The sequence below is a fragment of the Caloenas nicobarica genome, chromosome 22, assembly GCF_036013445.1.
Source record: "Caloenas nicobarica isolate bCalNic1 chromosome 22, bCalNic1.hap1, whole genome shotgun sequence".
NCBI classification, from domain to species: domain Eukaryota; kingdom Metazoa; phylum Chordata; class Aves; order Columbiformes; family Columbidae; genus Caloenas; species Caloenas nicobarica.
The window spans coordinates 7,214,882-7,683,008 of record NC_088266.1 but is presented as its reverse complement, the minus strand read 5'-3'; the positions used below and the strand labels follow the sequence as shown (position 1 = coordinate 7,683,008).

General features: G+C 55.4%; 19 protein-coding genes across 41 annotated transcripts; 10 read left to right on the top strand and 9 right to left on the bottom strand.

Annotated features, from left to right (window-relative positions):
• Positions 1-5,967: 5,967 nt before the first annotated feature.
• CAMTA1 (calmodulin binding transcription activator 1) lies at positions 5,968-187,690 on the bottom strand. Of its 4 annotated transcripts, none has more exons than XM_065649842.1 (22): positions 187,476-187,690; positions 185,087-185,180; positions 167,862-167,980; positions 132,163-132,230; positions 117,493-117,628; positions 82,424-82,495; positions 49,449-49,602; positions 43,316-43,456; positions 39,250-41,105; positions 37,208-37,334; positions 36,288-36,422; positions 25,763-25,902; positions 25,327-25,523; positions 24,908-24,986; positions 23,757-24,072; positions 22,844-23,367; positions 21,506-21,693; positions 20,852-21,098; positions 20,402-20,473; positions 17,607-17,800; positions 17,335-17,409; positions 5,968-6,120 (listed from the first exon to the last, which is right to left on the bottom strand). In XM_065649842.1, exons 2-22 carry the CDS (start codon positions 185,151-185,153, stop codon positions 6,057-6,059), a joined length of 4,971 nt encoding a protein of 1,656 aa, XP_065505914.1. In that variant the 5' UTR covers positions 185,154-185,180; positions 187,476-187,690; the 3' UTR covers positions 5,968-6,056. The 4 variants fall into 4 exon arrangements, with proteins under 4 accessions (XP_065505914.1, XP_065505915.1, XP_065505916.1 ...); XM_065649843.1 differs by having other exon boundaries at positions 187,486-187,690; XM_065649844.1 differs by lacking the exons at positions 185,087-185,180; positions 187,476-187,690 and adding an exon at positions 178,199-178,335.
• Positions 187,691-188,823: 1,133 nt separating this feature from the next.
• DNAJC11 (DnaJ heat shock protein family (Hsp40) member C11) lies at positions 188,824-198,979 on the top strand. Its single transcript, XM_065650159.1, has 16 exons — positions 188,824-188,950; positions 189,693-189,822; positions 190,590-190,663; positions 191,283-191,384; positions 192,250-192,378; positions 192,460-192,582; positions 193,308-193,381; positions 194,179-194,368; positions 194,737-194,822; positions 195,270-195,386; positions 196,331-196,486; positions 196,763-196,832; positions 196,942-196,999; positions 197,669-197,811; positions 197,920-198,049; positions 198,717-198,979. Exons 1-16 carry the CDS (start codon positions 188,879-188,881, stop codon positions 198,740-198,742), a joined length of 1,680 nt encoding a protein of 559 aa, XP_065506231.1. The 5' UTR covers positions 188,824-188,878; the 3' UTR covers positions 198,743-198,979.
• A 1,382-nt stretch (positions 198,980-200,361) lies between these two features.
• On the bottom strand, positions 200,362-204,836 carry PHF13 (PHD finger protein 13). Its single transcript, XM_065650160.1, has 4 exons — positions 204,711-204,836; positions 204,204-204,305; positions 203,306-203,858; positions 200,362-202,931 (listed from the first exon to the last, which is right to left on the bottom strand). Exons 1-4 carry the CDS (start codon positions 204,747-204,749, stop codon positions 202,705-202,707), a joined length of 921 nt encoding a protein of 306 aa, XP_065506232.1. The 5' UTR covers positions 204,750-204,836; the 3' UTR covers positions 200,362-202,704.
• Positions 204,837-204,964: 128 nt separating this feature from the next.
• KLHL21 (kelch like family member 21) lies at positions 204,965-213,298 on the top strand. 2 transcript variants are annotated; one of them, XM_065650154.1, is made up of 5 exons: positions 204,965-205,014; positions 205,830-206,866; positions 208,263-208,668; positions 210,331-210,403; positions 210,763-213,298. In XM_065650154.1, the coding sequence occupies exons 2-5, from the start codon at positions 205,837-205,839 to the stop codon at positions 211,054-211,056; spliced, it is 1,803 nt and encodes a 600-aa protein (XP_065506226.1). In that variant the 5' UTR covers positions 204,965-205,014; positions 205,830-205,836; the 3' UTR covers positions 211,057-213,298. The 2 variants fall into 2 exon arrangements, with proteins under 2 accessions (XP_065506226.1, XP_065506228.1); XM_065650156.1 differs by having other exon boundaries at positions 204,970-205,014; positions 205,793-206,866.
• Positions 213,299-213,742: 444 nt separating this feature from the next.
• ZBTB48 (zinc finger and BTB domain containing 48) lies at positions 213,743-218,267 on the bottom strand. Of its 2 annotated transcripts, XM_065650158.1 has the most exons (11): positions 217,839-218,267; positions 217,545-217,753; positions 216,794-216,905; positions 216,330-216,422; positions 215,990-216,076; positions 215,718-215,872; positions 215,230-215,366; positions 214,672-214,836; positions 214,459-214,547; positions 214,251-214,382; positions 214,080-214,153 (listed from the first exon to the last, which is right to left on the bottom strand). In XM_065650158.1, exons 1-11 carry the CDS (start codon positions 218,235-218,237, stop codon positions 214,145-214,147), a joined length of 1,587 nt encoding a protein of 528 aa, XP_065506230.1. In that variant the 5' UTR covers positions 218,238-218,267; the 3' UTR covers positions 214,080-214,144. The 2 variants fall into 2 exon arrangements, with proteins under 2 accessions (XP_065506229.1, XP_065506230.1); XM_065650157.1 differs by having other exon boundaries at positions 213,743-214,382.
• Positions 218,268-218,351: 84 nt separating this feature from the next.
• On the bottom strand, positions 218,352-222,665 carry TAS1R1 (taste 1 receptor member 1). Its single transcript, XM_065649820.1, has 6 exons — positions 222,529-222,665; positions 222,140-222,446; positions 221,086-221,850; positions 220,704-220,916; positions 220,213-220,333; positions 218,352-219,277 (listed from the first exon to the last, which is right to left on the bottom strand). Exons 1-6 carry the CDS (start codon positions 222,660-222,662, stop codon positions 218,352-218,354), a joined length of 2,466 nt encoding a protein of 821 aa, XP_065505892.1. The 5' UTR covers positions 222,663-222,665.
• A 131-nt stretch (positions 222,666-222,796) lies between these two features.
• NOL9 (nucleolar protein 9) lies at positions 222,797-229,147 on the top strand. The gene is made up of 12 exons (XM_065649819.1): positions 222,797-223,017; positions 223,086-223,311; positions 223,422-223,549; positions 223,671-223,809; positions 224,337-224,433; positions 225,126-225,223; positions 225,979-226,140; positions 226,325-226,592; positions 227,220-227,331; positions 227,696-227,873; positions 228,454-228,587; positions 228,824-229,147. The coding sequence occupies exons 1-12, from the start codon at positions 222,826-222,828 to the stop codon at positions 228,950-228,952; spliced, it is 1,863 nt and encodes a 620-aa protein (XP_065505891.1). The 5' UTR covers positions 222,797-222,825; the 3' UTR covers positions 228,953-229,147.
• A 2,484-nt stretch (positions 229,148-231,631) lies between these two features.
• PLEKHG5 (pleckstrin homology and RhoGEF domain containing G5) lies at positions 231,632-242,442 on the top strand. The gene is made up of 22 exons (XM_065650075.1): positions 231,632-231,800; positions 233,490-233,581; positions 235,507-235,636; positions 235,790-235,892; positions 235,973-236,033; positions 236,107-236,198; positions 236,289-236,425; positions 236,502-236,638; positions 238,176-238,361; positions 238,526-238,696; positions 238,762-238,857; positions 238,944-238,994; positions 239,094-239,243; positions 239,316-239,426; positions 239,490-239,639; positions 239,722-239,859; positions 240,114-240,233; positions 240,311-240,443; positions 240,512-240,627; positions 240,699-240,835; positions 240,907-241,683; positions 241,806-242,442. Exons 1-22 carry the CDS (start codon positions 231,668-231,670, stop codon positions 241,813-241,815), a joined length of 3,231 nt encoding a protein of 1,076 aa, XP_065506147.1. The 5' UTR covers positions 231,632-231,667; the 3' UTR covers positions 241,816-242,442.
• A 467-nt stretch (positions 242,443-242,909) lies between these two features.
• TNFRSF25 (TNF receptor superfamily member 25) lies at positions 242,910-246,450 on the top strand. Its single transcript, XM_065650142.1, has 7 exons — positions 242,910-242,951; positions 244,502-244,697; positions 244,792-244,923; positions 245,005-245,157; positions 245,232-245,313; positions 245,397-245,458; positions 245,544-246,450. The coding sequence occupies exons 1-7, from the start codon at positions 242,910-242,912 to the stop codon at positions 246,170-246,172; spliced, it is 1,296 nt and encodes a 431-aa protein (XP_065506214.1). The 3' UTR covers positions 246,173-246,450.
• A 279-nt stretch (positions 246,451-246,729) lies between these two features.
• Positions 246,730-257,926, bottom strand: LOC135997402 (espin-like). Of its 3 annotated transcripts, XM_065649963.1 has the most exons (15): positions 257,633-257,926; positions 256,732-256,925; positions 254,424-254,610; positions 254,142-254,324; positions 253,933-254,064; positions 253,624-253,843; positions 253,275-253,549; positions 251,492-251,653; positions 251,242-251,416; positions 250,948-250,974; positions 249,518-249,663; positions 249,156-249,437; positions 247,451-247,530; positions 247,358-247,369; positions 246,730-247,268 (listed from the first exon to the last, which is right to left on the bottom strand). In XM_065649963.1, the coding sequence occupies exons 1-15, from the start codon at positions 257,924-257,926 to the stop codon at positions 247,121-247,123; spliced, it is 2,517 nt and encodes an 838-aa protein (XP_065506035.1). In that variant the 3' UTR covers positions 246,730-247,120. The 3 variants fall into 3 exon arrangements, with proteins under 3 accessions (XP_065506035.1, XP_065506034.1, XP_065506033.1); XM_065649962.1 differs by lacking the exon at positions 250,948-250,974; XM_065649961.1 differs by lacking the exon at positions 250,948-250,974 and having other exon boundaries at positions 251,242-251,653.
• Positions 247,526-249,056, bottom strand: LOC135997577 (espin-like protein). The gene has a single exon (XM_065650268.1). It carries the CDS (start codon positions 249,054-249,056, stop codon positions 248,106-248,108), a length of 951 nt encoding a protein of 316 aa, XP_065506340.1. The 3' UTR covers positions 247,526-248,105.
• A 1,378-nt stretch (positions 257,927-259,304) lies between the features above and the next one.
• Positions 259,305-265,357, top strand: ACOT7 (acyl-CoA thioesterase 7). Of its 7 annotated transcripts, none has more exons than XM_065649900.1 (10): positions 259,305-259,382; positions 260,114-260,231; positions 260,671-260,827; positions 261,341-261,432; positions 261,561-261,675; positions 262,109-262,123; positions 262,733-262,819; positions 263,586-263,702; positions 263,934-264,118; positions 264,758-265,357. In XM_065649900.1, exons 1-10 carry the CDS (start codon positions 259,330-259,332, stop codon positions 264,860-264,862), a joined length of 1,044 nt encoding a protein of 347 aa, XP_065505972.1. In that variant the 5' UTR covers positions 259,305-259,329; the 3' UTR covers positions 264,863-265,357. The 7 variants fall into 7 exon arrangements, with proteins under 7 accessions (XP_065505972.1, XP_065505973.1, XP_065505974.1 ...); XM_065649902.1 differs by lacking the exon at positions 259,305-259,382 and adding an exon at positions 259,955-260,020; XM_065649901.1 differs by lacking the exon at positions 262,109-262,123.
• Positions 265,358-265,712: 355 nt separating this feature from the next.
• ICMT (isoprenylcysteine carboxyl methyltransferase) lies at positions 265,713-268,418 on the top strand. Its single transcript, XM_065649804.1, has 5 exons — positions 265,713-265,948; positions 266,081-266,169; positions 266,248-266,417; positions 267,161-267,378; positions 267,843-268,418. The coding sequence occupies exons 1-5, from the start codon at positions 265,724-265,726 to the stop codon at positions 268,023-268,025; spliced, it is 885 nt and encodes a 294-aa protein (XP_065505876.1). The 5' UTR covers positions 265,713-265,723; the 3' UTR covers positions 268,026-268,418.
• A 1,468-nt stretch (positions 268,419-269,886) lies between these two features.
• Positions 269,887-274,891, bottom strand: RNF207 (ring finger protein 207). Of its 3 annotated transcripts, none has more exons than XM_065649798.1 (18): positions 274,747-274,891; positions 274,194-274,384; positions 273,936-274,068; positions 273,713-273,857; positions 273,539-273,620; positions 273,393-273,468; positions 273,251-273,316; positions 273,028-273,074; positions 272,844-272,916; positions 272,703-272,771; positions 272,516-272,584; positions 272,301-272,422; positions 271,107-271,296; positions 270,842-271,027; positions 270,679-270,730; positions 270,508-270,602; positions 270,341-270,421; positions 269,887-270,258 (listed from the first exon to the last, which is right to left on the bottom strand). In XM_065649798.1, the coding sequence occupies exons 2-18, from the start codon at positions 274,382-274,384 to the stop codon at positions 269,971-269,973; spliced, it is 1,965 nt and encodes a 654-aa protein (XP_065505870.1). In that variant the 5' UTR covers positions 274,747-274,891; the 3' UTR covers positions 269,887-269,970. The 3 variants fall into 3 exon arrangements, with proteins under 3 accessions (XP_065505870.1, XP_065505869.1, XP_065505871.1); XM_065649797.1 differs by having other exon boundaries at positions 273,191-273,316; positions 274,747-274,890; XM_065649799.1 differs by having other exon boundaries at positions 270,001-270,258; positions 270,485-270,602; positions 273,191-273,316; positions 274,747-274,889.
• A 1,294-nt stretch (positions 274,892-276,185) lies between these two features.
• Positions 276,186-278,559, top strand: RPL22 (ribosomal protein L22). The gene is made up of 4 exons (XM_065649805.1): positions 276,186-276,290; positions 276,575-276,679; positions 277,366-277,490; positions 278,345-278,559. The coding sequence occupies exons 1-4, from the start codon at positions 276,279-276,281 to the stop codon at positions 278,487-278,489; spliced, it is 387 nt and encodes a 128-aa protein (XP_065505877.1). The 5' UTR covers positions 276,186-276,278; the 3' UTR covers positions 278,490-278,559.
• A 207-nt stretch (positions 278,560-278,766) lies between these two features.
• Positions 278,767-302,358, top strand: CHD5 (chromodomain helicase DNA binding protein 5). Of its 5 annotated transcripts, none has more exons than XM_065649793.1 (42): positions 278,767-278,866; positions 279,779-279,906; positions 281,111-281,287; positions 281,559-281,677; positions 282,198-282,436; positions 283,089-283,213; positions 285,255-285,378; positions 286,450-286,616; positions 286,692-286,910; positions 287,324-287,533; positions 287,615-287,826; positions 289,176-289,307; positions 289,748-289,856; positions 290,113-290,304; positions 290,390-290,590; positions 290,735-290,872; positions 291,396-291,517; positions 292,081-292,254; positions 292,648-292,789; positions 293,005-293,136; positions 293,323-293,440; positions 293,956-294,080; positions 294,801-295,032; positions 295,115-295,240; positions 295,374-295,546; positions 296,127-296,301; positions 296,690-296,782; positions 297,169-297,257; positions 297,366-297,499; positions 297,806-297,950; positions 298,368-298,527; positions 298,690-298,769; positions 298,886-299,015; positions 299,358-299,447; positions 299,567-299,704; positions 299,937-300,045; positions 300,242-300,374; positions 300,668-300,863; positions 300,997-301,160; positions 301,258-301,372; positions 301,490-301,538; positions 301,645-302,358. In XM_065649793.1, exons 1-41 carry the CDS (start codon positions 278,815-278,817, stop codon positions 301,495-301,497), a joined length of 5,847 nt encoding a protein of 1,948 aa, XP_065505865.1. In that variant the 5' UTR covers positions 278,767-278,814; the 3' UTR covers positions 301,498-301,538; positions 301,645-302,358. The 5 variants fall into 5 exon arrangements, with proteins under 5 accessions (XP_065505865.1, XP_065505866.1, XP_065505867.1 ...); XM_065649794.1 differs by having other exon boundaries at positions 279,776-279,906; positions 290,738-290,872; positions 301,645-302,357; XM_065649795.1 differs by having other exon boundaries at positions 279,776-279,906; positions 296,690-296,776; positions 301,645-302,357.
• Positions 302,359-302,549: 191 nt separating this feature from the next.
• Positions 302,550-319,745, bottom strand: KCNAB2 (potassium voltage-gated channel subfamily A regulatory beta subunit 2). 3 transcript variants are annotated; one of them, XM_065649800.1, is made up of 16 exons: positions 319,694-319,745; positions 314,432-314,550; positions 314,070-314,111; positions 307,707-307,750; positions 307,329-307,366; positions 307,081-307,160; positions 306,593-306,637; positions 306,412-306,456; positions 306,298-306,341; positions 306,095-306,181; positions 304,886-304,971; positions 304,593-304,713; positions 304,407-304,501; positions 304,108-304,228; positions 303,933-304,021; positions 302,550-303,524 (listed from the first exon to the last, which is right to left on the bottom strand). In XM_065649800.1, the coding sequence occupies exons 2-16, from the start codon at positions 314,506-314,508 to the stop codon at positions 303,435-303,437; spliced, it is 1,104 nt and encodes a 367-aa protein (XP_065505872.1). In that variant the 5' UTR covers positions 314,509-314,550; positions 319,694-319,745; the 3' UTR covers positions 302,550-303,434. The 3 variants fall into 3 exon arrangements, with proteins under 3 accessions (XP_065505872.1, XP_065505873.1, XP_065505874.1); XM_065649801.1 differs by lacking the exon at positions 314,070-314,111; XM_065649802.1 differs by lacking the exons at positions 314,070-314,111; positions 314,432-314,550; positions 319,694-319,745 and adding an exon at positions 309,502-309,728.
• Positions 319,746-320,058: 313 nt separating this feature from the next.
• Positions 320,059-338,722, top strand: NPHP4 (nephrocystin 4). Of its 2 annotated transcripts, XM_065650082.1 has the most exons (29): positions 320,059-320,260; positions 320,730-320,919; positions 321,445-321,576; positions 323,092-323,264; positions 323,565-323,629; positions 323,900-324,055; positions 324,657-324,793; positions 325,152-325,312; positions 325,386-325,512; positions 327,039-327,206; positions 327,387-327,516; positions 328,992-329,038; positions 329,681-329,892; positions 329,991-330,182; positions 330,812-330,981; positions 331,554-331,714; positions 332,072-332,252; positions 333,188-333,295; positions 333,416-333,618; positions 333,695-333,912; positions 334,015-334,204; positions 334,335-334,418; positions 334,508-334,664; positions 334,957-335,042; positions 335,881-335,966; positions 336,313-336,484; positions 336,984-337,163; positions 337,942-338,085; positions 338,185-338,722. In XM_065650082.1, the coding sequence occupies exons 2-29, from the start codon at positions 320,785-320,787 to the stop codon at positions 338,323-338,325; spliced, it is 4,116 nt and encodes a 1,371-aa protein (XP_065506154.1). In that variant the 5' UTR covers positions 320,059-320,260; positions 320,730-320,784; the 3' UTR covers positions 338,326-338,722. The 2 variants fall into 2 exon arrangements, with proteins under 2 accessions (XP_065506154.1, XP_065506155.1); XM_065650083.1 differs by lacking the exons at positions 320,059-320,260; positions 323,092-323,264 and having other exon boundaries at positions 320,831-320,919.
• Positions 338,723-416,300: 77,578 nt separating this feature from the next.
• On the bottom strand, positions 416,301-446,336 carry AJAP1 (adherens junctions associated protein 1). The gene is made up of 6 exons (XM_065650207.1): positions 446,270-446,336; positions 431,575-432,230; positions 423,405-423,492; positions 421,224-421,466; positions 420,211-420,341; positions 416,301-416,387 (listed from the first exon to the last, which is right to left on the bottom strand). The coding sequence occupies exons 1-5, from the start codon at positions 446,296-446,298 to the stop codon at positions 420,269-420,271; spliced, it is 1,089 nt and encodes a 362-aa protein (XP_065506279.1). The 5' UTR covers positions 446,299-446,336; the 3' UTR covers positions 416,301-416,387; positions 420,211-420,268.
• Positions 446,337-468,127: the final 21,791 nt, after the last annotated feature.

The following is a 468,127-nucleotide window of genomic DNA, read 5'->3' as shown; positions in this document are numbered from 1 at the left end:
AGGCTGGACGGGGCTCTGAGCAACCGGAGCTGGTGCAGATGTCCCTGCTCGTGGCAGGGGGGCACTGGGGGGCTGGGAAGGTCCTTCAGCCCAAACCATCTGTGATTCCATGCGGAAGTTGGGGTCTGGCCACCTGCTGAGGGCAGGAACGTGGGCTCTGGGCTGGGTGTGGCGGGACCTGGTGGGGACACACACGTGTCCTGTCCCGCTCCCTCCCCAACTGGTTTCTGGGCCAGTTTCTGGCCCTCTTTGTGTTAATGCCTCCCAGTGCACATTTTGGGTCTCCCGCCCATCTGTGTGAGACCCCATTTCTCTGTGGTTGCACCTTCAGAAATGGTGCTGTTATATCCCATTCCTAGCAAACACTTGGCCTGAACTGCCAGTCCTTGTGGTGATCTTGAGGTATCATTGGTGGTTGTGGTAGTGTTCGTTGGTTTTTTTTGGTTTGGTTTGGGTTTTTTCCCCAACAGTATCAGCGTGCGCCTTGCAGCACCTGAGCACACGTGGCAGCTGTGAAGGGTGAAGGCTTGCCAAGATAGGTAGCTTCTTTGCATCACTCTTGCTGGTTGTAAAGGGCTCTTGGTGTGACCTAAGCCCAGAATTAGACCTGGGCTCACTTCTTGAAGACCTGGGTTGTGCCTACGCTGCGCTGGGCTGGGACAGGGTGGGTGAGAGGCTGGAAGGGAATATAAAATGGGAAACTGGGCAAGTATCTGTGAGGAAATCAGGGAGATAAATGCTGATTTATTCTTAAAGAGAAACATAATTTAACTTTTTTCTCTATAGACCAGAAGAAATGCTCTTAATGAAATCTCATCTTCTGTTGTGGTCCTGGGTTTTGGAAGAACTTACTCATAATATTGCTAACATAGTACATGATTAACACGTGATTAATTTATTAAAGCTCTTTTTCCCTGCTAGGTTAAACTTGTAGTCAGGTACAGAAGTTGCATTACTGAGGACTGGCTCATGTAATGTATGTAGCTCTTCAGTGCAATAGTTACTAAGCCTCAGTTATAGTAATACTGTGTTATTGTGACCTCTCACGTTTCTACATCAGCCTGTTGAATTCTACAAAGATTCACCTCTGCTTTGTGCACAACGTAGGTTTTAACATTCTACTGCTAGGTGTGCGCAGTTTCTCATTCCCAGACACCCTGCCCTGAAAGTGACTGTCTGCTGAAGAGAAACTGAAAATAATTTGATCTCATAGAAGCTAGTTGTCACTGAACTGCTTTAAGCTGTCAGAAAATCTGATCAGCATTGGGGCCATCTAAGGGCTGGTGAAATATCTTCAAATATGTAGGATTATGTCCCCTTACCCAGTGTCACAAAATGTTTCCAAATTTGATGAAGTGCAGCCTATTGCCTTGAAAACTCATTTCCACCAAGCCAGGCTACTCGCTCCAGCTTGGCAGAACTTGTATTGTTAAGGACACATGGATTTGCAACTCTTTTGTGCAGTTTTAGCCATCTTGTCAAAACCTTGTCTACTACAGGGTCTTGGGGAAGCAGAGAGGGTAGCTGGTATGCACAAGCTTCATCCTGCAGCTGCTGGTGTGGGGGCCACCAGTGTGGCCAGGGTCCTGGTGGTAGCACCGAGCAGCGCGGCAGGGCGCTGGGCTGGCCGTGCCGGGAGCTGCGGAGCAGCGCTGGGCCGGCTGCCGAGCTGGAGCAGAACCGGGCTGGGCGTTTGTGCCCAGAGCAGCGCTGGGCAGCCATGCGCTTCAGGAGACCTGCAAGTTCACTGCCTGAGAAAGGAAGGGTTACTTCCTCTCAAATGTGATTTACGCACCAGACCAAGGTTACTTGCTGGAATGTGGCAGGAGATCTGGGGACTGTTGTTGCCTTTGGTGAATCCCAGCACACTCCGGGGCTGCAGCCCTGCTTGCAGGCAGGCTGCTCGGATTAGAATTCCTAAGAAACCTGATGCTGCTGACAAGCGGGTCATGTAGCAGAACAGACATGTTCTTTTCGTGGTTACTTACAGTGACTAATGAATGACATCACTCTCTGAAACGAGGATCACAGAATCCCAGAATATCGGGGGTTGGAAGGGACCTCGCAAGCTCATCCAGTGCAATCCCCCGCCGGAGCAGGAACACCCGGATGAGGTTACACAGAAGGTGTCCAGGTGGGTTGCAATGTCTGCAGAGGAGGAGACTCCACAACCTCCCTGGGCAGCCTGGGCCAGGCTCTGGCACCCTCACCGGGAAGAAGTTTCTTCTCATATTTCAGTGGAACCTCCTGTGTTCCAGTTTGCACCCATTGCCCCTTGTTGTCTCACTGGTTGTCACCCAGAAGAGCCTGGCTCCATCCTCCTGACACTCCCCCTTTCCATATTGATCCCCATGAACGAGTCACCCCTCAGTCTCCTCTTCTCCAGCTCCAGAGCCCCAGCTCCTCAGCCTTTCCTCACACGGGAGATGCTCCACTCCCTTCAGCATCTCCGTGGCTGCGCTGGACTCTCTCCAGCAGTTCCCTGTCCTGCTGGAACTGAGGGGCCCAGAACTGGACACAATATTCCAGATGCGGCTTCACCAGGGCAGAGTAGAGGGGGAGAAGGAAGAGACGTTTAAAAAAAGGTGCACACATTGTATGGGGAAATTTTCTTTGTTTTTAATTTACAGCAGAAAGAATATAAAGCATTCAGAAAACATTTTCCATATTTTAAGGGCAATTCAAAACATTTTGCATGGTTCCAGCAGCTGAGTTCTTCAACAGATCCATTGATTCAGTGATGCTTTACATGCACGGTTACAAAAATAAAACTTACAAAAGAGAAGACATCTATACTAGTTTTACATGCAAGTCTCGGGGACCCCCCATGGGCACCAGCTATTGTGTGGAACTGCCATAAGCGTGCAACCAGAGAGGGGGTTCATGTTATATTCTGTATTTCTTTCACACAGTATTACTGCTGTTGAATGTGTTTCGCAAAGGAGCAATTCCATTATCAGAAGACACAAGATCTGGCTCCTGGCACTTGGCAATTCGGACATTCCCGGAAAGCTGCACTTACGTGTCTCCCATGAAGACGTAAGTTCCACAACCGAGAGGAGGGTGAGCGGAATCACCTCACTGTGGGGGGTCTGTCCCTCTCCCCAGGGACACATGGAAGGGTCACGGCCCGACACAACAAAGCACTCGAGAGCGGTACTTGGCCTCCAGCATGCAAGTAGCTCTGCGGCGCCGCGGAATCGCTTGCATGTTGAACAGCAAGTACGCACTGGAACGTTTGGCTGAAGCAGGATCTAGATTAGTAGGATACACCACCAGGCCCATGGATCTGGAAGAGTAATTTGAAATAGCTCTGTATGTCATGGAATCGTTTTCTGCAAAGACAGGGGGGTAAAACATTTCCACTGAGGTCACTACTCTTGTTAGGAAAAGGTCGATTCTATATTGTCATGTATTGGTTAATGGGAGCAACATCTCGCTTTCGGAATGCCACAGTTCTTCCAGGACTAATACAGAGCATTTCCAATTCATTCCAAAGGAGACTCCGGTGTCTCCTGTTCTGTTTTTGCGTGAGAGGAAGATTTAAGGGTCAAGGTCCCAATTCCATACAGTAAATTGAGGCTACGGGGCTGCCCACAGGCACAGTGTGAGTGCCAGGCCATTATTTTTTTTCTTTGTCTTTTTTTTTCCTTTTTCTTTTTTTTTTTAAATTGAATCAGATCATAAAGCAGCAGTTCAGAAATGTACAAGAGAATTCTGATAATGAGCTATAGCACATCTACTGTAATTCAATGCTGGCAGTGAAAAGAAGTAATTAAAAACAGGTACAATTATAGAAAAGGCACCAAGAGCACTGACCCCAGGTTTTTTTTTTGCCACAATCTTTGTTTTCACTCTTCTTTTAAAGACACCAGTTTAAAAGCTTACGTATGAATATTTTTAGGCTTCACAACAAGCCTTGCGTTTAAACATTGCAGTTGGTGGCCGGGATCAAGCAAGAACAACTATTCCAAAACTGACAATCTCAAATTTATACCAGTCTCTTCAGAAATTTTAAACCGCCACAAACGAAACAAACCTGCGGGAGCAGTTTCTGATCTCAGACACACGGACATCGCCTGCAGCAACGACACGGACTCTGGAGCTCCTTCCCTTACATTCCTGTGTAATACAGATCAGAACCTGGTTCCCGTTGTCGAGAATTTGTGACAGTTTTAAATTAGTAGTTCAATTTTTAAAAAACCTAATTTCTTTGGCTCCTCACTATGTGGAAATAGCAATATACCATGACACCCCTACGAGATCAGTTTGCATCTTTTTTTTTTAAGTTTTACTTTTTTTTAAAATTATTTTTTTTGTGCAATTTTTATTACATTTTCTGACTTCCAGCAGGAGATATGAAAATGTGAAACATATTTTCTACTTTCATACTATTTCTTTTTTTTTTTTTCTCATTTTATGTTCATTCTAAGTGTTCTTTATTGGAGTGAGTGTATGGTGTTAAGCTAGATACGGCTTTTGTACTCTTATGATTATCTGCTTTGCAAAAGTAACTTAATTTTCTTAAGCGATATTAGCATTCACATTACTTGGCACCATTGGCAAAAAAAAAAAAAAAAAAAAAAGACGGGTAAAAAAACCAAGGAAGGAATAAATAAATTAAATCCAACCAAACTGAACTCCTGGTAGCCAAAATCAAATGTAAACATATCCTTTTTTTTTTTTTCTTTTTTTTTTCTTAAAGTAATGTTGCTCTGCCTTTTTTTTTCCTAAGTCTAAATACAGTAGCTCTTTTTTGCCATTTAGTCATGCTTTAGCAAAAATGTTCTTCTAAAGAACATTTAAAATAAAGTTTCTTATAGTGAAATAAAGTTTTTGTTTCATTTTACAGACCATAGCCACTAATGCTTTGCTTTGTTCATTTCTTTTTCTTGAGTTCATGCACATATCTCTTTGTTTTAATATATACAATATGTACAAACAATACATCCACACTCTTCTCGTTCATTCAGACAAAACTATACAAATAATAATTTTATCTTGCCAAGTTATTGACCCTTTGTGAATAAAATATTTAGTAATTAATCAATATATTCCCTTTCAAATATTTCTCATTTTCCATTTCTACCTTCTATATATACAGAAACTGCCCAGATTTTGATGAAGTAGCCAAAATAAGCAATTTACTGGCCAGAATGCAGCACCACTCTGATCTTTAGGTGGTTATAAAATGTCCAGGCAACATAATGTGTGTGACTCTGCAAAACGACAAGAGGTTTGACAAGTACTCAAGATAAAAAGCTACATTTCACAAATTATTTTACGAACTTAAATTAAAACCATAGTACATGAAAGTAAGGCTAGAAAATAAAGTGCTGAATATGAGAGAACGTACATGACAACTGATATGTTTGCAGGTTCTAGTTAAAACACCAAAAAAACTTTGTGAAACTCGCTGAAGCTGCTCTCTCGGTTCCTCACGCGTTACCCGTTTATCTCGTACACCAACCCCTTCTGTAAGTTCCCCCGGGATGTATTAAAAACCTGCAGAGTTAAAAAGTTGCATTAAGTGTGCTGTAGAGATTGAACTAAACCATGAAGGACAGAGGTGCGAGGGAAATGAGGATGCATGGACCCAACAACGATGGGCTGGTCTAAGCCCCTCCACCGCGACTCCCAAAGCTTCGGTTCTTGGAGATGACTGACAGGTGCAGGAACAGCATTCTTGTGTTGCTTGTGCATTCCCACCTTCTCTTAACAAGATTTTTGGTATAGTATTTGTACAGTTCCACATGTTGTTTAATACAGCCCTATATTAAAAGGATAATTAATCGCTTCTTCCTTCTTGGAGAATGAAGCAACTCACAATTTCCTCCTGGTGTCTTTTGTTTTCCCCATGATCCAACAACAGAAGATTGAGTTCCAAGATGTCTTGCTGAACAAATTAAAAGTTCTCCATGAAAGTGCAAATGCAATGACCAAAACATTACTGTTAAAATCCTGCAGCTGGTGTTCCCAGAACTGCAGCGAGTATTTTTGTTGTTGTTGCATGTCTCTGCTAAAAACAGAAAATGAAAACAGTCTGAAAAGCAATGTCACATTGCTACGGGATGCTGCTGCGTATCTTCAAGTTCCTTGGCCTTTTTCAATTCTTTCACTCTGAAAAAACAAAGAGGAGCTATATAACACTTCTATTGCAAACCTCTTTCGAGATAGAAAAATCAAAGTGATTTCTCACTCTAACCTCCCATGCAAAGACCCAGCCTCTGGAGAAACAACCCAAGGGTGACACGTTCCTCACACCGTCAGCAGTTGGCAGCACAAGGACAGGCACTAGAAATCCCAGACTAAACCCATCTGGAAAGGCTGGCGTCTTCCCAGCTGCTGCTTTTCCTGTTTCTTGTAACTCCTGCTGGACTTCCTTCTGGTACTAGCCCACCTTGTCGCTTGGGGTTTTTTGTATTTTCTAGCATGTTGTGGGCAGAAGCGTCATGTTTTTTCCTGGCCAGCAGTGCAGGACACTGTGTGCCAAGGAGGAGAAACCTAATGGAAGAGTCGCTTTCTCTAGATGTGGCCTGATGCTTTAGTTCTCAACTCCTGAAAATGCATGTGATACGTTACCTCTTCTAGCACTTGTCAGCATAAGAACTAAATCATCACTGAAAGCTGAAATAACTACAAATTAAACTAAAAGGATGAAGGGAATCGTTTCAATCCCATCAAATGAAGCAGAATTCTGCATTGGTGCCAAAGGAGCAGCAGGCTGATAGCCTGGCTGTGCGACAGCCAAGGCTCCGGGCAAAGGAGCCAAACCTGGTGACAGGGACGTCCCCGCTGCCCCAAACCCGCAGGCTCTGCCTCCTTCTGCAGGGAGCTCCTTTCCGCAGCACCAGCCCTGTGCCACCTGCCTCCCCCTGCCCTTCCTCTGCTGCCGCGAGGAGCAGAACGCAGCCTAAATTCAGGTGATTTAGCAAAGCAGGTACGCGCCCAACGGATGTAGCAAAAACTTGGAAGGACAAGTAAGAAAGGTATGGTACAAAGAATTGTGTCAGAGTTGCAAGTCTGTGTAACAGAATCCAACTATAATAAGAGCAAACGACTTTAACAAAGCCCAAGTAAACAGAGGTAGCAAAAGATAAAGGGAGAGCTAAAGAGCAGCAACACCAGTTTGTAGCTTCTGTGTGCAGGCCCCCGCTCACACGTCCTCTTTTGGCTCTCACACCAGCCTTGTAATTGCAGGACACGATGAACGCTACGAACTGACCTCCACTAACACACTTCCGTTTTATTATTTCTTCATTTTTCTGCATGTACTATTACTCAGAATCACAGTCAAAGGGAACTGGCTGCTTTTAACTCTGTTTTAGCTGACTCAAAGGCTTTCTTTTTTTTGTGAAACTAGGGGATACAGGAGCCAAGGAATAAATTGCACTAACCAACATGCAGATCAAACCTCTGCTAATTACCAGAATTTCACCTGACTGCCTGAGAATATCATGTCTGGCAAGACAGAGGGTTCTGCTAGTCCAAATGCACGTGCCGTTTTGGGAGCCCGAGGACGCACGACCCTCTGCCGGGATGCAAGTCCGGCACAGGGGCCTCGACGTCCTGCTCCCGGGTGCCACCAAGTGCCCCGGTCCCCAGGCTGCAGCTGGGGAGGGCAGAGCAGCACCGCCAGTTCCCAGGTCCCACCCGGGCAGTGCGGTGCGGAGCCGAAAGGCCCACAACAACTTACAGAGACATTTTATACTGGGAAGTTATGGCTCTGCACAAGCTGGTGTCCAACAGACCCTGCTGACATCGGGGGAGCGGGGCTGACATGCTACGGTGCTACCTGCTGGCTCAGTCCGGTTCATCTTCTCATATAGGAAACACAGGAGGACTGGTTCAGTGAACTGAAAACGCTCACAACTGTCAAACTGTCTGTCTGCAGTAGATTTAGTTTTCCTTCTTTTTCTTGCAGCAGAAAAGCAGCCACTGCCTTGAAATTATTACTGAAGTTTCTATTACTGCACTGTTCAGAAGCAGAAGGTGAGTGCCAAGATCACCGCTGTGCTAGAGAAATGCAGCGTGCCTCTGTGCACCAGGCAACTTAGATTTACAAGGTTCAGGATACCATCTACTAATGCATGATTTGCAGTGCAACTTCCAAGTGTTTTCTGTTGCACTTCAGTACTGTAACATAAAATTAACCTGTTATTATAAATCTTTTGCTGAGAACATGCACATTAGATAAGCTGGTGGCTCTTTCACTGAGACATGCTATACCTTAGTTGAGCACTTCGACATGCAAGGACTACACTAACAAAGCACTTTTGCTGGAGGAATGCAAGACATGCTCTGCTGCAAACTTTAACCTACAGCATGCAATATCTGTACTGGTGCAGACCTGTTTTATCTGTTTAACTGCAACACACATGCCAATGGAAGTTAATTACTGCAGCACCCAACATTTGCACTAGTACAGATCCTGTTCAGAAATATGCAACACTTTCCTTGGTCAAGTGTACTTTACAGTGGTTGACAGATTTTCAGGCTTATAAGAACGTTGCAAGTGCAATGATAATTACTGCTTAAAAACACAAGCACATACTAGTACATGATTTCCCTACAGCAAAGTTACAGACTTTGAAATTTGTCATGGGTATGTTATTGAAAGATGCTGTTTAGTATATAATGGCTTAAAACAAACCCTGCATTCCACAGCATTTAAAAACTTAAGCTTTGAGATGATGACCATCCAAATTTATTAAGCAACCACTTTTGTTTTTATTAAACTACCCTCTGTGTTCAGCATACGTAAGTATGCATGCGTTACATTAAAAATGGGAGTGCACGTCTGTACTCCGAGGCCTTTCTCTGCGTAACTCACCACCCGGCAGGGATGACCTGCGGCTGACAGCGTCTCCTCGGGCAGCAGAGCCCGCGCCAGGAGGCCAGAGGAGATCTCCTGCTCGGCTGGGGACCTGCAGGGCCAGAGCGGACCTGAAGTCCCTCCAGCTGCCACCAACAACCGACCTGAAGTCCCTGCAACTGCCACCGATGACCAAGTACGTCCCTGGCCAGACCACGGAGCTGCTGCGAACACACTGCTACGTCCCCGCCTGGGCCTAACGTGAAGTGCCAGAGCCAGCGCACGCACCAAGCTAGATACCAGACCAAGGTAATCCATTGATTTGATAATTTAAAATAACTGTTCTTAAACAAGCCTCTGAATTGCTTCATCAAGAGAACCTAAAACCTAACTATCCTCAGCCAATTAATTCCTTATTGGATAGTCTGTACTGCAGCCTTTTAGTCCCCATTTAACACTTCTTTTCAAGTAAGTACCTGACTCAGTGGTACTTTGATTTTGTTACAACAATATAAAGTCTCAACATGAGCGTGGGGCTGGGATTTCCTCTTCATTAATGCTCAGTGTAATAAACTCTCTAAATACGTGCCATTTGCAGCTACAAGCATTAATAAGCTGCTCTACAAAAAAGACGACTACTAGAATTTATAGAATGGTGCAGCAGAAAGAATGTTCTTAGAGAAGACGTTTCAATCTGGTTTGGTAGACTTACAGTTATTTTTTTTTTTCAAATAACAGAAGAAATGAGAGTGCTGAGAGCAAGCAACACCTGCAGGCCACGTGCTGAGGGATGGAGCATCAGCCTCTCCAGGGCTCTGCGGGCACTGTGGGGTCACTGCTGGAGGTGCCTCTGCTGCGTGGGCAGGAGCTGAGCACAGATCAAGGGACGCGTGGCTGCAAGCCGGGGTGGCACCAGAACAGGTAACGGGCTGCGGCAAGACTCCAGACAAGAAGTACAATCCTACCGCAGCAGCTACGGAAACCGCGCACAGAACTACAAGGACTGTAGATTTGTTTTTGCACTGATGAAGCCTTCAACGAAAACCTTCTCAAGTAACATTTCCTCTAGATGGTTAGCACCGCTAACGTACAAAGTCATTGCCTCAGCAATTGCTGAAGAGCAGATGGACGGAAAAAGCACGTGCAATAGAGATGACCACTGACAAGGTGCCTGGATCGCAGCCGTGCTGCTGACGCGTAGAAAGGGACAAGATGATGATTTCAACCACAAGCGTTGAACCCTGACAGTCGGGAGCTCTGTCCCGGTTCCCAGATGGCTCCGGCCAGACGAAGCTCCTGCCCTTTGAGTGTGTTACTTACTCGGACACCGTACAGGAGGTTGCATCGTTACGTGCTGAAGCGATGTAGAAAGCAGCAGCCCCAGCAGCTAGCGGCAGCTCCTCTCCCCGGTCTTGTATGGGAGTGTTTCAGCAAATGAATTACGCCTACTCCAAAAAAGTTACAGCGAACGATGGCTTCATGGGTAAAGCGTAACACAAAGCTGCTTCATCAAATTTACTCCATAATGCCCAGCCAGGGAAATGCTCAATGAATCGGAATGCTGAAGATCAGCAAAGGACAGGGTGCAGGAGCCAGAGAAGGCTGTCTGGCGAGTTACCTGTTGCTCTGAGAGCTGAAATGGCCTGTGGGACATTTAAGAAAAGGGAGCTCTTGCCTTTTTCCAGATATCTCATTTGGGCAGCAAAACAAAAAAGACAGAAAGGCCCAATAAGAATGACACCTCAGTGCATGCAGTCTGCAATTTAACACACACATGTGAGCTCCAAATACATTCAGCCCCTGCAAGAGGTAAATGAAAAAATAAATTACTTGGAAAAATTTTGTTGCAGGTACAGTGATGCATATCCCAATACGACATTTTCTCACATTGTCCTGAACTCAAACAAATGGGACTTTTTCATCCCTTAAAATTTTCCCCCATTCTCAATCTTACTAAGAGATGTAAGAAACTGGATACTTAAAGGCAATAGCCGCTGCATAGCACATATTAGAAACACACAAAAAATACAAGTCCTGGGAAGGGTTTGTAGCTGAAACGCTAAGAGAGAGAAGGGTATGCAGAGAACAACAAAATATAGTAGGTGTATTTTATTCAGGTATGAAATAAAGTTGTACTTACCGGAGGAATTGACTTCAGGTGTTAGATGCACACTCCCCAAACTGGAGAGCAGCATTTAACTGAACCGTAAGAAACGGACGAGGTGGGGGTAAAAGGGATCTATTTTTAAATGAAAAATGCTGTGAATGAATATATTCTTTATTACTCATGATCACAGATAACAAGGGAACTCGTTCTGCCCCGGACAGGACCCAGTCTCACTGCAGCAGAGCTGTCGGCTGAGCCTCGCTCCCCGCTCCAGCCCCGCTGCACGTGCACGGCAGAGAGGGTCTGGCAGCACGAATCCCTGTGCGTGTCCCGGCTCTGGACTCTGAGAAAAGCTCTCACAGGAGGCTACAGCAGATGCTTTAATCCATGAGCAGGGAAACGACTGTGCAACAGGCACTGTGACCAGCCGCCACCTGTCCACTGGAGGGTATTCCCCCCCGAGATGAAAGTTATTACTTAAAGGCAACAGGAATGGGGTATTTTTTTTTCCCCTCGAAAGTCTTTTAATTTCTACTGCAGAAAGACAGCAAGTTTTGTCTCGCACAAGTTGGACAACAAAATCTGCCGCCTCTCTCTCTTTACTGATCCCAGTGTAATGTAACCCAAGTAAATTCTGAGAAAGTTAGGAAGTCAATTTGAAAAGATATTTTCAAACTGAAACATGGAGACAAACACTGTGATTACTTATCTGCACACGCAGGCCACAGAAGTGTGGTGTCAGTGTACAGAACACATCAGATTTGTGTATTAGAGACGTGTTTGCTGGCATTCCTTCAGTACATACGGACACGTCAGATTGTGCACATCAGAAGGCCCAGAAACACCCTTCTGATGTGTGTGCATGCCAACAGCATACGCACAGAAGTTGCTATCAGAACACCAAGCAAAAAAGAATCATTTTCTGTAACAAACTTACTTGGGCAGAACAGCAACTGATATATTTTGTGATAGTTCACAGCAAACTTTTTCCAGACAAGCAGAGAACTCTCCAATCTCCTGATCAATCCCACATCACTTGCCATCTAAGGCAGAACCTGCAAATGCTACTAAACCTCCAGAATCTGCTTCCTGCTGATTTCTTACATACTGTCACATACACAAAGCCTTAAAGTGCAAAAGCTTTTTTTCCTGCAATGCGATGAGCAGCCTGTCAGCTGCACCAGAGCAGAATCACCATGTGGCATCTCCAGAGCTGCCCTCAGGGGCAGGTTTGCAGTAATAAGCACAAAAATGGTGTTATTTCCGACTGCAGTTTTTGACACCCTGCTGTCCTGCAACCTTGCAAATGCAAGACGACACGGAGCAGTCCCGCAGCCGCAGCAGCGTTCTCTGCTGGCGCAGGGACGTGTCCTGCTGGGGGAACCCTCGGCGCATTCCCCCCGCTGCCGCTGCAGACCAGCCGCTGCCGGCACCCGGCACAACGGCGAGGGGACTCTGCTCATGCTGAGAACGAGACTCCCGACAGAAGCTTACTTGGCACTTACTGTAACACAGTTACAGCATCTCCATTTCAGGTTTTTTGTTCTCTTTCCCACTACGTAGATTAGCAGCTGAGAGAGGCAGCTGTGGAAAAGCTGGCCCTAGTAAGGTGATGTGTAACTTACCAAAGACCACCTTCTAGAAGACAAGCATTGGTACTTAACCGCCTTAGGAAGTAAACCACAGTGTCAAGGGCTCTTCTGCTGCTCTCTGGCTTAGGCAGAAATAGAGACCCATCTAGAGTGGGCTGCATCTGCACTGCAGCTTCTACAATCCAGCCCCGTGACAAAGGACATTGTCACTCATTGAGCGTGAGTGCAGACCCCATCGAGTTCCAAAATCTACCAACAGCCATTTTGGATACTGAAAAAAATACCCCACCGACAACGCCGCCTAAGCATGCCCATGATGAATATACATGTCCTTTTTCACATATTCATGCACTGGTAACATCTACTGCAGAGCTCTCTCCTGTTGTAAAAGCAGCAGTGTTAGTCATTGCAGTAGGGTTAGTTTATACAGAGTTCTGTTTTATATAATTAATGGAGGTGAAACTTACTGGCGTATCTTGGCTGCAGCCTCATGCAAGCAAGCAGAAAGCAAAAATATTTAAAATGGAAGAGAGGACCTGGCTAGCAGGCAGCTACACTCACCCTTTTGTACAGCCTATGGTCCACCAGTGGGCTTCAGATTGCAAAACAATACCAAAGAGCTATTAGCATACACATGGCAATAACCGTACCTTACCAAGAGATTCACTTTGGGGATGAGACAACACTTCTGCTTGGCTGGAGAGAAAGAACCCTTCCCAGTCCTGCCTGCTGGACCCCTCCTCCTTCCCAGGAAAAAGCAGTCCCATGTTCAGGTGTTTTAGGGCAGGACATAATAGGCCAGTAGAGGAAACCCAGCACTGTCACCCCCGTGGCACTTATAGCTGCATTCTGCCTTCCCCTGCAGTGATCGCCTCTTTGCTACCTCATTCCAAACGCTACTCCATAAATAACACTGCAGATCATGACCACAGCCTAGGAATGCTGTAGATACCTCTCAGAAGAGTAAAATTTTCCTAAGAAAAGGAGAAAGAACATGAAATAGGAGGTTACCTCCCAGTGAGAGCTGACTGTATGGACCACATACAGATTCAGCTCAACAAACACAAACCCACTTGGAGCTCTCAGATTGCCTTGCAGATCTAGATGTGTCATATCTGGGGATCACCACGTAGGCGGAGTCTTTCCAAAACCATGAAATACACCAAGCCTTGACCCTGCCTCAGCCAGGACGCCGTGCCAGGACAGCTCAGCTCGCAGGAGGTGCAAGGGCAAGTTCAGGCTGAAGGTTGGTCAAGTGCCAACCAATGACGGGCGAAGCTCTCCTGTGAGCCAGGGAGCTTCTGTTCCTCGTTCTCAACAAACAACACTTGTGGGACAAGTCATGGTGATACCACGTTATGGCTGATGCATGTTTTTCACCAGATTTTTGAGAATGACAAAAGATGGATAAATATTTTTTTCCAAAGTCAAAACCAAACAACACATCTGACTGTCAGAATGACTGCTGCTGATGAATGACCACTTCAGTCTCCATGACACCAGATAATATTCAGCTACTAGAGCTCAAATCTCTTCTCTAAGAATACACTTGACCAAAACTTACATTTCTTTTCTGATTTTCATCAACGTCTACACATCCATTACTAAGAGAGCTCCAACTGCAGAACCTCTCTCATTAACTCTTCTCAAAACGTCTGGAATACCATCTGATCAGGCAACAAATGCTAAGTTCAGGAGATCAGAAAACACAAGACCAACATGCCTACACACCCTGGATCCTCGAACTGACAGGATTCAGGCGCTACTGTGGCTTTAGGCCAAAAAGCTAATACGCAAAATAGGACAAGACCACCATTTCAGCTGTTCTGAGTGCTAGCAGAGTTCTCATAATTGGCTTAAAGTAGACTTTGATCAATTTAAAATAGGGAAAAAACAACCAACCAGATGGTTTCTGGGGAAAGCCTGAGCAAATCTTGCCTAAACACTACAGAATAAGCTCTTAGTAAGAGTTATTAATTGGCTGAGCAATAGAATCTGCTTGTGGACAAAAACCTAGGTTAAAGGGTTTCATTTTTTTTAAGGTTGAATTTCTGGACTTCAAGAATTTACTGCCTTTTCACTTAGCTCACTATCCTTGTGACAGACTGCAAGTGGCTTTGACAGCCTCATCCCCACCTCTATCGGCTGAGAGAAATCTGCTACAAGATCTTGTTTCTTTGATGCGTTTGTGCACGCTCCCTTTTCTCTCACTCCCTCAGATTTTCCAAAAATATCTGTCATTTCCATCCGTTACACTGACAAGGCACTGAGGTTTACCAAGTGATTCCATAGTGCCATTTTTACACTACATGGCATTAAATAACATTAGATGTTAGTTGTTATGGCTTGTCCCTGGATTTCAGGAGCTTGGATGGCTGAGGTATTTCTTTATGGAGCCTGGGACTTTCTTGTTTATAGCAGCAGTGTGCTAATTTTATGCATTTCAAGAGGAGTCCACGATGGGATTCCAACAAGCAGGACTCCTGAACAGTGCGTGGGGCTGTTGGCCCATGTACCAGTCACATCATCATCAGCTGTGTCCTGTCTGAGCCTTACATAGGATGCACGGTAAACCAAATGGATATAACGAGGAGGCTTTTTTAGAGGTGGTTTTAAACTAATTTAACATCCGAAGTTTTATTACTCTGTACTTAGAAAGAGGTAAGCAAGAAAAGTCAAGCAGTGAGGAATAAATGTAATTATTAAGACACAAACGATTCAGAAAGCTTGAAGATGATCAGACAAGAAGGGAGCAATTCCCTCATCTTCCGCATGGTACCCTGGTGTGCAGTCCCCATGAAGAGGGCAGCTCAGGAAGGGCCTGCAGAGCCAACCTGGGAAGGAACGAACACCGGTGGTCTCACCAGGATACTGCTGCACCCGGGAAAGCACGCGGGTCTCCCCCTCGGATGGGGAAGCAAGTGGATCAGAGTCAGCTGAGATGCTGAAGCAAGCGTTTGTTGCATCCTAGCCAAGAACCACAGATGAACTCCCAAGTAACGGCAACTGCGAACAAAGTGCCTGTTGACACAGACAGGACTGCACTGCTGCAGAAATTCAAGTACTGCGCACTGTGACATAAGACAGTGAGCCTACTGACAGCGGACTCCCCCTGCACCTCGCTTTTATCTCTTGTCTCTAAGTACCTGGGACCTAAATTGGTTTCTCAGAGGTGTGCAGCAGCGGTGACCACGCTGCTGAAGAGAGAAGGCTACAGGCAAAGGGAAGGCTCTTGCTGCAAACTTCAGCGATGCATATGAGTAGGGCCTTGCTCTCCAAAGGAAACGGGAGATGCTGATAAAGAGGAAGGCAATGAGCTGAAGACAGGAAAAACTGCTGGAACCACGGGCAACTTCAGCCCTGGAGAGCCTAAGTTACTTGACTGCTGGAGACTTCACTGAGCGTGGTGAAGTGCATAGCGCGTCCTGGACACTGGTGGGAGAGCCGGGGATGCAGCCAGTCGTGAGGTTTCTCTGGGCTTGTGTGTGAGCGTTGGCTGCAAGAGTCTCTGGCAGGGTGACGACCCCCAGGATCCCCCAGATGGAAATGGGCACGTGGCTTCCCCAGGGACCGCCTGGATCTCAAGCAGATCAGAGAGGATACAGAAGTTCTTGAGCCTCCGCCTGCTTCAGCGGGACGTGCTGCCCAGCAAATACAGCAAAATAAACCTTTTGGTTTCTTCCACGTGCCCTGCTCAGAGCAAGAAGCCACTTCTGCCTCTTCATGAACAACTGTGACCGTATCACGTGTGTTTGGAATTGGCCTGGAAACTATAAAGCCCTCTTTCTTGTCCACACGTTACTTCACACTGAACCTGCAGCTAAGACGCCCTTCTACAACACAAGCCACACTGACCTGCAAACTGCAGCTCTGAAATCCTACAGAAAGGACTGAGCCTGTTTCTACAAATCAAGTTTATCACATGGTCTCCGCCTCTTAGAGCTCTCCTTGTTCAAACATCACTGGGCTGAGTCAGACATGCTTCAAAATGCATCAGGTCTGACCAGCTCTGGAGTGGATGAAATGCATGTGTGGTGAGAATGGAGGGAGCAGAATCAGAATCATCTGAAATCACTTTCGTCTAGGCAAAGTTCCAGTTTGCAACCTGATTGCATAAGGGATCCTTTCACTGACAACTCTACCCAAACGCCCTGCATGTAGCAGAGCACTCATGGCGGCGCTCGCCGCCACCGTGAGCACGGTGCAAACCTGTGCAGGAGATGATTCACCTTCCATGTCTGTGCCTGCACTCCCAGCACCCTGAGGACTGTGGAGTGGCTGACGGGAACTAACTCGTCTGCTGCTCTGTTCGCACATTCCCCTTTATCCACATTATAAAGAACCCGTATTTGATGAGAGTTTACCAAATGATCCTGTGACCAAACTAAAGGCATTTCCAGCTTACACCAGATGTTGTCACATTTTGTGCTTTCCCACATACCATGAATGCTTCGTGCAGCACTTACAAGCTGGAGCTATGATTCATTAAGGGTTTTTTTCAGATCTCCTCAAGTTCAACTTCTAAAGTTACGTGCCTTGCTTTGCTCTAAGTTTCCTGATTCTGTGTTCACCCAACGCAACCTGAGCTGCTTTACCACATCAGCAATGGAGCTGAGTATGATTCTTTTTCAGCAACGGTCCTAAGTTAGAGATTTCCTTTTTGTCAGTATAACTTGGAATCCGCTGCGCTTCATTATTTGATTAAAAAAAATCTGTAGTGAGCCGATTCTCTTATCCTTCGCATTGCACTCATTCCTGACACACTTGAATACTGTTGCACTGCTCTAATGAAGGGCAGATACCAAAAGATAGTGTCGTACCTGTGGCGGCAGCGTCGCAAAAACCGCATAATCTTTCGAGCAGCTTGATCCTGCTTCTTGGTAAGCAGACTGCTTCTAAACACACAAAAAAAACCCAAACGCTGAAGTGTAGGCAAAACTGGGGAGAATAATACTAAATGCAAGAATAATTACCCAATGAACCACTGTCCTTTTCCCACTGGCCTTTGTCTGTAAATTACAGCACAGCCCCAATGAGTGTAAAAACAATTTACATAATGGTCCTGGTAGCACCTAACATCCCAACAGCTCACCTAAGTTTCTGCTGTACGATGGTGGCTGCCCGGCGGTTTTGCCTCCTCTTCCCACATTCTTTGTAGCTGCGATAGTACTGCTGGATCAGCATTGCAGCTCGTCGGCTCTGCTGGAATTTTTTCTGCTCATAATAACTTCGGAATTTGCTCTGGATAAGAATGGCAGCTTGCGTCATCTTTTTGTAAAGTGCATACTACAAGGGAAACAAAGAGAAGCTGAGGCATTCCAATAAAACCAGCAAGAAGCAGGTTCCTATGATGAAAGACTCTTGTGCCACCAAGGTATGACGAGAAGCAAATGAGTCTCTACTCACTGATGGGGAACTGCGTGAAGACAGGGTGAGAGCTAACCGAGCAACCGTGAGGTGAGTGCAGAACCTGGTCTGCACCAAGAAAGCAACTGCCTGTTTTGCTGCCCCTGGAACAGTTTGACAGGACTGGTTTTGTTTCACACCTAGCTAGCAGAGGCTCGACATATACATGCTGATGACCCGATCCAGCTGTTCCAGACTTACGAACAACTTTGGAACAACTGGAGCTTCTCCTGAGTTGTGTTTACACTGCTTCAGATTCGTACTGCGGTGGGTCTGTGTTAAACCCACTGGCTACACTGAGAGGGACTGTTTCTCTTGCATGCAGAAATCTCACAACAAAGTACAGGACGTTCACTTCTGCTCACTTTCAGACAGATGAGACACAGAAATAGCAACCACTGCCCTGTACAGAGTAATGCTCTAATATATCTCAAAGAAACTTTCCTGTCTGTTGGGGAAAAAAACCCAAAAAGCAAACAACCAACCCTCCCAACATCATCCCTTCAATATCATCACAGACCACCATTTACCAAATTTCACTTTTTGGAATTGAAGTAGTCATTAGGTGCAGTTAAATTTTGCTTTTTTTTTTTTTGGTTGCTGTTTGTTTTCTTTTCAACATTATTAAATGGATCAGATTATGGTTTTAAATGAGACATTTTAAACATGTCCTCTCATGGGCTGATAATGGTTTTCATTCAAATTTTTAGCCCAGATGGGACTTCTGTGGCTGAGTTACAAACCCCTGAATAGAAGGGTTCAAATAGAAACCGTGATGTGAGCTATGACTGTTCAAATCTAGTCATAAGCCTGTGCTGATCTCAGCAACACAGCACTGTAACATAGAAATAAGGCTCCTCCGGGAGGAGATGCCTTGCTCCTGGGTAGCTCTGAGAGGAGCTCAGCTGATTCTCATATCTGATGAGAGCAAGATGTTGCACAGCTGGGAAATTCATCTTTACAGTAGAAAATTACTGTCCGTGAACAATTTAAGACTGGCATCAACAGCTGCGCCTCCAGTATGAGCAGCAACGTCCATGAGATGGCAGCCTTAGGAACTCAGGGCACAGGTATTTCAGAGGTGAAGGCTCAAAGTGCTTTGCAGGCAGAATGCAGAGGACACCGGCTGCATGGGGGTGACCAATGTTCTCCTGCGCTCCCCGAACGCCAAGGCAAAGAGCAGCAAAGTAAAGCTTGTCCTCTGGAAACTGCTTCAAAACCCTCCCGCAACTCAGCCCATCCTGCGTACAGGATTATGTGTTGAAGCAGAAGACTGCTTTTTTTTTTTTTCCCCCTTTCCAGTTGTACTACTGTGTTGACATGCTGGTACAACAGCCCGTATGTATCTCCCATAAGGTTTGGTTTGTCAGCGATTTCTCAACCACAAGTATTTATTAGTGGATACTATTAAAACATTTCTCTAAACACCAGGTTCTCCTGGTTTATACTGAATATGAAAGTTTGTGACCCACGGGGAATTGTTTCCAAAATAGTGTTTGTATTGGTATTACCTTCAAGGCTATCCAAGTAAGCTTAGGGAGAAACAGAAAAATACATAGTTAATGTTAGTTCTGCAAATAAAGAATGAAAAAAATCAAAAAAACCCCAAATAAATCATCTTCTTTCAAAAAGAAGCGATTCCAGAATCCAAGGCAAAGCAGTTTGTCAAGCAGTTTTCAAAAGGAATTAAGCTTCCCTATTACAAGAAGCATCATTCCAGAATGACAGCTGTATGACAGGTTGAATGTGAATTATGATGCAGTCACCTAACGCTAGAAAGGCTTCCCCAATATATATTTTTGAAGGTTGTAAAAGAGCAACAGGCATCTTGCCTTTCACTTTACGCAACATGTCGCCAGGCATCAGAAAGCTTGAGTCTAGCAGGGTATAGTGAAAAGAGGGATGTGGGCTCCAGCCTCCACAAGAGAGAAAAGAAACAACCAAAATCCAAAAAGTATCTTCTTTTTCTGGGGTTGAGAACTCAGCCTAAAAGCATTTCTCCGGACTCTGGCTGGAGAACAGTCTCAGTCCTGGAACGACTCACATCAAGCTAAAACACACGACTTGCCATAGTTTAAAAGTTTAATATGTGCAAAATAAAACAACCTGGTTTTTATCTTCGCCTTTATCAAAGGCAAAACCAACTTCAATTTCACAATGAAATTTGGCAAGCAACTAGTCAGAGAATAGTCTCACCAGGCTATAGCATGCACAAAGGCCAATATGGAATACATCACTGCCCTCTGGCTCATAGCAAAAATGCAGGAATCATCACAAACAAAATCCTCTTTCAAGGATTCCCTCCAAAATGGACATTCAGGACATGAATCTTCTTCCCTTTTCAATTTTGCCTGAGCAGGGTATTTCATTACTGCATGCTGAAAAAGCATACAAGAGGAACAGCAGGATAATTCCCATTACAAAGGGCTGTGTTCACAGCACTTCATGTGTGTTTCATAAAAATGTCACTTCTTTGTTTACCTGTTTGTATTTTCGGTAGCAACGCTGAATAACAGCGGCGGCCACCTCTTGCTGTTCCCGGAGAGGACGACCCTACGCGGAGAAGGAGAGAAGCAATAAGTAGTCAGAGTGCACCAAAAGCCAGGACAGACGCTGTGAAGTGGCTCACAGCAGCACGCAGGGCACCTGCTTCTCGGTCTCTGCCATCAGTGCTACCCAGTCCCCCTCAGGTCCAGGCATTTCCTGGAGATGTCTCTACTGTCAATTCACATAACGAACAAACCCTCAAAATGAATCTTTACACCAAACAGGCAACTAACCAGAACCTCAGGGTTATATTTTGAGGATACACTTTGTGAGTGTTGTTCTGGCACAAACTGTATTTTTGTCCCAGGAGTGGGTGTTACCCACATTTTGTTTTCTAACACACTATACTCTCTCACACCTAACAAGGAAGTTTTGGGTACGTACCTTGTATTTCCTGAATGCTGTCTGGACAAGTTTGGCAGCTTCATAGAGTTCTCTCTGCTCATGATCAGACAGAGTTAACTGTGCAAACTCATTTTCTACCTTCTCGCTGGTGGATGCACTCAGGAATTCAGACCAGTCGGCTGCCGAGGGAAGGCTGGGTTTCTCAAAAGCTATTTCACTGATTGGTGAGCCTGCGGGGCTCAAGCTGGTGTTCGAAGAAGGGGTCAGGGGTTCACTATACAGACTTCTGAAATACCAATCACAGTAGGAATTATTGGCTCACCAAGCACCTCAGCTGGCATCACAGACAAGGAATACAACATTTCTGAGCTCATACTCCCCTCCCTCTCTCCAAGCAACATCCCACACTCCTGAGCGGCTGCCTGTGCTGCACTGCACAGACTTGGCACTGGAAGAGAAGTCACGAGTCAGACCTTGTGGCCACTTTCCCCTCCCACCACATGCACTCCCAATTCCTCCATGATTTGTAGTTGTGCTGGCAACGACATGTTTGACCATGAGAGTGTGGCTGGGCTTGGAACATCAGCACTGAATCCCACTGAGAAATGGCATCTCCAGGCTAAAGAATGAGTGCATGCTGCCCAGCATTCAGATGGCTCAAAACCCCAGAGCAGCTCCACGGCTCTCACTGACCTCATCTGCGCCGCGCTCGGCAGATGGTCAACGTCAGCGAGGTAACTGGCCAGCCAGCTCATCGTGGTGCTCATGGCAGCAGCCTCTGTCCTCTCCACCAGCGGCGACTCCATTGGCACAAAATTCTCCCGCTTGATCCTGTCAGGCGTAGCTTCAATAATGTGCTCTGCAAGCGTCATCATGTTCACCTGGTAGGGGGAGAGGAGAGACAACTTTTGCCACTTGGCAGCAGGAGCCTCATGCTTGCATGCTACAGTCCAACTTTAGACAGCCTGCCCCATCTTCCCCAAACTCATGGCAGCTGGAGTCTACTATTTGTCTCCGCACTGGAGAGAAATTCATTAACCAAAGCTCATTTGCTATTCTGTCTCTTCTGAAAAAGCACTGCAGGTTTTCATATTCCCCAGACCTCTTTTTCCTGCAGTGTACAGGAAGCCTAAGAGATCTGGTGAAAGGTTTATGTCACTACTACCGTGTTGCCAAGGGAAAAGTGATCTTGCTATTCTTTCACTGAGACGCACAGCAGAGCATGACAGGACAATAAAGGCACATCAAGAGTAGTTAAAACCCCACAGCTTTGTCAGGAATCCTTCTGAACCATATCTCCCCACTCACCAAGGTTCACAGGAATTTTGAATACAGAGAACAGAAAACAGTGCTTGCTTTGCAAAGATCTGCTGCATCCGTGTTTTGCCATCAATACAAGAATATTTAGAGATGCCAAGGCAGTGCACATAGGCTGTGCTCCCATTACTCTTTTTGCTCAGAAGACCAAACACAGTGTCCTTCCCCCCCTGACTACTCACCTGTCTGACCTGCTTCTGCTGTGTTTTTATGTCCTCTATTCCATATCTGGTGGGATTTTTCCTTCCCCAAACCTACTGTCTCTCCCCTTCTCCACCCTTCTCTCCTTGCCCTTCCAAGCGCAGCAGCTTGGCCTGCAACTACGGCGCTGCCTTTCTCAGGTCACCTTGTCTTTGTAGGGACTGCTTCCCAGTTCCTGAAGGACTATGGGGCCAACTCAGTCTCATTCACTCACATGACCAGGAGGCTCTGCTTCTTCCTTTTCCTTGCTAAATTGCAAACAACTTTGTGCGTTCTGTACACTGCTGAAGTGGATGCCAGTGCATGAGCCTAAATGCTAAACCACCAGCCTTTGTATTTGAGCTGAAAGCCCTTTGAAGCGGAAGAAAGTATAAACTGACCGTCTGGCTGCCTCCTCTCACAAAGCACAATTCAGAGTCTCTAAAGGTTCCACAGAAGTTTCTCACAGTTGGGCTCCTCTGCGCGGCCAGCACATTCTCTGAGCCTGCTGAATTGGTGCTGCGGTACACTCACCTGCAAGTCATCCATGTGGTGCAAGCAGTCCTCATCCCCAGTGCTGTCCTGGTAGGACAGGAGCTCTGCATCCACCATCTCCCTGTCAGCCATCATCAGCACGTTCATCTGCTCTCGCTGGCGCAGCCGATGCGCCACCGTGTCCTTCCCCAGCACAGTCCCCTTCTGGCCCCCCGCCACCTGCACTGTGCTCACACCAATATAAATGTCTTTTGGGCTCCATTTGATGCCTGCTTGGCTGCCAGAGCCTCGGTACCCAGTAGCTTCTGGGATGTGCTGGGAGAGGTCCCGGCCATAGTCCCTTATCCCTTCACTGGCGCTGATTGTCTCGGTGGCAGGTTGCTTGGAGCTGGAGTTCTGCTTCCTGACGCTTGGCTGCTCCAGGCTCAGCGCAGTGGAAAGCAGCTTTTCTGGCCGGGCTTGAAAGTATTCAGGGCTCAGCTTATGTTTTTTGGGTGCAGGGTAATCTTTCTGAGTCTCGCTACTGTAGTAACTGGAAGGTTCTGATCTTGGTCGTCTCAGCTCTGGAAATGGACAGAACAATGGTCAAAACAGAAACACGCAACCCATGATGGCTGTAGAACGATGACAGCTTCTACCACAGAGCTGCAGGCAGAAGTTTGTGCCAAACTCTAGGACATGCGACAGTGTGTGCAAAGAGAGTAACTATCACCTGGGGAGCATACTACCCCAACCACTCTTAAGATGCACATCTTTCTAAAGAAGGCATGCACTCCTCTTCCCGATACTTATGCAAGTGCATGGAGCGCATGACAGAGAGCTCACAAGAACAGAATTGAGCATGGACAGCAGGGCTACATGTGGCATGTGCCACCCAGGTGAGCTCCCTGCCCCCAGGTTTCCACATGCCAAACATCAGACAAAAAGGCGCGCGCCCTCAGGGGTGTCTTACCCGTGTTGGTGCTGGAAATCACAGTGACTCCTTTCTGAGGCTCCTGCGATGCAACCAGCTCACTGTGCCACTGGGACACCCAGCTCTCTGTGCTGGAGTCTGTGCTTGAGGGGCACTGGATCCGGGGGTTCTGCCCAAGCTGAGTTTGCTCATCGCGCTGTAGCTGCTCCAAGCACTCTGCCAACTTCACGTGGCCCCGGGACCGGGCAATGGCCAGCGGCAGCCTCCCAAGGGAGTCGGGAATGGAGATGGCTCGGCGGTCCCACTTGTACAGCACGAGGGCTGCGTCCACGTGGCCAAGCGCACATGCCCACATCTGAAAAAGAAATGACAATTGACCCATTGTGTGACCTGCCTTCTCCTTCCTTTCTTGCTAATGTGGTGAAGTCTGGTCCCCAGCTCATGGAAAAACGACTCTGATAAGCAAAACCATAACATGCTTGAACCCCAGCAACTGGCTTGCATATACATCCTATCCCGATAAAAGGCCATTGCAGAGGATTAGGTGCATGCTATTCCCTCCTATGACAGAGAAACCTCCATCTGCCAAATGAAACTGACAGTTTGAGAGTTACTCGTTTAGTAATAAATGTTTTTTGGGTTTGTCTTTTTTTTTTTTTTTTCCTGGCATCACTGCAGAGACAGAACAGCCTCATACACAAAGGAATCTCTGCGATCAGAAACATGCAGCCAGGACCAAAGGCTGGGAACAATTACAACAGCAGTGTGTTGATTTTTAACTGGCACTTCCGGTTCCACCTGCTTTGGCTTTTTGCTTAAGTTCTCAGTCATGATTTCACAATTGCAATGACCAAGACGTCGTAATGACTTTAAAACCTCTACAGTCAATCAGTTAAAGAGAACAACCTGAAAGGAGGCGTGTGAAGTCCTTTCCCCTTTTGGATAAAAGACAAACCAGAAGCACCTGTCTGTCCCCTTTCCTCACGTTACTCAATGACAAGGTTTTTTCTGTGTGGTCTCTCTCAACGAAATGCTGGGAAGCTCATAGTGCCGTGTCTTACCATTTACACGGCAACTGCACACAAGAAAAATCTACTCTTCAGAGTGCGTGAAACACACTATGAAAATAACACGAGGAAGAACTCCAGAGGGCCCTCAGATGCTCTCAGAAGTTCAGTCTCTGCTCTTACCAGAGGAGTGCAGGAGAAATGATCCACATTCAAGGGGTCAACTTCCAGCTCCAGATCAATGCTGTCTGCATGTTTGGTGCTGCAGAGGAAACAACAGAACAAGTGATGCTCTGTAGTCCTGTTAGGATCATTGCCTAAATGCACAGCTTTGTCCAACGCATCATACCATGGAGATGAGGCCACACATATGCCCATTACATGCATATTTACTACAGTCAGTGCCCCCACCAGAGGCTTTAAGAGCGTGATGCACCCAGTGCTTGGACACGCTTTCACAAGAGACAGGTCCCATGAGACCGGGGGACGGGAACAAGTTCAGGGACTTGGTCCTTTGTAAGGGACAACCAGAAATCTGTACCAAGCAGAGCTTACATATGCTTCTGCCATAACACCCAAGAGTCCCATGGGCTGGGTCTTACCGCCATTTGATGAGGGTCTGGATCAGTGTAGCATAGCCCTGGGCGGCGGCGAGGTGGAGCAGTGTCATCCCTCGGAAAGTCTTTGAATGGATCAAGTGTTTGGACTTCGCCCAGCAAGCACGACTCATCATCTTCTCGCACACCACCACCACGCGGCTCTCAAAGCAGCTGCCCAGTGTCCCAGTCCCAGAAACGCACTGAAACACCACACACATTCCAGTTTAACGGCTGAGGGAGCTACAACTGCCTGAGCAGGTAGCCTTCCACTTCTAGAAGTACCCAGACAGTGGAAAATACCAGTGAAAGCCAACTGCTGTTAAAGACACCTACAAACCAGACTTGCTTAGGAAAAACTGTAACCTTTTCCAGCCCCCCACAACCAAACTCTGTTAAAAAAGTGTAAAGCTGCCACGTCCGGACACAGTGGGGTTCATACCTGTGCCTGCGTTCCTCCGTTCCCATTGCCATTGCTCCCGCCTCCTCCTCCCTGTTTGTGCTGCTGGGAGCCTGTCATCTCAGCCATTCTCCTCTCCATCTGCTCCAGTCGCTCCAATATGGACATCCTGAACTGGTTGTCTAGGTTGGAGAAAGCCAGAATAAGGGTATTTCCATAGAAAGCAAGCTCAGGTTTGGCAGCCCATTGCAGGAAGCCACAAACAGCGACCCTGGAATTCACACGGGAGCTCTGCTCGGCGATGCCCAGGGACACGGGCCCTGCAGCATCCCAGCTCTGAGTTACTGCAGCAGGCCCTTGACTTCAATTCCAGAGAGCTTCCTTAAAGAAAATGGACAGAAACACAGAAAATGCAGGCAGAAGACAGATCCCTTCCCTTGTGATTTTATCTGTATCCACATGATAAAGGACTGGGGTAATGCGATGTCTTTGAAAACACAAGTAAACCCTAAGCAAATATAACCACGCAGACAGCATTTCAGTAGGATCTTATCTGTCAAAATACTTTCCATTTTTGAGTCAATCCCCATATTTTAGAGTCTTGAATTCAACTTGGCTTGCCTGCTGAAACCATGCAACAATGGAGCCTGGAGGAACAAGATTCCTCTTGCTTCCTTCTGTGCTTAGAGAAAGGAGCCTTTAAAAAGGCACTTGCTTCTTCCTTGACAGGCTCCTTTTCTTGGAAAACAGCTTGAAACAGAACTACCAGAAATCACAGAGTATGGACACTGATAATCCAGTAACATCATTCTGAAGAGCAGCACAATTCTGGAGCCCTCTGGTCTTTGCAGAAGTCTAAAGGCTATATCAGTTATTTTCTCCTCCTTGCACAGTTACTGATGCTTGCATGGTGGAACAGGGAGAATAGATTTAGAGCAGACACAAGGATTCCTGACTGTGGGGGCAGCGAGGCCCTGGCACAGCTGCCCAGAGCAGCTGGGATGCCCCGGCCCTGGAGTGTCCAAAGCTGGGCTGGACGGTGCTTTGGGCAAACTGGTCTCATGGAACATGTCCCTGCCCATGGCAGGGGGGTGGAACTAGATGATCTTTAAGGTTCCTTCCAACCCAAACCATCCTATGATTCTACGATAATCCCAGAACAAAGCCCACTGACAGTAACAGGAATATGTGCATCAAAATGAAGCAGCTCTGATCAAGTTTAAAGAGATGAAGTCTTCTGTGAGTGAATTCGTTACATGCAGAGTCCTCCCTGGAAAGCTGCAGAAGTACATGTATACTACATGCTGCAAGGCACAACTCTCACTAGAGGATATGAAATACTTATTATTAGTGCCTTATTACTAATTCAGCTGTCCTGTTAATTGTGAAGCCCTGGGAAAGTGACTGAGGAAATATTCACAACAAAGACAGGTGCCAGGGCCCCGTCCCCGAGCAGCGGTCAGCGCGCAGCAGCAACACAGACGTGTTTTCCCAGCCGGTCTTTGTTCCCGAGTGCTGCAGTGTGCTGCAGTGCAGTCCGCGCTGCTGTCTCCCCCTTCCTTTCAACAGCATAATGTGAAGTACAATATATGCCACAGAAACTGGCATGAAAACATCTTCTTCCCTTTATATAGCCCTGGGTTCAAGAAGACCTAAAACAAAGTCAGCTTTACATACCACATGAGTCGTATGCAATACACCCTGTTTATCTTTAAAACTGACGTATCTGTATCCATGTTAGCAGACTGTCTAGAAAGACGTCTGCTACAGCTGTGTTGAACTTTGAGGAACTGGACAGAAAGAAAATCTCTCACATTTGGGAAGCAAGGGGGTGGTTTTTTTGTGTGTGTTATGTACCAAACATAACTGAGGTCATAAAAAAGATCCTCCAGCTCGACAATAAAGGTATTGGATGATGCCACAACACATTCTTTAAACAAAGTACTGTGCTCCACTGCAAAAGAAAACCATGTTTTTTCTGGTAAAGAAAACATGACAAAACTTGACCCAGTCCTGCTGACTCTCAAACACATTCTCCTGCAAAAACCCTAATTGCCAAAAAAGCACTGTCGGCAAAGCCCAAACGCCACGAGGTTGCCACCAGAAAGGCGTGTGATGACACGAGTGGGACAGCTCCTGCAGAATTACAAAAGACTGGAGCGCTCCCTCGCTGAGCCGCGACCTCCTGCCAGCAGGAGACAAGACACTCAGACTAACGAGGGTGGAGACCCCACCCTGAATGGCATAGAAGCCCAGGGACCAGTGTGGGGGAAAAGCCTGCGCTGCAGAGCACGGGTACAAGCGCAACACTTCACCTGCCCGTCGCGACAGCCCCCTCCTCTGCACAGCCCCCACCTTCTACCCTCCTCCAGACACCGCGTGATTTCACTTTCTGAAAGGTGCACAAGCAGCGTTCCCGATGGGCGGGTACCAGCTCAAACCACAGACCTCCTGGGCTTGACAAGCCAAGTGTAAGAAATTAAGAGAGAGCTGCTTTTCTCATCTCTGCACACCGCTTTACTGGACAAGTAAAGATCCAAAAGCATCTCCTCTTTTGTCCTTTGGCCAAGCGAGCTTCAACCAGCAAGAAACTCTGTACCACGCGTGACCTGGCAGTGCAACCAGAACTATTACAGAGGAAATATCACTTTGCACCGATGAAGAATCAACCAGCTCTCAGCAGTGAGCAGCATCTACACCATTTGCTCTTTTCTACTCTCTGACCAGGAGGTCTGTTTTTTTTGCCATGTGCACAACCTAAATAGCAGACAGCATTTGACTGGAAGGACTAAAGGATGAGTGTGATCTCCTGCAGATCCCACTGGGGCAGCAGCTGCCCGGGATACACTTATTTTTCCCCACAGACTTCTAAGCAATGAACTCCTGGCGCTGTGTGAGATCTGCATGGGCACGTGTTCCCAGGCACTGAGCTTAGACACTCGGGGGGTAAGAAGCCGCTGCGAGGGCACATCCATTTTCTTTAACGGCAGTTTCTGAGTTGAACGTTCACTATAAGAATACACGCAAACTGAATTTAACAAGTGTGATAGTTGAGCACTGTAAAAACCCCATGCAGCACATTTTTCTGTTTTGCTGAGCAAGACAGACACACCATATTCTGTCATTCGACGCAAGCCGTGGGTGGGGATGGAAGCAGTCTGAGGACACGTCACTTCTGAGTGCCACTGTGCTGTTCCTGTTTTACAAATCATCTGTCACTTGCCTGTAACATCTTGCTTAATTCTTCCATACAGCAAAAATCCTGAACACCTTCCACATTGCAGCATCAATTTGATCTGGTTTAGTTCGTATTTCTGAGGTAACATAACTGCAGGAACACATATTTCTGAAATGAAACTGCAGTAGCATCCTCAATGCATCTTACAAAAAGCTCTGTTTAGCAGTAGGCTATTGCAGGTCATGCTCTCTACCAACAAATGAAAGCACTTACAATTTTTACATAATATTCAAAGATAAATTCACATCTACGCTTGTGAGGCTGGTCACTTCCAGGCTTTATGATTAGTGAGAAATTCTACAACTACTGAGGCACAAGATGAGAAAAACACTGTATTTACACTCCAAGCCTAAGCAACAGCTGAAGAAAGTCCGTGGTTTCACAGAAGAAATAAACACTACTGGGCATGGGCAGGAATAATGAAGTAATCCAGCCCTGCACGTACAGGCGCCGTCATTGATTTTAAGACATTAATCCGTCTACCAGGGCAAAACTTCTTACCAGCAACACTTTTCCCACAGTTCTTCCAGTGCTGTAGGACTTCCAGCTATTACTCGCAGGCCACCTGGACTCTCTGCTCCTCTCTGTTGTGCCCAGCAGCCAGTGCTCCTTCAAAAGACAGTACTTCCCCCTACTTTTCTTTATCCTGCCATTACGAGAGGAGAAGGGGGGTGGCTCAGGCTGACTTCTTCCCAAGATGGCAATCTCTACACCAACAGCAATAAAGCACTTGCTGCCTGTTTTTCAGGCTTCTCTTCCCCAGAGCTTAGGGATGACGAGATTTTCATGCTGTCCAGGAATAGCTACTTCAGCAACCCAGGAAAGGTTTTAGACAAGCCATGTGGACTTGATACATTTTAGAGGTAGGTCAGACTGCTAAAGATGTCACTTCTTGCGCTATTTAGTAATTTGTATAAAAACCGCTGGCTGCCTAAGATGAATCTCTGCACATCAAGTCAGAAATTTGCTGTGCTTTCCAAGGGCGTCAACACGATTAAAGATGTTGTGCTTTTGGATGTGTGCAAAGAGCAACAGCCCAGGAGGACACGCCTGCCCCACTGCTCACCTGCGCAGTGCGACCCACTGCCCACGGAGACTCCACGGGTTACACACCAAAGGGGCTACAAACAGGAAAAAAGCACCTCACAGGGCACTATGCAGCACCTGTGCTACGGTGCCCTAAGTACAGTAAAAATTCTGACCCAAGTTTCCTCTCATAAAAATGGCAAACTCAGGAACAAAATATTCACTCAGAAGTCACTGGACTATGAGCAGAATAATATAAAATGGCCTCTGTTTACTCCAAAATTAGATGGATAGAAACTGCTGCAAGCCACCTGTGAAGAGACTAGAATACCCTATGAAGCGATAGAATAGGTCAGCAAAAGAGACCCAGATCTCCTTCACTGGAAGCTTTTCAAAAAGTCAGACATCACTCACATTCACCCCATCTCTAAAGTGGGAGTGGCCCACATGGTCTCCTGAAGTCCCTTCCTAGTCCTACTCTTTTTGATGAAACACCCTGCAAAACAAGTTTTGCAGTGACCTGGAACTGAGCAGCTGTGTGCTTCAAGCATTCCTAAGCTCCCCAGGGAAGGTTTGGGCTATTTGGGCTACTGACCTCGTCCTGCACTGTACCAACTCAGAAAACGAGACTGTGAGCTGGAGGCGTTAGGATGTAATCTGTCCTGCACACGTGAGGCCACAATAACGGTGCTGTCACAGCTCTGAGCCTGCATCGGAACATCAGCCCAGCAGGGCCGGGAACAAGGGAGGGCGAGTAGATGGAAACGCGACTGCGTCCCACAGCTGGAGGCACAGAGAGAAGGGGGAGGAACAGTTTGCCTAAAAAGGCGCACTTTACACTGTGAGCACAGCAGTGACAGTCAACACAGAAGCATGCAGATTTAAACCCAAACAATACTGCACGAGCCATCATCCTGTAACACTTAATGGGAGCAGTACTTTGTCACATCTGCACATCCACCGGCAAAGGATGGGATCCGGGACGCCCCTGTAGCACCTCTACCTGCTTTCAGCTAAGTAACCGACGCCGTCCGGCCGCAGGACTGACCTGGGAGGCTACCAAGGCATCGGCGGCGGCTCCAGCCAGCGTCTGGTGCGGACCCTGCAGCAGGGGCGGACGGAGCAGGCTCCCGCAGACCGGGCTGTCGCCTTTCGCATCCTCGCAGCGGCCGCGGCTCGTCCGTCTCACCGCAGCGCTGGCGGGAGCCTCGGCTCTGCCCCCTCCGCACCCCCGCAGCGCGGGCGAGCGCGTCCCGGGACCGGGCGAGTCCCGCCGTCCGCAGCGGGAGCCGACGCCGAGCGATGCTCAGCGGGCAGGGGCATGGCGGGGCGCGGGCCGCCCGACGCCGGCGCCGCGGGGCAGCGGCGGGCCCCGCTCAGCGGCGGGCCCCGGGGCCGCGGGGCGGCACGGCCCACATCCGCGGGACTGCGGGTCTGTGCGCGGACGGGCCGCTCCTCCCGCGCCCGGCCCACAGCGGGCGAGCGCCGCCCCCGAGCGCCGCGGGCTCACCCACCGGCGGGGCCGCGCCGGCCGCCCGCCCTGCCCCGGAGCCGAGCCCGCCGCAAGAACCGCGGCCGGGAGCGGCCGGCCGGCAAAAGCACGGGCGGCGCGGGCCGGCCGAGGCACCGGGAGCCGGCGGGGCGGCGGCCCCGGTCACCCCGAGCGCGCCCCCGGGCCCATCGCCGCGCACCCGCGGGTACCGGAGGCGCCGGCAGCCGCCCGGGCAGCGGCGCCCCGCCGGGCTCGGGGCAGCTGGAGCGGGGAGCAGCCCCGAGACCCGCCGGGCGCTGGTCCCGCCGCCCCTAGCCCACGCCGGGGCCTCCCGCCGCCACCATCGCGGCCGCCAGCGCCGTGCGCGGGCCCCCGCTCGGCGGCGGGAGGCGGCGGCCGCCTCCCATTGTCTGTGCCGGCCCGGCCCGCGGCCCCGCCCCGCGCCCTGACGTAGAATCACAGAATCACGGAATCGCTCCGGTTGGAAGAGCCCCTCAAGCTCACCGAGTCCAACCGTTCCCCAGCCCTGGCACTGCCCCCTGTCCCAGAGAACCTCGTCTCCGTCTGTCCAACCCCTCCAGGGACGGTGACTCCAGCACTGCCCTGGGCAGCCTGTTCCAATGCCCCACAGCCCTTTGGGGAAGAAATTGTTCCCCAGATCCAACCTCAACCTCCCCTGGCGCAACTTGACGCCGTTTCCTCTCGTCCTGTTGCTTGTTACTTGGGAGAAGAGACCAACACTCTCCATGCTACAGCCTCCCTCCTTTCAGGCAACTGTAGATGCCGCAGTGTCTACAGCGTGTGCCGTGGCGGCATCTCCCGGGCACCAGCACCAGCCCTGGGCGCTGGGAGCGGGCAAGCGTGTGCTTGCCCAGTGCCCACTGGCTTCCAGGCCTCCTCCCACTCCGCTCCCTGCCCCGAGCACGGCTACGAGCGCCTCCAGAACACGCGCGTCCACACGGCGTGCTCCGGTAAGCAAGTGATTCAGGGCCGGGACGTGAAATACCTGCGTCACCTTCAAGCAACTGGGCTCTTACGTGCAGTTCTCCTCATCTCACTACACGCGAAGTAATTATATTTTTACTAATTGCTCTAATAACTTGCAGAGCATTAAAACCTGACATAAAATTCCAGATAATGTCTCTGCAGGCTCCAGTACAGGCTCATCTGAGCAGTGGAGCATGTTCAACCATCAGCCTGAGAACAAACATGGGCTTCCCAGAGGAATCGGATGTCTGACCATGAAGCCTGAGACTGGCTCAAAAGACAACATCCAAAGCAGAAAATGAAATATTCCTCACCTCTATACTATCACACTTTAGCCAAGACAGAACAGGATATGCTGAGAAACGCAGCCAAAGCAACGGAAGACAGGCTTCCCGAAACAAGTATAGCAGAGCAGCCTGTCCTTAAGGATGGTGTGAAAGGGAGAAAAACCAAACAAATCTCAGCAGGAATATAAACAAACCAGCCAAAGCCTCCACACAGACCAGGAGTCAGTGAAGAAGAGCAGAGGATGACCAGAAACATCGGAGGTTCACAGTGTCATTCTCAGCTCAGTAAGGACCTAGACCTGGACCTTCTGGTCATGTCGCGTGCCAAGGAAAGGTCATCTCTACATTTTTGAAAGAAGCAAAGGCTTCAGTGGAGGACAAATGTACGTGCTTTCCACAGGAAATCTGTACTAAAAATCCTTTCTAATTCGTTACACATCTGTCACTAGAAGATTTCTGTCCTTCAGTTCAGAAGGGGTCTCTCTCTCTCTCGTTTGCTTTTTGTTTTCCTGAAGACAACCTCTCTACAGACAGTGAATGAAAGGTGAGGTCAAATGGCTACAGAAGCACACAATGGCTTCTGAAAACTGACAGCTTTATAGAGAAAAAAGAAGAGGCTGCCAAGTTTATCAGAGAAGATCAGGATCACAGGGGAGTGCATAAATGAGAAGAAAGGCTTTCTTTGAAAAGAAAGAACACCACTATTCTAATTAACTAGGAAAAAAAAGCAAGAGCATCAGCAGCTGCTGTCTACTGCCCATTTTAAGAGATCTAACTCCTCTGTGGAGTTAAAAAAAAAAAAACCAACCAAAAAACAAAACCACAAAAAACCCAGAATAAAACAAGCATGGCTGTGTGCAGTTTGGAAAAGTGTGCACTGTCCTTTATAGCCTGGCATAGACACTGAAAACAGGGGAAGACCTTCAGAGGATGGCCACCCAACATGCTGCCCCTTTGAACTCCTCTGCACGTTCCTTCCCTTGGCTCGTACCGTCCCAGAACAGCAGGAGGGACACGGTCTCACAACACTTGCCAGTTCTTTGCACTACCAACACCTGCTCTGTGCTCAAAAAGGTGGGATTTTGTCCTTGCCCTGAGCTCACTACTTCCAAGAGTAGCAATTACTATAAACCAGCAAATTATTTAATTAAAGGTGTTTTCCAATCAAAACAATTCTATGAAATGCTTTCCTCTGGGAACCACAATTCCCACTGTTTCACTCAAAATCCCCTCCTGTTCACTGTACCTCTCCCAGACCCTGAGCCCTACAGGCACTGGCTAAATGTTCCCTGAAAACTCATAAGGATTACCAGCCTTTAAAAAGCCTGGAACCAGAAGTTGCTGTAAGTGCTTCCCAGAAGGAAGCTGACGGGCCTATGGCAGTGCTGCTCTCTGCGAGCACAGCAGCCTGTACAGCACAGCCTGTTCTGCAACAGCACACAACAGCTCCACAAGTCCTGTCCCTGGGCAGTAAATTCTGAAGAGGATCTTGTAGAGAAACCGAAGCTACTACACTGTGAGCTGGGCAAGGTCAGGCAGCTGAAGACTTGCCTCCTTAGGAAAGAAACAGAGGCTCAAGGTCTTCAGCGATCTGCAGAGCTGAACAAAGAAGGCAGATTATTTTTTGTCTTAATGTAACTGAAAATATACAGTTCACATATAGGATGTCTGTCTTTAAAGAGATTTGTGGAAGACAGATGTTTACCTAAACTTATGTAAGATGTAAATTGCCAATCCTTTTACCATGCTGTTCCTGGGGTATGGTTGATTGTTAACCCTGCCTCTCTTGCAGCGGTCGTACTACCTGGAACCGTGAACTGTAACAGCGTAGTGCAAAGGAACTCAAAGTGTTCCACTGAGTTAATGAAAAAGAATTTTAAAATTCTAGTCAATATTTTGGGACTACAAATACTCCTTGAAAACCTTGCCTCCAGACTACATAACAGGCAGTAGGGCAAGGATTTGAAGCAGGGCAATTAAAGTAAACAGAGAAGACAGGGATTTGTGTATTTATTCTATTGATAGAATCAACTCACATTAACTTATACCTTAGCTAGCTAAGCTAACATTTGTTCTCTACGGATAAACGGGAAGAAGCTGCTGGTCCTTTAAATAAGAGTGTAATTTACTCCCTTTGGAGCACTGTGCATCAAGGCAGAGGCTTCTGATAAGTCACGGTTAGGATAATTATTCAGTCTTTTTCCCTGAAGGGCCTCTGCAATGCAGTGGTCCTTTTACTTTTTTTTTCTCCTCCCTGTTAGCAATGCCCTAGTTTGTTCGCTGCTGCAGTCTCCCTCCCTCTCTCCCTCCCTTCCACCACCACCACCACCACATCATAACAACCTCTAATTGAGAGCTTGCCCACTAACCAGGAGCTCCAGACGAGCTGCAGGAACACTGGAGACAGTGCTCACAGCCACCTTCTGCAGCTCTTCCAAATCACCAGCACTCAGAGAACTGCTAAAGAAGGGGTTTAAAACCTGCCCCCTGTGCATGCCACACTGGAGATTGCTAACAGCTGAGTATCAGCCTGCACCACATTGCTATCGGCTGTTCTTCACCTGCAGCCTCGGTAGCAGATGAAAAGCACCTGCAGAGTCTTCTGATGCTCAGAAGTCAAGCAAACTCAGCATTGATGCTAAACATGAGACGATGTGCGCTTCCTCTTTAAGAGATGTTTCTGTTTGCAAGTTATGCCTCTGCAGCCAAGACACAAACCTCTTTACTCCTGCAATAACCATAGCGACCTGTCTCTGTTCTGCTCATGTCCACAAACGTCACAGACAGTGCCACCCTGACTTCCTTCAAATGTCCCTCTTGTGTGTGTCCTGAAAGCACAGCAGCTACAGGTCAGAAAGCAGAGACAAACCGAACATTTGTGTTCTGTGATGTTACAGGCAGGGGGAGAACCAGGGAAGGATGTGTCTGTCTGCTGCTGCTATTAATGGATAACCCTGAATAGCTGAAGATACGGGTACTGTGCCACTGAAATCATGACCGATGCTACTTGGAAGGAAACTCTACGTTCTTGTTATTGCCCTGCCAATTGTCTCCCAACCCATCAGCTCCAACTCTGCAGGTGTACACATGCTGCTCTGCCAGAACCCAGCTGGAAGTGGCTCCTCCTTGCCCGCCCCTGTGCTCGCGATGAGCTGCGGGTGCTCCCATCACAGCGTCGCGGTGCTCAGGTGTGACTCCTGCCAGCCCCCGGCTCACAGCTGCTCACGGCACGGAGAAAGCTTCTACTGAATGCTTGAATGATAAACGCTGCTTCTGTCAACACTTCCCACAGACAGAATGTGGGAGCCCTCCAAAAAGCTTTTGAACACCACCTGCCTGCACTGACAGGTGGCAGGCCTGAATTGAGATTGAAACTGTTCAGTATTTCCCCAGTTAAACAGTTCTAAGTATCTGCCATGTCCATCAAAGACATAAAATAATAACAACTACATCCCTCCCCCATGCCAGGAGCTGCTTCTTTCATTCACAGTCCTACCATGCAGTGAGCTTTGTTGAAGACTATTGCACGCTTCTTACCATCCAAGGACAGCCAGTCATGCTGGGAGGAAGGCAGGGTTGGCAGAGCTCTGGCTTTATATTCAAACACCACGGAATTGGAGATGATCTGACTGTTGAAGGCAACTTGCAAAGTCACGAGCCCAGTGTCATGAGCTAGAAGGAAAGTGCACGTGGTGAGACAGAGACCTCCCTGCAGAAACGCATGGCCAGGTACTACCCTGCGGATCTCACCGTGGGCCAAGCGGCAGCTGGGAGCAGATGCAATGAAAGGAGAGGGGGCATTTGACAATGTTTTTGTGACTAGATAACTGCAGAGTCCAAAATACCAGTCTGTGTTTTTAAACATTAAGGTTCTAAGCTTCAGAGTAATCTAATGGGCTGCTTTAGCAGAAGGCGGAATCACACATGTTCCTAAAGCTTGACCAGCCTCGCTGCATCTCCAGTGGGAAGCTGGGCCCTGACAATGATGCTAAGTTATTCTGTGTACACTTGATGTCATATTCTGAGGACCAGCACTCCTGAAAATCTCTGTAGGGAGGCTAGAGGTGTTCTCATCCTGTATGTACCAAGCACAAAGTGCAGAACATAGGCAAATTAAGAGTCAGAAGAGCAGTGAGTGCACCCTGAATAACAGTTGCTCTTTAGTCTGCTATTTCAAAACTAAGGAAATGCTTAGAATTATTTTAAATTATTTCAAGTAATTATTTTAAAGCTAATTCAGAGTTCCTAAGTAATATTTGTTGTGATCTATTGTGACGTATCAAGATCCTTAGTTGCTGTTCTCACACTAAATAGGTCAAATAAAAAGTAAAAGCTTCTCAGTGTTTACGCATTATCGTTCACAACGGGTCCGTGAGTCTAGTCAAGACAAATACATGAGACTATCAGGCTAAGAACTTGCTCTGAAAGCCCCATGTTAGGAGAGGGGTGTTCCTTACCTGGGCAGTAGCAGCGCAGTACTCCTGGCTGAATTAAAGATGCAGGCACTGAGATCTGATCAAACAGACAGCTGTAATTATTGCTGGCTTCCTGCCATGGACCAGTAATTAGGACTTTTACTCCTCCCTGTTAGGAAAACAGTGAACAAAAAAAGTAGGTTACAGAAGAAGCCATCCCCAGAGAGGACCGTGCACTGGAAGGGCCGAAGGGCAAACAGCATCTCGACGGCGAACAAGTGCCAAGTGAATGCAGGTCCTTGGCACCTTCAACACCAATAGCCCAGTCTCCACCACCGCAGGAGAAATGCAAACAGCATCCATAGCAGAGGATCTTTGTTCCCTTCACACGCTCTGCTCCCCGCTCCTGCCCATAGGCCTCCGTCCTGTGCCAGCTCTGCGACTGCCCATGGCAAATCTTAATGCTGCGAGCCAGACGTCCCTCCCAGCTGGCAGCTCCGGGGGACCCAGGATGCTCCATCCCTGCCCACCATCACCTGCCCGCTGCTGCCTGCTCAAGCTCAGCCTTTTCTCCTTGCCACAGAAAAGTGCCACAGGTCAATCACAGCAAGCGTGCTGCGCACTTGCCATCACTGCCTTGACCCTGCTGACATGGATGGTTGACCATGTAGAGGACACAAAAAGCGACACATCATCTTCAAAGTGACAATTGGAAGCACGAGAGGAGTTGGACCATGAATCTGACAGACAGTGATGTAGGAAAATCTCAGCTAAAAACAGCAGTCATGCAACTTGCGTTGTTCAGGTACTGGGAACCTGGTTAAATAAGGACGCAAGACGACAGCGGGTGACCCAGAACGGGGCTGTGTTTGCAGAGAAGCCATCCGAGCACAGCCCGGGCACCCGGGCCCAGCCTGTCCCAACCCTTCCCCTGCCAGGGCTCTGGCAGACGAGCGCGACGCCAGGACAGTCCCGCACCGGCTCCATCCCCGCTCCTGCTCCGGGACCACAGAGGCCCAGCAGGGCCGGGACACCCGGGGCCACCCCCGCTCCTCCCGCCGGGCGCTGCGGCCGCTGGACACGCAGCCAGCAGCGAGGGGGCCCGTTCCCATCCCGGTCCCCATCCCGTCCCCGCGGCCCTGCCGCCCTTGGGCGGCCGCCGGCGGGAGCGCGGCCGGGACGCGGCTGCAGGGCGGGGACGCGCACCGAGCTCTGCGGGGACAGCGGCAGCGCCCCGGGAAGCCGGAGCCGGGTCCCAGGTGCCCCGAGCCTCTGCGGCAGGACCGGGCGGAGCGGAGCCAGTCGCTCCTTCCCGGGGCTGCCTGCGGCCTCTGAGCGCTCCGCAGCAGCAAACACAGAAGCCAAATCGCTGGGGCATCGCTCTGAGCTGCTTGCACATCAAACCCTGACCCTCCAGGATGGATCCATGCAACCAGGAAGCAATCCTGGACTTATGCTGGTTTTGAAAAACGTTCTGGTGAGTTTATGCAGATCGATTAGGCCTTGTGGTCTGTACAAAACAGAAATACAACAAGCACTGCCAGCGGGAGTCGAACAATTCATTAGTGTAGCAATGGATAACAAAAAAAGGTTTCCATGGTAGCAGCAAAAAAGAAAGATTTGCACCAGAAAGGCTGCAGGTTCACTGTTAGGGTTTTTCTGTTGATTTTTGGGACCTTCTACACAAGCAATAAAGAGTCGGACTGACTGTGCAGACAACAGCAGTGACAGCAGCACTGTCTGTAGGACAGCACAGCCAAGCGCCCTGACACACGGTGCTGCTGCCACCGCAGCCTGACTGGGCTCAGCTGCCACAGGCCACGTTGCACCACTGCTCGTGTCACATCGCCAGACAGCAGCAGCGACCACCACCGTGCTGACACTTCAGCTCGTGTCACCCTCCAGAGAAGCGTAATTAACTGAAGTACAGTCAGACATGCAAATGGCCTTGGACCTCTGACTTCCAAGAGAAATATTTTGAAAGCCTCGTCAAAACTTCAATGAAACAGTTCTTGGGAGCCCTTATTAACAAAGCAATGACAGATAGAGCAGTAAACATTAATGAGTAAAAGCCCTGGACTTACCTCAGGGTAAGACCATTCTGGTGAATAATCTGTCACCACGAACAAGCGCCCACTCTGCTGCAGCAACCCCAAAGTGCCTTGTGCTGCAGCTGCAGAGACCACCTCAGCCACGTGCATGTAAGCCATGGTGCTGGCGCCGCTCTCCGTGCTGCTGAGCTGCATGTTGGCTTGCTGAGGGCTGCAGCAGGGAATGCACATTTCAGCCTGGCTGTAGGTTGCTCTGTTACTGTCTTCAGGCTGAGACAGTCCGGCACTGTCGCCCGACACCAGCTGGTGTCCATAGAGAGCATTGCTCCCACCTTCTACCGATATGAAATCATTAATTAGATCGGAAAACTGGTTGCTGAAGGAGATGTCAAAGTGGTCCAAGTTAAGCTCCATGTTGGAGGAGTTATTTAAGCTGGGATGGGCCACAGGATAGAGTCCTTGTACCATGTTTCCTTGGAGAATAGGGAGGTTGTTCCCGTTCCTGATACCCCCATTGGCCTCGGGCTGCAAGTAGTGTTCTGAGCTGCAGGCTTGAAGATCCCCTGATTTAAGTAGATTTTCATTCCCTTCTGCCTGCTGGGAAGTCTCCATGGGAACTTCAGCTTCTGCAGTCATAGCCTGGAAATTTGTTTGGAACTGCATGAGCTGGAGAGAAGAGCTGGACTCTATTCTGGTTTCCACTGTGCCGTTACAGTTGGAAGTGGTTTGGGATGGGGACTCCGTTTTCACACTGGGGATTCCTAATGTGTTCACAAATGAGCCACTTGTGTCATTCAAGTTGTTGTGAGTGTTCTGCTCAAGGGGAAGAGGTTTGCTGGCATCCTGCAGAAAGAAGCTGGGTGAAGGGGTCTGATGAACGTGAGGGCTCTGGACAGTCTGACTGAAGCTGGAAGAATAGTCCTTGTTGGAGTCAATGGCACTGAAGTCCATCTGCTCCAGGGTGGTACTTGGGCTCAGACCTCCTCCGGAGGGAAGCAAACCTGAACCAGTGGTGAGGGTGAGAGTGTTTGATGCAGAAGTGGAGGAAAATGCTTCTTTGGACATCTGTTGTTCAAAAGATGTGTCCTCAGTTTTAATTTCTTTTGTGAGGGTCGTATTGAAGTTGAAGCTGCGTTCCGTTGTGGGCGACTGCCTCATGTTGGTACTGATGCTGTCGCTTTTCATACCTCCTCCACCATAAGTCTGCCCTTGCTTGGGATTGTTAAGAAAACAGTCTGGGTCAAAATTCATGGTGGTTTCTGGAATTTTTCTATTTCCATCTAAAGTTGTGGAGAGCACAAGCTCCTCAGAGACAGTGCTGGGCAGCATCGACAAGCTCTCTGAACTGCCAGTTGTTGGAAAAGCAAATTTGTGTCCATCTGAACTCACAGCAAGTACCAGTCCTTGTGCAGCTGCATCTGAGGACAGAAGGTGTTGGTTTGGGCCAGAGGTGGGTGACATGGTGTACACGGCTTCACTGGTGACTTCTGACATAAATACGGTGGCACTTTGTGACAAGCTTCCCATAACGGACGCTACAGCCATACTGGACACGCCGGTGACAGCCGGGCTGTCTGCCATGTCCGGGTCGCTGTTCAATCCGCTGCTGATGGACACGGGAGAATTCTGGGTTGTGTCGGGGACCTCCACCTGGTTGGTGGAAGAAACCTCGGTGCTGTTTTGGTGGAGCAACACTGGTTTCGCCACTTTGCCGTTCCTCTTCTCTCGGCTGGAGGCCTTGCCATGGCTGTGCTCGTTCTTGCCTTCAGAGACATCGTTATTTTGTACCTCTGAGTGAGCGCTGTACCCACCTGTCCTTGGTTCGACCTTTGGTGATATGATGCGGTGTTTGGCACTGTTACACTTGTGATGCACACTGCTTCCTGCCCCTGTGCCAGAAAACAACATTTGTCGTTCAGTAAATACAAAATTAAGATGACGCTAGTTGTGTGTCTTAGGGCTGTAGCAAAGGACAGCTGTGCTTACGCTGTGTGTGTGAGGGAGAGCTGGTACACGAGAGAGCAAGAGACCTTGGAAATAAAATTAATTTCTTGCTAGTGTCAGGTTTACAGCTCCCTTTCCACCTAACGCATAGATCCTTTGTGTGCAATGACAGCAACTTCTGAACAAGTGCGTTTGTTCCCTTCCCCTCACCCCACGTAGCCCCTGTCCCCCTCGGCCCTGCTGGATCAGACACCACAGGAGAGGAATCGGCACCTGTGACCAGTTCTGGAGCTGTTGAAACGCGCCCGATCACTGCACAGAGCCCACAAGGCCGTGGCAGAGGGTTTCTGCCACGCAGGCCCGTCCGTCTGCAGCACGGACGAGCCCTCAGCCCCCGCACAACTGCTCGGCTCGTCACGCCGCGATGTCGGTGGTTTGACAACTGCTCTCCTGGGCTGGATGCTGACTGGTAACGCGGAGGTGACAGGTGCCACATCACAGTCCTGTACTGAGCGTCACCCTGCCACCTAGACCGCGACCTTATCTCCTTGTCATTATTGTGTCTATTACAGCTGCCAATCACATTATTTAAAAGCAGTACACCAGCCAGCACAACAAAAGCCTCCCGTAAGCAGGGTGATGCGTTTCTCCGGTCCTAAGCTGTTCCTCTGCTGACAAATGAACGTTTTGCACGTTGAGAGGTTGCAGGCAGAGTGTGCGATTAGTACCGGAGCATGCACCAGCCGAGGCCGGCAGGAGACGGGGAGCTGGGCCGGCAAGAGGAGCGTCCCCGAGCCCCCGGAGGATGAAGGACACAACGCTGTCTGCACACGCGTCTTGGCCGCAAACTCTGGTGCAAGGACTGCTTGTGGTGTTTAAGAAAGAACAGCCCACGAATTTTTGATGTTTCTTTCCTTAATCGATTCATTTTCCCTAGAATAAGGTAAGAACATTAATTATGGTACTGCATAACGACTAAAGGGGGAGAGACCTCCTCCTTAGAGCTAATGGCTACAATTATCAATGCCGTCTTCTGAGTAACATAAAGCATCCATGTAGCCGCTGCAGTTTGCTAAATCTTTTGTTCCTTGCCCTTGAAAGGGAACTTCTTTATTATGTGCTCAAGACTTGAATCAGGTCACTTAAAGTAGTTCAGGACAGTGCTTTTGAGACTAAATGCAATATAAATCTCTCTATTCTCCTAGGTACAGAGATGAACGGGAACAAGGGAGAGGCTTTCACGCTGCGGATGACAGTCAGGAGCTGGGAACGTACATGTCAATGCGCGAGCCGTTACAAAACAAAGCAATACTGTTATGTTAAAAGGCATGCAGCTGACTTAGTGCTAGACAAAACATCAAAGGGAAGAATAAAAGGATTCATGTTCAGATCTGCAAGCCTGGATCAAATGCTGAGCCTTAAGGTTGAATTTTAATCCAAACTCAGGTATTTCAGAGGTCATCATTCTTACTTAAGTCACAATTGTATAATGCAACTGCCCCCCAAAAAAGAAGAAAAAATAAACCCTTTGAAGCACTGACAGCTTTCCTTTAGAAATTCTGCTAAAGACTAATTAATGTGTCATATTTTACTGGACCAAAGCACTAGGAAGGGGTGGCTATAAAGCAGATGAGTTGGAAAAGAGAATCACTCAGCTTCCCACTCTGTATACAAAATGCTAAACTAAGGCTGCTGTTTCTTGCTGTTGTAGCCTCACTCAAAACAAACCCTTAATGGGAAAGAAATCTCCTGTATTTTCATGATACCTAAATAAAACCTGCCTTATCCCAGTGATACCTTGCAATTAACCACCTGAGCCCATTTTCTTCAGCGAAGTGGGCTGCAGGGCAAGGAGTTCAGAGGGTGAAGTTGGAAGAACATTCAATTTTGATGCTTTGAACACGCAGAAGAGAATATGCCTTTTTGAGCAGGCCACATATGGAGGGCATTCATTAGAGTTTGCACATTACAAAGCATTGACAGGTTTTTCAGAAGTTCCAGCCGCATCTTTTTATGCTCAAGACTTCTTCTGTCACCTCTGAACTAGCTGTGTCTCAACAGTTCACGATACATAATTTAAGCGCTTCAGCGCTACAAGCCCGACTCTAAGCCCGGATTAAGCTGCGGCCCCTTTCGTGCCCCTCGAGGTGCTCACCCAAGGTACCAGTGCAGAGACAGTTGTGTGTCCGAGGCTGCGGTTTGGTCTGGTGGCTGTCGAGGATTTGCTGCACCAGCTGTTCCACCGAGAACCCCGAACTGCTGTTGCCGTTGCTGCACGTCCACTTGATGCCATGAACTGCCGAGAAAACAGCAAAGACTTCAAAAACATGCCAGAAATCACCAAAAACCATTCCCAAAGAAAGGCAGAAACCCATTCCTGCTGCTTTTTGTCAGGAAAACACCCCAGCAGAACATCTTTGTTCAGTTTGCTGTTAGTGGCGGCTCTCGCTAAGGTGAAACATGGTAAGGACTATCTGAGCAGTGCATGTGACCTTCAATAAAACCTGAAAGCAACCAAATACTTGTGTTTCACTGAAGTAAACCAGTACAATTCCAAGGAGCACTTTGCAATCTTTTTCTGTCTAATATGAAACCAAAATTAGTTTGTTTTATAACAAAATCAGCAGCCACAAATCTGCCAGTATAACAGCAAAGACAAACCTTTTGCCAGGTCTTCACTGTCAGGTGCTGGTTGGCAGCAGCGAAGACCGACTCATTCTCTGAGAGTCACTAACAGACACTGCGCGAGTTCATCCTCAGACAACTTCTTGGTAATTTGGGAAAAAGGACAGGAGGGTGATGTTGCAGAACACGTCGCAAACTGAAGGTCTCTTTTCTTGGGGCCTGTTAGCTATTTAAATAACAATGCTAAACCGCAGGCACATAAATTATTTGAATAAAGGCTCCCTCTCAGAATTTTTTAGATGCAGAACTGCACATAACAGTGGTATTCTCAACCTGACTTACAATCGAAAGAGCATTTATAAAATATTTTCTCCAAAATAACTGACTCAAGGCATCTTCTGTCTCCTTAAATGTCTGTTTAAGTGATTTACATGTGCCTATTATCTATTTATCCTTTGTGTGCACTAGAGCTCACTTGCAGATTTTGGGAAGTGCTGGTTGGTGGTGACACCGTTCCCAAGGTGTCCCTGTGCCCGCAGCTCAGCTGCAAGAGTTGCTGCTTTTCAGCAGCGTCTTTGTCCAACTCCAGCAAAGACGTTCCTTGCAGGAAGGAAGGAGATCGTCTGGATCTCCTCTTCTCCTCTTTGATGCTGCTTATTTAGTGTGTCATAAGCAGCTGGTTGAACAGAGCTCCTGGATCTGCTCTGTGGAGCAGTTTTATTGCTTTTTTTATCACCTGTTGCTGTGTTCCCTCATCACCCACTGATGTTACCGTGCCTAACAGCATCTCATCTTGGTTAGGTTTTATATTACAGAATTCATATGTTTATTGGCTGGGCTGGATAACTTGCAGAAATACTGTAAATAAGGTTTACAAGTTTTCTTCCTCATATCAGTATTTAAAGTACTGCAGTTACTTTAGTAATGAGTCCCTCTATCCTTGCTTGACAACCACATTTATTGTTATTGTACCCAACAGATTTTGCTTTCTAGTGCGTTCACAATTTTGAATTTCCTCTTAACACTCAGTATCTGTTATTATGCGTAAGCTAAAGTTTATATATGCTTACCACTTCAGTACCTCCACTCACATTCCTTTTATTATTCTAGGTATGTTATTCTGTTACGTGTGATGTTATACCTAATAAGTGATGTTCAAATAGCAGTTTTGCAAAAAATACGTTGACAGCAAGCTTAAAATGCAGTAACGTATTTGGAATATTTTCAGCTACACTATATAAAGTTACTGAACTGTACTTGTTGTGTTAAGTCCTTTGCGGTCACTTCGGAAGTGCTTTGCTGAAGCAGGGAGCTCAGGTACGCGTTGCTGGGACAGAGTCAGTTTTACAGCAGCACGGCAGAGTTTGGTCTCTGCTGCTGCCAAACCCCCAACGAGCAGCGTTACTACAGGGGGCAAGTCTGGTAACGAATCGTGTGTCATGGTTTGTGTATTTGTAAATCTGAACCAAGCCGTGACCTGGAAGCTCAGAAATGAGACAGCTTTACGGCTGGACACCTCTAGTATCAGGCTGGTGATTTTCAGGTCCTTGCAGCCTACCAAAGCCCCATGGCGGGTCGGTTGCTGCTGAGGGTCCTGCTCTGCCTCCGCTCCCCGATCCGAACGGGGTGCAGCGGTTTTCAGTGCTTACACTCCCCATACATCAGCAAGGTTATAAACCAGAAAGCCAGTAAAGGGTGAGAGATGGCAAAAAAGAATGTCTAGATGCTTAATGCAAACTATCCACTACCTTAACACATCCAATATGCACATTTTCTTTCTCCTCCTTGTAAAGAAAAACTCCTGTGAGCTGGTAAGTTTTTAGTACTGAATACCAAATGCTATTGAGATGGCTTCTAACATGTCATGCTTGGCTTCCTGACACATAATGAATCAGCAGGAAAGGAGACTTCTATAGGGAAGAAAATGCATTATGAAAGCAAGGTTAAGAAAAAAGCATATACACACACACTCTTCCTGTTTCTTAGTGGCTCGAAAGGTGAAACCACTGTAGAACCACATTTGATTAAATATAGTCATAATGTGGGAACACACAAAAAAAAAAGAAAAAAGAGGAAAAAATGCTGAAGCTTAACAGCAATTCTGGGAGGTATTTTGAGCCGGATTTCTCGTCAGACGCCCCCGGTGTTTCCTTACAGTTGTAATTCGAACGCCAGGTGGCGCCCGCGGATCAGGAACGGGCGCTGGGGGCGGGGCCGGGCGGGGCCGTGGGCGGGGCCGTGACAGGGGGCGGGGCCGTGACAGGGGGCGGGGCCGTGGGCGGGGCCACCGCCCACACACGGGGCTCCTGCCGCCCCCTCGTGTATTTTTTTTTTTTCCAAATTTTTTTAAGCACAAATCTCGCTGGGCGGTTTTTGTGAGAAGCACCAGCAGACGAGCAGGTGCAGCCCCCGCAGCGCCGCCCTGGCGCTGACCTCCAATGTAAACGTAGCTCCAGATAAAAACACCCAACAAGTCAGTGCTTCAGCCCGGATTAGTGCCAATTACTGTATTTAAACTTCATTCGAGGCTGCGAGTGCTCAGTGCCTGCTGCAGTGTGACAACGCGGGGACACAGGCCCAGGTCACCTCCCCGAGCCCTGGATGGTCCCCTCCCATGGGCAGGACAGAGAACCCAAGCTGCCTGTGCCCAGAGGTGCTTGGTGACAGTGCTGGGGACACCTCCAGCTTCCCCGGCTGCAAGCAGGCAGCAACAGCACGAGCAGAGCAATGAAAAAAGCTTTTTTCCCCAAGAAAGACAGCTCTTAATTATAGTGGACCTGAAACGAGGACTGCAACGTAGCACCAGCTGTGAGCGTGTAACTCGTGCTCTGCCAGCCGAGGGATGAGAGCGCCAAACGGGGACGATTTGGAGAAACCCTCAGCATGAGCTGGCCCACAATTTGCTGATCATATGGAGTTTATACACAGAATTCTGCTGTGCTGGATTCTGCCACTGCATTTTGCTTTTACCACCAGATGCCTCAGAGGACATCTGCTAATCTGTTCACAGAAATCTCCAAGCAAGCCCATAATAGGGCACGAGAGGCGGAGAAAACTGAAAGCGACGCCAAACTGAGGCTGATTCTTCACACCAGGCATCCCAAAATGACTTACAGGTGTCTCAGACAACACTCCCACAGAATTTCCATCTACTATCGCTACTCATTTTGCACAACTGGCCCGAAAGGCTGCAGTTGTACAGAGGCAACACACATGATTTTTGGTTCAACCAGTTAGGATGCTGCCGACAGTCCGACTGTCACCGGCCCGCAGAGGTTTCAGTGGAGGCTTCACAGCCCCGCTGTGCTCCCCGACCGCAGCCCCGAGACATATCCTGGCCTGGAAGGAGAGGGAATCGCCTGCCGGAGGCCGCGAACAGCTCACGCTGCAGCGGCCCAGACGCGAGCTGTGCTCCGTGACGGGTGACGCTGCCGGCCCCAGGAGCCCGGGCCTGTCCCCGGCACTGCGGAGCACTCGCTGGAGCTGGGCTGACTCTGGGATGATGCGCTGGGGTATGAGGAGGCAACCAAGTGAATTACAAATGCAAGAAATGTGAGCAAACTCCCTGCTCACCGCATTTCAGGAAAACCAGTCTGGTGTATTTGTCTGGCCGCTGCCCCTGTCCCTGCCACACTGCACAGCCAAGAGAACCCGCTGCCGCACCGCAGACTCCGCTGCCCTGTATTCCGACAGAAAAGCTTCAGCACCCAACAGAGGCCAAAAGCTTTAACACCAGGGCCGAGCAAACAGCCCTTGTTCTCAGCGAGTCGGGAATGGGCTCTCACTGACCCCTGGGCAGGAGAAGGCATTGTCCCCAAAGGCAGAACTGGTACCAGCTTATCCTCCCAACTCTGAACGACACAATGGTCCGGAACAGGATGAAAAACCTCCCTGCAGGTGCAGCACTTGTCCCGGGACCTCCACACACACTCTGGCTGCGTCATCGCTAACCGTCCAAAACGCAACATTCTTGTGAAAAACGGCAACCAAGGAAACCAAAGAATCGACAAAAGCCTCATGCAGCTTCCAGCCCCAGAGGAACAACACTAGAGGAACCGCAACACGAACAGGGACAGGGTGAGACTGTCACTTGACCAGCACCGTGCACAACGCTTTGATTAAGTCATTGACAAACCTGCTTTAGGGCAGAGAAATTTGGAAACATCAGGCAATCAAACTGTGAAGGCTGTGAAAGAATGTGATTGATGCAAAAATGTGATGAAGCTAATGTGCTTGGCTCCAGAATCTCATGGCACACCCAATACTGGAACCAAATCTGATGGCTTCTTGGCGAGCAGTGCCCCTCTGTGCTCCCTGAACACGGTTATCCGTGTCCTCTTTGTTTCTAGGTCTGATCGGAATCTAAAGCTTTTATTTTAGTTACACTTCTAAGGATACCTTTCCCAGGATATGTACCCATAAATAGAGATGTGTATGTGCATATACACTCTAAATAGTTGTGCAGAATTTCACTCTTCCCTCCCAAGACATAAAAGATCCAAGTGTTATTAAATTTACAGCAAGTTTGTTGTAGTTTTCACATAATTTTCTTGATGCACTGCAGATCTTTTATCAGGCTGCCATTTCCTCTCCTGTTTAATGTTAAGGTACTTGTCCGGTCTCAGCTACACCTTCAACATCTTAGATTTCTGTCTAAGGTTATCGGTCCCAGGGGCAATATTCTATTTAGCAAATGTGTCATTTTCTCTATTCTCCTCTGCCCTTCAGCTTTGCATGGAAAAGGAATACATGGGCTGGCAGAGCTTGGGATGCAACAAGGAGTGGTGCAAACTTACATGGCTAATGCTGCGATCAGCATGAGACTGAGATGGATCGGGATGTCCCTTCACGGCTGTGACCGCTGATACGGAACGCGGGGCAGGACAGCAGCACTGCTGGGGCAGGGGCGAGGGGGGCAGACCTGGGCTTTGCTGACTTGGATGCAACCACCTAGATCTGGTATTGCGGCTCCCGCAGCTAGCTTTCTCTTGCTTACAGGCCCCTGTTACACCTCATCTTTCCTTCACTGTAAAACGATGTTTGTGTGCACACTGGGACATATTCTCCAGAGAAAAACATACAATATAACCGTGATGTGAAAGAAAATACACTCCAGGGTGGATGCAGAGAACTCCACAGAGCTGCCTGTTTGCAGCACAGAGTTCCCCATCGCTCTGTGCATCTAAGCAGCCTTCTCTTTAGGCTGCAAAGTTCAGAACATGAGTACAGACACAACCCTGAAACCCTCAGCTCCACAGAGTCCATCTGCAAACAACAGCCGCCCGTTCCGATCTGACACTGACCACCCAAACACGAGTGCCCTGGGGAATCCCACCTGCCGATACTGCCAAGGCTCTTTGTAGCTGAGTAGGTGCCTACAAACGGTACTTGAAAATGCAAGACCATAGGTACAATTTTTTTCCCCAGTGTGTGGAGGGGACCTTTTTTGGGATATGACCTTTTCAGGGACAGTCTGGGCAGCTTTCATATCACACATCCCAGAAGCATTGAATATTGGGAAGGAAGAAAGTGCATGCAGATGCGAGGAGAGTTTGGTGGTGACAAATGACTCCTTCGCAGGGCAGGCTGGTGGCAGTGAGAGACATTGCACTCAAAATTAACCCTTTGTAAAGCAAAGAGCAAAAAAGCCTCCGGATACTCACACATGGGTTTGAGCTGTCCAATGAGCTCCTCTTTTGTCCACTTTGCCCATTCCTTCTTGTCTGTGTTTATTGAGCACAAGATGGGGCCGCAGGGCTTCCCGCAGTCCTCGATGGCAGGGACGTTCAGGTAGTGCACCAGCACGATGTCCGGGTTCTGCGGGGAGAGCAGAGAAAACATTACGTCCTCGGGCCCCTCTCTCCGCTTGGGGCTCTCTGCATTTGCCTGTCTAACTAAAACCGTGACAGAAAGCACCGTAGTTAGATCCCAGTATGTACCAGATTTCCCTGAGATCGGAGCTGCTCTTTAGAAGAGGTGGCAGAAGATGACGCGCGACAGTTTGCAGGCATCTTCCCCTCGCCCCTCAAGCACTTTTCCAACCTGTAATACACCAAATACTTGCAAGAGTCCTGCAAACAGTCGCAACAAACACCAGGTGATTTACTTTGCTTAAAGGGACCTGTGGTCTGTTTGGTCCAATGCTTTCATCAGTTCTGGTCCACACTGGGCTATTCCAAATACACAGAAATTCACCTGAGAACAGCTGTAACAGCCACGCTTTCTGTGCAGCAGTAGAAAGTGGGAGGGAAGAGCAAAGAGACTCTCAAACAGCATTACAGTGCCCCAAGGACAGGCCCTTTTCAGATAAACCCAACATTTTTTGTCTTTTGAAGATCTTGCAGCTTTGCAATGAAAACTGCAAGCTTCAGAAGGTCGGGACTGGAAGAGCCCACGTCCTGTGCAGAAGAACTGCAGGGTGCTCGCTCCCACGGGGCTGTTCCCTGCGCCCCTCTCCCCTGCCCTTCTCGAGGGGCTGAGGGGACGCGGGGGGACGCTCCACTGGCTGCAGCCCTGTCCCACCGACACCAGCGTGCCAAGCAGGGAGCTCAGCAGCGCGTTACCACCCTGTGAGTAAATGAATCATCCTAACAACAGCAACAGCAAGAACTCCGCTAGTTCCCACCAGCATCCCAGGGAGATTGTACAATAGATAATAACGAGATTGAGAAGCTGATTTCTTTCCCTTAAGTCATTTACTCCTAAGTTCACAAACTTTAATGACTGCTTTGGAATTATTTATAAAAATAAATGGGATAATGGTGTAATTAAAACCCTAACGTTTCATTAATGCTGTTAGAGCCCTGTTCCAAGGGGGAGGGGGAGCACAAGCCATCATTCGTTTGCAAAGGTTGTGCTAATGGCAGCGCTTGCTTATGAAACTGCTGAGGGTTGGAGCAGGTGGACACGGGCCCGAGGACAGAGCAGCGTGGGGACAGACGGCACGGCAGAGCGTGCCCTGGGCGCGGGGCTGCGGGCGGCGCTGGACGCGCCCGCGGGAAACCTGCCCGAGATGGCAGCGCCCCGAGCTCTGCGGAGCCGCCCGCTGCCACGGCCCGGCCAGAGCTGCCGCGGCCCGGCCAGAGCTGCCGCCACGGCCTGGCCAGAGCTGCCACGGCCCGGCCAGAGCTGCCGCGGCCCGGCCAGAGCTGCCGCCATGGCCTGGCCAGAGCTGCCGCCACGGCCTGGCCAGAGCTGCCACGGCCCGGCCAGAGCTGCCGCGGCCCGGCCAGAGCTGCCGCCACGGCCCGGCCAGAGCTGCCGCCACGGCCCGGCCAGAGCTGCCGCGGCCCGGCCAGAGCTGCCGCGGCCCGGCCAGAGCTGCCGCCATGGCCCGGCCAGAGCTGCCGCGGCCCCACCAGAGCTGCCGCCACGGCCCCGCCAGAGCTGCCACGGCCCCACCAGAGCTGCCGCCACCAGCCCCACCAGAGCTGCCACCAGCCCCACCAGAGCTGCCACGGCCCCACCAGAGCTGCCGCCACGGCCCCGCTGGGCCGCCGGGCGCGCTGCGCCGCGGCATCGCATCCTCCCAATGGCTGTGTCTCCTCGGGGCTGCAGGAGCTTGCTCCAATGCCCCTGGTGCTGCTGAGTAAGCAGGAGATGACACGAGAAGTGGTTAAAAACACAAAAAAAGCTGTTAGTTTTGATAAAGAAAAATGCAGCTGCAACATCTGTCTGACTCTTGTTTGCAGCTTCATCAGCACTAAGTGGTCAATAAATCAGACTGGCACAGTGTTACGTTTCTTCCATGGCTCAAACATTAATCTAGTGCCAGTTCTCATGAAAAATGAAGGAGGAAAACTATGTGATAGTGAAAGTGTGTACATTATCCTGAAAGTAATAATGGCCATAACGGCGCTGCAGACTCCGCTCCCGCAGGACTGCAGCCTCCCGCGCTGCACGAGCTGCTGATGCAACTCGGAATTCCGAGGAGGTGCACACATTCCGTCCTGGCTCCTTTTTCCCCCAAATCAGGTCTCTTTGTCCCAGGTGTCTCATACACCAAGAGAAGAGAACAAGAAACAGGATAGTGAGCCCGTCCTGCCTCAGATTCCCAAGGTAGAATAAGCAACCTGGCTGCTAACTAGAGATATTATTATTATTAGTGATGGGCAGACAGGGTGCTCCAACCTGGCTAAATCAAATGGGCTTCAGCCTAATCCGTTGGTCTCAAGCCCGCTGCAGCGGGGAGTAGCCTGGTCTTGTCCGCACAGACGACAGCGCAGCAATAACCTCCAAAGCGGTGACTGTTTAGGCAGAAGAAGGTGAGCTTTGCTTAGCCCGCGGGCTCAGGCAGAGCAGATGACAGATGCTGACGCCACATCCAATTAGATTTTTAAGTAGCGAGAGCAAATTTATCAGATAAGTGGTTGGAGACGTTGTGCATCAGAGTTATCAACTTCTTTGGTAACTCCACGGTTGCGTCTCGCTTTGTTCCTTTGGAGATTTTCCGTGACCTTTTTATTTCACAGTATGCTCTAATAACAACAGTGAAGTTTTGGCAATGCCTTCTGAAGAGTATAACAAATAGCAATGCATTTGCTGCTACATGGAGAAATTACTTTTTTTCTTTTTTTTTTTTTTATATTTACTCACCAAAAATGTCTATGAAATTGAGATATTTTATAAATTGAGTGCTGCTGCCTGTAGCATACACTCACATTAGCAAGAGAAAAGAACACACAATGCCAACAACATCGTACCCTTTACAAAATCTGGAAAGGCAGAGAGGCTGCTAGATTTCAGTAACAGCTGCACACTATTCCGCATGGCAAACCATCGTTCGTTCACCCACCAGCTCCCTGAGCCAGCCACATACCCCGGTATCTTCTGAGACACCCCAAAGAGCAGCAGCAGTCTGCACATCCAGTGCCAGACACAGGAATACTCAGAGTTTAACAGGAGAACTTGTAAGTTTGTGAATGCTGGGGAAGGTGAGGGCAGATCAAAGGTTTCTTTGCAGCTCAGGCACTGATGCATCTTAGAAACCCGAGTTTCCAGTATCACAGACTGAGCGGCGAACACCCCCGCGGGTTGGGGACGGCGGGACGGCGACAGCAGCAGAGCCCTGAACCCAAAGGCAAGTTCTCAGCACAAACTCCCACTAAGTTCACCGTGTCGTCAAGTCATTCTTTTTTATAGATAGAGACACAAGGAAAAAATGAAATCTAAAACGCATTGTCAACTTGAATGATTTTCCAGGTTCTTGTCACTAAACAACCATCATCCCTCAGAGCACAAGAAGGGCAATAAAACCAATAGAACTAATAAAGGAAAACCGCGTGCAGCTTGACGGATCTGGCTGTCCCCGCCATGTGACAGCCCATTTTACCTGGCTGGCAAATTGAAGCTGCAGCAGACTTGTCCACAGGATAAGTGAGACCCTGACAACACCAGCACTGACTCCTAGTTTTTTAACACCATTGAGTTCCACTAAAAAAGGACCATTTTGAAAGACCATTCAAAAGATTTCGCAGCATATATTTACAGCTGCTCAGTAATTGCTGTTTAACTTCTCGTCTCCGCCAAACAGAGCACAGACTGTTCTGTACCACCAGTGATTCCTCACGGCTGCTAAAGGGATGTGCTCACCTTGGTAATATTGTTTGTCTGCATATGGAAAAAACCCTATATTTTTATTTGTAACTGAAATAACCTGGGAAACCTCCACCGAATAGCTTTTCAAAACCAACACAGGATGGAGGAGGAAGGGTTTGAAGCTGCAGATGTTGTTGGGGAATCGAGCCCGGGCGTTCGCGGGGCCGGACCCCTCGGGCTGCGCCGACCCCGGCGCTTTGCAGCGAGAACCCCGAACCAAACCCCAGACTGCACTTGTACCAAACCCCAGACTCCACCTGCCCAGGAACCCGCTCATGTTCCCTCTGTACACCCACCGAACGATCACGCTCTGAAGTCACTTATTTAGCAATAAATTACAACCGTCTGAAATCATTAGCAACAAAGTAAATTGTTTTAATTGATCTGAACTTTTTTTACGATGCGGGAACTTTGTTTCTATATAATTGCACTTTCTAAAGGAGTAAAATAGCAAATTAATCACTCTTGGAGCCTGCAATCTTTAAAATGCTCCTGATTCTAAAAGGCTGCACGCTGGAAATTGAGAATAAATCCACATTTCCACGACTCTTCCATGTTCATGTTTGTAACAAACCCTTGCAGGGGTTCAAGGACTTTCTCTGACAAGGTGTGCACCGCGAGAACAAGCCACACACAGGTATTTCACACTGAACAGCATTTGTATGCTGTGTTCTTGCAGCACTTGTCGAAAACAGTATTCGCAGGACTTTTTATTTTATTTTTTTTAGGGATCGGAGATGATGAAGACTATGCAGATTTAAATAATTTTGAGATTTCATTTGATATAACCTCAGCCAAATACAAAGGTGCAGGGTCCTGTTAATAAATAAACGCGCTCAGCTCAGCCCCTTTCTGTCTGAGCAACGGCACCTCTGCGAACAGCAGCAAAGCGGCAATCTAAAACAAACAAGGTACACTGCCATCTAGTATAAATGTATTTTCCATTCAAATTGATTGGAGGGGTTCAGAGGAAATATTCAATTTATGAATAGAGTATAAACGGCACCTTTCAAAAGAACAGTTTTAGGCACAGATTAGCTCTCCATCCTCGTTGCTTCTGATAGGGCTAATCACCACCCTAAATCAGTGTTTCAGCTGAACCTGACATTGGAAATCATGCATAATTATACTGATTAATTTTGCTGAAAACATACAGTGTTTTGCTATAGAAATGTAAACATAGTAAGGTGAACGGGTGATACAAATAGCTGAAGCTGACTGCTGTTTAGAAAAAACACACTCAGGTGCTGAAGAGATTTAAGTGACTGCATTTATTAAAAGAACAGTCCCACATCTGCCTATTGACTTCTGCAAAAAAAGAACAGAGGAAAACTGATGGATATGACTCAGGAGTGGCTGTGACCTACTAAAGGCATCCAATTATTTATATATACATCAGAATAAAATGAAGCAAACAATATACAAGGAGTGCTTGAAACAGCACCAGTCCTGCAAACCACCTGCACGGTGAAGCGTCTGACAGGGCCAAAGAAACAGGTGTAATGGGTCAAAGGGAGTGCGGGCAGAGGAGCCGGGCAGGGCGGCAGCACGGAAAGACAGGGAACTCCAGCCGGTTTCCTGGCAGTGAATTATTTAGCAGCTAGTAGAAAAAAACAGAAAAGGCCTCACAACACACAGAGATTCCAAGAGGCAAAAACCCTAAAGTGAGGAATTCCTCCTTTGTCACTCTTGCGCAGCATCCGCATTTCAGAAGAAGCTGTAGCAGCTCCAGAAACACGCTTGTTGTCAGCACGAATGGGTGCAGAATTTCATCACCAAAGCCTGGTAATCTCACAAAAGAAACCAGCGTTAATACAGAGCACTTGAAATGGAGAGGGATGCATTCCTTCTTAGCTGCATCTTGCCGTGCAACGTTCTGAAAAGCCACTGGCAGAAAATTGCTTGGATTTCAATTTTAAAGCTGCACTTAACCAAATACTATCTGTCTTCAGATGTATTGGCAAGGAAAAGTAGCAAATTACTTGGTTTTCCTGTAGCATCTAGAATTACAACAGCTGTTGTGCCAGTCCCTCGTCACCTACCACCACGGCTCACAGAGCCGACAGGCGCTGTGACTGTCCCGCTGCGCCTTGCCCTGTGCTGCGCTGGCTCCAGCTCTTGGGACGCTCTGGCTGACGTACTCACAAGCACAAAACCAACCTACAGCAAAGCCCCGGCATCGCACCGAGCGTCCCTGCACGGACAGCGGGCGGTATGGGGAGCCGGGTTTGCTCCAGCACAAAGCCTGAGGATAAACAGAAGAGAAAGGCAAACACAAAGCTGCAGCTGAGCAAGTCACATTAGGTCTGACACACGGAAGCTGTGATGCATTACTCACCCTGATAAGTTCAATGTATAATTTAGAAAGATCTCGCCAAAATGGAAGAGAGAAGCTCTTAAGCAGCTCTGAAGGGTGTTCGGCTCAGGCATCGCACATGGTTAGCGTTCGAGGGGAGCTGCCAACTCTGTGTCAGGCGCCTATACCTCGCCCAATAATTTGATTTACATGTACCTCAATGCTGAAGCACTTCAGAAAGAACTCATTCCTTTTCACAGGCCAGATTTAGGGGTTTTATTGAGTATTAGGTATTACCTCCCTGCTTGATGACCAAAACCCGTCAGATTGGAAAGCCCTCACCCTCCAAGCGCTGCTCAGTGTCACAGGCACCCTCAACAGGCAGCCTGAGCCAACACCCCGCAAGTCACAAATAATCCCAAACTACGTTAGAAGGACCTTAGAGGATGCATTGCCACAAATTTAAAATAAGCAAATATTTTTAAAAAATCACAGCTCACATAACACACAAGGTGATATTACACTAGTTTAAAAGAGCATAAATGACGGCCACCTGGCCATACCCCTTTGAAGAAATACTCATCTCAGGAGAAGGAGAATCTTCTGCCCCTGCTGCGTTGTCAGGAGGGCTCTCCGGGGCTCACCCGTCCACAGGGAAGCTGGAGATGCTTTTCAGGACACATCGCCACTGCAACTGCTCCATGAAGCACTTTATCACACACGCATTTTAAACTCTCGATAACACTCACACAGAGATAAGGGAACAGGAACTTGGGCTGCAGTTTCATAACATTTTTCCAATTTCTAGTGGTTTATCTCCAGAAAACATCAGCAAGTCTCCCAAATCCTTACACATTAGTACAGCTGGTGATGTCACCCTCTACGACCTCAAACTGCAATAATTTTCTCAGAATAAGCCGCTCAAAAAGGGAACCCTTGTACCAAGAGCAGTCTGCCTCCAACACATGGAGCACCGGGCACCCACCTTCGCAGTGAAAACCAGAATTTGCTGGGCTGACGTGCTGATATTTACTTGAAGCAACGGCTGCCCACGCACCTTTCACACAACGACTGTCGGCATGCGGCAGAAGGGCCAACCTGACCCCAAATCTATGTCCTTCCCGGGGTGACGGGGTGGCTGGGAATTCCCTTGTGAGGAGTTTCACAGGGCTGCACCAGCCGGGGCCAGGGAACGCCTGGAAGGAAGGTCCCGACTGTGGCTTCCAGCAGCTTTCGGAGACTGAGCTCCAGCCAGACAATGCAGCACACGAAACAGGGCCTGGGACAGAGATACTGAACAAAGGGCAACATGGGCCCTGGCCGGGACAGGCACACGGGCCCTGGCAGCGGCTGAAGCCCACGTCCCGCTGCCGACGCAGAGGCTAATCCCCCGGAGCTCTCAGCAGAGATTTGCAAGGAGTTGTTTTACTTAGCACCGAGCTGGACCAGGAGCACTCATGCAGCACGAACAATCTGAGGCTGCACTTTTTTTTTTTTTTTTTTTTGCAAGCACAGACTGTGCCCACAGAATGTGACATAATTTGAGTTCAGAGATGCAGTAAAAAATAGCACACCCCTCCCAGAGCTTTTCGACTCAAAATCTCATCAAAAAGAAATGCAGTTTCATAAATTATGCAGCCGTACCCTGCCTATCACATTTGGCTGCTGTGTAGAGCCTCTTCACCTGACAGTGGGTTTAAATTATGAGAGTTCCTTGAAAATGGTGAGGGCTCCTGCCCTGCGCTGTGAGAGGGCAGCCCTGCACTGGTTGCTAAATTCCAACGTCCTCGAAGCCAAAGACGAGTTCTGCTGCTGCTGCAAACGCTCCTGAAAGGTTGTCTGGCTCACAGGGTAACAGGGCTTGTGCAGAACACCCTGGCCAAAGCGTCCTGTTGGGAGAGGAAAGCAGCATTTCCCCAAAAATGTCCCCAAAGGACGCTGGCCCGGGAGGGCGGCCAAACACCCGAGCTGGTGCTGCCCGTGGCGCCGCTGCTCACCGCTAACGAAACGGCACGGCGCTTCTCAGCAGATTAAGACCTTGGCATGGCAAGTGATGAAAGACTTTCAGCATTGCCAGTGTGCTGATTTTAGCAGAAAAGGGAGCTGGGGAGATGGGATTCCTACAGACAAAAATAGCAAGTTTTAAAGCTGCAGCAAAGAGAAGGGCTGCTGGAACATGGAGTCCTCTTCAGCAGCATCCAGCCAAGCAGCAAGAACCGGAAGGAAACAACCTATAAATAATATAGAGCAGATCTGCTCTGATCCACTAACCTACTTTAGGACAGGTTTACAGTGAAGAATAAGAAGAATTTAAACTTGATTGCGGTGATTTGGAAAGTGTCTGTGTGGTGCTGATGTATATTCCATGCCCTGGTTTCTCAGCTGGAATTAAACCAGATAACTGACTCCAAGCGCAGGAAAACACGTCCGTCCGTCTGCTCTGTTTCTAGTCACGGGGAAGGGAGAGGGTGTTGGCACCGGCGGCTCCGTGCAGGGCGCGGGGGGTGTCCTGGGCAGACGGGATCCCCTGATCCCGGATCCGTCACAAGACAGTCCGTAAACCCAGAGAACAGCCCTAATTTTATTTAAACAATCCCGAGTAGTAATTTCCTGTATGTTTAGGCTGAATCCAGCAAAACGGCGACCTGTAACTCTTTGCAGGTGTCGCTCGCTGCCTCAGTCCAGAAATTCATGGTGTGGGACCCCTCGGTCCTACATTATGATTTCCTGCCCCATCTGACCCTGACACCTTGGAATGAGGTGGCAGACACCATTTAGTCACTGGGCTAAACCGTTCTTCAAATAATACCAAACAATAGCTCCATGTTGCCAAGTACCTTTGGCCCAGGGCCTTCCACTCTTCTCTCTTTTTCTATTCATCAGCAACATCTTCATTTTAAGCACATTCCGCCAAGGCAGACTAAGCCTTAAATAACCTCGTACTTCATCATTTCTCTTCTTTCAGCAGCTAACTGTCGCTGGTACCAGCGGAGGCAGCCAGCTCTGCTCCATCTAAGCAGGGAAGCCATTTGCTGTGTGTTGCTTAAGTGCATTTTAATAATGCATTTTGCATGTGAGGAACGGAGAGCTAAGCATGGCCAAGGAGCTGGAACACACGGCTAGTCCAAAAGGAAATCTCGGAATAAGCAGCACTTGCACGAACTTTAAAGATTACTTACTCTGACTTTCCTGAAAATGCTTTGATAAACAATCGTGAACATGGTTTGGGCTTAATGAGCAAACATGCTTTGTGTTCATTGCCATGGGGCAAGTTCTAGACAATCAAATCGATGGCCTCTTTATCATCTGTGAACTTATTACGACAGACTCCTCAAACCTGATGTACCTTCTTAGCTTCCTCCTCTTCCTATTTCCCATATATTTCCATTTCCTTTCAACCTGAAGGAAAACTTTTGAAGAGCAGAGCTACCCGACAGGCAGTGTAAAGCTCAGCCCAGGTCTTGCAATTGCAAGCGTGGGTAGATAATTCCTGTAAAAACTTTCCAGCGACCACGCTCAAAATCTGGCACTTCTCGAACAGGTTCCTGCGCTGCTTCGGCACCTGCATTCCCCTTTCACCTGCCAGTTTGGGGGTTTGCTGCTTCCCTCAGCTTTCTGTCTGTGCTGCTGCTGAATTCTGCTTTCAGCTTAACCACCTCTGAACAGCTGCCTGCATATGGGTCTGAGCAGCTTACATCACAGACATATAGATGGCACATGAGGCTCAATCCAAATCCTGGATCAGAGCTGGATGTGAAGCTCCAGGGAAGGGAGGCTCCATGTTTTCTGCCCGGAACAGCCCACGGCTGCGCGCGAACAGGCAGCAAGCCGAGCCCTATGCTTCTGGACTTTTCTTCAAAATTAAAACCAAAGCCATTCACACTTTTTGGTAAGAGGCGTTAATTTCAAATCTAAGCACGTGGGAGCATGTCCCTAGGGAATAGCATAATGAAGCCCTGGTGTTGGTTGCAAAACAAATAGATAAATCAATGTTTCAGTTTGCTCCAGGAGAGCAAATGGGCCGCAGTTGCTTAGCAATTTAGGGACGTGGCTGCGGGCTCCTCACAACCAGCCAGACACTGCTGAAGGTGTGGGGGCTTTTACCACCAGAGAACTAAAATAAACCTTACCTTCAGGTGACGGCAGCAACTCAAGGGCCGAAGGAAGATGCTATTTCCATGCAAAGCTCCCTGAAATCCTCAGCTCTCAGCTGAGCCAAGCAGCAAATACCTGCAGAGGGCATTTTCAATTGCAGCCTGTGTGTTGCAATTAAGTAAAAACCAAGTTTCTGTGGCTGGTAGGAAAAGTAACCTCAATGTCAACACAGAGACCCTGCGGCCACACAGCCTGGCCAAAGCAGGACCCCCCGTGTGCCGAGTGTCCTCCAGGGCTGCTGGGGACCAGGCACCTTTGTGCAGGACCCACACAGCTGCGCTGTTATTACAGTAACCCCCTCTCCTGAATGCTCTAAACGCACCCAGGTGCAGCAATGCCGGTAAAGCTGGGGCTGAAACCAGCTCCAGGTGCCTCTCAGATAAGCAGACCTCTGATGAAGGTGAGATCTGCCTGGTGGTTTTGGCTTAGGATGCAGTCATTTCAGACAAGCTGATCCTTTCTTTATACAGAGGGCAGGAAAAAGAGATCAAAATAATGAAAAAAGAGATCCTAGGTATTTCCCTGGCTAACGGGGTCTAAGCAGCGTTGCTCTCACACTAGCCTTGTTCTCGCTTCCCCACAGCCCCGGACACGGCTCCCTGAGCGGTTGCTTTGCTTCCGTTGCCTCCACCATGCCAGGTCTGCCCCCGCCAGCCGCCCGACCCGCACCCGGCCCCCTGCCCTGCACCCCCACTGCATCCGAGGGCTGCGGGGTTCTGTGGGACCCCACAGACGTACCCACGGCCCCCCGAGAGCAACCAGACCCCAGAGAGCTCCGACCCGCCCCAAGAGCCAAACCACCCTGCATGGAAAACAAGCCACAGTTTAGCCATGCGCTCCTGGGGGTTTCTAGTTAGAGGAGCCTGTGCTAAACACTTTTAAAAGCAATTTTGGCCCCAGGTAATTCCTGGCATAATATCTTTGCTGGTAAATTGGTTTTGGGGGGTGAGGGACTCGGTGCGGGCTAACTCCCTGTATTTTGCTGCCAGGTCTGTAACAAAGAAATGCTCCCTTGTTTGAAAACACAGAAATCTCTCAATCGAACCCGAAATCACAGAAACACATCCTCCTCTTAATTCACTTTAAACCTTGAGCTGTTCCCCAGGTAATTAATAATGTTTGCAAATGTGCCTCCTTTGAAGGAATATTATCATAGTTTAGGTGACAAGCTCAGTCGTATTCCTTTTTATAATTCCTAACATCTACTCAGGCAGCATTAAATGGATTCAAAGCATTTACACAGGAGTCGTGTTGGCCACTTTATATCAAATTCTAGAAGAAATTTTGCTTTGCTCGGCTCTGAGCCGTGGTGTCGATTCCCAGCCTTTCCTGACAAGAGGCAGCAGCGCAGGTCGTGCTTTGGCTTTGCAAAAGCAAAGGAGCTGAATTTACTGACTGTAGATTGATGCCCATAGTGCATTTTTTATTATGAGACGAGGACGGACCTCAAGATGGAGACTTGCCATCCCAGGCGATGAACGGGAAGTCCCGTCCCTGTGCAGCCCCTGCCCTGTGACACAGGAGCCCTGGCAGCAATAGAGACGTGCATCGGGTAATTCTGTACTTGGGAACAACGCACCCCACGTTTGTGTGACCTCCCTCGGCCTGGAGAACCACAAAGCATTTTTCGGACATTTCAGGAACAGACTTGGCTCCAGAAAAAAACCAACCAACCAAGGCTGTGTCTGTACAGCGCTGACCCATTTCTCCGGGCTCAAACGAGAAGGTTCCCCGGCTGTTTTATGATGCACAGACGCGCAGCCAAGGCAAACAAAGCCAAGACAAAGCCTGGTGGGAGCGTGCCTGGGAAATGTCTGGTGCTGGGGCTGCGGAGAAGTGCGGAACGCTGGCACAACACCAGCGCGATGCTCCATTCACTGGCTGCACACCCAGGAAAGAACTGCAATACATAATCCACCAGATTTGAGGATCCTGGCTGGTACCAGGAACACGCAGCCAAGCCTTGTCTCATAAACTCTGCTGGAGTGGTTCTGGCTGATCGAACACGTTTTTCTTTTCTGCAAAGAATAAGCTTTAAATTAAATTCCACTCTTTGTAAACAAGATGCACCATTTCGCTCAGGTGTATTTTCTCTTTTCTCACTAGACACCATTCAACAACAGAGGTTATTTTAACAGCAAGTCCAACGCACGGCGTCCGTTCACTCCCCGAGCTGCCAGACCTGGGAGGCCCCCGGGTCCTGACCGGCATCCAGGATGGGAAACCCCGAGCGGCGGCACCGGGGCCGCGAGCGGAGCCAGAGCCGCACGCACGGGGACCCGGAGCTTGTGGCGTTCGTTCAGCATCAAACCCGAGGAACTGCAAACTCATCTGGTGAGACTTCTACGCCACACTTTTTTTTTGAAGTAGAGGAAATTAAAACCAGCTCTGAGCCATGCTAATGGCTTTCAAAACGGTAATACATTGTCTCTGGTATAGTCATTCCAATTATCCTTGGGAACGTGCAAATAATCAACATTTTGCAGTGGTTTTCAGTGTGCGTCGTGTGCCTGTAGAGGAGGATCTGCAGAAACGGCTCCAATAGAGTTAACAGGCTGCTCTGCCAGAGCCTATTTAAAATTCCAGGCAGCGCTAATTTAGTTTTAATGGGCACAAATTCAATTCCGTTGGCTAAAGCATGCAAATAAACAAAAGGGAAGCCCTGCTGCAGCATCCCGGCTGCCCCGGCCCAGCCCCTGATCCCCGCAGAGCCAGGGTCACCCCCACGCCACCGGCCGACGGATCCACTTGCTGACGAGTGCAGAACTGACACCAAAGGGCCCTCAATAACACCAAGCCTCATTAAATTTTAATCAGGGCAGCCTTGCGCCGGCTCTGCAAACACCAGGACTCTGCGAGGGGAGACGCTGCGGCAGGAGCCCCTGGCAGGGCAGGGAGCGCCGCGGAAGACCCTCCAGCACTCCAGATTTAAGCCCCAACGCATTTGCTTTGCGTGTTCCCCTCGAGTAAATCCAGACACCACAGACACGACGCTTGCACCGTCCCAGGGCGGTCACAGCCAGGCACGGTGCCCGCAGCGCGCATCCTGCGTCTGCCTGAGCTGGGGATCGGGCTGCAGCCTCGGCACGTTTCCCTGTGCACAGCCACCGGGGGCAGAGCCAACGTGTCCTCTTTTGTAAGTAAGGATAACAATTTGCAGGGTACAAAGAGCCTTAGATGTCAGGAAATTGAATCTTATTCAAATTCAACAAAGATAATATGAGCAGAAGAAACGTGTATCATCAGGGCAAAGCCAGGATGGAGACAGGACCGGGTGATCCCGATCAATGGCTGCACTTACTGTATCGGAAAAAAAGAGACCGGGTCTTTTCATGTGTTTGGCGGCACAATATAATTCTAACACTGTGGGATTATCACAATCAGACTCTTTCAAAGACCGTATCTTGAATACTTTATATCAGTGATTTCAGTTAAAATCTGAATTCACAATGTGATTTCTATTTATAGGCTCACATTCTATTTTTGAGAAATAAAGGAGTATTTCAAAACTAATACCTAGAGTGATGAAAGGTGGTATTTCCAGAAGATTATGACAATGGTATTTCGCACTAATATTTCCTAATATTGGAAATTAGTCCAGAGCTGCAGGACCGTGCCTCTTTTCTTCAGTTAAGAAAGAATCCAATTAAATCAAGACCTGAGGACCCAATAAGTTCCCCCCCATTAGAGGGTGTTTTGTCATACTGACTTTGGCTGCTAAAATGACTCTATAAATATCGCTATTTTTTGCCGCCTTTTCCTGATTCCATTGCGTGGCGTCAGCGGTGCCGAGGCCAAGGACGAGCGGCTGCTGCCGGCTAGGATGGCACGGATGGGGAGAACCAATCGCCGCGACGTCTGACAGCTCCAGGACTTACAGCACCTGCTCAACAACCGGCACAGACGATGGCAACGCCGTGTGTCCATCTCACGCTGCCGTCACCTGAATGTGGCTTGAGCACGGGCGGCACCCGAGGCCTGAGACCCACCTCGGAACCTGCAGGTCCTGCCTTTGCTGGCCGAGAAACTCACTCCCGGGCATCTCATTTTCGTGCAGACAACAAGGAGTAAATAAAGGAAAAATCGGCTGCTGCTAATTATATCTCGATGTTCTCACCTTTAAGCTTTTAAATCACAAGTGACATTTCCAAATCAATCCTATTCTTTTTTTGGAGAGTTTAACAAGAAACATTCAGTCTCCAAGAGCACTTGGATTTATTCTGATCTGTAATTTGACAAGAATCCATTAAAATATACTGGAGGTTGCTTTACCCCCTAAGGAGACAGTTTAGTCCAAGGGCTTTTTCACAGCTGCCTTTTGACAAAAAATGTAAATGGAAACTCATTTTAAAAGTGCAATGACTTGCAATGAGCAAGCTCCAAAATGCTAATCCTGGCAGCCCCTTTTTGTCCGGCACCTGACGATGAACCGTCCCTGAGGGGTCGAAGGGAAAACATGTCCCTGTGCTTGGGTGTTCCCAAGTGTCTGCCCTGCCCTCTGCCGTGGTGAAACACCATCCCGTGCATCATCAACTAATTCGTTACACTTCTGTGGGGTAGGTCACAGCCCCTCCAATTTAGCCAATTAAGCAGGCTGCCGTAGCTGCGCTCGGTGCTCAGGCCTCGACAAGTTTCTGTGACCCCTCAGGCCACGCACGGTCCCCCCGAAGCCCCGGACGCAGCGCACGGCTCATTGCCAAGGGCAGCGGACGCAGCCCCTCGGGCTGGGCTGCAGGTTCAGCCGCTGCCAGAACCAAAGCTCAGGACAGACACGCTCCAGCCGGCACGTCTAGACCAAGGGTTGCACAGCAAACTCCTGCTTTTCTCTCCTGTTAGGATCCTTTAACCGGGCTGAACCCATTGCAGTTTCACGTGGAAATCACGGGCTCCTGCAGCCGTGGGTGCAGCACATGCAGCAGCTTCGTCCCACCCCAGAGCATCAGGCGTCTGATGTGTTTTCCGGACTAAGTCCTGCAGCTGGGAACACCTTTCTGAATGGCAGGAGAGGAGACTGACCTTTTGCTCCCAGGCAGTTGTCCTGTCAGGGAGGGGAAACGTTCGGTTCTCCAGGAGGTTAAAGGTGTTCTCCAGCGGGTACTGCTGCAGCTGGCATTTATTTCAGTGCTGCACACCTTATTTATAACTCACATGTCCAGAGTAGGGCTTTTAAACTAAGTTTATTTGGCACCAGTTGGAGTCTGCAGCTGAAAAAAGCAACCATCTTCAGAAAAGGTACAAACCTCTTCTAAAACATGTTCTGATTAGCAATATTTGCCAGAAAAAATAATTGGGAGAGCCAACAGCCCAAGTCTACAATGAGATCAAAGTGCAGATACTGCCACGAACTATCAACTGAGCAAGAGCTGTAACAGCTGGCAGTGGAGCCCCAGGAATTACTTATCGTGGTGCCCCCAGCCCTGTGCCCAGCCAAGAAACGTACAAAGTGAGTATGAGCCGCGGAATAATTATGGGATGCAACAGGCATCAATCTTCCTGCACTGAACAGCCCGTGTCGAGTCAGCTTCATTAGGTATTGTCTGGAGCCCCAATCCTTGTTTGTTTGCATCAATAATACATTCAAAGGATTTATCTAACTTGCAAATGCAAATTCATTTATTGGTCCCATAAGCAAGAAAGAACTGTGACCAGAGAAGTGCTTCATGTTACAGGTTGGGTACCACACTGGGACAACTTACTGAAATTCCAACAATTACACTCTATCGTAAACATTTATATTAGTATAATTTCCCTGTGCACAATATAATAACGAATTTCAACATGTTAATCTGCAGTTTTAAAGATGCATATTCCTTACAAGAAAAAAACATCGTGGACTGGCAAGACTCAGAGTCTGCCACTAACTGGATTTCTTCCCATAAAACACACCCAAGGCTGAGACAGGCCTGGCCGAAAGCGCCGCCAGCCGCGGCAGAGCAGCCGGTGACCGCCACGGCTGTCAGCAGCTCCCAGGCGCTTCCCAATCCTGTTTTGTAGCAACGAGGCTTAAATCAAGATGGCAGGGCAATAATTTGCCATAACAACATGCTCGGAGGTTTCTGCCTGTTTGCTGCAATGGTGAGACGCAGAAAAGCAAAGGGATGCTGCTGCCAGAAGGGTCAAACCTTCCAGCCCCTATGGGCTGCACGTCTAAGAAAAGAAAGAACTGTCATTTGCTTTAAAAAAACCCACACAACCCCAAAAAAAGGAACTGAGACTAAGACAAGATAAATTTCTTTGACAATTAATGCATCACCATCACGCCGTTCCCTGTGTCAGCAGAGCTTCCTCCTGCATCTGCTTGGACGGGGTGGGAGGGGGCTCAGACAGTTCCATTTTGTCGAATTGAAAATTAATGCTCCAAACTGCACAGTGATGTAAACTGAAAACAGCAGCAGGGCCCTCATTATTTGGAATGCATTATCTGCTCATATTTAGCAGAGTTTTGCTATGACTCTCACGTAAAGGGAAGACTAATGGATTTTTTCCTTGAAGCAATTAAAAAGTGATTTGTCACAGGCTGGGGTGCCTGGCTCATGCTGGCAGACCCCCCCGCGTGGGTCCGGGTGACACGCGCCCCGATGGCCGCTCGAGATGCGCCCGCGGCCCCCGAGCCCTCGCGAGCTGCCGACCGCGCTCTGCCGCGGCTCAGCCTGCCCGGGCGGCCGCCTGCTCCTGGGACTTTGGAACTAATTCTGATGATATTTCTGAATCATTCTGAAAATCGGCTCGAGCTTGGGTTTAAAAAGAGGCTTCCCAAATCCACACAAGCCCCCGAAAAGATGGAGCCAGAGCTCTACCCAGAGACAGAGCAAACACTGTCTCCTCTGCCTCCAGCCTGCTCAACCGTACCTGTGCCCATGCTGAGACACACCAAGACACCGTGCCTCTTTCTGCAGGTTTCCAGCTCCCAAATTCAGAAAAGGTCTTCTGCAAGACGGGCAGCAAAGCAGAAGGACGGGGGCATTGCCTGCAATGGTGCTTTGGAGACCGGACAATCTCAGAATGGAACAGAGCACCAGCAAGAGCCCTTCTGAGCAGCAAACGCCTGCCCGGAGGAGATCGCACTCTGCTGTGTTCAGGGGCATCGTTTTATAGGATGTGAAAGCCTCAGCTTGTGCTGCAGGCCCAGCCTCAGCACCTCCCTCACTGAGCACCCTCTTCGGATGACTCAGGGTCGCCAGGAGCTCCGGTGGAGGCGGCAGCGGAGCTGTGGGGCTGCAGGACGTGCCACACGGCTGTGCCACACGGCTGAGCCACAAGGCTGAGCCACACGGCTGAGCCCAGCCCGGCAGAGCCACACGGCTGTGCCACACGGCTGAGCCACACGGCTGAGCCACACGGCTGTGCCACACGGCTGAGCCACACGGCTGAGCCACACGGCTGTGCCACACGGCTGTGCCACACGGCTGAGCCACACGGCTGAGCCCAGCCCGGCAGAGCCACACGGCTGAGCCACACGGCTGTGCCACACGGCTGAGCCCAGCCCGGCAGAGCCACACGGCTGAGCCACACGGCTGAGCCACACGGCTGAGCCACAAGGCTGTGCCACACGGCTGAGCCCAGCCCGGCAGAGCCACACGGCTGTGCCACACGGCTGTGCCACACGGCTGAGCCACACGGCTGTGCCACACGGCTGAGCCACACGGCTGAGCCACACGGCTGAGCCCAGCCCGGCAGAGCCACACGGCTGAGCCACACGGCTGTGCCACACGGCTGAGCCCAGCCCGGCAGAGCCACACGGCTGAGCCACACGGCTGAGCCACACGGCTGAGCCACAAGGCTGTGCCACACGGCTGAGCCCAGCCCGGCAGAGCCACACGGCTGAGCCACACGGCTGTGCCACACGGCTGAGCCACACGGCTGAGCCACACGGCTGAGCCCAGCCCGGCAGAGCCACACGGCTGAGCCCAGCCCGGCAGAGCCCAGCCCGGCAGAGCCCACCCGGCCCTCGGCTCGCACGGGGGCTCCTGACCCGCAGCGGCGCTTCTGCCGGGCAGGGCCCCGTGTCAGCCCTTCAGAGAGGACCCTGTTCATGCCAAGAGCTGCCCTGCCTCCTCCTGCCATTTCAAACCCCTTTGATTCCCCTCAAGGCTCCCAGCACATCAAACATTAAAAGACTAACGTTATTTTGAGCACACAACAATGCTAAAGTTCAAGATATTCTGCAGATGGATTTTAAAATCTTTTAATCCATTGTGAAGCCGAAATCCTGCCGTAGACACTCTGCGGCATGCTCCAGTTAACTGCTCATGCAGATATAAAAAAGCCTTCCCAGCTTATCCTTTGCAGATGAACTTGCGGTCCCCCCACCCCACATCTCAGGAACCTCAGGGGACCAGCAAGGAATCAGATAAAAGGATTTCATTTATTTTTCCTGGGATTGTTTTATGAAGCTTTCCTTTTATCGACACCTCGACTTCAAACCATTTTTAAACACCAAGCGAGGCCCCAGAGATCAGCAGACATTCGAGGGACATGCTGAACGTGTCTTGTCTTTATTCCCATCAACCTTTCCCATGAAGGCAACTCTGCCTTGCACATATGCTGGGCTTTAACCTCAGTACTAGTAGATGGGACATCATGGGCAACGTCGTCTTTTTCCTTCCTTTTCACAGGGGAAGGGGGCGGGACGTGGAAGCTGCGCAGCTGGTTCTGCTGGAGAGGGAAGGCAGCTGCTTCCCAGAGGCTGGAGAGATGCTGAGGATGCCAAGCACGTGGGTGTGAATTACTGGCTACCTGTTTCCAGCACTGCTATATGCAAACACTTCATTTGAAAGGCTCATCTATCAGCAGCCTCCCGAGCTCCTGCTGAACGTCCTCTGATCTCTCCTCCTCCGTGTGACAGAAACACAGCCATCGCTCTGGAAACCACGCGGGAGGTAAATTCCCATCCTCTTGGCTCTGGGAAGAACAATTTCAGGCTGTAAAAAATGCTGCATTTTGTGTGTGGCGTGCGTCCTGCCAATGCATCCTGCACTGCCAGGAACGGGGATCTCGCTTTGTGCCCAACAGACCGATTTCATATTTAATAATACGCTGCCAATCACTGCGATCAGTTAAATTCAACACTGAAATACGAATGCCTTTAAAAACATCGGGTTCTTTGAGTGACACCGCTCGAACGGAGCCGCTGGGGCAGCTGGAAGCCCCTTCTGCAGCTCTCAGACGGCGGGGAGGGGACGCTTGCGAGGGACAACGGGCCGGGTCTGCTGCAAACAGCCAGCGCGGCCCCAGGGAAGGGCTCTCCTCACCCTGCCCTCGACCCGCACGCCCTCCCTGTCACCGCGTCCTCCTCGGTGCCAGAACAGCGTCAGGAGAGCACTCAGATAATAGTGCATTTACAATTCTAATTGCTCATGTCCAGGAGTAATCCAGCTTGAGCCCTTTACTGTCTCAAATATTTAGAGAAATCCTGCCAGCTGCCTGGAGGGGAGAAAGTTCGGAGCCCTGGGAGAGCGCAGCAGATTTTCATCTTTCCAGCTGACAGTCCTTTGGCATCAATAACCCCCCAGCCCCGGCCGCCCTGCTGCCCGCTCCCTGCTCCACGGGCAGCGCACGGCGGCTCCTGAACCGCCATAGAACCCTCTTCCCAGCAGCGTCCTCCGAACAGAGGCTTCCATTTGGCCGGAATAGGATTTGTTTGGTTTTTTTAAGTAGGCAGTGTCAGCATGTCCCGGCCCCTCTGCTGCTGGAGAGGTGGCACACGAGGATTGCCGGGATTGCCAGGACTGGCACGGTTGCCGGCATCGCTGCCTCAAAAACCCCACCAAGGGCTTGCACATTGTGAGACAGCTCGAGACACTGCTGCAATAAGAAGATACCGACTTGTATTCTTGCTTACGGAAAAACGTCCTACGTACAAGCAGAAAAGATTTACCACGAGTAACCTCCTCTTTGGAGTTCCGATCCGAATGCATTACCCTCTGCCTTGCTTCAAACTCCTACAAATTCCTCCAGGCCTGCCACTGTTACTCAGCATTATTTTTACACTCCTCTCCTGCAGCACAAGCTTAATTAGAAGTGCGACTTCAACGAATGTGCTCCCCAGAGAGATGGGGTCAATACACACATGAGAAGTTTCTGCTCTGGTTATGCAGGAAGGGAGGGATCTCCTCTGACAACTTCTGACTGCACAGGAAAATTAATTCCCCTTTCCCACAGAAGTTTATAATGAGAAAGCTACAATATCAAACTGTTAATGATTTCACAGGCACCACATCAGTGTCGCTGAGTGAAATCTCACTAACTCCATTTTTAATGAAAGACCACAGCTGTTGGACTATATTTATATCACAAGCTGAGAAAAGTCTTAGTTTAGACTTGATCTATGTGGTTCATTTGCATTAACCCCGATCCCTGAGCGCTCTCTTGTACCCACGTGCAGCGGCCGTGCCGTCCAGCCGCGGGACGGCTGCACCGACAGCAGCACAGAGACCAGCCCGTGGCCCTCCAGCACCAACCTTCCTGTTAAACAATCTGCTTGGCTTTAAATGCAACCAAAGAATCCCATTATTCCAGGTAAAACGAGTCTTCCTTTCCTACTTACATACTGAACTGATAAAGCTTAAAACCACTCTGCTGAAAATCATAAACTCAACTTCTCTTGCATTCAGCTTGTGCAAGCCTGAGGCAACACTGATAATATTATTATGGAGGCCATTTGCATAGGAAGAATTTTTTCTTTTGATTAAAAAAAAAAAAAAGCCCTTCTATATTTCTTGGTCTGCTTGTGGCGGAGAGAACTATGGCAGCTTCATCACTATGCAATTATCCAAAGATCTGAAAAACTGCACCACAGGAATCTGTGAGAAGTCTGGCGAATACATTACTGAACCATCCACTCTGCATCTCTGGGTGCACAGAGAGCACTACGAAGATGCCGAAGTTGCCCATTGTCACTGAACTCCTCAGCACACACGACTCTTTCAGGTACGAAGGAACATCTTGGCAGCGGTGGGGGCGGCAGGGCCGTGGTGTCCGTGCCCGGGATGCCGCAGTGCCCGTGCTGGGGATGCCGTAGTGCCCATGCGCGGGATGCCGCGGTGTCTACACCGGGGACGCCGCGGTGTCCGTGCCCGGGAAGCCGCGGTGTCCGTGCCCGGGAAGCCGCGGCGCGGGTCGGCTCCATTCTGCCCGGCACGCGGGCCGGCGCTCACCGGGTCACGCCGCGGGTCTGGACTCCACTGCGCTTTTGGGTACTGCTCGCTCCAACCACTTTGCTGAGTCTCTCTAGAATAATCACATCTCCCTCCTGCTACTTAGATGATTAACGGCTGAACTAGATTGAAAAGCTGGTGCTGCACCCCGTTTTCCCAAACCTCCCTGTCAAGAAACCTTATTCTGCTATTTTGAGAGGAGACCTCACCTTGCTGCCCATGCCATTAATTGAATAACTATCAGTTCCAATTTATTCCACTTGGCTACAAATTAGATTTCAGCTGGCGATTTCCAAGCCCTGCTTCAACACAACCTTATAAAGTTGTGTCCCTTGGCTGATGCCATTTGTCAACCTACATCTGCTCTTGCTGTATTGAAAGACAACGAAGCCAGAAACCCGCCAGTCTCCTAATGAACAGAACCCAACACATTTGGCTTTGCTCTTCTTGAGTTGATTGTTGCTTGAATGAAGACAACTGGGCTTGGTATTGAGGAGGCTCAGCCTGTCCACCTGAATCTCGCGACTCTATTTGGAGCAGAGACACAGCAGAAGTTAAAACTGATCTCAGGAAACCCAATAGCATCAACACTCTCTCAGAACAAAATGCCTTAAAAATCAACATGTGCAGAAATAATTACTTGTTTGCAGCCTGCCCAGCCCAGCAACAGGCATCTCCAGTGCCGAGTTCAAACTGGTGTTCTGTGATCGCAGGCTGATTTCATTCCTATTAGAGTATAAAAATTAATAACAGTAAAATGTCACGATCATCTCACACTAATTACGCATCTAATGAACAATTAGCTGTGGACAAATTTGACATTTTTGGTCATTAATTTGAGCAAGCATTTTAAGCCTTGAACAAAACTCTTCTGTGCCTGTGACAACGGCTGCAGCTCAGTGCTGCAGCACAGACACACGGCCGAGGGACCCACCGCACCGGAGCATCTCCCTGCGGCGAGGGGACGCGGAGCCCCGGGCACAAGGGGACGCGGAGCCCTGGGCACGAGGGGACGCGGAGCCCTGGGCACGAGGGGACGCGGAGCTCTGGGCACGAGGGGACGCGGAGCCCTGGGCACGAGGGGACGCGGAGCTCTGGGCACGAGGGGACGCGGAGCCCCGGGCACGAGGGGACGCGGAGCTCTGGGCACGAGGGGACGCGGAGCCCCGGGCACGAGGGGACGCGGAGCTCTGGGCACGAGGGGACGCGGTGCCCCGGGCACGAGGGGACACGGAGCTCTGGGCACGAGGGGACGCGGAGCCCTGGGCACGAGGGGACACGGAGCCCCGGGCACGAGGGGACGCGGAGCCCTGGGCACGAGGGGATGATGTGCCTGGGCAGGACCGGTGGCCACAGTCGCCCGTCCCTCCGAGCTTGGCAGAGCAGCTGGGCGGCCCCGCACCTGCTGGTGCTGTGCTGGGCAGTGGAAAAATGACAATTCGGGAAGAGAATTTTGGCACGCCGCCTCTCTTTGCACCAAACCTGGATATTTAGACATGAAGCTGTGAGAAACATTTTTCCCTAGATGTGCCATGAATTTGCGTAAACCAAGACTTTAATTTTCCATTATAAGCTCTAGCTATTTTTTAAATGATAAAATTCGTTATACAAAAGGGAGAAGAAGGCAGAACTCTGTATCTTATATATGCACGCATGTGTATATATACACATCTCTTTCTCTGCCTGGCTCAGACTTCAGTGCCTCTCAGCCTCCTCTCCCTCCAACTCCACCTCTTACGTTTTATCTGTAAGGTCTTGGAAACGGAGGAAAATAAGACAGGAACAAATCTCTCCTAGAGAGTAGAGGCGAACTCTGAAGCATTTCAGTTCAAAGGCTGCAACACACGCCCATAGTTAATGAACAAAACATGTCTCGTATTTAGGACGAAGGAACATATAAAAAGGTCACAAAAGGCCAGAATTAGCGCCAGATTGAGCACCAAACCCAAGACAGAAAGCAACAGATGTTTCCCTGCTAATTTACTCCATTAGGATCTTCTCCAGATAACATGCAATGTTGCTTGCTAATGAAGCATTTCCATCTTCGCGCTGTATAGCTCGTAAATAAGCATCCCTGAGGTCAGAGGCAGAAACAGAACGCAGGCTTTGTCTAATTTAGAAACCTTATTTTTTGTCAAAGAGAAAATAAAAGTCTGTTTCCAAATTCTCAAGTAATCCTGACACAATTTAATTAACTCCTCTTGCTGAGTTGCCTTTCTTGAACAGTGATGCTTTAACCTCATGGTGAACCCCGGGTTCCTCATGCTCATCCAAATGAATCTTCATGTTACAAACAGCTGTGAAGACACTCGGTATATTGATTTTAAGCTGCAGGAGCAAGTCACAACACTGATAAAATAACCAAGTATTTTACCTCCTATACTGCCACACTTGGTATTTCATACTAGACTGAAGAAACACCCAAAGGGGTTCCATGCACCAGACGTCTCGCCCCTTGCTCCTCCCTGCAGTGCCACTGGGGCGGCCCTGGGCTGCAACACAGTCCTAAATAACCCAGGACCAGGCCCTGGGCTGCAACACAGTCCTAAATAACCCAGGACCAGGCCCTGGGCTGCAACACAGTCCTAAATAACCCAGAACGAGCTCAGCAGCAAAAGCCACTGTCCCGTCCACAAGCACCCAAGAGCTGCCCAGCCCAGGCAGCCAAAGCTCGGGGCAGCGCCCCTGGAGAGGTTGTTTTCATTTCCCAGCCTGGGAGCTCCGACCCGAGAGCAAAACCCGAGCCAGGGCTGCAGCGACGCTCCGGCGAGCGGGCTCTCCCGGGCGAAATCTCGCAAAGCGCGGCCCAGGGACCCTGCCCGGGTCTGCTGGGATCGCTTGTGCAGTGAGACGGCTCCGACAGACACTTTCCAAGGCACTTTCCTCCCCATCGCACTACAGCTTAATTATCATGCTCTTGCAAAGAATTTCAATTTTTCCTACCGTGGGAATAAGCTCCGTAATGAAAAGACTTTATTAAAATGAAATGTAAAACATGATATTAATTAATGAGGCTGTGCAGGTGTGTCCATGAAAGCAGCCGGGCTCCATGCACCTCAAAGGGAGCCCGATCCGGGGTCACCGGCCGCGTCACCCTGCGACACGCAGCTCCTGTCACTGCACCGTACACACGTCACAGCGCGTGGTCACTCGGGTTTGGATTCAGATGAAGCACCGAGGAGCACCTGGGAAGAGCCGCCAGAACCCTGCTCCCCGCAGCAGTTCACCGAACAGCCCGCGACTTGCCCGTGCCGCTGCGGCGCCGGGAGAGCCCCGACCGGGCAGCATTTCGCAATTAACTCCGGCCAACAGCACTAGGGTCAAAATGCCCTAACACACAGAAAACACAAGCTTAGACAGGCCTGCCTGATGTCAACTGTAAAACCCAGACAGATGGGAAGCCAACGAGAGCCAAAACGTCATGGAAGATGCATTTAGCTGCAGTTAGGTTAACAGCACCTTGCAGATTGTGTGGGCTTTTCTTTTTTAATACATTCATACCAAATCTGTCCCCTTCATTATTTGGCAGTTTGTATATATGAAACCACTTCTGTGTTGATGACTGAATTGCACATGTAAGACATCCACAGTTGTGCAATGGCTGCGTACAGCACAGGGCCACAAACAGCCCTTGTTGTTTTCCTTCTGGCAAACAGGAAGAAATAAAGCTGCATAGGCTGCCAAAAAGGGGGCAGTTCCCAGCTCCCAAGTAATTAACTTCGAAATCAAACGTTAGGATAAATTTATACTGATTTTAATATAATTATATAGACCTTTATCTATAAATGCACACACAAAGCACGGTTTGTTTTGCTTGTAAAAAATACATGCAAACACATGCTCTGCATGGCTGAGATGCAGCTGTTACATTCTGAGTCCCAGCATACAGTGAATTTTTATTGCTGTGCCATAAACCTCTGAAAAATGAGGTTTATAATAGAAACCCTGACACCACCTAAAATATAGCAGCACTATTGGGTGCTGCTGTAATATGGCCCTAATTTATAAACCACGGAGGAATCCTGTTCCATTTTGAAACTTACAGACAGTAATCTAGAAAAAGGGTAAACCACGAGGAAAAATGGTCATGTTGTCCATGAGCTATAGCCTCTAGTCCATCCAACAATTCAAAAATCAAATAGGATGCCACAATGTTTAGGCCAGGCACTGAATCCTGGACTGTCACAAAATAAAAACATGGCGTATCCTGGGATGAGGGTATATTTCATAAAGCCGGGTGCCATTTCCTATGCCTCTGGGCAGTATTTTTCCAGTGAAAATTTGATCTGAGAACACTAGAAGTAGAGAAAAAAAAGACTAGAGAAACACAACTCAAACCCTCCAGTTTTGCCTGACATAATAAATGCTTTTGCAAGAGGGCTTCAGTGTACTCCTGTTGAAATTGAGGCAAAGTGGCAAAGCAAGCAGGTTGTGTGCTCGCAGGAGACAGAAGTTTATCACCAAACATCAGGACAAAGCTCCTGGTGCCTGGAGGCTCCAGCTCCGCGTTGGCAGGAACGGGACACGGTGCGTCACGGGGCAGAAACCTGGCAGAGTCTGTACGGTGACCCTGAGATGCTGAGCAGGGGTTTGAGCCTTGGGATTGATGTTTGGAGAGTCACTTTGGGTATCGGTGCCCCAGGACCCTCTCCCATGGCAGAGTGGGAAGAGGCGGCTGGACAAACGGCATCTAACAAAGCGACGCTCCTTGCAATTTTGGGAAAAAACAGGAATCTTTTGGCATAATGGTCACGAATCAAGAAGGCGAGCGAGGATTTCCTTCATCACTGTTACTTGCTTCAAAGCCCAAAAAAGTCCTGTCTCCCCAACACACCGGAGTTAACTCGTCCAGACACCGGGATCTCCCACCTCCTCGTGCTGAAGGGACGTGATTCCACAGTAAGAAATGACAGCTGAGGGACTTACAGATGTCAGGTTCACCCTGAAATTTTCACTGTGGCCATGCCGCATTCCTCTGCTGCTTCCCCTAAATGCTCTCCTTTTGCATGCTGAGCATCGAAGGAGAATAAATCCAGATCTGTTGCACTTTTCCTGCTAAAAGCGATTCCCAGTAGCCTTGTTATAAATCAAGAGCACCAGATTCCTTCGGCCGCGTCGCTGCCCGTGAATGCGGTAATGTGTTACCTGCCGCAGGCTCAGCTCCCCACGTGCCTCGAGCCTTCTGGTCTCTTCACTAAAAAAAAGCACGGATTTGCCTGCAGAAAAAGGCAATGGCAGCAGCCTTCAGCAGTGTTCCACGCAGCTGTGCTTTCCCCCGAAAACGTGAGCGGCAGCAACGCCACGGGCAGGACCGGGATGCTGGGATCCAGGCGCGAGAGGGGCTGAGCTCTTCAAAGCTGTTAGCAGGCTAACGAGGGCATCTGCAGAAGGAATAGGCACTAAAACTGAAACTAGATGCAAAATAAATATTCCAGAGCTGGATTTCTTAAAAAATATTCTGCTGAGCTATAGTTCCACATCAAATTTTTATTGAATGCATTTTCTACTGAGAATTTTTGCACTAAAACCAGTCAAAATCATATGAGAGGAGTATAAATTTCATGTACAGTTTTCTCTGCAAATACCCTTCAAGAGAAAAAGCAAAAGCACTTCTTAATCAAGCCGACTCCACATCCTCTCCCTCCTCATCCCTGCCACAGGAGTGGCAGGCTGGAAACCGAGGCCATGTGCCCTGGTCCCCAAGGAGGGTGCGGATGCACGACACCCGAAAATGAGGGTTTAGTTCCCTGGGAGGATGATGTTTCTCACTGTACAAACAAGATTGAGCTTGGAAAGACTCTAGGATCTAAAATGATATTACAGACAGAAAAGTTGTTTCAGACAAGTCCTTTTAGCAGCTTCCCAGCATCTAACAGCCGTAACTCGCTCTTCCCCCGACGACTACAAGGTGAACTCAGAAAAACTTATTTCTTCAAAGGTTTCCAGAGTTGGCAGCATAATGCAGATATTAAATATGTCCAAAACTGAGCACCTTTCAGAAGCCAAGTGTGTCTCGGCTGCTGTGCTGTCCCAGACACTCATACAGACTGTCTTTCCTGGGATATTCAGTTACCTGGGCTCCTGAGAAGAAAATGATACTGAAGAAAAGGTCAATAAATGGCAGACGGGAGATGACATCCTGTAAGAGTTATAATTACTGTTTATCAAAGTGCCTCACTAGCAGGTTACAGGACAGATCTGCTGTATTTTTCCATGAAAAGAGAGCATTGCCACGCGATCCAGAGTTGTTTCTATGAAATGGATGGTTTCCTGCAGCGATGCTGCTTTGTTACAGAAAGCCCAGTGCAGTTACATCGCCTCCACGAAACGAGTGACCTTGAAGGATGTTGCATTCATTTTTCTTTCTGCATATTTTTGTGATGGATTTAACGTTCAATAAAACCGAAAGAATAACAGCATTTGAGGCTCAAGCTATTTGTGCAAGTGCCAAGCGCTGCAGGAGGGGTTCAGGGCTGATTTCTACAGCTCGCTCACCGCATTCACAGCAAAACTGATGTCACGGCTCCATTCTCTTCACTGTGGGCTGAAAAGGGGATTTATTTTTTACGTGGATTCCTTTTCCTACAAAGTCTCACACTATGCACATAAGGCAAATTCCTAGCAAGACAGAGGCATGAAATGCAAAAGCATGAGATGACCAAAATTCGACTGATATGTTTTAGAAAGGCGACGGTTCTCCCAAGTATTAAATATCTCTGTGTGGACGCTATAAAGAGAGACGCATTCGTGTCTCCGCATCGGACCCTGGCTGTTGAAGCTCACGGCGGCGCCCGGCTGAGCCGCCCGGTGAAGGTTCTTCCCTCGGACAGCACGGCCCACACCAGCGCTGCGCCGAGAAACAGCACGAGCCCTGACGAGAAGGCGCAAGCATAGGTTATAGAGAGGAAGAAGCGCAAGTGTTCCGCGCTCGTAAATAAAGGCTGTGACTACAGAGCCGTTGATGCTGGCATTTAGAGAGCGCCAGGAATAAATATAAATGGAGAACGGTGAAAATCCCGGCAGCCTCCTCTCTCCCTTTCCCAGCAGAAAGCGCCTGCAACAGCTCGCTGAATTATAAATGTCAATTATCACAAGCGCCAAGCGAACGGGCAGCTGTGGAAGCCTGTGTGCTGGCCCTGGGCCGGGCCCAAGACGCGCGTACCTGAGCAGTGGTTTATCCGAAACGCTGACAAAAGCGTGCCTTAACAAACGCAATACGAAAAGGAGTAACTCACTGCAGGCCAAAACTCCGCATATTAAAAGAAAAAAAAAATCATGCCTTAGAAGGAGAGACTTCAGTCCCGGCAGCATCTGCTACGAGTCTCCCTGCCCACGTCAAAACCAGCTCCAAATCTCTGAACTCAAACTGTAATTTGCTTCACTACAAAACTTCCAACCCAATCCCCAATTACGCTTCTCTGGCAAGGGTGAAACTTCAGCCGATGGTGTAATACATTCGCAGACACCTGCAGACCTAATAATTGACCAGGAGGATGTGGATGAGATCAGCAAAACTGCTGCATTGCTACTGCAAGCCCGGTGTCCTACACCAGGAAACGGCTTTGCTACTGCAAGGTGCATAATTTAATAAACCATTAACTCAAACCTGAGGTGAAGTAAATTCAGCATATTATATATTTCAAAATAGCATTAGAATTCAATTTAAATGTCACCAAAAGCCTAATCCTCGGTATACAGAGCATATTAATAAGTGTCTTGGAGCCTGTGGTTTGATTTGATTTCCAGCTGGGCTGTGCTGTCCCCTCGCTGCGGTCCCTGCCGCCAGGACATCTCGGTGACAGCGTCACCGGTCCAAAGCGGAGCGGAACCCGGAGACGCGCTCTGGCACGCTGGGCCCTTCCTGGGACGGGCGGGTGTGCGCCCAGCAAAGCGACCCGGTTCCAGCCGCGCCACTGCTGGAGCTGCTGCTCCCAGCGACAGCCCCAGGGTCCCCGGCTCCCCGAACCAGCTTTCGGTGCCCTCTGGGTCCAGGGGCAAAAAGCATTTTTGCTGAGGCAGGTGCTCCTGTCGGAGCCGCGGGCTGGCAGAGGGAAGGCTGTGGGGCAGACATCGGTGCGGTGCTGCTGCCCCGCTGTGCACAAAAAGCCACGGCCAGCCTGGGGCTGCCTCCCGCCCCACGGAGACCCCGCTCGGCATCCCCCAGCCAAGCGTGAAGTGCAAACGGGCATCGCTTCCCAGCAGCCACAGCATCACATCTGCTCCCCGCCGCGCGGAGCCGGCCATGTTCTGACTCGTTATGTCGCCCCTGTAATAACCGCTCTTGATTAGCAGCCCAGGCACGTCCCACAGCAGTTTGGGAAACGCATCTCCTCTATAAATGACAACAGATTATTTAAGCAACAACTAAAGCACTCTGACTGCTTTTTAGTTTGCTCGCATTAACGTCAGTCTCCTCATATATCTAGGGAACGAATCCGGGATTTTCTTTAAAATGGTGGAGAGCGATACAAAAATAGCAGACTACTTGTCTAAAATAAAGTTATGCGTTTGAAAGGGTTGGAAATTGTTTTTTAATCACTGGCGTCTTTCTTCTGGAATATAATCTGCCAGCTATACATTTTGCTTTTCTATCCAATTTCTCAGGAAAATGCAGCAAGTGTGTTAATAAATAATTTATAAAAACATTACAAAAGATAAAGCACTCCTGCTAAAATGTTTCCAGCCACTGAGATACCAGTTCATTTGTAATCCTCTCCGCCTCCCCTTCGTGGGAGCATCCGCAGAGGGTTATTGCTGCCGTCCTCCGCAGCCCCGTCTCGCTCATCCTGCACGTGCCAAACCACATCTTTGTTCTGCAGAGATCCAGCCCGACCGACGGCCGGGGGTGACGTGTCTGCGGGAGGGGACACGGGGCTCCCGACGGCCGGGGTGATGGGACACAGGGCTCCTCGGCCGCCCCAGCACACCCGGTACAGGAGCAGCCGCAGCCCGGCCAGAGGAGGCACAGCCGCTCACGGCGTCCCGGGAGCACCCAAGCCTTGGAAATCACGGCTTTTTGAACATGAGAAAGGCAGCACTTTTCCTTCCTTTCGACCTCCTTTGCGGCCACATTGTAGGAACTGGGAGTTTCTCTTTCTGTTGAGTATCGTGGTCCATCTTGGCACCATACTCTGCTACACTTCAACACACGCTTGATTTAATTATATGGGCTAAAACACTGGGAAAACAGGCTAGCGTAGCAGCAGCAGTTTATATTCCCCTTAGCAATAAAGCAAAGGCTCGTCGTGCCGAGAGCTGAGCTTACACTCTGCTCCCCAACAACACGGGGCCGATGGAAAGTGCCCTCAAGCAGCGTGCCATCTTCAAAGCATTATTGCCTGGTCATTTCTATGCAAAAGTCTCAGGAATTTTTATGAGATTCTAATGCTTCTGATTTCTGCTGAAAAAGACCTAAATCCTCACGCTGCCTGTTGCTCCTCCAGCCAGGGACACGGCAGCCACTGCTGGCGCAGCACAAGCCATCGGACAGGGCAATGCTGCTCAGAAAGAAGTGGGAGGGTTCTCCTTTCATGTAGGACATAATGGAAAACTGGAGGCAAAAAAATACAGAATGAACACCAAATTTCCACAGGACAGCTGCAGACATCATGTAAAATGTTAAACCAATTTTCAGGCCTTGATACTTTCTGCCCACAGCTTTCAAACGAGCTGTATTTTAGGAAGGGAGCACTCAGGGAACAACAAGAATCAGTGTATGCATTAACAGCAATAAGTAAATTGTCAATATTCAAGTGTATCAGAAGGAAGAATCCAAGGAAAAACAGTTTAAAGAGCAGGTATTGCGTAAGCGTCTGACATCAGATCGGTGCTTACGGACTCTGCGAGGCCCGTGGGAAGGACGGCAGGAGAGCGGCTGGTGGCGGGGACTGAGAACACGGCATTCTGCCCGCTGGCGGTTCAATGGTTTTCATTTCTTATCCCTCTGACCAGTTTTCAGGGAGAACGTACGTTGTGTCAATCATAAGTGACAATGCAGAGTTGTTTAAGTGAGAAATCAGATACCACCATATAATTAAGGGCTGTAGCACAGCACAAACGCACGAGAGAGACTGCTGGTCTCTGTGGCTTGTCTGAGTCTGGCCTTGACACTGAAAATGCCACTAAGAAAAGATCAAGAACAATTGCACGTGGATTTTTAATCAATATCTAACCTGACAATAGGATTTGGAGGAAGATCATCCCATAAAACACAGATGGCATCACAGGATAATGGTATTTACTTCCTATTGACCAGAGACTCGCAGACAGAGAGCTCCATATCCCAGGAAGGTGCCACATGACTCTAAAAAAAGCGAAAATCACCCATTTGCCTCTGTGAACCGAAAAGCCAAACCTTTTGCTGGAGGTTAATGTTAAACATTGCCCTGTCTGTGCCCGTTCTGGAATACGAAAGCCATTTATCGGGTGGTGTCGACGTGGAAGATCGAACACGCATAAAATACCTCCTCTCTCTCTCCTGGTCTCACTCACCCCAAATTCACTGTGGAGCTGAACAGAGACATCGTGCAGACGTTAGAAAAGCGTCACCGGTTCCTGGCTGGCGCTTTTCTCTCCAGCTGCATAACCTTGAGCGCACGATTGAAGGATGCCCGTGTGTGCCTGGGAGATGCTGCCATGAATCACAGACCCCTGTTCCTCCCACACTGAGGGCACAGCGCGTCCTTGGTTCCCAATACAAGTACGCTATACCCACAATGAGATGCCCTGCATCACGTTTTATAAATAGGCTCATAAGAACACACTTCCCATCCACTCATCTCGATCCAAAGCAATTATCAGAGCAAAGAAGATGCCTGAACATCGACACACGCCCTCCAAACGTGAGCGGGCCAGACCCCAGGGTACCGGTGAGAAGACCCCACGGTGCCGCGGGGCAGCTCACAAGACAGGAGCTTTGCTGCCTGCACACCGGCCGAGCGCAGCAGGGCTTTGAGACGCATGCAACAAAAATTAAAAGAAACGCAAAACATGCGATTAAAGATCAGAGGTGCGACCTTCGAGGGGAGGAGCTCTGGGGGAGACAAGCACGGGCTGGTCCTCTGTGTCTCCGCAGGGACAGCAGGCCAGACAACGGCTCGGGAGCAGCGCCGTGCCGTGCCCGCGGTCATTCTGAGGGAATTCAGAGCTTCCTCTGGATTTCTGTGTCACACCAGCTGTCATGGGCACGCACTTGGGCTGACTCTGGTTAGGGAACGTTTGAGCTGGCACCTGCTCTGTATTTGCTAGAAACCTACCCAGAGAAAATACATTGCACCTCTGAACAGAGACATGTGACTAAGAAAATCCCCATCACCTCCAGACAAACAAAATCCCTCCCAACAATGTGACGGGAACACTGAGCTCCCCGGCAGCGCTGGGATGCGCCGTGCGGCTGCACCGGCTCGCCCGGGAGAGGAACCGGTCGCCATCCTACCTGCAGCAGCCAGTAGCACCTTCTGTGAAACGTGGGGATGATGGAGGAATGGACGTAGCAGCCGTACAAGCACTGGGGACACAAAAAAAGAGAAAGCAGAGGGGGTTAGCGGAGGAAACCATCACCGAGGCGGCAGCGCTGGGGACGTGCAGGGACACACAACCCTGGGTTTCAGCTCCCAGCGCTGATTCTGAGCATCACTACAGGTCGCAGACCCCTTGCACCCCTGGGCGCTGCGGCCGCCCCGTCAGCTTCGCTTCAACAGTCCTTTAAAAACACAACACAAACACCTCTTTTCCATGTTTTATCACCTGTGTACATCAACTGAAAATTCAGGGTTTGTAAACTGAAAAAGTGGCTGTCAGGTATTTTGTACAGCAAAGTGCCAAAATACAGTTACTATTTTTTTTCTTCTATTTTTTAAACAAACATTTATTCTCTGATTAACTGAAATGAGCAAGCCTAAGGAATTCTTTCTGCAAGAAAAAATCAAATTTCCAGTATGTTAAAACTTTCCAGCATCACTGTTGGTTGGAAGCTAAGCCCAGCGCAAACCAAACACACAAAACTGTTTTTAATTTAAAAGATCCCGATACAATTCCTGTCCACAAGATTTGTTTATTATTAAGAAAGCAATATTATTTTCTGACTGTGCTGGCTTTTAATATAGCACACATGGGGCACAGGAGTGTGTGTTATGATATATTCTCCCATATCGAAGGTGATTAGTTTTTCTTAAATGCGAGATTGCAACAGCCCAGCAATCTGCTCACAGCTTTCTTCTGATATTTTCCCAAGAAGACTGTGGGCCGCGTATATTTTAGGCACACCAGTATCCTGCCATTAGAGAAGGGAAAAAAAAAAATCCCACTGCAGGGGACTTTTATGGGGAATTTCCTTTTTTGTTTCACCCAGCGACTGTGAAGATGCTCATGACACCGCATTCTCCCCTCGCTCCCAGCCCAGTCCCCACCCGCCGCGTCCTCGCGGCTCCGGGATTCTGGAGCCGTCACGGAGTCCCCCGGCAGCAGCGGCCGCAGAATGGGACGGCCCCGGCTCTGGCGCCACTGGGAACTGCACTAAACGGGACCTAAGCAGACGGGTCCCAGAAAAGCCTGTTGCTGAACCACCATCCCGGCTGTCTCGCACGTGTTTCTGCAGGTTTGGATGCCGCCGCACCAACAGCGATGCACAGGCGGACACATGGCACCAAGACAGAGCAGTGCTGGGGCGACCCGAGCGCGGTGCCGCCGCGGTCCCGGACACGAACACGTCGCATGTGGCCCTGCCTGGAGGGAACCGCGGGCACGCTCTGCGGGCAGCGGCTCGAGAGCCCCGTCCTCGGTGCACTCGTGTCGGTGAACATGCGGGGGCCGCGGCGGCGGCGCCACCAGATCTGTGCTCACGAGGTCGGCCTGAATTGAAAAGGATTTAGGGACTGCTGGCTGCTATCTCTGAGTTATTTTTAAAATACAAATGACAAAGATTAATAATGTTTTTAAATGTGTCAAGGGCACGTTCCACACACAAAAAAAGCAGGGAGGAAAAAGAGAGGGGAAAAAACCTGCAGAAAATAATCCAAAGAAAAGCTTGACATTTAAATCCCAGCACTCGGCCAAGGCAAAGCGGACGCCGTTTGTCTCAGATAATCCCTGACAGCGACTCCTGGCTGCACGGCACCGGGGCTGCATTAAAAGTCTTTGACGTTCGGTTCTGCTGACCTGGGGCTGCTCCCTCTGCCTCGGGAAGCGCCGGGGCAGGGGCAGCAGCTCCCAGTCCGACCAGTTCCAGCCAGGGCAGGCCAGCTGGCCTGGGGCACGACGCTGGAGGAGCCCCCGCAGCCGCCGGGAACACCCCCAGCGCCTCCTGCAATACATATCAATCTATATCAATCTATATCAGCACGCCCCCGCCTGCTTCACAGCCCTGATTTGCTGTGAAGGCAATCGAAACTTCACCGTGATTAAAACAAAAAAGCATGACAAGCACTAATGCTGAGCTCCCGTGGTTCGCTGCACCGGGAGGTGGGAAGCTGCGCTCTATCTCCAGATCTGTCTCGCATGTAATTCTAGAGGTGTCGATAACGACTTACATAAAAGCATCCCACCTCCGCAAAACTGCTTTTCAACACCTCAGCAAGCCATTAAGAAAACCCTAACGGTTCACAGAATTTACAAAGCGTCCAGAATACTGAAGAGATTTTTTTTTCTTTTCTCTTCCTCTGCGCCCCATCATGGCACAACATGGGAATCTAGATCTGGACCGATGTTTTGGGGCTGGATGTGCTGATCTGGGCAGCCGGCAGGAAGGACAGCCGAGCACGAGCGAGTCCCCCAGCCCCGGAGGGACAGCGGGAGCTTCTGCTCCGAGAGAGCACGGTGCAGAAACACCCCGGACACCCGGCTTCTGGAGCAAAGACAAGATGGGCCACAGTGGCACTAAAAACTACATCACTTTTTGGATAAAAATGCATTAAAAAATGTTTAAGAACTAAATACAAACCCTAGAAATCTGAGCTCCCTTGTTCGGGAGGATTTTAAAGGTTAATGAGTCAAGCGCTGTTCAATGACATAAAATCTGAAGTTCGGCAGCGCGATCCTCGTGGGTCTGCGGGGTTTGGGGAGCGCGGGTGACTTCCCGCGGCGCTGAGCCCCTGCCGGGCGCTGGGCACCACGGTGCTGCCACCGCTGGCCAGGGGAAGGGAATTACCTGCGCGGCGCCTTGGGGGACGGGCGACAGGGCACACGGCAGGCCTGGAGCTAAACAAGTCTTTAAAATGAATTCTTGTTCAAAACAGGCAAAAGGGGTTTCATTAGCTGGTTGGTGTTTTTTTTTTTCTTTAATCGAGGAGATAAAATTGCGCAGGCCTGTGTGTCTGTGGCTATGTTAATGCCAAGCTGGGCGCTCAGCCAACGCATTAAGTGAAATCGAATTCCTGAAACCAGCTTTAATCAGCAGATTTTTAAAGTTAGAATGACTCTCTCCTCTGGAAGGCTTGCCAAGGTTAATTCTGTCCTGAGCAGGCTGAATTAATGGGCTGGACAGGGGAGAACGCTTTTTTCATGATTCTCTTTCAAGTTTACAAAATCTCCAGGAGAAAAGAAATGACATTTCTGAGCTGTCTGAGGAGAAACACCACTTCGGCAGCTCGTCCATCCCTGCTGGGAGGAGAGGCGAACGGCAGTAGCCCGCACCGGCCCGCGCTGCGGGGACGCCGGGACATCGCTCCATCCCTGTCCCCGTCCCCGTTCGGCTGGCACGTCCTCACCTGGACACGGTGCTCAGCACCGACTTCGTCCCCTCAGTGCCGGGGATGCCGCTGATGGACCAGCCAAGGGAAGCCGCCGGCTCCCCGAATGCAAAACCTCCACCTGCTCCTGCTGCTCCGGCCCCGCCAGCTCCGCACCAGCTTGTACCTCCTCAAAATCAATGATAATTAAAGAGCAGAGGGCCTTTCTGGACAGAGGGGGAGAGCTATGCAATTACAGCTCCTACCCCTCCATTTACATGCAGCCCACATCTTGTGTTATCAAACTTCTGAACACCAGAGGGGAGAGAAAAAAAAAAATCAAAGTATTAGTGGATTTTTCTGTCCTGAGCTCCTTAAAGTGATTGTGGCTTATTTAAAAATAATACAATAATGCTGAGGTGTTCTTCCTTAACAAGAACGCCTTGGGAATCGAAATAGGAAAGCAGGAGAACCAAAAATTCAAGATAGGGCTGGACAGGCTTTGAAATAATTCTCCCCAGTGAGTTACACTAGTGGATATTTAAAAAAAAATAAAAACCGCCTAGATTTTGTTCAGATTTTCACTCTGAATTCCCAGTTCCCTTAATAAGAAGCTAAATCAATCTTCAGAGAACAAATCACGTAAGACCTGTGGCTTTAAATTATTAAAATATACTTGAGTAATTTTGTGGTATAAGGCTTCAACTTCCAGCAGCCACAGGCGGGACCTGCACGGCGGCTGCGCTCCCTGTGCACACCGTGGGACACGGTCCTGCCAGGGGACACGGTCCTGCCAGGGGACACGGTCCTGCCAAGGGGACATGGTCCTGCCAGGGGGACACGGACCTGCCAGGGGACATGGTCCTGCCAAGGGGACATGGTCCTGCCAGGGGACACGGACCTGCCAGGGGACATGGTCCTGCAAGGGGACACGGACCTGCCAGGGGACGCGCTCCTGCCAGGGGACGCGCTCCTGCCAAGGGGACACGCTCCTGCCAGGGGACACGCTCCTGCCCTGCAGACGCTCTCGGCGAGCAAACCCCCACGCTGGGTGCCACTGGCGTCCTCCCCTCCCAGGGCCCCTCTCTCTCAGCCAGCTTTGCAGATCCTCCTGGTTCCTTTTGCCCCAGCACATGCCGGCTCTGCCCGGCCCTCTGCTCCGCGGCAGCGCCATCAGCAAAGGCAGGCGCGGCTCTGGAAGCTGGTTCTGGTGCCCGGTGCCCTCGCAGCCCATCACATCCCTGCTCCACTGCGCGGGATCTCCCTCTGTAATTACTACGACGATTTCAGAGTTTCTCCACCACCTTCCACCAGGGAACAGCGCTCTGTTTGCAGCGGCATCGCTGCTGCTGCGGATCAAACCTCGCAGGAAAGCCCGATAAGGCGTCTCCTCCATCCTCCTCGTCACGCTGATGACAGCGCACAGGTCTCATCAGCAGCCGCATCCGAGCCCGGCCGAGCTCTGTCCCTGCCCGCGCCAGGAGGGACACGCTGCAGGAGCCGCCGCGCAGCCGCCCCGGGCACGACGGGAAAACGGAAAAGCAGCTTCCAAGTTCTCATCTCAGCATCCTTTAACACAATAACCTCTGATTTGGAGATACCGGTCAAATGTGACAACAAACCCCACTCTGCCATCCCTACCACGGACTTTTCCACTACCCGTTCATATAGACATCGCTGTTATCTCGTTCTTTTCACCAACTTTTTCATATCCCAGCAGCCACACTATCCAATCTTCCTGAAACCAATTTCTCTGGATTTCATACAAATCATGATCAGAGCAGTTTGTTAACTCTTTGTACTGATATGTTTTACACATAGGGGCAATTTTCCACCCGTGTCTGTAACAAGTACTCACAAAATTCTCTGCTGATCTTCTCCCACCAGGCAGAGCGTGGCTGGAAAAGCAAGGCAACCAAAAACCGCAAGTCTTCAATGGGACCTGCCTCTTGGCCACCAGATTAGCAAGCATCAGGGAAAACCTTCAACTCGTATACGTGTCACCTCTGTTTTCCAACAGACCTGAAGTGAGCACTCTCTGAGATGGGGTTATCTCGTAGCAGATGGTCCGTCCTTCAGGACAGGGATGCTAAAGCCACAGGCACGTTCCAAATCCATTTAAACATCAGATTAGGCTCACCCCTGTCAGCCACAGGAGCTGGGAGACAGCAGCAGCTCCCGCCTGCTCCATTAATCAAAATTCAGTGAGAAAAGCCAGCGTGCTGCTGTAAAACCCCCTGACTCGATGCCAACACCACGCACGGGGAACCCAGTGCCATCAATCTTCCTCCTCCTCCCTGGCAGCGAGATGCGCTGGGGAGGGGGAACGACGAGGGGGCTCAGCCAGGTGAGCGGAGAAGCAGGTTTTTGACAAAAAAGCGATGCACAGTTACACCACGTTGACAGGGACACGACAAGAATCTGAGCTCAGTGTTTCTCTGTACAGATCAGCTTTTTAAAGCAGAGAGGTATAAACGTGGCTGAACCCTACAGTGCTGAGGGGCCCCTGGGGGCAGGGGCTGTACCTGGGGGTCTGGGTTTGATCTAAGAAGGGAAAAAGTGTCATACCATGGGGAGGCAGCCCAGACTTCCCGTTATGACAGCAAATCTTCAGCTGAAACACTGCTGAACATGTTTTCTCACTCCTCATCTCAGTGAGCCACAGACATCAGACAGGTTTGGATTTTCATCCAGCGTTTATAGACAGCAACTTTGATTCAGCAAAGTGCAAAACACGTGCTCAGATCTCAGCGCTGGACCAATCTGCACTGCTGGCAAGGTTCACCTTCTATCAACGTCAACAAAACTTAAGTAATAGCTTTTGGTTCGCCAGTTTGGGCAAAGAGTCCCTACGTACTGATGACAGACCTCAAAAACCATCTGAACACTTCGAGGTGTCTGCAGAACCCTGGAGAACCTGACCCTTCATTTTTGGGCTCCGGCTGCCCCGGCTGCAGCACCCAAGCGTCCCCGTGCAGCGCTGGCTCTGGCTGCCGCTCCAGCCTTCAGCTGGACCAGGAGTTCTGGTTTCAATCCCATTGGCTCTTCTTCTGACGTGTTTCAAACCCGCCTGGTGCCCTTGATGTCACCAGCAGTTACGCTCAGATAAGGGCTCCTGGACCGAGCCCAGGGATCTCGTCTGGTGGCTGATCAACTGAGGAGAGGTTACCGCAGCCTGCAAATCCAGAGCCAAGCTCGATTCACTGCAGGACCTTGTCACTTCTGGTAGCTTTTGCTACCAAATATTGCCCTGTTTACCTCGGGACTTGTTAGAAAGCAATTTTTGAAATGTTCAATATTTAATGAAATATTTAAATGTTTAATGGCTTCTTTGTCAAACTCTGTTTCCCCTCCGTGGAGTTCTGAAGTCACTGCAAGGATAGAAGGTTTTAACTTTCTTACTGTTAGAAACAATTCTTCAAACAACACTGGCTAATTGGCAGAAATCTGCATATTTGGGTAGCGATCTTTGGTGCTCCAAATTCAAACATTTACATTTCATGCCTGCAGTTTCATTCCATCTGCCCAGCCCGCCCAGCGCTTGGTCCCGCTGCTGCTCTTCCCTGAAGACTCGTTGGGTCCCCGTGAGCGACTCCCTGTGCTGCCCGTTCCGAGCGCGCGGGCAGGACAGCCGGCCCTGGGAAGGGGCATATTCCAGCACCTTCCCTTCGTTTTTCCAGTGAACACTACTTGCTATGGGTCCAGTCTTCAGCCTCTCTATGTGTTATGGTGATGCATGAGAAAGAGACACAATGAACCGTGCCACCTGTTTGATACCTAAGGACGGCCACATTTCCTGCTTTAATGTGGTTTTTTTCCCCAGTGTGAAGTCGGTAACGGCATTTTCCAGCCTGCCCAAACCTCTCATTTCTATTCCTTGTCTTTATGCCAGTAGCCTGTGTTTTCAGCGGGAGCATTTACTGGTAGCGACACCGCCACTGGATCCCCTGGCACTGACCCACCTGCGGCTCCACAGCAAACGAGCCCGTCTGCCGTCCCGGGAAGTGTGCTGTTCTGTGGGGCGAGAGGCAGCAGCTCCCCGACCTTCCCCCCCCACAACAACACTGCAGCATGCTACGCACCAGCTATCAAACTCTTGATTTTTTATACTGGTAATTCTTTTAATAAGAATTCTTTAAATATTTATGAAGAGAAGTGCATGTGGCCAGTACAAAAGGAGCAATAGCTTTAATCTCGGCATGCTCCGCAGCAATCCTGCCTGCTGCGCTGCAGCAAGACACGAGTGCAGACACCTCGTCCCGCAGCGGCCCCAGCCCCGCTGCAGCCGCAGGATTCGGCTGCGACCTGCAGAGGGTCCAACAGCCGCCCCGGGACGCCTGGACCGCGTCCTGCACCGGCCACGCCATGAAAACCACACGGCGTTGTCTCCCCAAAAAGCGAACACTATGCAGCATCTCTACAAGGGCAAAATTTGATACAAATTTTCTGTTATTTGCAATGCTGCCAACTGCAAGACGATTCAAGAGGAACTGCTCGCGCTAGCCTGCTACTTTATTGCTCAAATTGGTATTAGCCGCACACTTGCAATTGGGTTATCCTTGAGTTTTGACTACAACTAACCTCATAAAATCTTTCACGAATTCCACAGGAAGCAAAATCCACAGCCCAGTCCTGCTGTAGTATCATTGGTATGCAGCCCCGCACACCACCTGCAGTAGATGCCTGTTCATAAATACATATTTCTTTATTAATATGGGGATACTTTAATCTCAGTCTAATTTTACCTTTAGGGAAGCCACATCCCGAGGCTGCCAGGAGCTAAAACCCTCCAGATGCAGCAGTGTAATTTGTATTCAAAGCAGCAGGTCTATCTGTCAACATGTTTGCCTCCCCTATCTGCCAACTCTTATTTATAATCCCATTCAGATTAATGAATGACAGTAGTTCTCATCACAAGAAATTTGATTAATCAATTTAAGTGCTTAATCACCCTGGCCTGGGTGAGCACCGTCCCAGCAGGACGCTGCCCGGGCAGGGACGGGGTGTGAGGTGCAGGAGGACACGTCTCGGCTTTCCCTTGGGAACAGCTCAAGTGTACACGGGACCCTCGACGGGATTAACAGCTTTCCCAGAGCTTAAAGTTTCCTTAGGGCCAGCGATCACAGCCAGTTAGTCACAGAATATCCTTTTCAAACCACCTCCTAATCTGACACAAAAGGCCTCACGCTACCTACCCAGTTCCCTGCTACCTGCGTGGCTCGCCACCAACCCCAAAACCCATAAATCACAAGAAAACCCCACAGGGGATGACTGTGATGACCGCGATAACCCAGCCTCAAATTCATTCCTGTGCCACAAACACCCACACACAGCTTGGCAACCGCCAGCTTGAATATTCTAGAATAATGCCCAGTGTTTTCCGGAGACCCAAGAGCTGTTGAGATGCCGGGTTTGAGCAAGGCTGAGGACAAGTCACGGATTTCTAGCAGGATTATGGAGGAGAGAGGCCAGGCAGCGAGAGCCCTGCCCTGAAGCTATTCTTGCGGATGCTCTGCACAACACGATAAAACCAAAACAATTTGTAAAACATCCAAATCTCAGGAATAACATCATCTTCTCTTCCATGAAAGAGAAGTTCACAGATAAGTACCACTCCGGGCTGGCAGACACGTGTCTGGACTCTATCACAAGGGAGCAGGCGCCTGCCGGGCGCTGGCTCTGGATATGAAGGTAACTGGCGTCGTGCGAATGCACCAGCCAGTGCTGGTCCTGCTGCCAGGCCCGGCCCCACGGCCGCCCGCTGGGAACCGAGACCTGAGCTTCTCCATCAGGCTCCTCGGGAACTGAAGCCCGGCACTATTAGACCTTTTCACCAGTGACCTGACACCAAACGGCTGCAAACCGCGGGTCCCCGTGCCAAAGGCTGGCGGGGGGTCGGGCCACGGCCCGGCCCCGCGGGGACGACGGCGGCTCCAGCAGCTCGAGGGTTTCTGCACCGTCACCACGAGGTGAGAAGAACTGCGAGCCGGAGAACCACGGGGAGTATTAACGTCAGACTGAAATATGGCCGCAATACACAGAAGTATTTTATATTTATTCTCTTTTAGAAATGTTATAAAGACAATATAATGAGAACGTTGCAAACAAGTCAAGTGTTTTCCTCCTAATCTGGCAATAAAAATGTGTCAAAGAAATGCCTAAAATCCTAATAGGAGCACAAAAAAATAATGGGTTAGGCTATGACAGGATTTAGCTGCAATTTTACTTGAAGGCTTTAATCATGTCTACTACAACATAAATGGAAAATCCGATACAAACGTGGATGAACCATTAATGTCTGTGTTGGTTGTCTCAGCTGTTGGGGGGACAAGACCAAACAGATTCTGGAGGTTAATGAAGACAGGTAGACATCTAAATATGCTTGTATCTGAGGAAACACTGTACAGAAAAAGGATTATTGAGCTGGTCTTAGTGGAGACCTGAGTTCCATCGAGGGAGCTTCAGAAGTTGATATTCCCTTCCCCATTTCAGGAACTTATTCAAGGTGTTCAGCAGCTCCTGAATTCTGAAAATTTACTCTAAATGCCTGGAAAGCTTGGAAGGACCTGACCTCCAAACCTCCTTCCAACAAATCCCTTCGTTAAAAAGCATTTACACAACCTGAAACAAATTGTTGTGAATGCCTACACTAAATCTTCCCATTCCAATTTAAAATCCTGAGAGCTTCACTATCGCTCACAAGCAATGGCAGGAGCTACAGTAAGCAAGGGTTTAAGAATGTCTGTCTGCACAAGCTGTTGTAGAAATACTAAGTTTATACTGCTTGCAACCAAATTATAAATATTTTACTCCTGTCCCAAACACCCAAACAGCAAAGCATTAATTTATCAAGATTAGTGTGCCTAAATTTACTGAATTCACCACCAGCTAATAGCTGGTTTTGACATTTAGTAAGTAGCAAAAAAGTCAAAGTTTTACTTGTGTTAATTTTTTATCAGAATGGAAAGCTCATTTTTGTGACAGATAACTAATGCTGGAAGAGATCGGCTTCAGCAAGATACACCAGACCAGTGTATGCCCTGTAGGAACCACGGCAGAACGTCAGAGACCTCCCTCACGGCCCCCCAGGCTGGCACTGCCTCTGGGATTTTGCACGGTACCGCTCTGCCCGCTGAAGGGTTCCTCAGGACTGTTCACCTACGACACCTGGACTGTGCAGGGGGGAGAATACAACTCTAGACACAAAAGCAGGTATCTTCCACAAGCCTGTAGACATCACGGAGAACACAAGTGAAAATTGCAAGCTACGAGCAAATTTTCTTCTCATTTGTAAAATAATAGGAATTTCTATCACTGGCATTCAGTGTCCAGGTGTCTGAGGAGGATTTGTCTACATGTTGCCAACAAAAAGTGTATTTGCATTCTTTCAGGTGGAATGGGGTGTCAAGCTGGAGCCACCTTGGGCCTGGACTCTGGTTTGGGCGGCTCAGCCACGACCAGAACCCCACGGCAAAGGCCCATCGGGTCAGTGCGTCATCTGCAACGTCTCCCGTACACAAATGTGACATGAAGGGATTTAATTTTGCTTTAACTAACTTGTCACTAGCATCCAATTATAGAACCGGTGGGCTTTCCTGATTAATTATGGATTAACTAGATGCAAGCCTTCACACAAATTAATCCTATAAACGCTGCTCACACAGATGGGATCTTACACATCTCTGTCCAACCTTTTGTACTTTTTACCTAAGCAGCTGGAAATGTGAACAAACAGCATCAGCGAACGTGGGGGTTGTTCGGCAGGTACCGGGGGCAGCGGAGGCGCCGCCACGGGCGGGAGGTCACCGGGAACGGCCCCGGGCAGCCGCGACAGGACAAGCGACGGCCAAGGGATTCACCGGCAGTTTCAACAGTTTTGCTTCTAATGTGCTTTCTGCGTATTTTCTCTATAAAAGCAAGACGGCACTGATGAGATATTTGACAAAACAGAATGCTGAATTGTTTTTAGTACATCACCTCATGCAGAGGGAATCCTCTGTCTTCCCCACCACAGCTAATTAAAACATCCAAAATGTTTCTTCTAGGCTGACAGTGATTGGAAAAGACCACGAGACTTCACAAAATAAAGTTTTAAGCTTTATCCCATTAGGTCTGCTCTCTTCATCCCCCCAGTTCTCCGAGTGTTTCACCGGCTATGGCAGATCACCATTTTTCTCAACCCAAACAGTTTTTTCCTGGAATGCGAGTACAAAGCACAGCTTTGCTCCTCTGAACAGAAAAGGGGCTTTTCCATCAGGGTGTCAGCTGAGCAGAACTGAAATGTCACATGAACATGCAATGGCTTACTATTTCAGCTTCTTTTCAAGGCTGAAACGGTGAAATACCTTTCCTTGAGAGCAGTCCCCTTTTACAAAACAGGTATTCAAACAGAGGAACTTCAAACACTCTCTCAAATTTTCACTGGTTAAATATAGCTCACAAGAAGATCAGTACTTCCACGTGTGATTCATAGTGTCCCGACATTCCTGGCGTCAAACAGATCACAGGAACATTCACAGCAACACGCGTAAATTTGAACACCGTTTGTTTAATTTTTGTAAACAGAAGTTTCTGAGCATTTGGGAGAAGAGGCATGAACAGGCGCTCATAGATTTGTTTACTGCCAGGATAAAACGCTTCATTGAGACTGACCATGCACTGAGTCGGCTCCAGCACAAAATCGAAAAGCAATATTTTCTCAGTCACTGAAACCAACTCACGCTCAAGATTCAAGGAAAAGCAGAAGAAAACACAGAAAATTCTGGGTTGCTCACTTCCCCAAACCGCACGTTAACACTGCAAAAAGTGTCATTAAAAATGAGTCCCACGAGTGGACAGAAATCTCTTCCCCCAGCCATCCAATTCATCATTTTTATCCAATACGTTGCCTGCGGGTTTACAAATCACAAGGAATTTACCAAGTGTGCTTTCGTAAGTAAAAGTGGACAATAAATCATCATCATATCGAAGCCACTCACATAACAGTTTCATTTTCAGGCCAAATTTCATTATCGATAACTGTAAAAAAAAAAAAAAGACTCCAAAACAAAACCAAACCATCTGAGTGGCCTTCAAAAATAATGATACAGTATTAAGGATGGACGTTAATTCACTTATTCACTTACGCTTTCTTCTCTAATCCCACGCTGAACCCGAAGGGGAAGAACGCGCCCCCCAGAGCCAGGGCTGCACTTTGCTTCCCAGCTTCCAAAACCGGGTGTTTTTAGCTGCCTGAGCACCAGGCCCCTCCACAGCCCCGGCACCGCTGCCAACCTCTGACAAACCCTTCTCTGAAACTGCAATTAACACCTTCTGCAGGTCACCCCACAAGATTAATTTTCCAAGCGTATATTAATGAAAATGCATACAGAAGTGTTTAGAAAATATTTTCTCTATTAATCTCCATCAGCAGCAGATTATCGCCGGGGCAGCTCATGAAGATGTTCTGTCATTGAGGTGGAAGCAGACGGGGACGCTGTCCGGGGGACAGCTGTGTCACCGCCACCACCCAGGATAACGCTTTGCCCGAGATTTATGTGCGTTTAGAGCTGCGAGAAGAGCAAAACTTGTAGGCCGAAGAATCACAGTGTGAAACCACAGCGCTTGCAAGATCCCCCTGCATGTCTAATGTTAATTTACAGGGCATAACGCTACACAACATTCCTTTATTGGAATACAAGTGGCATCATTCCTTAAAAACTCACCACTTCCTTCTTTAGGGTTTTTTTGTGTGTTTTGTTTTGTTTCATTTAAAGCAAACCCTGAAGGATAAATGAATCAGGGCCTAAGCAGTAAAAATCTCCAGTTCTCCTCAAAATACACCAACAGCAGGTGCGATTTTGTTTTAAAGTTTACTCTTACCACATAGAGACTCCTTTTCCAGAGAACTCGTCTTTACCATACGCAAATCTCAAAGAGATGTTTAACAGAATCATGTAAAGAATCTGAAAGAAACATAAAAGAGACAAACCCAGAAGATCCTGCAGAGCAAACGCGGCAGCTGGAAGGAGCCCGCGACCGCAGCGGAGAGCACCCCCCGCACCAAACTCCATTTTTTTGATTAAGAGATCATCTCTCATGTTTCTTTCTCGAACAAGTGTCTCCTGGAGCTCAAGCAAGTAAGAGTTTGTTTCCTCATTATCTTTACAGCATTAAACTCTCTTTTAAACCGCAAACTCTTATTTTGCCTTCGTTTTTCCAAGCTCATGGGTTGCAATGTTGCGTTCTGATACAGTCTAGCTCACAGCCTGGTTTGGTCTAAAAGCAGCGAGCGTGCGGCCGCTCCCTGCCCGGCAGCCTCTCCTGGCTCCCTCCAGAACCCACCGCAGCGAGTGCTCACCGGGTGAACAGCCGGCACCGCAGCCCTGTCCTCTGTCAGCAGCTCCTGTACCCTTCAAAGCTCCTTGTTCTCTGCGGCGGGCGGCGAACGGCGACAGAACCTGCCTGCGCATCCCTCAGCCGTTCGCCCTCCTCGCGCCGCTGCCCGCCGGGCCGCGCCGAGGGCTCCGCCAGCGCGGTGTTGAACCAGCAGGACTGCAGCCAAAAGGAATATTAACCAAGGTTATCTTCAAACCTTTTTTTTTTTTTTTTAAATTCAGTATACACTCTTAATAAATCAAGCATTACCTTTTTAATACTAAGGATGCCACCTCACAGTGATAGCGCTTACTTTATAAAATGTGAGCATCGTTGCTTTATTTCAAAGTTCACTTGCAAATTTAATTTGGAATAAAGAGGTGTTTCTCTAATGACGTCGAGAAGAGAGGGACTGACCGGTGCTGAGGCTGGAAGTGACGGTGACTGCCAGCTGAGCATCCCTGGGGCTTGGGGAGGACACTGTCCCCTTGGAGACTCTGACCCGAATAGCTTCCCAGCGCTCGCCTGGAGCCGACTTTGGCCGCTCTACCAAAGCCCAGACTGAGCAGCAGTCACGGGGTTTTATCACCATTTCTGGTCAGTCTCGGGCCTCTCTGGCTGTCTGACCAGGGCACGGGCGAGCGTGGTGCTCAGGGGCGAGCACGGTGCTTGTGAGCTGCAGCCGGCGGATCCGACCCCCTCCTGGCGCCCACCTCCGCGACCCCCGCTGGGCGTCCCGCCGGCCCTGTCCCAGCCGCGGAGGCACACACCTGGAGAGCCGGGATTTACCCCTGGGAAAGCCGGGACTTACCCCATGTCAGCCCCAGCCTGGAGCCCACGCGGACAGGCTGCTCTGCTCCACCACAGCTCTGCAAACAGCTCCCGCCGTAAACAACTTTGTTATTTACCTCCTTAAGTAAATACAACTACAATGAACATAGTTCAAAAACTAATAAAGCAACAAGCTCAGAAAAGCCATTCTCAGCATAACACACACACTCAGTGAGTGGACAAGGAAACAGAACTAAGGAGAAACCAGGTTCAGCAGGAAAAGCCCTGGGCAAAAGCAGCTGGGTCAGAGGAGCAGTAACGCAGCAAGGACAGGGAGGGGACGTGTCCCCAGCCCCAGGAGGGTGATGCCAGCTCAGCAGCAGCCTGTGGCCGAGCATCTCCCTGCAGCAGCGCCGGGACCCCGACAGCCCTCGGTCACCTCCACTGCAAAACATCTTCCCTGCTTGCCAGGACCTGCTATTACGAATGCCAAATCGAGCTTAAATAACTCACTCAAATTTCCATTGTCAGTGTCATCAGGGTGTTATTCGCAGAGCAGCACAGATCCCTCTCCTGTCCCAGCTGGTGGGTATTTCTGCTGAGAGCCCAGGGTTTCTCTCCGGGCTGGGCTTGGCTGCCCCCGATGTTTAGAGGGGCACTGACGTTAACGGACTGTTCCCCAATGCCTGCATCGCCTCACTGAACAGCCTTGGCTTGTGACGAGGAAATTTAAACATCCAAACTACCCCTACAGAAACCATTTCATCTCTCAGCCTTGGTTTTCCCAGATTAAACAAGCTTTTTATTTCTGCTCATAAAACAACCCACTTTCCTGATCATTTCAACTTGTCCTTTTCTGTTCTGCGTTGCACTGACGTTTCCTGGACACTGTTCTCCTCCATTGTACATAATACTGTAATAATGCAAAGCCACCTTGCTCAGAGGCCTCATCGCACCCTACGGTTACCAATCGCTCCTTCTGTGAAGCATGCTAGGATTGCACACTCCATAAGGGCAATTAGCACGCGCTGTCTGTGGCTAACATACTCCGAACAACACGCAACAGCCTGGGAAAGCCACGCTACGTGCATGTGTAACACATTGGTTTCAGCTGCAAAGATCCTCCGGCATGTGAAGTGTTGCTAAATGCACACGGTTCAACAAAGTGCCGTTTTACAGAGCCTGCAGCAGAGCACGTGGGGCAGAGGGAAAGGAGAATGCATCTCAAAGAGTGAAAATTACATAAAAGCTAATCTCCCTCTTTCTCATCGTTATATTCCCAGTCACAAGCTCCGTGTTGATTATCTTCCATTAACGTATTGTGTCCTTTCCCTTAACTCCCTAATAAAATGTTTATCTCCAAGGAAATTCTGCAGAAAAGGCTGAATTTGCATATAAATAATAGACATGTCAAAACATAAGATGCTACGATTTGGTATTCTGAGTAAGAGTGTTACACACTATTTGTATTAATTTCCTTAAATTCCAGTGCAGCTGGAACTCACTCCCTACCAGTGGCATTGTACAACTAATTGCACTCCCATTACATTTCCCGAACTCACTACTGCTGATCAGGAACTGCCCTTTTCGGCTGTGCATATTTTTGGGCAATCCTTTCCATAATCTAAATGCGGCTTCTTAATTCTGCACTTCGCAGAGGGAAAACGGGATGATGAGAAGGTTTTCAGATGGGATAAGATTTGTAAAACTAACAGGAGGGAATCCAGTTTTTGCAGAGGAGGAGGAGGGGAGGCGGAGGCAGGAGCACCTGCCCCAGCCCGCCCGGGACGTCCCCACGTTGGGCGCTCGCCAGCGGCCGGGACTCGCGGGACACGCTGCCCGGGGGGGTGTTGCTGGCTCTGGCACAGGAACCTCCCACAGGAGAGGGAATCCCTGCAGATAAGGATCCCGTGGAACAGCTTGGCAGATGCAGACAGAAGAACCCTGATCGCTAAAGGTGAACTTCAGTTAAAGATCTGCTGCGCATTTCGCTTCGGGCCTGATAAAAACTTCTTTCCCTGCCAACAGCACAGTCTCCCCTGAATTATTTTTTTTTTGAAACCGGCTATTTTTGAAAGCCAGCTTAGAAAATACATGTGCTCTAGGGTATAAAGAAGGTAGCACTGTGTGCCAGATGTAATACTGGGAGGTAGAGCTTAGTACATTGACATTATAAAAACCAGGTAGCAATGGGAAATAATATTTTTACAAAGGTTACAAACATGAATGTAAGACCTAAGGGCAATTTTCCAGATGCTGCTTAGTAACATGGTATTGCGGTTCCCTCTTCCACCCAGCTGTGCAAGGTGAGCAGCACAGAGTGGAGCTGTGATGCTCACCAGCCGCGTCACCGGGGAGGAAAAACAGCTCCCAGCGGCAGCGCCCCAGCACGAGGAGCGTCCCTCGGCACGAGGAGCATCCCCGGCACGAGGAGCATCCCTCGGCACGAGGAGCATCCCCGGCACGAGGAGCATCCCTCGGCACGAGGAGCATCCCCGGCACGAGGAGCATCCCCGGCACGAGGAGCATCCCTCGGCACGAGGAGCATCCCCGGCACGAGGAGCATCCCTCGGCACGAGGAGCATCCCCGGCACGAGGAGCATCCCCGGCACGAGGAGCATCCCTCGGCACGAGGAGCATCCCCGGCATGAGGAGCATCCCTCGGCACGAGGAGCATCCCTCGGCACCCCCCAGCTCCTGTACTGAGGATGTCCCAGGACAGTCGCATCCTCCACACTCCGTACTGACAGCTCCTGCTGCTCACCTGCTGTTGCTTATGCATAGATAGATCAGCTTTATGGAATGTACCAGTCTGGGAGCAGTGCAATAAAACATACCCTTATTATTGGAATATCGACATTTGTTTGCAAAGAACCGTTTTTTTCTCCCAGTTCCCAAGGCAGCTCCCTCAGCACCTCAGCCCTTTGCGGATGCCAGGGCAGAGCTGTCTGCTGTGCGGTACCAGGAGGTCAGTGACATCCCCACGCTGCAAACACATCCAAGCGCCAGCCACCACCGCCCAGTGCTTCAGTGCTGCGGAAAGCAAATCAAGCACTGCCCATGGTAATATGGGGGATAACAGAAACCTCTTACAGCCATATTTTTTTAAAAAAGCCAAAAACCATTTCAAGTAGTCGGGCAAACATCACCCAGATGGCAAGTTTGCTGCATCCTTGCTGAGAAATACTACACAGCCAACAAACCCATATGGCCAACCAGAGAAGCCACATAAAGACAACGATATGCCTGTACAAGCAAAATGTTAATGAATTAGGCCCAAAGTAGATAAAAATCTGCTACCTGGTACATTACACCTCTTTATGAAATCAATGCATGTATTTATTTTAACATTTAGGAATTCATAAACAAGTGACATGCAGATACGGTAAATTCAAAGATATTGGAAACAGGCCACCTACGCTGCCCGTTCTGCTCTCCCACCCCAATATTTGCCCCTCTTTCATCTGGAAATGGGATCTAAACAGCCTTTTAACTCCCCCGAATGGGAGAGGGATGAGACAAACAAGCAGATGGTTGATAAATAAGATTCCGGAAAAATCTCTGGCTGCCTGTGGATTTATCTTCTTTAAGCAAGCGTGCCCACTCGCTCAAGGGTTGTTACGCTCGCGGCCACGTACCTGCAGGCAGGAGGAAAATGCCAAGAGGGCTGCACCGTTTGAGCCACTGCCTCCAGCAAACGCCAAATACCGAGGCCTTCCAAGCAACCCGTAACGTGAATAAATACAGCTAGCATCAAACAAGGTGGAAAAAACCAATGCCAGTGTTTAACAGAACCAAGAGTTAAAAAGCACAGAGGGAGTGAGAAACTCATTATTCACCCCGTCTTTATTGAAGCTACACAGCAAACCAAGGTGGTCCCAGGTCCTTTGCTGTGATTATGAATAACATTATAACACTGCCATGGACATGAGACACACTGGATGGGGACAGGACTCTGCTGTGCCACGTAAGAGACGTTGCAAAACACATGGAGTAGCGATGGAGAAAACGATGCTCGTCCTCACCGGTGGCGGCAGGGGCACTCCATGGGATGGAGCACCTGTAAGCGCTGCGGGACCGAGGAGGAGCAAGGGATCGCCCCTGAGAACAGCACCAGGAAAAGCAAATCCAGCCAGGGAGAGCAGAGGCATTTGGCATCTGGGACTAACGGGAGACAAAAATGAGCTTCTCAGCACTAAATGAGATGGGCACCCTGTGGCAGATGAGCCAAAACCAAAACCAAAAAAAGAGCTGCAAATGGAAGGATGCACGGGGGGAGAGGATGTCAGAGGTTCAAGCAAGGCAAGGAACGCGGGGGAAGAGGGTGGCTGAGAAGCACCAGAGCAAAGCCGACTGTGGATGAGCACAAAGGGCGCACTCTGGATCAAACTTTGAGGTTAATAGCTAAAAACAACCTGGCAGAACAACTCCACTTGGCTCCAACCCGCACCAGGGCCTCCTGTGCCCAGCTCTACCCTCACCACTGTCTTCTCGGTGTCTCTCATCAACCCAGCAGCCGTTTCTGTTGCCTTCCGAGATGACACTGGACTGAAAGAGTTGTGGAGGGAGCTGACAACATGAATCTTTTATATTTGGATTAATCAATTAAAAGGCCATTACAGCAGGAAATGTCAGGATGCTCGATGGTCAAACAAATCTGTATTTATGCCCTTCTGCCTGGAATTCCCCACCTGCTCTTTACCGTCACCCTGAGTCACGTCTCACGGAGCCTGCTCTGAGGAGGGCTCGGCTGCGGCGGCGCTGGGCGGCCCGGGACGGGGGTGTTTCTGCAGCCCCTGCCAGACACACGGTCAGACACACGGTCAGACACACGGCCAGACACACGGTCAGACACACGGTCAGACACACGGTCAGACACACGGTCACGCCATGAGACGCACCAAGAGGCAGAAGCCTCGACGTGCTGCTGGCGTCCCGGTGGCTCTGGAGGCCGCGGCCTCCCTGCTGCTCCGGCGGGCCTGCCGCTGCCATGGCAACGGCCGCCATGGCTCCCGCGCCCACCACGCATCACCGCGGCGGCTGAGCAGCCAACACGAGCGATGACAAATCAGTGAGGCGCCCAGGATCCTGAGCCCTGCAAAACACTCACTTCCTTCTGTATTCCCACGAGCCTGAGGCTCCCCAGCCAAGAGAGAGTGAAGGGATTTCAAACTTGGCAAGAATCTAGGTGACAGATCCTCCTGAAGTGCAAATTGCCACAGTTCCACAGAAGTCAGCAGAGATATGACAATTTACACCCACTTAGGTTCTGCCACTGGGTAATTAGCACATTGCAAATAACTGGAAACAATCCCAAATAAGAACACTCTTAAGCCTCAAGCAAGAATGTTTAAACAAAAAAAAAAAAAAAAAAGAGCCACATTTTTCCTAGGATTAAGTAAATTTGCAGGCTCCTCTGCTGGCTTATTCTACCATATTGCTGGATGACGGCAGAAATGCGATCTAGTTCCCGGTGTTTTGGGCACAGCGTTCTCTGCCATGCCATCCCCGGTGTCCTGCCCTCGACACGTGTCCCGCCCGGCACAGCCCACGCTCGTCCGCTGCTCAGGCGCCCGGTCCAGCGCAGGACCCCCAGCTCCGCCGCGGCCCCGCCGTGCCCCCGTTTGCCACCGACTCAACTCCACAGACTTGTATCTCAGACACAGAGGTAACAACGCTCATGTTGAACGTTTGCAGCAACGCTATGAGATTTTGCTGTTCTTAACATCGCGGCACTCTGCTTTTTATAAGGTAACCAGAAACACTATTTTTGGCTGGCATTAATTAACAACTACACTGAATACCTGTTTGCTATATATAGCAGTATGTAATGGGATGAAGTAAACAGATGGTCACATTTGCCATGGGAAGGGCTACTGACTTTCAACCGCAGGTAGTACCAGTGCTCTGCGTAATTCCGCTCTTAATCACTCTCCAAACCCGTCAAGCAGAACGAACCCCTCATCCTCTCCCGTTGGGCTGACTGGCCCAACATCAGTGCCGGGAAAAGCAACGGAAAAACTGATCCACGATTCAATTAATAAGGAATTAAAGGATGTGAATATAACTAACGCTCGCCAACCTGGGGTTTTTTGCCCTTGTCAAGAAAACCTGATTTCATTATTTGAGGAGGTTCAAAGTCTGGTTGACAAAGGCAATGTATTTGTAAGGCACCTAACATTTCATATGGCATTCCGCTGAGTACCCAACAGCATTCTAATATTCAAAAAACAGTGCTATAAATTCCCTGTAACACACATTCGGTGGATGAAAAGCTGGCTGGCTGACAGATCTCAGAAGCAACGGTCAGCTGGGAATTATAACTGTATTATAATAGTGAGCTCTCGGGAGGGAGGCTGGGCCCTGGGAACCAGTGACTCTGGAAGAATTAAAGCTTCGGAGTGGACAATGACTCAGCCCACTCGGAATTCAAGTCTGCTTCGGTCATGTCTGCACCAGCAGATAACTCAGGCTTTAGCAACGTACCCGTGTTTAACGCCACTCGACAGGGAGCAGGACTCTCCTTCCCCATCCCTCCCCGAGCTCCTCATTAGCCGGGGAAACCGAGAGTGTCTGATGGTGAGCGGGGAATAAATCATCGTTCTGGGCTAAATGGAGTGGTGCGGATCTGCTGGCAACGCCGCCTTTTGCCAGCAGCGCAAATAATGAAGGTTGCACGCGCTGGGGACAATGCAATGAGCCGCTGTGCTGCTGATGGTGTTTGCACAGCTCCAGGAGCGACGTTCTGAAAGCAGGTGCTGTCTTTGTTCAGGAGCTGAGGATCAACAGACAACGTACGGGCTTCCCCGGCTCTTGCTGGTGTCTCCCCCTTCAGCCAGTCCTGTATTGGGTTTTTCTCTCCAGTGGCATTACTGGAAAGCAATGCACTCAGTAACAGGACACCCAGACTAATACAGAGGAAAGACTTAGGGCTTAATTCTCTGCAGCAGTTTGTAAAAAGTGCATAGCAACATATTATTAGAGTATAAAGATGAAAGGACTATAAATCAGTGCAAGAAAGCTCAGCATCTTTAAAAAAGAAATACAACGGAAAAGTAAAATTACAGATGAAAACTGGGCGCCAGCTGTGACAGTGCTTGCTCAGGTCAGAAACAACAACTAATATTTCAAACTGTTGAAATATATCACTCTTCAGGTTTACGTATTTAACCAAAGAAGAGCAGCTACTCACTGATTTTTCCAATGTACTTAAATATACAGTTTAGTACATTATTGCAATTGTGTGTTTGGTTGGTTTTTTTTAACCAAAGAACCGCAACTCATTAGAGATACTCCAAGCCTTCAAAACTTTTCAAAATGTTATTCTTTAAGTAGTTGTACATGTTAGTAAATACTTACCTATGAAATAGAACAAGTCAAAGAGGTTTTTCTACTCCAAGGATCTCTACCCAAATGCTCCCTGCTTTGCAGTGGACCCTTTTATTCTACTCCTTTACATGCACACTTTTTACATATATCTTGACACCCTTGGGTTCGACTGTGCCTTATTACATTTTAAAGCCTTTGGATGGCAGCAGAAAAATGTTCTGCACTATAAACCAGAACACAGCTGAGGTTCGATGGGTTTGCTTTTCCTTTCTACCCCACAAACCACTTTCTAAATGCTATTAAAATTTAGCATATGCCATAATAACCAAGCTGCATTTTTTTTCCATGTTTAAGTCACTTGACTTTAAAGTTTTATCTTTCCATGCCCTTTGAATGAAATGAAGTTGTTTCCGCAGTCGAGGAGAAGGATGCTGTGGAGTATCTCATCCTGATGAGCAGCAGTGCTGCCGGCAAAAGTCCAGATATTCAATTGAAGGCGCCAGTGGCCATCAAAGTAGGAAAATTCTACAATTTTCTGTCCTTTTCATCTACAGTTAGCTTAAAAAAGGCAAGGAAATTGAGTCTGCAGATGGATGTGAGCGGAAGGTGAGGTGCCATGCAGCGTGGCCCCTTGGAGTCTCCGACCCCTCAGCTCCCGGCATGAGAGAGAACGGGGAAAACGCGGAAAAAGGCTGATTTTGACAGAACTTGCAGGCTGCTGACGCACGGCTGGTCCAGGGTCAACTCCTACAGATACTGACCCCGGCCCACCTGCAGTCCCGTTCACCCCACGGTCCCGTTCACCCCACGGTCCCGTTCACCCCATGTTCCTGTTCACCCCGCGGTCCCGTTCACCCCGCGGTCCCGTTCACCCGTACAGAGCTGCTGTGTGAATTGTCCGTGGCCCGGGCCTCAAGCACTCTGATATTTAAATTGGCAAACGCCTGTGCTGCATCGCCCGAAGGTGAGTAACACCGAAGCGACATCGTTGAGGGAGGATTCTTGTGATCTGTCAGACCCATCTCTGCAGCATCTCTAACATTACTAATGTATTGTAATTACAACCATCAGCTTGTGCTAACGTGTGGGAAGGGGAACGATTTGCATCCGAACCGCAGCCAAGTCAAAGCAGAAGACGCTTCTGAAATAGGACCCAGCAAGGCATTTAACTAGAAAACTGCTCCATTTAAAGCTACAGATAAAATGTAGGAGTCATACTGTAAACACTCCTCCTTCCAGCTGAGTCAGGATGCAGAGGCTAAAATGAGCTAAATCTAAGTTACCTTCAAAATAACCAACACCGAGGAAGAAAGAACAGAAACCAGCACCCGCGGGGGCTGAGGGGAGGAGGACGCGGTCGGGGAGGCCACAGAAACCATCAGACATCAAGCACTTTTGTACATGGTAGAAACAAGGAAATTCTTCCTCAGCTCGGGCAGAACATCAAGGAAACCTTGGTAGCAATGTGGTTTATTACATTTTAGCACCACTTCCTGGCCCAGGGACAGAAGTCTTATCCTTTGGAACATTTTAGGTTCTGCACGTTAGAAAACACACTGCAGCGCATTGCCCACCCTTGGCTCAAGAGGCAGGAGAAATCACTCCACAAAATTTCCCTGCATTGGGCTTCTATGATGAAGGCTTTGGAATTACAAAGAATTAAAGAAGGAAGTTTTGTACAGGTCATATTTGGTTATGATTTCCTTCAGCTGATGGCACTATTGCAAAAGATGGGGGCACCAAACCTGAACCATATTGTTAAATAAGCCACTTATGCCCCAACCCCGGGAGATGAACTTGAGTGCTTTTAACAAGCACTTATTTATGATCAAACTAAAAAACTGGGGCATTTATCTTCTGTAATTTCCTCCTAAATGACGTGACCAGACGCACACGATGCTCAGCCTGCAGAGGACCAGAAGCAGGTCCTGGCTGCGGCTCCTTTGCTCACCCCAGCTCACCTCCCAGTGCCGGATGGATCCATTTCTTAACAACACAAGCAAGCCCTAACTTAAAAACCTTGGCAAACTCTTTCCTGCATTTTGCCTTCCTTCTTACCTTCCCATTGCCAGACAATACAGAACGTGTAAAACAGAGCAGCTGTAAGTCCCAGGGATGCTCTCAGACGCTCTCCCTTACCCGCGGGAATGTTTCCAAGCAGCGTCCCTGTGCCGCACCGATGGGGTACGAGGAGGGGCCTTTACAGTCACTGGCAGTTCACAAACATCCCTGACCTGCTTCCCCAAGTATTTGTCTCCCATGAAAGCTGGAAACCTCTCAGTTTTACAAGAGTTTTTACAAGTCAGACAAAAGCTATTAATAGGAGTGAAGCCTACAACATCCCCAGCGGGGGATGGGAAAAGAAATCAGCACTGGAAGTAAAGATCAAGTGAAGCTCTGGTGACAGATGGTGCTCTACAAAAGGTCAACCCTTGGCTCATTCTGCTGTTCATTATTTATTAACAATCTTTCTGACATTGGCATTACTGCAAGAGTCCAGCATTATGCAGATAATAAAATGTTATTTTATAGTTCAAGGTCCCCTGCAGGTACAGCAGAAAGTTTGCAAAGTGATTCCGCCGTGTTGCACAGCACTTCTGAGGGTGCACGTGCCAGCAGGCCCACGTGCAGAAGAAATGGAAGAGCTTCACGCTTCGCCTGCCTGGCCTCCTGCTCTACAACAGACAAAATGCCCATGACAGGTTTCCACTAAAAACACAGGATTATCTGCCTGCACTATGCGATACACCCATCTGTACAACCACGATGCGTAGCTGGAAGCCAATGTGAGTTTTCTGAACCAAGTGCTTCCGTGGACAGGAGCCCCGGTTTGGCCATTCAAGTTCTTTTACACCAGCAAAGTCAGATTGCCCGACAAGAAATGGAAAAGCCTTTTACGTTCTCCCCACATTTTCTAAATCCCAGTAATTTTCAGCACTTTGAATTTACATCTGTAAAAAGTTTAATGAACTTCTAATGGATTCCTGAGAAGGAACAAGCAGCGGCAGGTGTTACCTGCAGGAACTGGTCCTCCAGTATCACAAGGGTGAAGCAAGAAATAAAAAGTAATGGAGGGCCCCCCGGATAACTCAGAAAATGGCCTACGGTACAGTGAACGGAGTTACAACACCTGCAGCCCAGTAACAGGGTAACAGCCATGGGATATTCTACTTAGAGTCTGGGTTCTGTCGACTGCCAATGAAAACGTGTATAAATAAACATAGAGCACACTGGCAATGATGTTAAATGATGCTTCCTATAATTATCACTATTCTGCGGTACCATTAACAGGCAAAAGCACAGAATCCTAATGACCACGTTCACACGGCAGCCTGGATCTGTTGTCTGACACCACGTGGCTGTAAAACCTCCACAGGAACGCAGCTGCTGATGGCACAAGACCCACAGGCAGACGGCAAGAGTCTGTTTTGGCAACACAACCCATTCTGTGCATGAAAAACGGCAGTGCTGCCACAGGCTGAAATACGGCTTTCTCCATGTGCCCAGGAACGGCCAGAGCACAGACGGAGCTGAGGAGACCCGGGCGCTCGCCAGCAGCCACAGCCTCCCTGCCCACGAGCGAGCTCACACGGCCAGCGCCGAGCGGGAAGCGGTGGGTGGGGATGCTTGTGGACCGGGGTTGCTCATGGACCGGAGATGCTCGTGGGCCGGGGATGCTCGTGGGCCGGGCATGCTCATGGGCCGGGGATGCTCGTGGGCCGGGGATGCTCGTGGGCCGGGGATGCTTGTGGACCAGGCATGCCCGTGGACCGGGGATGCTCGTGGACCGGGGATGCTCGTGGACCAGGCATGCCCGTGGACCGGGGATGCCCGTGGACCGGGGATGCTCACAGCTGGGGTCCTGCTGACCAGGGGCTTCCCAGCGCCTCTGCAGGATCAATGTGAGTGACTGGAAAGCTCCTCCACCTGGAAAAAGAACTTCAGAGCAAACATTGGAAGGTTTTTGTGGGGAGCAGCAGCAGCAGAGCCACGCACCACTTCTTGTTGCAGGAGGACCGGCAGACAGACTGGACCGAGTCAGCACTGAAGCACCTTCCACAGAAAAAGGGACCATCTTTACAGCATGTAACTCTCCTAACAAAATCGAGCCGTCACCACAACATAACATCCTACACGGCTCCAAGGCACTGAGCCGTGGCATTTTATTTCTCAACTGTGTACCTACCACTTAACTCCAAAAAATATTACTTACAAAAGATGATTCCTAAAAGCAAAGTTTGGAATTTTATTACACCTCTGGGCTAGATCAGCTGATCTTTGAAGAAATAAGGTTGTACCCTTTTCATTTCGTATCCACAGGACAATATTTTAGCGGTGAGAGAGGTCAGAAGAAGATGCGCTGGGCTCTGGCCACGTGGTGCGTGTTCTGGCCACACCACCAGGCTCAAAGGGCCTCTGCCTTCCCTTCCAGACTTCCTTCGGCACCAGACAAAATGCCTTAAGCGCTATCATGAAGGCAAACCATCCTGCAATTGCAACGCATTTTCAATAAGCAATTTCAAGAGCTTACATAATTTGCTTAATTTTTTTTTCTTTTAAATGAAGGTAATAGAGGTCTCCCTTTCAGCATGAAACAGAGATGTGACTTTCTGCTTCCTGCTCATTTTATTACACATGGACACTGCCGAAAATTTTGTTTTAAAGTAGAATTTCTTTCTGATAATTGGTATCAGCAATCAAACGCAGGCACAGCATAGTTATCTGACAAGTCTAAAATTCTACACTATTCTCCCCTAAATAGCTTCATGTACTGCTTCCTTAGAAGAGCATATTCTCTGCAAAGCTGCAACCAGGCACTCCTTTTTTGCTCTTACTGATAAATGTAAGCAATAAAAATATGTTCTCTTCTGCAGCAGTGCTATTAAAATGTAAACACAGCCAGAAGATCTTGAGCAGGCTACAGAAGTGCTTTATTCAATGGTCAAAGCGAAAGGCTGTCTGCGGCTGCCCGACCCCAGCGCCGTACATCGATACCGCTGCGCGCTGCACCAGAGGCCAAACCCCGGTCACAGGGGCTGGAGCCGCGGGCGCCGGGGCTGCTCACCGGGTTCCTGGGACCAGGGTCCCCTCGGCAGCGGGACGCGGCCCTCACCCGATCCCTAAAACTGGTTCACGGTGTCACCCCCGGCAGCGAGCCCTGCGACACCGCGGGGACGCGCACGTGTCCAACGGCATGGCGAATTCCCTGCCTCCGCGGTCAGAAACACACTCGCAGTCTGCGCCAAGCAGGATGCAGAGGAATTAAAATTCAAAACGTCCCTCATGAATAATTCACAGGATGCGTGCGAGTAAATTATAGCAAAGTAAATATATATATGTATATAAATAGATACATATATATGCAAATTAATACATTAAAGGCTCAAGTTATCCACAAGGAAAAACACCAGCCACATAAGAATGTTTGCTTAATACTGAATCAAACATGTAAAACTATAACTAAAGAAACAGCCTCTAAATTTACCGTAATATGGCGTCAAGCGGTCCTCATACCACACACACTTGTGACATTACAAACCCTCCTAAGTTTTTCGATTTTATTTTTCTCCACCTCCTGTTTCACTCTCCCTAAGCCCGACCTATGGCCCCTGGGTCCAACCCGCGGGCTCTGCCCCGAGTGCAGGTCGCTGCTGCGCAGCCCCTGCCTGGCTCTGCGGCTCAATTGCATGAATAACAGCATCGTGTTCCGCCAGCAAGGGTACTGAAACCCTCGAATTCTTATGAACCACAGAACAATATAAATTATAGACATAGGTGCAGAGTCCATCGATCATCGCTTTCTCCCTCACAGCAAGAAAGGTGGGATCACATTAAAAATAGAACAGACACCTGCAAATAGATGGGTATTTATACGGAATATTGTGACAACTGTCACTTCGTGTTAGTCAGAGAGATCCCACAGGACTTAGGCAAGTATTAAATGTACCAATTTTTGTTTACTGGCAAAATATAATAAAATCCACCCTCCCCAATGGTTTCCTGGTGGGGATTGCTCCTCTCCCTAAAGTCATTCATAAAATAAGGATGTTCCTCCAAGATCCCGAGTAGAAAACTTTCTCAGAGCACCAGAGTATGGGGAGGGCGGATCTTTACCACTCTTCTCTTGGACACCTCCATGACTACACAGAGCTCAAAAAATGACCATAAATCACCCCGAATCAATGCCATCCACTGCATGGTACCTTGGAGTCGGGCAGTTATGAGGCACTTCTAACGAGTAGTTCAGGTAATTAAAGAAGTCAAACACACAACTCCGCGGCAGCAGCACCGGTACGTTACGCGCGGCAGCCCCGGCCCCGCTGACGCATCGCTTGGCGGAAAACGGCTGAAGAGGGTTTTCCGCATGTGCCTCGGCTGCAACTTGTGTTTAAGTGTGTTTAATACCGACGTGTATAAAGTATGTTGGGTAATTGCCGCTGGAATTCAATGCATGCTGTATCTCATCTAGGATACGCAATTTACTGGCTATACTCTAGTAAAATAACTTTATGGCTTTCTGTCGTGATAAATAACAGTTTATAGCATAATGGAATTAATATTTACTTTGAAAGCTATGTCGACTATTCAAATAAAGTTGCTATATATAGAAACATCTCAACTGCTGCTGGTTTTTTTAAATGCTGTGAATTGACAAGCCAACAGGCAGGTATTAAATTCCAGTGCCCTCCAGCCATTAATAAACCTTCAGATTTCAGATTTGTAATCAAAACCCTTCCATATGTCTTATACAATTACCGTAGTTCAAAAACTGTTAATTCAAAAGCATGACAAACCCGCCCCGAAGGGCCTGTGGGTTTGGGAACCTGCTCTGCCCGGTGTCACCATGCAGGGAAACGTCATTGCCTGGACTGCAACCAGTTTGTAAGAGCTTTGTTACGTTTAATATTCATCTGTCCAAAGAGTCTGCAGCTCTGTCTGCAGAGAGCTACGTACAGCCTACAGAAAGCTGAACAAAGGGAAAGTCTCTCGTTAAAAATTAAGTCTGAGTGTCGGCCACAGCCTCCCCTCTAGGAGAGGATGGGCATGAAGGGAAGTACACAGGAGGCAGGAAAGGATTTATTTAACCTTTTTAAGCTCAAAATCATGCTTCTCTTTAGTAGGAAAAAACAAATCGTTCTGGCTGTAGCAGGTAAGACATGACTTACCGAATGGAAAGCTGTCCCCAGGGAGGCCAGTGGCCAGTCACACAGGGCAGGGGCAAAGCTGTGCTGACAGCGGCACGTCCACCGGCGAGAGCCGCGGGAGCACGGGCTGGGGCAGAGCCACAGGCCTTTGTGCAACCAACTCCCGGCGCTTAAGCGTAAAAATATTGCCTCGGTCTTATTTTATTCAAAATTCGTCTATGGCAACGGGCACATAAAAACTGCAGGCAAAGTGTAACCACCAATAGAAACACCCACGCGGTATTATGGAATATACTTAGGTCAGACAGAAGGCATAATCTTCAAAAACATATTTACAGTGCTCTACAATGTTGCAGTCCTCAGTAGCATGGGGCCTTTTGACAGAAAAATACGACATGTTTGTTGCAGTGAGTGACGGCAGCAGCTGGAAGTGGCACGGAAGGGCTGATGTGCGGCGGGGTGGGTCGGGGACAGCGGGTCGGGGACAGCGGGTCAGGGACAGCGGGTCAGGGACAGCAGGTCGGGGACAGCGGGTCGGGGACAGCGGGTCGGGGACAGCAGGTCAGGGACAGCGGGTCGGGGACAGCGGGTCAGGGACAGCGGGTCGGGGACAGCGGGTCGGGGACAGCAGGTCGGGGACAGCGGGTCGGGGACAGCGGGTCAGGGACAGCAGGTCGGGGACAGCGGGTCAGGGACAGCGGGTCGGGGACAGCGGGTCAGGGACAGCGGGTCGGGGACAGCGGGTCGGGGACAGCGGGTCGGGGACAGCGGGTCGGGGACAGCGGGTCGGGGACAGCAGGTCGGGGACAGCGGGTCGGGGACAGCGGGTCAGGGACAGCGGGTCGGGGACAGCAGGTCAGGGACAGCGGGTCAGGGACAGCGGGTCGGGGACAGCAGGTCGGGGACAGCGGGTCGGGGACAGCAGGTCGGGGACAGCGGGTCGGGGACAGCGGGTCGGGGACAGCGGGTCAGGGACAGCGGGTCAGGGACAGCGGGTCGGGGACAGCGGGTCAGGGACAGCGGGTCAGGGACAGCGGGTCGGGGACAGCAGGTCAGGGACAGCGGGTCGGGGACAGCGGGTCGGGGACAGCGGGTCAGGGACAGCGGGTCGGGGACAGCGGGTCGGGGACGCCAGGCCGAGGCTGGGGACGCGCGTCCTGGCGCAGCCCTGCCCGCCACCACGGCACCCGGGACGTGCCAGCGCCAGCCTGCAGACCCTGCATCTGGAGAGCAGAGTCAGCTTAATTTGTTAATTAATTTGGAAACGAGGATCTTTAACTTTGTGAAAGCCAGGTATCTTATAAAAGTTCAGGATTATTTTACCTTATTTTGAGAACTCCAAGTATCAAACCGAGCACAGATTTGCAAAGCTTCGCAATTACAGGTGGACATCAAGTCTTCCCTGGTCCTAACCTGCAGAACTTTTGCGTCATTGCCAGGTGCGGGGTATTTATTATTTGCAAACCCTTCTGAAAGCGGTACTCCGAATTCCGGTGTGAGCAGCGGAGATGGGAGCCCTGGGACGCGCTGCCCGGCACAGGCCCCGCGGATGCGGCTCCGCTCCCTCCCACGCGACACCCGGCTTTGCAACAGGAACCCAGGAAATTAAAAAGTTTAATGCATCTCTGATGCACACAAAACTAGCAGCAATACAGCAAATGAGGTTTGTTTTGCTTTCCAACCCACCATGACACCAATAAGTAAATACAAACACATTAAGAGCCAGCGCAGGGCTGGGAGGCCCCTGGTTTGCAGGGAAGCCCCGATCTCCATCACACGAGGCGGTGACAGGATCACAGGCCCCCCTGCACCCACGGCCATCCCCACACAAAACGAAACCTCAGAATCCTGTGCGGGGATGTCACCCCGCGCTGAGCCCCCGAACCCGCGGGGGCTGCGCGACCAGCGCCCGCAGCTGCGGGCCCTGGGCCGCGTTTACACATGCACAGAAAGGCAACCGTGCGGTCAAAAAAGTAAACGCAAACCACTGTCTCTGGTCCAAACAGCATTTTGTTTCACTGTAAACCATCTCATCTGAGTTGCGAACACTGGGAAAGAACTGGGACAAAAAACCTCCGCTCCCACCTCCAGTCCCCAGCACATTAAACCGAGACCACAGATCCTGCAATGCAATCTCCATATATTTTATTCTCAAAATATTTCATTTCTGGCCACCAATCTTTAGATCTCCTATTGGATTTTGTTTTCCTAAATGGATTTTCCCACAGAGCTGGCAGAAAGTGTATTTAATTTTGAATTTCTCTAAACTGAAACAGTCAATATAAACGTCAATGTGTATTTGCGCTGTACAGCATTGCGGTGACGCCTCACGTTTTGGAGGGGGTACAGGAGTGCCCGTTACCTTGCTTTGTGTCTGCCACGTGTTCTAACATTTTATTTAATAAGGATGGCTAAATAATATCAAGGTGTGTGTGTATATATATTAATTTTGTTTGTTTGTTTTGTTTTAGGGAGTCAGAAAGAAGCGCGATGTCTACCCTGCTTGGCAGGCAAATCAAGAGGAAGCTGGAGAAATGGGGGCCAGTGTTGGCTGATGTTGGTCACCCCGTTTCCTCAGACCCATCCGCACACCCACCCCCTCAGAGGAGAATCCAAACTCACGTCACCGGTTCCTCCTCTTTTCCCCCACAGTAAGAGGTGCAGTTGCAGCATCAATTACTCAAAAAATTTCCATTTATCTAGACGCTAATGTCATTAGTCCACAGAGATCCTTTTGGAATAATTTACATTGAAACTGCCTTTACATGGTAAATGAAAAATGTTCAGACTTTAGAGAATGGGATTTGAATTACAATCCTACCACACGTGGCTCAGCTTTATTCACACTACTTATTAAACGGGGAAAAAAAGGTGATGCAGCCAATTCGAAAGCCGCTCCCTGGGCTGCTCCTGCAAACCTGCTGCCTTGCGCTGACTCGGGCAGAACCTGCCCGCGGGCACCTGCCCATCACCCAAAACGGGTCTGACCCCCTGTGCTCAGAAGAATCCCTCCCATTGTTTCTGGTGTGCAGGCTCCTCACCCCGCACTGCAACGCAAATGCTGAACCTCCCCCACCATTTATTGTTCACCGAAATTCAACAAAAACGTGCTCAAACAGAGCTGCAATCCCAAAAGCTCTCGCTCTGAGCTTTGATTCATAACGTTTATGCAAAACCCTCAGTTGTTGCCACGAAGCAGATTGTTTTCAAAAAAGAAAGTTCAATCTGTTAAATTCCAAAAGTTGTCTTTTGCTAAAAGCAGATGAGGAAGGGTCAGGATCCCTTACTCCACTGAAACTCCACAAAACTAACGGTGGAAGGAATCAAATAAAAGGGGAAAAAGCCTGAGAAAGCAATTTAATCCTTTTATTCCACCTTTTCTCCCTTAATCATACCAAAACAAAACCAAAACCATTTTCCATTCTGGTTCATATCCAAAACGATGTGTGAACTAATTAAGTGTAAAAACAGTTGCTTGGCATTATATCCTTTAAAGTAAATGTAATGTTTGCTCTTCCTACCCCACAGCTCTCCTCCGTTTCTGCTTTTGCTGTAATTCAGTCCATTCCCAATCTGTCACTGGAAAGGCTATTTGCAAAATCAGGAGTAGGAAACAGACTCTTTATTTCTTTGTAAATTTATTTTCATTTCTTTCAGTCTCTTCCAGTGTCTCCATCTGGAAGCCTCCCAGTAACCCAACTTGATAGATGAAGTGACGATCCGTAAGTGAAACACCTTCATCACACACCACAAAATAAGCTAAGACAATTAAAGGATTAGAGATGTTACAGGTCTGCTGAAGAACAAAAGCTCCTCAACACATATAGGGCGTTAGGAAAAGATGCCAAAACCCACAACCATTTGCTGTGAATTTATGTTACTGCAAGCGAATACATTAGGATCCCGGTATAGAAGAGGAGTTATTGATATGTATGTTCCCTTCAGAAGCGACTCTCAGGAGACCCATTCCGGATTTAATGATAATCCATATTCCCCTTTGGAATCGTAAACCAGTCTCTGGTTTCCAGACACGCGAACCGCTCGGACGCTGTCACAGCCCCACGATCTGATGCCGTGCCCAGCACCACGACCACGACCACGACCGTGCCCACCGCGGCCGCCGCAGTGCCGAGCTCAGGTTCACCGCATCGTCAGACCCAAACGCTACAGAAACCTTCTGCAAAGTTTTGAGGGTGATGTCCCAGGGTTTATGCAGTAATTGAATAACCTAAAATTTCCACTGGTGTCCTCTTGAACTAATCTGTAATAGTGTTAAGGGACTGCTATGATAATAATTAAATATAAGTCCTGACACAAAATTGATACTCTGCATCTCCACAAGGGAGCTTCTCTCTTAATAAGACTTAGAGTTTACCTTTTTTTTTTCTTGTTAAGGAATTCATAAAGATTATCATATTGTACTGAGCCAACATACACCTATATATGAGAGAACAAGGTATTTTACATCTATGAGCTCTGACGCATTCATCTTGTTCTCTGACCTCTCCAAGGAGACAGAGGGATGGTTCGGTGAGAGGCCGTAAGTACCTTCTGGAGATAAAATGTCAGGTACCAAAGGGCTCTTTGGCGGGAGACAGACTGAGGAATGAATGGCCAAACCCCGGCAAATCCAAATCACAAAGCAAGTACTTCGACACTTATTTTCTAAAGTGGCAAACGCAATCAGCCACAGGAAGAAACCCTGAAAGCTGTGCATTATCCAGCTCCTGATACATCCCATTTCAGGTTTGTTACTTTCCAGAGGACACAGTTCAATAAACCAGGAATTATTGGGTTCAGTGCAGGGCAGCTGTTTGTGTTTAATGCGATCGCCGTGCACCGCCACGCAGTCGAGCGCTCGAGGGGCTGATGGCTCCGTCTTTGAAAAAACACGTCAAAGTATTTATTGAATCATTGTCACCACCACTTTCATACAGGTAAGTTTTCCAGTGCCCATTCTGGTATTCTGCATCGTTAAAGTTCACAGAAGTTAATTAAATCATGCTTTGCAAATCTAAAACAAAAACAGTGCACAATTTCTATTATGCTGACTTTTTTTTTTGGGCTTGTCATAATAAAACATTGTTATTGGATGTAAAAATTATGGAACAAAGTTATGCCTCCCTGGTGTAATATAATGCAATCCACTGAATACTGTTTTAAACCCCAAACCTCATTAGAGCAGACAGAGCGCGGGGATGACGAACGGCCCGACACGCTGCGGCACTGGGGAGCGCGGGGTCCCCTCGCCCGGCTCCGGGAGGGAGCCCCACACTAAATATCCACCCTCGTGGCTCCGCTGTTCATTTGCCAAAATTACAGTATTTATTGATGACACAGCTAAATGCTACAACTGCTCATTTTAACACCCTTTTACCATTTTGGCCCCAAGTTCAGTATCACACACGGGGAATACAACCCTGTTGTCTTAGGGACTATGTAGGCAAAGCTCTGCAGTTGGGCTTCTACCAACAGAAAATGTAATTCCCATTTAATAAAATATTAAAATAAAAAGTTAAATGTACATCTCACCCACATCTGTGCAGACCTTTAACATCAGAAGTGATCCGTGCAATCAAACTGTTCTTTCCTCACACAAAGTTGTGTCAAACAACAACCTATTTTAGAACAAATAGGCTTATTCCAGAAATGCTGTGTCAGATTAAATCACCCATGTGAAATTCTCCGAATGGCTCAACACCATCAGTAGAGCAATGGTCTCCTTCAAAACACACCTTGAAGCAGAGTCTGGTCATAGTCTGAATTCAACAGCAACTCCACCTCTGCACACTGTGAGACCAACACGAGCACATGGAAAATCATGGTAATTGCTTCCAAAAACTAGCTGGAGTTTTGTGAGAATCAAATCATGAACATACAAAGCTGACAGGTGAAAAAAGTGCTTGGCAACCCACCTCGAGCTGTGTGGCCGCCCTTGTGAGTACCTGTCCCAAAAAGCCCGTATTCCACCAAAAGACGCTCAGTGTGAAGACACTTCAGTGTCTCTATTCAGCCTCATGGCAACGCGAGCAGCAACACAATCAGACGGTGAAGCCATATTCAAATTTTGCTCCAAGAGCTAATGAAGAATGTGTCTATTTTTGGGGAGCGAGAGGGTAAAAGCTGGAATCCAGTGACTACAAGTATTTTCTGAAGGTGTGGACAACTGCCCGTTGAACACATTCCGGGGGCTGCGTGTCCCAGCCCAGCGCTCCCCAAACCCACCCTCCTGCTCCTACCTCCACTCCTTGCACCTTCAGCTTCATGTGATCCTCCCTGGTGGTTTTCCCATCTTTCCTTTTTTTCCAGCAATATCCATCTTTCCTGTATTTCACCTTCTTCCTGTTGTACAGGATCATAGAACCATTCTGCGGTCTGAAAAGAAGAAATAGTTTTGGATTACACAAAGAAAAACCACCCTAAGAGAGTTTATGAAGCAATGTACTATAGACCAGTAAAAGTCTCTACAGAAAAGCAATATTCTGTCTTTGGCACAAAACAAATTTTTACCTTTGTTGCTGTTACCTGGATTAACTGATGTTTTGCAATCTGCAAAATTTTACTTGAGAATCTTGTACGTAATAAGGCAAGTGTGCCAGTGATAGGTTTAAAAAAAAAAAAAAAGGAAATCATCATAAACCAGTCAGTGTTTTCACAGGACATATCATGATTACGCTCAGCTACATGCTGAAAATCAGGAGAGAAATGTTAAAGAAAAAAAGGACTGTTATTTTATTATAGACAATCTCTTTTTAACGCATCAGCAGGATTAGATAACAACCAGCTCTAACACAGGACCAGAATATGGATGTTGGTTTAAAAAGGCAATAAAAAAGCAAAAAGGAACGGAAGAAAGAAAGCATTAGCTTATACATTGCTTTTACCGTCCCTGCTTAGATCCGTGTTAGACATGGAATAACTTTCTCTCTTTGGAGCACTTGCTTGACTTCAAAGACACACAAACCCGTTTTCCGTTTAGAAAGCGTGTTGATGCTTCAGAACGTCAATAAAGGCGCGTCGACACCGGCCCAACAGACAGGAGCCGACGTCTTCTGGGCCTACGGCAACATTTCACAGAAATGCTTTGCCATCTGCTCAGCCCGTACACTGAAGGGGCATTTCTGCTGTGACACTAAAAGCTAAACCGCCCGCGAGTGCGGATCCAGCCGATCCCGCCGGGCACCGTCACCGGTCTGGGACACCAGAGCAGACACAGGAACAACGGCATGAGCAATACGCAACTCGCACAGGAAAGTGCTGGCTGGAGCCTTTGGACGAAGTAAAGCACCTGAACTCGTATAAACAAAGGAAATGAATGGACAGAAGCCCTTCAGGAGACAGCGAGCAGGAGGGACCCCCGCCCGGCCCCACCTCCCGTCGCTCCTTGGCTGTCAGGGCCTCAGTGGCTCTGGGGAGCAGAGCGAAACCTGGAATTGCTGAAAAACCCACCGAATATTTGCAAGGGCAGGTGACGCAAGGAAGCTCTTTAAATAAATAAGCCAAATTAAGCGGTTTGTGCTGATGCAACGTTGGCTTGTGATTCCAGAGCCAGGCCAACGGTGCGAACGCCAGCGCATCCTCCTGCCCTCCCGCTCCCGGGCTTCCAGCACAAGGACAAGCTCCTGCGGCTGCCGCTTCTCATTCTTCTCTAACAAAATACCCCACTTGAAGACACCCGCCTTCATCCGTGTTTATCGCATAATAATAGGGCAGTAACATTGATGTAAAAGCTGTTAATTATAGAGTAACTCATCCCAATGCTCCATTAAGTGCATAAAGGCACCTTATTACTGAGGAAAACAAGCTCTTGATGGTTTCCTACCACCATCGGCCAGCTGAAATTACCCAGCTACACCAAAACAACACCCTTCCTCTGTCAGAACAAACAGCACCAGCAGCCACGGGACTCGTTGCCGAACCCCCGTCCTTTCCCCTGCTCTGCCCCCCGCATGCATCTCTGGGTACGTGCAAAGCGACGCCCGGCCCGGCCTACACGCCGTGTTCGCGCTCCAGAAAAAAAGCAGCAAACCAAAGGGACTGGGAACAGCGGAACGGAGCATCCCAGAAGGTGACCCCCCAGCAGCAGCGACAAGCGCTTTGCTGGTGTGCAGTAAATCACCATATGTGGGCTGGGAACACCGACCACAAATCTTTGCCGCCGCCACCGCTGCTGCTCCCCATCCTCCAATCCACAGAACGCCCCAATTCCCCGCCAGGCCGGGGTGCCGGGCCCGTCCTGGCCGCCAGCAGCCGGCACGGCGCTGGCCCGACATGGCACAGGCCGCGGCTCTTGGCAGAGACGCTGCAGTTGTTTCTGGCCCCACGGTGTGGAGCTTGCTTACAGACCCAAATAGCGGGCAGCACATTACAGCTCTGAATTTCCTCCCTTTTATGAGCCTGTGGCATTTAAAAGCTGCCTGATCTCTATTTGGGTTTCTTGCTTGCGGCCTGGGGGAAGGAGGGAAAGGACGGAAGAGTAACCGCTGAGCAGAAAGCCTTTTGTCTTCAGTATTGATGAGATGTGAGATGCTTCCCTCCCTCTCTGTGTTATTTACCACCGCGGCTCTCACATAAATTGCCACAGCAGCATAAGAGCTACTTCTGCCCAAATTGTTCCTGCTACAGCTGGGAAGGAGACGCCACGCTCCGCTTCAGTGCCCGCTGGGGCTGCTGAGGGTGCTCAGCTCCAGCTCTGGGCTGGGCCAGGCCGCCAGATCAGCCGGAGTTTCCCTCAGTAACACGGGCAGAGGCGGTAACGGAGCGCTGGGACCAGCAGGGAACAGCAGGGATTTCCAGGGAAGATTCTGCAGAAACATCATTTTGGATTTGGTGCCCAGTTCAGCAACACACGCCTCCCTCTGGCTCCGCGTCCCGTTCTGAGGGGGTTTTGCTTATTGTGTGTAAAGTCCTTTACTTGGATAATAAGAATCTAAACCAGCTCATCTTATCATGAACATGAACCAGATACAAACCGGGAGTAAAAAGAAAACAAGTTAAGATCAGGATATTTTGGTGATGCTGGTGAACTGGTGCTTTGCATCTGCATCTGCATTGTGCTCATAAATTAAAGTCCCTTTGGCCTAAACGACCAATATGTTCCCCTAATCACGTTACCGCAATATTAATAAGGCTGCTCAATGCAACTAGTTCCCTCTAAATTGTCACATCAAGATTTGGAAAATGTCAGACACATCATTTAGTGAAAACTCTGTTTTACTGCCTGGGGAGCTCGAGTTGCTGGAAGGGAATTGTAAACACTGCAAAGCCAAAAGCGACTCTTTTCCCAGGACAACGGAATAAGATCAGCCAGAACCCTTCCTTGAGAAAGTCCATGGCTCTAAAATGGATTTTTTATTTTATCATCTTATATTTATTTCAATTCCCTGCCAAGGCGGGTAGTTAAAGCAGCTCAGTTCCTACAATAAAAGCACACGTTACACGCTGTGAGAAAGCTCCTCGCAAGAACTCAACACGGTGCGTCTGCTGAGGAGCCCGTGACGCGTCCTCACCTACAGCCGAGGCCGTTGCCGTGTCAGCCGGAGCAACGCCGGAGCTCGTTTGGAAACTCACCCCATCTTTGAACTGCGCAGAAATGAAATGAAGACTTCGGAAGAAGTCTTCTTATCCATGTAGGAAGAGATATAAATCACAAGAAAACATACATATACTGGATTTTTTGTTTCTAGAATTAAATGTCATCTGCATTTAAGATGAAAGTGGATTTATTCTGTATCTACAGTATCTAAAAAGTCTAAAATAACAGACTGCAATTTTATCCAGAGTTGCAGTTAATGCAATGGCTAATCCCATCAAGGGGACATTAACTGGTGTCTAGATGCTCCTTTTCATAGCAGCAGTAGGCCATAAAACTTAATCCTTGCTTCCTCTTTCCAGCATGTAGCCTCCGTGTTAATCAATAAAAGTAATGCTATTCATTAAGTATGAGAGTAATTACCTACAGCTCCAACAAACAGGACTGAACACGTGTGTGCCAGGACAAAGCTGGCTTTTGTACCGTATGACAGGACTGTCCGGGGGCCGCCAAATAAAGCTGTTTGTAAGATCAGAATAAGTGCTGAAGACAGAAATATAAGCCGCAAAACCCTGTAAAAGTGCTGGGCACGTTTTTTGTGTGTGCTGGGGTGCCTGATGACAAATCTTACTGCGAAACCAGGTCCTTGGGGCTATTCAAGGAGCGATCACGATGCCAGTGCTGCAAAAATGCATCCTCCAGACACTTGTGTTTGCAGAGATGGAACCAAGCAAGATCTGGGGCTCTGCTGACTTGGACAGGACCCAAGTCTGTCCTAAACCCTCTTCCCAGCAGCGAGGGCTGTAACACAGCAGCCTCGGCCCCCGTATCACGGCTCCCACCGGCACCGCTTCTCCCGAGACAAAACCTGGGTTTATCGAGGCGCTGGGAGAGCCGGCACGGTTTTGCTCTCTCTACTTGTTCCTGACACAACCAGAAAACAGGGAACAGCGATAACAGCACTAATAATAGTAATACAACTAATAACAGGATTTGACTTCTCAGTAAACATTTACTCTGCTGTCATTTATGCTCAATGGCACCGCGTTTTGCTGCCAAAGAGTGAACTCCACGAAAGATTCATCCAGCATCTTTCCATATCATGGTTACTCAGCCTGATTAATTCAACCATTAACAAGTCTCTTGTTTTTAGAGACAATTAAAAAAAAAAAATAGAGGAAGAAAAGCCTTTCGGCAGAGATGACGGCTTCCCCCATCACTGTTCAGGTTCCCGGGCTGGCCGCAAGCGGCACCGTGGTGACCCCAGCACCGCGGTTCCCTCCCGGCGGCTCCACCGGCACAACAGCCCCCAGAACCGCGGCCAACACGGGAACCGCGGCTGCGCCCCAGCACCCCTGAGCACCGCGGCCATTCGTGTGCTGGTGGCCCGAGCTCTGCCCCGGATTTGAAAGAGAAATTAGAAACAATCTTTATGAACTCCTCCGTATGCCGAGCAATTGAAACCTCCTCGTAACTGTATCGGACCAAAGTTAGAATATTAAAATTGTCATCAAGTGAAATGCACATGAAATGCTAAAAAGTCTTTTGGCAAATTATTTCTTGATATAATGGCATGCTATAGACCTAAATCTTAGTAGAAGGCACGTAAAGAGACAGTTAAATCAACTTTGTTCATTTAAATATAATTCTAACCGAACTGGCATTCATCTCTCTATTGCTCAAGGATCTTTATCAATTTCTTTAGCCCTCATTTATTTGTCTCCCTTACTCCCACATGCCGTTTGATTTATTGGGAATTAGTTCTTACAACTCATGAAAGCTTTAAACTGTTTTCAGATGGATCCTCCCAGTATCTGTTGGTATACGAGGGGAGCCCCGTTCGACCTGTCCCCAAACCCGCCGTGTGCCACCAGCTGCTCTGTGGTATCGACCACTCGCGCCACGGAAACGGGTCGTTTTGGCGAGGACCTGGGGCTCCAATTAACTTTTAAAAACCCTCTTTTGAGGTGGCCTTGTTCTGCAGGCGCTATTTCAGTTATCGCTCTACCAACAGCAGATGTCGGTGACACACATGGGAAAACGCTGCTGCATTTGCCAGCCAGGACCACCAGGTCTTTGCAGGGCTGAGGCTCAGGACTGAGCCTAGCCTAAAGCTGAGCCTAGCCCAAAGCTGAGCCCAGTCTCCCGCAGCCGGGGCAATGCCCGCTGCCCTGGGCCGGGACAGCGAGCGTTCCCGCTGCTCCAGCCGTGCGGGAAGTGGCTTCACGGGCACATCTGGGGTGACCCGGGCACACGGGCTCCCTTTGACCATCACCAACCGCATGCTGCAACCTGTGCCAAACGCCTCCTGCCTTCCAAACTGACCCTGAGAACATCAGCTATTTATTTATATCAATTTAGCCCTATCAATTAATGATGACAAGGCAATTAACTAGAATGCCAGACGGTAAAAAATAACCACATAATGCCTTCTTTAGAGGAAATCTATTATGTAATCCCAATCGGTCTTCATTAACATAAAGTATTCCAGTAAAAGGTAGTAATCTAGTTATGGTCTGTGAAATATGAAGATCCGCAAAGTAATTTTTCAGAATTAAGGGTAAATTATTATTAGCAAATGGAAAGGAAACATTTTTGCATTTTTCCTGCAAACCTCTGGAAAAATCAGAAGAGTGCCACACCGTACCGTACCGGGACGGAGCGGATTGTGCGGTGTTGCCAAAGAGGCGCCAAACCAGCTGTGATCGCCACGAGGAGACGCAGCCGCTGCCGAGCGGCTCCAGCCCCCGGGTCGGGGTCTGGATCCAACCAGAGCAACACGGCGTCGACCTCCGTCCCCGTCCGCCGCGCTGTGCAGAGCTCCGGCTGCCAGCACCAGGAAAACGAATCTCAGACTGCTAACCACAGCGGGCCTCGAATGCCCCCATCAGCGCTTTTGGGGCTGAAAGTGCTCAAATCAGCTTTCCACAAATTTATTCAAGTGATGGCTTAACACAGCGCTCGCCCTGGCCAACGCTTGCCCTGGCGTGGGGACCCGGCCCCGACGGCTGCTGTGCAGAAAAACGACACCTTATCCACTCCTATATTTAATGTGACGCACTTCAGAATTAATACATTGAGTATTTTAATGATACTAATCTCATCTATCAATTTTATATATTAAAGATACAATTTTTAGAATAATTAGATTAAAAGCTTACAGGAATCCACAAAACAAGCGGTTTCACAAGGAAACACACATTTTCCAATTTTAAGCCTTATTCACCTTCAAACATATTCATAAACTAGTGGATGATAAGAGAGAATTAAACCCAAATATAGAAAATCCTGCAAAGTACACAAACAAATATAAAGGCAGTCAACCACCTCTCCAAAACACGCCAAAGCTCTTAAGCACTTTCAACTTAAAATTTTTAATGAGGCAGCTTAAAAAAACCCCCAAACTCTCAAATTCCGATAGGAATGTGTTTACAACACAAACTCAATTATTGTCTTATTCTGATGCTTATCTTTTCTTATAACCTCTCAGCTCATCCTACTTCTGAATTTAATTACCTTGCAGTATTTTTAGTTGAGATTAAATTCCACATTTCCAGATTAATTTAGCCTGAACTAACACGTGAGAACAGAAACCCCTCTTTCTGTGCTGCCCCAGTTTGAGACCCTCTCGGTTGGCACAAATGGCTCTTTGCCACCTCAGGCCGCGCTCTGGCCGCTCCCTCCCCTTCCCCGCTGCCGGAGGAAGCGCAGACAAAACCGAACGGCTCAACACCGCGTTTGTAAAATCCGCCGGTTTTCAATGTTTCTGGGAGCCGAGCGGAGCTGTCAGACCCGCCACCCGTCCCGAGACAGCCAGAAGACGGAACAAGTACAGGTGTCATTAGTTGCATTAAAATTTTGTAAGTTAAACAGTGAGAGGGAACAGCCTTACCTATCTTCATTTAGTTCATCACTGACATTTCTAAAATAAGTACAGCGCAGCACCTGGGCCGCATCCACGCGCTGGCAGGGGTGGGATCAGGGGAGGGACCCCGGGGACCCACCGGCCCTGCTCCCCAAACGCCTCCTGCTCCCCGGCACCTTCGCTCGGGAAAACAGGACAGTGCTGGTCCCCATTAACAGACGTGTCCCCTGCAAACCGTACCAAACAATGCCAGAAGAATAGTGTCATTTTACGTTCTGTCAGTAAATTACAGGAAACGAAAAGGCATGGTGGAGATTTCGTGAGGGTGTGAGATTCAAGGTACATTTTTAATTAAAACAAAAAGACCAAAGCTGCGATGCAGTGTCATAAAGCAGATAATTTTACAGCTGGATGATCTCCCTCTGATGTACTTGAAAACCATTTTTAAGTGACATAAAGTTTAACATACCGGTACATCTGCCTACCCACCAGATTCTACATGGAATTTAAAATTTAATTATATTAAAGTATTGTTACAGCACGCGTAGCAAGAATGCCAACCAAGTGTAACTCCAGGAGAATCTTTGCCAGATTTTTGTAAATCTCTGTTTCCCAGGCCTAGTAAGAAAAAAAGATAAAAGCCTGCTGCTCATGACCTACACACACTGCTCTCCAGCACCAAAAGCAAAAATAATCAGCTCTGTAGTCAGCTCCTCCCTCCTGATAAGCACGTTTGGTTCCACAAATCCGTTTGCATCCTTCTGACCTGCACAGCGGGTCCCCGCGATGCCCGGCTGCTCTCCACACCCACGGGGCACAGAAATCCCCCTCCCGACCCCACGCTTCTAGCACACACTTGCTAACACACCAGTGCACGGTCTAAATTACGCTGTATTTGCCACAAATATTACACGGTGTCCATCTGGAAAGCAAAGCGTCCAGGCTGCGGACACAGCGCGGCCCGTGCCACCGCACCGGCTGTCCCGCTGGCTGCGGTGCCGGCTCCAGCCCGGCGCGCCAGGGCCACATCTCTGCCAATGAATCATCCTGATAAATAGTTTATTTTTAATCAGCTGGTATTTGCAGGCCATTAAGATGCAACAAGCAGTCTCAGGCATTCTCTCTGTATGTTGTTTTTGACGCAGAGGATATATTGGAAAAAATGAGATAATATCATTAAAGGTTAATTATGAGCATCTTAAAGGTTATTTTTGCATACCTCACCTCCTGGACAAAAGATGCTTCTTTATTACCATACCAGAATATAAATTAAGTTGCAAACCCTTTAAAATGCGACAAAGACTTTAATTTTGTTGTTGTTTAAAACAGTATGAACAAATACCAGATTTCCTGGCCCTTCTGCAGCATTTAAACTGGCTGGGAGCCGCAAATCCATGGCACTGCCGGGTGCTCTGGTGGGTCTGGCTCCAGCCATCAGGAGCCCCGACCCAAAATATCTCCTCACACGTTGACACCTTTTGTCTGCTCTACCCGGACAAAGGCGCCTCCTCTGCTCTTTGAACCTGGTGGGCACGGGGGGTCTCACTTGTACGGAGCAGCCTCCGAAACCCTGAGCATCCTCATGCCCCGTGACGTTTCATCTACAAATAGTCAGAGCCTGTCCAAATTTTGAAAGTCAGCTCTGTCCAAAAACAAACGCCCAGTATTTTCCTTGGCCATATCTATTGATGGGAAAAGCTTACCAGGCCTTCCTGAAGGAAGACAGCAGTTTGCTGAATAATTGAATTGCTTTATTATCAGATAATTGCTTTTCCTGACGATTCCAAGTGTTCTAGGGCTCCCTGCCTCTCCAAGGGTGATGCTGCAGGACTCTCCCTACCCTGTGAGAAGAGGAGCAGGAGTGTTTGCACCCCTGCAAGGTGGGGACGGGAGGTGTCTGTGTGCACGGACCCGCAATGGAGCCGGCGTCTCAAACCACACGGACCAGTGATGGAGCCGGCATCCCTGATACCACATGGACCAGCAATGGAGCCAGCATCCCTGAACCTGCACCCAGCCAATGCCTGGCAAAGCGGGTCACATTAAAACAAAGGAGTTGAGCTGTTATAGGAATTAATTATTGGTGTCTCAACACCCCTGGACCACAGCGACTAAAAATCTATATGAGTCAATGCCTCTTAAAACCATCTCTGTACTGTTTATCCTCTTCAGGGAAAAAAAGAGTAGGAAATACTGAGAGCAGCGAGAAGAGAGTGTTGAGAGTCATGAAATCTTTAAAGTGTAAAGAGAGATGTGCCACATTTAGCAGGGATTATGTCAAGCAGCATCCCAAGGCAGAAAGAGCTGACAGCACACACATTGCCTTTGATGAAGGAAAAATAGGTCATACGGGACCCCAAACATATAAACAGAGTTTCCAGCAGCACGAGCAGAAAACCCCAGATTTCCACACTGTGCGTGGGTGAGGCTGATGGTCCTGGATGCTCTGGAGGGTACGAGCTATGGGAGCCGCCGCGCAAGGCAATGACCTAACACCGTAAATTAATTCCAAAGCACAATTGTTTTCAATCTTCATTTAAATCCAACCTTAGTTAATCTCACTTTAATGACATAGGAAATGGAAATTCCCTTAATAAAATAAGTTATGAATATTTATCACCCTATTTTTACCTGAAAATTGAATAATTCAATTAATTTTACTATTAATTATTTAACACAAAATTAATACACTGCGAGATTCTAACTTATCTTTAAGGAGCCCTCCATAAAGATATCCATGACAACATGTGTTCCTTAGGCCGGACAGGGGTCAAGTGGGGCACGGGACGGGGACCCAGCCCAGCCGCGGCAGCACCGCACAGGGCCTGGCTCACCGCACAGAGCCGGGCTCACCGCACACCCTGGGCTCACCGCACACCCTGGGCTCACCGCACAGGGCCCGGCTCACCGCACACCCTGGGCTCACCGCACACCCTGGGCTCACCGCACAGAGCCCGGCTCACCGCACACCCTGGGCTCACCGCACAGAGCCGGGCTCACCGCACAGGGCCCGGCTCACTGCACAGAGCCGGGCTCACCACACACCCTGGGCTCACCGCACACCCTGGGCTCACCGCACAGAGCCCGGCTCACTGCACAGAGCCGGGCTCACCGCACACCCTGGGCTCACCGCACAGAGCCGGGCTCACCGCACAGAGCCCGGCTCACCGCACACCCTGGGCTCACCGCACAGAGCCGGGCTCACCGCACAGAGCCCGGCTCACCGCACAGAGCCCAGCTCACCGCACAGAGCCGGGCTCACCGCACACCCTGGGCTCACCGCACAGGGCCCGGCTCACCGCACACCCTGGGCTCACCGCACAGAGCCGGGCTCACCGCACACCCTGGGCTCACCGCACAGAGCCCGGCTCACCGCACACCCTGGGCTCACCGCACAGAGCCGGGCTCACCGCACAGGGCCGGGCTCACCGCACAGAGCCGGGCTCACCGCACACCCTGGGCTCACCGCACAGAGCCCGGCTCACCGCACACCCTGGGCTCACCGCACAGGGCCCGGCTCACCGCACAGAGCCGGGCTCACCGCACACCCTGGGCTCACCGCACACCCTGGGCTCACCGCACAGAGCCCGGCTCACCACACACCCTGGGTTCACCGCACAGAGCCGGGCTCACCGCACACCCTGGGCTCACCGCACAGAGCCCGGCTCACCGCACACCCTGGGCTCACCGCACACCCTGGGCTCACCGCACAGAGCCCGGCTCACCACACACCCTGGGTTCACCGCACAGAGCCGGGCTCACCGCACACCCTGGGCTCACCGCACAGAGCCCGGCTCACCACACACCCTGGGTTCACCGCACAGAGCCGGGCTCACCGCACAGGGCCGGGCTCACCGCACAGAGCCCGGCTCACCGCACACCCTGGGCTCACCGCACAGAGCCGGGCTCACCACACACCCTGGGCTCACCGCACAGAGCCGGGCTCACCACACACCCTGGGCTCACCGCACAGAGCCCGGCTCACCGCACAGAGCCCGGCTCACCGCACAGAGCCGGGCTCACCGCACAGGGCCGGGCTCACCGCACACCCTGGGCTCACCGCACAGGGCCGGGCTCACCGCGCACCCTGGGCTCACCGGGTACACTCTGCTCCAGCCCAGGCACGAGCCCACATTTAACATTAATTGAATTTCTCAGGAAATTCCAAAACTCCAGGGCCAGGAAAAAAAAAAAAAGCTAAAAAAGTAGCAGAGGAAGACAACGATAGTTGTGAGTGGATTTTCAATCATGAAAAGTGATTTCTAACCAGCCTGACGTGACCTGCACGTCCCGTTTTAGCAGCCGGCACCAGCACGGGCACGGTGAGCGCACGGCAGAGCAGCCCCTTCCGTGACACCAGGTGTGACGAAAGCAAACGGGGTCACCCATGTTCTCTGCTCCCCAAGCAAACCGGGTTAGCCCGTGTTCTCTGCCTCTCGCTGCCCGGGTCCGGCCCTAGGCCTGGAGCTGGGCCCAGCCAAGGCCTGGCTCAGCGGGACGGGCCCCGCGCTGCCCCGACCTGCGCAGCTGGGGCCGCTCCTGCCGCCGGGACCCGTCCCCACAGCCCCGGGTTTAACGGGGATCTACCAGTGGGACTCGCCGCCCCCACCACGAGCCACACTTGTTTTCCTTCAGCCAGGAGAGGGGAATCAAAATGCTAAAAATAACCCAGGAGGTAGCAGAAGTAACACCGAATTACCCCAAATGGATACTGACGGTGTTATGCAAATCGCTATTGATTTGTAGGAGCAGGCTGCCGCCCAACTGCTTTTAGTTGCAGAAATATTAATCACTGCCAAGTCTGACTGCCTAAAAACAGCATTTGGGCTCTTTCTGGGCTGAAAAACCTGTGTCTGGGAATTTCCCCAGCCGTTTCACGTATTAGTACGAGTGACGGCTTATCACGGTGTCAGCTCTCCAAAACGTTTCCCGAGAAACATTCACTTTCTGGGCTTTGGAGGAAGGAAACAAGAGCTCGGTACCTGCTGCACGCCTGCCCAGAAGCCTCTGGTCTTGCTGCACACGGAGCAGAAATGGAAATGCAATGCAGTACGGGGCACAGACATGTCCGAATTTCCCTGCTGGAAAACTGACCTCGAGCTTCAGGCACGGCCAAGTCTTTCTGGTTGCCTGAGCCTCACTCCTGAAACGCAGCTGAAGCTACATCGCATCGCTCAACTGTATTTTCAAAATACTCTAAAATCGACAATTACATAAGGCACTTGGAAGCAGATAAGCAAAGTATCTTCATCTAGTGGAAGGCTTTTGGACTAAGAAAGTTGGCTTTGTCATTGAAATTCCAATGTAAATAACAATTAAGTTCTACTTGATATACAAATGTCAAGTAATTTTTCGTTGTTGTCATGATTTGCATCTGAGCTCAGAAATGTCGGAGCCTCCAGCCTTGCTGCACGAGCAGAATGCCCTGGGCCCGAACACCCACTGTGGATTATCTGGCATGTTGTCAAGGAACCAAACACCATTTCAAGGAAACATCAAGGTTGACGCCTTCTGAGGTGTACTTGTTAATTTGTGTTGATAAACTGGAGCACTCAAAAGACTGTTGTAATAATATTCTGGTCTATTTAGATCAGCATATTTTATCAACTAGAGTCATTCAACACAAACTTTCAGAGAAAAGCCATTTCAGACCCTGTGAACGCTCTCCCGCAGCTCCTCTGGCACCACCACGATGGCACCACCACGATGGCACCACCACGATGGCACCACCAGAGCATCGGTTCCTCCTCTGCCCGCGACCGAAGCCACCTCAGGGTCCCATCGCCACTGTCAGCGGGGCAAGTCACCTTTGTTAATTTGCTGAGATGAAATTAGCAGCACCCACAGCAGCAAACAAAGAACTGGAGTGTTCCAGTTCAGCGTCAGATCGATGTCATTAATTCTGCAATACTGAGAGGCCTAATTGCATGAACCCAGCATTTAACTCTTCCAATTAATTTTTATATCAAAAAAAAAAAAAGAAAAACTAACTCAACAATTTCGGAAAGTCCTTGAACAGCTGTCACAACTTTCCTTCTCCTTGGACACTATTTATTTCAAATGTAAACACACAGGAGGAAGGTACAGTAATATTAATCAGGAAATTATTTTAATGCATTGCTTTTTGCAAATCAAACTCTTAAAATCATAAGACACTGCTACAAACCATCTATAATCTCACACCTTTAATGATGCCATGTATACCCAGACTAGCTCATATGTTTTCTGCCCACTTAATAGGCTTCCCTGGCAAAGGTTCTGCAAGAAATTATTTTGCATTAATTCTGAAATGGGGATTCCCAGGTCAGAAAAAAGCGTTCTCTATCATTCCCGTGTTACCTGCTGTCCTGCAGCCGAGGGGGTGACACCGTGTTCGTGGGGTCACCAAGGAGGGACCTCGGCAGCCGCGGGCGGGACGGCTGCGCCCCAGGGCCCGTGGGCCGCACCGCAGCGCCCGGGGAAAGCGGACGGGGGGTGTGAAAATCCTAAGATGCCACAGCTCTTTTCTCCTGCGTTTCCTGGAGAACAGGTGCCCCGTGCCCCGTGCCCCGACCGCTCCCGCACCGCCCGCCCCAGCTCGGCCTCTCCTCGGCTGGCAGCTGCGGAACGCCCGGGGAATTAATGTATGCTGTTCGTTAGGTTCAATACTGGGTCCCTGCGTCTCACTGTAATCTCTGCCCCTGCTAATTACAGCGGAGGCAATGCCAAACCCAGCGCCGGGCTGCGCGGGGCTGCCCCAGCACCGGCTCTGCAGCGGGTGGCGGTGGGGTGACTGACAAAGGCTCTTCCCCGCTTGGTCCCGGCAGTAAACCTGCCCTTCCGATAGGAAAGAGGCAGATTGAGAAAAAGAAAAAAAGACAAAAAACCTGCAACATTAGAACACAAGAGTCGTTTTTGTGTTAGTCAGACATCCAGAAACTCTGCGAGCCCGAACGAGGCAGAAACGTCAGGAAAACATCCGCAAACCGCCCTGTGGGGTCCCAGGGGAGCGGAGGAGTTAAACGTTTATGGCAGCGCAAAGAAGACATGACATTTACTGAATAATAAACTGCAAACATGTCTGTTAATGCAGCTTTTTGGGATCTCCTCACCATCAAACACTTAACCCCAGCAAGAAAACCAGCAAAAGGCAAACAATCCCCGTGGCTGCACGTTAACCGGGCAGAGCACAGGGGAGGGCTTTGCGCCTTTTTATTTATTTGAAGTTGGAGGCTGCAGGGAGCTCTGTCAAGATAAACAGCCTGCAACCTCGCTCACAGGCTTCCCAGCTCAGCTGAAAGGTTACAATTAAATCCTGAACAATCGGGTTAAAACTTTAACCTGTCAAGACTGCAGCTGTTCCATTTTTAATCAATCTGATTTCATTCAATAAAATGCTCATTAAGTCAATTAATGAGAGCTTGGTGTCACAAGGCATCAAGCGTGACTGGGAGTTTTCACTGGTGGCCAAGGCATTGATTAGCGAGTCATCAGCGAGAACGAGTCAATGTGCTGAAGCAGGAGCAACATTACCTTGTTTTAGGGGAAGTTGTTAGCCATTCTTCGTGCTTTTCAAACGTTATTAAATAAGCTGCAATTTCCTGAAAGAGAAACGCAGAAAGAAAGAGAAGTTATTTGCATGGCTGTGTTGGAAACTGCAAAGTTTTAAAACCGAGACAAGGAGCTGCCAGCCCCGGGTTAGGTCTGCAGCTTAAATCAGGTTTTGCCTGAAAGAGCACCCTCGGTCAGTGTTCAGATTCACACCACCAAAGCCAGACTTTAACAACGTAATGAACAGATGCAACTAGGAAAGGCATTAACATTTCCCAGCACAGGCAGTTTGCTGGAAACTGGTGGCCGCGGCATCGCCGAGAGCCTGGCGCTACGTCAGGAGGCAAAGGGCAGGGTGCGCCAAGACCGACATGGGAAGCTAAATTAAATATTTATAAATAGAACAGCATCACTGCAGAGAGAATTACTGAGTTATTAATCGTTGCCATAAAAAGCCAGCGGGTGACATAAACATAAGTCATCGCTCCCGCCTGCAGGAATGATACGGGCGATTACTTCCAGATCAGAACTGATTTGTTCACAGGAAATTATGGGTGCCGCCGAGATAATTGATGACGGCACTGGCGCGTACAGGGACACGCAGCGGCCGCCCGGCCCCTCTGTCGGTGCAGACCTGGGCGGCCGCGCCGGGGACACCGCGGCGACCCCCGGAGAGGCAGCGAGGGGACGGCACAGCCGGGGACGCCCCCACGCTGTCCCCACACCCGCAACGTCCCGACGCCCAGGTGGCCACGGACCCTTGGGCTGCAGCCCGCAGGCCGCTGGAAACACGCTTTTCACCCCCCACAGACAGACTCAGAAATAAGTGGGTTTTTGATGGTTCTCTCCCAAAAACCGCCTCCCAGCTGGGTCCAGTTTCCCTTCTCGAGACCCGCAGCAGCCAGTCTATGAGGAAGGGTCACGGAAGCTGCTCTGAGTGCTCAACTGCCTCAAATTAGCCCCAAACCCCACGAGCAGCTGAACGTCCAGAGCTGCTGCAGCAGAAGCGTATGCACCATCGCGAAGCTGCTGTGCACGCAAGAAATGGGTCTTTCGAGCAGGAAATGATTTTTTTTTTTTAAAGATAGTTCTATGTAAGGGTTGTAGTTGTATAGTACCAAAGCTAAAAAAATCCACAACACTCTCCAACCAGCTGGCCCAAGCATCTGCTAGAGCCACAAAATACAATTATATTACTCCCAAACGAGACGTAAAAATATCTTGTTTCCAATACTCTTGGTTTTAAGACTCATACTTAATGTCCTCTGGGTATTGCAACAGTGCCAGATCTCCGTGTTATGTACTTTATTAGAGTTGTGTGAATGTCATATTAATGACTCCTAACCAACATGTTTACACTGCAAATAAATTCTCCCAGAATCCACCGCCGTAGCCCTCGCTTCCCAACCCCGACTCCGCATTTTAAAGGATTACCGGAGCAGCAGTGACACGGAGCTCTGAAAGCACCTCTCTTTCATTCCTGGCTACTTGCCGTGTGAAATTCCGTACACAACAACCCGGTGCAGCTCTCCAGCGGGACGCCGGTTGCTGGCACAGCACCTACACTCGCGACCTTCCCCGAGAACGCACCAAACCTTGTCCTTCCACAGGAGCCGCAGCTGAATCAGCGGCAAGCGCTACAACAGTGACGCTGCAGGGGCAGGAGGGTCTGGCCCGCATTTCCTGCCCATCGCAGGAGCCACCGGTGCAGCGTTAACCCACAGCTGAGACACGGGGTGCGGGTTGTAGGCGCCAACCGCTGATTTCATGTACATATATACATAAAAAACATATACACTCTGCAATGAAAATTCTTCAAAAAATATGAAACAAGATCTCTGCCTTTTTTTTTTTTCCTAAGGCAAGTACAGTATTGCCACCAAATATGCTGCGATTTGCAGAATTTTATTCCCAACCCATCCCACGTTACGTCCTCAACTCACTGCGTGACGGATCTGCATCCTCTGCACCGACAGCGAGAGGAGCCGCGGGGGTCCCCGCGCCGGACCCCGCGAGGCTGTTCACAGGAGCAAACCCTGCGAGGCAGAGGTGGATCCAGCTGATTCACCCTTAGGATCCTGCAAAAACAGGCAGGCTTGGAGGGGTCCAGATTAGCGTGGGATTTTGCCTATTCCTACACAAAATCAAGTTGCCGTAAGGAGAATATAGCAATTTCTAGGTTTCATGGCTGGATAAATGTCCTGCTACAGCACAGAAACCCGAGTATTTCAGGCAAAGGAGCGTGAGCCTCACTCCAGGCTTGGTCACTTTGTTCCTTCCCGCCGGCCCATCCCTGCACGCTCGGAACCTGCATCCCAAACCGTCACCGACGGAGCAGCCGCGGCACCACGTGCTCGTCTGGAGGCAGGAGGTTTGTTTCCACGCTGCCGGCCTGGGCCCGCTCAGCAAATCTGGGCAAAGAATCGACACCACAGACACGCAAGCGACCCTGGAACGGGCCACGCGGTACCGACGTGTCCGGGCAGCTCCTGCCCCGCCGCGGGCAGCTCCAACCTGGGTCTCCAGACAACTCAACACACGTAATCCAATTCTTCTAACAGGATAAAAGAAGGATCTGCATCAACTAGCATAGGAGCTCCCCCAGGCTTTCTGCTTAATGATATATTACAGCCTGATTTCCCTCCTCCAGAGGAAATACCTTGGATAACAAGGAAAATCTAGCTCACAGCAGCGCTATAAATTAACACGTAAAGAGACAGCGAATCCTCCACGCTGCCTTCCGCGCCCCGAGCACTCAAAATTACAAGGGCTGGTATACGCAAAGGCTGCAGGCGGGACGCGGAGCCCGAGCGGCTCCGGTGCCGGCAGAGCCACCGTGGCCGCACAGCCCGCACCGGGCAGGGGACACACGAGCAGAAACACATTCGCAGTTCGACACTTTTGTGAATTCTGTTGCCACAGAAGCACCAAGACTCTGGGAGAATAACCTCTCGCCAGCCACCCCCGAGCGGGGCAGAGCGCCCGGCAGGTGCTGCGGTGCCGCTCGGCGACGCTCGCGGTGGAACACCCGCGGTGGAACACTCGCGCACACGGCCAGGCCACAGAGCCTGCAGTGAAAGGCACGTCCTGGGCACGGGCTGAACCCTGAACCGCCGGTTTTGCAGGGAACCGGCTGCAGCGTGTGCAGCGACAGAGCCGCTGACGAACAGCCGCTGCTCATCAGCTGCTCAGGCCGTGCACCCCTGGTCACACCAGCACTGCTTCCTTCTGAAAAAGGGGGAAGAAATAGATTTATCACTAGGAGACACAAAGTCATTAAATAATTAAAAACAAAACTATAGGCACAATAAAAGCCCTCTGATAAAAACCCCCTGCATTTTAATGTGCGTTAATTCCCCTAATGATTCACTCTGTGTGTCTTACAGGGTCAAATCAATGTCTTCACCAAAAAATTCAATTACATCCCATTCATCGTATCTTTGGAGCGAGGCTATTGTTTGCTTTTGTCTCCTATCAAACCCTTTTTCCATTGCTTCTTGCCTGAGATTACAAACAAAAGGCAGCGTGGCACTAGCAAGGTCAAACCACAGCTCTGTCCCTGGCTTTGCTGGGTAATTATAAAGCGAGCAAAGGAAATAAAAGGAGGCGCGTGCTCGCCGTGCACGACCAACTCATCGCGGCCCCCGAGGCACCGGTCAGGGCGGGTGGCACCGGGTCCCCAAGGCCACCCAGGAGCATCTCTGGGCGAGGGCAGCAGCGCCCTTGTCCGGGCCGTCCCGTCCCAGCCCAGCGATCAGACTGCGGGAGCGCGGCCCCGAGCGGCCGGAACGCCGCGGCCCCGAGCGGCCAGAACGCCGCGGCGCGCTGATCCTGCTGCCGACCCGGCTCCGCTCAGGGCGCCGCTCGGCATGGGGGAGCCTGCGGGACAGAGCCCCCTCTGCACAGCTTGTCAGACACTGGTGAGGAAAAATTGCTTAATTTGATCAGCTAACGCAAGCACTCTGCAAAGTAATTAGATAATTTAACATTAAAATCACACAAGTTATGTTTTATCCTAAACTTGGTCACATAATTCAGTGATTCAATTTAGACTTTGTTGCTCAGGCTGAAAACATTTTATACAAATGAACATTTATTTTTCTTTGCATTCCCCCATTTGTTAAGATTATTAGTTCAAATGCATCGAAGAGCCATCAGCTGTGGAGCCTATTTAGCCACATCAGACAGGACGCACAGATGACGGCCACCGAAGCCTTTCCTCCCACACGCTTTTAAACCAAAACATTTTATTTCCTTTTGCAGGTAAAGGTTTGTGGTTTTTTCAGTCTTGAAGTGTTACCTATTGGCAACTTTCCAAAGCAAAAAAGTTGGTCTGCACGCTCTGAAGCTGAGCAGGGAAGAAACCCAAACCCTCCTGCGGTTTTACTGACAACTGCCCGAGTGGCAGACACAGGCTGGGGCCGATGGGACCGGGGGTCCCAGGGAAGCATTTTGCCGAGATGCCAGAGCAGCTTGTCAGGCTGGACTCGCGTGGCTTTGGTTTTCCAAAGCACGCCATGAATTTTCTGCCAAAAACCCGCCCGGCCCCATGGCAGCAGTTTGGCGGGACTCGCCCTGACTGTCCCAGAAACGCAGCGGGGAGAAGCGGGGACGCGCAGTGTCACCTTGTTCGATGTCTGACACAAGGTACCTGGAAGCGCTGCCTCTGCCATCGCAATGCAATTAAAGACAAAAATAAATTAAAACTTCATTTAAAATGTATTTTTCTAATTGAGTAAGGGTACACCAACTAACGTTCTATCTAATTAGCTGGAAGCCCGGTTTTATTATCAATATCTGCAGCTCACTAATTGCATCATTTACAGTCAGCGCCGCGCTGAGGGGCTCCCTGCCCGGGGAGGGGAGGTGGTACCGGGGGCTGCCGTGCACCGAACCTCCGCTGCTGGGAGCCGACACCCCTGCATCCCCGCACCCGTGTCCCCACATCACCGCGTCCCTGCACCTGTGTCCCCGCACCGCCGTGTCCCCTGCACCGCCATGTCCCCGCATCCGCGTCCCTGCACCGCCATGTCCCCTGCACCGCCGTGTCCCCGCATCCGCGTCCCTGCACTGCCATGTCCCCTGCACCGCCGTGTCCCCGCATCCGCGTCCCTGCACCGCCATGTCCCCTGCACCGCCGTGTCCCCGCATCCGCGTCCCTGCACTGCCATGTCCCCTGCACCGCCGTGTCCCCGCATCCGCGTCCCTGCACCGCCATGTCCCCTGCACCGCCGTGTCCCCGCATCCGCGTCCCTGCACCGCCGTGTCCCCTGCACCCGCGTCCCTGCACCGCCGTGTCCCCTGCACCACCGTGTCCCCCGCACCCGCGTCCCTGCCGCGGCTCCCGCCAAGCATCCCGCAGCCGGGGCGATGCCCTCACCCTGGGGACACCCTTCTGCACCAGCTGCCTGGTGGCATCTGTGCGAGGACACTCTGCTTCGCCCTGTGCTCCCCACCGCCGCTCCCCCAGCAAACAGCTGGTTTCTAAATGCCCATTTTCTGGCAGACACAAAAACACGAGTCGCCGGGACGCGGTGGCCCCCCAAGCCACCACTGCTGGGGTCCCAGCTAGTCGCCTGGGGAAGAAAAGGTTTTTCTTTATTCCTGGAGCAATACGCCAAACCCCGCTCCAGAAGGGTCTTAAAGGAGATTTATTTTGCAGAAGCCGTTTTAGAGCCTCTGTGTAGGAGGGAGTGATAAATATCCCGGCTTTCCCCAGTCTCCGCTGCTGCCGCTTGTCCCTCTGGGAAGTGGCAAAGCAAGAGGAGAGGGGAGAGGAAGCGTGAAGAGGGGAACAAAAGATTCGTTACCAAAACAAAAGATCTGTTACCAAAACCTGGCACCAGCGAGCACCCCAGTGCCGTCCGCCCGCAAGGACGCGGCACGGAGCGGCAGAGCTCGCCCGCACTGACGCTGCGCCTGCTTGCACGCAGCCTGGGCACTTACTGACACCCGTGAAAATGTCATTAAACTGCTTAACACTGGGTCTGTTACCCTAACGGATGAAAAGAGCTCAAATCTGGGGGCCCCAAGTGCTTCTTGCTTTCCCAGAGAGCAGAAGGTGACCTGCGGCTGCTGCCGGCTCCTTCCCCCGCCTCGCCCGGCAGCAACACCTCTGCAGAGTTTAAATCTTGCAAAAGAGGCGCAACGGCAGCCCTGGGACCGCTAATTGGCACCGCAGGAGAATAAAGCCACTGAGTGGAAAACGCGTTTGGTTGGGAAGATGTACATCTTGCTTCTGCACGCCGTGCATGGCGACGAGCCGGACCGCAGGCAGCGGGATGTTTTCATTAATAACAGCATCTTGCCAACCATCTGCTAAAGGTCCACGCTATTAATTTAACAGAAAAAAAAGGAATAGATTACTCTTATGGTTTTCAATTAAAGTACGTGATGTCTTCAAACTGCCACCTTAATGAGGCATTATAGGCTGACATTTCGGAATCCTGAGCTCCGACAGCCGACGGACGGCGCAGGCGTCGGCGACGCCGAAGGGGCCGCCCGCGCCCACCGCAGCTCGGGGCAGCAACGGGAAACCAACGGCGGCCTCAGCACAACAGAAAACAGCTTCAAACAGGCTGGGACACCTTCCCAAAGAAACTTGTGGAGACAGACAGGAGTGCACAAGAGAAAACCAAGGGGCAGACGTGCAGCCGACATCAGCCAAGCCTGAGCCCCAGCAGTTCTACGCCCACGGCTGAACACTCCCGGGACACTTCATGGAGACGAGAGCTGAATCTGCCCAGTCACAGGTGCCCCGTGGCATCCCCGCTTAACAGCCGCTTTCCTGCAACCCGCGCATTCAGACGTTCTCTGCTGATGATTAATAATTAACAACTATTTTACACAACCCCATTTAGAACGCATTCATAGAACTTCCAGCACACATAAGACTTCAGCCCCCTCCGCAATACTTTTCATTAAAATTTTAATTTGAGAAGTTGCTGGGGATTGTTTATTACTTGCAGAGAAAATGCCCTCTGAGCTGTACCGATTTGTAAGGCTCAGCTCAGTTAAACCAAGGCGATTCTTCCAGGTCAGCACGAGCAGAGCTCAAAGCCTGTCACTCCTAAACCTCGTAAAGGAGCAAGTGGACAACATAAATGCTCTCTTTCCAAGGCCAAACCTGGTATGAAGAAACTGGATTGAGACCATAAATATTTTTCTCTAAAACACATGAAAAAGAGAAGAAAAAAACAATCAAGCCAATAAGTGGTAGTTAACTGACACCAGAGTTAAACGAGACCTGCTCAGGAATTTCACCTGCCAAATGCACAAAGAAAATAGCAAACTTAAACATGCAACGGGTCTTTGCAACAGCAGGACCACAATTCCGCACAGACGCTCCGCAGCCGTGTCCCGGCCCGCTCAGCTCAGAGGTACCGTCAGCCGCAAGTCTTAGCAAAGTCAGGCCTTGAATCGGCCAGTGCCTAACGGGATTAGGATAGATTTTATCTTCCATTTAAGTCACAAGTTGAGGGTTAGTCAGTGAAGCAGAGCGACATTAAATAATGCCTGATCTTCAGCTACTGGAAAACACCCCCGGATCAGGCTGCCGCTCGACCGCCGGGCCCGGGGAACGGGAACACACCAGCGCCTTCGCCGTTCGCCTTCCGCGAGCACACGGCTGCAAGCCCGTCCACGCAGAACCGTACAAGGCTCTTTAAAAGGAAAATATCCACGGTAATTGTCTCTTTCTTGCATATTCCTCACTCCAATATTCTCTAACATAATAACGTTCCACATTCCTGCAGAACTGTCTTTTCAGCATGTTTCCGCATTATGCCTAATTTTGTAAGAGTTTTCAGTCCCATGTAACGACACAGTTCAATGCAGAATCAGATATAAATCTGGCTTAAGAGACTCTCAACAGGAATTCATTTAGAACTGTAAATGTTAAAAGATTCTGTCTCTGATTTATGGCGTTTTCTTATTTCAAACAGGGAATTAAAATCTTTCTTAAAAGATACATATTAAATCATGATAAGAGCCGTGTTCAGTGACGATGCCGGTCAGACCGAGAGCCGCAGAGCACGGAAATCTGGAGCAGCCGTGACGGGTACAACCGCCTGCCCAGCACCGCCGCCGTCCTGCAGCCAACCCAGACCCCGCGCCCCACTTAGTGTAAAACAGAGTCCCGGATGCTGCTGCTTTCCTGCTCCACACACCCCCCTCCAGCCCTCGAGTGCAAGAATCTCTCCCCAAGATCTAAATACAGGAGTTGCTTTACCTTAAATGATTATTTAATGGTTTTATTCCATTTGCAGTGTTTCTATGGAAGACTCTCCCAGTTCTCCAAGGTGCTCTGTAAATATCGCACAAGCGCACCTGTATCATTGTGCAAACAATGTTTAATCTTTAAAAAAATTACCAATGCCATGCATATTACCATTCCTATAATAATTTTTAACTTTTTGTACCTGTGAACAGACAAATCCAGCCTTGAGTACCACAGCATTTGCAGCCCCACATGTGAGCATGGTGAGGCCAATAAGGGTTTGTGAAAAGCGCCTGCAAAGAAGCCGTGCAGTATGCTGATTTACCTCCCAAGTGGTTCTTTAAGTACTCAAGACCCCATGGGAACGGGGCCCCTGGGACTCGGGGCTTTCAGCTGGAGCCGTGTCTGCTGCAAGAGTCCAGAACCTCGGATTGCTCCGGGAAAATAAAAAAAGGACCAATGTCAAACACAGGAGTGAACAACGAGAGGCAGCCAGAAGAGTGTTCTTCAAACATTAATATAAATTAATAGCTCATTATGAGCCACAGAGCCGGTAGCAGAAACCAAGAGCTCCTGCCACGCCGTCTTCAGAGACACAAACTGCGGTGCCCGTTTGTCCATTAAAGCCTCTTTGGGTCACTCCACCCCAAACCACTGTGGTGACTGTGCTGACGAGGCTCCGAAATTCTATTTCTAGGATACAGCTATCCCTCGAGACAATCTAACGGAGTTTGAGGTCTTCTGCTGCCATTTCTCTCCATCACACAGCTGCACAAGCAAAATCAAATGCCAGCAGGTATTTGTTCTCCTCCCCAAACATCTGCCCAACTAATCCTCATAAACCTCAAACAAAACCTAGGGTGTCAACGGGATAAAAAAGACCTTTCAAAATTGTTGGTATTATTACCCAAAACATTATAAACTCTCTCATCGCACAGCCAATTCAGAAACACGCTCCTTGCAGCAGAGCTGGCTGGGGTGAGTGAGCTGCTTACAAATCTGAGCAGTGTTGGGACAGCGAACTGCCCGCCTTTCTCACATTTCTGCTGGGAAAGGAGCTGCCGGAGGGCTGGTGCACAACGAGGGACGCAGCTCCCGGCACAACCCCGGTCACCTTCGGCTGCTGGCGACAGCCGGGACGTCCCCGCCGGCTGTGCTGGGGCTGCTCCGGCTTCACCCGACAGAGGAGACGGCCGAGAGCGCTAATAACGCTTTCCAAAGGTTAAGCACCACAGGCAGTTTCATGGTCTTTGCGTGTTTAAGTGGCTGGTTTCTGTCTTTTTTTTTTTTCTTCTTTTTTTTAATAAAAATAACCATAAATCCAACCATCTGCTCCTGGGGAGGGGTTGGAGCCCTCCGGGTCTGTGTTCAGCCAGCGAAGGGAAAAAGCTGCCAGGGCTGGCGCAGGCGTTATTTTTAGCGCAACAGCTCTGTACCAGCTCCGCTCCCAGAGGGAATCTGGGAAGGAGGAAGGATGCTGATGCATTTCTTACTAAATATAGCAAGCGGGTGAGGCGGCACACACAGCGCGGTGCAGCCGGCACCCCGGCGGGGGGACCCGGCGCGCTCCCCGCGGGGCTGGATGCTCACTCCTCTGCGTTTAACCTTCAAGCTCTTGGCGTCTGAAAAAAGCTTTTTAAAAGCAGCTCTCAGGTCTAATTGGCTCCAATTGGATGCCTTGATCCTATAATGAATGGCTCCAGAAATCAAACAAAGCATTTCCAACACAAACGTAATTGCCTGCTATGAAAGCAGGAGGTTTTTAGGGCAACGCTGACTTTACGGCGCTGTCACGGCATCGGCGGCGGGATGAAAACAACCTCCCTCTCTTAGGGCAGCGCAAATCCAGCCCCGAGAGGGGATGGCGAGCGCCCAGCCCAGGCTGTGCTTCACGGCACCAAGAGCGGGCTCGTTTCATCACTTATTTAAAACATAAACCTTTGTTAAAATCCTTATCTAACAAAGAAAAGAGATGCCGTTCAGAATGACTCTGTTCTTCTATATATTGAAGCATTTAAAGTTCTCGAGTGCCAGTTTTGACATCAAGGAGCTCCACATTCCCAGCCAGATGGGGATTCCCTGTCTAACTCCTTTTATATTTGTCTTCAGCCTCCATCCTTTATTGCTGAATATTCACCAATGACCTGGAAAGCGAGTGGTGAGAAGGCAGCACTTGAATCTGACAAAAGGCATTTACAAGGGAGGATCAGACAGGCTGGAAAACCAGCCAAGAGACCTCAACAAACTGCAAACTGGGCAAATGGTCAACTAGATGGAAAGTCCAGTTTGTTCCTCCCGCTTCTCCTCCCCAACTTGGAGCTACATCTGTTATACTCCCTATCCCATCCCTTCGTGTATGCAAATTATGTTAAATATTTCATTCATTAAATGGCTCAGGTTATTGCTGAATTGTACCTTAAGCTGTTCAGAAAGTTCATTCTTCTTGCACTTACTTGGTAATGTGAAATAACCAACTGAAATTAATATTTTACAGTTTGTGCTAGACAGAACATTTATTAAAAATTCTATCCCTTTTAGAGTTATTCTTTTAAGCTGGCTTCAGTGCACTGTGTGACTTAAACTATCAAGAGGGAATGATTTCTTGGTTTTTTTTTCACTCCCAGTATGGAAAAGGCCAACAACCTGCTGAGGACCCAAACATAAACCTGCTGGGAGAGAAGAGCAGTTAGAAAGCTATTTTCTAAAAAGCTAAGGGAGAGAGAGAAGCAGCAGAAGACTCTGAGAGCTTTTTTGTACTCCTGTAACTCACAGATAGCTTTGCTGTTTGAAATGAAACAGCTCCCGCAACAGCCCATAACGTGCCATGAGTCCTTCGGGAGTTTAATCAGAGTAATTCCAAGCGACAGGGCTCCAGTGCCGCCGCTGCCGATCCTGCGCCGGCAAAGGAAGAGGGGAAAGGTGCAATTCCAGGGGCGGCTCCAGCCGTTTCCAGCCCCACCGAAAGCCAGGGCAGCAGCGTCCTCGCCAGTGATGACAAGGTCGTTACTATTTCGAATTACAGGAGCAGCTCCTGGCCCCGCGGGGCACCACACGGGTCCCTCCCCGGGCAGGGCCGGCGAACCCTGCACCGTGTGCCAGGGGATGGGGTCACACCGCAGCAGCCCCGGAGCTGGCGCGGGCGTCCCCCACGGTCCCCACACCGGTGCCTGCTCCCACGTTCCCGGGGAAAACCCTGCGGGCTGTACGAGCTCCCAGGCGCGGAGGAGACACGGCGGTTAAAACCAGCCGTGGCTGGAACCGCGGCACGCGCCCCTGCCCGAGTCCCTGCCGCGACCAGCGCGTCCCGCGCGGCGGAGCAGACACCGTAACTGCAGCGTCTCGCTCGGCTGGGAGAAACCTCCCCCTTGCCAATGGAAATATGCAAACCAGGCTCTGCGCTGTAAATCTTCCTTTCCAGCGCTAAGGAGATAAGTAGGACCTATTAACCTCCCATGTTATTTCCAACTTCATTATTGGAGCTGACACGACGAGAGCGCACGGTGACGGCTCTTTTTGGCAGAGTGCATGTAAATCGCTTTCTCAAAGGAAATTACTTCTCCGGGCTGAATGTTATTAATCTAAATTCTCCCTTAGTCAAACTGTTGCCCATAATAACTACGGGAGAGGTCGCGATGCTCACCCCCGAGGGCAGCTGCAGGTTCTCCCCCATCGGAGCATCCTCCACCGGGGATGGCACCGTCCCCGCCGCTCTCCAGGGCCCCAGGGTTTCCTCATGAAAACACGTTCTCAGACCGTGGTCGCAGGTGCTCCAGCAGCAAACCTGCGAGCAGGAGCGAGCCAGGGAGGGGACAGGGGGCACGTCCTTGCCCTGCAGCCTCACGCACTGGCCTTGCTCGGCCATCGCCACCCAGGGCTGCTGCATCATCCGCGGCGGCTTTGGTACCGTTAAAGCAGCAAAACTGCCAAGCTTCACGAGTTTGTGCTCTTTTCCAGTGGATATACTCTGGCATCCTCCTCACGCAACTAAAAACCCTCAGTGTTTAAGCAATAGCAGATTTAAAAAAAAAAAAAAAGAAAACCAGATGAAAACCCAATCTGAACTTTGCCAAAGATGCAGGTAGGAAACAGAAATTCCACATCTTCAATTCTGGGAGGAATTATAAATTAAGGGGAATTTTATTTGCACAGTTTTCCTTTTTATTGAGAACCAGCTTACCACCAATAAAGGTTTTCGCTGAGAACACTCACAGAACAACTGGGGATTTCTTCTCTCCCTTCCATAAAAAACGCGCGATCCCTTCTGCTCGAACCCGAGCGCAGGGCGAGGGTGCAGACCCAGGTTCGGAGCACACCCGGAGCATTATAAATCAGTAGTACAGGAAGCCCTTCTCCTCACTTGTTAGCCAGCCAAGTGTGAAAATGTTAATGAAGGCAGCAATAATAATCTACAGGAATTTCATGATCAGAATTTTGTTCACGTCTGACAGCCCTTGCTCACACGCAGCCCGTCGAGCATCAGCCCTGCCACCTAATAGCAGCCGTAATTGCCGTGCTCCGGCCAGCACCCCTCACCAGCGAACCTGGTGGGGGAAATTACTGTCGTTCTATTAACTCCAACTTTTATTACATGCATTGCTAAAAGAAAATAAATGCGGAGAGATTTTAAGTATGTATCTACTCCCCGACACCAGTATTTTTTAAGTGCAGCATGCTGACAAAGAGCGCCGAAGTCAGGCGATGCTGCAGTATCTTCTTTTGCTGAAGGAAAAGCCCCGAGCAAACCTCAGTGTCACCGGGGGTCGCGGGAGCTGCCCCCGCGCATCGGAGCCGGTGGCCGCGGGGCGCGGGACCCGTGGCAGCCCCGGCAGGACAAGAACTCCTCTTTGGGCAGAGGGGCGAGGGAAAGAGCATACACGATAAAACAAAGGCATGCTTGCAAAAAAATCACTCCTCTACCACAGCCGTGTGATTTTTAATTTTCCTCTAATTTCAGGACTGCAGCACTGATATAAAAATCCCTATAAGTGTTTTAGGGAGATGGTAATGGTCCTACACTAAAATAATTCAACCAACACTATAATTTTAGTACCACTATCAAAATGAAATAATGGCTGTTTACTATGTTACACCTTTCAAATGACCTTCATTTGAATACAAATTGTGGCTTGAAACTCTAAAAGCTGCTCCATTTCAGGAGGCAGCAAATTGAGGATGTTTACCCAGGGCTTACTCTTCCAGCAGATTCTTCAGCACAACCACACAGGCTAAATGGGTTTTGGGGTTTTCTGTTCCTCCAGAGCTGCCAGAGAGTCCCTGAGGGACCCGCGTGGGTCTGCGCGACCACCCCGCGCTCCCCACGGCCCCGGCTGCTCCGCGGACCCCAGCAGGGGAAAGACCCTCGGCCAGACCCGGGAACGGCGTTTCCAAATGCCGGGTTTGTGCGCAAGCCAAGTCTGCGGCCAGTGAGGTTTTGCAGAAGAAATTTCACTACAGAAGTTCACCAATATTTACTCATCCACCTGGGGAACACCAGCCTAGCATCAGCTACTTCTCTCTAATAATGAATTTTTGCCCTTTCATCAACATTTGGCAGAACAAGCTCTGAAAAAATTCCCACTTGGTGCCAGGAATATAAAAGAAAACATTGACATGATTGGCAATAAGCAAAACCCAGCAGCGTGCCCAGCTGCAAAGCAGCACAAGCTGCTGGCACCCAGTTCTCAGCCCTTCCAGCACCATTCCTAAGCAGGGAAAAAAAGCATTATAAACCCCCCAAGTTTGTGTGTCGGTGCCAGGCTGGAGCTCCCTCCTGCAGCCCCGATGGGCTGGGGGCTGCCAGGACGCTCCTGCCCAGCAGCAGGGGTCACTCGCCTTTCCCTCATCTCCCCCAGCTCCCAAACAAGAAACGAACCAACCAAACCCCAACTTCGAAAGATGATTCAGGCTCCAGGCCAAGCAGACACGGGGCACGTGGCGCGGTTCACAACGCGAGTGCCGCAAAGGGAAAATCCCCGCACTCCAAAAATAAGGAGCATCTGTAAACGCTCCCACTCTAAGACACCTACGTGTCATTACGCACTAGTGAGGAGGAGGAAGAAAAACCCACTTTCTGTTAATTCTCTTCTCTCTTGCAAGAGGAGCCCCCGGCGGGCTGGCGTCTCGGGAGGGGAAGGGCAGCAGTGGGAGGAAGGACCCGAGCGACGGGAGCAGCCCCGTTTTGGGGTGGAAAAAGGGAAGTCCCTTGTGTAAGGGGTGAGCCGTGCCCCTCCCCGAGCCCTCCCCGGCAGTGCAGCCCCCCAGGCAGAGCAAAGCGGCGACGATGCTCCAGCCAGCCCTGCGCAGGGCTGCTCTCCTTCCCGGTGACATTGTGGAGAAACAAGTGGGCTTTAACAATAGGTGTTGTGTAAAACAGCTGAAAACAAGACAAATTAGTCATTAAAAATTAATTCTGGAAAATTACAGTCTTGTTAATAGACTTTGTTATGGCTTTGCACGTTCCTTTTCAGGCAGGAGGGAGGAAGGGGATTTGAAACACCTTTTATCGTATTTCATCAAAAACCGAAGAGGTAGAGACAAATGCCTTTGGAAGCCCGTGTCTCTGCATTGCACAAATTCACAACCTGAGTAAATTTGCATTTGCAATTTGCTCTCGCAAGGAGGCAAAGCCGTTGTATTGCACGATTCTCCTCGCCGCTGCCCCCCCAGCCCTGCAGCTCCGCCTGACAGCGCTACCCATTGCAGGCCGGGGTTCCCGGGGTTCCTGCAACCTCGGCCCGAAAACCCCCAACGCGAAACCACCTGCCGATGCTCCAGCGTTATTGTCGCACTCCCGACAGCGAGGACTACACCAAAATACTCAAGGTCAAGAGACCAGCACGGTTCGAGGCAATCTGCACCTCTTAAAACAGTGACAAATATGTTATTTAATTTTAATGAGCTTTTTTGCATCTCCAATCTAATTACGGCATTATCAAGTACTGCTCCGAACTGCAGGTGGCTTCTCATTACCTGGGGTAAGGCTGTCACGGGCATTTTTCATGAATACTAAAAACTGCTTTGTTGCACCGCCCGCCCTGGAACTCCCCGCTCGGGCAGGAGCGCGACGCCCAGCGCCCGCAGCCCCGAAGCAGCGAGAGCATCAACGCCACAGGCTTTGAAGACTTCAAAAGCCCCCGTTTCTCAGCCAATTGCTCCACTTTCGAATTTGGGTTTCATGGCGGTCAGTGGGGAGCAGCACCCACCCCACGCAGCCCCGCGCGCCAGCCCAGCTCCTCTGCCTGGAACCCTGTGGAGGAACCTCCGAAACACCAAAAAAGTAGGAGTTTGGGTGTGCGAGATGCTCCTGCCAGCCAAGGTCTCCCCCAAAAGCGATCGTCTCCTTATTCAGCACACAAAAGCAAGGATACCCCGTGAAAGGGCATTTAAGAAAATCCTTCTCTTCCAGGTCACTTCTGTGACTTGCTTTCAACTTAATATTTTTTTAAAAACATTATTAAAAGCAAAGAAAGTGTTCCAATGTCAAAAGCATTTTGGCAAGACCAAAACACTTCAGTTTTTCCTCTTAAGCCTTGGAAAAAGTCAGATTTTTCTGACGGTTTCTAGCCAGTTCCTCTGACCACCTCCACTCATCGGTTCTTGTTTCCTCCCCATGGTGCAGAGCTGCTGGAGTTCATTTGACAAAGCTCCAGCTTTGGCTAGCACGAGGAAGCCGTTGAGAATCGAGTGTTTTGGCTCTCCTGGGAAACCTCTTTCCCCCAAGCAGGTGAGAACACCAGCAACACCGAGCGACAACGAAGCCCGAACAGCTACTGCTCCCGGTACGAAGCGCAAAGGCCACGGCTGCTCCGCGACCAAACCAGCGCGGGGACGCACGGCCAAGGAGGAGGAAGCCAGAGGACAGAGGACCCTTCCCACGTGCCCCAATTAAAACCTGGATTTACTGGGGGGATTTTCTGAAGGGTTTTGCGGAAAGCACTGCGGGCTGCAGGCAGCAGCAGGGAATCACGCACCCACCCACATCCACGGTGCATTCCTGTGCTCCCGATAACAGAAAACGTTTCCTACCCTGGCAATTTCCACGGAGGTGACACTGCTGTTCCCCAGGAGTCAGGAACATCGCTCCCAACACGGGCACCGAGTGACCAGCAGCCTCCAGCAGAGACCGCAGCCCCGACGCCGGCCAACTCGCCGCCCAGCTCACCTGCTCAATTGCCTTTTTTTGCCCCCAAATAATGCCCACTGCAGGCAGCCCACAGGCTCGCCCCAGCAGGAGCGCTCACCGGCACCCGGAGCGGCGGGGCCGCGGCGCGGAGCGGGGCAAGCGCTGCCGGGCTCCGCACCCCAGGGATGCCCCGGCAACGCGAGCCCAGCCCCGGGCAGGGAAGGGGCCTGTCCCAGTTCCCCGGCAGCCTCGTCAGCTCCATTGGCTGCAGCTGGGCAGCCCAGGGGCCGGGATGAGCGGGGCAGCAGCACCTGGGCACCCCCGTGACACAGCCAGTTATCCATGTATACGTGTGGATACGTGCATGTCTGGACAGACAACTCTGCACACACGGGTGTGCTCCCCAGTGCCGCGAGCAGCTCTGTATGACAACAGGTTAACCCGTTTGGAAAGGAGACTGAAAACGCTTCTGCTGCAGCAACGTGTCCCGTCCCCCTGACCTTGCTGCAAACCGCAGTCGCCTCTGAGACGTGTCGCCCCCCCAACAACTGTAGCCAATTATTGCCGCACGGCTGTTTAATTACACGTGGTCGTGCACTGTGACGGCTCTGCCGGCGCGGGCCGCGGGACAGCCCGTTCTCGGGAGGGCAACACCAACCCGTGTGCTCAGCTGCGCCAGAGCAGCCGACGGCTCCCGCTCCCCGGCCAATTTACTCACGGAGATCAGGCTCTTCTCCAGATAAGCACATTGACTTTAAAATAAAGTGTGTGCCAACAGCTGCAGCAGCGAGACTGGAGCAGACAGAGATGTGGCACTGAATGATAATTAAATACATTTTCATCATCTGTCATTTTTTACTGCAGGTGCCGGTGTAATAAATCCAAGCTTGACTCTTTTGTCAGCTGGCAGCAAACACGTTTTAACGCCAAATCCCAGGGGATAAATTCAGAGTCACTTGGCCTTGCATGGGGGAGGAGCTGCCTCTAACATGCCAAGCGGGTAACTTACAGCTGATTGCTTTCATAATACTTTTACTATTTTGGTGATACGCATCTCCATGTGCCCGCAATCCATCAGGGGTATTAGGACTTTGGTCAAAGAAGAAACAAGGTCAAGGAAAAAAGGCAAACAGGCAGAATTTGCGAATTAATTTAATTAGAATGACTGCAACACAGAAAACTAGACATTTAAGCTAATATGCTGTAAACCCAACTTGTAAGTCCAGCGCACAGGGAAGGAGCAGCTCTGTTTGCTTGCGGATGGATGCAAACCGCTCACAACTCATCTCGTGGAGAACAGCAAGTCCCGACGCCGCTGGGACGCCCCACGCCATGTCACTTTCCGTCGGCACATCGTCCCGCAGCCCTCGCTCCAAACCTGCCTGTGAAACGAGCTGCGGCACGTCCAGCGTGGCCGGGGAGGAGCGGCGGAGCCGGGCACAGTGGCCGCCTTTCCCGGCAGGAGGGATTGCCTTGAAATGCTGCCGCTTTCTACTGATCCTGAAAAATGAAACTTTTTGTGTCCCTGTCACAAACCAAAGAAACAAGAGAAACACGGAGAGAAATCTCCCCGTGTTACCCGATCGCCGTGTTCCGCCGCCCCAGCCGAGCGCATCCATGACGGTGCAGGAGGGCGCGAGGGGCCGGCGCTCCGGTCTCCTCTGCTCCGTGTGCTGCAGCTGACAGCGACCCGTCGTTTAATGTCAAAATGGGATTTTTGCCCATTATGCTGGCAGTAACAAAAAGCTGCCGAAAAAAAAAAGAAGATATATCCAAACTTTCCCTCCAGTTCCCTTTAAGAAAGAAAACAAAACCACCAAGGATAACAAAAAAGTAGATATTTATGTCTGTGCAGACTGATGTGGGAAATGAGACCAGCCCAGATGCTCCAGCTCCTCACGCGCCCTTGTCACCCAACAGGCTATTTGCTATTTCGGGGTGGTTTTTTTTGGAAGCTCCAGCAATCCTCCCGATGCATCCAGTCTCTGAAGAAATGGGGATTTGCTTTTTCCCATTACTGGCAAAAGCACTGCAGACAAACCATTAGGCAGGTTCTACTGGGACAGAACGTCTGGTTTATCGCTCTTGCTGCCCTCTTCCCAGCCATCGAAAGGCGGCTCATCAGCACCACTGAGCGCGGCACCAGGGCCGGCCGGGCAGCCCCGACCAGCCACCCGCCAATGTCAACGGTGAAACGGGGATGCTGCACGGGCAACGGCTCCAGGCAAGAGGCAGAAATAAACTCCCTTTTCTCCCTAGGAAGAAAAGTGCAGTAACAAATACCTATGAAATAACGTTGAATCTGGCAATCTCTTGTGCAGGAACTCATTAGAAAACTTGAAATGTTGAGTTTACGTTTTTCCAGACAAAGAGCTTAATCCCAATATTCACTCCTGTGAGGATTAAACTATTTTATTTTGAAGTAGATTTATTTTTTATACAGAAAGCTTTCTTCTCTTTAGCTTCACGCGCAGCCCAGCTGATGCACAATGGGGTATGAACCGGGGTGCGTCCAGGGGGGACACCAGGACCGGGTGGAGAATCCCCTCGGCCAGACCCACCGGACACGTGTAACACCGGCATCTACAGAACTGCAGCTTGTCACACCGCGAGCCTGAGAATTAGAACACTTTATTTATCCAGACACACCTATACTAGTGCAGCTATCTTTAAAACAGAGGAAATGGTGTTTATGGAGCATCTGCAGGTGCCTCTGCAGAGCCAGCTGCCCGAGCAGCATCTCCCCCAGCAGCACGGGCGGGAGGGAACACGCAGGGCAAGGCTTGGGCAGCGCTCTCGCTCTTCCAGGACTCACTGCGCTTTCAGCCTGAAAAAACACTGGTTTTTATTGGAGGCAGATAATGCATCAGAAGGGAAAAACAGTGGCTGTTTCTGCCCTCACCAAAGTGGGCAGGAGCGGCTGCTTTTGCTCCGGAGACAGTTTTCCATCCATATTCACTCTGTGCTTTCCCTGCTTGATGAATTTTGAATTTGGCCTGTTAATTTGCCAGCAGTATTTGTGTCTTGGAGCCACAACTGCCTTTTAAGAAGAATAAAATTGAATTTAAGCATAAATAAAGTATCCAAGTGGCTACAGAAGAGCGGAAAGCCCCGTTGGTGTAACAGGCACCAAGCTGACGCTAGCCCGCCCTCCGCCCTCAGCAAGCGCACGGTTCGGCTCTCATTTACCAGAGCACAGGCAGCACTAACACCGGCAGAACAGGTGTATGATCTCCAAACGTAAACCTCCAGGAAAAGCTGTGATTGAACTCGCGGGCAGTAATCATAAACAATGTGCGGCATGTTTACAAACTTTCCCCATTCCCCAGAGTCAGAAACCACCCCGAGACAGGGTTCTCACCGCCGTCCCGCTCACGTTCCTAAACGCCCCTCAGCGACGTGTCCGCTCCAGGATGATTATTTGCTTTTCCTGACACGAGCAGCTCAGCACCAGCTCTGACACAGGGCAGGTGAGCACCGGGCGTTTCACACACAATCACCGTCCCCTCCCCATCTTGGAGATGCCTCCCCAAACCTGCCCCTGCCGCTCTGCCCCCGGAGCCGCCGAGCAGCCGACGCGTGGGTGCGACCGCCAGCGAGGACGCGCCGCGGCCGCGGCCGCTCCGCCGGGAACGCCTGCCTGAGACAAGAGCACGTCTGCGTGCCGTTATCAGCGCTCCCACGGATTAGAGATTTGGATGCCACAGCAAAGCAAGTTAAACATTTACTTTCTATTAAAACATCTAAATGAGAAGATTAAAAACTGTTTTACATTTAACAGAAAGGCAAAGTCAAATCAGCAGAGGAGCAGCTTAGTGGGTACTTAGAGCCAAGGCGTTCTGATGCGGAGAGGTAATCAATTTACGGAGGGAGAGATTTCTTAAAACTCCTCAGAAAGCGGGGGGGAAAAAACCAAAATACACATACAGTTGGAAAAAAAAAATCTTTCAATTATCTCTCCCACAGCCTTTCTGCTGCCAAGTCTAATAGGCTGGCTTCGGCAGACAGCTCTTGCCCCAGATTTCCCCATAAAATGTTTTCACAGCTTATTAGCCTATTTAGCACATTGCGTGCTTAAGCTCCTTTGTTTATTTTTCATTTGAGATGGTAGGAGGAAAAGATCCTACAGAATCCATGAGGGTGTTACTGGCTGTGTTCAGTGGCAGCTGTTTGAAGCGGCAGCAGTTGCAGGTCACGGAGGGGACGCCCATGACACAGCTGCGTGAATTCACGCTCGGATTTCCCGACATCCCAACAGAAGCTGCTCAGTAACCAAAAACTACCAAAACTACAGCTGGTTACTGCTAGGCCAGAATTCCTGTGGGAAGCAGAAAGCCTCGCTTTACAAAGCCCAAATCCAAGTCTATTTGCAATATCCTACGGCAAACTGAACACGCATACGGATAGAACGACTCGGGTTCGCCGTGCTGGTAACAGGCAAAGCTCCAACACCGCTGCCGGGCACTGGCCCGCCGGTGTTCCCCGTGTCAGCATCACGATGGTCCCTCCCGGCCAAAGGCTGAGGTGACACCGCTGCAGCCGAGCGCCAAAGCCGCCGGTGACACCGCGCAGGGCCCGTCCAACCCCGGCACTGAACCCCGGCGCTCGCACAGACCACGGGTCCCGGTCGCCAAGCTGGAGCGATGCGTTCTTACTTAGTGACTAGCGGATCTAAAAAAACCCACAGCAATACAGCTCTATCAGTTTATCTTATTGCCATTAAAAGAATCGCAGCATCCATATTCTGCGTAACAGAATTACATTTCATCCTCCCCCAGCACTCCATGTTTTAGAGGTCACATCAAAGAGAAGTCTATTTTAGTTATAATCCTTGGGTTAAAAAGTTATTAAAAAGAAGAAGTGAGAAGGAAGCGGGGTGGGGGGCAGGAGCGGGGCCGGCAGCTCCCTCGGGCGGGTGTTGGTGGCTTTTCGGTGATCACTGCGGTTGGAAGCAGCACCCCAGCCGAGGAAAGCCGCATCTGGGAAACGCCTTGTCAAATAAAGCTATTTTGGCATGAGTGCGTACTACGCAAAAGCAATAACCTATTTTATCTAAAATATTCAAAAGTTTTACAGTTAAGAACTAAAGAGAGCTTATTTTTTTGTTTTGCTGAATGAAATGGTCTAACTTACAAAGTACTTTAGGACAAAAGAGATTCTACTTGCAACCAGAAGGATTTTGCAGCTGATGTGTATTAAATACCCTCTATACAGACAGGGAAGCAGACGAGAGGCCCCAGCGCTCGGGGGCGAGCAGCCAGACGTCCCGTTGGCCACGGGTGACACTCGTGAAGGGTCCCAGCACCCACGCCGAGCCCTGGGACGCTTTGCGGGTCCCCACTCGCCCGCCCCACGGCGCCATTCCGTCTGTGGTCACGCCGTGCAGGAGCCGCCGGCGCCGCAGCGAGGACACGGCAGCATCACCACGGCCGCTTTGCCACAGCGGCAGCACCACGGCCGCGCCGTCCCTTGGCACCACACACGCGCTGTCCTTGCCACGCAGCTTTGGCTTCCCTGTAATCGCTGTTTCCTCAAAACTCGGATCTTCCCTGCAAAATCTGCACATTAAATGCCTTCACAGCACCCTCCTGTGGGGATTCCGCGTCCGTACAGAGCCGGGGGCAGCTAGAAACGGGGTGCGCGGAGCAGACCCTGCTCCTCCTGTGCCGGCTGCTCCGAGCGGTCCTGCCGCCGATTCCCCGCAGTAACCGCTGCAAACAGCAACGGCACCTCGACCGCCTCGCCGGGGTCCATGGCTGCCACTGAATGGGGTGCGCTAATGCCCAAAAACCTGCTCAAAACCGGACCAGCCTCCATGTAGCAGCACATCACTTTGGAATCACTTAAGCTTTAATACCTCCGTTTTTGTGGCGATGCCACATTTTAATTCAGATACTTGAAAGCATTTTTATCCTAAGCTACAGTGGTTTTATGCAACACTTTGCCACTGTAATGAAAAGCAGAAAGCTCACTAATTTCTGAGAGGAGGAAGACTTCAGAGAGTTTATAATTATTACCTTACCAAACATTTCAATTATAAGTTCCTATGTTACTTATGCTGTTGATTTACAGCACTCAGAGTGGTACTGAGATACAGAAATCCCATAGATATCATACACCTTCCCACTTTTTGCAAGGACACTGTAAAATTAGGGTTGAATAAATCCTGAAACTGAATTATTGATTATCCTTTAGATTATGTAGTAATTTACTGCGCCTCGCCATACAAGACTTGCAGAGTGCACACAGATCAGCTCACTTGTGCATCGTGCAATAAGAATATTTATACAGTATTATTCACTTATGAAGCATCTCACAGCAAATTAATTAATCTTAATGGATGCTGCTTCTGTAGGAACAAACCAGGTTTTTTGCTTCCCATATAATTTAGGAGTTTTTTTTTTTTAAATCTCATATGAACATTAGGTGAAGTGCACAGACACATACAGACAACTATCTGATACTTTAGATGCTTTAAAGCGAGGCAAAAGCAATTGCGGGAAGGCAGATATTCCCTTGTTTACTTTTTCCTCCACCTATCAAGGTCAGTTCCTTCCAACACTTATTTCTGGGTAATCCCAGACTCACAGAATCCCGGGTGGGAAGGGACCCCCAGGATCCCCTGGCCCAACCTTTCCAAGGCGACTGTTTTGACTTGCCTGGAATCGCTGCCCGTCACTGGAGCGCACGAGTACTCGGTCACGACCACGGTGGTTTCTGGAGCCGAGAGCAGAGGTGCAAACGTGGTCGGTGCCGTTTGGCAGGGCTCGGCAGCACCACGCCGGGGCCCCGCACCCGAGCAGCGGCACAGCGTGCCAGGGGAAAAGCACTCCAACTTGAAAAGAAACACAAGCATCTGGTGGATTTTCAGTTATCATTTAAAAGGTTTTAAACCTAGAAGCCTTGAAAAACAACTCTGCTTGGAACCATTCATCCCCCGTAGTTATCCCCAAACAGAACAACAACCCAGTAAGCTGCATTAGATGGACTTGGCATTGCCAACAACTGAAATACTGTGAGGACGAGGACTTCAGACTGACTTCACTGTGTAGAGACAATCAGAAATAAGCCGTCAGAGATGAGCATCTAGTTTGGAAAATTCAAGTGCCAAGCTGCAAGTAAAAATTTCCTTTCTCTTGCTGGAAATCCTTTCCGTATTATCATACCAGACAGTAACTGAATCCTCCTCTTGAAAGTCAAAATTCCCTGTGTTCACGGAACTACGGGAACAGCAGAGCTGCTCAGCACATCGGCTCTGGCTCGGGACCGGGTTCTGGGGTCAGACCGAGCCCACAGCTGCTCCGGGGGCCGCCTGGGCTGGGGGACACGGGGGGGCAGAGCAGAGCAGGCAGGAGCTGCAGCCACACAAACCAACAACACGACTTCTGCTGTCACCGCGCCACACGTTGTGTGTCTGGGGAAGGCTGGTGTTGGGCAGGAGCGTCTCATCGTTAACAGATATAAGACATTACTCATTATTACTACTGTCAGAAACTACAGCATCATCCGGGCAGCAGCAGTAGCAGCGTTTTCTGGATGAGAACACTCCATTCCTACCTTAAAGAACATCAATTCTTCCTCCACTACCCAGCCTCGCTTAGTGGATAGTACAGCTATTCCCAGCTACAAAGAAAATGCGTCCTAAATAAATGGAGAAGAGAAAGGCAAATGAAGTGCTTGGTAATGAATGCAACCTGTAGTCTTTTACAGGAGGGGAAATAATCTCAAGAGTGGGGAGGACGCCTTTCCCTGCGCCAAGGTCAGACCTTGAAGAACCGAGGCCACGATGTGGCACGCGGGTTGGCACCAGCCCAGCCGCTATCCCAAAGCGCATCGTTCCCAGTCGGTTTTATTCCACGCTTCTCCAAGAGGAAAAGCGAATGCCAAAGCCTAAATGCTCGTTATCAAATTACACGTGGCTCCAACCACAGAACCAGTCATTTCCCAGCCTCTTCTCAGCCCACCGCCCTGTCCCTGAGCAGTGGTGCTTCCGCCAGGAACTCACACGGTGCCGCGGCACCTTCCCTTCCGTCCTCAAAGAACAGAGAACAGCAAGTTGTAGGATTTGTTTCATGTGTTCATCACAACAGGAACATCACCCAGATCTAGGCTAGGTCCAAGTAATAATCACTGTAATTAGTGCTTCATTCATATAATTACCAGCAGACCCCATAACATTTTACAAAGGAGGTAATTACCCATATTTTACAGCTGAGGAAACAGATACAGTGCAGGTGAATAACTTAAAAGAAATCATCAGTAAAAGTGTGGCACAGCCAGAGACTGCAATTATCCTTATTCCCAGCCAAGGCTCTCCCCAACAATCCAGGCTGAATTCGCTTCTGTCTTGTGGGAGGGAATCCAGAGAACATAAACACAAACGGCAATTTCCAATGTCTAGAAGAGCTGAAAAGCAGACAAGCCCAACCTGAAGGAGAAATAAAAACACATTTTTATCACTGAACATTTTCTCACCCGAGGTCTGCAGCTAAGAGCGAGGAAAGGCAGAGGACCCTGGCTCTAGCACGGACAGAAAGCCAAACGCGGGGTTTCCACCGCTACAGGAGCGGCTACTTCTGTAAGCAGAGTCAAAGCAGAAGCACAAGAGCGAGTCATGGAAGGCTGCCCACCGGCGCCGGCCTCTCCCTTCAGCCAAAGACCTTAATGCATGTTGAAAATTTAAAGATGGAAGCAATAGCAATAATTAAATTATTGAAGGACTTTGCAAAACAATACACACACAGAGCAGCAAGCGGGGCGAGAAGCCTGGGAAGCTCAGCCCCAGCCCCGAGCAGAAACTCCCCGAGCAGAAACTCCCCAAGCAGCCCCCGGCAGGGCCTCACCGAACCGGAGCTGCCCCCCACCGGCACCGCTCAGCTCCCCCGGACCGGAGCTGCCCCCCACCGGCACCGCTCAGCTCCCCCGGACCGGAGCTGCCCCCACCGGCACCGCTCAGCTCCCCCGGACCGGAGCTGCCCCCCACCGGCACCGCTCAGCTCCCCCGGACCGGAGCTGCCCCCCACCGGCACCGCGGCCCCGTTGAGCAGCCACAGCCCCGGGACACGTTAGTAGGGGTTGGCTGCCCATCCCGCAAGTTTGCCGTGTACAGACAGTTTCTGTACAGAAATCTGTGTTTTCTCAGTTACGAACTTTGGGGAGGAAAAAAAAAAAAGTCTGTCCTGCACACTTTTTCATCTTGTGTGTTTGGATGAGTTTTACTACTAATAGAAAAACCAATGTTTGCTTGTGCTGACTAATAGATCTGTTTTTCAAAGTAGTCCAGACTGAAGTGGGCAATTTGTCTGCTGCCTATGTATATTTTATTAAACGAACAGCACATGCAGATGATTGATACCCAAGTATGTCTATTAGGTTGAATAAAGCAGATTAGGTTAATCCTACACCAGCTGCATTACCTGAACTGCAAGACGTGCAATGTTCTAAATCTAACAGATGTGCCAAGTATTTCATTTCAGTCATTTAGCCTTATGTTAAGGTTAGCATATAAAAGCATCCAGCAGAAGATAACGCATGAATTTCAAAATTAAGACTTGTTTCAGGAGTGGATGTTACCAATATTCTGGCTTTGAATAAGAGAAAACCCTCATAAACAGGAACAAATCTCTCCGTATTCTCTCAATATTTAAATAGACAAATGTTTTGTTTTGCCAACATTTCGCAGCACTTGTGTAGTTCTTTGATTGTTTGAAGAAAACACGTATTTTAGTTCTGGTTCAGTAAGATGAATTCAGTTCCATCATCCCTGGCCATAAACCGGAGCGCTGCTGCTGGTGGCGCCCGGTGCCACCCGGCCGCGCCGCAGCGGGAGCTCGGTGAGCGGCCGCTATTGCGTGACAGCGAATCCGCTCTCCTGACTCATATTTACTGTTTGCGAAGTGAGACCCGCTCCTGCCCTGCCCAGGGCTCTCCTGGCTTCTGCCCGCGGACGCTGAGCCCGCTGCAGCCTGCCAACAGCTCTCTACAGTCGTAATCTGCAGTTCTAATGAACACTATCAAGTTTTATAAGCACCAACAAGGCTCAGAGAAGACCTAAATCCATTTCAGTGCTCATTTAGCAGCTTCATCTGTGTGCAATTAAAACTTCAGCATTAAATGTTCAAGAGTAAAATAATGAGACACTTAAAAAATAATCTCTGCTTCAGTGGGCCGTGTTCACTGGATTTCATATGACCATTCTCAAAACAGAATTAGAATCTGGCCAAGATCTGTGTCTGATACGCTGGTACACTTTTAACAGAAAAATGGGAAGAAACAGCTACTAAACGTTGGGGCTTTGCTGCCCCCGTACACTCGACACTGCTGCCTGAGCACACCCGTGCCTAAAGCACATCGCAAAGCAGCTATAACCTCCCTTTTAGTTTCAATGATGATGTAAAAATAAACGTAAATTGAGTTTCAACTGAGATTTTCATTTTGGTCTAAAGTCTGATCTTTTATTAAAACAGCTATCGCTTTTAAGCTGATGGTTGAGAAAAGTGAGCTCAGGACAATGGACGAAATTTTAACAATAAAGTGTATTTTTTATTCATAAGAGTATCTTAAATGCTCCCATGATTACTTTGAGCCATCAAAATGTGACCAGAGGCGAGGGGGAAAATACAAAACCAAGTATGTTTTACTGACCAAAAGTACTGCGGAGAAATGCAAATTAAAACCAAAGGTGTACAGAAATATCAAAATAAATTACATTAAGTACTGGGAGAACACAGGTCAAAAAAAGTAATGTACTATACAAAAACCACACAGTTAAACTTAAGAGAAGCAAAAACCAATGAAAATTACATACTTTTTTTTTAACAACTGAAGTAATTTTTATTCAAGAAAAGCCAACATTACATATGTTTATAGGAAAAAAAAGACATTTGGGGAGGTCAAAGAACGTTACAGTTTAAAACGATGAAATGTTACAGCTTGCACACCAAAATTAAAAGTGAAATGAAATTTAAAAAATGAAATGGTTACCAAATAATGCAGGTCAAGGGATCAAAGGTGAAGGGTCACACATTATTAAAAAGAAATCCAAAAGGGCGTCTGCATCAAGATCTCTGCAAAACAAAGGAGCTGCAGTGAGTACAAGCGACACCCTCCACGGCCCCGCGGCAAAGCTCCCGCGACCGCCCCGGCGCCTGCCCCAGCGCGGTGCTGCCGGGCAGAGCCACTGCCACCGCTGCCGGGACGCTCCGCCGCCGGCCCTGCCACCGCCACCAGGACGCTCCGCCGCCGCCGGCGGCCCTGCCACCGCCACCAGGACGCTCCGTCGCCGCCGCCGGCCGTGCCACCGCCACCAGGACGCTCCGCCGCCACCGCCGGCCCTGCCACCGCCACCAGGACGCTCCGTCGCCGCCGCCGGCCCTGCCACCGCCACCAGGACCCTCCGCCGCCACCGCCGGCCCTGCCACCGCCACCAGGACGCTCCGCCGCCACCGCCGGCCCTGCCACCGCCACCAGGACGCTCCGCCGCCACCGCCGGCCCTGCCACCGCCACCAGGACGCTCCGTCGCCGCCGCCGGCCCTGCCACCGCCACCAGGACGCTCCGCCGCCGCCGCCGGCCCTGCCACTGCCTCGCTCGGCTCCCGCGGGCCCGGCCGTTCCCGCGCCGCGGCACCGCCGCCAGTCACGCAGGATGCGCCGGGACAGCCCGCGCGGCTCGGCCGCCGTGCCCCGCAGAGCTTGGCCGGCCCTACGGCCCTTCGAGCCCCAGCGCTCGGGGTGTTACGTGCTCCTGGAAAGGAGTTTGCTTTACTCTTTGTAACTGGAAATACAGTAATTATTGACACACGCACACCAAGCTCCTGACATCATAACATATGCCTGTAATGCTACAATAAAACAGTAATTCAAATGTGGTTACTACGACAAAGGCCTCTCCTCCTGGAATTTCAATTACACAGAAGCTATAAAAACCTCTTTGGCACTCATTTCCAAGCAAGATGCAGTCCATTATCTCTACTGGATTTATGCAGAGTGTCACATTTACATCAGATGAGTTAGACCCCGCCACGGGCAGCACAGCCCGCCGCTCCCTGCCCGGCAGGGCCCTCGCTCTCCGCAGCCTTTCGGCTGCACCAAAACAGCTTCGAGCTTCAAACCAACAAACCAACCCACCCACAGAACTGAGTTGTGTCTTCATACGGCAAAGAAGTCACCACCAACAGAAAATCACCATATCCAAAGCTGACGTGTAGTGCAAGGATCTAATCTGCATGTACGTTTTTCCAGAGAACACATCGCATCTTTCTGCATCACTCCTGCTTCACGTGGGTCACCGTCAAGGTGGAGAAAGCAGGAAGGTTTGTATTTTTAATTTCCCACTCACTGGCAGTGTCTGGCAAACGCTCCTGCTGAAATTACTGACACATGTTGGAGTTAAAACTTGGTTCCTGCCATTATTTCCAACAGGTATCAACTCCAATTTTTGTGAACTGCAACAAAAAGTCAGCTTTTCCGCTGTTATTTCACCCATGTACTGAAGCTGGTCCTTTCATCACGATTTACACTACAGATTCGTAAGACAACCTTGTTTTGGATGGAAGAGATTTGGAAACCAAGCGACTTAGAAATAATCCAGCGCCTGACTCAGCAGCTAATGCAGCCCAGAGCTATTGACACGGAGGGCGCAGCCAGAAGCCCCTGACGCCGGGACCCCTCACGGTCGCCCCGCGGCCGCAGAGGGGCCACCAGCGCCGGCACCGGCGCCACAGCCCCCGCGCCTGGGCCCTCCGGCCGCTCTGGTGACACCGGGTCTGCCCCAAGAGGAGCTCTGCAGAACTCCCTCCCAGGCACACCCCGTCCCCCAGGGATCGCTCCTCTGCAGAAAGACTGGTTCTACTCATAGTCCTTTTTCTCAAGTACTACCCCTGCACAGAATCTCCACTTCCGTTGGCACTAATTTTTTCCCTCATATCTGGTTTTTGTTTTTCCTCTAAAAGCCCTGAATTTTCTCTTGAAAATGCAACAGCCACCCTTGGAAGAGGTGAACATCAGACCAGGAAGACAGGATTTCAATCACTTACAAAATGTAATATCCTTGGTTTCCATTCATTTGACAAGCGAATCAATTCATTTGTGTTTATATACGCCAGTCCCTGGCAAGGAGACATTTAAATTGACTTTGTAAATTGACTTTGTTGTAACATTTTCCTTGTAAAACGCAGTACAAAGTACAACTTGTGTAACAGACCAACGAGCATTTTCCTCAGTGCTGGGCAAGCCAGAGAGCCGAAGATGCGGCACGGCGGTACCCACCGCTGCCGGTGCTGTCCCTGCAGACAAGCGGCTAAATACTCATTAAATTAACGCACTCGCCGAGCCTCTCGGGTCCGTCCTGGGCCCGCGCCGGCGCACACACAGCCCACAGGAGCGGGGCACCCACCGCCCACGGCACGGCCACCGGAGCCTCCAAACAGACCCGGCGATGCCAAACCGACTGAGAGAAAGTTTCAACATCTGTAAAAACACAGAGGTAGTCTGACAGGTTACTAAAGTCAAAAAGCCAGCGAGTTAAATACCGGCAGCATTTTATACTTTGTGTATAATATGCTAAAACTAATTGTAAAGTAATTTTTTTCTTTAGCAATCATTAAGGTTAAAAAAGTTAATTTAATTCATTCAATTGAATTCACTTGGGGGAAAAAGAAAGAAAAAAAGAAAACAGGAGGGCAGCACATGATCCAAACCAATCCACTTCACCTGTTTGCTGTGCTTTGCAGGATCAACCTGGTCCTGGGACTCCAACACATTAACTGCACAGAACTGCAAAATCATCCATTTTTGAAGTCTTATCATTATACAATTACATCGGTCCTCACATTAACAAAAAGGAAAAAAAGAGTCAGATTTTCCTATGAGGAAGAGGAGGAATCTCTCAGAGCAGGAACAGCATAGCAGGTATTACTGTGTTGTTCAGAACTGCCAGGAACAGGAACCTTTCAATTCTGCTCAATCACTGAGCCTGCTCACAACATTTACTAATTATGTAAACATGACTGAGAAACTGCAAAAGCAAAGCCAGTAGCAGATTTTCTGCCTTGTACATTAAGCAAAGCACAGAATTTCATTAATTTCACAAAATAAACCCATAATGAAGTGCTTCTGATAAAGAGAAATTTCCATCTCGCTCACTGATCAGCCCTAAACCAGCACCACAGCGGCAGCGAAGCCGCCCACGCACGCCAGGCGGGCGCAGGTACCCACGCCTGACCCGGGCTCTGCTCTGGGCAGGCTGGGAGCGCTCCCCCCTGGATTTCAGGGCTTTTTCTGCTCCTTTAAAAACGGGTTTTCTTACACTCCTGTTGTCGGCTGAGGGGACGGGCAGCACAGGGCTGGACGCGCCTGTCCCCGGTGACGGCCACCACCCACCGCGGCACGGGCACCAACAGCCACGTCCTGCCCTCCAGACGCTCCAGCGCTCGGCAAACATCCTTCCCCGGCCGGACACCTCCTCCCGCTCCCAAACCGTCCCTGACCCGCACAGCTCAGCACGAGTCTCAGGGCACCCGCGGGGACAGGAGAAGTGATGCAGGAACCACTCACTGCACCCACGTCCTGCTGCTCCGCCAGCTGAGCATCAGCAGGTGGGACAGAACACAACAAAAGCTCCAATAACAGCATTTGCTAATGCCACCGTAACAGGTGACACTCCACAACCACACGGGCAGTGGTCAAAACGAAACTTTCCCCTCGCTCTTGAGAGATCGCAGAGCCGATGGAGACCAAGAGGACGCCCTGGCTCTGGCTTCAGGAGACTCTGTGCTTGAGCAAAACACATCTGAATTAACTTGAGCTTAACGGATGCGTTAAACAAAATACACTGAATAACTGTATAGTCCTCAGGAAACTCTAATGAGCGCTGCTGCTTTTCCAGAGAGCTTTGCCAGCTTGTGGGTGTATCGCAGAGGGGATGCTGTGACCTGGACAGCTCTTCCTCGCCCTGGCCGCGCTAGTGGCAACAGCCGGTCCCACACACTTGCTCAGCCCCATGGATCTGTTAAGCTACTTTGGTAAATAAGGCATGAACCAGTACAACCATGTAGTGAAGTGTTACAATACACCATACTGTCCAGGGCAGCCTTAAAACAAATGTGCGTTTGAAGTTTTCGGATATAAGAGTTCATTCTAAAAGGCACTTAGAAGCATGTAAAAAAAAGCATTGTAGTAGTATGCTGTAGTGCTCCGTCTTTGCTTGGTATTTTGATGAAGAAACCCATGGCAGAGGAGCCGGTGTCCGCGGCTGCCGGACACGCGTGTGCCGGGGCTGGGGCACCGCAGCAGCGGAGGACGCGTCACCGTCACCCCCCCGCGCTCCGCAGCACACAGCCACCCCCGAGGCCCCAGAGCCACCCCGCAAAGCAGTCTGCAGCCCTCGCGTCCCACAGGCAATGCTCCAAACCTTCAAGATCTCTGTGCTTTAGAGAAAAAGACAGGAAATAACCTGATGTCAAGCGGAAGAGGAGAACGTCACTGTCGTGCAAGCAAAGCAGACGCGAGACCACGCCGGAGATGTCTGTGAGCACGCAACTCAGGGTCCCCAGTGCAGCATCAAAGAATTTCTTCCTATGCTAAATAATGTTCAAATAGAGTTTTGTAACTGCACTTGCTTGCATACTATCAAGCAATACCTGAGCCTGCAGTCTGTAAAACGCTGGAAAAGGGGGCGTTTCTGCCGTGCCCTCGAGAGAAGCCCAAGCACATGCAGCAAGTACTACTGAGTTTTTCTACTGTGGAACTTCTTGGCTTTTCCCAACAGAGAACATAAATATAGAATATTGTCAGAAACAAAAGCCCTAGGTAGCATTTTACATTTTGGATGTTTAACTTTTTCTTCTTTCTTGTCCTGTGTCACCAAGTGTTTACAAGGATGATTAATGACTGCGGCTGCCAACTCCATTAGTGAAAGGCATCTCCGCTGGAAGCCGCAATCCCGCTCCGGCGAGCGCCGTGCGAGACAAGGTCACTGCGACCGCGGGGCCCACGCGCCACGCCGGGAGCTGCCGGGCAGCGCTTCCTGCACAAGGGGACCTTGCTGCCCAGCGATTAGCGGTTAACGAGCCACCAGGGGACCCGCGGGCGCTTTGGGTGCTCCAGCGCCACATGAGCCACGGGCAGCACCGGCCACCAGGAGTCTGACACCAAACCCGATCTGCCTTGCGCAACGCCAAACCGGTTCAAAACAGACAAGTGAAACCCGGGAGCAAGGAACTAACTCCCTCACACACACAGAGCGGTGCAGAATTCTCTGGCAATTAAATGATTTGTCCTAATGTGAGAAATCACATGAAAATCCCCTTTCCATCCTCCCCCAGAGCAGGAGGAAGCAGCTCACATACACTTCCACAGGCATCTGAGAAAATGTAAATCTGTAATTAAATTGCTTGGCTAAACTTATGATTTTGTATCTCTGGTAGAAAAAAAAAATTAGAAGGAACACTTCCCTCACTAGGAAATATAAAACCACTATAAACTTGATTTAAAACAAGATGACATCTTGATATGGAAATATATTTCCATCAAACATTTCAGTTAAAACTGCATAATCTGATGGAAAGCAAACATCTCGATAACATGTTCTAAGCATTTTAAATGCTCCATTTCTCTTGCTGCTCATAGCATGATTTCACTAAGTGTAAAGTCAACCCCAACCTAGTCAGCTCTCACAGGGTCTCGTTTCTCCATCCCCATTATGCAATCCAGAGTCACACCTGACCCCAGCCCCGGCCTGCAGATGAGGGCACTCAGCGGATTTGCGGCAGGAGAACAAACCTCAGCGGGTCCGAGCCGCCCGGGCTCGGCAGGACCCACCCGCCCCCAGCCCCACAACACCGCTGCTCTTTATGGCGAGGACCCGCGGGAGTTTGGAGCTTCCCTGACAGCTCCCCAGGTGAAGGGGCAGAGACAGGGCGGTGAACGGAGCTCCCTGGGGACGCGTCCCGCATCCCCGCATCTCCCACCACACTGCGGAGCGGGACCAGGTGTCCTGGGCTTGTCCGAACACACGGGTTTGGGGGACACAGCAACATCATCGACACGTGCACGTCTGGCAGTTACTTCACGCATTTTATTTCTTTTCTATCTTTTAATAAACCTCCCTATTGGTGAAACACCTCGCGAGCAGTCCCAGCAATTCTGAAATGAACACAGGGACTCTGGAAGTACCGCTGTTCAAAATACAAATCGGGCCTCCACCAGCACAGACAGAACACCTGTGTACTCAGATGAAAAAATATATTCCCTTTGCAATGACTCTGAAATGTAGTCCAACATTATCATTCAATTATACCCTAAGAAAAACTCAAGCTTTATAACAGTGAACAGAATTAAACTTCCAGGTTGGGGGCAGGGAGGGAAATAAAATCTGTAAGCCGAGCTCCCTCCTCCCCCGTAATTATCACAAATTTTCCAAGACTTCATCTAGGCACAAAGTTCTGCCTTTTTTTTTTTTTTTCCCCTCCTCTGAGCTGACGAGGCCAAAAATCTCTGGCCACAAGCTCTTCCTTTTCAATAATGCAACAGGGAAACCACAACCGCCAGCACACAGGCCGGCAGAGCCAGCCCAGAACAACCCGCGTTCAGAACCAGCTCCCGGGCCCCACCGCGCTGAGCCACAGCCGCGGGTTCTGGACAGAGACACAAATGACTGCGACAAACTGGACATTCCACAAGACAGAAGCAGGCTGGTTGCAGCTTTTTAACATACCAGCTGATGATTTGTGATTATTAGCAAACAATTGATCTAAAGTCCAAGACAAATTTACAGCAAAAATAGGCACCATCCAAATCGCTCACCTTCCCCCTCCAGAATGCCGACGCATCCTTCAGATGGAAGATGGTTCTTCCAGCCCAATTCACATTGCAAGCACCTATGCTCTCTCCTTTGCATCATGCTTATCAAGATTTCCAGCTATCCGATTAACTTTGTTTGCCACATTCTGTACCCTGGGAGGCCACACAGTGAAGCTGAAAGAGTGTGAGCATGTACACGAGCCTCTAAACCAGGGGCAACAGAAATACTGGAGACAAGCAACTGAACACCAGCAAGCTGCTTCCAGTCACAAGGAGGAGCTTCATTGTGCCACAAACCCGCGCAGAGAGCTTGCTTCCTCAGCTGTCTTTGTCAAAACATCATCTTTCAGAGCCACTGGAATTGCTGTAACTCTATGCCCCGTGCCTATTAGTACAAACGCTATCACAGAATAAATTGCAACCCACATTTTCTAAAATTTACATTTCAATTCAAATGACCCAAGACACAAACATCTACACAAAAGAGCCAACGCCAGCAATTCCCCAGAAGACCGGATTAATTCTGTCACAGCACTCAGTATGTCAAAAACAGATACCTGACTTTAACTTTCAGACAATGGGGTGGGGGGTGAAGCACTCCAACTTTGAAAAATGCACATGGGCTGATGCGTGTTTGATTCTGCGCCCAGCTTGCCACTTGCAGTCGTTAAACTCGTGAGCACAGTTTGTGTTAACAGGTTTAAATGTTCCAAATGACTGATTAGAAGGACCAGAACAGTCAGCTTGCAACAGGCAAGACACTGACTGCAGTTTTACAGGAATTTCTCAAAGTTGCTTGCTTCTTTTATTAAATGATTCCCACAACATGGCAAAGGTACAGTAAGACAGCGCTACTAAAAACCACAGCTACACTGTGGGTACTGCAGTGCAACTTCCAGCCCTGCTGCCCCGAAGGAACAAAGGCAAAGATCACGGACCTATCTGAACTGTGCTTCAGCTCCGCCTTGGCCCAGACACCTGGGTTTTAAGTAGCTGTGTGTCACATCAGTGAACCCGATCGCGATGTGTTAACAGGAGATATGCAAATTGCCACAGAGTAACTGGATTCCAGTACAAAACACCCATTTCTTTGTGCCTCGCTGTCCTAACAAGGTTTCTCAGACAGATGCAAGCTGGTTATTTCTCAGGATCCCGTTTGGCAGGAAAGAACACGCACTGTGGTTTTGTTCGGAAGTCCTTACACATAGTAAGATAGCATTTGTTTAACGCTGCACCCAAACACCTGTCTAATCTTAAACAATTTTGGAGCATGTCAGTAAGATGACACAAGATCTGACTCTGAGACGAACGACATACACACAAGCAATAGACTCCTACTACACCAGTAGTCAGCTTCACATGTGCCTTCAAGTCTAGTTTAAAATCCCACTTTCAACATGTAACAGGACTTCATTGTTAAAGCAACAGGTTCTGGAGCCAGGGAATTCATATTCTGTAACTTTCATGGCATGCTCTCAAAAAATAATCCACAAGCATCAAGTAAGCTGGTACATTTAAGAATAAATAAGAGATTTAGCTACCTCGTTAGTGTTCCAGCGGTGCCTCTCTTTCGGTAAACTTGAACATTTTGGTAGACATTCAAGCAGCTTCTTCGGTAAAAAGATTTTTACATGACTGCCATTGCTGTTCCCATGATCATCTGGAAAGAAAAGGAGACACGTGATGTACAGACAGGAGAAGAGGTGGTTTCCACGAGACCCGGGCTCCAGCAAGCCTTGGAAACCCACCAGTTCACGCGCCAAAGAGCAGGCGCTTTGTCATTGCAAAGAAGAATACGGCTTTCTGTTCAAATCGCGCCTTTATTCCAGAAATATAAATACAGTTTAATTCCTTGTGGTTGCAAAGTTCGAGAGGAGCTTTGATGGATTTGTGCACGAGGAGCCTGTGTGTGCTTTTAGCTTTTATCTTGGAATACCTGTGCCTCTTTTAGCTTATTACCTCCCTCAGTGACAAATTTTACAAGCAATAGCGACAAAACGTTATAGAAGCTGTGACCATAGCGCTATGACCTGCCAGGAAAGTCGTAAATGAAGTTCACACTTGACAGGATTTGCAAGTAAATAAGCACAGAGCCCCAGTACCTGCTATAATTTTGCCAAGCTGCAGCAGAAATGCAACTCAAGGTCTATTAGTTCATTTAAAACTAAAATGCACTGTACCTGATTAAAAACAGGTTACTTTTCCTTCCATGGACTGCTCAGGACGTGGATGCAGCTCCTCAACATGTGAGTGAGGCAGAGGGATGGAAATCTTCCTACCTCACCATGCCCATAGCTCTCAAAAGCAGAACTACTGAAGAATAAAAGATTATTCTTTCTCGTTGCTAAAAATGTAGCAAGTGCATCGATTATCCTTTAAAAAAAACCAAAAAAAAAAACCAAAAAAGAGACCCCTGAAACCCTGAAGTCCAACAGCAGCCTGCGTAAGTGGCAGCAGCATTAACTTCTGTCCCTCTGTCAGCCCCTAACACCACCTTCAGAGCCGCAGCATCCATGACCTGCGTGTTCAGGGACCAAACCCGCCCCGCAGGGAACGGGAGGGAGCGGCAGGATGAGACCCCCCAGCTCCAGCACAGCCCTGGGGCTCATTCCCCTGCAGCCCCCGGCTCTGCCATCCTCCGCTGTCCTCACGCCCTGCACGACGCCGGGCAGCGGTGTACAGGAACCACACTTATTCACCGCCGTTCTACCCTACAAAAGTAATTTGTAGTCATTTCCCATTTGGAAGTGTACAGAAAAAGGATATTAACTTTTCCGTTTTATATATCTTATCATTTTATGTCATTAAACAGCTGCCAGCATCTTGATAAAACTGCTCTGCAATTCCGTACGATACAGAACTTCCTTGTGACCTGCAGCAAAGTAGAACCCGTCCCGCAGCCGCTCGGAAAGCGCAAACCGGCAGCTCGACAGCCCCGCGATTTTCAAAGCTTGGTTCTACTCTTGGATGTGTCAAGTTCAACAACGTACATGCTGTTAAATCAACCACTCGTGCAAGCAGAGCAGATGAGCTTACAAGACAAGCAGTGATGTGTATGATAAACGTGAGCTGCTCTACAATTCACAAGTCCCGTGCGCTCCCGGCTGCAGGACCTTCCCTCTCCGGCTGCCCCGACTCAACGCCAGCGCTGCCGCGGTCCCTCCTCCTCCCGGCAGCGCAGATCTCCGCGGAGCGGGTAAGGAAATCAGGAGGAAGGATCCCTCTATTATTTTTTTTGTACACCACTTCAGATTTCTAGCTTGACACTGAGTATCTCAGACCGCTACCCTACAGGGCTTTTCGGTCACATCTTTTTCCCAGTCAGTGTTCTCCATGTGTGACTGTCCCATCTCCTCTGGCCACTCAAAGCTTCACAAACACTTGGGGTGATCCAAAGACGCCGGCCGGGCCCCCCACACCGGCAGCCCCAGCCCTTCCCACCTGTATTTTCTGACCCACCAGCCGATTTAGCTGGTACCTACTTAACATTCCCTACACTAATTTTATACCGTTTTCATTTCTCATTCAAAATATTGCATTGCACTATATTCAATTCATTAAGGAGGCAAAGTATTTTACAGCACACATTATTGCTTTTATCAGCCAAACTACATCCCCAGTTACATCTCATCAGCTTATTTTCCATGGGCACATTTTAATTGACATTAATTGTATTACTTCCCCTTACCTCCGTATCAGTCAAGTCCTCTATCATTCATTCTATTATTTTGCAGGGCTGGCAGACCTCTAATTATTCAGCTCGTTTTATTAACTTTCTTCCACTGTCATCAATTATCAGTATTATTAATCCAGAAAGTGCCTATGGATAATAGATCCCTTAAAAATGTTTTGGTAGAAGTTATCAGAACTTGCTGACTCTAAACCTTCCACCTCCTGTTGCTGGCATCTCACGCCTTTGTGTTACAACACCAAAGGAAGGTCATTTGCACCATCCTGTACTGTGACAGCATTTCACATATGCTTCCCTTTCCTGCATTTAGCAACGACATTTCTTCATTCCAAAAAATCCCCAACATGGAAAACGGCAACTGCCACCTGCCTCGATCGAATCCTCTGGCCGTGTGGTCAGAGCAACGCACACCAACCATGTCACGGGAAGCGAGTCCTCAGTTCAACAACCTCTAAACCAGACTTGACCTTGGGCAAGGACGAAGTTGGCAAACCAGCCAGGAGGGTTCAGAGCACACAGGTGCCCACGGGCGATGGCCACGGTGGCTGCAGCGCTGGAGCCGTCCCCGCCGCTGAAACGTCCCCCCTGGACCCCACTCCATGCTCCGGTTCCTCCGGACACGTCTCCACCAGCAGGTCCCCAAGTGCCCCCAGGACCTGCCACCCCTGCAGACCGGCTACCAAGAGTTCACATTCCTCCAAACCAGCTATTGCTTTGCTACTTACGTTCCGCACAAATCATCGCGATCCTTCTAACTCAAACACATGCACCTTTAGAGAGCTGGAGAAAAGAAAAAAAGTGGTTGTCCCTTGGCCTGACCCTCGTCTGTCATTTCCAGCCAACCTGCCGTGCCTGCACCCCCAGGCAGCATCTCCTGCCCCCGCCAGAGGAGCCAGAACCAGCCCCGCTCCACACCCAGGCGGGCGACGGGCAGCACAGGGAGCATCCCTCACCCATTTACAGCTGAAATCTCCTCTGTGGTCACAAAGAGAAGCTGCAATTTCACAATATTTATTTGATTCTACTGTGCAAATCCAGGCCAGATTTGTACTTGAACTCTCTCTCTCGTATTATTTTTGCTATGGGTGCGACTTATGACATTGTGATCTGCAAACCCATCCAGTGTCAATAAAAAGTGCTTTTGCAAGCAAAGCTGCACTTGCACAAGGAGGATTTGCCAGTAAAGCTGTATCGACATGGGGTTTTTTTTTAGTGCAAAGCTGGCCACAGCTCAAAAAATGCTTCCCAAGGCATGCACAGCCAAATCCGAAAACTACAATAAGGAAGCTATACACTAAAATATAGCAGCCTACAATGGATCTTGGAATACGGTATGAAAATCCAAAATTTAAATTCCATTAGCGATCTTCAAGATTGCTCATTAGCAAACCAGAAACTCGTGCAAAACTAAGAAAGTAAAGCTATTATAAAGTTCATAGAAAGTTCCATATTAATTATACCACATAAACCCTTCGTAATTTTATGGGTTTCTTCATGCTCCTTACACTTTATCCTCCCAAGGGATGCAACACGGGCCATAAAACTTTAAAGCGCACAACAGCAAATCACACAGTGAGTCTGTGCCCTAACCCCGCTCTCCAAACAACCTTTTGCTTTTTCTTTAACTGGTTCTTAAATCTTCTGTGATCCAGAGGGTGAATTTAGATCTATAGACCATTTAACTACCACAGTGTATCAATATAAGGTGTAACCGGCGAACAGAGAAACGGCTGAATGGGTGTTGATCAGCCGTTGATTTGCAGACAGTTCTATGCCGGAAATCAACATAAAGAATAAGCCTGTAAAAATCACCTGTGCCTAATTTCAGAGAGCTCAGTGGTGATTACAGCAACTCGCAAGGCAAAGGCACCAGCGCCGTCCTCCCTCGCACTCGCAGTTCCCAGCCCTGCTGGCTTTTCTGAAACTCTTCCCCTTTGCAAGGGGCTGCTCTTCCAATAACTCGCTTCTCTAAGGATGACATGCGAAGACAGACAAAAATGAAAGTCTAGATATCTAGACTTAGTCAAAAGAATTCACATTGGTATTTTCACGCACTGACTTGGCTCTGGCAGGCCCGGGGCTGCGCCATGGGGTGGGACGTCCCCGGGAAGGCCTCCGTTCTTTCACGTGCTGACCTCTGGACAGAGACAAAACCGATAAATCCAATCTGGCAGAATTAAACGCAAAGAATCATCCCTAATTCAAACTTCTGAATGACTGGGATGCTTTTCCTCAGAGTTTAACTTGGTTCCTGGCATTTTCAATCCGTCAACAAGTAGCAATATAAACAAACCCAACAGCTCTTGGTCTGTTTTCTAGAAATATTTGGACAATTACAGTTGTAAATCTCTTGTGAACAAAAGCCAATTTCTAAGTATCAGTCGAGGGTGGCTGGGACAAGATAACCAGGTCTGGCTCCGCTTTGCCAGTGCTGGGCTCGGCTGCTGGCCCAGCAAAGGTGTTCCGGTCCCTGCGGGGGAACGCGGGCGCACAGAGCAGCGGGGGTGAGGACACACGGGAAGGGACAATTCTTCGGGCAAAGGCAAAAAACGTGAGAGAGGGGCAAGAGAGGACGAGAGGCAAACCGGCACGCACGCCGCTGGGATCGCTGCCTGTGGGGAAAACGGGGGGATGAGGAAAACCGAAAAGATGAGGAGATCACAGGAATGGTAGTAGTATCAAGGATGATCAACAACATCATTTTCCTCTAGTAAATTATTGAAGCTAGCCTAATTTCTTGGAATATTTGTGATACTCTGTTGCTATAACAAGCTCTACAAACCATTCTAAGGCTGTAAGAAATACAAATATAGCTGAAACTCTGCTGCTGCGTATTATCGTCCTGGTTTTCCCACCAATAATGCGCTACTTGTAAGTTATTGTATCTTTTTCACATAGCAGGAAGTTTCTTGACATTTTATAACTGAATTCAATTTAAACAACACAGTTACGTAAAACTGCAACTGGTGCGTTTTGGGGAAGAGTTGATAGCACAATTCTTCATGAAAGCCTACACGCTGGTTGAAGGTCTGGTTTACACAATTAGCTATTTATTTCTTGCGCTGTACATTCATCGCTGTGCTCAGCACTTGGGGCTCTACTCCCCCAGCCAACAACCGGGCTCCTCTGTTCCACGGCTGCTCGCTGCGCACGGGAGGCCCGGCTGGACGCGGGAGGCGCCGAGGACTTTGCTAACAGCGACCTTCAGGAGCTGCACCAGCGTCCTCCTGCAGCTCACAGCCCGCTCACACTCGACTTTGGCGACGCGGCGATTAGAGCGTCACTCAGGGTCACCAGCAACGCGTTGGTTTCAGACGTGTCATCGATTCCTTCGTCCCTTGGTTCTCACTAAAACTACATCATCAAATTCAACTGCGATGAAACTAAAGAGAGATGGATATTAGTAGTTAAGCCTCGCAAACACAAACCACCCATCTACACAGTTTTCAACACTACAAACGTCCTCCAGACTACGACAGATTTCCAAATATCCTAAAGTACTGGCTAAGGCTAGTGAAATTACTCACTCTGACCCTACACACTGGCAGCCGCCAACCACAGGTTTTTTGGGTTTTTTTTAAACTATGAACAGTTTGAGTTCGGAAATCTACCTGGAGAGTTGGCAGGAAAAAAACCCCACCAAAACAAACCACCACGACAAAGCCCCTTGAAGCAAAGATGCGCCAAGAGCAGGAGAAGGACGCCGAGCTCTCCAGTCCCGGCGCCACCGGGAGTTCGCTCGGCTGCGGTGCCGTGACTGCCCCGGGGGCCTCAGTGCCTTCAAGCCCACAGGGTTTAAACCAGGGCCAACACAAGACAGGGCCAAAGGGGTGCAGGAAGGCACAGAAGACGAACACAGGACACACAAAGCGAGGGGATACTGAGTTGTTTCTTTTTAGTTGTAAGGCCTGGAAGGGGAAGGCAGGAACCAGCGAGGACACGAGCAGCTGCTGGAAGCACCGCACCCGAACGAACCCGCGTGGCTCCGCAACACGCTCAGCTCACTCCAGGGGAAGCTTTGGGGGGTTTTGCTGTTGTTCTGGCACTGGGGTTTGTTTGTTTGTTTTCTCTCCCTACAGATATATTTGGTTTATTGAAGCAGAGACAGAAGGGACACTGGAAAAGGAAGGTCACATTCCAGCTCCCTCTTTCTGAGGGCTGCCTGGACAGAGCTTTTCCCCTTCCTCTGCTGCCGTGTACTTTTCCAAGCAGGTCTTCAAAAGACTGCATGTTTGAAAAGGATCATTTAAACATATTAGTAAAGCTAGCACCAAGTCTTGAAAGATTGAATTTTAAAAACATTCATTTTAAACTTACTTGTACGTAATCCTTTCACTGTTTCCTGATACATGAAACCCGAGTTACAATGGCTATAGGAAACCTTCCTACAGACCTAGCTTTAAAAACCCACAAATAAGCTAAAAACCCTTTGAGATAAAGTGTTTGGGAAAATCATTAAGAACAATAGATGTGGAATTTAAAAGCTCAAGCTTTAAACAAGCCCCATGCCTTCCATGAGGAATCTTGCATGTCAAACAGTTACAATACCAAAAGTACTAAACAGAATTGCTCTCACACACGTGTAGTTCCTGCTGGTTGGAAAAAGCGACCGGAGTCCATCCCCTCTGCCCCTGTCCTGCTGGCTCACAGCCCTCCGAGCGGCTCCAGAAACTTCAGCGGGAGGTAGCTCACTTCCACCTCTGACAACAGACATTTTGGTGAAATCCCAACTGCTGAAATTCAACAAAACCTCCGTGGCACCGCGTGGACTGAGACAGGTGTTTGGCCAGGAAGGACCGCAGTACAAACCCCGTCCATCGCGCTGCAATAACCTCAGGTTTGTTTAATAAATTGCTACGCAACACTTCCACAGAGGAAGTTTAACAACCAAATCAGGACTGTTTGGTTTTCCAGAGGGATGTTGCCCAAACAGCCGCTCAGCATCCCACCACACCTGAAGCTCTGAGTCCTCTGGGTCGGTGTGGACACCAAACCCAGCCCAGCTGCCGCAGAAACTCCCCACCAACTCCTGGCCCTGCCTGAACTAACGGAGGTAAAATTCACCTGCCGCACAGCACCGAACGGCGAGGGCACCACAAACAGCGCCCAGCTCCCGCGCCGGCTGCTGTCTAAGTTCATGGGCGCTGCTCCGCTTCACAGCCCTGGGTTTCTGACCTGTCCAGGAGAATGCACAGAAATACAAGGAAAGGTTCTCTATGCACATTCAACCCTGAACTTTTTTAAATTTGCAGCAGACGCCCACCCCAATCAAGTTCAGAGCCCCTTAGAGCTGCCAAGGCAGCACCTCCCAGGCTCAGTCCAGACACAGAACAGGTCATAAACTACAAAAGCCACAAACCCTCTACTGCAGGAACCTAAGAGCCACTTGGTCATCGAGCCCAACTTCATCCTCCCTAAGGAAACCAGAAAAGAGGTAACTCACCCGAGTTTTCCAAGACATGGAAATCCCTCCTGCAGCCAGGGGACTGACACCAGCCTCACTTCAAACCCTCACCCACCGCCGAGGATTTTCTGCTGGGCACGAGAAGCCTCGACCAGCGCTGGAGAGGGAAGCTCTGAGAGCCAGCAGGTCTGCAGAGCTGTTTCTTGCTGTCACAAGGCTCGCTTCTCCTGCACCACTGTGGGCAGGTGGAGCACATTGCTCCCCAATAAAAGCCGTGCTTCTCCACGCAACTAACCTGCTAGCTGCCGTTTACCTTTAGGTTTTAAATATTAAACTACCAGAAACCTAAAGCAACCTGGGTTCTCTCCTCCAGCATCCGTACTACCGGTAAAACACTTGTCTTGAATCACGCTTTAAAATTATTCCCACTTAAGTTTCTGACAGTCGGAGTTTAAATTTAAGGAACGAATGGTTTATATCTTGCCTCCTCAAAAATACACCACAGACCTAGTCAGAGTGAGGAGCTGCTCTGGGTGCTCACTACGAGCACAGCACCAGAGCTGGTGCCGCGCTGCCGGCTCCGTGCTCCTGCCCGGTGACACTGCCGCACGGGACACAGAGCCGCCCCGGCCAGCGAGCCCCTCCGCGAGCCGCCGGGCTGCAGCATCGCACGGGCGCTCCAGCGCCGGGCACAAATGTCCTTTCTCCAGCAGCCCCTGCACAGCGCTCCAGCACAAAGGCAAATGCTGCTGCAGACCCGTCTCATCAGCAAGCACACACTTCGACAGCCCACAAAAATCAGTTTCCAACACGAAACACGGTAACAGCTGCATTAAGTAACAAGCGTCACGGCCAAATTACCTTTCAAGTCAAGGAGCGCTGATCTGCGTGGTTCTGTAAAGCCGCGGCCTCGCAGTTATGAGTATACTGAAATCTGTGCCTTACGCAGGAAAATGTCATCACACGTTAGCACAGGAAGGGCAAGAAGAGTCAAGCCCGCGTGTGCTTTGGGAACAAGACTTTCATCTGCCGAAAAAGTGAAACTTCACTATTTGAGCCATGAAGTCCGCATAGATGCTCATTCTCTTCTCACACCTGCGTTAACCAGTTGGTATTTTACTATGTCAGTAGAATTAATCATTTACTTCAATGCAAATGAGAAAAGAAGGAAGCCCGGTATTTTCCGGACCACAGGAAAGATAGAACTAAGGAATTTGGGAGCATCAAAGAGATTAATAAAAGATGAAGCTGACAAGACTCATTATCACCGCTACTAACTAAAACGTACATTTTCTGTAGAGCTCTCATGCTGGACAAGGCACGGACAGAAAGCAAACTAAAGGTGGCCATGGCTATGGAGGTTCTATGTCCGCTAAATTACAAGAAACAACAAGAACAAAAAAAAAAAAAAGAGCGACTTCCAAAGCACTTTGAGCAAAAATCCAGGTGAAGAGGTCGGAATCACAACCCCGGTATCCCAAAAGGGGTTTCCCAGTAAGAAGTGCAAATGGATTAAAAGTGAGGAAGGACGTTTGCTACAGAGATATGGAAAAAACAATTATTAGGAAAATAAATACGGATATTCGAGGTGCCCGGCTGCAACCCAATAAACGCCAGCGGCATTCGTGAAATTTACCCGGTTTCAGTTACGCAACCGGTGAGCTGCGGGACACAAACCGCCCCCTCCCGCCCCGGCAAACGGAGCCGTGACACCGGGTACCGGTTCGCCGGGCGGCCCCGCCGACCACGGAAGTTGGGGCGACACCGTCCCGCGGCGCGACCGCCCCGGCCGGGAGAGCGGGCGCAGCAGCCGCCGGCGGGTCGGGAGTCGCCGCCAGCGCTTCCCGCCGCTCGCGGGGCGAACTTCCCCGAAATCACCCGAGCCAGACGACCCGGGGCGGCCGGGCCCGCGCCGCCGCCCGCCCTTCCCGCCGAGCTCCGGCCGGCCGGCCCCGCCAGGGTGGGGGGCGCCGCGGGGCGCGCGGGCGGAGCAGCGCTACCCCCTTGCGGACACGCCGCGCCCCGGCTCCCGCCGCGCCGGTAACTTTCGGCCGGAGTTGGGCGCCCCGGCCGCCCCCCCCCGCAACCCCGCCGCGGCCGCACCGCCCGCGGGGCCGGGCCGGGCAGGGCCGGGGCCTCCCCCCGCTCCCCTCCGAGCCCGCCGCTCCGCCCGCCCCAGCAGCGCCCCCGCCCCGGCCCGCCCGCTCCCGCCGGCGCGAAGGCCCCGGTGCGGCGGGGCCGCGGACGAGGCCGCCCCGCTCGTGACAGGCGCGCGCTCGCGAGGCACGTGCGCCGCCGCCGCGACGGAGGGAGCGGGGCGGGGGGGGGGCGGGGGCGGCGCGGCCCAGCCCGGCCCGGCGCGGCGTGACCCGGGGCGGCGGCGGGCCCAGGCCGCCCCCGGCCGGCGGCGGCCCGGAGCCCCGCGCCGCGCCCTGCGCCGGCCGAGCCGCCTCAGCCTCCATGTTGGCGGCGGGCGGGCACGTGCCGGCGGGCGGCGGGAGGCGTGCCCGAGCCTCGGCCCGGCCCGGCCGCCGCGGCCCCGGCGCCACGCGGCCTGCCCGCCGCACATGGCCTGCCCGCCCGCCCGGCCCCGCGGGGGCTCCCGCCGCCGCCAAACTTCGCGCCGCGCGGCCCAGGCTGGCCTCCGCGCCAGCGGCAGGGACGGCGCGGGGCGGGGGGGGGCGGCGCGGGAGGCCCGGCGCACCGGCAGCCCCGCGGCGGCGGCGGCCAGGCCCGGCCCGGCGCGGCGGCGCGGAGCGGGATGGGCCCGGCCGCGCTCTCACCTTCCGGCTTGTTTTCGGCGGCCATTTCCCCTCCGCGCGCCACATCCTCCTCCGCCTCCTCGCGACCGGGACCCAGGCGCGCGCCGCCTCCTCCCGCCGCCGCCGCCGCCGCCGGGCCGGCCACCCCGCGCGCACGGCGCACACCCCGCGCCGCCCATTGGGGGAGAATCCGCACTGACACCCGCGGCGGCCAATCGTGTCGGGCGGGGGGCGGGCACCCCGAGGGGATGGGCGCGATGGACAGCGCGCGCCGCCAATCGCAACGCGGCAGCGCTTCAGTGACACGCTGCGCAGCCACTGAGCGGAGACGCCGGGAAAACGAGGCGAGCGAGACGCTGCGCTTTACTGACGGCCGCAGCGGCCACTCAGGAAGCGACGCCGCGCGACTGACAGCCGCCAGAGCCAACCGCGCCGTGGAGGAAGCGGGACTTGCCGACTGACGCACGGCACCGCCGGCGCCGGCAGCCAACGAGCAGCGCCGTCCGCCAGAGTGACCGCGCGCAGGGCCAATGGCGTGGGCGAGCCGCGCGGCCGCCGGCGCCACCGCCCCCCGCCCCGCCCATTGGCTGCGGCCCGCCCCGGCAGGCGCCCGCCCCCTCCGCGCCCTGTAACCCTAAACAAAGCCGCCGATTGGCGCGGCGGGCGGTCCGCCCGCCAATCGCCGCGCCCGCCCCGCCCCGCGGCCCGCCCCGGGTCCTGTCCGGGCCCTGCACGGCGGAGCGGGACCCGCCTCCCCGCAGCCGGCCCGCTTGCCCGGGCGCTCTCCCCCTGCGCCGGGACGCGGTAACGGCCCGGCCCCCGCGGGCGGCAGGAGCCGCCGTGTCCAAACTGAAACTCGGAGGCTGCGAGTTCGTCTGGAGCGAGTCAAAGGCTCGAGCAGAGATTTTCACGCGTGGTTTAAAAAGGGCCGTTGACAGGAAACAGTGTTTTTTCCCATCCGCTGGCAACTCAGCGCCGGCCCTGCCCCGCACGGGGACCCCCGGCGTGGACACGGACGCAGCCCCGCTGCCCCTCGGTGCCAGCGCTGCGGGACAGCCCGGGCTGCGCGGGGCCCTGCCGGGCACACGGCTCCGCTGGGCACGGTGGGCAGCACCGGGGGCTGTGACCGCCGCCAGCAGCACGGAAAAGCTTGGAGGGATGGTACAGGAACCACCCGTGGCATGAGCCGTACAGAGCCTGGACACGCCACCCGCCCTCCACACGCGGGATCAGGATCTCGAGGAGCTCGTGCTGTCAAGAGTCTCCCAAGAAACCAAGTGAATTGCTCTGTCCTTTTAGAAACAGAAAGAGCGATATATTCCTTGCCTGGCTGAGCTTTCTCCCCATCTGTCAAAGCTGGAACAACCCGGGCACTGCCACCTTCTCCAGCAGAGCTCTGTGTAACTGGACCACATCTAATGCCTGCACAATGCAAACCAAGACAGTTGTTTCCTTTGATCTGTGAGACTAAACACACAACAAGGATATTTTCCCTTAGATCCTCAGGAGAGTGGAACTTCTTTAAGAAGACCTGTTGGCTGTCTGGTTTTGCTACAGACTGAAGCCATACCCAAGCCAAGACGAAAGGCAAGCATGGCGTGATGAGTCTCTTGTAAGACAGAAGAAAGGAAAATTCTTTTTTCCTATTTTCGGCGGCTGCTAATCTCTTGCAGAGTGAAAGGCACATTGACGAAGGCCTAGAACGGCAGGCTCACTCCCGATGGCCATACAGCTAATCTAGTGTACTCTGTCCTACAAACACGCACCAATGCTAATGCCGCTACAGATCAGCTAATTGTTTCCTTCAGCTGCTCAAGATACACTGGCAACTCTTCTAGTTGCCACACTGGCAAAGAGCTGCTATTCCTTGGTGAGTTCTGGGGCATTTACATCTCTCCTTGGATACTCTCCCAAGATGATCTGTACGCTCAGCAGAGGCAGCTGTGCAGTCGCTTCTCCTCACAGCCTGCATGACAGCAAAACAAACTAAGAGATTAGAAAAGGTCCCCACCTTCCCAAGGCACAGAGGGACACACTGGGCTCAGAAATGGTGGGGCGAATGCATCTCCTCCGACTGCTACCAAACCCAGTCGCACTGGAGACCTGCTGGGATCTGGTTGTGCAGACACCGGCGCTCGGGGCCGACAGCAGCAGGAGCCCCGACAGCAACGGCGACACAAACAGCCTCTCCGTGCCGTGCAGGGACATGAGGACAAAGGTTTATCTGGTCGTAGCCCCCGCTGCGTTATTCACATATGTACACCTGAGAACAAGCAGCCATACAGAACTCCAAATGGGGCTGGACCTTGAGAGCATCCACAGCCATGACAAAACACACAACCGGGCACACGTGTGCGCAGCAGCGTCCACCTCCCTCTCTCCAAAGCTCGAGTAGTCCCTCACGTGCCTCTCTGCTCATTAGAGTAACCAGCCGGTGCGGTGTGAGTGACAAGGTTGTTGAGGACACCAGCTGCCTCCTCGGGGCAGGGGGAATTCACATCACCTCGGCTCCACGCTGCGAAAACCGCTGTGCAAGGGCACGGGGAGCACTGCCCGGCTTCCTACAGATGACCAGGAGTTAGTGTGAATGGGGACAAAGAAAGCGTTTTTAAGGGGCTATTGAAGTAGTGTATGGACTCTGCTACATATGGCTAATGATCTCATTCTATTCCTCAATATAAGCTTTCCTACCAGGACAAAAAAAACCCACAACCCTGATAAACTGAATCTTATATACCTGAAATAATATGTAATTTTAACAGTAGCATATAGGTTATTACAGCAACGTGATCTCTGTAGTATTACAGATGCTATTCGAGCATGGATTTTTCAAACATGCCAGCAAAGTCCCAAATATTTTCATTTAATTCCTTCTGCAATAAAATGATAAGAAAGGAGCCATTTGAATTGAAGTGCTGCTGGTATCTTTCAAGTTTCCCAGCTCCCCACTGTTTAAAAATCAAAGGTCTAATAAGTATTAAGGCACAGAGGTGCTGAACCGCAAAAGATTCTGTGCGTGTACAGTACAGGATAAATGGGCTCGGTCTTACCTTTCCAGAGGCACAAACACTGAGCCACCTCCTGCTGATAAGCAGCAAGAAAGCAGAGGTGCCAGGAGTTTTTGCAGCCCAGATCATGAATAATTTTTAGCAGCACACTGATAAAAGCTGCTGCTATCCTGATGTACGGTGTTTGGGTACTTTGTGAAGAGGGAGGTGAAATACCAAGTCCTTTAGAAAAGTCTTCATTCTCATTCCATGGCAGATGTGGGTCTGGCTTGGTCAATGTGATGATTTGGCACACTTGGTTATACATACAAGTAGAACTGTAAAGAACACATTCAAATAGCCCGTTATGGATATTCAGCAAATTATATACCCACCATTGCTATGGCAATCATCAAAACGCACACCAATTCAGACTGTTTTAATAGCTATAATGACAATGTTGGAACCCCATTTCTTTGGAATTGTTTGCACAAAGTTACTCCACAATTTAGAAGCAGGGAGTGCCAAGTGTTTTTACAAAAATACTCTTAAAAGTGTGAATAGAGATTGTTAAAAAAACCCTCACAATGATGGAAATGAAATGGTTTTGCCCTTTCCTCGCTCCACTTGTGGAACCAAAAGCTGTTTCTTCTAGGAATAAACCCAAGACGTAACCCAGTCAACGTGCATGTGTAAACCCACTGTTACTTCATAATACTGCTCTGCATTTGTCAAGTGCAATTACCAAACCCAGGTAATTGCTCTCCCGGCGGGACGGCGCCAACCCAGGCCCCGCCCTAGGCCCCCACTGCAGCCCTCGTCCGTCTGTCCGGCCGCGTCTGTCCCACCAGGACAGCCCCGGCTCTGTCTGCACAAAACCAGCCACTGGTTTGCTCTGATAAACACCCATGAGCCAGTTAGTGGAGAAAATCTGAAATATTAGGTAAATTAAAGCTTCCAGCTACGGGGATTTACCAGTAAGTCACCGTAAAGTTCAGAGAATTTATTTTTTCAATTCTGCAGCAACTTTCTCCAATTCATTTGGATTAGCTGTTAGAAATTATGTCTCAAAAATTAAAGAAAATGTCTATTGACCATTATATCAAATTCTAATTTTATCCAGAAAAAAAAAAGAATAATTAAGTTGTGATTTACTCTGCTAGTAAACTTACATTAACAATCCCCCCCCACCGCCCCATTTATGTAATTCTGGCAAAATCAAATAATATATACAATGCTCATAAATGCTGGGCTAGATTTAGTAAAGACAGTTTCCTGCAGTATAATCAGGACATTTCTCTTTGCTTTCCACTATAATAAGACAATCAAGTTATTTAGTTCAGGGAGATAATACGATTGTCATCTGTGGCAGCCTCAGTTATCATTTTAGCGCAGTCTGCAGTGAGGTACCTGGAAGGGGCTCTTTTAAATGTTATTTTATTTTCAGCTGTCACCATCCCGCAGCGAGCTGTGCGGGCGTCCTCCCCGCGCACGGACCAGCCCCGGCAGCACCGCAGACGCAGCCGGTCTCTTCCGAGACAGCTTCACGTGCGAGTTCCTGACGTTCCCCTGAAGGGCTGTGCCAGTAAATACTTTTTTCCTGAAGTGCAGTAAATCTGTTCCTCCGCTCCCAGTAGCAGAGTGAAAATTAAGACATAAAAGAGTAAAGAATGCAGGAGAACCCTATTATTCAACAACAATACAATTAGCTGCTGATCTTTACTTGCTAAGGCACATCCACTGTTTATAGAGCCCAGAGTGTTAAATACAAAGTATTTCAGCCTGGGACAGCACTAAGGTAAAACCAGGAACGTGATCCTGTCAGAACTGCAGAATTGTAGTCAAGCACAGAACATCTCTACACAATTACCCTTTTTATTGAACTATAAATTGAAAAAGGTCCTTACAAAGTGAGGGAAAAACAAACAAACCAAACACAAACAAAAACCCAAATCAAATCCCCCAAACCCCACGAACAAAAGCAGAAAACCTTGGAGCTCCCAGTAGCAGCAGCTGCAGCAACAGCCACTGACACGTGATACGTTCTCACCAAAACACGTTGATGGGTCCGTGAAATATTCTATGCCAAACGAAATACCGCAAAGATGGAGGCATCGAACCGCACCGTCCCGCTGCCCTGCCCCGAGGTGAGCTCTGCACACGTGGTGACCACGAAACCTTGTCTGACGAACCGCCCGCAGAGGAGGAATGTACTGCACTCGGGGATCAGACAAGTGAGTGATTCTCCTCCTGTCTCGTAGGCTGGCAAGACACAGGCCAGACACGAGGTGCTTGGAAAAGCTCCCCCGGCGTGGGAGGGAATTTGCATCAGGCAGCGAGGTGAGGGACACGTCCCTGAGCCACAGGCTGAGCGCAGCATCCCCGCACGGCTGCTCCATCCCACACCGCTGCCGACACAGGCACTGGCAAAACGGAACACGCGTCCCAGCGCTCCCTGCCACCAAAAACCTGAGTGCTGACATGGCCAAGGGAAGAAAATACAAAAAAACGCGCTAGTCTAGTAGGCAACTGTCTGTCCTTGTGGTCATACAAAATACCACGTGTCGGAAAAAAAGGAAGACAGCAAGGAGCTGGCAACAACCGAAGCACAGCGCCCACAGACGTGATGGTGTTGGTGCCAAATCTGGTACTATCTGAGCCTTCCAGCCACCACGGAGCTGGCAGAGCGGTGCCGAGCGGGGAACCGCGCTGGGGGACAACGGGGTGCCAAGGGAAAGGCAGCGTCCCTGTTGCCAGGCACCCCCCACACACACAGAACTGCTGCCTCTTTCCCAAGATCTCCTACCATTGTCAATCAGCCTGAAGAAATTATTCCTGACACTGTCAAAGCCGCACTATGACCCTCAGGAATCGCTGTCGTGGGGCATATTCTGAAACCGCGACCCTGCCCAGCACGACTCTCTGGGTGACACACCGTGTCTGCACTAGAAACGCTGCGGGCACATGAAAACCACAACTGGCACCAACACCTAAACTACAGCAAATTCCTCACCAACTGTTGAAGTCAACACTTCAGCAGCCTGGAACTGTGATCTCTGTGTAAAGACCACTCACACCGGCAAGATCTCCCGCTTGCCACACCAGTGCCCGTCCCACACACCGGCTGCCGGGAAGGGCCGCGACGGGGGCGACACGCAGGTCAGGACTAGAAACCTGCAATGTTTCCAAGGGGAACATTTGCTTCTGGGGGATTAACGTCAGTCTCCATGGACAAGTATGAAAATGTCCCAAGGAGAGAGAGCTATGTTACTACTGAAGATTTTCTTGCTTTTCACCGGCGGCTTTGGCCAGTTCCGCTGCCATGAGACGGGCACGGGGGTCCCGGCCGCGGTGCTCGGATCTGCCTCGCGCTGCCCGGGCCCCAGGCAGAGCTATGGAGAGAATTCCTCAGAATGCAGGAGCCAGTTAGAAGCGATTCCTTGGGGCATCTCAACAGCATTAAGACAAAACGCAGTAAAAAGCATCAGATTAGCAGAAAGCAACGTAGTCCTCATGGAGGCGACTTGTTCACAATGCACTCCAAATGTTTTAACCGCGCGTGCCTGCCCAGCTGCGAGTCAGGACAGCGCAGGGAACAGCTGCGCTGAACCATCACCTCGGAAGAACAGCCCCGGTTGCGGGTGACCCGGGCGAGCCCGGCTCCCGTTCCCTTTGTGCTGCCACCACGCGCCACGGCAGCGGCGCCGCGGGCACCGGCACAGCCGCGGGCTGGGCTGGCAGCGTGAGGCGGCTGCACAGACACACGAGCACTCAGACACACAGACACTTGGCCCCGCGGTTCCAGGCGCAGCAGGACCAGGTCAGCAGCGCCGGGCGGCCCTGCGCAAACGGAGCTCGGAGCCCCCCGCCCCGGTCTGGGGGGAGGTACCGCCCAAACCCCGCAATTAGCTGTTCCTTTTACCTTTTTGTTCTACCCAGCATTTCCTCAAGAGCACTGTCATCTCTGGCTTGGGCATCCTACTCATCATCTACGAATTCATGTTGCCGTTTCCGCCCTGTAAGGAAAGAGTCCCACAGTCAGTCATTTGCTACGTGAGGAAAGGACCGATCTGACAGCATTTCTGCCAGAGTTCCATCCAAAGGCTGCTGCTCCTCAATGAGCAGGACCACAAGTTGTGTTCTCTGCTGCGGTCTCATTCGTCCCAAACCATTCTGGCTGTGTTGGCTCTAGACACTCACCCCCGTTTACCTGTGAGCAGCTGTCAGCGCTCAGAGCTGCTGGGGAGAAAGAGGCAGCGACTCACCCGGAGAGAACAAACGCCCAGCAACTACAGCAGAGACTTGTGCCAAGCAAATATCTTTATTTGATTTTAAAACATTCTGAAAGTGTTCAACTGTATGAAAAAGAAGCAATCCAACACTGAGGAAGCTTCATTTCATATCACATGAGGCAAATTAAAAATAAAACTGAACACAAGCGTAGTAGGCAGAGACAAAAAAAAAATCAATTTTCTCAACGAGATAACACGAGGGGCTCCCACAGGGGCTGGCAAATTCTGGAAGAGAGAAAGAGATTCTATTTTATGGGAAGAGATTCAATAACTATTCTTTTCCCATAAAGCTAGTGATGGAGGATCATCACTGCTCCATAGACACACTGTGCACATTTCAGGACAACAGTAACAGAAAATCGATAGCATCTTTCATACGTGAAAAGACATCATCTCTATGGACTCCAAATACTAACAAATGGGACCAGAGATGACCTTTTAGTACGATTCAGGAGTCAGCATTAATCTGGCTGATAACAGAGGGGAACTACGCTAGTCTGCATCCTTGGATTGTTTTCATTTGCTGTTTGAACGCCAGAGCTGTCTCAGGACACCAGGAGGCTGCTCCAGTGTACAGAGGGACGTGCCACACGCGGCCGCAGGGGCCGGCAGAGCCAGGTTTGACCCCGCTGTGCCGCTCCCACCGCAGGGACCACATCCCCACGCACCGCGATGCCGTCTGCGCAGCAGCACAACCGCGAGAGGAGCGCTGCACGCCGAGCCAAAACGGGGCAAGCCAGTAAAGCACGAAAGAGTACTTTTTTTTTTTTTTTCTCCTCCAAATCACTTTTTGCCATGGACGTTACATTTCCTCTGTTACAATTTAGGATTTTAAAGAGCTACCTCTACACGCCCAGAAAGCCCAGTTCATATTTAGGTCCCTAAGGCTATATTTCTCTCTTCCTATATTTCCATGCCAAGAGGTGACATCTGTGGACTGTTCCCAAAAAAATTGCCCCGAATCATCTGTGATGCGTGTGAAACAGCAGCCAGAGCTGGCAATGAGCAGCTGTGTCAGGAAAGTGTCAGATCGATCTGGAGAGGGATTCCCAGTAACACTAATATCCCTGAGGAGCACACGACTCCCAAATCACATTACAAAAAGGAGCGCAACTGCAACAGGAACAAAATCCACGGGAAATGGTGTTGCCACGGCAACGGACATCCTCAGAACTCGAGTCTTCTTTGCGTTTTTGCAGACTCAAAGACTCCCAAACCACGTGGAAAAACCTGAGCGTAGCAGGTGTGTTCACTGAGCAGCAGGTGCTGCCCTGCAGAACAGACCCGGCGTACGGGGCTGCCAGCAGCTTCGGGGAGCTCTGTTTCCCAGCACTGCGCCTCACTCACTGCAAGCGGAGCAGAACTCCCATAGCACCACCAACACTTCCTCATTAATTACACTTGCATCGGAAAAAAACTTGTTAAAACATTCCTGGTTTCAAACAGAAGTTAAATGAAGATAAAATCCAAAACACAACAGCTGAGCTTTGGAAAGGGAAAACACAGTTTTAGACTCAAGCGAGGCTGCACTGTTGGTAACAAAAGGGCTTTCAAAGCTGCTCTTTGGGGACAGCGGGACCCGCTCTGCTCTTTCTTTGGGGACAGCGGGGCCCGCGCCGCTGTTCGGGGCCGGCCGGGCTCCGCTGTTCGGGGCCCGCTCCGCTGTTCGGGGCCGGCCGGGCTCTGCACGACCCTCAGGCCACGAGCAGGAACGGCCCCGCTGTTCCCCCGGCCGTGTCACCACAGCACTGACACCAACGCCCACCCGTCTGTCCCCAGCAGGCGCAGGTTAAAGCCCAGACCAAGAAGCTTTTCTGCCAACAACTCTCCGTGCGCCCCACGCTTTTGGGGCGTTTCCTCCGGTTCGGCCACCGGGCAGCGCCCTCTCGTGGTTCAGCCAGCGCCGCTCCCGCCCGGTGCCGCGCAGGACGCGGCCCCGCAGCGGCGAGCCACGGAGCCGGTGCCCCGGTGCAGCCCGGTACGGCCCCGCACAGCGCGGCAGCCGCGGCCGTTCCTCACCTTCTCTCACCTGGGAACGGGGCGGGCAGAGCCCCCGGGCCCCGGGGCACAGCCGCCGCCGCTCGGGCCCTCCCAGCCCGGGCCGGTGCGCGGGACGGAGCGGCCGCAGCGGCACGGCCTCCTCCAGGGACGGGGCCGCTCCCGCCTGTCCCGGGCGGCGCTGAGGGAGCGGCCGGGCCGGGCCGAGCGCTCACCGCGGCATCGCGAACCGGCGGGCGGGCTCTGCGCGGGGACGCCCCGGCTCGGGAACTGCGCATGCGCGGCGGCTTAAGAAGCAAATGACGCATGCGCTTTAAACAGTATTTTATGCGCATGTACAAACAATGTAATGGGCACATGCGCCTTAAGGTGCTGTATGCGCGTGCGCCTTAACACCTATGTTGTGCGCGTGCGCGGGCACTGTAGAGGGCACATGCGCTTTAAGACACAAATGTGCGCGTGCGCTTTAAAGCGTGCATTGTACGCATGCGTGACAATGTAGAGGGCACATGCGCTTTAACGTGAAAGTGTGCGCATGCGCTGCAACACCTATGTTGTACGCGTGCGCTGGCACTGTAGAGGGCACATGCGCTTTAAGACAAAATTTGCGCTCGCGCTTTAACGAGTGTGTTGTACGCATGCGTAGACAGTGTAGGGGGCACATGCGCTTTAAGGTGACATTTGCGCGTGCGCCTTAACACCTATGTTGTACGCGTGCGCGAGCACTGTAGAGGGCACATGCGCTTTAAGACAAAAATTTGCGCATGCGCTTTAAAGCGTGCATTGTACGCACGCTTAGACAATGTAGAGGGCACATGCGCTTTAACGTGAAAAAGTGCGCATGCGCCTTAATACCTATGTTGTACGCGTGCGCGAACACTGTAGAGAGCACATGCGCTTTAAGACACAAATTTGCGCATGCGCTTAAAGCTTGCATTGTACGCATGCGTGACACTGTAGAGGGCACATGCGCTTTAAGGTGAAAGTCTGCGCATGCACTACAACACCTATGTTGTACGCGTGCGCGAGCACTGTAGAGGGCACATGCGCTTTAAGGTGAAAGTCTGCGCATGCACTACAACACCTATGTTGTACGCGTGCGCGGGCACTGTAGAGGGCACATGCGCTTTAAGATACAAATTTGCGCGTGCGCTTTAAAGCGTGCATTGTACGCATGCGTGACAATGTAGAGGGCACATGCGCTTTAAGGTGAAAGTCTGCGCATGCGCCGCAACACCTATGTTGTACGCGTGCGCGGGCACTGTAGCGGGCACATGCGCTTTAAGGTGAAAGTCTGCGCATGCGCTGCAACACCTATGTTGTACGCGTGCGCGGGCACTGTAGCGGGCGCATGCGCAGCACGGCCAGCTGCGCTCCTCTCGCGGTGCCCCCGCCCCGGCCGCGCGGGGTGAGGGGTCGGGAAGATGGCGGCGGCCTTGGCGGAGGAGGCGCCGGACAACCAGGACTACTACTCGCTGCTGAACGTGCGGCGGGAGGTGCGGCCGGCGGGGGCGCGGGGCCGGGCGGCGGGGCTGCGCGGGGCGAGCGGCGGGGCCGGGCGGGCCGAGCGGCGGGGCCGGGCGGGCCGTGACCCCGGTACCCCGGGCAGGCGGCGCCGGGCCCGTCCGGGTGCAGCGGCCCGAGCCCCGGCCCGCGTGTCCCGCCCCATCCCGCTTGTTCGGCAGCGCCCTGGGCAGGAGACACCCACGGGCTTTGCAAAACGCCTCTCAGAAAAAAACGATTCGTTTTTAAGAAAATGAATAGGTCGGTATTGTTCGATGTGGTCCAGTTACACTGCAGCAGTTTGGACTCGGGCAGGCAGCTGCTCCGTTATAGCGACTATGAGGCCAGTCCCCGGAGATCTGGAACACTGGCAGGATTCGGTGTCCGTGTCTGGAGTTCAGGGGTTTTAACCTGAGGTGACTTCATCGAACCGAGGAGACAGTAGTTCCCTAAAAAAATAATGCACAAGCACAGATTGCTGGGCTGTATTTTGTACTTTTATACCGAGATACACACTGATGAGCTGCTGCTGTCACTTGTTGCACTATAAGTAGTGTGGAAAATACCTGTGTGCAGAATTGAACGTTTTATTAACTTATGTAATGAAACAAAAGTCCACTCTTTATTCTGTGTAAGGTAATAGCTGATGGGTTTCTTCTGTAGGGCCGATCTTGAGAATGGTCTGTTTTAAATGGCGCTGGTTGTGCCTCAGCTCGTTTTCGCTGCCTCTCGCAGGCGTCGCAGGAGGAGCTGAAGGCCGCGTACCGCCGGCTGTGCATGCTGTACCACCCCGACAAGCACCGCGACCCCGAGCTCAAGTCGCAGGCCGAGCGGCTCTTCAACCTCGTGCACCAGGCGTATGAAGGTCGGTGTGGTCCGAGCTCTGCAGAAACTGCTTCAGGGGTTTTCCAGAGGGGTGGCTGTGTCTTCCTGCTTTTTGAAGAAGATTGGTATTATCAGAAAGTAATGAGAGAATTTGCTGATAGGTAGCGATGCTTCTGTCCTGTTCCTCAGAGGAGCAGTGCGGTATAAACTCCGCGATGAATGAGATGTGGAATCTCCATCTCATTTCCTGCACCTCATAAATAATCTTGTCACCGCTTCCCTTAGTTCTGAAAAGAATCTCCCATAAGAGACTGAAAAGTCTCAAACAGAAAGACAGTTTCTGATTTTACTTTTGAACTGATGCATCCCAAGTTTCTGTCTTCTGTCAGCTGCCTGTGGCCTTCAGTGGTTTTCACCAAGTTCTTATGTGTGTGGAGACGGAGACAAAGACAACGGATTCGGAGCAGTTAGAGCTTTCTTCTGCTCCAAGGATGCCACAGGCCTTTAAAATATTCTGAATTAAGCTGACATTTACTCAACCCCCCCTGTCAGCACAGGTAGCACACAGTGTAGCTGGGGTAGAGGAGACTCGCTGGGATCAGCTTGCAGCATTTTGCAAGTGTGGTAAGAGGCACCTGGAACGCAGGTGGATCAAGGGCTGGTAGGACTCTTCTGCACTAAAAAACTGCTGCACCAGAATAGATGACCTATCCTGTGCTTGAATTACAAGTAACACGAGTGTGTTGGTCTGAAATTCAAGGAGAAGCCCAAAACTGAGTTCTCGCCTCTTTTGATTTTAACTTGCAGTGCTCAGTGACCCCCAGACCAGAGCCATCTATGACATATACGGGAGGAGAGGACTGGAAATGGAAGGCTGGGAGGTGAGAGAAATGGAGTGCCCTGAAACCTGCCTTTATCTGCCATTCTTGTTTTGTTGAGCTGCACTGACACTCTGACGGTAATAAATGCCCGTTCGAAGGCACCCTCACTTAGTTATTTCTCTCTCTCTCTGCAGAAACACCATGATGGGTTTTCGAAGAACACTTAGGTTTTTCACTTGAAAAGAGAACAATAAACCCAACATTTAGAGTTCCCTAATAGGGCATTACCGTGACAGGCCACATCTTTGTCTCAGACAAATGTGTTGTTGTTGTCCACCTAGTCTCATCTCTTTTATCTGAAACTTTCAGCATCAGCTAGCCTCTGAGCTTGAAATTACTGTGTCTTTTCTGTGCCTTTTGCAGTTGGGTTTTTTTGTATCTTGTACCTGTGGTTTGAAAGCTTCTTGACCTGGTTTTCTAAGGGGAGTGGGAACAGTGAGACCGTTTTCCCTTCTCTCTGAGCAGGGGTTTTCTCTCACACCGGCTGTTTGATCGGGTGTTGGCTCCCAAACCCGTGCAGAGTGACTTAGAGCAGAGCAGGGACGGCGTGTGGGCGCATTCCCCCACCTGCGAGACGATCCCTCAACTCCTCTGTTGCTTTCAATTTATTTCGGAGCAGGTTGTGGAGAGGAAGAGGACTGCAGCTGAAATCAGGGAAGAATTTGAGCGTTTGCAGAGGGAGAGGGAAGAGAGGAGGCTACAGCAGCGAACCAATCCAAAGGTAAGGCAGAGACTCCGTCCTGCTCTCGAGACCGCAGCTCTAAGTTACGCCGATCATGCCAGGTGTGATGAGCCTGGACCAGGGGCTGTAGGAAATAGTGCTTTAGGCATCCACACCTCGTGAGTTACTTTTCCTTTGTTGATTAGGTAGTTGCTCTCGACAATGTAGAGGAAACGGCTAATTCTTTGAGCAGCAATCCTCTATTGAAAGTTTGTTGTTGTTGTTGTTGTTGAAACATGTAGGAGCAAATATCTCTTTCAGCAATTTCAAGAAAACAGACTTAATGCTGAAATGTTTATGATTTTTTTCCAGTCTTTGTCAAGCTTTTCTTCTGATTACAAGATGTAAACTAGGAAAAAGAGAACAAAATTTTTGACTAAGGGGGTCAATTGCAAGTGAATGATGCAGCTCAGAACCAAGTTGTTTCCCATAACTCGTAAGAAGAAAGCATTTAGAGGATTTCTGGCCAAGTTCCATTGAAGAAAATCAATTTCAAAAATATATTATTTCAACTTTAAAATACTGACAGAGCAGAGTCAGTTGTGGAGAAAGAAGAAACCTGCTGCCTAGAAGTGTTCTACCTGCTTCTATAATGTGTCACAATAGAAAAATTGCCTACTAGTATTACTAGTTGCATTCCTATTGAAAAACTGCCTTTTGTCTGGTTTATTTTATGATTTATATTGCTGTTTTAGAATATTGTAATAATTTATGTTTGTCTTGAATGCATAAGAAATGCATTTTAGAGTGGAAAAGGTAATTGCAGAACAAGAAAAAAACTGCAAAAAACCTGCAAGGATGCTTTAGCCATGTGGCCAATATATGTTGGGTGTTAATGCCAAATAAGTTACTTGTCATTCCTTAGGGAACAATTAGTGTTGGAATAGACGCCACCGACCTCTTTGATCGTTACGATGAAGAGTACGAAGACGTGCCTGGGAGCAGCTTTCCGCAGATCGAGATAAACAAGATGCACATCTCCCAGTCCATCGAGGTGAGGGGCAGGAGCAGAGCGAACAGGGCCCCATGGCACAAGGCAGCGGGACGCGAAACGTCCCATGTATTCATTTTGCAGGCACCGCTGACCGCCACGGACACAGCAATACTGTCTGGTAACCTTTCCACCCAGAATGGGAATGGAGGGGGATCCATCAACTTTGCTCTGAGACGAGTGACGTCTGCCAAGGGGTGGGGAGAGGTAAGAGCACGACCTGTTATGTATTTCTGTATCCAGTCTGTTTCAGGCTGCTTGGGTTACTTACCTGGTGTTTGTTTTCTTTAGGGAACTTTAGCTCTGTGTCATCTCCCATTGTCTACATTCTGTAGAACGTAGAAAAAGGAATTCTGAAAGGAATTGGAGAAAAAGGGAAGGCCAAGCCTTGTTTTTTCTTTCCCCTTTGCATTTGGCTGTGCATTTTGGACTTCACTTACACTGACAGAATTGTCACCCGTTGTCTCCAGGGCCTTTCTAATCCCCTGGTCCAAAGGCTGCCAGGTGCCGCCCAGTGCTGTCAGCGGGCAGCGCCGCAGTTTGCCTTCGCTTCAAAAACCACTCTGCTCACAAGGGAATAAGTTAGGGGGGGAAACAGTTTGACTGCCAGGCATATACGATCTGAGTAGCTGGAAGGTCCCGTGTTACACCTGCAAGCTGCGCCTGGCCGGAGCAGCGGCTCTGAGATGCTGCTGTGGCTCTTCCTACGCCTTCCCTTTCGCACACCAGCTCCTGCTCACCTGCTTCCTCAGCTTGTGAGAAGTGGGAGTTTTCCGGTGCAAAGCTAGCAGAAAAGAGAGGATGCTGAAATATGTGGTAGATGTTACTCAGATGTGTAAAATGTCTGTGATGTAAATGACACTTGCCGAGTACTTCGTCACCGTTGTCAAAGATGTTTTCTTCTAACAATTTGGCATTGTGCATTTAAACAGTTGGAGTTTGGAGCAGGAGATCTTCAGGGGCCTCTCTTCGGTCTGAAGATATTCCGTAATCTTACACCAAAATGGTAAATAGAAAAATGGTCTAATGGTTAATATTCCAGACTAAGGAGCTGAATGGCTTGGATTCTCTTCAGTGTTGCTTCTGCATTTTTTTTCTATCCTACAGAATGAGGTGTTAAGATCATGCTTTAGTACTGATCAAAATACTTATATTCTTTTTTGTGCATTGGTTTCCTCCATTGTCATACTTCCAGTTTAAGCAAGGTCTGTGTTCTGCTTCCTTAGATTTGTATTTGAACTTGTCACGAATTTGTGATACTTGAGGTGTGATCTCGCAATCAGAGCAGCAGAAGTTTGCTCTGGAAGCAGAACAAAAAATTGGGGTGCTCTTCAGGGGCTTCTATATGTGAGAGACGGAGTAACTTAATAAACGCGCCATTCCTCAGAGCTTATACAGGGATCTTGTTCCCTGTAGAGCCCTTTAATGCTGCGCTTAGGAGCTGATGCTTGAGAACTATTAAACAGCAAGGCTGCTGTCTTCCAGCAGCCGAGGGTTCTGCCTCTACAGAAGAGCGGGACTTTATCTGCCTGGGGCAAGAAGGGCCGAGGCCGGCGGGTCGCCCGCTGCCTTGGCTGCAGCGTTGTGGCACAGGCCAGTAAACCAGGCTGTGAGCCGGCTCTTCTAGGTGATGCTGTGGTCAGTAGTCTAAGTTAGCTTTGAGTTTTTCCTGAAGCCCTTGGGTGTCATGCTCTTTGCAGGATGGTCTCTGCGTATTCAGCAAGGCTCCTGGGAAAGCAGGACTTCGAGGCCATCTGGGAGCCTGTGTTTAATCACTGATGAGGCTTTCCTTGTTTCTCCTAGTTTCATCACTACAAACTGTGCCCTGCAGTTCTCGTCGCGCGGGATCCGCCCGGGCCTCACCACGGTCCTGGCCCGCCACCTGGACAAGAACACGATGGGCTACCTGCAGTGGCGCTGGGGCATCCAGTCAGCCATGAACACCAGCATTGTCCGGGACACAAAAACCAGCCACTTCACCGTGGCCTTACAGGTGAGAATCCCGTGGCTGGGCGCAGGGGACAGCAATAGCAGCGTGTGGGAGAGAAGTGCCTCAACTTTTCCAGCCCATCAGTATTTTGGCTTGGGACGAGGGGATAACGGAGCAGTTGGTGCTGTCTGGTGTGAACATCTAACGGCAGAGCCCAGCACTTTGCACCCAACATTGTCGTATCGAGTGTGGGTCAGCTCAGATGAGGGTCAGGATGCACAACGCGGGCTGCAGAGGTTGCAGGCTGTGGCGAGCAAGTGGCAGGCTATGCTGTGTGTTCTGTGCCACTCAAAGGATAAGAAAGGATATTTGGGGACATTCAGTGGTGGGTGAGGGTATGTTTTTATACATTTGTGCTTCTTGTATTTCAGCTGGGAATCCCCCATTCTTTCATGATGGTCAGTTATCAGCATAAGTTTCAGGATGAGGATCAAACACGAGTGAAAGGTTCTCTCAAGTAAGTGTTCAAGAGGAAATTCACATTGCTTACGGCCTGAAGAATCTGTCCTCTCCTGCTGTCGTAGGCCGCCAAGTTCCACATAAATCAAATGCTTCTATTGTGTCTTTGGGAATCTGCTTTTCATTAACTAAACCTGGTAAATGCTGAAGTGAATGTCTGGGAAGCTTAGCTCTCTGCGCCTCTTTGGACAAGTGGAACTTGCAATACTTATGTGTGGTATCTCATCATCAGTGAGAAAGCCAGAGGTTCTTGTAGCCTGTTTGCTACTCTACAAACTGAAAAGGTTAATCTCACCGTCTAGATACACCCTGAATCTTCCAGTAGCCAACATCTGCTGCACACAGATGTATTTCCATGTTTTACTTGTAGGGGAATTGCAGGATTCAGTAAAGAGAAATTGAGGAGTCTTCCCTGTCTTACTGGTTTTTGGTTTTGTCATTCCAGGGCAGGTTTCTTTGGGACCATAGTGGAGTATGGAGCAGAGAGGAAGATTTCCAGGCACAGCGTTTTGGGAGCCACTGTCAGTGTTGGTGTTCCCCAAGGAGTGTCTTTGAAAATCAAGTCAGTTCAAGATTACAACTCTAGATTGCAGAGGCTGACCGTAACCCGCCTTATTCTCTTTCCAATATTCAGGTGGGAAGGTCCCAGTCTTAGGGCAATACAGGTATATTGATATATCACGATGAGAGGTTGCAGCTGCCCTCACCTCTAACACGCCCGTCGGGACCGGCATGTGCCTTCTGCGGGTGCTCGTTCAGGGCATGCGTGTGCGTGCGTGGGCATCAAAATATTCTGAAAATACAGCTTAAAGTAAGGTTTGGAGCATTATGGTAAGTGGATGGAAGATTTCCAAAAATATTATTAGTAGAAATGGATTTGATTGCATTTCAGTTTTTGTAGCACTGTACACAAATGTGAACTTGAATTAGTGAAGTACCATTGACCAACATAGGTGATTATACTATGAACAAGATGCAGTTCACAAAGGGGGCAAAACTCTTTTTTAAATAAAGAGTTCATATACTGTAGTGCATTTTTAATTGGTGCCAGCAGAGGGCATGCCAGGATGCAGAAACTGTCAAGGGGTGACGAGCTGGGTCCTAAGAAGACTAAGGTTTTCTAAGATAAATATTATTATAAGCGTCAGGAGAATAGTAACGTACACTTTCCTTGAAGGTACATGTCAGTGTTGTGAACATAGATTTCTCTATAAGCATTTTCTTTTCTTTTGATCATAATGTTGGTCCCTTTCCCTGGTGAAATTAATGACCCAATGTATTCTCCTAAGATTCAAAAAACCAATGTTAGAATGGTCAGGTACTGTCACAAGAGATGTGTGCTACGTCAAAGTCTGGCTCTGGGCAGTGCCAGCTATCTGTCTCACCGTTGCCTTGTTTCAGTTTATTGGATCCTCATGCACTTAGCACACACTGCTGCTGAGTGTACTTAATCAAGTCGTTAAACTCTGTGTTTCCTCTTACCTGCCACTCTGTTCTTTGTTGCAGGCTGAACAGGGCCAGCCAGACCTACTTCTTCCCTGTCCACCTAACAGATCAGCTGCTGCCCAGTGCTGTGTTCTACGCCACTGTGGGACCTCTAGTTATGTACTTCGCCATGCATAGGTTAATCATCAAACCCTACCTCAGGGCACAGAAGGAGAGGTGAGCTTGTGAGACGGTTTTAAATTCAGAGCTTGGCAGTCCCACTCAAGCGGAAGCCTGGTGCAAAGGCTGGGACATCCAGCTGGGGCACTGGGGTCTCTAGATCACCAGTACTACTGGAAGACTACAAAAATACCTTGAACGGTGGGGAAAGCTTTAAAACCGAGCTCCTTCGTGTGAGGTTGTGGGTTGGTTGTAGCTGGGGTGGGTGAGCAAACGTCGCCACTTTGGGGCTGAGTCCTGCAGACCTGACGTTGTGTTGACTTCTTGTGGCAGAGAGCTGGAGAAGCAGAGAGAGAGCGCAGCCAGCGACATCCTGCAGAAGAAGCAGGAGGCAGAAGCTGCAGTAAGTCTTCCTTGTCACTCAGTCCCCTTAGGGAAGGGAAGCTGTTTCCCCTTTGGACACAACATCTGACCCTGCTTGATTTTTTGCTCTGCCCCTTGTGTTGTGACAGGTCCGGTTAATGCAGGAGTCGGTTCGGAGGATAATTGAAGCGGAGGAAGCCAGAATGGGTAAAGATTACACCAGTTACTTGGTCCATGAATTTGGAGGGAGGAAGGAACAACACAGAGGCTGGGTGGTTGATGGGGAAAAATGCAAGGTATCATTTCTTCAGTTCCACCCTTAGTGAAGCACGGTGTAATTGCTGTTGTGTGTATAGTGGGGAAGTTCTATTGTGATTCGGCTTCTGGTGCCTGAGCTTAGTAGGGATCTGCAGAATATTGGGATATGCTCTGAGGTGGGTCAGCAGGCTGAACACAATAATCTGGATTCACCTCTTCACAAAACAGGTGCCTGTATGAATATGTGCAAAAGTTAAGAGGGTGAAGTTTAGGTTTCACTAGTCTCTAATTTACACAGTTTGCTCCTGGATGATAATGGAAACCAGAATTCTGATATTTGTTAGAAATTTTCAGAAGAATGTTCCAAAGTGAACTGACATCCACTTGCACTGTCCCACCAGTGTGGCATTGAAGTCACAGTACTGTGTCCCTAGTGCTGAAGACTAACAAACACCCAAGTAGAAATGTTCTTCTGGCCTGGCAAGCATGGGTCCAGGCAAGGAAAATTTAAATATCATGGAAAGCAAGAGAAAATACGGGGATGGTCTTTTCATCAGTGTCTGCATGGCTGTTGGTGGGAAGCCTTTCATCACATCTGTGATTTTATGTGAAATGCAGGTTTGATTGTAGTGAATGCCTGGTACGGGAAGTTTGTTAATGACAACAGCAAGAAGAACGAGAAGGTGAAAGTAATAGATGTGACTGTGCCCCTGCAGTGCTTGGTGAAAGACTCTAAACTCATCCTTACAGAGTCATCCAAGGTACGTGGCTGCTCTGTCAAAGCCCAGACTCCAGAGCAGCAGAACTTTTTTTTTTTTTTTTTAATAACATCATTCCATGATGCTCAGTCTGTCCTTCTGTGGTTCAAGGCTGGGCTGCCAGGTTTCTATGACCCCTGTGTGGGTGAGGAGAAGAGTTTGAAAGTGCTTTACCAGTTCCGAGGAGTTCTGCACCAAGTGATGTCAGCGGACAACGAGGCCCTTAGGATACCAAAGCAATGTAAGTAGCAAGGACCACCCTGCTTCTTCCCTCAGGAACCAGTAAAGGATCGCTTCTGCTGTGTGTGGCGAAGCACACAGAACTGGGGTTCAGAAGCGGGGTTACTGGAATGGACTGAGCAAGATATGCCTCTGGAGTGTGACCTGAGCAGCTCAGCAGCAGCACCGCAGCTGTTGTACCATCCAGCCTTGTGTTTCTAACTGGAGGGGGACGCAGAGGCGTCCTGAGCTGCTGCTGTCCCTGCCTGGCAATTCGTGGCCTTGGGTGGCCCTTTGAGGGCTGAGGTGAACCCACGGAGGCAAGTTGGAGGCCTGACAGATTTCCTCCTCATCTCTATTTATCTGTCTGCCAAAACGTTTTCCCTTCCAGAATAATTCTGTGAAACCGATATCTGATAGTGACAAGTTTTACTGGAATCCCTGTAGGTCTGGGGACTTGGCTAAAGGGCACAAACCTCATGTTTACTCTAGACTAGCTCCCTGGCTCCATTTAAGAAGCATATCCAATTTACAAAGCTTCTATAATTATGTTTGAGATACATATGAATTGTGTTTAATTAGCAGCCAAAAATACTCCTGCCTGTCCCTGGTCCAGTGGTGAGTTCAGGCTAGGATGTGTCTTGTCCAACAGAAGTGGTGTGTATCCCTTTCTTGTTCTCATCCGACAGCTCACAGAATCGATGCAGATGGCTAATCTGGTGGGAGCGTGTGCGTCCGTTATGGCACCTGGGTCAACAGAAACTACAAAACCTTCCCCTGGACACTAGAAGGTTGAACAGAGACACTTTTATTTTTACTACCCATATAGCAGGCGGTGTCCTACCAGTCATGTTAGGAAACAAAATGAGAGAACCTGCTTCTACAGGTGGCTCCAAGGCAATACTTGTCTGAATTGTGGCTCAGTAACCAATAAAGCAACGTGACTTCTGAATGCGCAGTGCTTTCTGCTGAGGTTGCGCGAGCGGGCACTGAGCAGCCGTGTCTTCCCTGCTGCGATCTGGCCACGGTCCGTTTGTGTGGTCTCACATACATGTCCTTGCACGGAGCAGGGAAGAAGACGTGATGCTCTCGCTTCTCCACACACTTCTGGGGTACGTAACAGTCCTTTTTCTGCTCCTGAGGGGAAGTTCTCTGTGTAAGACTTCTGTGTAAATCCTGTTGTTGGAAAGAGGACAGAGATTGTTTTCCATCTCAAATCCATATTTGAAATGTACTTGGTTAAGAACAAATATGTTTGAAATGAAGTTCTTTGCCTTTTGTAGTAGCATGGACCTCCTCAGCGTGAATCCATCCAGCTGCTCATTACTAACACTGCTATTCCAGTTAAGGACATAGGGTGTAATAGTCTTATTAATTCTTCTGCCACCTAGAATCATGTCTTATCAAGGTTTTCAAGAGAGGAGGAAAGCTAGTGGGGTGGAAGGACAATGACTCATTTCATTTGATTCCGATGCTGCAAATATCTGTTCCCATCTAATTTATTTCTAGGAACAAGAGGAACATAGTTTGTACAAGTAAACCAGAACTGAGCCACCTTTCAGGTTTCCCAGGGTGTTAAAGCCGCTGCACAGAGTGCAGCTGGCTGAGCAGCAGTGCCACACAGGAGCTGGGGGCCACCGGGGCAGCGGCACCCTGGGGTGTTTGGGGCCTTCAGTGCGTGGGGCAGGGTGCGAGGGAAGGAACTGTCCTGGCACAGCCCCAGAGGGTTGGGCACTGCCGTTGCCAGCCGGCCTTTGCCAGGCAGATGTGGCACAGACCGAAGTCTGTTCCCGAGGCCGCGGCGCCTGCTCCTGCAGCAACAGGGCTCTCGGGCAGGTGGGACAGGTGCAGGGTCACCTTGGCCAGCAGTCCCAGCTGCCGTGACTTGCTGTGCCCCATGCCTGGCTTCCACACACCAGGTCTGCCTTCGGGCGCTTCCCACAAAGGGACTGCGGCCAGGACCGCGGCTGCCGGCGCCAGCAGCACCCCGGGCTCGCGCCGGCCACCGCACCCTTTGGCAGGTCCTGCTGGCAAGCCCAGCGCAGCGTCCCGGCTGCCTCCAGCCGCTCCAGGCTCCTGCTGTCACCTGCCTCCCATCTGCCCTGGGGCTCCACCACAATCTATCTGCCTTAACAGCAGAGGCTGGGCCAGGAGCAACTGCTCCAGAGAGGGGTGAGGATACCTGTTGGCACGTGGAAGATGCGTTTGCAGCACTTGCTATCGTCCCTCACTTTGTGGAGTGTTTAGGGAAGAGCGCTTGTAGTGTTGGGACTTGCTGCCACCTGGCAGAACAGCTTTACACACCAGTAAATCATAACAGCAGACTCCTGAGTTCAGAATAAGACAAAATCGTTGTTCACTTCTTTCACATTTAAGAAAAAAACATGGTTCCTTAAAACAGTTTTAATGAAAAAATAAAGTTCTGAATTAAACTATAATTATACATGGCTGAAAGTGATGAACTAAAATAATGGAGATGTTACTTCTTTTTCCTCTCTGCTGATATTGTAACGTGCTGGACTTGTCAGACACCATCTATTGGGATACATCTGAAAAGGTAACAGAACAAGAGTCAGTCACATTGATTAGTATCGAACCCCTGTGAAAAAGAGCCAGTTTGTTTGGCAGTTTGCCATTTCTCCCATAAAAGCTTCAGGAACACGTTCTGTGGAGGTCCAGTTGAATTGCAGACACGCTATAAACACAGAGATACCGATTTCCAGAGCAGGTCCAACGCTTGCGCTGTTTGTGACTGGAACCTTCCAAAGCTTTTCTGTTTGCAGAGTGAAACGGCAGCACTTGAGAACTTTGGTTATTTTTCTGGCTGCAAAGAACAGTCAGGCAGCCGTTGGGGGCAAGTCTTTGGCAAACTCCTCGGTGGTTCCGTGTAGCTTCTGGAAGGCAGCATACCACAAGTCATGGTCTTAAGATTTTACAGAAGCTGGAGCTGGTTTTCAGAACCCAGAGTCAGTTGTTGCAGCTTGGTGGAACAGGATTTTTATAAAGCAGCAGGACAGAACAGTTGAAAGTTGTGCAGCTCCATCACGCCGAGCTGGGCCGGCAGAGCTGTCGCAGCTCTCACGGCGGAGCCCAGGCCACCGCGGTGCTGGCCCGTCTGCCTGAAGCTTTGGCAGCCCCATGTCAGACATCTGTGGGGGCTGCCTGGCTCTGTGCTGGAGAGACCTTTGGTCACCTCCTGGTGAGCCAGTCCTGGGATAAATTGGTGCTCCGAGGCGCCGTACCTGCAGGAGCAGCGTGGACACGTTCCTGCCAGCGCAGCCAGTCTCGCTTCTGCCGTAGTATCGGCCAGTGCAGCCCCTCGCTCTCGCCACACACAGCACGTGTTGTTCATCGGGTGTGGCGTCAGAGAAATACCTTGAAACAGAAGCCGAATTAATGTGATATGTACGGCTCACTCTGGTCATTGAGGAACAACGCTGCCATCTTGGTGGCCTCGCGTATGAGCCTCGACTGCCTCGTGTTTCTGAGCAGCTTTCCCTCGGCTGAGGCCCCATGAAGTCCCGTCGAGGAGCTACAGCATCAGCGGGGCCCTCGGTGCTCTCCTGTCCTCCCTCACACCAGGTAGATCTTCATTGCACTTGATCTTGCTAGCTGCATAGCCTGCATTTGTTTGGGTTTTTTTCTGTATAATTTGCAATCAATAGGTTAAAGATTGCGGTTTTTGGATTACAAATCCAGTCTCAAAAAACAAACGGCAAAAACAAAAGTCAACTCAGCTGTAGTACTTGGATGAAAATTACCAAATCCCAAACCAGACCTGCCAAATTCTAAGTTTACTATGGCCCCTTTTACAGTCCATGTTTGAATTCTGGGCTGAGAAAACGGAGAGTTCATCGTCTTCTTGAAACAGCACCTTATTGTTTAACAAAGGGCTGGGAAACAGAACAGACAGTATCGTCCGTACACACATTTGAGCCGATCATGCAAAACAAAGTCACAAAAAATCACCTTAAGAAGAGACCTTCAAGGAAGAAATCTGATGTCATTAGTCCCCAGCGCTGCCTGTCCAGAAAAAGGGCGGCTCTCTTCCTTCAAACGCACCAGTCCCTCGGCAAGTCCCGTTTTCACCTAAATGACGCCAAATCACAGAACTCCCTCCTGCCCGGGCCTGCTGGAGAGGAGGCAGAGCGCGCAGAGGTCGGTATGCATTGATGCTCACTCCTATGGAGCCTTAGAATAGCTAAGATTGATATATACGGACAAATGGGCAGGTATAATATTACATCAAAATTAAAACATGGCCATTTACTTTTCAGACTCTTCACACAGATTCCCTCCTCCTCCTTCTCCTCCCTCTTTGGAGGAGGAGTTTCTTAGCACAGCGAAGGTTTGCAGTTTCCTGATGGGATGAGAAAACATACGTGGCAAAGGTATTGTACATTCCCCAGACATCACCCAGTTCATAACTGTAACCAGACAAAACCCCACTGAACCCAGAGCTCGGTCTGTCCCTTGAGCTCCTCGGTCTCTAGCAGCAGTTTCGACCAGTCGGCCTCTTCCAGCCCTGGCTGCCCACGACCCGGCGATTCCTCGTCCCTGTGAGCGCAGGCCGGCCGGGCAGCCCCCGAGCCTGAGCAGCAGCAGTTCGGGGGAGCCCTCCCCGGCCCCCTGCTTGCCCACCCGCCCAAGCAGCGCAGCAGCACGTGCCCTCCACCCCTAGTCCAGAAAGCGCCTGCGCGAGCCCGTCCGGGAGCGGTTCGAGCGGCGAATGTCAAACTTGGAGTCCCGGCACTTCTGGCATATGTAGACCTCTGGGACGTTGGACTTGCGGATCTTGGCGCAGGAGAGGTGGATCCAGGTGTGGCACTCGTTGCACTCGATCATCGGCCGCCCGGCAAAAGGCTTCATGCAGAAGCAAGTGACCAGGTCCCACGAATCATCATCTGCAAAGAGAAACAGCAAGCTACGTTTTTAACAGCCAACGCTTCCAGCCTCAAATCGGCAATTTACTGTTGTGCTAAATTAATTGCCTGGGCTTCAAAGGCAGGATTTTTCCAGGTCTTAAGAGAAACTACTCTCAGCAATATGAGAGAAGCCTTGACTCAGGAGAGGAAAAACAGCTGCTTCTATAAAGTCAAAGCCTTACAGTCAGTTTACTGCAAAAACAGCCAACCAACCCCCGCTTCTTCCCCCAAAAAGCCAACTGCTACTGAATTCTGCCCAGGCAGCATACCTAAGCATTAGCCTCATGCTACAAGCACTAAAGAGATTGCCCACAGCAGCTCCACTTCCTGCTTCTGCCAGCCAGGCCACCTACCTGAATCCACCATGATGTCCTCGTCGTCGCCGGTGCCGTCCTCATCCCGGAAGACCACTTGCTTGCCCTGACGAATGACCGTTCGCTTGCCCACGCTCTGGATCTCCACCGTCTGCTCAGCCGTCACGGCGGGGTAGGAGACGCTGGACGGAGTGTCAGAGTCCCACACCGAGCAGTGCTCGGTCGCAGACTGGGGGTCACCCTCGGACGAGGGGCTCATCGGCGTCTCCACGTAAGAGTCCTCCGCCTCCAGCTCCAGCAGCTTCTCCTCATAGTCCTCCTCTGCAGACACCTCTGTTTCCCTCCTCTTCAGCTTTTTCTTCTTCCTGATCTTGTCGATTTGCTTTCGCTCCGGCAGGAAGTTACCGGGTTTTGCCCGTTGGAACAGGGAACTGTACGGTTTCGCTCGCTTAAGCTGACTGAAGTTCTTTCTGTTCTTGGCGGGCAGGGAAACGGAAGACGGGGTGTCATTGAACCGCGGATCCCAGCTATCGCTGTCAATCGTGCCACCGGTGCTGTTGGGAGGGCTGGGGCTGTTCCTCAACGGCGTTTCCTGGAAAATGTCGAGAAAGCAGAAAAAAGCATTAATTCGGAGCCAACTCTCATGGGGCACCGAGGCACCGCGCCCGATCCCCTCAAGCGCTGCCCCCAGGCCCAGCTCCCCCGGTCCCCACAGCCACCCTGTGACCCGCGGGCGGGCGGAGCCCGGGGCGGCAGCGGCTCCGGAGCCCCGCGAGCCCCCCCCAGAGACACCCCCGGCCCGCCCCCGGAGCCCCTCCCAGCGGCTGGAGTTCCCCCTTTTGTTCCGGGGATACGGGCGCGGAGGCGGAACCTCCTCGCAGCCGCCGACGGTACAAACGCGCCCGGCAGCGCCGCTGCCCCGCCCGGTGCCCCTCACCTCCTGCGGGTACGGGATGTAGCCGGCGTAGGCCAGGACGAAGGTGCAGAACTTGTTGAAGTCTTCCACGGTGCGGTGCCGCCGGGCGGCGGGGGACAAGTCCTGCGGGAGGGGCGGGGTGAGCGGGCCCGCACGGCCGGGGGAGGCGCCGCCGCTCCCCCGCCGCCCCACCCCCACCCCCGCGGCCGCCGGGCAGCGCGCGGCCCCCGCCCGGTCCCCCCCGGCCCCTCCCGCCTCGCCCCCCGCACCCCCGGTGTCGGTGCCGGGCCCTCGGGCGGGCCGCCCCCCGCGGCAGGACACGGCGGGGCGCGCCGCCACCATTCCCCGCGCCGGCCCTCCGCGCTTGGGCGGCACGAGGTGGCCCCGGGCCCGCGGCGGGGAGCGGGTGGCGGGGAGCGGGTGGCGGGGAGCGGGTGGCGGGGAGCGGGTGGCGGGGAGCGGGCCGGGCCGGGCCGGGCGGCGGGAGACGCCCCCCCCCACACCCGGTTTCGCGGGGCTCCGGCTCACCTCCGGGGCGAACGGGGAGGTGCAGGAGTCGGAGTCCATATCCCGGCGCAGGGGGCGGGGGCGGGGTCGGGGCGGCAGCGGCGGCAGCAACCGGGCAGCGCCGACACCCGCGAACCGCTCGGTACCGGCGGGAGGCGGCGAAAGGGCGGCCGCTGGCGCGGGGGCTGCTGGGAGCGGTAGTCCGCTGGCGCGGGGGCTGCCGGGAGCTGTAGTCCGGGCGTGCGCGCTGGCGCCGCGGGGGCTGCCGGGAGCGGCGGCTGGTGCGGCCCGGGAGGGCGGGGCGCGCGCGGAGCGGAGCCGGGAGGTGAGCGGGGCGGCTCGGGGCGTCTGTACCGGGGCGCGGCTGGCGCAGAGTGCGGGCTCCGCCGCAGGGTCGCGACAGGTCCCGGTGGGAGGGGGGGCAGCCCTCGGTTTACCGCGGGGCAGGGCCCGCCGGTGACGCCCCGGGCCCGGAGGGACGCCGCCCTCCCGCCTCGCCCCGGCCCCGTCCGGGCCCTCCGCGCTCCCGGCGGCGCCCGCTGCTCGCGTCCTCGCCGGCCCGGACGGTCGCCGCGGCCCCCCCCCCGCTCCGCGCCCGTTTCTCCGCTCCCGCGGCGGCCCCGAGCGGCCCCGGCCCGGCCCCGAGAGCCCCGCGTGTGGGGACCTGCTCCCCGCGGCCCGGCCCGGGCTGGTTGTGCCGCTCCGGTGTTTATTTGACGGCAAGCCGCAGGCGGGCAGCAGCCGGGGCTCCCTGGATCTGCGCAGCCGAGCCGTGGGTTACCGGGAACAGCCCGCTGGGCTCCGGGCGGCGGGGGCGGCTCCCGAGGGGCACCGCTCGGGGCGGGGGGGCCCGCCGGGATTCCAGGCTCTGCCCGGCTCCCGGGAGCTGCCCTGATCCTGGAGAACTGCAGCTCGGGCTGCTTAAAAGTATCATTAGACCGAGCAGGGGAGGCTGCCAGCACGTTATGCAACTGCTGCTCCTCTGTGACGGAGGGAGGAGGATGTTTTCAAGGGCTGTTTAGTTTATCCCGCTTCCCAGCCACAGGACGTTTTTCCTTGTGCTATCCCACCTTTATTTTTTTTTCTCCCCTCTATCTTGCAAGCTGCTCTTTGGGCGACGCAGAGTGTGCTCTCCCGCAGGCGCAGCATGGCAGCGAGCACGGACAGCAGCGGCGGGACGGCGGCGGTGGCACCGGGGGAGCCGGCGCACGCGGTGTCCCTGCTGCGGGGGCTGAGCGCGCTGCGGGCGGAGCGGAGCCTGCTGGACGTGACGGTGGTGGCGGGCGGCTGTGAGTTTGGGGCGCACCGCGCCGTCTTGGCCGCTGCCTCCGGCTACTTCCGCGCCATGTTCGGCGGGGCGCTGCGGGAGGCGCGGGCCGAGCGCGTGCGGCTGCACGGCGTGGAGCCGGAGTGCCTGGCACGCCTCCTCGACTTCGCCTACACCGGCCGCGTGGGCGGGCTGGGCCCCGACATCGCCGAGCGCCTGCTGCGTGCCGCTGACCTGCTGCAGTTCCCCGCCGTCAAGGAGGCCTGCGGCGCCTGGCTGGCGCGGCAGCTGGAGCCCGCCAACGCGCTGGACATGCAGGACTTCGCGGAGGCCTTCGCCTGCCCGGCGCTGGCGGCCGCCGCACACCGGTTTGTCCTGCGGCACGTGGCCGAGCTGGGTGCCCAGCTGGAGCGGCTGCCGCTGCCGCGCCTGCTCTCCTACCTGCGGGACGACGGGCTCTGCGTCCCCAAGGAGGAGGCCGCCTTCCAGCTGGCGCTGCGCTGGGTGCGTGCCGACCCCGCCGCCCGCGCCCCGCTGCTGCCGCAGCTCCTGGCCCACGTACGCCTGCCCTTCGTGCGCCGCTTCTACCTGCTGGCCCATGTGGAGGGCGAGCCGCTGGTGGCCCGCTGCCCGCCCTGTCTGCGCCTCCTGCGCGAGGCCCGCGACTTCCAGGCCGCCCGCCTCGACCGCCACGACCGTGGCCCTTGCGCCCGCATGCGCCCCCGGCCCTCCACCGGCCTCGCCGAGATCCTCGTCCTCGTCGGCGGCTGTGACCGTGACTGCGATGAGCTCGTCACCGTCGACTGCTACAACCCGCGCACCGGGCACTGGCGCTACCTGGCTGAGTTCCCAGAGCACCTGGGCGGGGGCTACAGTGTGGCCGCGCTGGGCAACGATATCTACGTCACCGGTAAGGCACGGGGGCACCTGGGAGGGCGTTTCCAGGGTAAAAAGCACGAGGTGGGAAAACTTGCATGAAAGCACCAATGTAGAGATTTCAGTTGAAAACGTGGGTTCTGGCCACGAGACTTAGCTTTTCTTGGGGTAGCAGGGAGTCTGTGACGGCCTGGGCTCAGCACAGCTGCAGCCCGAGGACAGGCCCAGGGACTCCTGGAGTCGGTGCTGGATTTAGCAGCTGGTCTCAGTCCAGGAGGTATTTTGTCATGAGTAATGCTCCTGAGCACGTGGGCAGGAGTCACAGATCTTGCACTGGTGGAACTTTCTAACCGCTCACTGTGGGGGACAGGAGTGACTGGAGAGGGTTTTGAATTTCTGGCTGCGGAGAAGCCGTTTGGGTCCGGAGCCCCGTCAGTCACAAGCCAGCGCGTGCTTGAGGCGGGTTCCTCAGCCAGCCAGTGCCCGTGAGTCACGGTGCCTTCCCGGTGAGTCCTGCCTCCTCGCAGGCCACTGTGGCTATAATTACTTCTGTCAAGGTGACACAGAGGTGTAAATTTGGCTGTTAATCTGCATGTAGATGTCTCCTTTGAACATGTCCCTGTGGCGCAGCGGCCGCAAGGAGCCAAGGCCTGGGACAGCGGGCGCTGCCGAACAGCTGGCATTGGGCGTGCCGAGGTTTGAAGGGCAGGTCAAACGCAGGTGAACAGAAAGCTTCCTTTGCTCTAGTTAGGAGCAGAAAACGGGGCTCTGTTTTAAAGGCAGGGTTGTAAAAATGCCAGGCTACCACCCAGCTTGTTTGTAGGGGTGCACTCGCGTCCGTGGGAGCTTTCAGGAGCAACCCCAGGTGGGTCTGGGGCCGCCGATACCGCCGGGAGCCCCGTGCCCCGCGAGGCTGCTGCTGGCAGGATCTTGGGTGGTTCTGCTCGGTGTCAGCGCTGCGGCGCGGGCAGCAGGGCCGCCGCAGGTTCCCGTGCCCCCATGGTGACGCTGCCGTGGCAGCCGGGCGCTGCTGAGCATTGGTCTGTGCTGCATCACAGCAGCTTCTGGATAGCAAAGGAGCGGGGGCTGCCAAATGGGAGAGAAAATAGTTGTTTGGAAGGATGGAGGTAGGCAAACGTGAGTTGTGGCTGAGCGCAGACTAGGAACAACGTGGGAGGAATCTTTCCTAGCTTGCTGGAAAAGAACCAGTGCAAAACTGCCCATAAATCCCTGCACTGCACGCCACAGCAGTCCTCCAGTACCAAATGTTCTCATAATGTACGGCCCTGGGAAGCAGAAAAGTGTGCATGGGTATTGAGAAGGTGTAGCTGGAAGACGTAACAAAGATCCCGGTGCCGAGCCCTCTCCTCCGTCGCCCTGCGGTGCTTCCCTTTGCAAACCAGCCTGTGACACGTGGTGTGTGTCTGCAGGGGGGTCGGACGGGTCCCGGCTGTACGACTGCGTCTGGAGGTACAACTCCAGCGTGAACGAGTGGACGGAGGTGTCTCCCATGCTGAAAGCCAGGGAGTACCACAGCTCCACGGTCCTGGACGGGCTGCTCTACGTGATCGCCTCGGACAGCACGGAGCGCTACGACCACGCGCTGGACAGCTGGGAGGCCCTGCAGCCCATGCTGTACCCCATGGACAACTGCTCCACCACCTCCTGCCGTGGCAAGCTCTTCGCCATCGGCTCCCTGGCCGGCAAAGAGTCCATGGTGATGCAGTGCTACGACCCTGACTGTGACCTCTGGTCCCTCGTCAACTGTGGCCACCTGCCTCCCTGGTCCTTCGCCCCAAAGACCGTCACGCTCAACGGCCTCATGTACTTTGTACGGTGAGTGGTGGGGCCGCCGCATCCCCTGCCAGGGCAGGAGTGTCTGGGGCAGGGATGGCTGTGGTGGGTGGCAGTGGGGAGCGCGGTGCTGCTGGTGCGGGGGGTCTGTGAACCCCTATACCGCTCCTTCACTATGGGGGCAGTGGGGCTCCAGAGAACTGCACTTAAAATTGTGTGAAAATGTCTCGATCTCACCCCACGGGCTGGGGCACAGCGAGGTGTAAATCTGGCTGGAGTCAGCAGCACTGCTTGGAAAAAGACTTCTCAGTTTTCTTGGCTTCTGGTTCAACCCCCCCTTGTTGCTATAAATAAGTGAGTAAGCTCCAAGAAAACGTTAAACTGCAGTGCAGGAGAGGACATCCTCCGTCTCAGCAGAGATAAGGGGACTGAAGATGAAGTGATTGGTCACTATTTTTAAGCACCTTTCCAAATTGGGATTTAATTACCCATCTGAAGCTGTCCTGGTGGTGCAAATACTTCAGTTATCCACTTAATTAAAAATAAACGGAAAGGCATGCTAGGGCTGAAGCATTGCAAACTGTTGTGTTGACTCTGAGCAAACATCAACTCCTGTGATGTCCTCCAGGCACTTTTCTGGTTTTAATCTCCTCTTGGCTTTGCATAAAGCAGCGACTTCTACCCAGGACCTTTTATTTGATGGATTCGAGTTCAGCCGAGTGTCTCCGTTCCTGGCAGCTGTCTGCAGGTCACAATTTGAGTCACCTGCTTTTCAGTAAACACTGGCAGGGGTGATCGAGCTGTTCGGCTGCTTGTCACAAGCCAATTCTATAGGTTTTCCTTTTTCTCGTCTACTTTAAAATACTGGTGATTGACACCTCAGGTTTTCTGATCACATGTGTCTGCAGGAGTTAATGGGGAGATTATCGGGGTCAGGTTTTTCTCCCCTCTTTCCGTGTGCTGCACAGGGACTGCTGCTCTATATAAAGCTGTAAGATAATCTTGGGAGGACAGAGGAGTAGGTTACAAATAAAAGTCACAACCTCATTTTTTGGTTATTTTTAAATAGCTCAGCCTAAAGCTTCTGACTGTTGATCCCCTCCAGTGGGTCTGGTTTGCTAACTGTAAATGCGGCGCAGCAGCGCTGCTGGGTCTGCAGCTGCATCCTCAGAGCGAGCCTGGGGCTGTGAGCGGCTGCCCGGGGCCCGCGCGGAGCTCAGCGCACAGGGACGCACGGTGGCACGACAGACTCAGCCGCGGTCCAGTGCTCCTTGCAGCCTTTTGAGTCTGTCTGTAACTGGACTGTCTTGGAGTGACCGACAGCACTTCTCTGGCTGCCCCGACCTCGTCCTCTTTGCGTTCTTGTGTCAGCGGTTGCAAACGTCCCTCACCTGTCACTGTCACCCTCCCTCTTGTGAGGGGAGCGGGTGTGAGAGCCATGGGGCACGATGCTGCCCCGCCAGCTCTTCTCATGCTCCTCTGGCCCCTCTAAATTTGGTGTTGGTGAAAAGCCCGAGCAGTAGCGATGCCGTTACTTTGAAGGGCATGGAGGTTTAAGGCTTCATGCAGGAACCCTTTGGTGTCTGCTGTGTGTGGTGAGACTGGAGCAGAGTGCTCACTGCAGCATTTTGGGCTGAACTGGGGGCTTCACAAGGCGGGAGGTTCTTAGAATGCAGAAAAGTAATTTTGTGTTACCTCCCACAGAGATGACTCAGCTGAAGTGGATGTTTACAATCCAGTGAAGAATGAGTGGGATAAAATCCCCGCCATGCTTCAGGTAGGGCGCTTACCGACCTACTGGATGCCTTTCAGTGTTAAAAATTGGCTTAATTTACCTTTGGAAAACCCGGTGCTCTCTGGATTATAACCCCTCGCACACAGAGTGTACTGAAGTGTATCGCAGTCACCTGGAAGGAGAAATCCTGGGCTGTGGTTGCGCAGGCGGGTGCTCAGCCCAGCACACAGGAGCTGGGCAGAGCTGGGAAACCCCGTCCCAGGGTTGGGAGCCAGAGCGGCTGGCTGGTTGCGTTGAGCTCCGTGCACAGTCGCAGGACAGAACCCGACACTTTTATCAGCTGCGTAGTTGGGCAAAACCCTCCTTGCTAATCGTTGTGTACATTTATTGTTAAATGGTAGGTTCATGTTGGGGGGAGTGTGGCCGTGCTCGGCGGGAAGCTCTATGTCTCTGGCGGCTACGATAACACGTTTGAGCTCTCGGACGTCCTGGAAGCCTACGACCCCGAGACGCGCACGTGGAGCGTGGTGGGACGGCTCCCCGAGCCCATCTTCTGGCACGGCAGCGTCAGCATATTCCGGCAGTTCATGCCCGAAACCACACAGGAGGAGGACGGCATCACGCTGGACAACAGCATCAACTTGAACAGGCAGCACCAAAACCTTCACAACCAGAACCTTAACGAGCTTCGTTAGCAGGGGAGGGCGCTCTCCCCCTGGCCTGGCACGAGTTCGTTATCCAGAACCAGTGTTGCTTTGAGAGAAGGCAGATGCAAACTGGTGCTTGGAAGCAAAACGTACTGATCACAGAGGGGTGAAAACTACGCATTGGATGTGCTGTTGCAGAACGGCAGCTGGCGAGGCCTCCGCCGCGGCTCCCTGGGCCCTTCCCGGGGCGGGAGGGGGCTCCACACGGCCGCGGAGATGCACGGGGTGAGCTCCGAGGAAGCCGTCACCTCGAACGTCACTGCAGCATTGACCGCAGCTCATGGCTTGCGGTCAGACGCCTTTCACCGAGCTCCTTCACCCCCAACGCTGCGTTTGCCACCAAACTCCTTTCTTCAGGTTCTTTTCTGTAAGGGCTCTGGCTGGTGGGACGGTGCTCTGGGCCCCCAGCCCTGCTCTGTGTCTCGGAGGACACGGCCCCTGCGTGTGCTTCCCGCGGGAGCTGGGGGTGCGGCAGGGCTGAGGGGCTGAGACCAGAATGCGGCCTCTCCTGCCCTCACTGTGCCCGCGGCTCCGTTCCTGCTGTCCTGGGCGGGGACCTCGCCGAGCTGGGCTGGGAAGCTTCAGCTTTCCCGTCTGAACTTCCGTGCTTCCTGTATTTTGGTGGGTTTTTTAAGTTGCAACAACATTTAAACTTTTGCAGGTATTGGTTTCCCTAGAAAAGCGGTTTTTCCTTCTAAGAACAAACGCCTTTATTTATGTTTTTATTGCATTCTCACAGCTAGATTGTTTTCATTTCTGATTGCCCCAGCTGCGCCCTCCTTCATGGGGAAGGAGGAGGAGAAGCGAGTGACCCCCGGGCGGTGGCTGCTGTCCCCTCACGCTGCAGCATGGTGCGGGGACACGGGCTGAGCGGGGCAGGGACAGCGGCTGCGTGTGCCATCGCGGTGGCTCCGCTGGGCAGACAGGCCCTGTGCAGCCAGGGCCAGGTTTTATTTCTTCACCGTTTTAAAGGAGCCAAGTTGACATTGTACTATTTTAGAAAACCCAAAAACATAGCAGGAAAGGGGAGCGCAGCTTCCCCGGGAGCCTAGCCGCCAGTTGCAGGATCGCTGGCGGGGTTGGACACCCCGACACAAAATCTCTTTCGGATGCATCGCCTGGGGCGGGGGAATCCCCGGAGCTCCAGAGGGGCGTCCTGCCCGTTGCGCCTCCCGTTGGCAGGAGCTCTCGGGACTTGGGCTGTTGGAAAATGCTGCTGACGTGTTTTGTTGAAGCTGTAGGAGTTAGCCAGAGTGTTGCGGCTTGAAAAGTAGTTATTTTAGGTTTTGGTTTCTTCTTTTTCTTTTTTGTTTGGGGTTTGCTGGGGTTTTTTGGCCTGCGTAAGGTTTGCCTTTCTACTCGCCCAAGTGACCTCACGAGCTTGGGCTGTGTTTCCTCTCCCTGGACCGAGGAGCAACCCCTGCAGTTTGCTTGGGGAATGTTTCCTGAGCAAGCAAACAGCTGCAGCCGCCTGAAAGGAGCGTCACACCTTCGGGAAACCTGTGAAGTGTGATGACAGCTGAAGTGCTGACTGGATGCATTCGCTTTTCCATCTTTTGTTTTTAACCAATTGGAAAAAAAAATTGAATTTAAACTTAATTCAGAGATGGAAAGCCGGTACACTTGATTGCCCTTGGACTGAGCAGCATCCAAGCCCCATCTCCGCAACGTCAGCATCTTCACAGCTTTACAAAAAATCTGGTTTGCCTTGGCAGCTGTTCAGTGCCGCGTTCCTTGGCGGTGGGACCGGGGAAGCGGCTCAGGAGATCTGGGCTGTTCTCCAAGTCTGAAACTTTGACAGTGCCTTGAAGGCGCCGCCGGCGGGGGCCGTGCCGGCCTGCGGCTGCTGGGCTGCAAACCGCCCGGCGCTGCGGGGAACCCTGCGCGGGGGGACCCTGGGGCGGGGGCCGGAGCAGCCGGTCCCCCCAGGACAGCGTGTGCTGCGCAGCTGAGCTCGCGCTGCAGAGCCGAGTGTTTCAGCTGAACTATAAATAGGACGCACACCCCGTCTCGCACCGTGGCACTCGCTGCTGGACCTGCCACCCCCGAATTCCCCAGCCGCCTGAACTGTATTTATTTTTTGTAAAATTCATTGTGTCTGAATCTTTGAGTCCAGTTTAAATACCATCCTTTGAAGCAAAGGCATTTTACATTCACAGATAATGTATTTTTATTCTCATAGTTTGTTTCCAAATTTACTTGCAGCAGTCAAGTTAAATAAAACATGTTTCATGAATATGTTGTCTTTGAGCAGATTACTGCAGTTAAGTTTTGAGTGCAATGTTCCTTATCCCAGGCCTGAGATACAGCTAAACTGGAGACTTTCTGCCTTCTCGGTGAGTAAAAGAGGGAGAGGGGAGAGAGCGCGGCTGTGATTTTGGGCACGCGGGTACACAGTGGGGGATCTTCCCCCACCCTGGGAACACTCAGGAAATGGTTGTCGGTGTCTCAGCAACCCTGACTCTGTAATTCCAGACAAGTGTAAGTCCCTACACCTAAAAATGGGAGCTGGGAGCATTTTCCAGCTCTCTGAAATAATGTGTTAAGTAACAGTTAAATTAGTTCACTGGTGAGCAGGTACCTTCAGTGTGGTAAAGAGATAGCAACTAGCAGAACCTTGACAAAAGAAAGTAGAATTAAGGCGCAAATTAACAGACAATGCTTTCAGCAACCATTGATGGGAAGGGGCAGAGCTTTAATGGGAGGGAAGAGAGCACCGGCCAGCCCTGCGCCGCAAACAGCTTGTTCAAAAGCCCTTCACAGGATCACACAGACTCTCAGTCACCTCCTGCCTCACACGGCATGTGGACATTTATTTAAGCAGCCATTCCGAGCAGCTTTGTGTTGTTTTCATTTGTGACCCGATGGTGACTTCATTCTCCCTCCGTTTCCCTGCCCGCCAGGGTGGGAGCATTGCAGGAGGGGATGGGGCGGACGCACCACGTGAACAGGCCGAGCACGGCAGAGCGGCTCCAGCCAGCGCTTTACTGTGTCCTGCAGGAAGGACGCGCGCAGGGGTCGCGCTACGTCTCACAGTCTTCAGGAATCGTTGTCGCTATAATGAGCGACTGCTCGATCACATCCGCTGTAGAGAAGTTCTCGTTTGAGCAGAGTCTCTGCATGGGGACGTCGGGCAGGGAGCCGCGGGACAGGGACGCCACGATCACCTCGGCCGAGCCCACCTCCAGCTCCGGGGGCTGCAGGGCCCCCACCACGGTCTTCTCGTCCTCGATGACCAGGTTCCGCAGCTTCCGCTGCCGCGGGTTGTAGTTCTCCACACGGTCGTGGATCTCCATGTGGCGCCTCAAGTGAGCCTGCAAGGGGGGGGACGGGCTGCTGAGGTGGCTCGGGCGCGGGTGCTCGTGGTCCCCGGGGCCGGGGGACGCTCACCTGCCGCGTGAACTTGTAGCCACACTCGGTGCACTCGAACTTCCTCACGCCCTTGTGCCGGCGGACGTGGACGCGCAGCTGCTCCACGGCTGGGGAGGGAAGGCAGAGCCCGTTGGGGGCAGCACCGCCGCGCTGGACACGCTCACAGTGCAAACCCGCAGGAAGGCAGGTGGGTTTCAGGAGCTGCGTGAGGGCCGGAGCCCTGGCCGGTACCTTTGAAGGTTTTCCCGCAGATCTGGCAGAAGTGGGGCCTCCCCTCCTGGTGCCGACTGGCGATGTGCCGCAGCAGGGGCCCCTTCTCCGTGAAGCGCTGGTCACAGAACTCGCAGCTGAAGGGGCGCTCGCCGGTGTGGGTGCGGTTGTGCTTATCCAGGCTCGCTGCCGGTCGCGGGGGAGAGCGGCCAGTCAGCGGCGCGGCGCGTGTCCCCCATCCCGTGCTTAGGGACACGCGTGCACGGTGCAGCTGGTCTGCGCTCTGCTGGGCAGGAGGGCTCAGGAGCAGCACAAGCAGCAGCCTCCTGGCCCAGGCTGACCCATACTGGGGAAAAGGCACCAAGTTCTTCCCCTTTTGTGCCGTGAGGGTAACAGAGATAACGGGAACGCACCTGCCTCAGGGTCAGCAGTGCTCGCAAGAGCCTGACTGTGCCCCCTGGGGAAGGTGGCACGAGAAGGGGGTTTCACAGTGCAGCTGCTTTCTGGGGATCCTGGCTGCGGAGCATGGTGCCCAGCGCTGCTCGCAGTGCCCGGCGCTCCCGGCCGCACCCCCAGTACCTTGTGTCCGGAAGGTCTTGCCGCAGAGGTGGCACTGGAAGGGCTTCTCGCCGGTGTGCGTGCGTAGGTGCATGTTGAGGTTGGCTTTCTGCGTGAAGGCGTGGTGGCAGAACTCACACACGTAGGGCCGCTCGTTCCTGGGGGCAGCGGGACATCACCTTCACCTGTGCTGGTCTCACCCCACGGGGCAGCTGTCACCGAGCACCCAGAGTTCTTGGCAGAATCCTACATCAACCCATCTCAAACTACAGTATTTTGGAGCTCTGAAGAGCTTTGGTTATCACCTGTGTTACCACAGTCACACACAGAGAAGTGCCAACAGTCCACATTCCCTTTGGCAGAGACAAACGTGGGTTGGCCCCTCAGCCGATTTCTGGCCAAAGTCTCAGCCCAGCGCCTCCGGGACAGGGGAGCTCACTGCCCCCAGCACCACGCGCAGCCAGGAGAGCCCGGGTGACGGCTGGGAGGACACGGGTCCCGTCTCATACCTGTGCTTGGCCTTGATGTGCATCTGCAGGCCGTTGCGGCTCGAGGCCCTGTGCCCGCACTCCTCGCAGACAAACAGCTTTTCCCCCCGGTGCTTGAAGGCCTCGTGCAGGCGCAGCTCCGTCCGGGACAGAAAGCACTTGGCGCAGGTCGAGCACTGCAAGGCCACAGAAGCGCAGGGTCAGGCGGCTTGTGCGTTCACTGATGGCGCACCCGCCACCTGACCTCCCCGCTGTCACTTTGGGGCCCTCCCTGCACGCGCCGGCCCCCTCACCGCGTGGGGCTTCGGCGCGCCGTGCAGCTTTATCATGTGGCTCTGCAGGTCCTTCTTCTGCATGAACTGCTGGGCGCAGGAGGAGCACTGGGAGACAGGAGAGGGGGTCAGGCTCCAGCCCCCACAAACAGCGATTTCGGGGTGAGGAGAGGAGCAGGTGCACGCCAGGCAGGGAGCACGAGTCCCTGGGGAGGCCGCAGCCAGCACCAGCTTTGGTGTCTCCCCAGAGCACATTCCAGCTCAGAGCTGGGGCATGATGCTCAGAGCAGGCGCTCGGCTCCCCTGAACAGAACCACTCGCCCCTCCGCTCTCATGCCAGCGTCCAGCAGGCGCTGCTGACCTTGTATGGCATCTCCCCCGTGTGCGACACCATGTGCAGCCGCAGCTCCATCCGCCTCTTGAATGCCTCCTGGCAGACGGAACACGTGAAAACCTGCAAGAGACGGGGAGACGTCGGCTGCTGCAGAGCCACGAGTCCTGCACGGACCCATGGCTCACGCCAGCGCTGGGACCTGCTTATGGCATTTAACCTGTGCCCGCAGCAACCGGGATCTTTTACTATACTAAGAGGATCCTCGTGTGCTTGAAAAGCGCAGACAAAAGGAGAGCTGTCTGGTAAATCAGACCAAAGCTGCTGCCACCCTCAGCAGCCCTGGGGATCCTGGCTGCAGGACACGCTGTGGGGACGAGAGGTTTGGTTCAGTAGCTGAGCGCAAGCGGACGATGGCTGGAAAAAGGCTCCAATTCTGCTCCTGTAAAACGGCACCCGCTCTCCAGCCCTGCAGCGGCAGCTTCCTGGCATACCTGCTCAGATCGGTTCATGCAATTTCTGGCTTCGTGTTCCAGGAGATTCTCTTTTCTAAAATAACATTTGCCACATTTGGAGCATTCAAACGGCTTCTCTCCAGTGTGCTTCCTAGGGAGAACGTGAACGGAGAGCACCCGTCACTGCCTGCATGGCAGCAGAGCCGCAGGGGCAGGTCAGGGGATAGGGAGGGCCCCAGCAGCTCTTACACCCCAGCACCAACATTCAGTTGCCCCAAAGCCTCCTTCCCTGCCAGCTCTGCCGATCCCACGGGAGCGCAGCCGAGCTGCCGGTGCCGCCGCGCTCCACGAAACCTCCTTCTCACAGGGTGAGGTTCGCACCTTGCAGACGAGCGACGCTGCAGCTCGTGCCCTACCTGCCCGCTGTGCTCTCGGTCACCGACCCCCAGGTTCCCCGCAGCCCTGGCCAAGCCCCTGCAGCCCGTGCTGACCCTGGGAGCCCCCGAGGACGATTCACTCTCATCCAGCTGCAGCCACACATCCCCGGACAGCCCCTGAGCGCCGCCTTTCCCAGCCCAGTGGCTCCGACCCCGCCAGCGGGAGCCCAGGTCAGCGGCTGCGGCTCCCGGATGCGGTTCAGGGGTGTGCAATCCCCCAGCTCAAACCAGCCCCGCCTGGGGCAGCGGGGACCCCTGTGCCGTCCCGGGGACACCGCGGTGGTGACCGGGCAGCTGCCGGTGGGGCCGCTCGGCCGCCCCCGCGCGAGGGAAGGAGCAGCCGGAGCCGTTACCTGTTGTGCACCTTCAGATAATATTTGCTGAGGAAGGTTTTGTGACACGTGGGGCACTCGACGGGCTCCACCGGCCCCCTCCTGCTCCCCGCGCTGCCGGCCGCCTTCCCGGGCCGGGGGCTGTTTTTGCTCCGCGGGGCCTTTTTCCCGGGCAGGGACTCGCCGCCGCCGTCCCCCCGCCCGCCGCCGCCCGCCGCCTCCTCCGGGGCCTGCAGGGGAACGGGCGGGTCACGGCGCCGCCCCCGCCGGGCCGGCGGCGCCTTCCCCCCGTCCGCTGCCGCCCCCCTCACGCACCGCGGGGCCGCGGGGCTGTCCCGGGGGGCTGGCGGCGCGGCGGGGCCGCGGGCGGGGCGCGGCGGGGCGGAAGGCCCGGCACAGCGCCACGGCGTCGGGCACGCCCAGCTGCTCGGCGGCGGCCAGGAGGCGGGCGCGGTTGTGCGCGGTGAGCGCCAGGCGGCCGGTGTAGAAGAAGTCGAGCAGCAGCTGGAAGGTGTCCGCGAGGCCGTCGGGCAGCGACACGGGCCCGCCGGGGCCGCGCGCGCGGAAGAAGCGGGAGCAGCTGGCGAGCACCGGCCAGTGCGCGCGGAACTCGCGCCCGCCCACGCCCAGCGTGGCGTCGCAGAACTGCCCGGCCGCGCGCTGCCGGTTCAGCTCGCGCAGCACGCGCACGCTGTGCGCCGCCGCCGCCGCCATGGCCGCGCCGCTACCGGGCCCCGCGCGCCGCCGCCATCTTGGCAGCGCGCCGGATGTGGCGCCGGGGCGGCCGGCGCGCCGGATGTGACGCGCGGCAGGAGGCGGTGGCCGGTCTCAGGCGTCCGCCCGGCGCCGCGCGTAGCCCTGGATCGCCGTCTGGAAGTGCCCGGGCGTGTTGCGGCGCGGCCGCAGCACGATGACGAAGGCCTTCGGAAGGAAGTAGCCGCCCAGCGCGGCGCCGAGCACGCAGAGGCCGCCGAGCACCCGTGCGGCCGCCTCGGCCCGGCCGCGGAACGCGCCCCGCGTGCAGAGCGCGGCGGCGGAGCCGGCCAGGTGCAGCAGCAGGCTGCACGTCAGGCACTTGGCCTCGTTGTAGCCGGCGGGCAGGCCCTTGCCCGCGTAGCTGAGGGCGAAGCAGCCGGCGCTGAGCAGCACGGGGAAGGCGGCGGCCGCGCTGGCCGCGGCGCTCGGGCTGCACTCCAGCACCACCCGCTCGGCCCACACGCCGTAGTCCCGGTGCGGCGCCGAGGGGCTGGCGGCCTCCGCGGCCAGGCACAGCGCGGCCTGCGCCGCCGTGCTGGCGGCGATGAAGAGCGGCGGCCCCCGGCGCCGCTGCCAGCCCGCGTAGAGCGCCGGCCAGCGCGCGTTCAGCTTGAAGATGCAGAGGATCTGGAAGGAGCGGGTTGCCACGCACGAGAGGAACACGGTGAAGCCGAGCGCAGAGAGGGGCACCCGCAGCAGGCACGTGTGCCGGGTGGGCTCCCCGAAGTAGCAGAAGAGGCTGCTGCAGGCGCAGGCCAGAGAGCCCAGCATGAGGAAGCACATCTTCCCGCCCGCAGACTTCACCACCGGCGTGGAGGCGTTGAGGGCAAACAGGACGGCCAGTGCTGCCATGAGCAGCAGGAGGAGGACAGTGAGGGTCAGCAGTGCCCAGGAGAGGGGCTCGGACCAGGACAGAAATTCCACAGTCCGCTCGAAGCAAGCTTCGCTCCTCCCTGGAGCCCACTCGTCTGCCCCGCAGGACTGGCAGCTGTAGAGATCTGCAGGGGACACAAGCCCGGGTGGTGACAGAGGCACCTCGCACACCACAGACCCCGGTAAGAGATCTGGCGCAGCGGAGCACCCTGCCATGGCAGCCCCTGAGCTCTGTGAGAGCCGCCAGCACCTCCTGCCCTGCACTTTTCCCTTGGGCGCCCCAAGCCTTGGGGAGCAGAGGGAGCTCTTTCCCCAAGCCCCCCATGCACTTCCCCAAAGTCCATTGCTCGGGTCGAGAAGTGCAAGGCCCACAGGAGCGTGGTTAGGGGAGCTAAGGCTCAGGGGCGCGCAGGCTGTGGGTTGGAGGGGTCTTATGTGTCCAGCAGGAACCTGCAAAGGCTGGGAAGGGTCTGCAACAGCCCCCCTGCCACAGGCTTGGCATGGGACAGTCACATTTGGGGGCTTCCCACTCCCACTGCCACCAGAACTGCCCCCTTCCGCCCTCTCAGCCCACGTGCTGCCAGCAAGGGGTTTGTTTTTGTGGCCGGTGACTCTGAGACAGGAGATTTCCTGCCATCTGTCCCAGGCAGGGGACATTTCCATGCACCAGCTGCTGGTGACTGCGTGGTGCAGAAGCCCCGAGTGCCACCTGGGCACAAAGGCAACCACTGGGTCAAAATTTGCCTCTTGGAGGATGTGGTGCGGGAAACGTCCCTTGTCCCCCGGCAGTGGGAGAAGGGGCTCTGCGGGCAGCGCTCTCCGGAAAGCACAGCATGTGCGTGGGCTTTGCATACCCACGGGTGAGCAAACGGGAGCTGGACCGACTGTGTTCAGGTCAGCTCGGAGGTTTTACTGACCACAGGGAGGAAGAGAGAGCAGGAGGGAGGCGGCTGGGGGAACAGCTGGATGGCAGCAAGGGGCTGAGAGGAGGAGGAGGCAGGGCACGGGCAGAGGAGCCAAGCAGGAGGACAGGAGGGGGCAGCGCCCCGGGTGTACTGACCCGATCTGTTCAGGAAGGTTCCTGCTGGACAGGCCACGCAGCTGAAGCAGCACTGATGGCGGCTCTGCCGCAGCCGCCGCTCCCCAGGCTGGCAGGGCGCGGAGCAGAGCGAGGGGGGAGCCTGTGGAGCATGGCCAGGGTCAGGCGGGCAGCAGGACATGTGCTGAGCGCCTGGCCGTGGTCAGAAAGTTTGCTGCCAGCGTTCAGGACAGACAGGGCAGGAGCTGAGAGCTCTCGAGGGCTGTGGTTCTTACGGAGAGGTGGGAAAATGAGACCGCTTGAAGGTAAAAATAGGAGCCTTTTCGGTTCATGTGCCCTGCTTGGTTTTTGGAAGGATGAAAGCTGATACTCAGAACACAGGTCACCCCCCCACACCACCACCACCTGCCCTCGTTCTTGTCCTGCCACAGGTAAACACCCCAGAGCTGACGGTGCTGGGGTGGAGCTGGCTCGGCAGTCAGCAACACGTAAGGTCTGGTGCAGGACGGTACCTGGCGATTGCTGGTGTGCCACAGGATTTTGCCCTGGTCAATGCTCAGCCTGTCGGGGTTCACGCTGAAAGTTCCTATCACATCGAAAGCCCAGCTCGGGCCACTCCAGTTCCACATGACGATGTCATAGCCCTTATGAATGTCCCCGTTGGCATCAAAAGAGATGTGGCTCTTGTACAGGGTGAAGTTTACTTGCTTAATTTTTTGCAGGAGCTGTAAAACAGAGAGTAAGAGGAGAGCCCATCCCAATGAGGATGGCCAGCTGAAGCCCATAAGGCTTTCAGATGGACAGAAAACCTTGGGTGCAAGGGGAAGATCCTTCCCTGTAAGGAAGGATCCTCAGGGATCCTCCTCACGAGGAAGATCCTCGTGTTGCTCTCACCTGCCAGGGATAGACGGTGCCTTTGCTGCAGGCCCCCGAGGCGCAGCCCAGCAGGTCATGGAGGCCGTGGGCCACAGCGTATACGGCTGAGTACACGTTGAAGACGGCCTGGGCGTCGTACACGTCGGGGGCACGGGCAAGTGAGCGGCAGCGGGTGCAGCACTGGGTGCAGCCCAGCTGGGCGCTCCCCCCGCCCACTCCCGCGCTGCCTGCGCATTCAGCCACGCTTTCCTTTGCCGCCTTCCAAGCCTCAAAGTGCTCCAGCATTGTGGGCTCTGTCTTCTCGACCAACATCCCGATCACCGGGCCGATGCTCTGGATGCCAGGCACCTGCCAGATGGTTTGGGCTACCGACCAGTCTTCGGAGCCCACCCACACCATGCCCGTGACGTTCCTCTGCACCGCCACCTCAAAGAACGGGTGCGCGCTTTTTCTGTTGGAGAAGATGACAGTGACGTTGACCCTCACGTCCACAAGGATTCTGACCAGGTTGTGGAGCTCCGGGCTGCTGGCATCTTTGTTGGTGGGGATGATGCCTCGGTAGGCGACACACACGTCGCTCGCCCTCAGCAGCTCGTAGAGGGCGTCCAGGCCGTCCCTGCCGTAGGCATTGTCACTGCCCAGCAGCGCGACCCACGTCCAGCCGAACCGCTGCAGCAGCAGGAAGATGGCCTTTACCTGCTGCCTGTCGCTGGGAATGGTGCGCAGGAACGCAGGGTACAGCCGCTTCAGGCTCAGCGTCTCCAGGGACGCTTCGTAGCTGATCTGCAAAGGGAGCCAGAGAAAGGGGGTTGTGCTCCCTAAGAGCGGACAGCACGAGCAGTGCTGGGGCTGGGCAGGAGCGGACCCAGCGCTGAACGTGCTGCCACGAGAGAAGCCTTTGCAGGACGCTGAGCCAGCTGCGGCCCCCGCCTGCTGGCTGACAGTGCCCAGGAGGAGCCGCGGCCAGCACCAGCACAGAGGGGCTGCATTTGCTGCCCAGCCTGGCTGCTCGGCTCCCAGTCCGTCCTCCCTGCAGCCATCGCTCCTCGCCTGCCAGGGCAGTGGTGCTTACCTGTGGGACAAGGAAGACGCCGAGGATGGCCGCGGTGGTGAGGGCCAGCTGCGTGCTGTCCGGCCCGATGACGGCCACCGCCTCGGGCTCGTAGCGTTGCAAGGGGGGCAGCACCTGGACCTGCCGCCCGTTGCCGTGGGCGAGGGCGCGCAGCGTGGCGTGCAGGTTGGCGGGCTCCGAGCAGGTGTCGTGGATGTCGCAGCCCAGGGTGACGTTGGGGAGCAGGGCGCTGGAGTTGTTGATCTCCTCCACCGTGAAGCGCATGGCCTGGGACAGGTAGTAGCCGTGGCTCTTGAAGGTGGAGGCGCTGCGCAAAGGCAAAAGCGGTTTTCAGGGAGGAGAAGGCGCATTTGCTGCTGGGGCAGCCGGGCAGTGCGGCCGGGACTCACGGGTCGCAGCCGCGCAGCAGCGGGCGGGCGGCGCCCCGCGGCGCGACGCGCACCGGGAACAGCCCGGCCAGGCGGTAGCGGCCGGGGCAGCCGGCGGCGGCGGCCGCGCAGAGGCAGAGCAGCGCGGGCAGCATGGCGGGCGGGCAGCGGGGCGGCGCCTCTTGACGGGGCGGGCGGCGCCTCTTGACGGGGCGGGCGGGCAGCGGGGCGGCGCCTCTTGACGGGGCGGGCGGGCGGCGGGGCGGCGCCTCCTGACGGGGCGGGCCGGGCCGGGGCCGGGGCGCGGCCGGAGCGGCCATGCCCGCGCGGCGCGGGCCCCAGTCTCGCCGTCTCCGCCGGGCCGCGGCCCGCGGGGGCCGGGGGGAGGCGGCCTGGAGGGAGTTCGCCGCGTCCTTCGCCCGCGCCGGCATGGTGCCGCCGGCCGAGCCGGGGCTGGTGGCCGTGGAGGTGGCGGAGGGCGCGGCCGTGCTGCTGCTGGCGCCGCGGCAGGTGAGCGCCGACCGCCCGGGCGCCGCGGCCCGTGCCCCCGGCGCCGCTCAGCTGCCGTCCGCCCGCAGGCGCTGACCTTCACCGGGAAATGCCGCCTGCGCTGCCTGTACGGCGCCGTCCGCCTCCTGGGCTTCGCCGTGACCTCGCACCAGCCGGCGCTGCCGGTGTTCTCGCCGGGCACGCACTGCGCGCTGACCCTGGAGGCGCTGCCCGCCGCCCGCCCGCCCGCCGCCACCGACCGGCAGCTGCGCGTCGCCGCCCGCGCCGCCATGCGCGCGCAGCGGGTGTGCCGCCGTGAGTCCGCGCGCGGGGCGGCCGCCATTTCGCGGGCGGGGGGCGGCCATCTTGGGCGCGCGGGCGCCGCCATTTCGCGCGCGGCTGAGGCGGCCCCGCTGTCCGCGCAGCCGAGCGGGTGGCGGTGATGGCGCACTTCTCCCCGGCCTGCGCGCTGCTGCTGCTGGAGCACCTGGACACGCCGGTGACGCGGTTCCTGCTGAGCCACGCGCCGCTGTCGCGGCTCTTCGAGCCCCAGGTGAGACCCGCAGGCGTCGCGGTGCCCGCTGCGCCCCGGGCGGCTGCGCCTTCGCGCCCGGCGGGGCCGCCGCGCCGAGCGGCGCGCGCGCGTGGCTGCGCGTTGTTCTGCCCTTCCCTAGAAAAAGGAGGAGTCCAGCTTCACCCCCGAGGATGCGGTGCTGGCGTCCGTGGGCATCGTGCGGTGCGGCGCGGAGCGCGGGCTGCTGGCGTCCGAGAGCACGGTGGCGGCGCTGGAGGAGCTGATGCGGGCGTGCTGCGGTGAGCGGCGCGGCGCGGGGCGGCCGCGGTGAGGGGCAGCTGCGGGGAGCGGGGCAGCCGCGGTGAGGGGCGGCCGCGGGGAGCGGCGCGGAGCGGGGCAGCTGCGGGGAGCGGGGCAGCCGCGGGCTCCTCTGCGCTGTGGGGCTGAGCCCCCGCATCCCCCGCGCGGGTTCGCGCCCCGCAGGCAGCTGGCCGGTGCTCCCGCCCTGCGTCAGAGCTCTGGCTCTGCTCTCTTTTGTAGCCGGCAGAGAAAAACGCCCTCTCACTTAACCGGCAACGCTTAAAATACTGTGAGCAACTGGAGTTCTTATATGCTGGCTTTCAGTGCCGGGCCTTGCTTCTCCTTTCTGGAGCCTTTTCCCTTTACACTGGTACAATTAACGTGCTCCTCTTCAACAGAATTTTTTTCCATTTAATTAAAATATATGGTAGATAGACCACAGAGTCTGTAGGATTTTTTGGACACATTGGAGTAACTGATAGCATCGGGCCATTTCAGAGTATGTTTTGACTTTTTTTTTTTCCAGCGGAAGACGAAGGTGTCCCCGTGGTTCTGGTGTGTGGCCCAAAAAACACTGGGAAATCAACATTTAATAGATACCTAATTAATCTGCTACTGAATCGGTGAGTCTTTTTGTCTTCTACAAGGTTTTTTGAGGTGGGTTTAGGAGAAGGAAAAAAACTGTTTGCCAAGATTCTCAGAAAAGCTGTTAGGACTGGAAGGCGAATATCTTTTAAAAACAAACAAAAATTCCTAAAAACAGGCATTGTTGTCTTGGGCTCCTTTCATAACAGTTGCCTACTGGAACATTTCTGTTGAAATACTACTAAATGTCTGTCTCGGAGCAGGGGAATTAATTGAGCACTGAGCAGTAGAAATCCAGTGAATTATAATTTGTTAGTGTCTTTGAAGATTCTTGGCAGATCAGGGTGTACAACTTACTCTCCTGACCACCACATGCTTGAAATAACAACTCTGAGGTTTGTAAATCTTAGATGGCTGGTCTCAGGTGCCCAGTTAATGCAGGAGAGGTGGTGTGCCAATTAGTACCACCTGCAATTATTGTTCTAGCTATGTCTGTTAAAGCTGGCTGGGAATGGAGCTGTTGTGACATTAAACTGTAGCTGAGCCGTTACATTCTGGCTTAATACCTGTTCAAGTGAGGGAAGGAGAGAGAGAACTGGTGATTTGATTGTGTTCAATAATCTAATTTTGAAGGCGTGGAACAAAATCAGATTGTGCTTCTGATGTGTTCCAGGTCGTGTCCTGTTTCTTTTTTTAGTAGATGCTAATATTCAAGCTTCTTTCACTGCAGCCTTCCCTCGGTTGAATACATGGAGTGTGACATAGGTCAAACCGAATTTACACCTCCTGGATGCGTGTCCTTAAGTGACGTAACAGAACCAATTCTTGGTACGTGTTTTGCCACTTTCCACAGTTGCCGGAAACGTGTTTGATTTCCAGAAGGTGCTTTCTGAGTAGAGGCTGCACTTTAGGGGAAGTTGCCACATCTGTCAAAGGTGCACAGAAAAGAAAACAAAGGCTGGAAAAATATTCTTGCTGGGGCGTCTAAGCTCCATGTGAAAATCCCCCTATACAGCGTGGAGCTGTTCTCCCTGCTTATTTTTTCTGGTTTAAAGAGAGGAGGAGATAGTTGTTTATAAGCTGGTGGAACAGGCTGTGGCACGTCAAAGCAGATTTTCAGCCTTTCAGGTTTGAAAGGTCTGTTTGGGAAAGTCTTTCCTAATTTTTAGTATCTGTAGATAAGCTTGAGAAATACCAACTGGATCCACGTATGTTAGGAGCTGTTATGGGCGTTAAAACCTAGAGCCACAGAAATGGCTGCTGTCTGCGGCCCTGTGGGTTTGAGCCGCTGTCTAGATGTGGCCAGGCTGGTTTGCTTTTCGGATAGTCTGTCTTAGAACACTCTTGGTTTGAAATTCACAACCAGTGATTTACATTAAAACAAACAAGCAGAGCTCCCAGCATGGAGTCTTGCACCTGACAGAGAAGTTATTCCATAGGTGCAGGCTGTACAAGAAGGGTTGTTAGCATGTGAAAAGAGGACAGATTATTTCAGGAGGGATTTCATGTAGGTGCTACAGGGATGGGAGGCTTTTTATTTGATTTAACTGGAACCAAGAGAGGTTTGCTGTTTGCTTTTGCAGGTCCACCGTTCACTCATCAACAAACGCCACGTAAGATGGTGTATTTTGGACAGACTAGTTGTGAGCACGACACAGAAAGATACCTTGATGTCGTGAAGTACGTGTTCAGCTCCTACAAAAAAGAAGTGCCTTTAGTCATCAACACCATGGGCTGGGTGAAAGGTAAACAGGATAAATGTGTTCTCCAGAGGTGGTGTGGCAGCCAGCTAATGATCGCAGCGGCACAGCACCACGCTTTCTAGAGCATGCAGAACCAGAAAACAGCGCTTGCTGGCACTGGGCTCCTGTAACGGTGTTCTGACCCGTCTGTGTAGCGGCAGCAATCGTGTTTTCTCTGCTCCAACAGGTGAGGGGCTGCTGCTGCTGATTGATCTGATCCGGCTGCTGTCGCCCAGCCATGTTGTGCAGATGGACGTGTACGACTGGAAGGCCATGGCCCCGCTCACCCCCGAGCACGTGCGGCTGGCGCCCGGGCTCTACACCAGGGGCCAGCAGCCGGCGCGGCGCGGGCCGGCGGGGAGCTGGGCGGCCGGCGAGGGCGACGCGGCCGCTCCCGAGCACAAGCTGCTGTACGTGCACCCCGAGTTCCCGCGAGCCGGCATTGCAGGGGAAGCGTAAGTGGAGAGTTCGGTGTTACCTGGGGGGCAGTGGGCTCAGCAAAGTCGTGTGATCCCGACTCTTTGCTTTGGCCTTGAGAGCTGTCAAACTGGTCAGAGTTACTAGTTCTTAGGGTGCTGTGTTTGAGTGTTTGTGTTTGGGTGTTTTGTTGGGGAGGTGGCTTTGGGGGGAAGGTTTGTGTGGGGTTGGTGGTTTAGGTTGGGGAAGGCAGGGCACTGTTCCTTTCTACTCTGCTCCTAGTGACTGCTGTTAGTTACTATTACACTGGGCATGACTTCGGCTTGGAATCATTGAGTATTATGTCTTTTTTTCCAATTGGGAGGTTCTTTACCCATTATCTAATAAAGACTTCATTAAAAACAAACAAACAAAAACCCCACCAAACACCACCCTGTTAATTAACGCCTTTTAAAAGTCGAAATAATGCCCTAAATCCTGTGATCTCTTGGAGATAATAAAAATATAGCTCTAAATTTTCTTCAGTGATACAAGTTTTAAAAGGTAACCTTGTGTGGAATAGTGGCCAGTGCTGCCTGGCGTCTGTGGGGCTGCTGGGTATCTGGTTTGAATTGCCGTGTGCGGATGTGCTGCCTTTCCCTGACGCGTTGGGGTTGTTTTTGCAGGCGAGTGCACAGCAGCATCTTGCGCGACATGTCCATCCTGGGCTACCTGGGCCAGCTGCAGTCCCCGGATGTGGGGGCGGTGCTGCCGCTGCACAGTCTTGTGCCGTATCAGGTAAATGGGTGGTTTTGAAAGGCTCAGAGGTGTCGTAGGGAGCCTGACTTGTAGTAATTGACAGTTCAGCTTGTGTTGAAAATGGGTTTTTGAAAGAGGGAAAAGCTCTCTGTACTCTGCAAAAAGATAAGAGGTTTATTGGGTGTGCCTGGCAGTGAGGTTTGTGTTGATGTTGCTGTGGCACGTGTTTCTGTATGTTCAGCTGTTGGTGTTGGAACACTGGTGTCTGCCGGTGAGATAATGCCTGTCCGTAGGTGCAGGCTGGGAGCTTCCAGGTTTTTGTACTCAGTGTTATCTCTGAACTCAAACTAAATTGGTGTTGAGCTGATGAACGGGATTGTTTCTTCTTTTTTTGCCCCCTCAGGTACCTTTCAATGCTGTAGCGCTGCGGGTTATTCACACCGACGTTGCTCCCACCAACATCATGTACGCGGTGAATGCCAGCTGGGTGGGGCTGTGCCGGATCCCCGAGGAGATCCGGGGCCAAAGCGACGGGCCGGTCCTGCTGACGCAGACCCCGGTCTGTGACTGCCTCGGCTTCGGTGAGCCTGCCACGTTCTACAGCTCACTTTGACAGAACCGCCTGCTTTTGCAGAAACCACTGAAAAAGTGGGATGAGATTAAAGAATAATCGTGTGTTGTCTTCGATGACAAGCTGTGCTTCAAGTCCTTTGGTTTTCATTAGCTTGTGGTAACAGCTGTGGGGAACGTCACTAAGTGGCAGCTTTTGTAGCCTGCATCTCTTGTAACTCCACAATTTACTGCTTTCTGGAGTCGTGTTCTCAAAAGCAGATTCCATGTGGCTTATGCGAAATTCCTTTAGTGGTCTGTCAGTTTCCTTCTACGGCTGGTTTTAATATCCCTGTTCTGACTTGGAGTTTGCTGCTGAGCCCCTCAAGTTGCTGTAGGAACTGAGCAGTGAGCAGGGACAGGTGGATTGTGTCTGTTCTTGTGTACACTGAGATACTGGAGAGGCAGGATACAGCAGTGCAGATTTTTCTCAAGATGTCTCAGGTGCTTCTCTTGGTTCTGGAAGAGCCATTTATTCAGAGAGCTTTGGCTGTGTCTGGTTATACAGTCCAAAATTATCAGGTGGAGTTAAAACTGAACTTTCTTTTTCAGGAATTGTCCGAGGAGTTGAGATGGAGAGGAAGCTTTACCACGTTCTGACGCCGGTGCCTCCGGAGAAGCTGAGACTAGTGAACTGCCTGCTCCTTGGAAATATTGCCATCCCAAACTGTGTTCTCGTGGGCCAGGTGGGAACTGCGCAGAGCGAACAGGAGCCGCCTGAGCTCTGGCTGCCCCGCGGATTTTCTGATTTCTGAGGCGTGTGCATGCCCAGAGGTGTCTGGGCATCAGCAGATGGTTATTGCTCTGGGAAGTTATCCTTAACACATGGGAATGAGGCAGAAGAGAATGTTCTTACCATGTTTCAGATACCAGAGCGGGGTTTGTTCGGTGATAGCAAGTTCTTGTTTTTCCTTTTTTCCAGCAAGGAGTTGAGGGAGAGATCCCCTATGTCACATCCGATTATAACTACAGCATCCTGGGGTCTGGGAAGCTGAAAAAGAAGAAGCATTTCAAGAGGAGGGAGTACGCGTTCGAGTGCGATTACACCTGAAGCCTTGGAGATGTCGGCCGCGGGATTTGTTCTGCAGGGAGACTGGTGTGGTCGCGGGGCCCTGGTGCTGTGGAGCTCTGAGAGACCCTGGGCGGGTGTGTCTGGTGTAGGTGCTGCAGCATGTCCGTTTTTGATAATGTTTTATATTTTCAGTTTGTATTTTGGTGTTTTGTAGTAAACATCTATTTAAAAACATGGGTTTGGTTTGAATTTTTTGCTCAGCCTGCGCTGGTGTGGACACAGCTGATAGCCGGGGGTGGTTGCCGTGGAAAATGCGCTCTGCCCTGCGGCAGAAGTGGTTCTCGGGGGAAAGTCTGGCCTCGGGGTCGCTTGGGGTTTCGGGGAACAATCGGCGGTGCCGGGGGCACAGCTCACGCTGGCCACGGCCTGGGGCTGTGCCTGGTTTGGGAAGGGCTCGTGCCGGCGGCTCTGGTGTCACTGGTCCAGGAGATGGGAGGAGGTTGGACAATCCTGGGCGCTGCAGCTGGAGCTGCTGGAGGGAGGTGGCCAATGGCTCTATGTTGTCACCACTCGCCTCCGTGACGGCCACTGCAACCTGTGTGGCTGGGGATGCGGGGACACTGCTGCGTGCTGCCTCGTGCCCAGCTCTGGCTGCAACCCGCTGGCACAGCTCAAGTTCAAGGCTGTGAGTGCGGGTCTGGGCAGAGCTCTGGGTGCACCTGGGACATGTCGCCTGGCTCGGGGTGGATCGTGCTGCAGGGAGAGGCTGAAAGGGGTGAACGTGGGGAGGAACCAGTTCCCCTGTGTGCTGCAGAGCTGGGGACACAGGCTCACCCAACTCATCACCTGCTCTGCCCTGCTGGGAAAGACCAGAGGCACTTTTGATCGTTTCGTGTTTGTTTTGCTTTTTCCCCAGTTCTTCACTGGGGCAGCACTTTGCTTCTGGCGAAGATGAGATTGGCGGGAGTCGTGCAGAGGTGAGTGAGCGTCTCGGGCTGAGCTGAGGACATTTTTTGGAAAACCACTTCTGAATGGGTAATACCGCTGTGTCAGGCATTTAATGGAACCACGACCACAAAAATAACCTGTTCCTGAGTGCGGGCCCTGTACCGTGTCGTGGCTCTGCTGTATCCCACACCGGACAGCCGGGCCCTGGCTCTGCAGCCCCTGAGCCCGTGTCCCTTCAGCTGCCCTGGGGCAGCTCTCCCGCAGAGGAAGGGGGGATATGGGGCGCCCTCGCTGCTGGATCCATTCAGCTGGCAGCCACTGTGGGTGTGAGTAATCTGCAAAAAATGTTTCTATCTGGTTTGCCAGGAGATTTCCCAGCCCTTCAGCAACAACGTGTACCTGCAAACAAACAAACTACGTGGGATGACTAGCAGGAGGGGACGAAGCTGGAGAGGAGCTGCGAGGGGCTGTGCAGAGTTGCTGCCTTTTAAAGAGTTAAAGCTTTAACTTAATCCAGGCCTAATTATCCCCATCTGGCTGGGTCTAGCAGTGAAGGAAGGACTTGGCTGGCAACCTGACCTGAATGATGGCTAAAATAAACACAGAGGCCATCGTGCAGCCAGGGGCGAAACCCCAAATGGGGCAGGAGTTCAAGTCACAGGGGAGCGTGTGCAAAAGGTACCAGGAAAGGTGAGATGGGTGAGCGGTGCAGGTGAAAGGCCCAGCACAGACCCCCTTGGGCAGAGTATCCCCCTGGTGCTGTCACCGGCCCCCAGCACCCACCCGGCTAAGGGTGATAGACCCGTACTGGTCAGGCCAGGGTTCCCCCTGGGAGCCAGGAGACAAGTGAGTAACCTCCGTGCAGCTGTACTGAGCCTCCAGTGTCTGCTTTGGGACCTTTCGGGGCGGGCAGGCAGCCGGTGCCCTCAGTGCAGCATCCCACAGGTGAGGGTGGGGGCACTCGGTACCATGATCGATAGCAAATGGGTTACTTGGCACTTAAAGCATTGAGGATGTGCTAAATAAAGCAGGTTTGGGATTTTTTTATATGTTAACACCTATTAACTTTGCAGCAAGGATTTATTTTCTGATTTCTGACTGCCTCTTCTGGCAACGGGTGCCTGGAAGGAGCAAGACTCTGGGGAGTGTGTGGCGCCTTTGGGAGAAGATGCTGTTGATGCCGATGGGTTTGGAGGCTGGGATGGTCTCAGCCTGGCTGATTGTCCTGCACGGTGTTTTGTTTTTCCACCTGTTTTAGGGAGAGTTTTGCATAGGGCAGGATGAAGGTGCCATCCTTTGCTGCCTTTGTGGGTTTCAAGCCCTATCTGGTGCTTTCCCGCTTTCTCAGATTTAGCAGGGGGAAAACCCCTCTGAAGACCCCCAGCTTTCCCCACGTGGGCCAGGGGCCCCTTCGTGCCCGGGGGTGCAGCCGGGGCGATGCATTCCTGCCCCCCCCAAAAAACGTCCGATGGCGGAGCCGCCGCACAGCCCCCCTCTTCATGCTGATTATTTTAATCACAAGCGCGTCTTGTCTCCGCAGCCGAATGTCTTTCATAGACGGCGGAAAGTGAAATTTGTGCAATGTCTGTAGGAGGCTGAAGAAAGGCCCTTTGTGTGCCCCCCGCGCGGGCGCTGGGCAGCCTCCAGCGCACCCTCTGCCGCCCCGCGGCTCCCAGCCGCCGGCCTCAATGCGCCGCTTGTCCGGAGACCGGGATCCGCTCTTAAAGCCAGAGCCGAGCTCCCCCGGTCAGTCCCACCGGTGGCCCCGGCGGGCTGGGCACAGCTCCGGGGCCCCCCGGCCCCAGGATGTTTCTGTACTGGAGGAAGCGGGGTGCCTACGAGCTGGAGGCTTTGCCCGCGGGGCTGGCGGGGCTGCAGTACGGGGCGGTGGAGCGCTTCTCCTGGAGCTCCAGGCTGGACCTCAGCGCGGAGCTCGGGGGTAGGTGGCTGAGGGGCTGTGGGGAGCTGCTGGGCTGTGGGCAGCCGCCCTGGGCCAAAAACCTCCAGCCCTGGCAAGGAGGGTGAGGGGTCGGGAGAAGTTCTGGCCGGGGCGGGGATGCTGCAGCAGGGATGCTGCGGGGATGCCGCAGGTGCAGCTGGGAGCACTCAGCAAACCACTCATGAAACAGTGAGCTGCCACCATGCGCTCTGGTGCGCAGACGGTCCGGTTTCAGACTTGTTTGGCGTCACCGGGAGAGCCGGGTGTGATAACGCAGCCGGTGGCGGCAGCAGCAGCAGGAGGTGACTGGCTGAGCAGAGGAGCTGGTGGGGACAGGATCCCTCCTCTGGCAGCCGAAGTGGCTGGTGGGGACCTGGGCACCCTCCTGCCTCTGCCAGAGACCGGGGTCCCTCCGCGCTCCCCGCCGAGGGGCTCCCACCCTGCACGGGCCCCAGCACAGGCGTGACCCGCTGCCAGCGGCCGCGTTTGGGCAGAGCCACACGGCTCCGGCCGTGCTGGCAGCTGCGGCGTGGGGCTGCTCCTCGGCACCACTGGCTGCTCCAGCCAGCCTCAAGTTTTCGGTGAGTTTGGAAACTTTCTCTTGCGTGCGGGAAAGAATTTCTTATTTGTTTCCATTATTATTCCTGAGAGGTCAAGTGAAACAGCGGTGGCGGGGGGCCGGCACTGCGGGGCGGCCGCGGGGACAGAGCCCCCATTGTGCTCCCGCCGTGGGGGCAGCGACAGCCGCGGCTCCCGGGGGGCAGCGAGCCGAGCCCGGCCCGGCTGCGCCGGCAGCGCCCGCCATGCCGCAGCAGCCCCTGCGGCACGGGCAGCCCTGCCTGCACTGGCAGCTGGAGCAGCCAGCACCGCTCTGGATTGACTCCCCGTCTCTGGGCAGAAGCAGCAGCTTTTTCGGTGCTGCCCCAAAAGGCGTTCTTTCCCACAGGCTGAGTCTGACCCCGGCCTTGGCTGCGGTCCCGCTCGGATGCTGTTGTTGTTGGCAGGAGGGATGGGGAGAGGGGAGCAGCGCAGCGGGGAAAGCCCCTGTGCGGCTGCAGCCACGCTGTCCGGTGCGGCCGTGCTGTCCAGTGCGACCATGCTGGTGGCTTTTCCTGTGCCAGCTCCATGCCTGGTGGGGCAGGTCCCATCAGAGCGTCCCTGCTGCCCACAGGAGGGTGTTCGTGCTGCTTGGTTACCACAAGCCACCCAAAGTCTGTTATTTTTAAATGATTAGATGCGACACATAACAAAAGCCTTGAAAATAGGATTTGTCCCCAAGGCCGATTTAACTGTCAAAGCTTAAAGTGGCTCCTAAGCCCCGCTGGGGACTGGCAGGTGGCGGATTTAGTGTCTCTGCCGCAGCCTCGCTCAGTGCTGACCCCGCGGAGCTGGGACAGGTCCGTGTCCTGGTCCTGTGACTTGGGGCGCTGGGCAGGAGGTGCACGTCCTGGTGCTGTGGGACACACGGAGCCTGTCCCCAGCAGGGACGCCGTGCTGGCTCTTGGGCACGGGGTGTCATCCCTGCGGGGGCTGTGGGGCCGGCAGGCACAGCCTCAGCTGAGCCCCCATGCTTTGCCAAACTCTCAAACTCAGGTTTTGTGGTGCAGGAACCTTGGTGCGCCTGCCCTGTGCAGGCAGGGCTGGGGAATCACTGCACCGCCCCGGCACTGACCCCCCTCTCTCCTGCAGCTGAGCTGTGCCCACAGGAGGAGACAGTGCCGGAGGAGACAGTGCCACGCTGCCAGAGCCCCGACTGTGCCGGCGAGAGGACGGCGGCCAAGGTGGGTCCTGCGGGGCGGTGGCAGCGCCGGGTAGCTCCTGCTGTGGTACTTGACGTTGGTCTGGTGGGTGAGAAGGGGCAGCGGGCGGCTCTGCCTGACCCGCTGCTCCCCGCACCCCCCGGCACGGCTGTAGCCCCCGCCAGCCCGCACTGGGCACACATCTCCTGGTGCTGTCATAGTTCTGCCGCCATTTGATGACACATCGGTGGCTTGCCTATCTGCCGCAGCTGGCGTGATTCGGGCTAATCCGCTCCAGCCCTTCTGTCCCCCCGCTCACTAACGTGACACCAGCGTGGGTTTCGTGTCCCTTTTCTCCCCACACTGGGAGTGGGGCCGGGCTGGACCCACTCATCAGCTCCCAGTGCGGGTTCCTGGGCTGCAGGCGGTGTCTTTCTGGCACGGCAGGCAGGACGGCAGCCTGGCCGCGCCGGGAGGTGTGCCGCCGCACTTTGTTTGCACGCTGGGCTGGCAGGGCCAGCGCTGGCGGGGACACGTGTGGCACTGGGCTGCGGCCACCCTGGGGCACAGCCAGGACTGCCAGGAGGGACCTGCTAGGGCCACCCCGCTGCTGTCACCAGAGACCCCCGGCAGCAGGTAGCGTGGGGCGAGGGTCCTGGCCAGGCACGGAGCTGCATCGTGTCCTCCCTCGCCTTGTGGGGCAGCTGCCAAGGGCAAAGCTGCTGCCTGGCGGGAGCCCGGTGGGGCCAGGGGCTGATCCCTGGGGCGGGCAGCGGGGTGTGGGTGTCCTGCCTGGCCCCCCCTGCAGGGACGAGCCCAGGGCTGAGCTGCCGGCGCGGGGTGGACGGGGAGCCCTGTGTCCCAGCAGGGCGGCTGCGGCCCTGGGGGTGCCTGCTGAGCGAGCACGGGCTGCGGTTGCTGCCTGTGGCCACGCTCCTGTCTCGCAGGTGCCATGGTGGTGTTGGGCTGGGGCGGGCGGTGGGAGCGGAGCGGGGCGGGGGGCGTTGGGCGTCCTGGCTGGGGCTCGGGTGTCTCTGGGGCTGCGGCTGCCTCGTGCCCCAGCGCAGGACACCGGTGGGTGCCACGGCAGTGGGTGCTGGGAGATCGGTGGCCCCTCGGGAGCTGGTGGGTGGCGGGCGGGCGTCAGCTCTGACCTCAGCAGCACCGGGAGGAAGGAGGGCAGGAAGCGGGGGCAGCGGGAGCTGCACGGGCGCTTCCTCCAGCAGCGGCGCTGCGCTGCAGGCCGGCACAGGCACGGCTTGCAGCTCCCCAGGCCCCTCACCCCGCTCCACATGCAGCACGGTGACGGGGTCCTGCAAGGGACGAGGATGTGCCAGTGGTGCAGCGGGGCTTGCTGGCAGTGGCCGGTGGCACCACCGTCAGCTGGAGCCTCCAGCAAAGCAGGCGCTGTCCGGGGGTCACGGGCCGTGCACTGCGCTGGGGGCCCAGCCGGGGGTTTAAAAATAACCCTCTATGAATGCCCGGTGGGGCTGGGGCCGTGGCCGGCGCACAATCAGAGGAAACAGGCCGGCTTTGAGCATTGTTTCTCTGCAGACACTCGCTTCCTCCGTCCTGCCGTGGGGACGCTGCTCTCGCCAGCACAAAGGGGCTGTGGTGCAGGAGGGCGGCCACCCCGGCACCCAGCGAGGTGCGGGTGGCATGGGCACAGGTGGCTGTGTCCTGGTTCCCTGTCCCCATCCCCATGCAGCCTTCCCGGTGTCCCCGCTCAGTGTGGCGGAGCAGGGAGGGCCCTGCGGTGCAGACCCCCCAGCCTGTGGCCCTACCCCGCTCACGCTGCTCTCCCTGTGCCCGCTCTGCCCCCAGCGTTGCCATGAGCGGTGCCAGCAGCAGTTTGGGATGAGAAGGGGTGTCCCGTCCCTGCTGCTTGTGGTGCGGCCCATCTGCCCGCCAGCGTGCCGTGGCCAGCAGCCCTGGGCAGCCGTGCCTGGTGACACCTGTGCCCGCAGGGATGCCAGCACACCAAGTGCCGGCAACTGAGCTGCGGCGGCCCCCTCAGCCTGCGTGAGCTCTGTGACAGCCACCTCCATGGCGCCATGTACTCCGACAGCCACATCCGCTTCGACCTGCACCCGCAAGGTGAGCCGGGCTGGCTGCAGCCGGCACTGTGGTCCCGGCAGCTCTGCGGCAGCGGGATGCACTCAGGGCTGGGGCAGGGGCGGGAGTGGGATGCGGCCAGAGCCGGCGTGAGGCCAGGAGTACCGCACAGCCCCGTTCCGCACCCCCTTGCAGGCTCCATCCTAGCCCGCAACATGTCGACACGCTCATGCCCGCCACGCACCAGCCCTGCCTCCGACATGGAGGAGGAGGAGGAGGGACCAACGGACAGCAGAGGGTGAGCCCCCAGCTTTGCGCATCCCCTCCACATCCCCAGCCCTTGGCATCCCCGTCACCCTGCTCACCCTGTGCCCACAGGGAGCGGAGGAGCTCAGCACTGAAGCTGCCCAAGAAGAAGGCTCGGCGCAGGCACACAGATGTAAGGCACCGGCCCCTCTCCTTGGGTGCTCAGTGGGAGGGACCCCTGGGTGAGCAGCTGCCGCTTCCCCCAGGACCCCAGCGCAGAGTGCTTCACCCTGAGGTTCGACCTCGGCATTGACACCGAGGCGGAGATCGTGCCGGCTGTAAAGAAGAAGTCCCTGGGGTAAGTCTGCTGGGGACAGATGTGGGGACAGACGCTGGACCTGATGTGTAGACAGATGTGCAGACAGACTTGGGGCTCACGTCCCCGCAGGGAGGTGCTGCTGCCCGTCTTCGAGAGGAAGGCGATCGAGTTGGGCAAGGTGGACATCTACCTGGACCAGTCCCACACGCCGCTCTCCCTGCAGTTTGAGGCGTTCCGCTTCGGGGGGCACTACCTGCGGGTGAAAGGTACGGCGGGGCCCCGGCGGGAGGCTTGGCCGCCCCAGGGTTCTCGGGGGACTCTGACCGTCTGCTGCTCCTGCAGCCAAGCCCGGGGAAGAGCTGAAGGTGGAGCAGGCAGCATGGGATGCCAGGTCGGCCAGCCTGCCCATCCTGCGGCCCGCCAGCACCGCTGCGCCGCTCGAGCCAGCGCCAGGGCGCCAGGAGGGCCCTGACAGCCTGGTGAGTGCCGGTGCCAGCTCTGGGGGATGTTGGGGCACAGGATCCCCCTGTAGCCATCCTTACTGGGAAGGTGGAGATGTGGGGCAGCAGCTGCTGGATTTCCTTGTGTGGCGTGAGCTGAAGATCCCCCAGAGTCCCCAAGAGCCAGCAGAGTTTCTGGCTGTGCCGTGGTGGCAGTGCTGTGGTGGCAGTGTACAGGCAGCGCGCTGTGCCAGGTGTGGCAGCCGAGCTGGTGGCACTGGCCCTGTGGCCGTGGCACGTACAGGCTGGCACAAGAGCAAAGGCAAACCGCAGCCCGGAGGCCCCGGCGGTTGCAGCCGCTCAGTGGTGTCCCGGCCCTGGGGCTGCTCTCACTACGGCGCCTGGCAGCTGCTGAGCACAGCTCGGTCCTGCCCTGTGGACCCTGGCCCCAGATAAGCTGTGGGGCCCGGCTGGCCGCCACTCCCCGTGGGAGCAGGCTGCCACGCTCATGGGAAGTGGTGCCGGTGGGTGGGACGCGGCACTCAGCCCTGCGCCGGCTGCCCTTGGAGGTGACGAGCTGGCCGTGTGGCCAGGGCTGGTGGCCACCCGTGTCCAGCACTATGACACCTGGCTGCGGGAGCGGCAGGGCTCCAGTGGGGCAGGGGGCTCCGAGGGCACCAAACAGCCCTCACGGGGGTCTCGGCCCCCGCTGCCTTCTGGGGGGCTGACGGGCGCCAAGCTCTGCTGGGTCGATGGGGCCGGAGGCGGCCGTGCTGCCTGGAGACACAGCAGCACAGTGAGTAACAGGGATAGTGCCTGTGGTGGCTCTCCCTGCCTGGAACCGGGGATGTGGCAGGGCATGGGGCTGTGCCAGTGGTGGTGGCACCATACCATGTCCTGTGGCTCGGTGGCAAGCAGGGAGCCCTGGCCCCGTGACCCTTCGTGCCAGGGCAGGGAGATGCCAGCAGCTGTGTCCCGGCACGGCCCAGGGAGATGCCGGGAGCAGCCGGTACAGCAGTGTCCGGGAACGGGGGAGCACTTGGCCGTGACCCAGCACTCGTGGCCAGCCGAGGGGGCTTTGATCTCTGCGCTGAATTGTTTGGCTCTGGTCAGCTTATCTGGTGAGGAGGGAAATTAGGTTTTCAGCGCTGGCCCCACCTCCTTTTGTTTCGGAGGAGCCCAGCCACTGCCTGCCTGGCTCCGGCTGCACCGTCCGAGCTGGGAGCGTGGCCGGGTGGGTGGCTCGGCCGGTGCTGCGCCCCGTGGGTGCCCCGAGCCCCCGCGCTGCTGCGGCCGTTTGCCTGCGACCGGCCGGGCTTGGCCAGGCAGCGCCCGCGGCCCCGCGCCCCGGGATGCAGGTAGGCAGGTCAGTGCGGGCAGGGAGCGTGGCTGGGAGGACCCGCTGCCCAGGGGAGCTGCTGCCTGGGGGTGCTGTCTTGGTGTCCATGTGTCCTGCGGGTGCTCGAGGTCAGCCCTGCTGTGGCATCGTGCTGCACCCTGTTGCTGTCCCCATCCCGCTGGTCTGGGTGCGTGGTGCTGGCCGCTGACCTGGGAGCACCGGCTGTCCCTGCCACAGGCTCCAGGCCGGCGGAGGAAGAACATGACAGAGTTCCTGGGGGACACCAGCATTCCCAGCCCTGAGCTGGCCCCCCATGGTGGTGGCTCCCTGCCCGCCAATGGCACTGACACCTGGAAGAACCGTGCTGCCAGCCGCTTCAGTGGCTTCTTCAGTTCTGGCACCAGCACTGGCTCCTTCGGGCGGGTAGGTGGGATGCAGGCACAGGGACAGGGCGCGGGAGTGGTCCAGGGTGATGCTGGGGAGCTGGAATTGGTCCCCCTGGGGCTCCAGCCCCTCCAGCTCTGTGGGCAGGATGAGGGGCTCTGTGGCACATCCCCACCCAGCTGCTCTACCCCTCATTTCGGCAGGAGACGGAGAAGCTGGAGCAGCTGGTGAGCCGACTGCACGCCTACAGCACCTTCGGGCTGCCCAAGCTGCCGCCCCAGCTCTGCTTCGACCGTGACTCCTGGGAGGAGGATGGGGACGAGGCCGGGCTGGCACTGGAGGACAGCTGGCAGCAGATCATCCGCGGCGCCGAGGTAGGACCGGGGGCCGTGGGGGCTCTGTGCGGCTGCTGACACGATGCTGACACTCGGCCCCGCAGGCCCTGTCGCGCCGGCAGTGCCACCAGCAGGAAGCCATCTGGGAGCTGCTGCACACCGAGGCCACCTACATCCGCAAGCTCCAAGTCATCACGGACGTGAGTGCCGGCGGCAGTCGCACCATGCCACGGCGGGGGGCCCTGGGCTGTGGCTGCACCCCATGGCTCCCCGCTCTGTCCCACAGCTCTTCCTCTGCTGCCTGCTGAACCTGCAGGAGTCGGGGTTGCTCTGCGAGGTGAGTGCGGGCGCGGTGGGGCCGGGAGGTGACCTGGGTCTGGCCACGCCGGTGGGGTGAGGGTGCCGTCCCCGCGCAGCCACCCGCCTCGCCCCACAGGTGGATGCTGAGCGGCTCTTCAGCAACATCGGGGAGATCATCCGGCTGCACCGGGAGCTGTGGCGCAGCGTCATGGCCCCAGCGCTGGCCAAGGTGCGCCAGACTGGGGCACTGCTCGACCCCATGGACTTCCTCGATGGCTTCAAGATGGTGAGTGGACCCCGTGCTGCGGTGGGGATCAGTGCCATGCTGCGCCCCGCAGTGACGTCCCTGTGCCCCCAGTTCGGCTCCCTGTTCAAGCCCTACGTGCGGTACTGCATGGAGGAGGAGGGCTGCATGGAGTACATGCGGGCGCTGCTGCGGGACAGTGAGCTCTTCCGCGCCTATGTGACGGTAAGGGGAGCGGGCGGGGGCCGGGCCGGGGCCGGGGCCGGGGCTGACCCCCGTGTGCCGCAGTGGGCCGAGAAACATGAGCAGTGCAGCCGCCTGAAGCTGAGTGACATGCTGGTGAAGCCCCACCAGCGCCTCACCAAGTACCCACTGCTGCTCAAGTCCGTGCTGAAGAAGACGGACGATCTGCGCACCCGCGATGCCATCACCGCTGTGGTAAGGGGCCAGGGGCACGGGTCAGCAGAGCGCAGCGTGGGGTGGTCCCCCCCACCCCTGGCACCCACTGCCCTGCCTGCAGATCGGCTCTGTGGAGCGCTTCATCAACCACATCAACTCGCGGATGCGCCAGCGGCAGGAGCAGCAGCGACTGGCCACCGTCCTCAGCCGCATCGATGCCTACGAGGTGGTGGAGGGCGGCACCGATGAGGTAGACAAGGTAGGCTGGGCACGGTGGGGCTGCCAAACCGTGCTGTGCCACCCCGTGCCCTGCCAGGCTACTCACTCTACTCACTGCCACCCATGCCATGCTAGTTCATGTCGTGTCACACGTGCCACCCTATACCATACTGCGCTACGCCATTCTATGTCATTTCATGCCACGTAACCCAACGTCATGCCAAGCCCCCCGTGCCATGTCACGCCACCCTGTGCCCCCACCTGTGCCCAGCACTGACCCAGGGGCTCCCGCAGCTGCTCAGGGAGTTCCTGCGGTTGGACCTGACCACCCCCATCCCCGACGCCTCCCCCGAGGACACGCGGCAGCTCCTCCTCGAGGGCAGCCTGCGGATGCGGGAAGGTAAAGACAGCAAGGTGAGGACTGTGGGGCCCCTGCCCCCCCGCCCCACCTGCCGCGCCCACCAGCACCCACGGCCCCGCTCTCCCCCCAGATGGATGTCTACTGCTTCCTCTTCACCGACCTCTTCCTCATCACCAAGACCCTCAAGAAGGCTGAGCGCACCAAGGTGGTCCGGCCGCCCCTGATGATGGACAAGGTCGTCTGCCGGGAGCTCAGGGACCCAAGTGAGTGGTGCCAGGGGCGATGGGGGTCGTGGGGGGCCCCGGGGACTGCTGACGCTCCTCCCCCGCAGGCTCCTTCCTCCTCATCTACCTGAACGAGCTGGGCAGCGCCGTGGCCGCCTACACCTTCCAGGCCAGCGGGCACGCGCTGTGCCGCAGCTGGGTCGAGGCGATGCGCAACGCCCAGGTGAGGGGCACGGGGCACAGGTGGGGGTCCTGTGGGCACCCCCTGCCTGTCTGATGCTTCCCCCTCCCCAGAATCTGCTGCAGCGGCTGCGGCAGCACCGGCGCCTGGAGGAGGAAGAGGAGGAGGATGAGGGTGAGAGCAGCGCTTCGGCCACCAGCTCACCCACGGTCCTGCGCCACGGCAGCGTCAGCCCGGACTCACAGCGCTGGTAGGGAGCAGGGGGGCCCCCACGCACCCCTGGCCTGGCACAGCCCCCTCCTCACCCTCCTGCCCCCACAGCCCCTCCGACGGCTCCACCGAGACCCTCGCTGTGGTGACGGCGGAAGGCAGCGATCAGCTCTCCTCCCCGGACTGGGATGCAGGGCCCTTTGGCTTGACCTCAGATGGCTCCTCCATCGGCACCGGCACCTCCGCCGAGACTCCCACCTCCACCGAGACCCCCACCCAGGAGCTGCCTGTGGGCGCCCTGCCGGTACCCCTGCCTCATGGCACAGCCCCCCCGGCTGGCGGCTGCCGCTCAGCCTCCATCGACAGCGCCTACGGCACCCTCTCACCTGCCTCGCTGCGGGACTTCAGCCAGCAGCCGGAGGGGGTGGCTGGAGAGGGGCGGGAGCTCCCCCCAGCCCCTCCAGCCCTGCGGCCCCCCTCTCCCCGGCTGCGGCGCCGGACACCTGTGCAGCTGCTGCCCTGCCCGGCCAGGGTGCTCAAGTCCAAGTCTGAAGCCAGCCTGCCCCAGCTCCTGCCCCCCAGACCCCCAGTCCCCCTCAGCCAGAGCCGCAGCCTCTGCGACCTCTGCGCTGGCCCCCCCCGGACTAGCCAAGCCCCCAGCCCCCCTGCCGCCCCCGGCAGCAGTAGCAGCTCCACCTCTGAGCTCTCAGAGCCAGAGGAGCCGGGGCAGAACCTGGTATCGCTCCCAGGGGAGCTCAGCCACGCCGCCCCACCTGCTGCCCACCGGACCCTCTCGGACCCGCAGTCGGCCCAGCACCGCAAGCTGACACTGGCACAGCTCTACCGGCTCCGGACCACGCTGCTGCTCAACTCCACGCTGACCGCCTCGTAAGCGTCCTGCTCGAGCGCTCCTGCTCGCACGCTCCCGGGGGATGCTCTGGCCCTCCTGGATGCTCATAGGGGGTGGGTCCTGGCACTGAAGGCATCTCTCCCCACTCTGTGCCTTGCAGGGAGGTCTGAGAGCTGCCAGGGCAGTAAGGACAGACGCGCAGCCACACCAAGGATCTGCTCCTGCTTCTAACCGTAGCTGGGGTGCCGCGCCGGTGGGGATGCTGAGTGGTCCCCTCAGCGAGGACGTGCCCTGGGCAGGGCGGCACAGGGTTGCCCGCATCTCCCTGGAACGGGGACAGATGTAGCTGTGGCTCGAGCCGAGCCCTCGTCCACAGACATTGGGGTCATCGCTCTGAGCCCAGCCACCTCACAGTGTGTGAGACAGGCAGCCCTGGGGACATAGGGGCTGTGGGGGGCTATGGCGTGGCTCCCGTGGGTGAGGAAGGGATGACGACGTTGGCAGTGGTGAGTGGGGAAGGTGCTGAGAGGGATGTGGTGCCGGCAGCCGGGTGGTGCAGGCAGCGTGGGGAGGAGGCTGGGGCTGGTGCCACAGGGGAAGGTGCCAGGCTGGGGTGGTCGGTGGCCACGGGGTCTGGCCGGTGCAGGGTTTGCCCTGGGCGGTGCAACGGGTGGCAGTACCAGGGGCTAGAGCATGGGTGCTGCAGGGGTATGTGGCAGCAGCCGGAGCGGCAGCTGCTCTCCTGTGCCAGGCTGTGCTCCATGTCCTGGTTGAGCAATAAACATGCTGGTGCCTGTTGCCCCCATCTCGCCTCTGCTTCGGGCAGCGCTGTGGTGGGAACACGGTGCGGCTGAGGGAGCCCCACCAGGGCCAACACCGCAGGGACGCTGGGGACAGCCCTGGGGCTTGGGGTGGGGATGGAGCCCTGGGGAGCGGGTCAGCGCTGCCCCCCGTGCCCCCCAGCCATGGTGGGTCCATGCCAGCAGGAAAGGGAGGGCAGTGGCCCATGGTGAGGCGGCGCGGGTCCCTCCTGCGCACAGCACTCCCATCATGTCGTTTTGCGTCCCTGGACTCATTTCCAAAAAAGCATTTCCTCCTGCTGTGGTTGGGTGTAAAAGCCTGTGTGCGGAGGGCTGGCGCTCACTCACTGCACACCGTGTGCTGCTGGCGGTGGCCATGGGGTGCCGGGGCGCCCGGCCTGGGCACTGAGCTGCCCCAGCACCCACCGCCCTGGCCCCCTCGCTCCCCGGCATGACCCAGGTGCATGGCCACAAGGATGAAGCACTGCTGCCTGGGGGCAGCTTGGGTAAGTGCAGCGGCACCAGCGTCCCGCAGACCCCTGGCACCAATTGCAGGTGCTCCAGGGCTGCGGCTCTGGGGGATCTGCAGCAGGAGGGGGGGTAAGCCCAGGGCCAGGTGTGCCCCAAACCCTCACGGCCCCGGCTGAATGCCTGGAACTGGGGTCTGCCCTGCGGCAGCACCTGCAGCGTGGCACAGCCGTGGGAACAGCGGGCACGGTCACAGGGACCGCAGGCACAGCCATGATGGCTGCGGACATGGCCGCAATGCTGCTGTGGGAGCTGCGGGCCCAGTGCCGGGGCTGCAGGCAGGGCCCTGCCGTGGGCACTGGCTGTGCCGACAGCCTGCGGGCATGGGTCAGGCTGGTGGCAACTGCCGGAGCCGTCCCGGCGCTGGGTGGGGGTGTTCCTGGCACGGGGGTGTTCCTGGCACACAGGTGCCGGGAGCGGAGGCCGCGCCAGGGCTGTGTTACGGGCAGGGTGGTGCTGGCGCAGCGGCGGGGGGCTCCCCCGGCAGCAGGACAGCTCCTGTGCCTGCAGCTCTGCTCTGCCGCGGGCCCCGCGCCGCCGCTTGCCGGCCGTTCGGGCAGGCCGTGCCTCAGCGGTGACTCAGATGTGCCATTGGCAGCCGAGCCGAGGCGGCCGCCCCGATCTGCTGTCGGCACTTCGCAAGCAGGACGCCTGTGCGCGGTTTCCAGTCTGTGGCGGGTTTAATAGAAAATGATTCAGTTGCCATAATCGGGGCCATCACGGCTGGGAAATCCAGCCCCCAGTGAGGAATCCCCTGGCTCCCTGCCCACGCCGGGGCGCTCCCCTGGGAGCGGGTGCTGCCGCGGGCACCCCCTGGCTGCCCCTGCCCGGCTCTCTGGGGAGCGGGGGCTCCCCTGGGGGCAGCACCCAGAGCCCGGGGGGAGCGGTGACCTAGTTCGGGACGTACGTACGAGGCCTGATAGCATCAGGGAGAGTGTGAGCCAGGCACGGCTTCCTCTCAGGCAGGAAATCATCTCCTCTGCGAGAGATAAACCCCAGGAAAGCCAACCTCGCAGCTTAACCCTTCAGCTGCTGGCGCCCCGCCGTCCGTCCCGTGGGCAGGCGCACCGGTGGTGGCCCGTGCGCTGCCTGCCTCGGTGCCGGCGACATGGCGGGGGGCAGGTGGCTGAGCCCCCATCAGCCTGGCGGCACCACTTGCAGAGCACACATGGCCAGCGGCAGCCCCCCAGGCGCAGGGGGTGGCACAGCAGCTGCCCCAGCGTCTGTGCCCCGTGGTGCCGACAGGAAATTGTCTGCTTGGGTACGGCGGGGAGAGCGTGGCACAGGGGCTGCCACGGGGCATTCCCAGCCCCAGGCCCCACACCCACACACCTCCAGGCACGTGGGGCTGCAGCTCCGGCTGTTCTGCCCAGTGCGACACCGGCGTCTGTGCAGCACCGGGCCAGGCTCCGCTCTGGCTCCAATGGCCCAGCGTGTGCGGCTGGAAGGGTGAGGAGCACGGTGCAAGGGGTGCACAGGTCCTGGGGCGCCCCGGCTGCCTGCATCCCTGCCTGCTCCCTGCCCGCAGGTGATCCTGGCAGCGCTGTGGCTGGCAGCGAGTGAATCGCAGCCCCCGGGGGCCCGGGACCGCGTTGTGCTGCAGGGACAGCAGGTGCTGCTGCAGCTGCCCGCCCGCCCGCGGAGGCACACCGCCAGACCCCGCTGCCCCGCCGGCATGAACTGGATCGAGGAGACCCAGCGGTGCTGCACCCTCTGTCCTGCAGGTGAGAGCTGCCCAGCCAGCCTGGCATGGCACGGCATGCTGTGGCACACCAGTTGCGTTGTGCTGGTTGGCCATGCTCCCTGCTGTCCCCACAGGGATGTTCCTGCGCAGGTCTTGCTCAAGGCTCGGCAACGACAGCGTCTGTGACATTTGTCCCACCGGTACCTTCCGTGCCCAGCCCAACACCTTCCTCGAGTGCCAGGCTTGCTACGAGTGTGACCGCCACGGTGAGCTGGTGCTGTGCCACACGGTGTTGCGCTGTGCCGTGCAGCGCCTGTGCCGTGCTGCTCACCACCTGTCTCCTGCAGCTTTCCAGAGCGTGCTGAGCAACTGCTCAGCCACCAGCAATGTCGCCTGCGGCTGTGAGCCCAGCCGCTTCCGCGACTGCCTCGACAAACACTGCAGCGAGTTCTCCTGCCGGCAGTGCCAGCCCTGCACCGGGCGGCTCATCCAGCGGCCCTGTGAGTTCTGCCACCTGCCCCACGGCTGGTCCCCCCTGGCAGTGCCACCAGCCTGACCCCCGCCCTCCCTGCAGGCACGGAGCTGCAGGACACGCTCTGTGGCACCTGCAAGCCCGACTTCTATGCTGAGGGGGGCGAGTGCCGGCCATGCCACACGTAAGCGCTGACCCTCCCTGTGCCCTGGCTGGGGACATGCGCGGGGCCCATGGCATGGCACCCATGGCTCCCTGTCCTTGCAGGAACACCCAGGAGACCTGCGGCAAGGAGTGCCAGCGGGTGTGCAGCAGCAGCAGTGGCCGAGGTGCGGGGGCAGTGGGGCCAGGGGTGGTGGGGCAGGGGACGCCATGCCAGCTGGCTGATGGGGACGCTCCCGCTCCTCCTTGCAGGCTCGGGGCTGGAGTACGTTCTGCTGGCGCTCACCGGACCCCTCTTCCTGGGTGCCCTTGCCATCTACCACAAGAGGAGGCGGCTTCGGCAAAATGCCCTGGCGGGCAGCCCCCTCCCTGCGGCACAGGTGGCCACCCCTACAGCTGAGGCGGTGGCCACACCATGGTGCCAGGTCAGTGCCTGGGGTTGTGACAATCTGTGCTGGACCCAGCCGTGCTCTTCCCTGGGGATGGAGCATGGCACCAGCACAGCGAGGTGGAGCCCCGAGCACTGGGCCCTGCTGCGGGAGCAGCCCAGCGGCACAGCCCGGCCGGGTGGCGAGGGGGACCCCTCCTGCCCCCCGGAGCCCCGCGCCGCCCTGCTGCAGGGCAGCCAGCTCTACGCCGTCATCAACGCGGTGCCGGTGCGGCGCTGGAAGGAGTTCATGCGGGTGCTGGAGCTGCGGGAAGCGGAGATCGAGCTGGTGGAGCTGGAGGTGGCCCACATCCGTGACCAGCAGTACGAGATGCTGAAGCGCTGGTGCCAGCAGACCAGTGCCACGCTTGACCGCGTCTTCGCTGCCCTGGAGCACATGGATCTGGGTGGCTGTGCCGAGGCGCTGCGCCGGAGCCTGCTGGCGGGCCCATGACCCCGGAACTGCTGCCCTGCTGGAGGGAGCTCCCGGCACCTCCCTGGCTCGCCAGGCGCCTCAGGCAGGCAAGCCGTACCCCTAAGTATTGTTACTTACGCCGTGTAGACATTTTATGTCAGTTTTATGTCCCCTCCTCACCCGCTTGCCCCCCCTATTTATGTCCTCCTGCTCCCAGGGCCAGGGGGGACCCCGTGCCCCAGCACACCGGCTGCCCGGCCGCTCGCGGGACGAGCGGGCATCGAGCCTGCCGCAAACCCATGGGATAGTTCTCGAGGCTGCCCGCTGCCAGGCGTGCCTGCCCCCACCCCAATAAAGTGGTGTGTTCTCCAACTGCCAGCCCCTGGCCCTTCTTCCCAGCACTGCACCAGCCTGTCAGGGCACCAGGGCACTGCTGGCATCAGGGCCACCACTGGTGATGTGGCCACCACAGGTGATGCAGGCAACGTGACTGATGGCGGTGATGGGGGAACCACATGGGTGTGGCGTGGCGCGGGCAGGGGGTGGTGTGGGCAGCCCCAGGAAGGCGCGGGGCACTGCTGGCTGGGTTCATCGCTTTAATTGCTGGAAAGGCAGGCGGTCCGGAGCGGAGGTGAGCCAGGAGCCAGCCTCGAGTGGCTCTGGAGGCAGGAGGGGCAGGATTGGAGGCAAGCGGTGCCAGCGGGGAGCACAGGGAGCCGGCAGCATGGAGAGCCCACCACGGTGCGTGAGCCAGGCATCCCGCAAGGAGCCGGGTGCCCCTCACCACAATAGCTTGCTTTGCAAAGGGCAGAACGGGGTGGCAGCAGGACGGAGGGCTACGGGTGCCCGAGGCAGCGGGGGGGGCTCCTCCGGGTCGGGCTACACAGCCATCCGCGGCAGGAGGAGGGTGCCGAGGCGCATCCCGGTCTGCGGTGTGACCCACCAGCCTCCTCCCGCCACGAATAGCCGGGATGCAGTGTGGCGTGGCTAGTGCTTGGCTATGTCCCCCTTCTTGAGGATGATCTGCCGCTGCCAGGGCGCCAGCTTTGTCTCATCGTACCCGAGAGTCCTTAGCTTTTCTGACTGCTCCTTCTCCTTCTCCTCTTCCTCTCGCTTCTGCTTCTCCTGCTCTTTCCTGCTCGGCAGTGGAGGGCACAAGGCACTGCGGTCACCGGAGCCGTCGTGCCCGCGCACCCGCCCAGGGGAGGGTCTCACGGCACTCACCGTTTCTGCTCCCTGCGAAGGCAAAGGGAAGAGCGGGGTTAGCAGTGCCGTGGGGACAGCTGGCTGGTGCAGCAGCCCCTGGCCTCGGCTCACCTCTCCTCCTCCAGCTTCTTGCGCAGGATGTCCCTCCTCCAGGCTGGCATGCTGGCCAAACGCGCCTCCTCCTCCTTCTCCTGCAACAGACAGCCATGTCAGCAACACCGCCAGGAGCCTGCCCTCACTGCCGGCTCCGCAGGGCAGTGGCATCGCCCTAGTGTGTTGGCACCACGTCCTGCTGGCGGCCAGGCTGCTCTGTGCTCCCAGCACGTTGTTGGTGGGGCTCGCTGGTGTGTGGCTTGCTGGTACATGGCTCCCCAACATCGCCCGCCTTCTGTCGGCGCAGGGAGGAGGAAGGAGTGCGCGGCGCGGCCAGCCCTTCGCAGCACATCACAGCTTTATTGCACTGACACGCGGGGCCCACACCGCCCTGGCACTGCAAACGCCACGCCAGAGGGGAGCGCAGCCCCAGTGCTGCACCCCCCTGCACAACACACAGCCACGGCAAGCGGCACGCCACAACCTCGGCCCAGGGCCACACAAACCAACACTGAGCCCTCCACCGAGCCGAGCAGAGCCGCGGCACTGTCAGAGCCGCAGAGGCGGCTGAGGAACCCGGACACCGGTTCTCGCTGCCCCCGGCTGCCCCTGAGCCTGATCCCGGCCAGGCCCATGCCATGCCGCTGGCACTGCCCGCACCATCCTGCCGAGCTCAGGTGTCGGACATCTCTGCCTCCTTTTCCTTCCAGAAGGAGAAGCTGCGGTCGATGAAGCGGCAGACATCCTCCTCACTGAACTCGCCCAGCTCCGGCACTGGCACTACCACCCCCTCCCGTCCCGGGGCCACGGTGGGGGGCTCCAGCAGGCTCTCCACCACCGCAGCGGGGCCATCCCCGAAAAACTCCTGCACGAGGTCCTCGAAGCCATCGAGCCAGCAGCGGTGGCCAGCCTCAACCCGCTCCAGCGCAGCGCGGTGGAAGCGGCGGACGCGGGGCCAGCTGTGGCTGCCCAGACGGTCGAACATCTCGTAGCAGAGGAGGTGGCGGAACCGCCGCTCCTCGGGGCTGAGCGGCATCTCCAGCAGCTGGAAGTAGCCCAGCATGAAGAGGTCGAGCGGGAGGCTGTCGTGGGGCACGGGCGAGCCGCCGACGTGGGGCAGGAAGTGCTGGGGCCAGTAGAGCCCCGCGGCGCGGCTCAGCCGCCGGAGCTGCCGGCGCGGAACCCGGCGGGCCACGCTCCGCCAGCGGGCCAGCAGCCGCCCCGCCGCCCGCCGCAACCGCTCCTCGCCGGGCGGCGCCGCCAGCGCCCGCTGCCTCCAGTGCTGCAGGAACAGGCGGGCTGCGCGCTCCCGCCGCGCCTCGGCCCCGTACTCTTCCTCCAGCACGGGCCGGCGGGCGCTGCCGGGGGGCTGCACCCGCCTGCGCTTGGTCACTCCCCCCGACCCCTCGTAGTTAGCCTTGAGGCTGCGGACGGAGACGCCGCAGCCCAGGAGCTCCCGGCGGGGGTCGTGCTGGGCGCCGGGACCCCCCCGATCGCGTTCCCCCGGGCCGGCCGGCGGCGGGGACGCGCTCCTCGGCAGCGCGGGGGGGCGGCTGCCGCGGGCGGGGGGCGCGGGCAGCGGCGGGAGCGGCGGCAGCTCCGCCTCCGGCCGCGCCCCGTGCATCACCCGCAGGCTGCCCAGCCGCCGCTCCAGGCGCCGCACGTCCTCCTCCCGCACCGGCCGCCCGGCGGCGCCCGCCGTGCCCCCGCGGGACCCCCCTACCTTGCGCCGCTGCTCCTCCTCCTCCTGCATGCGCAGCTGCAGCTTGCGCACCAGCACCTGCCGCTTCCACTCGGGGATGGGCCGGCCCTGCTCGTCGTGGCTCGGCACCAGCGCCTCCGCCTCCACCGGCGCCCCCGCGCCCGCCGGCGGCACCGGCGAGCTCCCGTTCAGCACCGGCTCCGGCGAGCCCCCCGCCAGGCAGCGCGGCGGCGCGGCAGCCTCGGGGGTGGCGGGCGGGGTGGGCGTCCTGGTAGGGGACGGCGAGGACGCCGGCGAGTCTGCCTGCGGAGGGAGGACGGAGGGGGTCGGTGGGCGCCCGCCGTTCCCCGCCACCGGCCCCCGGCTCCCCCGCTGCCACCTACGTTGGCGCCCGCCTGGCCGCTGCCGGAGAAGACGGTGGTGAAGCCTTTGCTCTGCGGCGTCGGCTTGAGGCTTTTCCCGGCCTTGATCTCAGCCAGCAGCTCCGAGTTGTCGCCAGTGGGGGACATCATGTTGAAGGACTTGGTGCCTGGAGGGAGGCAGGGCGGGCAGTGAGGGTCCCCCCGGCGGCAGCCCCCCCCACCTTCCCCACCGGCTCAAGGGCACGGCGGTTGCAGGGTGGGTGGCTAAATGCCCCCCACCCCGGGAGCCCCTGGGACTCCTGTCGGAGCAGCATCCCAGCACCCAGCCCCCCAGGCCCGTGGGACCAGCACCCTGGCAGCCAGGCACTGGGTCCGTGGGACCCCAGCAGACCAGCACTCCATCACTCAGCTCACCGAGTCCACAGCATCCAACTCCCTGGGTCCGTGGGACCAGCATCTCAACTCCCAGCTCACTGGGTCCATGGGACCCTGCTGGAACAGCACCCCAGCGCCCAGCTCCTGTGGCCCCAGCATAGCCCCAGCCCCAAGTGTCACCCTCCCCACAGCACCTGCTGTGACAGCAGTCACCGGCCTGTGGAGAGGTGAGTCTGTGGCTGGCACCAGCTCCGGCACAGCCGGATAGTCCCGAGCCACCGGGGGCCCCTGGACCCCCTACACTCCCCCACAGCCCCCAGAAACGCTGCATCAACAGCCCGTGCCCACCCCACTGCCAGCTGCAAGCGCTGCACGGCACCGGCACCGGGGCATGGCAGTGCACTGGGGATGCCCACACTGCTGGTTGTGCCTCCCGCCCCGCAAGCACCCACCGTCCTTGCCAGCCATGTGTGGGTCCCTAATGGCCCATAGTGCTGCGCCAAGGCAGAGCCTCCTCCCCACCTCCGGCGCCTGCAGCTCACGCCACTCAGCCGCGCCGGGGCCAGACGGCTGCAGGTGCTGAGAGCCCAGCGGGGCACACGCGCTGCCATCCAGCGCCAGCTGAGACCCCCCAGCCCTGGGAACCAGCGCTAATAAAGCGGACGCCAAGCGGCGGCCAAACCCGCTGGCTGCAATCAGTGGCGGGGGAGCGGCCGGTGCGCTCACGTGGCGGGGTCACGCCGGCCGGCTGAGCGTGAACAAAGGCCCTCTGTGCGCAGGGCCGGCGGTGGGGCCGTGGGGGCCGTGGGGCCCCGGCTGTGTGCCCAGCCCTGCCAGCCCTGCTTGCTGGCTTCGGCAGCCCCACACCGGCGCTTGTGGCGCCCACATGGCGGACTGGCCTGGCGACGCAGTGGCAAGGGCTTGGTGGGCAGGAGGGCTGTGCGCAGCTGCCAGCCCCGGCGGCCGTCAATGGCCAGTGGCTCCGGCGCAGGATGGTGCCAGGTCAGGCCCATCCAGCCATGCCCCGCGCTGGGGCACCCCCTGAGCAGGGAGGAGCGCGGGGCCGCGATACTTACTCTTCATCTGCCTGAGTGCCTTTCCTCCTAGGGGGAGAAGCAGAGAGGCGGCGCAGGGCGCGCGGCAAAGGAAGGATTTGGCCACCGCAAGACAAGAGAGAAGAGAAGCGGCCAGCAGTGAGAGCAGGCGGGGGCGGGCGGGCATGGGGGCCCCCGCGCCGACACCGGAGGAGAGAAGGACAGAGAGGCCATCAGGAGCCGCACAGCCAGGGCGCCGCAGGAGGAGACGCGGTGCAGCCGATGAGACAGTGCCCGGGTTTGCTCCCTGTGCCCACCCAGCTCCCCGCCACTTACTTCCCGTGGAGGAGGAGGAGCGGCGGGGGCCAGCGGGGGTCTCAGCCGGCGGGGGTGGCGGTGGGGGCAGTGGGCAGGCAGTGTCAGGCAGCGGCGGGGGTGGCGGTGGCGGCGGCAGCTCAGCACTGGGCTTGCTGTCCCCGTTGCGCATGGTGTCCGCTGAGATGGGTGATGCCTGGAAGAGCACGGGAAGGCATTGCCCGGTGCCGTGGAGCCACGTGCAGGCGCACAGCGCAAGGCCAGGGCTCACCTCCTCGCTGTGTGCCATTCGCCGGGGGCCAGGCTGCTCGGCCGCACCGTGCCCCAGGTGCTTGTAGTAGTCACCGGTGCTCGGCTGCTTGCCGAAATTCCTCGACCGCCTGGTGGAGTCGGCCCGGCGCAGGCCCTCGGGGCTGCTCTCGCGGGATGTCAGCTGCAATGAGGAGCGTGGTTCAGCACGACTGTGCCTGGCTGTGACCAGGGTGGCCGTGGGGCAGAGCTGCAGTGGAGCGGAGCTGTGCCAGCGGTGACCCGGGGGCAGATGCCAGGCTGGGGGACAGCAGGTGCATTCCCCAGGAACTGCTCAGCACGAGGCTGCACCAAGGGCCGCACACCAGGGTGGCAGTGTGTGCTGTCAGCACCTGGCACTGTGACCCCGGAGCCTGGACCCAGGATCCTGGCCGAGCCTCCCCTGGGATAACCCCCTGGGAACAGGAGTGCCGAGCCCCGGCCCGGTGGATTACTGGGAGCTTATCCCCTGTGGGGCCGGGGCCCAGTTCCAAACCTCTCTCTGAACGGGGCTCTCAGGCAGTGCAGCCTTGGCTCACCCCGGCACATACCGCAGCGGCTTTGCAGGTCGTGCTGCCAAGCACTGGTGCTGCAGGGGGTCACGTCCGTTCCCCAGGTTTGGGGTGCCTCAGCAGCACAGCCCCACTCCCTGTGCCAGAGGCCCCTCTATTTGCTTTTCTCCGCGCACCACCTCTGCCCACAGCATTTGCACGGTAAGCCCGGGTGCTCGCCAGCACCAGCTGAGTCAACAAGCACCAGCTCAGCGCTTCCTGCTCTGGCTGCCATGGGCGCTGTGCCAGGGCTGGCTCCCCGCCCCGGCAGCCCCGGCCCCGCTCCGGTGCGAGGGTCCATACCACTCAGCCCCACTGCGTGGGGCGCCTGCACCGCGCTGGCACCGTGCCGGCACGCGCCCGCACCTCCCACGGGCAGCCCGGCTATGTAGCCCCAGGCAGGGCTGCTTCGTACCTCGGTAAGCACTAACGAGCCAGGGCCGAGCACAACGGGGTCCTGAGCCCCACCAGGGGCCCGTCACACTCTGCTCTGCTGAGACCCCCATCCCATGTGCCCCCATCCTCCGCGGTGCTGGGCTCTGCCAGTGCCTTGGCCATGGCTGTGCACCGGACTCCTGTCCCCGGTGGGGTGGCAAGAGCCATGGCAGGGGTTTGGGGCAGCCCTGAGCCCACTGTGTCCCTATCCCCCCAGCCCGCCCCAGGGGGCTGCACCCCTCTTACCTGTGCACGCCCGGCTGAGCCCTCTCAGCTCCTGGCAGCACCCACTGTGCCACCCGACACCTGCGGCGCGGGTGACACCGGAGCCGGCCGCTCGGGTTACAGCCTGCGCAGCCGCCCACGCCCAGTGCAGTGCGGTGCCGGTGGCATCGCTGAGGCCATGTGGGTGCGGCTGTGACGCTGGCCACGCGCCGGCCTGCGCGGTGCCTCCAGGTGCCCGTGCCGGCGTGCTGGTGGGGCAGGGCCACCCAGTGCCGTGCAGGCACAGGAGCATCGCCAGCCCCGGCTCGCTGTGCCCTTGCTGCCGGTTGCGTCCCAGCCCCCCGGTGCGTGCCAGCATTGTGGAGCCATGGCCTGAAGCTGGGGCTGGGCCCTGCTGGTTCCACCAAGAGCTAACAGCTCCCCGCAGGGGATCAGTGCCCAGTGGCTTGTCCCCCTGGGTGGCATGTCCCCTGAACTGCGTGGCCAGGAGCGGCTATGCATTGGGCACGGTGCCCAGGGCACAGGGCACACGGTGCATGGGACGCGGGGCAGTACCTCTCGGCGCAGCGCCTGGCTCTCCACGTGCCGCAGGTTGTTCTTGGCCCGCACGTAGATGTCGGCGGTGTGGGGGGCGGCGGGGGGCGTGGGCGCGGGGTAGCCGGGGGGTGGCGGGGGCGGCCGGGCAGCAGGGGGTGGGGGTGGTGGCGGGGGAAAGGTGGGGGGTGGGGGGGTGGGGGGGCCCTCTCTTGCCGGCCCCCGGCCCCGCGGCCGTGTCTCGGGATCCAGCATGTCCATGTACGCCTGCATGTCCGCCAGCGCCGGCTCGGGCACTCCTGCACAGGGCAGTGGGTTAGGGGGGCTCGCCCCATGTCCCCTGCCCCGCACCCCCAGGGCCCACACTCACGGGCAGCGGGGGCCCCCGGGGGGCCGCCCCTCTTCTCCCCGGTGCTGGACTGGCTGGAGTGGCAGGAGTCGTAGTTGGAGAGGGTGCTGACGGGGGAGCCCACCTCGAAGCGCGCCTGGGGCGCCGACGCCGTAGTGTTGGGGGACGACATGCCCGAGTCGGGCTGCCGGCACTCCCCATCCGCTGAGGGGTCTCGCGACAGCACGCGATGCTCCACGCTCTACCGGGACAATGGTGCAGTCAGGCGGCAGGGGGAGCGGTGGGGCCCCATGTGCTCCCCGCGCACTCGGCCACGGCACACCACTGTACCATGTTCTCCACCGTGCGCAGGTACTGGGCGCAGTGGCCATGGCCGTTGTAGTCAGCAAGGTCAGCCGCTGTGTAACCATCCTGGTCGCGGATGCTGAGGTCGGCGCCATTCACCACGAGGATCTGGCAGCACTGGGGAGAGGAGGCGCGTGGCAGGGCCAGAGGGCAGCCCCCCCAGCTCCAGCACCCCACCGGCCACCAGTACTCACCTCCAGCTCGCCATTCTCAGCGGCGTCGTGCAGCGGCGTGCCGCCCCAGCCATCCGTCGTGATCTCCCCTCCGTGCAGCAGCAGCCAGCTCAGCACCTTGGCGTGGCCGCGGCTGGCAGCAAAGTGCATGGCCGTGGCCCCCTCAGCATCCCGCTCCGATAGGCTCACCGTCGTGAAGCTCATCTGTGCGGGCAGGCGGGCTGAGCGCTGATGCCACCAGCCCCACCCTGTGCCGCCACTCCGGGCCCCCACACCCCCAGGCCGTGGCCAGCCAGCGCTCACCAGCCAGACGATGACGGTATTGTGGCCCATCTGGGCAGCGGCATGCAACGGGGTCATGCCATCATGGGCACGCGCGTGGGGGTCGGCCCCACAGTCCTGCACCAGGTACTGGATGATCTCCAGGTGGCCCTCCTGGCAGGCGAGGTACAGCGGGGTGGCCCCTGTCTTGGTCTGGGCACTCAGCGAGCTGCAAGTGGGGCACAGCGCCCATCACCTGCAGCCACCACAAGCCAGGATGGGGGACACATGGGTTGCAGGGACACGGGGACACACAGGGCACAGGGGACACACAGGGCACAGGGGACACGCTGGCTGGGGGCAGGCAAGGCAGCACTAGGGCTGCGCAGTGTGGCACCGTGGGCAGCGTGGGCAGCGTGGGCTGGGAGCCATCCACCCCTTGGCTCCCTGCTGGGTCCCTGTGCAGCAGCGGCCACTGCAGCGGGAGGTCACTAAGTTAATCAGCCTGCTTAGGCTAAGCTCCTTCCTCCGGCTGTTTTTGGACACTGCAATTTAGCAGTATTTTAAAATAAGCAGCATTTTAAAATAAGCAGCTTAGGTAGCACCGGCCACAGGGGAGCCAGCAGGGAAAGGCTGACCTGCACCATGCTGCTGACCGGCCCTGCTGCCCCCTGCCAGCTCCACTGCCAGGCACGGGTGTCCCCCTGCCACCCCAGCGGACCTTGGCATCCCCACATCCCACATTGTGTATCCTGAATCGCGCATCCTGCATCCCACACCCCATAGCCCTGTGTTCTGTATTCTGCATCCCACATCCCGCATCCCCACTACACAGGAAGCTGTTTTATCAAGTGCTCCATAAAAAAACCTGTTGAATATTTAAAAAAGGAAGAGCAATAAATACTCTACTCTGTTATCGCAATGATCATGGGCCCTTAATAATTGATCCCTGTAACCGTGAGACAGGCTGCAGCTAGCGCGGCCTTCCCACTGTGCTGTGCCACATCCCCAGGCCAGCAACACCGCTGGGCACTCACGGAGCAGGGGTCAGGGCTGGTGCTGCGGGGCAGGGGCCAGCGGGGGGACACGCATGCATTCAGCCCCTGGTTGCCATTTCCCACTAATTGGGAAGGGGTTAAGTCCCTTGGGCAAGCGCTGGTAAACTGCTTTGCCAGATGTCCACAACCTCACGCCAGGCCACTGGCTACCAGGGACCCCATGGGGCCGGGGCGAAGGTGGGTTGGGAACACCAGTGTCCCACTGCAGCACCCAGGAGTTGGATTTCGCAGCTGTAATGGAGCCTCCAGGCGGGCATGGGGCCGGGAGCGGGGTGAACCCTGAATAATTCAGGGGGAAGGCGGTGACGGCAGTGGAGCAACCCCAGCAAGAAGCGTGAAAGCCAACACGGGAGGGCTGCACCACACTGGGCCGATACCGCGGGCACTGAGCAGGAGCCGCGGCCGGGCTGGGGCTGTGGGCTGCGGGGGGTTAATCCCACAGGTGCCCAGGGCTGAGCCGGCACAGCTGGGGTGGGGGGATAAAGAGCTGGGGAGGCTGCGGCCAGTGAGTGCCGTGGGGGTATGGGGACCCTGTAACGGTCTCGGTGGCCCTGCCTGGCAGGTAGGATGGGGGGGGGTGGGGTCGTGGCACCCGAGACAGTGGGGTGCTGAGCCCCGGTTCACATCCCGCTGCGCACCCACTCGCACCCGCAGCCCCGGAGCCCACTGGGTCGGTGCGGGGTGGCGGCGCATCCCGCGGGCTCCACCGTGGGAAATCAAAGCGGGGCCGACGGAGCGGCTGCCGCAGACCCGCGGGGGGTCGGTTCCGCCGGCCCGGTAGGCAGCTGCGCCGCGTAACCCGGGGCACCAGCCCGGCCCCGGTACCGCTCGGGAGGCGAAGCGGGGCCGCTGCCGCGGGAGTACCAGCCGAGCGCGGCTGCCGTGCCCGGCGATGCCCGCGGGCCCCGGGCACGGGAAGCGGCCCCTCCCGGGCGGGCGGCCCAATCCCTTTATATAACAGCGGGCGGACAAAGGCCGCTGTGTTATCGCCCCGCGCCAGGATCCCGGTGAACCGAGCCGGCGGCAATATTTCTGCCAGCGCTCGCCGCTCTCCTCCTCACCCTTTCTGGGCCATAAAGAAGGTGTAGCTGCCTGCCCGGCCTGATAACGCGACCGCGTTGCCCTTAGAGCTGGGGAACGAGGGTGGCTGCGGCATCCGTCCCCAGCGCTGGCACCGAGCCCGGTGGCAGGAGGGAGGGATGGGGGGGCAGCGGGCACCCCACTCCCCCGCCGGTGGATGGGGAGCTCCCCGTGTGGAGCCCGTCTCGCCCGCCGGCAGCGGGGACCGTTACCTTGGGCAGTGTCCCAAGAGGAGTCGCAGGGACGGGAAATCCCCTTTGGCCGCGGCGTAGTGGACAGGCAGCGCTCCCGTGTCTGTGGCCGCCGTGGGATCGCTGCCCCCGAAGCGGAGGAGCCAGTCGATCACCTCGTGGTGACCGAAGCGGGCTGCCAGGTGTAGGATGGTGGCACCGGAGTTGTCTGTATCCTGCGGGAGGAAGCGGGGCGGCCGTCGGGCGCAGCGGAACGTGCGTGGGGCTGGGAGCCACGGGCTGGAGGTCTCGGAGCACGAAGCAGCGCCGGCGGGAGGGACGGGCCGTCGGAGGCGCCGTGGGACACGAGTGCTGCCCTCCGGCGGGGCCGTGTGCCACCCGCACACAGCGGGCGCGGCACAAAGCCCCCTCGTTCTGCCGGCGGCGAGCAGCCCCTGCCCGCGGAGCCCGTCTGTGCCGCCGGCCCGGCCGCCCTCCGTGCTCGGCGGGGCGCGGGCAGAGCTGGCCCCCGGCCAGGGGGTTACCGCAGCGCGCTGACCCCGTCCTTCCCGCTTAATCCGCGCTCCCTGCCCCTCCGCCGCCTCCTCTTCCTCCCGCCCGTCACATGTCGTTAGCTCTCGGCCGGCCCCGGGGCAAGCCGCTTACTGCCCCGGTCCTGCCGTTGTGTAACCCCGGGAGGGGCCGGTAGCCCAGGGCAAGGCACCGGAGGGTCTGTGCCCCCTCGAGGCTGAGGCCCGCCGGGATGCCGGGCACGCTCCGGCTGCCAGCCGCTCTGCACGGCGGTGTCCTGCCCGTGCTGACCTGGACCCCGGCGCGCCGGCGGCAGAGCTGGAAAGTCCAGGCGCGACCGTCTCCTCCCGGTTGCCCGAGCCCACCGGGACCCGCTGCTCCCTCCCACCGCCCCCCGCGCTCCCGCTCGCACCTGCACGCCGCAGCCCCCCTGCGTGAGCAGCCACTGGAGACAGGCGAGGTTGCCGGTGGCGGCGGCGTCGTGGGCCGGCGTGGCCCCGTTGCGCGCCCGCGCGTCCCCGGGGAGCGCGGCCTCGGCCGCCAGGTACCGGAGGCAGGCGAGGCGGCCGGCGCGGGCGGCGTGGTGAGCGGGGGAGGCGCCCAGGGCGTCCCGCAGCCCCGGCCGGAGCAGCCCGGCCGCCCGCAGCCCCCGCAGCGCCTCCACGTCACCCTGCCTCGCCGCCAGCAGCGCCCGCTCCAGCGCCATCCCGGCGGCGGCCCCGGCGGCGGCCCCGGCCGCCGCTTGGCACTGCGTGGCGCTGCCACCCCGCCGGCCCCCGGCCCCGCCGGCTCCTCCTTCTCCTCCCCCGGGGCCGCCCCTCCGCCCGCCCCGCCCGACGGCGCGGCGGCTGCCCGCTGCCGCTGCCCGGGACCTCAGGCCGCCGCCGGCGGCCCCTGCCAGGGCAGCCGGGCTTGCCAGCCTGCGGCCGGTCCGCGGGAGCCGCTCTCCTGGGGAGCTGCTGCCCCCCCACTCCGCCCGGGGGTGTCCCTTTCCCCCGCCCGCCATCGCGGCGATGCTGGGTTCCTCCGGCAGCCCCGACGTGTGCCCGCCGGTCCCGGCAAAACGGGCAGGAGGGGATGCCGTGCGGGCTGCCCTCCCTCCTCTCGTCGCGGGGGGGCCGGGTCGAGCGGCGGGGAGGGCATCCCCGCGGGAACCGACGGCGGGACCCGTGGGCGGTGCGGGAAGCGGCGGCGGCCACCCCGGGCACCGGCAGCACGCAGGAGGCGACACCTCCGCCGTCAGCACCGCGGAGAGCGGCGGCGGCGCGCGCTCAGCACCGCGGACAGCGGCGCGGCCGGTACCGGAGCGCTGCAGCACCGTGCCCCCGCCGGTCCCCGCGCTGCCTCCCGCCGCCACCGAGCTACGCGAGGTGAGAGCCCCGGGACCCCCGGGCCGCCCTTGCCGCCCCGTCTGCCCGCAGAGCCCCAAGCCGCTCACGCAGAAGCGCTGCCGTGTCCTGTCCCCACCCCGACCCCCGCCCGCGCCCGGCACGATCCATCGCCGGTTGCTCGGGGCCGCCGCCTCCGCCCGCCCCGCAAACCGCGGGCGCCCCACGAAGCTCTTTCCCAACCGGAGAGAGACGCCAGCACCAGGGAAGGCGGGGACCCTGCCCGCCGACAGCCCGCGGCCGCCGTGTGCTCGGTGAGGCAGGTAACGGGCATCCTCCGGCCTGTATGGGCTCACGGCGCGGGGGGTCCGGGCGTGACCCCTCTCCGGTAGCGCCGTGATGCTCCGCGGAGCCAGTTTGGGCACAGCACAGAGCAGCGGGCGTGGGGGTAACAGCGGGTACAGGGACCTGTGTCCCGGTGGGGCACGCACAGCCCCCCCGGACAACAACGGAGCTCCGCCCCCGGGCACCGGAGCTCCGCCCGCGGACAACAACGGAGCTCCGCCCCCGGGCACCGGAGCCCCGCCCCCGGGCACCGGAGCCCCACCCCCGCGCATCCGGGCATCTGCTGGCCGCTGCGGCGGCCCCGCCCCCATTGCCGGCGCGGGGGTGTGGCCAGCCGCTACCCGCCAATAGGGAGGCGCGGGGGCGTGTCCCCGGGAGGGCGTGGCGAGGCGCGGCACTGCCGCAGCGCCGTTGCGGGCGGGGCGCCGGTGCCGCCATGTCGGAGCCGGGGGCCGCGGGCCCGGGCCCGGCCGCCATCCAGGTCTCCAGGTACGGCTCCGCCGCCCCGCCCGCTGCCCTGGCGGAGCAGAGGGGAGAGCAGGCGGGCTGGGGGGCCGCGGGCGGGCGCCGCGGCCGGAACCAGTGTGCAACGGGGATGCTGCCGGCGGTGCCACCTGCGCTGTGGCGGTCACCGGCAGCGCCGCCTGCTCCGACGCTCTGCCGGCACCAGCGACTCTGCCTACGCCGGTCACGCTGCCCGCAGCGGCATCGCTGCCTGCACCGGGCGCAGCGCCGCGCCGGTGAGCGGGCGGGGCGCGCCCGGTTCTCCTGCCTTTCCCCGGCGTGGCCGCCTTGCCGGAGCGCGGCTCCCCTCTGGGCCGGCGCACAGCCTTCGCCCCGTCGCCACCGTGCTTCGCCTTGCCTCCGCCGGTCGGTTATTTGCCGTTCCGGTAAAAGCTGCCGCCGGGGCGGTCGGAGGCGCGTGCCGCCCGGTGGCCGGTCGCCGCCGTGGGCGGGCAGGTGCGGTCCCCGCCGAGCTGCCGGCCGCCCCGCAGGGCAGCGGTGCCGCCTTCCGCCCCCGGCCGTCATCTGGGCGGTTTCCCCCACCGCTCGCAGGAAGCCGCACGCCGGCAGTGCCGGTGACGTTGCCGGCATCACCGCGGCGAAATGGCCCAGCAGCTCATCCGGTAGGGCCATAGCGGTGGCCCCGGTGAGCTGCACCGGGACCCGGCCTGGGGCCGCGGCGGGGGGTGCGAGCTCCTGTGTCCCTCTCCCGGCAGGATCATGCGCCCGGACGACGCCAACGTCGCGGGGAATGTCCATGGAGGAACCATCCTGAAGATGATAGAGGAGGCGGGAGCCATCATCAGCACCCGCCACTGCAACTCCCAGGCCGGGGTGAGTAGGTGCCGGAGCGCCCGCCGGGCTCCAGCTCGGCCACTCTGCAGCGCCCCCGCCATGCCCTGAGGGTCTGCGGGGAGCAGGGGGTCCCCCGGGCCTGCCGGGACCTCCCCTGTCACCCTCCCACGCCGGAACCATGTGCTCCTGCGTGCATACTGCAAATGGCTGCCAGAGCGTCCCACTGAAATGGTGTTTTATTACCAGAAACTTTATTATGCTGCTGTTAAGGTTTTAACTCCTGCAAAGGATGAGCCAGAGGCGGCTTTGGCGCCAGTTACAGGCGGGGAAGGAAGCACAGCCTTCAGCTGATAAGGCGGAGGTTGAAGTGCTGGAGCTGCGTGCGGCATGGGCCAGCCCCAGGGAGATCCTGCACGGTGTCCCGCCGTCCTGCACGGCGTGGCCGCGGCTGCTACCCTCACTATCTTGCCATCCCCAGGAGCCCTGCGTGGCCGCGCTGGCGCGGGTGGAGCGGACGGACTTCCTGTCCCCAGTGTGCATCGGCGAGGTGGCCAATGTCAGCGCTGAGATCACCTACACCTCCCGGCACTCTGTGGAGGTCCAGGTCAACGTTATGTCTGAAAACATTTTAACAGGTGGGTGGCCACAAGTAGCTCTGTCCCAGAAGTCCAGCAATAACCATGACATGGTGGTGACCCCATGCTCTGCCCACTGGAGCTGGCAGGGTCGGGCAAAGGGGAGATCTTCCCTTTTATTGGGAGTGCTGGGAGTGGTGGGGCGGGTGGGCGCCAGGAGGGGAAGCCAAGCAGGCTCCCTGGGGATTACGGCTCCATTGATTGTTTTTAGCAAAGAAAGGAAAAACCTGCCCTTAGCTCCTCCTGCCTAATTTGCTGCCCGTGGCTGCCTTCAGCCTGAAAAAAGCCCTTTTCCTGCCGTTGCTGTGGCAACCAGCTCCTTGCCAGATTGCCTTGCCAAAAGCGCATTGTCACATCCGCTGGGAGCTGGAGCCCGGCAGGAACCGGCAGGGAAGGGGCTGCCTGTGCCGGCAGCACCGCCAGCACACAGCCAGCCCTGGGCTGCAGCTGGGCTGGGTGCGGGCAAAGTGCTGCTGCCATTGGCACTGTCACCCTCTGTCCCCTCTCCTTTAGGGGCAAAGAAGGTGACGAACAAAGCAACACTGTGGTACGTGCCACTGTCCCTGAAGAACGTGAACAAGGTCCTCGAGGTTCCCCCTATCCAGGTAGGATGGCTCACATTGCTCCCCACGTACTGGAGCTCACCTCCTCCAGGTGCTAACCTGGCCCTGTCGGCACCCCTGGCTGCACCGGTGGCTTTGCTGACTCTGTTCTCACCGGTCTTTCCTTCCAGTATGCGAGAAAGGAGCAGGAGGACGAGGGGAGGAAGCGTTATGAGGAGCAAAAGCTGGATCGGCTGGAAACTAAGCAGAGAAACGGTGACGTGATCTTCCCCGTCATCAACCCAGGTAACGCGGATGGTGTGTGGCCCAAGGGAATGTCCCGGCAGTGCTGGGAGGCCAGACTTGTCCCCGAGGCAGCTCTGGATGTCTCTGGGCACCCGTGGCTGCAAGCGTGCGCTCCCAAACCCTGCGGTGGGGTTGGGGAGAGGATTTTGGAGCTGTGGTGGCACCTGTGGTCCCTGCTGGGGCTGGCAGGTGCAGTTCATGCTCCCCCAGGGGATCTCTGGGGATCCCTTTCCTACCGAAAGCATTGCCCTGGCTTCTGGAAATGTGGTGGCAGTGCTGCTGGTGAACCGAAGGGGTGAGCGGCCGGTGGCCTCCAGGACTGGCCACATCCTTGGGCAGAGGCGGGGAGGTGATGCATGGGGATTGCTGCAGGGCTGATGCAGGATGAAGGTTGTTCAAATGCTTTTTTCCCCTCTGTTCTCCCTGCTCACAGACAGGCAGACGAAAGGTAAGGCTCTGCGGGCGCTGCCACGTGGGTGTCCCCCCCGAGGAGGCGATGCCAAGCAGTCAGAGGCTCGGCTGGTTTTTCCTGCACTGAGCACCTTTGGCATCTCTGGCCAGATGGAAAATGCAGCTGTCCCCGAGAGCGGTTTTCCTCTGCTGGCAGTCAGAGGGTGCGATTTCTGTTGCCTGGATTTAGCGGCGAGTCAGATCTCACCAGTATGTGCCAGGGCTGGGGGCCGTTGGGGCTGAGGGGACAGCGTGGCTCTTGGGAGACGCTGCAAAGCGTCAGGTTCAGGGGCATTCGGCTGTGGCTGGTGGACAGAATGTGTACGGTCTGTCTAGTTCACTCCCCTTTGCTTTCAGGCTCTTTTAAAGCTTTAACAGAAGCAGCGAGCTGAGCTGGAATAAGGTCGATGGGTGGGCACTGGAGGGAGGTGGCAGCTCATCAGCCTCTGCTCTCGGGACTTCTCGAGGCCGATTTAAATTCTGGTTTGAATGTCCTTCAACTTTGCACAGGCCAGCCCCACAGTTTTATGTTTCAGACGGGGGTGTACGGTGGTTTACAGTGCTGGCCAAGCAGCTCTGAGCTTCTCTTTGCTGTTTCTCCACCCAGAGCCACACACCGTGGGCTACAGCCAGTCCAGCCTGATCCACCTGGTGGGACCGTCGGACTGCACGCTGCTGGGCTTCGTGCACGGAGGTGAGTGGTGCCGCTGTGGTCCCTCCCTGGGGCAGGAGCATGGTTTGAGAGCACCTCGTGCATCTCGGTGTTTTTGGGATGCAGGCTCTGCCTCTAAAAGTGTGCAGGCCCCTTTCCACCGTCTGCAAGGCTTGGCATTGCTTCAGCTGAGACAAAAAAGAAGCTTCCTCTTTTTCTGTACTTAAAAAAGGCCTCCCAAACTGATATACTCGAACTGTTAAATCCCACAATTTTGTAATCATCACTTAAATTGCAAATCTGAGATTACAAGCACCCAGAGTACAAGCACTGCAATTTGCTGGAGGGATTTCCTCTTGGCTAGCAGTGCCCGTGCCGGGCAGGGCAGGGCAGACGCCTGCACCGTGAGCCCGGGGACAGGCATGTTTGCCAAGGGCTGGGACAACACTGGATGCCGCTCTTCATCTAACTGTGTCCTTAAAAGGAAAAAAAAAACAAACCAAAACAAAACAATGTGGCTCAGAGCTCTTCCCAAGCTGGAGGTTTGTGGGACTGACCTTGCCCTTCAAGGCTGAGTTTTGCTCAGAGACATTCAGAAGAGCCAGAGCTGGCCTAAGTCTTAAGCCCAGGTCTGTAAGGATGTCACCCTGACTGTACTCTTGACAGGAGTCTCTGTGCTGGTACCAGGGGTTTCCTGCGGGTGGAATTCAGTCTCCAGTCCAACTCTCCGGTGGAGCTTTGGCCGTGCAAAGGCTTTACCCATCTGTGTGGCTTTTCCCCAGATCTCATCCTCTGCCTCCCTCCCCAGGTGTCACCATGAAGCTCATGGATGAGGTTGCTGGGATTGTGGCCGCCCGCCACTGCAAGACCAACATTGTCACCGCCTCAGTGGACGCCATCAACTTTCACGAGAAAATCAAAAAAGGTACCGGGGGTAGCAGTGGCCACTTGGCTCTCCCGCAGTGCCACGTCCTGGCTCCCTTGGGTGCATGCTCGGGACATGCTGGCAGAGGAATTTAGTCCCTGTTAGACTTTTCCTGTGCAGAGCAGCTCTGCTTAAGATGTGGCTTAAGCATAAAAGATGCGGGACCCCTTGCTCCCTTCCTCTGGGCAGAAGTGGGGGCCACCTGCTCACCAGCCCTTCTTGGCTTTGCAGGCAGCGTCATCACCATTTCGGGGCGCATGACCTTCACGAGCAATAAATCCATGGAAATCGAAGTCTTTGTGGATGCCGACCCGTTCGTGGACGAGCCCCGGGAGCGGTACCGCGCTGTCAGCGCCTTCTTCACCTACGTCTCCCTGAGCAGGGAGGGGAAGCCCCTGCCCGTCCCGCAGTTGCTGGTAAGAGCTCTTCCCAGCCCCTCTCCTGCTCCTCCTGGTGCACATGCAACCAGATTTTCTGTCCAACAGATTCTCTTCCCTCCAGTTATTTGGCAGGAAAATATGAGCATGAATGACGCTTTCCAGAGCAGGTGTCAGGGTTGTTTTTTGAAATTTCTTCTGGTTGAAAATTGCTGATGTGAGGACTGGGGTTTTTCCTTGCTCGCGGTTGAGGATGGGCTGCGCGCAGGCTCTGCCGCTTCCCCTCCTGCCCGCGCTGGAGACGCACAGGAGGGGACCCGCAGCGGCCCGTGTCCCCCGCTGCATCCCCGCTGCATCCTCGCTCCAGCCCTCCTGTCTATTTTCAGCTCCTGATCCCAGCAGGGCTTTGCTGATGCAGTGCCGCTGACTGGAGGCTGTTTCTTTATCAATATTTTATCCTGTGCAGGTCTCCTCCTGCTCTCTGCTTTTGTGCGTGCCTGAGTATTTTGTGATTAGCTGTCAAAACATGCGTTTCATGGAACAGAGGCTTCGCTTTACGTTTCCCGTTAGGGGAGGCGTGTTTCCCTCCTGCACACGCTTGCAACACGCGGCGTGGGAGAGCGGCGCTGCCTGCGGCAGCTGACGCCGGCGGTTTTGCTTTCTTTGTGTCACTGGCAGACGGAGACGGAGGATGAGAAGCGGCGCTTCGAGGAAGGGAAGGGCCGGTACCTCCAGACGAAAGCCAAGCGGCAGGCGCAGGTGCAGCAGGCTGCCCGGCAGTGACCCGCTCCTGCCTCCGCCCGCCAAACGTCCAGGTTCCCGTCGGTGTTGTGTCCGGCCTCGCGCCTCCGCCCGCCCCCGCTGCCGCCAGAGCCGCGGCCGCTTCGCCGCCCATCAGTTTAACGCCGTAGACCTTGTGCTTTAGGTGGCGTGAGCGCCCAGGAGCCTCCGGTACAGCCCTGGCCGCTCGCCCTTCACCCCGTGAGCCCCGTTTTCAGTCCCGTCACTGGAGCTCCTGCCCGTGCGGGAGCCGGGCGGAGGCACGAGGGGCACGCGAGGCCACGCGTGTTTGTGATGCTGTGTTAAACTCGCCGGTATGTCCTCAAACTGCACACCAAAGCTTACGCGCGGCACTGGCGGCACGACGCGCCCCGGCACCGCACTGAATGTCTTGGACCATCTCGTTGACGTATCTAGGTAGTTTCTTTGTGCACATCTAAGTTATTATATTTAAGGAATCCTGTGGCATAATTAAAGTCTGTTGTCGTTGACTGAAAATGGGTGTAGCTGCTGCTTTATTTTCTGTTGCAAGCAGCAGCAATTCTGGCTCGGGAGCTTTAGGGCCGGAGCACAAGTGTGACGGGAGCGGCTGAGGGAGCTGGGAGTTCAGCGGGAGAACAGGAGCCGAGGGGAGCCCTTCTGATCGCCGACCCGCCTGAAAGGAGCTCGGAGCCGCGGGACCCGCCGCCAGCCCCCCCGCGGACCCAACGCGCCCCGCTCCCGCGCCGCCCGCGGCCGCTGCGCCGGCGCGCTGCAAGTCTCGCGAGAGCGGCGCTGCCGGGGCCGCTGCGCCTGCGCGGGGCGGGGCTCTCGCGAGAGCCGCGAGGCCGTTTCCCCGGCGACGCGGGCGGGGCGGGCGCCGCCATGATGGCGGCGGCGGCTCCGCGGCGGGGGCGGCTGGGCCGGGAGGCCCGCGCCAGCCTGGCCGCCTTCCTGCTGGGCGCCTCGGTGGCGGCGCTGCCGGTGGCGCTGGGCTCCCCGCCCGCCCTGCTGGCCGCCCCCGGCCTGCGCGGCCGCCTGGCGCTCGCGCTGCACGTGGCGGGCGTCAACGCGGCGCTGCTGCTGCTGTACCCGCGGCCGCTCTACAAGGTGCGGGGAGGCCCCGGGGCCGGGCCGGGGGGTGCGGGGCCGGGTGGCCCCGGGGTGGCGGGCGGGGGACGCTGGGCCCGCTGGAAGGCTCCGGCGGGCGGCGGCAGCGTTTTCTCCTCCCTCTGGCCGCAGATCGCCGTCCGGGCCGGCTTCCTGGGCTTCGCGTTCGGCTGCGGGCTGCTGCTCAGCGCCGGCCGCTCCGCCTGGCGCCACTTCGGCTGGTAAGGGACGGGCCGGGCCGGGCCGGGCCGGGGGGCGCGGCGGGCGCAGCCCGGCTCAGCCCGGCTCCCTCCCCGCAGGTACATGTGCTCCCTCTCCCTTTTCCACTACTCGGAGTACCTGGTGACCGCCATCAACAACCCGCGCAGCCTCTCGCTGGACTCCTTCCTGCTCAACCACAGCTTCGAGTACAACCTGGCCGCCCTCTCCTCCTGGGTGGAGTTCACGCTGGAGAAGCTCCTCTTCCCAGGTCGGCTGCCCGGCCCCTCGCTGCCATCCCCCGGCTCTGCCCGCGGCTCGCCCCGGGACACCAACTGGTAGCAGAGCGCCGGTGATTCCCGCGCAGCTGACCGAGCCGCAGCGGGGCAGGGCTCTGACACGGCCTTATCTCTCTGTGCTCAAAGCCTCTCGGTGTCGGTCTTGGGGGGCAGGAGGTAGTGCCCCCTCGCTCTGACACACCCGGCTGTCTTTGCCGTGTTGCAGCTCTTCAGCCTTTTTCTGTCTGCACCTTCGAAGCTGCTTTTGTGGTACAAAGAACGACACTTCGGTTACATCTGGGCGTCTTCTTTGGACCTGGGATAAAATCAAATTGGCAAAAACTGGTGCTGTTTGCCCGGTCTGGAGTGCTGGGTTTTTCTGGGAGAGGGGAGATGTTCTCCTTCGCCACTTCATAACGGCAGCGCGGGCTGCGGAGCTTCCCCCCAGCCTGAGCGCGTCTGCTCGGCTGTGCTTTGCATTGGCTTTATGCCATAAAGCCGGGCACTGCTGCAGATGTACAGACTCCACGTCGGGGGTGGCTCTGTGGCAGGGGACACTATTTTTATGTATTTTGGTGGGGGGATGGCAGGGCAGGCACCACTGGCCGTGTTTTACACCTTACTGCGCTTTGAGATGGGGGGAAAAGCTCACCCACCGACCTAAGCACCCGTGACCGCCTGCACCGCGAGCCTGATCTGTGCAAACCTGTCGTGACCTGTCCTTGTTCACTTGCAGAGCTGAAGCAGATCACCTGGCTGAGCACCGTGGGGCTGGTGATGGTGGTCTTTGGGGACTGCCTGAGGAAAGCGGCTATGCTCACAGCTGGCTCCAACTTCAACCACATTGTTCAGAATGAGAAATCGGATACTCATACTTTGGTGACAAGTGGCGTGTATGGGTGGTTCCGGCACCCATCTTACGTGGGATGGTTTTACTGGAGTATTGGAACACAGGTACTGTATATAATGCACTCAGATACTTTTGTCATATACCATGGGTCTTTCTTGATGCTGCCACACACCCATCACAGGATGCAAACCAGGGCCCTGGCCAGAGGGGGAACGGGCAGCCAGCTGTGGTTGAGCTGTAGCTCAGTGCTGCCTCAGTTGTGCTCTTCCCGTGCTTGACATTTGGGTTTATTTCTCCCAAGAGAGACTATAAAGGCTGCATGTGGGGCAGTGTGGCCGTGCACGGGCTCTAGAGCTGGGGCCACAGAAGCCAGCAGCTGCCTGTGGGCCTTGTTCTTCATAAGCACTGATTTATCTCTGGAATGAAATTCCACAAAAGGTGCTGAGATCTTTTATTTTCTTTGTAGAGCATTTAGATCTCATGGCAAACTTAAAAAAGGGCAATTAGCGTGTGGGGGTGGGGGCGGCCCCTGGGAGGCAGGGGCACTAACGGCTGCGTCTGCCCGCAGGTGTTACTGTGCAATCCCATCTGCGTGGTGGGCTATGCGCTGGCGTCCTGGCGCTTCTTCAGGGAGCGGATCGAGGAGGAGGAGATCACGCTCATTCACTTCTTTGGAGAAGAGTACCTGGAGTACAAACGGAAGGTGCCGTCAGGTCTCCCTTTTATTAAAGGAGTCAAAGTGGAACTGTAATGCAGGAGAAAACTGGACTGGCTGAGCGAATGCACGGCTCCAGGCGCTGCGGGGTGAGGGACGGTGCGTGGTGCTGGCGCCTGGAGTAGCCCCTCGGGATTTCCCAGCTGCCCAGGAGGAGCTGGCGAAGGCTGGCAGAGCTGGGCAGCTGCCAGGTCACTAGCAGATCAGAAGCTCGTTTATCCTTCTTGAGATAAGTCCTTCGTTGCACATTCAGGGATCTTCCAGATAACTTTGCCTGTAGTGACCCTAAAGAGAACCAAACCCTCCTACCTGCAGAAGCTGAATCATACCGAAATGCCTCTGGACCGGTTCTCCGGAGAACAGGAAGGGCGCGGGTCAGTGGATTGTTCCTGTGGCATAATTTGATTTTAAAGCTTTTTCACCTTGCGAGCCAGTCTCGTGGCTTTAATCTCTTCAGGCCCGACTCTGCGAGCTGGTGCACGGCCCTCCAGCTCCACTCCTCAGGTTCTCCCTGGTATTGCTGATCACAGGGAGCCGTTTCCACTCGCCTCGTGCTGCTGGATCGCGAGCGCCTCTGAAACGTGGCAGGAGAGCGAGCCCGCTCCCTCCTCCCTTGGCTGCTGCTGCCAACGCGGGAGTTGCCGTTTCAGCCACTGCCTTCCCGAGCTGACCCCACCACCTCTGTTCCCTCTTCCAAATCACGCTGCTTCCTACCCTGCCAGTCCGCCTCCATCCTGCAGAGATCCCAGGGCTTTGGGGTGGGAAAGAACTGCACCTGTCAGGCGCTTGAGATCCTTGCCTGCTTTTTCAGGCAAAACCTGGGATGTTGGCATGACTGGGAGATGCTGCTGGGGAAATTCCCCAAGCAGGAAGAAAGTTTGGCTAGCTAATGCTTTTTTAAACGTTACCATTTTGGAAATGGTTCCTACTCGAGCTTTGTGGTATAACTTACTCTGTCGTTACATACCAAAGAGGTGCACTGTTTTCTTGAGTTTTATGTTATTCTTCCTTGCTGGAATGGAGACGAATGGCTCGTCAGCTCACGCTTGGGGCTTGCTGTGTTCCCTGGGGACAGTGCTGTGGTATGGCTCAGGAAAGGGGGCACTGAGGGGAATTGCTTTGGGTTAGTTTTTTCTTTTATGAAAAATAAGAAAAGATATTGCCAACTTCTGTCTGGTGGTTATTTGGGGATCTCTTGAGGTGCCGGTGACTTCATTGGAACTGGAATCCTTGCAGTGGGTTTCCAGAACACGCGTTGGAGCCACGAGCACGGGGTGAGTTCTCCATCTCTCTCAACTGATGCACGGTCCTTCCTCCGCCAGGTTTGCTTTGTATTCCACAGCGTGTTCTGCACGGAGTGTCAGCCTGACGCCTGCACTGCTAATTTGTCTTCTACTGAACGTGTTTTTAGCTTGGAGAGGCTGTAACCTGCTGTTGTAGCCAGTGTGCCTCGGGCGAGTTAATTTTTAACAAGATTTTTTGTAGCTTTTTTTCTGCTGTGAACTCCAAGTGTACTTTGGAACAAACAAACAAAGTGGGTGTCACTTGGCTTTGATGTGAGCTGAGGACGGAACCTAATCTTTCTTCTCAAGTTATTCTTTGCAGTAAATGCACCTCGATGCTGGTTTGCGGGAGTGTGGCAGCGCTGGCTCCCACCTGCTCCAGCCACGCAGCGGCAGCATCTGCCCACGGCAGGACCAAGCAAGAGAAAGGGAAAAACCTCCCCTGAGCCAACTGCTCAGAGCCCTCTTGGTGCTTCTGAGACAAACAGCCCCTCTCAACCTTGTACTTTCGCCAATCCCATGCCTGGAAGCTCGGTGCAGACAGGAGCTCCCCAGGCGCAGGGAGGGCGTTGGAGGGCTGATTCTGTCCAGAGCTGCAGAACCAAGCGGACACGTACACTTGCGCCCTTTTATTTCACTTGTAACACACGAGAGGGAGAGTGCAAGGACAATTATTTTTTCGGACTAACGAAGTTGCCCTAAGGCAGCTTTCCGTGTGCAGCAGACGCCCTGTGCCGGGGCGGTTTTCCTGCCCTCGCTCGCGGTGCAGCGCGGTTGACAGCTGGGACGCGGCTTTGGGCACTGGGCGGCTCCGTGCTCTCGGGCTCTACGGCACCAGCTCTTTCTGGGCGCTGCTCCCGGCCCCGCTTTCCTGCTGGCCCCTGCAGCAGTCTGTGCTTTTTGGGGAGGGGTCTCCGGGGGGGCCGGGCTCGCAGCGCTCCCCAGGGCGGGCCGGTGCCCCTGCTGTGCTGCCAGATGAGACGTCCCTGGGGAGGGGGAGGCACCTCGGTGGGGGCAGCTGGGGAGGGCGCGGGGGGAACTTGGCACTGGGTGCTCACCATCGCCTACCTTGGCGCCGCTTCGCTGCCATCGCAGATCTTGAGCAGCATCTGCGCCTGTTCCTCCTTGGGCTCCCGCGGCTCCTGCAGCCTGCAGCGGGGTGTGAGCCAAGGCCAGGTCTCCTGGCCCCAACAGCCCCCCCGCGCCCCTCACCTGGGCTCCAGCCGCTCCTTCACCTTGGCGATGGAGCGGACGTAGGGCGCGATCTGCTTGGTGATGGTGGTCAGGCAGCTGTTCTCCTGCCGCAGCTGCAGCAGGTCATGGAGCTGGGCTGGGGGCGAGGGGACAGGCTGTGGCCACGGCTGGTGCACTGGCACAGGGGGCCTGGGGATGGGGGTCATTGGTACCTTCGTAGATCTCCTGTTCGTTTGCCACCCGCTGGTACGTCTCCTCCCAGACCTGGAAGAGGGAGCTGGGCAGCGCACTGTGGCACAGCACGGAGGGACCATGCGCCACGGAGGGACCCCGCGCCACGGAGGGACCCCGCTCCGCGGGACGCGCTGGACGCACCTCTTCAAAGACGCTGCGCATCATCTCCACGGCAGAGTAGTGAGCAGCGATCTGCACGTCCATCTGCAGCGACTTCTGCAGGATCTCACTCATGATCTCCGTCTTGATGAGCGAGTGGTGCTTGGTGAGGTCGCGGTGCAGCTCCTGCACCTGGTCCTTCAGGCCCTGGATCTCCGTCTGCAGCATCTGCGGGGCCAGGGGCACCGACGCTGCGTGAGCGGCACCGTCCCGTCCCCCCCGTCCCATCCTGACCCGCACTCCCTACCCGGTAGGTGTTCTCATAGTTGCGGCAGTGCTCGGCAAAGGGGGTCTCGCGTCCCTCGGCCAGCAGGACCTTGGTGCTGATGTACCGGTGCATTGTTGGCTTCCGCACTATGGGGCTGGTGGACATTTTATCACCGACAGGGGGGCAGCCGGGCACCATGAGGGTCTTTGAGCATTGGCCACTGGGGAGCCTGCGTGGAGATGGCGACAGCAATGTGCTTCAGGCGAGCCGCGGCGAGGACGCGGTGCTGGGGGCCCCGCTGCTGGCTCAGCCCCCGGCCCCTCACCCTGGGGTGCCTGGGGATGTGCCAGCCCCACTTGTCCCTTCCCTTGCCCAAGCACACGGGGTCAGTTGGAGGCACCTTATGCCACCCCGAAAGTCACGCTCCACGGACTGCTCTCCTGACGCCCACAGCTTTGTGACTGGCCGGGGTGGGGAGAAGGTGGGAGCCGAGCTCAGCGCGTTTCCAGAGGGAAGGATGCAGCCGGCTCCCTCACCACCAGCATCTCCCGGCCCTTTGGTGGGTGCTGCTGCCCCCGTGTCTCACCCTGTCCCACAGTCTCCCCGTCTTGCCCCACCGCCATCGGTCCTACCGTGCAGCACCGTGCTCCCCCTGCCCTCGCCGGCAGCCCCCAGGAGCTCAGCCCCGCGGTGCTGAGCCCGGCCGGTGGCGAGGAGCGGTCCCCATGGGCGGCAGCGCCTGTTTGTCCTCTCCTGCCGGGAGCGCCTGGCAGGGCCAGCACCACCGTGACATCAATGGGCCTAAATATATCCCAGGCGAGGAACGGCCGGGCACTTCCCTGAAATTCTGATAAAAATAGTGGCGGGCAAAGGGGCTGCGGCGCCGTGGGCGTGCGGGCGAGCGGGAGCTGGTGCCAGAGCCCCCGGGGAGCGAGGGCGGGCTGGGGGGGAGCGGGGTGCAGGCTCACCGGGCACCCCACTGCCTGCCCACCCCGCTGCCAGCCCCACTTCCCAGAAGTGTCACTTGAAGCCCCCGTGCCTGTTGTTCGTCAGTGCAGCTGTGCTCCGTGCTGTCCCCTGCCACCACCGAGGTGACACGCTCAAGGGCAGCAGCGGGGCAAGCTTGGCACGGTGGGATGCCGAGGCGGATGTGTGGCACGGTGTGCGGCACGGGACACAGGGACATGCGTGACAGGATGCGCCCCAGCCCTGGGTGCGATCCCAGCACCTCACATGTTTGCGCTGGCGATGCTAGGGCCGATGCCGCCGGCGCTGCCCACCACGGAGCGGCGGGGGCTGAGCATCAGCAGGGGCTCCAGGCAGCGGGCAAACTCTGCCCGGTACTCGCTGTTGATCTGGGGGCGAAATGGGGGCAAGCGCGGTGGGGCCGGGGCACAGTCAGCAGCTGGGGCTGCCCGTGGGCGCCACGGGCAGGGGCTCAGCTCTACCTTGCTGGTCTGGGCTGGTCGCAGGCGGTGCGGCAGCTTCACAATCCGCTGCAGCCGCTCCATCAGTTGCTGAAAGGCAGCAGCGAGGTGCGTTGAGGGGCGACCGGCACCGCGGCGGGGTGCACTGGCCGCCCCACGGCACCGCGGTGGGATGCACCAGCCACCCCCCAGTGCCAGCGCCACTCACGTAGCCCAGGTCCAGGAACTCGGCTTTGTTGGCAGAGCTCAGGAAGGCCGAGCAGGTCACCAGGTGCACCTGTGGGTGTGGGGCTGTCACTGCCGATGCCCCTTGGGGCCGCGGCAGCCCGGCCCCTGCCCAGAGCCCTACCTGCAGGGTGGGCAGCAGGGAGGCGAGGTGGGCGAGCTGCTCCTTGAATGCCTTCTCCTTCTCCTCGTGCTGGCTGCAGCGGAGCGGGCACAGGGCTCAGCCTCAGCCACCCAGCTGCAGGGCACCCCCACGTGCCACGGGAGGGGGACACCCCTGGGAGGGGGCTCAGCCTGCGGCCCCTCACCTCTGCACAGCTTTCAGGAGCGTCTTCTTCCTCTCGGAGAGCTGCTCCTGCAAATGGCACGGCCACCCTGTGTCCTGCGGCCGCCCCGGTCCCCTCCTGCTGCCCCAGTTCTGCTGTGCCCACCCAGCGGGCACCCATGGGTGCAGGGCATGGTGACCCCGACCTGCATGCGGCCGAAGAGGGAGTTGATGGCCGCCTCCTCCTCGCTGGCACTGTTGCGCACCTCCTCGATCATGGCCTTGAGGAGGACGATGGCCTCGCGCGTGGAGGTCTGCAGCTCCTTCACAGCCTGCGGCAGGGGCAGCTGCAGCGCTGCGGGCAGCACCGCGCCCCGCGTCCCCCGAGCCTCACCAGCCCCTGCCCACCATCACCGCCTGGTCCAGCCGCTGGCAGCCCTGCATGTACGCCGTCTCGATGTCGATGCAGTGCGCCCGGCTCTCCCTGTGGGCACGGGCGTCAGGGCACAGGACGGGACAGGGTGCGGGGCAGGTGCAAGGCCGGGGCTGCTCACCCCTGCATGTCCCTGAAGCAGTTGATGCAGAGCATGGACTTCTTCTCGGTGGAGAACATGATGTAGGGCTCCTCATGCAGCGCTGCAAGGGACAGGGTATTGGGCAGACTGGCACAGTGTGGTGCAGCACAGCTCGGTGCAGCCTGGCATGGCACAGCACGGTGCAGGACTCACGGCACTTCTTGTGGATGTCCTTGGTGCGCTTGGAGAGGGAGACGATCTCGTGGCGGGCAAACATCTTGGCACGGTGGGTCTCCTCGCGGCATGGGGCGCAGAGGGGCTGCCCGCAGGTGTTGCAGAAGTACATGGTGTCCAGCTCCTGCATGGGCAGGGAGTGGCTGGTGGCACGCACGGGCGGTGGGTCCCCTGCCCACCCCGTCTGTCCCTCTGCCCTCACCGCCTTGGCGCAGCACCGGTCGCAGTTGGCGCACTGCACATCCTCCTCGCCGTCGGCCGAGCTGTCCACCAGGAACTGCAGGAGCCGGTCCACGGGGGGCAGCCCTGTGCCCCCCCTCACCACCGAGGGGTGCCTGCAGGGATGGGCATGGGGACACGGACGGGGATGGGGACACCTGCCCAGGGCTGGTGGGGCGGCTTTGGGGCCCCGGGGCTGCACTCCCGGCCCTGGTGTCCCCCCGTGCACGGTGTCGCTTACCCGCAGAGTGGGCAGCGCAAGCGGCCATCGCTGGCGCGTCCCCGGAGGCAGCTGGCACAGAAGTTGTGGTAGCAGTCGAGCAGGCAGGGGTGCTGGTAGGGCTCATGGCACAGCAGGCACACCAGCGGGTGGCAGTTGGCCTTCTCCAGCTCCGAGCAGCTCCCCAGCGGGGAGAAGATGCCACCAGCCATCTGCGGTGCAGAGAGGGACCCCCGTGCCACCCTGCGCAGCACTGCTCCGTGCGAGCTCCGCGGCCAGCGCGGGAAGGACGGGTGCCGCTGCTGGGGCCCACGAGCCACCTATTTTTAGGTGATGAGCAGCGCGGCACGAGGCTGCCCTGAACGCGCCCTGTCCCCCGGCACCCGGGCTGGGGGCGGCAGGGCCGGGTGGGGTGGTCCTTGTGGTGGGGTGTCCCCCAGAGCAGGCGCATCCCTTGGGGTGGGGGGTCACCCGGGGGTGCGGTGTCCCCTGCGGCAGAGCATCCCCTGGAACAGGGATGGGGGTGCCCCAGGAATGGGTGGCCCCAGGAGGGAACATCCCCCGAAGGCTTTACCTCTCCCCGCGTGCACACCGGGAGCTTGGCCGTGCCGTGCCGAGCGGTGCCGGGCTGTGCCGCTGCTGCTCCCTGTGCACCGGCTGCAATGGAGCCGACACCGAGGCGCCGGGCCCGGCCGCCCCCGTGACGCGGGGCCCCTGGCGCTGCCGGGCGGCTGCCACGGCCCAAAAATAGCCGGGTGTGCTCAGCAGGGCCAGCCCGCGGGTGTGGGGACACGGGCTGCGCGGACCTGGGCATCCGTGGGCATGGCCGCAGGAGGCGAGGCTGCGGCAGCTGCGGTGCAGGGGGTGCTCCCGCGGGCAGTGTCAGGCGCAGGGGTGACCCTGCGGACAGTGACCGGGAACGGGGACACATGTGTCCCACGGGCAGCACAGCACCCCAGCGTGTGGGGGGTGACCCCGCGGGCCGCGCAGCGGCCGGGGTGCAGGGGTGCTCCCGCGGGCAGCGACTGGGTGCCGGGGTGTGCAGTGCAGTGACCAGGAGCCGGGGTGTGCAGTGCAGAGACCGGGTGCAGGGGTGTGCAGGGCAGTGACCGGGTGCAGGGGTGTGCAGTGCAGAGACCAGGTGCCGGGGTGTGCAGGGCAGTGACTGGGTGCAGGGGTGTGCAGTGCAGTGACCAGGAGCCGGGGTGTGCAGTGCAGTGACCGGGTGCAGGGGTGTGCAGTGACCGGGTGCGGGGGTGTGCAGTGCAGTTACCGGGAGCCGGGGTGTGCAGTGCAGTGACCGGGTGCGGGGATGTGCAGTGCAGTGACCGGGAACCGGGGTGTGCAGTGCAGTGACCAGGTGCAGGGGTGTGCAGTGACCGGGTGCGGGGGTGTGCAGTGACCGGGTGCAGGGGTGTGCAGGGCAGTGACCGGGTGCCGGGGTATGCAGTGACCGGGAGCCGGGGTGTGCAGTGACCGGGAGCCGGGGTGTGCAGTGCAGTGACCGGGTGCAGGGGTGTGCAGTGACCGGGTGCGGGGGTGTGCAGTGACCGGGTGCCGGGGTGTGCAGTGCAGTGACCGGGTGCGGGGGTGTGCAGTGCACTGACCGGGAGCCGGGGTGTGCAGTGACCGGGAGCCGGGGTGTGCACTGACCGGGAGCCGGGGTGTGCAGTGACCGGGAGCCGGGGTGTGCAGGGCAGTGACCGGGTGCCCGGACGCGCGCTCCCCGCAGCACCGCGTGCGGCCCGCGCTGCGCAGCGGCCACGCCCCCCGGTCCCCGCCCGGCCCCGCCCACTTCTCACCGGCCCCGCCCCAATCCCCGCCCCAGTCCGAAGCTCCGCCCCTTCTCCCCGCCCACAGCCCGAAGCTCCGCCCTGTCCCCGGCCCCGCCCACCGCGCGCAGCCAGGCAGCACTCTGCGCTCGCGGAGCGGCAGAAGCGTGCGTGGGAGGGTCCGGAAGCCATCGACGCTCTCGTCGTTCGGCTGGGTCAGGCAGCCCGGCGGCAGCGTGGGCGCGGGGTCGGCGCATGCGCCGTGGCCGCCCGAGGCTGTTCCGGCGCACGCGCGCGGCCGGCGCTCCCTTTCTGCCCGTTCTCCGCAGCCGCCATGGCGCCCGTGGTGAGTGTCCGAGCGGGCCGGGCCGGGCCCCGCCGCCCCGCCTGCTGCCGCCCGCGCCCGCGCGTGGGGCGAGCCCGGCTCTGGGCCTCCTCCGGGCCCGGCCCGCCCAGCGCCGGCCATGCGAGGCTCTTCCCGCGCCCCGGCCCGATCCTCGGCCCCTTCCGCTCCCTCTCCCCCCAGCGCGGAGCCCGGTCCCGTTCCCCGCAGCCTGGATCTCGGTGCAGCCCCTCGCTGCCCCGCTGCCCGGCGCGGCCCCTCACGCTCTCTCTCTCCCCCCGCTGCAGAAGAAGCCCGCAGCGAAAGGTGGCAAAAAAAAGAAGCAGGTGTTGAAGTTCACTCTGGACTGCACCCACCCCGTGGAGGACGGGATCATGGACGCCGCCAACTTCGTGAGTGGGGGCCGCCCCGGGCGGGGGTGCCGCGGCTGTGCGGGTCTGAGCCCCGCGGCCCCGCTCGCTGCTGCCCGTCGCACACACAGCGTCCGCAGCGCCGCGAGCAGCCCTGCGGGCAAAGGGAGCCTGGCCGCTGCTGGAGGCCAGGAGATGTGTGCTGGTTTTAAACACTGTAGCTAAAGCACAAGCATTTTCCCCTGATTGAACTGTATTACCGTCCGTTCCTTGTGAGGGGAGTTTTCTGTTATGCGGTGAGGAACAACGAGGGCATGCAGTGCAGGTTTCAGTGCTCTGTGACGAGCCTCTTTTCATTCAAGCTGTGCTCTAGTGCGGGTTTGAAGTGCAGGGCTGGGGCTGAGGTGGCCTTGGGGAATCGTAACCCAACCGTCACCTCCCTGGCTGTCCCTTTGGACAGCAGGAAACGTGTCCCTACCTCACTGGCCTGATGCTTTTGGGCTTGAGAGCCTCACTGCTGCTGGTTGGGTCAGTTGTGGGAGGTGCTGGCAGGCTCGGAGCCTCCTGGCCTGCAGGAAGGCAGCTTTCCTCTGCCCCCAGACATAACAGCACTTCTGTCTTCCCCAGCTCTAGCAACAAGCCAAAGCGCCAGGCATGGGCGAGCCAAGACGGCTTTGTCCGGCAGGAGCTGGTGGCCCCGGCTAAGCGGTGCCGTCCCTGTCTTGCAGGAGCAATTCCTGCAGGAACGGATCAAGGTGAACGGCAAAGCGGGAAACCTGGGCGGGGGCGTGGTGACCATTGAGAGGAGCAAGAGCAAGATCACCGTCACGTCAGAGGTCCCGTTCTCAAAGAGGTGAGGTGACGGGGCAGCCCCACATCCCGCCAGTGCAGGTCACGGTCACGAGGCCGCTTGGCGGTGGCTGCTGGCAGCAGTGGCTCTTGGCAGGATTGCTGGGGCGGGAGCCCAGCGGGCAGGTGGGCCTGGTGCTGCAGGGGTGTCTTGGTGCAGGAGTCATGCCAAGACTCTGGGTTAAACGCCATGTGGCACTCGGTGCGCTGGCTGCCTGTGCCGGAATGATCTGTGAGAGACGTGGATGTTCCTGCTAGGAAGGCGGGTGTGTGGGTGGCCAGGGGGCTGCAGCCGAAAGGATGCCCAGCGCAGGGTTTAGCAGTCGGTCCACAGCCGAGCTCTTTCACTGCTTGTTGCGCCGTTGGCTTCTTGGGGTTGCCGGTCCTTTGTGTAGCGGCGTTAAATGTGGTGTTTGCTGCAGCGGGGGCGGCACGGGGAGGCAGCCTTAGTCTAAAGTGCTGGGAAGAGGAGCCGTGTGTGCGGTGCTGGGGTGGTACCCTGCGGCGTGAGCACCCACCTTACAGCTGAGGGAGTTTCTTGGTGCCAGTGCCATACCTGGTGTGTCCCAGCAGCTCCTGCAGGCGCCGGCAGTTGTTACCCGCCATCCTGGCGTGCTGACCCGCTGGTGTGGAAATGCAGCATGTGGCTGCAGCTTCAGGGGGTGAGGGGGTCCTGGGAGCTGCTGATGCGATTCCCCCAGTGCAGCTTTGCCAGGATGTGCTGGTGGCTGCGGTGCTGCTGGTGGAGGTGGGGACTGGGGACGTGTTTGCCACGAGCGCCATGTGGGGGTTCGTGGGGCGGGAGGTGCCGCGGCAGATCCGGGGTACGAAGCCGCTCTGAGCCCCTCCTGTCCGCAGGTACCTGAAGTACCTGACCAAGAAGTACCTGAAGAAGAACAACCTGCGGGACTGGCTGCGTGTGGTGGCCAACAGCAAGGAGAGCTATGAGCTGCGCTACTTCCAGATCAACCAGGATGAGGAGGAGGAGGAGGAGGAGGATTGAACCCCCCGCGACCATTTTGTACAGTTTTGCTTTCCTGGAATAAACGGCGGGGAGAGTTGTTGATACCCCACGCTCCGCTGGCGGCTGCCGGGCCCTGGGGCGCGGATTTGGGGCGGTTTGGGGCTTTTCGGGGAGGGCGGGGCCGCGGTGGGCGGGGCGGGGCCGCGGTGGGCGGGGCCGGCGGGGCGGGGCCGCGGTGGGCGGGGCGGGCGGGGCGGGGCCGCGGTGGGCGGGGCGCAGCGGTCGCCATCTTGGCGCGGAGCGGGCGCGCCCGGCGCTGGCCGGTGCCGCTGGCCGGGGCCGCCGCCCGGTGCTGCCGCCCGGCATGCGGGGGCCGGCGCTGCTGGAGGACGCGGAGAACGAGGAGGACGTCTCGGGTAGGTGGCGGGAGGGGGGTTCTGCGCCGGGCGCTGCTCCTGCAGCTCAGCCCCGTTAACCGGAGCCCCACGGGCGGGCGGCGCTGCCTTTGCGGGGCGTGGACCCGGGCGGCGGCCGGGGCTGGCGGCTCTGGCTCCCTGGCAGCATCGGGCTGCGCTCCCGGCACCCCGGGGCTGCCGCCGTGTCCTCGGGGCCGGTTCTCTCCCCGCCCGGCGGAGCGCGGGCTGCGGCCCCGTCCCCAGCGCGCAGCTGGGCGGCTCCGGCCCTTCCCCGGGAACCGGCGCGGCGTGGAGTCCAAGAGGAGCGCCCCGGCGGCTCTGGAGTGTTCCTGCTCTATAAGCTCCGAAATTACAAATAAAAATACTGAAATGCACAGACGGCACGGGCTGCTGGGGCTCGCTGGCAGGTGCTGGGCTCGGGGTGACGGGCAGGTGGGAGTGGGTGGTGGGGTCGGTGTCTTTGCCCGTGGCAGGGGGACCCATCGATGTCCCGTAAGCTGTGGCACCCATCTGCCACACTCGCCCTTCTTCTCCCTTGCTCGCCTTCCATCGCGTCCATTTTAACGGGCTCTCCTTGGAGGTCTGAAAGGTAAAGCCTGATGTTCCCTCCTCACCCGGGTCAGCAGGAGCCAGCAGCGCCCGGGGCGTCCCCTGCCCCGTCTGCCAGACCCGGGGTGTGCGCCAGGGCAGCCAGGACCTGGGCACCGCGAATGCCGGGGCAGGAGCTGCTGGGCCGGGCTCTGCTGGGGCTCCCCCAGGGCACCAGACACCAGCGTGAGGGTCTCCGGGAGGGGCCGGGGAGCCCCTTGTGCCTTGGGCTGATGCTGCCACCCGAGAGGGATGAACACGAGTGTGGTGTCCTGTGAGCCCATGTGGTCTGTCCGCGTGAGCTGTCCCTTTTGTCCCCAGAAGAAGACGATGTGGTGCTGGAAGGACTGGATGAGTTTTTTGCAGAAGAGCAAGTGGCCGTGCAGAAAAAAAAGAAATCCAAGAAGCTGAAAGACAGCAAGGCTGCCAAAATCAAGAGGAGGAAGAAGGAGGTAATGCTGCGTGCTTTCACGTGGGGCTGCTGGCAGGCACTTCTTGGGTGTCTGTGGGTGGAAACGGGGGGTTATTAGGGGTTCTCTTGCCAAGCTGGTGCTCTCTTGGCCCTGGGAGGTGACCCAGAGCCCGGGCATGAGTGGTTCTTGTCCAGCTCGGTGCTCCAGGGTGGAAATCAGCCCTGTGAGTGGCCTCTGGGGGGAGAAGTGGCCACCGTGCCACCCTGTGGTGACGCGGCTGCCGGTCCCTCGGGAGGGCTGGGCTGTGGCACGTGGTGTGTGCCGTCCTCCCCGGTGCAGGCAGTGAATCTGGCACGTCCCACACTGATGTGGCATCTGGGGCTCATGTTTCTGGGGGGAGAGGTGCAAACTGCTGAGCTGGGGACACAACCGGGCAGGGCTTGGGGGTTTCTGCAGACGTCGGTGTCGGCTGCGCTTGTCCGGGGAGAAGATGGTGCTGTAGCTGTTGGTAGGTGCTGAGCAGCACCCAGACCGCGTTTTGGGGTGAGGAGAAAGATAGAGGGGCCTTGAATGGGGCTTTCGTGTGCTAATCTCCTCCTCCAGAGCTCTGTGGGGTATGTGGACGTTCCCCCCAAGGCTCCGTGTCCGCGGGTGCTGCCCCGCGGCGCTGCCGCTGTGCAGCTCGTTGCATTTGTGGCGGCGCCGGTGGAAGCCCCGGTGCAGGTGTCTGTGCTGCAAACCCCTGGAAAATCTGCATAAAATCACCGGGCTGCGGGCTGAACCTCAGCATATGGAGATGAAGGTCCTTGTCAGAGGAGGGAGCAGAGAAAGGGAATTTCAGCCGGTACTGCGGCAGTTACCATGGCAACCAATTACTCCGTGCGGAATTACATCTGTAATGACCCGCGGGAGGAGAGGCCGGGGGTTCTGAGGACCAGAGCCCGGTGGCAGCGGGAATGGCTCCGCGTGCGGGCGGGACTGGGGTCACAGAACGGCCCCGAAGAAACAGTCCAGCTGAACCAGGGGTCTCTTTCTGCCTGCCCCCTGCGGTCAGGAGCTTCTCGCCGTTCCCAAACGGGATTTTCGTGTGTTTCCCCCAGCCCCGCGGTGTGACGGCAGGGCCATGCCAGGGGGGTGGCTTCGGCTGGTGGCAGCAGCTGCTCGGCGCTGGCTGGGGGGTTTGGTGGAGGCAGCAGGGAGGGGACGCGCCCTGCTCGCCATCCACTGTCACTGTCCGTTCTAGGGGAGCAATGATGACATGTCAGACAACGAAGAGGAGATCGAGGAGAAATCTGAGAGCGAAGGGAGTGACTATTCACCCAACAAAAAGAAGAAGAAAAAACTGAAGGACAAGAAGGAGAAAAAGCCGAAACGGAAGAAGGATGAAGAGGAGGATGACAATGAGGATGGAGGGCTGAAGGTACCAAAGATTCCTTTCCCCTGAGCTGGTGCTAGAGGGATGAAACATGCCAAGGCTTTGCGTTGTATTACGCGGTACAGGGAGCGTTTGGATGTTGCCACGTTAATTTGCTTCTTGGAAGCATGTGAATGTTAGTTTAATTAGCACTTGTGCGTGCTCTGTTTTGTGAATCACATAGCAAGTCCCCACGTCAGTGGCTGGGGAGGGGTTGGACATGGAGCCGGGGCGGACCTGGCTCCTCGCTGATGTCCTGGTGTCTGTGCATCCGCAGGAGCCCAAGAGCTCAGCCCAGCTGATGGAGGAGTGGGGCCTGGATGACGTGGATTACATTTTCTCAGAAGAGGATTATCATACTCTTACTAATTACAAGGCTTTCAGCCAGTTTCTCAGGTGGGTCTGAATGGGCACTTGTGTGTTGGTTGAGGCTTGGGTGTTGTTCAGTCAAGTGGGTGAAGTGAATTGAGCATCGTGAGCTCCTTGTTGCTCCTCTCTGCCTGACCAGGAACGGTCCTCAGGACTTTCGTTTTAATTGCAGGATTGACTGGAAAACAGCTGAAGTGTTTCCCTTTCCTCTCCTCTTGAAAATCCTATTTTTCGTGTGTGCTTACTTGAAAACTTTAATGACAAAAATTGAATAACAATAACAAATTTTTGCTTGTGCTGTGAGCTGTTCAAAACACGCAGGTACTTCAAGGAAAGGTGGTCTCTGGGGAGGTTTAGGTGTGGCCCCTTTTGCGTCTGTGCTTGTTTAGGAAAGCTCTGGTTGCTGCTGCCCTTTGTGGAGCTGGTGCAGCTGGAGGCGGCGCCGCTGCGGCGTTGCCGGGGCTGAAGCACCAGCACACGATGCGCAGGAGCGGACGTGCAGCGGAGCGGTTCTGTTAACGTGTTTTCCCTCTCACCCATGCTGCAGGCCCTTGATCGCCAAGAAGAACCCCAAGATCCCCATGTCCAAGATGATGACCGTGCTTGGCGCCAAGTGGCGAGAGTTCAGCGCCAATAACCCGTTCAAGGGCAGCTCGGCAGCTGCCGCAGCCGCGGCTGTTGCTGCTGCGGTGGAGACCGTCAGCATCGCGCCCGGGCTGGCCGCCAGCCCCCAGCCGTCCCCCCTGCCCACCGTTGTCAGGAAGGCCAAGACCAAGGAGGGCAAGGGTAGGTGCAGGGGTGAGCGAGGGGCTGTGTGGCCATGATGGGACGTGTCTCCAGGGAGGGGATGTGCTGCAGCAAACGGAGAGCCCGGATCTTCTCAACTTTTGGCAGTTTGTAGCAATTAATGCTCAACTTCTTTCTTGCATCTTAGAGGAGTGATTTGGCCATGTATTTCCGTGCCATCTTCTCTCCCAGGGGATTCTGCCGGGTCGTGAGCCCCTCCAGCCACCAGCAGCATCCTCAGCCCGAGCCGAGGGGCCGTGTGGGCTGGCAGGGCCGGGCAGGGGTGCTGGCAGCACAGGTGGGCACTGCCCAGGGGAACGTGCACCGTTTGGCTGCCGAGCTGGGTGCTTTGCCTCTGCGATGGCAGGAGTTCAGTGATGGAAGGGCACTGGCAGCACGGCTGCGGCTCTTTTTCAGAGTAAAGGATTTGGCAGTTGGGTGGAAGGTGACCGTCTTCAAAGCCCACATGAAAGGAGCAAACCAACCATGTAAATCTGCAGTAGCTCCTCTGGAAATGCTCTGATTCGTATTGAAAGGGCTCCCCGGAGTCCCCCGTGCTCTCTCAGCATCCCTGTGAATCCCGGGGTCAGGCTGGGAGGTGATCTGGGGGCAGCTGTTCGCAGAGTCCCAAACAAGTCTTCTGTTTCTCCAGGTCCAGGCGTGCGGAAGAAAATCAAGGGCTCCAAAGATGGGAAGAAAAAGGGGAAGGGGAAAAAGATGGCAGGCTTGAAATTCCGGTTTGGAGGAATCCCCAGCAAAAGGAAAAAGGGCTCCTCTGTGAGTGTGCGCTGCCGTTGTGGGCGCAGGGAGGGGAAACGCTGGGACAGTCCCCAGGAGCCGCCCTGGCGCAGGGGGTGTCACCTCGTGTCCCTCTGTGGGGTGTCAGTCTCCGCTCAGCACATCCTTCATCCCTGTGCTAGAGAGCGGTGTCCAGGCTCAGGTGTGGAGAGGTGTCGCATCTGGGCACAATTTCTGCTAGGTTGGTGCAAAAGGAATTGCGGTTTTTGCATTGTTGAAATTTGCTGTTTGATATTGGAATACATTCTTCAATGTGGTCACGTTGTACATAATTTTAATGCGCTGTTCTCGCTTTATGTTTGTTTGCTACTGACTTATTACTTGCTGTTTATTTTTATTTTAGACTATGGAAATGATGTTAGATAGAAAGCAAATGTGAGTGATTTTTCTTATTCAAGTTCAAAACGGGTAATAACTTGTGACATCAACAGCGCATTTGGAACTGCTCACGAACGTACAGCGCAGCGGTGGGCCAAGGAGTTTGGCAAAGGACTCAAGAGCCTTGAAGATGAGGAGCAGGGTGGCCGCCATCAGAAGGTGACAATGACCAGTTGGAAGCAATCATCGAAGCTGGTCCTCTGACTACTGCACAAGAAGTTCCCGAAGAACTCAACATTGACCAGAGCTCAACATCAACCATTCTACGGTCATTTGGTATTTGAAGCAAATTGGAAAGGTGAAAAAGCTCAATAAGCGGGTGCGGTGCCTGACCAAAAATAAAATAAATCGTCGTTTTGAAGTGTCGTCTTCTCTTATTCTATGCAACAACAAACCATTTCTCAATCGCAAAGTGGATTTTATACGGCAACCAGCGACAACCAGCTCAGTGGTTGGGCTGAGAAGAGCCTCAAAAGCACTTCTCAAAGCCAGACTTGCACCAGGAAAAGGTCACGGCCACTGTTTGGTGCTCTCCTGCCAGTTTGATCCACTCCAGCTTTCCGTATCCTGGTGATACCATCACATCTGAGAAGGGTGCTCAACAAATTGATGAGGTGCACTGAAAACTGCAATGCCAGCATCGGTCACCAGAAGGGGCCCAATTCTTCTCCACGACGACACTCGACCACGCGTCGCACAACCAACGCTTCAAAAGTGGAACAAATCGGGCTATGGAGTTTTGCCTCATCTGCCCTATTCCCCTGGCCTCTCGCCAACCAACTGCCAGTTCTTCAAGCATCTCAGCAACTCTTTGCAGGGAAAACGCTTCCACAACCAGCAGGATGCAGAAAATGCTTTCCAAGAGTTCATCGAATTCCAAAGCACAGATTTTTACACTACAGGAATAAACAAACTTATTTGTCATTGGCCAAAAATGTGTTGATTGTAATGGTTCCTATTTTGATTAATAAAGATGTTTGTGCTTGGTTACTGTGATTTAAAATTCACGGTTTGAAACCGCAATTACTTTTGCACCAACCTAATAAAAATCATTTAACCACATTTACCTTCAGTGATGAGGCTGGTAATGCAGCAAGTTCAGATTTCATTTGCAAAGGGATTCTTCAGGGCTTGCACCTCCAGCTGGACTGTCTGTCAAAGAGAATTACCGAATGCTCTAACGACAGCGCAGGCTGGCTCGGGCGTCTGGGGTCCCGCAGTGCAGCGGGGCCCTTGTCAGCACACAGATACCAGGTGCACTTTAAAGAACAGCAGAGCATTCTGAAAAATAGATCTGTTCACTGTTGAATGGGGTGGAACTCTTGTAGGCCTTGATAATATTGATCGACATCCCATTAGTTCACCCTTGCTGGAGCTCAGTGACTCTTGTTCACATAGTACAACCCGTTTGTAAATACCTTTGTGCATCAGAGGCTGCAGCGAAAGCAGCACCATGAGGCAGCCGCTGGCGGCTGCAAGTTTTTCAGTCACATCAGGGAAAATCCATCTGGGTGCACTCTATGTCTGTGCATTGGCCTCTCTGAGAGTTACAAAGAGCTTGGGCTTGCTCCTGCAGCTGGAGCGCTAAGCACCTGGTTAGTAGTGCGCACATTTTTTTTTTCCTTGGTTTTCCCCTCTGCAGAGTGAAGAGGAGGAACGGGAGGAATCCGACTTCGACAGCGCCAGCATCAACAGCTCGTCAGTGCGCTCCGAGTGCTCGTCTGGCCTGGGGAAGAGAGGGAAGAGGAGGAGAAAGAAAAAGAGGAGTAGGCCATTCCTTTGTACTCCGATCCCGTTCTGGTTGCCCTTCCCTCTCCAGATAGTGCTTTCCCGGCCCCGGTGGCTCCGGGCGGTGTCTGGTGCTGGCTCGGTGCTGCAATGCGCGTGTCTGCGCGTGGGGCACGAGGTTTGCTCGGTGAGCAGACCCTGCGCTGGGCACCCTGCTTGCACGTGTGGTCCTGCCAGGGTTTGTCCTCTAGCAGGAAAGTTCCAGGATCTGTGGGGCTTCCAGGGAAGTGATTTGTGAGGAGCAGCCCCGGGAGAGATGAGGCTTGTGGCGAGCTCCCAGCAGAGCAGCGCGGCCAAGGGGCTTTTTGTCTGCGTGAGATGTGTGGTCAGGCAGCGGGCAGGCGGTAGATCCGTGGTAGCGATGTAGGAAGAGGGAGGCACCGGAACAGCGTTGGAAAGCGTCTTGTCAGGGTCTCCCCATGGCTTGTTGCCATCCGAGGGCACTCGTGCCGGGACGGGCACTTGTGCCGGGATGGGCAGCTCCTGCCGTGTGCCGGAGGAGCAGGTCGGAGGTCTGTGCCGGGAGTTTGTGGCAGAGCTGGGAACTGAGAGGAGCTGTGCTGGTGCTTGCAAGGTCTTGTCCCTGCCGTCCTCTTCCCATCCAAGAGCTGAGCGAGCTCCTGCCACTGCGCCAGTGAGCTGCCAGGAGGGCCGAGCAGTCCCAGGAGAGGAATCCTCCTCGTCCTTCTTGGCCGTGTCACCCTTGCATGGTGCGTTTGCAGTTGGCGCTGGTACCCGGGAGGTTTCTCTGACCGGCCTCCCTTGCAACCTCTCCAGGTTTTGGCATTCTCCATTGAGAGCCTGAAGGAACCAAAGGATGATACAGTGTGGAGAGAGAAAGAGAGACAGAGGTGAGATGATGCTGTGTGCACAGGTGACCGGTGGTGCTGAGGGACAGACAGGTAGGGGGACGTTACAGGAGGGGTCCGAGGCGAAACGCTTTCCACATTTCCTTAACTGTACCATAGAAGAGCGAGCGTCCCGTTGCCTCCTGGGAGAGCCGGCAGCTCTGCCGTCCCTCTGACCGTAAGTCTGTCCCTTGCTTGCAGTTGAAGAGGGGGATGGCTACGAGACAGACCACCAGGACTACTGCGAGGTGTGCCAGCAGGGAGGGGAGATCATCCTGTGCGACACCTGTCCCCGCGCCTACCACCTGGTGTGCCTGGACCCGGAGCTGGAGAAGGCCCCCGAGGGCAGGTGGAGCTGCCCCCACTGCGTGAGTGGGGCCGGGGAGCCCGGGGGGCGGGCGGGCGGCCGGAGCTCTCGGGTGACACCGGCTGTGCTGCCCCAGGAGAAGGAGGGCATCCAGTGGGAGCCGAAGGAGGAGGAGGAGGAGGAGGAGGAAGGCGGCGAGGAGGAGGAGGATGACCACATGGAGTTCTGCCGGGTCTGTAAGGATGGCGGGGAGCTGCTGTGCTGCGACACCTGCCCGTCCTCCTACCACCTGCACTGCCTGAACCCGCCACTGCCAGAGATCCCCAACGGGGAGTGGCTCTGCCCTCGCTGTACGGTGAGTGTCGCCAGCCTTCCTCGCCTCGTCCCGCTCCCACACCCCTCCCCGCACCGTGCTGCGGGGCCAGCGTCCTGCCCCGTGCCGCAGACCCTCCTTGGAGAACCACTGCTCGGGTTCTGGGGGGCTCTGTCCCGCAGGAGCTGCTGCCTGGCGCCTTCCCCGCCGGTTCTCAGATGGGACGTAAAGCCCCGTCTGACGCAGGGCTGGTGTAGAGGGTCCTTTCTTGCCTGGCGGCCCAGCTGGGGGGCGCTGGGGGACGCCGCGGAGTCACGGACACTTCTCCGCGTGCCCGTGCCGCCAGCCCTGCCCGTGCCCTCCCTGCCGCTCCAGCTCTGCCACCCTCCCCACGGCCCCAGGCACGGGCTCACCCTAAACTCTGTGCTCTTGCCCGTTTCCTTTTTTATCCACAGTGCCCTCCACTGAAGGGCAAAGTCCAACGCATCCTGCACTGGGCCTGGAAGGAGCCGCCGGCCGCCCCCCTCCCGCCCGCGCTGGGGTCCCCGGACGCGGAGCTGCCTCTGCCCCCGCCCAAGGCGCCGGGGGGGATCCCGGAGCGCGAGTTCTTCGTGAAATGGGCAGGTCTGTCCTACTGGCACTGCTCCTGGGTCAAGGAGCTGCAGGTGAGCCCGCTCCCCGTGCTCGGCGCCATGCCCCCCGTCCCGCTGCCCCCGCGCCGGCTGAGCGCGGCTCCTTCTGCGCAGCTGGAGCTCTACCACACCGTCATGTACCGCAACTACCAACGCAAGAACGACATGGATGAGCCGCCGGCCTTCGACTACGGCTCTGGGGACGAGGACAGCCAGCGGGAGAAGCGCAAGAACAAAGACCCGCAGTACGCCAAGATGGAGGAGCGGTTCTACCGCTACGGTATCAAGCCCGAGTGGATGATGATCCACCGCATCCTGAACCACAGGTGGGTGGCTGCGGACAGAGCGGGTGCGTGCCGGCGTGCCTGAGCCCCGGTGCTGTGGCGCTGGGCGGTGCCATCGGAAGCCGTGAGGGGAATAGCAATAATGGCAATGGTGAACCTGCCGCGCTCCCTGGAGCCCAGCGAGCTCTGGGATGAAGCTGGGAGCCACGGGTCCATGCGCTCTGCGGGTTTTCCCTCCGTGCAGCTCCCGCACGGATGGTTTAGTGATTCGCCGAGCGTCTGGGCCTGTCTGCTGCGGGTTCTGTGCTCGGCTGAGTCCTTTCCCCCGGGGACAGGACGTTCTTTCCATCCTTCTGCGCAGCCAAAGTCTCAGGCTGGTGGAATTTCAGCTGCTGGCTTGTTTCGAGGTCTCTGTCGCCTTGGAGGTTTGCTCCGAGGTGAAGCCAAGGCCAGAAGTGAATCAATGCCTCATTTTAATTTCTGCTACGTTGCACGGAGTTGTCCTGCTCTTCCCAGACATTGTTTGGGTCCCTGTTACAGCCTAATCGTTCTGTAAATTGGTGCTGCAGCCCGGTGCTGGGTCTTGCGTCCATCGATCGTGCCCCACAGCTGCGGCCGCTCACCCGAGCAGGTGCCCGTTCCCGTGTGGGTCGCTGGTTCTTCTCGGGAAGCCGAGCTGAGGCCCCTCTGTGCTTGGTCAGGGCTTTGCGGACGTTACTCCCTCTCACCGCCCCGGTGCCGGTAGGGACGGTGCCGAGGAGTCTGAGCAGGTGCCTGGCTCCCTTACAAAGCCTTGACCTTTGCATTTCTGTTCTGCAGAAGGAATTTCCTGCGTATGAAGTGTGCTGTGCAGGTGGGCTTTTCACATTGAGCAGCCGGAGACACCTTTTTGTTGAATTTCCACATTTCGAGGGGCAACTTGAGACTTTAAGTGGCAACTCTACTTGAAGGCTGCTTGGCAGAAAATAAATAAAGCTGCCTGGCTAATTTTCATGCAAGCTTTACGTTATCTGCTAATAAGGCAAGGGTTTTTTCCCCGGAGGCATGTAATCAGCCTCGGTAGTGTGTTTATTCATTTTTCAGTGTAAGCAAAACTTCCTGTAGCAGTGGATGCTGCAGGAGAGTGAGGGCAAGCACTGGTATTCATCCAGCCCTGGTAAAACGGGAAAATGAGGTTGTTCAGTGGAATGGATGAGCAGCCTTTAAAGCTTAATGGTTTAACACATGCAGCAGATTAATAGGCATTTCTGTTGGAAAGCGCCAATACTTTATGTTTTTCTACCTGTCTGCGGGTGAAGGCTGAGGATGAAGTGCCCGGTTTCGTGGAGTTTGTTGAGCTGCGTCCTGGGGGGCGAGTGTCGTTTCTCTGATTGGCTTTTCATGCGTTACAGCTTTGACAAAAAGGGAGACGTCCATTACCTGATCAAGTGGAAGGACCTGCCGTACGACCAGTGCACCTGGGAGATCGACGACATAGACATCCCGTACTACGAGAACCTCAAGCAGCTCTACTGGAACCACAGGCAGGAGCCGCGGGCAGTGGGGCCGCGGCTGAGGGGGCAACTGCGCGGGGGGCTCGCGGGTGTCCCGCTTCTTGGAGAGCAGTGGCCGGGCACTTTGGGAGAGCTGGGCCTCCCCAGATGCCGCTCATGGCTGCTGGGAAGCCCAGCCCTGCTCCCTCCCCTGCTCGTGCGCCAGAACATTCCTGGCAGCCCCACGGCGCTGCTGCCTGGCTGTTTTAGGGGAAAACCGCTGTACTCTTGAGTGCTGTTCTCCATTTTGCATGATGTTACGTTGGCTGTTGCGAGGGGACAATTAGTGCTCCATGAGTGCCTGTGCTAACTGGGCCAGAAAAGCTGCCGTGGGGACAAGGCAGGGGACTCTGAGAGGCGTTTCTGTCCCTGTGCTTGGGGACTGGAGAGGAACGGCCGCCCGCCGGCTCCTGAGGCGCACGCTCTTGCAGGGAGCTGATGCTGGGGGAGGACACGCGCCCGCTGAAGAAGCTGAACAAGAAAGGGAAAAAGCTGAAAGAGGAGAAGCTAGAAAAGCCCCCAGAAAGGCCTCTGGTGGATGTGAGTTGGCGTGGCGGGGTCAGCATGGGGCCATGTCTGTCTGCCCACCCGTCCTGGCACCTTTTTCTCCTCTAGATCCATCTTGTTTTTCATTCAAAGCTCTGGGGTGGTTTCGCCTGGGGGGCTGGGCTGTGTTTGGGACCGTGTCTGCGTCTCTTTTGGGGCTGTTTGGTGTCACGAAGCTATAGAGGGACGTGCTTGTCTGCAGAGAAAGGAGAGGAAGTTGGTTCTCACTGCTTTGCATCGTGTCTCTCAGCCCACAGTGAAGTTCGACAAGCAGCCGTGGTACATCGATGCCACGGGAGGGACGCTCCACCCGTACCAGCTGGAAGGGCTGAACTGGCTGAGGTTTTCCTGGGCCCAAGGGACAGATACGATCCTGGCTGACGAGATGGGGCTGGGGAAGACGGTGCAGACTATCGTGTTCTTGTATTCCCTGTACAAGGAGGTGAGCGGAGCACCCGGCAGTCCCTGAGGCGGCCGAGAGCTGCTCGGCGCGGGGAGAATGGCTTGGGCTTTGTCTCCCCGAGCAGGGCCACTCGAAAGGGCCGTACCTGGTCAGCGCCCCTCTCTCCACCATCATCAACTGGGAGCGTGAGTTTGAGATGTGGGCACCCGACTTCTACGTCGTCACCTACACGGGGGACAAAGAAAGCCGCTCCGTCATCCGGGAAAACGAGTTTTCTTTTGAGGACAACGCCATCCGCAGTGGAAAGAAAGTTTTCCGGATGAAGGTGGGAGCTGAGTCTGTGCCATACCCAGTACTTTAACCGGCAGCCAGGAGGGGCATAGAGCAGCATCAGGCCCCTCCTGGGGCAGCAGCAGCAGAGCCGGAGCCGAACCGCTCGCTTACCGGGCTTTTCCCCTCTGCTCCCCAGAAGGAAGCCCAGATCAAGTTCCACGTCCTGCTCACCTCCTACGAGCTGATCACCATTGACCAGGCGGTGCTGGGCTCCATCGAGTGGGCCTGTCTGGTGGTGGATGAGGCGCACAGGCTGAAGAACAACCAGTCCAAAGTAGGTGGCGGATGTTTGTGGGTGATTTCTGTGGTGTGGCCAGCGCCACAAAGATACAACACCCCAGCATGGGCTGCCTGCTGCTCCGTGGTTCCCTCCCTGGGATCTGAAAGATGTCCTCACCTGGCACAGGCTCTGTCTGGCACCCCCGTTTTGGGGGATTTGCTCTTTAACATCCTCTGGCATTAATCATCCTTCAGCGGTGGCCGAGGCGGCAGCCCAGCAGCCTGACAGTCCTTGGACGGGCTGTTGTGGAGGGAACCGATCCCTCTCCTCCCTCTGCCCGTTGCTGAGGGTGAACGCCGTCCCTCACAGTCCCCAGCACGGAGGGACAGCCGGTGTGACCCAGGGGCGCTCAGCATCGCTGCCCGTGCTCGATGGGGATGGCTGGGGGCAGGACATGGAGCTGGGGTCTGCTCTGCGTGCCCAGCAGGGGAGGTCCCCATGGGGTCTCCATGTGCGCGATCTGCAGCGTCCCCAGACGGGCTCCTCCGGGCTCTCCTCACCTGGATTCTTTTCCCAGTTCTTCAGAGTATTAAACTGCTACAAGATCGATTACAAGCTGCTGCTCACCGGGACTCCGCTCCAGAACAACCTGGAAGAGCTCTTCCACCTGCTCAACTTCCTGACTCCCGAGAGGTTTAAGTAAGTGGCCCCAGTTCCCCCCACCAAACGGGGAGCAGCCGGGACCCCGTCCCTTGCCGGCCAGCGAGGTGGCTCCGCAGAGGTTGTCCGGCCGGCGTGGGGCGCCTGGCCCCAGTCACTGCTGTGCCGGTGTCGCCAAACGCACCGGCAGGCAGCTGGCAAGGCGTGTCACCCCGTGGTTTGTCACAGCAGATGCACACATATTTACGCCACCCCAGATTTGTTCCCGTGGACCACTGCTTTTTGCGTCCTGGGGGCAGCTATGGCCTTGCTATGGTCAGGAGATTTGTGAATGAGGAACTTAAACCCTCGCTGAGGGGACAGAGGCACTTTGGGGAACGTGTTCAGAGCACGTATTAGTGCATTTAGTGTGATTTGTGCCTCAGCCATCAGTGCAGCCCCTTGCTCCGGCTTTTGCTCTGCTGGGATGCAGGCACGGGAGCGTTACCTCAGTGTGTGCCGTGAGAGCTCTGCCCTTGTTTTGAACTCATAAAGGAACAGATGCCTTTGCTCTCAGTGTCCCGGTGTTGCTCAGCACCGTGTGGTTCTGGCTGCTTTTGCAGTAACCTGGAGGGGTTCCTGGAGGAGTTTGCCGACATCTCCAAGGAGGACCAGATCAAAAAGCTCCATGATCTGCTGGGTCCCCACATGCTGCGGCGGCTCAAGGCCGATGTGTTCAAGAACATGCCGGCCAAGACGGAGCTGATCGTGCGGGTGGAGCTGAGCCAGATGCAGAAGTGAGTGTTTTCCTGGGGCAGGGGCTGGGGGGCTGGACACCCCCCTGTGCCGGGTGCTGTCAGTCTCACGGGGGGCACATCCAGCCTGGTTAAACCGGCCTCTGAGCAGTCCCTGCTGCTCGGCGGGAAGCGTTGATGCCGGCAGCCCCTCAGCGCGGTTCTGCGAGTTCTGGGGGTGCAGAGAAAACACGGGGGCTGAACCCCCTTCTGCTTCCAGTTCCAGGGCACCGGCCCACGCTGCCAGCTGCCCGGTGTCCCTGCTGCCACAGGGACGCCTGCTCGGCCCAGAGCTCCAGTGGTGCCAGCGGGGTTTAGTTCAGTGCAGACCTGTTTATGCCAGTCCTACATCTGGCCAAAGTTACCGGGGTGTCTGTCCCACCCCTGTCCCTGCAGGAAGTACTACAAGTTCATCCTGACAAGGAATTTCGAAGCCCTGAACTCAAAAGGTGGTGGGAACCAGGTCTCGCTACTCAACATCATGATGGACCTGAAGAAGTGCTGCAACCACCCGTATCTCTTCCCAGTGGCGGCTGTGGTACGTTGGCTGCGTTTGCTTCTGGGGGGCGATTCTCAGAATATTGGGTGGAAGCTGTTGGTGGGGGCTTTGTCCATGCCTGTGCTTTGGTTCGTGGTGTGGGGTTTTCATGCACGTGGCTTCACACAAAGATTTTGTCTTTGAAATGCATGGGAATTCCCCTGTGAGGCTGAGGAGTGTTGTCCTTGGAGCGGCTAACCAGGCTGCCTTTGCAGGAGGCCCCAGTTCTGCCCAACGGATCCTACGATGGGAATTCTTTGGTCAAATCTTCTGGGAAACTGATGCTGCTCCAAAAGATGCTGAAGAAGTTACGGGATGGGGGTCACAGAGTTCTGATCTTCTCTCAGGTGAGTGTAGGGATGAATTAATAATAAATACATTTGTAAAGGATTTTTTTTGTTCTGTATGAGAATTTTGTGCTAGGAACAGATAGAGAGAGGTGGCAGAGCTGGTGGTGCTGCTGCCACTGCGGTGCCAGGTTGGGCAGGGCAGGTCCCCGGGGCCACCCGTGTCACGGTCACCTTGCCCTGCAGATGACGAAGATGCTGGACTTGCTGGAGGATTTCCTGGAGTATGAAGGCTACAAGTACGAGCGGATCGACGGGGGCATCACCGGCGGCCTGCGCCAGGAGGCCATCGACAGGTTTAACGGTACGGTGGTCCTGCCTCGCCGATGAGGGGGTGCGGCGGGGCTGTGCCGTGGGGGTGGCTGCGCCTCGGTTGTGGCTGCGCCTCGGTTGTGGCTGCGCCTCGGTTGTGGCTGCGCCTCGGTTGTGGCTGCGCCTCGGTTGTGGCTGCGCCTCGGTTGTGGCTGCGCCTCGGTTGTGCCACGCTCGGTGGATCCTGAGGCACAGTGGGGGCTGCTCGTACCGAATTGTCTGGCCCCTGGGCTGTCCCGTGGTGAACCCTGAGCGTGCGCGGTGTGAGGGACTCCTGCCTTTTCGTCCTAGGCAGACGACAGAACTTCTCCTTTGGCTCTGGAGCTGCGTTTTTTCCAGTAGCTGGTTCCCAGGGAATGATGTATTTTCCCTCCTTGCCTTCCCTGCCCGTTGCTGGCTGGCTCGGGCCGGGGGTTCCCGCTGTTCCATCCCTAAAGCGCGGTGCTGCACCTCTCTGCCCAAGCTGTCTCTGTCTCACCGTTTCCCACCTGGGTTTGTCTTTCTCAGCTCCTGGTGCTCAGCAGTTCTGCTTTCTCCTCTCTACCCGTGCCGGCGGTCTGGGCATAAACCTTGCTACGGCCGACACAGTCATTATTTATGATTCTGACTGGAATCCCCACAATGACATCCAGGTTTCTGACTTTTCCTTTTCCTTCTTATATAGTAAGTACCTCTCTGGCTCTGCCCTCTGTCTGTACACCCTGCACAGGGAACTCAGACTCTTCTCTCGAGAGCTGCTGGCCCTTTCTGCTGTATTCGTGGGGCACGTTTCTGCTCAGCAGCCCCTTTCTTGCATCCACTGGCCTCAGCCTGGCCTGTCTGCAGCACGGGAGAGCTCTCTTCTGCAGGCTTCTCACTTTCTCCTGCTGCTTTTTCACAACGGGGTGTCCAGTCCTCTCTTGGGGAGCTTCCACTTGTGTTTCCACACGCCCGGGGCAACAGCAGCTGGAGCAGGCGGCAGCCAATGCCTCTGAAAATGATGGAAAAGTGGAGGGAAATGTGTAACCCTCCCGTGCTCCTCAGCCAGGAGAGGCTCCTCTCCAGAGCTCCAGCCACCCTTCCCGTCTGTTTGTGCCGTGTTCCCTTCCCTGGCAGCAGGCGCGAGGACGCGCCGGCGTGGGGCGGTGCTGGCGCGGTGACGCCGCAGCCGGAGGTTCCCGGGGCAGCGTGTCCTCACTGTGCACAGACCCTTCAGTGGGGGCTGCGTGGGGAGGCTGGTGTCCCGTGGTCAGGGGAGGGACAGGCGCGTCCAGGTTGGCTCCCATAGGAGCCTTGAACGCGGAATTCAGCCTCGGACCCTTCGGCTGTTGTGCCGTGGGGCCGCCCTCGGCAGCCGCGTTCTCTGCCCGCAGGCTTTCAGCAGAGCTCACCGCATCGGGCAGAACAAGAAGGTGATGATCTACCGCTTCGTGACCAGAGCCTCCGTGGAGGAGCGCATCACCCAGGTGGCCAAGCGGAAGATGATGCTCACGCACCTCGTGGTGCGCCCGGGGCTGGGCTCCAAGTCGGGCTCCATGACCAAGCAGGAGCTGGACGACATCCTCAAGTTTGGGACAGAAGAGCTGTTCAAGGACGATGTGGAAGGTGAGGTGGGAGGCGCGGGGGCTGCTCTGCCTGGGGGGCACAGGCTGAGCTGCTGGGGCTCGTTCTCCTCTGGCGCCCGCAGGCACAGTGTCCCAAGGACAGCGCATCGCTGTGCCAGATGCTGTCACCCCTTTCTCTGATACCCTGTCAACCAAAGGGGGTGCAGCGACTCCCGGCATGAAAAAGAAGCATGGTGGTACCCCCCCAGGTGTGTAGTCCCCCGTCTTGGGGTCACCTGTCCCCCTCCCTGGCCCTGCATCAACCTGAGCTCGCCTGATGCTGGGACAGGCTGTCCCCAGCATGGTGGTGTGTGCTTCCATTCCCCTTGCTTTGCTCTCCAGGTGACAATAAGGATGTGGATGACAGCAGCGTGATCCACTACGACGACGCTGCCATCTCTAAGCTTCTGGACCGGAACCAGGATGCGACTGATGACACGGAGCTGCAGAATATGAACGAGTATCTCAGCTCCTTTAAAGTGGCCCAGTATGTTGTGAGAGAAGAGGACGGTGTGGTAAAGTGATCAGTATCATGTCTTACAGTCGTGCCTCTCTGTACGTCCCTTGGTGTTTCCTCTGCTCCCTTCCCCGTCCTGGCGAGGGTTTCGGCGCGGGGCACGACCTTCCCTGCTCTCTACCCGCGGCTGCGGGAGGTTGTTCAGAGCTGGGGGTCCCTTTGTCCTGTGCAGCCTGCAGTGCCAGCCGGGCTCTGTCCCTGCTGCCACAGGACCTTGGTTCCATCAGAGCACCTGTAGGTGCCTTGCGAGGGCCCTTCCCTGCGGGCTGGGAGCGGGCACGGTGCTGCCGTGTGCCGCACTGCTTGCTGTGTGTCGCGCTGCCGCCCCTGCGTTTCCCAGCGGCTGACTTGTTTCTTTCCCCTCTCAATGAAGCGGATGGTGGGCTGCTGCTCCACGAGGTCTCTTCCTGGGTGGGAGGTTGGCTCAGCCTGTTGAAAACCTCGCACCAGGGTCAGTCTGTTTGGGCAAAGCCAGGAGCCCGGTTCCCGGCAGCAGCTCGGTGCCCCCCGGTCCCCGGTTAGAGCACAGGCAGGTCTGTGCCTGCCCCATCTCAAGCCTCTTGTCTCTGGCTTTGCAGGAAGAGGTGGAACGTGAGATCATCAAGCAAGAGGAGAACGTGGACCCTGACTATTGGGAGAAGCTGCTGCGGCACCACTATGAGCAGCAGCAGGAAGATCTGGCCAGGAACCTGGGGAAAGGGAAGAGGATCCGCAAGCAGGTCAACTACAACGACACCTCACAGGAGGACCAAGGTACGGCCTGGCCGGGTCAGGGGGCAGCAGTCCCCAGGCTGGCTTGGAACTGCTGCACAAAGCGGTTCCCCGCGGGACATGCTTGGCGTTCCTCTGCAGTTTGGTAGCCTGTGTGGCTCTGTGCTTCCCAGATTCCTGAACTTCCCAGGACAGAAATTCTTCTTTTTATCTTTTGGTCTGTAAACTGTCTTTTTGCTGGAAAAATTGAGGAAAAACACATCTGTGGGCAAAATATTTCAAAGAGGGGTTTTTTTCTGTATAGGAGAATACTGATTTTGGGAACCCTGAGAATGTGATTCCCTGCTTGTTGTGTCCCTCTCTCGCTGCCCGGTGGGCAGGGTCCTGCTGTGTGGGTGCTCTCCTAACCCGGCTCCCTCGTGCTCTGCAGAGTGGCAGGACGAGCTCTCTGACAACCAGTCCGAGTACTCCATCGGCTCCGAGGACGAGGACGAAGACTTTGAAGAGAGGCCAGAAGGTCAGAGTGAGTTAATGCGTTTGATGCTCCCTGGGATTTTGCTCTGCGGGAGGCCCTGGTGCTCGGGCGCAGCAGGAACGTCTGGGTTGGAGGGACTGGCGCGCTCTGTGTCCCTGTCCCCACGTGCCTGCCAGGTGAGGAGGTTCCCGGGCAGCGCAGGCAGCTGGTTAGTGCTTCGCTGGCCACTGCAGGTGCTGGGGGTAAGAATGGGGATGCAGGAGCAGCGTCCCCTTGCCTGCCGAGGGCAGAGCGTGTCCCGGCTGGGGCGGTGGGGGGACTCTGCAGCTGGGCTGTGGCTCTGCCCAGTCCTGCTCTAGTCAGGGGAGCACAGGGAGCTTTGACCGTCCGTCCTCGCTGCCGAGGCCGACCGTCACTGGGCTGCTTGGCTGTAGGTGGCAGGAGACAATCCCGGCGGCAGCTGAAGAGTGACCGGGACAAGCCGCTCCCTCCTCTGCTGGCGAGAGTTGGGGGGAACATCGAGGTGAGTGTCCGGCGGTGCTGGGGCTGCCCCGGGGCAGCTCCGTGCGAGGCACCAGCGCGTGGGTCCTGGTCCAGCGGTGTGACCCCAGCGGCACCTCCGCTCCTGCAGGTCCTCGGCTTCAACGCGCGGCAGCGCAAGGCGTTCCTGAACGCCATCATGCGCTGGGGGATGCCGCCCCAGGACGCCTTCAACTCCCACTGGCTGGTGCGGGACCTGCGTGGGAAGAGCGAGAAGGAATTCAGGTGCCGGGGGGTCCAGGCGGGGGGCGAGGGCTGTCCCGGGCGCTGGCTGAGCGCTCGGCTCGGGCATCCAGGACCAACTGTGGTCACGCTGCTGCCTTGCTGTGTCACCACCTCTGCTGTGCTCCCCAGGGCGAGACAGAGGCTGTGCTGGGACAAACTGGCAGGGCAGCAGTAGCCCCAGTGCCTGCACACCCCACCGGGGCTCCTTTTTGGGGAGACAACACCTGCTGCTTTGTGAGGGCGGCTGCCGTTCTCTTTAAGCCAGGCTGGACCTCAGCCTGGGGTGCAACTCCCTTCCCTCCGCAGGGCCTACGTCTCCCTCTTCATGAGACATTTGTGTGAACCCGGCGCAGACGGTGCTGAAACCTTTGCGGACGGCGTTCCCCGGGAAGGACTGTCCCGGCAGCACGTGCTGACCCGCATAGGAGTCATGTCACTAGTAAGGAAGAAGGTGGGTGAGGAAAATCTGAAATGTGCCGTTTCAGGTGTGTTCTGGAGACTCGTGGATTTCACGGGCTGCAAACGCCTCTCGCCAGGGATCCCAGCAGAATCTCCCAACTCAGAGCCCACCCTTTTTTGTCATAAACGTATCAGTGACAGCAACCAAACTGCCTTTCAAACTTGCCACTTCTTTCCCTGTAAGGGGATGCAGGATGAGCAGATGTTTAGTGGTCTGGCTGGCAAAAAAGAGAAATTGCGTCAGAGAGTTGTTGGGTCTCAGAGCTGTAGAGTCTGCTGTCCCTGCAGGGCGGGTGCAGCGATCCTGCTGCTGCGTCACTGTGGGACAGCGGCTGGGACGTGCCCGGTCCTGCAGCACCAGGCTGGAGATCTCTGCTGCGTTTGACCTAGGGGGTTGTGTCTGCCCCAGGTCCAGGAGTTCGAGCATGTCAACGGGAAGTACAGCACCCCAGACCTGGTTCTCGAGGGCCTGGAGAGCAAGAAGTCCATGGAGATGGTGTCTTCAGACTCCACCACCCCTGTCCCCGCCAGCCCCGCGTACACGCAGGCGGGACCCCCGGCCCTGGCAGGTGCGTGTGTCGACGGGCTTCCCGGCGATCGCGGTTCGATCTGCTCGGGAAGGGAGGTGGCCTGAGACACCAGAAGGTCTCTCCGGTGTCTGCCTGTCCCAGTAGCACATGTGACCCTCTGGGGGCCCTGGCAACAGCTCTTGTGCTTTGCTGTTGCTGCAGACAAACCAGAAACGCAACTCGGGTTCCAGGAGGAGAAGGAGCAAGGGGAGCACGTGTCCAGGAAGGCGTCCGACAGCCAGGTAGGACGGCTGCTCTCGGCTTCTCCTCCGGGAAGCCTTTTGGTGGGCTGCCCGGGATGCCGAGCGCTCCCCAAGGAGAGGGCAGGGCTGATCTGGGGTGGGCACTTCACGTTAAGGTGCCTGCGAGTGCCGAGAAGGGGGAAAGCGAAGAGCACCCAGAGAGCTGTGACAGCAAGGAGAAACCGAGGGAGGAGAAGCAAGAGGAGAGTGAAAAGGCTGAGCCTTCTCCCGAGCCCCTGCTGAAAGGTGGGTCTAACTTACCATTGACCAGAACCCCCAGATCCCTCTCTGCAGAGCTGCTCTCCAACATACATGTCTGTATGTACAGCCAGGGATGCCTTTTCTGTTCTCAGCAATGTTCTGTTCCCAGCAATGTGTTCCTCCAGATGTCTCAAGGAAAAGGGAAAACTAAATAAGTTTTCTTGATAAAATGCAGAAGAATATTCTGCTTGAAGTTTTTCGACATCTTGAATGTACAAACAACAGAATCACTTTAGTCTAAAAGGGAAAGTCTATCCAGACAATAAGTTGTTCCCTGAAGAGCGTTTTGCACATCAAGCTTTTCTCATGTCCCGTTTCCCTCTGCAGACGAGAGGATTCCGGAGAAGGAGGGGCCTTTGGAGAAGGCGGAGCTGAACAGCAGCACAGGGAAGGGGGAGGACAAAGAAGTCAAAGCAGGTGAGGTGCTTTCCCAATGGTCGCTTTAGCGGGAGTTCCTTTGGCAGCTGGCGGTGCAGGGATGACGCTTTTGGCAGAGTACGGTTGGGCAGGCACGGTTTCTTGTGTTTGCCAAGCAGAAGATGCCAAGGCGGAGGAGACGGAGCACAGCGAGGCTCAGCAAAATGGGGACAGAGAGGATGACGAGGATGGAAAGAAGGATGACAGAAGTGTGAACTTCCGATTCATGTTCAACATTGCAGATGGTGGTTTTACAGGTAAAAGCAAGAGACGAGGCACCGGCTGCTCCTGCAGAGCTTCTGCACAAAATGCGAATGATATGAAAAGGCTGGGGATGGGATGGCGCTCCCCCTCGCAGCAGGGTGTCTTGCTTTTGCCCTGTGCCCATGGCTGCCCGGGAAATGTCATCGCTGGTGCTGCTTGATGCACCATGCGGTGTCCCCGGCGGCCCCGCTGCCTGACGGGGCTGTCTCACCTCTGCTCCCGCAGAGCTGCACACGCTGTGGCAGAACGAGGAGCGGGCTGCCATCTCCTCCGGCAAGATCTACGACATCTGGCACCGGCGACACGACTACTGGCTGTTGGCAGGAATTGTCACGTACCCTTTGTCTTGGTGGGACCGTGGCTCCCGCTGTCAGGTGGCGGGGAGCCCAGGGGGACCTCCGCGCGTTGTGGGAGCTGGGGTGACCGTGCGGTGACGAGCAGGGAGGGGGTTTGGTGATGTGGCGTCTCTACGGGATGGTGGGCACACCATCGGCTGGCTGGTTCTTGCCTTGACGCCCCCCCCGCCCCAGTCACGGCTACGCCCGCTGGCAGGACATCCAGAACGACCCGCGGTACGTGATCCTGAACGAGCCCTTCAAGTCGGAGGTGCACAAGGGGAACTACCTCGAGATGAAGAACAAGTTCCTCGCCCGGCGGTTCAAGGCGAGTTGCGGGTCCAGGGCTGGTGAGTCCTTACTGGTGGGGGGTCCCGCCAGCGCCTTCTGGGAGCAGAGCAGCCGTGTGCTTGGTGTCTGAACGGGCCCACGGTTGGGATAAGAGAACAGAAGAACAGAGCCTGTTCCCCCGGGAGCTTTTGGGGTGAGGCTGGTGGGGAGCGCAGCAGGGCAGAGGCTCTGCTGGCATGAACCATGCGGCCAGCTGGAGCCCGCGGTGCGGTACTGGTTTATACTGGAGTGGGATCTGGTCCTGAATCCCTCCCCTCCTGTGCCTGCCAGTTGCTGGAGCAGGCCCTGGTGATCGAGGAGCAGCTGCGGCGGGCAGCGTACCTCAACATGACCCAAGACCCCAGTCACCCCGCCATGGCCCTGAACGCGCGGCTGGCTGAAGTGGAGTGCCTTGCCGAGAGCCACCAGCACCTCTCCAAAGAGTCCCTGGCCGGCAACAAGCCCGCGAACGCCGTCCTGCACAAGGGTGTGTGCCGGGGCCGGGAGGGGTTTGCCACGGTGGTGCGGCGCGCAGGGAGTGTTGCCGTCGGCTGCCGGGGCTGGGACGGGGTGCTGGGGGCCTGGTCACCCCCCTGAGCGCGGCCCGGCCCTGCTCGCAGTGCTGAACCAGCTCGAGGAGCTGCTGAGCGACATGAAGGCCGACGTGACGCGCCTGCCCTCCATGCTGTCCCGCATCCCGCCCGTGGCCGCCCGGCTGCAGATGTCGGAGCGGAGCATCCTCAGCCGCCTGGCCACCCGCGGCGGGGACCCGGCCACCCAGCAGGTCAGTGGGGACGGGGACAGGGACAGAGCCCTTGGCGGGGGTGGCAGGGGGCTCAGGGCTGCAGGTCAGCGCCTCTTACCCCTCCTCACCTCCCCAGGGCTCCTTCGGCTCCTCCCAGATCTACAACAGCAACTTTGGGCCAAACTTCCGAGGTCCCGGGCCAGGCGGGATTGTCAACTACAGCCAGATGCCTCTGGGACCGTACGTGACTGGTAGGTTGGGGTTTCCAGTGGGTGCTCCTGGGCAGAGCAATTCGAGGGGTGGGTTTGGGAGGGTCGGAGCATCGCGGGAGGCCAGCGGGCGAGCAGGCGTTTCCTCTCTCATCACAGATATTTAGCTGCTCGCGCCGTCCTCCTCGCAGCTCCGTCTCCAGCTGAGGTGAGGCCGCGCTCGCCGCCCCTGCCCGCGGGTTGGCGCCCTCCCCGTGCCCCCGGTTTGGTGCGGGGGGTCCCGGCTGACGGGCAGCTCTCCCCTCTCCTTGCAGCAGCCCCAGGGCCATTCCCCAGCCGAAAGCTGCCCTGGCTGGAGGACGGGCAGCGTGGCGGTGCCCGCGTGGAAGACGAGCTGCCGCCGGCGCTGCCGGGCTGTCCTGCTCCTGCTTCACGTGTGCTTCGAGCGACGCGACCCCGCCGGCGCCGCAGCGGCTGCCGTGGGGGCTCATTTCCGTGTACATTTTTTGCACTTTCTTATTGAAGACTTGAAGAGTTTGTCTGGGCGAGGTGGGCTGAGCTGGGGAGGGAGGAGAGGCTCCGTGTTTCTGTCTGGTTTTCTTGCCACGTGTGGGTGTGAGGGGCGGCTGGCGGGGGTCCGGCTGACCCGGGGTGCCCCGCCGGGGCCGAGCTGCTCCTGCGCTTCCCCCCAAGGTCCATTTCTGCGTCCTCGTGGTGTTTGAGCAAGTGCCACGTCTGCCGCCAGCCCCGCTGCCGGTCCCTGTGCTGCCACGGGGCCACGGCTGTCCCGGCAGCAGGGCACACAGTGGAGGTGACCCGGGCAGGAGGGAGGCACAGCCAGAGCTGGGATGGGGACACCTCGAGCCTGGGGACACCTCGAGTGTGGCGACACTGGCTGTGTCGCAGTGGTGGCCCCTTGCCGGAGCTGGCGGCAGCCGTTCGCGACGCCCCCGCATTCTCTTCGTGCTCCATGTGTCCCGGTTTCTGTTCTGTGTGTTTTAATAAATCCTTTCGGAAGGGAAGGATGTTGCAGGAGCCTGGCGGGTGAGGGCGGGGGGTGAGGGCGGCTGTGCTGGTGGGGACGGGGGTTCTGGGGGTCCCGGCTGCGGTCACGGTGCCTGCACCCCCCAGTCACCGGCCCAGCAGCCCCTGGCGCTCCCACACACTCCTGTGCGCTCACGGACAGACAGACAGACCTGTGTGTGTCTGTACATGTAGATATATGTTATGATTTTTATATGGGCGCATATACACATACATATATGTACATATACCCACATACATGTATGTATGTATATACCTCTACAGATATATGTAGGTGTGCAAACACATGTCAGTATACATAGGATTGTCATTTTTGGACATATGTGTGCGCATCTTCATCTTTATATAAGCATACATAAATACGTATTGATATATAGGTACAGCTATATCTATGTGGGTATGTATATATATACACATCTGTATATTTTATACATGTGTGTATATAATGTGGAATTTAATACATGTGTGTGTTCATGCTTATGTACACATCTAAGTAAATATACAGGCATGTGTCTATATGTGGGTATAGGTATGGGTAGATAGGCATAGATATATATGTAGGTATGGAGGTATAGATCTGTATTTACATAGGTGTATGTACATATATATGTATCTGTGTATATATATACATACACATATCCCCCAGCCCCCCGTCCCCCGCTCCGGCCCGGAGCCGGTGGTTCCCTGGTGCCGGCGCAGCTGCGGCGCAGGGCAGAGGTGAGGGGCCAGGGCAGGAACAGCTTCGTGTTGTCGGCCTGGTGGGGGTACGGCACCGCTTGCCCCTGCCGGCACCGCGGGGCGGCAGCCACGCATGCAACGGGGCACCACGGCGGCACCGTGGCGGCTCCGACTGCGGGCAGGGCGGCTCGGGGCTCGCGCTCCCCGCCAGCGCCCGTCCCGTGCTCCCCAGCCGTGCCGGCGCACGCGGTGCGATGGTCTGGGGTGGCGGGAGCGCCGGCGCTCGCGGTGCAAACCACGCTCTCCACTTTGCTCCAACGAAGCGCAAGCAAGCGAACGGGCGGCAAGGGCTGCGCAGCGGGCGGCGCGCTTGCGTGCGCGCTTAGGATCTGTAGTCCTTCTTGCTGTAGGGTTTGTTGCCCAGGATGCTATCGATCTCGTGGACGATGGAAGACGACAGCTTCGGAAGGACCTGTGGGGACGGGGGGCGCCGTGGGGAGGCAGGATTGTGCCCCTGCTGCATGTGGGGGATGCAGTGGCGGGCAGCACGTGGCTGTGCCACGCTCACCGCCTCCACCGCCACCTCGATGCTCCCAGCCCCAGCTTGCTGGCTGAGCGACCCACTTAGGGATGAGCTTGGGCTCATCCCCTGCATTCTCAGCCAGCAAAGCCTCAGCTGCCGCTCAGCTTCAGGTCAGGCAAAACCCAGATTTTTTGTTTTGAGGGAGGTTCACAACCTCCTTTCCCTACACAGCGCGTTGCAGCCCTGCAGCCCCAAACCCGCACAGGAAGGCGCTGCCCCGGTGAAGCCCCGAGCAGCGTCCCCCCGTTCCCCCCCAGCGGAGCCTCCCCGGCGCTGCCGGCATGGTGGAGCACTGACCTGTATTGCTCCGATGTTCTCCATCAGCTGGTCGGTGTTGGAGGCTCCCAGCAGGACGGAGCTCACGCCCTCGTTGCGCAGGCACCAGGCTGGGGCAGGAGGGAGAGCAGAGCCTGAGCGCGGTGCGGCGTCCCCGCTGTCCCGCGCTGTCCCCCCCCCGCCCGCCGCCCCGTACCGATGGCGAGCTGCGGCAGGGTGCAGCCCAGGCGCTCGGCGATGGCCTGCAGCTCCTTCAGCTTGGCCTGCTGCCGCCGGCCCTCCTCACTCAGGATCTTGTCCTTCAGCCACTGGTACCCCTGGGGACAGGAGGGGGCTCGGAGGTGGGTCATGGCAGGGTGGGGGTCCATGGGGACCCTGTGCAGGCAGTGCATCCGCTGGCTCCCGGACCTCCTGCTGCCCCGGGGACCCTGCGAGACCCCCAGCCCCGCTCCTCTGGCTCTGCCTGTCTCGCCGCAGCCCCCCAGCTGGGCTCACCTTCAGTGAGGCGCGGGAGTAGGGGGGGATCCCCCCGTCGTACTTCCCTGAGACGATGCCGCAGGCCAGCGGGGACCAGGTCATGGCTCCGACGCCTGAGGGCAGAGCAGAGCGGGGGTGACACTGTCACCCCCCAGCAGCAGGGGCTGTGCGAGGGGGGTCAGGGCAGGACCCCCACAGCCGTACCGATCTTGTGGAAGAGCTCGGGGAGCTGCACCTCCACCTTCTCTCGCTGGAACATGTGGTACTCGGCCTGCTCGCAGATCGGCGGGATCAGGTTGAACTGCCGGGCCACCGAATATGCCTCCTGCCGGGGAGCGGGACCTCAGTGCCCCCCAAGCCCCTGGCTGAGGCCCGAGAGCCGCCCCGAAAAATAATTAAGGCTGGAGCACATCTGCCAGCTCTTGGCTCCTGCCAGCTGCTGTCTAATTAAATCAGCATCACCGGGGCTGCTCTGCTGCGGCCCCCCGGGCTCCTACCATGATCTCCATGGAGCTCCAGCGCGAAGTCCCCCAGTACATGGCCATCCCCTGGTTGATGACGTGGGTCATGGCTCGCACCGTCTCTGCCGGAGGGAAGGGAGAGCAGTGCGGGTTAGCGGGGTGCCGCACTGGCGGGAGGGGGCTCATGCTGTGCTGACGGCCGGCGAGCATCCCGCTCCCCAGCGCCGCGGCGGGAGCCGGGCTGTGTCCGGAGGATGCTTTTGGAGAAGGAGCAGGACAGGGACCGAGGGAGCAGCCACTTGGGACGTGCTGGGGACTGCGGTCGATCCTGACATGCTGCTGGCAATGCCGGGGCTCCCCTGGCACGGGGAGCAGCCCCAGGGCCCACGGGTACCAGCACCGGCACTGCACTTGGCACCGCTGCGGTGGGGGGACCTGAAGCATCGCCCACGCACCGAGACCCAGAAGAGGGAGGGAACCCTGGACCCGTGCGAGGGGCGCGGGGGGGCTCGGGGGGAGACGGCTCCGAGCCATGCGGGCTGGGGCCAAGCCAAGGCGCGTTGCTGCAGCCAAGGGCGGGCAGCAGGGAGAGCGATGGGCACGGGGCTGCCTGGCAGTGCCAGAGCGCCCCGGCATGCTGCCAGCTGCCCGGCGAGAGGGACCCTGCGGCAGTCACGGCACAGCTGCACAGGTGCCCATCTCAAGGACCCCCCGGAGCCTCTTTGCTATTTTCGCCTTTAACTGCGCGATGGTCTGAAGGGGTGGGGGTGTTTTTGTTGTGCTGCCGCTGCCTGTGCGCTTCATGGCAGGGTTTGCCCGCGGTGGGGGGACGGGGATGCAAATCACAGAGGAGGGGGGTTCTGCCCCAGGAGACGCCGCTGGGATGCGGGCAGCGGCTGCGGGCAGGGAGTACCTTCTACGATGAAAGTCCTGGACTTGGAGGAACTAAATGGGCTCCCTGGTGATAAAAGAGAGATTTAGAGAGAGCGGAGTCGGCTGCTGCCGGGGCGGGGGCAGTGACCTGCCACTGTGCCACCAACCCGTCCCCGCCGCAGCCCGAGGGTGTCCTGGCGCCGGGCTGGGGGTGGCAGAGGCTTAACCGTGGTGTGGGCTGACCGGGGAGGCAAAGGAGCTGTTTTTGCTTGGGAAGTGAAAATACCCTTGAAATAAAAGCCTGGCACAAACCAACCACGAGGGCGACAAAAGGCGGCGGGGAGGAGCGCAGCACCGCGGCACGGCACCCACCTTCCATCGGTGTGTTGGGGTCAGGCCGGTTGGCGAACACCACGTCCACGTACTCCAGCTGCAGCCGCTCCAGCGACGCCTTCAGACCTGCAGCACCAGCGGCACAGGCACTGTCAGGCGTGCCTGGCTCTGCACCTCCCGCGAGGCAGCCGGCACGGCACAGCTTGGCACCGGGGCCGGCAGCGCCCGGCGAGCAGCCCTACCTTCGATGATGTGTTTTCGGGACAGGCCCCTCTCCGTCTCAGCCCTGGGAAAGCAAAGGTGGGTAAGACCCGGCACACCTCGGCCGCGCTGCCACTGTGGGGGGTGATACCTACTTTCCTCCCCAGAAGATTTTGGTGGTGATGACCAGACTGGACCGTCTGCGTGGAGAAAGAGAATCACTGGCAGCGGCACCCGCAAAGCCCCCGCGCACCCTGCCTATGCCCTGCCCGCGTACAGGGCATGGCGTGGCATGGTGGTGGCCAGGTCCACCGCTCAGGAATAAGCCCAGCTTACCTCCAGCCTTTCTTCTTGATGATGTTCCCCAGCACCACCTCGGCCCTGCAAGACAAGGGGTGTCAGCGCCGGCACCACGGCTGCCGCAGCCACGGGGCAGAAAAGCTGTGGCCGGGAGAAGCAACCACAACCATGGTAAGAAACAGCCGTCAGGGACGGCCCCGGTAACCGGCAGACTAAGGGGCAAACGTGGTGGCCATGGGGACGCTGGTTCCCCTCTGCTGTGGCACACAGAGCCGAGCTGCTCCCTGACGCATGTGCTCGGTTTTTAAGCGGGTGTGTGGGGCCGCTGCGGTGCCTCTGGGCCACTGCTCGCCGTGCCGGGGAGGGTGCTCGGCTGTGGTGAGCAAGCGCTCGCTGCCCCGTCCTGGTGGCCGCTCTGCAGCTGGCAAACCCAGGAGGCTCCTGGTGCCGCCGCAGGTTGGAGGTGCCGGCGGCTGGTGTGTGGGACGAGGCCCCTTGTGCTGCTGCTGAAGTCAGGTACCTACTTGCCGGCGGCGTAGACTTCTGCCGTGTCAAAGAGATTAATGCCGTTGTCGTAGGCTAAAGTCATCAGCTGCTCCGCCATCTGCGAGGGGAGAGCGGGGAAGGTTGGCGGGGGTGGCTGAGGGCTCGCGGGTGCTGGTGAGCTCTGGCACGCAACGTGCACCGAGACCAGCGCTCGCAGCTCTGCCGGCGCCGTCCCTGCCCTGCTGGGCTCGGGAAAGGCTGGGGAGGGACAGGGTGTGACCCTCACCTCGTCTGTGATCTGCCCTCCAAAGGTCACCCATGTCCCTGCGGAGGAGAGAGGGTGCAGCCGCGGTGAGCGCGGTCAGTGCGCTGAGCACCCCCAGCCCCCCTCCCCGGCTGCCCTGGCACAGCCCCGGCACGCGGCAGCCGCCGTTGGTCCCGCCGCGCACGGCACGGTGCTCCCAGCACAGCCCGGTCGCTTCCCATCACATCGGAGGAGTAAAAGGAGAAAATAATTTGACAACTTGTGGGCTGCATCTCAAAACGGCCGCCGGGCTGGAGGAAAACCCTTTCCTTGCCTTGGCGGAGCAGGTGAGCGCTGCCCTCGCCGCAGCCGCCGCAGGACGAGGGGACGCCGAGGAGCCGCACAAACCCCGGCACTTACCCAGGCCCAGGCAGGACACGCGCAGCCCGGACTTTCCGAGGTTCCTGGAAGACAGAGACCCATTAGGAAACCACCAGAGCCTCAGAGTGCCTGCCGGCGAGTCGTGGTCCCCAGTGCCCATCCCCATCCCCGGTCCCTGTGTGGGACGGTCCTGCAGTGAGGGTCCCCCCACAACGGATTAAAAAGCCACCCCAGGCCGGGTGCACGGCGCTCACCAGCGGCACGGCCAGCACTGGCACAGCGGTGCCATTTTCTGCACCCAAATAATCGCCGTGCCCGGTGGGTAACGGTGAGTGGCCGCAGGCAGTGACCTGGTTAAAGCGGCTCCTGTGATGGGGCTGGGGTGTTCAGCTGCCCCGGCAGTGTCACCGGCGCAGGGACACGGGGCAGGAGCAGGGGGAGATGGCACAGCGGCCATCAGGCCCAGGGCATCCTACACGTGGCACAAGCCGTGCCCATTCTCTGCGCCGTGGCACAGGGCTGTGCAGGGAGAGGGTGCTCAGGAGCGGAGCTCCCGCAGAAATGGAGCACCCTGAACATTTTGGCTGGAAAGCAGCTTTCGGGACGGGGGCCAGGCTGGCAGACGCCTCCGCCGCGGTGATGGAGAGCCAGTTTCTTCTTAAAAATGACAAAGGCTCGAGAAATGAGTGTTAAAATAAATAAAGTGTAGGTGAGCCGTGGCAGCTCGCCCGCACGGGTGTCGCGTAGCAACCGGGAGGCACCTCCACCGCCGGCACACGGCATGGCACCGCGGCACGGCACCACGGCATGGGGAGCCAGACAGGGTCCAAGGGTGGCAGCGAACCGCGGGCTGAGCTGAGCCAGGCATCATCCTTCCGTACCACCACATTATTGCCCAACATCTGGAGGCGCGGGCGCTCCCCCCGACCCCGCGGTATTTTTAGAGCGTTTCGTGGCAGGGAGAGGCCGCAGCCACAGCGGGGGTGGCTCAGACCCCCGCGATGGGGGGTCGTGGTAGGGACGGGATGGCGCCAGCCCTGTCCCGGCCATCCCAGGCTGCAGGGGCATTGCCGGGGACCCCTGGGTGTCTGACGCTGGCAGCAATCACTGCTCCCCACTTTCCTGCCCAAAAGCACCTTCACCAGCCACCCAATGGAGATGGGGACAGATCCCGGGGGAGGGCAGGAGTGTGAAGAAGCGTCCCACCGTGGTGCGCCTTGTCACAGCTGTCATAGCCGTCCCGTCCTGTCCCTTTGCAGGAGCATCGCCCAGCACGAGGGTGACGGCTGGACTTGTCCAACTGGGCTGCAGCGAGGGCAGCCCAACCCCGACATGAGGGCTAATCCCAGGGGGAGCCCCCAGCCCCGTTCCTGGGAGTGCGTTAACCCTGTGGGGGGCACGGCGGGCACACACCCGCCTCGGGCAGCCGGGAGCCATGTCCCGGCTCTGCACACGCTTCGCTGGGCAGCGAGTCCCCGGCAGTGCCAGAATGAAGCCATGGCAGCCCGCGGATTAACATGCGCCGCGGCTCCCGGACCCCTGCGGCTCCGCAGCCGCCCAGCTCAGCAGGCGCCAGGGATGCCGCTAATCCGACCCCAAATTTTGTGGTCCCTTTCCCCCCCCATCCCAGCAAGGCTGGCTCAGAGCTGCCAGGAGCAGCGAGGGAAGCGATGAGATGCACGGTCAGCACTTTTAGCACCGAGAAACCTCCAGAGCGGGACGCTGGGGGAGCGCGGCGCACCCGACCCCTCGGCCCCACCGCCCCGAGCCCGTGGGGAGCAGAGAGCAGCCGAGCAGCAGCCGCCCTGCCCGCCCCAGCGGCGCCCTCGCCTACCGGTACTTCATCCCCGGCTGCTTGACGCTGGACTCGCTGGAGGAGGGGGCGTTCTGCACCGAGAGCTGCCCCAGGCTGCGGGCCACCATGGCCACTGCCCGGAACTTGCCGCGGGTGCCGAGGCTGGGGCTGCCGGCATTCTGCCGGTTCAGCCGGTCCTCCGCACTCCGGCTTTTGATGCTGTGCTCGGAGCACACAAAGGAGACCTGCATGCTGCTCCGCCGGGCCCCCGCGCCAGCTGCCTAAATTTAGCCGTGGCCCCGGGCGAGGCGGGAGCTCCTCCTGCGCGCCCGCGCTCCGCCGCGCCGCCAACGTGACAGCGGGGGCTGCGAGGCGGCGCGGGGGGCTGGCTCCTCAGCCCTCCTGCCCTCAATATTTGATGAGCTCAGGAAGCGCGCGAGGGCGCCGGGCAGGTGGGGGGCAGGACGGGCGCTGCAGCGGGTGCCCCCCGAAGGGATCCACCGTGGGCGACGCTGCCGGCACTGGGGGGCAGCGAGGGCTGAGGCCCTTTGCCCGTGCCGGCACAGCATCCCTCCTCTCTGGTGGATGCACGTCCGAAACAAAAACCTCCCAGCAGAAGCACTTGCACGTCGCCAACCACACCGTCCTGGGGTGCGAGCGTGGGTGGTGGTGATGCTGCCGGCGCTCCCGGGGGCAGACCTGGGGGTTCGCCGAAGCTGGACCAGTTGCCCCTCTCGGGGCTGCAGCTCCAGCAGCACATCCCCCAAATGTTGCCCAGCACAAGCTTGGCGGATTGGGGTGAAACGCAGCCCAGCATCTCCCGAGGAAGGTGGGACATGAGCGGCTGCACCACAGCACCATTTGGTGCCCCCAGGGCTCAGTTCACGGGGGAGATGATGCACATTCAGCCCCAGCCTAATGAGAACTCTTGCAATCTCCTCCGCCTCCCTCTGCCGCAAAGCTCCTTAGCCGGGTAATCCCGTGGCGCTGGCTCCAGCTCCGGCCCTGGGCTGGGGGGGCCCCGGCAGCAATCGGCAGCCCCCGGGGGAGGAGGAACCCATGAGATTTCGGGGGCAGCGGCACATGCCTGAAGGAGCGTTGCTGGGGCTGCCTGTGCTAGCCTCTCCCCATCAATAAATAATCACCCCATGAATATTAGATGGGCTCCTGCCACTGTGTAAATGTTACTGTGAGCGGAGGGGAACCTGACCCACAGTGCGGCACAGCGCGGCATGGCACAGCATGGTGCGGCACAGCGTGGCACAATGAGAAGGACAAAAGTCACTGAAACCCTGAGACGCCTTGCACCGCGCCCGGGACACGCATGCAAAATTAATGGGACGCCAGCTCTGCCCTGAGTCCTGTCAGGCGGATAAAGCGTCTCTGCAGCTGTTTGCTCCAACCGCCTGCTCGTTAAAAGCACAGAGGGTGTTTGCACTTGCAAACTTCCCAACAGCAAAAGGAAAATCAAGTGAGAAGCTCAAAGATCATTGAACAAGCAAGAGGTAACCGTGCCACCGCGCTGCAGCATCTCCGGCACACACCGGGTGAGATCGATCGCCTTCTGCACCAAGGGCAACAGCTCCTCCGGGCCTTGGCGTGGCACAGGGAAACCGGCACAATCCCGCAATCCACAGGCCGGGTCCCCTGCTCCGTCCCCTCAGCTCGGCCCTCGCCGCGTTTGCCGACCCGCGGGCGCCGGCGCTGCCTTACCTGTATGGCATGCCGGTGGTGCGGGCGGTGCTGTCGGCCAGCGAGAGCCCGTGCATCCGCAGGAACTCCTCCAGCGTCTTCGCCCGCGCCGCCGCCCGCACGTCCCGCAGCCGCCGCAGCTCCAGCGCGCCGGCCGGGCGGGGGGCCGGGGGCAGCCCCCACTCGGGGGGGTGCCGGCTGGCCACGCTGCGCAGGCTCTCGCTGTATGTCATGGAGAGCATCCCGACGCCCCGGCACAGGCTCTGCCGGCCGGCCCCGCCGCCCAGCACTCAGCAATGCTATGGAGAGAGCGGGGAGAGTGTCCCGCCGCGACGCCGGGGTGGCGGCACCCGCCCTCGCCAGGACCTGCGGCAGGTCTGGGGCGCAGAGAGGGGACAGCAGGGACCCTGGCAAAGCTGGTCTCTTCAGCAGAGCCAAGCCTTGGCGGGAGCGGGAGCAGCGCGGGCAGCAGTGTGGCGGGGAAGGGACACGGTGCTGGGTGGCCACAGGCCACGGGGGCCGCGGTGGTGCCACCATGGCGACCCTGAGCCTGGCAAGTGTCTGCCGCCTGGCACAGGCCCTGGCTGTGCCGCCTGCAGCTCACACCAGCTGCTGTTTGCATCCCTGCAGGGGCCGTGGTGAGCCCCATGAGCCGGTTGGGGTGGGCAAGCACAAGTGCTGCTGGTGAGAATCCGGCACCACGTGCACTGGCGGATGGGAGAGTTCAAGATGGGAAAGGTGCCCTGTGGGGCTCCCCGGGAAGGGTGGGCACCTGCAGAGGGGCTGTGGGCACCGGGCACTTGCCGGCGGCTGCCACAACCCGTGGTGCCAGCCAACACCTTCCCGCAGCCGAGGCAGCGACCTCCCTGCCGGCGCGGCTGCCGAAAATAGCCTGCCGCAGAGCGGGCTCCTCGCACACCGCTATGGCTGGGACCTCGCTGGCGGTGGCACCGGCATCCATCTCCCTGCTGCTCTCTGCAGCATCCCTCGCGCTCCGGGGCCGAAAGAAAAGAGCAGGGACTGGGGCCAAAACCGCGGCACTGGTGCCGACGTGGCTGCTGGGAGCGCACCGTGCTGGTGCTGCGCCGGTGTCAGGCTCCAGCCAGGCTCCCACTGGTGTTTCTTTCTTTCCCTATGAAGCTCAAATTTACAGCAGCAGGAGCCAAAAGCAAAGTGCACTTTCTCACTGAGGTGTGACCTCAAGAAAAGGAAAAAAACCCAGAAGACATGGAGCAGCAGCGGGCAGGGGGTGACCAAAGCCCTGGGGCTCCTGCAATACTCGGCACTGCTGGAGACCTTCGGCACTGCTGGAGAGCCTCAGCACTCCTGCTCTGCAGCGAAGGCTTGGGGATGCAGGGAGACCTGGAAAGGGGACCCTCTCCTGCGGCAAAGCCAAACCTGGGGGTATCCCTGGTGCCCAGCAGGACCCCCTCATCCCTGGCGGGACCTTTGCTGGATAGTGGCCGGGAAAAGCCCACGCCGGCTGCACAGCTGCTCTGCAGCTTCACCAGCTGCATGGAACCGCTGCGGCAAATGAAGCTGGGGGGGAAACAGGTGTGAATTCACCAGCCCCTCATTTCCACAGCCCCCGATCCTCAGCTGAGCCGTGTTACGGGGTGGCGGGGAGAGCACGGAGGCGGCGGGTTCGGCCCCATTCGTTAGCAGAAATCCTGAAGCTGCCCGAGGGCTGTTCTGCGGGGAAGCAGCAGGGATGGGACGGGACACAGCAGGGGACGGTTAGCGTGTGTCACAGGCACAACAAGCAGGTGACAGTCGGGTGCGCGGGGCAGCTGCTGGGAAAGGCGTCTGTCCAGCCATGCTGGGAACTTGTTGCCAATCAACAGCTGCTGAAAACCAAACAGACCCCAAACCCCGAACGAAAACCTCCCCAAGCCACTGAATCCCGAGTCACCTGCGCAGCAAATCCTGCATGCTGCCCGCAGCGGCTGCGCCGCCGGCCGTGCCGACCCCGCGCCCGACTCACCCGCGCCCCGGAGATGCTGCTCATCAGCGGCAACGCTCTGGGCGGCCGAGCTGCCCTGGGCAGCTATAAGAGACGCGGCCACCGGGTTTTTTTGCATTAGGGGAGTGTCGGCGCTTGGCATCCAAGGCAGTTGGCAGCCGCGCCGGGCCCCCCAGCGCCCAGCTTTCTCGCCGCACTCCATTAGCCCTATTAGGGGATTTTCTTCCCCGCGAAGAGGACCTAAATTATTCATGGTGGCTTTGCTAAAAGCCCGGGGATGCACCGCTGCTTTATCAAACCTGGCATCACTGCCCCCGCCCACAGCCAGCTCTCGCCCGGCGGTGACAGGTCCCGCGCCACCGTCACACAGGGCGGTGGGGACAGCCAGGGACACTGGGGGCAGTCCCTGCAGCAGACGCAGCCCTCCCGCGGTCCCCACGGCGGCAGGGTCAGAGCTGTGGTGAGACCGAAACACGGACTCCTCCTCATCGCACCGGGCCAGACCCAGGGAGCACCAGAGCGGCTGCTGGCACAGTGTGATGGGCAAAGTGCCATTTTCAAACGGTAAAAGGCTGGGGGTGGGGGAAGTGTTGCCTTCTGTACCACTTAGTGATGCTTCTCGGAATGGCAGGAGCAGCGAGCGGCTGGCCTGGCTCCTGGTGCTGCCCTGGGGAGAAGCCGGCGGGCTCTTCCCGATGCAGCATCGGTGCGGGATGCTCCCCCGAGCCGAGCCCCGCGCCCCCGCAGTGGCTGTTCCCCGGTACCCTCTGGCCATGCTCCACTGCCTGGCCGGCCCGGCAAGGGTGTCCCCACCTCCCCAGCCACACACGCGGGTCCCCACGTCGCGCTGCCAAACCCACGAGCAGGTGAAGACGCGGTGCCGCGCCGGTGATGCCCATCCCGCCTGGAGGGGCTTGTCGGGGGGTTTTGGGGAGGGGGAGGGCTGGGTTACCTGTAGAACTGGAGCTGGCGCTTGGGGCTCCCGTACCTCGCGCTTCCGACAGCAAAGGGGAGAGAGAAGAAAGATGCCACAAACCCCATTAGAAAGGTGGAGCGGGACGGCGCGGCACAGCCGGTGGCTGCTGGGAGGGTCGGTGGTGCCCCCGTCACGTCGTGGGGGACACCCTGCAGGGGCACTGGCACGTGCTCCGAGAGGAACCCCCTCTTCCCGTAACAGGCACCAGCGCCTAAAAATGCTGCCGGGATTTTTGCAGTCCTGGAAGTTTTTGCACGAAGCGTGCGGGGCAGCTTTGGGAGCTGTGGCCCTGCGTTCGAAGTCGCGCTGAGCCCCCCGGTGCCGCCCCAAGCCCTTACCTGTAAATCATCCCGGGGGAGCCTGTCTGCCGCAGCGAGAGTCGCGCTGGGGAGTCAGTGGTGGATTCGGGATACATGGAGCCAGCCTGGGCTCCCCGGAGCCGCGCGCCGCCTCACCCCTGCCGCGGGGAAGAGAAAAAGAGGAAGAAAGGGGGTTTTTGGGGTGCGCGCATGACGGTGCTTCCTGTTGCAGTAGCTCATGAGCCGGATGGGTGTGTGGCACAGGCAGCAGCGCGGGCAGGGGCAGGCAAGGCATGGCAGGCAGGACACGGCAGCCCTGCCAACCCCAGACCACAGGGATCCCACCCTGACCCACTGCCGATCCCAAACCCGTCTGCCCCTACCCAGTGCTGATGACTCCCTGCTGGCGGACACCCCAAACTTCTGGGGCTCCCGGGGAGTGCAGAGCAGGGCTGCTTGCTGCCTGCCCCACTGCCCACCTCTCTGCCTGCCTGGCTGCCCAAAGGAGCTGAGCAGGGGATGCCACAGGGCAGCAACCCGTGGCACTGAGGTCTTACGACACATCAGGAAATGGTGAAGAAACACAGGCCTGAAAAATTAAACATTTTGCTGGTGCTTAACACTAAAGCAGGCTCCAGAGGGTCCCTCTGCAAGGGACAAGCCAAGGAAAGGAAAATACTTCCTTCCCTGGCTGCCCTGGGCACAGCGAGTGCTCGCGTCCTGGTACACATCCCGCCTCCATCCCAGCAGGGCATGCCTGCATCCCTCCCACATCCTGCATCTCTCCTGTATCCTGGCACAGTGTGCCTGCATCCCTCCCGCATCCCTTCCACATCCTTCCTGCATCCTGGCACGGCCTGCCTGCATCCCGCATCCCTCCGGCATCCTGGCACGGTGCGCCTGCATCCCGCATCCCTCCAGCATCCTGGCACAGCCCGCCTGCAGCCCAGCGCAGCCCCTGCAGCCCACGCAGCCCAATGGCAGCAGCTGCGGCAGCCGAGCCTGTCCCCGCGGAGCCGCCTGCCCGCCTCCCGCGGTCCCCGGCCCCGCTGCGGCCCCCGGCCCCACTGCAGCCCCGGTGCAGGGCCCCAGCTCCCTCCTCCCCCAGCACTGCAGAATCGCGGCTCCTTTTGCCCGCAGCTGCGCTGGGGCTCAAGATCCGGCTCAATAAACCAGGTTTATTTTTGAAAGGGCAGGAGGGAGCTGCTCCCCCGTGGCCCCCCGCCGTTGCCCTGCACGTCCCCAGCAGGACCCTGCCAAGCCCCCAAAGCCACCGCGACCCCCCGGCTTCTCCCGGCGGCTGCTCATGTCACCTTGGCCACTCCCCGCATCTCCCTCTTGGCAGCCGCCTGCAACAACACTGGTTCCACAGCAGCCACCGGTCCGGGCACCATCCTGCACGGTCCTGCAAGCTGCCTCTTGCCTGCCCAGTGGCACTTAATTAGCGGCTGTATAACGAAGCTGAAGCAAGCTGGGGGATGCCTGCAGGAGGGACAGCCAGACCCCCCCTGCACTGCCACAAACCGAGACTAAACTTATTGCAGGGCTTAGGACTGGCTCTGTTGACACATCCCGAGGATCTGTGGTGCCATGAGCTCAGGTCTTTGCAGTCGTCAGCAGGACCCGACGCCCCTGATCCATTACCTTGTGGGGATGCTGGGGGGGACCCAGCGTGGTCGCTGCCCAGTCTCTGGTGGCACCGGAGGAACTTTGCCGGGAAGCGCTGCTGGGCTGCCAGCGCACGGGACATCCCGGCCCCTGGGGCCAACCTGCCCCTCTGGGCGCTCCGAGCCACAGCGCTGCCAAAAGCCGCGTCCCCTCCCTGAGATCTGTCCTGCACCTTCAGCTTCCTCAGGGCAGAACCCAGCCGCAAGTCCGCAACTGCAGGAGTTGCTGCAGGGCAATGCATGGACAGGGAACAAAAGTGTTTTCTTCTCCAGGATGCATGTGAGACCCTGAGGGTGCCCCGAAAGCTTGTGCTCCCACCAGGCTCCATCCCCAGACAGCAGGATGGGCACTGAGACACGGGAGGATTCATGGCTGGGGAGCCCCCGAGCCAAAGCTCTGCGGGCCCAGCCCAGGGGAGGGTCTGCAGAGCCTCCCAAACACGCTGCCAGCAGAGCAAGAGGAGGTGAAGCTGTGTACGGGATTAATTTGAAATCGGGACAAAGCCTCCGCACCTGCTGATGAGCCTGAGCCCCCAGGGGTGAGGTGCTGGGGCGGAGGGAGCTGCGGGACCCCTGCCCTGGCACCCCGGCGTCCTTCCCGGCTGCTCAGGCGAGGGATGCAGGGCAGATGGCCCCGAGCATCTCCCCACCCGTCCCTGCATTTCTACCCCTTTTTCGCCAGGTTTCCAACCACCACCCTCAGCAAATGCCCCCCTCCAACACGCTCCGGGAAAGGTGACTTTAGCACAATTCCTCCCACCGCCCCGCTCTGCCTTGCAAACGGCTTTTGACCCGGCAGCTCCTGCCGTCACCTCTCTGTCCATGCCCCGCGCTGGCTCCGCGCACCCCCCGCCGCAGCCTGGCTCTGCAGGATCCGCAGAGCAGCAGTCCCGTCCCTTCCCCCTGCCCGTGTCCCCCAGCTCGGCGCAGGCTCCCGCTGACCCGGCTGCGGGGCTCCGACGTGGTTACAAGCCGGTCATTAAGGTAACGAACACAGCTGGTGCTGGGGATTTAGCTGCGACACGTGAGGCCGCCTGTGATCGTGCTGTGCGCACCGAAGCCCAGGCACCCGGCGCTGCCAGAGTCAATGACACAGCCCCAAACGAGACATGTCTGACGTGGTTATTTCTGCTTCGCCTTCACCTATACCAGCATGAAAGCACCGGGGTCCATCAGGCCACCGAGTGCCCGCAGGTCCCTGATGTGCAGCACCCCAGGGAGCCGGCGGGCAGACCTCCCACCATGGCCAAGCCACAGCCGCGGCACCGCAGACCTGCCGGCAGCACCGGTTCCCCAGAACCCCACCTACCTCACTCCGGTGCTCTAACGGAGATGCGCGGTCAGGAAGCAAAACCAAAAAGAAATAAAAAAAGCCCGAGCTGCCAGCAGAGCTGGAGGCTCTGCAGGTCTTGGGAAGCGGGGCCGCTGCCGGCGCAGAGCAGCTGCAGCAGCTGGATGCAAACACAGCCCGTGCCGTCCCTACCCCATCCCTACGTCCCTGCGAAAAGGTGTCTGGGGGAGGAGGGGAAGCCGAGCCCTCGGCACCCGGGATGCGGCAGCACCAGGGATGCTGCAGAGCCGTCCCTGCCGCTCTCACATCCTGACTCGGCAAGTTGGGCTCCGCTGGTGGCGTGCAGCGTGGCGTGCAGCCCGGCTCCGATCCTGCCGGTGCCTTAACCGTGTCGGCGCCACAGCCCGGCACCGGCAGCACGCGTGGGCGAGCGAGCGGCTGCCACCCGGCACAGCTCAGGCAGGAAGAGGCTCGTCCGGCAGATGCAGCCTTTAAGTCATGCTGGGTGCTTTTCTTAAAAAATAAAATAAGGGTGTCTGCAGGCGATGCTGCGAGGCTGCCTCCCAGCATTGGGGCTCGCCCAGCTGCCGCACCCCACCAGGCAGCCACCCGTCCTCTTCCGGGTGCCAACTGCGCCTTCTTGGTGGCTTCTACTTTTTGGACATTTTGGGCAAAAAACCCAGCCTGGAGTGCACAGTTTGGGGACACCCCAGTAAGGTGAGCATGCCAGTCCCTGGTGGCAGCACAGCACTGTAACCCTGGAGCGCTAACAGCACCGATGCGGCTGGATTGAATGTGAAAACCAGAGGCCAAGCCAGCAAAAAGGAGTCAGGGTTTTAGAAGTGCATGCAGCACTCTTTTCATTTAGAAATTAGGAAAACCTGGTCCCTCTCCATCCGCTGAGTCCCACTCAGCTCCACTGCAGCATCCTGCCAGTTCCTCTGCCGGCGATGGGACCAGCGAGCTCAGTGCCCGCTCCGAACCGTGCCGGCACCGAGGGGACCCGCGTGGCTGCCTGCTCTCCACACCGCGGCAGCTCCGCCGGCAGCACGCAACAGGCGGGGACAGCATTTCTTGTTAACCAGCCAGAAAATCACTGCCTATATGCAAAGTGTATATATATATATATATATATATATATATATATGTGATATTTACTGGATTTGTATTGCCCAGCCTGCCTGCTCTGGCACTCACCGCGACACTGCACTGCAGCTCCCAGCAACACTTTGGGAAGAAACCTGCATTTTTTGGGCAGCTGGCTCAATGCCCAACCCATGCAAAGCCGGTGCTGACCTGGTCTCGCCTCCCAGCGGCGCGGAGCACCGGCTCTGGGCTGAGAGCCCGAGGCGCTTGCACAATAGTGCCAGGACGCTCATGTTAACCAGGACAGCGCGGGGTCCCGGCCGCCAGCTGAGGGGAATGGGACCGATGGGGCTTCCCGTGGCGAGGAAAACAGCCTCAAGAAGCTACAGAATTCCAAGAGTTTTGGGCAGAGCTGAAACGAAGCCCAAGGGCAGTCGCTGGGCTGCAGGACAGGGAGTCCCCCGGGAGAGGGGTCACCCTTTCCAACCACCCCGCGTGTCATTTTGGTTAACGAAGCCACTGTGTTCCGTGGAGAATGTGACAGTTTTGTTTCCACTATGTGCAAACCAGCACTGATTACAAAAACCGGGGAAGATGTTTTGGGAAAAAATAACATGTCCGTTCTCCTGCGGGTTTGCAGCAGGTCACGTTGTCGGGATTTAAGCACCGGCCTGTCCCCAGTGCGATGGCAACGGGCCACGGCCACCAGCAGCCCGCGTATCGAGCCAGGGTTACCCTGACCCGCTGCGGGAAAAAAGGGGGACAAACGCCATCTTCCCCGCTCAGCGCGGGGTGTCTTGCCCGAGGAAAGGGGCCGGGCCCGGGGCTCCGCCGTGCCCCCCGCGTCCCGAGCATCCTCCGTTCCCGCGGGACCGCGCCCGCGCCCGCCGCTCCCCGGCAGCGCTGGGAGGGAGCCCGGGGCGCAGCTGGCGATCGGAGCCGACCCCCGCGGGAAGGGGCACCGCGTTCCCCGCGTGGTTCCCCGCACGGCTCCCCGCATCGCTCCCACCGCTCCCGGGCGACGAGCCACATGTCGCCGGGGCGCCAGCCCGGCGCCGCGGACGCGCGCGCGGCGGCACGGCCCTATCGCACCCTGCCCGCGGCCGTGCTCGGATCCACCATCCCCACCGCCGCCCCGATCCCCGCCGGCCCCCGCCGCCGCCTCCGCCGCGGTGTCCCGGATGCCCCGCGGTGTCCCCGATGCCCCGCGGTGTCCCCGATGCCCCGCGGTGTCCCCGATGCCCCGCGGCCCCGCACCTGCCCGGCCTGCGCCGCTCCCGCCGCTCCGCCGCGCCGCCCTCGTGGGGGGCAGGCCCCGCCCCTCCCCGCCCGCCGCCGATTGGCCGCGCCGCCCGCCACTCCCTCCGCATGCAAATGTCAGGGGCCCCGCGCCACCCCCATTGGCTGCAGCGCCGGTCGGGCCCAGCGGCGAAGCCCCGCCCCCCGCGGTGCGGCACCATCGCCCTAGTAACCCGATGCTGAGCCGGGCGCGACCACCCGCCCGGGGGGGAACGGCGTCCGCCGCCGCCGCCGCCGCTTCCGCCGCCGCGTCCCGCACCGCTCCGGGATATTTTCTCAGCCTTTTTCACCGCTCTCCGCCGGTGTGACGGTGTTGAGCGTGGACGGCGGGGTGGCGAGCGGCGCCGGCGCATCCGTGTCCCCCCCGGCCCGGCGCGGAGTTGGTCGGGCCCGACAAGATGTCGTCCGGGCGCGGTGCGGGCGCGGGGGTTCGGTGCGGGCCGCTCGGGCACCGGGCCGTCCGCCACGCCCGTCCGGGGCTTTACCCTGCGGCGTGCGCGACCCGCGCGCGGGCACGCATCCCCGGTGGGTACCGATGGGGCCCGGCGCTCCGCTCCGGTCCCGCCCGCAGCACCGTGGGGAGGTGCGGGCGGAGGCGGGCCTGGCCTCGCGGAGCGCGGCCGGTCCCGGGCCCCCGGGTGGGGTTGGGTGTGTGCGCGCACGGGCTGTGCCGCCGTACGCGTGTGCGCACGTGGGCTCCGCGGCTACGGGCACGCGTGTGCACGGGTCTCCGTACGTGCTCCACGGGTGTCTGTGCACACACGCGTGCGCCAGCGGCTGGTGGGGCTGGGCTCGCCCCGCTGGCGTCCCGCCGCACCCCGGGAGAGCCGCGGAGCCCCCGGGCGCGCCCGCGGGTGCAGCGCTGGGCTCCCGCTCCCGGGAGCGCTGCCCCTCGCCGTGGGCTGCGGGAGCCCAGAGTCCCGCCGGGTTGCCCACACACAGCTCCACGGCTCAGAGCGTGTTCCTGGAACGTGCGTTTCCTCCTGTTTTCCAGCCGGGTGCTCGCCCTAGCCAGCGCCGGGAGGGAGAGGCGACCTTCAGGGAGCAAGATGGGCGAGTGGGAGCGGGTGTTTCTGCAGAACCTTGCCGTTCCTCCCCACGGCCAGCGCAGACGGGCTTGCTTGTCACGCTCCACGGCGTTCCGCTGTGTCCTGAAGCACCTGGAAGGGGCTGCGCTCACCCAGGTAGGGTGGAGGAGAGCCCGGCCGTGCGGCTGCTGAGCGAGCCCTTGGTGTCTGCCCGGCACCCTTCCACGGTGCCACCGGGCTGTGCCAAAGCCCATAAAGGTGGACGTTTTCAAAACAGAGTTATTTGTTTTGGGGAGAACTAACCACAGATCTCCCAGAAACACAAATCAAACCCGTGTCTCAATCCCGTGTGTTTTTACCTGTAAATGGAAGTTGGTGTTTCATTATTTTTTAAGTTAGGTAAGCATTTTAAAATTAAAATATATGTGTATCACTTTAAAAGTCTGCTAACTCTTTATTATATGCTTACTATTCAGTTTCCCCACTTTTGCTTGGCTTGTTCAACCTCTGGCTTTCAGAAAGGTTCTCTGCTAACGCACAAAGCTGTTCACGGCCGCATGCCTGATCTGGGCATCAGTTAGAAAATAGGAATTGCTTGTGCTCTTGTCCTGAAGTGTTTTCTGCAGCTTTGGGGCTGCTGAGCTGGTGTGTCCCTGAGCCAGTGCGTGTCGTACCTTGCAGGGAGCTGAGTACCAGCTGCGCCTGTCCCTTTTCGATGCCACCCACCACCACTTCTTCGGGAGGACGTGGAGGAGCGGCTGGCGAGCTGCCCGTGTCACCGCACTGCGCCCGGCCAGGGCGGCTTTCAACGAGGTGGGGAGCCGGGCTCTGCGGGTGGCAGGGGGGTCTGTACTGCTGGGTTTGGGAGAACACCCGCCGCCTCCGGGAAGAGGCGTGAAGGGGCAGTGGTGCCGGGGGAGGCTGCTGGAGCTGGAGGAGCTCAGTCCAAGGAGGGAGGTTTTTAATGAATGAAGGGAAAAAGCGGTTTGCTCTGTCGGGCTGGTGGGTGCAGAGCTCTGGGAACCCGCGGTCAGTGCGCTGGAGCTGTGGGCCTTTTAAAGCAGCAAGTCCAGAGCATGTGCGAGCTCTGGCGTGTTGTCTGTCTGTCTGCCCAGCCCTGCCCGTGGTGGTTTGTCCTGCACGCAGGCAGCAGCGAGCCCTTGTCCCGTCCGGCCCCTCCCGGAGCTCCCTGGGTACCATCCGGTTACCCGGTGCCACAGGCAGTTGTTGGGACGAGTGACGGGGTTTGGGTGACGCCGGGGCTGCCTGCGGTGCTCCCAGCCGGCGGCAGAGCGCGGTGTTGCCTCAGCAGTGGAAGGGAAGGGACAGAGCAGCCTCCGCCAGCTCAGCGCTGTTCTGACCTGGGAGCCAAACTGCGCCGAAGCCGCTGCCATCGCTGCCGATGCCGCAAACTGGGGTGTCCCTTACTGGGGACATCCCGCTGCCCTGTGGTGTGGGTGACAACCAAGATGTCACGTTTTCTAATTCATAAGTTTTTCTCCACCTCCTCCAGTGCTGCAGTTGAAGTGTAGCACAGATTAACACTGCACTCCTTCATTTATTTAAATTGGCAGTGTTATCTGAAGGATGTTAACATGTGCATTTCTTTCCCAAGTGTTTTAATTACTGGTTGTCCCGTGCTTTTTTTTAAGAGCCATGGAGAAAAACCCCACAGCCTGGGGACCGATGAGCTTTTGGCTTTACAAAGGACCCACTGCAAGGGCTCTCTGTGTCTTTGCAAGGCAAGGCATTGATCTGCAGCCAGCGGTCATTATTTCAACATTTTGCAATAAAAGATAATAGAATAATGATTTATTTCCCTGGGCTGTTGCAGTAATGTCTCTCTCTGTTATCCCTTCCTGACAGCCTGTGATTACAGTAAACGTTTTCCCTGGGACACTGCAGTAATGAGTTTTTAATAGAAAGATTAACCCAGCTCTAAATCCTGTCCTGGGGAGGTGACCTGTGTCCCATCTCCTCCTGCCCCCATCTCTGCTCCCTGCGGCAGGAGGCTTTCCAGCTCCTCTGGCTTTCCCAGTGATGGGCTTGCCACGACGCTCTAGGCCCCTCTTACAGGCTCTGCAGCCTGTGAGTTACTTTGGTAAACTGGTGTTGCCAACAAAAAATAAATTTAAAAAGTTGATGTTTGAGATTGAAGGAGGTTGAGATTTCCGAGGGGTGCTGGAGGTCATTTGCCATGAGCTGCTGTCTGGGAGATTCAACAGGTGATCTGGCTGCGCTGCTGGCTGAACAAATGCAACAGGTTTTGCTCTGTGTGGAGCTGCTGCCAGCGCTGAAATGCCCTTTCTCTCTCTGTTCCTGTCCCAGACTGTTTACTTCCACACCTCCCTGAACCAACCCGGCATCGCTGCGGTCGTGGAAGTGGTGGTGATGGGGGGGAAAGAGGACGGGGGCTCTCGGCATCTCTCCTGCGGCTTTGGGCTCATCCCACTCTTTGGCAGCAGGTCTGAGGCCACGGACCTGGCCGTTGAGGACAAAACGTAGGTCCCCCTGCTGTTGGGTGATGGGGCACGCTGGGAGCTGGGTTGGCAATGTGCACGGAGCAGAAAGTGTGGTCCTGGGGCTGCGGAAACAAAGCCAGCACGTAGAAACCGGGAGTTCTTCACTGCTGGGGAGCAGCAATGGGTTTGAGCGATGCCTGGCCTTGCCCAAAAGGACAGGGGTTTTACCGCAGGTACAGAGCAGGAAGGTGGTTTCTTGCTGTTGAGCAGAGCCTGTGGAAGGTGAAGATGTGCCTCAGGGTGGATTCCCTGACCGCTGCGTGTGCTCTTTGCTTTCAGGCTGAAGCTGTACCACGGGACGCCGCGCGCCTTGCTGCACCCGCGCTTCCAGGACCCCGTGGAAAGTAAGCGGCAGCCAGACATCGTGTCTCGCTGCCTTCCCGGTGGCCTCTCTGATCTAAATGCGCATCGTGTGTCCAGTCGACATGATGTGTGGCCTGTGCCCTGGTAGTGCTAACTGGACATGCCTTACTGCCAGCTGGGAAATCCTGGCCAGGCAAACCCAGGTTTTATTTGCTCCCAACACCTGTGTTTGCGGGTAACAGTTTCTTCAACAGCAGCGCTGCAAAGCTGTCTGCCCCGGTTTTGGTCATCTTGGGATGCTTTCTCTTTAGAGAACAAATACCTGACAGTGATGGAGAAGAGCCACTTGCAGTACTCCCTGAAGCGCCACCAGCCCCTGGAGATGATATTCCACCTCCTTCCCGAAAACCTTCTGATGTCTGGGCTGCAGAATGTTCCTGGCTTGCTGCCGGCTCACGGAGACACGGGTAGGGGCTCCTTCCTCTGCCTGCGCCACTCCTGCCGACGGCAGCGGGTCCCAGGGAGGCTGCGGGCAGGGCTGGGGAGTTTTTGGGCACTCCGGGTTCTCTGCAGCGCTGCCCCTTGGCAAGAGGGCTGGTGCAGCCCTTGTGTCCATTGCTCATCCTGGAAGATGTCAGAGTGGCTCTACTCTGTTCTTCTTCCTTTAATTGCTTTGCTTCTGGGAAGCTGCTAGGGATAAATGATGGTGAGGTTAATTACAGCTGTTCAGCAGAGACTTGGGGGCCTGTGCACCTGGTTCAGAGTCCCCCTCGGTGGGTGGGCTCAGGATCGCTGGGGGTCTGGCAGGTTCAGGGGATGAACTCTCGCACTCCCAGCCCTCATTAATCTTTCCCTGTGGGCAGCAGCCTTGCTGTTCAAGCTAAAATTATGTGATCTGAGGATTCAGAGGGCAAAAAGTACCCTCTGTTCCGCAGCTGAATTATGCTTCAGCCTGCTGCCTGGAAAACCCTACCGCTAGCTGCTCTAACCCTGACCATTTCTGGGGTGTAACTGCTCATGGTAAAGCCAAGTGAGCAGCAGAGTCCCCAGTGCTGCTTGTCCCTCCAGGTGACTGCTTGCAGAGACCCCGGCTGCTGAAGCCGGTCCCCTGCTATCTGGAGCGGCTGTCGGTGCGGCTGTACCCCTCTGTGGAGGAGTTCGAGGACGAACTGCTGGACTTGCTGAACAGCGACCGCTTACTGCAGGTACTGCCGCTGCGCTCGCGGCAGGGACAGCGCAGGGCACCGGCAGTGATGCCGGCACTTCGGTTATGGGTGGAGAGGAAAAGTTCAGATAAATGGCACTCGTGTTATTCGTTTCACTTGGAATCTGATTTTTTGCTGTGCAAGCCTTCTGCTTGCTTCACTGCTGGGTTAGCGCACAGGTGCTCTGTGTCGGGTTTGTTTTGATCACCTGGACACTAAAGCAGAATTTGGGTTTGCTCTGCTATGGAAGATGCAGAGGTAAGATGCCATGGTGCTCACGGCAGTTCGGCTCTTCAGGACCGGCAGCGCTCAGAGCGCGGTGAGGGCTGCCGGCAAGTCCTTTGTCCGCCCGTTGCAGGCCAACGCCGCGCCGGACGGCGACGGGCTGGCGGTTCGGGAGCGGCGGCTGCACGTTGGCGTCCACAACGGCCTGTGCTTCGTCCAGGCGCCGCAGGTGGCCGTGCTGGTGCCGGAGGTGGCGCGGGGCAGCTGCCCGGGGGTGCCCGGCTCCACAGCCAGGTAAGGGGCACCCGCCGGTGCCGCGGCCGTCCCGCTCGGCGCTGCCCACAGCCGCGTCTCCATCCCGGCGCAGGGCTGCAGGTCAAGCCCTGGTCCTGAGGAGCCGCATCCACCTGGACGAAATGGTCCCTCACCCGGCGTTCGGGGTCTGCTTCCAGCTGGAGTACGTGTGCTGCGCCACGGGGAGAGCCGCCGGCAAGGTAGGGCCGGGTGTGGGACCCCCCATCTCCATCCCTCCCTAGAGACCTCCCCACACCCCCAGCCACAGCGGCTCCTCGTTCCGTGGCCGCAATGCCACACCAAGGGCTGGTGAAGTGTCCAGGTGCTTTCCACAGCACTGCACAAAATACCCTCCAAAGGGGCGTATTGAATCATTTCATTACATGTGGTTGTATTTCTCCATTGTGTACACAGAGAAGTGTAGCCTGCAGCAGTCCCGCAGCGTTCTGGCAAGCTAATTTGGAAAATTTCAGCTTTTTTATTTTATAAAAGGCTTTTCTTTAGAATTTAGCGTTTATGCTGAAAAGTTAATCTGTCTGGCTCTTTTATTTTTTCCTGAATGCTGAGGTTTTTCTGGGAGCTTCAGCCTGTTGTCCAGACCTTAAAGCTGGGACAAGTCTCTCTATTGGCTGCGGAGACCACGCTCATTAGCACCTACTTAGCGATCATTTACATGTAATGGAGTTTAACCTTTCTGCGGGTTAAACCCAGCTTAGCGGCTGTTCAGTCCTCCCCTCCAGAGCCCCTTCATCTGCCCCTCGTGTGGCCGGACCGATGGCTGGGGGTTCGTTAGGGGGCCCGAGTCATCCTCTGAGGTGCTAATTGCAAATGCAGCGAGTGTCTCTCTCCCTAGAGCTGTCTGGAGCAAAACTGGGGGGAAAATAGATAATTGTGAAGTGGTACAGGTCAGAGGGGTTTGTATTGAGGGGCAGGAGAAGCTGAGCTTTGCTGTCAGAAATTCGATGTTGGGTTTAACCCCGTAAACAGCTGAAACCCTGGGGCTTCAGGGCTCCTGGTGTAGATGGATGTGTGATGTGTTGTCAGCGCCGCTGCCGGAGAGCTGGCTGGGGCGGCAGAGCCGATAATCCCAAAGCCGCTTGCTGTGCCCTCCCTGCCCTAATTAGCAGCCTGCGCAGGTGATTGCGGGCGCTGGTGGGTCTGGGTTTGCCCTGCACCTCTGCCTGGGTGAACGGGAGGCTGTGGGTAAGTGGGAACCTTCACTCTGCCTTTTGGGGGTCGAACATATGTATTGCTTATAATGTATATCCCTTAATGCAGCTGTGAGTGGGGGCTCAGACAGCCCCGTGGGTGCTGGTGTCCCAGCCTCAGCCTGCGTGTGCTAAATATACACAAGGGGCAGAAACCCTGTGTTTTGAAAGGCGTTATCTCGTGCGTTTGTTAGATCAGCGTTATATGATGCGGATCCGTAGCACAGAGGTGTCGTCCCTTGGGTGACTGGTGAGGGGATCAGGCGCAGCTACCTGGGGAGAACGTTCCTGGTGCTCCTCAGAGCCTGCAAAGGGGTGGGAGCAGAAAGGTGTGGTTGCTGGGGGGAAAATGGGTTCAAAAAGAGAAATAAGGCGCTGGGAAGTGGAATGTCTGTGGAGCGGGTGGAAGGGGAGCGGTGTCTGCGCTGCGGGCGTGGGGCGACGCGGCAGATCAGAACCCAGCTCTGGCGGGGTGGGGCTGCTGGTGCTCACCCTGTTCTCCCCTTTTTGCCCCCCAGGCCCGTGGTGAGGTGGCCGACATGCGCTCGGTGCGCTGGGCCGTCTGGAGCCCCGTCCCCGGTGCTGGTGGGGTGCAGGTGGAGCTGCCCCTGCGAGGCGGCCCCCGCCGCGGCCCCTGCCAAGCCCTGGTGTACCGGACCCCCCCGGGCGGCCGCGGCTCCCGCCAGGTAAGGGCTGCTGGGGCAGGCTGGCCGTAGAGAGGCTCTGCCGAAAGCCGCTTAAGTGCCAGGCTGCCTCCGGCACGCACCAGGGTTTATCTGGCTCCAGGGCAAGGGAATTGTCTCTCGGAGGTGGGAGGGAGCCTGCGCGTAGCACGCTGTCTAAAAGTATTTTGGTTCCAATTTCAGGGGAAGCACGTGGAGTCTGGGACCGTCCAATTCCATGTTTCCACTGATTCGGAAGAACATCTTGTCACTGCTACAGAGATCCTACATAAAGACAGGGACAAGTTGGAGAAGCCTCCTACACCATCGCTGAGTGAGTGTTTTCCAGATCGCTGACATTTAAAATATAGAGTGTGGCACTGGTATCTGCTCAGGAGAAAAAACACGACTTTGCTGAGTTTCAGTGAGCTAGTTTATGAATTACAGGAGTGAAGCAAGTTTCTGTTGAGTTGAATTTGGCTCTCAGTTCCCATGCGAGTCTCGGTGCGATGCTGCAGGTACCTTGTGGCGTTTTTGTGTTTTATGAGCTTATCCGTCTCCTCCGGTAAGCCGGTGGCTCCAGCTGGCAGGTCAGGGTGATGCTGGTGGTGGGCGCAGCGTGGGCACTGCTGCCGCTCCGGTGCTGCCGTGACTTCCACGAGATGGCAGTGGCACCGCGGCTGTGCCGCAGCGAGTCCCCGGCTCCCACCGCCAGCGTCAGGCGTTCTGCCGGGTTTGCTGGTGCGAGGGGCTTCAGAGCAGAGACCTTCACAGGTGAAATGTGGGGCTGGGGGTGCTCTGGGTCAGGGTCTGCTCAGCGTTGCTGCTGCCGCCTCCCGGCTGCGGCGCGAGGAGTTTTCCCAGACACCGTCCAGGACACCAGGGGATTAGTGTGGGGATCTGGGGGGCTGGCGGCAGTGGGCGGAGCTGGGGCGGCTCGGCGCTGGTCCCGGTGCTGTGCCGCGAGGTGAGCAGCCGCGTGGGAGAGCCAGCCTGCACCCGAGCTGCCGAACACAGCATTCTGTTAACTTTGTGTAGTGCTCTGTCGGAAAATGTGACACCATCTGGTCCTTTTGGCCAGAGGAGGCTGAGCGCATCTTCTGTTGGCTCAGCTGCCGGTGCTGCCGATGAGTCTGCCCATCGTCTCTTTGACACTGGCCAAAGCCATCCCAGCTGAGAGAAACGGGGTTTGAGATGAGAGGGACACAGGGCACTTCCCTTTGTGCAGCAGTCGGCATGAAATAGCTGGAATATCCATGGTGGTGAAAGCAAAATAAGGTTTTGGCATCACGTGGGTGCAGAGATACAACATCTGTGTCCTGCTCTGCTCCAAGGGGGCTGCGGCTCGGGGAACTCAGCTGTGCCAGCGTGAGATGAGCAGCCAAATAGAAACACAGCAAAGCTCCTACTGTTTTGGGGCACAAATGCATGAACAGATGAAGGGACTGACAAGAAATAATGGAGAAACCTTAAGTATTCTAAACTTTCACATCTCATTAAGCATCCCGTGTAGGCAGCACCGTGTGCCCTGGGGAGCCGCGGCTTGGCTGGGGACGGAGCAGCTGCCGTGTATGGCAGAGGTGGCAACGGATAGCGCTGGAGATGTGCCATGTCCCCTGCCCCAGGCAAGAGGCTTATTGGAAAAATAAGTCAAACGAGTGGTTGAGAGACAGTCAGCCGCCTCGCTGAGCTGGTTTCACCCCCAAAGTTTAGAAGGGCAGGTGGGGGCTTGGTGGGGGAAGGCGCAGCTGTGGGTGTGATGTCAGGGGGTGGCGGCTCCACTCCAGTATCCCCCGTCCCTCTCCGCAGGTCCGCCGGCCCCACCGCGAGTGGCGGCATCACCACAGGGACCGGGGGTAAGTGCCACGCGCCAGCGGACACGGTGACGGGCAGCAGCGTACCCGGGGGACATCCTGCGTGCCGAGGACACGCTCCCAGTCCTGTCCAGTCCTCCTGGCTGCTGCGGCCAGGAGACACCAGGTGTCCTGCCCAAATCCTCCTCCTCCTCCGGGAGAGCAAAACGGACTCTGCCTGTCATGTGCTGGGCTAAATTCTCTGAGCTCTTTTCACACCCCAAATGGATTTTTAAGAGCAGTTCTGGTTTTTGACAGCCCAGATTTGCTGGGTACTCTTGTCCCCCGTACGTGCTGACGGTGATGCATGGTTTCTTCACGTGGAGCTACCGGGGTTTAAGGAGAGCTATGAATACTGAGAATCCCTCTTCATGCTTTTTCATATCTTGATGCAGGGATCAATGCACACAAATGTTTTGATGAAACGAAATGCTTCATAAGACCGCGTTAAGCAGTTTGATCTTCCTGCTGCACTTTCTCATCCCTCCCCTTGCCAGGGCAGGTGCAGCAGCTAAACACGAAGCAGAGGGGCGAACCCTCAAGCTGTCCTGCTTCAGATGCCAGAGCACGCGGCGTCTGAGCCGATTCAGCAGGAGGGGCTGGGGTTCTGCAGGGGGCTGCTCACACTCCCTGTTCTCCTTCCAGCTCCTGGTGTCCCAGCTCCCGTCCCCGCCGCGGGGCAGGGGCCAGTCCCCGGTGCCACGTGGCTGCAGCTCTTGGCAGGACGGGGCCATCACTCACCTGGAAGCTGACCTGGGCTCACCAGACGCCGAGCCCTGTGCCGGTGACCAGCTGCGGGCGCTGCCCTTCGCCCCGCTGCAGGTGCCCATGGCGGCCGTGGGGCTGCAGGCAGGCAGGTGACGCCCCTGCCCTTCCCCGGGCTCCTGCCGCTGTCACCGGCCCTTTGGGGTCCCCCGCGGCCGCCTCCACACACCTGAGCCCCATTTCTTGCCAGCTCCCACGCGCCGCTGTCCCGCGCGTCCCTGGCGCGCCTGCACGCCGCCGGCTTCCCGGACATCCTGGACCGCAACCGGGAGCCGGTGGAGATCTCTGAGCTGGCAGAGCCGGGGAGTTTCAACCTGCAGCTGGAGGAAGCCGACCCTCTGCAAGGCAACGAAATAATCCTGCAGTTCCTGGCCTTTGGCAGGTGGGATGGCGGCTCTTCATGGCACCTTCTGCGGGTTGATCCGAGGGGTCTCCTGGGGAGAGTCCTCTCCCAAAATCCTCCCTAAACCCTCGTGCTTGAGCAGAAGTCCTTGCAAAGGTGCCGCTTCTTCCAGCACCTGCCATGGAGATGATGCCCCGGGGAGTTCTGTGATGCTGCTCTTGCCCTTTCTGGGCACTCTTAAATCATGGTCCTTTTTTTTTTTGTTTGTGTCCATTAGCCCCAAGGTGATGTAAAAGCTTGTTAATGCTGGGTTTCTCCATAAACATGTGTAGTGTAGAGGAAGCTGGCAGTGGTGGGGTGGGTTTGGCTGGAGGGACCCCGCTCACGGTGTTCCTAAGGGTGCTGTGCGAAGGTAAAACGCTGCCTTTGGCTCCTCCATCACACATATGGTAGAAGGCAGCTGGAATTACGAAGCTTTTTGGGAAGCCAAGGCTTTTTGGGAAGCCAAGGCAAACCATATGCCCGCTATCTTCACAGAAGTCCAAATACTTGTGATGCTGCTGATCTTCTCATGTTCTTCTGCCTCTCAGCGGCTGCCAAACACACGAGGAGCTCGGGATGGGGAGGCAGCGCTGTATCAGCTAACCCAAACCCCTCTCTCGCTCAAGGGATGCCCGGGACAGCGAAGAGGGGACGTGGCCGAGGACCATCTTCCTTACCTTCCAGTTCTACCGCTTCCCCCCCATCACCACGCCGCGGCTGCAGCTGCTCGGCATGGATGGCGGGACCTCGGCACAGCTCCTGCTCCGGGTGAACAAGGACGGGACCCTCAGCACCGGTAAGCTCTGGTTTAGGCTCCTCGTGCAGCTTTTCCATCAGTCAGATTTGGGCTTGCCTCAATGGGCTGGTGTCTGCTGTAAGAGCAAACCTGCTAGTTTGTGAGTCATATCATGAAAAACGTTCAGAATGTCCAACATTTGAAGTAAAACAGCAGCAAGCCTTGGTGATGCGATTCAGATGTTGAGGTTGCCAACTCCTGCTGCAGTCAAATGTATTTAAAAAAAAACCCAAAAACCAAAAAACAACAATGGCAACACATGAGAGCAGAGTGCCCAAGAGCGAGCTGAATGCTTTTCTTTGTTTCTTTCTGTCTTATTAAACTCTGGTCTCAAGAGACACCAACCACACTGAGCTGATAAAGCTCCTTCTCCATGTAGAGCTGTTAATGGAGAGGGGTCTGTACAGAGCATTTCAGTGGGAAGATGCCAGTCCTGGGGGACCTCAGACCTCACTAATTGGCGGACAGGTTAATTAAGCAGAGGGTGAGCCAGCAGGCAGGTTCGGCTGGAGCGCCCGCTGGGTGCCGGTGCCGCGGGAGCTCCGTGCCCGTGACGCTGCCCCGTTCGGCAGGGCCGCCGGGCTGGCAGCTCAAGTACATGGTGGATCCCGCGTTCCTGCGCGCCGGGGAGCAGCGCTGGTTCCTGCGGTACCTGGCCCAGCACAGCCTCCAGATCGACGTCTGGGATGGAGACTCCCTGCTCCTCGTGGGCTCCGCTGCCCTCAAGCTGGAGGTACCGGTCAAACCGCAGCTCGGAGCTCTGCTCGGCGTGCGGGTGCCGAGGAGCCCGGCCTTCCCTTCGCCCCGCGTTGAGATGCCGTTGCGTTACCCTCGTGTCTTTAGTAATCGAGTTGCTGTCAGCCCCTCTGTGTAACTGAGACCGATGTCAACCTGACGAGCCCCTAATTGTGGGATTTGTCATCTTCTCCTCAAAAGCAATGGCAAAACATTAACTTCCACTTCCCGGAACTCCTGCAGTATTCTAGGGCCAAACCCCCCAGACCTCAGACATCCAGAGACATCCTTACCCAACCCTTTAACCCCAGACCGGCTCCCCGGTGATGTGTTTCTGTCCTCACCTTGTCCCCAGCCCCTGCTGCGCCAGGGCCGGGCGGCCGTCAGGACCCACCACGAGCTGGAGGTGGCCACGACCGAGTACGAGCCGGAGGTGCCGGTGCTGGGCCGGGAGGCGCTGCGGCACGGCGCCCTGCGGCCCCTCGGCGTCCGCGTGGCCACCCGGGGCCGCCTCCACCTCTGCCTGGCCAACGTCGGTAAGAGCCGCTGCCTGCGCCAACCAAAGGTTCGGTGCCGGCACAGCGCCGGGGAGGCCGGCGGCACGTAGGTTGGGTGCGAGCAAACGGCGTGGAGCTTGTGCAGCACGCGTGAGGCTGTACCTGAAAGAAAACCACGCCTGTAAGAACATTTTCTTCCCAGAACCTGCTGGGCGCTTTTATTTTATGTATTTAATTCACCGTCTTATAAACGTGCAGTGACTCCAGGTTTTAAAATCTTATCTTCAGAAGAAAGATTAGCTCCATTATAAAATACCGTAAATCATCGTTTCTGTACTTTGCCTGCAAAGGGATGATAAGCTCCTGAGAAGGAGAATCTGAGATTCACAACCTGGGGAGGGGTTTAACTTGCACCCCACAAAAGGGCAGGGAGAGAGGAGGCAGAGATGCTGCCCAGGACGGCAGCCGCCCTTTCATTGGGGCTTTTTTTTCCCCCTCTTGTTGTTGTATTGTTTGGTTTTTTTTTTAAATTTCAAAATACTGTTGTTAAAGACAATATGGAAAAGCACAGTGCCCCTGTAAGGACGGGGATGGGATTTCTAGGCTGGGTAAATCCTGGTGGCTTTACAGCCTCGTCCAGCTCTGGGCATGGCCTTTGTGGGAGCGGAAACGGCAGCAGCAGTGGGGAGATGTGGCAGTGCCAGGGATGGAGAACACCGAAATGAAAGCGGGAGCTGGCTGGGGGCTCGGCCGTGAGGCGCTCGGGATGGTGCTGTGCTCGTGGTGCTGCTCGGTCTCTGTGTGCGGTGGTAACAGCAACAGGCTCTGGAGGGAGCAGCTTCGTCAGCAAACAGATATTGCTCCTGCTTTTTAAAATCGTCTGTGAAGAGCTGCAGTGGGGATAAACACAGTAGATTTTATAATGGTGGCAAGCAAATGGTTTCTGCTTACCCCCCGACCTGTGCTCCTGCCAGGCCACCCGTGCGAGGACACGCCAGAGCAGCCGCCGTCCCCACGCCCGTCCCGCTCCTGCCCGGTCCCAGACGACACCAGCAGCCGGTTCTCCCTGAGCGCTGCCGGCGGTGAGTCCTGCCGGCCCGCGGCTCGCTCCGTCCCTCTGCGCGAGTTCGTGTTGGCAGCGCTGTGGCACTGCGTGGGCTGCGCTGGCGGTGTCCCCACAGTGCCACGGTGATCTCCCGCAGGCGGGCGGGTGTCGCGGGCGCGCAGGCTGGCTGAGGTGGACGGTGAGTTGGCGTCCGCGCTGCGCAGCCGCCGGCCAGAGCCCAGGCCGGTCCCCCCGGCCATCCCCAGCGAGGCCGCGGCCGCCCGCCGGCGCAAGCTGCGGCGCATGGCGCTGGTGCGGCAGCAGGAGGACGCCGGCGGCGGGAGGACGCCCCAGCTCTTGGTGAGGAGTGGGACACTGGGCTGGGGGTGCCGTGGTGGCTCCAGGCTCACGGTCCCCTCGGTCCCCACCCCGGCAGGGCTGGCAGGAGCAACGTGCCCGGGACCTGCAGCTCGTGGACGCCTACCGGGAGCACACCAAGGGCGAGAGCATCTCGCGGGTGCTCAGCCAGGCCATCACCGCCACCCGCACCGTGCACGCCGTGCTGGGCACGGCCGAGTTCTTCGAGTTCGCCCTGAAGAACCCCTACAGCATCCGGCACACTGTCACCATCGAGATCGACCACCCCGAGCTCAGGTGGGGGCTGCAGCGGGGTGTCCCCTGTGCGCATGGGGAGATGCCGGGGTGGCACCAGCTCCTGACCAGTCCTCACCAGCACCTCTGCTCTCGCTCTCCCAGTGTCATACTGGACCCGAGGGAGTGGCGGCATTTCAAGGAGCTGGCCCAGAGCGTCACGCCAGTGGAGGAGGAGATGTTCCACCTCCGCGATGACCTCAGGCCTCAGGTGCACCTGCGCCCCAATGAGACCGTCTGCATCCCCTTCAAATACCAGACCTTCTCTGCAGACCCTGCTGTTGTCACGGTGCAGGTAGGCGCAGACGCCGTTGGAAGCTCTTCTTTGTTGAAGAGTTTCCCTCGGCCGCGTTTGCCAGCGTGGTGGCACCGCGCGGAGCCCCGCACTGCCATGGCAGTGCCATATCCTGCGCTCGCACCCACAGGGGCCGGCGGGGCTGGGTGCCGGTGCCAACGCGGCTGCCTGCTCCCTGGGGGAGAGCGGGGCTGGGCGGACGAAGCACATCCAGGTGAGGGAACCGGTGAGGGTGCCGCTCGAGGGGCTGCGTGGGAGGAGAAGTGTCGCTCTTGCAAAGCGCCGTCCCTCTCCCCCGGCCAGGTCTCCTTCCAGGTGAGCGGGGGGAAGCCCATCGCGCTCCTGCGCGTGAAGGTGGAGCCGCAGCCCCACGTCGTCGACCAGACCTTCCGCTTCTACCACCCGGAGCTCACCTTCCTGAAGAAGACCATTCGGCTGCCCCCCTGGCACACCCTCCCTGGTGAGCCCATCGTTGGCTGTGGCGGCTCACAGGAGCCTTCTGGCGGTGTGGGTTGCACCCAGAGAGCTCAGCCCTGCTTCCTCGCCCTTTCGCAGCCTTGAGCTCCTCGCTTGCTCTTCGTCAGCTTGTCTGCATTAATTTTATCCTTAATTCCCTGCACTAGCACACCGGTGCAGTTTGCTGGTAGCCCGATGTAAGGCATTCTGGTCTGCGGCTGCATGGGGTGCAGGGTCGCGAGCACAAAGAGAGAAAATGCTGAATGTGGCTTCACCTCAGTCTCTCTCCTCCGCAGGCGCGCCAGTGGGGATGCCAGGCGGGGAGCCGGAGATGTTTGTTCGCTGCAGCGACCCTGACATCATTTGCGAAACCAAAAATATGGTACTGGTGATGCTTCGGCATCCGTCTGTCCTTTGTGTCCTTCTGCTGTGGGTTGTTTTGTCAGCAAATGCCTTGCACCCATGGAGCTGCCCCATTTATCAGCCCGTGGCAGTGAAACCCTGGCAGCGATGAAGCCAGAATTGCCCTTTATTCCCAGTTAAAAGCAGCCGCATCGTTTTTGCGGTTGAAGCTGAATGTACCTTATCGCACTGTGTAGCAGCCTGTGATCGCTTGTGCTCTTGAGCAAATACAAGATGGTTAAAATGCTGGGGAAAAGCAGCTGTTTGTCGATAGATGAGACAGACCTTCCTGGTGCTGGGGTGGCCATGCCGGGCTGGGAGGCTCTTTAGGCCAAGCCTAACCACTGGCCTGCGTCCCTCCAGCACAGCCCCTGCTTGGCGATGCCCAGCACGGGTTTGAGGTTTCCTTGGCTTGCTTCACAGCTGGGGGATGTGGAAAGGAAAAATAGACTTGGGCACATGTGTGCAGATGGTGATGAAGGGTAGTTGCTAATTGCCATTGCAGAAACACGTTAGTATGGTAATTGGATTAAGGCTTGTTAGAAAACTTGGGGAAAATTTGCCAAAATTTGATTACAGATGCAGACCTGGAATGCGATAGTTGTTTGTATCCTCTTTTGTAATTAAAAATACTGAAAGAGCTCAGCCAAGCTGTATAATAACTTAATAACATAGTTTAACTAGATGGTGAAAGCATCTGCTTTTGTAAGTGGGTTGATGGCGGGTTTTTCCTTTAATGGGAAGGAAGCCCTGGAGCCCTCATTAGCCGGTTTGATCTCGAGGTTAACTGCTGGAACACGCTCTCTTTCTGCACGCAGGGGCCTGGGGAGCCGCAGGACATCTTCTTAAAAGTAGCTGGAGGACCAAGCCCGCAGATCAAAAAGTTCTTTGTTGCTATTTATATGTAAGTAGCAGGACCCCAAAAAGTGGCCAGCGTGACCCCCGAGTGCACAGCGGGCCAGGAGGGAGCTCACACCGCCCTTGCCTTGCTCACGGCTTCTGAGCCCGGCCGGCTCTGCCAGCGGCACAAAGCTGGGTGGGAGGCTGCGCAAAACACTTGCAGCTTTGGGTTTTACATCGTTGTCTTTTCCTCTAAATAATCCCTGGCCGGAGCATCTCTGGTGTGCAGGCTGATGCCTCCTGAGCCAGCCGGGCTGTCTCTGCTTCGGGTGGCGCTGTGGGAGCGGGTGGGACTGAACCGGGTCCCTGAGAAGCTGTCGGTGAGCCCCGTCCATCTGTCTGTGCCACAGGGACGCCTGGCTGGTGGCGCCGGTGCAGATCTGGCAGTTCTACCTGCACTCGCTGCAGCGGCTGGACGTGGGCTGCACGGCCGGGCAGCTGTCCCGCCTGTCCCTGCTGCTGCGCGGCACCGCGGCCCCGCGCAGGGTGCGCGCCTTCGCCTCCCACCCCCACGAGCTGCAGGTACCTGCGGTGAGACCCCCCGGGCAGGGCAGGGCAGCCCCCTCGGAATGTCAAACAGCTCGCTGCCATAAAGCGCTTGCGATAATTATCTTTTGATTAGAGCTGTCATGTGCAGGATCATCGGCGTGAAACCCCAGAGGGCAAATTATCTGCATTAATGAGACCATGCGAAGACTAACAATTTCTTTAGAATTCATTCGGCCCTAATTGCAAAAGTGAATAATAAATGGCACAAAAACTCCATTACTGTCCCGTAAACAACAGAAAGTCTCCCTGGGTGCAGCCTGCGAGGGGAGCGTCCCCGCGCCAGGAGGAGCTGCCTCTCCCTGAGCAGCTTCTCCTTCCCGACACAAAACCGGCGTTGGTGGGCTTCGGTAGTGGTGGCTTTGGTATGCAGTGTTTTAGGAGCAGTTGGGTCCAGTTTATGCTCCGAGCTGGCCGTTGTGGAGCTGCGATAGGCCGTGGCGGTGGCTGCAGCTCCTGGTGCTGGTTTCTGCAGGTGGATCCGGACGGCACCTTCGTCCTCCCCGCCAACGGCGCCCAGGAGCTGCGCATCGGCGTGCGGCCGCGGCGGGCGGGCAGCAGGTTCATCTACCTCAACCTGGTGGATGTGGAGTCCCACCAGCTGCTGTCCTCCTGGCTGCTCTGCCTGTCCTGCCGGCAGCCCCTCATCTCCAAGGTATGGCAGCTCTCGTGATGGAAAAACGTGGTGACGGTGCTGGAGCGGCGGTCGCGGTCTGCCCAGTAACTCGGGGCCGTCTCCTGCTGCTTTGCGTTTTTTGACACTTGTCACTTGAGCACACATGTGGTCCTCTGGTGCCTGAATAATCTCTCTGAAGACTGGAAAAATGTCTTTCAGGTGTTTCGAAGGCAGCCCCATGCTGAGGGGTGTCAGCTCTGACATATCCCTGGTTGTGAAATTAAGGCTGCAGCGTGCTGCTTTCTATTGTGCTGTGCTGGCAGTGGCCTTGCCTCAGAAATAGAAAACTGGATTTCCTGGCTAACGTGTTCCTTTTAAAAATGTTTCCCCAAGCACTCTGTACCGGGGGAGGTTCAGATCGGTGTTTAAACCGCTGCCTCAGTGTCCCCCCACGTGCCAGGCTGCCTGCACTGCCGCGGGGCGTCACCGGAGCGAGCACCACGGCTCTGCCCGCGGAATCCCATTAATTAGCTGCAGAATGAGCCAGCCCATCCCAGCTGCTCCCTGGCCCTTTGGGCAGAAGTCACCACTTCTGCGAAGGTGCGGGCACAGGATGCTCTCGCTTGGAGGTGGTTTCTTTGTACCTGTGGGCAGAGATCAAACGCGGGGTGTGGCGGGAGGGGACGTGGGCAGTGTGCCCCCAGATCAACGCGCAGTGCAGGAGGCTGCTCTCCGTGGCCAGTTTGGGGGAGAGCCCGCCGTTCCTCTGCCCGCCACGGCCTGTGCCGCCCCGCCACGGCCCGTGCTTGCCCCGCAGGCATTTGAGATCTCGCTGCCCGCCGGCGGCGGGAGAGGCTGCAACAAGCGCATCACCTACACCAACCCCTACCCCTCGCCCCGGCTCTACTTCCTGGGCACCAACCGCCCCGACCTGCTGCAGTTCAAGGAGGATTCCTTCCAGGTACGTCCTCGCGCTGCCGTCCCCCCGCCGGGCCCCTGCCCTGGTGCGCGGTGCTGGGGGTCCGTGCCAGGTCCCGTCCCTCCCCTCGCGCTGTTCCAGGTGGCCGGCGGGGAGGTGTACACCATCGGGCTGCGCTTCGCACCCAGCCAGGCGGCGGGCGAGGAGGAGATCCTCATCCACATCAACGACCACGAGGACAAGAACGAGGAAACCTTCTGCGTCAAGGTTCTCTACCAGTGAGACCGCGGTGGCACTGGGGCCGGTCTCTGTGCCGGCTGCCACGGCCGTGCCGCCTCGGGCTGTCTGTGTCTCTCTGACGGGGGCCGTGATGAGCCCCGTCACCCGCGGTCACCTCTGGTCCCCTCCCCACGCCGGGAGCTCTCGCTGCCCGTCGGGGTCCCCGGGCGTTGCTGTGAGTGCTGGTGGTGCCATGTGGCACAAACCAGGGAGAGCCAAATGTGTTTGTAACCATGCGTTGTGCCTGCAGGATGTCTTTATTTTTGTTAAGCGTTACTATATTTTTAGGCATGTTGGAGTCTTTTTTTTTTTTAACTTAAAAAGTTACAGATCTGACTCTGCAGAATATTTTTAAAGTATTTTATATTCTATGCCGAGTTTTGCACACACTGAAGCAATTTTCTGGGAATTTTTTAATACTTTCTACTCATCCTTGATCAATTAAACTTGCTGAGCAGAACTGACAAAGTGTGGTTGCATTTTCTTCCACGAGAAGTAGAAACCCTTGGGGTCCTGTGGAGGTGAGCGCCGTCAGTCCCGCCCTGGGGAGCGCCGGGGCGCCCTGTCACCCCGATTCCTGGGAAAATAGCGTGTGGGCTCACACATGTGGGGCTGAGGGACATTGGACCCATCCCTGGGCACTGTAATTGTGGGTTTTGGATGCTAACGGCTCTCCCTGTGCCTCTGTGAGCTCCGTTGCTTCTCTTTATGGGTCGGGGGCTGATGAATTAGTGGCCTCGATGGAGTCGTGTGCCGAGTTCCTCTGCATCTCTAGGACTGATCGGAGATGACAGCTAATATTTTAAAAAATATTATACTGTCTGCAGCACAGAGAGGCCCCTAAGTTGGGTTATTAAAGTAGATTAGCTGAATAATTTTCATTGCGTTTTCATACAACGATATTTCTTGAGGGTGTATGAATGAGCGGGCGCCGTACCCGTGGCTGTGCAGAGGAGGAACAGCGGCCACATCGGTGCCCAGCCACAACTACCCACTGCTGGAAAAGGGCACGGAGAAACTAGAAAATACATTAAAAAAAAAAAAAAAGGGGACTTGAGTGCAAAAGCTCCTGCAGCGTCAGCGGGGTGCTTCTTGGGCTCAAACTTTTAAACCCAGCTTATTTTTCCTGTTATGAGGATGAAATTGCAACTGCCTGAGAAACCCCTGATTAAACCAATGCTCACCATAATATTTGCTGGGAGTTGCCAGCCTTGTAATGTGACATTACCAGGTATCTTCATTAGCTGAAATGAGTATTTAGAGCCTTTGCCAAATGGAAAGCTGATAGACCCGTTTGTAAATGGCTCGGCAGCACCACGCAAAGGCGTCTGCGTTAACCATCGACACGTGGTTACGCTGAATTTATTGCTGTGCGGTCTCTGCTCTTTGTGCCTTGCTACAGCAACACTGGAGAAACCCACCGCTCCATCGGCTCCATCAAAACTGCGAATTCCCCAGGAGGACGGGGGGAAACCCCGGGGTCCAGGGCAGCTCCTGGCGCCGCGGTTTGAGGGAGTGATATTTCCTCCTAAGGAATCAAAAACCGTTGGTGTTACAATGCGTTGCCCTGGCATTTCCAGCTGGAAGTGTTTTGATTCTCGAGTCTGAAATGAGTTTTTATTTTGAAATGCATTATTCATTTTCTTCTGAAAGGTCAGAATCTAAATGAAATGCTTTAATTCACCTGAGACGAATTGCTGAGGTTCTGCCTTTGCCAGGCACGCGGTACCTGGCGCTGCCGGCGCGGGCTGCGCTGGTACCAGCACCGGTGCGTGTCTGGCACATGAAGCCAGATGTGGTTCCTGGCACTCGCCATCCAAAGGGAATATGGTAAGGAATATTTATGAGGGCAACTATCATCCTCTCTTGTCCTCTGGAAGTTCAGGCCCTGTACTTCTCTAAAGTGATGTTCTTGTGCAGAGAAAAATCCCTTTTTGGTTATTAACATTTAGCCCAAACACGGCACAGAAGTCCCAGCACTGGAGTTTGGGAGGTTTATTCCCCATTTCTCCCACGTGCCTCCCTGAAAGCGCACCACTGACTCGATAAAAAACCGATTTAATAGTTGCAAAACCCAGAGATAAAGCTGCTCTTAATGGATTCCTTTAAGATCAAGGCTGCCAAATACCAGGCTCAGAATCCTTTCTACAACAAGAGCAACTATATTAAGTGCACTCAATCAAAACCAGGCTGGAGGTTCCATAAGAGAAACAATGGCTGCAGGAAATGCATTTTATTAGCGTCTCCAGCAGACAGGTGGCTGGCAGGGAGAGGAGCAGGCGCGGAGCCGCGTTCCCACTCAGCCGAGATGGATGGGGTGTGCAGGGCGGCCCCAAAACGGGTCTGAGCAGGTCCGGTGGCGGGAGGGTGGGCTCATCGCTCAGGGCTCCGGGGCCGATGTCCGACTGCTTTGCCCGGAGGGACGTGGGTGCTCGAGGGCTGCAGCAGCTGGACCTGCGGTGAGGGGATGCTCGGCTGGGGACAATGCTCACAAATAACTCATCAGAAATCCACCACGAAACGGATCGGCTGCTCCCCTGCGGAGCTTGTGTTCCGCCTGGGTATAAAGTTGAGTGGAGCTTCAGAGTTTGCAGCGCCCCAAGGGCTTTGGGCTCTTTGCTGGGACTTTCCGCACCGCCGGGTGACAGGTGGGGCTGCTCCACCACGGGCTGTGCAGGCAGACCCACGCTGAAATGCACATTAGTTTTTGATAACAATTTGCGGCTACATAATGAGAAATTTGTAGCATTTATAAACTGCCAGTTGTTTTTAAACCATTTCTGTCCCGGACTTGACATTTGATGAAGAATTGAGGCTTTGTGTTAGTTTAGCAATTATTTAATTGTACAGAGGTGGAAAGCACTGTCCACCTTAGTGGCACTGAGTGTTTACCTATTTCCAAATACTATTAAGCTTTTTAAGGAAGCTGCGTGGGTGCTGTCGGCAACGGCAGCAGCTCTGGTGTGACAGCAGATGGCGGTGGCCGGGGACGAGGCGTCGGTGGGAGCCAGACCCCGTCACTGGTGGGAGTTTGGTGTAGGGGCGTCCAGAGCGGGTAGGGCAGAGCGCGCCCCCGGTTCGCGCTTAGAGAGCGCTTGGGTTTAGGGACACGGCTTGACTTTAGCGCCTGATGTTAGGGACCCAGCGAGTCAAGCACTGACAGCCTTCGTCACCTCCCAGCCCAGATTAATATTTGACTTGCGTCCTGCTTTCCTCCGGCTCGCCGCCCCTCTTGCTGCTCCCTGAGATGAGCGATGGAGATGCCCCAAACTCCTCCCAGGGATGCTGGTTTTGCCTCCTGCAATAAGACCCGTTTATTAGGTTCTGTAAATATATTTAGCTGGTACACGAGCGTGGACTGTGCCAGGAGGTACGGCTTATCAAATGTCATGCAGATCTTATCTCGGGGGAAACATACTTCAATAATTAAATTAAATGGAAAGTCCTGGATAAAAGCCTCGGAGGCTCCGGCCTTCTGTTTATCTCCAAAATATGCACGGACTGGGAGATGTCAGAGAGGTGCCAGGGGCTGGGCAACGTCTCTGCTCCTTTTGCCGTGCGTCCCCATGGATCGTGGAGTGTCTTATACTTCCATGCTTCATATTTTCTCCTTAAGGAAAGGTGTGGCCTCCCTATAGAAAGGAAGATGCTCTGAGCTCCATCTGCATGGACCATCTGCCCCCTCGCTTCAAATTAATAGGCAAATTCAGAAAGAAAAAAAAAATCAAAGTATTTTCATGAACAATTTGCACACAGAAAAAAGGGGCCAAATGAACTAAATAAATCCTTGGCTGCGGCAGGCTCGCCCGGCTCGGCTCCCTGCCTGTGGGCAGCAGGTTTTCCAGCCTAATGGTCTCAATACTCGGCTGGCACCCATTTTGGGAGCAGATCCCCCCCGCTGCTCCTTAATGCGGCTCATCTCCTGCCGATGGCTCCCAGGGCCGCAGCGAAGCAGCTCTTCACATTAAAGCCTCGCTCGGCGCCCGTTTCCATGGAGACCCCAGCGATGCTCCTTCCTCCTCTGGAGCGGTGCAGAGGGACCTCTCGGGGTGGCTGGGGGGATTTTGGGGGTCCCCGAGCATCTGGGGGCTCCGCAGCCACATTTGCCGTGTGCTGCCGCTGCCGGACCCGCTGCCCATCCCCATCGTCACCGGGAGGTCCAGAATAGTTTGATTTATGAGCGTTTCTCCCTGGGCAGCCTCGGAGGAGCTCCCGGGACGTCTCCTTGTGGCCGGTGTCTGCGGCTTGTGAAAAACACCATCTCCTCCCCAGCTGTTTCCTCGTCGCTGCCGATGCCCCTTTTCTCGGTGCGTCACCAGCTCCCGGGCTGTCACGCGGAACAGCTCCGTCGTGCCCGGAACAGCCGGCCGGGGACGTTGTTCTCGCACATCGGAGCTGATCCCCCAGGGAGTTCGGCCAGTGCATTTCTCCAGGTGGGGACCAGCCTGACCCTTTCGCCAAACAAGAATCACATTGGTTTATTTGTAGCATCTTCGTTTAAACTATGAACGGTCTTTGTAGTTGGAAAACAGGTTTCCCAAGAGCCTGTGTGTTGCACAGAGCTGTGTGGCCAAGGCTGGGCCATCGCGGGCAGTGGGTTCGGTTGTGGAAATGCCCCCACGGGCACAGCCGAATTAGCAAATAGCTGTGAGATCTAAGAAATCATAGTAATTACAGGAACAAAATTGTTATTAATGCACTAATTTACTTGGGAGCCGGGCTTTATGTAATTACACTCTGGGATCAAGATAAGGTTAATGCATTTACCTTCCTGGGAATTTATAGACATTTTGAATTGTTCTTCCTCCGCCCGAAGGGACGAGCGTGCGTGTTCCTGGTGCTGCAGCCGCGCAGGGCGGCAGAGGGACCAGCAAACCGGACCTGCTCACGCTTAACACGTTCAGACTTTGCAAACACCTCCGAAACCTTCAGATATTGGTGAAAAGCTTCCGCTTTTCCCTCGCCGGGACACCGTGGAGCCGCGGGAGGGCTGGTGACGAGGTGACGAGTCCTTCGGCAGCTCCAGCTGCCCCTGCTGAGCGGCCACCAAGTGTCACCGGGGATATTTCTCCTGGTGTCACACGGGGAGGGTGGCGGCAAGCTGCAGAAGGTCAGAGCAGCCCTAAAAATACATCTCTGTACGTGCATGTTGTGTACTTTTGGCCGCTTCATTATTTGACACACATGCTGCTGGTTAACAGGCTGCGGAGACCTGAACACGGGTGACCTTTAAGAGCAAGGGAAAGGTTTAATAAGGTCGCATCAGGCCTCAAGGACCCCTCGGCTTGGCCTTTTTGCTAATTTACAGGGAAATAAATGTGTGAGTGTTGTGGGGAGCCCGAGAGCTGCTGCTCCGCGGCAGAACCACCAGGTAGGAAAGGAAACCTGCTGACGAGGAGCCAGCGGAGCCCAACAAAACCTGAAACAGTTCCCCACAAATCAACGTGGAGATTTATTCCTCTCTTTAAACGGGAAGGAAAGACGTTCTGGGCTGTACGTCAGGCCCGTTTAACCGCATCGTGTAAAACCATTTTTACAACAAACATAAGTTTGAATTATGTGTGTTATTTTTGCTAACTGTTTGCACATGGCTGAACTTCATTATGACAGGAGTAACTGTGCAAGGTTATGCAAATGAAGCACTTAATTAAGTAGGAGTCATAGGGAATACATTCCAGCTCCACCAAATGCCCTCTGTGTTTCACCAGAGTCGGGGTCACTGCTGCAAGCGCTGGGGTGACGACTCCAGACCTGGACACAGGTGCTGTGGTTTGCAATGCTCCGCGGAGCTTTGTCCGGGGATTTGCTGCTGCTTTACCTGCTGGTTTCGCAAACACCCATTTCCCATGAAATATCGGCTCTCCTGCTGCACGGAAAGGCTCTTTTATTCCAATCCGCAGCAAAGAATGATGAAATCCATTACCACCGGCACAGCTCCTGGGAGCTCGTATTTCCTCCTGGAGACTGATAACCAGGGGGCCGCCGGCTTCTGGGGGATCTTCCATCTTCTGAAGAGCCACATAATTTAGATAAAAGAGTAAATTTCTGCCTTTTTTTTTTTTTTCTGGTGTTCAAAAATCCCCCCCATGGTCTCGGTCCATCACTGTTGCCCTTTCCCTGTGCTCAGCCCCCCCCACCTTCTCCCACTCCGGTTATTAGTTGCGGGGGGACTCGTTTCACCGCTGCGCTCACTTTGGAGTCTTGTCAGGAGATACGAACCCTGATTGCTCTCGGTAATTGCACTGATCCTGTCCCGGTGGCGCTGCCCTGGTTTATTGCCGGGCTGCGGGGAGGGGTTTTCCCTGGGGAAGATGCAAAGAGGCTGTTTTGGGGGGGCTGGGGAGGGAATCGGAGTGGTGGCTGCTCTGGCATCGCTGTTAATTTGAGCTCGGCATCGCACAGATGGGACTGGAGCAGCCAAGCTGCCACCAAGCGCCGTTTGAAGCTCCCTGAGCATTTTGCACGCTAAGAAAAAAAAAAAAAAAAATCAAATCCTGCTGGCAGTTAATGGAGTGTTTGTTAAAAATATCCTTCTTTCCCCATGTGCACAATTTAATGTTATTCCTCTTTTTTCCCATCCCCTCCTGACAACATTCCCTCATTTATTTCCCAGGGTACGTCCCGGACGCCAACACCGGGGGTTTGCGCCACCGCTGACCTACATTGTGTTAAAAGCCTTGGTCCGGGCGCCCGAGCATCCTCCGCGGAGTCTGCGAAAATACTTTGGATTTAAAGCTGACCTCCTAGATCCGGTATTTTTATTTCCCAGGGAGTCCGACCCTGCGGTTTGCAGAGCAGCCCCAGAGCCGGCAGCTTTTAATTGACTTGAGCTCTGCCGCAGGATCCCAGGGGTGCGACTGGAGCGGCCGAAAGGGGCGAAATGGCTTGTTTGGGGAAGTCACAGCCCAAACTGACGCCATCTGTGCTGCGGTGCAGCCGCTGCCATCCGGCACGTCCCCAAGCTGTCCCTCGTGCTAAATCGTCCCGCTGTCACAGCCGTGCTCGTGCCACCCCCGCTGCGGGGACACCGGGCAGAGCATCGCGGGGACGGCACCTGCGCCCCTCCGGCTGAGCCCGCCAGCTTCCTCAACACAGGGCAAATATTGGCTGAAAAAAACCCCAAACAAACACTACCAAGCAAGGAAAAAGAGCAGCTTTTGTGCAAGTTTTATTTTTAGCTCTCTCCAGTGCAAAAAACAAATTAAAGACAGTATAAAACCCCACCCCCAGAATGCAAAGAGTTAGAAGCCAAATGTCACCACAGCTTCGATCCCTCCGGAGGAAGCACTGGTGCTATCAGTTTAGAAGCATTAGATTTGCATATTCATGTCCCCTAATTTGCTCTTCAGGGGCTGAAGTCTAATAACTAATGAAGAAAATCTTCCTGTGCGTGCAGAGGAAACCCTGATTATGTCACAGATGCGTTAAGAAAAATAATCAGACATAAATACGTGTCCATTGCAACAAAAAGGCTGCCTGTAATTAAAAACTTTGCAAAGACAAACATCCCTTTATTTGCCCTAATGTGGGGGTGGGGGGGTGCTGGGGCTGTGCTGGTTTTGGGGGTCAGACGCAGCTTTTCGCCCACGTCACCAGCACGAGCCGAAAGGTCCTTGATGGGGCTGGACCAGGCGGCTCCAACAGCCGCGCTGCCAAGTGACGAATCCCTTCTGCTCACCCTTAATTAAATTTCTTTTAGCAACACAATAGCTCAGTTTTATGCCTGCCATTTATCGAGGATTAAAGTTATTGGCGTTGTAGTTGACAGGGGTATCGATTACAAAAGGGCAGTGAGGGATGCGGGAGGTGATGGCTCAGCATCCTGCTCCTCACCCCGAAAATGGGGACGCACAAAAACCCAGCAGTGCCTGGGGCTGTTGGAACTAACGGGACGTGAGACGATCCAGTGCGACCACTGCATTTAATGTGAATTTTCCATGGCTGTCAAAATTTTCTGGCTGGCAAACTGCCAGGGAAATTCCTGCCCCAGCTGAGGCCCAGATTTTACTGAAAGTCGACAGTTTCAGCCCGAGCTGTGCGACTGGGTTTGAATGTAATGTCAGAGGCCAGCTTGCTGGGCTACGTTATCTATCTCTAACATCAACTCCTTTTAAGAAAATAATAAAGAAAAAAATCTTCCTTTTATTTTCTTTCAGCTAATGCATTTTAAATAAATTATATGATTAAAAATGTTAAAAGTTTAATCGGCTCCCCTATTGTGCTAAAGTTCAAAAGGAACATTTATCAGTCATGAATTTGGTCCGCAATTTGTATGTGCTGCTGAAAGCTTTTTAATTCACTCAACAGGAAACAATGAGCAGAGTTGATTAAATGGGAGCGGGTAATTTATTCCCGGCACCTCGGGAAGTTCGCAGCCCTGACAGGTCCCCTCCGCTGTCCCCGCTCTGTCTCTGTGAGCATCACCAAAGCCACGGACCAGCCGCGGCACCGAGGGTGCGAACGGGACCTCCCGTCTGCCCGTACGGGATCAGTCCAGGCTGTGCCTCCCCCAGATCAGCTTAGCTGATAGCAAGTAAAACCCCAACAGATTTCACGTAATTTCTTAAAATTAAATTAAATTTTCAAATTAAATGGAACAAGGCTGCTCTGTCGCAGCCCAGGTTTCGGGGAGCTGGGCTCTGCATTCGGGGAGGCCCCTCCGTGCTCTAATTAGTCATCTGTTTGTGGTCGCGGCTAACGGTGTGGTTCCTCATGCTCCGTGCTTCCCTTGCTGCTCAAAAAACAGCACTTAAAAAATGTGCAGGTGTATCAGTACAACTGGAGAAATTTTAGCAGATTTGGTAGTAAAATGCGACAATGTAATTTTGGATTATTTGTCCCCAGCTCCCCTCTCCAGACCCCTTTATCCCTCATCACGAGGATGCCCAGCAGGGCCAGATGTGTCACCTTCGCCCTTCCCACACAACCTTCCTGTCACCTGCACCTTCGCTTCTATTGTCCAATAAAGGAAAGGTCAAAACCAACATAATGAAGCTCTCAGTGCTGCCAGGTAAAATCTCTTTTTCACCACCAGTAATTAGGGGGCTGTGCTGCGCACACCGAGCAAACACCTTCCAGCTGCTGTTCAGGTGTGTGCCCTGTGACACCGCAACGCGCCACGTGCAGCCGCCCCAGTCACACCCCACGCGCCGAAGCTGCCCTTGGCGTCACCAAACCTGCCCCGTGCACTCGGTTTGGCGCTGGAGCCACGAGCCGGTGGGGCGAGCAGTGTCGGGGGTGACAAGGCCCCAGAGTTGGGCAGCGGAGCCCCAGAGTTGGGCAGCGGAGCCCCAGAGTTGGGCAGCGGAGCCCAGAGTTGGGCAGGGAAGCCCCAGAGTTGGGCAGGGAAGCCCCAGAGTTGGGCAGGGAAGCCCAGAGTTGGGCAGGGAAGCCCAGAGTTGGGCAGCGGAGCCCCAGAGTTGGGCAGCGGAGCCCAGAGTTGGGCAGCGGAGCCCCAGAGTTGGGCAGCGGAGCCCAGAGTTGGGCAGGGAAGCCCCAGAGTTGGGCAGCGGAGCCCAGAGTTGGGCAGCGGAGCCCAGAGTTGGGCAGGGAAGCCCCAGAGTTGGGCAGCGGAGCCCAGAGTTGGGCAGGGAAGCCCCAGAGTTGGGCAGCAGAGCCCAGAGTTGGGCAGCGGAGCCCCAGAGTTGGGCAGCAGAGCCCAGAGTTGGGCAGGGAAGCCCCAGAGTTGGGCAGCGGAGCCCCAGAGTAGGGCAGGGAAGCCCCAGAGTTGGGCAGGGAAGCCCAGAGTTGGGCAGGGAAGCCCCAGAGTTGGGCAGCAGAGCCCAGAGTTGGGCAGCGGAGCCCAGAGTTGGGCAGCGGAGCCCCAGAGTTGGGCAGGGAAGCCCCAGAGTTGGGCAGGGAAGCCCAGAGTTGGGCAGGGAAGCCCCAGAGTTGGGCAGCGGAGCCCAGAGTTGGGCAGGGAAGCCCCAGAGTTGGGCAGGGAAGCCCAGAGTTGGGCAGCGGAGCCCAGAGTTGGGCAGGGAAGCCCCAGAGTTGGGCAGGGAAGCCCAGAGTTGGGCAGCGGAGCCCAGAGTTGGGCAGCGGAGCCCCAGAGTTGGGCAGCGGAGCCCCAGAGTTGGGCAGGGAAGCCCCAGAGTTGGGCAGCGGAGCCCAGAGTTGGGCAGGGAAGCCCCAGAGTTGGGCAGCAGAGCCCAGAGTTGGGCAGCGGAGCCCAGAGTTGGGCAGGGAAGCCCCAGAGTCGGGCAGCGGAGCCCAGAGTTGGGCAGGGAAGCCCCAGAGTTGGGCAGCAGAGCCCAGAGTTGGGCAGCGGAGCCCAGAGTTGGGCAGCGGAGCCCCAGAGTTGGGCAGCAGAGCCCAGAGTTGGGCAGGGAAGCCCCAGAGTTGGGCAGCGGAGCCCAGAGTTGGGCAGGGAAGCCCCAGAGTTGGGCAGCAGAGCCCAGAGTTGGGCAGGGAAGCCCCAGAGTTGGGCAGCAGAGCCCAGAGTTGGGCAGGGAAGCCCCAGAGTTGGGCAGCGGAGCCCAGAGTTGGGCAGGGAAGCCCCAGAGTTGGGCAGCGGAGCCCCAGAGTTGGGCAGCGGAGCCCCAGAGTTGGGCAGGGAAGCCCCAGAGTTGGGCAGCGGAGCCCAGAGTTGGGCAGGGAAGCCCCAGAGTTGGGCAGGGAAGCCCAGAGTTGGGCAGGGAAGCCCCAGAGTTGGGCAGCGGAGCCCAGAGTTGGGCAGCGGAGCCCCAGAGTTGGGCAGGGAAGCCCCAGAGTTGGGCAGCAGAGCCCAGAGTTGGGCAGCGGAGCCCAGAGTTGGGCAGCAGAGCCCAGAGTTGGGCAGCAGAGCCCAGAGTTGGGCAGGGAAGCCCCAGAGTTGGGCAGCAGAGCCCAGAGTTGGGCAGCGGAGCCCCAGAGTTGGGCAGCAGAGCCCAGAGTTGGGCAGGGAAGCCCAGAGTTGGGCAGCAGAGCCCAGAGTTGGGCAGGGAAGCCCCAGCGTTGGGCAGCAGAGCCCAGAGTTGGGCAGCGGAGCCCAGAGTTGGGCAGGGAAGCCCCAGAGTTGGGCAGCAGAGCCCAGAGTTGGGCAGCGGAGCCCGTTGCATCAGGCAGCAGCTGCAAGATGACTCCAGCATCTGCAGGACCTCAGATGAAGGAGGCTGCACACAAAGCCAAATCCACTTCATTACCGTTATTGAGAAAGTCAAATCCTATGCGGCCCTATATTGTTAGCAGCAAAATAAGCAATTGCTGACATCCAGCCTATTCTGGACAGCAAGCCTGCAGCTGTGTTACACACCGGAACCTCGCCAGCACGGCGATGTCCTCTCATCCATCTCCTGCGCTCCCTTTCCCCTTTTCCTCGCCCATCCGAGGCCCCGGGAGCACGGGCAGCAGCGGCGGCGGTTCTGGAAGGGTTAAGAGCCTGTTTTTCCCACTGCCACTCTTCCTTCTGCAGGGAAGACAAATGATTCATTATATTCCCCATCATTTTCTCTGATGCCTGGCTGCCTCCCATCGAGATGTTGGGTCTGCACCATGGAAAGTCATTAACGTGGCCTCCAAGAAGAGCCGTGGAGAGCAGTGTTTCCTATTTGTATGTGGTGATTCATGCCAGGGGCAAACCAGTGCGATCAATTCTAGTTTTCTTTCAGATCTTTACAAAAATGCCTCCATATAGAGACATGGCATGAGAATATAAACAACACTATCCAGCTTTTACAAGGCAAAGGAGAGAAAACTCCGTGGCTGCAAAAGGTTTTGCAAACCGGAGGCATGGAGGGATGCAGGCAGCAACGCGCCGCTGACGGTTTGTTGTGGGGACTGTCCTCTTCCCTTGACGTAAATATTGAACTTACCTTCTCCTGGGCAATACTCCCCTCTCGAATATCATGAATTATGATATTCAATTTAGCACAGTCAGAGTCTGGCAGCTACAGGCAGGGCAATGCAAATGCAAAGAGCAGAACGCAACCCTTCCCGTCAGAGGTTTTGCACAGCAAGAGCTATAAAATCTACGGGAGAAAACGCTCTGCGAGCCGGCTGGAGCTTGCCCCTAAAAACGCTCCGTTTCCACCCACAAGAGGGGTCGTGCTGCACCGTCTGTACGACACGCGGTTCAAGTAGCACGGGGTATTTGGAATGAAGTGAAACCTGGCTGCGCGAGCGAAACGCTCCAGCTTTTGATGCCCAAATCTGGAGATTTTCTAGATGGCACAAGCGAGGCAGATCCGACAGCCCAAGTCAGCCGAGACCTCCCGGATCCGGGGAATTGTGCTGCAGAGGATCCAGCACCGCGGGGATCGGCGAGGGACTGATTTTCCAAGAGAGATTTGGGTGCACTCAGTGGGACAGTGAGCACGTCAAGCTGATCACAGGGCTGGTGTCTGCAAACACCTCGGAGCTCAGAGTCAATCCTGAAAGCCTGTGCGCTCCCCAGGGCCTGCCAGCTGGGAAACAGCAATAGAAGTGATTAACAATATAAAAATATATATAAAATACAATAAATAAAGAGCAATGTGTGTTTTAGCTTCTTTCTGAAGGGCTGGGTTACTCCTGTTATTATTTTTACCTGTCCTATCTTGGGCTGCTCTGGGCACCGGGAAGAACTTGAGATGAAGTGGAAATCGCACATTTTACGTAGCCGGGCAGAGAGGTGGGGGCGGCTGTGAGAGAGGGGAGAATTCGTCACGGAAACGAGGCCACGTGGCCCTGGGCACCGGCGTCGCCGCGGCATCGCCGGGACGGCAGCACCGGCAGCATCGCCCACGGGAGCCGGGTCCCTGCAGGCATCTCGCTCCTGGTTTATTTTGATGGGCAGGAGCCATTCCTGTTCACAGATGTTTAATGTAATGTGGGAATTAGTAATTTGTGATAGTGGCTGAAATAACTTTCAAATACATGAAACATAAATACAGCAAAAGCGGAGAAATGAGCCATAACTCTCCCTAATGGAAACCCAGCCTCGCCGCTCTTTATGGTGCAGGAAAAAAATGGCCCCACTATTTTCAATCATTAATTTTGTATTGCCCGAACTGTGGTGCTGCTGGTTTCCGAAGCACTTTTTGCAAAATAATGAGGCTATTTATTAGTAGCAACGAGGCTGCACAGAAAGAGGAGTCGAGATAGTTTCTATAGTAACTCCCGGCTCAAACATTTGACACCGGCCCTGGCGCAGCGGAGCAGCCCCCGGCTGCGGCCAAGGGCCCGCGATCATTTGTCTCCATCCCTTACGGGACCCACTTGAAGCCACTATAAGTGCCATATGGGTGGCTGCAGGAGCCGACCGGTCATAGGGGCAACATCTTCATTTTGGGTTTTATTTATTTGGCAGCATTTCCCCAGTAAACGCTGTCGGGCGGGTGGGAAAGGAGCCACGGCCCCCGCCAGCCCGGCGCGGCGAGGGGATGCACGGCGGTCCCAGCACCGGCTGTCACGGCCCCGGGACAAGATGCAACAGGTCTTTACTCCCTGTGCGGCATCCTTCCATCTTCTTCCTCATTTGTGGGTCATGTTTTCCTGTTTTCAATATTCTCAACCCATCCTGCTCCCCGGAGGAGGAGCAGAGCGGGCCGGGTGGCTGAGCGCAGGCTGGCGATGGGGATCCTGATGTCAGCGGGAGCATCGGCCACCCCCGTTCAGAGAAAACCGATGCTGGCCTCTGCATGGCAGCAGGATTTCCAGAAGTAATTGGATTTAGCCATCCAGTTACCTCCACAAATAAGGGAAAACACAATTATTCACATTCGCCAGTCAGATACCGTGGGAACTAAGAACAAATTATATTTTTCTTATACACAGCTCTACAAATGGTTTGTATTGAGTTAGAAAACAATAAAAATCCCTGGCACCACAACATTCGTAGATTCCAGCAAATGAAGCAGGCGAGCAGCCCTGTTGAGGTGCTGCAATGCACCGTGTATTTCCTTCCAGCACCAGCATGGGGAGCGGGTACCGCGGTGCTCGGCGGCACAGCATCCCGCCGGCGGCGCTGGGACCCCGGCAGGCGCCGTCCCGCGGTGCCGCGGGCCGTGCCGGGGGTGCAGCCGGCGCCGGAGCTCACCCCGCGGGAACGGGCTCTGCTCCCCACATCTGCAGGAGCAGAGTGAGGTGGGCACCGCTGAAAGGGGAAGGTCTGCAGACCCACATCTCCCACCGTCCAGAGGTGGGCAGCAAAGGAATTCCAGAAAAGCACGGATGCTTGGAGACCAAGATGAGGCTAAATTTACTGAGGAAACAGTCATTCACTTGGTCCTGTGCGACAGCTGGACAAACAGGGCTGGGGAAGGAGGATAAATCAGCCCCGACCTGTTGGTGTTTGCATCCTCCAACCCGCACTCCGGCTTGCCGGCTTCTCCCATCCCCTGCAAAACCATTATTAAAGCTGGCAAGCCATCATGAGAAATAAAGATTTATCGTGGCATAATTTCCCAGGAGGGACAGAGATTAATGCTGAAGAGAGAGGAACCAGCATCCGTTTTCTGTTTGGGGAGCGGAGGAGCTTTTCACCCCCAGGTTTCCGCGCTCCTGCCAGGAGCCGCCAGCGGCCCAGCCGGGGGGCACGGCCTGGGGGCTCCCTCCCGACCCCGCTGCCGTGGGACGGGTGCGCCGGGGTGCGCTGGAAACGCAGCTGCCCGCGTGGAGACGCAGGAGGAGCACCCCAGGGTGCAGGTCGGTCCAGCAGCATCCAGCCCGTGTCGCCGCCGGGACAGCCCGATGCCGGCGGCAAGGGGAGGGCAGGAACACGAGAAAAGCTGCAGAGAAGATGGATGGCACAGCTGCTTATTGATTTTTACAGAGAAAAAGATAATCTGCGGGCTGAGGAAGCTGTCATCGCTTGTAGACAGAGACCAAAGGGCTCTCACAAAAATCCCCTATTTTTGTTACTGCTCTTCACGGACGCGATTTGCGGGAGGAGGGAATACTTGTAACGCCTATTTCAATTTGGGCTGCAAAACTTTCATCATTATAATTTCAATTAAAATTGCTCTTTGAAGCAGTTTGTCTTCAGGCTCAGCCACACAAATCTTTGCTTTCATGAACGTGGAAAACTTGAAAAATAAAAATGACCCTGTTTTATCCAGCGCTGGCTCCTTTCCCTCAGCACCCTGCGGGGTCTCGACCCACGGGCAGCAGCGCTGGGTGTTACGGTTTAAAACCAGCAATGGTTTGGGCTTGGGGCAGCTCCAGCCTGTGAGGGGGCAGCGAGAACTGGGGACGGGGGGACGGGGACCCTTCCCCGAACACTCGCAGCATCCCCGGGATCTCCGGCTGGACCATGAATACACGTGAGGCAGAGATTATTCAGCACTTCCATAAAACAAACTGATGTTCAACACTAATTTATGGATACACTGAATTATCTAACACAAATGTAAATAGGATTTAAAAAGAGACATCAGGAGAGGCACCTACAATCGAGTCAATCTTCTTCGCAGAGAAGCAGAAGAAGAAACGTGGGAAAGGCGCCTGATAATTTATGCATCTGTGCGTCCCATTCTGTCCTCAGGAACGCGGATACCAGCGGCTGTCGCTTGTCCTTCATAACTGCTCACAATGTCATCTTTTTAATGAAAATTAAGTGCTTTGGTTGTACTAAATCGAAGCTGTGCGGACATGTCTAATTGCAGCACTGGGAGATGGCAACCTCATTTGAAAGGAAGCAAGTCCCAGGAGGATCCAGCACGGACTCTTCAAAAACAACAGACGCCACGGACTTAGAGGGACTAAAAATATTTTTCCTGCATCTGAGCAAGATGTTTCATTTCCTCTTCATTTTCTCTAATTTTCTTTGTCTTCAGCATTAACTGATTTGATGCATCCTAATTACGAGCACATCTGCCCGCTCTGTGGTCCCGGCTGACCCGGTTTTCCCACACGTACAGTTGCTCCCCAGGAGCCCACGGCGTGTTGGGGTCACCCCGTCGGGAGCCCACAGTGTGCCGGGGTCGCCCCGTTGCTCCTCGGCGCTGGGGGGTGGGACCGGGGCTGGCTTTTGGGTCAGCCATCACTTCTGAAAAGCCTGTGCAAATCCAGTGCTCAGAAGCCATTTATTCTGCTTCTAATGTATGAGACTGTTTTTCAACCTGATCTTAAAGAAAATCTACCCTCACATTGAGGCTAAAAGCAAATCCCTGGCAAGATTAGGTTAGCCTAGAAAAACTCAGCCCATAAGCAATTACCCGCCGCTTCCGAGGTGTTTTGTCTCCTGGCATAAGGAAATCAAAATCCCCAAGTAACGATTCACGGGAAGAAGCGGCTCCGCTACAAGAACAAAATGCGTGTTGTGTCCTTTCTTTAATCAAGTTAATGGTCATCATTTCGCATGCTAATGTCTCCTCAGTGGTCCATCAGCCCGTGCAGCTGCAGAGGCTTCAATCCTGCACCGTTTACCTAAGAGACCCAATTACGCGCTTTCCTCTGAACACGGCAAGCGACCCCCACCGCCGACCGCTCCGTCCGCGGAAAAGCTTTTCTCTGGCACCGCAGATGGCAGGGGAATCATTTCAAGGCTTTGAGTGAAAAAATGAAGAGCGGAACGTCTTGCGTGCCAGCTCACTCGGTTCCCCGGGAGGGCTCAGAAGGGGCAGGGGGCTGTGGGGACACCGGGTGCCCGGCCTGGAACCCGCGCCCCGTGGCAGGGTGGGCTGCGGGGGGCCGTGCCCGCTGACACACCGGGACACCCGGATCCGGCAGGAGAGGATGGACAGAGCAGCCTCGCGAGGGGCTCGGAGCCGCCCGCAGTCTCCAAGGGCTGCGAGATAAGGGGGCTGTCAGGGAAAAGCCGCACCAGAGAGATAAGAGAGCTTATTCCGTTCAATTAACTGGGCAGATAAGGCAGCACTGGCAAGCCTGGCTCTCCTAATCCATCGCAGCGAGCCGCAGAAGGTCGGCTCTTCCGAATGAACCGTCTCCAAATGAACCATCCCCACTGCGGGCAGCCTGGCCGCCCTGCCGACCCTCCCGCCAGAGGCTTTACGAGCCTGGGACTGCTCGGACTCACGTTGCGTGTGAAATACGGCCCTGGCATTTCCCACAACCTTTGCACAAAGGTCGGGAGGGAGCTCGACGAGGTTTGCTGGGTGGCTGGAGCTGGGATGCGCTGTCGGCGGGGAAGACGGAGCTCCCGCCCGAGGGCTGGCGAGGAGCCGCAGCAGGACCACGATGGTGCGGCTGTCCTCCCGCAGCAGCAGTGTCTTCTGCCTGTGTTTCACCTGGGTACCTCTGATTTACTCGCACAATTAGCAGGAACGACAAATCTGCAGCTGCAGTTAACCGCGTGCACAGGACTGAGGGTGGTTATTAAAGTCTTTGCTGCGTTGTCACCCTCGCGGGTGGCACAGCCCGGTCCTCAGCCCTGTACGTGAAGCAACCCAGAGCATCCCCAAACCCTCGCTGGGCTGATCCGGAGGCACGAACGAGCCGTCCTTCCAGTGCCCATAACCGCGCACGCTCGGATTGCACCAGGACACAGTTCTGTGCTTTGGGGAAACTTCCTCAGATTTCTAATTATCACAGGCAATTAAGACTTCAATTCTGCCAGGCTCCAGCTGCCGCAGCTGGCGCAGCTCCAGCCCCGGGCTGCACCGGGGCTCCAGGACAGGGACCGGCCACCACGGGGACAGGGGCTCCTGGCAGGAGCAGGTCACGCTGCACACAGGTGGCCCCGGGGACACGTCGGTGGCCCTGGAGTTGTGTGAGCACCTGGGGAGGCAGCCGGGGGCTCCCGAGAGCCCGGCCGCGGGGGGAGCCAGGGCACGTGCCAGGGGAGTGGCCACAAAACGCCAATTACACTGTGAAAAGTCAATTATTTTATGGAAAGCAGAAGGATAAGGAGGAAAAACAAGAGCAGCATTAAAAATAGATCAAGGTAAGGAGGTGAGAGAGGTGGCTGGGGAAATGAGAGCTTGTGTGAGAAGCGGTGTCAGACTGGTGGGAGGAAAGGATCCAGCCAGGTGAGGACAGACGGCCAAACGGCCACAGCCCCCAGGACACCCCAGCGCTGTCCGCACGGCCCCGGGGCTGCGCTCGGGTGAGGACACGAAATGCAGACACGGCAGGGGAGAGCTGGGCCCTTCATAGACAGAAAGCACAATAAAGTAATCCAGGTCCCACTGCAGCAGCTTTTCTCTTTACACGCTGAAAATTTCTTTCAGAGCTGCTCTAGCGCGAGCTGATACAGTTGTAATACGCGCGCATGGGGATGCGGCTCTCCACGGCTGCCTCCTGCCTTATCATCAATAAATATCGCTACAAATACCGGAGGAATGCGAGCTCGGCCTCATCTGGCATCACACAATGTAATTAGTTAGCGCACATCAACTGGAGCCTGAAACATGGAACACAGACATCAGAGGAGCTCACCCAACGAAACGGAAAATGAGAAACCCCCACCCAATGAGCGAGCTCTCTAAATATAACCAGTGCTGCAAAATCGTGTCAGAGAATAATTCGTACGCAGAAATAGCTCCAAAACTTGGTGGACGCCTGAGCAGCTAAATAGAGCAAACCCCAAGGAACAATAAGGAAACCACACAAACAGGACGGAGGCAGGAGAGCGACACAGGAGCAGCGATAACAGACACTCCAAGCGCGTTCTCGTGAGCCGGTCGCTGCTCTGGGCTGCGGGGGAGCGGGAGGAAGGTCCCCCCGCCACCAGCTCCTGCACCGCGGATGCAGCTCCCCGGGTTTGCTCGTGCCAGGCTGGACACCAGACGAACAGTACCGTTAGTTTTGTATGCTATATATACACACACATATACATATTTTTAGTCCTTTTGTTTCCTGGGCATGTTGCTTCAGCACATCCCAGGCGGTACAAACGCTTTGCCTGAGCAGCCCTTGGCCGCGGGAAACCTTGTAATTAAACGGGCTCTCCAGCTTCTCGCTGGGCGAGGGGCACGTTCAGAAAAACCACTGGAGTTCAGGCAGGGAAATCTGAGGATTGCATGGATTAGCTGGTTCCCCACACCCCTGGCACTTCGGGGTTATTTTGGACACTTTCCTTAATTCAATTTGGTGTGACTGGATTTGATTAAAAGGTATTGATTGGGGGAGACGGAGGGGCTAAAATTGTGGCCGTTTGTCAGTAGCCGGGAGCCTGTGAAATCTCATTAATAGACCCGGGTGGTGCTGTTCAGTGCGCAGCTATTGCTGTTCAGAAACACCAGCAGGCTCCCACCAGGTGCTCCAGCATCCCCATCAGGTGCTCCAGCATCTCCCGTAAGATGCTCCCTGACACTTCGATTTAAGCTCACTGTCCACAGGCAGCTCCATCAGCAGCTGTGACATGTAGCAAAATCACAGAGCAGCATTTACTCGATCTTTAGCAGCACATTGACACAACTCAAAGGGAAAACGGGCACTGAAATGAGTAGACGTAAGACTTCTGATGCATTTGTATTATTTCCAGCACGCTATCATAGCTCCCAGAATGGGGATGTCAAATGGCTTCCTCTGAGCATTTTGTATGTCTCTAAAAATGAAATGGGCTGTGCTGATGCCTTCAGATGTCTAATGGGTGATGGGAGTGTAAAAGTGCCGCTTCATGCTTTGAGATGTCGCTACAGTAAATCAATCCTATTTTTGCTGCTTATAAATGGCAAATACTTTCTCAGGGCTCCTTGAGCAGGAGGGAGGAGGACGGGAGCTGGGACAAGCGAAGGTGCCGCTGGGGACTGCGCGAGGACCCACCGCCCCCGTCCCTCCAAACCCTGTGCCCGGCGCCGACTCGTGTGCTCGGTGACTAACGCAGTCATCACCAAAACGGACCACGATCATCGCAGCACCAAAGCGATCCTTGCGTTTTCCTATTTACTAATCTTCAGCTTCTCCTTGTGACCTTTACTTTAAAATGTTTCAATATAAATAATGCACTTCTGCGAATATATTCTTCTGATTATTTCCCAAAGCTCTGATTCTCCATGTGTGACGGTCCCTGAAGTGCTAATTCATTCTCTTCCCTGGTAATTGCAATTTTAGAAATAGCTTTTTCAAATGCGCACAGCCTGATATCTTTTTAGAAGATATTTCCTCCATTTCGTCCTCCTTGACAGAGTTGCTGCCAATGGGGCAGGAGTGCGGGGGGCTCGGAGACTCCATCTTTCTATCAGGCACCTCCTAGTCTATTAGGGCGTCAATTAGGAGTACCTTAATAATTTCAGATTAACTGCTATTAATTCCAGTTGCAACTGAGGTTTGGTTACTGCAGGCTGGGAAACCCACTTGTGATACATGGGGGGAAACAGCCCCGCGAGAGGGACGGCAGCAGGGATGGGACGGAGACCAGCTCCTGTCACAGCTCGTCCCTGAGGCACCGATCCAGGACACACATCACGGGTCGCGAGCCAATAAAACCACCGTTCCCGCAGCCAGGGTCCGGCTTGGGGCTCTGGGTCTGGCAGAGCGGGACCTCGGGTGTGCAAACCCCCCGGCAGAAGCAGCAGCTCGTTACCTGCAAACGAGGCGCTCGCGGCAGCCGGGGCGTCCAGCACAGGCTCCTCTTCCCCGGACGGCTCTGCTTGCCGGCCCTCATTGCGGTGCCACGGCCCCCAGGCTCTAACCTTCTGTAGCCAGTTCAGAAAAATTGTTGGTGATTAATTTAAGCTGAAGGTTAAGAGCCAACATAAGCTAGAAAGTCAATGACTAATCTATTAAGCTCCCCGGTAACTTAATTTACATGTTTTTAATGATTACTTCCTACCTGGGCACTCTGAAAACTAATTGGACTTGAATCGATAAGTGCATTCAGAGGTGGACTCAAATTAATAAGTACCACTCATGTCTGCTTTTAGATGCAAAAGAAAATCAACTTTGGTTGTTGGGGCTGCCAGAGCGGCTCATTGCTATGCAAACGCTGCCGCCTCTCCCCGTTCCAGGGGTATCTGCTCTCTAACAACCAGGATACATTAGCCTGAGGAGCCAGGTTTACTGCACCCTCTGCCATTTAGGAATTAAAATCCCAATTAAGGGCTTGATGCACTTCTTGAAAATTGAGTTTTTTCGTCCATTGTAAAAGAAAAATTTGCTCAAGGTTTCAAATGGGGCTTGGGCCAAGCATTGCTCCCGATTAGTCAGTGGTGTTCTTGGGCATCCAAGGGACCGGTGAGGCTGGCTCGATGGTTTCTTTGCCGTCAGGTCACGAGCTGAGCATCCCTCCTCCTCCCGTTCAGCTGCAGGCTCCACCAGTGACCACCCTGGTCCCCGCTCCCCTGGGCGTGCAACAGCAAACACATCTCAACCTTGGGACCCAGAGCGGCTCCGGGCACACGGGTGCTCAGCTCATCACCACCAGCCCCCGTCGTTCCCAGGGATGGAGGTCACGGGATTTGTAATTCCCAGGGGTGGATGTCATGGGGGGGATGGGGACCCTGGGGCTGCAGCAGCTCACACCTATTCGCATGCCTGCGGAAGAGATGTTGTCACTCAGATCATAACACCCCGTCGTGTTTAAGGTGCCTAAAATCTGTGCAAAATAGCCGAGATGCCCTCCGTTTCTGTGCGCGTCAGGAAAGCTCTTGCTTTGAGGAGAGAAGCCTGGTGGTAAGGGAGGAAATGTGGCTGGAATGAAAAGCACCTACTTAAGAGATAACATGAGAGCCCTTTTAATGTAATTTAATGGCAAAAGGCAAAATGAGGCTTTGAGATGCGGTGCCTGTTCTCTACTTAAGGCGAGGATGAACACTTGTGTTGGATCAATCCACATGAGGACGAGGAGAAAAAAACCCCAGCACACCAGAGTGGTGTTTATTTCCCTAAAAAGTCTGGTATCTTCGCTAGAGCCATGGGGAGGGAAATGGATTCGCTTGGCATCAGATGCACTGGGTGTTCCGGAGCAGCTGGGTCCCCGAGCCACCTCCGTGCCGTGGGCTCGCGCACCCCCGCACCATCACTGCTTGCACCGGGAGAGCGACCAGCCGGCAAGTTACAGACCGCACGAGTTAATCATAACGAAATCGAGAATTTCACAGTTTGCCATCAATTAATAGCCGAGCAAACAGAACACAGTGCTTGTATGGGGGAAGATGGTTCCCCCTGAAGAACAGTTCTTTTAATGAGGCTCATAATAATACCCATTAATTTGTGTATGTCGGAATGTTCAGGTTCGCAAACAAGGAAGGAAATAGCTTTGCATCAGGGTTGACTCATATACACAATGGCTTCCCTGGTCCTCTGAAGCCTCAGATGGGTCATTGAGAATTTGTTCTACTGATAAAAACAAAAAGTTTCTGGGTCCAAATCCCATGAGCAGCAAAGGACCCGGGGCTGCCTGGCAAAGCACCCACTGGGGCAGCAGGAGGGTCTGGGGTCCTGCAGCCCTCACTGCTCCCTCCCAACACACTTTTCCCGCTGGCTGCATCCCAAACTTGCTGTTTCCGCAGACCAGATGTGCACAGCAGGAACACCAGGTCCCTGTGCCCCCCGTGCCACAGGCGGGGTGCTGGCTCGCTGCTGTGACTTTCCTGGGGGGACACCCCATGGAGACGTCCCCCCAGGCCCCGGGTGCAGTTTGCAGCCTGCAGAGTGGTTCCCGGAGCGGGAGCAGCCGAGCTCCAGCCCGTGATGCTCCAACGGCAGAGCCGAGCTCCGTGCCCTCCCCGGGGACCGGGCTGCTCACCAGCACACAGAGCCGGGGCTGAACCGCTGCTGGCTGCGGAAATCAGGCACCCGGGCCAGCGCCAGCACACAGGGGATTTATGCTTTCCAAGATCTTTTATTAACTTGACAACACATGGCTCTATCCACAGAGTATCTCCTCCTCCTCCTCAGAGTACCAGGGCTCCCCCCATGCCCCTTCACCCTGCAGAGGGGAAACACTGGAAGAAAAGACATGCACGGCACTTCAGGGGTGGCCGGGATGTTAACAAAGTGACATGAAACAATTTTCTTATTTAAAGCACGTTTAAATTCCTTTTTTTCCGCACAGATGCAAAACAAGACTTTGAAAGCAAGAGTACCAAACATTTAAGAAACTCAAGGATATTTTGTCATGTACCTGTGTGTGAATAGGCACATGTAAGAATGTCGACACAGGGTAAGTTTTGATCCCACATAATTCCCCATGAAAACCTGCACCAAGGATGGGTTTGTCACTACTCGGGGGGACATCCCCACAGTAAGAACTGGCTCCTGAAACAACCGCACCCCAAAGAAGAGCCTGTGCTTTCTCTGCGTTCCCAGCTGGCCTCTGTTCTTGCAGGTGCCCAACGCGGCAGCCCAGAAGGGTCCCCTTGGGCCTGGCGGCTGCCCGAGCCCTTCAGCCGGTGCAGGCATACGAGCCCACGCTTGGAAAGCCCAGCTACAATTGATTCTTGTCTTTAAATTCAGTCTGCAATTGATTTCTCTCAGACAGAAGCTTTGCATCTAATGAAATGCAGAGATCCTCTTGGAAATGCACTGCAGCTGGTAGCGGGGCTATGGGCAAGGAAAATTGCCCTCATTTTTAAAGCTTTTAGTAACTCCCAGTGAACGCCCGAGCGCTGGGTCTGCGCAGGTGGAGCGGCGCTCGGAGGCAGCCAGGGAAAGACCCCGACCCTCCCGCGCCCGCTGCGGAGGGGGAACGGCTAATGATGTTGAACTTCAACGGGCTGGAAAAATGTCATGCTGCTGCCTGGCTTCGCACGTGGCTCTTCCCTCCCCAGCTAAAGCGCGGCTGGGCTGCACCCCCCCGCACCCCCCCGGCCTGCGGACAAACCGGAACGGATCCCCGGGCTGGCTGCGGGGACTCGGCGCCCCGGGCCAAACCCGCCGGTCCTGGGCATCGGGAGATGCACCCGAGCCGAGGTGGGAAGAGGCAACAGCCGCACACCAGCAACTCGGGTGCGCCCACAGCCACGACCCACGAAGGAAACCAGGGGGTCACCCTGGCCCCGGCAGAACAGAGCCCTACAGCCATGGGTACAGACGCGGGCTCAGCACCACCCGAATCTCAGCTCAGCATCGCAACGGCCGCAGCTCCAGCCTTGCCCTCCCCTTCCTCTGCAGCCCCGCGGGGGACAGGACCCCCCTGCCCCAAACCCTCAGACCTCAGTGCTGCAGTCGGGACCACGGGACCTCCTGAGCCAGAACAAACCAAACGCCAACCCCACCTTGCGTCTCCAGAGCTGGCCCGGGCGACCACGAGGCTTCGCACACCTCCAACAGCGCTCAGTCCCTGCAGAATCCTCTTCCCCGCCCCAGGGCGGCGTTTTCCCGGCTCTCCGGTCGCTCTGCTGGTGGGACAGCAAACCCTGGGGACGCAAACCCCGGGCACAACGCGGGCCCTGCGGCCCCCAGCGACGCTGCTCAGGAGCGGCTGCAGCCGAGCAGCCCCCACCCAAAACCTCCCACCACCCCCCGGGCGGGGCGGCCCCTTTATGGGCGGCTGGGGGCGGAGGTGCCGAGTGGCCCAGCCGGAGAATCCCGGGCCCTGCGCCCCCCGCCCCGAGCCGCGTGTCCCCAGCGCTCCCGGGGGGCTGCAGGAGCTGGACGAGTGAGCTGGAGGTTCGAGCCTCCGCTCAGGCTGCTGCAGCCCAGGGCCAGACTCTCCATCGTCCCTGGCGAGGTGCGATGTCCTGGGGGTTTAGTGGCAGCGCTGGAAGCGCCATTGGAACCTCTGAGTGGAGATCAGGGATTGCCATTTACACCTACATGAAATGCTCCAAACTGATTGAGGCAAGGCCCAAATAAGCCGCATGCATCCCACTGCATCCCGCTGCATCCCGCTGCATCCCACCACATCCCACTGCATCCCACCACATCCACTGCATCCCGCTGCATCCCACCACATCCACTGCATCCACTGCATCCCACCACATCCACTGCATCCCACTGCATCCCACCACATCCACTGCATCTCACTGCATCCCGCTGCATCCCACCACATCCCACCACATCCACTGCATCCCACCACATCCACTGCATCCCGCTGCATCCCACCACATCCACTGCATCCCACCACATCCACTGCATCCTGCTGCATCCCACCACATCCACTGCATCCCACCACATCCACTGCATCCCGCTGCATCCCACCACATCCACTGCATCTCACTGCATCCCGCTGCATCCCACCACATCCCACCACATCCACTGCATCCCACCACATCCACCGCATCCCACTGCATCTCACTGCATCCCACCCAGCTGCCAGGAGCCTGGTGGCCTTGCAGCATCTTCTCTCCTCTTTGGACAACAGGCTTGGGTTTTTCCTTCACAGACCCGCACGTCGTCCAAATTTTCCCGAAGTGGCACATTGGCAGCATGAGCTCTGCCTGCGCATCCCGACCTGCCGGGTGAGTTTGTTTACCCACGTGCCTCGCAGTGCGGAGCATGAGGCTACAATGGCATTCGAGTGGCGTCGAGTGCTTTCAAGAAGATTACACCCGCTGAAGTAGTAATTAATGTTTGTTTTATTATGTTCTGGGGAATGATCGGCCAACAAGATAATTCAAACGTTCCGATTGAACACTGTTTAAAGGCTGATTCATTGCAAACTGGCCCGTGCAAAGGACTAATAATTAAGAGAAAAGGCACAAGTAGGAGCATACTTGCCATTTATCTGCCTTTTATGTAATTAAAATGATGGAAATTGTGGCTTAATGAGTGGAAATTGGATGTGCTGTTGAGGGTTTTGCGTATCCTGTTTTCCTACCAAGCACTGTCTCCAGTCGCATCCCTCCAGCCGTGTCCCCAGCCGCGGGGCACAGCCGGATGGCAAAGGAACCGGAGGGCACTTGGCAGCGGTGGCAGTGGCGGCACCGGCAGCGTTCCTGCCAGCCCGCGGCAGAGCTGCCCGCCAAACCTCGGCACGGCCGTCCGGCACGAGCGCCGCTTCCAGCAATTAATTCTTTCCTGATGTGTCATTAAATTATACACAGTGAAATTACTGTGTCACATTATATGGCAAATAAACCTCAACGAAGGCAGAACATGCAGCAGACTGAAAACCACCCAGTTTTACCCTAGGGCTGAGCGCTGGGAGGTAAAACAAGGGAAAGGCTGCTCGGGGAGCGGTGGGAGCTGCCGGTGGGTGCTGGTGGGTGCCAGCGCTGCCAAACCTCTGGGGACCCTCCTGCCACCGGTGGTGCCCAGCGGACCCCGCACGCCGAGGGGACCCCACATGCCGAGGGGGTTCTCCCTCTGGCTCCTCAGGGAGCATCTTCCACCAGATGGAGCCTGCGGGCAGACGATGTCCCACCGGGAGGATGCCGGATGGCCAGTGGCCGTCCGTCCGTCCGTCCACCCTGACGCGCAGTGTTCTGTCTGTCCTTCTGTCTCTCAGCAGCCGGCACAGCCTTTAATCACAGGTGATTTCTGCCAGCACTCAACAGGCATGCAGAACTGCCCCGCGGGGTGTTTTTGGGCTTTGCGCCCCTTGCCCGGGACGCTGAGGCTGCCTCAGTTTCCCCTCGCGGGCCGTGGCTGCGGCAGCGGCTCCCGCGCAGGGTGAGTCAATCTCTGCGCAGCGACAGCTCGCTGCTTTGCCGCTTAATCCTGGGAGGGAAATGCAAAACCAAGCCAGATTAAAACAAATGCCAGAGGCTGAGGAGAAACGTCAGCAGCTGGCGGGGGCTGCGGGGGCCCGGGGGGTTCCCCACACGTCCCCCCGCAGGAGCCCTCCCCGGCCTTGCTGAGCGCATTTGCTCCGCGCTGCAGAGATGGTGCCAGACACCCCCGCGCTGGGTTTATTTATTCCGATTTTCCATTTCACCAAAGAGGGGGGAACATCCCACCATAAACGTCCCCAACCAAGCTCCACGCCAAAACACACACAAATGAGGTGAGGAAGAAATGGATCAATAAAACATTCAAGGAGTGAAGAAAAAAGGACAGAATAATGAGAGACTCATTTGTCCGCTTCCTTTGCAGGTCGCCTTAAAGGCAGGATGACAGGAGAAAAACATCAAATATCTAATAAAAAATAAATAGCTGGAGGAAAAAAAAACCTCACCAAAACATCATCCAGGCAATCCGGCTAACCAGGCAGAAAACCTCGTGTTTCTCCTCTGGAAATGTGGGATAAGAGCCGTAAGTTTGGCTTTTAGCTCAGCTGGACAATGTTGGGGTGCTGGTACGTGGGGTGAGGGTGGGACAGCAGTGCTTCGTTAATGCCAATACTTCATTAACACCAGTACTTCATTAACGCCTGTATAAACCCAAAGAGGATCTGGAGAGCTGGGGACAGATAAGCGGTGACAGGGAACACAGACACACGGGCTGCTTCGGTCAGCCTGAGGAAATCGGTACGGCGTTATTGGGGATGCTGAGAAGACTCTCTGATACGGGATCAAGCATCAGGGTTTATCATTTTTTTGGTGTTCTCTGGGCAGGTCTGTGCCGAAGCCCCTGCCGTGATTGCCGTCGCCAAGTTGGGCTGGATTTGAGGAGAATTTTTATTTGAACAATAGGTCAAATGTGAATTCACCTTTCTCCAGACATAGGATATTAGCTCCAATTTTGGAGGCTTTTAGCCTTCCTGCAGAAAGGGAAAAGAAAGAAAATCCTCACCATCTAATTATGTTGGTTACAGGCAATCAGACTCTTAGTCATATTCTGATGACTTTTATTTGACACTGATTGATTACACTTTAATAGCTGCTCCGAGCACTTTCTCTGGTTGTGAGAAAAGAAGTTTTGGAGAGTTAAACTGAGCATTACGGGCTTGGAGACGGCTGCTCACGGGTCACAGCCATCACAGCCCAGGGACACTGTCCCCTCATTGCCCAGCCCGGGGACACCGTCCCCTCCATCGCCCAGCCCCGGGATGCTCCCGCACTCGTTCCTGCTTCCAGCCCAATAACTTGGCAGCTGCACTAATTTTCTCTGTTGCTTTGGCTTTTTATCCCAAGCACTGATAAATATCACGGGAAAAACAAAACAAAACGAAACAACACAACACCAAAATATAAAAGCTCTCCTTATTAGGCAGTAAATGATGTTCCAGCCTGAGGAGACCCTCAGGAGACACAAAGGCAGTTTCTAATTGCCAGCACGCGTTGCGAGGCCGCCGTGCCCACGCACCTGCAGCTGCGGAGGGAGGTTCACGTTCGCTCTCTGCTGGGGTTGGGGCAGCGGGTCCATCCCACTACATGATGATCTTTGACATCCCTCTGGTGTAGGCTCGCTGTTGGCACAGGACAGCGCATCCTAACCTCTCCTTGTCTTAGGCAAAAAAAAAAAAGAATGAGAATTTAATCATGAACTCTGGCTGGTGGAGGCAAAGCATAAACCAATAAATAGCAGAAATCCATCTGATAAACTGCAAGGTAAAGATGTGAAACGAGGTAGCTGTATCTAGGCATATGTAGGATGATGAAAGGCTTTCGAGTTCCCTATAGCAGAAGACCACGCGTAGTAATAAAGCAGGGGCTCAGCCTGGTTTTAGGGGAGCTTCAGGCTTCGGCCGTGGGGATGCTCTGGCATCCGGGGGGGGCCCGGCAGGGGCTGCAGAGCCAGACCTTGTAATAACCAGCCCTGCTCTAAAAGCAATATCAAGTACTTTTGGTTATCTGCAGCTGGGAACACACTCGGCTTCAGATATTCCGGTCTATGTAATTGAATTATTTAGGGGCTGGCATGGCATGATGAAATAGGCTTTCTTCCTATTTTTAGGTTTCCATCTACAGGGCTGGAAATTACAGCCATTAAAATGTTCTATTAGTAATGATATATAAAGGGGAAAAAACTGATCAGACTTTTCCAGTGCACATAGAGCATTAGGATATCATTAATTTTAATGATAGAGCCCCAAATTACAAAGCTATTACAATCATACTTGAAGTTTCCGAAAAAAAAAGAGAATAATTCTAAATTACCACTAATGAGTAAAAAAATATTTAAATCATATTTAACAGACCTTAAAATTACAGCCACTATCGCCACCAGCTCACGGCGGCTTTGGCTGCGTTTGCTCTGGGTGCTGACAAACAAAGTTCCCGGGCGCGGAGCAGCGGATGATCCGCAAGAGGCATTTCTGGAGGGGACAGGGCGGCTTCGGGCTTTGGTGTCACCGGTCTCAGCCCTCACCACGGGGTTCCTGCTGTCCCGGAGCACACAGGCACCGTCCCAGCGCCGGGAGACGCGTACTCGGTTTACCGAGTTTCCCTCTCCCTGCCTTTTCAGCGTTAAAAGAGGTTTCCAAGTCCATCAGCTGCTGAGCAAAAAGTATAATTACCAGCCGTGCATGCTCTAAAGTAGCAGCAATTAATGTCCCTCGGAGGACTGGAGATTTTTATCTCGGTTTTCTGTTAAAAAATAAATGACTAAGGAACAAAGACTTTCAGCAGAGCAGATGGGGGAAAAGAAGAAACTTGAAAAGAGAGATCCCAGAGATCGGAGGAAAAAATCCCCAACAAACGGGGGCCAATATTGGCAGGGATTACCCAGCTGCACTGACCTGGGTGCAACTTCTCTTGGTTCCTAAACCCCTGTGTCGTTACCTCCTTAACCTCCAGCCTCACAACGAAACAACCTGCTCGGCAGGCAGGGGAGAAACTATTTGGGAAAAGAGCGTTAAATGGAGACATGTCTCTAAGGAAAAACCCACCAGCTGCATCTCCCCCAGTTTGCTGGCTGCTGTCCCAAAGCTCCATGAAACACCTCGGCGCAGGATACCTAGAATAAATACATCGGCTCATAATGGTCTACGCAACATTAAAACTATTTTCCAGGTACCCGATATTTGAGATGGTGCAATAAAAGGGTCAAAAACTTCTCAAATTCATTAGGCTGTCGCCTCAAAATAGCTGCTTCATTAAGTGCCGCGGAGACGAGCGATAACGGGAGGCGAAGCAGAGAGCCCGGGAGATTGGATGCGCACACAGCGCTGATAAATGGCTTCTCTGTGCTGTTCCAGAGCCGGCAAGGGGAAAAATGCCATCCCACGGCTGAACAGCCTGGAGTTCAGCGCGAAAACGCAGCAGCTGCCTTGGCCAGAGGAAAACATCGCTGCTCCTGCCTTGTGCCGGCAAGGCGACCTTTGGGAGAGGGGCTGCCCGGGCGCAAAGCCCCGTGTCCCTCCCGGTGCTGCCCGGGGTCCCCGGTCCCCGAGGTCCCAGGGTCCCCGCACGCCCACCCTCGCCTGGGGGGTTTGGTCCTTCGGCTGCCCCCGCCGCGCACAAGGGCGACCTGCCCGCCCAACCTCCCGTGGATTTAAATGATCCTACGGGTGGCCCGACCTCTTCGGCAGGCGGAGAGGAGCCGCAGCCTCGGGTTCTACAACCCTGGAGAGTTTCTGCTCAGCTCCATCAGGTGCGGACGCGGGATGTGCCGAACGCAGCAGGGCCGAACCGCCGGCCCCGTCCTGGTGGAGAAGAGGGAGGATGAAGATGGATGGTCTTCTCTGACCAGGGTAATAGAGTCAGCAGTTCCACCTGGCTGAGCACACGGGTTTTACGCTGTCCCCGCGCCGTGTTGAGCAAAACACCCCGGTGGAGGAAGATGTATAATGCTATCTGCAGAATGGTCTATTTTCTAAATGGAAGCTTGCTATTTAAAGAGAAAGCACTTTAACACTTTGGAAAATAGGAAGGTCCCCAAAGCTGAATTTTTGAGTGCTCATTTTTGCAGCTTCCAAACAAGCCGTGTTCATTACTGAGCGGCAGCGAGCGCGGGTGGCACCGCTGCAACAGCACTTAGCGTGCACGTAACTTTCCGCAGATCCACAGTCCCAGCCTAGCCGGAGGCACGACTCACATCCTAAAAGTTAAGCATCTGCTTAACTGAGTTTTTGACATCAAACTTCTTATTTTTTTAACACCAAGACCGGCACCAGACCCGTTCCTGGACTCAGCGTGTCCCTGCGAGGCAGCCGTGGCTGGGGTCCCGCTGTCCCCGCGCTCTCCCTTGGAGTCACAGCTCTGCCGCCAGCGTTTGCCACGCTTGTCCTCCCTTCACAGTGCTGAGGTGCCTTTGGTTTTTGGCAAGCAGTTTTTCACCCGTTTTCCACGGCCGACGCTCCCACTCTCCCCAGCACCTTCCCCGGAGCGCCGCGCATCCTCCGTGTCCTTGTCAGGGACACAAACCTCAGGCTCCTCTTGCCTTTGCCTCTGCTGAAATTCAGGCTAACGCAGATTTCCACGTGCAGCAGCATCCGCACACGCCGCCCCAGCGCCTGCTCCAGATCCGCTCCGGTTTGCTGCGCCGGAGCCAGCGAGCCCTGTGATACCCGTAAATTCGGGCTGAGCCTCACCAAATCTATTCGTTTGATCAGATTTATGTGGCAATTCCAGGATGAGGTGAATAATGAAAATGACTCATGAATATTTCATTTTTATAAATCACATAATTCATATCTATTCACAAATATTTGCTTTGCCTTATAAACCGGATGAATAATTTACAGAAATATGCAGCAAATATTTTAAAGAAAATATGAAATTCATTGACTACATTAATCAACAAATATTATTCAACTTCTATTGGTTTAGCTTGCTGACAGATAAATTCTGTGTTTACGAGAGGAGCTGGAGGAGTGGGTGACAGTTCCCGTCTCCACACACAAGGAGGTGAAGCCCATTTCTTCCCACACCGTTATTTCCACCCTCGGCTGCCCGCGGTGGCCGCGGCGCCGGGCAGGAGCCCCTTCCACGGCCCCGGGAGCCCCGTCCTGCTCCGCGGCTGCTCCTTGGCCAGAAGCTCTGACAATGAGCAGTACGAAAACTGTTAAGTTTTCTAATTTTACAGTAATTCCCTCAATTATTTCGCTTTTTTAAAAAATCAGCTGCTTAAACAGAGTATTAAGCCACTGCATTAATCCACCTGTATTTGGACGATAAAGTGATTAACCAGCTGTATTTAAACTCTAGGAAGGTTCTCCTGCTCCAAATTCATTCTCTTGCCTGCTACAAATTCATTCATCAACCAGCTTCATCGTGGGGTTTGCATCCTTTTCCTTTTCCTTCTCCTTGCTTGTGTGAGTTGGGAACTGGGGGTATCCAAGCCAAGCGCAGTTTCTTGGAGACCTCCCGGCCGATTTCAGCAGGAATTGGGCACGGACGTCGGGGTCTGCGCTGGGTCCCGGGGCTGATGGGGACCTGGTGCTCCCGTGTCCCGGGTTCTGCAGCCCAGAGCCAGCAAAACCCGAAGTCCCTTTTTAGCATTCCTGCTGTTCACAGCCCGTCTCCCAAACCATCCGCCTGTAACATTTGTAGGCCTATTAAGAGGGAAATACAATTTCAAAGTCGTAGATTAGAGATTAGACAGATCAATTCCCCCCCGCAAAATGGGCTAAGAAAAGAAAAAAAAAATCTGTTTCCAAATTGTGATGCAGAAGGTTTTTCTTCTCTTGCTTTACTGAGCTGTGGGTCCTGCCACCAGCTTTTCTGGTCGTGTTCTCTTGGAGAGAGCAAGACGTTCGCGGCTAAATGTCAATGCAGCCAGCGGGGCAGCCGGGGCTGGGGTTTGGGAATGTTTTGGGGGGCACAGGCTGAGCCCCCCAGCAGCCCCCCCAGCCCTGTCCCATCCCGGGGGCTGAGCCGGGAGCGCTTCCCCCGTTTCGGCAGCGGGAGCGGGCGGGAGAGCCGAGGGGACTGTCACCGCAAACACGACACGCCGCGCTCGGCTGCAAGGACAGCTGCTGTCAAAATATTTAACAGCAGAGTTAAACTGAGATCGCTGCATCCGCAGACGGGGAACTCTGCACAATGGCTCTCAAAAAAACCCTCAAATGCTTGTGAAATCGCTGGCGCAGAGACGGGCAGAGCCGCAGGCGGAGCCGCACTCCGGGATGCTCAGACACCACCTCCTCGGGTCAGGACACTGCAAATATCGAGCACCTCCTGCCTTCGGTCGGGAGACGACTGTTTCCCTGTCTGATTTCTCCACCCCAGCAGCTGTTGGCGCAGGAGCAGTGCGAACGCTTTGGCGCATCCTCAGCCCTCGAGCGCTGCCCCAAGCGCAGCCTCGGCTCCTCATCCTCCCGAGGAAGGCGGCGGGGACCCGCGCCAGGACACGACCCCGGCGCCTTCGCCCCCGCGCCGGGAGCCTCGTCCGAGCAGGAGGAGCTCCCGACTGGAAAGCAACGGCTCTTCTCCCGATAAACGCGTTAAAAAAACAATATTTATTCAACGGTATAATGAATTCAGTGCCTTTCAAATGTGACAGTGGGTAAAATACATCAGCCTTCTGCAGGCTGAAATGTCATCTGTAAAGATCAGGCTTTCCGCTCCCGCCCCCGCGCTCATGAGCCGTCTTTAATTCACTGCTTGATTTTAGAGGGGCTTGGAGAGGGGGCTGGCGCGGCTGTGGGGACGCGGCATCCCTGCGTCCCCGTGTCCTGCATGCCCACGTCCCCGTGTCCCCACGTCCCCGCCTGAAGGGACACAGAAATGAGGAGAAAAGGGCTCAGGGTGAGGAAAGCAGAACCCAGAAAACTCAGCAGCTGCCCAAGAGAAAAGTGTCCCGTAGGCGTTTCCAGATGACAGCAATGTGTTTCTTTCAACGCCCAAGTCAGCAAAACAAAACCGAATTACACTTCAATGTAAATTTAGAGCAAATCAAACAATAAAATAGAAACAACAAAGTGGACTAGAAAATAGCCCTCAAACTCGCTTAGCGCAGACATGACAAGCGGCTTGGACAAGGCTTGAGAAATTATTCCAGAACACGAGCACTTCAGAAACCAAATAAAGCGTTCCAGAGACATAAAAAAATCACCCCGAGCGAGCTCGTATTGATTGCAGGCGCCAAACCACAATAACACGCGCCCGCCCTCGCTGCTCAGCACCCACCGTCCCCAGTGACTTCAGCACCGTGCGGCGCCTCCTCCTCCTCCTCGCGCTGCCCCGTCCGTCCCGCGCTGTCACGGCAAGGGGAGAGCGACCCGGCCCTTCACCCTGTGCATCCAGCCCTTTCCACCCACAAGCTCTGACGCAGAAATAAAAGGCCTTTGCCTGCAGCAAATTCATCACCCAAGGTCTCGCCCACCCACCCGAGCTGGTGCACGGGGAAAACAATCTCATCATTTCTGGAGGTGAAGTGGGTTGGGGCAAGCAAGAGGCAGCAGGAGGGTCGGTACGGCCGGGCAGCCTCAGAAAACGTGCCCCAAACCCAGGCGGTGCGAGTGGGGCCAACGATTAATGGGGGAACGACCCCCAGGGTGAGCAGGTGGAGCAGGTTTGGGGCGTCCGGGAGCGCCGAGGACGCGCCGGGCGGGAGATGCGGCGGCTGCTGGGGGAACACGGACGTGCCTGGGTCCTCCGGGAGGGAGCAGCCTAAAGTCACGGGAAAAGGCCAAAAACAGCAGAAAGAGAGAGAGGCGGGAAGGAAACGGGGGCAGAAAGCAAACAGAAAACACAGAGAAAACTGGAGAAACGGCAGCACAAACATGATCCGTCATTACCCGGAGCGTGCGCGTGGAGCTAATAAAGCAGAGAAGAGCAATTACTTCTGACATCCCCCAGCATTGTCTTCTGGGGCAATATTTCCTGCGCAGGTGCCATTCCAACAGAGCCTTTTATGTTTTCCTCCTCCAAACATCATCTTTCTCCTTCTCTCCCTGCCAGGTTGACACTGGCACTTTTGTGGGGACGATTTTTCTTCTGCCGTCCATTTGGCTCGGCTCACGTCGCCACCGTTTCTCATGCCTACTCCCCCACCTTTTTGTGCGGGGCGTTGTGCTCACCCACACAGGCTGGAAAATGGGGGAAAAATAGGGAAAACCATTAAGGAATGTGATGAAAAGAACGGTCTTTCTTTAAAATGGTTTAACCGATGTGATTACTACCTGTCACAACCAGAAACTCCCCTCAGGAGTTCCCCTGCGCTGCTGGGGCAGAGGACGGCGAGTCCAGCGCCCGAGTCCTGCAGCAGAAGATGCTCAGACCATATTTTTGGCTGTTTGCTCCCCTCTCCCTTCGCTGCTGCTGGTTTGGGCTGGGGGCATTGCTCCCTGGGGGGGCAGCATCGCGGGACGGGTGGCGCAGAAACTGCCCCGCCAAGAGCAGCAGCCGGTACACAGTAAAACACTAGGAAAAAAAGAAGTTTTCCTTTCAGGCTATTGAACCAACTGTAGCAAGACCTTCACGTTGAATAGGCATGACCTGCTCCATGCACTCCTCTGTAACAGACAGGTGGAACACCTTGCACAGCTACGGCGTGGGGGGGGAGATGAAACACTAGGGGCCGGTTGTAGATGCGAGGGAATAAAAAAAATTAAACCAGGCACATAAAATAGGAACCAATTTTCTCATCTTGGCTGATAGATTTTAAATGGGAAAGCTGATGGGGGATAAGCACTGAGAACATCAAAAACTCGGTGCCGCTGGGGCGCTCCCTGGACCCGCGCGGGAAGGGGGATCGTGATGAACGCTCCCAGCAACGCGGCCGAGGGCACGAGCCCTTCTCAGCCCTTACATTAAGACCTGCCGCCGAACATCACGCTTTTTAGAGCTCACGTTTAGAGGTGTGTTGCAGCTTGCTGCTTCCTAATTACCTTGTATGTTCTGCATAATTTTTGTTTTTAATTTCAGATGGGAAAACACCATAAACTTGCTAATTAATTACTGTTTAACCCTGGCATATCAGCGGAAGCGCGCGCAACCTCTCCTCTCCGCGGGAAACCTCCGATCCAAGCATCGGGGCAGCTCCCGCCGAGCGGCAGCGTTTGCGGGGGATTTCACCAAAACCCTGGAAAACAAAGGACAGAGAGAACAAGGAGCCGGGTCAGCTGGTTTTGGCGCCGGCAGCAGCCGCTCGGGGGGTGACGGTCCCGCCGATCGACGGGCTTCGTATTGCAGAAGCCCACGAGCTGCCGAAGAGAAAATGTTTAGAGAATCTAAAGCAGCTAGAAGTACCACTCGGGATGTGGAGGGTAAAAATAATAAAGTAAAACGGCGAAAAGGAGAGGAATGAGGCGGCGCTGACACGACGGCTGCTCCAAACGCGGCCCCGCGTCTCCTTCCCGCAGCTCCCACAAACCGCTGCAGGGTTCCACACCGGGCCCTTCGCGCTCTGCTCCTCCCAACCCTCCCGCGTCTCCTTTCCCCTTGAAAACATCCCCGTCAGGTCTACCTGAGTCCATCATGGTCCGTGTCCAATAATCGTTTAGGTTCAGGGCAGGGCAGACTGATGGGTCTAGGGGGAAAACCACCGAAACGAAAGCTCAGGCTGCGCGGGCAGCTGAGCGACTTGCTCCGTGGCGCACCGCAACGGAAAGCAGATTTTTCCTCTGTTTTCATGAATCATTCATGTTTTCATCAACTTCAAAAGCAAACAGGCAAATGTATTATAAACATTCGGATCTCTAAGTGGGAATACACTGGTGTGAAAACAAATATCTGTTTAATTTCTTTCGCTTTAACTCCTGTGGGCGCGCACCCCTCGGGGCCCACAGCCGGACCCTCCGCTGCCCACCGCCCACCTCCCTGCAGAGCCCCGCCAAGCTGTTCGTGCCCCCAACACTCCATCAATCATTTTTTCATAGAGTTGGAAGATTACAGCTTCTTATACGCTACCTCCAGTCCAGCTTGTCACAGGAAAACTCCGGGGAGAAATTCACAGAGATGTATTAAAGCCATCCAACACTTTCTCCATGGCAACTGGGAGCGGTGCAAATCCCATCAGCCTGCCTGGAGCGGGAGGATCGCTGCTCGGCAGCTCTGCCAGGCGTCGAGATAGCGGCAGAGAGAGGGGAAACGTCTTCATTAGCTCGAGATGCCTCCTGACTACAACGCACAATATCGCTTGATTAGCACAGAAGCATTTATCACTTACGAAATGCATTCGGCTGCGGCCCCTCAGCTGCTCGCGCTTGCCCTGGTCTTTGCCCGGCTCATCTCAGCGATGTTGCGTCGATGCAGAGGCAAACGCGCAGACATACATCCCGACATACAGATATACATCCCGACATGCGTCCCGGCGTACCTCAACGTGCCTGAGCAGATGGGGAAAGAGGCGCGACGTGCTGGGCACAGTGCAATCGCAGATGCACGCGGGACACCACTAAATCGCCTGACAAAGACAGAATGAGAGCATATTTATACGAATGCATCATTAATAACAGTGTTATTAATTTCAAAAGTCCCGGTCTTTGTTTGCTGTGCTGCCTTCAGCATGGTCCGGAGCCTCCAGATAGTGGGAGAGGGAGCTCCTGCTGCGAGGAGCACATTTCAAGAGTTTAATAACAAAAGTTACAGCCCCAGCAAACACTGGAAGGTCTTTAATAACAGCTCGAGGTCTGTGTGCGCACAGACGACATTGGAGCAAATCTGCAGTTTTATTTCAACTCAACCCAGCACCAAACTGCGAGGGAGCCGAACCCTTTGAAGTCCGCCATGTCCAATCCATTATTAATCGCTGTAAATCTGGTATAATCTCTACAAGCATATTCCGCTCCCTACAAACAGACGGGTGCCAACTCGCTCTAATAAACCTGCGTCAGGGCAGCTATTGTGTCTTCTCTTCAGGCAGCGTTTCCCAGCAGAAATATTTACACAATAACAGTCTCTATTTGGTGCAGCCACTTTTGTTTTAGAAGACTACAGTCTAACGTGTAACAGATTTAGAGCTTACAGAAAGGCTTGGATTTATGGCATGCTTTCTTGCCAATGCTTTTTTTGTTTCTAATAATCCCTGTGAGGCACTGAATGTCTCCATCTGGGTTCCTAACTTCATATCAAAGCAAGAAAACTATGTTATTCTTCCTATCCAAACTCTGGGGCAAACTCTGAAAGTTCTACAGAAAAGGAGCACTGCTAAAAAAAGCAATTTAGCATCACTTCCCTGTGGACTAGAAACCACTCACTGGCTTCTCTAGAGAGAGATGGGCTGGTCCATGGGGGGACAGGGGAAGGACAGGGGTGCACCAGCAGCACTTGTCACAGAGCGAGGACCGTCACGGGCCAATATACGGCAGAGTTAGTGCGAATCAGCGAGTTTCCTCCTGCTACCTTTGTGCAGCAGAGCCTGAGGATGAAGATAAGGTTTTACGAATCTTTCCCCTGCAATGAGTTTTTCCCGCAGCCTACAAGGAACACGTTTGCTGCTCGGTAGGAAAGGCAGCGCTGCCGTGGGTGAGGGAGCGCCGGCTGCAGAAGTGGCCCGTGATACCAACAGCCGTCACAATTAAAGGCTTAAAGCCAGCGAAAATGACTCCGGGAACTCCAGAAATACGCACCAGGACGAGCGCTTCACTGTGTGCAGCCACAGGCTCCCCGGGCCGCAGCCAAGCGCCGCGGCCGCCCACAGCGCCGGGGATGCTCCGACTCGGCTTTCGGATGGACCCGCTCCCTGCAGGCTGGAGAAGCCAAACAACCCCAAAGAGAGAACAAGCCAGAGCATTCAGCCCCAAAATATCCACCGGGCAGAGAAAATCAAACACAACGGTGAGAACGGTGATGCCACAAACTGTACAGGGGCACATGCGAAGGAAGGGGGTTAAACCACGACTGCTACCCAGAGCCATATGCAAACGGGAGCGCTGTGCATGAACGATTGCTGGGGACCTGGCCTGGGTCTGTCCCGGCCACCCTCCCGTTTGGGTGGGCACCTGGCCGTGGCTGCCGCGTTCTCAGGCCGGCGCCACCCGCTGACCCTGCTCCGCCGGGGCGGCGCAGGCTGAGGATGCTGGCGTGTGCCTGCTGGCCGCGGCACAGGGGCTGTGCTGTTCGTCCACCCGACAGCCTGTTTTCCCTCTCCCTGACACACGAGTCAGAGTTCCAAAAGCGGTTTCGTCTGGGAATAAACCTCCAAGCCCCCAGCGCGAGGGCCGAGGCACCGAGCGGGCTGAGCAGAGGCTGCGGCTCCCGGCACTCGCTCGGCACTCGACCTCCCGGCTGGCAGCTCAGCCGCACCAAACGTGCTCCAAGAGCGGCAGCGATTTCCTACCCCTGCCAAGGACGCTGGCCAGGAAACGCTTTTTTCTTCCCCTGACGCTGCTCATTAATTTTGTTTGTTTTCCTTTTTTTTTTTTTTTTTCCCAGATTTTGCTGGTTCCCCGATTAGGATGCCATTAAAAAAAACCAGAAGGAAAACTCAAGGTACAGAGAATTCAGCCGGATCCCTAGCGTGGGCAGCGGTGATTGCTGAGATGCCCAAACACCTTTTTAGTGCCGGCGTGGGCAGCCAGACCACCGTGCCTTCGCCATCCTCCTCCTCCTGCCAACACAACTCATTTAGTGCCGTGCCCGCCTTGATAAACGGGCAATAAAAATGCAGAGGGAACTCAAGTCGGATCGATTTATTTCAATATTTCTGACACAGTTGCCGAAGAAGCTGAGAGCAGGGGAACCAACAATGCAATTTCCTACCAGAGAAGTGGCGGGATGTCGGGCATAAATTATGTTTAAATGCCACATAGATAATGAGGCTGCATCCAGGAAGATTTATTTCTCCTTTTCTCGCACTGAAAACGCTCTAAGACAGCGACCTGATGCCGGAGCTGCCGCGGCACAACCGATCTGATGGAGCTTCCCTGCAGCGGTGCTGCGGGACGCGGCGGGGGTACCCGAACCCCCTCCCTCATCGCCCCATCTCTGCAGGCCCGAGGCCAGAGCACAGGTCTAACAACATAAATCAGAATATTAATGTTCACCTTTTGGGGAGTAGTTGGACATGCCACTTCCAGTGAAGGATGGTATTAATTTTGGTACTTGTAAGAGACATCCGAGGCGGTTTCCGTCCTCACCAGGGAGACGCGGCGGAGCTGCCGTGAGCTGTCTGCTGGGAGCCAAGAGCAAAAGAATATATTCGTCTTTTTGCATTTACAAAAAGAAAAACACACCTCATGTGCCTGCTCCGAGTGGATTTCTAGCTGGAGCTCATCCTTTCTACCCACTTCCCTACATTTAGAGTCCCTCTGAGCAGTGATTCTGGTAAATAACCTGCCGGGGACGTTCCCCTCGCTGTGTTACACGGCATGTGCACAACCCGCGGGGCTGGACTTTCTAATGGTTCCAGCCAGGCGTCACTGCGATGCCTCGGGTGAACTGAGGACTAATTGCAGCTCCCGGGGCTCCCCCACCTCATTAACAGCAGCTCGTTAGTTGCTGCCGACAGCCGGGCAGCCCGGACGGGGACGCGCGGCGGGGACACGCAGGGCGCTGCTGTGCACGGGCACGCACCAGCTCTTTCTTGGCACTTCATAAAACTTAGGAGCAGAAGGAAATTACAGGCTGGCTCTGAGCAAGGGCTGCGGTAACGACGTGAGCTCAGCCCCAGTAACGGGCTTTTCCAAAAATACCTTTCCTCCGTTGGAGACGCTCTATTTTTAGAGCTATGGAGCACCGTGCTGACAGGCGGCAGGGTCAAAGCTTACCCTCAAACTTCTGAAACTCCGCTGCCCTTGTGCAACGCCGCGGTTTTCCAGCCGCCGTCGGACGTACGGACACGCAGGAGCTGCTGGGGAGGGTCAGCGCGGACGTGACCGCACGTCCTCTGCCAGATCCTGTCTGCTCTACCCGAGCAGCCGGCACAAGCTTATGGACACGATCCATAATTTGAAAACCCACAATGAGATCCCCGCTGTTCTGTGACCCCTGTATAGGAGACGTCTGTGCTCGGGCAAGGCAGGAGCTCCCTGGACGTCCGGATCCGTCTCCTCTGCTCCAACAGCCACGGCAGAACAGGGCAGGTTAATTAAATTATCACAGATCTGAGAGCTGCTCGACAGCGATGGAGATCGGGGAGATCCCAGGCAGAGCCGCAGGACTGTCGTGTCTGCACACAGCGAACCCAGCACACAGCACGCAGAATTAAAAATCTAGCAGGTCTCTCGCTAGGAATAAAAGACATCATTTACATGTTAAAACACCTTGGCTTACAGCAGCAATTTCCCTCTTTTTAACTTTCTTGGTTTACACAGTTTCTAGGATGAATAATGCAATGAAACTCCTCATCAGCAGTACGCATTCAAAAATGTGATAGGAATTATTTTTTTTTCCCCCTAAACCTACACATCTTCTGCAGGAAGCCTTTCCACCGAGACATCTAAATACCTGCTGCCAACAGCTTCTGCGAGTGGTTTTTGAAAGAAGATTTAACTGTGAAGGTTCAGGAGGAAACACCTGCCCGTAGCAGGAGAACACCAGAGAAAGGGGCTGGGAAAGCACCGAGGTGCCACCTGCCCTCCCATGGTGATTTGGAGCTTCACCCTCTGCCACCCCAGCGGCTTCCTCTGCACGTGGGTTTAATCTCCTGGGTGAGAACGGCACCCACCCGATCCTGCTCCTCATCCTCATCCGCTGCGCGATGGACCCGGGGCCGGGGCATTTCTGCACGTAAAGGAATCCACATCTACAATTACACGTAATATTTTCCTTTCCATGTCCACTAACACGTAAGTATTCTATTTGTAAGTAATGCACATAATCTGCTTAACATAAGTAATGTACCTCCCCATATTTGCATTTGCAAGTGTCCATTAGTTTTTACTTCTATTATGCACAAATCTTCCACCAAGGTCAAGGAAAACTCACTAGATTTCACCCGCCCCAAATCCCCACGTGCCGTGCATTATTTACAGGTGCATATCTCAATGCTGGCACGGGTTGTAATGATGTGAAAAGGATTTCTGAAAGCGGCACCACAACAGGTACTGAAGTAAACCCTATCGTTCCTGTCACCTCCCAAGTGATGTGACACAGCGGGGCTGAACGAGCCGTCCCACACCCCACACATAACCCGCTAATGCCGACCGCACGTAACGGAGCTCGGGCTGCTTGGGAATTCCAATAAAAGCGTGAAACTCCATTTACAGGAGCTGGAAGCGGCGCCGGCTGCGCGGGCACACCAGCGCTGCTCAAGGAACGGGCATTTTCTATCAATGCAAATTGTTCGCTCGCATCAGAAAATAAAATTATTTCCATTTATACATGTTTAATGAGAATTTCACGAGCGTATAATGCAGGCAGCGCTGGCAGGCAGCTGGAGCTGGGCCGCCGGCTCTGCCGCGGTGCCGCGTGCTGGCCCCGCCGCCGCCACCGTCACCGGGGCTCGGCGCCCAAAGTCAGCGCTGAGACATGAAAAGCATCTCCCGCTCCGCTGCCCGCGCCCGGCCCCGTGGCACCAATGGGCAGGACGGCCCGAGCTACGAGACTGGAACTCGCTCATTAACAAGCTGTTAAATAATTAATGAGTTTATATATAATTGCTTCTGTGTACATAATCTTGCATTTTTCAGAAAACCATCATCAATTTTCAGTTAGTTCCACTCGAGGAAACACGGGCTACTGCTTTCATTGGAGCAGATGAATATTTATGACGTGCTTGTTCTGTCTGGGGTTGGGAAACCAGATTATTTGGCTTCCCAGCACGTGAGCGGTGGAGCCGCTCCGGACCCCGCACCGGCTCGCGGGCTCGTTTGGCCAACGTGGGGCTGGCAAGCGGGTCACAGAGATGGGCTCGCTGCTCCGAAAACAGCACCGGGACTTGGTCCCCTGCTGCCGGGAGCACCCAGCGCAGCACTCACCGTTTCTCTATTCTTTCTCCATGTTTTATCTATTCTTTCCCAGGACAGGACCAGGCCAAGCAGACACAGGCGGGACGCGGGCACGGGGACGTCCATCGCTGCTGCGGCGCTGGCACGAGGCAAAGTTCTGTTTGCTGCCCATAACTCATCCTCCGAACGCCATTATCATCATTTAAACTGAAACCAGCCTCAGTTTGACAGGAGAAAATACCTAAACGCGCTCAGACAAAAGCCCTGTAATCACCATGGGTGCCATCACCGTAAATAAGCCATCGGGATGAGCTGGGGTTCCGTTGTGGGGCGTGGATCCGCGTCCTGCGAATGATGTGACCTGGTGCTGTGACAGCTCAATGCCAAAGCACCCGAGCTGAACAGGAACCTTGCGATCTCAAAATATTCTTCTCTTTGTTTTACACCATGGCTCTGTGGCGTGCAGCCCTCGGCTCCTGCGCCGTACCAAGTCCTGCCACAGCCTCGGTGTGCTGCGGAAATCAAATATTTGGACTCTGCTGTTTATTCCTGGTTTTTTAAAGTGTGTTCTGAGTGAATAATAAATATGTTTTTTTAAGGCAGCTGGTGTTTCTTCCTCTAACGCACAAGGTAAGGTAGAAACAAACATATTTGCTTTTGCTCCTTCTATCTATACTATAATAGTAGCTGTGGTTTTAACAGCAAAAAACCACAATTACTGCACACGTCCTCCCAAGCCCTAATTAGTGCACTGTTCAAGCACAGGGCTGTTCGGTGGCGGCTGAGCCAGGACAGTGTCCCGCACCAGGACACGCCAGCGAGTCAGGACAAAACTGCTCAAAATCACCAGATCAAAAACCAAAAAACTCCGGGGAGAATCCGCGTCGATCTTCCACTGTGCATTCAGGAAAAACAGCTGCTGCGTGTACCCGGGAGACCCAGCTCCTCTAGAATAAACTCAGCATTGCCCTTTTCCACTTCAGCCTTAAGACTAGTGTGTTTTTTTCCCTTCTAGTTTCCCTGTTCTGCCCAAAGGCAGCGATACAGAGGCCGCCTGGGCCGGGCAGCGCTTCACACCCCCTGAATTCAGAGAGCGCTGCAACAAGCCCCCAAATCCCCCTTCTTGCTGTCGGGGTGCGGGAGCTGCGAGAGGGAAAGTTCTGGTGGGTCGTTAGCAAGGGACGAACGGCCTCTTGCCTCTCCCGCCTTCCCCTTCCATCGCAGGCGGGTCTGGATTCGGCAGCCTACGCGCTTCCCAGGAAAACACCAAACCCGATGGGAAATCGCTGCCGTTTGCATCAGACAAAAGGCTTCGTGCTTCCCAGGGGTGGTTTCCCCTCCCGCACTGCTCAGTTGCCTGGGATATCTTACACCGTGCTGTTAAAAAAACAGGGATAATTATTACTGTTCACCAGCATCCTAGTTTCAAGAATCAGCATCCCTACTTTTTGCAAGAAACATATCCTCAGGCAGTTTCCTTCGCATATAAGCATACAAAAAAATTTCAAGTGAGGAAAAAACCCAACTCGGCAAAGCACACTTATATAGATGAATTATTTTGAAAACTTCTGAGCATCCAATCTAATTGCAGTAGATTTGAATTATAGAATTACAAGCAACAAGTTCATTTTGATCCTCCGGGCTAAAAAGTTATAATTAGCGCGTGCACCATAAAACTGGCTTTTAATTAAATAAGCCTTGGAAGGGAGGAAGTTTTGTGAAGTCCCTCCCGCACTTACATAAGGCAGCCGGCCCACCCGGAGCGCCCAGCAGAATTTTAAAGGAAGAAAAGAGAGAAATGGGGAGTGAGGTGAGGTCTCCAGAACAGCCGGCGGTACGTCGTGCTACCTGTTGCCTGTATCCGAACAGCCCGGGCTCCTCCACGACGAGCGTGTGTTGCGGGACCGAGCGCGGAAACGCCACCTCGCACAGCCGTCTCCTTCTTCGCACTCTCAAAAGGCTGCAGGAGAGGGTGACATACGGCACCGCGGCTCAGGAGGGTTTAATGGCCCCGGGAGGACCAGGGACAGCGAGCAGGACCCCAAACCGCTGTCCCCAAACCGGGCGAGGGGCCAGCAGGGACCGAAGGGACCGTCCGCGTAGATCAGGTGGTGCCAGCGTGGGCTGGTCAGACTGTGACTCTGGGAAAGCCAATTTAAAAAAAAGAAGATAAATCACGCTAACCCATCCCCATGGTATTGCCTCTTCTCCCAGGGCAGCAATCACTGCTGAGGATCTGCAAAAACTAGTTCCTGTACCATCTGAGGAATCTTTCTGCTTCTGCACCAGGAGTGAGCCTATAAAGCCAGTTAGTCACACTGGCTGGATTACACTGGACCCTGTACTTCTGCTTTTATTAACAAGATTGTTTACGATACAAGAAGCTTTATATAACTGTGAATCACGGGTGATTTGCAGGACTGCACAGACGGGAGTTGCCAACCATCCATTTTCTCTGTGCCCGCGTGAACCTCCCGCTCCCAGCCCATACCTAAAAACCAAATAAAAATCTTGCTATGGTAATTAAATATCCGGTTCTAATCCACTCCAGCGGTGCTCTCGGGATGGGATTTAAGAGTCTCTGCTATTCCGGTTTAGTGTGTGGGTTAGCGCCAGTGCCGATGCAGGGACGACATTCTCCCGAAGAGTGTTTTCTGTCCCACGGCCCCCTCTCCAGGACACCCCTCGGCGCGACTGGGGACGTGCCCGCTCCCACCAGCACCGGGCAGGAGACCAGGGCAGCCCAAACCCCCAGCTGTTCAGTGACAACACGGTTCCAGCTCCCTCAGTCGTAAAGCACTTGGAGGCAAAGTCACCGGGACTGAATCCCCGCTGCCCACAGAGCTCCCATCAGTCATGCCCCCTACCATTAAATGCCTATTTTATCACAACAGAGCAACCCCCGGACTCCCCCGAACGCTCACTGGGCTTCTCTCTACATCCCTTTTTCTCTCGATGTACATGTCTAAGTGACTCTGCTAAATGGTGTTTATACAGGCGAGGCCAAGCGGTGGTGTGAGGAGACGGGCAGATTGGAAGAACCCGCTGATGTACCCACCACTTAACCACATCATTTTCAGTCAAGTGCTGATCTCTGAGGATGAGCCTGTAGATTTAGCACAGCAGTGGGTATTCAAAATTAATTTACAATTTTGCAGTGAGGCAATGGGACCCATGCAGGTGGTTTTGGGGGGAACCAAGGGCCCTGCGAACAAGGTATGCCCAGGTGCACACATGAAAGAGCAGTTTTCCTGCAAATTCAGGTGTGCACATGAAAGGGCACATTTCCTGCAAGTTCAGGTGTGCACATGAAAGGGAACGTTTCCTGCCAATTTGGGGAGCCTTTGGGGGAAGGCGCAGCCCCCCTGGTGCTGCCCTCACACTGCAGAGAACAACAGCAGCTCTGGGATCCTCCTGAAACTGCCTGCGCAGCTATTTATTGTTGTGCTAGATTTAGACCACGGATTTAGATATTGATTGAGTCTGAGCCTCCAAGCAAAGACTGCTAATTAGCACATGCAACAAAGAGCCAGCTTTTAATTAAATACAGCTTAGTGAGAAGGACCTGCTACAGACGGCTCTCCTAGTACCAGAGAGGTGGGTGCGGGAGAGGTTTGGAGCAGGAGTCCCAAAGGTGGCCCTGGGACGGGGGTCCCACAGCAGGGGGCTCAGACCAGGACAGGGCAGGGGCGCGGCTGTTCACCCCCTGGGCAGCCCCAACCAGGCACCCCCATCGCTGGGACCGAGCACCCGCTGCCTGCATCCCTGCCTGCATCCCTGCCTGCATCCGCTGCCTGCATCCCTGCCTGCATCCGCTGCCTGCATCCGCTGCCTGCACCCGCTGCCTGCACCCGCTGGCTGCATCTGCTGGCTGCATCCCTGCCTGCATCCCTGCCTGCATCCGCTGCCTGCATCCCTGCCTGCATCCGCTGCCTGCATCCGCTGCCTGCATCCCTGCCTGCATCCCTGCCTGCATCCGCTGTCTGCATCCGCTGCCTGCATCCGCTGCCTGCATCCGCTGCCTGCATCCCTGCCTGCATCCGCTGTCTGCATCTGCTGCCTGCATCCCTGCCTGCATCCCTGCCTGCATCCCTGCCTCCCCCGCCAACCACCAGCCCTTTCCTGCCATCGCAAATAACCAAACAAGCAGCACGGAGAAGAGAATAATATTAATATTAAAAAGGCATTTATAGTTTTAATCAAGCTTTGGGGGGGAAAAGACAGCTTAACACGGCACTTTACACAGTTGATAAAATGTTTGACATTTACTGGTGCCTGTAATGAATCTTGTCTCAATTTTCTCTTTTAAAATGCCACTCCAGATACTCTATCTATCTGTAGGGTTTAAAAAGCACTTATCCAACAAAGTGTTATCACGACTGAGAACGTTAAGCGGCGGCTGGCGGAGCAGGACCAGCTGCGGGGTTTGCAGGGGGGGACACTGGGATGTCCCCACGGCCGCGCTACAGCACAGCCCAGCACGCACCATTTCCCACTGGTTTCCCAGTACCTGAGTGGGGAGTCCCCAAGTTCCCGACTTGTTCTGCTCAGTTTGCTGCCAGGACACGACCCCCAGCTCTGCCCTAGATCCCAAACGCTCCCTGTGCTCCTCTGGCAAACTGCAGCCCTGGGTATCCGCTCCATCAGCAGGTACCCGGTAACCAACAGGAGATGCCAGCCCCAGAAAATGGCATGTTTTCCACCTCCTGTGCTTTGATCAGTGGTGAAATCCGTGAGCAGCAAAGCTGGCATCAGCCTTCACAACCTGCTCGTCTGCACCGGGCTGGGAAAACGCGACCCCTCGGGATCGGGGCTTTGCCTTCGGCAAACCCTCCTCCAGGAGCCGAGCGCGGTTTGGGCGCCACTCTGCCGTGCCTTTCTCTGTTTTGGCACAGGGAGCGGCAGCGATGCCGGATTGACTCGCCCCACGGTTACAAACCCGTAACACCCCCCTGGAGCCCCACGGCCTTGCAGGAGCAGCGGGGCTTTTATCAGCGAAGCGCAGTTGTCTCGTGCAAATGCAGCTGAGGCTCCGGCTACCGAACGGGCGATTATCCGAGAGCGTTTCTGCTCCTCTCCTGGAAGGACACTGCGGAGAGCAATATCAGCAGCAAACACGCAGGCAATTGCCCGCGCCCCGGCCCGCAAACAGCTGCTCCAGCGCCTTCCCCTTGTTTCAGTTTTCTTTTTTTTCAGAGGGAAGAAATGAATTATTCTATGAAGTTAGTGCCTGTCTCAGGAGCCTGGTATAGAAAATTAGGTTTTAATAGCTTTGAAATTGAGGTTCTTCAGGTCAATAGGACAGGATTCTGCCAGTGAAATGGCAGACCCATAAAGGGGAAAAAAAAGCAAATATTTTGTTACTCATCAGAGAGTCACAGTCCAAAGATAGCAGGCAGCAGCTTAAAATACTGCTGTGCTCTTCAGGCTACTGTGATGTTTAGTCATAAGCTTCTTTTTTCTCTGTTGTCTAAATACATATATTAGCTTGGGGAATGGGGCACTTGGCTTTCCGTCCTCGGACGTGCCTGGGAATTCCTCGAGTTACTGCTGGAGTTGGGAAGTTTGCTCTGAAATAAGAGTTCTGTGCCTTTCCTGGCGGCTCCACGGCCGCTGCTGCCGGACGCCTCACGTCGTGAGCTGGGGACCCGACGATGCCCCCTCGACCACGAGAGCTGGGGACCCGACGATGCCCCCTCGACCACGAGAGCTGGGGACCTGATGATGTCCCCTCGACCACGAGAGCTGGGGACCCGACGATGCCCCCTCGACCACGAGAGCTGGGGACCTGATGATGTCCCCTCGACCACGAGAGCTGGGGACCCGATGATGTCCCCTCGACCACGACTCCCACCACCCTCTGGCACCTCTGCTATTAGCAGCCTTTTAGAAACCAAGCTGATAAAGTGGAAGCACCCAATCCATGTGAGAACAGGTAATTACGAGTGAGTTATGTGAAGGGGGAAAATGCAACGAGATAAAAGCCAATGCACTTTAAATGGAAAAACATAAATAAGCTACAGACAATGCCCTTATTACCTGAGAGCTGGAGCTTGATCCCCCTTTTGCCAATTAAAACCACAGCAAAATCAATTCAATGAAAACCAAGAGACTTCTCAATGCCTTTTACCACAGACCAAGAATAACACAGAGAGAGGAACTGGAAATTGTTCCCGTCAATGGACAGAGCGGAGCACGGGTGGAAAGCACCCGGTTGGATGGCAGGAGCAGGGAAATCGCTTCGGCTCACGTAGGACGGAAAACTTTGAGAGAACTTCTGCCAACAAGCACAGGAATTATTTGACTCATTATTAAAGGCATGCATGGATGATAATCATTCCTTATTTCACATTCAGAGATCATTACCGTCCCTAAGAAGGGTAGATAGGGAGCCCTTGAGATCCTGCAAGTTACTTTAAATATTCATAGGGCTGAGAGAAATTTCTCATGGTTTGGACGGGCTGTGATGGGGAGAGCGTCTCTGGCTGAAGGGACCGGGCAGTTTCTCTCCCAGAAAGAGCATCCCAGCCCAGGCATCGCTGTGCTAGCAGGACGCCTCAGCAAAGCTCCTCTCCTGGCTCTGTGTTCAGCCTTTCTCCAGGAAGCGATCCAGCTCAGACACTCCCACCGTTGTGTCAGCAGCAACAGAAGCAATCTCATCATTACCTAAGCCAGAAATTGCCTTTCTTTTCCCTCTTAATATCCCTTGGCATGGGAACTGAAGGAATACGGACACTTGCTAAGGAGGTTGTTAATAATATGAAAAGACATGGAAGTGCGCTGCTGATGCAAACGCCACACACCTGCAAACATCAGCAGTTCCCGTGTCTGCCTCATCCCACCCACCTGTCGGGTGGGCAGCGGATCGGTGGGTCTGGCATTTGTGCCAGAGCTAATTGGCTCCATCGCCTCCCCCACGACTGATCGACCAGTGTGTGATAATGACTGTATCAGCTTTCCCATCATCTCCCCGCTCCAGGTTTTACGGCCGGTCCTCGCAGCGACCTCGGCACAGGCCGGGGCTGACGCGCTGAGCGGGGCCGGGGACACGCGGGGCCGGAGCCGCGCGGTCCGACCGCGGGCAAAGCCCTGCGAGGAGCACGACCAGGGACCGGTGATTTATGGCCCAAATTCCGCCTACCTTGCACACTTCCCTAATGCATGGAAATGTCACATTGCTCTAAGTATTGCGCCGAACTTCTGTCCTCCAATCAATGCCCAATTTCCTTCCAAGGATGAAGCTGTACGTTATTTTTGGCTGACCACTTCAGCTCAGGGCACTCTAATTTTTCCCCATGCACTCAGAGGACAAATGCTTTGCCGTGACTGCCTCAGAGCAATGACAGAACAAGCACATTTCTAATGGCTGGCATGGCGCGTACAAAATACATTAAATGTATTAACTTGGGCACTTGCTGGGTCTCAGGAGAAGCTCTTGGAGCTGCTCGTGTGCTTCACCTCTGCTCCCCTGGCTCCTTCCTGCTCTCCCCTTCTGCCTGGAAAATCCCCTGTCCCCAGAACAGCATCTGCCCGGAGGTCAGCGGCATTTTCCAGCAGCTTATCCCGTGCCCCGCCGCGAGCTGTCCCGACCGCCCGGCGATGCTCGCAGATGGCACGAGCCGTCCCGGCGCCGGGAGATGCTCCTCGCTCCCGGGGACAGCGCGAGGAGCAGAGCGGGGAGCGCGGGAGCGCGGCCAGGGCCGCACGAACAAATGCTCCCTTGGCTCGGGAACACCCGAGTTCAGAACGTCCAGCTGCTCAAAGCCTGGCTGGGATCCGCTGCCCGAGCCCAGCGCCGGGAGGAGCGCGGGGGACGAGTCGGGCGCGATGTCACCTCCTCACCCCCCGCCAGACCCGGGGCCGACCAGGAACAGTCGCCTTCTGCAAACCCACCAGCTCTCGCCGGGAAGCGAGTCTGGGGGCTCCTCTCCAGCCACACACAGCCTGGGATTTTATTACATTTTCAGTAAAAAAAACCCCCAATGCTGCAAGATAAGACCCTGAGCGGCATCTGCCGTGTGGGCTGCTGCTGCAAAGATGGGAAAATTGCCCTTTGTTCTTCAAAAATAAATCGGAGGGAAAGCCCTTTATAAGCAGGCAGTGTTCTCTGGGGGCTGCCAAGGACTTCACAGGCATCACCATGAATAACAGTTTATCTACACAGTTTCATTCAAAATGAAGCCTCAGACATGGCCTAAAATTATGGGGACACTGTGAAAATGGCTTTATAAACTATTGCTTTTTCCTCTACGAGCAGCAGCAAAGTACAGGCCAGACAAAAGCTGGCCGAGACTCTAAATGTAATAAATAAGTCAGTGGAGCTGATAAAAATAAAGAATGAAATATAATTCAGCCATTCGGTGACAGATCCCATCTTAGCTGTGATATAGGGTCTGTTGAAACTGTCATTGCTTCAGGAAATTAAAGGATGAGCCCATTAGTAAGGATATTTAAAGATGTTCGTATTAAGATTATGACTTCCCAGACTCAGCCCGTGCAGGGAACACGCTCTATTCAAAAGTCATTTTTCGCAGCCCCCACTTCGGTCCCGCTCTGAAGCCCCGAGAGGTGCCGGGGGGGTCACGGCACGAGGGGCTGCGTGGGCGACGGGACGGGGATGCGGCAGCAAGCGCGGCTTGGGGGCTGCCATGGCAACAGGAATAACCCTGAACCCACGAGAAAGGGCACGTGCGCAACTGGGAGAGGAACCGCGATCGCTGCCGCGGGCGAGCACCTCGCACAGGAGCACCTTGCACGTGTGTGCGAGCACCTTGCACGCCCCCTTATGCACCAGCACCTTGCACACGTGCGCGAGCCCCTTGCACGCTCCCTGGGCTCTCAGGAGCAACCGCTGCCACTTGCTGCCACTTCCAGCTACCAAAGCAAACACCATTTTTAGCAACACGGGAGCAAAGTACGTAACAAAAGCCAATAACTGGTGCTGTGGAGGGGCAGGAGAGCCCGGGGTGACAGGGTCGGTGCAGCTGGGGTGGGTCTGTGCACACCGGTGCCTGAAGGACAAGGGGGTGTCGGTTAAAAAAGAAAAAACAACTGTAAAAAAAAAAAAAAAAGTGAAGATCTCTAGACCCGGTATGCTGAAAAACTGATGGATAATTGTAATTAGCTTTCAGCATTTTTAATTATAGAAGGGGTATAAATAATCACAAAGCATAGCTTCACTAATGAGAGTCCTTGTGCTAAGAAACACAGGGCTGCATTTGTTAGGGAGACTTTGAAAGCTCTGCTGTTAATTAGGTGTCTCACAGCCAGCAGGGTTTCAGGAGAAGGAGAAACATGTATACATTTAAATCAGGCTCATTGTGAGAGGTACCCAACATCAATTATGGGATAGCAGGGTGCAAAAATGAACGCACTTTGTAATTAGCAAGTGGATCTGAAAGGCAGAGAAGAGCCTTTGCTCCCTCTTGGGGTGCCTGTCAGAGGTATTTAACGTGGGAGGGGACCCAGGGGAGGGGGACAGGGGACCTGCCTTCCACTGGAGAGCATCCCGCAGCATCCCTGGTGGGCTGGGGCTGGGATGGAGCTGGGCGTCCGCCGAGCATCACAGCTGCGGCTCAGACAGCCGCTGCTTTTATCGGCAGGGAAGCAGATGGGGAGGGGGAAGGCTTGATTAGTTTAATTAAGTGTGTAGGCAGGGGGAACAGGTTGCATTTCCCCACCCACAAAACCCAACCGGGGCACCTGGGGGGGCTGCTCCGGTCCGTCCCTGGGGGTCCAGCCTCCCCGCGATCATCCGCAGGCATAGCTGGGATAAATATAAATAAAAACAAATAAAACAGTAGCTAAAGAGAGCAAATAAGGACATTTTTGTCCCCCCGCTCCCTTTCTGGGGACAGCTGATTGCCACCGTCCTGCTTTAGATTTTCTTTTTTGACTACAAATTTTGAGCATTGCCACAGGAGTTTACGCAAGCAATCATGTTTAGCTGGTATTTGGCTAAATCTAATGAAGCAACGATAAACAGCTCAGCGTTTTCTTCCCTGATGACTAATGAATATTAATTTGGCTGTCAAAAATATAGAATCTCTGCTCATTGCAAAAGATTAGATTCCCGTGCTAAAACTCGAGGAGGGGAGAGGATTTCAGCAGAAAGGCCGGCGTCCCGGGGAAGGGAACGGCCCTTCGTGGCGGCGTGGATGGCGGCGTGGATGGCGGCGCTGGGCCTGTTGCACTCCGTGTCCCACATGCAATGCCTTCCTTCAAATTACTTTGCTTATTGTTTGACAGCATTTTAAAAAAAAAATTCTTACTTCACTACTTAGTGATTAATTATTTTGCCGTGTGCCTTCGCAGCTCCGCTCCCAGGCTGCAGGAATGGGAAACTCTAATTAACACGGTCCAGGCTCTTGATGAACTGTGGTAAACGGGAGGATCACAGCCCGATTAACATTGAGACTTCATTTTTCAGACAAGATATTGCTGGCAAGCGCGACACAGGCCAGAAAGCCAGCCCTGTGTTCAGCAAGAGGCCGAGGATCCCTGTACCTCTGGTTTTACAGATGGTACATTTATGCATGGCTTAGGCATTAAAATATAAATTGTCAAAGAGGGATCAAGACAAGCACAAGCGCCGGAAGGGGGCTGGAGAAACACCGTCAGGGTTTGCTGTAAAAACAGATGCTAAACTTCGAATTTGGCAAAAGGAAGCGACTCCAACATCTGCTCGAGGAGGTGCCGGGGGAACGCTGGGTCCCAGAGCCCGGCAGCCCAACAGAGCCCGGCGGCCCAACACAGCCCGGCAGCCCGACACAGCCCGGCGGCCCAACACAGCCCGGCGGCCCAACACAGCCCGGCGGCCCAACACAGCCCGGCGGCCCGACACAGCCCGGCGGCCCGACACAGCCCGGGGGCCCAACACAGCCCGGCGGCCCAACACAGCCCGGGGGCCCGACACAGCCCGGCGGCCCAACACAGCCCGGGGGCCCGACACAGCCCGGCGGCCCAACACAGCCCGGGGGCCCAACACAGCCCGGCGGCCCGACACAGCCCGGGGGCCCAACACAGCCCGGCGGCCCAACACAGCCCGGCAGCCCAACACAGCCCGGCGGCCCAACACAGCCCGGCGGCCCAACACAGCCCGGGGGCCCGACACAGCCCGGCGGCCCAACACAGCCCGGCAGCCCGACACAGCCCGGCAGCCCGACAGAGCCCGGCGGCCCAACACAGCCCGGCGGCCCGACACAGCCCGTCCTGCCCCTTCGTCCTTGCGCAGCTCAGACACAACAGGCATCAAGATGAGGAAAAGCACCAAAGAGTACCCCTGCTGACTGGTTTAGAATACTTCAACATGCCAAAACGTTTTCCTGCATTACTGAACTTCATTCTCCACAGTCCAGGTTCCCGGCAGCCCCGCAGCCCCTGAGCTCCAGCACTTCAAACCGCGTCTCTCTGAGCCGGGCTGTGAAAGGGACGCGGGTGCTGCTGCTCGTCCGTGTGGCTACAACCGAGTGTTCCTTAGAACAAAACCCAGGGGGAGAAACAGAGGGTATTCTTGCCCATGCAAATACAATGTGCATTCAGATTCAAAGAAAATTACAGCAAATGGAATCTGTGGCATTGGAGATAAAGATGGTAATGAGTTTTAATAGTCCACTTTGATTTCCTCTATTGAAATCAGCTCCAGGAGGCTGATACTGTATCAGGGAGATGTTAGATCTCCAGTCACACATCAGGCAGCTGTACAGCTTCCAGGGCCGAGGGAGAGGGACTGGAACGCCGCTGCTGCTGCCAGAAAGCGGCCATAAAACTGTCATCTGAGTGTTCGGGGCGGGCGAGCTGCTCCTCTGCTGCTGCTGAGCCGGACGGGGACGGAACAGGCCAGGGAAAAGCAGGAGCTGCCTGGTACTGCTGCATTTCTGGGGGGCACACACACGCACCCACACGCAGCCCCAGTGCTGCGCCCGCTCCTGCCGGCACGGAGCCGCGTTCTGCATCCGCACACGGTCACCAGGGCAGAAACAGGTGTGTGACCTTGTGTTCCCTGCAAGGAGAGCATGAGTCGAGTTTATCACTGATACCACCGATACCCGATAAATTAACAATCTTACTCCATCCCTGTGTGAGCAGCCACGAGCACAGAGGCACCACAGAATTAGGAACGAAGCTGCAGCCCCGCGGGTGCAAAGCAGCCGGAACTCTGAGCTCAGCAGAACGGCCGCCACGGCGCTCGGGAGGAAAATCATGTCGTGTCCACAGCAAAACGATGTTCTCGGCTTGCGCAGCGGGGCTGTTCTGCCGGGGCGCGGGGATCGGCACGGGCCCGCGTGCCCCGACGAGCTCCGTGTGCTCCTGAGGAGTCATCTGGGTCAAGGAGCAGGAGGAAACCTCAAAATCCTATTCTTTTTTAATTCTGAGAGCTCAAGGGCAGAATTTGAACATCAGAGGCAAGGAGACATATTCCTGGGCTGATTTGTGAACATCTTGTTGAGACGTCTCCGATCAGATCTGAAAATATTTTAGTGATGCAGAGAGTGATTCAGAGAGTCATCTGGGTTATCCACCCCTCGCCGAGGATGTGATTGAAATGTTTGCGGCTGCATATCATCCGGGAAGAGCAGAGCAGTCATACCCGCCGTATAAACTGTCATGTTTATATCCCAGGATCTCCTCAGCCTCGGCGCTGAGAGCAGCGTTCATCATTTTCACACGCGCTCTCTGGGTTTTCTCATCCAGCCCCAGATGCTGGTGGGAGATGCCGGGGATGCTCTGCACCTCGGGACAGCCTGGCCCCTCGGTGTTCACAGCAAACATTGCAAGCACGGGGGGCAAACGCGTCGAGCCCGCGGCTCAGCTCAGGCATCACCGGTCCTGGGGCTGCAGCAGCGACCTGGGGACGGAGGGAGCGTCGGGGCGGCCCGTTCCCCGCTCTGCCGTGCCGAGCATCCCGGCAGTGCCGCGCAGGAGCCGGCCCCGCGCCCCCCGTTCCTGGCCGGTGCCGCTTGCTACCGGCGTGTGCCCATGGAAAGCGCCTTGCTCCTTCCCTCCCTGGCCAGCCAGCTGCCCAAAGACAAATTGTCCTCCCTTGGGGTGTGCATTATAAATGCTTAAGCAAATTAGCCATAAATAGAAAATGTAACATATGGGTCTGTAGATAATGTTTCATTATAAATTATCATATTCTCCAGGGAGATACGCCTCTTCTCTTCACACCAAAGACTTTGTGTTTCTTCTGTGCAGATTTTGAGGTTTTTTTTTTTTCTTTTTTGGAAAAGGTTTCTGACAACGATTGGACTCAGTAGTTGGTTTCCTGGGTGCGGAAATTGGGATACGAAACTCACTTTTGCTGCAAATCCTCTTGCATTTAATACTCTCTCATTAAAAAAAGAAGTTAATACAGTGGTGATGAAAGGTGTTGGAGCGAAAGCCCTGAAGATTAAACGTGGCTGTTTATCCACCGAACAGTTACAGCAAGGACAACACGGCTTCTCCCCACACAGGCAGGTTTGGTGCTTTTTTTAAGAAAAAACATTATAATTCTGTATTGATCCAGAACCAAGTTCTCCATGGCTGCCCGGAAGGTCTCAGCTCACTCCCAGAACTCGTTTCTCGTCTTGCAGAAACTCCCTGGGCTGGTGACTCGCTGGGGCCTCGACCGTCACACAGATGGCAGCAGAAAAGAGATTTTTTTCAGAAAAATGACTGCCTCGACAAACACAGGCTTTATAGGCAAAAGTCACGGCGTAGCAACTAGTTTTCTATGCTGTATGTACAGATGCATATGGAGGAATGTTTCCGTGTAACAGAAATGGAACTAATTTGAACCACTTCAAATGAGATTATTATAGACGGAGAGATTTACCTGCTGTAATTGGAGAAACCTTGGCACTTGCACCCTGGAGCTAATTGATGTCATCAAAGCACTGAACGAGCCCTGATTCTGGTAGTTAGAGTCCCACCTGGCGCCTCTGCTGCTCCGTCATAACCACACACTTCGGGGAAAGAAAACGCATAAAGTAACATCTGTTGCAATGCAAATATTCGGGAGGGTTGGGGCAGCTCGTACCAGAGATGCTTCCTGGCCGAGCTGTAGGTGTGAAACCATCGCTGGGGGTCTGTCAGCATCCCCCGGGGACGCAGGGCAGCGGCCGCCCCGTGCCGCAGGGATGCTCGGGGAGCCCGACGGCCGGGCGGCCCTTTCGGCTGTGACACCCCGCGATGCTGGGACGACATTGTTGGTTTTTATTAAGTGCCCCCGAACCGTCCGCTGGACACGGCTGGAGCGCGGGAGGCCCCGCGGAGCCGCAGCGGCAGCCGAGCGGCAAAGCTGCCGCCTGCCAGGGCTGTGGAGCAGAGAGCAGCTTATTTGTGGACGCCTTGGGAAAACCAACACGAAAACAAAAGGGGCGAGCGAGCAGCGGAGCGGCAGCACAGCAGAGCTGCGGCCGCCACGGGGCAAGTCTTGCAGCGCCCGGGCTGAGCCCGAGGACACGGGGACGATCTCAGCCCTCCCCAGGACCAAAATAACCTTGGCAGGGAGGGATGTGGCCGCGAGGGAGCCCGCGGGATGCGGTGCCCGGTTACCCGTCCCCCGTGTGACACCGCGCACCGTCAGGGAGGATTTGCGGCTGTTACTCGGTGGCGCTGACGGGTTTAGCAGATATCCATCCCGTTATGCTGGGGACAGGTGACTTAACTGGGTCAGCTGGCTTTGCTCTGAAAAAGCTTAAACCTCCGTATTAGCCTTCTTAGCAAGTTCCCTAACAAACTTGAAAAACAGAAGGGGAAAAAAACATTCCAATTTAGCCAGAATTTCATGCCTGATGTGAGACGTGGCCTTGCCGGCAGCATTGTCAAACAGCTGGGCTTTGGGTGTCGGGGTCCAATCTTGCTCCCCCATGAGATGCTGGCACCAGGGGATGGAGAGACGATGACGGAGAGACGATGACGGAGAGACGATGACGGAGAGACGATGACGGAGAGACGGAGGGGACCGTGCACAGCCTGTCTCCTCCTGCTTCTCTGTCGTCATCCCCTGGAGAAGACGCAGGCGCTGACGGGAGCCCGAGCTGGGCGCTGTGTCTCCCCGGTCGCCCCGTCCCCCGAGGCGATTGCGCTGCTCTGGGCTCTCCCCAGGACTCGGGGCAGCGGTGACAGCTGCGGGTCAGGCTCCCCATTCAATTCCCTTTGCACATCCCAGCCGGCCGCGGGTTGGCCCTGCGCCGGACGGCAGCGGCTGCCACGTCTCTCAAGGCTCGGGGAAACTTTCTGCTCGAGGAAACGTCCACCTTTCCTCCGCGGTGCCAAAGTGATGGCTCGCACTGAGCCGCCCCTTCTGCATCCCCAGCTGAGAGATGCGCATTAAGCAAATCAGCTTAGTCACTTAAAACAAATAACATCCAAACTTATCCCTGCCAGGCGCACAGCTTTGCCTTATTGTTCCAGTCAAAATATAATTATTGCCCTGAGGCCCTGGAGATAAAAAAAGGGGAAAAAGAAGAGAAGAGGCAGCGAGAGGCAAGAGCTCGGCAGCTCCGGGAGCCGATGCCCTGTGGGCACAGGGAAACGATGCACAATGTTGCCGAGTGCTCCGGTACCTCCTCGCTCCTCGACAACTTGTTGCTTTCATAGCCCTGTACCTGTACTTTTTTTTTCTTAAGATGTGTGGCTAATCTTTCATGTGCTCTATATAACGAGATGCACAGATGCAATGGCAATATTGAGCGTGGAGCAGAACGAACCGTCACCAGCAAACCCAACAAACCCGACAGCTCCCGAGCACTAAATCCATGGGGGAAAGGGAGGGAGGCAACGCCTCGCAGACACCTCGGGGAGCGAAGCCCTTCGCGCACCGGAGTTCAGCCAGGCAGGAAAAACAGGCAAAACCATCCACTCCGCGTGCCGGCGGTGAATTATTCCTCCCCTCCCGGGCAGCGTTCACACGCAGAGGGCAAACAGCAGGGACGCGGGTCCCACATACACGCTGCACACATCCAGGAGCGGGGCGGGCACGTATCCCGCACGTCTACGCAAAGCAACCACAGATTATGCCGTTTCTTCAGGCCTTTCATTTCACACGTCATTTTTTCTATATAAGTATAGGTTTACACGAGAGGTAATTATCATCCTTTCAAAGCTCTTAGTGCAGAGTAAAATGAGACGGAGTATTAAATTTGTAATATAATTGTAAATAAAAAGGGCCGTAATAACCCCCAATTAGCACATTAAAATATGTTGAGGACTTGTTTTATCACTCCGATGTAAACAAGACCTCCAGGAACACCTTAGATCACTAAGACAGCACGGGCAGGCTCCCTTCCAGAGCCGGCTCACACGACACCCGTAAACCCGCCTATCAGCCAGAGTCAGACGCGGCTTTTTCATGAGGACGAATTAATCAGGAGCAATTCCGCTCCCTCTGCCGAAACATCTGGTGCCAGGCAGGGAGGAGCGGGGCCGGGGCAGCATCGCCGCTGCGGGAGCAACGGGCTGGCGCGAAGACCACGGGAAAAAGGACCAGGAGCCGGGTTTGCTCTTGGTTCGGTGCTGAAACACCAGTGAGACGAACAGCAGGTTCTGCAGGGGTGGGGGCCGGGGCGTCCCCTGCCCCCGGCACTCGCATCCACCCAAACCGAGATACCAACTTTGCTGTTGCGTCTGCAAGAACACGGGAGACAAACGGGCCCTTCCCAGCGCCGTGATTGCAATCCCCCAGGGACACTCATTTTCAAATGATCTTGTTAGACATTGTTAGGAATTGATATATTTGCATAGCATGAATGTTAAAACTCAGAAAGAACTCAAATGCCAATTAGAACCACAGCATTTTTTTTCCCCCTAATTAATCAGTCATAAAAGAGCAGCTCCAGGTGTTTTTCCCTGACTAACCATCAGCAGAAGTCTATCCTTATTAATCTTGATGACCCAAGTGTCATCACCATATGCAGATTTTTCAGGGCGATGGAAGCCTGGGAACAACTGGAGACGCGAGGCAGCAGCGCAGCATCGTCCCGCTGCCGAGGGACCGTTCCTGGGCCGGGACAGCGCCGGCTCGAAACGCAGCCGCTCCGGGACCCCAGAGAGGCTTCATCTCCTCCTCCTCAACTGAAAACCGCACTGAAATTTTCCTTTAGTTCATTCTGGTTGTTTTCTCTTTTGTTCCAGCCTGCAGAACACACCAGGAGAAGACATTATTATTTTCTCTTTTGACAGAGGCGCATTCTCTTAAGAAAACAGCTTCATCAGTTTTACCAAGATCCCCCTTTGGGTGCCGGCCCTGCCAGCCCTGGCCGGGGACCCGTTGGTGCGGTGCCGGCACCGGCCGCTGCAGGGACCCCAACACTGTAATTCGGAGACCCAGGCAGCCGCCGTGCCCCGTTCGAGGTCCGCCAGCTCCCCTGGGACATTACACCCTGCACAAAATCAGCTACAAAACCTGGAATTTCTTTTCAGGCAAGAGAAAGCGATGAGTTCAATTGACGGCCCTGGTGCAAGCACCGGTGCGGTGCTGCCGGGACGGGCAGAGCCACATCCCCACCGGACAACGCAGGATCAGCAATAGTTAGCAGCATCCAGTTTATACCTCCTACTGCAAACGGTGATTAACAAAAAAAAGCCAAAACCTAAAAATATCCTCCCCGGGGAGAAGCTCAGACGGCGTTTAAGCCGATAAGACAGAGCGCGAGGACGAAGATGAAGAAAACTGTCCTTCAACTTAAAAGGTAGCATTTCAGATATGCAGATTTTTAATACACTTTTGAAATTCTCTAATAAAAATACTGTTAAATATTAATTATATTGCTATTTATAAATGTATACATAATTAATAGGAATAATTAATGTAGCAAGGATTGGTTAAGAACTTTCTTCTAAATATTTGAATAGTGAAACATAATTATGTTTTGATGTGAAAATGTCAGAAACATACTGAAGTGTTTTTACATTATCGAAACCAAGGAAACTTGCCGGGAAACACCAGCCCTGGGAAATGGGTCATTTCACCTTATTCCACTTAACTTTGAGGGTTTTTCTGCACTCCGCTGCCTTAGCACGGTGGATGTCGCGGAAAGCAAGAGCTGTTGACACGACACCTTGTAGCAGATTATTTCCCTGTAGTTAATTAACGCGGGGGTGAAGGAGACGCGTGTTTGAGCCCGGGCTCGGCAGCGCGCTGCCGGCATCGCTCCGGCTCGGGAGCGTTTCTGGCGCCGAGGGCAGAGCCGCCCCTGCGAGCACGGCGACGCCGCAGCCTCGCTCCGCGGGCTCGGGGGCTTTGCACCGCGAGGGACGCGAATCACACATTTTCCTTTCCAGGAGAACGCAGTACATGCTTTTGCACTTACTCAAAAGGCTTTTCTACCTTAAAAGCGAGATTTGCTCCAAGGGAACAACGAATCCCAAAGAAGTTTTATTTCCAAATAGTCTTTCATACCCACGTGCTTTGTCCTGAAAAGCTGCTGGTCGGTTCCGCTCCCCGGTTTTGGGTTTGCTGATGAACGCGGTCACTCAGCGGTCGCTGTGCCGGAGGGTGAGCGCCTCTGCAAAAAGCTCTTCCGCCGCAGGGCTGCCCCAAGACTGAACCCGTTCCAGCCATTAAATGGTTTCTACACCTGCCTCTCCACAGGAAAGATGTGCCCTTTCAATTGAACGACCACCTCGCTTTCAATGAGGACTTAACCTGAATTGCAAGATGGTGTTGCCCGGCACTGATAAGAAGGTGGCGTAAAACATGAAGAATTTAGTAGAGCATGTGAAAGACATGTTTTGAAATCATAAATTTTACCATAATGTGATCTTTATGCAGATCTCAACAAGAGGCTGGGCCCGCTCAGCCATCCGTCACTGTGAAAAATGCAGCTTTCCAAAACTTTTGCACATTAAAGAGAGGTTTGCAGCTTGGTTTCCCAGCTTTCTTGCTTTTTAAATGCATAACATGACTGATTATGTCTAAAACCGAATGCTTCAAAGGTCTCCTCACTTTCTGGGAGATTCATGGCATAGCTTCCCCATGTTTTTTGAAGAGGTAAGTATATTTATTTATTGCACTTTAAGTGAAAGATAGTATCTCACAGCCCATTCCCTGAAAGAGCTCTTCTGTCCTAAGGCACTTACCGAGGATTGCTTCTGCTCAGCTAATACATTACCATATAAAAGGGGAAAAAAAAAATGACCTTAAAATTTGGACATCTGTCTCTGGTGGGTTTTTCTTTGGTTCTGAGAAAGCAGTAACAGAGACAGACCTCCCCCAGGCCTGCGCAAAAGGAACAGAATTATTCTGGCTGTTCCCGTTCCTGCCAAAACTCTGTGGCCGCATCAGTGCCCGAGCGCCGGGGTGTCCGGGCTGCGGCACCGCCGGGCGTCCGGCCGCTGCCCACAGCCCACAGCGGGGTTCGCTCCCACCTTTGGGGGCCCCGGACCTCCTCATCCCCAGGCCTTGCGCTGCAGGGGGGTCGCGACGCTGTCGGCAGCGATAACCGCTCGGTCCCTCCGATGTGCCGCCTCCCCTGCTCCCAATGTCGTGGGCGATCAAAACACGGGTAATGAACGAGCAGTCAGCATTTGTGCTCGAGATGTATTTAAAAAGGTTAAAGCAAAACAGATCAAAACATCCTTTATTCTACAGCCATTTCCCCAAAGTAACAGGTTAGCCCTAAGGTAAAAATCAATGTTCAAAGCCTGTACCAATTTTCAGAAAGATAAATGCTGTGTTTAAATGCTCGGCAGCGCTGATTGTTCAGGAAGCCGCCCTTGGTGTACAGGAGACAGCACCAGCATTTCCCAGTTAACGCCACTGCATTAGTAACGCAGCCGCTCGCCGTTTGAGGAGAGACGCTTGAGAAACAGAGGGAATGGGTGCGCGCGAGGACTCGGCTTCAAAGAGGTTTGCGTGGCAGATTTCAGCAACACCGACACCTTGCCCGGCCCCCCGGGCTGGGAACACACGCGCCCCCCGGACGGACGCGGGAGGAGCGGAGGTGCCCAGGAACGGGGGCCCACCCCGAACGGACACGGCTGCTCCCCACGGACGTCGCCAAGCCCTCGCTGCCGTCCCCGTCCCACGGGAGGACCCGTGTGGGACAGCACAGCATCAGCTCTACCTGGGCACGCTGAAGCCAAGCGCGGGCCGGGCCTGCTGACCTTCTCATGTCTTTAAAAAAGGGCAGCGCACAGCTTTGACTTGTAAGGAAAAGATTATTTTTGTCGGAAGCAGCCTTTTGATAGTTTTAAAAGGTGACGGCAAGACACGAGGCTCGCAGTGGAGCCAGAGCTGCTTGTTCGGTTCCACGTACGCGATTCACACGTCGTTCATTTGGGTGTCACCAGAAACGCATTCGACATCTCCTGCCCGCAGCGGTTCAATCGCTTGCTGCCTGGGTGTCTATTCGGAACCAAGACAAGGGGTGCGCAGTCTTGCTCCCCATTTCTTCGCAAACGCTAGAGGTCTGGCTGTTTCCCGAATCGGGGCCACGTCCCCGGGCACGGCCCCGGCGCCCTGCCCGGCCCGCAGGGACCCGCTCCCTTTGCGCCCATCAAAATCAGAGCAATAAGCCATTCTCCCAGCCCAGACACGCCCTGCCTGGTTACCCACGTGCTTTCTGAGCTAAAAGGCCTTTCTTTCTTGATGGATCCCAAGTACAATAATTGTATTTGCTAGGATAAAAAGTTAAATTGCATAAAATTAATATTGATTCAAATTAAGCCATTTATCTCCTTTCACTTTTTGGCTCCACAAATACAATTATTGCTTCAGCTATCGCATACCAGATAAAGTTACACGTTGGAATTGCAGGTTATTTCCTGGCGTTGTTTGCACCCCGCCGTGCTCCCTCCCGCTCGCAGGGGAGCGGGTTCCCCCAGCGGGTTCTCCAGCTCCAGCCCCTGCCCGGGAATCCGGAGCTGATCCCCTCCCGCTCTGCCCTTCCTTCCCACCGCCTTCTCACGGCGATAACTGAGAGGGAAGGAAGGACTATAAATAACTCCTGAAATTAAAAGGAGCGTGTGTGGTCTTGGCGGAGAGGGAGAATATCCCGAGGGTCCCAGCTCTTCTCCCCTACACCTATTCCCAAGCGTTTGCTTTGAAATTTTTCATTTGTCTCCTCCGGGAGCACAGGCAAAACAATATTTGACAGCCCAGGAAAAACACAGCTCCTGCGGAGGGCTGTTTGCTTACGCCAGGGAGGGAAATGAGGCTGAGGGAAGCAGACTGGGGGCTTTAAGCTCAGCTCCTGAAAATGAGTGGATCTCGGCAGCGGGCGATGGGAAAAGCTGCCGATGTTCTGCTGCCCCGGGCAGGCATCTTGGAGCAGGGGACACAGGACGGGTCCTGCAGAGGACGCGACAACTGAACCGCTCCTGGGCTCCAGGAGCACGAACGGAGCCGAACCCCGGTGTCCAGCTGCGGGTCTGCCCCGTGCACAGCATCAGCACCACCCTGCCCAGCATCCCCAGCATCTCCGCTGCCCCGAGAAGCCCTGGGCTGGTTTCCGTCCCCATCCCCAGGACCAGCTCAAGGCAGCAACCTCCCCATTACAATCCTTCCTCCAAACCACTGCAGACAAGCAGCACCAGGACATCACTGGCTGGAACGGGAGCTTGCTGGGGCACGGACTGAAGCAGAAAGAAAACGAGGTTTCTCCGGGTAGGAAGCTACATATTTTTGTGAATCTGGGCCGGTTCCAGAGCGAGCCGCCGGCCGCAGGGCAGCCTGCCAGGCGCAGCCCCAGCCGGGGACGCGGGAGCAGCTCATTGCACTGCGGAGGTTTCAAACCAAACAGCGCTGGCGCGGTGGAGCGGGGCTGTTCGGCGAAGCGATTTCACATCAGCTTCAGCGCCAAACAGGTTTATTTCTGTAAACTTCTGTGGATTCAGAGGCAGGGCAGAGTTAGTGAAATCACTCTCACTGGGCAGATTCAGGTCTAAGCTGCTGTGTAAAACTCCAGGTAATCACTTCAGCTGATGCTCCCCCCACAGGGGGCGACTACTGACCCTGCAGCTCACAGCGTACCGAAATCTCAGCCACTATCTAATATTTATAACCAGAAGTACAAGACCTGCAGGATGAGGGTTTCGATGGAAAGGCAAAGCCGGGCTTTGCTGTGACCTACGAATAACTGACGGGCAACAGGCTGGTGCTGCGGTGACGGCGAGGCCGGTGCATCACCGCCCTCCACGGCAAACCATCGCTCGCTCGAGGGACCGCGGGCTGGCAGCCGGGAAAGCCCAGGGCAGCCCCAGCTCATCCGTCCTACGGATGGGATTCCAGAGGCCCAGAGTCAAGGAATGACAGAAATTGGGATCGGTACAGCGAGTGCCCAGAGCCAGCGGGTCCCACCTCAGCAGGAACAGGGAAGGGGATCCAGGCTTCAGTGGGACCAGGGAAGGACAAAAAGGACAGAAAGGACAGAAAGGAAAAGGAAAGGTGATCACACATTCAGTTCAACCCAGAATTGTCCTCCCATTACACAAAACAGAGAAGAAACAGCAGCCACTGCAGCCGTGCCCACGGTCCTGAGCTCGCTGCTGTGATGGGAACCCCCATGCAGGCAAAAACCCCCTGGCCAGGAGGTGCTGAGGGAGGTTATAAAACTGAAAATGGAACAAACACCGCAATGGCCCCAGACACATCCTCCGGCTCAGTAACTTGCCCCAACAGCAGTCCCTGGCTCAGGGAAAAGCCTCGTCACCGCAGCTGGGGAGGATGGGAAACACTTCTTTGCCAGCACAAATAACTCCCGCAGACCGAACCGATGAGGAAAACCTTTCATCGGGGCATTGATTGATTTTATCAGTTGTGCATTTGATTGCTCAGGCTCAGTAGCTAATTAGCGCACATGATATTCCTTTGAAACAGCATTAGGCTGCAAACTAAGCCAACAGAAGCCAGAAACAAACAGCTTAATCCGGATATGTTTTGCCCAGTTATTGTCGGTTGCCTTCCTGCTCTGCCCTCAAACCCTGTGGAGGGGCATGTGCTTTTTATTGACCAGATAGATGTGGCTGTAATCTCTCTGGAAACGCACATTAAAGGAATTTTAAAATCGGGATTATCTCTGTAAGTAGTTCTTAATGACTCCTTTGCAGCTGTTACAATGCTTATGTAAATATTGCGTGTGCATATTTAAGGTTCTATTAAAGAGAAATTTACTGTATTGAATATCTCCACAAACCCTGCTGCACGGGTTGGCTCCGAGACACAACCACTGCCCCCGTTCAGCCGCTGCGGAGGTTCTCGCCCCGCAATCCTCGTGCAGCTCGGGGGCGTTTGCCGCGGGGCTGCAGCCCCCGCTGAGCCGCGGGTCACCCTGCATCCCCAGCCCTGTGCTGGTGGGAAGCACGAGCATCCGTCGGTTCGAGCCCTGGCACTCGTCTCCCGCTGCCGTGAGCCGCCGCAGCACCGCGCCGTTAACTCCAAGTGGAAATAACAGCCCGCACTGTTACGCTCCTTTGCAATAGGAATTATTTTAACGTTTCCCTCCTTGAATCCCTCTTCCCCAGAGGATCGAAGAGCTGCAGGCTGATGCGTTGTTACAAGCACAGAACCCCTTGGCAGAGCAACACCCGCCGCCGACAGCGGGCTCGGCATCGCCGGGCCAGCGTGCACCGGGATGCGCTTCCCGGGCAGCGAGGGAGCAAACGGCCGCTTCTCCGGCACACTGATAACGTCACGGTGAGCATGAACACCCTTCCTGAACCCCTGCTCCGTCATGCTTCAATAAAAGGAAGCCAGGGAGAAAAGAAAGCAACCTCGTTAACAAAACCTGAATTAGTGCTTCGGGATGTGTCGATAAGAGCTGAGGGACCTGCCTGCCGCAATCTCCAGATCGGCCATCTCCCGGCCTTGGACCGCTCTGAAATCACAGCGGCGACGGCCCCGTCTGCCCCCCGGGACCCATGGATCACATTTAACCTGCCCACTAATTAACCCTGGATTATACTTCATTTGCGGTTCCTGTAGGGAATGCCGTGGGTGGGCACGGCTCCTCCGGACCTCACCTCTCCAGAGCAAACAGTGGGACAGACAGTTGCCATCCCAAATGCTCTTTTCAGTGGTTTATGAACTTTTTATGCACCTGTAAAATTTCTCATTAACCGAGGTAACTAACCAACGCTGCGTGAACTCAAACCGAGAATATTGCAGTCAAACGCATAACGAAAAATTTCTGCTGTGCTGGTTCCTTCCACCAGTGATGTCAGTCGCTGCACGTGGCGCAGGCGCCGCAGCCCCAGAGCCCGTTTTGGTGATTCCTGCCCCGGTAAATGGTAAATGCCACGAGGAAGGAGCCGGTTCTCCGCAAGAGCAGCCGCCAGCACCAGCAGAGAGCGGGAGCCGCCGGGCTGCAGCCCCGGAGCACAAGCTCTGCTGGCACAGAGCGAGCCGCAATTAGAGTGAAGCACACATTAAACTCTCTCCTCCTCAGAATTAACCCTGGGAAAGAGCTCCTGTAAGTAGCTCACGGCTGCTGGAGACCCACGGTCTGGAAAGCCACACAGGAACGAGAGACCACGACGGGGAGAAGCCACAGCCTCCCCAGGCAGCGCAGCCCCGCTGCCACGGCTGCCAGGGTTTGCATCCCGCCGACCCCCAGGAAACTTCTGCACCTCCTCAAAACACGACATCCCTCTGAACGACTCACCTGCCTCCGCGCTGCCGCAAAAACAGAGCGAGGCTCACGGCAGCTGCCAGAGCAGCACATCTCTCTACACCAGGCTCGTGGCTGTGAGCTGGAAAGAGAAGCATCCCTGGCAATTCCCACGGGCAAACGTGTCCCTGCCAGGGACCAGCAGGCTCCAGGGGCTGAGCAAAGGCAGCACTGGCTGCTCACCTGCCTCTTAATAACCTCTCCCCAGCCCAATCAAGGCTGGGAGGGTCCCACCCCCCCGGGCAGCCACCCCCTGCCCATCTCCTGCCCGTCCTGCCCAGCTGCAAGGGTGCTGACTCAGCACCAGCCCCACCGGGGACCCCGGCCGTCCCCAGCCCCGGTGTGACCTGCTGTGCCATGCAGCAGCAGCGGTTCTTTCTGAAACGCTGGTGTCCTGGGTGCTGGTGCCCCAGCCCCTGCCAGGCAGCACCCTGACTTGGGCTGGTAAGAGCCCTGCTTTAGCAAGCCCCGCTTTGGCTGGAACGCGTCCGCCTGTCCTTGTGCCTGGCTGCTACAGCCAGTTTTCTGTGCAGGGATTTTCTTGCTTCACGGACCAAGCAGCGTTTCACATCCCGGCAGCCACGGCAAAGCCCCTTGTCCAGCACGGCGCTGCTCATCCAGCTCCCGGCTCAGCCCCGGCACGTCACGGGCACCGTCACGAGTTCCGCTGGCGTCCCCAGCCCACGGGGCAGGGGCTGCAGCGGGAGCGGGGCCCAGGGCGGCCGTGCCCGTCAGGCTGCTGCGGGGACCGGGCTCGCTGGGTGTCTGCACAGAGATGATCTCACGTGGGAGCGTTTCACAGCTCTTCACAACAAATTACTGGAGGGCACTTCAAACCCCAGTGCTATCGTGCCATTATCTCTGCCTAATTTTCCGTTCCAGCCCCTAACGTTTCAATTTCCCCCTTCACTGAGCTCCTGCTTTAATAGCTCTTCCAAACTTTGCTTAAGTTGAGGAGAAGTGCCCATTTGGTGCCGTTCCTACCGATGCCTTGCATCCTTTTTTCCTCCTCCTCCTTTCACTTTTCTCCTCTTTTTCTCCTTGAAAACACAGCCCCCATTCCCTCGCTCCCTGGGAATCGCATCGCCAGCCCCGCCGCTGCCAGGGATGCTCAGCCCCCTTGCAGAGACCCCCAGCTGCACCCTGGCAAGGAATTTCATGGAGCTTGTGAACTGTCACTTTTTCCTTTCTTTTCTTTCTTTGCAGCCCTCAAACCCGGCTCAAGCCAACACTCCACTTGTACGGCCCCAGCTGAGCCTGGCTGGAAAACCATTCCGAATCCATTCAGGGGGCTCCAGCCGCGCTCGGATGCTCTCCAGCGAGAACGGCATCTTTTGGAAAAGCCTTTTGTCCCACCGCACCGTTGGCTGGTTCAATGTGCCGAGGCTGCCCGCGCTGTCCGGTCTCTCCCCAGCGCCCCGCAGAAAGGCTGCGCGGTGTCACGCAGCTGTCCCCGTGCTGTGTCCCTGCCAGCGTGCCGCCCCCTCGGGGGGCTCTGCCCCACGGGGCGCTCGCCCTGCTCCAGGTCATCCCGGGACAAGTGGCCCCCAGGCTGTCCCCGGCACCGAGCAGGGACACGGGCTCAGGACAGGGGCTTGGGGGCTCTTGGCGGCTCCGTCCCCACGTCCCGCTGAGTTGCTCAGCACCGGCGGCTTTGGGAGTCAATTATTTGAAACCAGACAGCGCTAAAACCTGCCAGTCCTGAGGGAAGGGGTTTTATTTGTGTTTTAAATATCAGCCCTGGCTCCTGTTTTTCAGCCACACGTCCCACCTGACTTGCAAAGACTCTGCTGGGATGATGGCAGCATGCCTGAGCCCACACAAGCCGGCTCCTGCCCCCGTGACACTCGATGTACGGCCGAAGAAATCCCCAGCGTTCCCACTCCCCTGCCCAGGAGGGACAGGTTTTGAGGGCTCCCGCCTTCCAAAACCTCGGGAGAATGTAATAGTGCAAATACACCAGCCCAAAGCATTAGCAGTGGCGACAGATGTCGCCGGCTGCCGGATGGTCCCCAGCCGAACTGCTCTCTGAGCGGATTGAAAGCAAATCGGTGAACGTGGGACTTTACCAGGGACTGCGACCATGACTAATTGCTTCGATGTACAGGTTTATGGACTGTTACATGGATATTGCTCTCCTCATGGCTTCACAACACCATTTTATAAGTGGAGCTGGCTGCAATCCACTGCTCTGTGTAGAGCTGTTGGTCTGGATGTCAGCACAGGGTCTGAAGCAAGGAGAAGGAAAACACAAATGAGAAATAGATAGGGAAAAACAAATGTCAAACTGTGCTTTTTATAGACCAAGGGCAAAGTGCTGGGCCAGCCTGTTGAACACGGAGAAGCAGAGGAAGATGTGCTGGGGATGGGAAACGCGTGCCTGGGGAGGAGGGCAGCCTGGCTGCTGTCCCACCGGCAGGCACGACCCGGCTGGTCCTGGACCGGGATGCTCACCCTGTTCCGGGATGCTGGTCCTGGACCGGGATGCTCACCCTGTTCTGGGATGCTGGTCCTGGACTAGGATGCTGGTCCTGGACCAGGATGCTGGTCCTGGACTGGGATGCTGGTCGTGGACCGGGATGCTCGCCTGGCCCCCCACATCGGGCTCGGCTCAGCCCGACGGGACGTGTCCCTCCCAGCACAGCCCAGCACAGCCAGCCCAGAGCTGCCCTGGCCATGGAGCCAGCGAGGTCAGGGAGAGGAGAATCAGGGGGAAAACACTGAGCTGTCACGGAGCGGATCCCACCTTTCAGGCAAAAATGGGCTGCATTAGCCCCCCTGCTGCCATCACGAACAGAGCAGAGAACTCAGAAATACTCAGTGGCAACCGGAGGATGAATTAGCATTGCTTAACTACAGCTTTTTCTGGGAAACTAAAGCCCCACATCCATACTTGGGCCATACATGTCAGTGTTGCCCATTGGAAACACCAGGCGATGCTCTCCAGCCAGTGAAACCAGGTGATGTATTTCTGAACATCCACACTATTGAAGGCCAGAGCAGGTATCAGGCAAAGAAATCAACTGTTCCCTCATCTAAGGCGACTGGAATCAATTGCTGCAGGGGAAGTGCTGTCAGCCGAGCCGGAGCCCTTTGACAGGTCAATAAATACCAGACCCGAAAGGACACGGCTCGCCTGTGGAGCTGACGAGCTTCCCCGGCATCGCTGCTCCAGCGACACCCGGCTCGGGTGGGCAATGGGATGGGGAACGGACCCCGTGTTTGTGCGCTCACCTCTGCTCCACACGGGCTTTGCATGGGGCTTTGCACAGCGCTTGGCACAGGGCTTTGGATGGTGCTTTGCACAGGGCTTTGGATGGTGCTTTGCACAGGACTTTGCACGGCCCCCGTGCCTCGCTGCAGCGCTGAGGTCCCATGGGGCTGTTCCTATCGCACCCCCGTGCTGGTGCTCTGTTTTGGCAGAGGCAAGGGATGGGCTGCCGAGACACCAGCTCCTGCCTCCTGTCCTCTGCTCCCATCGCATCCCTTGCAAATCTGCAAGGGAAAGATAATAATAACCCCAAAGAAACTCTGTTCCTGTTTTGGCCTGACAAGGAAGTAAGATAAATGTGAGTTTTCAGTGCATATCATGCTCGGAGGATGAACAGGAGCAGCATGGGTTCCATCCTGCTAAGTTTATTAAAAACATATAGACGTGTCACTCCTGGCAGAGCAGAGCAGGTCCAGGAGTCTCAGGTCACATCAGTGTCAATAAACCCGAGATTAGATCTAGCACCAGCCTGGTATCTGCATCCTGCGAATCGCAGCCGCAGGAGACGTGGGCGCCATCGGGGAGCGGGTGCGGAGGAGCCCCGTGGGCCGACCCCCGTGGGCTGACCCCCGTGGGCTGACCCCCCACGGACCGCCCCCCCACGGACCGCCCCCCAGGCTGTGCCGGCGCTCTCCGTGCAGGTCTCCTCGGCTGCAGCATCCTTGCAGCTCTTCCTTCTCCAACAGCCTCCTGCCACAATTCATCTCTGCCGAGAGGTTTTGCCGCTTCAAACTGCTTATTAGCGCAAATTGCCTGGCAGTAATAAAACGCTCTCTCAGCGCTTGTCATTTATCGGGCAGCACATCCGCGGCCAAGGCTGAGCCACGAGCGCGGCGTCCGGCAGCTCCCCCAGCCCGGGGCGGGTGACCCTGGTCTGCACAGCGCCTGGTGACCGCGGTGACAAACCCCTCCGGCTGGCAATGGAACTTTGCGATGAATCAAATCATTCCAATCACAGTAAAAGGTTTTGTTCGGCCCGAAGTCCAGACACGTTTGGGCCCGTTGAGGGAGGGGGGCTGGAGGGACGAGCTGCCGGTGCGGCTCATCTGGCACCGTCCCTGTCCCCCCCGGCGGCAGAGCCACCCACGCACGGCCTGTCCCTGTCCCCAGCCCCACGGGAACCCCTGGCTCTCGGAAGAGGCGCGAAGCGCAGGGATCTTGGCTGCGAGACCCATCAGCTCAGATGATGTACTTAAACTTTTAATAAGAACTAGCACTCAATATAGCACATTTCCAGCATTTATTGAACTGAAGTGCCTTCTGCTGCTTCAGTGCTGAGCCCTGAAGCCTGTCCTGGATGATTTAAGAATGATCCATCTGGAAAATGATGCAGAGAATTTGTTACATCCAGCCAGAGAGCCATAGAAACCACAATAACAAGCTTAAATGATTTCAGCATCGCTAAATCATCCAGCCCCAGCCAATCTTCCCCAAAGGCACCGCTGCAGCGGGGTCACCGCACACGGCTCCTCGTCCCAAAGCTGCTGCTCCTCTGGCAGCCCAGCCCGGCACGACCGCTTCCCACGGTGAGGGGACCCCGCTCCAGCTCCCCCTTCTTGTCTCTCCCACCACTCCCGCAAAAACTCCGTCTGCAAATAAGATAAAACCAGCTTAAAAAAATCCTTCCTTGGTGGGCTCCTCCTTCCGCAGGCAGCATTGTTGCACATCGATGGTTACTACCTAGCCCTGGATAAATCAGGGCTTCGTTTTTCAAAATAGCATGTTGATTGATGCTTAAAATATCTCCAGCAATTACTTCGCCCCGGTATAATTATAATAATTAAACTTGGATAATGCTTAGTCCTACTTTTTAACAGAACTGTGTGCAGCAGCATCACTGTGCTCATGTTTTGTTTCCAGCCCCATTTTTCAATCCCAGCCACAGCCCCGAAGGGACGCGGCGGTGGCTGCAACGGTCCCTCACGAAGCACGTAAAGTCATCCTGCAGCCATCGGAGGCTGCGATCAGCATCAGCGAACTGGGCAAACCCGTGTGAACTGTGCAAATCCATGCAAATCCACGTGAACTGTGCAAACCCGTGTGAACTGTGCAAATCTGTGCAAATCCATGTGAACTGTGCGAATCCACGCAGCGCCCGCCCCAGCCCTGGGCTCCCCCTCGTCCCCTCTCTCACGCTGCACAGCTCAGACAATATTTCTCCTCGGTGCCCCAAGCAGTGACGCTTGCAGCAATTCATGCCAGCAAGTATGTTTCCGGCTCTGACAAATAGCGGGGAAAGGAATGAGATCCCAGCACCGCATTTCATACCCTGAAATCCCACTCGGATCTGGGAAGGAACAGAGCTGATATACGCAGCCGCGGGGCCATTCGTGTCCTGTTCGCTTGTACACATTGTCACCGCGATTTAAGCTGGCAATTTGGCCCTAAAATGAAGAGCATCTCGCTTTGTCCCTCCCTGTTTCCCTGTGTATTTTCCCACCGCAGGGAGCTCCAGGGGAGGGTTTGGCCGGGCAGCGTCTCCGGTCCCGTTTCACCGCAGAGGCTCTGGCGCGGCAGCTGCCACAGCCGGGAACCAAAGCAGCGGGCGGCTGTGCCGAGCTCTGTCTTCTCAGGTCATCCCTCTTCAAAGCCGACACAGACACTGAAAAAGGCTTTTTTTCCCTGTTTCTAGGTCGGGTGGCGTTTCGAAGAATGGCATCCATGCCGTCGTGCCGTGTGCTGGGGCGGGGGCACGGGGGGCTCTGGCACTGTCCCTGCTGCCCGTCAGCTCTGCCAGACCCCTCCTGCACAGTGTCCGTCCCCACATCCATCTGTCCGTCCGGCGAGCCCTGCCTGGGAGCACAACAGCTTCAGCGTGACACATCGGCACCAATTCGACCCGGATTTGCACACACGAAACATCACGTTGATACACATCTGCTCACAGCAACCTCCATCCTCATGTGAAACACGGATCCGGCTTAAGCGGCTCCTGCTTACCTCGTTGCATAGCTGTTTATTTAAGACATCGTTAGTGACATTTAATTAACTCCCTACCGGTCCTACTAAAGGACTTTGTCCCAAGGCACGCGCAGGGGTGTCCCCGCGGCGGGGGACGCAGAGGCCCCGTTCCCGGGTGACAGCGGGGCCGCTCGCCCCAGGGACGCGCAGCCAGGGACGCCGCTGCAGAGCAGCCCTGGGCCCCTTCGCGCCGAGGGGTCACCCCAAAACGAGCCCGTCCCCTCCCCGGGGGGCGCGGAGGAACCCAGCCAGCACCCGCCGCGCGGTTCTCATATCAGTTTTAATAGCAACATCAGAGTACTAAATATACACAGGGAGGTCGGTACAGGGTGGCATTTACAGTGCTTCCAAATACACAGCTTCCAAGTACAGAGACAAATTAAAAACCGCTCGGGGAGAAAACAGTTCTGGTGTGCGCGGCGCCGCGGGCAGCGGCTCCGGCACCCCTGGGCTCTTCCCAGGAAAATAAAGAAAGTACTCAGTGATGTAAAACCGGTTACAAAGTAAAAGCTGTCTCATGTTAGAAAACTTTTTTTTTTTTTGGCAAAATAAAGTGCAAACTTCACTGTACATGTCCTATCAAACAAAAAAATAAACCCCTCGGAACCTAAAATAGAAGAATCTGGGTCAGAAATCTGTGCCCTTAGTGTACATTTTTGTGCAACATATATTTTTTCTCAAAGTAAATATTATCTCCACTCGTGACACTATTAAAAATGTACCTACAAACGCTGAGAATAATTCTTAAAAATGTGTGAGAAGCGTTAGATGAGATCTGGAGACCAAACCCACGGACTTCTGAAATGGTGAGGGATTTCTTGCTGGTTTTGAAAAAGTCGCTTACAGATTTTATACCTGGTTGAACAAAAATTCCAACCACATTCATCCTGAAATGAGTGGGCTGAGATAGTATATATATATTTTTGTTCTATTTATTTATTTTTTTATTATTTTTTTTTTTTACAAAATATATAATATGTGTAGAATATCTACTATTTAACTACCATTTTAGCTGAACGACCTTCCTTCGCAACAAGCTGCCAGTGGAGAAGAGGGAACCCGAAACGCACCCCAGCCACCCGCCCCGGGCCGGCTCTGCTGCCCCACGGCCCCGTCGCTGCCCGGAGCCCTCGCTGGGAAGACAGAATGGAGGGAAAACCATCGGATTTGGGGAGACGGGCGCCACGCCGGGACCCTCCGCCCCGCGCGCCCGGGATGCCGCGGGCAGATGCTGCCCAGTTTGCACAGCGAGGGGCTCGGGTACCAAACCAGCCCGTCCCTGCACCCCGAGGTGCCGCAACACGGACCAGCAGCCCCGGCACGGCCCAGTTTGGTGCGGGGAGGAGCCCGGTGGTGCGGCAGCAGAGCAGGGCTCGTCCCCAGCCGCTTCCTCCGTCAGACGGAGCCAGCAGCAGCACACGGACACACCGCAGCACGCCTGGGGATGCGCGGGCTTTTGGCAGCTGTGACGCATTTCTCACTAACTGCTAAGGGGCTGAGAAATCCAGAGAATGAACCAAAAAGAACCAAGCAGCAGCGAGCTGGGAGTCTACAGCAAAGCAAGGAGCAAAGCCTTTTTTTGTTCACAAGCTGCCAGATCCACAATGAAACAAAATGCAGGGAAAATGTTCTTCCGTGGAAACAGCATACTGGAAACACGGTTTTGCCGGGCGGTGGAGGACGCTCGATGCCGTGCCTGGGCTGCATCCCTGGATGTCCTGTGCATCCATCGAGTCCAGCAAAACCGTGTTTCCGGGGCTGCGTTTCACAGTGGGACATTTCCTGCTACCTGCACAATGCTACGGGGCTGGAAAACGGGCTGGGCTTCTGAGTGACAACAGAAAAACCCCTCATTCTCCCAACATGCACAAGTCCTACCTGTCACCATGCAGGAGCCAGACCCGGCTGCTCGGGCGAGCGGCTCCAGCCGATTCGAAGCACCTGGTGGCACGAGCGTCGGCAAAGCCTCCCCGTTATTGCTCAAGAAGCTTTGGGCTGGCTCAGCCTGATGGAACCGGAGGGGCAGGGACGGCAGGAGCGCATCCAGAGCCACCACCTGTGGCTGTGGGCACCAAAAGACCTCGGAGCGACGTGGTTGTAACGTGGCAAAGCTCAGGAGGGAACGCGTCTGCAAACCCCATGCTCGCCTGCTTCTTCCCCAGCGTGAAAGATCGGCCCCACAGGTCTGTTCCACACATATGTGACTTCATGTTTTCACTGCCTGCTTTTTTTTTTTCGGCTTTCATCAACAGTAAGGAATGAAATAACCACAGTTCATTTCTTTTTACTACAAAAGACACTGGGATCCTGCCTCGTAAATCAGCCCGTGTGCAGCTCCCCCCTCCCGGCAGCTGTGCCCGCCCGTGTGCTTGGCATGCAGGGGGTGGGGGGCTTCTCCATAAAGTGCAAGTGCTGTTGGTCCTTATAAATAAGGGAAGATTGTGCATCTACTTTTGTTCCCTGGTTCACCACTCATCTCTCGGCAACCAGGACGTGTCCTTCTGCAGACCGCGTGGAAAGCTCATGCAAGTCCTGCCATCAGAAGCCAACTCCTGCCATCTGGGGTCAGCTATTCGCCTTCGTTCTCTCTCCCTCACCCCCCCCCCACACACCTCCCGGAGGTGACGGGCTGGGGACAGGGGGACAGGGGGACAGGGGGCCAGGGGGCCAGGGCACCTTCCATCACCGTCGCCAGCCCGCGCCGCCCTGCCAGCCCCGGCTCTGCCTGGAGACCCCCCTTCCTCCATGCAACACGAAACGATGCTTCAAACACTCGGGAACGAGGGAGTCGAGATACATTTTACGATGTCAAATTGCTATCAAGATTACACTGGTATGCCCACTGGAATACCGACTGGGTGCAGCCCGCACACACCAAACGGCAAGATCGATGGGTGAAGCAGACGCAGCCCTGAGCTGGAGCGATTGATGCCAACAAAGAATTCAAACGCTGTGCCAGCAAGGGCGATTTTCCAGGGCTGCACCATTTACACCAGTGAAACACAAGCCCCAGTATGCTGAGATGATGGAGGCATTGACCCAGCGCCCCGAGAGCCGGGCACAGCACCCTCTGCCCAGCACCCAAGCTCTGCTCTTGCAAAACACACAAAAAAGCGCAGATCCCCGCTCTGCTGCACAAGCGTAAGGGGACCCGGCCCTGTTCAACACCCCAACACCCAACCCGGGGACGCACATCTCTGCTCACCAGAAACCACCTCTGCAGGACGAACGGCTCGGTCGTGGATGGAAACCTGGTGAGGGCAACAGGAGCCCCCCTCCTCCCCTCGGCTGCGGGGGCAGCGACCCCGCTCAGAACCCAGCCCAGAGATGCTCGAGGCTCATCGGAGTCGCAGGGAATGTTGCCAAAGCCTTGGGAGAGGTTTGGTTTGAGTCCACAGGTGACCATCAGGTCCGGCAAGGAAGACTTGTTCCCAGCGCAGCCTCCAAAACTTTGGGAAAATAAACCAGACTGTGCAATTCCATCAGGAAGGGACAGAAGAGGGTATGGAAACAGGAGACCGCACACGTGGCTGTGTGCAATACCAGAAGTTTCTACTTTCTTTAACTCCACGCTCGTTATAATAAAGAAATGGAGCTGAATAATTACTGGATGAGTAGAAATGTGTATCTGGACAATTCTAAAAAAAATCACTACTATTTACGAAGGGCAGTTTACAAAAAGAACTGGAGGACTTTGGTCTGATCTCTGCTGTCGCTGCCCCCCCAAACGCTGCAGCCGCCCAACCAGAACCGGGGGCAGCAGCCACCGGCTCTTCCTCTCGCTTCTCACAAGGGCGTGAACAAGCTTTGGTGTCGTGGCCGATTTGAAGCCGTTTTCCAAAAAATCCTCCCCCATCCCACTCCTGAAAGTTGTCTCTAGTGCCAACAAGCTCATCCTTTGCAAGCCCAGGGCTAACACCCATCCCTGGCCAGCCCCGAAGCGCCACCACCAACACCGCAGGGACCACACTGCGACACAAAGGGCAGGCACCGGCTTTCAGGCTTCCTCCCTTCCACCCTGAAGGCTCAGGCTAGAGCAGGCTGGAATCAGCCGGCCCGTCCGCCAGGCTGCTCCTGTGAGCTCCTCCAGCAGGAAAGCACTTGGTGAATTTGGCGCAGACGCGTCCGTGCAGCCGCAACCCGGTTCCATCCCGGCGCCTCCCACCCGCCTCCAGAGCCCGGGCAGCGCAGCCCCCGCTGGAAAAGCGCTTCCAAAATAACCAAAACTATAGAGATATATATGTATACATACATATATATGTTTATACATACACACACACACGTATATATATGTATATATGTCTACTTATATATACACATACAGGTTTGAAAGGCAAGCTGCCAAAGTAGAAAACATCAGTTCACCTAGTTCATATTATGCATGTTAAAGAAATTAGACTTTTAGCCCATGACATCTTCTTTAAAAATGCTTATTTAAGATCTTCAAAAATTGCTACAGTACAAAAAGTGTTTGTGTGTGTATATATATATTTTCTCTCTACATATATCGTATGTATGTATGCGTATGGACCGCAATGAATGACCCCACCAGAAGAGACACCCCCCTCGTCCTCCACAACGTTTCCAGGCGTTATCGACTTGGCTTCGGCTTCTGGCGAAGTCTCTGCCTCGGTACATGGCACATAATGGTATTATTGGCACAGGTTCGGAGTCAGTCCACGTCCAGGCACCCAGTCCTTGCCCTCAGTCCCTCGCCGGTTCCTCTTCCTCCTCCACGGGATTCTTTGCTCATCCTTTTTTCTTTCTCTTCTCCAAAAAAACGCACTCTTTGAAAAACACAGTTACCTATAGGCGTGTTCATTTTTATAAAAATATATTTGGCCCATAGAACGCTGCTCTTTGAGTCTCCTACTGGTAAACAGAAATGGTAGGTACAGGTAACCCATTTTTTTTTTTTTTTAATATTTTTTACAGGTTCACCAATGGAATCCTGTTAAGGACGAGAAGAAAGACAAAAGATTAAATCACGACAGGGAAGCGCATCGCGACCCGCGGTGTCTGGCCGCAGCGGGTGCAGGAGCAAGCGGCGCGGTGCCGGTGCCCCCCTCCAGCGCCGCCGCCCGTCCCGCCGGCTGGCGGGGCAGCTGCTGCGACAGGGATGCTCTTGGGGAAACGTGGGGGTGGCCACGAGGCTTGGGGCGCCCCGCTGCACACTCCAGCTCCTCGGAGCCTCCTCCAAAGCCTGACTTATTTCTGATCATCCCGGTGTTCTGGGGCTTCTCACACTTGGGCCGGGAGCAGCCAGTGCGAAGATGATGATGAGCACTAGTAAGATTTGCTAAAGTTAGATGCCCTAAAGAATCAATAAAGAATTGGTTAAGCATCAAAACCAGAGGTCCTATTGAAGTTCTTCTTAAGCTATTTATTTGCCATCTTCTGAAATATCTCTATGTAATTTTTAAACCTTCATGCAAAGACAATTACTCCCCATCATTAGCGTGTGGCCACTTGCTTTACGTGTACATGACTTTATGTACAGCAACACGTGCCCTAATGCAGCTCAGCGAGCCCGAGACAGCGGCATGTGCGGGCTTGATATACAGCAGATATAGATAGATATATATACACACAGCGTATGCAAAGTGCTGCCTATGGCGTGCTCAGGACATATATGCCCCAATCTACACCGTGACCTCTGACCAGATGGTTATTAGCATTGAGAAATGCAATATGCTCTATGTTCAAGGGCTCTTTTTTTTTTTTTTTTTTTAAGCAAGATGCACAATATACGACATCTCCAAGAACAACACTGAAGTCTTAATTAGCAAGACAGATTTTGCAGAGTCCTTAATCTCCCGCACCGGGGCTGTGTTGGGACTGCTGTTATTCCTCCAAAGACAAGCCTGGATTTTTTATGATGACTCATTATCTGTTAATGTTAATACAAACCATTTGCTGTTGTCAGGCAGAACGGGGCCAGCACAGCAGCTGCTCGCCGTGTTCAAAGCACGGAATTACCGTACAATGCCGTAAATTTTAACTGCCTTGTGCAAAAGCCAGGGTCAGATCAATGTTACGGTACCGGTACAATTTTCAGGTCTCAAATTGCCACTTCCCTGACAGCGATGCCGAACATTTACATAGTTCTGGATGAATACTATTTAATGCATGCATTGCAGGATATAAAATTTATATTGTATTCCAAATAGGCTCTTTGTGCAAAGTAGGTCAGCGCTTGATCAACCTTACAGATTTTTGTATAATCTCATTCCATGGGGTTTTTCAGTCAAAGAGAGTGGGATTAAGGACAAGAATAATGCGAAATCTCAAACTTCATTTCAGAAAGCCCCAAAGCCAGTCAGAAATCCAACCAAAACAGCCACGGTTTGCTGCGGTGCCCGGCTGAAGCCACTTGAGTCTTCAGCAAATGTCACCTTTCGGTTTGCAGAACAGCGGCTGTTCCTGCCTCTGCCTCAGCACTGTCACCTCTGTCACCTGCACGGATGGTTTTGCCTCTTACAGCCTGCTGCCCGGGTGTGACACCCCACGTGTGACATTCCCAGGTGTGATATCCCTGGGTGTGACATTCCCGGGCGGGACAGCCCCGGGTGTGACATTCCCGGGTGGGACAGCCCCGGGTGTGACATTCCTGGGCGGGACAGCCCCGGGTGTGACATTCCTGGGCGGGACAGCCCCGGGTGTGACATCCCCTCCACACCGGCACTCCAGAGACAATCTGCTGGGAAGCTCCAACAGCCGCTCGCTGCGGGTGACACTGCTGGCACCGCAGGGACCGTGCTGGTGGCACAGGGACCCTCCCGTCGGCACGGGCTGGCTGTGACCCCAGGACACAGCGCCCACATCTGCTGGCCGTGTCACCACAGGGGCCCCACCAGGTTCCGACAGGAGCCCGGTGCTGCCACAGCTGCGGTGCCGCGGGGTCCCCACATCTGCTCCTGCTCCCCACGGTGCCGCCAGCACTGCCAGATGTGCGGCTGCCGCTCGGGCAGCGCGACGCTCAGTCCTCGCGCGGTGCCGATGGATTGTAACGTGCAGAGCCCACGTTAGGCTCCAACCAGGCTCCCGGGGCTCACCAAGCCGAAATGCTCGCGCTCCGTCTCTGTGCCCCATCCCTGTCCCCGGCCACATCGTCCGTCTGGTGCCTCCAGCTCTGAGTCTACGCATTCGCCAGGACTAATTCGCTTATTGGACAGCTCAGAGCTGTGAAGTGCCATCAATTAAAACCCATAAAGTGCTTCAAGCCTTTCCAAGGAGAGAGGTTTCCGTGACGGAGAGCGGGGCAGTGTCTAACCCTGCAGAGACCCTCACCCTCTGGTCGCCCTGGCTGCGGGGGGCCCCGTGTTCCCCATGCTCTGCACACACCAAGAAAGGGGCTGGGAAGAGAAAGCTGTTTGTAACCGCTCCAGCCAGGAGCTCCCTGAGCTCTGGAGCATCCCTGCGCCTGCAACGCAGCCACTCGGCAGCAACCCAGGTCACCTTCAAGTGACATTGGTGCCACAGCAAAAGCCAGTCAGGAAACAGCCCTTGCTCCCGAAGAGCCGCGTCTCCCTTTCCAGCAGCCTCTCCTCTGGAAAGCAGAGCTGCAAAGGCAACCTCAGTGCCAGCCAGCGGCCACAGCAAAAGAAATAATGAGAGCACGTTAATAGATGGGGAGTAAGAGCCTTTTTGCACTGAACAGTGCAGCCCCTCCAGCCGGGGAGGCTCTGGGGGCACAGACGCCGGCAGCAGACGGCTGAACCCCTCGCTTCTGCCTCGGGTGCCCCCTCACCGGCTGCCCCGACATGGCCCAGACTCTTCCCTTTTTATTCCCTTCCATGCTAATCTAATTACATATCTATGTTCAATAGCTGAGCACAATGTTAAACAGGCTATTCCGACTCAGCTGCAGTCAGGGAAGGCTGGAAATTTCATTTACATGGAATATATGATTCATTACAGCGGGGACTCGGAACAGAGCAATTAATCCACCTGAGTGCGCGGCTCTGCTGCCCGCGGTGCGCCGGCACGCAGTGACCCCGGCTGCGGTCCTGCCACCGCCCGCGGCCGTGCCGCCTTCCGCAGCAACACAGGGAGGAGAAAACGGCTCGAGCCAACTCAGAAATAAAAGAGTCTCCAACCAGTGTCCTACTGAAACCAGTATAACAGGGCTATTCCCCTCTGGTTGCAGCAGTATCGGGTATGAATGCAGCTGCTGGGGACTGTGCACAGGCTGGGCTGCGCAGAGCACCGAGAGGAGGAGGAGGAGGAGGACGACCCCGGCACCCTTGCAGAGGGATCGTGGAAGCGTTTATGGCAGCAAACATCTTCAAATGAGCTTTCAGGTACCGATGGAGCATGCACAGCGGGTGCGTGACTCTCGAACAAGACGGGCTGTCCATCATGCAACAAGAGGTTAATTACAGACTCGGCCACTGCGCAGCACGGAAATTCCTATCGCTTGTTGAGGTTTTAGAGCCACACGGTCAGGCTCAAGTTCAAGGCTGCCCCAGGGACCCTTTGCTCTCAAGCCCACACCCACCCCAGCCCCCGCCTTCCAGCTCAGCCCGTCTGTAATTCACCTCTGCGGAAAAGCCGTTTTGGTACCCAAGGCCCCATCCCCGGCGGGAGGTGTGTCTGGCCATCCCGGCCGGGTGGGCCACCCTGCTCAGGTCCCACATCCCGACGGGAGCGGGAGGACGGCAGCAGGCAGGGGGAGAGCGGCGCATCGCGGGCAGGGGACGACGGGGATGGGATGGACGTGGGATAGACACAGGATGGATGCAGGATGGACGTGGGATGGACGCGGTACATACCAGGAAACAGCCCGACGGCGTCTGCCCTGCCCTCAGAAGTCAAACAGGCTTCGGCCAGTCAGCAGGAGATTTCAAACCACTTCTCAGACACAAAGGCCACGGGAATAAGATGCCGGTCAGAAGAAGAGGGTCTGCAGTGAGCAAGAAAGGGGCTTGCACGTGCTGGCATGTAACACAGCAGGAGCAAGCCGAGGTGGCCTGCTGCAAAAATCAGTTTTGTTAGAGGAGAAAAATAATACCTCTACAGTAATGCTTTGAATGGGCTTATTGGTTCCGGAAACCAGGATGGTGCAAAGCAGAGGAAGAAGAAGAAAGGGATGGACTGCAACATGGAACGCTTCTACCCGTGCATGGGCACCTGTTACCGCAGCTGGTGGTGCTGGTGCATTTATGGTGTGGTGGAACCGCACCAGCACCAACAGGCTCTGGAGCCAGCGCAGGGTGCAGGGAGGGGTCACTCCTGTCCCCGTCCCTCCGTGCAGGGAGGGCAGGCAGAGCGAGGGCTCGCATCTCTTACACCGCCCCACCAGCTGCTACAAAGCCTCTGGTTAACGCATCGTTATTTCATGCCAGACGCACGGTCAGTTTGGCTCTCGCCGCCTGCTCTCCCATTAACCGCCCTGCTCGTTCCAACCCGGCAGCTCTGCCGATGCCACTTGGGAGGCAGCACTGATGCTGGGAGACGGATCCAGCAGCATTTACGTGCTGGCAGCAACAGCCAGGAACTGAAACACGTGTGGTGCTGAGCGTGGCCAGGGCTGGCTGATCGTGGGGTCTGGCCGGCTGACACCACGGGGACGGGACACCGAGCTGAGCCCCCTCTGCATCGGGGGGCGAGGGGTCCGGCGGCCACGGCCACACCGAGCTGACGGGCGGGCGAACATCGCGACGGCTGAGAGAGCCAGGAGAGCCAGGAAAGCCAGGGCATCATCTCCCCAGGGAGGAGAGAGGCCAGCGGACCCCGGCGCGGGACGGTGCTCCCCAACCCGCGGGACACCGCGCTGTCGCCTCACCTGTTTCCATTGAAGGTGGTTTTATAATCCCCGGGCGAGCGCAACGCCTCCTCGGCGTAGACGGGCAGGGGGGTGCGGACGCACTCGTGGGAGCACTGCAGCGTCTCGTTGTAGGCGGTGAAGATGTCGAGGGCGCTGGGCACGCGGGGGGGCGCGAAGTCGGTCAGGTTCTGGCAGCTCTCCTCCTGCTGCTCCAGCTTGCGCTGGTGGCTGTTGCGCCGCGGGCGCCCGCTCTGCGCGCAGCTGGGGACGGGAGAGGGGACACGACGCACCACGCGTTACCGGTTGGTAATTATACGTCACTCAGTATTAGATGAGAATTCGGGCACTTTGGAAAGATCAGCCACAACCAAGCAGTCATTCGGCTTGCCTTTTCTTTAAGGATCAAATGTAAATGTTAGATACAAGCTTTTTACCACCAAAGGAATTAGTTAGCAAGTCAGAGGTTTTTACCTGCAGGAAATGAAAGCGTTTTTGTAAGTGAAAAGACAGAGGTGGGAACAATGAAGTGAAACCCTTTCTGTTTGGGAGGCACCAAGAGGTTTTAACTTCTCGGCATAAATCAGCTCAGAAGCTGGTGTGACACGGCCGAGGGACAGCGGCAGGGCCACCCTGCTCCCGGCGACCCCTGCGGAGGCTCCCGCGGGAGAAGCGGCCCCAGATCGGGCTGCTCCTCGTTAAGGGTCAGATTTAATTAAGATGTCACTTCTTTCTGAACAGGATTGACAGCATCTATCGTAATACTGGGGTTTTGGAAGATAGCAGCTCCGAGGGCAGCGGGAGCTGGGGATGCTGGTGCTGCATGTGCAAGGACACCCTGGGGACGGTGGCATCTGCCAGCAGCAGGACACAGCGGCTCTGCACCCGCTGACATGACCAACAGAGACAGCCCTAAACCAGCCGTCAGCTCCGCCACAGCGGCACCAGGAGTCACGACAAGCAGGACATTGCAGCCATTGCTCACCCGTCCTGCCTGAGGGCACAAGTGACAGCTGAAGGACGGGGGTCAGAGCCTGTGCCCCCTTGGGGCTGCGGACCAAGCGTGTGCTCAGGGTCAGCTCTGCCTTCACCGGCACGAGCAGTGCCGGAGGGAGCCCAACGCGTGGCGTGACAAACCACAGCGGTTTGGCAAATGCTGGAGCCGAGCAAACCCGATGGGATACGGGACATGGCTGGCTCTGGCCGTGCCCGCCCGCTGGTATCCACCCGTGATCACCCAATTACACTTATTTTAGCAATTTCTGTTCTACACTGATCATAGAATCATGGAATAGTTTGGGTTGAAGGGACCTTCCCAGCTCACCCAGTCCAACCCCTGCCATGAGCAGGGACATATTCACCCATATCAGGCTGCTTTTCAAGGAGATCACTGTACTTAATTTTTTTCCCTTTTTGGCTTCAGCATTAGGTTACTGGAGCTGTTCTGCCAAGGACAGACCCGCCGTCCCCGCCGAGCGCAGCAGCTCTGCCACCGGCCCGAGCTGCAGCCGGATGGCTGCACCAGCACCGCTGACCCCGAAGTAGGGCAGGTCCCTAGGAAAATAGGTAAAGGCACGAGCGCCTGGAGCGAAACGCTAACCTATTTTGCTGTACGCCCAGCCGTGCTGAGAGAACAAACTGCGAGTGAAGCTGGAGGAGCACACGAGCGCTCCGAGGACGGGGCACGCTTCGGACCGGCAGCATCCGAGGGGTCAGGAGATGCTCTTCAGCCCCTGGAGGGGTGTGCAAGGGCAGAAAATGCAATTGTTGGTCACTGCTCCAGGCTGGGGACGTCAGGAGCGGCCGCACAGCTGCTCAAAAGGCGGCAGAGGAGACGCCGCCCGGCGCAGGACAGGTCCTGCTGTGGCCACCGTGCGGCTCTGACCGCAGCAGGTGACACCCCGAGCAGCGACACGCACGTGTCCACGTGGGACGCGGCCACCCGGCCCTGGCCACGTGCAGGTCCCCAAGGCCACCCACCATGTGGTGAGAGCCGGGGAGCTGCGGGGACATGGGCGAACACAGGTGCCTCAACCTCCTCTGCAGGTTTCAGTATCAAAAAACCAGTATTTTCTCCTGCAATGTCTTTCTGAAGCCACGCCGGTGGATGCCACCGGCTTTAGCCCTCGCAGCTGGAAATGCACCCCCGTCCCCACCCTGTCCCCGTGCCCCCAAGCCCAACAGACCCAGGAGGGACCTTACCAATTTTTTAAGACAAGAGTTGTTATCAGAGCAGCAATGACCATGATGAGGGACACGGTAATAGTGATTATCTGATGAACCGCCAGACCTGGGGAGAGAAGAAACGAGAGAGAGTGGGGATGGGAGCCCAGGGGGTGATTCTGTGATTCTGGGGTCCCGGGCAGCTGCGAGCAGAGCCCCCCAGCACAGACCCCCCAGCACAGAGACCCCCAGCACAGACCCCCCAGCACAGACCCCCCAGCACAGAGACCCCCAGCACAGACCCCCCAGCACAGACCCCCCAGCACAGAGACCCCCAGCACAGAGACCCCCCAGCACAGACCCCCCAGCACAGACCCCCCAGCACAGAGACCCCCCAGCACAGAGACCCCCCAGCACAGAGAACCCCCAGCACAGAGAACCCCCAGCACAGAGAACCCCCCCCGGGCCGTTCGCAGCCCCCGGCCGCAGCGACACAACCCTCCCTCCTGCCTTACATAAAATAATCTCGAAGCCAGGCCTCTCATTTCCTACCCTCTCAAGTATGTTCCTTGTCAGCCCGAATTAGGCACGAAGAACGGAAGAGATGTGGAGACGTGTCCCCTCCGGGACGGCCGGGAAACATGAGCGCAGTGGGTGCGGAGTAACCAGAGACGAGCATCACCGCACCCACTGCTGCTCGCTCGCAGGGTCGGGTGGGCTCGTTTTCTCCTAATTCACCTTACACGGGGTATAATTTTGGCTCGTGTATCATCGCTAATGAGGAGTTTGGAAACAAAAGCGTCTAAATGTACAGTATGTTTGTGATTTTGTGCTGCTTTACAGTTGCAATTTTGTAATGAAATGATTTTCCTGGCTGCAGCCCAAGGATGTGCTATTTTTCACAAACAGATGTTGCAGCTCCTGATGGATCAGATTTTTAATAAATAAATAAGTGTTAGGACGACACGACAACAAGCAGTTTTACATATATATATGTGTGCGTGTGTGTGTGCATCTGTGCAAAACACGCGCAGGGCTCCCAGCTCCTGCGGGTGCGCGTGGCGGGGAAATCGCTGCTCATTCCCACCGAAACGCGCCTGGATTCGGGGCCACGCCGGGGCGCCCCAGCGCAGCCCGCTCTCAGGCCGGCTCGTGCGAGGCCCCCAGCACCGGGCTGGATAACTAGGCCAGAGGAGTTTTATCGGCGGTATTTTAAACCACGGATCACGCTTGCTGCTCTGCCACCTTCTCTCAAAGGACAAAAGCTCTGACTCCCTTGGAATTTGTGATCCTGTCTCCCTGCTCGCCCCTGTGTCCCGGGGGCTCGGTCCCTGCCCACAAAATTCATCAAGGCAGAAAAGCTGGCGAAGCCGCCACCTCCCACGGGACACGGCGTCCCACACCAGCCCACGCGTCGTCAAGAACGGCGAATCCCCCCGAAACACGAGGGAAAAGGCTCCTGGGCTGGGGAGGAGCGGGAGGAGAGCCGTGCCAGGCTGCCCCAACACAGGGGAGACAGACACCGCAAAAAGAGACACCAGTCAGCCGGGGCCACCCCGCACACGGAGCAGCCCCCCAGCCCTCGGTGTCCCTGCCCGCGCCCCGCAGCATCCTGCCCCGGCTCCACCAGCTCCTCCTCGTCGGCATCGCCGCGACGGAGCCGCGCGGATCCCGCTCGGGTGCCGAGACCGCAGCGTCCCGGGTTCCGAGCGGCGAGGCCGGCCAGCAGCGACGCCTTTTTAGGAAGCGCTCGCGGACTTTGCTGCCAGGACGCATCCCAGGCGTAAATCAAGTGCTCAGAGATGTGAGTCTTGACAGTTTAATATAATAAACCCAAGGTCACCTTCGGTGAGTCTGATTCACCAAAACGCGCCCAGAGCCAAGGGCTCGGGCAGCGACCGCGGCCGGGGAGGGAGGCGAGTGACGTGCTGGCACCTGGCGGGGCAAAAGCACTCACCTCCAAAATAAAAGCAGGAGGGTTTCCCGAAGGAAACACACACCTGGCGTCTCCCAGCGCTCATTCTGCTTTGCCAGTGGATACACTGCGGAGAGATCTGGGAGAAGAGCTGGAGAAAGGAGCAGCGATCCCAATGGACTTTAAGGACAGGACGTGGGCCAGAGCAGATGTCAGCCACGCCACAGACAGCTCTGGCGAAGGGGTTTTCTGGAGGAGAAATGAATTCCCGAAGGCCAACGCGTCCCACCTGCCCGCTCCCTGCATCCTGCGCGGTCCCAGCGCCGCTCCAGCAGGAGCCCAGCAAACCACGGGGAGGTGCAGAACGCTGCAAAACCCCAGGACCTGGGGTTCCTCCTCTGCTCCCCAGCGCTGGGAGCCGCACGGTCCCTCCCATCGGATGGACAGAGGCATGGCTGCCCGGACAGAAGGACAGCTGCAGGATGGGATGATCAGAGTTATTTTTCTCCCTCGACTCAAGCACGTATTTTGCAAATGACCCATTTCCTCAGTTTACTCCCAATTACACTGAAGCAGTCCGAATGCGCTGTGACGGCTCCTCGAGAAGGGCTGGCGGGAGCAGCCGCTGGCTCTCATTTCCCAAGGGAATTCACGAGGAGATGCCACCAGCTGAAGGCGAGGGGCAGGGAAAGGCTCCTGGCCCCACGTTTCGGGTCCCTGAGGACCGTCCCAACGGGAGCCGTGTCCCGACAGACCCGAGGAGCACAGCCCAAGCGATGCCCACCCCACCACATCCTTCACGGCAATCTTGGAGCAGCTCCCAGTGGGACGCTGCCGAAAAAGATAAAAGGAAAGACTCTAAAAATAAAATAAAAACACCCCAGTGCCCAATTCCTTTGAAAACAGAAGCGGCGTCAGAAACGACGAGCCCTTCTGCAAAGATGGGAGCTGAGGCAGAGGCAGCAGGGACGCGGGAGAACCTAACGATGCAATTAATCCTCACACTTACATAATGGGAAAGGCGCCGGCAGAACAGATTGCAGGTGGCTGAGCACTGGGAAGGATGGCAGCTCTTTGGAGCAGGACACAGGGATTTGAAGGAGGACTGGATAATTTTAGACTCCATCACATACATAAGTTGCCATATGTACCGGCACAGAAGCAAGTTCCTTTGCATCGCATATTAATTCTGCACCAGAGCCCAGGGGGACTAAGGGGATGGGAAATGTTTCTCCCGCCAGTGTTAACCACGGCAGTGATGGAACGAGGGAAAGAGACTTGATGGGCAACTGGGACGACTCCCTGGGAATCCCTGTAGCGATACCCTCTGCAGTAAAGATGAATAGGTCTTTATTCTTACTTTGCAAATGTATCGGATCCTTTCCTCTATGTCTTCAAAGAAATATAAAGAACCACATGGAGCAAAATTGAAGAGAAACATCCATTCTGCAGGAGGAGCTGTTAATGGATGGGGCATCCAGGGAGAGCAGAACATCCCGCCAGGGACACGCAGCGCCGGGGCGGGCAAGAGGAGAGAGAGATGGCTGCAAGAGCAGCGCGGTATTTTAAACACGGCCCTAGGAGCCCAGTCTGTCTGGAAGAAAGGGACCTGGAGGATAAAATCAATAGCTCGTAAAGCAGAACTACCCTTCTCCTGCCTTCTGCTGAGCCCGTAACTCACAGCGAACGCCCGCACCCCAAAACGCGGGGCCGGCTGCGGGCGAGAACCTGGCAGCAGGAGTTACGGCGCCTCGGTCTTGTTTGCTCGTCTCCGTGGCAAATGTTTCAAATGGCGAAGCTGCAATGCCGGAGAGCTGCAGAACCTGCGGTCACTTAATGACACATTAATAAGCAGAGAGGAAAGCGGCAGAGGCCGGGACGGGGATGCTCGGCCAGCTGGTCCCGGCAGCACCGCGTCCCGGCACAGGGACCGCCAGCGGCTGCTCTGACAAGGCTTTTACCAACCGATTTGACGCAGTGACCATTTAACTCGAGGGTAATTACAGGAGAAGTATTTAATGGAATTGAAAGTGTGTCCAAACCCCTGCATTTCTGCTAGTGCAGCAGAATTTAATGTGTCGCCTGCCAGGAGGGAAAGCTCTTCAAAGGCACTCTTTGAACCCTTGGAAATGCTGAAATACCGCTGGGTTTTTCCACCCTCGCACCGTCCGAGCTCTGGTCCCCTCCCCGGTGGGAGACCCAGTCTCAGCATCCCCATGGGCAGCAGCCCCCGCGTCAGCCTGCGAAACGCAACTGCAGACCCCTCGCATCCCCTGGAAAAGGCAATTTCCTCAAAGCAAGCAAACGCCAGGGCTTGCTTTGTATGTTAAAGACCATAGATTTGCCACCGAGATGAAAGCGCTGAATTTTGGCCTTTCTGGCCACCTTTTGAAACGGCTCCCGGACACCTCTGCATCAATGGAATTAATTCCATGAGAAAATCCATTCCAGACTAATGTCTCGCTACTGCAGAAGTGCGCAATGGCACCGAACAGGAGATATAAGCTCTTAATTAAAAACAAAGAGAACCTCTATCCCCCAAGGCCTTTATTTCAACAGCTCTGGTTAGGGAGACCGTATTTTTCATTTTCCCAAGAAAACAGCTACAAGCCACAACTCTTTGAGGACCCTCGTCAAGGCCTCTAAGTTGCATAAAATTAAAAAAAAAAAAAAAGGAAATAACAGCTCTGTTTCATTTTGCAGAGCATCATCTTGAGTTACCGTTAGTGGTGCAAAAAACCAAGAGATGCCCCGAATACCCGCACGGACCGTGTCCTGCTCCTGCCCTGCATCCCATCCCATCCCTGCCCGAATCTCCTTCCTCCTGAGCATCGCGGGGACCTGGGTAAAACCGGCTGGACCCGAGAGGCGTCACAGCCTCCCCAGCCCTCAGAGAACGCGTCTGATCCCCGAAAGCCTCATCTAGCCAAAAAAACCGCATTTGGACACAAAAATTCAATGGGGAGCGTTGCGTGGCTGCCCTGCAGCAGTCACAGACACAAACGGCTCTTCCCGGGGGGATCGGTCAGACTCTGCCGTAACACCAGCACTGCTACCGTGTAACAGCTTGTAAGAAAAAGAATTTACAAAAAACAGGAGGGTTAGGTACAGGGCGGGAAACACGGCAGGAGCCTTCCTGGAAAACCTTGCTCCAGTGCAAAGCCGGTGCGTCCGCTGTGCTGGAAACCGCGCTGGGGCTGCTCCCAACAGCCCTCCCGCCTGCACAGCCAAAGCCCTTCGGTTTCCACCTGGTAAATCAGGGCGATCGGCCCCAAAACCCAGCCCAGCGAGCGTTAGTCATCCTGAAGTGCAAACGCAGCTTTTCAGCAAAAAAGAAAAAAAAAAAACCCCACACAACCAAAAACCACACCAAGGTTCCGGGGAACCTCCTGGTGTTTTGGGTCGGACTGATGAAAGGAGAATATCCTGCTGCTGCTGAGAAATATTCTTGCCAAGAACGATGATCCTAGAGGCTTATGCTAAAGACGCTGGGACTTATCTTCTCAGGTGTTACAGCAAATATCACCGAGCCATAAATACTTCTGAGAGCAGCAGCGGAGAGGTTCTGGCTCATTTAGACACACGTGGGTGCGGGCGCACACGCACACACAACATCTGCTAATCCCGCGGAGACCGAGCCGCTTTCCTCGCCAGAGAGAGCTGGGCTCGCGGCCACGCTCGTCCCCGGAGCCCGGGCTCTGTGGTTTCCTGCTTCAGCCGCCATCCTCCCTCCTGACGGCAAAGCCCCCTCTGCAGCCGACGCGGGGTCCTTGGGGAACGTCCCAGGGGGCTGCCCCAGGACGGGGGGCGATGGCCCCACAGATGCCCCCGGCCCCCTGGCTGTGACGGCTCCCACGCCTTTGCACGGCGCATCAAAGAGGCGGCTCCAGCCCGACCGCCCAGGGTCTTCTTTTAAACACATTTTATCTTTAATTAATTCCTTTGAAGCCTTTTGCATCCACTATCTCCTTGCACCCAGCGCCCCTTCTCCCGCACCTTCTTTTTGAAGGCCGGGTCCTCTCCCCGCGGGGAAGCAAACGCCTCTTTGTGGTTGTTATTTATTCCCAATACGCCCCTGGCCAGCGGCGGAGGGGCTGGGACGCCCCGAGCTCAGCGGCTGCCCCCAGCCCCTCGCCTCCCGGAACACCGAGCCCCGGCTCCTGCGCCCGCACGCAGAGCACGACGCCAAACACGGTGCGTGCTGGCGATCAAATCACTATTAAGAGCAGCAGACGGCAAATAAAGTCTTCTGCCTTACAAAGCACTTAAAGGTTTAATTAAAGGCGGCTTTATTCTAATAATACTGAAAGGAGAGCCTCAGACAACCCAGCGAGTGCAATTCATGCCTGAGCTCTGACAGCCTCTGATTCATTCTTCTCTTTTATTCTGTTTTTCGGCGGAGCCCGCGGTGCAGAGGATGCTCTGCCTGGGCAGAGGAGCCCACACGGAGAGCGGCCGCCCCGGCCAAGGCTCCTCGCAGCCCCTGCCTCCTGCAGCACGCCGGAATTTGAATTATTTCTCTCCTTCCATGCTCCACCGTAAAATGATTACGACAGCCCCCGAAAAAGGAAGTGCATTTTTGAAAAGCGTAAGCATCAACTACGCTTGGGTGAGCAGATTGCGTGCCATCCGAGTGCCACCGGCTCTGCCGGGCGGGCAGGGGGGCACCGGGGCACCCCGACCACCCCCGCGGCAGCGCCCACACCGCGCAGCACCCACAGCCTCTCCTTTCTCTCTGGACATCACAAGCGATCTCTCCTCTGCCTTCTCTCCTACCTACAAGCCGAGCGTTTGCTGTTCCAGGGCATTTTTTAAGCTTGTTTTTGCTGTTAGTGAGTCACGGAGACATTGTTTCTGGCTTTTTTTTCTTCTCGCTTCTTCAGCAAGGAGGAGTGGGGTGAGAAGACGAGCTAACTGAGCGAGATTGCTTTAATTGCTCATCTCGGTGAGCGCTGCTGCCTGCGCACAGCCCAGGGACCCGCGGGCCACAGCATCAGCCAGCACGAGCCCCTTTGGCGATGCGCGAGGGAAGGGAGGGACACGGGGGCAGAAACACCTTCGCTGGCACGATCGCAGCACCCGACCCGACGGGAACGATGATGCGCTGGCGTGTCCTCGGCTGAGGGACCCTGCGGTGGCTCTGCCAGCTCCCAGGGTGGCCCCGGCTCCCTCGGGTGCTGCCAGCGGGACCCCCGGGGGCTGCAGCCAGAGAGCTCAGGGACCGCAAGCTGTGGAGCAGCATCCCTCCCTGCCCACTCCGGGCTCCTGTTGTCGCGATGCTCGCTGAGGCAAATAAAAAGTACAGACAAGTTACCTAATCCTAATTTGTAGCCATATGTTTTTCCCAGCAGAGAACAAACACTTCCAGCCGCTAAAGCTTATACAACAGAGAGGAGCAGGGCTTGAAAAATGCACAGCCTCGCACAGGCGCATCGCCAGCAAAACCGCGGCCGAGGCTTCGGCACGGTGCTGGCCACCGGCTCCCAAAACGCTCGTCCTGGGACCGGGCAGGGAACACAGCAGGGACACGGCAGGGACGGGGAGGGACGCGGCAGCTCATCCTCAGCCAAACGATGCCGCCAACCCCGTTAAGCACGTGCCGAGGGCCACCGTCCCACGTGCTGCCGATGGCGCAGGCGGATGTGCCGCTGCAGCTCTCGCTGGCAGTCGTTATCGATACTCCCTTGCTAATTTACCCAGCCGATTCCAGCGTATTTCTAAAAGGTGTGTAGGTTGGGAGTTTTTGCACCACTATAAATAGCTTCTCTAAGTCAGGAACAACATTATGGTTGGCTTGTCTCTTCCTCCCAAGCAGGGCAGGCTAGATAAATTAATTGGGATTAAGATTAGGCCACAAAATTCTTTTTTGATTTGACTGGAAGATCACTGTGGGCTAAACGCTGTCGATGCACAGTGAATAAACTCGGTAAACTATACAACCGTATCCCGCAGTTTCATACTGGCAATAACAAATATAATCTGAAATAAATGGGAAGCAGCTTTCCCATCCATGTCTGCGCAGCAGACAGCGCTGGGGAAACGCATCGCCGTGCGGAACACGAGTGGGGAGCTGGGCTGTGGATGGATCCCACTAATGGGAAAAACACAGCGAGCCGCTGGAAACGCCTGCGATAAAAGGGATGAACCACAGCTGCCGCCCGCCTCCCCAGCGCTCTTCTTCAACGTCACGCACTGATCTCCATCCGGGCAGCACTGCTGCCAAGGATGCTCGTGCCACCGTGACCCGCTGCCCCAGGACCCCCGCCCTCCCCGTTCGCCCCCCGGCAGCCCTACCTGTGCTGTCCCCCAGCCCGCGGGGCGGGCGAGCGTCCTTCCCGCTGCTGTGGCCGGCGGCCGGCTCGGCGGTGCTGGTGCGGCCGGGGCTGCTCCGGGGCGCGTCCCCGCCGGGTGCCGGGGTGCTGGGGGGCGCGCGGGGCGGCGTGGCGGCGGCAGTGGCAGCAGCGGCGGTGGCGGCGGTGGTGGCGGCAGCGGTGGTGGCGGCGGTGGTGGCGAAGGCGCCGGGCAGCGTGCTGCTCTCCAGGGAGTCCTCCTCGCCCGTGGGGCCCCACACGATGACCTCGGGCAGCGCCGTGGGCCGCCCGTCCCGCGGGGCGAAGCCGCGGCCGCGCAGGTGCCGCCGGCCCCTCCGGGAGCGCGGCCGGCGCTGGGGGTGGCCGGCGGGCAGCGGGGCGGCGGGGGGCGGCCGGCGGGAGCGGGGTCTCTGCAAGGGGGGCGTGGGGGTGCAGGTCCAGGGGGGGCCGGGGCGCCGCAGCTCCTCCCCGCTCCCCGCGCCCCACAGCGAGCCGCGGGACAGTCTGTGCCGGAGCGCCGGCCGCGGTGACAGCCTCCCCCCGGCGCCGCTGGGCACGGGCTGGCAGCTGGCGAGGTCCATGGCTAGGTGGAACATGGCTATTAAAATCCAAGCATGGCTTCCAAGCGGGCAACCTGACCTGCGGACAGACGGCAAGCGTGTTAGAAAGGCAGGGGAGCGACCCAGCACCCCCGAACCGCCCCGGCAGCGCGGGAAAGCGGTGCCAGCGCTCCCCGCAGCGCTCCAGCCAGCACCCCCAGAGCAGCATCGCAGGGCACCCCGCACCCCTCCCACCACAATGCCCACCGCCAGCGCAGATCAAGGGTTCCCATCCAAAAACACGACTTTGCTGCTTTTCGGTGGGTTTGTGCACACCGTGGCCGACTCGAGGACGGGTTTTGCTGTAAAATGCCCCGAGGAAGCACCAGCACCTGCGCTGCTGGAGCTCAGCCCTTTCAGGAGCGTTATCCGAAGCAGACGGCAGGAGCGGAGCCCCGGCAGCAACAGCCTTCGCCAGGTCACAGCGGTATCGGGGAGCACGGCCCCTGCTCCCCGGCTCGCTGAGCCAAGGCCCGAGGAGCAAACCCACCCAGACGGTGCGATGAACCCTCCGCGAGCTGAAGCAAAGAGCGCCCGGACCCCACAGGTACCCCGGGGCACCCCGGAGCTCTGTCCCCTCCCCAGCATCACCGCGTCTCGCCAGGTGCTGCTCCACTCGCCCCTGCCCCTAACACGCTACCCCACACAAAGCACGGAGTTTCATGGTAAGGAAATGCCTGATCGGCAAATTTGTCTTGTTTTTACCAAAAAAAAAAATCATTAGGCCAAAGCCCAAAATCTTTACTCCATTTTATTCAGCTTTTACACAAGAAAGACTTTTGTCAAACTCAGCAGGAGTTAATGAGAGCTTTATATGGCTAAATAGACTAATCCTCCGCAGCGCTGCACCCCGTAAAGTCCTTGGTAGCGCTAGAAAATGTGCATCTGGTTGACAGAAGCATTTGTGCACTCCCTCCATGCGTGAGCAAATTAAGCTAAAGGAGCTGACCTGGATACTCTCAGGCACAGTCTTTTTCTGCTCAGAGAATCTCCTTTTTTTTTTTTTTTTGCCTAATTGGGTATTTTTTCAAACCATAACAGCATTTATTTTGGGGAAGAATAAGGCAACGCAGGGAAAAGAGCGCAGAAGGAAAAAGGGGGAGAGCCAGAAACAGACAACAAAAACCAAAATAGTTCGGGCTGGGGGAGGAAGGATTTCAAGGCTTCGAAAAAACCAAACCACCCAAAGCACGTCGTTGGTGGCTTTTTTTAAACGGCCAGCAGAGTGGTGGCAGCACCAGGAGCATCCCTCGTGGGCCGTGCACCGGCGGGGCCACCGGCAACACCACCGGCAACACCACCGGCGAGGAGCCGGGAGAGCACCAAACACAGACCCACCTTCGCAATGCCTGTATTGAGGCCAGCAGCACGTCAGGCTGGGATGCGGCTGCTTCCCAAGCCCCTAAGGCCACCCAGGATGTCCCCGTGTCCCTTGCACCCAAACCCCTCCTTGTTGTCCGCCAGCAAAGCCACACACAAGGCGCTTTTATCAACAACCACAGAACGAGGGAAGATGCTCCCAGCCCAAACCCACCGAATCCCAGCTGCTGTGGCAGCTTCCGAAAGCCAAAATGCCAGTCCTCAGCCCCCAGGATTGGCAGCTTGCGTGAAAAACACATTTTTTCCCCTCTTCCCAATTCCTGCTGCTCGCTCGTGACGTTCCCAGGTTGCGGTGACGGCGGCCCCGGGCTGGGGGGGGTCGGGACCTGCCCCAGCATCGCTGTGCCGCCCCCCGCGGCAGCACGAGGACACGGGGGAAAAGGCAATGCGCAGCCCCTGGCTGCACGCGGGCCGTGCCGCAAACACCGTGCTGAGCGTGGCCAGGCAGCGCCGGGTGACGCCCAAACGCAGGGGTGTCCCTCGCATCCCCGGTGACGGGGGGACAGGGTGGGAGACACCCCCAGCTCGCCCGGGGCTGCACGGGGCCGGCGGAGCCCCCACAGCGCCCTGTCCTGCCCAAGGACACCGCGGGTCACCCTCCCGCCCGCGTCCCGTCGAGTGACGCCAGCCCAGGGCTGTCACCCCGGAGGGTCCTCCCGGCCGCCCCGCTGGCTGGCACGGCCCCAGGAGGCGGCTTGTGGGAGGGGAGCGGCGAGCCCGGCTACCTTGCAGGAATTCTGCGTGGCATGCAATCTTTTGAGGGCTTTGCAACAACAGATAAGAGCAAGTGTCCTTCAGAATAAATAGCAGCGTGTAGGAGTTGCCGTTGCCACGGCAACGCGGGGCGATGCGCTCGGCACAGGGATGCAGCAGCGCGCGGCGGGGCCGGCGGCAGCCGGGGACCCCGGGACCCCCCTGCTGTGCCCCAGGTCCCCCAAAGCAGGTGGTGAGAGAGACCCGTCCCAAGGGCGGCCCCAAGAGGGGGGACACCTCCCACCCGGGGTCCTGCACCTCGTCCTTGTCCCAGAAACCCAGCTGTGCCGCCAGAGCCCGCGGCCCCCTTCCTCAGTTCCCTTCCTCGCCCTCCTCAGCTCCTTCCTCGCCCTCCTCATCCAAAGCGTTCGCTCCTGCGAACCCCAGATCCGCTCCCATGGCTTTAATGGACGGAGAGGCGGCCAGCGAGGGAAACTGCTACAAATATAATATCTACCTGCGCTTTGCTAGAAGTACAGGAGCAGATTTCAAGGAAACTGCTCAGATAATTACAGAGATCGTGTACATTAAGTGCTCTGTGGCTGCTTTGTTGAGCCCAACTGAGCCAATCTCCGTTTTAAAGGCAGTGAAAGTGTTTCAGATGGAGCCACCGCAGCCTTCCCACTCTATGTGACACTTCTCAGAATTCTCCCCAGTATGAAAAAAGAACCCTTCTCAAATCCTTTCCGATGCAGCCGTTTGAAGAGGAGGAAAGCTGGTACTTGAGAGATTAATTCCAAGGAGGCCGGAGGATGCGAGCTGGGGCAGCGGCTGCCAGGCACGTCTGGGGACGGTGACACCCCCGGCCAGCCCCGCTGCTGCGGGCAGGACGCGCGTTAATCCAGCAGCTGCGGAAACAGGCGACTGCTGCACGCCCAGAAATCCCCGAGTCCGGTAATCTGTCGGAGCAATTCACTGGGATCGTGGCCATCGAGCGGCTCTGGCAAACAGCAAAACACGGCCCGTCAGCAGCTTGCACGGTGCTTGCAGAGAACCCATTTCCCCGCAGCCTCCCCGGCTCGCTCGAGCGCGAATCCCCGGGCGCCAGGTGCCTATTTGTGTCCCTTTCATAAGGTGCTTGTTTGCTCTCCAACACCGGCCCCTTTCTCCCCTGACTGTGGAGACACTTCACTGGCAGCATTAAGTGCAGAATAGGCTGATTTTTAAAGTAGAATTATACAAATGGAGCCATTCTTCCATTTCATGCCTCCTGTTAGGTAATCTATTGGTTCTGCACAGGGAATCAAGGTTATGTCCTTGTTGGGATGATTTACGAACTCTGAGCATTTCACATCTCCAACTACCGAGCAAGAGAGACAGAAATATTCCTGTGAATTCCCGGAGTGCGAGCGGGAGCTGCGCTGGGGGACGGGCGACATTCGCTTGTCCCAGGCGAGACGTGGCAGGAAAGCGGGGACCATGCTCGGGGAAGAGCATCCTTGGCAGCGCGGCCGCGTGTCCTGCATAGGAGTCCGGAGCACGGTGTGTCACGGGAGAACATGCAGGAAATCACTGGCTTCGTACAGAGAAAGAACGAGGCCGCTGCAGCTCGGCGGGTGACATTCACGCTGGAGCAAGACGACGAGGGGACGGTTTGGGTGGTGGCAGATACTTGGCCCGCAGTCGCGTGTCCTTGCCAAGGTGGGGACGCAGCCGCAGCTGCTCGCGCGCCGGTGATCCCTGCGGCGCAGTGACCGTCCTTTGCTGTGACACCGCCAGCCATTGCCATGGAAATCCAGCACCAGCCTCGCTGCGAGGAGGCAGCAGCACGTTCCTGCGCCAGGGCAGCACGGACAGGTGCCAACAGGCACGGGGGGAGTTACGCCACGGGATCGGCGGGAGACCCCGTGGACCCCCCGGCACCCACGGGACCGCGGGCACCGCCGACCCCAGCACGTCTCTGGGGACAAACCACTCTGAACCCAGACCCGACGGGAGCTGGGAACTTACTATTCACTGCACCACTGCAGCCACAACTTCTTCCAAGATAATCATAAAGCCGAGAAAATACAGCTGCCAAGCTCTTTAAAGCCAGGACTGGGAATTAAGGCACAGAAGCCGACATACAGTAGCATCTAGGTAAATTAAATGTGCCACATCGCTACCTATCTATATTACAGACCTGAGCTGCAGGATTACCCGCTAATAAAAGTGATATTTTAAAAAAGTCCTAAGTTCTTCTGCTCTCCCCCTTCTCCCCACAAGTAATTAAACCAACACCGCTTCCCGCAGCAGAGGGATGGGACTGATCACAGAGGGGAATCAGCAGAGGGTGAAACGGGCTGAATCGTCCCGGCCGCAACTCCACAGCCGGGCAGACCAGCACCTGCTTCTGGGGAAAACGGGGCGGCAAGAGGTTGCCGGGTCGGGGAGCAGCGGGGTCCCCCAGGACAAAGATGCTGAGACGGGGCAGCCGGACCCGTCCCCGTCTGCACCCGGGAGCCGCATCCCGGTGAGCAGAGAGGGATGGGGGTGGCCGCGGCGGAGGGAGCTGATCGCCGTTCTGCCTCTGCCGTGAGCTCACCCAGCTGCAAATAAACGATTTTAACATTTGAATAGCCGCGAGTGCGGAAGGCATAATTAATACCCAGCGGTACCGCCAATATGCTGATGCGGTAGGCGCAGCCCCTGCCAAGGCTGTCGGGAGCAGATCTGGCGCAGCGGTGCCGCGGCCCCGGCTGCTCTCGCCTTCGCGCCCGTCCTTCGCCGGAGGCAGAGAAAGGGCAAAGCCCCAGGGCCGGTGCATCCCGGACGGGCTGGCAGAGCAGCGCGGGAAAGAGCAAAAAGGAGACAACAGAGCGAATGGGCGCACGTGGCGTTGCCGCAAAGGGAAAAGCAGGTTTGCTCCACGCGCCAAAGCTGAGCCAACCTTTAGCTCTGGGTTTCAAGTTCCGTCTCCGTTTTGAGAGATTGTCAAGGATGCTGACAGGACGGGGTGCGCAGCGCCCGCAGCCAGCCCGAGGAGGAGCGTGAGCGCCCAGCTGGCGCAGCGAGCTGGCACACACCGCCCAAGCTCGCCAGCCTCGCGCCACTTGCTCCAGAAAGGGCACAGCATCTACCTGCTCTCCAGTGCTTCCCCCAGTCTTGTGGGATTATTTCAGATCGGATTCGCAAAGCGCCGGGGGCGGGAAGCCCAGAAGCGAGCGTGCACGTTCAGACAGAGAAACGTCTTCAGCAAATTTCTGCACAGAACCGGCGCTGGGCAATCCCCGCTCCGGCAGAAGGAGCTCGCGCGGGTCTGGCTCCCCCGGGAAGGGCCAGCGGGCTGCGGCTGCATCTGTCAGACGTGGCCAGGCGAGGCTCGGGCAAGCTGCCCCGAGCTGCCGGCCGTGTGCCACGGGCAGGGGGCCACGGCCACGCTGCCTCCCACCCCGGCCGGGGCACAAACTGCCCCAAGCCCTTCCAACAAACAGCCCCAAAGCCTTCCCGGGGGAACGGTTCGGCTGTTCCCAAGCTCGGTTTGGTCCTGCAGCCCCAGGTACCGGCAGAGCATCCCCGGGTACCAGCAGGGCATCCCCCCCAGCCCAGCTGGCAAACACTGGCGCATTTAGCATGACGGGGCCGGACAGTGGGGCGTTCATCAGCCCTCGGCAAGAACACTCGGCTTTTGTCCCGCCGGACAAAGGGGGTTTGTGAGCACTGGCTTTCCAGCCCAAACCTGCACTTGTCGCCCACTTATTCCCTCGTTTCCCCCCCGAATTCCGCACCAGTGCTGGGGAGTGGGCAGCAGCAAGAGCTTCAGTTCAGATACAGCTCGCTGGGAAGTTCCGCTCAGATTTCCAAATCTACCAGGTATCTTGTTGAAGAGTCACAGCCCCCAGCTCCATTCTTGGTCATATTAAAAAAATCCCACAAACCTAAGGAAATTAGGGGGTTTTTTTCCCTTATTTTAGCTCTCTCTAAACCTCCTCGGGTATCCCAGCACCTCGTGAGCACCACAAACCCGCTTCACCCGCCAGCAGCCAGCAGGATGTCCCCGGGCGCGCGGGACCGCGCTGCCATCGCCACCGCCACCACCGCGAGCGGGGAACACCTCCCCAGCCAAACACCGGAGAACTGAAGGGACTGCAACATACAGATGAGAGCATCACCCCTGGGAGCTTAGCGATCATCCCCAATGCTGCACAGAACAAACAAGGCCAGCGGTTGGGTTTAGCGGCTCCCTGATGCGGATACAGGCTTGCGGAGGAAGGTGCACATCAGCCACAGCCGCAAAATGAAGGAATTGCTCGTTCCCCTGCTTTGCTCAGGAATTTTCTTCCTTTGCCACATGTCCACCCCCTGTAATAACTGATTTGTGAACAAAGGTGGGTTTCTGCAGGATGACCAGGGCTCCTTCTCTGCCAGCCTAGAGAGGGAGAGCACGGTACGGGCTGCTGCCCACACCGCCCTCCAGCACCACCGAACAACCCGAGCGCTGAGCTTCTTTCCCAAATAAAGGTGCTCAAGTATGTCATCGTGCCCGGATGACCGACACGGGGCCAAGCATCCCCTTCGCACAGCGAGGGACGATGTCTGCACGGGCCAGTGCAGTCCCTGGGAAATCCAGCCAATTCGGAGCTTAATTCTATTGGAATACCCAAGATCCAAAGCTGGTTTCTCCAGGGAAGGCACCGCAGCCCAGCAGTGCACAGCCTGCCCCAAAACCTCCGCGGCCATGCACGGGAACAACCACCAGGAAAGCGTGAAGAGTTTCAAAAGATCCAGTCGCTCTTAAGAAATGGAGACGATGAGGGAGATAAAGCCTCTACAAGCAGACTGATAGGCAGATGGCTTTTATGGAGCAAGAAATACAATAAAAAAAAAAAAAATAGAAGCAGCAGAGCACTCTTTGAAGGTGTGAAACATCAATGGGGAAAAGCCTGGAGAAAGCAAAGGCATGAGAGCTGGGGCGGGAGGAAGGGAGCGGGGGAACACCAGCCCCCCAGCTCTGGAACCGGCTCCGGGACCTGCTGGGACACCCCGCTGGGGACATCCCGCTGCTGGAGAACGCTCACGGCGTGACACGTTCGACGAAAAAAGAGAACGGGCCAAAAAGATGGAGAAAAAGCCAAACCAAAATAGAAAGCGAAGGCAGGGAGAATGAAATCCGGGGCAAAGACTCTTGATCCTTTCACACAGAGGATTAAATCCCCTTTTAGCACCGCACGGTTTCTTCTCCGTGGAGAAGAGCGGCTCTCCCGGCCACCTCCCCACGCCCGCGGTGGCCGCGGGAGCCGAATCCGCCGGATCGAGGTGCCGGTGAGTCACCAGCGGCACGAGCGCCTGGAAAACACTGCGCTGTTTGTGGGCACACACCTCCCCAGCCTAATTGCCATGAGTCAGATACCGCTCTGCTTTGCATCTCATTAAAAAGAAAAAAAAAAAATCCCCTTTGCGGGAGTGATTAAACTTCTCAAAGCGTTATCTCCAAAGGAGAGACGAGGTCTCTGCCAAGCAGATCGGCGGCGACAGGAGACTCCCCGCATCCCTCGCTGCTTTTTGCAAACCTCTGCAGTTTATCGCATCTCCCACCGTATCTGGGCTTCCTGCAAGCGCCAGGTCCACGTGCCAGCAGCCTCGCGCTGCACAGGTCCGGACCTCAGGAGAGATGAAAGGGAAGGACACGGAATCGCATCCCTTCCCACTGCACGCCTGAGCAGAACATCCCCAAAGAACTGCCCGTAAGAAACGTTTCCATCCTCATCCATCAAAATTAGCAAAATTGATTTTGCCAGGTTCTCTGCAACAGGAATCTAGAATAGGTTCTGAATATTTCACATGGGATGATGCTAAAGGAGTACAGAGCCTCTTACAAAGCCAAGAAACAAGAAGACAAGTAGCTCATTCTCCTCCTTCCCAAAGCAAGCTTCATAAGAAAACCCCTGAAAAACTACTTGTAGAAAACAGGTTTATCCTTCTCGGAAGCTGTTTCTAAAATAGCCCCTGCACTGGCAGCGCCGTGTGACGCCCGGCAGGCTCAGCCGAGCTCCGGCGGGACACGCGGCCACGTGGCCTCGGCTCCCGGCATCAATCACCCACGTGTTGGTGGATACTTAAGTGGATGTCCTAATCCATGTCAATTAACTGACGCTTCATTACTCGAGTCCTGCAGACCGAGGAGATGCACTGGCAGCGGGGCTGGGGTCACGCACGGGACTCCGGCAATTACAGGAACGTGTCCCCGAGGACACCGCGTGTGCGGCGGGGACGGCTCGCCGGGCAGGCAAATCCCCGGGGGAGCACCCGGGCTGCCCCCCGACCTCGCCACGGCGTTAACCTGAATGACACGCAGTCAAGTGGCAACATCAATTAGCACCGTTCGCTCTTAACGGAGCCTCAACCGCTGAGCAAGGAGCCTCCCTGGGCACCGCGGCAGCTCACGCCGTCACTCAGCCAGCATCACGCAGCCGCATCCCCTATTTACGGCGCCCCAAACCACGGCTGAAGATTCTCCTGAGCACCCCGGGATGCTCAGGGCGAGAGCCCCTTGCAGATGAGAGTGACCGATCCCTGCTCTGCTCCACAAAACCACGTTCCTCGCGTGGCGGGGCGCACGGCCACCTCCTCCCGCCGCGGCCCCCGCGCCAGCACCGCTCCATCCCCTCGCTCCTCTGCGTTAGAGCACGCACGCCCCGGCAAGCTCCAGTTTTTCCACCTCAAGGGTCCAGATTTGTATTTCTCTTGCAAGAACCGCGTCACCACCGTCACGCTCCGCTTCGTTACCGCTCCGGGCAGGGCTGCCCACGAGACGCGGCACCGGGGAACGGCTTTTGCTCCCCACAGCTCCAGGCAGGACTGGGCGAGCTGGCCAATGCTGGTGTGCAGCGACAGCATCACTCGCTGGGACACACCAGCAGCCACCGGCAGAACGGACACGGCACGGCTCGGGGTGCAACGACGCTTCCAGAAAAGCAGAGCTGTTGAGAAAGCCCTTCAGAGCAAATTTAAGCAAAAAATCATTGCGTGTTAAAGCATACCTCCTGCCCACACATCATCTCCAAGTCACAATGAGACATTTTGCAGATCAGAGTTGAAAATGAACACTTCATGAATGATAAGCTTCAATTTTTTCTAAAAAAAAAAGTCCATGAAATTTCTCCAGGAAGCCAGTGAAGGTTCTTGGGAAGTCTCTGCCACTGAATTTCAGCGGGCGCTGGCCCGAGGGCGGTCAGTGGCCTCGGACAGAAAAGCGGCCCCAGGCTCAGGGGCTTTGCCAGGGTTGTGCCACCCGCTGCTCTGCCGGGAAGGACCCGGTGAGTCCCCGGCGGGTGCTCTGGCCTCCTGCCCGGGGTGCTCGGCGCTCGCCGACCCCGTCCCTGCTGATTTCCATCCAATGGCTCATCCATCTCCAGCCAACACAGATTTCTCTTCCTTTTGTCACTGTTGCTTGGCACCGGAAAGGCTGAACCCAGGAGAGGACACGCTGGAGAAGCGACACATGCTCCTGCAGTAACTCTGGTTATCGCTGCAAGTCTCCATCCTGCTCCATGAGCAGCACGCCCGGCAGCCCCGGCCCTGGGCGAGAGCTTCACCGCAGCATCACCGGACCCGCCGTCCGTGCCACGAGCAGCACGGGGGCTTCACCTCGGCCTGGGCAACCGGGCAAGGAGCCCCGGAGACAGGCGATGCCAGACCGTCCCGCGGTCCCCGCCGTGCGCCCTGGAAGAGGCTCCAGCGCGGCTCCTGCTCACCAAGCCGCTGCGAGAAAGGAGCCGGTAAACCCAGAAAGCAGCAGCAATTCAGTGGCAGACAAAACCTCATTTCACGAGGAATCCTCATAAAACCAAATTAATGTTGAAGGATGAAGGCAGGTAAACCTCCCACAGTTAAGTTCAGGCCACAGAGACTCAGTTTAAATCTCCCAGCAGTTCTGATTTAATCAATGCATTTCAAAGTGAAATTAGATGAAGTACATCTCCATCACAGGAAATTATGTAAGCTATCAAAGTCTGTAGGTGCAGGTCCCGGTAAGAGCCACAGGAAACATTCATATCAAGTTGAATTCCATTTTCGAGGAGGCAGTTCAGGTCCAGAGTTTTACATTATTCCAGTGGGGAAAAAAAAACCCAAGTCTCTCTGATGAAAAGCGTGCACCTGGGGTGAAGAGGGGCCAGCGGTGGCTTCAGGAGCCCCCCCAGAAAACACGGCGGCTGCCGGGTCCGTGGGCTCAGCCTGGAGCCGCTGCCCAGGGAACGGAGCAGGAAGGACAGAGGACAGAAGGAGGGACAGGAGGTCAGGAGGTAAAACCCACCCCATGTTAAAGGAGGGGTGTAAGCGCTGCGGCCGCTCCATCCCACCCCCCGCCCCTGCCCTTGAGGGGCGACGCTGCTGCAAGTTTTGGTCCCAAACCCAAACTCCACTGGGCCTGAGCTGCTGTAACCCACTTCATCACCACCAGCCGTTAATGAGAATAACGAACACGGCAGCCCGGAGCAGTGCAGCTCCCGCTCCTCATATTGATTCCCGTAATCCTTCCTCCCAGTCCTTCTCCTATTAACTATATTTAAAGGCTTAAGCATGCATACATTTCCATAATGAACCTCAGACCTGTCGGAAGCCATATGGACTATTCACACCCTACGGAGCCATCGTGCGAAGCCGCTCTGGGCGCTCGCCGCCACCCCATATACATCCATATAGACACCAACGTACACCAGCCGTGCTGGGAGACCTCGAGGACAGGGACGGGGGAGCGAGGCCACCGGGCCACCCGCGCAGCTGGTCCCTGCCTCGCTGCGGTTCCCCTCCACAGCCTGGGCTTTGAAGGAAAATTAGCAGCTCCTGATTTTCCGCAGACAACTGTTACGTAAAGCAAACCCAAGCTGGGGTGCTCCGACACCCAGAGCGGAGGGGACGGCGGGTCGCGCGTCCCACGTCCCGCGGGCAGGACGCCGGGGACACGGGGCAGCCCCCGAGCGTCCAGGCGAGCAGCAGCTCCCATCCCTCACCCCGCTGGAGACGCCACAAAGGCAGCGCCGCGGCCCCGGCCTTATTACCACAATTATTCATGCTCCAGGGAAGAGGCTGCTAAAGACCAGCGCCGCTCCCTTCGCCTCATCTGTGAAATTGCTGCCAGTTAGGAGGTACGAACCGCTGCATAAAAGTGCAGTTTATTCAAGCATTATTGTGCCTGTTAAGTATCATAGCTGGTGACACTAGATGAATTTCTGTGGCAATCAATTCACCCGGGAGCAGCCAGCTCAGCCCCTGCGCGGATGCGGGATGAGTAAGGGCTCCTTGGTGGAGGCCATTAACTCCCACTGCTTACTGCTCTCATTACTTTCCAGACTGCAAGGCTTGCATCTTTGACGAGCGGCTGAATCTACATTTGACAGCGTGAACTTGATGAGTGAAATTCATGGAAAATGTTTGCTTTGGCAGTAACTACAAGGCCCATAAAGTTTCCTCGGTGCCAGCGCGCAGGGATGTATGTTTTTAATGAGTTGCTTTATACAATCGGTTAGAAATTGCAAACAGTATTTTTACTCACACTGCAAATCACTCCGGAGCTAAATGCTGTAAAAACCACGGCATATTGTTTAAAATATTGTCTTGGTCGCTACGGAAGGGAAGTCCTCAGCAGAGCTGGGAGCCGGCAGACGGCACGCTGCAGAAAGCTGTCGTGCCCTCCCAGGCAGGTGCGGGCACCGACGCAGCCGCATGCACACACGTCGGTGCACATTGGGGAGGTGACAGAGTGGCTGCCGCCTCCCCTGATAACAGACCTTTGCCCTGCAGCCCCCACGTCCACATCTGCCGCGCTGCGAAGGGCAGAGCGGATCTGGAGCATCCCCGGGACTTCACGGGGGCTGCAACGCTGCACCCCCAGCCCCGCTCAGAGCCGGAAAACACAGGCAGAATAATTCTGAGCGAGGTGGGTTTGTAGGTCTCGCCCTGCTCAGCGTAAGAGCAAAGCTCGACTGCAAGGTCACGCAGCTGCTGCTGCCCCTGGCAAAAGGAATCCGACTTGAAAGGAGCAATAAGGTACCATCTCCCCACGCGAGGCAGCAGCTCCAGGCAGGGGCTGCGCGGGGTGAAACGGGCGCTGGAAAGGTCTACTGCTTCTCTCGGAGCTATTTTTCTAGCAGTCTTCAAGAAAATGAGGAGAAACGACATGGGAAATGTCAGAAATAAAGCCAGAAGCAATTAGAGTTAGAGAGAAGTGAGAGCAGCAGGCAGGGTTAGCGGTAAAGTTGTCTCTTATTAAAAATAAAACACGGAGGGACTGGAAGCTGATGAGGTGGTACAGAGGACAGGCTGGTGCTGAGAATCCAGGATAGACAGCAAAGAAATTCGCAAGGCGAATCGAGGAGAGAAACGACCGGAAGGCTCCTGTTTTCATTGCTAAACTCTTCACAAAAATAAAAAAGCAGAGGGCGTCCTCTGTTTCCAAGATAACAGTCTTCTGCTGGCTTCAGCCTCAGGAAACAGCCCTCCAGCTCCACCGGGCTTTTCATCTGCCACAGAATAAATCCGCACGCGAGGACCCTGAACAACAGCTCGGGTGCTTTCCAAGGAGCAATTCCTAAGGTCACTACATCACCGCAGACTCTGTCCTTCCCACCGCGCAGCAGCACTCCCTCGGCAGACAGACGGACGTCTTTGGCAGCAGCGTGAGGGTGTTCGTGTGCCCGCGCTGCCACGGCGCATCGGCTGGGGACAGGGGACGAGGCTGGGGACACCGGGAGCTCACTTGCCATGTGCACCTGGAATGTGCTGCACGGCACACACAAGTGTAAAACAAAAACTGACGGCCTCCTCCAGCAGACAGAACCTCAGTTCAAGTTTCACCCTCTGGGACTCCAGCCAAAGCTCAGGCAGAGGGACAAAGCCTCCAGTGACTCTGACGGGTGATGGACAAAGGCCTCTCGCATCACTCGCAGCTCCCATGGCATGTGGGGGGCCCTGCCACCTCCCCTCCTGCACCCCCAAACAGCAGCCACGTTCTGCCGGAGCAGGGGGAGCACAGCGGGCCAGGGGGCTCCCCTTGGCGCTGCACGGGGTAGGGCTGGCGACGGGGCCGCATCCATCTGCTCATCCCGCAGCCGCCTGGGGAGCAGCCACAGGCCCCGGTGTGGGCTGCAAGAGTGGGGACACCTGCTCAGCACCCCGGGCCTTGGGACCCCCCTCCACAGCAGCCAGAGAACAGGACAAGGCACAGGAACCGCTCCCGGCCCCGCAGGCGGGATGCTCAGGGCAGGCAGGAGGGTCTGACCCCTGCCCCACACAAACCACGCACCAGCTCAAAACCAGGACTTCTAAATAGAAAATCGGGTGTGGGGGGGAGAGGAACAGATCACGCATCACACAGCACCACAGTTTTCCGTATGATCTCACTTGTTTAACACGCTGCTGCTTTAAATGTAATTCCACCGAGGTAGGCTCAAAACACAGAAAAACAGGCATTCCTGCGGCTTCGGGGGCAGCCGGGCAGAGCGCGGGCAGGGGCTGGGTAACTAGTGTTCTCCGCACACACTACCATGGAAATAACAAGATTTCGGCTCAGATGACTTCGCAGCGGTAACGAAAACGTGTTACATAACACTTTGCCTCCGTCTCCTCCGCTTCGCAATTCTCGATTAATCCCCCGAACACAGCCAGCCAGCCAGCCAGCCTGCTGCCCGCCCGCCGCACATGCCCCGGCCGCTCCCCGGCCCCTTTCCCCGAAAGGCAGCACACGTTCCCGGCAGCGCGCAGGGCCAGCGAGGGACACCGACCCCCGTGCCCCCGGGCAGGGCGGCCGGACGGAGGGAGCCCCGCCGGGCACCGGCGCCGGCCGCGGCTCCCGGAGCGCTGGAAGCCGCCGAGCCGCACCGCCCCGCTCCCCATCCCGCACCCCGCTCCGCGAAGTTCATTATTTAACTCCGGGAGCCGCTCCCCGAGCGCACCGGGCGGGCGAAGGCGAGAAGCGCAGCCGGCGCTCGCTCCGCGGGGCTCCGCGGGGCCGCCGCGCCCCGGCCCTACCTGCTTCCCGGGAGCCGTCGCATCCACATCGTCACGTCTCCCGGCCCGGCGGGGCTCACCGCCTCAGCTCTCCATCCGGGCGCGCCGCTCCGCGCCCGCGGCGGCGCTCAGCGGCGGGGCAGGCGGCGCGCAGCGGGCCGGGCATGCCCGGGGGCCGGCGGGGGTCGGCGCTCCGGCTGCCCGGGCCCCTCAGCGCCGGCGGGGCAGCTGCGCGCCCGCGGAAGCTGCGCGCCCCATGCGCGGCGGGAGAGGCGCGGGGCCCCGGCGGGCGCGGTGCGGCTCGGCTGGGCTCCGCTCGGCTGGGCTCCGCTAGGCTCGGCTCAGCGCGTCTCGGCGCGCCCGCGTCTGTGCGCGCACCCGCGGGGCGGGGGCGGGGGGCCGCGGCTCGGGGAAGTTGCGCGGGGAGGAGGCGGGGGCGGAGCGCGGCCCCTCCGCTCCGCTCCGCGCTGGGGCGGGGGCGGACCCGCCGGCGGAGCCGGGGCCGGGAGCGGCTCCGTCGGGCGCTGGAGCCGGCGGGCAGGGTCCCGCGGGGGGACCCACCGGCAAACGGCCCCGGGCTCCGCGGGACGGCGCGTTCGGGCAGCAACTTCCCGCGCCTGCGGAGCGGGCAGCGGAACGCTCCTTCTCCCGGAATCGGACCAACTGCGGGCTCTGCCTGATCCGCAGGCACCTGCTCCAGCCCGACTGCCAGCCTAGTTAGGCGCGCGTTTGGCAGGTCGGCGGTGCGGGACTGAGGTGTCACCGCGCTGATTCCCCGTCCCTGAGGAGCTGGTGCCTCCGGTCCCCGCGCTGAAGGCCGTTTCCTAAAGAGCACCGGGAAAGGGGCTGCATTTTTCATCCGTGCTTTTGAAGTCCGGAGGAGCAGGCGGCATCCCTCGGCCCCCCGCCGCCTCCTGCTCCCCACTGAAGAAAGAGAGTTTCCCCTTCTGGTCCCGCGCATCTGTTCTGCAGGGAAAATGTCGAGCAAGTGCGAGCGCTCATGTGCCGCTGGCGAGCGGCATCTCCCCAACAGCCGCCTCCTCCTCAGGCTCCCGCAGCAGATTTGTGGCAGCCGCCACCACCAAATTTCCTTCAGCGCAAAGTGCGTGCCTTTTTCACTCTGTGCTCGTTTAAAGACAATAGAGCACAAAGAGGACAAGTGAACGTGTTGGGAAAGGCTTTGGTTATTTTAAGAGGTGTTTCATCAGCACCTGATAGCTTCTCTCTTTCCAGGGGTGCTGCCAGTAAGAAGCTAATTATTCCTATCACTAGTGTATTGAAAGAAAAATGTCTCTCTTGAAAATATGAGCTTCTTTGGATGGCTTCTGCCCAGCTGCTGCAGGAAAAGAAGTTTTTGTATGAATCTGGGGACAGATTCTTTGAAGCTGCTGCTGGCTACGAGTGAGAATCAGGGCTGCGGTTTGCAGTCAGAACCGCCTGGGCGATCCCCACAGGGAACAAACCTCAGCTCCGCACAGGGCCAGCGAGGAAGGGGCATTTCACCAGCCACGGCTCGCTTTGTTCCCAACACTCACAGCACAAGCAAGACTTAAGTAGAAACGAGTTTCCTCGCTGCCTTTCTGAGTCACTGGGTTTCTTTTCTGCCTCCATATAAACTTACTGTGGAAGCAGCAGGAGCCTCCTTGAAGCGAAGCAGCCAGACAAAAGGTCAGCGCTCGCCCCGTGAGGCCTCGCAAGCCCCTGCTCCTTACATGTGCTCCCGCCGAGCAGCTCCAGCTGCCACTAGAAGTGCTGTAGTTCAGCATCCAAATCCCCACGATATTTGGAGTTGGATTCCTGGTCGGAAGGAATCTATTTTGGGAAGGGTGAAATCTCAGGGGCTGGCCTGAAGGACAGCTTCTGCTGGGAGATTCCTGCTGCCGGGGACACATCTCTCCTATCCAAGCCCAAGCAGAATCAGGACCACAGACGTGTCCTAAATCACGGCTAGGCTGATTTGTGTTTTTCCGTAAAAGTGTTTCTGACCTCCTGGGGCAGTTCGGGCACAGTCCACTCAAAGGCACCCATGAAATCCCGACTTGCAGGCCAGGCAGCGTGCGTTCGGTGACGCTGCAAGGCCGATGACAGTCCCCTCTCCATCCCCCATGATGAGGCCAGTTCCAGCCTGGACCGCAGCTCTGCCCAGAGCTCTCGTCCCTCCGCAGCCGGGAGGGAGGGAGCCACAAGACCCAGGGACGTTCATGACATGCACTCCCATGATTTTATGTGTGATGTTCATAGCTGCAAATTACAACAGCTTCAGCAAAAACAAGTATCAAAGCACAACACTCACCTGGACGCAGCCTTTCTGGAGGCTGCATGTGCAGTGACTTGAAAGAGAAAGTTCAGCTTTACTGCAAGCCCAGGGACTTTATAATCCATTAAACCCGGCAAACTAACATGAAAGATCTTCAGAGAGGAGGAGGGAAGAGCACGCAATTGTCAGTCTCCTAAGAGTCTGTTCTGGAGCCTGAGAGATACCGGAACACAGTTAAGTAGAAGACAATCAATTAAGGCTTAAATAAACCCAAACGAGCAAACATTAATGAGAGCTATCTTGTATGCGAAACGAATCCTCTTAACTCATGCCCACTTAAAAAAATATTATTTCCCCATTTGTGCCAAACGGACGGAGCTGTTGTGGGTGTTGTGTGCTGGGGTGGGGGGACAGGATGGCATCTGGGGAGCCCTGGGGCCTGGCAGCACAGGTAGAGCTTGAAAATGGGGCTGGAATCCAACAGGAAACTTTGCCTGTGTTTATTGGGCTATAAACATCTGTTCTACCTCTACAGACATTAGCAAGGCGAGTGAACCCCAGTACTGGAAGGCCCCACGTCCTTGTCATCAGCTTTCCTCTGGCCCCGAGCCCCTTCCAGAGCTTCTGCCCTCTGCATAGAAACGGCACCGGCCAGGAGCTCCCAGAGTATTCTTGAACCGCAAAAACAGCTATCAAAGCAGAGTTAAGGCTTTCAACAGTCCCAAAGCAAGTGCGCACACAAAGCTCTTATATATAGGCTGTTCTATGGGTGCAGGGCTGGTTTGAGAAGCTTGGAGCACAAACCTCGCAGGAGGGAGATACTTGGCCAGAGTGTGGGTGTCCGAGCTGCATCCTCGCTGCTCTCCCGCATCCCTGCTACTGCTGGACCAGGTGACACATGAGGCATCGCTTCTGCGCCTTCTTAAAATAGCCATTGCACCATTTTTAGTGGCGTTTCAAAAGGCAGATTGATGCCAATCGGCAATCTCAGCCCCCTTTGTCTGGCTCATTTGCTCGGCAGCGCTGCTGGGGCTGCTGAGCGCGGAGCGGGTGACAGGCGATGGAGCAGCCCGCTGCGGGAGCAGGAACTGCGAATTATCCCACCATTTAGTAGGAGGGAAGGAAGTAATTAGTGAATTCATTTGTCTAACTTGTTCTTCTCAGAGTCATCTCTCCAAGAGAGTGAAGTTCCTGACGCTGGTGCAAAGCTGCGAGCGCTGCCTGGCAGTGGCTGCGGCGCGGCGGGTCACAGATGCTCCTGCAGACCCATATTCTGGAAGAAAAAGGGTTTTCCCTGTGATCCAAACTGCGCTTCCCAGGTTTCCCGTAACAGCACCTGCGTTATCACCCACCCACCGTGAGCTTTCATAGGTGTGGGCATCCCGAGGCTGCCACCTGTGGTGGGTGAATGTTGCCGGCTGCACTGCACCGGGCATGTTCTTGAGGCAAAAAACTGTTAATTTGCCTCTGAATGGCAAGAAAGACGCTGTCCCAGCTACACTTGCCGAAAAGGAGTGAAAATAGTCTCTTCAATAGAAATAGGTTGTCATTACCCATTTTGCTTTCATATGGAAGAAAGAAGTGTTACTTGGAGCTTGTGAAGAAGAGAGGAGTATAATGCAATTTCTGCCTCCTTGTAACATCGCACTTTGGTTTCTCAGAGCTGTGCTGGCAGGGAGCAGGATTGTGGGAAGCACCTGGTGAGTTTTACGCTCTGAGCAGCTCTTAGGGGACTCCGGGACTCGTATTCACTTAAGAAAGCGTCCCCCAAGGTCTCAGACTCCTCTAATGGTCTTGATAGGACCACATAATGAGGCAGAGGAGCTGGAGGGGGGTCTGAGGAGGTGTGAGACACCTGCGGAGTGTTTCGCGGGTCACATCTGCTTGCCGCCTGGTCTCCAAGGCTGACAGAGCCCCCCCAGCCTCGCACAGCCCCCCTGCAGCGCGGGTGCCCCCGGGGACGTCACCCAGCTGCCCAGCCCCAGCTCCTTTTGCAGGGAAATGTGCTCTTTAGCCGCTTCTGTCCCCACAGTCCTTCCCAAGGAGCGCGGGCAGCGCGTCCTGCCTCCGGTACCGCCGCCCCGCGCAGAGCTGCCCGCACCCCAGCTCCGGCCCCCCAGCTGGGTTTGGGAGGCAGGGGGGGCACTGCCCAGAATTGGCACCCTGTCTAATATTTCTCTGGTTTGGCTGCTCTCAGGCAGTTTCTTCTTTCTTTTTTTTTTTTTTTAATCTAAACATTGCTAATCAGCTTCTTCAAGCTCTAACATATGTCCTATAAATATCCCTTGTGGAAGCAAAATCTGTCTCATGTGTGTATGCAAGACAAAAGAAAAAATTAGGAAGCATGAAGCCCTGACTTAGCAGCCCAGTAGCATAATTAAGCTAAAGCCTGAGAGATTAATGAATGAAGGAAAAAATGCCTACCTTCTCCAGCCCCTAACACAGCCCCAGAGCACGCCAAAGCACCAGGAACAACAGCCCTTGATGGTTACAGAGCTTGTCCAGCCCCAGGTGCTCGTTGCTACCTGCAGGTCCCTCATGAGGCCCCCCAAGGTCACTGCCAGCTGGCTGGCTGGGGACAGGACAGGACCGATGTGGGGACAGAGCTGGGATCACTTTGTTCTCGGAGCTGAGCTGGAATCTTGGTGGTTTCTCATTTTCTCGATCTTTAGCAGCAGTCCTGAGGTGCTCTTGCACTTCTTATTTCAAGAGCTTGCTTAGGAAGTCTATGGGCCGCTGGTAGAGCTTAGGGCAGGGTGGGGTGTCAGGATTCTCAGTATGTCTCTAAATGGGGACAAGCTCCTCGTGTGAGATGCCTCCAGGCACAAATACCCTGAGAGCAGCAGCAGCGTGGTGAAGGGGGGCTGTTCTGCTCTGCCTCTGCTCCAGCTCGCTGAGGAATGAGCCCAGATCAATCACCCTGCTCTAACTGGCTTCCTCGCCCGCACCCCCCACCTCCTGCCCGGCCTGCAGAGCCCTGACTAAAGCAGGACCCTGAGGACAGATGAGCATCTGAGCAGCTTAATTGCCTTCAGCACAGGCATCCAAGTTCCACCTGCTCACCCCGCGCTTCGTGCTCAGGCACATTCTGTTTTGATGGGGGCACAGTCAGCTCCTGGCTGGCGTCAGCTCCGGCACACCGAGCTGCGTCCCCTCTGCCTCCTGTCCCTGTCGCAGAGCTGGCAGGGGCTGCAGAGCCCAGGGCACCAGCTGGGGTCAAAATCAAATGCCTGAGAACCAGCACTTGCAGGAGACTGGGAGCGGTGCTTTGAACAGCTTGAGAGGTAACCTGCCTTTGTTAACTCTGCTGAGAAATCCTGGGCATCATTAGAGAGGTGACACTGACTCCGGCATTGCCATGGTTTCCCCGGGCTTTGCATCCAAGGTGAAGCAAGGTGGCTCTCCTTCGCACGGTGGCTGCGAGACATTAACAATCTGGAGACGTGGAACTGAAGCAGAGGTCTCTGCCTTGCAAAGGAGAGGTGTCATTACAGGGTGCAATGCTTTGCACCGTTCCTCACGGGAAAGATGAGCTAATCCAGGCCTGTTTTGCTAAATAGGATAAGGTGCACAAATAGAAAATGATGGATATTCTTTCTCAACCTCTGCAGGAGTGGAGGCTTGGGCTATGGCAGGAGTCTGGGGGCTCTGGGTAAGTTAGGTGTAGTCAGGGCAAGAGCAAAAATGATTTTGATTTCACCAACTTGCAGTTCCCAGTGAACATACAGCAACTACATCGCACAGAGCAGCTGCTGATTGAAAACCATGGCCCCCAGCAGGAGATGGTGTTGGCGAACCCTGAACAGGGGTTGCCGCTCGGCGACGTCCCCGAGCAGGTCCCGCCATCGCTCTCCAGCGTGTCTGTCTGCTGCTCCCTATGACACCTTCATGTGGAATGGCGGGTTTTTGACCTCGATGGTGGTGTGTAGTATGCACAGGTCCAGCTCTACAGTTCCTTGTGCAAAGAGGGTTTCTCGAGAGCGGAGGCCTGATGCTAAGCCAGGCTTATTTCCAGCTCCAGTGCACTTATCTTTCACGCATCCTCAGCTGATGAACTTTTCCAGCTTTCCATTTTGGGAGGTGGTGCATAGGATAACAAAATCAGAACGCTTGGTTTCATTAACAATATGTCCTTCTTAAACCCTACAAGCATCTCTAGCAGGGCTCTTATAGATTCCCTTTGCTTGGCTATATTGGTCTCATATATCTCAGTGATGTTGACAATTGGGCACGGTTTAATTTTGCAAATCTGAGGAATGATAAGGCCAATTTAGTTCACATTTAAAGCATTTGTGTTCACATGCCAGAAAGCCTTTTTTCTTCCTTGCTCCTTGCCTAAGGCCCTTATTATCTGCTGGTGCTATTTATCAATGCACAGCAGGTATATTACAGTAAGGTCTCTTTTGTAAAGTGATACAGAATAATCATTCCTGCTCAGCAAGAGAAGTGAGCCCGACTCTCATGCATGTCAGTATTCCTGAGCCATGGCATTTTTATATTACTGTGGGAGAAGCGATTTAACCCAGTAAGATTTTCTCACAAATGGGAATAGTTTTATCAAATGAAAGGAGGCGTGTGTACATGAACACAACGTTACCCCTCAGCTCCATCACCTCCAGCCCTGCCCCGGCCACGGGGGATGCTGAGGGACCCCATCCCATCCCCGGGGGGAATTGTCCCTGCTCCAGGTCCGACCTACACATAGGGCTGGGAAACCTCACCAATTATGCCATTTAATTGACACAAACACATATGCCATGGGCTGCAGGACACTGCTGGTTTGCAGCAGCAACCAAAGCCAAGTTGGGCACATCTTCCTCCAGCAGATAATTAAATGCCTGGTGAAGCCTCCGGAGATGTTCCTGAAAAGCACCACGGAAAGTACAGCCAGGGTGCGCGTTTCCCCACCAAAGTTATGAAGGAGGATGGTGCAGACCTGGGAGCTGGAGAGGAGCAAATCCTGCAGGAGCAGCAAACGTCACCCTGCGTGTCCTGAGCACCAGAGCCGGGCTGGTCCAGCGCGGGACCCGCGGCAGCCCCGGCGCAGCCGCAGCCCCAGCTCTGGCGCTCTGTGCTGCTCCTGCCCTTGGAGCGCCGGTCTCCACAGAGCCAAGGGCATGATTTACCGGGCTGCCTTTCCTTGAGCACAGCGAAGGTGGTTTTTGTTTGGTTTCCTCCTCCTCCGGGGACCAAGGCTTAATATTACCTTCCCATTAATTTATATGAGAACATTTCCAAATAGTAAACTTCCAATAAATTAGTAATGCTGATCTATAAAAAGGAAAAAAATGGTGCGTTGCGAGTTTACAGCCCTGTGGAAAAGACACTAACCAGAGGCCTCAGCACAGGGAGCTCTGGGGAGAGCGGGGGGGGCTGAACAGGGCATTTCTGCAGGGAACGGGGATCCCCCCCGCTGCCAGGGGACATTGTGGCAAACTGGTCATGGAACGTGTCATTTACGTGTGGAGGGGGGACCTCGGCGTGGGGTGCTCTGCCGGGATGCTCGGGCACGCGGCCCCGCATCGCCGGAGCACCGTGACCCGGCGCGGTCCCTTCTGCAGCTCATCCCCGCCCGGCCCAGAGGAACCGCGACGCGAGCCAGCCCGGGGGGACCGAAGGAAACTTCCACCTCTGCCGTCGAGACCCCTCATGGCACAGAAGAAAAGCAAGAGCTTTCTGCTTGTGTTTTAAACACTCCCCTCCCTCAGTGTCTCTTTGTCAGAGCCAGACAGGGGAGGAAAAAAAGAAAAAGCACAAAAAGATTCCCAGCGACCAAACCAAAGGGGATGAAAAATGAATGAGGAGACAATTCAGCCTGGAGAGTACAAACAAACTATCTGGAGCAAATAGTTTATTTTAAGGTGCTAACAAATTTGCTCCAGAGGCCTGTAGAAAAAAGCCAGGTACCACAGAGCCAGCCTTTCCCTTATTTATAGAATAATTACGATGATTTATTACTTGTGATCAGAAATATATTTATGGCGTGGAAGTTTTCAGCCATATTTCACGTAATTCACCTCCTCGCACGACTCCCCGCCGCTGCCATCCCTGCTCCGCGTTTTCTTCCCCTTGAAACCTGCTTGCACAACAATTTATGGCTTTGTTTGTGGGAAGAGCAGGTGTCTTGCTCCAGAGAACAAAAGCCAAGCAAGCGCTCAAGGGCAAAACGCGCGGCGCGGGTGCCCCCGGCCCGCGGTGACACCCCGGCACGCTGTCACCCCAGCTCAGCGAGGGGCCGGGCGCAGCGCGTCCTGCCCGTGTGTCACCCCGCGAGGCTCCCGCCCCGTCCCCTCCTGCCAGCAGCCCCCAGCGGGCGGGGGGGGAGGTGGCAGCCAGCGTCCCGTCCCCGCAGCTGACCCGCTCGCCGCCTCCAGAGCGGGGACAAAATCCGCGTCCGTGTCCCCGCGTCCCCTCCCTGCTCCCGCTGCGGGAAACCTCTCGCTGTTTGCAGGGCAGGGAGGATGTCAACACTCCCAGGATTGCCAAAGGCAACGAGTGGGGGACAAACGCCCAAATATGTGGTCTCTGCCCCAACCAAAACACGAAATATTTTTTTTTCTGCCGCACCTGCAATGGTTTCCCAGGCACAGCCGAGCTGGGGGGGCGGGCAGGGCTGGGGGCTCCAAGGGACACTGGTGGCACCGGGGGGACAGCTGCAGGCATTTTATTTCAGCTCTTCTCTGCTCTCTCCCATCTTCTTTTTTTTAATCTACAAGAAAAGTAAGCTGTTATTTCCAATTCGTTTCATGACACATTCATCCCCCCAGTACCCGCGGGGCTGGCAAGTGAAGTCTGCGCCAGCGCTTCAATACCGAGGGGAAAAAATGGTCCGAAAGTTCAGAGATACTTTAGAGTGAATGAAGTTTGATGCTGCTGGAAACATGAGCTGCTGCAGCCGAGGTCCTGCTGCAAACCCATTGATCCTCATCAGCTCTTGTTTGCTCACCTGCATGTTCTTCGGACTGGCGTCTTGCACAAATAGCCCCTCCCGCCAGCGGCTCCTGCTTTGCTCCCGCCCAGGGTCTGCCACAAGCCATCCAGGGAGCTCTAACTCTGTGCCTTTGAAAGGCAATTGCATTTCACCGGCTGAAACGCTGCGGTTTATTACAAAGCTGGAATCACAAACTTCATAAAAGGAACGGACCCCCCTCCAGCTCCTCAGCTCCCTCCTCCGGAGGATTTGGGCCAAGGGCGGGGCAGAGGTAATTAGCAACTGTTAATTGGCTGCTAAGCCCTGCCCCTCCCAGCCCCGATGCGGGAAAAGGTTTCCCAGAGCTTTTCCTTTGCGCCCTCTGAGAGTAACGTGGATTTTGGACGCCCAGGACCAGATGCAAACGCTGACACTAACGGGATTAATGAGCAGAGACCAGCAACAGCTCCATCAGGGTTTGGGAATTAGATGTATCTGGACGCAGCCAGGGTATATAACTTGGTTCATTTGTTAAAATAACATGTATAAAAAGAAGTCTAAAGCAAGCCCATTCTCGAGGCCTGAAAAGACAAATAAGAAGGATGGCCCTTGTCCTGGTGGCGTTTGTTTTCATTAAGTGGGTGGAAGATGGGAGCGGAGAGCTTGATCCTCAGTACCCTTGTTGACTCTGGATCAGTCAGAAGCTTTCAAACCCAAACTAGCAAGCCAGCTCAATTAAATAGAAATAAAAGACAACCTAAAGCGTAAACTTGCGCATCCCTTGGCTTCTGCCCCGTGTCGATGAGTCCCCAAGGGTCGGTGTTGTGCACGAAATGCCACCGCACGCCAGGACGCGGCTGGAGAACCAGCAGCTGGGGCTTCCTCCGAAAGGGCGACCAACCCACAGACGTTTTCAGTTCCTTTGGCTTATTTCATTCTCTGAGCTTTGTTTCATGCTTGCTCCCAAGGTGTTAAAATCGAAAGGATTTGTGCACTAAAACGGTTTGGAAATCTATGACTTCGTGGCCTGATGTTCTGCAGGAGCCTTTCCCTGAGATCCATCTTTCTGTCTCCAGTTTGCCCAGAAGCAAAACCTCACCAGGCTCTTCCCTGAGTTAAAAGCCTTTTCCAGCCCTAATCCACCCAGAAATCATCACTGCACCGGAGCGCATCCCGAAGCGGGGCTGCTGGCGGCTCTCGGGAGCTGCTGCTGCTCCGTCGTTAACCTCGCTCGGCGCCGGGGCGGCCCCGCGGAGCGCGTCCCCATCTCCAGCCGGCCTCTCCTCCCGCCTGGTCAGCTTTGCTCAAGCTCGTCAGCTCGTCCTCCAAATCTTCCTGGCAACAAAGTCATCCGGGGCAGTTCAGTGACTTTTAGAAACGGGTTAAACAGCGCCTGGCCCTTTTGCCTGCTAATTAGAGCCCTCTTCCCTAATTCTTCCAAGGTCGTGGCTCCTCTCCCCGTGTCTAATTATGGCTCTAGGCTTATGTGGTCTTTGACTAGTCCGGCTTATCCACCCGCACTTGCTTTGCTGCAGCTCCTCGTCGTTACCTAAAGCAGATCCTAATCACCCGCACTGTCCCCACGTGCCTCACGTCGGGATGGAGGGGACCCCTGGACACCTTCCCTTTTCCCCCGTTCGTTTGGCCCTGGACTGCAGCGCTGACCCGAGCACCCTGTTAGTGCCACTGCTCCTTCTCCCTCCCTGGAACCCGTTAATCCTGCTAATCACGGGAGCAGCAATTAACAAGAGCAGCCCTGCCCTGCTGCAGAGACCTGTCCTGCCCGCAGCAGCTCCCGGCTCTGCACCGCGGAGGGAAGAGGCGCCTCCCCAGCGCCGCTGCCATCGCGTCCCTCTGATGCCTGAGATTTTTTTGATAAGCTCCTTGTTTCCCAGGCATAGAGTACAAAACTATTTTTCTTTCACTGAGCAGACAAGATGTTGAAATGGTTTTTTTCCTGTGATAACTGAAAGTGGAAGAAATCCTGCCTGCGATTCTTGTCAAGTTGAGGCATCTCTTTGTAGCTCAGTGAATTATTTCATCCCCAATGTTAATTTAAAAGCAAACAAACAGAGCTGAATGTGTTAGATAGTAGAATTATTTCCAGTACATTTCAGGTTTTGTTGCGCTGTTGTAGAACAGCGCTGCTCGGGCACGGTGCAGCGGGGCCGCGGGGCTCAGCCGGGGACGGCTCCGGCCGGGCTGCACCCACCTGCACCCCATTGCGCCCATCGCGCCCCAGCATTGCAGGGCTGGACCCTGCAGGCAATAAGTCCTGCGCTGGGAGGGCAGAGCGCGGTGCCGCTCCCAAGGAGCAAACCCGGAGCAAACACAGAGCAAACTCGGAGCATCCCCGTTTCCACGGGCACGGGGGAAAGGTTCTCATTCACTGATGCAGCCCCAACAGCAAATCAAGAGTTAAAAACTCCTCTTGAAAAATGGGAGCTGCAAAACATCAGCCTTGTTCCACCTCAAAAGAGCACGAATGAATCAGAAAAGGGCAGAGTGTGTGAAAAGGCTGAATTGTAATAAAAATGGTGTTTAAATGTGCCACCAAGAATTAATCACTTTTTCCTTTGTAGCTGCCCCTTTGTGGGCTATTCCTGGGAACCTGTGGAAAGAAAGATGAACAAGAAATAAGTCTTATTTTGCATGTAAACTAGGTTGGGGTGTAATTCCCTGGTTTATAGGCACGCAGCTTGGCTGGGCAGACAAAAGCCAGTAACCCACTGGCACGAGTGGGGGCAGCCGGGGTGCAGTTGTGCTTCTTCCCTGGGCTGGCAGCCCCAGCAGCTCGTCAGGGGTGCGGTGGAGACTTTCTCACCTGTTTTGGTGACAGTGAGGTCGGGGTGAGAAGCGAGGTGGCGCCGGTGCCAGCCCAGCGCCGCGGGGACGGGGCTGGATAAACACCTGAAATGGGGAGCGCTCAGCCACTTGAGTCAAGAACTGGAAATAATGGCTCCCGGGGAGAGGCAAAGCGCTCCATCTGCTCGGCTCCTCTGGAAGGAGACGGGGCCGCAGCGGGCACGGGGGGGACAGCAGAGAGCCCGGGGAGGAGATTTCCTCCCCACATCTCATCCCCCGCTCCCTGCTTTTGGGTGATCCATGGTGCCCGCCAGCCGCTCGCTCCGTGACGGTATCAGTGGGGACAATCAGCAGCGGAGGCGCTTTGTCATCAAAACGCCTGCTCGCTGGCAGGCGCAGGGACCGTCACCTTTCCAGATACACAAAAATCGATGCTGTCCTGTGTTCCAAAACCTTTAAACACCAGACAGGCAATTTGTCTTCGTTTATGGTGGCTGAGAGTGGAAAAGAGCTTGGGCAGATTAAATAATCCAGCAATAGCAATTTGAGGTCATTTTCATCATATTAATGGTTTTCCTGCCTGTGGTAAAAAAGTGAGCGGAGAACCTGGGCTTGGGCTGACTCTGCGATGGCATCGCTCTCTGCAGGGAAGGGGGTTTCGAGGAACACAGGAGTAAATAGAGTTGGAGCTTTATGAATCTGCGTGAACGTCTCAGTGCAAAAACGCAGCTCTGTGTCTTCATAGGGGGTTTGGTGAGAAGATCCGCGGCTGCGCTGCCGTGTAATTGCACGCACAGCACATCCTGCTCCCAAACCCACCCCGCACACCGCGGGCGCGGAAAGGGAGGGAGGAGGTGGAAGCCTGAGGATTCCTCAGAAACTGAAAGCAAACTTGAGATAATATGAAAACCATCATTTGACATATCTGAAAGCCTTTTGTAAGCACTTTCCAGGAACAATTTACAGCCTCAGTTTCATTAGTCAGAATACTTGCAGAAAGCAAATTCTCAGCTTGAATGCTCCTGCATTTGGCGCTGGCAAATGTTGCATTATAGATTCAGTTGTAGAATACACAACGTGTGCTGCGAGATAACTCCCACGAAGAAACGGAAAGAGTCGCTTGTGGGATTCCCGGACGCAGCCGGCTTCGCCGGAGCGATAAACCCCCCGAAATTCTGCGCCGGGGGGAGTCTCCGTAGTACCAGGTTTGTTTACCAAAGGGATGTTTCCGCACTCTCAGAATAGTGTGTGCAGGCAGCGATGGGTAGCACGTAGGTAGATATTTACCCAGGGAAGGAAAAGCAACTGTCCTGTGTAATACCGACTCCACACACCCTGCAAATCTCAGCATTTCTGGGAGAAAGTCAGAAATAACTGCGGATCCTTTTCAAAATGTCACTGGCTTTTTGCCTGCGATTTGTAAAGACAGAGAAACAAAATGTACCAAGTAACTATTTGCAGAGATTTAACTGAAGCCCATGATTTAACTCGCCCCTGCCGGGCGAGCTTTTGGGGTCCCAGCCCCTCTTCGGCTTCCCCGGTGATTCATCCCGGAGGTTTTTCTGCTTCAGCACATTGCCAAGAGAGACAGAGACAGATAAAGGAGAAGAGCTCCACGTAACCTCGATTATCCAAGGATAATGAGGCCCAGCGCACCCTTAAGGTATGGGTAATATTTGTATCTATTCAGCTTTTTCAGCGCTAAGGGTCACCATTTATATCAGTTAGAAGCAGACAGCCAGGTTGCAGGTGGAGCCCTGCGTGCACATCGTGATGGGCAGCACATATCACACCGTACGGGCTCAGGCCAGGCGGTTTGTAATCGGAGCTCTCAATGTACATGCAGATTGAGCCACTGGCTAGGAAAGAAACCCTTGTATTTCCTGCCAGATTCTTTTAACCAGACAAAGAAGTAACTTTTTTTTAAGCCTATAAGAAATAGAAAATGAAATGCATTGGTGTTAATTCCTTTTGTTAGGTGAAGATGGTGAGAGAAATGAAAACCAAAGCCCAAACCCTGCATGTTGCTGATGTGTTTCCTGAATCATTAGAGAACTTGGTGATGAAAACAGACAACAAAGGAGCCCAGCCCAGGGGCACGTTATCAGTTTTTTGTGTTCCCAGAGGGCAGCGGGTGTTCGATCAGCCCTTGCAGGGCCATCCTGCTCTGCCACACGTGCCCCTCGCAGGGGAACGTCTGCCCAGCGGATGGGTGGTCTCCCCGGACCGGTTATCTCCCCGGCTGCAAAGTCCCTTATCTGTGCCGGCACAGGCGGGCACAGCCCAGCGCTGGCTCCCGCGGCACCCAGGAGCTGCTGGGATGGCAACAGAATAACGCGGCTCCCATATCACCTTCCACCCGTAGATAACTTTGCCAGAAGAGGTAAAAGCTCAGAAGTAAAAATGCCTGTTTCATCCTCTGGAGCCTTGCGCTGACCCGAGCAATCCCGGGTTCAGCCCAGGGCTTACGCCAGAGCCTCCTCCACGGTGCACAAATCCCTGCCTGAAGCATCTTTTATTGTTCTCAGCCTGGGTTCTGTTCCTCGATCCATCACGCCGGCTGAAGCCGCAGCTGGTGCGTCAGCCCCGTGAGGTTCGTTCCGCAAGGTCCCTGGAGGAAGAAGCAGGAGCCCTTCGCGCTGAGCATCCACTCGAGCAGCACATCGCCCGTTCATCGTCTCCTTGGACACCGCAGGAGAGTCTGTCCACTTCAAACAGGATTATTTCTGGGTGGCAAACCACAAAGTTCATTTGGCTCTAATCCCTTTAAAAGGAACCAATTATTGGAGCGCTAATGACTCTCCTGGAGGTCTCTCCTGGCCGCGGCGGGCGAGGGCGCCGGCAGGTTTGTGGGCAGAGGAGCCCGAGCTCCGGCGCGGCGGGACGGCACCGGCGGGGGCACCAGGATGGCACAACCACCCCTGGGGGCCGGAGCATGGGGACAGCACCACAGACCGACCCCAGCGCCGCGGGTCCCCTCCTGCCCGCCCAGTCCCTCGTCACCCGCTTTCAGTGACAGAGCACGAGAATGAGCAGCTTTAATCAGACCATCCCCGCTTCCTATTGCTAATAATATTATCATTGTGATATTAAGCCACTTAATTATTTCTCTCAATTTATTTGCTTTTGTTTTTGTACTCTCATGTTGTAATTTTCAATTTAATTAGTTTCAGTGTTTCTGAGGGCAATAGGTCTTGGTTTATCTTTGCAGCTAATAGTCCTAATTGTTTACCCTTTCTTCAGCAATATCTCATTAACTTTATGGGCCATCATTTCTGTGGCATCTCCAGAATTAATTCCCCTCACTGTTTGAACCATATTCCTAAAAATCTTCCTCACTTTTTGCTCCTCAGGGCCTGTTTGATGAGGAAACCAAGAGGCTTTGGGTCATTTCTTACGCTGGTGTCAGGTCACAGCAGCAAGAGGAGCTTTGTTCCTCGACGTGCACTTTTGATATGTCTAATCAAGCAGGCAATTCAGAAGAGAAGCCAAGCGAGGTGTCTCCTGAATACAGCTTTGGGCATTGCTGGAAGGGGCCGCACGGCACAGGGAACCTGGGGCTCCGCACGCCGGTGCCGCGGGGCCACTGACCTGGGCAGAGCCCCTGCGCCCGACACCCAGGAACCGCGATCCCGTTTCTCCCCTTTTTGTGTCTTTGCACAGCTGGTCCTGCTCTTCCAAGACCGTTTTTGGCTGTTTCTACCTTTGCCAGCCCAGGGCTGCTTTTCCTGCCGCCAGAGCGTTTTGGATGTTGCCGTCAGCGAGAAGTTCTTCGCCCCAGCGAGGGCAGAAAAGCTGTTGGCAAACCGAAGCGCTGCAGCGCTGGAGCCAGCCGGCGCGGTGCGCAGCTCCTCAGCCCTCGCTGCCGCGGTTTGGGGAGAGCAGGTTTGCTGCTGCTCGGCACGGCTTGCACAGGTTGAGCAGAGGCCAGAGCTCGCAGATACCTCCTACCCCGGCTCCTGCCTGCACACCCCATTAATCACGCTCCTAATGAGTTTGTGTTCACAGATGAGATGTTTTTGGCTGCAGAGACGAGTCGCAGATTATATCTCCCATTGATTGTTTCGTCCCGCTCAAACAATTTGTACCAGGAAATGGTTCTGAATTTTCAGTTTAAATCACGCTGGGAGAGCAGGCTTGGCCCGTGGAGGTATTCCTTCAGTTCTGACGATTGCAATGACTCGGGAGGTTTTTTCCTCTGTGTTCCCAGTTTTACACGCATCTTCACCTCCAGGCCTGACCTCCCCGCTTCAGAAAGCAGCAGCCCCGCGATGCTGGAAGCTCCTTCTGTCGCCGCTGGTGCTCGGCATCGCTGGTGAGCCGGGCACCGAAACCTGCTTCCCCATTAAACAGGGAGGGAGCTGCTGGGGGTGGCTCTGAGGGCACCTGAATTATTGATGGGTACACGGGTTCCAGCAGAGGCGATGAAGACAGCGAGCACTCCCTTCCCAGCAAATGTCACCGGGCTGGCAGTAAATTATCTGTCGGAGCCCACGGTCCAGCACAGCGGCGAGCAGGAAAGCCACGTCAGGGCAAAGGCAGCTTTAATTTTTCAAGGCGATCAAGGTGGTTTGGATTAACAGCTTCGAGGAACGGCCAGGGGAAGGAAAGCATGCCTAGAGCTCCTCAGTCTTTTACAAGCTAATTTTGATGGGTTTGAGACTATCGCTGGCATGCAAAGTGCACATGGGGTAAGCAAACACATGTACGTACAACATATGGAGAAACACACATGAAGTACAAATCAGCCATATGGCTGAATGTTTCTGCCAAATATTCTTTTCTCTTTCTTTCCTTTGGCTATTTTTCATCTTTTATGGGCTGCCACGAAAGGTGCCCAGTCTTCTTCACGTCCCCAGTCATGGCATCAGGTCCCTCCTCCCTTTCTGACAGCCAGCTTGAGCCATTTTCTGGGTGCTTCTATTTCTCAAATGTCATTGCATTTGTCTTCCAGATCGCGCGAATGGAAAACATTCCCCCAAAACCAGAGCAGGCTGGGCAGAGGATGCCCGGGCAGCCAGCTGGGGACAGGGCATCACTGCCCTGCTGCTGGCTTCAATTCGGAAAAGAGGCGCCCGGGAGCTGGCGGGTGGGAGGCAGATCCCCTCCGATTCGGGAACGGTGGCGATGCTGGGAAGGTGCGTGGCAGCGCCAGCCAGATGTGGCAGCGCCAGCCAGATGTGGCAGCGCAGGCTTCTGGAAGGGAGCCCAGGGCGGGGGGTGGTGTTTCTCTAACCCTGTATTGACTTTGGCTTCCAGAATCAATTTTCTTTATTAGCTGATGAATCTCCTCAAAAGACTTTCTGTACTGAATCTAGACAAATTATTTAAGCAGTAAATTCTTTCCAGTCCAGCACTGTTACGGCACAGCCATTTCACAGGGAAGAGCAGCAGAGAGGGGTTTGGGGACAAGGTCACCGCCAGCAGAACATCGGAACAGGAATGGGTTTGCTAATAAGTGACTGTACAGCTAAGAGCTACTGTAAAACAGAAGCGATTAATAAGGAACAGGTTTTCAACAAAACGCTGGGATTAGCAGTGAATATGAGGAGCAAGTCATAGGGGACTGTAATCTTAATTATTTATGCAAGCAAATTGCTGCGGCTGAAGGGAGGCGCGGTGCTGGATGCAGGCAGTGCTGGGGGTTTCTGCCCCACCGAGGTGTGTCGGGTGTGACTCTCAGGCTGCTGGACAGACAGACAGACAAGCTGCCCTGGGGAGCGCGGGAAGGTGCAAGCAGCAGCGCAGCAACACATCTGCAAACCCCCGGGTAACATCAGGGGTCGGTCGGGCTCCTCCGCGCTCTTGGCACCGTGACAGTGATGTCCACGGGTACATCGTTTGCTAATTGCCACCCCAAACCCAAGGTGGCAGCGAGGGCTGGAGCGGAGGGCGCTCGGCCTCCCTCAAGGTCTGCTGCCCGCGTCTCATTTGCTTTGTAAATTGGGCTTCACGCACTTGTTGGGGCCGGGCGGCTTCAAGGCCAAAGCCAAGCTATGAGCCACAGAGGAAGAAATAATTCTGCCTCCAAGAATAATGCCGGCTCACAAGGTCAGAGAATTCAAACATATTTATAGCCAGTGAAAGAAAATGATTGTGTTAAACGGCGGCTGAGGTACGCGGGAGCCCGGCGAGAGCTGCTGGCGGCAGCCGTTCATTATGTCACCAGGAGCGCAGTTACGCAGCTCAGCGTCCCCGTCCCGGAGACTTTACTGCAGTTCCTGCTCAAAAGCCCACTTTGGGGATCAAAAGGCTAATGTGTATTTTCTGCAGAACAGAACTGCAAATCAAAGGCTAACCTGAGGTTTAAGAGGCGTTCTCGTTGGGTGGATGGCAGGAGAGAACGGTGCTGTGCAGAGGAGCAGCGGGGCCAGGCGAGCGTCCCCCAGCGAGCACAGGGACAGGGGACTCGGCCAGGGACAGGAGGGACTCGGAGTGACTCACTGCCTGTCTCCTTATGGAAATCGCACCGAGATGAGTTCGACCTGGTTCCAATAATCAGCTATAAATAGCAAGCTCAATTAAAGCAACCAAACAAAGGAGCTGATGGATACCTGCACAGAAGGACCTGGGGGACAGGGAGCCGGGGTTTCTCACCTCCCCTTTGCAAACAGCGTGTTTTTATGCAAAGCTCTGCTCAGCCTTCAGACCATGAAACCTACCGAGGTTTTCAGACCCAGGCGTTAATTACAGCCCCTGGCTGAGCTGAAAACCTGTTTTCCAATAAAACCTTCCCCTCTGCTTGCTATTCAGTTTATATTTGCAGCAGATCCACATTCAGGACCAAACCTGATTAGCACCTTTATATTCATTTTTCATACATACTCCATAAACAAAGCAAACACAAACAAAACATTCAGGCAAATGAGACCAGCAGCATCACTACCTTGGTGCAAAACCCATCTCCAACCATCCCCTGCTGGGAACCAGCCCCAGCTCCCACACCACCCCAGCTCCCACGCCATCCCAGCTCCCACGCCACCCCAGCTCCCACGCCACCCCAGCTCCCACGCCACCCCAGCTCCCACGCCACCCCAGCTCCCACGCCACCCCAGCTCACAGACCCAGGTCCAGGCTTTGCCATCAGGGTAACCAGCACAGCAGCCCAGCTATTGGGGAAAAACCACAGCATTCCCACTGCTGCCACTTTGTGCTGCAGCCTCAAGGGAGTCATTAAAGCCCAATTTTTGCTAAAGTGAGTGCAAGTGTTTGCCCTGCAATGGCTGATTTTAAATAGATGGGATAACGTGTCTCAGCTGCTCTGGCTCAGGCTTCCTCCCCGTGGAGGAATCCTCATGGCAAACCACGGGGAGTGGAGATGTGACCTTTGTCCCCGTGTCGGCAGGAGCTGCCCGGTGTGGCCGTGTCCCCGCAGCTCGTTAGGGAGCTCGTCAGTGCTCCCACCCACCCCCGCAGCAGCAGGGGCTCGGCAGCAACGGGAACCGAAGGAATAAATTTAGCAGTGTATACACCTCGCGTTGTGTACATCAAACTCAATTTATTCAGAGCGAGCAGCTCAGACATGCTCGCAGCAGCCTGGAGAGCGTGTTTATCAGCTGGGCTACTTGGGAGATCATTGCCATTGATTGCCATGTCATTGTCGCTTCTGGGCACCGCGGGAGGCTGGGGAGCGAGATGACATTGTCACCAGGTCCCCAGCCGGGCAGGTGGAGCCGGGGATGCCGGGGGGAGAACATCCCCAATGCTTCTGAGCTCTGCAGAACCGGCTCTGACGGTGTGACCCACCAGAGCCCTTCAACAGTATTGTTATTTATTTATGGATTTCTATAGTGCCACCTGCGAGGAGAACATAGGCCTTTTTTTAAAAAAAAGGAGAAAAGAAAATCCCGCCTGATGGAAACACAAACAGAGCAAACGCTCCACAAAAGGAAGGCAGGTTCTTCATGGAGAAAAAGCAGGCAAAAATGAGTTCAGGGCTGGAAAAATCCCTCCCCCAGAGGAAATGAAAGAGCTCAGTCTATTTAGCTTATTAGAAGAAGAGCGCGGGATGACTTGGACCCTTTGCACAGGGACTCGCATGGGAGGGCCAGCACTGCGGGGCTCCAGGTACAGAGTATTGCGAGAACCACTGGGTGGAATTAAAGCCAGACACGCTCCAGTTAAGCCTGAAGGCATTTTTTTCCAATAGCACCAAGGGCAATTAATGATACCAAGAGAAACGATGGGCTCTTGGTGCTTCCAGCCCGGGGAGGAGCCTGTCCGAGCTGCCGAGGGCACGGCCGGGGTCACCGCGCTGCGGCTGGGCCAGGACAGCGGGGACACGGCTGGTGCTGCTCAGAGGGGACAACATCACACACCAGCCAGGAAGGGACTGCTACCAAAAGTGCAAAGCCCTTTTATCTTCACTCTGGATCGTTATGACTAATCCTGACCTCCTGGGTGCAGCTGTGGATCAGCAAATCTCCCAGTGCTGTGTAAAGGAGGTCGCTGTCATTGTCCCCTTTCTTGCAGACAAGGAGATTGAAGTCAGCTGGAATTGCCGGTGCTCAGCCCTCCGAAAATGAGGCTCTAAATAACCGAGACTGCAGGGGCCGGGGGAGCCGGGAGATAATAACCTGAGCAGGAAATGTCCGGGGCAGCAGAACGGACACTGCGGCGCAGGAGAACATCTCACATGGATCGTGCACAATCGTTTTCCACTCTTGACACGACATCGGGCACTGTTGCTGGCTGTGGGCTCGCAGCAGGGTGGCAGAGCGGCGGGAAGGCAATTCCTCGCTGGCCGAGGAGCAGGAGCAGCTCCTGGAAAATGCACGGAGCCAGTTCTACTGCTGGAATTCCTCTTGGTGAAATTCGCACCAAAATGGCTGGGGCTTGCAGTCACTGTGGGCCTTGGCTTGTCTGCCTGTTTGCTTTTTGCGTGTCGTATTTCCAGCTGCTCTTGTGTGTATTTGCACTTTGCAGGCTTTAATTGGGATGGCTGAACAAAACCCATCCACAGCCTGCGATGCTGCAGCGATAAGTAACAGGAGGCACAAAGTAGAACAAATAAATCTGAATCAAATTCAATTCCTTGTGCAGTCACGAAGATCAACACGTCAAAGTGCACATGCTATAAATTAAAAGCTGCCAAGAAGACAGTCGAATGCACTTCCCGGCTCTCGTGGCTGGATTTCAAAAGGCATTTATTCCACGCAGAGAGAGCGGGAGCCCTGCAAGCTAAACAGCAGGAACTTTCCTTCCGCCGCCAAGAAAGCTTTTTGCCACTGAAAGATTCCTTCCTGCAGATATGAAAACCCTCTGGCGCGGCGGGCAGTGCACCGTGGTGGCCTGTGGGCCATGGCAGTGGGCTTCGGAGCAGGACCAAAGCCTGGCGGGCTGCTTCTGCTGGCGGCTGCTCCCCCGAGCATCGCGTCCCGGGGCAGCCTGTGTGCAGCATCTGCTCCTCTTGCTCAGGAGAGGGACCTGGTGCTCAGAGCAGCAGCGGACAGTGAGCCGCTTACCCCGATCCAGAAATTAAGGCTTCTCCGGTAGATTAGTGCACTTCAAAGAGCAAAAAGGTTCCGCAGTACTGTGAAAAAAAGCAAACCCGTGTATTTCAAAAGACATATGTGCAGATAAACAAGCAGGACGCTCTCAGGCTTGCTTGATGTTACATTATTTTTCACGTTCCTTTAGCCATTAACTGGCTTCTGTTTGATCAATGAAACTGTCTTTGCTACAGGGCACAAAATAAGTGGCATATAGCAAGGGAGGGGTACAATTTACCTGCTTTAAAGATAAGCAGAACTGTCTTCTGCAGCTTAAGCAGCTACCAAGAGCTGCGCCCAGCTCTGTGCTACAGGGCACTTACCTGCATATTGATTTGGTGCCTGGCCTGTGCCGTTTGCTTTTTCACCTCCCGGCTGCCATTTGAATTTTATTGGATTCCTGTGTTTAAAATTAC

Excerpts from the sequence above, each read along its gene's own strand:
- TAS1R1 (XM_065649820.1), bottom strand. The coding sequence starts at position 222,662 with ATGCTGCCCGCGCTGCTCTGCCTCTGCGCGGCCGCCGCCGCCGGCTGC. Across the intron at positions 222,447-222,528 it reads CTGCTGCGCGGCTGCGACCC|CGCCTCCACCTTCAAGAGCC; the intron begins GTGAGTCCCGGC and ends GCCTTTGCGCAG. Across the intron at positions 220,334-220,703 it reads GGCACACCAGCAATCGCCAG|GCTCCCCCCTCGCTCTGCTC; the intron begins GTACCGTCCTGC and ends CATGCTCCACAG.
- PHF13 (XM_065650160.1), bottom strand. The coding sequence starts at position 204,749 with ATGGACTCCGACTCCTGCACCTCCCCGTTCGCCCCGGAG. Across the intron at positions 204,306-204,710 it reads CCTCCCCGTTCGCCCCGGAG|GACTTGTCCCCCGCCGCCCG; the intron begins GTGAGCCGGAGC and ends CCCCTCCCGCAG. Across the intron at positions 203,859-204,203 it reads ACATCCCGTACCCGCAGGAG|GAAACGCCGTTGAGGAACAG; the intron begins GTGAGGGGCACC and ends GACATTTTCCAG.
- NOL9 (XM_065649819.1), top strand. The coding sequence starts at position 222,826 with ATGCCCGCGCGGCGCGGGCCCCAGTCTCGCCGTCTCCGCCGGGCCGCG. Across the intron at positions 224,434-225,125 it reads ATTAATCTGCTACTGAATCG|CCTTCCCTCGGTTGAATACA; the intron begins GTGAGTCTTTTT and ends CTTTCACTGCAG. Across the intron at positions 227,332-227,695 it reads ACAGTCTTGTGCCGTATCAG|GTACCTTTCAATGCTGTAGC; the intron begins GTAAATGGGTGG and ends TTGCCCCCTCAG.
- RNF207 (XM_065649797.1), bottom strand. The coding sequence starts at position 274,384 with ATGGCTGGTGGCATCTTCTCCCCGCTGGGGAGCTGCTCGGAGCTGGAG. Across the intron at positions 273,075-273,190 it reads CCCTCTTCGGCCGCATGCAG|GAGCAGCTCTCCGAGAGGAA; the intron begins GTCGGGGTCACC and ends TGCCATTTGCAG. Across the intron at positions 272,585-272,702 it reads AGTTCCTGGACCTGGGCTAC|CAACTGATGGAGCGGCTGCA; the intron begins GTGAGTGGCGCT and ends GCTGCCTTTCAG.
- TNFRSF25 (XM_065650142.1), top strand. The coding sequence starts at position 242,910 with ATGGCCACAAGGATGAAGCACTGCTGCCTGGGGGCAGCTTGG. Across the intron at positions 242,952-244,501 it reads GCTGCCTGGGGGCAGCTTGG|GTGATCCTGGCAGCGCTGTG; the intron begins GTAAGTGCAGCG and ends CCCTGCCCGCAG. Across the intron at positions 245,314-245,396 it reads GAGTGCCGGCCATGCCACAC|GAACACCCAGGAGACCTGCG; the intron begins GTAAGCGCTGAC and ends CTGTCCTTGCAG.
- ZBTB48 (XM_065650157.1), bottom strand. The coding sequence starts at position 218,237 with ATGGCGGCGGCGGCGGCGCACAGCGTGCGCGTGCTGCGCGAGCTGAAC. Across the intron at positions 217,754-217,838 it reads GACAGCCCCGCGGCCCCGCG|GCCCCGGAGGAGGCGGCGGG; the intron begins GTGCGTGAGGGG and ends GTTCCCCTGCAG. Across the intron at positions 215,367-215,717 it reads CACATCAAGGCCAAGCACAG|GAACGAGCGGCCCTACGTGT; the intron begins GTATGAGACGGG and ends CGCTGCCCCCAG.
- KCNAB2 (XM_065649802.1), bottom strand. The coding sequence starts at position 309,713 with ATGCAGGTCTCCTTTGTGTGCTCCGAGCACAGCATCAAAAGCCGGAGT. Across the intron at positions 307,367-307,706 it reads CGTGTCCTGCCTGGGCCTGG|GGACATGGGTGACCTTTGGA; the intron begins GTAAGTGCCGGG and ends TCTCCTCCGCAG. Across the intron at positions 304,229-304,406 it reads ACTCCCGCGCCTCACTGAAG|GGGTACCAGTGGCTGAAGGA; the intron begins GTGAGCCCAGCT and ends TCCTGTCCCCAG.
- CAMTA1 (XM_065649842.1), bottom strand. The coding sequence starts at position 185,153 with ATGATGAGTAGGATGCCCAAGCCAGAGATGACAGTGCTCTTGAGGAAA. Across the intron at positions 167,981-185,086 it reads ATGCTGGGTAGAACAAAAAG|ATGATCATGGGAACAGCAAT; the intron begins GTAAAAGGAACA and ends TTTTCTTTCCAG. Across the intron at positions 25,524-25,762 it reads ACGGAGGAACGCAGGCACAG|TGCGTTTCTGGGACTGGGAC; the intron begins GTATGAACCCCA and ends GTGGTGTTTCAG.
- NPHP4 (XM_065650082.1), top strand. The coding sequence starts at position 320,785 with ATGGGCGAGTGGGAGCGGGTGTTTCTGCAGAACCTTGCCGTTCCTCCC. Across the intron at positions 321,577-323,091 it reads CCAGGGCGGCTTTCAACGAG|ACTGTTTACTTCCACACCTC; the intron begins GTGGGGAGCCGG and ends TTCCTGTCCCAG. Across the intron at positions 337,164-337,941 it reads GGCAGCCCCTCATCTCCAAG|GCATTTGAGATCTCGCTGCC; the intron begins GTATGGCAGCTC and ends CTTGCCCCGCAG.
- PLEKHG5 (XM_065650075.1), top strand. The coding sequence starts at position 231,668 with ATGTTTCTGTACTGGAGGAAGCGGGGTGCCTACGAGCTGGAGGCTTTG. Across the intron at positions 239,427-239,489 it reads TCTTCCGCGCCTATGTGACG|TGGGCCGAGAAACATGAGCA; the intron begins GTAAGGGGAGCG and ends CGTGTGCCGCAG. Across the intron at positions 239,860-240,113 it reads GCACCGATGAGGTAGACAAG|CTGCTCAGGGAGTTCCTGCG; the intron begins GTAGGCTGGGCA and ends GGGCTCCCGCAG.
- AJAP1 (XM_065650207.1), bottom strand. The coding sequence starts at position 446,298 with ATGTGGATGCGACGGCTCCCGGGAAGCAG. Across the intron at positions 432,231-446,269 it reads CGACGGCTCCCGGGAAGCAG|GTCAGGTTGCCCGCTTGGAA; the intron begins GTAGGGCCGGGG and ends GTCTGTCCGCAG. Across the intron at positions 421,467-423,404 it reads ACTCTTGTCTTAAAAAATTG|CTGCGCGCAGAGCGGGCGCC; the intron begins GTAAGGTCCCTC and ends TCCCGTCCCCAG.
- KLHL21 (XM_065650154.1), top strand. The coding sequence starts at position 205,837 with ATGGCAGCGAGCACGGACAGCAGCGGCGGGACGGCGGCGGTGGCACCG. Across the intron at positions 206,867-208,262 it reads CAACGATATCTACGTCACCG|GGGGGTCGGACGGGTCCCGG; the intron begins GTAAGGCACGGG and ends GTGTGTCTGCAG. Across the intron at positions 208,669-210,330 it reads GGCCTCATGTACTTTGTACG|AGATGACTCAGCTGAAGTGG; the intron begins GTGAGTGGTGGG and ends TACCTCCCACAG.
- LOC135997577 (XM_065650268.1), bottom strand. The coding sequence starts at position 249,056 with ATGCACGGGGCGCGGCCGGAGGCGGAGCTGCCGCCGCTCCCGCCGCTG.
- RPL22 (XM_065649805.1), top strand. Across the intron at positions 276,680-277,365 it reads TCATGGACGCCGCCAACTTC|GAGCAATTCCTGCAGGAACG; the intron begins GTGAGTGGGGGC and ends CCTGTCTTGCAG. Across the intron at positions 277,491-278,344 it reads GAGGTCCCGTTCTCAAAGAG|GTACCTGAAGTACCTGACCA; the intron begins GTGAGGTGACGG and ends TCCTGTCCGCAG.
- LOC135997402 (XM_065649961.1), bottom strand. The coding sequence starts at position 257,926 with ATGGCGCTGGAGCGGGCGCTGCTGGCGGCGAGGCAGGGTGACGTGGAG. Across the intron at positions 254,611-256,731 it reads CTCTTGGGACACTGCCCAAG|CTCGCTGAGTGCCCAGACCA; the intron begins GTAACGGTCCCC and ends CCCCACTTGCAG. Across the intron at positions 254,065-254,141 it reads CTGAGAATGGCGAGCTGGAG|TGCTGCCAGATCCTCGTGGT; the intron begins GTGAGTACTGGT and ends TCCTCTCCCCAG.
- ACOT7 (XM_065649898.1), top strand. The coding sequence starts at position 260,482 with ATGAGCCAGAGGCGGCTTTGGCGCCAGTTACAGGCGGGGAAGGAAGCA. Across the intron at positions 260,828-261,340 it reads GTCTGAAAACATTTTAACAG|GGGCAAAGAAGGTGACGAAC; the intron begins GTGGGTGGCCAC and ends CCTCTCCTTTAG. Across the intron at positions 264,119-264,757 it reads TGCCCGTCCCGCAGTTGCTG|ACGGAGACGGAGGATGAGAA; the intron begins GTAAGAGCTCTT and ends TGTCACTGGCAG.
- DNAJC11 (XM_065650159.1), top strand. The coding sequence starts at position 188,879 with ATGGCGGCGGCCTTGGCGGAGGAGGCGCCGGACAACCAGGACTACTAC. Across the intron at positions 196,833-196,941 it reads AGCAGGAGGCAGAAGCTGCA|GTCCGGTTAATGCAGGAGTC; the intron begins GTAAGTCTTCCT and ends GTGTTGTGACAG. Across the intron at positions 197,000-197,668 it reads AGCGGAGGAAGCCAGAATGG|GTTTGATTGTAGTGAATGCC; the intron begins GTAAAGATTACA and ends TGTGAAATGCAG.
- CHD5 (XM_065649792.1), top strand. The coding sequence starts at position 278,815 with ATGCGGGGGCCGGCGCTGCTGGAGGACGCGGAGAACGAGGAGGACGTC. Across the intron at positions 281,288-281,558 it reads ATGAGGATGGAGGGCTGAAG|GAGCCCAAGAGCTCAGCCCA; the intron begins GTACCAAAGATT and ends GTGCATCCGCAG. Across the intron at positions 289,857-290,112 it reads CAGAAAGGCCTCTGGTGGAT|CCCACAGTGAAGTTCGACAA; the intron begins GTGAGTTGGCGT and ends CGTGTCTCTCAG.
- ICMT (XM_065649804.1), top strand. The coding sequence starts at position 265,724 with ATGATGGCGGCGGCGGCTCCGCGGCGGGGGCGGCTGGGCCGGGAGGCC. Across the intron at positions 266,170-266,247 it reads GCCTGGCGCCACTTCGGCTG|GTACATGTGCTCCCTCTCCC; the intron begins GTAAGGGACGGG and ends CCCTCCCCGCAG. Across the intron at positions 267,379-267,842 it reads ACTGGAGTATTGGAACACAG|GTGTTACTGTGCAATCCCAT; the intron begins GTACTGTATATA and ends GTCTGCCCGCAG.